The sequence below is a fragment of the Homo sapiens genome, chromosome 1, assembly GCF_000001405.40.
Source record: "Homo sapiens chromosome 1, GRCh38.p14 Primary Assembly".
NCBI classification, from domain to species: Eukaryota; Metazoa; Chordata; class Mammalia; order Primates; family Hominidae; genus Homo; species Homo sapiens.
Window position 1 is genome coordinate 35649434 of NC_000001.11, and position 541283 is coordinate 36190716.

Sequence of the window (541283 nt, forward strand, 5' to 3'; positions counted from 1 at the left end):
TACTAGAAGCAAAAGGAAATGCTTTAGCAGATCCTCAGCTAACAGGCTGCTATATCTAAATTCCTTAAGCAAGAATCTCTTATAGAATAGAAAAACAAATTCACGAAGAGGCTCAGAGATTACATCATAGAGGCACAAAATCTAGTCTCTGATTTCATATTGTACCTAGATTAACAGCCCAGGTAAAAGGGAACAATTTACATATAAGCTAAAAGAAAACACAGCCTAGCTATCTAAGGTAGACTCAAGGAGTTGTTTAAACATGTTTTCTTAGGCCTGAAAAATCTTGCGCCATGTGTCCAGAGTGCCTTTCAGATTCTTCTTATATTTCCAGTCATTTTCTCACAGTTGCTTGATGTCCGTTTTCTAGAGTCATCTGCATCTACACAGTTGCTGCCCTGATAGATGATTCAGTATATGACTCAAAGACAAAAACAGGATAAAAACATGTTGATTGACACTTGAACTAAAAATTAGCCCTTTCCAAATGAACCTTCATCTTCAAAGAAAATCAACAATAATGGTAAATACCTAGATAATTTTTATTGGTCTCTCCGAAAGCCTGGGCTGAATGAAGACCAAAAGGGAAAATCGTGAAGTTAAACATTCCCACACTCTTATGAAAAGACTGACTGTTTTCTGAGGCCATGGTATGAAGTCAGAGTCTGTTTTAAAACCATCTAATCAATAAATGAGAATTCTGTGCCCTTAGTAACAAGTAATTACCAGAACTGGTTTTAAAACCTTTTAATCAATCAACAACACACATCAGTGACCATAATTTTTTGCAAGCAAACCACTCAGTGACAACTCCTTGTTTCTAAAAGCCAGTCAGGATTTAACTCATTCCAGTAAACATACTTCTGAATGTCAACCAATGAACTGTCTCACCTGAGTAACCACACTTCTAAAGATTATATCAACCCACTCATGCCTCTGAAAATCCACTAGTCCTTGAATTCCATGCTTTCCCCAAACTCTAAGATTAGCAATCTGCTCTTCTTAGAGGAAACTGTGCCTGACCAGCATATACTTATGTGAGCAATAAATTAGGCTTTGTATTTTTTGTTTTGGATATTGAGTGGTAGTCTCATCTATTGACATGTGGAAGACTGCCAGCTTTGAGTGTGCCCAGAGCAAGAAAGGGCTGTGCAGCAGCAGCAGACTGCAATATAAATAGCCCTGCCGCTTGGGCCATTTGACTCAGCTGATCACATGTTACTAGAAGTATCTTTGGTAGAGGAAAATGCCGAATGAAAGTTCTGTTAGTTTACAATGGAAGAATTGTACCTCAAACTTCAAAGACATATCATCCTGTAGAAACTGAGTGTCTGACCATAGCACATTAAAAGGCCGTGTAGCTTCATCTTTCCATATTGAGTTGGATTCTGACAAACCCACCAAGTTATAAATGTCAAGTGGGCCCAGCTGTAATCCATCATAAAATGGAAGTGATATATCTTGGATCAAGCTCAAGCAAATCCAGAGGGCAGAGGTAAAAGTGCATGAGCAATTTGGCAGGGGTAATTAACCCTAATCATCATGAGGAGATAGGACTGCTGCTGCATAATGAGGGCAGAAGGGAATCTGTCTGGCACTCAGGTGATCCGCTGGAACATCTCTTGGTATTCTCATGCCCAGTTGAACTATAAATGGGCAGTTTTAGCAACCATGGCCTGATAAGGATCTGGTGACCAGGACAACATGAGAATGAGAGTGTGGGTCAACTCATAAGGAAAGCCTAAATGGCAGAAGAGGGAGATGATGACTATCAGTTACAGCTCAGGACTAAATGCAACAGCCTGGGCTATATTTCATTCCATAAACCCTCCTCTTGTAAGTTTTCTTAGAAATTGTGACCAACCAGGATGCAGGAGAAGCTATGCCTAGACAAAATGAATTTAATGTGAGAAGCCAGTGAAGCTGCTAGGTGCAAGGTGTGGACTTTAGTGGATCTATCAGTGCACCACCCTTCAGCTATGTTGATTGACAACAACTCACTGCTGCCTTCTCTTCTGGAAAATTGTCATTCACCTCACTGGGGAAGCTGACCCCACCTTGACCAATAACTAATTGACACAGGGATAGAAAAGACAGGCTCTCTTTCCTCAGTGGGGAACTAATTCTATGGCCAACTTGTGCTCCAGATATTTCTTATAGAATCAGCTGAGATCACATTCTTGCCAACCTTTTACTCCCTGTCCCATCCGGCATCTCCCACACCCTTCCTCCAGAAATTACTCCCCTAGTAAATCACTTGAACAAGAATCTCTGTCTCAAACTCTGCTTCTAGGGAACCCAATCCAAGCCAGTGTTCTTTGTTCAGAATTGTTGTATAATCAATCCTAGGGAGAGGGACAGCCCTCAAAAATACCTCTGAAATTTAATTTCCTGTTAACCAGCACAAGTGAGGGCTTAAATGATATTTATACAACATAGAAAAATGTACCACTTCTTACACATGAGTGTTGTGTAAAGTTCACACCCATTACTAAGGTATATTTTCTTGTCATATGGTTTATACCCCATCCCTTCCAGTAAATACATTTATTTTCAACAAGGTGCATCTTTCCATTGCTAGGTGTAAGCCAGCACTTTTAAAGCAGTCCACAGCTTGATAGGAAGCAGTCTTATGCTAGCAAGACATCATTTGCCAGAATTATGGTTAATTAAATGACCATTCCCTTCCTCCTCAAGCTTCCATTTCTCCTGCTTCATTTCTTCAGCCAGTGATAGCCAGGTCACTTGACATCTTCTGACTGGACCCTCGGTGACTTTAGCTTTACTCTTTGGTCCTGTCTTTGCTTCAGAAGCTGGTCTTGATGTTGAACCACTGATATTCATTAGTTGTGCTTGGCTTCACTTCTCAATGCTGCCCTTGCCTCCTCTTTTGCATCTGACATACACTAGCTGCCCCTCTGGAACAGGCCCCATCTCTCAAGGTTTTGGCCTTATTAGGCCCATTTTGCATAAAACACTGTCTTGCGTGCTAAAGTGAGGTGCCCCATTCTGCAAAGTCTTCGTGGTACTTCTGAGGTTGTTTGTACACCCCGACTGGGTAATATGATAAGTTATTTTTTTATTAATCATATTCTTGGATGATTAGACAACTAAAGTCATATGCGGAATTTTAAAATCCTCTTTATAGGCATTTTTCTGCATGAATTACCAGCCTCCTCCTTTCCTACAAAGCACCTTTATCACATCTTTGTCCTTCATGGTATCTACTTTTACTTTAGTCTGGACAGTCATCTTTCCTCATCACATTGCTTTTTAGAAACTTCTGCATCGACTCAGAAGTCTTTCTTCCAAACACATATATCTTGATGGTCCATAGAATGGTCTGTGCTCACCAGTGATGCCTGTCATGTTCCAGAAAACTCAGTTCCTCCAACTTGGATAAATAATGCAACATGGTAGTTAAAAGCTTGTATTTGGAAATAAAAGAAGCCTGAATTTGAGTCCTGACTCTACCACTTACTAGCTGGGAAACCTTCACCAAAATGATCAACTTTTTTTTTGAGACAGGGTCTTGCTCTGTCGCCCAGGCTGGAGTGTAGTGGCGCAATTAGGGCTCACTACAGGTCCGAGCTCCTGGGCCCAAGGGATCCTCCCACCTCAGTCTCCCAAGTAGCTGGAACCACAGGTGTGCGCCACTACACATGGCTAATTTTTGTATTCTTTGTAGAGACAGGGTCTCACTATGTTGCTCCGGCTGGTCTGGAACTCCTGGGCTCAAGCCATCCTCCTGCCTCAGCCTCCCAAAGTGCTGGGATTACAGGCGTGAGCCACCAAACCTGGCCAGTCAACATTTTTGAGTCTCAGTTTCATTTGATATAAAATGGGAGATGATCATGTTAGTTCTTACCTTACAGAGTGGTTGTAAGGATGAAATGAGATAAACCAAAGTGCTAAGCCTAGTTCCTGTAGGTATACAGTTGGTATTCAATAAATGTTATTAGTAGTATTATTCACCACCTTCAAAGATGTTCAAGCCCCAGAGCCATCCAATAGTTATTCAAAGGGCCAAGCAATGCCAGGTAAGAACTGTCTATGAGAGCCATCTATCAGTATGGGAGGTCCCAGGTCTGTATCAGAAGGAAGTCCATCACTGAAGAAACTGGGCCAGAGGGAGGTCAAGCCAGATGGAAGAGTAGCAAACCAACATCTGGAAAGGGGAAGGCAGCCCATCAAAGCCTCAACTGGAAAGGCAGGGCAAAGGAGATGGCCAGGGATGGGTGAGGGTGTTTTAGGGGCAGCTGGAGAAAGAGTAAAGTACCAATGAGTAAATTGTGCAGATTTGGAATAAGTACCCTGAAAGGCAATATCCTTTGTAGCCCAGAGTACCTCAAGGTGATAGAAGCAGAGTCTTAGAGAAATAGAGCCAGTACAGAAAACAACCTTCTTTAGGCCGGGCGTGGTGGCTTACACCTGTAATCCCAGCACTTTGGGAGGCCAAGGCAGGTGGATCACGAGGTCAGGAGTTCAAGACCAGCCTGGCCAAGATGGTGAAACCCCGTCTCTACTAAAAATACAAAAAATTAGCCAGGTGTGGTGGCACACGCCTGTAATCCCAGCTACTCTGGAGGCTGAGGCAGAGAATTGCTTAAACCTGGAGGGGCGGAGGTTGCAGTGAGCCGAGATCGCGCCACTGCACTCCAACCTGCGCGACAGAGCGAGACTCCGTCTCAAAATAAATAAATAAATAAAAAACCTTCTTTAATTTCAAATTCTCTCTCCTGCTTCCTCAGTACTGACCCAGGAAAAAGAAGTTTGGAATTAAGTTTGAAAGCTTTGGAATGGAGCCAATTTTAAGATAGAAGTTAAACTGAAAATCAGGGGCCTAGAGATTGGATAAACTTTGTGGCTAGGTCTTGCACTGCATGCTAGGCTTTAGCTTCTCCAAGTGAAAGTAAGACCTCTCCCTAGAATATCTCATCTTTGTCTCCCCTCATCCCAGAAGTGTGTGGTTGGTCTAAAACGCAAGCATCAGGGCTGCCTGATGTCTTCAGCAGCAGGCTCCAGTATCCCAGCGGCTTTCAGACAAATGGCACCTTCCTACTCCTTGCATTATCCCCAGGGGTCAGGGCAGTCACATCTGCTGATGACTAAAAACACAACACTTGTAGGCCTCACAGGAGCTGATGCAGACCCAGTAGAACTGAAGTGGTCCATGATCAGAGACTGGTTGTACGGTCTGAAACTGACTGCACCAAGCGCCTCACTGGCAAACAACTGTTATTTGCCATCTATAATTGTTTCAACCATTTGCCCAGAGGCAGGGAAACAGATCTGACTTTTAGAGAATTCCAGTCACATAGGAAACCTATAATCATTCAATATAGTAATTCTGGAATCCTTCAGGAAAAGTCATAGAGAACATAAGAGGATTCTGCACAAACATCAGAAGTATCATTTGTGCCATCTGACTTCTGGTACCCAAAGAGATTATATAGAATGAGAAAGCCTAAGATGCCTCCTCCCAGGGTATGGGACTATGAAGGCATTCAGGACCATGTTAACTCCTGCCTTACCTGTTCCCCTCCATTCTCACCTCAAACCCAACTTCCATGGAGCCCACCCCAAACTACCCCACCATGCACTCAGGCTCTCATCCAATGAAAGTTGATGAGTCCTCTTGCTCAGGGTCCTTTAATTTGGTGACTCCTGCTCCATAGCATCCCAGTTCTCCATATCCCATGCTTAATATATCTAGGGCTTTGAACCTCAGAGACAGGAGTAAGATGCAAATGTGTCCTGGCCCCAGCCACCCACAGCTGATGTTTGGATTGCTGAGACTCAGAGCAGAAAGCTCAGCCTGAGTCTGGTCCTCCTTGCTGCTCATCTTCTAGGAGCATTTGCCTCCCTGATGCTTCTCTTGCTATGAGGAAGTGTGACAAGCCAGTTTGCTGCTGGCACCTGCCACACTGCAGCATAACACCAACACTAATGGCAGATATAATCACAGTGACAAAGATGGCTTGGTCTACATGCAGAAGGCACTTGTCATCTCCCCAGGAGCCTCCTGGCCTAGGGCTCGACTCTGATGAGGTACCTGGCCCCTGGCTCACAGCCCACACTGTCCCAGTCACACACCAGACTCCATCTGAATGGTTGACATTATCATTACTGTCATCACAATTTTTGATAACTATTCATTTATTCTTGTGAAGCACATTTACTGAGGACAAACCACATGGTAGGTACTGTGCAAGATTCTAAAGGAGCTACAAAGATTAATAGCTTGAAGAAATAGCCCAGAGGGAGACAGAGATCAACACATCATTCCAATATAGGATTACACAGAGTATTGCAGATGGTTAGATTCCCAGTGCCTAGAAAAAAGATATGACGTAGTGAGAGCTCGGTATATATGTTTTGATGAATATTGAATGAATGAGCATCTGAATGAATAAATGAATGAATATACAAAGGGATATGGGATCTGAGAGTGGAGAAGACAGTAACTTTGCTGGAAATGAATCAAAGAAGGCTTCCAGGGGAGGTGATACTTAAGCTGAACTCTGAGAGCTGAAAAGGCAGCAAGCACAGTGTCCTCATTAAGAGCGTAGAGTCTGGATCTACACTACCTGGGTTTGAATGCCACCTTTGTGTGGTTTGGGGCATGTGTGGTTACCGAACTTCTTTGTGAATGCCTTAATTCTCCCATCTGTATAATGAGTTAACAATAGTATCTCCCTTATGGAGTGGTTGTAAAGATCATATGAGTTATGTGTTAAGTGCTTCGTACACAGTTAAAAATTCTATACATGTCTGATAAATAAATACGACTAGTTAGGGGCTCATCAGTCTACCAGGGTAGAAAGTTAAGGGTATGAAGAGCGTTCCAAACAATGTATGGTTATTGAGGTTTCCAACAGGATGACACCCTCAGGGAATGATGAGAAGGCAGCAGGGGGCGGGGGCTTGACACAGCATCCTGAGTATCAGAGTAAGTGATGTAGTGAGTCATTACTTCTTTAAACAAACTTTTTATTTTGGGATAAGTTTAGGTTTATAAAAAACTGCAAAGGAGTCCTGACAGTTCCAATATCACACCCAGTTTCCCCTAATGGTAATATCTTAAGGGGACCCATTGTTTTTAAAGCAAGAGCATGACATAGGCATGTATTTTAGAAAGTTCATTGTAGCAGTTGTGAAGAAGAAGAATTCAAAGGAGAGAGACTTGGCCCCAGCAGACCCATGAAGAGGCTGTTAGCACCATCCCAGTGAGCAATGATGCAGTCAGGAAATGGGGTGAAAAGGCAGGCGTGGATGTGAGAAAACTTCTGAATCAGAGCAGCTGCCTATGGGATGCTCTGGAACAGAAAGAACCCAGAGTACAGTCAGGAGATGCAGGCCCTGAGCAGAGCAACCCTCTGGAGGCATTTGCCAAACAGCTAGCCATGAGACCTGGCATCCCTCACCAGGAATCTCTCTGAAGACCTCAGAAATCTGGCAGGTCTGGGGAGTTCAGATGGCTGTGCAGGGCCCAGGGTAGGATGGGCACTGACCAGAGCTCCTTTCCAGTAGCTTGGGCCCAAGTTCCATGCATTGCCCTAGCGCCAGAGGTAGCTGATGGGGCTTCCTTTAGTCACTCTTAGTAACTGGCTAGATATGCTCAGCTTCCTGGCCCTCATCTGGGGAAATGGGCCTACACGAGAACAGAGGAATTGGTTCAGATTCATCCCTGGCCTTATAGTGTTATTCATTTGTACTGAGAGGGAGTATGATGTGATGGTTAAGTATGGGTGATGGCATCGAGCAGACTAGGTTCGAATCCCAGCTCTGCCACTTAACAACTGTGTAACCTTGGGCAGGTTACTTAACTTTTCTGTCCTCCAATTTTCTAATATGTAAAAAAAGATACGATAATAGTATCTGCCCCAAAAGGGTAATGTAATTATTAAATGAGTTAATTCATATGTGCAGTGCATGTATAACATTTCCTAGGAGATATCAGGTATGGTGTTATGTATGTGTTTCAATCATTTGATCAATGTGTTTAAATTAAACGTGTTTAGGGTTAGCCTAATAGAAAGCAAGCTTCAAATAAGCAGAGACTGTATTGCTCCCATTGTATGTTCAGTACAAAGTATGGTACCTGGAACATAGTAATTACTATCAAGTATTATTATTGAATACTTTTTAAAATGAATAAATGAGTGGCCGTCTAACCCCAGGGTAGATGTAGTGTGCAGACACTAATTCAGAAGCACTTTGGAAGACCTGTTCCATGGCCAAACAGCTTCTAATTCAGTGTTTGTAACTGTCCACTTAACATGTCAATATTAATACTAGATGGCTTTTTAAAAAAGTTAAAGGAGCAGTTTCACGCTTTGGGTCTGTTCTAGCTAGAGTCTGGCTATTAGACTCTAACAGAGCAGAAATGCATGCAAGCCAGCTTTATAAAAGGTTGTTTGTAGTGGTCCAACACAGGGACAAAGAAATACAGCTGATATGCTCTGGAACTAGAAAGTCATCATGGAGCAACTCCCCACCTTGCTCTCTCAGGGCCTCCTGAGTTCTTGCCTCTGCATTTATCTGCATGTCTGCTCCAGTCTCCTCTCGGTAAACTGGCTTCCTCTGTTTTCACATGCACTACTATGGCTGCCCCCAAATGGTTATTTCCTCTTTACCACAGTGCACATGAAGTTAGAAAGAATCTGATTGGCCCAGCTTGGGCAAATGTTTCCTACTCCTGTATAATCATTTATGACTGGGAATAGGATTGAGAAGAAAGAAGGCGCTGCCTTTTGGCAGAGAATATGTATGGGAAGAATGTGAAGAGCATCTCTAGAATGTGATCTTCTTTTCTGAAATTAAATAAAACTGATGAGTACTGTCAAAATATATGTGAACATGGGGCTGGGCGTGGTAGTTAATGCCTATAATCCTTGCACTTTGGGAGGCCAAGGCAGGAGAATCACTTGAGGCCAGGAGTTTGAGACCAGCCTGGGCAACATGGCAGGACTCTGCCTGTATGAAAAATTAAAAAAAATTGTTGAGGCTCACATCTGTAATCCCAACACTTTGGGAGGCTAATGCCGGCAGATCACTTGAGCCCAGGAGTTTGTGATCAGCCTGGGCAACATAGCAAAACCCCATGGCTACAAAAAAGTAGCCGGTCGTGGTCGTGCATGTCTGTAGTCCTAGCTACTCGGGGCCTGAGGTGGGAGGATCACGCAAGCCTGGGGAGGTCAAGGCTGCAGTGAGCTGTGATCTGCACTCCAGTTGGATGACAGATACAGACCCTGTCTAAAAAAAAAAAAAAAATTAGTTGAGTGTGCTGGCATGTACCTGTAGTCCTACCTCCTCAGGAGACTGAGGCTGGGGGTCACTTGAGCCAAGTTCAAGGCTGCAATGAGCTATGATCACACCACTGTGCTCCGGCCTGGGCTACAGAGGGAGACTCTGTCTCAAAAAATTACATATATATATATGTGTGTGTGTGTGTGTGTGTGTGTGTAGATATATATGATATATATGATATAATATATGTGTGTGTCAATATGGGTGGGATTTTACTTCTGAGTGTAGGAGGTAAATCTAGAAATTTACCCAGAGCCCTAGAAACACCCTTTTACCAGGCACTCCACCTGGGTTGGCTGGGTCCAGCTCCTGCCTACCTGGTTTCTGCTGCTTCTAAGCTCAGTTTCCAGAACTCAGAGGTCCCCACTAGAAGGTCTGATCATGTCAGGAAAACAAGGGATCAAGAGCTGTTTTGGGCCACTTAACATAACCTGAGAGAGGAGACAACCTCTTCTAGATTTATGTCAACAGAAATGCACTCCCAGCATTGTCAGACCTCAAAAATAGGGCTTTACGTGAAAGGCAAGGGGCTGGGTTTAGGGAAGAACCTATTCTAGGAACAGCCTCCTGGGCTTTATATTAATTACATTTTGCAGTTTTTCCCCACGTTACATTCACTAACTATAATTGAGTCCTCACAGAAACCCTGCAGAGTTGACATTTTTATCCCTGCTGCACAGCTGAGAAAATTGAGGTTAGAAGAGGTGAAGTGACTGGTCCAAAGTCACACAATTAGCTGCTGATCTAAGAGTGGAACCCAGGCCTGTTGGACTCCCAGCCCAGAGTTCCGCTGTACTGCTCTGCCTGGCAATGGTTTGGGGAGTGAGATTGTATCTGGAGGAGAATATAGAGAAGGGCAAAACTCACAGGTGGCCAGAGGTGCAGAGAGTTAACCAGTTTCTCAGTCCCTCAAGGACAGATGGTCTGATGAGGCTGGTTGGGGACTGCAGAGAACGAGGAATCGATCTGCCATTCCATGTGAAAATGGATTGTAGCCCCAGCCTGTGTGTGTCAATGGAGCTGATTAGCACTTGCGTGAGTCTGCAGCCATCGATTGGCAGGTGAGAATCGTTCTGGGAGCAGCAGGAAGCCAGTCCTCTCCCACTCCCATTGCCACCAGATTCTTCCCTCCACAGAGTTTTTCTCCCCATCCCTACTACCTGGAGTCTCCAGACCTCCTCCAAACCCCACAGCTAACGGGTGCTCAGAGCCACTTTAGCTGCATCCAACCAAAGGTGGGGGCATAAACGGTACCCACCTCATTCAGCCATGCTGGTTGCAGCTGGTAGAAGGACAGATGGCCTTTCAGGAAGGCACTGCCTGCTTGGAGGGTCCTGTGTGAGTGAGTGGGTGCAGGGTTCAGCTGGGTGCTTACATCATAAGAAGGAAAAAGCAGGGACCCTGCCACATACTTATCATGTGACCTCGGGCAAGTCATTTGCCTTTCTGGGCTCCAATTGCTCTACGTGTATGGGATTAAAAATACCTTCCTCAGTAGATTGTTGAGGCCAGGCACAGTGGCTCACACCTGTAATCCCAACACTTTGGGAGGCTAAGGCTGGTGGATCCTACATAGTAGAAACTAAAAATGTTACTTGGAAATGGACTCTCCACTGTCTTCAAGAGGCACCCACTCTGGGGACCCCCGTCTGGTCCCACTTCTACCTCTCTTTTCATCATTTGAATGTTGAAGACAAGTTACAGCAAGAGCCTCAGTGTTTGCCCTGACTTGGGGCAGTTCTGACTTCAAGGAAGCTCAGCCCATAGTTTTGGGTTGCCTTTGGGGGAGTGAACTGTCAAGTAACAGCAAGGGAACCAGACAGGCTCAGTTTCATCAGACCACCAAGGTCCATCTGGACTTACAGGTTCTTTCTAAGCTTGGCACATGGTATCTGGGGAGTGTTCTGACATTCCTGTGCCTGCCAGAATAGGACCTCTTCCATTACCTCTAATTGTACCAAGTCCACATGGCAGGCTTCCTTCATTAGTTTTCTCTCTTGTCCCTCCAAGGCTAGAACTCTGCCCAATTGGCATTGACCCTGATCTCCTGCCTTGATCTTGCCAGACTTCTCCCCAGGGACCTGGACATGTCTACTGATGGCTGGCCTTCTGCCCCAAGTTTGTCAGGCCATCTGTTACCAGAGCTTGGCTTCAGCCTTGACAGAGTTAGGCATTGCAAGACCACTGAAGGTCTCTGATGCCACACCCAGAGGGAAACATCATCTTGAGTCTCTATACATAAACAGTGTGACTAAGAATTATAAGCTCTGATACGGACCACTAGGGCTGTAGTGGCAAATGAGGATTGTGGTCAAGACCATGGACAGATGCCGTGGGGTTTAAGGATGCCTGGGATTGAGGATGAACGTAGTGGGCTTGGCTCCATGCTGAAGAAATGGATAGGAGTTCATGTCAGCACCATGGACAGACACCACTGGCTCTGTGTGTGTGTTTGTGTGTGTGTGTGTTTGTGTGTGTGTGTGTGTGGTTTTTTTTTTTTTCTTTTTTTGAGACAGGGTCTTGCTCTGTCATCCAGGCTGGAGTGCAGTGGCACAATCACAGCTCACTGCAGCCTCAAACTCTTAGGCTCAAGCAATCCTCCCACCTCAGCCTCTGGAGTAGCTAGGACTATAGGCGCACACCACCACACCCGGCTAATTTTTAAATGTTTTTGAAGAGACAGGGTCTTCCTATGTTCAATATCAGGCTGGTATTGAACTCCTAGCCTCAAGTGATCCTCCTGCTTTGGCCTCCCAAATGTCTGGGATTACAGCATGAGCCACTGCACCTGGGCCCAATGCTTTGAATAATTCACTTCGCTTCACTTCAAAGCCCTCCTCCACCACATGACAAGCATTCACATCTCTAGAGTCATCGCCCACTTCTCCTGTGCACAAACCCTCTTCTTCTCCAATCAAAGAGGGCCATTTGTCATCCACAGCCTATCTAGGTGATTTCTCAGCTCTGTGCTTCTACAACTCTTCAGCTGCTGGCTGTTGAGAGAAGAACATAAGACTTGGAGTCTGAAGGCCAAGGTTAAAAATGTTGGTTATTCCATTTATGGGCTATATGACATCATTTATTTCATCTGCAAAATGAGGCAATGATGCTTGCCTGGTGGAATCATTCTTAATTCATTCAGCAACTACTTGTTGAAGGAACATGCCCTGAGGCTTACCTGCATATGTGTGTGCATAGGTATACATGTATGCATATGCATGTTAGGAAGCAATGCTGATGCTCCAGCATGAAGGGATGTACCCTGAAGACAAACACAAAAAACAATAGTAGATAGCATTTATTGAGTGCTCAGTGTATTTATTCAAGTGACTACTATACTAGAGCAGTGAGCAGACAAGACTCCCTGACCCATTGGAATTTGTATTTATTTATTTATTTATTTATTTATTTTGAGACAGAGTCTCGCTCTGTCGCCCAGACTGGAGTGCAGTGGTGCAATCTCGGCTCACTGCAAGCTCTGCCTCCCGGGTTCATGCCATTCTCCTGCCTCAGCCTCCCGAGTAGCTGGGAGTACAGGCGCCCGCCACCACGCCTGGCTAATTTTTTTGTATTTTTAGTAGAGACAGGGTTTCACTGTGTCAGCCAGGATGGTCTCCATCTCCTGACCTTGTGATCCACCCACTTCGGCCTCCCAAAGTGCTGGGATTACAGGTGTGAGCCACCACACCCAGCCTGGAGTTTGCATTTAATCTACATTCTACTCTTTGAGTTTTAATCTTCTGAAGATCTGAATCATAGGCTACATTTTGTTTTTTAAGAAAATCAATACATGTACATTGTTTTTAAAAGCAAACTAGTACTGCAAGTCTTGCTACAAAAACAGCAGTTCATATCCTAATCAAGTCTCACTCCCCAAAGCAACCTCAAAAACATTTGAGGCCAGATGTGGTGGCTCATGCCTGTAATCCCAGCACTTTGGGATGCCGAGGTGAGCAGATCATTTGAGGTCAGGAGTTTCAGACCAGCCTAACCAACATGGTGAAACCCATCTCTACTAAAAATACACACACACACACACACACACACAAAAAAAATTTAGCCAGGTGTGGTGGCACATGCCTGTAGTCCCAGCTACTCGGGAGGCTGAAGCAGGAGAATCACTTCAACCTGGGAGGCAGAGATTGCAGTGAGCCGAGATCACACCACTGCACTCCAGCCTAGGTGACAGAGTGAGACTCTGTCTCAAAAACAAAAAGAAAAAACAAAAACCATTTGAGCTCTGCCTACTGGTATTTACCTCTGAATATCAAAATAATATACTTATAATGCTTGTTCTTAGTTTATTATGGAAGATAATAATTTAATAGTTTGTATCACCCCACCCCCACTCATCTCCTTTCTCCACCACTCCAATATAGTTACATCATAATTTTTTGTCAAATCAGTATTCAGTGTTGGCCTTACTGATTTCACACACATGATTTACTGCTGAAACTAATCTTCCATTATCTTTCTTGTGCTGATTTTTTGTTTTTACTTATGTTAATTATCTTGTTTTTTTCTTTCTGCCATTTTCTTAGTTTTCCATATCTTTATCATGAATTCATCCCCAACTCTTCAATAGAATGTAAAAATCTTCTGAATGCTAATTTCCACATGATGAAACACATCAGGCAATCTATTAATTCCCCCGTTTTGTTCCCTTAAGGAGACCTGGAGCCTTCCATCTCCCTCTGGGCCTTCTGCACAGAAGTTGTTCAGAGGATTCCCTTTCACACTTTTCTTGGGTGGGTCCCCTTTTCCTGGATCCCACACATCTTTTCTTTCTTGGCTTAGTCTTCCATTTTAGTGAAGCACATCCTTATCTCAGTGTGACAGGGCATGTCCTTTACCGGCTTCCTGAGAAAGAATGCACGAGAAGAGCCAGGCACAGTGGCTCACGCCTATAATCCCAGCACTTCCGGACGCCGTGGTGGACGGATCACTTGAAGTCAGAAGTTTGAGACCAGACTGGGCAACATGGCGAAACCCCATCTCCACTAAAAATACAAAAATTAGCCAGGTGTGGTGGTAAGCGCCTGTAGTTCCAGGTACTTGGGAGGCTGAGGCACAGCAGTTGCTTGAACCTCGGAGGCAGAGGTTGCCATGAGCTGAGACTGGGCCACTGCACTCCAGCCTGGGCAACAGAGCAAGACTGTCTCAAAAATTTAAAAAAGAATTCATGAGAAGTAAAATCTTGATACCTTATATTTCAGATAATTCTTTATTCTACCCTCACAGTTGGCTTATAACTTGAATGACATAGGAATTCTTTTTTTTTTTTTTTTTTTTTGAGACAGAGTCTCGCTCTGTCACCAGGCTGGAGGGTAGTGGCACGATCTTGGCTCACTGCAACCTGCACCTCCTGGGTGCAAGCAATTCTCCTGCCTCAGCCTCCCAAGTAGCTGGGACTACAGGCGCGCACCACCACCCCCAACTAATTTTTGTATTTTTAGTAGAGAGGGGGTTTCATCATGTTGGCCAAGATGGTCTTGATCCCCTGACCTCGGGATCCACCCACCTCAGCCTCCCAAAGTGTTGGGATTACAGATGTGAGCCACTGAGCCCGGCCAGTATAGGAATTCTTTAGACTTTTAAAGGCATTGCTCCAGGACGGCTGTTGAGAAGTCCATTGCCATTCCTGATTCCACGCTATCCTTTGTGTGCACCCTCTCCTTTCTGTAAGGAAACTTTAAGTATTTTATCCATATCCTAGTTCATCAAAAATTTCATGCAAATGAGACTTGGTTTGGGCATATTTTTATATATTGTATTTGTAGGTCTTTGGGTAAGTCTTTTTGTTCTAGAAACTCATGTCTTTTACCTCTGAGAAACGTTCTATTATTTCTGTGCTCTCTCTTCTCTCCGTTTTCTCTAATCTCTTTCTCAGTATCTAAAGGGTTTATTTTATTTTATTTATTTTATTTTATTTTATTTTTGATTTTTTTTTTTTGAGAGAGAGTCTTTCTCTGTTGCCCAGGCTGGAGTGCAGTGGTGCCATCTTGCTCACTGCAACCTTCGCCTCCTGGGTTCAAGCGATTCTCCTGCCTCAGCCTCCTGAGTAGCTGGGATTACAGGTGTGTACCACTACACCTGGTTAATTTTTGTATTTTTAGTAGAGAGTAGAGTAGTTTTACTATATTGGCCAGGCTGGTCGTGAACTCCTGACCTCAAATGATCCGCCTGCCTTGGCTTCCCAAAGTGCTAGGATTATAGGTGTGAGCCACCCACCATGGCCAGCTAAAGATCTTTCCTCTACTCAGTTTCCCTAGTAAAAAAATCCCTAATCTCCACCTGAGAGGGTGGGTATTCACCTGGCCATCAGTATTCTACAAACTGTGTCTCATGAGCCTAGGGTCTTAATGTTCAGACTGTCTCCTAACACACCTGTTTTCATTATGACATCTGTCACCTGCTTTCCACTGTGCCCGGTGTTGAAATGAAGTATCCCTGGTTCACTTAAAAAAAAAATTATAGATGAGGTGTTGCTACGTTGCCCAGGCTGGAATGCAGTGGCTATTCACAGGCACAATCATAACTTACCACATTCTAGAATGCCCTGTCTCAAGCGATCCTCCTGCCTCAGTCTCCTGAGTAACTTTGGTGGGTTTTTAAATATATATTTTTAATTTTTTTTACTTTCTGGAGACAGAGTCTCACTCTGTCACCCAGGCTGAAGTGCAATGGCACAATCTTGGCTCACTGCAACCTCTGCCTCCTGGGTTCAAGCGATTCTCATGCCTCAGCCTCTCGAGTAGCTGGGGTTACAGGCATGCACTACCATGCTCAGCTAATTTTTGTATTTCTAGTAGAGGAGGGGTTTTGCCATGTTGGCAAAACTGATCTCAAACTCCTGGCCTCATGTGATCCGCCCACCTTAGCCTCCCAAAGTGCTGAGATTACAGGTGTGAGCCACTGCGCCTGACCTATTTATTTATTTATTTATTTTTGAGACGAAGTCTTGCTCTGTCGCCAGGCTGGAGTGCAGTGGCACGATCTCAGCTCACCACAACCTCTGCCTCCCAGGTTCAAGTGATTCCCCTGCCTCAGCCTCCCAAGTAGCTGGGATTAAAGGCACGTGCCACCACACCCAACTAATTTTTTGTGTTTTAGTAGAGACAGGGTTTCATCCTGTTGGCCAAGATGGTCTCTATCTCCTGACCTTGTGATCCTCCCGCCTTGGCCTCCCAAAGTGCTGGGATTACAGGTGTGAGCCACCATGCCCGGCTTTATTTATTTTTAATTAGAAACAAGTTCTCACTATGTTTCCCAGGCTGGTCTCAAGCTCTCGGGCTCAAGCCATTCTCCCACCTTAGGCTCCCATGTAGCTGGCACTACAGGTATGTGCCACTGCGCCTGGCCTGTTTCACTTTTTAACTAGAATAAAACCTCCAGTCCTTGACAAGATATGGAAGATGTAGTTATCTGCCTGTGTATGTTATGGAAGGGACCTGGTTCTTATGCAGAATTTCAACCCATTCCCTTGTTCTTAGCCCATACCTCACTCCCACCTTCTGCAATAACTTGTGCCTCCAATATCTAATCTTTCCCTTGTCCTAGGTCTCCAACTGACTGACTTCTCTTTGGCATCTTTTGCTATAGCACTTGGTATGCAGCTATCTCAGCTCTGCCAACCCGTCCATCCACTTGCCATCTTCCAAAAATGTGTTGACATCTGTGGTCCACCATTGGCTTCTTTACATCGCTTTACTTTTATTTTTGTGAGGTTTGTTGAGGGAGCAGATATAAATGCATTTATTCCATCTGCCACATTTAACCAGAAATTCAAAAACTGCACTCTTAATTACTATGCTGAATTGCTTCTCAAATGAGATAGTACCTCTGGGATCCCATAGTCCAATGAGGATGAAATGAGATTACACATGTGAACATACTTTGTAAGCTTTAAAGAGCTATGTGCAATGAGTAAGAGGGTCTGTGTTAAATTCCCCGCCAAAGTGCCCTCCATTTTTCTCTCTGTTCTCTGATTCCTCCCATCTCCAAAGTACAGATCAAGCTTACCTCTTCCTGAGGCCTTCCCTGATCAACCCAGCTAACAGGGATGTCCCCGAGCTCTGACCACCAGGAGATTCTCTTTCACCTCCCTTGGCCCTAAGCAGTGCTGCTTTGTTCTTAAGCACAAAGTTACTAAGTTGCATCATCAAATGTAGTTCTGCTGGTGTACTAAAAAGAGCTTTCCTCCTTCCTACGGGCAGGGGACACAGGCTTGACTAAACAAGGGTGCACTTTGGGAGTGGAGGAAGAAGGGTTTTTTCCTTGGGAGGTGAGTTTAGAAGACAAAGTGGCTTCTGTTGCCCTGCAATCTGAGCTGTGGGTGTGGCTCTCAGAGCCCACCTTCTTCCTCTTGCCTCCTCTGCCCTCTCCAGAGCTCTCCTCTGGGCAGTGGAGCCCATGGCACTGGCTGCACCAACAAGTCCATGCCACTGGTCAGGGGCTGTGTCCTTTCACTCCCTCACTCTTTCCAGAACTTTGATGTGGCTTCTGAGGGATTCAACTCATCTGTGGAGAACTTAAGCCAGAATGGCAGTGGAAGATGGACTGGTCTCTGCCTAGAAGTGGTTGATCTTCACCTCAAAAAGATTCTGATCATTTTCCAAGAGACAAATTTCCTCTGACAGTCTTTCCAGAACATTCCATTAGAGTGAAATGTGCCATCTCTTGTCCCTTCCCTGACATGATTATGAAGGAAACTGGGCTTTTCCCAGGGACTGAGGCTGCAAGAGGCTGCCTGAAGGTCAGTGCTGGTGTGCTGGAGCATCTCTGAAACACACAGGTGCACAGACACAATCGTGCTCCCAGACTGCAGGGCATAACTCTTTGTGCAGCAGCAGTAGCACTCCCCTGCCCCATGTGTATGCACCGGCGCAGGAATCCATTTCCTCTGGATTCTTCTCTGTCCTTCCCAGAACCTTCATCTTTAGAGAGCCTTGAAAGTGAGGCCGATTTGGTTGGAAACAGCCAGCCAGGGCAGCGAGGTGGAAGAATGGCCAAGGAGAGAAACACAGACAATGAGGAGGTCATGCCACTCTGATTTCCCCTACCCCCGCTGCAGATTGTCCCAGGGCTTAGGATCCCTCTCCCCTACTTCTTTTTATATCTGGAGCTGTGTTGTCAAATACAGGAGCTGCTAGCCATGCATGGCTGTTGAACACTTGAAATATAGCTAGTCTGAGTTGTTGAGATGGGCTAAAAGTATAAAATACATACGGGAATTTAAAGACTTAGGAAAAAAGAATGTAAGATAGCTCATGAAAAAAATGTTTTCATATTAACCATAATGACAAAATACTTGCATTTTGGAAATACTGGGTTAAATAAAATGTATAATTAAAATGAATTTCATCTGCTTCTCTTTATTTAATTGCACTTGTGGCTCACATTGTATTTGTGTTGCTCAGCACTGGTCTAGAGCCTGCCGTGAGCCAGACTGCTTGACTGGGCCCTGATTCCCTATTTGGATCTTGTCATTTCTTTCCACAGAAATGAGACCCTTGTCATTCTTAGAGTCCTTTGTTGAATGGAAGAAGAAATGGAATAATGCCGTATCCACCTGATGGGGACATCACCTCCTACCTGGATGGTCAGAGGACTCCTATCCATCCCACTGTTCCTTCTGGTTTGGGGCCCAGAGGTACAGAGCCCTCCCTCTCCCCCACAACCCCAGTATCCATTTGGATTGAAGTACCAGCATGGGCTGGGCCTTGAGCCTAGACAGGCCCAAAACTCTCCAGGAAGCCCCCTCTAGGCTGTGCCTGCCCTGTCTGGTAGGGTAAAGCCAGGTGGCCCCAAATGCCTGTCTTATTCTTCTCTTAGTTTTCCTCCTTCCCTCTTATCTGTCCTCTCCTCCCCCAACCCTTCTCTTCTTTTTTAAAAGTCTAATTCTGAGCAGCCGGCTCTGTTCAACCTGACTGGTTTGTTATGGCTTATAATCTGCGCCAGGATTAATTAGCTAATTACTGACAAACGTCCGCTGGCAAGATTCTGCTCCAGCTTGTCAGCTTGAAGTGTTTAATTATTTTAATCATTTACTTTCATCTTCAAAATGTATGCTGCCAAGAAAGTTGCAGGGCATCTTTTAATTATGATTTGGGGTTTCTGCTGGGCTGTGTTCTGTTCCTGAGGACAGGGGACGTTATTTATTTATTTATTTATTTTTTACCAGTCTTCCACCAAAGCCTGAACATGCTTCTACTCCCAGGGCCTCCACATTCCACGGATGGCTGATGGAGAAGAATCCCAGGTCATCTGTGGACACCTCTCCTTCTGTATCCCCAGAACATGATGTGCACAGGTGCATAAAGGAAATTTAAATTTTGTGAGTACTATTATGTGCTGAACATCATGCTAGTTGTTTTTCTATTTTATTTCACATTTGTGAGCACAGAATATGGAAACAGCCTGAGAACTGGACAGAGTGGCCTGGGGTGATCAGTGGGGTGAAAAAAGTAAGAAAGGGGTTATTTTATTGATTGATTGATTGATTTTTGTGATATGATTTAATTATAGTAAACTGAAGTCGTCTTAAATATCAAGCTCTGTGAATTGTCACATATACGTACACCATCACCCAGTCAATGTACCCTAGAGGCCCTGTAATGCCCACTCCCAGCTTATCCTTCCCAACAGTAACCACTTCTGACTTCTATCACCATAGATTTGTTTTTCTAGTCTTCACTCTTATGTAAATAGGAATCTGCAATATGTTCTCTTTTTTTTTTTTTTTTTTTGAGATGGAGTTTCATTCTTGTTGCCCAGGCTGGAGTGCAATGGCGCTCTCGGCTCACCGCAACCTCTGCCTCCCGGGTTCAAGCAATTCTCCTGCCTCGGCCTCCCGAGTAGCTGGGATTACAGGCTTGCGCCACCGCGCCAGGCTAATTTTTTTTTTTTTTTTTTGAGATAGATAGAGTCTTGCTCTGTTGCCCAGGCCGGAGTGCAGTGGCATGATCTCAGCTCACTGCAAGCTCCACCTCCCAGGTTCACACCATTCTCCTGCCTCAGCCTCCCGAGCAGTTGGGACTACAGGCGCCTGCCACCACGCCCGGCTAATTTTTTTGTATTTTTAGTAGAGATGGGGTTTCACCATGTTAGCCAGGATGGTCTCGATATCCTGACCTCGTGATCAGCCCGCGTCAGCCTCCCAAAGTGCTGAGATTACAGGCGTGAGCCACCGTGCCTGGCCTAATTTTGAATTTTTAGTAGACACGGGGTTTCTCCATGTTGGTCAGGCTGGTTTCGAACTCCCAACCTCAGGTGATCCACCCTCCTCGGCCTCCTAAATTGCTGGGATTACAGGCGTGAGCCACTGCGCCTGGCCAATACATTCTCTTTTATGTGAAACTTCTTTCCCTCAACATTTTGGCTGTGAGAGGAAGGGGTCTTTAATATAAATCATATTCTCTGGCCAAGGCTTTGGTTTGGGTCCAGCTGAGAGATTCAACCCATGTTCTTAGAAAGACTTTAACATGGTTTCCTCCTATAAGCATATCGAAAGTGAATTTGGAGGCTCATGTCTGTAATCCCAACACTTCGGGAGGCCGAGGTGGGCAGACTGCTTGAGCTCAGGAGTTCGACACCAGCCTGGGCAACATGGCAAAGCCCCACCTCTACAAAAAATTGGCCAGGCATCATGGCACACACCTGTGGTCCCAGCTACTCTGGAGGCTGAGGTGGGAGGATCACTTGAGCCTGGGAGGTCGAGATTGCAGTGAGCTTTGATTGCACCACTGCACTCCAGCCTGAGCGTCAGAGTGAGACCTGGTCCTCCCCAACCACCTCCCCCCCTAAAAAAAAAACAGAGTTTGGATATGATTTTTCTCCTTCATTCCCTCTCCTTCTCTACTTTCTCCTTTTTCCTCTCTTCCCCCTCCTCTCCTTGCTCTTGCCCCTGGCCATAGTCATGACTTTCACTACATCCTATTAGGAAGTTCTTCCTGAGCTTAAATTCATGCCATTCTGGATACAAAGGCTTATGAGTTTCCTAAAGACACATGGTGTTCAGAGGAGGGTTTTGAAGAACAAAAGATTCCCACATTATGGGTTGAATTGTGTCCCCTAAAAAAAATATGCTGGATTCCAAGTCCCCACTACCTCAAAATGTAGCCTCAACTGGAAATAGGGTCTTTACAGATGCCATCAAGTTAAAATGAGGTCATTAGGGTGGGCCCTAATCCAATAAGACTGGTGTCCTTATGAAAAGGGGAAATTTGGACACAGACACACACACACACACACACACACACACACGCACACTGAGAACATCATGTGAAGATAAAGGCGGAGATGGGGGGATGCATCCTCAAGCCAAGGAACACCAAAGACACCAGCTATCCTCCAGAAGCCACAAGAGAGGCATGAAACAGATTTTCCCTGGAGCCCTAACAGGGAACCATTGTCCCTGGAGCCCTAGGAGGGAACCAACCCTGCCAATACCTTGATTTCAGACTTCAAGCCTCCAGAACTGTAAGACAAAAACAAACTTCCTTCCTTCCTTCCTTCCTTCCTTCCTTCCTTCCTTCCTTCCTTCCTTCTCTCTCTGTCTTTCTTTTCTTTCTTCTTTTTTTGAGACAGAGTCTCACTCTGTCACCCAGGCAGGACTGCAGTGGCGTGATCTCAGCTCACTGCAACCTCCACTTCCTGAGTTCAAGTGATTCTCCTGCCTCAGCCTCCAAGTAGCTGGGATTACAGGTGCATGCCACAACAGCCAGTTAATTTTTGTATTTTTAGTAGAGATGGGGTTTCACCATGTTGGTCAGGCTGGTCTTGAACTCCTGACCTCAAGTGATCCACCCATCTAGGCTCCCAAAGTGCTGGGATTACAGGCGTGAGCCACTGCACTCAGCATCTTCCTTCCTTCCCTTCCTTCCTTCCTTCCCTCCCTCCCTACTTGCTTGCTTGCTTGCTTGCTTGCTTTCTCTTTCTTTCTTTCTTTCTTTCCTTCTTTCTTTCTTTCCTTGTCTCTGTCTTTCTCTCTGTCTTTCCTTTCCCTCCCTCCCTTCTTTCTTTCTTTCCTTTTTTTTTTTTTTTTTTTGACAGAGTCTCACTCTGATTGCCCAGACTGGAGTGCAGTGGTGTGACTTCAGCTCACTACAGCCTCGACCTCCCTGGGCACAGGTGATCATCCCCCCTCAGCCTCCCCAGTGGCTGGGACCACAGGCACCCACCACCACACCCAGGTAATTTTTTGTATTTTTAGTAGAGACAGGGTTTTGTCATGTTGCCCAGGCTGGTCTCGAACCGCTGGACTCATGTAATCTATCTGCCTCAGCCTCCCAAACTTCTGGGATTATAGGTGTGAGCCACTGCACCAGCCCAAGATAATACATTTTGTAATTTCAGCACTCAGTTTGTGGTGCTCTGCTGCAACACCCCTAGGAAAATACTGCACCCCCAAAGGGAGCTGCAGTCGGGTCTTTCTGAATCTGTGTCATGAGACCGATAGCAACCTCTGAGGCATCCTCCGTGCAAACCCAGCCCCAGGCTGGGAGTGACTGAGGTGACAGCTCCAAGTTGGAAGACTGAGGAGAGGAGAAAAATCAAATTAATGAGCTCAGCAATGCCATTAATGAGGCATCAGGCAATATCCAGGGGGCTTCTGTGATGGCCTACACCAGGGCAAGATTAGCCAAAGGATGCCGGGAGCCAGCTCGTGCCAGGTTCTGACGTGATGTGATCTGTCCTCTTGATGCCTCCCTTCCACAAAGTCCAGGGTGGGGCTGGGAGTAAACACAGAGAGTCCTCACCCAGCAGCTGAGATCGCTTGGAAGTCCCTTACCCTTCTTTGGATCTGGTACATGACCCTGCACATGGCATTGCACTTTCTACCATGCAGGTTCATACCTGAGTCCCCCCTCAAACACACCTATTCCTATGTGCCAGGCTCAGTAAAGCCACCCTATCTATATGTGTTTCCCTCCTCCTACTCCCACCCACCTTGAAAGTTCCATCTGGAACAATTTGCTTCATAGGAATGCAAGCGAGCAGCTTGCTAGCCTGTCTGGCAAATGCATAGGGAACCTCCTGGCCAAATCCTACAAAACCTTCTTTCTCTGGGCCCCTGCTGGTCCATGCTAAAAATCCACCCCCACATCTCATCATCCCACCTCCTTCTGATGATCCTGTCATTCAGGTCAGAGCCAGCTCTCACTGCCTTCTGCCAGAGCTCAAAGTTTCTGCCTAACAAGCCCCCTCCTTACCGACAGCCACAGGCTCTCTCTGGTTTGTCCGTAGAGGTCCGTATGGGGTCTGAGTCCCTGTCGCAGTCTGTGTCTTCTATAGCTAGGTCTAGCTTACGATGGCTTGTATGATGACGGGCATGGTCAGACACCCCTCACCACCATACGCTGTCTGAGGATCTCAAACACAGAGGAGTGTGAGGCCTGTGCCTGGGAAGCCTTATAATGAAGTAATGCGTGAGGAGAGAAAATAAGATGGGGTCTGGGTCCTAGCCCTGGGTCTGTCTCTAGGGCAAGCCACTTCCCTTCTAAATCTCTTTCTTTACCTGAAAAATGGGGACATAATCTCCACTGTATGAAATTATACACCCAAGTAAGTATATAAAAATGTATACTGCATGTGGTATATACATACTTTTTCAGCTTTTAAAAGGAAGGGAATTCTGATACATACTACTGCATAAACCTTGAGGACATTATGCTAAGCAAAATAGGCCAGTCACAAAGGACAAACACTGCATGATTCCACTTTTCTTTTTTTTTTTTTTGAGACGGAGTCTCGCTCTGTCGCCCAGGCTGGAGTGCAGTGGCGCGACCTCGGCTCACTGCAAGCTTTGCCTCCTGGGTTTGAGCAATTCTCCTGCTTCAGCCTCCCGAGTAGCTGGGATTACAGGTGCCCGCCACCACGCCTGGCTAATTTTTGTATTTTTTGGTAGAGACGGTGTTTCACCATGTTGGCCAGGCAGGTCTCGAACACCTGACCTCAGGTGATTTGCCTGCCTCGGGCTCCCAAAGTCCTGGGATTATAGGCGTGAGCCACCGTGCCCAGCCTGCATGATTCCACTTATAGGAGGTACCTAGAGTAGTCAAATTCACAGAGACAGAAAGCAGAATGATGGTTTCCAGAGTTGTGGGAGGGGCAGTGGGGAGTTATTGTTTAATGGGTATAGAGTTTTATTTTTGCAGGATGAAAAGAGTTCTGGAAATAGATGGTGGTAATGGTAGCACAACAATAAGAACGTCCTTAATACCACAACACTGCACACTTAAAATGGTTAAAATGGTAAACTTCCTGTCACGTATATTTTACCACAATTTAAAAATAAGCAATAAAAACAAAATGTAAACTGCAAAGCTCTGAACAAATGTGACACTATTAGTATCACAGACACTTTTGCACTTGGCTCTGGGGACCTCAACGGACCTCCTCCACCACAATAAAAGCCCCTCCATTCTCATTTGTTATCATTTTCAAACAATTTCCATGAAATATACATTTATAGTTGCTATAGGTTTGGTCTTCAGTCCTCACTTTCTAGACAGAGTAACACAGGCGTTAGAGTAACAGTGAGTCAGCAGATCTGGGTTCCAATGTGGCTCTGTTGTTTATCAGCTGCACAAGATATTTCTTCAAGCCTTTTTTCTCATGAGGTGACCAATTATACCAATCTCATAGCACAGGTGTAATAATTAAATAAAAGAATGCATGGGGGCTTGGTGCGGTGGTGCACACCTGTAATCCCAGCACTGTGGGAGGCCAAGGCGGGTGGATCACTTGAGGTCAGGAGTTCGAGACCAGCCTGACCAACATGGTGAAACCCCATCTCTACTAAAAAATACAAAAAAAAATTTAGCTGGGTATGGTGGCACACGCCTGTAATTCCAGCTACTCAGGAGGCTGAGGCACAAGAATAGCTTGAACCTGGGAGGCAGAAGTTGCAGTGAGCCAAGGTCATGCCACTGCACTCCAGCCCAGACCACAGAGTGAGATTTCGTCTCAAAAACAAACAAAAAAGAATGCATGAGGACAGGCGCGGTGGCTCACACCTGTAATCCCAGCACTTTGGAAGGCCGAGCTGGGCAGATCACAAGGTCAGGAGATCGAGACCATCCTGGCTAACACGGTGAAACCCCATCTCTACTAAAAATACAAAAAATTAGCCAGGTGTGGTGGTGGCGGGCACCCGTAGTCCCAGCTACTTGGGAGGCTGAGGCAGGAGAATGGCATGAACCCAGGAGGCGGAGCTTGCAGTGAGCCGAGATTGTGCCACTGCACTCCAGCCTGGGCGACAGAGTGAGACTCTGTCTCACAGAAAAAAAAAAAAAAAAAAAAAGAATGCATGGGGGCCAGGCATGGTGGCTCACACCTGTAATCCCAGACCTTTGGGAGACTGAGGTGGGAGGCTCGCTCGAGCCTAGGAGTTTGAGACCAGCCTAGGCAACATAGTGAGACCCTGTTTCTACAAAAAGTTTTTTAAAAATCAGCTGGGCATGGTGGTGTAAGCTACTTGGGAGGCTGAGGGCGGGGATCCTTTGAGGTGGAGGCTATAGTGAGTGGTGATCATGCCACTGCACTGCAGCCTGGGTGACAAAGCAAGACCTTGTCTCAAAAAAAAATTTTTTAATTGGATCTTGACACAGGGATGCAACTGTGCTTAATATCTCTTAGACAATGCTGTCATTAGATACATGGTGTCTAAATGGGGATCTTGTCAAAATTAGTTTTCCATTGCTGTCACACACACACGTGCATCAAACAATGGAGCTCAAAGTCAGAGGAGAGGGTAGGAATGAATGAGGGTGAATGTGAATGCTTTCCTCTCTACTGCAGTATAGTTCTCTGGGTGGCCTTGAATCAACCCTGTTCTCTTCCCTTTTTTGCCTGTAGTTCTCAAGAATAACTGTAGAATATGCTGGGAATACAACATCCTGAGATAGGGAGGAACTGGCCAGAACAACCCAGACTTTGTTCCATTGCTCCTTAGAAACAGAATAGCCTTCAATGCTTCAGTCCAGTGAATCATCAACCTTGGGGTATAAAACCCAGGGTGGGCTGCTTTCTGGGGTCCCTCAGCTGCAGTGCAAGTGAGGCCTGCACAGATGAGATTTCATCCACCCTGGGCAGCTTTCCTGAGCCTTGGGGGACCAGCTCCCAATGAATCATAGGCTTTGGTTATGCCTTGCTGCCTATCTGTAAGTCATAACTCCGCTTCATGTAACCTGCTGTGTGTGTGGGTGTTCTTTCTCACCAGACTCAGACAAGTTGGTAACCAATGCACAGTGAATCTGCTTCACTTCTCCCTTCTTTCCTCCCTCCCTTCCTTCTTTCCTTCCTTCCTTCTTTCCTTCCTCCCTCTCTTCTTCCTCCCATACTTCCTTCCTTCCATCCTTCCTTCCTTTCTCTCTTCCTTCCATTAATGATCCCCTACTAGATTTACATAGGATACTGGGCACTTTGCCAGGGCACTGGGGCATAATTTCATTCCTGACCTCAAGGAACTCCTAGCCTGATGAGGGAAACAGGGAGAGAGATTATAGTGGTCTTGGGAATATAGAGAAAAGAACATTTTTAAGATGCATACATTTCTGAATTTCCTCATCTATCAAATGTGAATAATAATACTTGACTTACAGAGCTGTTCTGAAGATGTTGTCTGGCATTTAGTGGTGGCTCAGTAAGCATTTGTTAAATTTAAAATGTGTTGATGTAGGCCGGGTGCGGTGGCTCATGCCTGTAATCCCAGCACTTTGGGAGGCCGAGGCAGTTGGATCATTTGAGGTCAGGAGTTTGAGACCAACCTGGCCAACATGGTGAAACCCGTCTCGACTCTGTCTCAAAAAAATAAATAAAATAAAATATGTTGATGTAGAATAAACAAGACTTGGTGCCTAAGAATACAGGGGTTTAAGAAAGGAGAGAAGTAGAGGATGATTCCTAGGTTTCTGGCTTGGGTAACAACTGGGTTGGTAATGGTACCAGGTGGGGTCAGAGAAAGAGAAGGGGAAGAAAGTTAGGGACAAGATGATGAAACCAGTATTGGACACACTCAGTTGTGAGAAAGATGATGGGAGAGGGTGTCCAATAGGAACAGGCTAAAAGTGTCTAGATTGCAGGAGAGACATCTGGGCTGGAGACAGAGATGAGTGAGTTAGGAGAACATGACTCAGGCATAGGTGAGACATAGATGAACAGAAGAGGATTGGAGCCCACGCCAGCATTTAAAGGGTAGGTGGGAGGAGCACAGGACCCCGAACAAGTATCACAAGAGAGGAAGAAGAGAAGCAGAGAGTGCTATCGCAGAAGCTAGGGAAGGAGAGGGTTTCAGGGGAGAGAAGAGGGTCTGCAGGGTCAAGTGTTTCAGACAGGCGGTGAGAAAGCCCATTGGGTTTGGGATCAACATCTGTATGTATGGGCAGCTCTATCAAGAGTGTGGGTGGAAGTCAGACCACAGTGTGTTGCAGAGACAATGAAGGGGAAGTGTATCCACTGACTGCAACTATTCTTCCAAGAATCGTGTTAGTGAAGGAAAGAAAAGGATTTCAATGATAGCTTAAGGAGAGGCAAGCCCATTTTGGAATGGAGAAAACCTAAGAAAATTTTTAAGCAAAAGAAGGAATCAGGGCCAGGCACGGTGCCTCACGCCTGTAAAACCAACACTTTGGAAGGCCGAGGCAATAGGATCACTTCAGGTCAGGAGTTCAAAACCAGCCTGGCCAACATGGCGAAACGCTGTCTCTACTAAAAATACAAAAATTAGCCAGGCGTGACAGTGTGTGCCTGTAATCCCAGCTACTCAGGAGGCTGAGGCAGGAGAATCACCTGAACCCGGGAGGCAGAAGTTGCAGTGAACCGAGATGACACCACTGCACTTCAGCCTGTGCAACAGAGCCAGATTCCATCTCAAAAAAAAAAAATAGAAGGATTCAGTAGATTGGGAGAAGGGTGAGGATACAGGTTGAAGAAGAGTGAACGGTTGACCAAGAGCTAGATATTTCCAGCCTCCCTTTGGGCATCTCCTTGTCCGTTCTGTGTGCATAGTGAGACAGCCTAGACCAATTCAGCTCTGCCTGTGCTAAAAGGGGGCCCCTTTGCCCTTTGATACAGGCAGATGAGGGCATGTGAAAGGCTGTGCCTCAGTGTCCAGGTCTACCTCATCCACACTTGGGACTATCCACATACACTCTCATTCCCACCCCTAGACTCATATATACCCTTTCTTTTTTAACTTTTTTACTCTTTCAATAGAGACAGGGTCTCACTATCTTGCTCAGGCTGGGCTAGAATTCCTGGGCTCAAGCAATCCTCCCACCTTAGCCTCCCAAAGTGCTAGGATTACAGGTCCCACCTAGGCTTCCCAAAATGCTAGAATTACAGGCACGGGCCATCGAGCCCAACCACATATACCCTTTCTAACACACTATTTATAGTAGACATCATGAAGGTACGTGGAATTTTATTTTTGAGATGGAGTTTCACTCTTGTTGCTCAGGCTGGGGTGCAGTGGTGTGATCTCGGCCCACCGCAACCTCCACCTCCTGGGTTCAAGCGATTCTCCTGCCTCAGCCTCCCAAATAGCTGGGATTACAGGCATGTGCCACCATGCCTGGCTAATTTTGTATTTTTAGTAGAGATGTGGTTTCTCCATGTTGGTCAGGCTGGTCTCAAACTCCCGACCTCAGGTGATCCACCCACCTCGGCCTCCCAAAGTGCTGGGATTACAGGCGTAAGCCACTGCGCCTGTCTGGTATGTGGAATTTTTATAGAATGTTCTCTCCTATGTTATTCACAAGGTTGTGAGGATCAAATAAGAAGCATATCTAAATGCTTTGTAAAAATATAAATGATACAAATATTAAAAATTAATATTTATTAATTAATAATTCTTACTATTATTGACAAACAGGCTCCACACCATGTTGGCCAGGCTGGTTTTGAACTCCTGACCTGAGTGATCCTTTTGCCTCGGCCTCCCAAAGTGCTGGCATTACAGGCATGACACACACAGAAGCCCACGCACATATGCAGAGGCTCTCATAGGTCCACCTTGCTCCTACTGTTCGGCTAGGGCTTATGTGTCCACACGAGTTCATGAATTCACTAAGACACACTCACCCACTCCCCTACAGGCCCACACAAATCTTTACAGGCTAACACACACTTACACACTGTCCACCACATTCTCAGACAGACCCACACATGTCCAAGTTCACAAACACACTCTTACAAGCATACTCATACACTGCCATTTAGGCTCATGTGAGTATGTGTGCATGCACACACACATACTCTCTCACACTCACAGAGGCACATGTGCCGACACACAATTAAACTGAGAATCTTCCAGCCTAAGGAGGGCTGAGTTGACTGAACATCCATGAGCCAGGGAGAATACCTTGGTTAGCAAATGATTTCACCGCAGACCTGCAGCTTTGCTCCAGGACATTTGTTTCAGCAGAGAATCAATGTGTCTGGGGCCAAGGCGGAGAGAGAAGGGAGCAGGTTTGAAAGAACAGAACTCTCATCTCTCCCTCCTGGTCTGCCTCTCCACAGATGCCCAGGGGCTCCCACTCTCACCCTCCTGAGCAGAAGCTGGGGATCCTCTGAGCTGCTGTCCCTGATGTTAGAGAGCCCTTATCCCTGAGACCAATGCCAGTCATCAAATACATCTCATAGGATGTCTGCACAAAATCAGCTGCCCCAAGCCCCTTGCCTCCCTCCTCCTGGCTTCTCTGATGCATCCCCCACAGGTGAGCAATACGCAGCTGGGTCCCCACTTGGGTGATTTTTAAAATGAGCTCAGGGAAAGGAAGAGCTTTATCCAAGGAGTGGCATGTGTTAATTGTTCTTTCATGAGGGTCTCAGCCTTTCACAAGCCCCCAGTAGGTGTCCTGCCATTCCCCATAACAGCTGCTTCAAACCCCCACATCTCTAGGCCTCCTGGCATCGCTTTCAGCACAAAACCTCACCTTTTTCTGTTTGTTTGTTTGAGTTTTGTTGTTGTTGTTGTTTTTCTGAGACGGAGTCTTGCTCTGTCACCCAGGCTGGAGTGCAGTGGCACAATCTCGGCTCACTGCAACCTCCACCTCCCAGGTTCAAGTGATTCTCCTGCCTCAACCTCCTTAGTAGCTGGGATTTCAGGCCTGCACCACCATGCCCAGCTACTTTTTGTAATTTTAGTAGAGATGGGGTTTCACCCTGTTGGTCAGGCTGGTCTCGAACTCCTGACCTCTTTTTTTTTTTTGAGACGGAATCTTGCTCTGTCACCCGGGCTGGAGTGCAGTGGCACAGTCTCAGCTCACTGCAAGCTCTGCCTCCCGGGTTCACGCCATTCTCCTGCCTCAGCCTCCTTAATAGCTGGGACTACAGGCGCCCGCCACCACACCCGGCTAACTTTTTGTATTTTTTTTTTTTAGTAGAGACGGGGTTTCACTGTGTTAGCCAGGATGGTCTTGATCTTCTGACCTCGTGATCCACCCAGCTTGGCCTCCCAAAGTGCTGGGGTTACAGGCGTGAGCCACTGTGCCCGGCCAACTTCACCTTTTTCTTTACAGAGAACATAAATAGATTAGGGACAATCAGAAGGAGACCCTTATAACTTCCTGAGCCACCACCACCATCAGGAGAAGCTACTCACATTTGTCTCATTTTTGTCTTCTCTCATCTCAGAAGGGTGTGGGGCTGATTGCTCACTGATGCTCTACATCCTGCCGCTCCCACATCACCTGAAAACTTGCTCCATCATCAATTTCTCCCCTTTCTCCTGCGTCTTCACTCTCTTGGTCTCTACTAGATCCTTCCCTTCACAGATAGATATGGTGCTGTCTCTTCCATCTTAAAAAAATGAGTTCTCTTGGCCAGGCGCAGTGGCTCACATCTGTCATCCCAGCAATTTCAGAGGCCAAGGTGGGAGGATTGCTTGAGTCCAGGAGTTCAAGAGCATCCTGGGCAACATAGTAAGGCTCCATTTCTACTAAAATAAATTTTAAAAAATTAGCCAGGCATGGTGGCACACACCTGTAGTCCCAGCTACACAGGAGGCTGAGGTGGGAGGCTGAGGTGGGAGGATCGCTTGAATCCCACAGGTCAAGGTTGCAGTGAGCTGTGATCACATGACTGTACTCCAGCTCTGTGTGACACAGCAAGACCTTATCTCAAAAAAAAATAAATAAAAGTCTTCTTCTATACAACATTTGCTTCTATCTGCCACTCAGTCTCTCTCCTTTCATTCATTGCCAATTTTCTTAAAAGAGTTGCCTCTACTCCCTCTCTCCTCCTATCACCCCCTCATTCCCCAAATCACTGCAATCTGTCTCCTGCACCCCACCCCCCACACACACACAACTGTTCACCAGGGGTCCCAGCAAGACACAATGTTCACTTCTCAGTCCCTCCAGTAGGGACCCCTTAGCAGCAGTGAATACTGTTGACCATTCCCTTCTTCTTGGAACTCTCTCCCCCTGGTTGTCTTCTCTCCTGACAAGTCTCGGCTCTCTTGTCTCCTTACCTCTCTGACTACCACTTATTGCCTCCTTCTTTCTCTGCCCTCTTCCCAGATCCAATTAATATTAATTATGTAGCTTCTACCTCCTAAAGAGCTCTTTTTTTTTTTTTTTTTTTTTTTTTTTGAGACGGAGGCTCGCTCTGTCCTCCAGGCTGGAGTGCAGTGGCACAATTTCGGCTTACACATGTAATCCCAGCACTTCCCAGGCTGAGGTGGGCGGATCACCTAAGGTTCCAGACCAGCCTGGCCAACATGGTGAAACCCTGTCTCTACTAAAAATATGAAAATTAGCCTGGCGTATAGCTGGGCGCCTGTAATCCCAGCTACTTGGGAGGCTGAGGCAGAAGAATTGCTTGAAACCGGGAGGCAGAGGTTACAGTGAGCTGAGATCAAGTCATTGCATTCCAGCCTGGGCAACAAGAGTGAAACTCAGTCTCAAAAAAAGAAAAGAAAATACAAAACCAGGCCCGGCGCAGTGGCTCATGCCTGTAATCCCAGCACTTTGGGAGGCCGAGATGGGCGGATTACGAGGTCAGGAGATCGAGACCATCCTGGCTAACACGGTGAAATCCCGTCTCTACTAAAAATAAAATTAAAAAAAAATTAGCCTGGCATGGTGGCGGGTGCCTGCAGTCCCAGCTACTCGGGAGGCTGAGGCAGGAGAATGGCATGAACCCGGGAGGCGGAGCTTGCAGTGAGCTGAGATCGCACCACTGCACTCCAGCCTGGGGGATAGAGCAAGACACCATCTCAAAAAAAAAAAAAAAAAAGAAAAAGAAAAGAAAAGAAAATACAAAACCATATTGCTGAAATGTGGGTGTAGTAAAAACAAAAATAAATGGATAGATGATGGATAGATAGATAGATAGGTAGATAGATAGATAAAATACAAATCTAGGCCAGGTGCAGTGGCTCATGCCTATAATCCAAGCACTTTGAGAGTCTGAGAAGGAAGGATTGTTTGAAACCAGGAGCTTAAGACTAGCCTGGGCATCATAGGGAGACCACATCTCTATAACAAATTTTATTTTATTTTTTGAGACAGGGTTTCACTCCTGTCACCTAGGCTGGAGTGCAGTGGCACGCTCTTGGTTCACTACAACATCTACCTCCCAGGCTCAAGTGATCCTCCTGCCTCAGCCTCCCGAGTAACTGAGACTACAGGTGCACACCAACACATCCAGCTAATCTTTGTATTTTTAGTAGAGACAGGGTTTCACCATGCTGCCCAGGCTGGTCTGGAACACCTGACCTCAAGTGATCCCCCTGCCTCAGCCTCCCAAAGTGCTGGGATTACAGGCGTGAGCCACCATGCCTGGCCTATAACAAATTTTAAAATTAGCCAGGCATGGTGGTACGTACCTTTAGTTCTAGCTAGTCAGGATCCCAGGAGGTCAAGGCTTTGGTGAGTTATGATTGCACCACTGTACTCCAGCCTGGGTAACAGAGCGAGATCCTGCCTCTAAAAATAAATAAATAGAATAGAATACAAATCTGGACCAGGTGTGGTGGCTCAGGCCTGTTATCCCAGCACTTTCAGAGGCCAAGGCAGGTGGATCCCCTGAGGTCAGGAGTTTGAGACCAGCCTGGCCAACATGATGAAACCCTGTCTCTACTAAAAATACAAAATTAGCCAGGCGTGGTGGCAGGCGCCTGTAATCCCAGCTACTTGGGAGGCTGAGGCGGGAGAATCACTTGAACCTGGGTGGTGGAGGTTGCAGTGAGCCAAGATCATGCCACTGCACTCCAGCCTGGGCAACAAGAGACAGACTTCATCTCAAAACAAAAAAAAAAACAAACAAAAAAAAACGGAATGCATCCTTTTGCTATATAAAATTTTTCATTGTCTTCTTTCATTATCTGCCTATAGGATAAGTTTCAAACTCTGAAAGAGGGCTTCCAAGGCCCTCTGTGTCAGACCCCACCTTCCTCTCTAGCTTTGTCTCTCACACCTACCCCCTTGCCTTCTCCAGGCCTTTTCAGTTCAGCTAAACCCTTTCAGTTCCCCAAATCCAGCACACTATCTCTTGCTTCTGAGCATTTGAACATGGTATTATCTCTGCCCAGAACACCCTCCTCTCCCCGCTCTCTCTCCCATTACCTAACTCCTATTCGTCCTTCAGAGCTCAACTCAGCCATTTCCTCCGTTTACACATTTGCTCATTTATTCAGAGGGGGCAGCTGCACGTAAACTTTAAGAGCCTCAGAGAGAATGCTCAGTCCAGTCAGGGACCAGCTGGAAAGGGAAGGAACGGGGGAAGAGGAATGTAGGGTCTTAATGGTTTAAAGGGTGGGAGCTGAGAGGCCAAGCTACTGAGAAAATAAGGGTTCTCTGAACACTGAGTAATAATATACAGAAAAACAGAAAGTTAATAATGAGAACTTTGGGATTTTTCTCATGTATGTTTAAGTTAAATGTTCTTCTCAGGCCATAATAAACTTACAAAGGGCTTAATAGGGAACACTTAGATGACCAGGAAAATGTACTTAATAACAAGTCATTTATTGAGCACTAAAGGCACTGAGTGGAGCATGTTATTGTACATCATCTACCACACTGCTTGTGACAAAATAAGTATTGCTCTCCCCCATTTTGCAGATGAGGAAGATTCAGAGATTTGCCGGAAGTCTCACAGTAAATTAGTGCCAGAGTCAAAGTTCAGACCTAAATCTATCTGAACCCAAAGCCAACTTCTTGATCTTGACATTCTTTTGCCCACTTTTACTATGGGATAGATTTAAGGGGAGATTCTAATGTGCCAAGAAGATGGGGAGCCCATTGGTAGTTCTCACACTTAATGTCCCCATGACACCCATCCTGTGCCCGCTGACAGTTTGACAACTTACACAGCAGCTGGTTTGCTCGGAGGAGATCTCCGTTAATTAAAATAGCACTAAGGGAGAGCAGTGCAAACCATGTCAGCAGGTAATTAATGCAAAGGAGGACTAAGGCATGCAGAAATGCTCAGCCTCTACCTGCCAGAGCCCAGCTTCACTCATTGCCCCCAGACTAAAGCTGCCACTTTGTCCCTCTGGCTACGAGCTGCTGCCTGTCCTCCTACTTCCGTGGATGGGGAGGAACGACCTGTCCTCTGAGGTCACACCCAGGGCTTCTACTCTTACTGGGCTCTGGACTCTCAGCCTTTTTTGAACTGTCTATCTCTCCCAGGAGATCCAGGAGGACAAGACCAGCCAGAGATCAACCATCCAGGCCCCAAGGCTTTGGGGACATCATCTCAGAGGAAGTGTCAATCCTAGCCTACTCCTGTCCCATCAAGCTGTCTGTCAGGAGTTATTGACTTATGTCTTAGGACAGGACCTTGAACCAGTCTGCCTCAGTGTCTAGTGTGCTGGGCTGAACCAGACCCAACCTCCTCAATGCCTCTGCCCAGAACTAGGACTTGCTTTCCTGTTGGACCTGGTCCTGAAGCTCACTGCTTTGGTGGGACCCTGATCCACCTTCCTGTTCCTCCTCTCATTTCATTATCATCATATCTGCAGCAGGTACTCTGCAAAAAGATAGTTCTCCATTTTTCAGATGAACAAACTGAAGTTGAGAGCAGGGAAGTAGCTTGTCTAAGGACAGCAGACGTTTCCCTTCTGTTCAGAGGCTGTGCTCTTCTGGGATTCCAGCCATCAGTTCAGCTGTAACTTGCTTTTCTGTCTTTAATAAACCTTTTGTTTTGGAATAATTCTAGATTTACAAAGAAAGTTACAAGGACAGCAAAGAAAGTTCCCTTATACCCCTCACTCAATGTCTCCACTGTTGACATTTTCTGTTACCATGGTACCTTGGTCAAAACTGAGAATCTGACATTGTATACTTGATTTTTGAATCAAGAAATTTTTTTTCCCTCAGGAATGAGCTCCAAATTTCTCTCTTCTGCATCCAAAAGTCCAGTGAGGAGTGTGGATGCGTGTAATGTGGCCCCTTCATCACATCCACCCCGTGCGTTCCTACCTTATCCAGTGTCCCCAACCCCAAAAAACAGAAGGACCATCCAAGGAGGACCAGCTTCAGGCCCAGAGACTCAGATTCCTAGTCAGCATCCTTCAGGTACCTCACTCATCAAGCTCCTCTTTCCATAAGGCTTCAAAGATACGACTTGCCCACAAACACACTCCTACCCACTAACCTCTAAACTAACTCCATCTTTAATTCTTGTGGACACCCACCCAATATCAACTCCATCCTCAAAGCTGTCAATAAGATCCAATGAAGCAAATATTTATTGATAACACAGAAATAAATCCAATCCTGTCCTGACCTTAAGCTGCTCCTGGTCCTTTGAAGGAAATAGAGGCCTTTGTATATGATTAAAATAGCATGTGGTAAGTGAAGCAGTGTAAACAGTGGTTAAGAGCTTGAGGTCTTCAATCAGAAATCTATGTGACTTTAGCTAGGTGACATTAATTTCCATGAACATGTTTTCTGTTCTCTAAAATAAGAGGCTGGGGCCGGGCACAGTGGCTCATGCCTATAATCCCAGTACTTTGGGAGAATGAGGTGGGTAGATCACTTGAGGCCATGAGTTTGAGACCAGCCTGGCCAACATCATAGAACCCCATCTCTACTAAAAATACAAAAATTAGCTGGGTGTAATGGCCCATGCCTGTAGTCCCAGCTACATGGGAGGCTGAGTCAGGAGAATCACTTGAACCCTGGAGGCAGAGTTTGCAGTGAGCTGAGATGGAGCCCCTGCACTCCAGCCTGGACGATAGAGTGAGGCTCTGTCTCAAAACAAAACAAAACAAAAAAACACAACCAAATGGTATTCATTCCTGCACTCCAAGGATGTGTTAAGAGGGGGCCGGGCGCGGTGGCTCAGGTCTGTAATCCCAGCACTTCGGGAGGCTGAGGCGGGCAGATCATGAGGTCAGGAGTTTGACACCAGCCTGGCCAACATAGTGAAACCCTGTCTCTATTAAAAATACAAAAAAAAAAAAAAAATTAGCCGAGCATGGTGGCAGGCACCTGTAATCCCAGCTACTTGGGAGGCTGATGCAGGAGAATCACTTGAACCTGGGAGGCAGAGGTTGCAGTGAGCCAAGATTGCGCCACTGGACTCCACCCCAGGCTGTCTCAAAAAACACCAAAAAAAAAAAACAATTTTTTTAACAGGGGAAATCATGTTGTGTTCTTACCACAATAAAATTTTTAAAAATGTTATCCTATTAGATTACACTATTATCTATGATTTGCAGATTGTCTCTTATAGTATTAGATTTCCTCACTTGTTTTGTAATTTTTATTTGTGAACACACCTTCCGGGAAGTTTTCCTCTATAGGATTCTATTAATTCCTTGGGTTTTGAATTAACTGTGAATTGCTTTGACCAATGTGATTCACTGGCTCTGGATCAGTTTTGATCTTGGGCTGGGGTTATTTTGATATTGGGGTTTCTATATGAAGAAGATAGTGCAGAATAGTAGCTGTCTAGTCACACATTGCCCAGGACAGAGGTTGATATCTCAGGACTGACAAGAATACTTCTCATGGACTGGGCTGAGTGTCCCACTTTCACTTCTGTCCATATTTCCCAGGCAATGAGCCGGTACAGTTTTGTAAGCCTAAATGAACAGACAGGACAGCCCTTTTCCTACCTCCTCGTTTTTTTGCAAGGAGCCCAGTTCTAGCCTGTAATCTTGACTCCTGCCCTGGCATCTAGTATTAAAAGCTCAGCCCCAGCTATGGCTGTAATCCTAGCAACTTGGGAGGCTGAGTGGAGGATCACTTGTGTCTAGGAGTTCAAGGCTGCAGTGAACTACAATCATGCTACTGCACTTTAGCCTGGGTGACAGAGCAAGACCTGTCTCTAAAATAAAAAAAAAAAAACATTAAAAGCCCAGCTCCGTGGCTTAGATCTCAACATCTTTATGGGCTCCATGGCTTCAGTTCCCACTCATTACTGAAGGAATCCACAATGTTGCTTTGGCATCTGAAAATCTGAAATTTTACCATTGTTGCTTTTAGTTCGGCTATACATTTTTAAAAATTGAACAAAAAAACCCAAAAACCTTCTATCCTGCATTTCTATGTGTTTGGAGCAAAATGCCAGCTCAGTCTGCCATCTTGAGCAGAAGTACTAGGAAGAAATTATTACGAAGAGATAACAAAAATTAGCTGGGCGTGGTGGTGTGCATCTGTAGCCCCAGCTACTCAAGAGGCTGAGCCTGCAAAGTTGAGGCTGCTTACGCCACTGCACTCCAGCCTGGGCAAAAGAAGTGAGACACTGTCTCAAAAAAATAAATAGGTAAAAAATTAAAAATAAATAAAGATATGATAAGAACATGGAAACAAAGATGTCCCAGAAGACAAGCAAGAAAAAAGTTTCAAGCAAAGGAATCAGGATGGGGCACAGCAGCTCATGCCTATAATCCCAGCACTTTGAGAGGCCAAGGTGGAAGGACTGGTTGAGGCCAGAAGTTTGTTAGCAGCCTGGGCAACATAGTGAGACTCTGTCTCTACAAAAAATATAACAAATTAGCCAGGCATGGTGACGCACACCTGTAGTCCCGGCTACTCAGAAGCCTGAGGTGGGAGGATTGTATGTGCCCAAGAGTTCAAGGCTGCAGTGAGCTATTATTGTGCCACTGCATTCAGCCTGGGCAATACAGACATGCTGTCTCTAAAAAAAAAATTTTTTGTTTAAAAAAGAAAAGGAATCAACTGAATTATATCAAAAATTGCATTGTGGACCAGGTGCAGTGGCTCACGCCTATAATCCCAGCACTTTGGAAGGCCAAGAAGCGGGCGGATCACTTGACATCAGGAATTCGAGACCAGCCTGACCAACATGATGAAACTCCATCTCTACTGAAAATACAAAAAATTAGCCAGGCATGGTGGTGCACACCGGTAGTCCCAGCTACTTGGGAAGCTGAGGCAGGAGATTCGCTTGAACCTGGGAGCCAGAGGTTGCAGTGAGCCAAAATCATGCCGCTGCACTCCAGCCTGAAGGAAAGAGTGAGACTCCAACAAACAAACAAAAAAGAACTGAATGGACATCGTTAAATTTGAAGATGTGGAGGGCATCGATTACCTTGGTGAGAGCTGCTTCGTGGAGTGGTGGGAGACAGAAGCCTAACTGAAGAGTGGAAAGGAGGTGATGGACAGAGACAGGTGGGAGGTCCTCCTTCTGACAGGTGGCTGTGTAGAAAGGAGGCTGAGCTGGTGGCAGCAGGACAGGGGTCAGGGAGGTGTCTGTGGGCTGCGGGCAGGGAAGATGCAGGAAGAGTCAGAAGATGCAGAAAGGAAGAGATGTCCTGCAAAACCTAGGGATGGCAAGGGTCAACCCCAAAGGAGTTGCTGGCCTTTCCCAGAAGGAGAAATCAGAATCCAGGGGAAAAGAAGAAGGATGAGAAGAGCACGGACATCATTTGACTTAGAGTAGGGGGGTGCAAATGAGGAAGTTCACATTCCTGGCTCTGTGGAGTTGGTAGAGCCAGGGAATAGACCTGGTTGAAGGGATGAGGAAGAGCAGAATAGATAGAGGCTTGAGGAGGGAGAGTGGGGAAGGTCTTTAGCAGCTGAGGTGGAAAAGAGGAGAGAGAGTCTCCCTTTGACAGCAGAAAGGCCGTGGGAATCCCTCCCACGACCCTGGGCCAACATGGAGTGGGTACAAGTCAGGCAGCAGAGGGCCAAGGGTGAGGAAATCTGGGCCGAGGGTGAGAAGGCACAGTGGCCCAGGTGAGGCTGGATGGAGTAAATGTTGAGAGAGAGAGAAGGGGAATGGGGCAAACCACCCCGTTCAGAGAGAGAGAGAGAGAAAGAGAAAGAGAAGGGGGATGGGGCAAACCACCCCGAGAGAGAATGGAAGTAAGAGTGTGAATATTGTGCGAAAGTAAAAGTTTCCAAAAGTGGAGCTTGGGAAATTTTGCTTATATGTAAATTGTTTTGCAGGTCTATTTGACTGGGACTTGACCTGTAAATGAAGCACAAACGAATGAATGCTAGATACAATAGATCAAAGAAAAAGAAAAGACAGCGAGAGGACCGGGGGCGGTGGCTCACGCCTGTAATCCCAGCACTTTAGGAGGCCGAGGCGGGCAGATCACAAGGTCAGGAGATCGAGACCATCCTGGCTAACATGGTGAAACCCCGTCTCTACTACAAATACAAAAAATTAGCCGGGCGTGGTGGTGGGTGCCTGTAGTCCCAGATACGCGGGAGACTGAGACAGGAGAATCACTCGAACCCAGGAGGCAGAGGTTGTAGTGAGCTGAGATTACACCATTGTACCCCAGCCTGGGGGACAGAGCAAGACTCCATCTCAAAAAAATAAAAAATAAGAAAAAAAATGAAAGATAGCGAGAGAAGCGGGGCAGAGAGACAGGCACATGGGCAGTGGCTAGGTGAATAGATGAATATAGGAACAACTGGACTAGCTGGTCACCATGGCTTATGCCTGTAATCCTAGCATTTTGGGAAGCCAAGGTGGGAGGATTTCTCGAGGCCAAGAGTTCAGGATCAATCTGGCCAATGTAGTGAGACCAGCTGGACAGACAAACTGACAAACTGACAGACAAAAAAAAGAACAGCTGGACAGACAAACTGACTCCTTACTCCCTAAACTTGGTCCCTCTAGACTCAATTCCTTTCCCTTTTTTTTTCTTTTTTCTTTTTTCTTTTTTTTTTTTTGAGACATGGTCTTGCTCTGTCACCCAGGCTGGAGTGCAGTGGGGCTTGATCTCAGGTCACTGCAACCTTGCAACCTCCGCCTCCTGGATTTGAGCAATTCTCATGCCTCAGTCTCCCAAGTAGCTGGGATTACAGGTGTGCATCACTATGCCCAGGTATTTTTTGTAGAGACGGGGTTTCACCATGTTGGCCAGGCTGATCTCGAACTCCTGGCCTCAAGTGATCTGCCTCAGCCTCCCACAGCACTGAGATTACAGGCATGAGCCACTGCACCTGGCCTTTCTTTTTCTTTTTCTTTTTCTTTTTCTTTTTGAGACAGGGTCTCGCTCTGTCACCCAGGCTGAGTGCTGTGGCATGAACACAGCACACTGTAGCCTCGACCTCCCAGGCTCAAGCAATCCTCCCACCTCAGCCTCCCACGTAGCTGGGAACGCCTAGCTAATTTTTGTATTTTTTGTAGAGACAGGTTATTATTATGTTGCCCAGGCTGGTCTTGACCTCCTGGGCTCAAGTGACCCTCCTGCCTTGGCCTCCCAAAGTGCTGAGATTATAGGCATGATCCACTCACTGCTCCTGGCCTAGACCCAGTTCTGTCTTTTTTTGTTGTTGTTGTGTTTTCTTTTTTTTTCCTTTGAGATGGGGTCTTGCTCTGTCATCCAGGCTGGAGTGCAGTGGCTTGATCTCGGCTCACTGCAACCTCCACCTCCCAAGCTCAAGCGATCCTCCCACCTCAGCCTCCTAAGTAGCTGGGACTACAAGCATGCACCACCACGCCCGGCTAATTTTTTGTATTTTTAGTAGAGATGGAGTTTGGCCATGTTGCCCAGGCTGGTCTCAAACTCCTGAGCCCAAGTAATCTGTCTCTCTTGGCCTCCCAAAGTGCTGGGATTTCAGGCATGAGCCACCATGCCCGACCTACACTCAGTTCTGTTCTCTGCATTTCTCCTCTCTTTCTTCCCTCTATCTCCTGCTATCAAGGAGCTCAGTGCCAAGATTGAAGTGCGGTTTGGGGGTTATTTTGTGAAGGGCTAGTTCTGAGGGCTGGCGCTGGGGTGGGGGGGCAGCTTCAAGGGTGCTGGGCCCCTGTATGCAGCTGAGGCCGAGTTGGGGAGGGGGAGACAGAGGCAGGGTGCCCCGGGCATGAAAGCTGCAGAGGTGTCAGAGGTAGAGACTTAATGACAAGCCCTGGGTCCACCTGTACAGATGAGCAGGGCTGGGAGGGAAATTGGAAAAGGGACACGTTCATTTTTCAGCACAGTTCTCTCTCCTTACACACACTCTTTCTCTCAATAAACAGCTGGAGCCTGCCTCTGTTCTGCCTCTCACTCCATTTCTACAAAGGACCCCTGGAGAGAGGTTGTAAAGTCGGTAAAGAGGGGAAGGCGTGGGGTTGCCTCCTCCGCTGGGACTTGCAGCTGTCAACGCAGTTGCCTGGGGGACACCCAGCCAGTCCCGTGGGCTTGGGCTAGCTAGGGTGAGGGTGGGGGAGGGTCGAAGAAGCAAGAACAAGGCTGGGAGGCTGCAGGGTGCCCCACACTTGAGCAGGTACTCGGCCGGAACCCTAAGCCTCTGGAGCCCCAGGTTGGCCCCTCAAAGGAGGCCTAGCTGCAGCCCAGAAGACTTCTCAAGAACCTTCCCCACCCCAACACACACAGGGCTACAGGAACCCTCCCCACCCCAACACACACAGGGCTACAGGAACCCTCTTCACTCACAGACACTCACGAAGCCCAGAGCTGTTAACTCCTACACTGGGGCTTGTGCCTGTAATCCCTGCAACTTTGGAGGCTGAGGCGGGAGGATTGCTTGAGCCCAGGAGTTTGAGACCTGCCTGAGCAACATAGGGAGACCCCCCCCCCCGCCATCTTTAAATAAATAAATAAATAAATAAATAAATAAATAAATAAATAAATACTGCCACACCGGGTTCTCCTTCTCCTACTCCAAATTGGGACAGTGGGAATGCTCAGCTGAACCTCTGGGCCAGGGAGAGGCTGAGTTGCCTCTGAGGTCAGCATCTTAGGTGCAATTCCAGCCCTCATAGCCCCAACAAAACTCACATCTGTTCCAGAAGAGTGGCTACATCTAGTCAAAGTTGTCTCAACACTGTTCTAAGAACCAGGGGCATACAGCCAACTCCTGGCACTAGGGAGAAAGCCGCTTCCTCCACTCCTCTGCTTGAGGAGGAGCTGGCGTTGGTATCCAGGAAATACACAACTGTCCACACATAAACTGGAGGCTCCCTAATGTAACTACAATCAAATAACAATAATCCCGACCCCGACCCAGAGGTGAAATTGCTGGATCATATGGTAATTCCATGTTTAATTTTTTGAGGAATTGCCATGTCATTTTCCACAGCTGCTGTACTATTTATATTCCCACCAGCAATGCACAGGGGTTTCAATGCTGCACATTCTTGTCAACACTTGGTATTTTCTGGATTTTTGTTTATTTGTTTTTGACAATAGCCATCCTAGATTGCCTTAGTAAAGTAGGGCAATCACTTCTGAATGTGGTCAACATTCACAGTCTTCATTTCCTTAAGTTCTGCTCACTCCATCCGTCTCTCTAATTGGGCTCCCATCTCTATCAGTCTACTGAGCCTTGCCTTGCTGTAATGGTTAACGTGTCAACTTGAGTGGACATGTGGTTGCTCAGATTAAACATTGTTTTCTGTATCTGTGAGAGTGTTTCCAGATGAGATTAGCATTTGAATCAGTGGACTCCCTAAAGTAGATTGCCCTCCCCAGTGTGATTGGACATCATCCACTCACTTGAGGGCCTGAATAAAACAAAAGGCAGAGGAAGGAGGAATTTGTTGCTTTTTTTCCTGCCTGGCTGCTTGAGCTGGGTCATCCTGATGGCAGCAGCGGGCCATCTCTGTCCAACATATTCCATCTTTCCTTTATGGGCTCCTCTTCTCAGCCCACAGATGGTTGCCATCAGCCTCTGACTGCCCCGGGAGCCTAAAGCCAACTTGAGAGAGGATTAAGGCCAGGCCTGATGGCTCACACCTGTAATCCCAGCATTTTGGGAGCCCAAGGCGGGAGGATCACTTGAGCCCAGGAGTTTGAGACCAGCCTGGGCAACATGGCAAGACCTCATATCTTAAAAAAAAAAAAAATTTTTTTTTAAAAACTAGCCAACTGGGCGCAGTGGCTTACGCCAGTAATCCCAGCACTTTGGGAGGCCGAGGCGGGCGGATCACCTGAGGTCGGGAGTTCAAGACCAGCCTGGCCAACATGGTGAAACACTGTCTCTACTAAAAAATACAAAGATTAGCCGGTCGTGACTGTGGGCGCCTGTAATCCCAGCTACTTGGGAGGCTGAGGCAAGGAGAATTGCTTGAACCCGGGAGGCAGAGGTTGCAGTGAGCCATGATTGTGCCACAGTACTCCAGCCTGGGTGACAGAGCAAGACTCTGCCTCAAAAAAAGTAAATAAAAATAAAAAAATTAGCCAGGCATGGTGGCACATGCCTGTGGTCCCAGGTACTTGGGAGGCTGAAGTGGGAGGATCACTTGAGCCCAGGAGATCAAGGCTGCAGTGAGCCATGATCATGCCACTGCACTCCAGCCTGGGCAACCCTGTCTTTAAAAAAAGAGAGAGAGAGAGAGAGGTTTAAGCTGAATGATGCCGTGATTACAGCTGACATTCTTATCTTCAACAGTATGGCTCTAACATAGGCCCCCTCGGACATGGCTGAAATCAAGGTCACCTCCTCATTGCCTAAAGGCATTTCCCAAATTCTGACTAGGTCACACTCTGCTAACTGCAGGGCCTCGTGCAGGGAAAGATGGGACAACCAGTGGCTAGGAGAGACTTTTGGCACAGGCATCATATTCATGAAGAGCCTACATTTTATACTTTTATTTCCAATTAAGTTATACATAGATTCATCCGACTTTTTTTTTTTTTTTTTTTGAGATGGAATTTCGCTCTTGTTGCCCAGGCTGGAGTGCAGTGGTGCAATCTCGGCTCACTGCAACCTCTGCCTCCCAGGTTCAAGCGATACTTCTGCCTCAGCCTCCTGAGTAGCTGAGATTACAGGTGCATGCCACCAAGCCCGGCTAATTTTTGTATTTTTAGTGGAGACGGGGTTTCACCATGTTGGCCAGGCTGGTCTTGAAATCCTGACCTCAGGTGATCCACCCACCTCAGCCTCCCAATAGTGCTGGGATTACAGGTGTGAGCCACCATGCCTGGCCGATTCGTCTGACTTTTAAAAAACTGTTAAAAGGAGTAATTTATTAAGGTGCTATGAACTAAATATTTGTGTCCCTGCAAAATTCATATGTTGAAGCCTAAATCCCCAATGTGATGGTATTTGGAGGGGAGGACTTTGGGGGGCAATTGGGTCATAAGGATAGACCCTCACAAATGGGATTAGTGCCCTTATAAAAAGAGACATGAGAGAGATGAGAGATGATCATTCTCTGCTCCCTACCACAAGAGAACACAGCAAGAAGGCAGCCATACACAAACCAGGAAGTGGTTTCTTCCCAGACATTGAATCTGCTAATTCCTTGATCTTGGACTTCCCTGCCTCCAGAACTGTGAGAAATAAACGTCTGTTGTTTAAGCCACCCAGTCTATGGGTGGTACATATTTGTTACAGCAGCCCAAACTGACTAAGACACAAAGTAAGCATTTAAATTATACCATACTTAAAACACATTGTTGGCTGGGTGTGGTGGCTCACTCCTGTAATCCTGGCACTTTGGGAGGCAGAGGTGGGTGGATCACCTGAGGTCAGGAGTTCGAGACCAGCCTGGTCAACATGGTGAAACCCCATCTCTACTAAAAATACAAAAATTAGCTGGGCATAGTGGCGCACACCTGTCATCCTAAATACTCGGGAGGCTGAGGCAGGAGAATTGCTGGAACCCAGGAGGTGGAGGTTGCAGTGAGCCAAAATTGTACCGCTGCACTCCAGCCTGGATGACAAAAACAAACAAACAAACAAAAAACATTGTTTTGGCATTACACACTTTTTTTTTGAGACTCTGTCACTAAGGCTGGTGTGCAGTGGCATAATCTTGGCTCATGGTAGCCTAGACCTCCCAGGCTCAAGTTATCCTCCCACCTCAGCCTCTCAAGTAGCAGGCACTATAGGCAAGTGTCACTGGACCTGGTAACACTCTTTTTTTTTTTTTTTTTTGAGATGGAGTCTAGCTCTGTTGCCCAGGCTGGAGTGCAGTGGCGCAATCTCGGCTCTCTGCAACCTCCACCTCCTGGGCTCAAGTGATTCTCCTGCCTTAGCCTCCTGAGTAGCTGGGATTACAGGCGTGTGCCACCACTCCCAGCTAATTTTTAGTAGAAATGGGGTTTCACCATATTGGCCAGGCTGGTCTTGAACTCCTGACCTCAAGCGATCCGCCCACCTCGGCCTCCCAAAGTGCTGGGATTACAGGCATGAGCCACCACACCCAGCCCCGGCAACACTTTTTAAATGTGCTCTGGACCTTCAAATACACAAAGGTGGCCTGGGCTCTGATAGCCTACGAGAGGCCCTAAATGGCTGCCCCTCCTGAAAATGCCCGCCTCAGTGCTTCACTGTAATTGTCATGCTTCTGCTCCCTCCTCTGCCTGTTCTTCTTTTCCCCACCCCGTAAATTAAAGCCTTCCTTTCCTAAGATGCAGCCTCCACTCTCTGGCTCTTCATCTCCCATTATCTTGCCCACCACCCCATGTCCACCAACCTTGCTAGGACAAATAATCTCCAAATTTCTATCTTCCAAAAAGACTTTCCTCCCTAGCCTAGGCATGTATTTCCCAACTGTCTAAAGTTGGTTTTCTGAAAACACTCTTAGGTGGAGACCTGCGGGCAGGAATTGTATTGAGGAATGCTCTTGGGATCAACACAGTGGGGAGGGAAGAAAGGAGGATTGCGCAGATGAAGTAACTGAATGGTCAGAACAAAAGCCCCAAACAACCTGAAATGAGTTTTGGAAACTGAGTGGCCTTCAGACATGCTTCTCCTTAAGCAAAGGGACCCAGCCTTTATACCCCTACTTTGGTCAGTCATTGGATGTTGACTGCCTGGGAAGGCAGTGTGACCTTGGGCCAGGTGGCTCTCTTCTGTTGAGGGCAAAGGCAGAGGGGCACTCAGCTGAGAGCCCTCAGCTACCAACACTCCTAGAAACAGGGCGATGAGTGCCTTATCTCTGAAAGGGGGATGTGGGTGAAGTATCACATCATCTCCTACCAGCCACCTGCTGATCATCTCCACTTGGAAGCCCTCGGGCATCTCAAATTCAACATACCCGAAACTGAACTGAATCTGTTCCTTTTCTGTGTTATTTGATGGTATGACCAATCTGCTAGGCTTGGTAGCTGAGTCAATTATCCTCAACAACTCCTTCTCCTTTACCCTATATCCAACCAAGACTTCATCCCATAGAGGATATTAGGCTTTGTCTAAACTCCCTTGAATTCATCATTCCCATCTCCTCTTTCCCCACCACTGACCTGGCTCGGCCCTCAGCACCTTGTTATGGCATCGTACTTCAATGACCATCCAACAGATTCAGTGGAAAGAGCCTCTTAGCACGGCACAGGCAGAGCAGGTGCTACATGAAAAGTCTGTTGGGATACTGTAAGAGAAAAAAACAAAAAAAAGAGTGTGATACTCAACTGCCTAGGAATTAGTAAAGAAGGAAGGATAACAATTTTAATAACAAATGTTGTTAATTGTAATATATATAACACCACACGGTATGTTTTGTTAATTGTTATATTTATACAATCATGTCTACTTATTAATTTTATATTTATTACATTTGCAAGGATATCTTTGGGAAAATGATTTCACAGTATTTCTCAAGGGCCATGAAGACACTTTGATCTGGGAATTCTGAGAACCTACCCTAAATAAATAGTTTGAAATATGAGAAAAAATATGAACAAAGATGTTCATTCTAACATTATTCATTATACACAGCTTAAATATCTAATAATAGGGAATTAGTTAGATATTTAAGAATGAGTGGTTCAATGGAACATGATGAAACTATTAAAAATAATGGTTTCCATGCTATGTAACAGCATGGAAAATTATTGCAATGTTAAGTCAAAAAGTTAGGATTCATCATGCTTATGCACTATAATTGCAACTACGTAAAAAGTATTATTAGGGAAAACAATGTGAAAGAAGATACACCAGCATGCTAAGAGTTATATTAGAAAAAAAGAAAAGTCATCCCTGGTATCTTCAGCCCCGCTCCCCACATGGTAATTTTTATCATTGGTCTTTCTTTCTCTGATATTGACAACAATGTCTTCTTAGTATGTAAAGCACTCTGGAAGTGCAGCTTCAAGATTCAGTCTTTTCGCCGGGCGCAGTGGCTCACGACTGTAATCCCAGCACTTTGGGAGGCTGAGGCAGGCGGATCATGAGGTCAGGAGATCGAGACCATCCTGGCTAACACGGTAAAACCCTGTCTCTACTAAAAATAAAAAAAATCAGCCAGGCGCAGTGGCAGACACCTGTAGTCCCAGCTACTCGGGAGGCTGAGGCAGGAGAATGGCATAAACCCGGGAGGTGGAGCTTGCAGTGAGCCGAGATCGCACCACTGCACTCCAGCCTGGGCAACAGAACGAGACTCCATCTCAAAAAAAAAAAAAAAAAAAAAAAGATTCAGTCTTTTCGATCAGGTTGCTATCCCAAGCCCCTCTTATGATCAGAGTAATTCCATAACGCTACTTCTCAAACTTGTAATTGGTAGCTTTATAACATAACATATAATATATAATACAATATAATTATGATATAATAAATAACATGCCTTAGTATTTCACTTCTTTTTGTTGCTAAATAATATTCTATTGTACGATTTGCCACATTTTTAAATCTGTTCATCATTTGATGGACATTTGGGTCATTTCCATTTAGGCTACTATAAATATTTCTGCTATGACATTGTGTACAAATTTTTGTGTGACTACTGTATATGTTTTTGATTCTTTGGGGTATATATGTACTTATCAATGGAAATGCTGGGTTGCATGGTAACTCTATGTTTAAACACTTCAGGGATTGCCAGGTTATTTTCCAAAGCAGCTGCACCATTTTACATTCCCACCGGCCAGTTATGAGGGCTCCAATTTCTCCACATCCTCACCAACACTTGTTATTATCTGTTCTTTTGATTATTAACATCCTTGTGGGTGTGAAGGAGTATTTCATTGTGGTTTGATTTGCATTTTCCTGATGGCTAATGATGTTCACCATTGTTCTTTTTTTTTTTTTTTTTTTTTTTTGAGACAGAGTCTCGCTCTCTCACCCAGGCTGGAGAGCAGTGGCACAGTAACAGCTCACTGCAGACTCAAACTCCTGAGCTTGAGCAATCCTCTCACCTCAGCCTCCCAAAGTTAGGATTACAGGCATGAGCCACTGTGCCACTATTATTCATTTTTAACCCAAACCAGTTTTTTTTTAACAAAATAAGATTGAAATGTTCCCATATAAAAGTAATTATTGCATATTATTCTGTATTTGGGGGAAAAAAATCCAAAAGACTTAAAAAAAATTTAAGCCACACCCAAATACCACCATCTAGAGCTAACTACTATAAACATTTCAGGGCATTTCCTTCTAATGTTTTTTTTTTTTTCCTATCCTTTCATGTGACATTTGCAATTTTGTTTCTGGCTTTTTCACTTCATATAATAAAATAGCAATTCCCCAACATTTTCCTGAACATTACTGGATATAACAATTTCCTTAGCCATTCCCTTATGAATGGATGCTTGGTTATGTCCAGCTGTATTTAATATTGTGAATAATGCAGTAACATGGTGCTTTGATATTGCTCTTTAATGTCTGTGTTCCATTTGTCCAATAAGGCTCAGATCTTTGAAGAATCTGTCTTTTCTTCCCTTTCCATCCACCTACATCTTTCCAGGGTGGTGCTCAGTCCAGAGTAGACTCATTTAAGTCCTTATTATGGCCCTATTCTGAGCACTTGATACATAGCAAAGCATTTAATCCTCACAACTTCCCTGTGAGGTAGGTAATATTATTACCATCCCTTTTGTCCAAGGTCATTGGCTAGTAATGATGCAGAGGCAGAATTTGAATCCAGGTAGCCTGGATCCAGAGTCTGAATGCTGAACCATCAGTCATCTTGCTTTCCTGTCATGCTAGTGGTGGAGGGAATTAAAAATGAGACAGCCAGCCATCCCAGCTCTGTGGGTGGATTGGTCTCATGTTCAAAATCTGTCACCTAAGCTTCATCCTTCATTTGAAAATGGATAAGGGAAGTGATATGGTTTGGCTGTGTCCCCACCCAATTCTCATCTTGAATTCCCACATGTTGTGAGAGGGACCCAGTGGGAGGTAACTGAATCCTGGGGGCAGGTCTCTCCTGTGCTGTTCTCATGATAGTGAATAAGTCTTACAAGATCTGATGGTTTTATAAGGGGGAATCTCCCCGCACAAGCTCTCTTTTTGCCTGATGCCATCCATGTAAGATGTGACTTGCTCCTCCTTGCCTTCTGCCATGATTGTGAGGCATCCCCAGCCATGTGGAACTGTAAGTCCATTAAATGTCTTTCTTTTGTAAAGTACCCAGTCTCCATATGTCTTTATCAGCAGTGCCAAAAGAAACTAATACAGGAAGTGATAAAGTCAGAAAAGCTGGGGAGTACAGGGAAAGTGATTCAGCTTCAACCCACAAGATTGGAGCTTCCAACTGTCCCCAGCCTTGCACAGTCCTCTTTCCCCGCACAGCACCAGAGAGTTCTTTCTCAAATGCAAATCTGATCCTGTCACTTTCCTGCAAGGCTCTCTGTCGCACTCAGGATAAAATCCCCAAACCCATAACTGGCATGCAAGGTCATCTCTTGCCCCGTGTCTCTACTCCTGGCCTGACTTCTCTCTGCCTCAGTTCTTTCAGGTCCTGCAAACCCCACCGCTCTGTTTCATCCCTGTACCTGTTGTATCTTGGCCTGGAGAGCTTTTCCCTACCTCGCCCCTGCTCATTGTCCTTTGGCCCTGCTCACTCTAAGTCTCTGTTTAAACACTCCTGTCTTCCGCCGGGCGCGGTGGCTCACGCTTGTAATCCCAGCACTTTGGGAGGCCAAGGCGGGCAGATCACGATGTCAGGAGATTGAGACCACGGTGAAACCCCGTCTCTACTAAAAATACAAAAAATTAGCCGGGCATGGTGGCAGGCGCCTGCAGTCCCAACTACTCGGAGAGTCTGAGGCAGGAGAATGGCGTGAACCCGGGAGGCGGAGCTTGCAGTAAGCCGAGATCGTGCCACTGCACTCCAGCCTGGGTGACAAAGCGAGACTCTGTCTCAAAAAAACAAAAACAAAAACGAACAAACAAACAAAAAAAAAACAAAAAGTACACTCCTGTCTTCTATCTAGAAAGTCTTCTTCAAAGCCCTTAATTGGATCGTGTTCCCTGGTTAAACACATACCTTTCTCTTGACATGAATTACATTTTGTAATTGCTTTTCTTAAAAAAAAAAATTTTTTTTTTATTATGGAAAAATTCAAACATAAGAAAAAAAAGAAGAGTATTCTAATCACCCAACTTCAACAATTATCAACCCACAGCCAATCTGGTTTCACCTAACCCCCCATCTACTTCCCTCCTCCTGTCTTATTTTTAAACAATAAAACAGATCGTTTTATTTAATCTGTAAATGTTTTATTTAGCAAGTTTCTCTAAAAGATAAGCACTTTTAAAATCATAGTTACAATATCATTATCATGCTTTTAAAAGGCCAATTATGCTTGTTTTTTTCTTTTTCAACTTTTTATTTTGAAAAATTTAAAACTTACAGAAAAGTTGCAAACTATCTGAGACTAAGTCGCATATGTTATGATCTTTTATCCTTAAACATTTCCACATATATTTCCCCAAAACAAGGAAATTCTTTGATATAACCAAAATATAGTGAGCACATTCAGGAAATTTAAGGTTGATACAATAAAAGATCTACAATAAAATCCATATTCAAACTTTGCCATATGTCCCAATGATGTCCTTTACAACAGGGGTCCCCAACACCTGGGCCACGGACTGTATAGGTTAGTGACCTTTTAGGAACCAAGCTGCACAGCATCTCCACCTCCTGTTGGATCAGCAGCAGCATTAGATTCTCATAGAGGTGCAAATTCTATTGTGAGCTGCGCGTGTGAGGGATCTAGGTTGTGTGCTCCTTATGAGAAAGTAATGCCTGATCTTGAGGTAGAACAGTTCCTTCCAAAACCAAAAATTCCTCCCCCAGTCCGTTGAAAAACTGTCTTCTACAAATACAGTCCCTGATGCCAAAAAGGTTGGGAACCACAGTTTTCGCAGAAATTTTTTCTTTTTTTGAGACAGGGTCTCACTCTGTCATCCAGGCTGGAGTGCAGTGGTGTGATCATAGCTCACTGTAGCCTCGACCTCCCAGGCTCAAGTGATCCTTCCAGCTCAGCCTTCCGGGTAGCTGGGACTACAGGCACATGCTACCACATCCAGCTAATTTTTTTTAAAAATTATTATTTTTTTGTTTTGTAGATACAGAGTCTTCCTATGTTGCCAGGGCTGGTCTCAAACTCCTGGGCTCAAACGATCATACTGCCTTGGTCTCCCAAAGTGCTGGGATTACAGGTATGAGCCACCGCGCCCAGCTCTTTACAGAAATTTTTTTCCAATCCTCCAGTATCCAATCCAGAATCATGCATTGCATTTAGTTGTCCTGTCTCTCTCTCTCTCTCTCTCTCTCTCTCTCTTTTGGAGACAGGATCTCACTCTGTCACCTGGACTAAAGTGCTAGGCTTAAGTGATCCTCCACCTCAGCCTCCCAAGTAGCTGGGACTACAGATGCAGGCAACTGACCTGGATAATTATTTTTATTTTTGTAGAGACAAGGTCTTGCCATGTTGCCCAGGCTGGTTTTGAACCCCTGGCTTCAAGTGATCCTCCTGCCTCGGCCTCTCGAAGTGCTGGGATTACAGGCGTGAGCTACCACACCCAGCCTCCTGTCTCTTTAGTGCCCTTTAATCTGGAACAGTTCATTCCTCTTTCATGGCATTGATATTTCTGAAGAGCACCTGCCAGCTGTTTTGTAGGCCAACCCTGAATTTAGGCTTGCCTGATGGTTTCCTCCTGGTTCTGCATTCCTCAGGTTCCACATCATGGGCAGGAGTGGTACCTAGGGGAGTCCTAAAGGCTGCATCGGGAGGCAGATGTCCATTGCTTCATCATGATGAAGCTGATTGCTTAAGGTGCCCTATAATTGCTTTTTAAATTTCAAATGATCTGGGGCTTTTTTTCTGCTAGACTGTGAGCTTGATGAGGGCAGAAGTCATGTCTGTTATCTCCATCTTTGTATCCCTCAAGCATAGCAAATTTAAACTGGAAAATCGAACCTGCAAATGCATGTGCCGGCTAATGCCTCTCCCTTTATTCAGCCTCACAGCAGCCCCGGGAAGGACTAATTGAGATCTCAGATGGGGGAAAGGAGGCTCAGAAAGGGGCAGGCTCCATAACAGCGCTATTTTCCCAAACTTTTCCTGCCTGGGCTGTTTCCTCCCTTCTAAGACTCTCCCTTTGGATGGCACCTGGGAAAAACCTCCTCGCCACCACCCCCTCCCCCGACTCCCCCCCCCACCCCCCGAAGTAATGGTTTCAAGGGAAACAGAAATTCCAGAAAGAAGGAAAGCAAAGCGCATTAGCTGTCCAGAGCCTAGGGGCTGGGGGAGACGGGGGAGGCCCTATTTGCATTTTTCCCATTAACAAGCTGGAGTTGAGCTAGCTTGCCTGGGGAGATCATCTGAGAGGAAAATCTTTGCATATTTTATTTAAAAGCACGCTGCATTAGGCGGGTAATAATGCAGAGTGTGGCGATTAGGTGAGGCCTGCAGGGGGCGGGGGTGGGGTCCTTTCCCTCCCTTACCTCTAACTAACCCACCCTGGAAACCCCTCAATCCTGAGAACCAGCCTCCCTAAAGGAACAGCCCTTTGGCCTCAGAGGCAGGTTGAGACTCCAGCCTCTGTAATTCCACTCTTTCTTGCTAAGAGAGCCGGAGAGATAGGAGGAACTGCCCTGGGCAGGAAGAAGGACAGAAGGGGGTGGGACAATAGAACAAGGACCAGTGTCCAAAGCTGGACTCTAGCCCTGTGGTTCTAAGTGATGGGGGTGGCCATGTGGGGAAGTGTAGGGAGATACTACCCCTATAGGGGGCTTTTAAACATGTGAAAGAGATGTTTTGGTGTTCTCAATAATTGGGTAGGCAGTGCTATTATTAGTACTTCCTGTCTAGGGGACAGGGATGCTAACTGGGACCTTCCATTGCCCAGGACAAGCTCACTCAAAGAATTATCCAAATGCCAAAGGCACTCCCATTGGGCTAACCCTTCCTGTACAAGTGCAGGCGTGCATACACACACACACGCACACATACACACACACGCACAAATCAGACTTTCCTTTAAGCCCTGCCATTCTGTGTTACTACGGACTTAACAGAGTCCTGGATGGTCAAATAGTTGAATAAACAGGGTCCCTGCTTCATCACAAGCTGTTGAGTTTGTGCAATTCATTTATCCTCTCTGAGTCTCTATTTCCCAATTTATAAAATAGACATATCAGCTGAGTATGGTGGTGCATGGCTGTAATTCCAGCATTTTTGGAGGTCCAGGCAGATGGACTGCTTGAGCCCAGGAGTTCAAGACCTGCCTGGGCAACATGGCAAAACCTCATCTCTACAGAAAAATACAAAAATTAGCTGGGCATGGTGGGGCACTCCTGCGGTCCCAGCTACTCGGGAGGCTGAGGTGGGAGGATCACTTGAGCCCAAGAGATTGGTCCCAGGCTGAGGTGGGAGGATTGCTTGAGCCCAGGAGGTTGAGTCTGCAGTGAGCTGTGATGGTGCCACTGCACTCCAGCCTAGGTGACAGTGAGACTCTGTCTAAAAAAATAAATAAAAAAAATAAAATGAAATAAAATAGACATGTCAATGCCTACCTCTCAGGATAGCCTCTAGAGAACAATGGGATAATAGAGGGAAAGGGGTTTATAAACCATAAAACTAGAGCACATGGCTGGGCGCAGTGGCTCACGCCTGTAATCCCAGTATTTTGGGAGCTGACGCGGGCAGATCACTTGAGGCCAGGAGTTTGAGACCAGCCTGGCCAACATGGCAAAATCCCATCTCTACTAAAAATACAAAAATTAGCAGGGTGTGGTAGTACGTGCCTGTAATCCCAGCTACTCAGCAGGCTGAGGCAGGAGAATCGCTTGAACCCGGGAGGTGGAGGTTGCACTCCAGCCTGGGTGACAGAGCGAGACTCCGTCCCAAAAAAAAACCAAAAAACAAAACAAACAAACAAAAAAAACTGGCGCACACACAGGGGATGTTATTAGAATGGGGAGCAGAGCCTTAGGCTACTGGTTTAGTAAGGGGCTCCTGAAGGTAGCTGTCCTCTGTGAGAGGTTTATAAGGCCATGGTGATCCTAACCGTTCCTGCCTCACTGGGTGAGGGGTTTATATTCACAAGGTCAGCTTCCACAGTTAATGCTTGGCTACACCTTCTCCTCTGAAAAATGGGGTTGCACCTACTTTATACCAAAAAACAGAAGTGAAATTAACTTGGAAAATGTTAAATATGATGAAGAGGCAAGGTACTAGAAAACTCCATAACGTAATTTGTCATTTCCAGTCTCCCTTTCTCCTCCCGCTGCCTTAGTCTTCTGTCTGTTAGATGGTTACATATTCACTCTAACTTCTCCATCCCAAAACGCCGATGTGCATGAGCCCACACACAGACACACAAGCTAGAAAGTCTCATTAGGAATTAGGGGAGTATCTTAGCGTCTCACGTGAAAGAAGTTTTATGGTGGCCGCGGTGGCTCACACCTGTAATCCCAGTATTTTGGGAGGCTGAGGTGGGCAGATCACTTGAGGCCAGGAGTTTAAGACCAGCCTGACCAACATGGCAAAACCCTGTCTCTACCAAGAAGACAAAAATTAGCCAAAAATTAGCTGGGCATGGTGGCACGTGCCTGTAATCCCAACTACTCGAGACGCTGAGGCATGAGAATCGCTTGAACTGGAGAGGCGGAGGTTGCAGTGAGCTGAGATTACGCCACTGCATACCAGCCTGGGCAACGGAGTGAGACTGTGCCTCAAAAAAAGAAAGAAAAGAAAGAAAGAAAGAGAGAGAGAGAGAGAGAGAGAGAGAGAGAGAGAGAGAGAGAGAGAGAGAAAGAAAGAAAGAAAGAAAGAAAGAAAGAAAGAAAGAAAGAAAGAAAGAAAGAAAGAAAGAAAATAATAAGTTTCATTATGGAGATCAACACAGTGATTGTACCTAAGGCATGCGGGGAGTGGGAGCATCAAGCAAGTCTATTCAGAAGGATCTGCTTCTATCTGGGTGAGTATGGGGGTAGGAATAAATTCAGGCTAGGGTGGTTTGTGAGTCCTGGAAAGCTGTATGAGGATTTCACACACCCCAGGCACAGGAAGCAGAATAGGTAGCAGCTGCTAGCTATTCTGGGGGAATGTGGAAACAGAGAGTAGTGTGTCTGTCCTTCCAGAAATGGAACTCACCTAAAGCAACTTCAGTTTACTCACCTGTAAAATAGGACAATGGAGAAACTCCCTCATGGGAAGTTTGCGAGGGTGAAACAGGAAGGCTCTGACACATGTTGTCAATTTTTGTCTTACCCTGTATCCCTTAGCTGCCCCTGTCTCCACCTCATTCCCATCCACTTCTCCATTCTCAGTTCCCATTCCCATCACATCTTCCTCCCATCCTGTCCTAGAGCATTCTAGGAATGCTCACAATGGCTTTTGGGAAATAAAAGAGGGAATCTAGAGGTAAGACATCCTGTGGAAAATATTGCCAATTTTGTTAACATAAGCAACTTTTACTTTCTTTTAAATTAGTAATAATCACAATAATAAAGATTACCATTTCAGTGGCCTCCATCAAAATTAGTTTCAAAAGAGCACAACAGGGCCAGGTGCAGTGACTCACTCCTGTAATCCCAGCACTTTGGGAGGCCAAGGTAGTAGGATCCCTTGAGGCCAGGAGTTCAAGACCAGCCTAGGCAACAAAGCAAGACTCTTATCTCTACAAAACAAACAAACAAACAAAATTAGCTGGGTGTGTGGCACCTGCCTGTAGTCCCATCTACCCAGGACCCAGGAGGCTGAGGCAGGAGGATCACCTGAGCCCAGGAGTTCAAGGTTGCAGTGAGCCATGATTGCACCACTGCACTCCAGCCTGGGCAACAGTGAGACCCCCTCCCCTTTTTTTTTGAGAAGGAGTCTTACTCTGTCACCCAGGCTGGAGTGCAATGGCACAATCTTGGCTCACTGCAAACTCCGCCTCCCAGGTTCAAGCGATTCTCCTGCCTCAGCCTCCTGAGTAGCTGGGATTACAGGCACGTGCCACCATGCCTGGCAATTTTTGTATTTTTAGTACAGATGGGGTTTCACCATGTTGGCCAGGCTGGTCTCGAACTCCTGACCTCAGGTGATCTGCCCACCTTGGCCTCCCAAAGTGCTAGAATTACAGGTGTGAGCCACTACGCCCGGACTGAAACCCTGTCTTAAAACAAACAAACAAACAAAATCCAAAAGAGCACAAACACTGTTTAGAAAACAAATGGTCAATTATTGAAATAAAAATATTTGCTCCTAGAGTGAAAAAAAATCAAGAAAAAGTTAACAAAAAACAACACATTTGGTAGTAAAATATTTTGCAATTTCCAAAGCAATTTCGAGAGCATTATTTATTTAATACTCACATTGCTTCTGTAAAGTAGATGATACTTATTTTCATTACCCCCTTCTTTCTTGTGTGTGCGTGCGCGTGCCAGAGTCTGTCGCCCAGGCAGGAGTGCAGTGGCACAATCCTGGCTCTCTGTAACAACCATCTCCCGGGTTCAAGCGATTCTCCTGCCTCAGCCTCCCAAGTAGCTGGGATTACAGGCCTGCGCCACCACGCCCGGCTAATTTTTGTATTTTTAGTAGACATGGTGTTTCGCCATTTTGGCCAGACTGGTCCCGAACTCCTGAGCTCAAGTGATCCGCCTGCCTCAGCCTCCCAAAGTGCTGGGATTACAGGCGTAAACCACCGCGCCCCGCCACGGAGGCTCTTAAGGAAGGTCTTTGTGGATTTGTAAAACATCAGACCCTGGGAAAGATGGCCAGCGGGGATGCAGGAAGCAGCCAGCAAAGCCCTTGCAAGCCAAGCTGAGTAACTTAAGCACCTGGGGAGCCTTGGAGAGATCTTAAACTGGAGGAGGGATGGGGCCATATTTGCCTTTCAGAAGCCCACTCTAGAATACTGTGTCCCGTGGATGAGAGGGGGTCAGACAGAAACCGTTCCACGTGTCCAGATGAGATTTGGCGGTGGCCTGAGCCAAGAGGGCATGAACAGGAGAGGGGCTGGGAGGCAGATGGGACAGAGCTTAGCACCTGACTGGCACGGAGTGAGGTGGGAGGGCCTGAGGCTCGCCTCACTTCAGGTGATGAGCAGACTGAGCAGGTTGTGGCTGCGGAGAAGACGAGCTCGGCTTCCAACGTGGGAAGCCTGAGGTGCTTGCGGGTGCCGTGGGTGGAGCTGTCCGGTGGGCGGGAGGATGTGCTGCAGGTGGGGCGGAAGGCAAAGCCCCTGCTGGAGACGGAGGTTGGGGAGCCCCGAGAGTGGGTGAGAACTGAGGCCTCGGGGTGGAGGATATCCCAGGAGTGTGGAAGGAAGCGGTCCCACGACAGCCCAGGGAGACATCAAGGTCTAGGGAGCGGCCCTCACCCTGAGAGCTGTCACTGAATGTTGGGGGCCGGTGCTAATTCGCACCACTCAAGAACACACCCACAAACCCAGTCCCACCACCAGGTTCCCACCCCAACACCCTACCCGCAGCAGCCCTCTCCTCCGTGCTCCCACCCCGCCCTGCAGACCCGGGTTAATCCTCCCCTCCCTGCTTTGTGCGCCCTCGCGCCTGAGGCCAAAGCCCTGGGCGGCGCGGGCGCTCCCGGCAGCTGAGGTGGCGGGGCGGGGGCCGCGGGGGAGGAGACACAAAAGGGGGAGGGGCCCAGGCTGCAGCTGCCCCGTACCCGCGGGGACAAAGGGCCTGCTGGCGGGCCGGCCCCAGCCGTTTTCATGCTTGTTGGGATTAGGGGCAGTAAAGGGCGCTCGGGACTGTGCGGATCAACAGTCTGTGCGGGGCGGCGCGTGGGGGCGGGCTTGGCCCCGCCCGCCCCTGCTTTGTGCGCAGCCCCCGGCCCGCGCCACTCGAGGCGCCGCGGGGCTCCGGGGAGGCCGCCCCTTTGTCTGCGCCTTTCGGGGACGAGCCCCGCCCGGGGAGCGCCGAGCACCAGCTGAGCGCCGCGCTCCCGCCGGCTACCTCTTCCCCGGCGCGGAGGCCTGGAGGCCCCTCCTGGGGCGAGGTCGCGGCCCCCCGCCACGCCCGAGCCCCTCGGACGGCTCCCATCCCACAGCCCGAGCCCCCTTTCATTCACGGCGAGGAGGCCCTCGGGGAACCCAGCCCTCTCCCGGCAGCGACATCTAAGACCTTAGTAGGATGTACGCACCCCCCTTTCTCCAACGCCACCCTCTCCCCCTCCCGCCAGTCTCCACCCGAAGAATCTCTTCTCAAATCTATGGGTGATAAATGAGAATGGAGCGATTAGGGGATCGACTGGTTCAGAGCCTACGGGTTGGGGGCAGGAGTAGGGCTGGGAGGAGGGGGGATCTGGGCAAGGATAAGGTTGGGCTGGAGAAGCTTACAGGGCTGGAGGGGAAATGCAGCCGCATTTCTGGCAGTCTGGTGCCAGGGCTGGGGTGCGGAAACCTCCCCAGGCTGGGTCCAGTCATTTCTGCCAGGGGTGGGAGGAGGAGGGAGTATGTATGTGGCTCTGTGTCCCGGAGTGTGCATTTGTGAGTGTGAACGAACCATGGTGCATGTGTATGTGTGTGAACGGGTGTGGGGGCTGGTGCCTGCGCGTCTGCAGGTGCCTGGTGGGCGTGAGCACGTATACCAGTGTGGATTTGAGGTCTGGCTCAGATCCCAGAACATCCCCATCTCAGGCTCCTCTTCTCACCACCTGCATCCTTTAACTCCTGGGTCTGGGATTCCAGATGCTACATGCATCTCCTACCTCTGAGGGCCTTCTTGTCCTCTCCTAGTCAGATAAAAACAATTAACATTTGTAGACTACTTCCTGTGAGCCAGGCAGGCTCAGGTCTAAGCCCTTAACATCTGTTAACTTATTTAACTCTCAAGTAACCCTGTAAGAGAAGTACTCCCATTGTTCCCATTCTACAGTTGAGAAAAGTGAGGCACAAGTAAGAAGTGGAGGATCCAAGACACCTGGGTCCACTCTGCACTAGAAATCACTATCCTCTGTTGCCTCCACTTCTACTGGGTCTCCAAGCTCCTCTTCCTCCAGGAAGCCTTCCTTGACCAGGCCCTTACAGATCTCGCCTCTCTCCTGTTCCTGTCACCTGTTCATGCTGAGAGTAGGAGCAAACCTACCTACACAGGGTTTCCGGTGAGGCTTGAAGGCTAAGAGGCAGGTAGACAGGTCACAGGCTGCCATCATGGGGCAGTCAGTCTCCTTAGAGATAGCCATTATACAGAGCCCTAACAAGCCAGATCCCCCACCGGGGAGCCCACCTATGATATTCTGAAGCCTTTTTCTGCAGTCTTCTAATGCTTTACCCTCTTACTCAGTTCCCAGTTCATTTTCTGCCTCCCTGCACTCAGGCTTTAACCCCATTTACTCTGACCATACTTGATGGGGCTGACCTAGTTGGTGTCCCTGGAGAGCAAGCAAGTTCTCAGTGCACCCAGCCTCACAGGCCTCTCTGCTAATCCCTTCCATGCTTTCCATCCTGTACCTGCAGCCTACTCAGGCCTCTGCTGTGTGCCCTGCCCGTGTTGGTCTCTGGGTCTCTGCTCCAATCTCATCCCTATGTCTCCTACTAAGCAAGATGACTCATGTCGCACCCAAAACCTAGGTTAGACTTCCTTGGGATTTTATTCTGGTGAGAGAGGTGAAGGGGTGGAGGTAGCTGACTGGCCAAACTCCTACCAAGTGCATGAACCTTTCCTACTCCCCTCACTGTCCCACGGACTAAGGAATTCCTACCCCAATGACTTTTTTTTTTTTTTTTTTTTTTGAGACAGTCTCACTCTGTCACCCAGGCTGGAGTGCAGCGGCACGATCTTGGCTCACTGCAACCTCCACCTCCCAGATTCAAGCAATTCTCCTGCCTCAGCCTCCCGAGTAGCTGGGATTACAGGCATGTACTATCATGCCCAGCTGATTTTTATATTTTTCATAGAGACAGGGTCTCACCATGTTGGCCAAGCTGGTCTCGAACTCCTGACCTCAAATGATCCACCCGCCACAGCCTCCCAAAATGCTGGGATTATAGGCATGAGCCACCGCACCTGGCCCAATGACTTTAAGACAACAACCACGTATAGAAGTCCCTGACTGAAAACTAGACAGACAGCCAGTCCTGCATTCCCCTCTCCTAGGTTACGAGTGGCTTGTGCATTAGGCTTTTGGGGTCTTTTTGTTGGGGAGGGGGTTGAGACAGGGTCTTGCTCTCTCACCCAGGCTTCAGTGCAGTGGTGGGATCATAGCTCACTGCAGCTTCAAATTCCTGGGCTGAAGTGATCCTCCAGCCTCAGGCTCCTGAGTGGCTAGGACCACAGGCATGTACCACCATGACTGACTAATTTTTTTTCCCTTTTTGTAGGGATGGAGTCTTAAACTCTTGGCTCAAGCCATCCTACTGCCTCAACCTCCCAAAGTGTTGGGATTACAAACATGAGCCACTGTGCCCAGCCTGCATTAGGCTTTTGGATGCAAGTCTCATCTACCTGTGCACACCACAGCTCTCAAAGACAAGAGCAGGCTCCTCAGGGCCTCATGCAGGGGAGGCACACAATCTTCTTAATCCATACAGAGCATCTTCACGTCCATTTCCTCATTCAGCCCTTATAGTTGCCACAGGTGAGGAAACTGAGTATAGAGAGTGTAGCTCAGATCTGCCTATGGGAGGTACTGTGGTCACCTTAGCACTTCCCATGATTAGGCCTCGTGGCCAGTGGACCTGATGGAGAACCACAATTCTTGGCTGAGTTGGTTCAGCCACTGGAGTCCTGCCTCCGTTTCCCTGCCCCTAACTCTGCCGTCCTGGGCTGTGGCTCTATTCTTGCCAATCTCCTTCCCAAACCCATCATCCCCCGGGGAGTCCCTGACCTTCAGTGACTGGCAGGGGTCCTGTAAACATACAATTCACCACACATTCCCTTGGTCTCACCTTCTTCTTTTTCTCAGCTCAAAGAGTTCTTTTCTGGAAAGGAATATTAGGCAGCTTTATTTTTTAGAAGTCCCCTTCCCCTTTAAAGATGACATTCAAATTTTAGATTCAGCCAGGTGCGATGGCTCACACCTGTAATCCCAGCAGGTGGGGAGGCTGAGGCGGATCACTTGAGGCCAGGAATTAGAGACCAGCCTGGCCAACATGGTAAAACCCCATCTTTACCAAACATACAAAAAAATTAGCCAGGCGTGGTGGTGCATACCTGTAATCCCAGCTACTCGGGAGGCTGAGGCATGAGAATTGCTCAAACCCAGGAGGCGGAGGTTGCAGTGAGCCAAGATCACACCACTACACTCCAGCCTGGGCGACAGAGCCAGACCCTGTCTCAAAAAAAAAAAAAATTTTTTTAGATTCCAATTTCATAAGAAAAAATGTTTTTCTATGAAAAAGCTGTATGTACCAAAAAAGTATGATTTATAATAATCATAATTCATTAATGTAACTTACTATGTGTCAGGTACAATTCTAAGTCTTCTATATATTACATATTTAATCCTTGCAGCAACCCTGCGAAGTAGTTATTACTATTATTCCCATTTTAAGATGAGGAAACTAAAGCACAGAAAAGTTAATTGACTTGCCCAAGGTCACAAAAACATAAAACAATGGGGACAAGGTCCAAATCCAGGGTGTCTGGCTTCAGGGTCTCTGTCCTTCACCAGGGGCTGTGTTCAAAAGAGCCCTCACACATTTAGAAAAGGGGCTCCTGGCCGGGCATGGTGGCTCATGTCTGTAATCCCAGCACTTTGGGAGGCTGAGGTGGGCCGATTGCCCGAGCTCAGGAGTTTGAGACCAGCCTGGGCAACATGGCAAAAACCCATCTCTACTAAAAATACAAAAAATTAGCCAAGCGTGGTGGCATGTGCCTGTAGTCCCAGCTGCTTGGGAGGCTGAGGTAGGAGAATGGCTTGAACCCAGGAGGTGGAGGTTGCAGTGAGCCAAGATCACACCACTGCACTCCAGCCTGGGCAACAGAGTGAGACTGTCTCCAAAAAAAAAGGCTCCTTATAAAAATTCACCCTCTTATGCTCTGAAGGTTTGACAGACATCTTATTGTCAGAAATCTCCATTCAAATTTAGCCTTAGCCCTTTGCCAAAACATCTCTTAGTAAGTGGAATTTGTAAAAATTGGTTCAATACTATTTCTGTTTAAGTGTCAAGTGTGGAGATGACAAGAATTATTAACTGTTTCAGTGAGAAGTATACTTTGTGAAGTTTAAAATAAATATGTTGCCAGGCACAGTGGCTCCCAGCACTTTGGGAGGCCGAGGCGGGCAGATCACGAGGTCAGGATATTGAGACCACAGTGAAACCCTGTCTCTACTAAAAATACAAAAAATTAGCTGGGCGCGGTGGCGGGCGCCTGTAGTCCCACCTACTCGTGAGGCTTAGGCAGGAGAATGGTGTGAACCCGGAAGGCGGAGCTTGCAGTGAGCCGAGATCGCGCCACTGCACTCCAGCTTGGGCAACACAGTGAGACTCCGTCTCAAAAAAATAATAATAATAAAATAAAATAAAATAAAATAAAAATGTTGGCCAGGCGCAGTGGCTCACACCTGTAATCCCAGCACTTTGGGAGGCTCAGGTGGGAGGATGGCTTGAAGCCAGGAGTTTGAGACCAGCCTGGGCAATATAGCAAGAAGCCATCACTACAAAAAACTTAAGAATTAGCTGGGTGTGGTGGTGTGTGCCTGTAGTCCCAGCTACTCAGAGGCTAAGGTGGGAGGATCACTTGAGCCCAGAAGTTCAAGGGTACAGTGAGCTATGATTGCACCACTATGCTCTAGCTTGGGCGTATCTTGGAGACGCTGTCTCCAAAAATAAAGAATCAAATCAAATAAAAATAAAATACAGTATTTCAGATTTGTGAATTTTGGTATCCCTGGGGATCCTGGAACCAATCCCCTCAGATAACAAAGGATGACTGTATATTATAACTACATGTGTGTCAAAACCATCTAAGGACCCGAAATCATAGTCATAGTCAGAGCGCCCTTCAGGGAAGTGATGACACCAGGGTACTTGGTGTTTTATTTTTTGTTTTATTTGGTTTTTTGAGATGGAGTTTCCCTCTTGTTGCCCGGACTGGAATGCAGTGGCACGATCTCTGCCCACTGCAACCTCTGCCTCCCAGGTTCAAGCGACTCTCCTGCCTCAGCCTACTGAGTAGCTGGGATTACAGGCACCCGTCCCCACGTCTGGCTAATTTTTGTATTTTTAGTAGAGACAGGCACCATGTTGGCCAGGCTGGTCTTGAACTCCTGACCTCAGGTGATCCACCCATCTCAGCCTCCCAAAGTGCTAGGATTACAGGTGTGAGCCACCGTGCCCTGCCCAGGGTACAGTTGAGTATGTACGAGTGTGTATGGTATGTGTCCCTCGCAATTCATTTAGGCCCAAAGGTGACACAGGACAAGGACAATCCCATATGGGGCTCTCAGGGTAGAAGTCAAGTCTCCCCTGTCACACTGGATGGCCCCTGAGAGACTTCTCCACCCCATTGGATCGCCAGGCACAGCAGTCTAAATTCTTCAGTGTCTTTCCCCAAAACCACCTCCCTAGCTCCTAGTCCAGGACCCTACTCAAAAGGGGAGCTCAGATGGTATGAAAAAGAGGCCATCAGACAACAGGTAGAAGAAAAACACATACTCAAGAAATGTAATTTTCTGCCCCAGTTTATTCATCTTGGGTTGGTCCAGAAGCCGGGTTTATACACTCAATATGCAAGAGCTACAGACAAAAAGTCTTCAGGGCCCACCCCTCACCCCCACTCTCTGGATCTTTCACCCATCCACCTGTCAGGGATGAAACTCTTTAGAGATAGGAAGAGCCCCCCACTTTGCCGATAGGGAGACTGAGGGCCAGAGGCTGCATCAGTGACTTCCATGCCACTGTTCACCCACCAGTGTCCCCTCTTCATACCACTGCTCACCCACCAGGATCTTGCATTCTCTTGGCTCCCAAGAACAAAGCAGAGAGCTAAGCTACCTTAGTCGTTGGTTCTCTCCAAGACTCACCCACTCTGTAACTCGCGGAGCCTGCCAATCCCTGTTTGAAGGGCCATGCAGTGAAAGAAGGGGTTAAAATTCAGCATCCTAAGCATCTCCAGAGGCTTAGGCTGACACTGTCCCCTTCACATCCCAGAAAGCCAACCTCTGGCTCCTCCTGACAGTCCGACTTCAGAGAAATGAACCAAACCAATTCAACATCCAATGCTGCTAAAGCCAGAGAGGCACAGCAAGGTAGAGGCAGAGACAGGGAAGCGATATTTTCCTCATCGGCCTTGGAACATCTTGTCTGTTACTTGCAAGCTTATAAACATACATTGCTTTTCATCAGAAGCTTAAATGAACACGGTTTGCAACAGCTCCTTTTCCAATGGAGAGATGGTTTGTTTGGGAACTGGTATTTTAGAATTCCCATTCTCCTATTCTTCACAGGGTTCCACTGTTATCATCTTTCCTGTCCCCATCTCCCATGTGCCCAAAGGCAGAGTTCAAGAGGGACAGTCCCCTATGTCCTCTGTCCCCATCCCCACCATCATCTTCATCACTACTCCTGGTTCCCTTTCCTGATACCAGTTCTCCACACACTGCCAAAATTGCAGCCAAAATTCCATGGCAGGCCAGAGCAGCCACTAAACCTCCTACAAGTAAAGCCAACATCAGGGACAATAGCCTCAGCTGAGCAAGTCTGGGTTAAGTGAGGGAAAGGGAAAGGAGAGGTGGCCTGGGAAATCCCAGGAGAATGGGTCAGCCACAACCTTCAGATAAATGACAGCATGCTAGCCCTCTGTCTCCAGGGAACAGTGGGACCCAGTGGAGAAGAAAGGCTGGGGTAGGCCATGAGGAACACAAGGTGTGGGTGGACACCCACAGTGCAGCTGGATATGTATTTGCACACACCTGCTCATGAGTCTGCCTACAAACACACATGCTCCTAACATACACCTCCCATGCCTGTGGCCAAACATGTGCACCCCTGCACACACAAGGGCTTCCTCACATACACCTAATACAAGCCTGCACACTCAAACTCACTCATAGACACACACATCTTCTGCCTATACATCCTCACTCATGCGCATATACACACACTGCTGGGTACCTGTCTACACATGCACATACCGAGTTCCTCATTCTTACATACTACACACACACACATATGTTCACTCTTACATGCTCACATATAGGTCTGCAGATAAATTAGCTGTGTGTACACATGTGCACACAGCACACTTAAGCTCATTTATACATGCTTATTCACACATGCCTACACACACCAGCCTACATGTTAGCACATACACACTCATGCCTACCTGCAATCATGCCAGCAAATTATGTACTTACTAGTGCGCCTCACACATGCCTGCAAATATATACATATACCCTTGCACACTTGTGGAGGCACACCCTTAGGCCTGGTCCTGGGGCCTGGATGGTGCTGCCCTCTGCTGGAGACAGCGAATAAGCTCCTTCCGGTTGTCTAGGATGGTGTCGAAGCTCTCCTGCAGTCGGGCCTGCTGGTCAATCAACTGATGCTGCAGGCCCCGGATCCACTGGAGCAGTGCCAGGCGACGGTACATCACCAAGTGCACGTGGTGCTTTTCCTTCTCCTGCTCTTTGTAGCGCTCCTGGACTTGTAAGTGCTGCACAGCCTGGGCCACTGAGGGCAGAAGGGGATCGGGAGGGCCAGGGCCTCGCGGGGTCCCACAGGCAGGCTCAGGACTGCTGCTACGGCTGTCAATGCTCAGGGAACTGCTGGCATAGCCGTTGTCCTCCAGAGGGGAGCAGACTGTGCCAGCACCACCCATCTTCTCAGGCTCAGCCCCGGGAATCTCTGCCCCCTCTGGGGGGCTGCGCACCCCTTCCTCAGGGGATCCAGGGGCCTGGAAGGCTTGGTTGTCAGAGGGTGACTCAGAGGAGCTCCTCCTCAGGATAGGTTCCACTCTGCCTGGCATCCCATGCCAATTCTCGTTAGCATCCTTGGCACTTGCCATGAAGTTGGAGTTGCTGTCTGGTTGGAGCTCGGGCTGACATAATCCAGGAGGTGGGTCCCCCAGGAATTGGCCCCCCTCAGCTAGCCCTGGCTGGATGGCGAACATCTAGCCTGTAAAGGGAAAGCAGGAGACCGAGTCACAGTAGGACAGGGTGGGGTGCCTGAAGTCAGGGCAACTTAGCTGCAGGGACAAGGCTGCAAGCAAGAGCCTGGCCACTCCCTGTCAAGCCCTTTCTCTTGACTCTGGTAACACTTCCCTTCGTGGTTTTCGTCCTCCCTGTCTACCTGTTCATTCTCAGTCTCCTGCAAAGGGTTTTTCCTCCGTCCTCAGAGCCAGGCTGTCTTCTGATTTTGTGCATTTCTCTCCAGAGGACCTCATTCTCTGCTGTAGCTTCAAAGACCATCATATGCTGGTGACTCTCAGATCTGTCTTCAGCCCAGATCCAACTGCTATCCAACCCTGCAACCAACCATAGTCTCCTCAAATTCTACATAACCAGTCCAGGCATGGTGGCTCATACCTGTAATCCCAGCACTTTGGGAGGCCGAGGCAGGCAGATCACCTGAGGTCAGGAGTTCGAGACTAGACTGGCCAACATGGTGAAACCCCATCTCTACTAAAAATACAAAAATTAGCCAGGCATGGTGACAGGCACCTGTAATCCCAGCTATTTGGGAGGCTGAGGCAGGGGAATCACTTGAACCCAGGAGGCAGAGGTTTCAGTGAGCCGAGATTGCGCCACTGCACTCCAGCCTGGGTGACAGAGTGACATCATCCCCCTCCACCACCGCCCCCCGCCAAAATTCTACATAACCAAACAAGCTCTCCTTCAGTATCCTCAGCAAGATGGCTCTGTACTCCATCCAGAAAGCTGAGAGCATCCTGGGGTCCTCACTATCCTTCCTTCTCCCATCTCATTAATAACCACATTCTGACCATTCTTCCTCTTCCAGGCCATTTCTGACCTGGATTATTGCCTCGGCCTTTTCACTGATCTCTCTGCCTCCAGTTAAAAATGTAAATTTCACTTGTCACCACTCCTAATGCCCTCCCTGAATTCCTGCTAAACCTCTACCTGGCCTACAACACCCTGTTTGATCTGGCCCCTGCTCACCCCTCCATACCTGCCTCTTGCCACTCTGCCCCTCCCATCATAGCAAACTGCCCAGAGATCTCAAAACACACCATTGTTTTTCTTACAGTATTCCTTTGGCCTACAATATCCTTCCTCTCCCCTCCCCTCAAAGCTCCTCCCTTCTCCACCCAGCAAATTCCTTTTTGTACTTCAAAATTAGCTGTAATATCCCCATGTTTCCATGTCCCCATGTCTCTGAAGCCGTCTTGATACTGCCCCAATCAATATTACATAAACAAGCACGGTTAGTTATGCCTTCCTCTGGGTCCCCACTGCGCTGGGTATACACTGTCTTATCCAACTTTGCATCCGTCCCTGGCATACATGGTCGACGATCAGTGAATGTCTATTCAACTGGCATTTTTGGTTTGTGGTAATGATCTTGTAATAGCAGTTTGTAATCTGGCTTGGACCTCCTGTATATATCCTCCATCATATTCCCCAGAGTCAGCCAGCATAGAGCCCTGAACCAGGCTGTCTGTGCATACAGGTACTTGCTAAGTGAGTGAATGGGAGAAGAGACTGCAGTGAATTTCCATGCTCAGGAATCCACTCTTGACTCCCCAGGGCTGGAAGAGCTGGGTTCTGGAAGAGCTGGGTTTGGTTCCCTTTCCTACCCCAGCCAGGGAGCCCCGCCTTCCCCAGTGACAAGCTTTTCTTCTGAGCCTGCCCCCTTCCCTCCCAATGCCTCTGGAACACAGCCACTATCTTGCGGTCCCCGTCCCTAGCTTGCTCCATTCTGAGGCCCTGGAGGGAGGGCATACCACACCACTCTTCTCTCCTCCATAACCTGCTTCTAACCAAAATTAGGATTTGAACTGACAAAGGGATTCTACTGACCAAACAGCACTGGGATTAGAACAATTGAAGAGCATGAAGAGGAAGGGTATTGTAAGTGGAGCCGGCACTGGAAGGCGCTCCATAGGTGGCATGGACCCTCCCCACCCCCAGCAATGGGCAGAGAAGTCCTGGGGAGAAGGGTGTAGGAACAGTTCGTTTCTAATCGCCCTCTAAGCAAGGCTTGTGGGAAGGTGCCTAGAGATCTCCCCTCGCCCCAATTTTTTATTTTTCCTATACTTGGATGGGGCCGTGAAGGAAGCTGGGATGGGGTGGGGGTGGCGCTAGGGATCACAGGGTTCTCAGAGATAGTAAAATGAGAACCCCGACACGCCAGGACTAGGTCTCCGCCCAAACAGGAGGCAGCCTCCTTTTCTGGCCTTGCGGGAGTGGGAGACCACCCCAGGAGACAGAGACCATCCTTCCCTAGTCTCCTCGAAGGAGGCCACTGTGACTCCCCGCTTCCCGCGGCTGAGCCCCAAGCCCCACCCCGCCTCGGGCCCCAGACTCGGACTCACGGCGTAGAGGCGCCCGCTCCGGCGCGTCTGGCTCTGGCTCCGCCCGGCCCTGGTGGTGTCTAGTCCCTGGGCTGGGGGTTCCTCGGCCTGGGCGTCTCCGCGGTCCAGGCGTGGGTGCGGGGCTCCCGGGCAGCGCGCCCAGCCCCAGTCCCGGACTGCGGAGTCAGGCGGCGTCTGCGCAGCAGGGCGGAGCGACCGGTCCCACGTGGGCCGGTTCGGTTTTCCGCGGAGCCCCGCGCCAGGCCCCTGCGCCGGAACCGCTTCGCCCCCGCGCGGGGCCGCGTTGACCCAGGCCTTCCAGGTCCGGTGCTCTCTCCTATTGGCATTCGCTGGGCCCTTCCCATCAGTTAGCCTCGCTGCAGACACCGTGCCATTTTCAAGTGAAATCTGATTAGTCACCACCTTCCGGCGTTAAACTCCTCAATGGCTTCCCCACCGCCGGGACAACCCCTAAGGCGGTAGCCGCGGGGCTCTGTGCGTCCTGCCCTTCGTCTGCCTCTCCGGCTTCGTCCTCTACCCTCCCTCTCCGCAGTTACCCTCCCACACGCCCCTTTCCGCCACGCGGCTTTGGCACGCACTGTTCCCTCGGTCTAGCATTCTCTTCCCCCTCTCGACTTACTCCTATTTCAGATCTCTTCTCGGAGAGATCTCTGACTCCCTAGATCACGTTCGTTCCCCCCTTTATGTCAGAGCACATTCCTTTTCTTCATAGCATTTATCACAATTTGGAATTATATATTCCTTTTTGTGCTTACTTGACTAAAGTCACTGAGGCCGGGTGCGGTGGCTCACGCCTGTAACCCCAGCACTTTGGGAGGCCGAGGCGGGCAGATAACCTGAGGTCAGGAGTTTGAGACCAGCCTGGCCAACATGGTGAAACCCCATCTCTACTAAAAATACAAAAATTAGCCGGGCTTGGTGGCGGGCGCCTGTAATCCCAGCTACTTGGGAGGCTGAGGCAGGAGAATCGCTTGAACCTGGGAGGTGGAGGTTGCAGTGAGCCAAGACTGCACCACTGCACTCCAGTCTGGGCAACAGAGTGGGACTCCGTCTCAAAAAAAAAAAAAAAAAAAAAAAAAAAAAGAGAGAGAGAGAAAGAAGATCCAAGCCTGGGACAGGGCTCAGGGCTGATGTCCTGTACCCGGGACGGGGGCTCTCCGCAGGACACAGAGCCCACCCATGATGCCTGTGAAGTGGGTACCAGTGCTTTTGCCCAGGTGAGGAGGAACAGCGTGATAAAAAAGGGTCTTGGGTTCCAAACTCCAGTGGATTCTTCTCAGAGCTCCACTCTACTGAAGCTTGACCCCCCTCACTCTTTTGCACCCTGGGGAAATGTGAAGTTGGGGGCCCTGTTTGGAATAAAAGAGAACAGAGTTCAGTAATTGCTGACCCTAATATATGAGGTGCCCTCTTCCAGTTTCAATTTGATTCCAAGTCACCATTCTGCAACCTAGAGACTAATTGGCAAATTAAATCACACCAAGAAATCCTATATGCAAAAACAGGGAAAATGGAAAAGAAATTTTTATGATTATGATGACTATTTTAAAAGGGAAAAGGAAATAAGAAGGAGAAGGCAGAAGTAATTCAAACTTTGCACACTCCTCCAGCTAAGAAAATACAGGTGGAGACGTCAGCCCCATTTCTACATCAGATCCTGTGGCCTAAGTCTTCTCCCTTCCCTTATCCACTTCAGGTTCCCCTGGCCTTCAGCCTGGGGTGACCCAAATCCTCACTTTTTTTTTTTTTTTTTTTTTTTTTGAGATGGAGTCTCGCTCTGTCGCCTAGGCTGGAGTGCAGTGGCGCAATCTCGGCTCACCGCAACCTCCACCTCCCGGGTTCAAGCGATTCTCCTGCCTCAGCCTCCTGAGTAGCTGGGATTACAGGTGCATGCATCACGTCAGCTAATTTTTGTATTTTTAGTAGAGATGGGGTTTCACCATGTTGGTCAGGTTGGTCTTGATCTCCTGACCTTGTGATCCACCCACCTCGGCCTCCCAAAGTGCTGGGATTACAGGCGTGAGCCACCATGCCTGGCCCAAATCCTCACTCCTAAAGGCTCTCAGCTTTGGTGATCTAGGGTTATGCAGTTCTGCCCAGACCACAGAGCCATAAAGTCATCAATTGTTTGTTCTGCCCAGAATAGCCCTTCTCCGCCTCTCTTTGGACTCTGTCTCTCCCAGCTTAACCATGTGGGTCAAATGAAAGCCTGAAGAATCCAGGGATAGGAGCTCCACTCCAGGTGAGCCAGTCAGAGTCCTTCTCTGGGATCTTCTGAAACGAAATTAAAGGAAGACGAGGCAGGGAAGAAACAGAGATGAGAGATAGTTCTGATAATGTTGCAGACCCTGTTTCCTGCATCTAAACTTATAGTTTTGTATGCCTTATTTTGCCAAGCCTAACTTGAGTGGAATTTCTTTCACCGACAATTGAAAGAATGCTGATTACTACAATAGCACAAGGTGGTGACCCCAGGGTCTCTGGGTTCCATTCACGCACCTCTCAACACTTATTAGGTAACAGTAACTCCCTTTCTCCTTGGTAGCCATGATCAGTCCAGTCTACACTGAGACCACCCCCTTCTCCTATTCCTCTAGTGCTACCAGGAGCCGAAATCCCAGGGAATCATCTTTGTGTTTCTTGGTTAGAAGAAACATTCCTCCCATGATGCTATCACCATGTTTTGTTTTGTTTTTTTCCCAAGACAGAGTTTCACTGTCACCCAGGCTGGAGTGCAGTGGCGCGATCTCAGCTCACTGCAACCTCCGCCTCCCAGGTTCAAGTCATTCTCCTGCCTCAGCCTCCCGAGTAGCTGGGGTTACAGGCGCGTGCCACCACACCCGGCTAATTTTTGTATTTTTAGTAGAGACAGGGTTTCACCATGTTGGTCAGGCTGATTTCAAATTCCTGACCTCAAATGATCTGCCCGCCTTGACCTCCCAAAGTGCTGGGATTACAGGTGTGAGCCACTGTGCCTGGCCGATGCTATCACCTTCTGACCTGCAATACCCAGAATCTCAGAGACAGGAAGAAAACTCTTAGTCCTTAGGTAAATCATATAAGGTGCCACAACCACCGCTACCTCTTCTTGTTATGCATTCTGGCCACAAAGGACAAAGCATTATATACATTGATTTAAAGCCTATATTGGGCCTGGTGTGGTGGCTCACACCTGTAATCCCAGCACTTTGGGAGGCCGAGGCAGGCGGATCACTTGAGGCTGGGAATTCGAGACAAGCTTGGCCAACATGATGAAACCCCGTTTCTACTAAAAATACAAAAATTAGACAGGCATGGTGGTGCGCGTCTGTAATCCCAGCTATTCAGGAGGCTGAAGCAGGAGAATCGCTTGAACCCAAGAGGCAGAGATTGCAGTGAGCCAAGATCGTGCCACTGCACTCCAGCCTGGGCGATAGAGTAAGACCCTGTCTCAAAAAAAAAAAATTAAAATAAAATAAATAAAGCCTATATCGTGCTCTGCAGGGCAGCACCCCAGCCTGGAATAGCTGAGTCATCAATTCCATTGTTCTAAAAAGCTAGTTATTCCTTTTTTTTTTTTTTTTTTTGAGATGGAGTCTCTCTCTGTCACCCAGGCTAGAGTGCAGTGGCATAGTCTTGGCTCACTACAACCTCCACGTCCTGGGTTCAAGCAATTCTCCTGCCTCAACCTCCTGAGTAGCTGGGACTACAGGTGCCCGCCACCTGGTGAATGTTTGTATTTTTAGTAGAGGCAGGATTTCACCATGTTGACCAGGCTGGTCTCAAACTCCTGACATCAGGTGATCTGCCTGCCTTGGCCTCCCAAAGTGCTAGGATTTCAGGCGTGAGCCACCACACCTGGCCTAAAGCTAGTTATTCCTAAATAATACAATACCTGCTAAGTCAAGTGAATTCATTTAAAGGAAATCAGATTGTAGTCTCTCTCTTTCTTTTTTTTTTCCCTGAGACGGAGTCTTACTCTGTTGCCCAGGCTGGAGTACAGTGGTGCAATCTCCATTCATTGCAACGTCCGCCTCCCAGGATCAAGCGATTCTCATGCCTCAGCCTCCTGAGTAGCTGAGACTACAGGCGTGTGCCACTGCACCGGCTAATTTTTGTATTTCTAATAGAGACAGGGTTTCACTATGTTGCCCAGGCTGGTCTCAAATTCCTGGCCTCAAGTGATCTGCCCACCTCGGCCTCCCAAAGTGTTGGGATTACAGGCGTGAACCACCACACCCAGCCTGTAGCCAGTTTTGTTAATCAAGGGCAGTGTTGTATGGAATATTCTAGCACTGTATAATTAATACAGTCAGTGCTCACACAGCAGTCCTGGTCACTCCATAATTTTCAGAGCTCAAAACCTGAAGAAAAAAAAGCTCCAAATGCAGGGATGTCCATGTCCACAGGAAGACAAAAAAGCAGCTATAGAGATGCCTGTTATTCATTTGCCAGAGGCTTTTCCAGTGAGGACACCAGAGAATAATTCACCCCCAAGTGAAAGGGTATCTGTGGCTGGGTTCACCTACCCACATATATGCCAGGAACTTAAGTGGCAAGGACACAGAAACCTCCAGAGATGGCCAGTATCAGCCTGAACAGGGCTTTGCAAAAGGCCATGCCATCAAGACCCAATGATGGACAGCGGGTAAGCCTCTTGGCAAACAGATGTCAGAGCCAAGAGAGGCTAGCAGTGAGTAGCCAGATCCAGGTCCCAGGGCCTGGGGTGTCAGGCAAGGAGACCAGAGAAGATGAGAGGAATTTCTCATCCAGGAAATAGGACAGGCCTAAGGGTTATTCATAGGTGGATAATTTCTCAATATCAGTATTCTCAGGAAGAAAGGGGTGGGTAAGATCAAGGTGTTTCAGCTTCAAAGACCTTGTCCCTTCCCACCCATTCATTTACATGTATCATACAGTTACAGAGTGCTTACTTTGTGCCAGGTACTGTGTTGGGAATTCAGAGCAGAATCAGAACTGGTCGTGGTCTTGGGGAGCTCCTTGTTTAGAAAGGGAAACAGAAGTCATGGTGTGTTGGCTCATGCCTGTAATTCCAGCACTTTGGGAGGCCGAAGCGGACAGATCACTGGAGGCTAGGAGTTTGAGACCAGCCTGATCAACATGGTGAAACCCCGTCTCTACTAAAAATACAAAAATTAGCCGGGCATGGTGGCACACGCCTGTAATCCCAGCTACTTGGGAGGCTGAGGCACGAGAACTGCTTGAACTTGGGAGGCAGAGGTTGCAGTGAGCCAAGATCACACCACGGCACTCTAGCCTGGGTGACAGAGCCAGACCCTGTCTCAAAGAAAAGGAATAGACAGAAGAGTGGGCTATAACAATGTAATGGGCCCTGCAACAGAGCCAGGAGGCAAAAGTAGTAAGCCCAGAAAAGGGTAAGGAAAGGCTTCACAGAGGTGATTTTTTTTATTTTAAGAGATGGGAGTCTTGCTATGTTACCCAGGCTGGTCTCGAACTCCCAACCTTAAGTGATCCTCCCACCTTGGCCTCCCAACATTCTGGGATTACAGGCATGAGCCACTAAACCCAGCTAGCACAGAGGTGATATTTGAGCCAGGCCTTGAGGGATGAATAAGAGCTCACCAAGAGAAAGCAAGAGAAGGCATAGGAGACTGCATTTTCAGAGTGAGTTCAGGAAACACCCCGTAGGCCAGTGTGGCTGGAGCTCGGTGGGAAATGGAGGTAAGGTGAGGCTAGAAGATAAAGTTGGCCCAGTTGTGAAAGTTCTTGACACCATCCCAAGGAGCTTGGGCTCCATCCTGGGGACAGCAGGGAAGTAACTGAGGAAGCCCTCAGAGTTTCCATATCAGAACAAAGCACGATCCTGGATTACAAACTACGTTGCTAACCTGCTTTCTTCTCTCTTCCTGAGGTCACATCATCTGTCAACTTCCCCACATGGCTTTGGGAACTTAGGCAAATCAAATCATTTTAACCTTTTTGGGCTAAATAAAATAATATGCCTTAAAAATTGTTCAATAACATAGTGGTGAACATTGTCACTTGGGCTCCCAAGACCAGGCACAACCCCAGAGGACCTTTGACATGCCAAAGAGCCATTAAGGCAGATTGGAACGAACATTATTCCCCAGAATTGGTTCATCTTGGGAAAGGAAGGCCTAGGAAGCTGATGACCTACTTGTTTTGTTCATCCATTTCTCTACTGCTTCTTAAAGGTAAAGTGCCTCTTTAGTCTATCAAGAAATTACTATGTGTTTACCTTAGGTAAAATATGCCCATTCCCCTATCTTCCATTTTGGCTGTTTTCCCAGCTGTAAAATGACAAGGCGGTACATTCAATTAGAAGTTTTAAAGCATTTTTAGAGCCTTGAAGTAATTTCTTTTTCCTCAACAAAATCTTTCCAATATATCCAGTTTGAGATCTGTCTTCCCCTAAACCCTCCACCTAAGGGCTCCGAGGGAACTTCAGAGAAGCTTTTAAAAGTTCGGCAGGGCACAGCTGCAAATCCACTGCACCAGATGAACCTAGGAAATGAATCCTCCCCCTGTCCCCAACACTGTTCCCCTTCTCACCCACCCCTTCCAAGGGAAAAGGGAGAAACAGGTCTTTTCGGAGCTGCTGGAAGAATGAAAGGTAATATAAATTCTTTCTCTCCAGTGCACTCAAGCGGTCACCAGGACATCAGAAAAGCCAAATCCAAGGTCCCAAGGCTCTTGATCATCCAGTGCCCACAACAGAGGGAGTAAGCTAGACGGAGAAGCTGAAGTGAAGGAGGAAAGAGAGAAGGGGGTGCCTGTTCCACCCCCTTCCTAGCAGCTGCCTCTGTGGGCTCCATAATCCCCATGCCCTCTCCCCCACCCCACCCTCCGGCCGCCCACCTCTCCTCCACCCACCCCATTCATCAGTAGGAGGGCACTGTATCAGCACAGCCTTTCAAGGCCTGACAGTTCCTTTCTGGGTGCCCCCCACATGTAACCACTTAACCCCCAGCACAAAGGGCCAGCCTGAATGGGCTTGGAGCCGGTGGCTCGTGCGGAGGGGGAGGCCTCAATAGGATTTGGGGAGCTGGGTGTATAAACCGCTCTGCTCCAGCAGCCCTCAATGGAGGAGCTGGAGTTGGGGCATGTGCCGAGGGGAGGAGCTCGGCAGCTGCATCCCGCCCCTGAACAATGATTTATTCATTCTCCTGGCACGCACAGAGAAGACAGGCTGGGGAAACATGGCCCCACAAATCGCCCTCAGCCTCAGCTGATTCCCACGGCAATCATTGCAGTTCAGAGTGCCCCCTCCCACTTGTAATGTTTTGCCTCAAGCTTGCCCTTCCTCTTCCTCGTAAGGAAGTAGACTACATTACGGGAGGCCTTAAGTAGCCTTAAATTCAGGCAAGCATCGTTCTTTGAGTTGGTTGCACCCAAACTCAATCTCACTCTCTCAAAGCTTTCTGGCCAGGTTTTCCTCACACACCCATAGAAACAGATGCAGACAAAAAAAAAAAAAAAAAAAAAAAGCGCATAGCAAAACCTGTCTCCAGGATGGCCCCCAGCAGGGAGTTGGGGAGCTTAGCCTAGAAGTAACTGACAGGTGATGGGAATGTAGTAAATGTTTGCTGGATGAGTTAATGGCTGCTAACAAAAGGTAGTATGCTTGCTGCTGTCACTCCTCTTCCCAGACCCTTTCCTCCTTCTTGTAGTCACATCCATCTGGCTCCAATTCCCAGAAGAATCTCTTAGAAATCTTTGGGGATGAGGGGACAGAATGAAGACAGGTAAGCAAAGATGCTAAAACCTGTAAATAAACAATGCTGGGTGGTGGTGGTGGGGGTGCGGTTTCAAGAAGTCAAATTGTGACAAAAGGAAATTTGCTCTCGCCCTCTTGCCTCCATATGTCATGTCACCAGGGCCAGATCACACACACACATCATCATAATAAATAAAACTGAAAATCAATACCGTTAGCAGAACAGGGAGAGCCAGAATGAAGTGACCATCCTCAGACTGGCCCCTGGGCCTACTGGCCCCAAGCTTGTAATTACCTTGTCACACAGAAAACAAATCTATTGTGGGTGGTAAGTGTGAGAGGTGGGGGATCCCAGGCACGGAGCTTGCCGGACGAGGAGCAGGGGAAGGGGCACAGTAGGAAGACTGATTGGCCTTCAGTGATGGTGGTACAGGAGCTTGAGACTAACAAAACTAAGGCCTGGACAGTTTAAGAAAGTTTTGTTGTTTTAGTCAGGAGGGTGAACACCCTAAGGGAGGTGATCCTGCCCAATACTGGTGTGGGGCGTGAAGTTGCCGGGGAAAAGGCTTCAAGCCCACTCCTGGAGCCTCAGAAGGGCAGGTGGCTAGGATGCTGCTGCCCTCTGGTGGGCATAAAGAGACAGTATCCACACCTCCAACGCTGGAAATCCATTGCAAAGGAGTCTCCGTTCTTTGTTGTTCTAAAGGCTTGGCCACCAGGACTAGTGCATTCATAGCTTGGATTTCCCAGGAAGCCAACTCTGAGACTGTTTAATGTGCTGGATGTTTATTAAGAACCTCCTTTGGGATCAACAGCTGTGGAAGAATGAGAATGAGCAGGAGTGGCCAGAGGAAGAGGCTGATCTACAAGACAAGCCAGTGACAGCCTCAGCCAACCCCACAGGGAGCTCTGAAGCTAGAATGGCCCTTCAGAGTTGACCCAAAATAAGCTAAGAAGGCCAGGCCGTTACACACCTGTTGCCATTGAATGTGGGCTATCCTTGACCTTGGGCAAGGTGCTCTCTGAGGCAATTCCCACCCTGGAAGACTGTCTGCATAGTGCTTCCAACAGCTAGGCCAACAAGGCCTTCATGGAAGGGTCCACCCTCCACACCATAACTCATCAAATATTTGTCAAAGGAACAGCAGGTTTAGATCATGCCTCAGGCTGCAGGCTCAGTTGGGACAGTCTACAAGTCTCAGTTACCGGGGCTGTTATGCACTGATCCTTGGAAACGGTGAGGGGGGCCTTAATGCTCAGATTCATGGATTCATTCATTCAACGAGCATTTGTTGAGATTTACTCTGTGCCAGGCCTTGAGGCAGACACTTTACAATTTTTTTTTATTTAATCCTCACAACTGTGAAGCTAGTATTAACTCAGATTATTCAGATGAGATCAAGTTATTAAGTAGCTTTCACAGTCCAATGACACTTTGAAAAAAATGCCACTCACAATGGGACAAGTGCTATTGCTGCCGCCAAAGATTTCTCAGGCCAGAAAGGGTCTTGGCTGTCTTCTGTGTGTGTGCATATGTGTATGAACTGGATGGCTTGCTTTCTGCTTTCAGCCAGAACATTTCCTCTATGGCAGCCAAGAGCTATGCCTCAATAGCCTCCTGCTTTAATTCCTTCCTAAAAATGTTGCTGCTCAAGGTAACAAAACCACAAGCTTTTTTTTTTTTTTTTTTTTTCTTTTGAGGCAGTCTCACTCTGTCACCCAGACTGGAATGCAATGCTGCAGTTTTGGCTCATTGCAGCCACAACCTCCAGGCTCAAGTGATTTCCTACCTCAGCCTCCCAAGTAGTTGGAACCACAGGTGCATGCCACCATGCACAGCTAATTTTTGTATTTTTTGTAGAGATGGGGTTTCGCCATTTTGCCCAGGCTGGTCTCAAACCCCTGAGTTCAAGCAAACCCCCCACCTCAACCTCCCAAAGTGCTGGGATTACAGGCATGTGCCACCATGCCTGGCCCAAAACCACAAGTTTTACAAATTCCTGGTTGTAGCTACAGAGCAAGCCACCATTGCCCAAAAGAAAACTGGGCTAGCTCCTTCCCTGGATAGTCAATGGAGAGACAGCCCTGGATCCTCAGTGTTCTTTTAGCCATTTGATCATCAGAAAGTTGATGATAAGTTCTTCCCTAATGTCTAACCTCCATATTTGCTGCAACTCTTTGGAACAATAACATTGAAGGGACAAGAAGCACAGGTTTCTGTTTCAGAAAACTCTCAGTACCCTGCACCTCTCACTAACCTGCCCACTCTGTGTAAGGGACTGAGGGCTGGAAAGATAGAGAAAACTGTCAGCTGCTGTTCTTCTATAGCCCTGATGGGTTCTAATCCTTGGTCAATTAAGACATCCAGCAACCAACATGAAGATTTTAATTTTCTCATTTAGATTCTAATCATAAAGAACTTGAAGGAAAATGAAGGAGGGAGTATGCTTGGAAGTCATGGAACAATTTCTGGGTCTAACTACAGAGACATTCACTCAACCTCACCCTCCCCTCAAACACACACACACACACACACACACACACACACACACACACACACACACACACACACACACGCCTTTCCTGCTGGGCCCCCAGAACCTAATTTTTCACGTTTGGAAAACCCAGATGATTTTTGCCTAGGTCCATCTGGTTTTCCAAATAACCTGTCTTTTTGATAAATAACGTAAGTTAAATTAGACAAGACAAACAAACAGAAGGGTGGGCAGTCAGCCTTTTTCCTTCCTTCAGCCTCTGAGAAAAAGAGATGAGGGCCAAAAAACCCAAACCACGGCTCACTCCCAACCCTGCCTCAGCACTTTCTACCCCTTGGACTAGGCAATAATTCTCCAGCCTGGAGCTGGGAGCTGCCTCTTCAACCCTACATCTAGCCCACCAGCCATCAAGAATTCCGCGGACTACGGTTCTCTCTAAAATGAAGGGAAGGAACTCAGGTGTCCACCCCAACTCCTTCCAATCACCCTTAGGCTGTAGCTACTTCAAACTCCCTTTTCCCATTATGAATCCCACCACAGGGTAGAACTAAATCAATAAACTGAAAATGAAAAACCTTTAAGGTGAGAGGAGAGAGGACAAAAAGAGGGGATGGGAAGGACGTGGATGGTACAGACCAAGACAATAAAACTACTGGGGACAGAAACCAGGCACCTTGGTCTCAAAAGGTAAAATCTGAGGTGACACCAGCCATACACAAGCCACGTCTATCTCCCCAGTTCACTGGAGTCCAGGCATACACACAGGCCTCCATTTCTACTGCTATAACAAGTCTCAGCACATAGCTAGCCACCAATGGTGGACTATGGAGCTTTGTTGGGGCTTGGCTTCTCCTTCCCACTCAGCTCTACCCATTCCTCAGCAGTGAGTTAGCCTGCATTAGTGCAGCCTCTTAAATATGTACATTCACTTCACATTAATTTGTACCTTTGATCCTAACCATACCCTGTGAGCTAAACCAAGTCATTTCACATGAGCCCCATTTTCCAGTTGAGGAAAAAAGAGACTGACTTACCCAAAGTCATGATGCTTACAAGCTGCAGAAAGAGCAAGGACTAAAGCTCTACACCTCTATTCTGTCCTGCACTAGAAAGCTCCTCTGTATATAATTCAGCTCTATGCTTTTCACCATTAGCTCTTCCAGGCCTCCCATCACTCATTGCTCAAAAAATTCATTGAATTATTTTATGTGCCAGGCATGGTGCTACCCAAAGCATACATTTTTCAACAAAACGGATATGCTCTGTTTTCACAGCACTTACAGTCTAGTAGGGAAAGCAAGCCTCAACGAACATTAAAGTAACACATCATGATGACAGACCCAAAAGAATGGGAAACCTAAGGCTGGGTGTGGTGGCTCATGCCTATAATCCCAGCACTTTGGGAGCCTGAGGTAGCTGGATCACTTGAGGTCAGGAGTTCGAGATCAGCCTGGCCAACATGGTGAAACCCCGTCTCTACTAAAAATACAAAAATTAGCTGGGCACTAAAAACACAAAAATTAGCCAGATGTGGTGGTGCACACCTGTAACCCCAGCTACTTGGGAGGCTGAGGCAGGAGAATTGATTGCCCGGGAGGCCGAGGTTGCAGTGAGCCAAGATCACGTCACTGCACTCCAGCCTGGGTGACAGAGTAAGAATCCATATTAAAAAAAAAAAAAAAAAAAAAAAAGAACAAGAAACTCAAACAGAGGTAACCTAATTAAGAAAGGAGTGGTAATGGTCAGAGAAGGCTTCTCTGAAGAAGTTAGGCTTAAGCTAACACCTTCCCCGTCTCTATCAAAAATACAAAAATTAGCCGGGTGTGGTGGTGCGTGCCTGTAACCCCAGCCCCTTGGGAGGCTGAGGCAGAATTGCTTGAACGGGGGAGACAAAGGTTGCAGTGAGCTGAGATCGTGCTACTGCACTCACTCCAGCCGGGGCGACAGAGCGAGAATCCATCTCAAAAAAAAAGAATAGGAAACTTATACAAAGGTAACCTAATTAAGAAAGGGGTGTTAGGCTGGACTTGGTGGCTCATGCCTGTAATCCCAGCACTGTGGGAGGCCAAGGCGGGCGGATCACGAGGTCAAGAGTTCGAGACCAGCCTGACCAACATAGTGAAACCCCGTCTCTACTGAAAATACAAAAATTAGCTGGGTGTAGTGGCGCATGCCTGTAATCCCAGCTACTTGGGAGGCTGGGGCAGGAGAATCGCCTGAACCCGGGAGGCAGAGGTTGCAGTGAGCCGAGATCGTACCACTGCATTCCAGCCTGGGCGACAGGGCGAGACTCTGTCTCAAAAAAAAAAAAAAGAAAGAAAGAAAAAAGAAAGGGGTGTTAATGGTCAGAGAAGGCTTCTCTGAGGAAATTAGGCTTAAGCTAACACCTTGAGAATTATGCATTAGTCAGACAAAGAAGGAGGATGGATGTAGGGGAGGGCATTCCAGGGAAAGAGGACACTTTAGATGCTCCTGAGGCTGCATGTCATGAGAAAGAAGAGTAGACAGCAGGTTGGGAGGCAGAGCTATGTCATGCATCGGCCATGAGAAGTTTGAACTTTGAGTGCAGCGGAAGACATTAAAAGATTTTAAGTAGTGAAGTGTCATCCTCCAAATTATATTTACATAAAGGTCGCCTCTGGCTGCTGTGCAGATTGGATGAAAAGGAAGCAAAAACAGAAGTGGGGGGGTCAGGAGGCTACGGTAGGACCCTAGAAAGAAATTGTGGAATCTTGGACCAGGGGGCTGGCCATAGAGCTGGAAGAAATGAGCTGATTCCAGATGCAATTTGGAAGTAGAAATAACAGAACTTGGAAATTGTCTGATTACAGGATTAAAGAACAGGTCAAGAATGCTCTCCAGATTTCCAGTCTGAGTGACTGGATATATGGAGGTACCTTTTACTGAAATGGCAAATACAGGAGGAAGAGCAGGTTTTTAGAGAAGATCACATTTTCATTTTAAGTTTGAGATATTTGAGAAACAATGGGCCTTTCAGAAGTGGCCTACAATATATGATATAATTGTGATACTGGTAATTTCTTTCATTCTCAAAGGAGGTGAATTTCTTTTTTCTGGGAGCTACTGGCAATTTCTTATGCTTACAGAGTGGCACTTGACATAATGCACTGACATACATTTTCCAACTGAAGCCCCCCAGCAACTCTGAGACAGCCATGACTTAGTATCCTCATTTTATAAACAGAGGCTCTGAAAGGTGTAGTGTTATTTATTCAAACTGTGGTAGGCACCACTACATTCCAAGCTGTGTGCCAGGCGATGAGTAGGATATAAGGGTAGAAGATACAATACCATCTCAAGGATGACATAATCAAATAGTATCATGGGAACACTCCTCCCAGAAATACTCTCCTCTATCCTTAGGAGCACAAATCCCAGGACAGGATGCCACAAGAGTGATTAGACATAACCCTAGGAGATAAAAACCAAAAACACCCCCTAAAAAGTCTCCCAGCCTGAGCATTAGAAACTCTCAAAGTGAGGAGAAGTTTGTAGAGAAGCAGTTGAGAAAATGAGGGATGCCACAGAGATCTGAGTACCTTGTCTCTAGAGCTTTGGTGAATAAAATCTTATGGTTTATGGAAGAGACCCTAGTATGGCTGTGCAACTGTGAATTAATGAGATGAAATTAGAGACCTGTTTAAAGAGGTTAATACCATGTATCCCTACTCAAGTGTATGGAACAAGGAAGAAACAAAAACACTGACACTGAGCCTACCCTATCTCCCACACTCATGGGCTCTCATCCCTCCAAATATGTAATTTCCAAGCTAGTGAAGCTGAGTCCTCCTCAGAGCCATAGTGGCAGGTCCTGGGGCTTCAATTTCATTAAAACATAACTGATGCTGCTGGCTCAGTGCTTTGGGCAAAGGGCATATGGGTCAGATTGAAACTGTCCATGTCAATCCTGTTACCAAGATCAAGGCTTAGCTTACTTTATAGCAGCCATCCTGGCATAAGGAAAAGTAACCCAGAGTTTGACTCAAGTTTTCTTTCTCCAAAGAGTGCTTTCTCCCAGGAGCCTCAATCAGAAACCATTTTCTTTCTTTCTTTTTTTTTTTGAGAGGGAGTCTCACTCTGTCGCCCATGCTGGAGAGCAGTGGCGTGATCTCGGCTCACTGCAACCTCTGCCTCCCAGGTTCAAGCAATTCTCTTGTCTCAGCCTCCCAAGTAGCTGGGACTACAGGCACCTGCCACCACCAAGCCTGGCTGATTTTTGTATTTTTAGTAGAGACGGGGTTTCACCTTGTTGGTCAGTCTGGTCTCCAACTCCTGACCTTAGGTGATCCAGCTGCCTCAGCCTCCCAAAGTGCTGAGATTACAGGCATAAGCCACCACGCCCAGCCCAGAAACCATTTTCTCCCTGGATTTCTCAGGCACTAATTTTCTTTTTTTTTTCTTTTTTTTTTTTTTTTTAGAGTTGGGATTTCACCATGTTTCCCAGGCTGGTCTCGAACTCCTGAGTTCAAGCAATGCACCCACCTCAGTCTCCTAAAGTGCTGGCGTGAGCCACCGGACCTGGCTGAATTTTCTTATCCTCAGTTGTCAATTCCAATTGTCTTTTCTATCTCTCCTCAAAAGACATGTAGGGAAACAAGAGGGAAGAAATATCTAGCCTTCCTGCTCAGTTCTCTTTTGCCCAGCAAGGGCTACTTTGCCTTGGGAACTGTTTAGAGAGTTCAAAGAAAGAGGCAAAAACATGTATCTTGAACCCATGGATAAAATGAAGTACATACAAACTTAGCTAAAGAGAAAGGCCAATCAAAGCTGTAACAGGCTGGGCATGGTGGCTGAGCCTGTGACCCCAGCATTTTGGGAGGCCAAGGTGGGAGGATTACTTGAGGCCAGGAGTTCAAGATCAGCTGGGGCAACACAGCAAGACCCTGTCTCTACTAAAATAAAATAATTAGCTGGGCATGGTGGCATATGCCTGTAATGTGGCCCAGCTATTCCAAAGGTTGAGGAAGGAGGATGCTGAAGCCCAGGAGTTCAAGGGTACAGTGAGCTATGATTGTGCCACTGCACTCTAACCTGGGCAACAGAATGAGACTGTCTCTAAAAAATAAGTTTTTTAAACAAAGAGCTATAATAGAAGGTACCATTTATGTAAACTCAATTATCCTCTTCACCTGAGCTGAACCCAAACCACTTGGTAAGTTAACTTGATCAATTCACTAGGACTGAGAAGCCAGTGAGGGGACAATTGCAGCAGCTTCTCAGTTTAGACCCAGAGGGTTTCCCTGGGATGGAGATAACCTGAAAATGAAATGCTCCTCAAGGTTAGACAGGCACTGACCCAAGAATGAGCATTCAAGCTGGACAGCAAATCTTCCCTTCAAGGCATTAAGATTTATTGAAAAACTACATACATATTAAAACATCTTTATACACATTTTCCCCATTATAAGATTACAAGTATACAAACATAAGTATTGTCAAAGTCAACATCTTGAGTATTAGAAAACTGTAGAAAACCGGCCGGGTGCGGTGGCTCATGCCTATAATCCCAGCACTTTGGGAGGCCGAGACGGGTGGATCACCTCAGGTCAGGAGTTCAAGACCAGCCTGGCCAACATGGCGAAACCTCATCTCTAATAAAAATACAAAAAATTAGCTGGGAGTGGTGGCAGGTGCCTGTAATCCCTGCTATTTGGGAGGCCGAGGCAGAATTGCTTGAACCTAGGAGGCGGAGGTTGCAGTAAGCCGAGATCATGCCATTGTATTCCAGCCTAGGTGACAGAGCCAGCCTATGTCTCAAAAAAAAAAAAAGAAAAGAAAAGAAAAGAAAAAGAAAAAGAAAAGAAAAGAAAAACTGTAAAAAACCTACAACCTAATTGCATCAATTAAATTGGTGTTCCCATCTCCCAGTAAAAAACTGGCACACTCTCTTCCAACTGCCCAAGTACAGGTCCTGACACTGAAACCACAGTATTCACATGGAATGTTTTTCCAAAGCAGCACTGATGCTCAGTTCTGAGGGGAAAAACATTTGTCTAAAATTCTGAGAAGCTTGTGGTAGTTCAGGGAAAATGGAGAATGATGGCAATTCTCTTCAATAATATTTTTATTAAATTCCATGGTGGCCTTCTCTCAAAATTAGTAATGAAATGCTGAAATGTCCATTGATTAGTGAGGGCAATGTATGTAAGCCAGAAGAATGCAATAAATAAGGGTTATGTTTCTTCTTGTCAGACCCAGAAGGGAGATCTTTGAACAACAGTGCTTCAAATTGAGAATTCAGTCCCAGGAAGGGTCTCTCTGCCCCACAGACTGTGGTGGACAAACACTGGGTGTAACACTTTATCTTCATCCCCAAGCCCCAGAAAATTAGAGGCAGAGTCTTTCTGACTTGGGTACCAGTTTAAGTCCTTATTAAGCAGCAAAAATTAATTCAAAATTTGATGCTGCCTTGGGAAGAAGCATACAGGAAAATGAAAGGGGTAAGAGTAATACAGCAGCCCATCTGTTGGTTCCTAGGTCCTCCATCTAAGAAATCGTTCTTTTGGCTGGGCACAGTGGCTCACGCCTGTAATCTCAGCACTTTGGGAGGCTGAGGCAGCTGGATCACTTGAGGTCAGGAGATCGAGACCAGCCTGGCCAACATGGTGACTCCCTGTCTCCACTAAAAATACAAAAATTAGCCAGGTGTGGTGGCATGCACCTGTAGTCCCAGCTACTTGGGAGGCTGAGACAGGAGAATCACTTGAACCCGGGAGGCAGAGGTTGCCGTGAGCCGAGATTGCGCCACTGCACTCCAGACTGGGCAACAAAGTGAGACTATCTCAAAAAAAAAAAAAGAAATCTTTCTTTCACCGAGCCCTGGTCATCATGGTACGTATCTCATGGGTGTAAAGGAGTCATTATGGTACTGATTTTCACTGTTTAATCTGTAATGTCACACTTTTCCCTACTCTTCCTCTTCCAACCACTTCTATCAATCACAAAGAGATATTAACCCAGAAAGCTGCTACAATAAAATGTCAAATGTCTAATGGAGGAAGTGAAACCTAACCCAAGGCCAGGTGCAGTGACTCATGCATGTGACCAGCACTTTGTGGGGCCGAGGTGGATGGATCATTTGAGGTCAGGAGTTCAAGACCAGCCTGGCCAACATGGTGAAACCCCGTCTCTACTAAAAATACAAAAATTAGCTGGGCGTATTGGCACATGCCTGTAATCCCAGCTACTCGGGAGGCTGAAGGAGGAGAATCGCTTGAACCTGGGAGGCAGAGATTGTGGTGAGCCGAGATCACGCCACTGCACTCCAAGCTGGGCAACAGAGTGAGACTCCCATCTTAAAAAAAAAAAAAAAAAGGAAACCTCACCCAAGTATTCCATGAGTTGTTGATGTTGTAAATACTGCAGAATTGAAATCAGTGGCCAATTCAGGGAATAATACTAGGAAAAGAGATGTCCAGAGCTGTGCAGTAGAAATCACTGGAATTTCTGTCTGCAATCTTATTGCATTGATTATGAAAGAAGGAAGGATCATTGGCTGGAGTGTCAATTCCAACTTTCAGTGCTAGAAACTTCTCAAAGCAGTCTCAATGTAGATTTTGGCACCTTTGATGGTGTTAGCTCTCCAAATATTTGAAGATGCTTCGCGTCAATCCTGAAGTGCTATCATCTGTTTTGAGGTGCTTAGGTGAAGGAGAAGTCATGAAAGATGGACCCCTTTTCTTTACCTAGAGAGCAGAGAGGGAGTCAGGGCCAGCTAAAGACCTTCATACAAGTATTTACCTTCAATTAGCTCTCAAGCAACTCATAAATTGTGGATGATTAACAACAGAAAAAAAGAAAGAAAGATAAACTTTCTCGGCAAGTTTAAAAGTTGATTACCGACTGGGGTAGCAATTCTCTTGTACCTTATCGGGGAGTGCAAGATTTCAACATTGCAGCATAGAGGTTAAGCCAGAATTTTTGTTTTTAAATTTAAATAAATGAATAAATTCTGGTTTGGGAAGCCACCATATTAGTTCTCAAATTCCATACCTGAGACTTAGACGATTCCTTTGCCGCCTCAGCCTTGACAGGAGAAAGTGTATGAAAGACAAAGTTTCTTGAATTTCGAGGAGCACTGGGGTTATGGTCAGAGAGAGCAGCCAGTTTCTGAAGCACAGCTTTGGGCTGGTTTAGCAGTGAGCCTGTCTTCACCTGAGGAAAGAAGAGTCATCTGGTATCAAATCCCAAGTGCCAACTAAAGAATGAAAAGTCCTTCCCTCCCTGCTTCCCCCTAGATATTGAGGGTACATATGCCTACCCTATTCAAATAGAAAAGAAATAGCAGACTCCTTTGACATTAACTTTTTCCCTGCAGCCACCTCCTTCCTCTAATGACAGAGACTATTCTCTAAGCTGGACCTGGGCCTTTATAACCTGTAGACTATGATGTCAGATTAACAAGGTTCCCAACCAACCTGTTGAGCACTTCCTGGTCTGATGGCTTCAAAAGGATTTCTGAGCAAAGACTTTGATTCCTGAATAACCATAGGGCGACTGGCTGGAAAGAAAAGACAGAGAGGCCTATTCTGGGAAAAGCTGATTAGAATTACTTTTAAATCTAAACAAGCTAAGAAATCTTGTAACTAAATCAATATGCTAAAGCCATGGGAACTCTGTTCTATATAATGGTGACTTTCAAACTATAATAATTGGCTCCAAGAAGAGACACAACTAAGTTGAACAGTAATCATTTAAGAAAAACAGAAGTGGTCAGTGTAGGGAATAGTGAAGAGCTTCATTTCTGGAGTTAAATATTCCTGGATTCAAATCCTACCTCTAACACTTAGGTATACAATCCTGGGCAACTAGAGAAAGCCAGAATTAACTACTCTGAGCCTTAGAACATAAAGTAAAACCAGCCACATATACTCATGAATACAGTCTCTACTGCCCAATAGTCTAAGATCTAAGTACACTGTCTCCCACCACCTCTGTGAAGCCTCTTTAAGACAGTATTAGACACAAGCTTATGATTAAGCTGCAACAGCTCCTGAAGGTTAGAGTCACCTCCAAAGCTCTACCACTAACAATCCAGGGGGCTAGACCCTAAGGAGAAACAAGAGCTCACCATTCTTCTGCAGTGCTTTGGCTGTAACTTTCTTGGCCAGTATCATAAACTGACTGTCCTCCCCAATTTCTTCTTCTTCTTCAGCTGTAATTTTCCCCTGCTGTGCCTGAAAAAAAAAAAAAATATATATATATATATATATATATATACAGCATTAAAAGTCTATAACCTTCCTAAATAGTTAGCATGGCCTGGATTGTGAAACTAGAGTTCCTGGGGTATTTGTTTTCCTTTTTGCAGCCTTTGCTGCTTTAGACAAAAAAAAATTAATCTTAGACAAACATGAAGAGAACTGTCTATGGTATAGCCTTCTCAAAACACAAAAGATAGCTCAAGGATTAAAAGAGATAGCAATATGTTGCCTAAGATTTTGAAACTATCATGACAAGCTAAGATTTTGAAACTATCATGACAAGCTAAGGGACAGTCTCATAAACTAGGGTCAGAGTAGGTGAACTCCTACCATGTCCCGAAGCCACTGCTCTCGTTCAATTCGCTCCTTCCTCCACCTGGCTTCTGACTCATCAAGCTGTTCTTCAGTCTGATCATCATCAGAGTCTCTGTGGAACAAGTCCATCTGGGAAGCATCATCTAAACAAAGAGTGAAGGTAATCAGCATTCGGCAGTCCTCACAGGAGAGGGTGCTTGGACAGACAAAAAATAAACCCTTATCATTTACTATATAATGATGTAAACTTTTCCCATCCATTAACAGAAAACAGTTACAACTAGGTCTTCACATAGCCTGTTATAGTTTTGCTTGCCATTTGCCATCTGAAACTCGACAAATATGCATTGTAACTGTTTGCTTTTTTTTTTTTTTTTTTGAGATGGAGTCTCGCTCTGTCGCCCAGGCTGGAGTGCAATGGCATGATCTCTGCTCACTGCAACCTCCGTCTCCCGGGTTCACGCAATTCTCCTGCCTCAGCCTCCTGAGTAGCTGGGATTACAGGCGCGTGCCATCACAGCCTGCTAATTTTTGAACTTTTAGTAGGGACGGGGTTTCACCATGTTGTTCAGGCTGGTCCTGAACTCCTGACCTTGTGATCCACCTGCCTCTGCCTCCCAAAGTGTTGGGATTACAGGCGTGAGCCACCATGCTCAGCCCGTAACTGATTGCTTTTAAAGACAACAACCAAGATACCTATGTTTTTCCATCGAAACTTCCTCATTCGCCCAGGACCATCGCTGTGCAGATCCCCATCAGCAAGGTACCTCTCTTGGTATAAACGTAGCTGTCGCTTATCATCATCCAACATAGTTTTCCTGCAACAGGAGAAATAAGGTGTTCAAAACAAGGACCATTCTGGCTGGTTACAGGGCTTGTCTTAAGATGTACCCTATTACTCAGAAGGGCTTATTGGGATACTGACATGTGTATTTTCTTGATTTGACTCTGCAGTTCCTCATCAGAAGGAAGTACTTCATCAATTACGTCCTCTTCATATTCATCAATTTCTTCCCCATCATACTCATCTTCGCTTCCCACATCACTTCCTGACACCTCTGCCTCATCCTCCAGGTATTTCCTCAACCTCCTAGAAAGCAATTTTGAGGATTAGAAAATGCAACAATGAATATACTCACAGAATATGGAAGCAAAGAAAAGCAGAACAGAGTCACTTCTAATAATAATAAACATAATACATTTGATAATATTTAAATTTTTTTGTAATAGTCTCCACTTATGATGGTTTGACTTAATGATTTTTCAACTTTACGATGACATGAATGTGATACGCACTTAGTATGCTTCTCGATTTACGATGGAGTTATATCTGGATAATATGAAAGTGCATTTTCAACTTATGATGGATTGATCAGGATATAGTCCCATTGTAAGATGTGGAGCATCTGTATTTAAAAGTTGATCACTTAATATGTCTTGTGTGCTAATAACTGTGCTTTACAGGCATTAACATATTATCATAGGAATGGGTACTATTATTCTCTTCATTTTACAGTTGAGGGAATTGAGCCTCAGAAAGATTACATTTACCCAAGGTCACATAGCTAGAAGGTAGCAGAGCCTGGATTCAACTTAGATTGGGTGATTTGAAAGCCAGAAAACTCTTAATCTCTTTTACATGTATTAGAATACCTGCTGGAAGGTTCAAACTATTTCATTTTGCATTTGAGCACACCAGCTTTAAGAGACAAACTAGAGATGGTGTGGTGTAGAAAGGTAATAAACTGGGATCTTCTTACAGCCTAACAAATCTTGACCCCCACATCAGAAGGAAGACTAAGGCTCAGAGCTCCTGGTAATCAAAACGACTAGTTACTTCTTATGACTTCAGCTCCCCCGGAGAATAAATCTGGTGTCACCCTGGATTCAAAGTCACCTTGGTCCCATGTGGTCCAAAATGGCAGAAGTTTGGTGGCTTTCTGAAAACTGATTTTTATCGAAGACCTATACTGTATTTTCTCTTTTTTTTTTTTTTTGAGATGAAGTGTCGCTCTGTCGCCTAGGCTGGAGTGCAGAGATGCCATCTCGGCTCACTGCAACCTCCACCTCCTGGGTTCAAGTGATTCTCATGCCTCAACCTCCCGAGTAGCTGGGATTACAGGTGCGTGCCACCATGCCTGGCTAATTTTTGTTTTTTTAGTAGAGATAGGGTTTCACCATGTTGGCCAGGGTGGTCTTGAACTCCTGACCTCAGGGGATCTGTCCATCTCAGCCTCCCAAAGTGCTGGGATTACAGGCATGAGCCACCACGCCCAGCCTATACTGTATTTTCTTAAAGCTAAGTTGTTCTAAATCCTAGAGTTCCTGGAAAATTCCTTCAGAGGCCACTAGTCACTAAGTTTCCCAAACTTCCCACTTACCATCTTTGAACAGTTCAACTTTTATCTGTCATTCTTTAAAAGATTTTATTTGAACAAAGAGCTCTGCAGAGAAGAACCACTACCTTAGAAAAATCTATGGATAACCTAAAGCTGTATGAGAGTTAATTTGATAGGTGATAAATTAGAACCCAAAGTGAATCTTAATAGAATGAAATGATGGGATAAAAGCAACCATATAAATCTAATAGGGATCAATATGATGTCCTATATGTGAATTCCAAATCATTCACATACAATATAATATTAAATACCTATTAGAATTATCTTTATAAAACTTTTTTTAACATCATAGGAAAATGTTTCTGGATATGCTAAGTAGAAAAAAAAAGATGCAAAATTATACATATAGAAAGATTGTACAAATCTCAACTATATAAAAATATATGCATAAAAAAGATTAAGGGGAACAAACTAACTTTCATTTATATCCTGGATGGTGGACATGGATAAGTTTTTATTTATATCTTTCTGTATTCTTTTTTTGCGGGGGTCGGGGAGAATGGAGTTTCTCTCGTCGCCCAGGCTGGAATGCAATGGCACAATCTCAGCTCACTGCACCCTCCACCTCCCGGTTCAAGCGATTCTCCAGCTTTGCCTCCTGAGTAGCTGGGATTACAGGCACTGGCCATCACGCTTGGCTAATTTTGTATTTTTAGTAGAGACGGGGTCTCGCCATGTTGGCCAGGCTGGTCTCGAACTCCTGACCTCAGGTGATCCACCCGCCTCAGCTTCCCAAAGTGCTGAGATTATAGGCGTGGGCCACTGCACCCAGTTTGTATTCTTTTAAATATCCTAAAATAAATATTTTACTTTCATGACCAGAACAGCATATCAAAAAAATGAGTTGGGCCGGCCAGGTGGGGTGGCTCACGCCTGTAATCCCAGCATGTTGGAAGGCCAAGGCGGGTGGATCGTGAGGTCAAGAGATCGAGACCATCCTGACCAACATGGTGAAACCCCGTCTCTACTAAATATACAAAAATTAGCTGGGTGTGGTGGCACGTGCCTATATTCCCAGCTACTCAGGAGGCTGAAGCAGGAGAATCGCTTTGAACCCGGGAGGCGGAGGTTGCAGTGAGCCGAGATCATGCCACTGCCCTCCAGCCTGGGCGACAGAGCGAGACTCCGTCTCAAAAAAAAAAAAAAAAAAAAAAAAAAAAGCTGGGCCTGGTGGCTCATGCCTGTAATCCCAGACTTTGGGAAGCAGAGGCAGGAGGATCACTTGAGGCCAACAGTTTAAGACCAGCCTGGGAACAAAGCAAGGCCCCATCTCTACAAAAAATAGAAAGAATTAGCCAGGTGTGGTGGCACATGCCTGTTGTCCCAGCTACTTGGGAAGCTGAGGCAGGAGGATTTAAGTTAAAAAGTGGCAAACTATTAACTGACTGTTAGGGGAGATTTCACCTAATCTAAGTTGAATCCAGCCTCTGCTGCCTTCTAGCTATGTGATCTTGGGTAAATTTAATCTTTCTGAGGCTCAGTTCCTTCAACTGTAAAATGAGGAGAATAATAGTACCCACTCATAAGATAATTTTTTTGAGATGGAGTCTTGCTCTATCACCCAGGCTGGAGTGCAGTGGGGCAATCTTGGCTCACTGCAACCTCCGCCTCCCATATTCAAGCAATTCTCCTGCCTCAGCCTCCCAAGTAGCTGGCACTACAGGCGCCCAGAACCATGCCTGGCTAATTTTTGTATTTTATTTTGTATTTTGTATTTTTAGTAGAGAGGGTTTCACCATGTTGGTCACGCTGGTCTCAAACTCCTGACCTCAAGTAATATGCCTGCCTTGGCCTCCCAAAGTGCTGGGATTACAGGCGTGAGCCACTGTGCCTGGCATAAGATAATATGTTAATGCCTGTAAAGCACAGTTATTAGCACACAGGACATATTAAGTGATCAACTTTTTTTTTTTTTTTTTTTTTGAGACAGAGTCTCGCTCTGTCACCCAGGCTGAAATGCAGTGGTGCGATCTCGGCTCACTGCAACCTCCACCTCCTGGGTGCAAGCGATTCTCCCTGCCTCAGCTTCCTGAGTAGCTGGGACTACAGGCACCTGTCATCACATCTGGCTAATTTTTATATTTTTTAGTAGAGACAGGGTTTCACCATGTTTGTCAGGATGGTCTCGATCTCTTGACCTGTGTCACCAAGACCAGGCTGGTCTTGAACTCCTGACCTCAGGTGATCCGCCTGCTTCAGCCTCCCAAAATGATGGGATTACAGGCGCAAGCCACCATGCCTGGCCTAGTGACCAAATTTTAAATACACCTGAAGGAATGGACATATTAATAACACGTACATTTGCCTTTTCAACTTCTCAGATCGCTTCAGGAGTTCTTCTTCATCATCATCTTCATGGTCTTCCAGTGCCAGATCATTACCAGAGTCACTGTGTTCATCCTACAAAATCAGCATCATATCCAAATTAAGCAGAATAAAATGCGTCCTCAATGAAAAAAGGATTTATAAACATCTGCCCAAATACCTCATTCTAGGAAATTGTTTCTGATAAGATGCCAAACTTAGAATTCTCAAGAACTGAGGGGAAAAAAACACTTGAGGGCAGCAATACATGGAGCTCAGTTATGATTACTTTGTTCCCTTCATACTCACCTCATCACTATCAAACTCATTATCATTTGAAACAAGCCGAAAGTCTCCAAATTCCTCCTCCTCGTCTTCCTCTTCCCTAAAATGTAAATCAATGAATCAATAAATAAGTTGTTGAAAGCAAACTACAAGTAGTCAGCCAAGTTATGAATTAAAAAAAATTTTGTGTGTGTTAATTTTTTTTTTTTCTCTGAGACAGTCTTGGTCTCTTACACCACCTGGAATACAGTGGCACCATCTCAGCTCACTGTAACCTCCACCTCCAGGGCTCAAGTGATCCTCCCACATCAGCCTCCTGAGTAGCTGGGACTAGAGATACAAGCCACCATGTTCAGCTAATTTTTGTATTTTTGTAGAGACAGATTTCACCATGTTGCCCAGGTTCATCTTGAATTTCTGGATTCAAGCAATCTGCTTGCCTTGGGCTCCCAAAGTACTGGGATTATAGGTATGAGCCACCTCGCCCAGCCAAATTTAAAACTTTTATTATCACCAATAATCTCTTCAATAAACAGGAAGAAAATTTTTTAAATTTTCAATTGTGGTAAAATACACATAATATAAAATTTGCCTTTTTAACGATCTTTCTATAGTTCTGTAGTGTTAAGTACATTCATATTGTTAAGCAATCTCCAGAACTCTTTTCAGCTTGCAAAACTAAAACTCTATACCCATTACACTCTCCATTTCCTTATAACCTCAGTCTCTGGCAACCACCATTCTACCTTCTGTCTCTATGCATTTGACTACTCTAAGTATCTCATGTAAGTGGACTCATACAGTATTTGTCTTTTGGTGACTGGCTTATTTCTTTTAGCATAACATTCTAAGGTTCATCCATGTTGTAGCAAGTGTCAGAACTTCTTTTTTTTTGAGACAGGGTCTTGCTCTGATGCCCAGAGTGCAGTGGCACAATCATGGCTCAATGCAGCATTGACCTCCCAGGCTCAAGCAATTCTCCCACCTCAGCCCCCTGAATAGCTGGTACTGCCGGCACACGCCTAGCTAATTTTAGTATTTTTTTTATAGGGATGGGGTTTTGCCATATTATCCAGGCTGGTCTCAAACTCCTGAGCTCAAGTGATGCGCCCACCTCAGCCACCCAAAGTGTTGGGATTACACGTGTGAGCCACCATGCCCAGCCAGAATTTCCATTTTAAGTTGAATATTCCTTTGCATATATACCGCATTTTGTTTACCCATTCATTTGCCAATAAACATAGGTCGCTTTCATGTTTTGACTACTTACTGTGAATAATGCTGCTTTGAACATGGGGGTGCAAATATCTGTTCAAGTCCTGCTTTCACTTTTTTGGGGTACAGACTAAGAAGTGAAATTGCTGGATCATATGGTCATTCTATTTTTATTTATTTATTTTGAGACGGAGTTTTGTTCTTGTTGCCCAGGTTGGAGTGCAATGGCATGATCTCGGCTCACTACAACCTCTGCCTCCCGGGTTCAAGCAATTCTCCTGCCTCAGCCTCCCAAGTAGCTGGGATTACAGGCATGCGCCACCATGCCCAGCTAATTTTTTGTATTTAGTAGAGACGGGGTTTCACCATGTTGGTCAGGCTGGTCTCGAACTCCTGACCTCAGATGATCCACCGTGCCTGGCCTCTATTTTTAATTTTTGAGGAGCCATCATACTTTCCCTGGCAGCTGCACTATTTTACATTCTCACCAATAGTACACAAGGTTTCCAATTTCTCCACATTCTCACTAACACTCTTGGGGTTTTTCTGATAAAAGTCATCTTAATGGGTGTCTCACTATGGTTTTGATTGGCATTTCTCTATTAATGATATTAAATAGCTTTCATATTCTTGCCTTTTTTACCCTGTTCTCCACCAAAGCATTATAATTTGCTTACTAGGCATATATGAGACTCAAATCCACTGCAAGATTCTCAGAAAAGGTGCAAAGCCCTTAAGATGATCAGTTATTTTGATTTTATCAAAAGGCCAGGCCTTCCCAAATTCCCAGCAATCTGAGACTTACTTGTCTGTGGGAAAAGAGCCTGAGCAAAGAGCAAGTGCTTCTTCCATTGGATCACCCATGCTGCTCTCCTTCTCCTGTTTATTTAACTCTGATGAGGCTGGAGTGGAGGCATCTACATCACAACAAGGAAAAGATGTGTCACCAAGGAATGATAGCTTTATACTCTTTTCCCAGCCATCTAAAGTCATGCCAGCTCGATACAGTTCTAAGGTAAGCTTGCCAAGAAGAGCCTACCATCTATTCATTCAACAAATCCTTATTTAGTGCTTACTATGTGCCATATGTGCCAGGCCACCAGGGATACAGTAATGAACAAACCACTATCCCAGGTCTCATAGAGCTTATGTTCGATCTAGCAGTTGTGTGTATTGGGGGCAGGGAACAGGAAGTAAGTTAACATTTATATGAAATTTATTATACATCAGACACTGTTCTAAACTTTGTACATACATTAATCATAAATGATATATGGGCAAAGCTAAAGCAGTCTTTTTTTTTTTCAAGACTTTTTTTTTGAGACAGTCTCTCTCTGTTGCCCAGGCTGGAGTGCAGTGGCACAATCTCGGCTCACTGCAACCTCCACCTCCGGGGTTCAAGCAGTTCTCCTGTCTCAGCCTCCCAAGTAGCTGCGATTACAGGCACGGGCCACCATGCCCAGATAATTTTTTGTATTTTAGTAGAGACGGGGTTTCACCGTGCTGCCCAGGCTGGTGGCGAACTCCTGAGCTCAGGAAATCCCCCGCCTTGGCCTCCCAAAGTGCTGGGATTACAGGCGTGAGCCACTGCGCCCGGCCTAAAGTAGTCTTAAGTTGATACTTTACCACTCTAAGAAAGTAAGAGTTCTAAATATCAGGGCACTAAGCAGTGAATTCAGTTTATACACAGATTCCATCACAGCCCTGTTTTCTGTGAACTTTTCACCTGAGGGTAAGGGGCTTCTTTTCTTTCTTTCTTTTTTTCTATTTTTATGCAGGGTCTCTGCCACCCAGGCTGGAGTGCACTGGTGTGATCTCAGCTCACTGCAACCTTCATCTCCCAGGCTCAAGAGATCCTCCCACCTCAGCCTCCCAAGTAGCTAGGACCACAGGCACGTGCCACCATGCCTGGCTAATTTTTTTTTTTTTTTTCGTAGAGATGGGGATTTGCCATGTTGCCCAGGCTGGTCTCAAACTTCTGAGCTCAAGCGATCCATCCAACTTAGCCTCCCAAAGTTCTAGGATTACAGGCATGAGCCACCCCACCCGCCCAGGGAATTCTTTTCAAGGGCACTGATACTTGGGTGTGGTAAGCTTGATACTCTCGGTTGGATATTTACCCTGAGAAGTGAATTTTCCTGAACAAAGGTTCAGAAGTTCCTCCATGTTCTCTTTCTTGTCACTCTTCCTGGGTAGATGTTTTTCAGCCTGAGATGTGAACTTTCCAGTACACAAATCCAACAGCTCATCCATGTTGGCATCCATGGCATTCTCATCCATACTGGCCAATGGCAATCGAGGCTTCAAAGCTTGGTACTGATTCCTGTGGTTTCTAACATTTAAGAACCTAAGAACCAATGAGCACAACGAATAGTGTAAAAAATTCCTCAGAGAGGGCCGGGTGCGGTAGCTCACGCCTGTAATCCCAGCACTTCGGGAGGCCGAGGCGGGCGGATCACGAGGTCAGGAGATCAAGACCATCCTGGCTAACATGGTGAAACCCCGTCTCTACTAAAAATACAAAAAATTAGCCGGGCGTGGTGGTGGGCGCCTGTAGTCCCAGCTATTCGGGAGGCTGAGGCAGGAGAAGGGCGTGAACCCAGGAGGTGGAGCTTGCAGTGAGCCGAGATCGCGCCACTGCACTCCAGCCTGGGCGACAGAGCAAGACTCTGCCTCAAAAAAAAAAATAAAAAAAAATTCCTCAGAGAAATGGCAAAGTAGGGGGTGAAAAACCTCTGAATTCATTTCCTACACCAGTTAAAAGCTGAATCTCAAACCAGAAAGCAAAAGATTCAAACTTTAGGCTTGTGTTAATCTAAAGAGGGAGGGAAAAGTTTTGTGAAAGAATAAAATGTTACTCAGAAGGTAAAGTGTAAAGGATAACTTTTAGCTTCAGATGATGCTAGAGCAGGGCTTGGCATTATGTCCTGTAATGTGCCACCAGTCTGTGAATTCTCAACCTTACCCAACAATAATAACATAGCAGGATGGATACAGGGAAATTTGATGACCTTACAATACAAGATCTATGCATTTCAAATAAGACAGAAATTGAAGGACCAGAATGTTAGCAAGAGCTATTTATGTTTATTTTCTGGACAGACTTTGTTCAAACTTATAGAATGTAATACTAATGGTCTGTACACCTTCTCTTTCTCAGAAGAGAAAGCACAGATGGAGTGACAGAAGCTCACTTATTTTTAAACAAAATTAAGCAGTACCCAGCACCATTCCCGCCCACAGAAACACAAAACTACCTACCCATCTGCATCCAACAGTTGGCTCTGAGTGTCATCTTCTAAACAGAACTGGAAGTCTCCTGCTCCTAGGAAAAGTGTCTTAGGCTCTGGGGAGGCGTTATACAGATCCTGGGAATCCTCTATGGGAAGTGAAGGCTCAGACAGTTTCCCTGAACTCTGGCACACAAACAAAAACAAACAATAACAAAACATTTTACAAATGTCAGTCATTGTCATGACAACCACAAAAGTTGCTATTTGCAATATTTAAGCTACTCTCAGGAAATTGTAGTTGAGGGGGACAATACACAGCCATGAGAAGCATAAAGAAAAATACCTCCAAGAAAGTAAGAATACTGGATGAAGCTTGTTTTTAATACACAAAGGGGGTGGATTTTTTAAACTGAACACACATAAGCTCAGTACCAACGTGGTGGGAGTTGGTTGGCTGGGACAAACTTTATTTAGCAATGTGGGAAGCAAAGAGAGGAGGAGATTAGAAAAACCATTACCATCTTACCTTAGAAGCTGAGCTGACCAAACTGGCTCGAAATAGCCCAGGGGAAGGAGATCTGAATCCTCCTGCTGTAGGGAAAAAACTGGTCCCACGGCCTGTTTGTCTGTTGCAAGGCTGATAGGATGGAATCGTGGAGCCAATCAGCTCAAAGCTGCTATTGTGGCTGCTCTCCTTTGTTAGCAATGAACATGAATCATCCTCATCTAAAGAAAGAGAAACACCTTTTAAGCACATGATTACAGAAATAAGGTGGATTTGTTTAGGAAAAAGAGTTGAGGATGAAACTGTCAGATAAAATTCATAGGCAAACCCCTCAAGTTATATGTTCCAAAACATTAAGTTAAAGGTAAATTACAGTACTAAGATAGCATTATATAATCAGGGCTTATTACTCTGAGCTAAGTGACACTTGAAAGTTCTTTTTTTTTTTTTTTTTTTTTTTTTGAGACAGTCTCGCTCTGTCACCCCAGCTGGAGTGTAGTGGCGTGAATTCGGCTCACTGCAACCTCCGCCTCCCAGGTTCAAGCGATTCTCCTGCCTCACCCTCCCAAGTAGCTGGGACTACAGGCGCGTGCCACCACACCTGGCTAATTTTTTATATTTTTAGTAGAGACAGGGTTTCACCATGTTAGCCAGGCTGGTCTCGATCTCCTGACCTCATGATCCGCCTGCCTCAGCCTCCCAAAGTGCTGGGATTACAGGCGTGAGTCACTGCGCCTGGCCGAAAGTTCTCTTCTTTCTCTTATCCTTCCTAATGCCTATGATCACACTCTTCATTGTCCAATCAATTATACGTCTTCCTTTGATCTACATACAGAAACATTTCATTGCTCACTCAATCAACACACATTCACTAAGGACATTATGTACCATGGTCTACTATAAATAAACTGCAAAAAATAGACCAAGAAAAATATTCTAATTCATAAACCCTTTTCATAGCTACATATGAAACTGGGAAGTGACCAGATTTAAAAACATGGAAACTTACCGTACTGCAGTCCTTAAATATCAAAGCTGAGGGACAAAAGAAATGTTAAGTTCTGCACAAGAATCACTACTTACCCAGTTTGCTAGGCTGCTTGCCTGAGTTTTCATCTGTTTCTGATTTTTCTTCAGTAGGAAAGTAACTGCAAAATAAGAAAGTAAATTGGTTCAGTATCTGTTCCTAGTTTTTACAGGAGGGGCAAATCCAAGGCAATTTTAAGTTTTCTTAGAGAGAATCACTTACCCCATCTTGGAAGAGCTGTCCTTAAACAGAAGTAAAGTAGAATCTGATGAGAGAGACTTGGGAACAGAGAGGAAGCCAACTGCCTTGCCAATTTCACTACTGCCATCATTATTTTCTTTATCCATTTCTTTTTCATCTTTTGTTTCTATTTCTTCACTACTAAGAAGGAATTCTGCAGTCTTTACCAATCAGGCCACCACAAAACAAAAAATACAAGTCAAAACATTTAAAAGCAAATACACTGGTAGCCTGAAATATGGCTGATTGGTTACAGATCACATCTTAAATTCAAAAAGGTAAACTTGAAGGAAGTTCCATATGACCATTATCAACATAATTTTCCCTGACACTTCTAGAACTTTTTTCTATTTTTTTTTTTTACCTTCTACCCTCCCGAAATTGCTAAGATTATAAAGGACGACTGGATTATCATTTTATTGAGGCAGTAAGAGGTTAATTAATCAGTCTAAGATTGCAGGCTGACTACTGATCTCAAACCAAGCACAGACTGAGACAGGCTGTATAGCTCAGCCATTGCTTTCTTTCTCCTTTACCCAAAATTAAATAATAACTCAAGTTGCTGGGCATGGTGGCTCATGCCTGTAATCCCAGCACTTTGGGAGGCCACAACGATGGGAGGATCACTTGAGGCCAGGAGTTCGAGACCAGTCTGGTCAACATAGTGAGACCCTCATCTCAAAAAAATTTAAATAAATAAATAAAATAAAATAAAATAAAGTGATCCCAGCATACAAAAAGGAAAGTTTTTTTTTTTTTTTCTTTTTTTGAGATGCAGTCTTGCTCTGTCGCTCAGGCTAGAGTATAGTGGCACAATCTTGGCTCACTGCAACCTTCACTGCCCAAGTTCAAGCAATTCTCCTGCCTGAGTAGCTGGGATTACAGGTGTGTGCCACCACACACAGCTAATTTTTGTATTTTTAGTAGAGATGGATTTTCACGATGTTGGCTAGGCTGTTCTCAAACTCCTGACCTCAGGTGATCCACCTACCTCAGCCTTCCAAAGTGCTAGGATTACAGGCATGAGCCACCCTGCCCGGCCCAAAAAGGAAAGTTTTTTAATACTTAACAATCGTATCATCACCTGTTTTCCCTAGGCAGAAAACAGTACTACGGAACAAGGGCAAGAGGCCCTTCTACAAATGCCTTCTTCTACAAAGAACGAAAATAACTCAGAAAGGCCTCTACCTCCCTAAGAATTTACTCCAGGCCTCAATCTAGCCAAGGTTAGGACTGCTTTTTAATCTGCTAGAGAAACCTAAATAAACAACAAAGATAAAATTTCCTACGAATACAAAGCCATTTTTAATATTAGCATTATTATATTAAAATATATAAACAGGTGGAAGCCCAGGCAATGGTATTCTGTCAGTACCACTGAATATCTGTATTCAGATATATAATGATGATCTACAGATATTCAGTGGTACTGACAGAACTGAAGTTCCTAAGATTTAGGGATATATGAGGTAGTTACCCTCATCATGCCCCTAAAACCTCTTATACAATTGAACATGCTTATTATACTCTTTTTCAAGTCTGACTTTTTCTCTCATATTCACCATGACAAGGTAACAAAACAACGTAATTGCCAGAAACCTCCTGATTTCCTTCTTCTTCCTCCTCCTCTTCTTTCTCCTCCTCTTCCTCTAGTTCTTCCTCTTTCTCTTCTTTCTCTACCTTCTCTTCTCCATCTTCCTCAGACTCATCTGTCATTTCTTCCTCTTCCTCCTCCTCTTCCTCAAACCCATCTTCATTATCTAATTTAAACAGTGCTTGGCGCTTCTGGCGCTCCTCAAACCTTCGGAGTTTCATTGCTTCTTGCAGTTTAGCTTTTAACACCTGAAGCTTTTCACCTGAACAGAAATATGTAGAAATGCTTTAGACATAATACAATAATTAGGTATGCATTTTAGGCAACTCCAGAAATATTCTAGTCACATCCCAAAAGGAAAATCTGAGACTCTAGTATTCTGGGCTTTTTTGTTATTTGAACACAAGAGTATTATTATGAATTGAAGTATCAAAGAGAACTTCTGCACCCTAGATAGTATACTACTCAGGGATTATAAAATAATTGTTCAAAAGAGAGAAAAGGTGGGTAGGGAGTAGAGCTTCAAGTCTGTGGCTCAAAAGCCATGAAGAAAAACATTGATAAATTTACCTATATTAAAGAAAAAGAGAAACGACTCGAGTAAAATGAGCTAATGATATGAACTGGCAGTTCACGAAAAATAAACATATATTGTTAATAAATTAAAAGTAATGCTTAATCTCACTTCTAATTGAAGAGCTACAAATCAAAATAACGAGATACATTTTCGACATGTTAGCCTGGCAAAAATTAGAAGGTTTGATAATACCTATTGAGAGGAAACAGGAACTCATACACTGTGATTCAGAGTGGTACAACCATTCTGAAAGACAACTGGATGATATATATCAAAATGTGATATATATCATGACAATTCCACTGTAAGGAATTTTCATCTAATATACCACCATATATCTGGCACTATAATATAACACTGTATGCAATAGCAACAACTGGAACAAACAAGACATCTGTCAATACGAGTATGGTTTAATGAGTCATGTTGTATTCATTCAATGGAATATTATGCAGCCATTTTAAAAAAAGCCTCAAGGCCGGGCGCAGTGACTCACGCCTGTAATCCCAGCACTTTGCGGGGCCAAGGTGGGCAGATCACGAGGTCAGGAGTTCGAGACCAGCCTGGCCAACATAGCGAAACTTCATCTCTACTAAAAATACAAAAATTAGCCAGGCATGGTGGCAGGCACCTGTAATCCCAGCTATTCGGGAGGCTGAGGCAGGAGAATCACTTGAACCCAGGAGGTAGAGGTTGCAGTGAGCTAAGATCGTGCCATTGCACTCCAGCCAGGGTGACAGTGCAGGACTCTGTCTTAGAGGAAAAAAAAAAAAAAAAAAAAAAGCCTCAAAAGCAATATAAAGTAGATCTGAGCTCTGGAGTTAGGTGGTCTGGATTAGACTACTGGTCCTACCATTTATTAGCTGTGTAAACTTGAGCAAGTGTCTTAAGTGCTCTGCATATCAGTTTCTTCATATACAAAATAAGGATACTAATGTTATTTACCTCATAGGGTTGTAAGGATTAAATGAGATAAAACATATAAAGCACCTAGAGCAATGCCTGACAGGGAGTAAATGTTCAATGTCACACACATTCACAAAATACGGTATATGGATAAAAATACTCCTATAAAGACATACAAGAAATTGTTAATAGTTATCTTTGGGAAGACTAGTTTTTCATTTGATACCTTTTTTCAGTGTTTAAAACTGTTTTCCATGTGATATATTACTTGTGATTTCAAGGGAGGGGTGAGAGCTGTCCTTAATACATTTCTAAAACACAAAGCAGAATGCATGTTATGATCACATTATAGGTGGGTTGTTTTGTTTTGGGTTTTTTGTTTTGAGACAGGGTCTCACTCTCTCGCCTAGGCTGGAGTGCAGTGCCACAATCATGACTCATTACAACCTCAACCTCCTGGCTCAAATGATCCTCCTGTCTCAGCCTCCCAAGTATCTGGGGCCACAGGTGCAGGCCACCATGCCTGGATAATTTTTTTTTTTTGGTAGAGATGAGGGCTCACTATGTTGCCCAGGCTGGTCTCCAACTCCTGAGCTCAACAGATCCTCCTGCCTTGTCCTTCCAAAGTGCTAGGATTACAGGCATGTGCCACTGCACCCAGCCTGTTTTTGTTTAAATTACATATACATATGTGCAAAGAAGAGAGTTTAAAAGGATACACGATATGGTTATAGAACCTGTCTCTGATAGAAGATTAAGTTTTTCATTTATTCTATATATTTGTCTATAATGGGGTTTTTTATAATAAGACAAATGATATCTAAAAAAAAAATAAAGCCAGCTTGTCCACCCCACACCTCTAGGTGTGCTACACGTGAATCATGCCAGAGATACTGCTCTGCAAAGCCTCCAAGGAAAAAGATTCTATAACTTTTCATTATAAGGTTTTCAATAGCCTTGAAGATCTGTTAGAATACAAAGCAAAAAGCAAAAAACAAAACCTGTGGGCTCAAATACCTGGTTTTGTGTGGCTTGCTCCATCCAACTTCTTAGGTGCTAAAGTCACAGGTACCACATCTGCTTTTAGCTCTTCCTTTCCATCAGTGCCCATGTCTTTCACTATGACGTTCACATTCACTGTCTGACCAGCCCTGGGTTTGGCTGCTGGATTAGCATGCTTCCAGAAACGCTGCTTCAAGGCTTCCAGTTCTAAACCCAAACGCCAACCAGTGTGTCAGTTTGCCATGCTCAAAACTCTTTCCTTTAAGACTTATAAGCTAAGTTTTTTTTAGCTCAACAATTATGAGGGAAACCACACATACACAGAGAAACCAAAAACCCCTTGCTACTAACTCCTGAGTCAAATTCATACAACTTAACCCAAACTAATTGACTGCCACAACTGTTCTTCCTCAACGTTTCAAAAATCAGACTTTAAAAAATCAGACAGAAATTTATACCTGAAATTTCTAAATATGTGCAATTCTTTTGAACATTCTTTAAAAATTCTTTAAAAGTATTAAACTGGTAGGAAAAAAGATTATAATCTCATCTATTCAAGGGCTTAATTTTTCATGGGTTTTGGTCTCCTTTTAAAATTCCCTATTTGTTATTGCTGTTTTTTGTTTTTGTTTTGAGATGCAGTCTCACTCTATTGCCCAGGCTGGAGTGCAGTGATGTGATCTCAGCTCACTGCAACCTCCATCTCCAGGGTTCAAGCGATTCTCCTGCCTCAGTCTCCTGAGTAGCTGAGGTTACAGGTGAGCACCACCATGCCCAGCTAATTTTTTTGTATTTTTAGTAGAGACAGGGTTTCACCATGTTAGCCAGGCTGGTCTCGAACTCCTGACCTCAAATGATCAGCCCACCTTGGCCTCCCAAAGTGCTGGGATCAAATTCCCTATTTTGAATGTTTCATTATTGGCAATCTTACTAAATATAGGCAAAGTCAATTTTTTTCAAGAAGGGAAAATAAAATGACAATCCAGTCAGTGATATAACTAAGCAGCAGGACTGTAAAAAGTTTTTTGGTGAAAACTGTTACACTAGTACAATTGGTACAATGAGAAAGAAAATACTGCAGCCCCAGTACCACATGCTCAACTTGTATACAAACGGAAATATATATATACTGGGAACAGTAAGTTCAGCAATCCAATAGTGATATAAACTTACCCCTCTTCCCCACTGCAATATCTTAGAATTTCCTTCTCCCTCAGCTAGCTGTTACCTGGAACCAATCCCTACTCACTCTGCTTAACACTTCATATCATAATGGAATCTGTGATGAGAGCTGGCAGTTTTAAGGAGAAAGTTCCTTTGGAGTTGATGCACACTGGATATTTTCAGGCGGCCTTCTCGTCCATGATAAAATGGTTTATTTTTAAATGGAGTCTCGCTTTGTCGCCCAGGCTGGAGTGCAGTGGTGCAATCTTGGCTCTCACTGTAGCCTCAATCTCCCCAAGCTTAGAGGTGATCCTCTCACCTCAGCCTCCTGAGATAGCCAGGACTATAGGCATGTACCACCATATCCAGCTAATTTTTTTTTTTTTTTTTTGAGACGGAGTCTCACTCTGTTGCCCAGGCCAAAGTGCAGTGGCATGATCTCGGCTCACTGTAACCTCCACCTCCTGGGTTCAAGCAATTCTCCTGCCTCAGCCTCCCTAGAAGCTGGGATTACAGGCATGCGTCACCACACCCAGCTAATTTTTTTATTTTTATTTTTAGTAGAGATGGGGTTTCACCATGTTGGCCAGGCTGGTCTTGAACTCCTGATCTCAGATGATCCACCCACCTCGGCCTCCCAAAGTGCTGAGATTACAGGAGTGAGCCACTGCGACTGGCCGATTTTTGTATTTTTTGTAGAGACCGGTTTTGCCATGTTGTCCAGGCTGGTCTTGAACTCCTGGACTGAAATGATCCACCCTCCTCAGCCTCCCAAAGTGCTAGGGTTACAGGTGTGAGCCATTGTGCCCAGCCACTTTTCATTTGTCTTTTTAGAGACAGGGTCTTGCTCTGTTGCTCAGGCTGGAGTGCAGTGGTGCGATCACAGCTCACTGCAACCTTGACCTCCTGGGTTTAAGCATTCCTCCTACCTCACCCTCCCAAGTAGCTAGGACTACAGGTGCATGTCACCACATCTGGCTTTGTTATTTTTTGTAAAGACAGGAACTCGCTATGTTGCCCAAGCTGGTCTCAAACACCTGGCCTCAAAGCGAACTTCCCACCTTAGTCTCCCAAAGTGCTGGGACTATAGGCATGAAACTTGACTAATTTTCTAAAATGCACTCAAATCATACTTCGGTGTTTTTGTGACTAGCATCTAGATGTGTTTTTTTCCTCTAGACGGTCTTACTAGAAAAAGAGAAAAATGAAGGAAATCTTTTTATCCTGAAACCCCAACATTATTAGCAGCAAAAACCCAACTCTAAAGGATGGTATGTTTACATTGCAAACAAAAGAGTAGAGAGACAAGCTGTAAGTCTGCCTCCTATTTTGCAGTGGTTCAGTAAAGCTGAAAGCAACAGGTGGTAGCAGGGAAAAGGGAACAGAAATAGGCAGGTTATTATGGGTGCCACTAGGGTAAGAGAAATGGTTGGGTGGGAAGATTACCTGGGACTTAAAATAGTAGTCAGGCAAGAGGTATCTTCATTCATAACTGGAGAAAGCTAGGATCCTCAAAGCTCTTCCTCCCCCAACCCATTGGAGCAACCACTTTCTTTGGCCTTTATTACATGATGCAACCATCACTGTCTTCATCCTAAAACCCCTGTTCAAGTTCCTCTACCTCCATTCATCTCTATTAGTCCATCACCTCTCATCCTCCATCACCTCTCATCTCCTCTCTTAAGTGAAAAGTCTCTTTCCTAGCTTATCTCTATCAGCAGCATAAGAACTGTTCTCATTCACATTGCTCTTGTCCAGAAAGTAGAGGAATTAGAGGCAGGGATTATTCCATATGCTATTGCAAGCAACAGAAATAATGTATTTCTGACATCACAAAATTTAAATTTACATGCATTTTCTCATGGAAACCTTATTCTATATGAGGTAAAGAAACTGAGCTGTTCCCACTGTTTTTACTCTTAACCCCTTCCAATGCATCCACCACAACAGCTACCAGATTTAACTTCCTAAAGTGAGTATCTGATTGAACATTTCCTTTGCTGAAAACCTTTCAGTGGTCCTCTACTTACAAAGAGCTAAAGTCCAAGCTCCTAGCATGGCATAAAAACCCTGAATGATCTGGGCTCTGATCACCAATGTCCTTGCTATCTTCACTTCAGCCAGGGAGATCACCCTGTGCTTTCCATTGTCTCTGACATCTGCAGGTCCAACCCCTCCACCAAAAAAGCCCTCCCTCACCTCTCTGCCTTGGTATCTCTACTGAGCTCATTTCAGAAACTTCCCTGACTTCTAGGCTCCAAGTAAGGTACCCTTCCTCTAGGTTCCCAATGCACCCTCAATTATATACCTTGATCGCAGCACTTACCATCCAGTATTGTAATGGTCTGTTTGCCTGTCTATCACTCCTATTACACTTCAATTTCTTTGAGAGCAGGGAGTGTTTTACGTGTATACACAGCACCCAACACAGTGCTAAATAAAAGTTTATTGCATGAATGAATGAATGAATGTTGATTCTAACTTCATGTATATTATGGCTGGTCTGGAAACCCAAATTTCGTGTCAATTATTTCTAAAGGAAAACATGTTCCAAGTTAAAAAATAAGTGCTCATTATATGCCAGCCACTGTGTAGGTCCCTTTATAAGCCAAGTATAATGCTGGAAAAATTACCTAACCTCTCTGAGCCTCAGTCTCTTCATTTTGCAAAATAATACCTGGCACTGTGAGAATTAAGAAAGACAACTAACAAAGAATGTACCAGTGTCTAATATAGTTGGTACTCAAAAAATGTTTCTCCCTTTCCTATCAGTCTAGGACTGTTTAGGTAACTTTTAGTCCCATATAACAAAAACTTTCCCTCAGTGTTCCGGACAACAGCTTATTCTCATGCTTCTTTGCTAATGGAGCTATGCTAGTTCTGTTATACAACTCTGCCACCTGAACCTCCAGCCCTGGTCAAAGTGACTTTCACATCTTCCCAATACGCACCACCATGCAGAGTTCTTTCTGTCCTTCTCTCCATCTCCAAAGTCAACCCATTCAATTATCAGACTCACTAAGCATATTTTACACACCAGATACAGTGGCTGACATAGCACTTGCCAACAATAAGCTGTTTAATGAAACAGAATCTTTTTTGTGTGTGTTTTGTTTTTCTTTTTGTTTTAATGAGACAAGGTGCTCTTTCTATCCTCTCCATCTCCAAAGTCAACCCATTCAATTAACAGACTCACTGAGCATATTTTACACACCAGATATAGTCACTGACATAGCACCTGCCAACAATAAGATGTTTAATGAAAGATAATTTTTTTGTGTTTTTTTTTTTTTTATGAGACAGGGTCTCGTTCTGTCTCCCAGACTGGAGTGCAGGAGTGCAATTTCAGCTCACAACTCACTGCAGCTTTGACCTCCTGGGCTCAAGCAATCCTCCCACCTCAGCCTCCTAAAGTGCTAGAATTACAGGCATAAGCCACTGACTATGCTTGGTTTAATGAAAGAGTCTTGGCTGAGTGTAGTGGCTCACACCTGTAATCCCAGCACTTTGGGAGGCTGAGGCAGGCAGATCACCTAAGGTCAGGAGTTTGAGACCAGCCTGGCCAACATGGTGAAACCCTGTCTCTACTAAAAATACAAAAATTAGCTGGGTGTGGTGGCGGGTACCTGTAATCCCAGCTACTTGAGAGCCTGAGGCAGAAGAATTGCTTGAACCCAGGAGGCGGAGGTTGCAGTGAGCCGAGATCGCAGCATTGCACTCCAGCCTAGGTGGCAAGAGCAAGTGAAAGCCCGTCTCAAAAAAAAAAAGTCTTGATGTGAACCATTTCACTAATAATAGTAGAAGCAGCAACAACTTTTTGAGTGCTTGTTTATACTATCCATTTGCATGCATTATTTCAACAAATCTTCACCATAGCCCACAAGTCATATAGTGCTTTTTTCTTTTTCTTTTTTTTTTTTTTTGAGACAGGATTTCATATGCTGCCCAGGATGGCCTTAAACTCCTGGGTTCAAGTGACCCTCTTGTGCCTCAGCCTCCCGAGTAGCTGGAACTACAGGTGTGCACCACTGTGTCTGGCTTTCTTCTCTTTTTTAAACAAAAGATGCTTGAAGAGGTCAAATGGCGTATACAATGTTAAACAATTACTATGCTAGTTCAGATTCAAATCCTGGTCTTGCTACAAAGTCTAAGCTCTTAACCACCATTCCATACTGCCTCAAGGCAGAGTGGGGAGCATCCAGCTCTATCTAAGAGTCAGGAAATTTATTCAATGTGGTAATACTTGAGTTCAGTGTTGAGGGATCATTCATTCATTTGATAAATACAAGTGCCTACAATGTGTCGTCCACTGAGGAAGCACTAGGGATAGAGTAGGGAACAAGGCAGAAGATACCAACTCACAGTATAAAGGGAAGGCAGTGAACAAGTAATTAATCCACCTATTCTTCAGGCTGTCTTTTAACTATTCATTGGAAGAAATTTATGCTTCTCTGAATTCCCACAGTACTTTATTCTAAATGTTCTTTAAGAAAATACTTTTCCTTTTTCTTCATGTTATTTATTTTCCAATTATCAATGACATATTCATTATCAAAGACATCATTTACCATTTTCTCCTTTGTACTTCTTATTTGCATACTTCTTATCTCGCCCATTAGAGTAAAAGCATCTTAAGTATACCTTAAATGTCAGATTTATCTTGGTATGCCCCACAGCAACTTACTCATAGTAGATACTTTAATATTTGTTGAATGAGTGAAAACAAAAGAAATTCGGTTTCACAGATAATTTAAGTGAACCAAAATGTTTCTCTTTAGCAGTAAAAAACTAAATGATGTTTTCATCAATGTCTTAAGATTTGACTCAGGATTACAGAAAAAACTTAATTTCAGATTGGAAAGGCAGAAATAATAAATTCCTAAATACCATAACACAGTAGCAATGTACCTCTTTTTTATATTAACTATCAACAACCTTTTTTTTTTTTTTTTTTTTTTGAGACAGAGTCTCGCTCTCTCACCCAGGCTGGAGTGCAATGGTGCAGTCTCGGCTCACTGCAACCTCTGCCTTCTGGGTTCAAGTAATTCTCCTGCCCCAGCCTCCCGAGTAGCTAGGACTACAGATGCGTGCCACCATGCCCGGCTAATTTTTGTATTTTTAGTACAGACGGGGTTTCACTGTATTGGCCAGGCTAGTCTCAAACTCCTGACCTCGTGATCTGCCCGCCTTGGCCTCCCAAAGTGCTGGGATTACAGGCGTAAGCCACCGCACCCAGCCAACAGACTTCCATTTTAAACATGGCTTAGATCATTCTGATACCCTGCCAAATTTCTCTAAAAAAGACTCTGCCCATATCTGGAACAACTGCAGGATAAGATCAAAGTGGTTATTGGTTCCTCCTGTGTTCTCTGTCCTCGACAGTAGTCAATAATCAAAAGCTACCAGGATAATCACTCCAGGGAGGCTCCCCACAATGTAAAGGATTACCTCTGTTGGTTTCAGGTTCAAGTATCACAAAGGAATCTTCATCAGCACCTAGCCGTGGTTTAATGGAAACATCTACTCCCAGTTGCTTAAGTCTATCCAGAGTAAACCGTCTCACTTTTTCAGGTGGCCCAACTGCTGATGATTTATTTTGCTGCTCAGGCTCTTCCACTTTCTCATCTGTTTCTTCTGGATTTTGGGGGCCTTCACCCTCCAGGGCATGAGGTTCAAATGCTACAAGCCCTCCAACCTGACATTCCTCACTGTGATTGTTCCCGAGGAAGTTGGATTCCTGTTGCAACACTGAGCTGTCCCCAGGTGAAGGTCTAATGTCACTCTGCTTCTGTTTCTCCTGAATTTCTAGCTCTTCATTTTTTACCAAATCCTTCCTGCAAGACTCATCTGATCCAGTAATGATCTGGGTTTCCTTTGAAACTACAGGGAGTGCATTAGTTTCCACTTCATTTTCTGCACCTGTTGTCTGCTCAGAACCTTTACTATGGTGATCACTGTTCATTTCAGTAGTATTTGCAGTGTCTATGATTTCTTTGTGATGGCTTGACTGATATTTAGATGACCTAGAGAAGAGAAATTGAGCTGGAGTTGAAAATTATCCTAAATGTGAAACATTCTCATCCCTTAGTATATATCAGTTAAATCAGTTTTAAGGGAGTGAGAAATCTGAACTTTTTATGCCAGATGTTTGCTACAAAACTAAATGTTCATGAAAATTATAATAAGGAAAGAGGGTTCTTACTTCAATAGTGCCATGGCATTTCCGTGGCAAGTGGGCCGGGGTTTACGTTTGAAGAAATCATGAATGGTTTTATTCTCAGGCATATGATATGGAAGGTTCAGTGCAGACTCTATAAAATGGAATAAAACAAGCAAATATATATACTGTATATTCTGAAATGTCACTTCATATTCAGTTAACTAAACATAATAACCAAAGCCATCACTAGAAATAGAAAACTCCCCTTTAACAAAGGCAGAGGAGCTAAGTACAAAAAAGCTCCCTGAAGACCAGTGGCTTTTAAACCTAGATGTGAAATCAAAATGATCCAGGAAGTTTTTTAGAAATACAGATTCTTGGATCCCATTTCGAATCTACTGAATCAGAATCTCTGTGGGACCTAAACATTTATATACAGTAGTCCCCGCTTATCCAGACAGACACATTCCAAGACCTGCAGTGGATGCCTGAAACTGCAGATGGTACTAAACCATGCAGTGTTTTTTTGATCTGATAACTGAGAGGGCTACTAACGGACTAACAGGCAGGTAATGTATACAGCGTGATACTCTGGACAAAGGGATGATATTTTTAAGTTCCATGGACCATGGCTGACACAGGTAACCAAAACTGCAAATAGGGAGGGATTACTACCTCTCCAAAGAATCCTGACACAATCAGTCCATAGACAACCATTAAAAAATTTCCTCCTTACCTGCACTACAGTTCTGAAAATTTCTTCAGTTTATACTAATGTTCCAAGGGCTTTAGAACAATGGCCTTTCACCAAGATCAATTCTAAACTTAATATTATAACCTGAGTTCACATTAGAAGTGTTAAAAAAATAAAAGTCCCCAACATCCAAGTTGAGCTTACAAAGAAATGTTGTGATTTTGCCTCAAAGTTTACTGGGTTGCATTACCTCGAATAAGGCGCTGAGTCTCACTATGCAGTTGTTTTAATGCTTCTTTACTTAATCTGGCTGCCTTTCTTTCCTTAAAGAAAACAAGAAGTGAGACTACATTAATTATATGAATATCCAGAAAGATAGATATTCATCACTCAAGAGTTTGCTCTCTCCAAGAAAAGAGGAAAGGAAATAGTAAGCATGAGTAAGCCCAAATGCAGTATAAACTCAAGGAATTCATTTATTCCCAAGTCTCAGAGAATTTGTTCAATCCAATCCATATTTTGTTCCTACTATGTACAAAGCAATATGATGGGTAACAGAAAAATATGATAGACAAAATAAAATATTTATCCCTAAGAAATCTATAATCTCCTGTGTAAAGAGATCAGTGTGACTAATATACAGGGCTCTACCTCACCTTCCTCGTGGTTCCTTTTGATAACTCACTTCCTTCCTCAAATGAATGGACCCCACTCTCCAAAGATGGTTCTTTTTTCTAAAAGAAATGGCAGGTTGATTAGGACAAAAACGAAATTCAAATAAGAGGATGCTTTAGCTGAAGACTACTTTTGTAGTCCAACACCACATCATGCTACATTAATAAATCAATAATCATCAACTAGAAATTATTAAACACACAGCATCCTATTATGCTTAGAAAACAGATACCTCAGATGGAGTCTGGACCCTTATTTCTTTTACCTCTGCTTACATCTTTCCCTAAAGAGGGATAATAACTCGCAGGAAGCTAAAAAAAAATCTTAGGAAGAAAAATTATGCTTCCAAACACTCGGGACAACAATGTTTTGACTGATGCCTCTCTTTGATACCCTTCCTGAAACCCTATAGGGTTCATTTCTCAAAGGCTATAGGATTGCAAAATTTACATCTCTTCCCTATTATTTACCTGCATCTTACTACACCATCAAATATCTTAGTGGTTTTTTTTTTCAGCATTCCTAAAAGGGTAATAACAAAACACTAGTTTCCAAAGAAGTTAGCATGTCTATCACTTGTACTGCAAGTCTCCAAAATTAACAGCTGAAACACTTAAGTCAACTGACACAAGTTTTTCTTCAGTTAAAAAAAAAATTAAGGTTCCAACAGTAAATTAAAAATATAGCAAAGGTCAGAAGCAGTTGATTAACTCTTATTGCAATCATGCTTTACTTGCCTTGTGCTTTTTTACTTTGTTTTTTACAGCTGCTCTTATTGATTCTAATGACTCTTCATCTTCCAATGGAGAGTTATTTTCATCCTCCAACCCAGTTTCAAAAAGGTCTTTATCCACAAGAAGACAGCCACTGTCATTAAATGGCTGTTCTACATCATCTTCCTAAGTAATACATAAACAAAAAGCATAATCCAATCATTTAAAAATCCAGTATTTCACAACATCATATGGCAATTTGGATCAGGCCAGAAAAAGCCCATGTTTCATCAACAGACAAGCATATAAAATCTAGAACATTCTTACTGGTTTCTAACTCACATGTATCCTTTGAAGTCCAAGTTGTGATTTTATGCAACTGTCTAAAACTAACTTAATAAACAGTAAATATTTTTTTGAAGTAAAATACTTGTTAAGCAACTAGTTTATAAATTTGAGGATGGTTTTTCTAGTTAGCAAACAAGACTACTGACTGATAGATGCATAAAAAAGCCTTCTTTCAGTTAATTTTCATCAGCTCAGAGACAGCAAAGAATTACTCCATGTGCTCATAAAGAAAATCAGAAACCCATTTATTTGGAAATGTCCTCTGCATACCCAAAATAGAATAAGACCAATAAGTTTTGTTTTTTTGGTTTTTGTTTTTTTTTTTTTTGAGACAGGGTCTCACTCTGTCATCCAGGCTGGAATGCAGTGGTACAATTACAGCTTCATTGCAGCCTCGACTTCCTGGGCTCAAGTGATTCTCCCACCTCACCCTCCCAAGTAGTTGGGACTACAGCTGGGACTACGGCCACCACACCCAACTAATTTTTAAATTTTTTGTAGAGATGGGATCTCACTCTGTTGCCTAGGCTGTTCTCGAACTCCTGGGCTTAAGTGACCCTCTGGCCTCAGCCTCCCAAAGTGCTGGGATTAGACGTATGCACCACTGCACCTGGCCAAGACCAGTTAGTTTTAAATCACATACCTATTGAGAATAATTCTCAACACAAAATAGTCAATTCAAAGCAATAGTCAGAGAGCAGAAACAACCTCAAGTACTAACAGCAACCTTTTCTAAAATGTTAACCTACCCAAGCAATAGCAAATTATTCTTTAAAATGTACCTGGTTTTTTGTTTCCTTCTTTTTTAGCTGTCTAATTTTTTCCATTTTTCTCTCCTCTTTCTCAAGTCTTCTTTTTGATTTTACTTTTGCTTTTCCTGCAGTTCCTTCTTTATCATGTATGTGCTTTTTGGAACTCTTTCTGTCAGTGGTAAAGTCTGTAGAGTTTCCAGACTGAAGACTCAGCTCTAAGCAAGGTTTCACTTGCGCTTCAAGATTTTCCTGATACAAAGACTTTTCCATGTAACTTTCATCACTGTCTGCCACAGTTTTGTAAATCCTTTTGATTTTTGTATTTTTCCCAGCATATAAATTCTCTTTATTTTCCTCCTCGGCACTGTCATAGGTAGTTTTCTCTGGAGAGGCATTTGTGTCCTCTGTTTCGGAATCACTGTCTTGTAGAACCTTCCTGTTTTTCAACTTCTTACTTACAAATATCTCTTCATCTGAATCTGGAGGAAACAATTTTCTTTTAATTATACCATCATTTGATCTTCCTCCTAGTCCCACTACTCCTCAAAAATATATTTTTATACAAGTGATATATAACATTGTGAAATTACGTGACTACTGTTAAGAACTGATTGTAGCAAAGCAAATCTAAAAATACATTTTGAAAAACATTTTCCCTGGGAAAAATGTCTCTTACTGGGAAATGTAATTTTACGTATATTTACAATGTGTAAAGTTGTTCTAACCTCCGGCAGGTGTTAAAATTCCTTTTATTATAGGATGAATGCAATTAACCAGGCAATATGGTAGCTATTAGACATTCAACAATATAACATAGTTTCAAAAAGGTACAAGCACTGTTATTTTGCTTTTATAATAAAACAAACAATAAGGATGGGGCATTAATAATGTAATAAATCAAGAGAATAATGAAATCAATCCAATCTACTTACAACTGAGGCTCCCGCAACCTATTCCTAAAAATAAAAGTACTATTACAAACCTCCTTCACTCAAGGGTCCAATTGTTTCATAGCTGCCCTGTCCACTATCTGAAGGACTATCTGCTTCCTCTTGTGAAATGACGTTTGGGTCATTGATTTCTAGGTGAACCTAGAAAATGACAATATACTTTATATCAACCAGCAGGTGACCGAAAGCTCCAAGTACATAATGACACACAAATCATCGTGGGATCATCAACCTGAACTAAGGAAAGAACCAAATACAATGGTTCCTTGAAGGGATGACATTTAGAATTACTGGACAACAAACAAACAAAAGTTCATTTTTCACCTTTGAAGGATGCTAACAGAACCAACTCTTTTAGTAACGGTAAAAAAAAAAATGAAAAGAATCAAGCATTTATTATGCCTTTTCTGTGTGAACTGTTCCCCAATATATCCATACAATTGATGAGGGGAAGTTTCTATTTAGAGAAATATCCTAATGAATTAATAAATGATAGAATTAGATTATCACAATTTTATCAACCCTCAATTAAATAACAGACCTAGGCAATTATCATTAATGGCTGCTAACATCACCAAAAGAGAAACAACCAGACATTATGTGCTGCCTAATAGAAGTACCCAATACTAGCCATAAAGTATTCCTGACAGAACAATCAAATTTGAATCCTATCAAGTCTCTAGATCTAACTAGCAAGTTATAGGAAATAGAGGGAATAGGGGAACATGTTGAATAATACCACAGATATGCAATCTAGACGTGGGAAATTCTACAAGTCAAACTGGGTGGTTTCTTTCTCTCTCTCTCTCTTTTTTTTTTTTTTTTTTGAGATAGAATCTCGCTCTGTCACCCAGGCTGGAGTGCAGTGGTGCAATCTCGGCTCACTGCAACCTCTGCCTCCTGGGTTCAAGCGATTCTCCTGCCTCAGCCTCCTGAGTAGCTGGGATTACAGGCGCACATCAACACACCCAGCTAATTTTTTCTATTTTAATAGAGACAAGGTTTCACCATGCTGGCCAGGCCGGTTGCAAACTCCTGACCTCAGGTGATCCGCCCACCTCGGCCTCCCAAAATGCTGGGATTACAGGTATGAGCCACTGCACCCGGCCGGTTTCTTTAACAATATATTGCAAAGAAAAAAAAAAGAGAGGGAGAGAAACCTATAAAGAAAGTTAACACATAAGTGAATGTATATATGTGTGTACGTATGTATATTTCTATATATTTATATATGTATGTATATTTCTATATGCTATGTGTATATTTCTTTTTTTTTGAGATGGAGTTTTGCCGTTGTCGCCCAGGATGGAGCGCAACGGCGCGATCTCGGCTCACCGCAACCTCTGCCTCCCAGGTTCAAGCGATTCTCCTGCCTCAGCCTCCCGAGTAGCTGGGATTACAGGCATGTGTCACCACGTCTGGCTAATTTTGTATTTTTAGTAGAGATGGGGTTTCTCCATGTTAGTCAGGCTGGTCTCCAACTCCTGACCTCAGGTGATCCGCCCGCCTCAGCCTCCCAAAGTGGTGGGATTACAGACGTGAGCCACCACGCCCGGCTATATGTATATTTCCTTTTTTCTTTTTTTGAGACGGAGTTTCGCTCTTATTGCCCAAGCTGGAGTGCAATGGCACGATCTTGGCTCCCTACAACCTCCGCCTCCTGGGTTCAAGCGATTCTCCAGCCTCAGCCTCCCGAGTAGCTGGGATTACAGGTGCGTGCCACCATGCCCGGCTAATTTTTTGTAGAAACGGGGTTTCACAATGTTAGCCAGGCTGGTCTCGAACTTTTGACCTCAGGTGATCCGCCTGCCTCAGCCTCCCAAAATGCTGGAATTACAAGCGTAAGCCACCACAACCGGCCCTGTATATTTCTATATACATAAATGTATGCTTTATATATGTATGTATATCTTAAAATACATACATATATGCATATATACACATATATAATATAAACAATTACAAAATGCCAACTTCGGATGATGATTCAAAAAACTAAAAATGTAAATAATTATGCTAAAGTGGCATATAAAAATAAATGAAATATCTCTGAGTCAAAGAAATCTGAACACTGACTAGATACTTCTTAGGTGTGGTAATAATATCGTAGTATCTATTTTTGGAAAGCTCTTGTTTGTTAGATATGCACACTAAAATCTTTGTGGTTCAAATAATATGATATCTTGGATTTTCTTCCAAATAATCCTGTGAGAGGAAAAATGGGTAGCTGTATGAATAAAACAAGATTGGCCATGACTTGAAAATACAGGTTGAACATCTCTAACCTGAAAATCTGAAATGCTCCCAATTCCAAAATATTTGAGCACTGACATGATGCCACTAGATGAAAATTCCACACCTGACCTCATATGATGAGCTGCAGTAAAACCTTTGCTTCATGCACGAAATTATTTTAAAATGCTGTATAAAATTACCTTCAGACTATGTGTGTAAGGTATATATGAAATATAACTGAATTTCATGTTTAGACTTGGGTCCCTCCCCCAAGATATCTCATTATGTGTATGCGAATATTCCAAAATCCAAAATGAATCTGAAATTCAAAACGCTTCTGGTCCCAAGCATTTCAGACGAGAGATATTCAAACTGTAGTTGAAGTAAGGTGATGGGTTCATTATACCATCCTTTCTACGGTTGTATAGGTTTGAAAATTTCTAAATAAGACAGTTTAAAAAGTCGCAAATAAAAACCTAAGGAGGAGGGGTGTGTTAGGTGACTTGATCAGTTAGTGACCTTAAAGCTAACCCTAGATGCCAAGTCTACCTCCTTAGTGTTCTCAGGGCTCTGAATCAACTTATTAATAAAGGGAGAAATATGAACATCAGTAATGTAACAGGGCACAAGGCCTCAGCTGAGTGGTTTCTCAAAAAATTATTAAATTGGTCAGGCATGGTGGCTCACGCCTGTAATCCCAGCACTTTGGGAGGCCGAGGTGGGTGGATCACAAGGTCAGGAGTTCGAGACTAGCCTGGCCAATACAGTAAAACCCCGTATCTACTAAAAATACAAAAATTAGCTGGGCGTGGTGGTGTGTGCCTGTAGTCCCAGCTGCTCAGGAGGCTGGGGCAGGAGAATCGCTTGAATCCAGGAGACAGAAGTTGCAGTGAGCCGAGATTGTGCCACTGCACTCCAGTCTGGGCAACAGAGCGAGACTCCGTCTCAAAAAAAAAAAAATTATTAAATTGATTTGAATGCAAGGTACAAATTTTTTTTTTTTTTGATACAGTGTCTCACTCTGTCACCTAGGCTGGAGTGCAGTGGCAGGATCATGGCTCACTGCAGCCTTGACCTCCCAGGCCCAAAGGATTCTCTCACCTCAGCCACCCGAGTAGCTGGGACCGAGTAGCTGGGACCACAGGCGACGCCCGGCTAATTTTTTTTTTTTTGTAGAGGCGGGGTTTTGCCATGTTTTCTATGCAGGCTGGTTTCGAACTCTTGAGCTCAAGCAATCTGCCGGCCTTAGCCTCCCGAAGTGCTGGGATTGCTGAGAATTAATATGTATGCACTGATGATCCTCTCAACAATCCAAAGCAGTAAAACTATTACTTCTGTTTGTGAGTGTGGAAACCGAATTTAGGTAACCAGACAGCTCAAGGAATAGGGCTGCTTTGAATGACGATTATCTTCTAGGCAATTTGCAGCAACGTCAAAGGGCAGGGCCAGTAACAGGGTGGGGTGAGGTCTCAAAAAATTCAGTAATCAAAATGAATAACATTAATGCAATATTTTTTAAAAAATTAAATCAATAATCTACAGCTCATGAGGTAAATAATATGCCCGCTTTTGTAAATAAAGTTTATTGGAAACAGGGATGGAATTAGGGTGAGGTGATTGAGGCAAGGTCGTGCAAATGACTGGTCGGATCTCGTCTTTGTTTAAACGTCTGATATTTTGTTCAATATCAAATCATAAAAAGTTTTTGCATTAATTTTGGTTTTTTAAAAATATTGCATTAAAATATGAGTTTGATTGAGGGTTTTGGCGCCCCTTTAAATTTTGCTCCTAAGGCGGGAGTGCCTTGCCCGAATCCGGCCCAGAAAGGACACAGCTCTGGAAACATCTGTTTTCTATGCCCAATTTCGCCAGGGAGCTGCCAGCCACCAGCCAGGAGCCCCAGCGGTGACTTCCCCACTCGGGGCCCGGTCGGAAAACGCAAAGGGCCTGCGCGCGATGACCTCCAGGGCCCCTCCCAGGCCCAGTGTGGAACTCCCTAACACCCTCGCTCGCCCTCTCTCTGCGGAGAATCCCCCCGCACCGCTGCGGCCGGGTTCGGCTAGAGCCTCCCGGCTTTCAGAGCACCCTGAGGGGAGGAGCTTCCGCGACAGGAAACGCGCCAAAGGGGAGGGCTGGCGGCAGGAACCGGCTGAAGAGGGGCTGGGCTGCCGGCAGTGCGCGCCGCAGAGACCTGGAGCTCTCCGGCCACGGAGCCCGAAGCGCGGGAAGCCCGGCGGCGGGACGGGATGCCCGGTCGGAACCCATCCCGGCCGAGTCTCGAGGCCGCGGGAGCCGGCGCGGCGAACGCCGGGAGCCGCAGTCCTCCCGCCCGGGCGCCTCGGGTCAGCGGGGTCTACCCCGGCCCCACCTAACCTCTCGGTGCCCGGCCTTCTAAGCCCCCGTGGGGGGCGTGTGCATAAACTCACCTCAGAACCCACCTCGCCTGTCATGACTTCTGCCTCCCCTGCGCTCCACTAGGGACGGAGCTGTCTCTGATTCCCTCAGCCGGAGAGCAGCGGCTCCCGCCGTCTCCAGCCCAGCAGTGCTGTTCTTGCTTTCCCGCCCAGCCAGAGTGGAGGTCCCACCCAGATGGTTTGCACCAATCCAGAGGGGGCTTTCCAGCGAGTCCCCGCCCCCTTCCGACCCACCAATCACGCAGCGCCTCTGGCCGCCCAATCTCCTATTACCCAGGCTGAGTTGGCGGGTCGCAGCTGCTGGTAGCGGAGCCTGGGGGAGCTGGAGGTGCACGGGGGCGGGGCAGTCGGTACCAGGCGAGCCGTGGTCTTTGACCTTTGACACTTGCCAAAGCATCGAGTGCGATTGGAGGGGTGAGTCTTTCGGGGGGAAGTGAGCTGGGAAACGGTTCCTGGGCACCTGGGAGTGTCCTGTACCTGAACTTTTTAGAGGAATTCCAAGGTTCCCGTGGGGATTTTCTCCACTGACTTCATTTCTGGAGCAGCTAGATCCTGTGTGCCTCTTGTACATGACACTTACCACTGAATATATATATATATATATATATATATATATATATATATATATACACACACACACACATATGTACACACATATATACATACACATATATACACATACACATGTATGTGTATACACACACACTTTTTTTTTTTTTGAGATGGAGTCTCCCTCTGTTAGCCAGGATGAAATGCAGTGGCGCGATCTCGGCTCACTGCAACCTCCGCCTCCCGGGTTCAAGCGATTCTCGTGCCTCAGCCTCCTGAGTAGCTAGGATTACAGGCACCCGCCACCAACCCCTGGCTAATTTTTGTATTTTTAGTAGAGACGGGGTTTCACCATGTTGGCCAGGCTGGTCTCGAACTCCTGATCTCAAATGATCCTCGCCTCGGCCTCCCAAAGTGCTGGGAGGCCTCATACCCCTCACAGGCGTGAGCCACTGTGCCCGGCCCACTTTTATTTTTTAAAGAGGGCCGGGCTCCATGGCTCACGCTTGTAATCTCAACGCTTTGGGAGGCCGAGGTGGGAGGATGGCTTGAGTCCAGGAGTTTGAGGTTAGAGTGAGTTATGATCGCACCACTGCACTTCAGCGTAGGCGATAGAGGGAGACCTTGTCTCTAAAGAAAAAAGTTTTGTGGGCTGCTCAGATACCAAAGAATATGGTTGGATAATCTTTATAATTCTCTGTAGAGTTAATTTGAGGATGTAGAAAGCACTCATCACTCCTAGAGGGCATTCTACCTTTAAACAAGGCTGGAAAAAGAATTGAAGCTCTGAAATCAGGTTTATCCCAGACACAGTTCTTTTTTTTTTTTTTTTTTTTTTGTTGAGACAGAGTCTCTCCCTGTCACCATGGCTGGGTGCAATGGCGTGATCTCGGCTCACTGCAACCTCCGCCTCCCGGGTTCAAGCGATTCTCCTGCCTCAGCCTCCTGAGTAGCTAGGATTATAGGCATGTGCCACCACGCTCAGATAATTTTTTGTAACTTTAGTAGAGACAAGATTTCACCATTTTGGCCAGGCTGATCTTGAACTCCTGACCTCGTGATCCGCCCGTCTCAGCCTCCCAAAGTGCTGGGATTACAGGTGTGAGTCACCGCACCTGGCCTATCCCAGACAATTCTAATCCCAGTTTTGCCACTGTGCTGGCCATTATTTTTTGCCTCTCCAGGTCAATTCTCTGTCCTTCCTTTACCCTGGTGTGTGTCAAGGCAAGGCTGACCTCTCTAGACTGTATTATCCCAGCTCCCTTGCCCTTCTGGTTGGGTCAGGCCCCTGTAAAGACACCTTATAAGGTTACTGTAAGGAGATGAGAGGCCACCAGGAAAGAAAGGTCAGAGTATTTATTGCTCACTTCACCCTCCATGGTCATATCCACTGCCAGTGTGGCCAGCTTGGCCCAGCTTGCCCAGGACTTTCCTAGTTTTAGCACTAAAAGTCCTGCATCCTGAGAACCTCCTCAGTCACAGGTATACCAAATGGTTGGTTCTTCACCCAATCCACTGGCCTCCTCTTCCAAGTTTCCACCTTTAGCTGGGTTCAGAAAAAAGCTCCCTCTCCACATCTTCATTTCTTTACTTCCCCACCATCTCTCAATCCACTTCTGTCCCCACCAACAAGAGCCCATCATCCATCCTCTTCTCTTTTTGTGTCTTGGTTTATCCACCTTTTCATCCATTTACTATTAATTTCTACATCAACGATTCCCAGGTATACATCTATGGCACTCCCCATCATATATGGAGGGCTAACGTTTATTGAAGCCTTACTCAGTGGCAGAAACAGTTGCAAGGATTTTATAAGTGTTATCTTATTTAATCTTCAGAGTAAACTTGTAATATTATTATCTCTTTCTTAGAAGATGAGGAAACCAGACTTTTAAAAGGCTAGAAACTGGTGGAGCCAATTTTCAGACTCTATGTGACTTCAGAGCTCATACCCCTCAGAAAGACCCTGCCTGAGCATCCTCTGTGTTCTGCCTCCTTATCCTATGCTGGTTTCCCTGATAACACTTTCCTTTGCCTGAAATTTTATTTATATCTATTTGTCTGTTGTTGCTCCAAGAGAACAGGCGTTTTGTTTTCTTGGCCTCTGTATCATTGCAACCTAGAATTGTCTTTCTTAAACTTGAGCATGCATCAGAATAATCTGAAAGGCTGGTAAAAACAGCTATTGTTGGGTCCTAGTGCCAAAGTTTCTGATTCAGTATGTCTGAAGTGGGGTCCAGAGATGTATACTTCTTTCTTTCCTTTTTTTCTTTTTCTCCCTGAGTGCAGTGGCATGATCACAGCTCACTGCAGCCTCAACCTCCCAGGCTCAAGCAACCCTTCCACCTCAGCCTCCCAAGTGGCTGGGACTACAGGTGTGCACCACCATGCCCAGCTAATTTTTTATTTTGTAGAGACGGGGTGTCACCATGTTGCCCAAGCTGGTCTCAAACTCCTGGACTCAAGCAACCTGCACATCTCGGCCTCGCAAAGTGCTGGGATTACGGGCATGAACCACCGTGCCCCACAGGAATGTATATTACTAACAAATTCCCTGGTGATGCTAGTGTTGCTGATCTGGAGACCACACTTTGAGAACAAAGGACTTAGAACATCCCAGGTTCAAGGTAGGAAAACTGATAAATATTTGTTGAACTAATTAATTCATTCACTTGACAACTTCTTGAGCTCCCTCTGAAAATGAATGAGTGAAATAATATTCCTTATATTAGTATTTTAAAATATCTTTGGGGAGCACCTTTTCACTCATCACAGAAGCTAAGAGAGAAAGCTCCAATTTGAACAATGGGTGGACATGGGTAAGCTAGGAAAGGAAAACCTTTCATTCAATTTTTATTGTGGTAAAACATATATAACATGAAATTTACCATCTTAACCATTTTAAAGTATGCAGTTCAGAAGTACATTCAAATTGTTATGTAACCAATCTACCAATCTTCAGAATTCTTTTCTTTTTCTCTTCTTTTTTTTTTTTGAAATGGAGTTTTGCTCTTGTTGCCTAGGCTGGAATGCAATGGTGCTATCTTGGCTCACTGCAACCTCTGCCTCCCGGGTTCAAGCAATTCTCCTGCCTCAGCCTCCCAAGTAGCTGGGATTACAGGCACCTGCCACCACGCCTGGCTACTTTTTTGTATGTATTCTTAGGAGAGACGGGGTTTCACCATGTTGGCCAGGCTAGTCTTGAACTCCTGACCTCAAGTGACCCATGCACCTCGGCCTCCCAAAGCGCTGGGATTACAGGTGTGACCCAACGGGCCTGGCCTAGAACTCCTTTCATCTTGCAAAACTGAAACTCTATGCCCATTAAGCAACAACTTCATACTCCTCCCATCCCCAGGAAACTTTTATTTTACACATTAACTTGTGCCAAGATAAAGTGAGTCTGTATTTAGAATTAGCAACCTGTATTCTCAATTTTGGTGAGTGGAACCATATCCACTCACCAGTTTAGAAACCTGTGAATCACCTTGACCTCTCTGTCCCTTCATTGTTGTAGTCATCCAACAATCCTTGTTTATCAAGTTGATAAATGGCAACAAAGGAAACATCTGGAGTGCTCACTTTACAGGGATTAGTCTGAACCTGTCCCATAGAGGGCTTCATAAACTTAGGTAACTAATTTAGTTTCTCAGAAATGTGTTCTTTTTTGGAGGTTGGGTGCAGTGGGTCATGCCTGTAATCCCAGAATTTTGGGAGGCTGAGGCAGTCAGATCACTTGAGGCCAGGAGTTTGAGACCAGCCTGGCCAACATGGTGAAACCCTGACTCTACTAAAAACACAAAAATTAGCCGGGCGTGGTGGCGGGCACCTGTAGTCCCAGCTACTTGGGAGGCTGAGGCAGGAGAATTGCTTGAACCTGGGAGGCGGAGATTGTGGTGAGCTGAGATCGTGCACCACTGCACTCCAGCCTGGGTGACAGAGCAAGACTCCATTTCAAAAAAAGAAAAGAAACTTGTTCTTTTTTGTAACTAGAAAACACTGGATGAGATCATGATTCTCAAATAGGTTTAATGAGTAGGGCACCCGAAAGTATAGCACTTCATAGGAAGCATTTTGCAGTACTGATGCTGTTAATCTGGTCATTTGAATGCGGAAACATTTTAACTAGTAGGATATATTATTATATCACAAAAAAATATTTAAAAAGCAATTCTGACATTACAAGTCTGGGAAAAAATCAGCCATGGAACTTAACATGCTCAGCCAGTTCTAAAAGTGCTCTATTTATATTGTGCTCCTTGGCAGACAAAAGCAGAAACCAAAGGCTTAAGAAAGTTTGGAGGAAGATAATTGACTGAATTATGTCTTTTATTTCTTTTTCTGCAAATTGAGGAAGATTACCATGTTACATTTTTAGTACTGCTATTCCTCTGGAGTAAAGTTTAAAACTACCTGCTTTTCCAAAGTCCTGGGCCGCTAAATTACCTTCGTCCCTGGGGAAACACTGCCACTGTGTGGCAGACCTTGGTTATGCCACTCTATCCTAAAACCATTTGAGACGTGGGGGTCATTTTAAGATTATTCAAGTTATTTAATTTTTCCTTTGGTGGGGTAAAATAACTGCATCTCCCAGTATCTTATTTTAAAAATAATTTCGGCCAGGTGAGGTGGCTCACGCCTGTAATCCCAGCACTTTAGGAGGCCGAGGCTGGTGGATTGCCTAAGCTCAGGAGTTCACAACCAGCCTGGGCAACACGGTGAAACCCCGTCTCTACTAAAAATACAAAAAAAAAAAAAATTAGCCAGGCGTGGTGGTGTGTGCCTGTAGTCCTGCTACTCGGGAGGCTGAGGCAGGAGAATCGCTTAAACTCGTGAGGCAGAGGTTGCAGTGAGCCGAGATCACACCACCGCACTCCAGCCTGGGAGACAGAACGAGACTCTGTCTCAACAACAACAAAAAAATCATATTGTCATTCCATACAGTTATGAAGCTTCTCTTAGAGAGTACCCTGCTTGAAGGTCAGAGCTGTTTTTCTTGCTTATCATAGTAGCCTCTGACTTTTAAAATGGTACAGGGCCTCGGTGCAGTGGCTCAGCCTGTAATCCCAGCACTTTGGGGAGGCTGAGGCAGGTGGATCACTTGAGGCCAGGAGTTCGACCAGAATAATAGGAGCTAGACCAGTTTTTTAAGTGGGAGATTATGGGAACCTGAACTAGATCAATGGTAGTAACAATGAAGAGGAGAGGATGGTGAAACTCTGTCTCTACTAAAAATGCAAAAATCAGCCCAGTGCGGTGGCACATGCCTGTAATCCCAGCTACTCCGGAGGCTGACACACAAGAATCACTTGAACCCAGGAGTCAGAGGTTGCAGTGAGCCAAGATTGCACCACTGCACTCCAGCCTGGGCAACAGAGTGAGACTCTGTCTCAAAAAATAATAAGACACTGGACACGGTGGTTCATGCTTGTTATCCCAGCACTTTGGAAGGCCGAGGCAGGTGGATCACTTGAGGCCGGGAGTTCAAAACCAGCCTGGCCAACATGGTGAAACCCCGTCTCTGCTAAAAATACAAAAATTAGCCGGGTGTAGTGGCAGGTGCCTGTAATCCCAGTTACTCAGGGAGTCTGAGGCAGGAGAATCGCTTGAACCTGGGATGCAGAGGCTGCAGTAAGCCAAGATCGCGCCACTGCACTCCAGCCTGGGTAACAGAGTGAGACTCGGTCTCAAAAAAAAAAAAAGAAAATAAAAAAAGGAAATAATAATAGAATAAAAGAAAACAGCACAGGGCTGGACACAATGGCTCATGTCTGTAATCCCAGCACTTTGGGAGGCTGAGACAGGAGGAGGCTTGAGCTCAGAAGTTCAAGACCAGCCTGAGCAACATAGTGAGACCTCATCTTTACTAAAAATTTTTTTAAAAATTAGCTGAGAGTGGTGACGAGCACCTGTGGTCCCAGCCACTTAGGAGGCTGAAGTGGGAAGATCACTTGAGCCTGAGGCTGTAATGAGCCATGATCGCACCACTGCACTCCAGCCTGGCCAACGGAGCGAGACCGTGACTCAATTTTTTTTTAAAGGTGTAGGGCCTGAAATATAGTGGGTGCTTAATAAATAATTGTTAAGGCCAGGCGCAGTGGCTCACACCTATAATCCCAGCACTTTGGGAGGCCAAGGCAGGTGGATCATAAGGTCAAGAGTTCAAGACCAGCCTGGCCAAGATGGTGAAACCCAGTCTCTACTAAAAATACAAAAAATTAGCCGGGCATGGTGGCAGGTGCCTGTAATCCCAGCTATTTGTGAGGCTGAAGCAGAGAATTGCTTGAATCCGGGAGGCGGAGGTTGCAGTGAGCCAAGATTGCACCACTGCACTCCAGCCTGGGTGACAGAGTGAGACTCTGTCTCAAAAAAAGAATAAACAAATAATAAATGATTGTTGAATAAGTGGTTAAGATACTAGGGACTAAACAAAAACAAAAACAAATAATGCCAGGGCCTTTTCCCAAGGTATATAAGCACACACCGTCAGCTAGACTGTGTGCAGAAGCTCCCTTCCCATGACACTGGGGAAATCTAAAGTACCTATAAAATATTCATCCACTTGAGCACCTATTTTAAGCCCCTACTAGATACAAAGAATATAAAGACAAATAAAATACAATCTTGTTCTCAGAGAGCTTCCCACTGCAGTCAGAGACAGGCAAGCAAACAAGCATGTGTGATATGGAAGTGTGTACAGGTAGCTTCAGGAGTGAGCTATTTGTCCTTGAGGGAGGGACAACTGACTGTGCCTGGGGTAAGTAAGTGGGGAGATGACTCCTGAACTGAGTTTCAAAGATGAATTGAAGTTCTCCAGGCTGGTACAGGGAGGAGAAGGCCTTCCAGGTATGTGAAGGGGCTTGAAAAAGCATGTTGTGTTTGAGGAACTAAAAGTAGGTCAGTATGACTAGAGCATGGTGTAGAGGTGTGGCCAGAATAAAGGCTAAACAGGTTATGAACAGGTTAGATAATGAAGGTTAAACCAGGAACAAAAGGTCTGTAATGCCATGCCTAAAAGTTTAGCTTTTAGACAGTATGAACAGAGCAGATGGGGTGTGGGGAGGGACTTTGTTAAGGAGAGCGATATGACCAGATACATGCTTGAGAAAGATTATTCTAGCAGCATATGAAGCATGGATTGGAAGGGGATTAGACTGGAGGCAGGAAGACCAGTTGTCTAAGTGGGAGATTATGGAAACCTGAACTAGGTCAATGGTAGTAACAATGGAGAGGAGAGGATGGATTGGGAAAAGAGGCAAAGCTGACAGGGCTTGATGGATGATTAACCTTGAGGGGCGAGGGACAGTGGAGCCAATGTGACTCCAGTGACACCCACATTTCTGTACTGGTGAGTGATGGATTGTGATGCCATTCACCAAAATTAAGAATGCAGGTCACTAATTCCAAATACAGACTCACTTTAGCTTGGTGCAAATTAATGTGTAGAATGAAAGATTTCTCCTTCCTAGCTCTCCCCGGTCTACTCATTGTCCAAATTGGAGTCACTTCTGGTGACTAAAGAGGTGGTCCCCAGGCTCAGCCTTTCTCTCCATTCTATTTCCAAACTGCTATCCCTACAGCACCCCAAACCTGAACTCTTTTGTATTCCATTCGCATATTTTCTTTTTCTTTCTTTTTTTTTTTTTTGAGACAGTCTCGCTCTGTTGCCCAGGCTGGAGTGCAGTGGCGCAATCTCGGCTCACTGCAAGCTCCGCCTCTGGGGTTCACGCCATTCTCCTGCCTTAGTCTCCCGAGTAGCTGGGACTACAGGCGCCCACAACCACGCCCGGCTAATTTTTTGTATTTTTAATAGAGACAGGGTTTCACCGTGTTAGCCAGGATGGTCTCGATCTCCTGACCTCGTGATCTGCCCGACTCGGCCTCCCAAAGTGCTGGGATTACAGGCGTGAGCCACCGTGCCCAGCCTAATTTTTGTATTTTTAGTAGAGACAGGGTTTTGCCATATTGGCCAGGCTGGTCTTGAACTCCTGACCTCAGGTGACCTGCCCACCTCGGCCTCCCAAAGTGCTGGGATTACAGACATGAGCCACTGCGCCCGGCCCATTCCTACTTTCTATTACATTTCAGCTCCTGCTTATAGATTGGCTAATATTTGACCCCCTTCAGGAATGCCAGATAATTCAACTATACCTAGAAGGGTAGAGCCTTATGAGAATATAGTAACTCCTTCAAACACAATATAGTTGGCATAGGGGAACACTTAGGAACTTCTAAGACAGGAGGTGTTATTGGACAGACAATATAATTTTGTGCTTACTATAGGCCCGAAGGATGGTTTTACCAGTGTTATTCAACCAGGGGATTTATCATGATTGTCAGAATGGCCCAGAATCTCTTGGCATTTTGTGGATAAGACCAAGGTTGCTAAATGTCAGTGAGAAACATTACAATAGGCAAAGAGGAAAAGGAGAAGTATTTTAGGCAGAGAAAATAGAATGCGTAAAGTCATGGACACAGGAATAATAGTAAGATATTAAGGGAAATGTCCAACTAATGACTTTAGAGGGGACTAGTAGGTGATGATGGTAAGGAAAGTAGGGAATAAGATCTAAAGATTGTTTAAATTCAACTCAATAAGCATCTACAGAGTGTCTATTTGGAGCCTGAATATCTGCTAGACTCATGAGATATAAGAGAAAACAAAACAAGTTATCTTTCTCTGAGGATAAACTATCATTACAAATAAATAAATTGTGAAGTAGATTGTGATGAGTGTTATAGAAAAGATATGAAATTTGTGCTCCAGAAGCACGATCATAGCAGACCTTGAATATGAAGAATAGAACTATAAGACATACAGTCATTCATTCACCACACAAACCTTTATTGAACATTGTGGTAGACTGAGAGAATAATGGTGACTGTGCCCTCTCCCTTTTTCAATGTGATTTTGCTGTACCTCCCATCTAATTCAACATCTCTTAAATCTGGGCTGTCCTAGTTATTTGTATTAATCAACAGAATAAGCTGAGTATGGTTGCTCATGCCTGTAAACCCAATACTTTAGGAGGCTGAGGTAGGTGGGCAGCTTGAGCCCAGGAGTTCAAGACCAGCCTGGGCAACGTGGTGGAACCCCATCTCTACAAAAAATACAAAATTTAGCTGGGGCTGGTGGTGCATGCCTGTGGCCCCAGCTACTCAGAAGGGTGAGGTAGGAGGATCACCTGAGCCCGGTGAGGTCAAGCTACAGTGAGCCATGATTGCACCACTGCACTCCAGCCTGGGCAACACAGCAAGACCCTCTCCCCCACTCCCCTGCCCCCCCAAATCAACAGAATATATTGCAAGTAGCTTTGTACTGGGCACAGTGGCTCATGCCTGTAATCCCAGCTACTCAGGAGGCTGAGGTGGGAGGATCACTTGAGCCCAGGAGGTCAAGGATGCAGTGAGCTATGATCACACCACTGCACTCCAGCCTGGGCTAGAGAATGAGACTCTGTCTCAAAAACAACAACAACAAAAAGAAGGTAGCATTGTATAGTTTCTGAGGCTAAGCCTTAAGGGATTTTGCAGCTTTCAGTTTCATTATCTCAGAACACTGCGGCCACTATTTTTTTTTTTTTTTTGAGATGGAGTTTTGCTCTTATTGCCCAGGCTGGAGTGCAATGGCACGATCTTGGCTTACCGCAACCTCTGCCTCCTGGGTCCAAGCAATTCTCCTGCTTCAGCCTCCCAGGTAGCTGGGATTACAGGCACACACCACCACGCCCGGCTAATTTTGTATTTTTAGTAGAGACGGGGTTTCTCCATGTTGGTCAGGCTGGTCTTGAACTCCCAACCTCAGGCAATCCGCCCACCTCAGCCTCCCAAAGTGATGGGATTACAGGAGTGAGCCACCACGCCTGGCCTGTGGCCACTATTTAAGAAACCAAGTTATCCCATTGAATGGGCCACATGGAAGAGAATCAAGACACCTCAGCCAACAGCTAATTGCCAGACATGACCATCCTGGACCACCCAGCCCCATTTAGCCACCAGATGAATACAACCATGTGAGTGACCAAAGATGAGACCAGGAGAAGAATCAACCAGCTAAGCCCAGCCAAATTACAGAATTATGGGCCGGGCTCAGTGGCCCACGCCTGTAATCCCAGCACTTTGGGAGGCCAGGGCAGGCGGATCACCTGAGGTCTGGAGTTCGAGACCAGCCTGGCCAACATGGTGAAACCCTGTCTCTACTAAAAATACAAAAATGAGCTGGGTGTGGTGGCGCATGCCTGTAGTCCCGGCTACTTGGGAAGCTGAGGCAGGAAAATTGCTTGAACCTGGGAGGCAGAGGTTGCAGTGAGCCAAGATAGTGCCACTGCATTTCAGCCTGGGCGACAAAGCAAGACTCCGTCTCAAAAAAAAAAAAAAATTACAGAATTATGGGCAAATAAATGATTGTTGTTTGTTGTTTAGTATGGTTTGTTATGCAGTAATGGATAATTAAAAGACGCTCCCATCATGGGTTAGACATTGTTTGAATGAGGCCTTCCATATATATTATTTAGCTGACACAACAAACCTATAGAGTGGGTAACTCTTACTATCCCCATTTTTATAAATGGAAACTGAGGTCCAGAGTAGGAGAGAGGGTTTATTATTCAGGATCACAGAGCTAATTAATAGCTTAGCTGGGATTTGAATCTCACCTCTCTAACTCCAATTCCAGTGCTCCTTTCACTCTTCCAGGATGCTTCTTTGCTGTATTTACAGATGCATGACCCTATTATCTTCTTAAAAGATAGATATCAACTCTTGTTAGGAATGCCAAGTTTTAAAAGGTGTTAGATATAAGAGTTCCCAATATAAGACTATGTATTTGATCAATAAGCCCAGATGCTACCAGTAATACTCAGAAAATCACCAAATGTAATGCCTGACACAATGATGCTATAATTTTTCCTTCTAATGGAACCAAATGAGACTTACATATTGTGACCATTAAATACGGTATTGTTATCACAACCTCTCTGCCATTTCTTATATCTACACGTCTGTATTGAGAGAGAAGGATAAATGAATGCAAATGCCCTTCTTTTTTTCATTTTTTTCTTTTTGAAACAGGGTTGCCCAGGCTGTAGTGCAGTGGCACGATGTAGGCTCACTACAACCTCCACCTCCTGGGCTCAAGCCTGCCTCCTGCCTCAGCCTCCCAAGTAGCTGAGACTACAGGCACGTACCACTACATCTGACTAATTTTTGTGTTTTTTGTAGAGACGGGTGTTTGCCATGTTGCCCAGACTGGTCTCAAACTCCGAAGCTCAAGGGATCCTCCTCCCTCGGCCTCCCAAAGTGCTGGGATTACAGGCATGAGCTACCGCGCCCAGCCTTTTTCTTTTTTATTTTTATGAGTACATAATAGCTGTACATATTTATGGAGTACATGTGGTATTTTGAGACAAAAGTACAATGTGTAATAATCAAATCAGGATAATTAAGTCTGTCATCTTGGTATTTGTCTTCTCTTTGTTTCATCTGTTTCTCCTTTCCTGCCTTTTTTGGGTGAACTTAATATTCCACATATTTTCTCTATTGATTTTTAGCTATATTTTGTTTTGTTTTGTTTTGTTTTTTTTGAAACAGAGTCTCACTCTCTTGCCCAGGCTGGAGAGCAGTGGCATAATCATGGCTCACTGCAGCCTCAACTTTCTGGGCTCAAGTGATCATCTTGGTTTAGCCTCCCAAAGTGCTGAGATTACAGCTGTGAACTACCGCATCCGGCCTTACACTTCTTATAATAGCCATTTTAATTTCTCATAGTTGGCTGGACGCAGTGGCTCACAGCTGTAATCCCAGAACTTTGGGAGGCTGAGGCACGAGGATCACTTGAGCCCAGGAGTTTGAGACCAGCCTGAGCAACATAGCTAGACCCTGTCTCTGAAAAAAAAACTTGCCACAGTCTACTTTCAAATAATACTGTGCTCCTTTATAAATAATATAAGAAACCTTACAGTGGTATTTTATTTACCTACCTCCTGTCCTTTGAATCCTTGTTATATATTTATTCTGTAAATCTCACAATATATACATATATAAATATATAAAACATACTTTATTAAAGATCATTTTTGAAAAGGTCTTTTATATTTATTCAGATATTCACCATTTCAAGTTTTCATTTCTTCCTGCAAATCTGGACTTTCATCTGGTATCATTTCCTATCAGTTTCTAGAACTTACTTTAGCATTTCTTATAATACAAGTCTGCCTGGAACAAATTCTCTTAGCTTTTGTCTACCTGCAAATATTTTTATTTTATTTTTGAAGCATTTTTTTTTCTTCTAGCACTTTAAAGGTGTCATCCAGGCCGGGCCTGGTGGCTCACACCTGTAATCCCAGCACTTTGGGAGGCCAAGGCAGGCAGATCACCTGAGGCCAGGAGTTCAAGACAAGCCTGGCCAACATGGCGAAACCCCGTCTCTACTAAAAATACAAAAATTAGCCAGGCGTGGTGGCGGGCACCAGTAATGCCAGCTACTTGGGAGGCCGAGGTGGAAGAATCACTTGAACCCGGGAGGTGGAGGTTGCAGTGAGCCGAGATCACGCCACTGTACTCCAGCCTGAGTGACAGAGCAAGACTCTGTCTCAAATAAAATAAATAAAAAATAAAAGTGTTATCCATTGTCCTTTGGTCTCCCTTGTTTTTTCCTCTGTCTCCCTTCCTCCCAGACCCCAGTTTTCTGGTCTCCGTTTCTGATGTCATTCATTCTTTGTATCGTTGTTTTCCTAGAGGCACTATGTCCATTTTCACTGGCTACTTTAAAAATGTTATTTTTAATATTTGGTTTCAGTAGTTTGACTATATGTCTAGGTGTGGTTTTATATGTAGTTATCCTGCTTAGGATTTGCTAAGCTTCTTAGATCTGTGCATTCTGTCTTTCATCTATTTTAGAAAAATCTCAGCCAATATCTCTTTAAATACTTCTTTTGCTGATTTTTCTCTCCCCTCTCCATCTGGGACTCCAATTACACATATGTTAGAATGCTTAATATTGTCTCCATTCTTGGACACTCTGTTCCATATTTTCACTCTTTTTTTCTCTTTGTACCTTAGTTTGGATAATTTATACTGACCTGTCTTCAAGCATATTGATTCTTCCCTCTGCTGTGTTCAGTCTGCTAAGCCCATTGAAAAACATTTCCTTTCTAATTTTTCATTTCTAGCTCTTCCATTTGGTTCTTTTTTATAGTTTCTACCTCTTTGCTGAAATTTCCCCATCTGTTCATGCATTTTATCCACCTTTTCCACTAGAACCTCTACATATTTATCAGAGCTATTTCAAAGTCCTTCTCTGATAATTTAAAATCTCAGCTATCACTTCATCTGCTTCTAGTACTGTTTTCTCTCTTGACATGGCCATACTTTTTTTTGTCCTTTGTGTGTCTTTGTGTGTTCTTTGTGTTTTTTATTATATGCTGGGATATTTTATGTAAAAGAACTGTAGAAACTAACAAAAATTTTAAAAAAAAGGGAAGCCCCTTTTTGTCAGATCACTATTGTGGGGGAAATTAGTCAATGTGATCTGTAGTAGAGCTGGATCTGAGCTTTGTTGCAGCTTTAGTTAGATTCAGTTCACCACTGGCTTCACATGTTTTGAGGGCATATCAGGATTCCTTTCAGCAGGGCTTAGACTCTGAGCACCAGCAATATTCTAGTAAACTCTTTATGCTTTAAAGTGGGTTGCCTGTGTGGGAGGATGGCTTGAAGCCAGGAGTTTAAGACCAGCTGGGCAATATAGTGAGACCCTATCTCTACAAAAAATTTTATAAAATTAGCCAGGCATGGTGGCATGAGTCTGTAGTCCTAGCTAGTTGGGAGGCTGAGGAAGGAGGATCTCTGGAGCCCAGGAGTTTAAAGTTACAGTGCGCTATAAACACACCACTGCATTCCAGCCTGGGTGACAGAGGAGATCCTGTGTCTAAAAAAAAATAGGGCCGGGCACAGTGGCTCATACCTGTAATCCCAGCACCTTGGGAGGACAAGGCAGGCGGATCAACCAAGATTAGGAGTTCAAGACCAGCCTGGCCAACGTAGAGAAACCCCGTCTCTACTAAAAATACAAAAAATAGCCAGGTGTGGTGGTGTGTGCCTGTAATTCCAGCTATTCAGGAGGCTGAGGCATGAGAATCACTTGAACCTGGGAGGCGGAGGTTGCAGTGAGCCGAGATTGCGACACTGCACTCCAGCCTGGGTGACAGAGTGAGACTATTTCAAAACAAAACAGCAACAACAAAAAACGAACCAAACAAACAAAAAAACCAACAGGCCGCCAACTTTCTGAACTGTGGAAGATCTCTTTCTACTTTATAGCTCAGCTGCTAAATTTGGGGATCACCTGAGATTTATTCTCACCCCCAATTTTCTGTGCCTCAGGAAATCCCTCTCCACCTTGCTGCCCTGCATCTAGCTTTTGCAAGGTAGCTTCTGTACCCCTGGCTAATGCCTGCAGTGCCCCTACTAATTTATTTTATATTTTATTTTATTTTGCTTTTTTGAGACAGAGTCTTGCTCTGTTGCCCAGGCTAGAGTGCAGTGGAGTGATGTTTGCTCACTGTAGCTTCTGCCTTCCAGGTTCAAGTGATTCTCCTGCCTCAGCCTCCCAAGTAGCTGGGACTACAGGCGCGCACCACCATGCCCAACTCATTTTTGTATTTTTAGTAGAGACGGGGTTTCACCATGTTGGCCAGGATGGTCTCGAACTTCTGACCTCAAGTGATCCGCCTACCTTGGCTTCCCAAAGTGCTGGATTTGCAGGCATGAGCCACTGTGCCCAGCCCCACCTTTTATTTTATTTTATTATTTATTTATTTATTTTGGATGGAGTCTTGCTCTGTCGCCCAGGCTGGAGTACAGTGGTATGATCTCTGCTCACTGCAACCTCCACCTCCCAGGTTCAAGCAATTCTCCTGCTTTGGCCTCCTGAGTAGCTGGGATTACAGGCGCCCGCCACTAGGACTGGCTAATTTTTGTATTTTTAGTAGAGACAGGGTTTCACCATGTTGGTCAGGCTGGTCTCGAGCTCCTGACCTCAGGTGATCCACCCACCTCAGCCTCCCAAAGTGCTGGGATTATAGGCGTGAGCCACTGTGCCCGGCCACCTTTCATTTTTTAACAGATGCATCCATAAGTAGATTAAGACTTTTTCCTTCATATCCCCAATAAGAAAAAAAGGAAATTGTAATAGAATTCACTATGGACCCACAGACTTTGTCCACTGGGAAAATCATGAAAATGAGAATGACCCTTCCTTCTAGTTGGTACCACAACTCAGACCAAGCGCTGAAGTACTCAGAGACTCTTCTGCAAGGGTGCAGGCATCTCTATCACTAACCCCAACTACAAAGAAGCAATACGACCTCTGGGATTCAGAACTATTCAGATAGTGGAAGAATCTCATTTTTAAACAGAGGGCTAAAATCAGTGAGGGTACTATCGAGATATGGTATAGGTGTTAAATATGTAGAAAATAAATAGTATATAAAAGCCTTTGATTGGTTTCTGAGACTTGGTATCCTAAAATTTCATCTTATGAATTAGACAAAACAAAATACAACCTAAGAAGAGAGGCAGCATAGATTAGGGGTTACGCACATGGACTCTGGAGTGACAGCCCCTTGCCCTAGGCTTGTATTTAACTCCTTTGTGCTTTGGTTTCTTTAGCTATAAATTGAAGATAATGGCAGTACCCCCTTCATAAGGTTATTGAAGATTATATAGTTAACCTATAATTATTTATTTTATAAATTAATAGACAAGCACATAGAATATTACTGGCTTATAACAAGCGTTATGAAAATGTTTTAAATTATTATCAGCACTAACTTTGGCAGATTTAGAAACACCAGGATGTGTATACAATAATGTAAGTTAAGATTTGGGGCCCAGGGCCGGGCACAGTGGCTCATGCCTGCAATCCCAGCACTTTGGGAGGTCGAGGCGGGCGTATCACTTGAGGTCAGGAGTTCGAGATCAGCCTGGGCAACATGACAAAACTCCATCTCTACAAAAAATACAAAAATTAGCCAGATGCTGTTGTGCACGCCTGTAGTCCCAGCTACCTGGGAGGCTGAGGTGGAAGATCACTTGACCCTGAGGGGTCAGAGGTTGCAGTGAGCTGAGATGGCGACACTGCACTCCAGCGTGGGTGACAGAGAGGGACCTTGTCTCAAAAAAAAAAAGCTTTGTGGCCCAAATTGCCTTCACCCACTCCATACACACGTTCTCAGCCCAAAGTTTCCAAATATTTTCTCCATATAACTTAAAGATGACTTTTCCTAACTACCCTCACTTTAAGGACTTAATACAGTTGTACATATATTTCTGCTATGTGGATCTCAGACACATAAGGCTTGGCAACAGGGAGGAGACAACCTCAGTTGGCTCCTCGGGAAGTAGGACATGCCTCCACAGTCAGATAGCTGGAAAACAGATGGATGGACCAGGCAGAAATGCTTCTGGACCATTTCTAGCCTCTGGGAAAAAGAAAACAAGGAATACTGTGGAGCTCCAGAAGTACCAAGAACTCCAAGGAATGTGGCTTCTACAGGGAAGAGCTTATATCTTTCCTGAAATTGTGGTCCCAGAACTTTAAAAATTGCTGGATATTTGATAATCTGGATATTTGATTCCTCCTGTGAAGGAGGAACAACGGTGGTTTGAACACATATATTTATCTCCTTTCCTGGAGCCCCAGAAAAAATGAGAGCAAATGAATAAAACCAGAATAAACCCACAAGAACAAAGAGAGTGGGAGAAAAACATCAGAGGATGAGAAGATGGAAAGCTAAGTGGAAAAATCAGCTGTGGTGAGAAAGCTGTATACCAAGTGTCTGCAGAGGTGGTGCTCATGAGAAGCTAGCCATTTCCTGCCACAGAATTCCAGCTAGGCTCAAATACTAGGGGATCCAGGAACCCAGGAAGAAGAATGGGTGAAAGACAAGAGGATTGGTTGAAAGTCTCTAGGCCGGGAGCGGTGGCTCACGCCTGTAATCCCAACACTTTGGGAGGCCGAGGCGGGTGGATCACGAGGTCAGGAGATCGAGACCACCCTGGCTAACACGCTGAAACCCCGTCTCTACTAAAAAAAAATACAAAAAAAAAAAAAAAAAATTAGCCGGGCATGGTGGCAGGCGCCTGTAGTCCCAGCTATTCGGGAGGCTGAGGCGGGAGAATGGCGTGAACCCGGGAGGCGGGGCTTGCAGTGAGCCGAGATCGCCCCACTGCACTCCAGCCTGGGTGACAGAGCGAGACTCCGTCTCAAAAAAAAAAAAAAAAGGAAGTCTCTATAAGGATTAGGTAGCCTCTAGAGCCCTCTATGATCTAGAACCTTTCAGGAGTCTGGCAGGAGTCTAGAGGTTTAGTCTGTGGAGCAACTGAACCAAAGGGGAGCCTTAAGAGAGAGAGCGAGCCACTGGAAGTCTACATATTGAACCATGAGACACACCCTTCTCTGTCCATTCCTACCCCAGCCCCCACAGTCTCCTTATCCTGGTGGCTAGGCTGCTCCCTCCCTAGGCATGCAAATGGGGGAATTTTCAGGAGAAACTAAACAGCCCCAGAGAAATGACCTAAAGTTGGGGCTTCCATTATGAAAAGCTACCAACGGACAAACCTCATACATAGATACAGAATTCAAATCAGTCTTTTAATACCTACCTCTTTGATGTGAATGGACAAAAAAGGATCACCAGACTTTTAAGGAAAGCCCGAAAATAAATGAGGGAGACGAAAAGAAAAAGAAAAAGAAAAAGACTAATAGAACATGTAACTCCCTTTGTTTCTGGGGTTTCCCACACTCTTCTCTTCCTTCTACCTCCCTGGCTGATCCTCTCCAATCACCTTTGCTGGATCTCCCTCACCTCCTTGACCTTTACATGTTGCAATGCCCAGGACACAAGGACCTCTTCTTTTCTCCATCTACACTCACTCTTTTAGTAAGCTTATCAGCCTCGTGGCCCTAAATATTCTTTATATGCAGTTGACTCCCAAATGTATATTTTTAGAGCAATTTATCTTCTGACTCCAGACTGTATATCTCTATGCGTACTCAGCCTCTCCACTTGGTGACCTTACAGGCACCTCAAAACTAATGTGTTCAAAATATATTACTGGCCGGGAGTGGTGGCTCATGCCTGTAATCAATCCCAGCACTTTGGGAGGCCAAGGTGGGCAGATCACCTGAGGTCAGGAGTTCGACACCCGTCTGGCCAACATGGTGAAACCCCGTCTCTACTAAAAATACAAAAATTAGCCCGGTGTGGCGGTGCATGCCTGTAATCCCAGATACTTGGGGGAGCTGAGGCAGGTGAATGCTTGAACTTGGGAGGCAGAGGTTGTAGTGAGCTGAGATCATGCCACTACACTTCAGCCTGGGCGACAGAGTAACACACTGTGTCAAAACAAAACAAAACAAAAACCCAAAATATATTACCAATCTTCTCTCCAAGAATCTGTATCTACTAAAGTCTCCCTCATCTTAATAAATGTCAACTTATTAATAATTTTTTTTGAGACAGAGTCTCTCTCTGTCCCCTAGGCTGGAGTGTAGTGGCACAATCTTGGCTCACTGCAACTTCCGCCTCCCAGGTTCAAGCAATTCTCCTTCCTCAGCCTCCTGAGTAGCTGGGATTACAGGCACACAGCACCATACCTGGCTAATTTTTTTGTATTTTTAGTAGAGATGGGGTTTCACCATGTTGGCCAGGCTGGTCTCGAACTCCTGACCTTGTGATCCATCCACCTCGGTCTCCCAAAGTGCTGGGATTACAGGCGTGAGCCACCGCGCCCGACCAATAAATAAATATTAATAAATATCTTTCCAGTCGCTCAAGCCAAAAATGTTATGTATTAGTTTGTTCCCCTAAAAGTGTTCAAGTAATTTATTTTAGAAGTACAGGGACCACTTGAAGGAGAGTGGGAAATGACATGTGGAAGGGACAGCAGCCAATAAAGGGTGTGTTATTAAGCCAGCTACCACTGATTGACTGGATCTCAGTCCTGCAGGGAAACTCCAGGAAATAGTGTAGAACACATGCCTCAGAATTATCCCACCTGAGGGAGAGAGAGCCAGGAGTATTTATACCTCAGCTCCTGAGAATCACTGGTTGAGGGCTTCCCCCAGGCAGGATAATTTTTCAGCACTTTCAGTCTAAGGTAGGAACCGTTAGAGTGGCTTTCCTTTTGTACTTCTGGCAAAGGCCTCAGGCTCAGAAATGCAGATGTCTGGGGCACTGACAGCACTGAAATTTTTGAATTATTTTTAATGCCTCCCCTTTTCTCATACCCCATATTTGGTCTGTTATCAAATTCTACCTTCAAAATGTAGTTAGATCTATAGTGACGACCTTCACTCAGGCCACCATCAACACTGAGCTGAAGCCAAGCACTAGTTGGCCTTGTGGTCTCCCTGCTTTCACTCTTGCTCCCTGGATAGTTTCCTAGGACTGTGTAACAAAGTACCAAAAACTAGGTGGCTTAAAACAACAGAAATATATTGTCAGACCGGGTGCTGTGGCTCACACCTGTAATTCCAGCACTTTGGGAGGCCGAGGCTGGTGGATCACCTGAGGTTGGGAGTTCAAGACCAGCCTGACCAACATAGAGAAACCCTGTCTCTACTAAAAATACAAAATTAGGCCGGGCGTGGTGGCCCATGCCTGTAATCCCAGCACTTTGGAAGGCCAAGGCGGGTAGATCACGACGTTAGGAGATCGGGACCATCCTGGCAAACGTGGTGAAACTCCGTCTCTGCTAAAATTACAAAAAATTAGTTGGGCATGGTGGCGCACGCCTGTAGTCCCAGCTACTTGGGAGGGTGAGGTGAGAGGATCACTTGAGCAGGGAGATAGAGGCTGCAGTGAGCCACTGTCATGCTACTGCATTCTAGCCTAGGCAACAGAGTGAGACCCTGTCTTAAAAAATAAAATGGTAGGCTGGATGCAGTGGGTCATGCATATAATCCCAGCACTTTGGTAAGCCAAGGCGGGTGGATCACTTGAGGTCAGGAGTTCGAGACCAGCCTGGCCAACATGGTGAAACCCTATCTCTGCTGAAAATACAAAAATTAGCCAGGTATGGTGGTGGGCACCTGTAATCCCAGCTACTCGGGAGGCTCAGGCACAGGAATAGCTTGAACCTGGGAGGCGGAGGTTGCAGTGAGCCGAGATGGGACTATGAACTTTTTTAAAGTATCATTTTTGTTCTTTGTAGTTTCGATTGCTGATTGCACACCTTTTCATGCCTTCTTATGTGAATTCCCATTTTTTCTACTGCATTGTTAATCTTTTACTATGGACTTGTAGTAACTATAGTTAATTTTATGACAGTTTTTGGGAGAAGTTTTAATTTTTCGTGTAATTAATATATTAGGTTTTTTTATGGTTTCTAAATTGTAGGTCTTGTTCAAAAATACCTCTCCTTCTGCTACCCTAAACTTGAAAATATTCTATATTTTCTACTATTATTTTATTATTTTATTTTATTATTATTTTATTATTTTGTTTTTGTTTAATCAAACTGGAATTTATTCTGTATATGATATAAAGAATGACTGGAACATATAATTTTTTCCAAACGGATAACCAGTTGTCCCAACAATATTTACTATAGTCATTCTTTTCCTTTCTAATGTGAAATGCCATGTTTATCATGTACTAAAGTCCACCAGGAAAGTAGGTAGGTATGTAGGTAGGTAGCTAGCTAGATAGATGGGTAGATAGATAATCTGGATTTGGAGATTTAACTGTTTTTTTATGTTTATTTAACTTAAGCCAAAAAATTCTATTTGAGTAATTATAGCTTTATTACACATTTTGATATCTGATAGGGTTTCTCCTCCTGCTTGGTTCATATTTTTGGCTATTTTAACATTTTTTGTCAGCTTGCTTAATTTCACTTTAAAAAACACATTAATAGATTAATTTGAGGATAAATGACTTTTTTTTTTTTTTTTTTTTTTTTTTGAGACGGAGTTTCACTCTTGTTGCCCAGGCTGGAGTGCAATGGCACGATCTCTGCTCACTGCAATCTCTGCCTCCCGGGTTCAAGCGATTCTCCTGCCTCAGCCTCCGGAGTTGCTGGGATCACAGGCATGAGACATCACGCCCATCTAATTTTGTATTTTTAGTATAGACGGGATTTAGCCGTGTTTGTCAGGCTGTTCTTGAACTCCTGACCTCAGGTGATCCGCCCATCTCAGCCTCCAAAAGAGGTGAGATTACAGGCGTGAGCCACCACACCCAGCAACATCTTTAAAAGAAGTGGCTTTCTATGTGTTATTTGGGTCTTATTTATATCTTAGAGTAAAACTGCACAATTTTATTCATGGAGGATTTTCACACTCTTAATTTATTTCTTGGTTCTTTATAAATTTTGCAGCAATTATGAATTGATATTCTTTAATGACATAGTCTAATAAATTATCATTGGTCATAGGAAAGCCATTGGTGTTTTGTTGTTGTTGTTGTTTTGAGATGGAGTCTCGCTCTGTCCCCCAGGCTGGAGTGCAGTGGTGCGATCTCAGCTCACTGCAACCTCCGCCTCCCAGGGTCAAGCAATTCTCCTGCCTCAGCCTCCTGAGTAGCTGGGATTACAGGTGCCCACCACCATGCCCAACGAATTTTTGTATTTTTAGTAGAGACGGGGTTTCACCATGTTGGCCAGGCTGGTCTCGAACTTCTGACCTCAGGTGATCCACTCACCTCAACCTCTCAAAGTGCTGAGATTACAGGCGTGAGCCACCGTGCCCGGCCAAGCTATTGATTTTTATACGGTAATTTTATATGGTAATTTTATACATAATCATTGTATTAACTGTCATTCATTCTAGTAATTTTCAGTTGATTCACTTGGAGTTTTTTCTTTTCTTTTTTTTTTTTTTTTTTTTTAGACAGGGTCACTGCAGCCTCTACCTTCCAAGCTCAAACAATCCTCCTGCCTCAGCCTCCTGAGTAGCTGGGACTATAGCTGTGTGCCATCATGCCCAAGTAATTTTCTGATGTTTTGTAGAGATGGGGGTCTCACTGTTGCCCAGCCTGATATCAAACTCCTGGGCTCAAGTGATCCGCCCCTCTTGGCCCCTCAAAGTGCTGGGATTACAGGCATGAGCCACTGTACCTGGCCTCTTTTTCTTTTCCTTTCTTTTCTTTTTCTATTTGTTTTGTTGTTGGTGGTGGTGTTGTTGAGACAGGGTCTTAGTCACCTAGGATGGAGTGCAGCAGCATGATCATAGCTCACTGCAGCCTTCAACTCTTAGGCTCAAGTGGTCCTCCAGCCTCAGCCTTCTGAGTAGATCGGACTACAGGAGTGCACCACCAAGCCTGGCTAAATTTTTTAAAAAATTTTTTATAGAGACAGAGTCTTGCTGTGTTGCTCAGGCTAGTGATTTGCTTGGATTTTCTAGGTAGCATCTTTAATCTTCAAGTCCAGCTACTGGGGACTTGTATTATCTCTTTTTAAAAATATTAATACGTCTTCTTTTACTTGTCCTTAGTCAATATAATGTTGACTAGTAAAGATGAAAAATTGGTATGTGTTTCTTGTTCTTTATTTTAGTGAGGTTTGCGGTTTGCCTTTTTTTGTGTGTGCGTGAGACGGAGTCTTGGTCTGTCACCCAGGCTGGAGTGCAGTGGCGCGATCTCGGCTCACTGCAAGCTTCGCCTCCCGGGTTCACGCCATTCTCCTGCCTCAGCCTCCCGAGTAGCTGGGACTACAGGCGCCCGCCAACACGCCCGGCTACTTTTTTGTATTCTTAGTAGAGACAGGGTCTCACTGTGTTAGCCAGGATGGTCTTGATCTCCCGACCTCGTGATCTGCCCACCTCGGCCTCCCAAAGTGCTGGGATTACAGGCGTGAGCCACCGCACCCGGCCGCGGTTTGCCATTTTTATTATAACATAATTTGGAGGATTGACCCTCATTTATGAGAAACATGCATGCATTATCCAATCAAGCTGTTTACTTAGAGATGCCTCATTCAGCAGATGGCAAGACATCATGGAAGAGATATTCTAGGTCTCATACAAATGTCCTGGTCAGGTGACCAAGATGTTAACAGTTTATATGAGGTGAGTTTCATGGAGACTAAGGGGCTGCCCAAATACTTTCTCAGTTACCCCTTATACCTTGTTCTTGCATGGGTAGGACAGCTTGTGCATATTACAGTAACATGTGCAACTTAGCAGGATGTATCTGTATTTAATGTAAAATATTTAATAGAATACATTTGTATTTAACATTTAGATACTTATTTAACCCTGAATTATTGCCTTTGTGGGATTCACAGTGTAGGCATTCCCTTATGGGAGACCTCCACTACAAACATAATGTTTGCTTTTGGTTTCTGGTAGATACTTTTTATTTTGTTTTGTTTATTTACTTATTTTTTTTATTTACGTATTTTCTTTTTTTTTTTCTTGAGACAGAGTCTCAGTTTGTTGCTCAGGCTGAAGTGCAGTGGCATGATCTCAGCTCACTGCAACCTCCGCCTCCCAGGTTCAAGTGATTCTCCTGCCTCAGCCTCCAGAGTAGCTGGGATTACCGGCATGCACCACCATGCCTGGCTAACTTTTGTAATTTTAGTACAGACGGGGTTTTACCATGTTGCCCAGCCTGGTCTGAAACTCCTGGCTTCAAGTGATCCACCCACCTCGGCCTCCCAAAGTGCTGGGATTACAGGTGTGAGCTACCGCGCCCGGCCTATTTATTTACTTATTTATTTTGAGACAGCATCCGGCTCCGTCACCCAGGCTGGAGTGCAGTGGCACAATTATAGCTCATTGCAGCCTCAATCTCCTGGGCTCAAGTGATCCTTCTGCCTCAGCTTCGTGGCTGACACTACAGGCATGCACTACTAGGCCCAACTAATTTTTTTTTTTTTTTTTTTTTTTGAGATGGAGTCTTGCTCTGTCACCCAGGCTGGAGTACAGTGGAACACTTTCAGCTCACTGCTACCTCCACCTCCTGGGTTGAAGCGATTCTCCTGCCTCAGTCTCCCCAGTAGCTGGGACTACAGGCATGCACCACCACACCCGGCTAATTTTTGTATTTTTACTAGAGACAGGGTTTCACTATGTTGGCCAAGCTGGTCTCGAACTCCTGACCTCAGGTGACCTTCCCACCTTGGCCTCCCAAACTGTTGGGATTACAGGCGTTAGCCACCGCACCCGGCCATTTTTGTTTGTTTGTTTGTTTTCTTTTTTTTGAGACCGAGTTTCGCTCTGTCGCCCAGGCTGGAGTGCAGTGGCGCCATCTCGGCTCACTGCAACCTCTGTCTCCCAGGTTCAAGTGATTCTCCTGCCTCAGCCTCCCAAGTAGCTGGGATTACAGGCGCCCACCACCATGCCCGGCTAATTTTTGTATTTTTAGTAGAGATGGGGTTTCACCATGTTGTCCAGACTGGTCTCAAACTCCTGACCTCAAGTGATCCACCCGCCTCAGCCTCCCAAAGTGCTGGGATTACAGGTGTGAGCCACAGTGCCCGCCCCGCTGCCTCTCCTTTTTTTTTTTTAAGACAAGGTCTCACTCTATTGCCCAGGCCAGAGTGCAGTGGTGTGATCATGACTTACTGCAACTTCTGACTCCCGGGTTTAAGTGATTCTTCCTGCTCAGTCTTCCACATAGCTGGGACTACAGGCACATGCCACGATGCTGGGATAATTTTTGTGTTTTTAGTAGAGATGGGGTTTCACCATGTTGGCCAGGCTGGTCTCAAACTCCTGACCTCAAGTGATCCACCCACCTCGGCCTCCCGAAGTACTGGGATTACAGGTGTGAGCCACTGCACCCGGTCTCTACTTCATCTTCCTCTACCTTTAACAACATTTCTGATCTGCTTAAAGATCCATATTCTCTGTTTTTTCCCCGAATCCTCTCTGTCTGATTGCGTTGGTATCATGGGGACTCCTGTTCCTTCTCCTCCTCATCAATCTTTTTTGTTACCCTTTCCATCTCCTCCTGCTCTGCTTTCTCATTACCTTCCTTTGCCTCCTCCTCTTTACATCTTTAAGTCATGTTTTCACTCATTTATACTTGCAGGAGGGTGATCCAGGACTGGGAAAGGAAAGAAAAATAAAGTGTTTTGTTTGCTGTTATAGTTATCTATTGCTGGGTATCAAATTACCCCCAAAGCTTAGTGGCACAAAGGAACGACCGTTTTATTATGCTTATGGATTCTGGGAGTCAGAAATTCAGAAAAAGAACAGTTGAGGCCGGGCGCAGTGGCTCATGCCCATAATCCCAGCACTTTGGGAGGCCGAGGCAGATGGATCACGAGGTCAGAAGTTCGAGACCAGCCTGGCCAACATGGTGAAACTCTGTCTCTCCTAAAAATACAAAAAAAATTAGCTGGGAGTGGTGGTGCACTCCTATAATCCCAGCTACTCAGGAGGCTGAGGCAGGAGAATTGTTTGAACCCAGGAGGTGGAGGTTGCAGTGAGCCAAGATCACGCCATTGCACTCCAGCCTGGGTGACAGGGAAAGACTCTGTCTCAAGAAAAAAAAAAGAAAGAAGAAGAACAAAAAAAAGAACAGTTGATATGGTTTGTCTCTGCTCTGAAACATTTGGGGCTTCAGCTAGCAAGACTCAAGTAGATGAGGGTAACTCAACTGGGTGGTGGCTGGAATCATCTGGAGGCTTTTTTATTCACCTATCTGGCTCCTTAATCAGGGAGAGCTGGAAAGCTGGGCTCAGCTGGGACAGTCGACTGGATCACTTATACACGGCCTCTCCAACATGGTGGCCTCCAGTGGGGTAGTCAGACTTTTTTTTTATTTTTCTGACGGAGTTTTGCTCTTGTTGCCCAGGCTGGATTGCAATGGCGCGATCTTGGCTCACTGCAACCTCCGCCTCACGGGTTGAAGCAATTCTCCTGCCTCAGCCCCCCGAGTAGCTGGGATTATAGGCATGCGGCACCATGCCCGGCTAATTTTGTATTTTTAATAGAGACGGGGTTTCTCCATGTTGGTCAGGCTGGTCTCGAACTCCTGACCTCGGGTGATCCCCCCGCTTCGACCTCCCAGAGTGCTGGGATTACAGGCGTGAGCCACCATGCCCAGCAGTCAGACTTCTTACATGACAGCTCAGGGTTCCCCTGAGAGAGTGCTCTACTGAGCAAGGTAAAGCACTAGATGGCCTTTTATCACCTAGCCTTGGACATCACATAGTATCAATTCTGCCATTCTCCATTGGTCAAAGTGGTCATAAGCCCATCCATATAAAAGGAGAGAGGACATAGACCCTACCTCCTGATGGGTGAAATCTCAAATAATTTGTGGCCCTGTTTTAAAACCACCAGAAGTGCTCAGTTCAAATCAGTGATACAGCCTCCCTATATCAGAGAGGCAATCCCTTTCTACTTTTTCTAAAATTGCCTCCCCTAGGTAAACTCTCTCATTTAGTTTATTTCTGCTACAATGCTCATCACACTTTGTAGTGATCTTATTCGGTTTTTTTTTGTTTTTGTTTTTGTTTTTTTGCCTTTTATTGTTAGTCTCATTCAAGACTGTGAACTCCCAGAGGACAGGAACCCTGCTTCTCTTGCTCACTCTTGGATTCCCATTACTTACCACAGGGTCTGGCACATGGTAGATACTCAATAAATAGTTGCTGAAAAAACAGAATAACACGTTAGTCAATACATATCTTCACACAACTTAATAGATTCTATGGAACCACAAAAGTCATCTGACTTTACCTTTTCATCATCTCAAACACTCCAAACATAATCTCAAGCCCCTCAAACATCATGCTTGAACACCCCCTAAACTTGGAGCTCACTACTTCCCAAGACCCCTTCCTTCTTTGAATCACTCTGGGTATTAGAAAGGTCTTTTTAAAATTATAGCTGGGTGCAGTGGCTCACACCTGTAATCCCAACACTTTGGGAGACCTAGGCAGGAGGATCATTTGTGCCCAAACAAAAATTAGCTGGGCATGGTGGCGCACGCCTATAGTCCCAGCTACTTGGGAGGCTGAGGTAGGAGGATGACCTGAGTCCAGGGTGGTCGAGGCTACACGAGCTGTGATCACACCACTGCACTTGAGTCTGGGTGACAGAGTGAGACCCTGTCTCAAAAAATAAAAATAAAAAAAAAATAAAAATCAGTCATTTTTCCCAACCTACAGATAAAAGAGGCTTGTTCAGCACTAAGGAGGAAGTGAAAGGGATTGGGCACTTTTTGAGCCCATTCAAAGTCCCAGGCACTCTGTTAGACGCTTTCCATTCATCTCCTTTAATCCTTTCAATAACCCTATGAAACGATTGGTGTCATCTCCATTTTACAGTTGAGGAAGTTGAGTTTCAGAGAGGTGAGGAGACAACTTAAAGTAACATGGCCTATAAAATTGAAATTGGAGAATTAGAATATAAATCGGAATTTGAATGCAGGCTTATCTCATTTCATAATTCATTCCCTTTACTTCATCTTAAGGAAGAGAAAGAAAAATCAATTGGTGTGGTTAAAAAGTGAGTAGAAATAAAGGCTGAAAGTAAAAGCAAACATATTCATTGATTGTTTATCAATGCCTGAGGCATTGCTCTCCTTGCTAGCTATGCCATCTCATTGACAAAGATGGTAAAATCAAATACAGTTGCCAAGTCTCTTTATTCCTGGCGTTTATGAACATGCAGAAAGCTGCCTATGAAATACAAAAGAGACATTTCTGTTCAACCTTGTACTGGAGGGTAATTAAGCAAGAAAAATTTTTTTGAAGTATCTATTTTGAAAAGGAAGAAGTGAAACTATCTCTATCTCTATTTGCAGTTGACATGTTTTTATATATATATACTTTAAGTTCTGGGATACATGTGCAGAATGTGCAGGTTTGTTATATAGGTACACATGTGCCATGGTGGTTTGCTGCACCCATCAACCCATCATCTAGGTTTTAAGCCCCGCATGCATTAAGTATTTGTCCTAATGCTATCCCTCCCCTTTCCCCCCACTCCCTGACAGTCCCCAGTGTGTGATGTTCCCCTCCCCGTGTCCATGTGTTCTCATTGTTCAACTCCCACTTATGAGTGAAAACATGCTCTGTTTGGTTTTCTGTTCCTGTGTCAGTTTGTGGAGAATGATGGTTACCAGCTTCATCCATGTCCCTGCAAAGGACATGAACTGATTATTTTTTATGGCTGAATAGCATTCTATGGTGTATATGTGCCACATTTTCTTTATCCAGTCTATCACTGATGGGCGTTTGGGTTGGTTCCAAGTCTTTGCTATTGTGATTTTTTTTTTTTTAAGTCAGAGTTTCACTCCTGTTGCCTAGGCTGGAGTGCAGTGGCACCATCTTGGCTCACTGCAGCCTCAACTTCCTAAGCTCAAGTGATTCTCCTGCCTCAGCCTCCCAAGTAGCTGGGACTACAGGCATGCACCCCCACACCTGGCTAATTTTTTGTGATTTTAGGAGAGATAGGATTTCACCATGTTGCCTAGGCTGGTCTTGAGCTCCTGGGCCCAAGCAATTCACTCACCTCGGCCTCCCAAAGTGCTGGGATTACAGGCGTGAGCCATTGCGCCTGGCTGACATGATCTTATATATAGAAAACCCTAAAGAATCCACACAAGGCCGGGCGCATTGGCTCACACTTGTAATCCCAGCACTTTGGGAGGCTAAGGCGGGCGGATCACAAGGTCAGGAGTTCGAGTCCAGCCTGGCCAACACAGTGAAACCCCATCTCTACTAAAAATACAAAAAGTAGTTTGGCATGGTGGCAGGTGCCCATAATCCCAGCTACTTCTTGGGAGGCTGAGGCAGAAGAATCACTTGAACCCAGGAGGCGGAGGTTGCAGTGAGCCAAGACCGCACCACTGCACTCCAACCTGGGCAACAGAGCTAGACTCCATCCCCACCTACCCCCCAAAAAACAAAAAAAAGAATCCACACAAAAAACCTGTTAGAGGTAATAAGTGAGTGCACCGAATCCTAACCAGTAGACTACCAGGGAGCGTCATGTTAGATGTAATAAATGAGTTCAGTAAGGTTGCAGATGCAAGTTTAATATAAAAAAATCAGTTGCATAATATTTCTAAACACTAGCAATGAATAATCCTAAATGAAATTGAGAAAACAATTCCATTTACAATAGCATCAAAAATAAGAAAATACTTAGGAATAAATTTAACCATAGAATTTTTTTTTTTTTTTGAGAGATGGAGTCTCACTCTGTTGGCCAGGCTGGAGTGCAGTGGCGCGATCTCAGCTCACTGCAAGCTCCGCCTCCCAGGTTCATGCCATTCTCCTGCCTCAGCCTCCCCAGTAGCTGGGACTACAGGCAAGTGCCACCACAACCTGCTAATTTTTTGTATTTTTAGTAGAGACAGGGTTTCACCGTGTTAGCCAGGATGGTCCCGATCTCCTGACCTCGTGATCTGCCTGCCTCGGCCTCCGAAAGTGCTGAGATTATAGGCGTGAGCCACTGTGCCCGGCGGTTTTTTTTTAAACACTGAAAATTATAAAACATTGTTGAAATAAGTTAAAGAATACATAAATAAATGGAAAGATATCCTGTGTTCATGAATTGCAATACTTAATATTGTTAAGATGGCAATACTCCCCAAATTGACTTACAGATTCAATGTAATTCATATCAAAATTCCAACAAAAAGGCTGGGCTCAGTGGCTCATGCCTGTAATCTTAGCACTTTGAGAGGTCGAGGCGGGTGGATCATCTGAGGTCAGGAGTTCAAGACCAGCCTGGCCAACATGGTGAAACACCGTCTCTACTAAAAATACAAAAAATTAGCTAGGCATGGTGGCACGTGCCTGTAATCCCAGCTACTCAGGAGGCTGAGGCATGAGAATCACTTGAACCCGGGAGATGGAGGTTGCAGTGAGCTGAGATCGTGAGATGGCGCCACTGCACTCCAGGCTGGGCCACAGAGTGAGACTGTCGCAAAAAAAAAAAAAAGAAAAGAAAAGAAAAACCACACACACACATACACACACACACACACACACACACACACACACATACACACACACAAGTTCCAACTGCCTTTCTTGCAGAAATGGACAAGCATATCCTAAAATTCATATGGAAATGCAAGGGACCCAGAATAGCCACAACAATCTTGAAAAAGAAGAACAAAGTTGGATGACTTGCACTTCCTGATTTCAAAATTTACTACAAAGTTACAGTAATTGAGGCAATGTGATACTGGCATAAGGATAGACATAAGATTGACGGGATAGAATTAACAGTCTAGAAATAAACCCTTACATGTATAGTCAACTGACTTTCTTTTTTATTTATTTTTTGAGATGGAGTCTCACTCTGTCACCCAGACTGGAGTGTAGTGGCGCAATCCCGGCTCACTGCAATCTCCGCCTGCCAGGTTCAAGCAATTCTCCTGCCTCAGCCTCCTAAGTAGCTGGGATTACAGGTGCCCGCCACCATGCCAGCTAATTTTGTATTTTTAGTAGAGACAAGGTTTCACCATGTTGGCCAGGCTGGTCTCGAGCTCCCAACCTCAGGTGATGCACCTGCCTCGGCCTCCCAAAGTGCTGGGATTACAGGTGTGAGCCACCGCCCCCAGCAGTCAACTGATTTTCTTTTCTTTTTCTTTTCTTTTTCTTTTTTTTTTTTTTTTGAGATAAAGTCTTGCTCTTGTGCCCCAGGCTGGAGTGCGATGGTGCGATGTCGGCGCACTGCAACCAAGTTCAAGAGATTCTCCTGCCTCAGCCCCCCGAGTAGCTGAGATTACAGGCACCTGCCACCATGCCTGGCTAATTTTTGTATTTTTAGTAGGGACGAGGTTTTACCATGTTGGCCAGGCTGGTCTAGAACTCTTGACCTCAGGTGATCCACCTGCCTCAGCCTCCCAAAGTGCTGGGATTACAGGCGTGAGCCACTGCGCCCAGCAGTCAACTAATTTTCAACAAGGGTGCCAGACCATTCATTAGGGGAAAGAATAGTCTTTTCAACAAATGGTGCTTGGACAACTCAGTATTCATATACAAAAGAATGATTTTGAACCCCTACATCATGCTGTATACAAAAGTTAACTCAAAATGGGCCAAAGACCCAAATGTAAGAGCTAAAACTAAAACTGTTAGAAGACAACATAGGAATAAATCTTCATGATCATGGATTAGATTTCTTAGATAATAACAAAAAAGCACAAGAAACCAAAGAAAAAAATAAACTGGACTTCATCTACATGAGAAACTTTTGTACTTCAAAGAACACCATTAAAAAAGTGAAATAGTTCAGTGTGCAGGAAGGAACGTTAAAAACAAAAAGAGGAAAGTGAAATATCCAGCAGAACGTAGGAAAGTTTTGCAAATCACCTGATAAGGGACTGGTATCAAGGATGTATAAAGGACTCCTGCAGCTCAATAACAAAAGAGATAAATTATCCAATTTTTAAAAGGACAGAAGATTTGAATAGACATTTCTCCAAAGAAGACATACAAATGGCCAGTAAGTACATGGTGTTCAACATCATTAGTACTTAGGAAAATGCAAACCACAAGGCGATACCACCTCACATGCAGAAAGATGGCTATAATATTTTTAATCTAAAAATAAGTGTAGGCAAGGTGCAGTGGTTCATGCCCATAATCCCAGCACTTTGGGAGGCCAAGTCAGGAGGATCAGTTGAGCCCAGGAGTTCAAGACCAACCTGGGCAGCAGAGTGAGATTTTGTCTCTACTCTCTACAAAAAGTACAAAAATTAGCTGAATGTGGTGGTGCACGCCTGTAGTCCCAACTACTCAGGAGGATGAGGTGGGAGGATGAGGTGGGAGGATTGCTTGAGCTGGGGAGGTTGAGGCTACAGTAAGCCATGATTGTGCCACTGCACTCCAGCCTGGGAAACAGAGGGAGACCCTGTCTCAAAGTAAATAAATAAATAAAATTAAGTGTTGGCAAGAATATGGAAAAATTAGAACTCTCATACATTGCTGGTAGAAATGTAAAATGATACAGCTACTGAGGAAAAACAGTTTGGCAGTTTGTCAAAAGTTAAACATAGTTACATATGACCCAGGAATTTTACCTCTAGGATTATATCCAAAAGAACTGAAAATGTATGTCCACACAAAAACTTGTACATGAATGTTCATAGCAGTATTATTATAGCCAAACAGTGAAACAACCCAAATGTCAACCGACTGATGAATGGATAAATAAAATGTGGCATATCCACACAGTGAAATATTATTCAGCCACAAAAAGCAATGAAGCCCAGGCGAGGTGGCTCATGCCTGTAATCCCAGCACTTTGGGAGGCCAAGGCAGGAGGATCACTTGAGCCCAGGAGTCTGAGACCAGCCTGGGCAACATGATGAGACCCCCATCTCTTAAAAGAAAGATGCAAAAGAGCAAAGCTGCCAATTGAGTAGGAGCAGGTGGGCCAAAATTCTATTCAGATGCTAGGTGGTGGCTCGTGGCGAGCTGGTCTAGTTCAGTAGTGTTCAATGAAGGTCTCTGTCCATCTCTAACAGAGTGGCTCCACTTCAGTTTACATTGAAGATTTTTATTTGAATAACGGGTTCCCCAGCTAAAGAAGAATTAAAACCCCTGGCCCAACTGATAAACCAAAGAAGCTCCACCTCAACTCCTAAGCTCCACACTTTGAGGAAAGCTGGGGTAAGGAAAGGCTGGGGAGTCAAAGCACTGACAGAGACCAGTGGCTCAGAGTGCCCCATGCAGCACTGGTAGCTGGCGCCCTGCTTTCTAAAACAGCTTTCTAAAACAGCATCCACTAGTAAGGCTCCCCCTGGCAAGGCCTAGCTTCAGGCAAGCATTGATATATTCAAGAAGTTCAGTTCCACTTATACACCTTGATCAAGGATGTTCTTTGTGCCTGGCTCTCACCCCAAGAGGGGTGAGCCAAGGCCCTGTCTTCAGGTGGCTCAGGCATAAGACATGTAAACATGCTCAGTTCTTGGGGGCTCTGCTCTCCTCTTTTTTTTTTTTTTTTTTTGAGACGGAGTCTCACTCTGTCACCTAGGCTGGAGTGCGGTGGCACGATCTCGGCTTACTGCAACCTCCACCTCCCAGGTTGAAGTGATCTCCTGCCTCAGCCTCCTTGAGTAGCTGGGATTACAGGTGCCCGCCACTACGCCCAGCTAATTTTTGTATTTTTAGTAGAGAAGAGGTTTTTTCATGTTGGCCAGGCGGGTCTTAAATTCCTGACCTCAGGTGATCTGCCCACCTTGGCCTCCCAAAGTGCTGGGATTACAGGCTGCTTTCCTTTCTTGACTCAGCTGAGATCTTGAGCTCAGTGTCTCTCAAAGGACAGCATGACAGCAGCATGGGAGAAGAGAGACATCACATTGTGACTTTTTGGAGGGGGAACAGTAGGAAGGAAGGAGAACTAGTAACTATCTCTGTGCCAGATACACAGGAGCAGGCACATATATAATTTAACTTCCTCCTCAAGACATCCTTAAGCAGTAGGTGATGAGACATACCTGAGACACTCAGAGCTTGTGCATTAAGGAACTGGGATTTGCACCCAGGACCATCTGATTTGAAAATCTGTGCTCTAGAGAAGCTGGCACCTCACCCAGAGTTTTTCACCTTGGCCCCTCTACTGGACCATTTGTAGCTTCCACAATTTATACATTCACTTATTCATTCATTCACTCCATAAATGTCCACAAATAGTCATTTGGTGCCTGGTAGGTTGGTGGACAACAGAGAACAAACCTGAATGCTTGAATGAGCCCTGCCCTCAAGGATTTTCACTATCATGGGAGCCAGGCCTGGAATGAAACATAAGACCAGGAGTTGAGTTAACTGTACCCCCAAAGGAGGCTCTGTGATGGTGTGGCTAGATGGCAAATGGTTTTATTTACTTATTTAGTTATTTTATTTATTTATTTTTTGAGACGGAGTCTCTCTCTGTCACCCAGGCTGGAGTGCAGTGGCGGGATCTCGGCTCACACCGCAACCTCCGCCTCCAGGATTCAAGCGATTATCCTGCTTCAGCCTCCCAAGTAGCTGGGACTACAGGCGCGTGTTACCACGCCTGGCTAATTTTTTTGTATTTTTAGTAGAGGGGGTTTCACCGTGTTAGCCAGGATGGTCTTGATCTCCTGACCTCGTGATCCGCCTGCCTCGGCCTCCCAAAGTGCTGGGATTACAGGCGTGAGCCACTGCGCCCGACCGGCAAATGGTTTTAATATGAAAATAAGAATTCAAAGTTTCGTATGATGGGGCAAATATGTTGTCAATTCTTTACTCATGCCCTACCCTGTCCTGGAGGCATGTGCGATGTGGAAGAATGAGCAACCACCATCAGAGAGAGCTGCAGGGGAAGTGACATTCTGGGTCATGGCTTCTCAGCCACAGCAGGAAGTGGAGGGAGGGCTTGCTGAGCAGGCCAAGGTTTAGAGGAGTTTATTGACTACAGAAATTTGGTTTGGGAGGGTTCTGTAGGAATAGTTTTTGGAAAAGGAACAGTGGGTGTTTGAGTGAGAGTGAGTTTTGAAATGAGAAGGTAGATGATCAGAGTAATCAAGAATCACTCTGTTGAGTGAGACATTTCGGTCCCAACTGGAACTATGGGGTGAATAAATTTCATACTTCAGCCTCTAAAGCTAGTGGAAAAACTATTTTCAGTCCAGGGAACAAGCTGTGGTCTCTGCTCAGGGTAGCAAATAGAATATAGAGAAATTTTGTTAGGAAGTGGGGTTGGGAGAGTCAGCCACAAACCAGGCTATTGGAGACACCGGCATTGTTTAAACTGTAGGTGGAACTTAGCGTGAAGTGAAAAACTTGAACTTTAGTTGGTTTTTCTTTTTTTTTTCTTTTTTTTTTTGAGACGGAGTCTCGCTCTGTCGCCCAGGCTGGAGTGCAGTGGCCTGATCTCAGCTCACTGCAAGCTCCGCCTCCCAGGTTCACGCCATTCTCCCGCCTCAGTCTCCAGAGTAGCTGGGACTACAGGCGCCCGCCACCACACCCGGCTAATTTTTTGTATTTGTAGTAGAGACGGGGTTTCACTGTGTTAGACAGGATGGTCTCGATCTCCTGACCTCATGATCCGCCTGCCTCGGCCTCCCAAAGTGCTGGGATTACAGGCGTGAGCCACCGCGCCCGGCCAACTCTAGTTGGTTTTTCTTTTCTTAGCTGTGCAGCAGTCTGATCGTTTAGTAAATACTTTCTCCCCTTTGAACATTCTGTCCCCTATTACTATTTCCAGTTACTATCTGGTTTAACAGAGAGGTAGCATGATGCTGTGAAAAGAATATAGAGTATGGTGGCCGGGCATGGTGGCTCACGCCTGTAATCCCAGCAGTTTGGAAGGCCGAGGCGGGCGGATCACGAGGTCAGGAGATCGAGACCATCCTGGCTAATATGGTGAAACCCCGTCTCTACTACAAATACAAAAAATTAGCCGGGCGTGGTGGCGGGCACCTGTAGTCCCAGCTACTCGGAAGGCTGAGGCAGGAAAATGATGTGAACCCGGGAGGCGGAGCTTGCAGTGAGCCGAGATCGCGCTGCTGCACCCAAGCCTGGGCGACAGAGCGAGACTCCGGGTCAAAAAAAATAAAAGAATATAGGGTATGGTATCAGTAGACAAGAATGTAGGCACTAGATTAAAAGTCCCAGTTCCGGCCGGGCGCGGTGGCTCAAGCTCGTAATCCCAGCACTTTGGGAGGCTGAGGCGGGCGGATCACAAGGTCAGGAGATCGAGACCATTTTGGCTAACACGGTGAAACCCCGTCTCTACTAAAAATACAAAAAAAAATTTAGCCGGGCGTGGTAGCGGGCGCCTGTAGTCCCAGCTACTTGGGAGGCTGAGGCAGGAGAATGGCGTGAACCCGGGAGGCGGAGCTTGCAGTGAGCCGAGATGGCGCCACTGCACTCCAGCCTGGGCGACAGAGCGAGACTCCGTCTCAAAAAATAAAAAATAAAAAAATAAAAGTCCTAGTTCCATAGCCAATCAGGGAGAGAATTAGCCAGGACTTAAATGCAAGATTTGAACTCCAATTTTTCCCATGCTTCACTTCAGCATCATGTAATGCAAAGCCCGACTTACTTAACTTCCCTGAGCTTCGGTGTCATCATCTGTACAAATACCTTTCTTAACAATATCTACCTTACTGGTGGTTGTAAAGATTGAGTGACAATGAGAAGCCCATAGCAGAGTGCATGGCCAGGATGTGATGCTAATATTTTTTATCATTACATAAAAAAACTACCTGGCTCTGTGACAGCACATGGCAGGTGCTCAAATGAATATCCCACCACACATGCTAGGGGCCTAAATTATCCCCCACCCCAATAATTTGTATATTGAAGTCCTAACTCTAGCACCCCAGGATGTGACTGTAATTGGAAACAGGGTCTCTGAAGAGGTAATTAAATTAAAACGAGGTCACTAGAGTGAGCCCTACTCTAATAGGACTGCTGTCCTTATAAGAAGAGGAAATTTGGACACAGACGTGCACAGAGGGAAGACCACGTGAAGTCACTGGGAGAAGGCCACTATCTACCAAGTGAAGGAGATAGGCCTCAGAAGGAACCAACCCTGCCTACATCGTATCTCTGACTGCCAGCCTCCAGAATTGTGAGAAAATAAATTTCTGTTGTTTAAGCCACCCAGTCTGTGGTACTTTGTTACGTTATGCCGTAGCAAAGGAATACAACACACACACACAAACTCATCGTACCTTTTCAATTGGTGGACAAGGGGCTCCTTCCTTCTGCTGACTAGAAACTGCTTCTTGGCCTGTTGTCCAGTGTTCTCCCACTCAAAGTCCTTACTGAAAGCCCTAAAGATGCTGTGCCTGCTGGGCTGACCATGCTGCCTTGGAGGTGGTGCTGCTCCCTTGGCTTTTGTCTGCTAAGGGGAAGGCATCCAAGAAAGCAAGACCTTTCTCTCTCTCTCTCTCTTTTATTTTTATTTTTTTTTTTTCAGACAGTCTTGCTCTGTCGCCCAGGCTGGAGTGCAGTGGCCCGATTTCGGCTCACTGAAACCTCTGCCTCCCGGGTTCAAGCGATTCTCCTGCCTCAGCCTCCCAAGTAGCTGGGATTACAGGCGCCTGCCTCCACGCCCGGCTAATTTTTTGTGTTTTTAGTAGAGATGGGCTTCCGCCATGTTGGCCAGGATGGTCTCAAACTCCTGACCCCAGGTGATCCACCCGCCTCCGCCTCCCAAAGTGCTGGTATTACAGGCGTGAGCCACCACGCCCGGCCAAGACCTTTCTCTTCTAAAGTGACTGGTGATTTGCTGACCAGAGGCGCTTGTCATGGGACCAGGGAGGGAATGCATCATTCATCAGGGTCCATTCCCGTGGTGCCTTCCGGCTATACGGAGAGGGACGCGCAGTTGGGTGTGTGGTGCTGAATGAAGGGATGAAGGAGGACTGCTAGCGTCTAAGGTGACCCTAAAAGACGAGATGACAGAAGCGATCTGGGGTGGGAGGAGGGAGGAGGGAGGCGAGGTGGCTCCTGTGAATCTCAGTACACTTTCCACTCACAGAAGTGGAAAACTGAATCTGTGGGTCAGCGGAACTGGAATCCAGATCTTTTGCAGGACGCCCTGGGGGGATGGCACGTAGCCCCCAGAGCCGTTGGCCACCGGACGGCCTCCTCGGGTGGACGGGGCAGAGCGGGCCAGCGGGCGCGTGCCCGACACGTCCACCGGGCTCTGCACCCTCCGGGCGCGCGCTCGTTCCCCGACCCGCCTCGCCGCCTGCCGGGCTCTGTGGACCCCGCGCCCGGGGCCGCGCACGCCCCCTCCGCCCGCCGGGACCCTGGGTCCGCGCACCCCGCGCCCCCTTCCCTCCCGGCGGGCGCGCGCGCTGGCTCCCGCTCCCGCTCCCGTTGGCGGCGGCGGCGGCGGCGGCGGCGGGGATTGTTTTTGTTGTCGCTGAGGCCGGAAGAGCCGGAGCCGGGTCCCTGTCCCCGGGCCGGGCGCCGCCGCCGCCCCCTGCCCAGCGCCCGCGTCTCCGCGGCGCCACCCCAGCGCCAATATTCCGGAGATCAAGCGTTACGCGGCGGCGGCGGCGGCGGCGGCGGGGCCCGGAGCGGGAGGCGCCGGGGACCGGGGCGAGGCGGCCCCCGCCGCCGCCATGGAGGCGCTGGGACCCGGTGAGGAGCGAGCTCGGGTCGGGGCGGGACCCGGGACCCGGGACCCGGGGCGGGCGGCCGGGACTTTCGCTGCCCCGTCGCCTCGCCGGGTTCGGGCCGCCAGGCCTCGGGGAAGGGGACCCGAGCCCCGCAGCACGAAGCGGAGGGAGCTGACCCGGGCCTGGGGGGCGGTGACCGCGCCCCAGCCGGCCGTTGGGTGGATCCCGAGGTCCAGGGGGGAGGTTCGGGAAGGTGACCGGCGCTGCCGGGCGGAGGCCACTCTTGGCCCCACCTCGGGGAGACGATATGTGCCCGGGGTCGCGACGAGGGTAGTTTGGGCCTCAGAAGGGGGCGATCCGCTACCCAGTGCGCGCGGAGGCCTGGCCCAGACCGGGAAAAGGGCCCCGCTGCCTACTACCAGCCGGTAGTCCTGGTTTGGGGCCGCGCCCCTATTTTTCTTTGCACTGGCAGATGGTCCAGAGCCTTCAGATGAGGAAGAAGAACTTCATCCAAACACCTCTCATGATCTCTGAAGGTCAAGGGACAAAATGCCCACCCTTTCTGAAAGGCCCTGATGTCCCAAAGAACATGGTCCTGTGCCTCTGTCACTCAGTCTGTGTGTTAGTCTCAGAGTGGTCTGAGCCAGCCTTTGAGTGACACAGGAGTTGCCAGTCAGTCTGCTCCACCACAGGCTTCAATGCCCTGAGTTCTCTTCTAATTGGGTTATGAGTGGTTGTGAGGATCAAATGAAGGAGAAAGTGCTTTGGAAACTAATTTGTTGTGGATATGGATGGCCTCTGGTTATTTCTCTCTATCCAAACCAGAAGAACCATTCCAGGCTGTAACAAGTGTCCTGAGTATTGGGGCCTGGTGCTTCCACCTCAAAGCCCAACAGGTTTCTAATGCCTTGGCTAAGTAGCTCAGTGTTTAGGGGCTGTGGTGGAATTCACTTTAATATTCAAACTTTACCTACATAATGAACTTAGTCGTAGAGTGTTTCATCTTTTTAGTGCGTAGAAAATTCGAGTTGCCATTTGAGTTTGGAAACTTGGCACGTTTGTTTACTTAGCACTTGTTTGCATAGCTGAGTGATTAAGCCCCACCCTAATTTGCTTCTTAAAGTATTGTTTAAAGGCCCTCATAATCAAATTTCATATGCCTTTTAAAAATAAATTGGCTTGCCGCATTAATATTGTTTGATAAACTTCAGTGTATTATGCCAGGTTAACTTCAGATATGTCCCCTGGCTAAAGACATGCTCAGGTCTTTAGGAATGTAACAGATTCAATCTAGTAATGTAATAGTTGTATGACCCTGGGAAAATTACTCAATTCCTTTGAACTTTCATTTTCTCGTCTATAAATTGAGGGTAATAATAAGTATGTTCTGTAAGATTGTTGAGAGAATGAAATGAGAGTATATGATAAGTCTTATTGTAGAGACTAGTGCCTATAGATGCTCAACAGATGTTTCTTCCCTCCCCCTAGTAATTCATAATTGAAACAACTGTTGCATTTATGATCTGATATCGAAAGAAATTGTGTAACTGTGGGCATAAACTGAATTTCATGGAAAGGATCAACCTGGTGATATTAGGCACTGCCCAGGGACTCTTTTTTTTTTTTGTTTTGATTTTAGCTTTTGCAGGTTTGAGGACTTAGTGGTTCACTCAGGATTGTTCAGATTGTGGAAAATTAATTCTCACTAACCACATTTATAAGACACTAATGAATAAGCCAAAATGTCACATGGATCTTTTCTGTTGAGTGGAATATTTTCCTGTCTGCTCTCTAGCAAACTCCTTTTTTGGTGTTGCAGTACCTTGGAAACCCAACTAATAAGTAGCTGCCTGCTAAGCATAGAATCAGAGCAAAGGGAGTTGATCGTCTTGTGGGATGATTCATCCAGGCTGTTTTAGAACCTAGAGAATCATCCCTGCTTCTTTGGCAGAGCACACCTGGATCTAGTGCTTTGTGCCCTCCTCACTTGAACAGTCCCTGAAGCCTTCTAGTCTTGTTCTATCCCTCCCTGCCCACCGCCTCCCTGCAACCTAGTTCAGTTTCTGCCAATACTCAGAAATATAATTAATTAGATTTCCACTTATTTTGGTAATATGTTGTTTGCAGTACTTTATAGTTTGTAAAGTGCTTTTATGACTATTAGCTCATTTGATCCTCTGGGAGGTAGGCAGGGCAGGTAGTTATTCCATTTTACAGATGAGAAAAGTGAGGTTCAGAGAGGATGAAGTGACTTCATTAGGGTTTCAAAGGGTCAAGTGGTGAAATAAAGACCTGAGTTTGGGTCATTTGACTTCTAATCTAATCATCTCCTCTTCATTAAGGCTGACTTCATCTGTTCTATGTTGTCATATCAGTTGCCCTTTCAGAGAATGCAGTTATCTGACTTTGTCACCACATTTTTGGGATACCCTGAAAATAAAACTGTGGTGGTTCATGCCTGTAATCCCAGCACTTTGGGAGGTTGAGGTGGGCGGATCATTTGCGGCCAGGAGTTCGAGACCAGCCTGGCCAGCATGGTGAAACTCCGTCTCTACTAAAAATATAAAAATTAGCTGGCTAAAAATATAAAAATTAGCTGGGTGTGGTGGCATACCTGTAGCCCTAGCTACTCTGGTGGCTGAAGTGGGAGGATGGCTTGAGCCTGCGAGGCAGAGGATGCTGCGAGCTGAGATCGCACCTCAAAAAGAAACCCTGCCTCAAAACAAAACAAAACAACAAAAAAAAACCAACCAAACCACAACAAAAAAACACCTCAGGGGCTGGGCACAGTGGCTCACGCCTGAAATCCCAGCACTCTGGGAGGCCGAGGTGGGCGGATCACCTGAGGTTAGGAGTTCAAGACCAGCCTGGCCAACGTAGTGAAACCCGTCTCTACTAAAAATATAAAAATTAGATGGGTGTGGTGGTGTGCTCCTGTAGTCTGAGGCTGCTGCAGGAGAATCGCTTGAACACAGGAGGCGGAAGTTGCAGTGAGCCGAGATTGCGCCACTGCACTCCAGCCTGGGTGACAGAGCAAGACTCCATCCAAAAAAAAACAAAAAAAAAAACAAAAACCAACCACCTCAGGGACCTTTGAGCACTAACTATGATTATAACGTTTACAAATGCAATTATAATAGCTAACATTTACTGAGCGTTTACTATTGCAAGGCACTATGTTAAACGTTTTTTGTTGTTGTTGTTTTTTGAGACAGAGTCTCGCTGTGTCGCCCAGGCTGGAGTGCAGTGGCGCCATCTCGGCTCACTGCAGCCTCCACCTCCCGGGTTCAAGCAGTTCTCTGCCTCAGCCTCCCGAGTAGCTGGGATTACAGGCACCCACCACGCCTGGCTAATTTTTGTATTTTTAGTAGAGACGGGGTTTCACCATCTTGGCCAGGCTGGTCTTGAACTCCTGACCTTGTGATCCACCCGCCCCGGCCTCCCAAAGTACTGGAATTACAGACATGAGCCACTGCACCCAGCCTTTATGTTAAACCTTGAATATACATCATCTCATGGGATAGATGCCATTATTATTACACACATGCCCATTTTATAAATGAGGAAACCGAGATGCAGAGAGGCCAAGAAACTGGCCCAACGTCATGCAATTAGGGAGTGGTGAGACCAGGATTTAAACCTAGGTAATTTGGTTCCAGAGCTTTAGCCACTGTGCTTTATTGCTTCATTAAGTAGATAGCTGGCTAAATTCAAAGAAACCAGATTTTTCCCAGCCTTCAGAGCTGTACAAATAAATTTCTGTTGTTTAGCCCAAATTAAAAAAAAAAGAAAAAAGAAAAAAAAAATTAACTTCCAGAATGAAAAAAGTTATAATTTTCAAACTAAATCTTCTAAGCTTATTAAAAGAAATTATCACTCACCATCTAACTTTTCTCTTTGCCAAGGAAAGGAGATACAAATAATATTTACTTTTTGCCACTTCTTAATCGTTTTTCTTTCAATTCTTCTGCCTCTGCCTCTTTGACATTCAAGTACTTCAGATAATAATACATATCACAAGATTATGAAGTATATTGGGAAGAAAAAGTGCTAGGCTAGGAGTTAGGAGATTTGGATTCTAGTTAGTATTTAAACTCAAAGTCGTATGTCCTTAAGCAAGTCATTTGATCCAAGTTTCTGTTTTCAAATTTCTATTATAAAGCTATATTTCTTACAACATTTTTTTTCTTTTTTTTTAAGACAAGTCTCATTCTGTCACCCTTGCTGGATTGCAGTGGCATGATCTCGGCTCACTGCAACCTGCACCTCCCAGGTTCAAGCTATTCCCCTGCCTCAGTCTCCCGAGTAGCTGGGATTACAGGTGCCCACCACCACACCTAGCTAATTTTTGTATTTTTAGTAGAGACGGTGTTTTGCCATGTTTGCCAGGCTGGTCTCAAACTTCTGACCTCAGGTGATCTGCCCGCTTCAGCCTTCCAAAGTGCTGGGATTACAGGCATGAGCCACTGTGCCTGGCCTCTTACAACTTTATGAATGATACAGTGATTGCTTAAGTGTATCTTGAAATATGCAGAGTTGACTTATTTTTATGATTTAATTGGGTTAATTCAGTATGTTTATCACCTCTCACATTATTTACTATTTACTTCTTACCTTGTTACCTTGTTTGTAATTGTCTTATCAATTGTATTGATAGGTCCTCTTGTACACTAGAAGTAGAACTCAACTCCAAGCAATAAGAATACTTTTAGTGGGCCGGGCGCAGTGGCTCACGCCTGTAATCCCAGCACTTTGGGAGGCCAAGGCAGGCAGATCACAAGGTCAGGAGATCAAGACCATCCTGGCTAAGATGGTGAAATCCTGTCTCTACTAAAAATACAAAAAATTAGCCGGGCATGGCAGCATGCGCCTGTAGTCCCAGCTGCTGGGGAGGCTGAGGCAGGAGAATGGCGTGAACCCGGGAGGCAGAGCTTGCAGTGAGCCAAGATTGTGCCACTGCACTCCAGCCTGGGTGACAGAGCGAGACTCCATCTCAAAAAAAAAAAAAAGAATACTTTTAGTATAAATTATGTGCTTTTGCTTCATTGAAAAATAATTGTCAGCTGGGCGTGGTGGCTCATGACTGTAATCCCAGCACTTTGGGAGGCCTAGGTGGGCAGATTGCTTGACCCCAGGAGTTCAAGACCAGCCTAGGCAACATGGCAAAACCCCAAACCTCGTCTCTACCAAAAATACAAAAATTAGCTGGGGTGGTATCTCAGTTACTCTGGAGGCTGAGGTGGGAGGATCAGTTGAGTCCAGGAGGTCGAGGCTGCAGTGAGCCATGATTGACCCACTGCACTCCAGCCTGGGCAACAGAGCAAGACCCTGGCTCAAAAAAAGAAAAAAAGAAGAAGAAGAAGAAGAGGAAGAGGAAGAAGGAAGAAGGAAGGAAGAAGGAAGAAGAAGAGAGACACTTTGGGAGGGCAAGGTGGGCGGATCACAAGGTCAGGAGTTTGAGACCAGCCTGGCCAATGTAGTGAAACCCCGTCTCTACTAAAAATACAAAAAATTAGCTGGGCATGGTGGCGGGTGCCTGTAATTCCAGCTACTTGGGAGGCTGAGGCAGGAGAATCTCTTGAACCCGGGAGGCGGAGGTTGCAGTAAGCCGAGATCGCACCACTGCCCTCCAGCCTGGGCAACAGTGTGAGACTCCATCTCAAAAAAAAAAAAGAGAGAGAAAGAGAAAGAAGAGAGAGAGAAAAAAGGAAGGAAGGAAGGAAAGAAGGAAGGACAGAAGGGAAGGAAGGAGAGAGAAAGAAAGATAATTATGATTTTTGTGTTTAGATTCTATCTGGGATTATTGATACTGTTCAGTTCAACATTTATTGAATTCTTATAACATGATGGCTGTTGCATTAGATATTGAGAAGATTAATAGGAGGTTCATTTCTTTTTTTTAAATTTTTTTTATTATACTTTAGGATACATATGCAGAATGTGCAGGTTTGTTACATATGTATACATGTGCCGTGTTGGTGTGCTGCACCCATTAACTCATCATTTACATTAGGTATATCTCCTAATGCTATCCCTCCCCCCTCCCCCTACCCCACAACAGGCCCCAGTGTGTGATGTTCCCCTTCCTGTGTCCAAGTGTTCTCATTGTTCAATTCCCATCTATGAGTGAGAACATGCGGTGTTTATAAGAGTTTGCAATCTAGTGAAGGAGACAGAGTAACTTAACAAGTGGTTTCTTATACTTGCTCTATGGGTTCCCCTATAGAGAGAGTCTTTTGAACACAGAGGACGGATCCTCTAGTCTGGGAGAATCAGGAAAGGCTTTCCAAGGAGGTTACATCTAAACCTAATTCTGAAGGATAAGTAGAATATAGTGGGAAAATGAATAATTAATATGTAAAATGATTTTTAATACTTTAAGTGTTAGAATATGGTGATCTGTAACCATAAATATCATAAAGTATTTGCTCTAATTTTCCTAAGTGATGTTGGAACAGAACAACTTCTTTTTGTTGTTGTTTTAGACTGAGTCTCCCTCTGTCGCCCAGGCTGGAGTGCAGTGACACAATCTCAGCTCACTGCAACCTCTGCCTCCCGGGTTCAAGCGATTCTCCTGCCTCAGCCTCCTGAGTAGCTGGGATTACAGGCATCCACCACCGTGCCCGGCTAATTTTTGTATTTTTAGTAGAGACGGGGTTTTACTATGCTGGCCAGGCTGGTCTCAAACTGCTGACCTCAGGTCATCTGCCTGCCTTGGCCTCCCGAAGTGCTGGGATTACAGGTGTGAGCCACCACGCCTGGCCCAGAACAACTTCTTGCTTCCAAGTTTTCTCTCCTTAGTGAAGTCTTTGTTCTCAGTGAAATGCCATTGCAGTAACAGAACCTGTTGTAACTTTCCATTGTAACCACAGCCCACTTTGCTCAGTGCCTATTCATAGCAGAAAAGATGTTCATTTTTTAGGCCAGTATCCACTTGATATTGTCATCAAAAAGGAGTAAGATTTTCTCTAAACGAGTGTCTCCCAGACTGTGCTCCACAAGATCTTTTTCTGCTGAGTATTAATAGATGTTCAAATCTTAGAGAGAGAGAGAGAGTTCTGTGGGGAAAAAAAACAGTTAGCTAAATGATGAGGTAAAGTTAACTAGGTTTATTTATTACATGACTTTTTAGATAATTTAATATGATAATATGCATTGAAATTTTAAGAGGGGAGAGAGTATGCAAGGTTTCTTTAACTTATAGAATCTTTTCTTTTTTGAAATAGTTTGGAAATATTACTCTATCTACATCAGGGTTTCTCAACCTCTTTCTCAGCACTATTGATATTTTGGACTGGGTAATTCTTTGTTGTGGGGGGCTATCTTATGCATTGTAGAATGCGTAGCTGTATCCTGGGTCCTTTCCACTAGATGCCAGCAGCACTTCTCAGGTTGTGACAACCAAAAATGTGTCCATATATTTGCCAAATGTTTCCTGGGGAACAAATTTGCCCCGGGTTGAGAACCACTGGTCTAGACTGTACATTCTTTGAAAGAAGGGGCTCTGTCTTCATTCTGAGTCCATAGTACAGGTTAGGCATGTTATAACTGAATAAATGAATAAATGTCTGTGGAATAAACTAGATCTTATGAGCAAGAAATCTCAGATTGTCCAGGTTCTAAAAATATCAAGTTATAAACGAGAAGGTCTAGCTTTATTGGTATTGTTTCACTATCGAAATTAGCAAATAAATTGATAAATAGAGCTGTGGTTTAATCTTCTCCTATATGTACAATTTATAATGATGCAGGCTAATTTGTGAGAGATTAGTAGGTCATTTCCAACTCTGGGGATGGTGGCTCCAGAGTTTAGAGATAGTTTTTAAAATGCATATAATTTTGTAAGTCTAGCTATAGAGCTTTACTAATGCTCATGCAAGATTTTATACTGTAGCCTATACTTGAGAGGAATTCATCATTCTAATTTTGATGTCCTTATGTTAAAAATAATAGCAACTTGGCAAAATATTTAGAAATCTAGAGAACCTTAGGTCGAAAGACACCCCAGATTCTTTATATTAGAGTACATACAGTGAATAATAAGATCTCAATAACTGTAGCCATCATCATCATCATCAAGAAGAAGAAGAATAAATAGCACAGCAGGCCAGGTGCGGTGGCTCACGCCTGTAATCCCAGCACTTTGGGAGGCTGAGGCAGGTGGATCACGAGGTCAGGAGTTCTAGACCAGCCTGGCCAATGTGGTGAAACCCTGTCTCTACTAAAAATACAAAAATTAGCCAGGCCTGGTGGCAGGCTCCTGTAATCCCAGCTACTGGAGAGGCTGAGGCAGGAGAATCGCTTGGAACTGGAAGGCAGAGGTTGCAGTGAGCCAAGATCAAGCCACTGCACTCCACCCTGGGTGAAAGAGCGAAACTCTGTCTCAAAAAAAAAAAAAAAAAAAAAAAGAAAGAAAGAAAGAAAAAGAAAAAAAAAATAGCACAGCAAATGTCTTTCAATCTCTTTAGGACCTCCGGCTAGCCTGTTTCAGCCACCTCGTCGTCCTGGCCTTGGAACTGTTGGAAAACCAATTCGACTGTTAGCCAATCATTTTCAGGTTCAGATTCCTAAAATAGATGTGTATCACTATGATGTGGATATTAAGCCTGAAAAACGGCCTCGTAGAGTCAACAGGTAAGGATTAGAAACAGTGGATTTCTGTATATTTAAGTGCATATAATTTATTTATGTATCATATTGTTCTCTAAATTCATCCAACATGTAGGCTTTGTTATTCTCTAAGATGATAGGTTTCTTAATAGCAGGTTTGCTGTCTCATGCTTGGTTATCCTCTGTAGGCTCTAGCAAAGTGCTGGATATATTATTAGTCAATCAGTAAACACTTATTTAATTATGGAAAAGAAAGGTCGCTCTTTCATTGACCAAGGGTAGCAAAAATTTACTAAAATAGGTGAAGACATTAGTGTCTGTGGGAAATAGAACTATCTGGAAATTCAATTTTTATTATTATATGTTGGTTTTGGACATGAGAAAGATGTATATATATATATATATCAATACAGAAGATTACTTGCAGATTTTTTCTTGGGGGAAAAGAAAGAAAAGTCATCTTGGAGTACTGAGAAAACTAAGCACAGAGAGAAGCTCTAGTTATTTCTAGCATTATCTAAGAGTGGTCCTGATGAGATGATGTAAGTATTGTGGTCTGTATAGCAGGAATTTACCTGGTGTGAAGACAGCCCTGTAGCAAATATTCTTACAGTGTGCTGAGTATACATCCACTTTTGTTTTCTCTGTTTCTATGCAGTGACATTCAGGCAATATTTGATATTAAGATTCTTGCTTTTTTAAGATTGCTCTTTGCTGTCAAGTTAAATATTTTGTGCCGCTTGATATTTTTCTCATTATGGATCAAAATTTGGCTTTCTGGTGTAGTTCATTCTCTTGTAAACCCATTATTGGCTATTGTGTAACTGAGATCAATAGTAGTAGAAGTGGTGGTAATGGATAACATTGATCCATCCAACGAATATTTTATTGAATGTTTATTTTGTGCCAGGTATTGCCCTGTGCTCTGGGAATTCACCATGAACAAAACAGGCAAAAGTTTCTACCTTTGAGGAGCGTATATTCTAATGGGGAAGACCAACAATAAATGAAGAAGCAAACAAAACATGTATTTTATTAGTTGGTAATAAATGCAATAAAGAAAAAGAAAATAGAGATGGAAGATAGGAAATGGGGATAGGATGAGCACTGAGATTTATATATGAATGAATATATATGTTTATATATACATATACATGCATATGTAGATATACACACACGTATGTATATGTATATACGTATGCAAATACCTAGAGAAAGTCTCACTGAAAAGTGATATTTGACCTAGAGGAGGTGAGGGATATCTGCATGAAGAGTGTCCCAGGCAAAGTCAGAAGCTTGGTGAGTTCAAGAAACAGCAGGCCGGGCGTGATGGCTCATGCCTGTAATCCCAGCACTTTGGGAGGCTGAGGCGGGCAGATCACTTGAGGTCAGGAGTTCGAGACCAGCCTGGCCAACATGGTGAAACCCTGTCTCTATTAAAAATACAAAAATTAGCTGGGCATAGTGGCACGTGCCTGTAATCCCAGCTACTTGGGAGGCTGAGGCAGGAGAATCACTTGAATCTGGGAGACGGAGGTTGCAGTGAGTGGAGATCATGCCGCTGCATTCCAGCCTGGGCAACAGAGGGAGACTCTGTCTCAAAAAGAAAGAAAGAAAGAAAGAAAGAAAGAAAGAAAGGAAGAAAGGAAGGAAGGAAGGAAGGAAGGAAGGAAGGAAGGAAAGAAACAAACAGCAGATAATTCTGGATTGCTGGAGTGAGTGAGTGGGGGAGAGTGATAGGAGATGAGGTTGGAGAAATTTCAGAAGGCCTCTATCATGCAGAACTTGTAGGCATTCATAACACTTTGTCATTTATTCTGGTTAGGTGAGTTTTAAATACTAAACCCACAACGTGACTAAATAAATCTAAGACATGACAAACTTATATTTTTAATGGATTGCCCTGGATGCTGTGCTGAAATTAGACCCTAGCAGGTAAGGGTGAAAAGCATGGAAATTAATTAAGAGGCACTTGGAATGATTCAGGTGAAAAGTAATGGTGGTTTAGACTTGAGTAGTATAATTGATAGTGATGAGAAGTGGTCAGATCCTGCAAATATTTTCATACTACTGTCAATAAGATTTACTGATGGATTGAACATGTGGTGTGAAAGAAAGAAATTAGTCATGATCAATTCCAGGGTTTATGTCCTGAGCTACTGGAAAAAAAGGAGTTGTCATTTATCAGATGGGGAAAACTGCAAGAGAAGCAGAAGCAGGGAGTAGCAGATCAGGAGACCTGTGCGTTTTGGACATCAGGGTTGAGATGACTATTAGACATGCTAGTGGAGATCGGCTGTGGTAGCTCGTACCTGTAATCCCAGCACTTTAGGAGGCTGAGGTGGGAGGATTGCTTGAAGCCAGGAGTTTGCAGCAAGCTTAGGCAACATGGCTAGACTCTGTCTATATTAAAAAAAACAAAAGGCCGCGCGCGGTGGCTCACATCTTTGGATGTGAGCACTTTGGGAGGCCGAGGTGGGTGGATCACGAGGTCAGAAGATTGAGACCAGCCTGGCTAATATGGTGAAACCCTGTCTCTACTAATGATACAAAAATTAGCTGGTCATGGTATGGTGGTGTGTGCCTGTAGTCCCAGCTACTCGGGAGGCTGAGGCAGAAGAATCACTTGAACCCGGGAGACGGAGGTTGCAGTGAGCTGAGATCGTGCTACTGCACGTCAGCCTATTCGACAGAGTGAGACTCTGTCTCAAAAAAAAAAAAAAAAAATAGCACCACTGCACTCCAGCCCAGGTGACAGAGTGAGACTCTGAGTCTTAAAAAAAAAAAAAAAAGGAGGTTGAATACAGTATTAAGGTTGGATTCAGGGAACAGTTCGAGGCTGGAGACAAACATTTGAGAATCATGAGCTTATTGATGATAAAGCCATGAGACTGGATGAGATTATGTTGAAAGTGAGTGTGTGTGGAGAAAATAAGGCTCCTACACTGGGTCTTGAAGCACTCCAATATTTAAAGATTTAACTGAAAGATTAAAGGCGATGAGGAAGTATCAGCAGGAAGATTGGCATGGAGAGACCACTGGGATAGGAGAAAACCAAGGGAGTGGTGCTCTGGAGGCAAAGGAAGAAGATGTTTTAAGTTGGAAGGATGGATTATCTAATGTTCAAGGAGCATTGAATTTAGCTATATGGAGCCCACTGGAGGACGTCGATAACAGTAGTTTGGTAGAGAAAAAGCCTTACTTGAGAAAGTTCAAGGGAGAAAGGGGAAGAGGAATTACAGACAACTCCTTCAAGGGATTTTGATACAAAAGGGAGCACAGAAATAGAATGTTCAGACGGGGAGAAACTGAGATTAAGAAAGTTTAATTTTTTATTTATGTATTTTTTTTTAAGATGGAGTCTCACTCTGTCACCCAGGTTGGAGTGCAGTGGTGCGATCTTGGCTCACTGAAACCTCCACTTCTGGGGTTCAACTGATTCCCTTGCCTCAGCCTCCCGAGTAGCTGGGATTACAGGCATGCACCACCACACCTGGCTAATTTTTTATTTTTAGTAGAGACGAGGTTTCACCATGTTGGTCAGGCTTGTCTCAAACTCCTGACCTCAAGTGATCTGCCTGCCTCTGCCCCTCAAAGTGCTGGGATTATAAGCATGAGCCACCCCGCCTGGCCCAAGAAAGTTTGATTTTTTTTTTTAGGATGAGAGAAATTAGAGCATATTTGTATGCTGAAGGGAATAATCCAGTAAAAAGGAAAAATTTCATGATTTAGGAGAGAAGACAATTCTTGGAATGATATCCATGAGCAGATCAGAGTACAAAGGCTTATTGTGGGACAAGCACCATTCTAAATACTCTATGTATTTTACCTAACACTGTATAAATAAATAAATACTCTGTGTGTTTGCTCAATTAAGACAACCACTTTTCAAGGGAAGTATTATTATTATTATTATCATAACTTTACATATGAAGAAACAGACAAGTGAAAGATTAAGTAACTTGTCCAAGGTCATGCAGTTCTGCCACTTAATCATTGTGTGATCAGGGACAAGCCACTTGCCCATTCTGAATTTTTCTTTTTTCTTTTCTTTAATATGAGGACCATAATCATTTTCCTATTTGTTTTACGAGGTTGCTGTGAAGATTAAATGAGAATAGAGGTGAAAGTAGCTCTTTACTCTAAAACTTTTTGGTCAGAATTTAAGAATGTAAGATGAGAAATTACTCTTTTCTAGTATGAAAACGTATAGTTCTTAAGTTAGCTCTTTAAAATGGAGATTGTACGATACCACGTCTCTCCATCAATTTTTTTCAGTCACATGATTTGGTTTGTAAACATGACTTTCCCACAGATTTCATTTGTAGTAATATAAATGTGTTAGCTAGTTGTGATGTATTTTGGCTTTTAAGATATTGTTCCCACACATGAAACTCACAAACGTTGCTAAGTTAAAGCACCTAACTTTTCATTGACTCTAGCATTCAAAAATCTCACAAACCCTGGTCTGTCCATATCTTAAACTCTATACACCAGTTTTTTTGCCACTGCATTTATTCCACGGCCTGCATACAGTGTGATCTGGCATATATGCAAGAACACTTAAGTAAAGTTCTGCATGCTTGATTGAGAAAAAGACTTTTATTCTAAAAACAAAGAAGCTATATTAATAATCTTTTTGGAAAGAGAATATTTTACAACATTCCCTTGTCTACACTGCTTGGAATAAGCACTTTGAAATAAGACAAGCACTTTGGAATAAGACAAGACGGTATACAGAATAATAAATCACTGGCATTAGGCAAAGGGGTTGACTTATTTGTGTATCATGGATCTTAGATTTACTGATCCTCAGATTTTTAAATTCCTGCTGATTCTCTTTCTCAAAACCAATATACTTGAATAAGGATTTTTTTTTTTTTTGACAGAGTTTTACTCTGTTGCCCAGGCTGGAGTACAGTGGAACGATCTCAGCTCACTGCAACCCCTGCCTCCTGGGTTCAAGCGATTCTCGTGCCTCAGCCCCCCAAGTACCCGGGATTACACCATGCCTGACTAAGTTTTCTATTTTTTTTAGTTGAGACTGGGTTTCACTGTGTTGGCCAGGCTAGTCTCGAACTCCTGACCTCAAGTGATCCACCTGCCTCGGCCTCCCAAAGTGCTGGAATTGCAGGCATGAGCCACCACGCCCAGCCAGGATATTGATTTGATGACAAACTTATCATCGTTCAGTGATGTACCTCCGTGTCAAACTTAGATATCCAAGATAGGTTATTCTTTTTTTTCTTGAGACAGAATTTCACTCTTGTTGCCCAGGATGGAGTGCAATGGCACGATCTTGGTTCACCACAACCTCCGCTTCCCAGGTTCAAGCGATTCACCTGCCTCAGCCTCCTGAGTAGCTGGGATTACAGGCACGTGCCACCATGCCGGCTAATTTTGTATTTTTAGTAGAGACAGGGTTTCACTGTGTTGGTCAGGCTGGTCTCGAACTCCTGACCTCAAGTGATCCACCCACCTCAGCCTCCCAAAGTGCTGGGATTACAGCCGTGAGCCACCACACCCAGCCAGGTTATTCTTATAAGGCTGTGTTTATCACAGGAGAGGATTTTGGAAAGAGGAGGTTGAGAGGATACCATAAATGTTATTCTCTCTTTTATTCCCCATTTCTGATATCATCTTACAGTTGTTTTTGTACACTTGTTGCTACCTTTCTTTAGTTAACTATTTTTTAAAGTACTCGAATCAATTGTAACCTTAACTCTTACTTTTTCCAAGTAATACTGAACCGAATTTAAATGATTAAAGTATGATGATGCTTTTCTTACTGTTCACCATTTCTGAAAGCTAACTGCCATTATCTCCATTACTGTGAAGGGAGGTAGTAGATACAATGGTGCGGCACTTCAAGATGCAAATATTTGGTGATCGGCAGCCTGGGTATGATGGCAAAAGAAACATGTACACAGCACATCCACTACCAATTGGACGGGATAGGGTAAGTGTTAAGAGCAAGAAATACTTAGTTCATTTAGTAGTAATTATACATGACAAAAATATTTCCTTTTCTTCCCAACACACACAAAAAACATAAATGTTTGAGGTGATGATATCCTAATTAACCTGATTTCATTATTACACATTGCATACAGATATCAAAATATCACATGTACCCCAAAAGTATGTACAACTGTCATATATCAATTTTAAAAAATCTGTATGTGAGCAGAAACAAAAGTTTCTGTAATAACACATCAATTCTTAGAAATTTTTTTTTTTTTTTTTTGAGATGGGATCTCGCTCTGTCACCCAGGCTGGAATGCAGTGGTTTGGTCTCCACTCACTGAAACCTCTGCCTCCCAGATTCAAGTGATTCTCCTGCCCCAGCCTTCCAAGTAGCTGGGATTACAGGCATGTGCCACCACACCTGGCTAATTTTTATTTTATTTTTTTCCTTGAGAGACGGAGCCTTGCTCTGTTGCCCAGGCTGGAGTGCAGTGGCGCGATCTCGGCGCAGTGCAACTTCCACTTCCTGGGTTCAAGCGATTCTCCGGCCTCAGCTTCCCAAGTATCTGGGACTATAGGCGTGTGCCACCACGCCCAGATCATTGTTGTATTTTATTAGTAGAAATGGGGGTTTCACTATATGTTGGCCAGGCTGGTCTCGAACTCCTGACCTCAGGTGATCCACCCGCCTCAGCCTCCCAAAGTGCTGGGATTACAGGCATGAGCCACTGCGCCTGGCCTTAATTTTTATTATTATTATTATTTTTTTTTTTAGTACAGATGGGGTTTCACCATGTTGGACAGGCTGGTGTCAAACTCCTGACCCCAGGTGATCCACCATCTCAGCCTCCCAAAGTGCTGGGATTACAGGCATGAGCCACCACGCCCAGCGAGAGTTGTTTTTTATAGTGATGATAGATTTGTTATTCTGTCCATATTCTCTTGTCTTAGTTAACTGATAATTGAAAATGAGATGAGCATTAGGATTGAGGTTGATTATGTCATCTTTACGTAATTTCTCACATTAACCATGTACTTTAACAAAGTACTACCTGAATCTGAACAACAGAGTTTTATAAATTATAGAAAACTATATAATACTCACTTATGAAAATAGATTATAATAGCACAATACTTTTTTAAACATTTATTTTTTTTAAATTAGAAAAGTACTGTGTGAACATATGCTCATAATAAATTTATCCAGACAATCTAGAAATGCTGTGATTTACCGCCTCCACCACTTATCTGCACCCTCACTACCATTTTCCTTTCCAAAGGAAACTACTATAGTAGTTTGGTATGTATCTTTTTAGATATGTTATGTATATTAGCTGCTATTTATACATATGTTGATGTGTATTCTTATTGTTTTGCATGTCACTCTATGATTTGCTTTTCATTTAACAATATGCCTGAAAGATCTTTCCATTTCTATACATTTATATCTACCTTATTATTTTTTTTCAAATTTAAGTTTTTATTGTTGTAAAATAATATATAACATAAAATTTACTATTTTTGGCTGGGTGTAGTGCTTCACCCAGCCAAAAATCCCAGTGCTGTGGGAGATCGAGGTGGGAGAATTGCTTGAGGCCAGTAGTTTGAGACCAGCCTGAGCAACACAGGGAGACCCATCTCTACAAAAAAAAAATTTCTAATTAGCCAGGCATGGTGGTGTGCACTTGTAATTCCAGCTACTTGGGAGGCTAAAGTGGGAGGATCCCTTGAGCCCAGGACTTTGAGGCTACAATAAGTTATTATTGCACCACTGCACTCCAGCTTGGATGACAGAGCAGGACCCTGTCTCAAAAAAAACTTATGATGTTATGTTACAGTTTAATGGCATTATGTATGTTCACATTGTTGTGCATCCATCATCACTATCCATTTTCAGAACTTTTTCATCATTCCAAACGAAAACTCTGTACCTATTAAACAATAATTCCCCATACCCTACTGTCCCTGGTCCCTGAGAACCACTATTCTACTTTCTGTCCCTTTAAATTTGACTATTCAATGTACTTCATAGAAATAGAATCATGAAATATTTGTCTTTTTGTATCTGGCTTGTTTCATTTAGCATAATGTTTTCAAGCGTCATCCATGTTATAACATCTACCTTATTTTTTCACTATTGTATAATGTTACATATTAAATTATACCCCTACTCATGGACACTAAGTTGTTTCCAATGTTACACAATTGTAAAAAAAAGTTAAAAGAAATATCCTTATGCATGTATCATACTGCATATTCTTGGGATCTTTCCCACAGCCATTGTAAACATTTGTGTTTGTATTCATGTATTTTTTTCCTTAGGTTGATATGGAGGTGACTCTTCCAGGCGAGGGTAAAGACCAAACATTTAAAGTGTCTGTTCAGTGGGTGTCAGTTGTGAGCCTTCAGTTGCTTTTAGAAGCTTTGGCTGGGCACTTGAATGAAGTCCCAGATGACTCAGTACAAGCACTTGATGTTATCACAAGACACCTTCCCTCCATGAGGTTAGTACCTTGGTTTGGATTATTTCCTACAAATGTCAGACTTTTTTGGTAGGTTGTACTGGAGCCATTGAAAAATTTCTGCATAAGTCATTGTTCAAATTTGATTTCAGCTCCCAGAGTTGAGAGTGAAATGAAGGACCTTTCACATGTTTAATGTGACACATGCAAACTCTTATTTCTTCAGGTACACCCCAGTGGGCCGTTCCTTTTTCTCACCCCCGGAAGGTTACTACCACCCTCTGGGAGGGGGCAGGGAGGTCTGGTTTGGTTTTCATCAGTCTGTGAGACCTGCCATGTGGAATATGATGCTCAACATTGATGGTAGGATGGAACTCTCTTTATCCAATAACTCTTTGGGCTGGTTTTTGTTTGTTTGTTTGTTTTGGCCCTTCCCTTTTCCCTGAAGTGAAGTATCCTTCTCTGTTTGTTAGTATCTGCAACTGCTTTCTACCGGGCTCAGCCTATCATTGAGTTCATGTGTGAGGTTTTAGACATTCAGAACATCAATGAACAGACCAAACCTCTAACAGACTCCCAGCGTGTCAAATTTACCAAAGAAATCAGAGGTAAGTGTTTGCATTAATGTAGTCTTGGAGAAGCAGCTCAGCATGCTGCACGTTGCCTGTGCTCTGGAGTCACACAGACCTGGGCTTCGGTCTCAGGCTAACCACTTCTATCAATGGGACCTTGGTCAAGTTCCTTAACCACTGTGAACCTTAGTGTATTCATCTCTAAGGTAAAGATAATAATATATACCTTGTAGAGTTGTTGTGAGAATTAAATGCAATTAGGCTTATAAAGCTTTCTAGCATAGTACCTGTCACATATCAGGCACTCAGTAAATGCTATGCTTACCCACTTAAGAACTTCCATTTTAATAAAATAACATAAATTCATTTATTATCCTTCTGGGATTTCTTTTCTTCTTGTTATTAGTTAGTTTCCCTCACTAGAATATAAACTTCACGAAAGCTGTCTCCAGACCTGAAAATAAGCATCAGAACATAGTTGATGCTTAATAAATATTTATTGGATGAAATAATAAACTAAAGGAGATTGAGCATCTTAGGTAATCTGAGTTCTAATTTATTCTGCTTAACTCAGGTTTTTTGCCTATAACGATGAAATTGTCCCCATATTCTTGCAATTTTTATCCTGTACAATGTCATGACATTTTGAAGACAACATTTGAATCTGTTTTTGCCACTGTGATTTTAATTAACTGATGTTTTGCCTTTTAAAAAAAATTTCAGGTCTCAAAGTTGAGGTGACCCACTGTGGACAGATGAAACGAAAATACCGAGTTTGTAATGTGACTAGACGGCCAGCCAGTCATCAAACGTATGTTAACCACATCTAAAGTAATACAATTACATTTTTAGTAACAGAGGGAGCTACTATAATTGTTTTAAGAAATTGGTTATTGGCCGGGCACAGTGGCTCACACCTGTAATCCCAGCACTTTGAGAGGCCGAGGTAGGTGGATCATGAGGTCAGGAGTTCAAGACCAGCCTGGCCAAGATGGTGAAACCCCATCTCTACTAAAAATACAAGAAAACTAGCTGGGCGTGGTGGCGGGTACCTGTAACACCAGGTACTCGGGAGGCTGAGGCAGAGAATTGTTTGAACCTGGGAGGTGGAGGTTACAGTGAGCCGAGGTCACACCACTGCACTCCAGCCTGGGCAACAGAGCAAGACCCTGTCTCAAAAAAAATTAATAAATAAAAAGAAATTGGTTATCTTGGCCAGGCATGGTGGCTCACACCTGTTATCTCAGCACTTTGGGAGGCCGAGCCAGGCAGATCACTTGAAGTCAGGCGTTCGAGACCAGCCTGGCCAACATAGTGAAACCCCGTCTCTACTAAAAACTACAAAAATTAGCCAGGCTTAGTGGCAGGCGCTTGTAATCCCAGCTGCTTGGGAGGTTGAGGCAGGAGAATCGCTTGAACCCAGGAGGCAGAGTTTGCAGTGAGCCAAGATCACACCTTGTACTCCAGCCTGGGTGACAGAGTGAAACTCCATCTCAAAAGAAAAAAAGAAAGAAATTGGTTATCTTATACTGAAATTTTCAAGATCACGAGAATCTTTGCTTTTAACACCAAAGTTTTAAAACATTTTCTGAATATTTTTGGTAGAGGTATTTATAAAACACATTCCTTGCCTTTAATTCAATTTACCTCTTAAGTAGAGTATGTTAAACATAGATTAACTTTTATTTAATCTATGTTTTATTTAATCTTTTTATTTAATGATGCAGAGTCATTATAAGCTTTTTTTTATTATACTGTTGTTATTCTTTTTTTTTTTTTTTTTTTTCTTTTGGAGACAGGGTCTCACTCTGTCACCTTCTGGGCTCAAGTGAACCTCCCACCTCAGACTTCCAAGTAGTGGGATTACAGGCATGCACCACCACACTCGCCTAATTTTTTTTGTAGAGGTGGGGTTTTGCTATGTTGCCCAGTCTGGTCTTGAATTCCTGGGCTCAAACAGTTTGCCCGCCTCGGCCTCCCAAAGTGCTGGGACTACAGGTGTGAACCAGCACACCCAGCCTACTGTTGTAATTCTTAATACATGGCTCAAAAGGTCTATTAAGGCCTAGATATCATATAAGGCTGTCAGGAGAAGACATACATGTAAATAAAATATATGAGAAGACATTTTATATGTATGTATGTATCTTCTAAAAAAAATACAGACACACGTATATATATAGTGCTTGGCACCGTCATGGCCCACTGCAGCCTCAGCTTCCTGGGCTCAAGCAATCCTCCCACCTCAGCCTCCTGAGTATCTGGGACTACAGGCATGTGCCACCATGCCTGGCTAATTTTTGTATTTTTAATAGAGATGGGGTCCCACTTTGTTGCCCAGGCTGGGAGAAGACATCTATTGCTTTGTGTTTTGTGTGGATTTCTCTCCCTCCCTTTGTAGGTAGCTGTCACTTCTTACAGCTGTTGGTGTCTATGGCATCCTCCAGCAGCATACTCCTTTCCATTTCCCCAATCTCATTTTCCTAATCACCCAACACTTCTTTTTTTTTTTGAGACAGAGTTTAGCTCTTGTTGCCCAGGTTGGAGTGCAATGTCGTGATCTCTGCTCACTGCAACCTCCACCTCCCCGGTTCAAGCGATTCTCCTGCCTCAACCTCCCAAGTAGCTGGGATTACAGGCACCTGCCACCATGCCCAGCTAATTTTTTGTATTTTTGGTAGAGACAGGGTTCCTCTATGTTGGCCAGGCTGATCTTGAACCCCTGACCTCAGGCAATCCACCCGCCTCGGCCTCCCAAAGTGCTGGGATTACAGGCATGAGCCACTGCGCCCAGCCCATCACCCAACACTTCTAATCTACTGAAAACTGTGCCTCAGTGAGACACTATATGTGAAAGTGCTTTAAAAATTATATCTGTATCTTATTCTTGTAATCAAGATCATGTCTGACATAAACATAAATATTGGCTCTTCTAAATAAAGAGTTAAATATACAGTATACACTTTACTACATTTACATTATTTTGGTTACTCAGAGCCCCCCCCCCCACACACACACCTTTTTTTGCTTATATTCTAATCTGACTTTGTTTTAGATTCATGATTCTTAATTTTCAAACTTTAGTGCATATCAAAATCACCCAGAGGGCTTTGTCTAGATAGTTGAAATTTTCAGATGGCTTCTGGATAAATAAAGTGCATTATTTCAGTCTGATTGGAATAAATTCTTCAGTATGACCTCATGTACACACTACATGAATTTCTTAAGAGTGGTAAATTGGTATTTCATGTATTATTTGTATTATACCATTGACTTCTTTCTCAGAAAAAAAAAAAAAAAAGTTACCAAAACCTTATGAAGTCACTGTTGAGAATTGTAGCATTTGTTCAAGAACTGTGCTCTTTTCATTATTTAATTATTTCACATAACCCTGTTAGAATAATTAGACTTATAGACGTATATAATCTTTGCTGAAAGATTATAACTCATATATTTAAATATCACATAGATGACCCTTACTGCACCACTACTTTGTAAGGCTGTGGCAGTTAAGAAAAGAAGATTAACGGGCTGGGCGTGGTGGCTCACGCCTCTAAATCCCAGCATTTTGGGAGGCCGAGGCAGGCAGATCACTAGAGGTCAGGAGTTCAAGACCAGCCTGGCCAACATGGTGAAACCCTGTCTCTACTAAAAATACAAAAATTAGCTGGGCATGGTGGCAGGCATGGTGGCAGGCGCCTGTAATCCCAGGTACTCGGGAGGCTGAGGCAGGAGAATCACTTGAACCCGGGAGGCAGAGGTTGCAGTGAGCCGAGATTGCACTCTAGCCTGGGCAACAGAGTGAGACTACATCTTAAAAAAAAAAAAAAAAAAAAAAAAAATGCAAGATTAAAACCCGGCATGGTGGCTGACAACTGTAATCCCAACACTTTGGGAGGCTGAGGAAAGAGGATTCCTTGAGCCCAGGAGTTCGAGACCAGCCTGGGCAATGTGGCAAGACCCCTCTATAAAAAATACAAAAAAATTAGCCAGGCATTTGTCCCAGCTAGTTGGGAGGCTGAGGTGGGAGAATTGCTTGAGCCCAAGTGGTGGAGGTTTCAGTAAGCCAAAATCATGCCACTGCACTCCAGCCTAGGTGACAGAACGAGACTCTGTCTCAAAAAAAAAAAAAAAAAAAGCAAGATTAAAGTTATTATTGTACTAAGTATTTGAGATAATTTGCCCACTGGAAAAGCCAAATAGAGTATCTTAATTATGCCAAATATTCTGGCACAGTCTCAGATTCATGTATTTGGTCTTGTTGTCTCCAGATCCACATGTATTTGTTCTAGTTTTAGGATCTAAAAATTTGGGAATCTAAAAATGTGGCCCCAATAACTATGCTACACTCATTTTACATAAAGTTATCTTAAGGGAACAAAACACCTACATGGATTACTCCAAATCTTTATGTTAATTTGAAGCCAGCAAGAGGTTGTATTTGTACCTGTAGGTGTTACCTGACCTCAAGTGAGTCTATGTATGTTCTGGTTCTGCAGTATCTTCTTGTTTTAAGTTATTTTTTTAAAATTCTTCTTAAATTTTAATTTAAAAAAATTTCTCATCCAAGCTTTAACCAACATGGAAAATTTCAATGGAATCATTGTTCTGGTTAAATACTAAACTTACTTAAGTGAAAATGCTCAAATAAAGATTAACTTTTGTTTTTTGGCTGGGCATGTGGCTCACACCTGTGATCCCAGCACTTTGGGAGGATGAGGCAGGTGGATCACCTGAAGTCGGGAGTTCTAGATCAGCCTGGCCAATGCGGTGAAACCCCATCTCTACTAAAAATACAAAAATTATAGGTGGTGGCGCGCACTTGTAATCCCAGCTACTCGGGAGCCTGAGGCAGGAGAACCGCTTGAACCCGGGAGATGGAGATTGCAGTGAACCAAGATGGTGCCACTGCACTCCCGCCTGGGCAACAGAGTGAGTCTCTGTCTCACAAAAAAAAAAAAAAAAAAAGATTGACCTTTGTTTTTTTAAGTGACTGATGAAGGTAGGAATTATTAGTGGGCTTTGTTTGTTTATTGTTTAGAAAAGAAAGAATTTGGCCAGTCACAGTGGCTCACGCCTGTAATCCCAGCACTTTGGGAGGCCGAGGTGGGCGGATCACTTGAGGTCAGGAGTTCGAGACCAGCCTGACCAACGTGGTGAAACCCTGTCTCTACTAAAAATACAAAAATTAGCTGGGCATGGTGGCACACGCCTATAATCCCAACTGCTTGGGAAGATGAGGCATGAGAATCCATTGAACCCGGGAGGCGGAGGTTGAGATCACGCCATGCACTCCAGCCTGGGCGACAGAGTGAGACACTGTCTCAAAAAAAAAGAAAAAAGAAAAAGAAGAAAAGAAAGAACTTGAAGAAATATTCTAAAAAAGACATTCTCTCCTATAGTTTTCCTTTGCAGCTAGAAAACGGTCAAGCTATGGAATGTACAGTAGCTCAATATTTTAAGCAAAAGTATAGTCTGCAACTGAAATACCCCCATCTTCCCTGTCTCCAAGTGGGACAAGAACAAAAGCATACATACTTGCCACTCGAGGTAAGTTAAATTTTCTTTTGCCAATTTGCTGATCTCTTGAATGAGTATATATTTTTAAGTAGAGTTCTAAACTAGTGGTGAAATTTAGTGTTAATTTCTAAAATATTTTTGGCAGATGATTTCACTATATAACCAAATTTTAATTTTTCTGGAAATAGAGGATATAAGATATGGTTTGGCAAAGGTTTAAGATGTGGAACCCTTTACACAAACCAATTTCTCTTTGTCTCTTGGCAGGTCTGTAATATAGTGGCAGGACAGCGATGTATCAAGAAGCTCACAGACAATCAGACTTCCACAATGATCAAAGCTACAGCAAGATCTGCTCCTGACAGACAGGAAGAGATCAGTAGACTGGTCAGTAAGGCATGGTCTTCAAGATGAGCTAGCTTTGAGATGACAAAAAACAAAAGAATAGAAAACTCCTCCTGGGACACAGTTACTCTCTGGTTTTTATATATGCAGGCTTTCCTGTTCTTTAGGTGAAGAGCAACAGTATGGTGGGTGGACCTGATCCATACCTTAAAGAATTTGGTATTGTTGTCCACAATGAAATGACAGAGCTCACAGGCAGGGTACTTCCAGCACCAATGCTGCAATATGGAGGCCGGGTAAGCTTTTTATTTTATTCAGCAAGCTTCTTCCACAACCAGTCAAAAAGAGAATAATCCAGGGTTTCTCTACTCTGCCACTGCTGAATTTACCCATAGTTTTGTTCATTATTGCCTTTTGTGTTCTGGCTCATACCTAATAGAATTTTGTTTATTCACTAGTCAATAGTAAAATGGCCTTAGATTGTAATGTCTTTTCTCTTTTCTTTTGTTTCTTCTTCTTCTTCTTCTTCTTTTTTTTTTTTTCAAAGAATAAAACAGTAGCCACACCCAACCAGGGTGTCTGGGACATGCGAGGAAAGCAGTTTTATGCTGGCATTGAAATTAAAGTTTGGGCAGTTGCTTGTTTTGCACCTCAGAAACAATGTAGGGAAGATTTACTAAAGTGAGTATCTTCATATTTTCAGCTTAGTAATATCCCTTCCAGATATGAAAATACTGTCTTTATGTGAATGTGCTGTGTACACTGGCACTAAATCCCTGACTCCCATAGTGACACCATCTGGCTATATGAAAAAGACCTTGTATTATAGTAATTTGCAAACTTGGGAATTACATTAAGAATCTGACTCAGCTTCCTTACATGTAGAGCAGAAATTTGTGAGTAACAAGGTGGAGACAATGTTGGTTGGCAAATTCTTGAGTTCTTATTGAAGCTTCCTTTGGTATTAATTGTATCTTTTCAGCCAAGATCAAAAACTAGCTTACTTTTAATCGTTATAATTTACTAATGAGCTTGTTTTATTGCAAGGTCTCTGGGTAAAAGTAGGTTCGCATCTTACAGATGCAGCTATCTATATAAAAGAAGTTAGTGGCCAGGCTCAGTGGCTCACACCTGTAATCCCAGCACTTTGGGAGGCCGAGGTGGGTGGATCATGGGGTCAGGAGATCGAGATCATCCTGGCCAACATGGTGAAACCCCGTCTCTACTAAAATACAAAAAATCAGCCAGGCATGGTGGCACGCGCCTGTAGTCCCAGCTACTGGGGAGGCTGAGGCAGGAGAATCACTTGAATCCAGGAGGCAGAGGTTGCAGTGAGCCAAGATCTCACCACTGCACTCCAGCCTCGCGACAGAGCAAGACTGCGTCTCAAAAAAATAAAAATAAAAAAATAAAATTAGGGAGAAGAGTGAAAAAAAATTAAGAAAAGGGAACTAGAGTGAAAGAAAGGAATTCTACAAAATATTGGCAAATGCACCAAAGGAATTCTGAAAGCTTTATACATAGATTGAAGTAACTTCTCAAATCTAAAATTTAAAACTTCAAAGTGAATTTTGCTTTTTTTAAGTGATGATTTCTTTTGACATTTTTATTGAACCAAATCTGTTCCAAGTTTGAATGTAGTCCTAAATACACTGATTTTGTAACAGCATGTCTCTGTGTTCTCAGTTGAGCACAAGCTTACCCAGCTATTTCTGTACCAGGCTTACCAAAATGCACGTTACCTGAAATTTTGACCCTGCTTTTCTTCAGTCCAGAATTATTGATTCGAATGTTTAAAAGATCTTTGAACAGCAATGCTATTCTAGTTCAGCTGCACATAATTATTTAAAAATTTCAGTTGATAATCTGATAGCTTAGTAATACAGATTCTTTTCTGTTTAACTGCAAGTTAAATTGCAAGTTTAATTGCAATTGCCAGTCCATTTTTGGCAACCAGTTAAAGATTTTTATTTATTTGTTTACTTGTTTCTAAATTTGGCTAAGAATTTACAAAACTGAAGGAAGTATTTCAGAGGAAAATGAATGCTAGAAATGTACTCTGAAATGAAAAAAACCGTGTTACTGGTTCTATTTTAACAGGAGTTTCACTGACCAGCTGCGTAAAATCTCTAAGGATGCAGGAATGCCCATCCAGGGTCAGCCATGTTTCTGCAAGTATGCACAAGGTGCAGACAGTGTGGAGCCTATGTTTAAACATCTGAAAATGACTTATGTGGGCCTACAGCTAATAGTGGTTATCCTGCCTGGAAAGACACCAGTATATGGTATGGACCCTTTTAATGCTGAATGAGGGATGATTTCAAGCAGTAGATATAACAGTCAGGATAAGCTAGGTTATGCTGCAGTCACAAACCTCAAACTCTCAGTGGTTCACAACAACAAAGATTTGTTTCTTGCTCCTGTTATGCATCCACTGAAGGTAGACTGCGGCTTCTGCTCTGTGTCATCATGTCATCTCCATTTGGGGACCCAGCTTGGCAGAGCAGCTGCTATTTGGAATGTTGCTGGCCCCACATTCTTTTTTCTCTCTGCAACTCCTTGGCCACAACCAGCCATATGGCCTTACCCAACTTGCGTGGGAGCAGTGGGGATGGGCATTGAGAATGTAGTGTGATACTACCATAGGCCTGGAAGCTGAGAGAACTGGAAATATTTGGTGAAAAGCACTTAGGAATATGAGAGTGAGGAAGAGTGCCACTTCCAGAAGAGGATTTGCTTACTTTGTATCTATTATAAGAAGAATGATACAAAGTTATTTTGGCTATCATTTAAATAAAGGATATAGGAACTATTATTGTTGATGAGACAGAATCTCAGCTCTGTCACCCAGGCTGGAGTGCGGTGTCATGATCACTGCCCATCTCAGCCTCACAATCCTGGGCTCAAGTGATTCTCCCGTCTCAGGCTCTCGAGTAGCTGGGAATACAGGTGCCCACAACCACGCCCAGCTAATTTTTGTATTTTTTATAGAGATAGGGTTTTGCCGTGTTGCCCAGGATGGTCTTGAACTCCTGGGCTCAAGCCATCCACCTGCCTTGGGCTTCCCAAAGCATTGGGATTACAGGCATGGGCCAGCACGCCCAGCCAGTTTTAAACTTTTTTTTTTTTTTTTTTTTTTGAGGCAGGGTCCTGCTCTGTCATCCAGGCTGTAGTGCAGTGGCGCAATCTTGACTCACTGCAGCCTCCGCCTCTTGGGTTCAAGTGATTCTCCTGCCTCAGCCCCCCAAGTACTGGGACTACAGGCACGTGCCATCTCCTGCCTCAGCCCCCCCAAGTACTGGGACTACAGGCACGTGCCATCACACCCAGCTAATTTTTGTATTTTTAGTAGAGATGGGGTTTCACCATGTTGGCCAGGCTGGTTTTGAACTCCTGACCTCAAGTGATCCACCCGCCTTGGCCTCCCAAAGTGCTGAGATTACAGATGTGAGCCACTGTGGCTGGCCCCAGTTTTAAACTTTATAAAATGTCTTTAACCTTCTCTCTACAGTTATCTCTAGTACTTAAAGAAAGAAAAAGGAAGCAAAACAAAACAAAACAAAATAAAATAAAATTCAAAGGGCCGGTGTGTGTACTGAGAGGGAGGAGCTGGGAAGATTGATTCTTTTGCTAAATCAGTCATGTGGGAAGAGGAGCATCAAGGAGCTGAGCAAGTCGTGGCAGGCAGCACAGAGAATAAAGGAAGCAGACTGGCTGCAGGGCCTGCAGGAGGGAAAAAAGGAGAGAAGGGAGGGCCTATCCAAACACAGGGGGAAAAATTGCCCTGGGGGTTTAGCAGATAAAAGGAAGACACATGAGAAGCATCTAGCACAGTGTACAGTATATAGTAGGTTATAAAGTTAATGTGTGGGGTTTTTTTCCTTCTGCTTTTAGTAATTAGGAGACCATTTAAACATGTTAAAATTAATAAATTATTTTTGTAGCGGAGGTGAAACGTGTTGGAGATACCCTTCTAGGTATGGCCACACAGTGTGTCCAGGTAAAAAATGTAGTGAAGACCTCACCTCAAACCCTTTCCAATCTTTGCCTGAAGATAAATGCAAAACTTGGAGGAATTAACAATGTGCTTGTGCCTCATCAAAGGTAAGATTCTGAATGCTTTCCCCACTTTTGTTTAAGATCTAACTTACATAATTTATGGGAAAGCACACAAATATTATATATGCATCTAGATTACCTTTTCTCTTGTATATATATGCACCCATATACCCAATTCCCAGATAAAGATATAGAACATTTCCAGCACCCCATCAGCCTTCCTTATGGCCCCTCCAAATAGATAACCCCCAAAGGTGACCACCATTCTGATGTCTATCACCTATCCAGATTACTTTTGCCCATTTTTGAGCTTCATATAAATGGAATCATGCAGGATGTACTATTTTGTGTTGGTCTTCTTTTGTTCAACATTATGTCTGTGAGGTTAATTTGTGTTGTTGCACTTGGGAGTAGTTTATTCTTTTTCATTGTTGTGTATGATTTCATTTCATGAATAAACGACACAATTTTAATTTATTCTACTATTGATCACTCTGTCCCCCAAGGTTGGAGTGCAGTGATGCGATCTCGGCTTACTGCAAGCTCCGCCTCCCGGGTTCACGCCATTCTTCTGCCTCAGCCTCCCCAGTACCTGGGACTACAGGCACCTGCCACCACACCCGGCTAATTTTTTGTATTTTTAGTAGAGACGGGGTTTCACCATATTAGCCAGGATGGTCTCAATCTCCTGACCTTGTGATCCGCCCGTCTCGGCCTCCCAAAGTGCTGGGATTACAGGCGTGAGCCACTGTGCCCGGCCTTGGATATTTTCATACATTCATTATACAATTCTACATTTTTGGTGAACTGAAACACTCTTTCTGTTGTGTGGAATTCCAGGAGTGTAATTACTGAGTTACGGAGAATAGAGTTACAGAGAATACATATATTTACTATTAATAGATACAGTCAAATAGTTTTCCAAAGTGGTTGTACCAATTTACACTTACACTGAGAGTTCTACTTGCTCTATATTCTTACCAACACTTGGTAGTATCAGTCCTTTTAATTTTAGCCATTTTGCTTGGGGATAATAGTATCTCATTATAGTTTTAATTTGCATTCCCTTAATGAGTAATGATGTTAAGCACATTTTCATATGCTCATTAGCCATTTGGACATCTTTATATTTTTGTTTGTTTGTTTTGTTTTGAGATGGAGTCTTGCTCTGTCACTCAGGCTGGAGTGCAATGGCATGATCTTGGTTCACTGCAACCTCCACCTCCCAGGTTCAACCAATGCTACCACCTCAGCTTCTTGAGTAGCTAGGATTACAGGTGCACACCACCATGCCCCACTATTTTTTTGTATTTTTAGTAGAGACAGGGTTTCACCATGTTGGCCAGGCTGGACTTGAACTCCTGACCTCAAGTGATCCGCCTACCTCAGCCTCCCAAAGTGCTGAGATTACAGGCGTGAGCCACCGCGCCTGGCCTGTTTTTTTTTTTGGGACAGGGTCTCACTCTGTCTTCCAGGCTGGAGTGCAGTGATGTGATCATGGCTCACTGAAGACCCAAACTCCTGGCCTTCAACTGATCCTCCCACCTCAGCCTCCCAAGTAGCTGGGACTACAGGCTCATACCACCATGCTCGGCTAATGTTTTTATTTTTTATAGAGACAGGGTTTTGTCCTGTTGACCAGGCTGGTCTAGAACTCTTGAGCTCAAACAGTCCTCCTGGCTCAGCCTCCCGAAGTGCTGGGATTACAGGCATGAGCCACCATGCCTAGCCTAAACATCTTCTTTTATAATGGACCTGTTCAGTCCTTTGCTCATTTTTTTATATTGGGTTGTGAGTCTTTTTCATTAATTTGTAGTAGTTCTTTGTGGTTTCTGGTCCTTCACAAGATACAGATATCCTATAGGCAAACAGGATAGGCAGATTATCTTCTCCTAGTCTGTGCTTTGCCTTTTCACTCTCCTAAATTGTGGGTTTTCTGTTTTTTTCTTTTTAAGACAAGGTCTCACTCTGTCACCCAGGCTGGAGTGCAGTGGGGCAATCATGACTCACTGCAGCCTCAATCTCCCCAGCTCAAGCGATTCTCCCGCTTTAGTCTCCTGAGTAGCTGGGACTACAGGAATGTGCCACCATGCCTGCCTATTTATTTATTTATGTATTTATTGAGACAGAGTCTCACTCTGTCACCCAGGCTGCAGTACAGTGATGCAATCTCGGCTCACTGCAACCTCCGCCTCCTGAGTTCAAGCGATTCTCCTGCCTCAGCCTCCCGAGTAGCTGGAATTACAGGCTCATGCCACCATACTCGGCTAATTTTTGTATTTTTAGTAGAGACAGGGCTTTACCATGTTGGCCAGGCTGGTGGTCTTGAGCTCCTGACCTCAAGCAATCGGCCCACCTTGGCCTCCCAAAGTGCTGGGATTATAGGCATGAGCCACTATGCCCAGCCTTAAATTTTTTTTTAAAGATGAGGTCTTGCTGTGTTGTCCAGGCTGGTCTTGAACTCCTGGGCTTAAGTGATCCTTCCACCTTGGCCTCTGAAAGTGTTGGAATTATAGACGTGAGCCACCATGCCTGGTCAACAGTGGCTTTTGATGAACAGAAAATGTTAATAGGACTGAGTTGAATCAATCTTTTTATGTCCTTTTAAGAAACCCTGTCTGTCCCTCCCTTCATAGGTTTTTTTTGTTGTTGTTTAAATTTGAGTTTGTCAGATTGACTCTAGAGTAAGCAAACACCAAGGCAAGACAGGGATATGATAGACAAAGTGCTGGCTGGGCATTGGGAGATTTGAGTATTGTTACGCATGTGAATTTCTAATATCTCTGGGCCTCAGTTCCTTATCTATCCAGATAATAATATCTGCCTTGTTAACTTGAAAGTGTTGTTTTTCTGTGAAATACTATGTGTGAAAGTGATTTGAAGAGTTAAATTTGGGGCTGTGGTATTAGTCATTGCCATACTTGAAGATGAAATTGAGTGCCTTGCTCTTACGCAATCATATCACAGTTCTCTTTTTTTTTTAATTTAATCTTAGCATATTTTGTCAACTTGATTAGTTGATTTCTTATTTCTTATTTATTTATTTTTTTGAGACAGTGTCTCACTTTGTCACCCAGGCTGGAGTGCGGTGGCACAATCTCGGCTCACTGCAAACTCCGCCTCCCAGGCTCAAGCAATCTTCCCACCTCAGCCTCCCAACTAGCTGGGACCACAGGTGTGCACCACCACGCCTGGCTTATTTTTTGTATTTTTCATACAGACGAGGTTTCTCCATGTTGCCCACACTGGTCTCAAACTCCTGAGCTCAAGCAATCCACCCGCTCAGCCTCCCAACACAGTTCTCATTTTTGTCCTTGGATGAAACTTCTAGGTAAATAAATCCCTCCTTAAACATTAGTGATGAGATATATGGGCCATAGGGGAAGTTAACCTAAAGTCTGTCTTCATTTAATTTTAACCCAAACATTTGAGACAATATAGTGTAGTGGCTTAGAGTGCATACTTTGGCGTTAAACTTCTTTGGTTTGGATTGCAGCTTTTCCTCTCCTAGCTGTGTGATCTTGGGAACATTCTTTATCCTCTTATGTCTTATTTTTTATCTGGAAAAATTGAGATAATAATTGTACCACCCTCATAAAATTTTAAGGACTAAATGAGTTAACACGTGTGAAGTGCTTAGCATAGTGGCTGGTACGTTGTATATGTAAGCTGTTATGTTATATATATGTGTGTTGCCTATATATGTCCGCTGTTATTAACTTCTCTGTGCCAGGCTTATGTTCTGTGATGATACAGAGAGATAAATGGGACACAGCCTCTTCTCCCATGGGACCTTACCTTTAGTACCTATTATATGAGGTTGTCAAGTATGGGATGCCTCTTAAATTACACTTGAAGAATTAACACTCGCAGTCCCAAATCCTACCTTTAAGAATTTATCCCAGCTATCTGGAAGGCTGAAGTGGGAGAATCACCTGAGTCCAGGAGGTTGAGGCTGCAGTGAGCTGAGATCATGCCATTGCACTCTAGCCTGGGCAACAGAGTGAGACCCTGTCTCAAAAAAAAAAAAAAAAGGGTATTGTTTTGTTTTGTTTTGTTTTGAGATGGAGTCTTCCTCTGTCACCCAGGCTGGAGTGCAGTGGCGTGATCCTGGCTCACTGCAACCTCTACCTCCTGGGTTCAAGTGATTCTCCCGCCTTAGCCTCCCCAGTAGCTGGGATTACAGGTGAGCGCCTCCATGCCCGTCTAATTTTTTTTTTTGTTTGTTTGAGACGGTCTTGCTCTGTCACCCAGGCTGGAGTGCAGTGGTGTGATCTTGGCTCACTGCAACCTCCACCTTCCTGGTTCAAGTGATTCTCCTGCCTCTTCCACCTTCTGAGTAGCTGGGATTACAGGCACACACCACCACACCTGGCTAATTTTTGTATTTTTTAGTAGAGACAGGGTTTCACCATGTTGGCCAGTCTGGTCTCAAACTCCTGACCTCAAGTGATCTGCCTGCCTCAGCCTTCCAAAGTGCTGGGATTACAGGCGTGAGTCACCATGCCCGGCCTTAATTTTTGTATTTTTAGTAGAAACAGGGTTTCACCGTGTTGGCCAGGCTGGTCTCCAACTCCTGACCTCAGGTGATCCTCCTGCCTTGGCCTCCCAAAGTGCTGGGATTACAGGCGTGAGCCACCACGCCCGGCCTCTTTTCTTTTTTTAAAGACAAGGTCTTACTCTGTCACCCAGGCTGGAGTACAGTGATGTGACACAGTACAGTGTAGTATAGTACATAACTCACTGCAGCCTCAAACTCCTGGGCTTAAATGTTTTTTTCTGCCTCAGCCTCCCAAGTAACTGGGACTACAGGCAGGCGCTGCCACGCTGGGCTTTCTTATTTTTTGTAGAGACCTGGGTCTTGATATATTGCCCAGGCTGGCCTTGAACTTCTGGGCTCAAGCAGTCCTTCCTCCTTGGCCTTCTAAAGTGCTGAGATTATAGGTATGAGCCAAGGTGCCCAGCCTAGGTCCTGTTTTTTAAATCTTCTCTTCCTACTGTTATAGAAGAGCCATGTTCACTTCTTCAGTCAGTCCAGAGTCACTGTACTGGGTGACATCAATATTCAGTGGTCCGTAGTGTTCTTTCCCAATGGGCTTAAGTCTTTGTTCTCTCTTATAAGGTTATATCTGATTATATCTGGTGATATAATCTTGCTAAACTCAAACATTTTCACTTATATGTCTGAGTGGCAACATCTCCTTAAATCTGAGCAGGCCCTCGGTGTTCCAGCAGCCTGTCATCTTCCTGGGAGCGGATGTCACACACCCCCCAGCAGGGGATGGGAAGAAACCTTCCATTGCTGCTGTGGTTGGCAGTATGGATGGCCACCCCAGCCGGTACTGTGCCACCGTTCGGGTGCAGACTTCCCGGCAGGAGATCTCCCAAGAGCTCCTCTACAGTCAAGAGGTCATCCAGGACCTGACTAACATGGTTCGAGAGCTGCTGATTCAGTTCTACAAATCCACACGCTTCAAACCCACTCGGATCATCTATTACCGTGGAGGGGTATCTGAGGGACAAATGAAACAGGTACTCTCATTATCCCTGTTGCCCTTCGGGGCCCCTAGGAGTCTGAGGGAGATTCCTCTCATCTACCATTCTGGGTAGATCTGAGAGATACTAGGCAAATTCTCAATTAAACATAATTCCATTTCTGTCTTCTAGGTAGCTTGGCCAGAACTAATAGCAATTCGAAAGGCATGTATTAGCTTGGAAGAAGATTACCGGCCAGGAATAACTTATATTGTGGTGCAAAAAAGACATCACACACGACTCTTCTGTGCAGATAAAACAGAAAGGGTAAGAAGATATAATATAAGCTTTGTTATCTGAGGCTCTGGCAAGAGATGTATATATGCACATATATATATATATATATATATATATACACCATTTTTATACAATTTTTTTCTTAAAAGCAGAAATGCCTGATAATAATTTAACTGCAGTTGGGTTTAGATGACCAATTCTGAATGATACGAGTTTTGAGACTGAATATTTTATTTCTCTTGTATAACAGAAATGCTGATTTCTCGAGTTGTTTTTGTGTCGGGGGGAGTAGGTCAGAAACATGCCAGGTACATTGTGATGATATAGGCAACCTTCTAAGGGGTGCTTTTGTTATTTGTTACTTTTTGCTGCACAGTTCTAGGGTATAAAGAAGAATTTATCTTCCAAATAATTTTATATCCGCATAGGACACGGGTCCCCAACCCCCAGACTGTGGACTGGTAACAGTCTGTGGCCTGTTGGGAACCAGGCTGCACAGCAGGTGAGTGGTCAGTGAATGATCATTACCACCTGAGCTCTGCCTCCTGTCAGATCAGCAGTGGTGGAACAGTTTCATCCCAAAACCATCTCCCCGCCGCTCCCCTACCCTCATCCATGTAAAAATTGTCTTCCATGAAACCTGTCCTTGCTGCCAAAAAAGTTGAGGACTGCTGGCATAGAAGATTCATAGGGCACAGACTTTGAATATTTATAGTGTCGCACTTAAACCACAGTCAAATTACTCAACTTCTCTAAGCCATAATATTCTCATCTGTAAAATGTGGTTAAGAACAATATCTGACCTGGCGCTGTGGCTCACGCCTGTAATCCCAGCACTTTGGGAGGCTGAGGCGGGCGATCACTTGAGGTCAGGAGTTCGAGGCCAGCCTGGCCAACATGGTGAGACTCCATCTCTACTGAAAATACAAAAATTAGCTGGGCGTAATGGTGCACGCCTGTAGTCCCAGGTATCCAGGAGGCTGAGGCAGGAGAATCGCTTGAACCCAGGAGCCAGAGGTTGCAGTGAGCCGAGATCATACCACTGCACTCCAGCCTGCACAGAGCAAGACTCTGCCTAAAAGAAAACAAAAAAAAATTAAAATCCAAAACACCTCTAATCCCCAGGCATTTCAGGTAGAGAATGCCCAACCTATATTATTAATAGATAATCTTGCTTCTTTGATATTTTTTAATGACTTTACTTCATCTTGTCCAGGCCCTCTCTGATCCACCCCTAGGAAGACCAGATCTTTCTGTTGCCTAATCATGTAATCTTGTTTGCCACTCCCATTATTTTCAAGTACACTCTAGTTTTTTTGTCTCTAATCCGAGGATGAACTGTTTCTTTTTTCTCTTTTTTTGAGACCGAGTTTTGCTCTTGTCACCCAGGCTGCAATGCAACGGCACAATCTTGGCTCACTGCAACCTCTGCCTCCCGAGGTTCAAGCGATTCTCCTGCCTCACCCTCCTGAGTAGCTGGGATTATAGGCGCCCACCACCATGCCCAGCTAATTTTTGTATATTTAGTTGAGACGGGGTTTCACCATGTTAGCCAATCCAGTCTTGAACTCCTGACCTCAGGTGATCCACCTGCTTCGGCCTCCCAAAGTGCTGGGATTACAGGTGTGAGCCGCCGTGCTTGGCCTGAACTGTTTCTTTTTGTTTTCTGAATCAAGGTTGTTTTCTCATTGGGCCCCAGATCCAATCAGCTTAGATTAAAAGGACTGTCTTAAATTAAAAGGGCTGTTTTAAATTAAAAGGGCTGTCTTTAAATTGCTGAAACCATGAGTTAATAGTACTTCTTACCAACTGGGCTTTACCTCTCTGTAACATACACATATAAGAAATCTGTACCTGTGCCCCCAAAATATATAAAAATTTAAATAAAAAATAGACCAGCACATGTCAAATAAAATAAATAAATAAAAGATATGCTGTGAAAAAAAAAATAGTACTTCTTAGACTTTGCTAATACAAATTCGTTGAACTCTTGCCTGACCTCTGGGCACAAAACCTCCTGCCACCTTCTCCTTAACTGTTGTCATCTCTCCACCTGTCTGTCAACTTGTTATCCATGTAGATTTAAGATCTTCTTCTTCAGGCTTGTCTTCCTAAACTATCTATTAAGCTATTATTAAGCTATCTCATAGTTTTATTCTTTAAATCTTTCAAAATTGACAGTTCCAGTTCTTGGTCTACTTTGTACCCTGACATTTACTAATATCTTCAATTCTCTAAGCATGCCTCTTGCCAATCCACTTGCCCATTTATTTTGCCTCTACTCTTAGGCTGATAGAAATTGCTGGGGGAAAAGTGGTGGATTTTATTTTTTTGGAACAGGGTCTCATCTCACTCTGTCACCCAGGGTGGAGTGCAGTGGCATGATTATGGCTCATGGCAGCCTAGATGCCCCCAGGCTCAGGTGATCCTCCTACCTGAGCCTCCCAAGTAGCTGGGACTACAGGCACTCACCATCACTCTTGGCTACTTTTTTTGTATTTTTTGTAGAGATGGGGTTTCACCATGTTGTCCAGGCTGATCTTGAACTCTTGGGCTCAAGTGATCAGCTCACCTCAGCCTCTCAAAGTTCTAGGATTACAGGCGTGAGCCACCACACCTGTCCAAAAGTGTCTGTTTAATAAAGAACCATATTACAAATTCATGAGAGCAAATCTCAGCCAGGCCTTGGATGCTGCCGTTTTTTCATTTACCCTATTCCCCATAGCATCTGTTCCACACCTTTATACTCTTCTCAAGTCCCCTACCCTATTCATAATAACTCTATTGCCAACAAAGTCCTATCGTCTATTTCCCTCCAAAAACAAGATCTAGAAGGCAAGAATTTTCTCAGCTGCCTCTCCTCTACTTTCAAACTCAGTTACATCTTGTATTTTCCTATCTCCTTCCTCGTATCTCTCCACCTATGCTTTCCTGCCCCCATCCTGTGCTTTCAATCCTAATCCCTCCTGACTTCTCTAGAGCCTTACTTGGTCAATTACGCATTATTTTTCAAAACGTCACTCTTTCGTGTTCTGTTGCCTCCTTCTCGCCCTATAAAGGTGGTTTAAATCTTCCTGAGTTCACCTCACCCTGCTTCTCCCTCAGTCTCACTGCTACCTTATCTTTTCTTCCTTTCACGACTAAACTTTGAGAAAAACAATCACTTGACTTTCTATCTGTACTTTCTCACATCAAACTTTAATTTTCTGTAGCCTAACTTCAATTTCAGTGACTCCATTGAAGTTGTTGTCTCAATGACTTGCTCATTTCAAATCAAGAGATACTTTGTCAGATTCCCACACTGACTTCTTTGTAGCACTTAAGACAATGATTGCCTTATTTGGCCTTAGCAAAGTGACTTTCCAGCTTTACTACCCACCTTTGTAATCAGACTTTTTTTTTTTTTTTTTTGAAATGGAGTTTCTGTAATCAGACTTTTTTTTTTTTTTTTTGAAATGGAGTTTCTGTAATCAGACTTTTTTTTTTTTTTTTGAAATGGAGTTTCTGTAATCAGGCTTTTTTTTTTTAAGATAGAGTTTCACTCTGTCATGATCTCGGCTTGCTGCAATCTCTGCCTCCCGGGTTCAAATAATTCTCCTGCCTCAGCCTACCAAGTAGTTGGGATTACAGGCGCATATCACCATGCCCAGCTAATTTTGTATTTGTGGTAGAGACAGGGTTTCACTATGTTGGCCAGACTGGTCTCGAACTCCTGACCTCAAGTGATTCACCCACCTCGGCCTCCCAAAGTGCTGGGATTACAGATGTCAGCCACTGTGCCCGGCCTGTAATCAGACTTTTTTGATTCCTCTTTCTCCCTCTCTCCATTAAACACTGATATTTCCCGACATTTCATACTTCTCTCTCTTCTCTTCTCAATTTCAGCCCTCTCTATAGTGTCATCCACTTTTCTGGGCGAATTCCCTTGCTTGTAGATTACTAAATCTGTATTTCCAGCCCCAATCTACTCTTCAGCTCCTGATTTGTACTCCCAGTTATCTACCAGACATATTTGCTTAGATTCTCTATAGGCACTGCATCAGTCAAGATAGGCCAAAAACAACAACAAAAACCCAAATCGTAGTGGCTTACAAAGACTTGCTTTTTGATCATATTACACATTCATTGTGGCTCTGCTGCAGCTGTGACCCTGCTGTCCTCCCTTTGGAACCTAGGCTGACAAAGAAGCATCTATCTGGAACACTGCCAGTCATCCTGGCAGAGAGGAAAAAAGATACATGACAAGCCATGTGCTGGCCCAGAAGTAACACATTTCAGGCCACATTTTATCAGCCAAAGCAAGTCACCCCTGAGATAATTGGGTGTGGATGTATAATCCTCCCCCAGGCAGGGGCATGGGAATGTTTGGCACCAGTAATACAATCTACCACAGGCATTTCAAGCAAAGCATGTCTAAACCTTCTATTTATTGTTTTATCCCCATCCAAAACCTATTCCTCCCCAATTTTCCTTTTATTCTATTACTTGGCATCACTGTATATTAAGTCAGCCAAGCTAGAAACTTCAGAGTTGTCTTTAAATTCTTTGCCCCATTTCCAGTCCCTCCATACGCATTTAGAAAATAGTCCTCTGTGGGCCAGGTGCGGTGGCTGACACCTGTAATCCCAGCACTTTGGGAGGCTGAGGTGGGCGGATCACAAGGTCAGGAGATCGAGACCATCCTGGCTACCACGGTGAAACCCTGTCTCTACTAAAAATACAAAAAATTAGCCGGATGTGGTGGCAGGCGCCTGTAGTCCCAGCTACTCGGGAGGCTGAGACAGGAGAATGGCGTGAATCCGGGAGGTGGAGCTTGCAGTGAGCTGAGATGGCACCACTGCACTCCAGCCTGGGAGACAGAGTGAGACTCCATCTCAAAAAAAGATATATATATATATATATATATATATTTAGGGACAGGGTCTAAGTTTGTTCCCCAGTTTGGTCTTCAGCTCCTGGACTCAAGTGGTCCTCCCACCTCAGCCTCCCAAAGTGTTGGCATTACAGGCATAAGCCACCATACCTGGCCCTAGTTTTGACAAATACATACAGTTCTGTAGGCATCACCACAATAAAAATACACAGTCATCCCTCAGAATCCATGGGGGATTGGTTCCAGGACCTGCTGCAGATACCAAAATCCACATATGCTCAAGTCCCTGATATAAAATGGTACAGTAAGCAAGGCGTGGTGGTGCATACCTGTAGTCCCAGCTACTTAGGAAGCTGAGACAGTAGGATCACTTGAGTCCAGGAGTTTGAGACAAGCCTGGGCAACATAGCAAGACTCCATCTCAAAAAACAAAAATGGTATAGTAATTGTATATAACCTATGCACATCCTCCCATATGTTTTAAAACAGGGGTGTCCAATCTTTTGGCTTCCTTGGACCACATTGGAAGAAGAATTTTCTTGGGCCACACATAAAATACACTAACCATAGCTGATGGGCTAAAAAAAAAAATCACAAACAAATCTCATAATGTTTTAAGAAAGTCTACAAATTTGTTTTTGGTCTTTTTTTTTTTTTTGAGACTGAGTCTCGCTCTGTTACCCAGGCTGGAGTGCAATGGCTCAGTCTCGGCTCACTGCAACCTCTGCCTCCTGGGTTCAAGTGATTCTCCTGCCTCAGCCTCCCGAGTAGCTGGGATTACAGGCACATGCCACCATGCCCAGCTAATTTTTGGATTTTTAGTAGAGATGGAGTTTCACCATGTTGGCCAGGCTGGTCTTGAACTCCTGAGCTCAAGTAATCTGCCTGCCTTGGCCTCCCAAAGTGCTGGGATTACAGGCATGAAAGCCACTGCTCCCGGCCCAAGTTTACAAATGTGTACTGGGCCACATTCAAAGCCATCCTGGGCTGCATGTTGGACAAGCTTGCTTTAAAAGATCTCTAGATTACTTATAATACCTAATACAATGTAAAGGCTTAAATAGTTGTTATACTATATTTTAAAATGTGTATAAGTTTTTACTGTTGAATTATTTTAAATATTTTTCTAGGTTGCTTTAGTACCGAATACAGTGTAAATGCTATGTTTTATTGTTTTTAATTTTTTTCATATTAAAATTAAATTTTTAAACATGTTAACAATTTTCTGTATTTGTGTCAGGTCTTTAAAATTTATATTTTTATTTATTTTTAATTGACATAATAATTATACACATTTATGGGTTACATAGGAATTCTTATACAAATAATGTGCAGTGATCAAATCAGGGTATAATTAGAATATCCAAACCTTTTTAAAGAATATCCACAGTTGGTTGAATTCCTGAATGCAGAACCTGTGGATACCAAGGGCTGACTGTATAATAATTCTGTCATACCAAAAAATCTTCAGGTGTCCTTTTGTAGTTAACCTTTCTCCTTCACTCCCAGCCCTTGGCAACCACTGATATGTATTCTGTTCCTACAGTTTTGCTTTTTCCAGCACATCATATAAATAGAATCATAGCCCTTGAGTCTGGCATTTGAGATTCATCCAAGTTGTGTATATATCAGTAATTTGCCCCTTTTTATTGTGAGTGGTATTTCATAATGTGGATGAGCCACAGTTTGCTTATCCATTTCTGAGTTTAGGGGTATTTGGAGTGTTTCCTGTTTTTTACCCAACTTCCCTTTTCAGCTCCTACTTATAAGGCATGGCTCACCTATTTCCTCCTCATCAGCTTTTCCCAATGCTTCCCATATGCCCTTATGACATTGTGTTACAGTTTATTGTATACACTTTTCATGAAGTCAGGAAGGCAAGTTTATTAGTTCTCTTGATGCCCCTGGCTGTCATCCCCAACATCTGCTGCGGAGCCTAGCAGTCATATGGGTGCTCAAGCAATAACTGGTGAATTGAAAAGGCCTGGATTCCCTTTTCTCCAAGGCATCACCTCTTCAGGCTGTCATATGTAGAACCAGAGAGTTTTTTTTTTTTTTAAGGGTAAAATAAATTTAGAAAATGCTATATACTTTATATCCCTTTTAAAGATTATACATGACTAAATAAAGGTTTTGAGTCATACAGTAGAAAAATACTTTTAACTTTAATTTGATCCCATATTTCTCAGGTTTGTTTCACCATAAAATACCTAAACACATCCTGCAAAGCTAATATTCCTAAAGAACACACTTTGGGGAAAAAAAAATGCTAGAACCAACTAGATTTCTTCTGATCCAGCTAGGAACCCAAGATCACATATGCATTTGATGGAAGGAGATTTTTCTATACTCATAGAGTTATGTATGCATAGGTGTATGATCTTCAGCTTAAGGTAACAATAGTTAAAATGGAGCCAAATAAACTCCCATCAAATTTGTGCCTGTATGCTAAAGAAATGTGTTCATACTGAACTCTGCTGTACAGCAGAAGAGGGTGACCAAATAGCAAGATGTAATTCCTTCCCTTGTAATCCATTTCTGAAGTTCCCCTCTTGCCTTCCTAGAAATTTGATTTTCAAATTTTGTCTGTAGAGTTTTTGCTTGGAATTTTAAAAGGGTAAGAGAACATCACCTAATTTTATAGATGATTAGATTGAGGTATAAAGATAATAAGCTTTGTTCAAGGTATATAGTTGCAAGGCTAGGCCTAGATCTGAAACTGATTTTTTAGTTCCCATTTCAGTGCTTTCTTCCTGATAACCATTTGCCAGTGACTTTTTTTTTATTATTAATAAAGTATTTGTTATTGCCAGATGTGGTAGCTCGCACCTGTAGTCCTAGCACTTTGGGAGGCCAAGGTGGGAGAATTGCTTGAGCCCAGGAGTTTGAGTCCAGCCTGGGCAACAAAATTAGACCCCGTGTCTCAAAAAAAAAAAAAAAAAAAAGCCAGACATGATGGCATGTGTGCCTATAGCCCCCGCTACTCAGGAGGCTGAGGTGAAAGGATTCCTTGAGTCCAGGAGTCCAAGGTTGCAGTGAGCTGTGATCCTCCCAGTGCACTCCAGCCTGGGTGACAGAGTGAGACGCTGTCTCAAAAAAAAAAAAAAAAAAAGTACTAGTTATGTTGAACCTGGTAAACCAGTTTAAAGATTCCTTAATCTTTTACTGAAAATTGTGAATTTTTTTTACTCCAAGTAAGGAATAAAACTTTTTTTCTCAGAAAGTTTATCTATCTTAAATGTTAAATGTTTTTTCCCTTTGTGAACATACCACTGTGTCATCTGTAAATACATAATAATGTTGTAGCCCAAAGCCACGGGTAAAATATTTTTGTCCGTATCCTCCTGAAGAGATCCTGGAACATATTTGTTTGTGAAAATACTATAGGTTAAAATGGTTGGGCTAAGGGAAAGTTACAGAGGATTCAACATCTTGAATGAAAGTGATTTTCAAGACTTAAGAGACATTTACCAACTTGCTCCCAATTAACACACAAAAGAAAAAAATGGCCTGACCACAGTTTGGCACTTTGATGACTAATTACTTTTTTTTGTTTTTTGTAGGTAGGGAAAAGTGGCAATGTACCAGCAGGCACTACAGTGGATAGTACCATCACACATCCATCTGAGTTTGACTTTTACCTCTGTAGTCATGCAGGAATTCAGGTAATTTGGAAGCTGGTTCAGATCTTTGACTTGATAGGGAGATGTTTGCAAATTCAGCAACTAGCTTGAGTCGACTTGTTATTTAACACCGTGCCTAACTTTGTTAATGCTTGTATCCTAGAATTATCTTTTGGTCTAGGTATCTGCTTGTAGGTGTGCTAGGCAGAAGTATTTCTGAGTTTAAGGAGTAGGTTTCAATTATTTTCTCTTCTCGTGTCATGTCAGAAATATATTAATCAGGCCAGGCATGGTGGCTCACGCTTGTAATCCAATCACTTTGGGAGGCCGAAATGGGCAGATCACCTGAGGTCAGGAGTTTGAGACCAGCCTGACCAATGTGGTGAAACCCCATCTCTACTAAAAAAAACAAAAATTATCTGGGCATGGTGGCGTGCACCTATAGTCCCAGCTACTTGGGAGGCCGAGGCAGGAGAATTGTTTGAAGTCCAGAGGCGGGGGTTTCTGTGAACCAAGATCGTACCACTGCACTCCAGCCTAGGTGACAGAGTGAGACTCCATCTCAAAAAAAAAAAAAAAAAAACAAAAACAAAAAACGAACAAAAAAAAAACATTAATCATAAAACTCTCTCCTCAGGGAACCAGCCGTCCCTCACATTACCAGGTCTTGTGGGATGACAACTGCTTCACTGCAGATGAACTCCAGCTACTGACTTACCAGCTGTGTCACACCTATGTGAGGTGCACTCGCTCAGTCTCTATTCCAGCCCCTGCATATTATGCCCGGCTTGTAGCATTTAGGGCAAGGTATCATCTGGTGGATAAAGATCATGACAGGCAAGTTTCTTAGGCACAATAAAGTCTCTTTATATTTTAGTAGCATGTTAAAAAAAATGAGCTACAATAGAAAACTTTTTTAAGGATTTAAACTTTCAGAGTTTAAATTGTAAGAAGCAAATAAAATTGCATGTGCCTCTGAGAGCTTGTAATGTGACTTTTGGTCCAAGAAGTGCTCAGGCTTGTTTATACTTGTGTTGTGTCTCTAAAGGAGTTTAATTTGGAGCTGCTTGTGGTTCTCCCATGGAGCCAAATGCATTTCAGTTCTGCTCAGGTCCTAAGTAGCCTCAAAAAGTGGTCAACACAGTACCCTGGCTCCGGTCAAAGTAGTCACAGGGCTGTGGATTCCACTTCATGCAAGTGAGGAGGCCTGACCAGTTCACTTTGCTTTTGGTACATTCTGGAAAAATACCCCAGAGTGAACCTGGATGTGTGTGTGGGAGTGGGGGCACAGATGATTCTCACTCTCAAATAGGCATCTCAGGAGAATCAGAGAATCTGTTATTTTGACCTATTCCTGAGCTACTATTAAATAGTTACACAAGCTCTCTGCATTAATTTTCTTTTCCAAATGACCATCTGTGAAGTGTAGCAGTTTCTGGGCTCTTCCCCAAGTCTGAATTCAGCTGCTAAATAGTAGACATTCCACTGCAAGTCTATTTCTGTAAGGGTTGAAAATACACTATTATGGAAAATGTCCAACTGTGGCTTTGTACCTTCCATTCCGTAATGTGCTTTCATTTATTCGGCATATTTATTAGGTATTGACTGTGTGCCTAGTACTGTGCTAGGTGCTAGAATTACTAAGATGAGTAAGACATGTTTCTTGTCCACGGGGATTTTATGTTTCAGTATGGGAGACAATACAGGCAAATATACAACTGACAAGTAGCCCAAGTCAGTACAGATAAAAGTGCAATGGGACACCAGAGGAGAGGCTTTTAGAGAAGATTTCATAGCTGGATGGATAGAATGGCTCTACAAAAAAGAGAAAAGAATTTTCAGGGCAGAGAGAACAAGGGACACAAAGGGGAAAAAGCAAGTGGCATGTTTGTACAGTAGCAAATTTTCTTTGGCTGGAGGATATTAAAGGGGAACAAGCAGGTATGAGGCTGGAAAAATATGTTAAAGCAAGACCGTGTTTGTTAAATGTAAAATGCTGTTCCTAGGATAGAATAGACAGGACTTAACAGTTAATTGGATATGCATGTCAGAGGAGAGGGTGAAGTAAAAGATGGCTAAGATTTTGAGCCTAGATGATAAGGATAATAATCACTTAAAGAGAAAGTCAGAAGAGGGATGGGGATTTACAGCTTGTCAAGCCCTTTATATCACATGGTATCCTTAAGTAGTATGTTTAGAAGTTGTTGTTGTTACTCCGAAAGACCAAAGTTCAGAGGAGTTATTATGTGTCCAAGGTTATATAGTTAGTGAAGGGAAGACAAGAAGAGACTGGTGGCACAATAGCATTTGCTGGGAATTTCCTATGTTCCATCACTATGCTAGGTACGTAGATGCATTCATTCAACTAATGGTTTATTGAGACTTTGTTGTATTATGTGCTAGACACCAAGGATACAGTGGTGAGCAAGGTGGACAAAATTGCTGCTTTCTTGGAGTTTATATCCCAGTGGGAAAATAAATAATTACCCAAGTAATAATTTAATTTCAATTGTGTTTAGTACCATGAAAGAAAAATATAGGATTCTGTTAAAGCATGTTCCAGGTGGCTCTGACCTGGACCTTAAAGTCAAAGAAGATTTCTGTGCAGAAAAATGACATTTGACTGAAGCCTAAAGAAATTAGCCAGACATAGTGGGCAGTGGAAATCTTTATATGGATACTGTTAAGGATTGTGTCTTTGCAGACATTATATTATTTAATTCTTGCAGCAGCTCATTAAAGAAGTTCAGTTGGCCTGGCGCGGTGGCTCACGCCTGTAATCCCAGCACTTTGGGAGGCCGAGGCAGGCGGATCACGAGGTCAGGAGATCGAGACCATCCTGGCTAACATGGTGAAACCCCGTCTCTAGTAAAAATACAAAAAAATCAGCCGGGTGTGGTGGCGGGCGCCTGTAGTCCCAGCTACTCGGGAGGCTGAGGCAGGAGAATGGTGTAAACCCGGGAGGCAGAGCTTGCAGTGAGCCGAGATTGCGCCACTGAACTCCAGCCTGGGAGACAGCGAGACTCTGTCTCAAAAAAAAAAAAAAAAAAAAGAAATTCAGTTGAGTCAACTGATATTTAGAAGGACATAACAAATTATTCAAGAAGCTAAAGCTTAAGCCTAAGATATTCTAGAATCTAGTACTGTTTGTGCTATTTGAAACGTGTGAAGTTTGAAGTGGTCTTCTGTTACACCTGTTTTTTGTTTTTTTGTTGTTGTTGTTTTTGGTTTTTTGTTTGTTTGTTTTGCTTTGTTTTGTTTTGTTTTATTCTCTTTACAGTGCGGAAGGCAGTCATGTGTCAGGACAGAGCAACGGCCGGGATCCTCAGGCCTTGGCTAAGGCTGTGCAAATCCACCATGATACCCAGCACACGATGTATTTTGCCTGAGAGTCTCAGAAAAAGAACTCAACCAATTTGGCACCCCATGCAGCCTCAAAATGTTTCAAATGCCTACCGCCTCTAGATCGAGCCACGTTGACTTCAGGTGGTCTTCTACCAGCAGCTCGGAATAGTTGCACTGAATCTATACTTTGCAGCACTGTCTGATGCGTCAACAAAATTGAGCCATTTTTTTAAAGTAATAGATACTAATAGATTATCTTTTCTGATGCACTGGACTGAATTTTTACCTCAATGTGCAAAGGCTGATCAGCCTGAACTTTCTAAAGGACTTTACAAGAAGGGTTTCTATGGAATATTTTGCTAGCTGTGGTGTTCACCGCATCCCTCTAGTCTTAGAAGAGAAGATTATTCCTTTTTTCTGTAGTCATTGAGTGGGGTATATGCATAAGTGGGAGAGAAAAACCAAACAATCTACTTCAGTTCAGTGTAACTATTTAATTGTGTGGGTCCATAGACTTTTTAATGAAGATTTCTGACTTTGCCACTGTAAATGCCTTTAATGAGCATTAATTTTTGAAAGTTTTACAGAGTTTTATTAGTTTTACTACTTTATCTTATTGATCTCTGCAGACTTGTGCTGGTGCAAGTACATGCTGACAGGCAATTTGCACTATATTTGGCTGCAGATTCAAATAGGCAGTTCTCTTATTTGGTCGACTTTTGTGAATGTGTGACATAAACAGATGTAATGCATGTCACAGTGACGGAGATAACACTGCCATGATAAAAGTACTCATGTTTCCCCTATTTGGAAAAAAAAATTGCTTTTAGTATTTTTCCAAGTTTTCAAAAGTGCCCATTTTATGCTGCTGTGTGGTTTGTTAAATCTAAATGATTTTTAAACTTTTCTCATAGAAACTTAACTTTGGCAATAAACATTTTTTAAGGTCTCTCCTCTTCCTTCCCCAACAATGTAGTTTTCTAGATGAGATTTCAGTATGATTTTATCAGCTATTTCTTATATATCATAATCTGGCAATTTCTGAAACCAGTCAGAAAAGACATATATTTCCATGCCTTTTTAAAGAATTATTTTTACCTGTTTTATATTCACAGTTGGTGTCCTGTCACTTTGTTTTAAAATAAGCTAGAACCAGGATGCTTCCTTATTGGAAAGGCTTTGCCAGTCCTTAAGGTACAATGAGTGATGCTGCAACTTGCAAATGTACCAGCATTTAAAATTTCTTTTCCTGGGAATCAAGGTAACTCACACGACTACTTGCAGTACAAATTTTTTGCTTCTCTTTCGACATGAAATGTACTTGGTGGGTTTTCCTTCCTTTTATTAAACTAAAACTGTGTGGAAAAGGTTGATTTTTCTTAATAGATTCTGGATTCCACTCACAGGGAGATGGGATTCCTTTCTTGTCCAAACAAAGGGAGTTGCTCTAAAGCGAGCATCAGTTAAAATGTAGGGGAAAATGTATTCTGTATGTAGTGTAGATAATACTTTGTGAATGGACAACAGTTACATAGTGTCTTGGTAGCACCAGCCAGTGTTTCCCAGCCCAGAGTTTACTGACTTGTAATTCTCTATCCAGGACATCAGGAGTGAGGGATGGAAAAGGGGATAAAAGGCCTGGAGCCACACTCTATATGGCTGAGGAAGGAGCTAGGGAAAGAGATAGACACAATGGGGTGAAAACAATTTTGCCGCCCCTGCCTGGAAACTGCTGGTGGGGAAATGATGGTGAAGGGTGTTTGCTTGAACTCATGAGACGGTCCAAATCTCATAAACTAGCCTTCTCAAAATCCCAGCAATATAAAGCACTGTTTTTCTTCAGTCGTTTAAATAAACTTGTAAATACATTGAAGTTTACATTTCCATGTGCTGTTGATCAACGGCGCCACCTGTGTTTGCTGAGACTGGTCTCTGAGAGAGTTTTATGTCGATCGAGGCCTGTTGCTCATTAAGCTGAGTGCAGACGTCCTTAATCCCTGCAGATAGTGGGATGAAAGCAAGTTCTGTAAAATGAAGCACAACATAGCCAGGAGTGAAGAGATGGCAGATGTTAATTTCTTAAAATTTTCCTTTTTTTTTTTTTTTTTTGCAAATACCTCACTTGGATAATACAAATCAGGACATGTTGGTGAGGGGCTGGCTGCTTGGCTGCTGCTTTTATTCACACTTGTTCAGGGAGAGCACAGAGAATACCCTTCAGCATGGCCACTCTGGACCCAAGAGGAGGAAAAAACGGAAGCTTTTTTAGGAGAAGGAGGACTTGCTGGAATCCAAGATGTGAAGAACTCTTGGTGACTGGCTGGCTGGCCAGCGGGCACCACACCTGCACTTGAGTGCCTCGGGCTTGCTTATTAATAACGCACAGAAGAAGCATCACTTCTCACCATCTCCTGGCATGTATGGAGCAGGGAGCAAGGCTATGTTCCCGAAAGCCCTGATTAGCTTGTCTTGCTCTACGCTCGACCTCGAACAATACAGCTTGTAAGACCTCAGTCAGTCCTGGTACACTGGGGTAAATCAGTGTGGTGGTGGAAGAAAAGCCGGGAGGCCTATTTTTATAGGAAAATAGTACCATTAAAGGTGCAATGCTGTCATTTTGGACAAAAGGAAAGAAATTTGGAAGAGCTGGGATTATTGGCAAAAACTTGCTGAGGGGTGAATCTTTAGAGCTAATCACTGCAGAATCAGAGTTGCAGCAATATGATTGCAAGCAAGTCTGAATGCATAGTTTTACTTTAATTCGGCTTGACAATTTGAATAGGTAACCCCCTCGGGACTGACTGAATCGTTATGCATGTGTCAATCAATGGGAGGTGTGCATTCTCTAGAAGTAGTTTTAGGCTGTTTGGTTTGGTTTTGGTTTTGTTTTTTAAATGCAGCCTGTTGAGGCACTGTCATGTGGTGTGAAAGATTTAAATGTAGCAACGCTAAAGAGTAATAATTTGGGGATAAGAAGTGGGGACATTGGCCGGGCGCGGTGGCTCACGCCTGTAATTCCAGCACTTTGGGAGGCCTAGGTGGGCGGATCAGCTGAGGTCGAGAGTTCGAGGCCAGTCTGACCAACATGGTGAAACCCCATCTCTACTAAAAATACAGAAAATTAGCTGGGTCTGGTGGTGGATGCCTGTAATCCCAGCTACTCGGGAGGCTGAGGCAGGAGAATTGCTTGAACCCAGGAGGTGGACGGTGCAGTGAGCTATTACTCCAGCCTGGGCAACAAGAGCGAAACTCTGTCTCAAAAAAAAAAAGGGGGGGGGGGGACATTAAGAGAGTGGTGATGACCCAAATGTTGAACCAATTATGTTTTGGTGGTGGTGTTCTTAGCTGTTGAATCCTGAATGGTTTATAAAGTGAACTAGCTGGCTTAATGCAGCCAGCGTTCTGGGCAGCAGAACATATTCATTCTTACTGTAAATTCTATTTGCTGCTTCCAAAGGTGATGATTTTCAAGCAGACATGTTCTATATGGTCTGTGTTTTAGGATCTGGTGCCCAGCCTCTATCAGAGCTTGCCTACCTGGCAAAGCTGCCTACCCTTCAAGTGGGAAAATATAATCCACTGTTTAACAAGGCTCACCCTCTCCACCCTGTCCTAACGACCTTTTGTGAATGTGCTGTGATATTTTCTTGCTCAATAGCAAGGTGGTAGCTCTGCTTTCATTTTAAGAAAGTGGAGGCTGAGGGCATTGTATCAATACTGTTGCAACTCCAAGAAGTTTTCCTTGTAAAATTAAAGGAAAGATCTTGTTATTGATTAACCATTTTCTTATGCCTTGCTATTGACATATTCATGCTCTTTCTACGTCTAGTGGCTGAAAATGTTTGCATTTGTTCATTTGACTAATGGTGTGATTTTTGTTTCTATATTATTAGACCTGTAATGTTTTAAAATGTATTTTATTAAATTTGGACTGGATGTATGTCTCTAGCAATACGAGGTACTTTCTAAACTATTAAGGGAGGGGTTGTATCCTCATGTTGAGATAAGATGATGGTCGTTTAAATTTTGCAATTTTTTTTGGCCTGCAGGGATATTTTGTGTTTATGTGTCCAAAAAAGGAATAAATTGGCATTCTTGTGCCAAAAGTTGTTTTTCCTGTCAATTGTCTAATAAGTATGCAGTACACTGTAATGGCAACATACATGGTTGCTTTATAAAAACAGTTTCCTCAGTATGAGAAATTTTACAAAGAACAGTGGAAAAACTTTGTGTTTTTAACTCTTGGGTCTCCCTATTTTTAAAAATTGCTATTTGGTATACAATTATTATGTGTCAATTAAAACTAAAATAAAACTTTTAAAAAAGAAATTTCTATTTGAGAATTTTAGAAGAGCTTTTCAGCAACACTTCACTTATGAAAACTTTTACAAAATTGATCAGAGTTCTGGATATGGCTCTTAATGGGAAGATCTATTTAAGCAATGCTTGAGAAGAATCTGCAGTCTCCAGAGGGCAGTGTGGCCACACACTTTATAAGACTTAACTTCTCCAGAGGAGAAGCTGCTCAAATTCATCCAACCTGGGGCTATCCAGTCTCATCTTTAGAAAAATTCTCACCAGCAAGTCCTTTTGCTAAGTCATGGCAGGGACAATTCCTTAGGGAATTTATAGTTTGCCAGAGGAGAAAGTTCTGCATATAACTCTACTAGAAGGCGGTTGTTTTTTCCATCTGTATACTATCTCCACCATATTTATCAGTTATCAAACATTTATCATGAACTGGGTACATGCCATGTACTGCCTAGGTGCTGGGAACACAGAAGAGTAAAAAATTATTCAAAGAATTCATTCTAATTTGGCATGAGATGGAGGAAGAGGCAGCGAGATTAACACTGAGTGCCTACTATATGTCAGTCACTATATTTATTTATTTATTTATTTATTTATTTATTTATTTATTTATTTTTGAGACGGAGTCTTGCTCTGTCGCCCAGGTGCAGTGGCGCAATCTCGGCTCACTGCAAGCTCCTCCTCCTGGGTTCACGCCATTCTCCTGCTTCAGCCTCCCTGGTAGCTGGGACTACAGGGGCCCACCACCACGCCCGGCTAATTTTTTGTATTTTTAGTAGATTTGGGGTTTCACCGTGTTAGCCAGGGTGGTCTCAATTTCCTGACCTCATGATCCGCCCATCTTGGCGTCCCAAAGTGCTGGGATTATAGGCGTGAGCCACCATGCCCGGCCTATTTTTTTTATTTTATTATTATTTTTTAAACACAGGGTCTCACTCTGTCACCCAGGCTGGAGTGCAGTAGCACAATCATAGCTCCCTGCAGCCTTGACCTCCCAGGCTCAAGCAATCCTGCCACCTCAGCCTGCTGAGTAGCAGGGACTACAGGAGGTGCGCATCACCATGCCCTGCTAATTTTTGTATTTTTTTGTAGAGATGGTGTTTTGCCATGTTGCCCAGGCTGGTCTCAAACTCCTGAGCTCAAGCGATCCTCCCGCCTTGACCTCTCAAAATGCTGAGATTATAGCTGTGAGCCACCGCACCAGGTCTGTCAGTCACTTTCTATTGATATCTTTATCCCAGGAACAGAGTGTTGCTGGGCATTGTATCAATACTGCTTCAACTCCAAGAATTTTTCCTTGTAAAATTAAAGGAAAGATCTTGTTATTGATTAGTCATTTTATAGTCAGAAACCATGGGGTAGTTGGAAAATAGAAAAAAACAGTGTTGCTGGGATAAAGATATCAATAAAAAGTGACTGATAGGCTGGGTCAAATGCTTTCCCTTACTCCTTCTTTGGGAGATAGGATCCCTCTTTATTATAGAAAATTTGTTGTTGTTATTATTATTATTATTGAGATGGAATCTCACTCTGTCACCCAGGCTAGAGTGCAATGGCGAAATTTTGGCTCACTGCAACCTCCGCCTCCCCAGGTTCAAGCGATTCTCCTGTCTCAGCCTCCCAAGTGGCTGGGATTACAGGTGTGTGCCACCACACCCAGCTAATTTTTGTATTTTTAGTAGAGACGGGGTTTCACCATGTTGGCCAGGCTGGTCTCCAACTCCTGACCTCAGGTGATCCACCCACCTCAGTCTCCCTATGTGCTGGGATTACAGGCATGAGCCACCGCACCCAGCCAGAACCCTCATTATTTCGTATGATTCACGTGTGTCCAAATGGCCTTATTCCCACCTCACCCCCCACCACTTGTGTCATACTCATGTCCATCCCTGAATTTCTCGGGGATGTGTTACATCAGTCAGGAATGGCTTGTGGGCCCACTCCACCGTCCTAGGGGGACGGTGGCCAGTAAGTAGGGGAATGACAGACTGATCAGCACCATCACAAGGCGTGTGTCCGTTTTGTTTCTCTCTTTCTTTTTCTCTGTCTCTTGCCTCTGATTTCTTCTGTGTTGACTATTCTCCAGAAGCTAGTGGCAAGTCTTTTTTTTTTTTTTTTTTTTTTTTTTTTTGACAGGGTCTTGCTCTGTTGTCTAGGCTGAAGGTGCAGTGGTGCTATCATAGCTTACCGAACCTCAAACTCCTGGGCTCAAGCGATCCTCCTGCTTCAGTCTCCTGAGTAGCTGGGACTACAGGAGTGTGCCACCATTCCCAGCTAATTAAAAAAATAATAATTTGTAGAAATGTTGCTCAGGCTGACATTTTTTACGAGACAGGCGCTTTAACCAACTAAGCCATAGAGCCACCAGGCTGACATTTTTTAAAGAGATGAGATCATGCTATGTTGTCCAGGCTGGCCTCAAACTCCTGGCCTCAAATGATCCCCCGTCCTCAGTTTCCCAAGTAGCTGGGATTATAGGGTGCGAGCCACCATGCCCAGACAGTGGCAAATCTTTAAGGAGAAGGACAAAATCAGGGGTAGGTGGGCTGGAAGAAAACTAGCAACTATATTACAAATTGAAGAAGGAAGAAAATAAATTTAGTTTAACAAACATTTCTGGAGTTTCTATGGCATGCTAGGAAACAAAAATGAAAGACAGAAGTTAAAAAAAAAAAGATCATGATATGTTTGAATTACAAGTAATCTTAGTAATTTTTGATTATAGGGGATGAGGGAGGAATTGGACCCAAGGTAGGCACCAAGTTCTGAAAGGACAGGACAGAAGTTAAATGGCATTTTACGGAGTTTAGAGTTTATCACATAGGTACAGGGGAATAACAGACTCTAATCTGTGTTAATTTTGCCAGCAGTATTGTGAGTAGGTTGAAGCTGAAGTTCTGCTGAAGAGAAGTTCAAGTTTTATTGCAATAGCCAAGCAATAGATGATGAAGCTTGAATTTGAGCAATGATACTGCCGTTGAAAGAAGGAACGAACACGAGGTAGTCAGAAAATAGAAAAAGCAGAACTTGGTGACAAAATGGATACACAGAGTGAGGGAAGGAGGCAGACTCATTAGGAGGGCTCCCAGGTTTCTGGCTTGGGCAGCTGGGTAAAAAATAGTGCCACTGAGAGAATGAACAGAGGAGAAGCAGATTTTTAGGAAGGAGGAAGGTGGTAAGTTCAGTTTTGTACAAGCTGGAGATGAGAGCTGATGCCTATGGAATGGAGAAAGAAATTGGAAGCCATAAATATATAGGTGGTAATTAAAACCATTCAAATGTGTGCCCAGAAAGATCATGCAGGCCAAGAAGAGATGAAAAACAGACAGTCCTAAGGGGACACAAATATTTAAAGGGTAGACAGAGGAGAGAGATGTCTAAAGGAAATAAAACATGGATGGCCCTGCGCAGTGGCTCATGCCTGTAATCCCAGCACTTTGGGAGTCCGAGACGGGCAGATCACGAGGTCAGGAGTTCAAGACCAGCCTGACCAACATGGTGAAAACCCATCTCTACTAAAAATACAAAAATTAGCTGGGCTTGGTGGCAGGTGCCTGTAATCCCAGCTACTAAGGAGGCTGAGGCGGGAGAATCACTTGAACCCGGGAGGTGGAGGTTGCAGTGAGCCAAGATTGTGCTGCTGCACTCCAGCCTGGGCAACAGAGGGAGACTCTGTCTCACAAAACTAACAAACAAACAAACAAACCCCATGGACAAATGGATAAAAAAGAACAAGTTGTCTTAGAAATCAAGGGAAAAGAGCATTTCATCAAGTATGTACAGGATCGGCTATGTAGGAGTTAGCTGTGTGACACTGGGCAAGTTAACCTCTCTTAGCCTCAGTTTTCTTATTCGTAAAATGGAGATAGTACTAGTACTTACATCCAGGGTTGGAAGGATTAAATGCAATCATACATGTAAAGGCTTGGAAACACATACACATAAGCTACAAAGAAGGAAGTGGCTAACTATCCAATAGTGATCTAAAAAGACAAAATCTGAAAAGTTTCCATTGGAATTTGCAGCAAGGAAGTTATAGGTGACCCTGGTGAAAGCAATGTCTGTGGCTGGAGAAGGAAGAAGGTTGACTATAGAGATCTGAAGAACCTATAGTACTATAGTTGGTAGGTTGGATATAAAGGGAAAGAATGAATTCTGATATTAGCTGGGGTGGGAAATGGTTCGTTTTTCAGAATGGGAGAGATTGAGCACGTTTACACACTAGGGAAGGAGTCAGTAAAGCAGGAGGAATTGGAAATACTGGAAAGAGAAAAGACGCACAATAGAGGGCAAAGCTGAAGGAAGTTGGAGGGAATGAGATCTGATGTACAAGTGGAAAAAAACTAGAAGAGGAAAGTGCGAGAAGACTATTGCCTTTTCTAACTTTTTTGACGTATACATATAGTAAAATATACAGACCTTAAGTGTGGAGCCCAACTTGTCACAAAGCAAAGACATCCATGTAACTTCCACCCAGATTTAAAAACAGAAGCCCTCCAGGACCCCTTCTGAGTCACTACCTGAACCTATTCTGGTCAAAGATAACCACTATCTTTTTTAAAAACAGTTTTTTGAGGTGTCATTGATATAGAAAAGCTGCACATATTTAATGTTACAATTTAATGGGCTTGAACATATGCATCACCATAATCAAACATATCCACTGTCTTGACCTGGGTGTGATGGCACAAGTCTGTAGTCCCAGCTACTTGGGAGGCTGAAGTAGGAGGATCTCTTGAGGCCAGGAGGTCAACACTGCAGTGAACTGTGATGACACCTGTGAATAGCCACTGCACTCGAGCCTGGGCAACAGAGTGAGACCTTGTCTATTAAACAACAACAACAACAACAACCAAACAAAAAGGCCGGATGCAGTGGCTCACGCCTGTAATTCCAGCACTTTGGAAAGTCAAGGTGGGTGGATCCCTTGAGCTCAGGAATTTGAGACCAACCTGGGGAACGTGGCAAGACCCTGTCTCCACAAAAAAATTAAAAAATTAGCCAGGTATGGTGAGGCACACCTGTAGTCTCAGCTACTCTGGAGGCTGAGGTGGAAGGATCGATTGAGCTGGGAGGTCAAGGCTGTGCATGAAAAAAACAAGAACAAAAGCAAAACAACACTATCTTGATTTGTCGCACCGCAGGCAGTTTTGCTTGTTTTGAATTTATATAAGTAGAACCTTTTGTTTCTGGCTTCTTTTGCTCAATTTTATGTTTATGAGATTCAACCATGTTGTTGTATATAACAGAGATGTATTCCTTTTTGTTGCTATATGGTATTCCATTATATGAATAGACTACAATCCATTAACCAGGTTTTGGCACTGTGGTTGTTTCTATCTTTTGGCTATTGTGAATAATGCTCCTATGAACATGGGTGTACAAATACTTCTTCAAAGCCGCTTTTCCATTTTTTTAAGGCATATACTCAAAATTGCTGGCTCATATGGTAATTCTAGGTTTAATTTTTGAGGAACTGCCATACTGTTCTCTATAGCAGCTACACCAGTTTACATTCTTACCAGCATGTAGGGTAGCTTGGGTTCCAGTTTCTCCACATTCTCACCAATGCTTGTTATTTTCTGTTGTTTTTATTTTTTAATAATAACCATCCTAATGAATGTGAAATGGTATCTCATTGTGGTTTTGACTTTCATTTCTCTAATTGTTAGTGATATTGAGTGTAATTTAGTGTGATTACTGGCCATTTGTATGTTTTCTTTGGAGAAATATCTATTCAAGTCCTTTGCCTGTTTTTGTTTGTTTTTTTGTTTCATTTTGTTTTTGAGATGGGATCTCTCTCTGTCTCCCAGGTTGGACTGTGATGCTATGATCATAGCTCACTGGAGCCTCAACCTCTTGAGCTCAAGAGATTCTCCTGCCACAGCATCCCAAGTATTTGGGACTACAGGTGCATGTCACCACCCCCAGCTAATAATTTTTTGTATTTTTTTGTACAGATGGGGGTCTCACTATGTTGCCCAGGCTTGTCTCGAACTCCTGGGCTCAAGTGATTGTCCCACCTAGGTCTCCTAAAGTGTTAGGATTACAGGCATGAGCCACCATGCCCGGCTCTAGTTCCTTAATCTCTGAAGGACAATTTTGATAAGTAATATTGTTTGATGACTTTTTCTTTCAGCACTTTGAAGATGTTATTCTGTTGTCTTTCAGCTTCTATTGTCCTGTTGGAAATTTAACTATCAGCTCCTTTGAAGGTCATTTCCCTTTTTCCTATGGCTATTTTTAGTATCTTCTTCTTGTCTTTGATTTGCAACACTTTTACTATAATAGGCCTAAGTGTTTTTGTATTATCCTTCTGAGGACTTTGTCTCATTCATCTTTGTGAAACCAACACACAGTGTCTGGCATATAGTAGGTGCTCTTTAATGTATGGTAAACAAAATCCAGAGGCTCCCACAGATACTTAAAGAAGCAATGCTCGAATTTCTCTCTGCCCTAAACCTTGCTGTCCTGGTAATACTGTCTCATTTAACCCCGAACTCCAGGCCTTGTGATCTCTTTCCTTGCCCTGCCCCCTGGCCCCTGCACTTGGCATTTGGGCTTGGTTTCTCTTATGTTTAGTCTTCTTCCTCCAACTGCCTTCAGAGTCTCAGTGTCCCATGTGATATTAACCCTCCAACTCCAAGTGTGTGTCAGGGTGTGGGGCAGAGAATTCATACATTAATAATGAAGAGTTTTAAAATGTTTTGTTAAAAAAGATCCCAAATGCAATGACAATTTATTTTACATATTACCTTTCAATACATAACATTTTATATAGTTGTAAAGTTAATACATTTAGGATTTTATATTCTGATATTTGCATTAACTGTCACATAATGAGCAGTCATTGTTTTTCAAGACTGAAATCATGTGGTCATAATTTATTTGGCAAGTATTTACTGAACATCTATGTCCTGCCTGACACTGTTGTAGGCCCTGGGGCTACAAAGATAAATAATATATGGTTTTCTTCATGCTTTTGAGACTTACATGTTTAGTGGGAGAAAGAGGATGAGGAAGAGAAGGCTATGTCAACAAAGGACACCAGCAAAGTGTTTTATATTGCACCACAGGAAAAGCAGGAAGGGACACATGGGAGGGAATGTCAGGAAGTTGTCATGAAGGCAGAAGGACATGACCTGAGTTTTGAAATACGAGTGGGTTTCACTAGTCAGATGGAGATGTTGAAGTTACAGGGTGTTAATAAATCATATCCTCTTCTCTGTACCAGTTCAGAACAAATTGAAAAGTAGATATCAAAAAGTTGGAGGAAGGGCCGGGCATGGTGGCTCACGCCTGTAATCCCAGCACTTTGGAAGGCCGAGGCGGGAGGATCACTTAAGTTCAGGAGTTCAAGACCAGCCTGGCCAATATGGTGAAACTCCATCTCTACTAAAAATGCAAAAATTAGCTAGATGTGGTGGTGCACACCTATAGTCCCAGCTACTCAGGAGGCTGAAGAAAGAGAATCGCTTGAACCTGGGAAGCAGAGGTTGTAGTGAGCTGAGATCATGTCACTGTACTCCAGCCTGGGCAACAAGAGACTCTACTTCAAAAAAAAGAAAAAAAAAAAAAAAAACCTGGGTGTGGTGGCTCAACTTGTAATTCCAGCACTTTGGGAGGCCAAGGCGGGTGGAACACCTGAGGTCAGGAGTTTGAGACTAGCCTGGCCAACATGGTGAAACTCTGTCTCTACTAAAAATACAAAATTAGCCGGGTGTAGTGGCGCACAGCACACACCTGTAGTCCCAGCTACTCGGGAGGCTGAGGCAGGAGAACCTCTTGAACCTGGGAAGTGGAGGTTGCAGTGAGCCAAGACTGTGCCACTGCACTCCAGCCTGGGTGACAAGAGTGAAACTCCGTCTCAAAAAAAAAAAAAAAAATTGGCTGAAGAGCAAGGTGTTGGCTTACTTGCTAATAAGACTTAGATAAGAGGGCATGTTTAGAAGTGAGCACAGGCCAGGTGTGGTAGCTCACGCCTGTTAGCCCAGCACTTTGGGAGGCTGAGGTGGGCCGGTCACAAGGTCAGGAGTTTGAGACCAGCCTGGCCAACACAGTGAAACCCCCTCTCTACTAAAAATACAAACATTAGCTGGGTGTGGTGGCGGGTGCCTGTAATCCCAGCTATTTGGGAGGCTGAGGCAGGAGAATTGCTTGAACCTGGGAGGCAGAGGTTGCAGTGAGCCAAGATTGCACCACTGCACTCCAGCCTGGGTGACAGAGCACGACTCCATCCTGAAAAAAAAAAAAGTGAAGGCAAATGGTAATGCTAGTATTCCTCTTTATTTCATGTGCTTTGCCTACCTACCTAGTCACAGTAAGTGCAGGACAACCTTGGCTTTCCACACAGTGAAGGTGCCTGCTTCTCTAAGCCTACTGACTAAGCACGGTAGGATAAAATTGAAAAAAAACAAAACAAAACATTGAAAATAGCACCAGCCAGCTGTGGCGGCTCACGCTTGTAATCTTGGTACTTTGCGAGGCCAAGGTGGGTGGATCACTTGAGCTCAGGAGTTCAAGACCAGCCTGAACAACATGATGAAACCCCATCTCTACAAAAAAAAGAAAAAAAATAGGCATGGCACGCTCCTGTAGCCCCAGCTACTCAGGAGGCTGAGGTGGAAGGATCACCTGAGCCTGGTGGGTGGAGGCTGAAGCCATGATTGTGCCACTGCACTTGAGCCTGGGTGACAGAGCAAGACAGTCTCAAAAAAAAAAAAAAAAAAAAAAAAAAAGAAAGAAAGAAAAGAAAGAAAAAAGAAAATAGCACCAAAAATGTAAAATACTTAGGGATAAGTTTGAAAAAAAAAAGATGTGCAAGATCTGTTCATTGAAAACCAGAAAACATTACTGAGAGAACTGAAAGACAACCTATCCAAATGGAAAAATACACTATGTCCATGGATGAAAAGACTCAATATTGTTAAGGTGTTATTTGTCCCCAAATTGATTTGTAGATCTAACACAACCCTAATCAAAAGTCAGCTGGCTTTTTTTTTTTTTGTAGAAATGTATGGTTGATTCTAAAATTTATATGGGAATGAAAAGGACCTACAATAGACACACACACACACACACACACACACACACACACACACACACTTTAGAAAGAAAAACATAAAAACATAGTTGGATAACTTATACTACCTGTGGAGGGCAGATTCTAAGATGGCCCCATGACCATCTATTGCTTCTAACCAATAGAATATGGTGAAGGTGATGGGATGCCATTTGTGATTGCATTAAGTTATAAAAGCCTCTCTTGCTAGCAGATCCACTCTAGAGTCTCTTCCTCTTCTCCTTTCTGGCCATGTTGAGGAAGCTCATGTAGCAAGGAACTGGGGAGGCCCCTTGAAGCTAAGGGTGCCCACCAACAGCCAAACAACAAAAAACTGAAGCTCTCAGTTTCCGTTTGCTAACTACCATGTGAGCTGGAAAGCGAATTATTTTTCAGTCCAGTCTCCAGATAAGAGTCCAGCCCTGGCTTATATACACCTTGACCGCAGTCTCTGAGATGCTTCACAGAGGATTTAACTAAACCATGCCTGGCCTCTTGACCCACAGAGACTATGAGATAATAAATATGTGTGTGTTAAGCCTCTACATTTTTCTTTTCTTTCTTTTTTTTTTTTTTTTTTTTGAGACAAAGTCTCGCTCTGTCGCCCAGGCTGAAGTGCAGTGGCACGATCTCGGCTCACTGCAAACTCCACCTTCCAGGTTCAAGTGATTCTCCTGCCTCAGCCTCCCAAGTAGCTAGGATTACAGGCTTGCAACACCATGCCCGGCTAATTTTTGTATTATTTATTTATTTATTTATTTTTGAGATAGAAACTCACTCTGTCACCCAGGCTGGAGTGCAGTGGTGCAATCTCGGCTTACTGCAAGCTCCGCCTCCCAGGTTCAAGCGATTCTTCTGCCTCAGCCTCCCAAGTAGCTGGGACTACAGGCATGTGCCACCATGCCCGGCTAATTTTTATATTTATTTATTTATTTTTTTAAGTCAGGATAACGTTTCACCATATTGGCCAGGCTGGTCTCGAACTCCTGACCTCGTGATCTGTCTGCTTCTGCCTCCCAAAGTGCTGGGATTACAGGCGTGAGCCACTGTGCCTGGCTAATTTTTGTATTTTTAGTAGAGACGGGGTTTCTCCATGTTGGCCAGGCTGGTCTCAAACTCCTGACCTCGAGTGATCCACCCGCCTCAGCCTCCCAAAGTGCTGGGATTACAGGTGTGAGCAACCACACCTGGCCAAGCCTCTAAATTTGTAGTAATTTGTTATGCATCAATAGATAACTAATTACACTATCTGATGTCAAGATTTATTATATAGCCACAGTAATCAAGACAGTATGGTATTTGGCATAAAGAGACACGCGGAACAGAATAGAGAGTCCAGAAATAGGCCCAGACATACATAACCAGTTGATTTTCAACACAAGTGCTAAGGCAATTTAATGGAGGCAATGCTTTCCACAAATGATGCTGGAACAATTGGATAGCCATGAGCAAAAAATTGAATGTTGATCTTTACCTTTCACCATACACAAAAATTTGCTGGAAATGGATTAGGGACTTGCTGGGCATGGTGGCTCACATCTGTAATCCCAGCGCTTTGGGAAGCCGATGCTTGAGACCAGGAGTTCAAGACCAGCCTGGGCAACATAGCAAGACTCCATCTGTACGGAAAAAAAAAAAAAAAAATTAGCCGGGAGTGGTGGTGTGATCCCAGCCACTCTGGAGGCTGAGGTGGGAGGATGGCTTGAGACTGGAAGGGCGAGGCTGCAAGCTGCAGTGAGCTATGATGGCACCACTGCACTCCACTCTAGCCTGGGTGACAGAGTGAGCCATTTCTCCAAAAAAAAAAAAAAAAAAAGGAAATGTTTAAAAGACTTTTATAGACAAATGGTCATAGCAATTTCATTTGTAATGGCACCAAGCTGAAAACAACCCCCCAAATGTCCATCAACATGTGAATGAATATACAAATTGTCATATATCCATACAATGGAGCACACTCAGCAGTAAAATGGAACAAACTTTTTTTTTCTCCTTTCTTGTTGGGAAAAGTGATGGTCAGGTCCAGGGAGACGAACTATTGATTTACACAACAACATAGGTGAATCTCAAAATACTTGTAGTGAGTGGAACAAGCCAGACCCCCTCTCCCCCAAATTATTCCAGTTATATAAAATACTATAAAATGAAAACTTATCTATGGCGACAGAAAAGAGATTAGCAGTTGCAGAGGGAAGGGCAGAGGGGGACGAGAGGCAGGAAACAAAGAGGCAGGATTAAAGTTTGGCGGGGAATGAATAGGGTCGTTATATTGATTGTTGTGAAGGTTTCATGTGTGTATATTTGTTTCAAAACTCATCAGACCGCACACTTTAAACGTGTGTAGTTTTTTTTTTTTTTTTTTTTTTTTAGTTTCACTCTTGTTGCCCAGGCTGGAGTGTAGTGGTGCGATCTCGGCTCACTGCAACCTCCGCCTCCCGGGTTCAAGCGATTCTCCTGCCTCAGTCTCCCGAGTAGCTGGGACTACAGGTGTCTGCCACCACGCCCGGCTAATTTTGTATTTTTACTAGAGACAGGGTTTCGCCATGTTGGTCAGGCTGGCCTCCAACTCCTGACCTCAGGTGATCCACCTGCCTCCGCCTCCCAAAGTGTTGGGATTACAGGCGAGAGCCACTGCGCCCGGCCATGTGCAGTTTATCGAATGTCAGTTATGCCTTAATAGAAGTTGGGGCCTTGGGAAGCGGAAGAACTCAAACTTCCGGCAGACTCGCGGATCTAAATTTACGGACGGAGGGAGGAGCTAGATCGTGCATGCTCAGTCCTTCCTCTACGTTCACCAATCAGATGCCAGTTGCGTGATGGCGTGGGTGGAGCCAAATGTGGACCTGTGAGGACGCCACGTGAGAGGGAAGCCCGTGAGGCAAGCGCCTCAGGAGTGCGTGAGGCCCACGCAGAACTCGGGGAGCCTTTTATCCTGAGGACACAGGGGAAGAATTGGAGGACTATATTCAGGCAAGTAATTTAATCCGGTGTGCATTTTAAAGCAGCAGTTTGTAGCTGTGTTGAAAATGGGCTCAAGAGCGTGGGGAACGACCTGTTGTTGGCAGGCTGTGGAGATATTTATATATTTTTCTTTAATTTTTAATTTTTATTTATTTAATTTTTTTTCCTGTCAGCCTTCTCTTAAACCGTGAACTCTAGAGGGAAAGGACCTCATATTTATCACCCAAGCGTTCCTGCCCTACGTGTACCCCTCCGCCTGTGGCTGGGAGTCCATATGTTTTTGTTGAAGGGGTTGACTAATCTCAGGTCACACTGCTTGTTAGAGCTTGGATTCAAATCTAGGTCTTTTTGTCGTCAAAAGAAAAATAATATAACATTTTTTGTTGTTGTTTTTTGTTTTTTTTTTTGAGACGGAGTCTCACTCTGTCGCCCAGGCTGGGGTGCAGTGGCGCCATCTCGACCCACTGCCAGCTCCGCCTCCCAGGTTCACGCCATTCTCTTGCCTCAGCCTCCCGAGTAGCTGGGACTATAGGCGCCCGCCACCACGCCCGGCTAATTTTTTGTATTTTTAGTAGAGACGGGGTTTCACCGTGTTAGCCAGGATGGTCTCGATCTCTTGACCTCGTGATCTGCACGCCTCGCCTCCCAAAGTGCTGGGATTACAGGCGTGAGCCACCGCGCCTGGCCATATGTATGTTATAAAGGAGAGTATTTGAACAGACACCTATTATCCACCATTCATTTTATCTCCTCCCTACTGAGAGAGAAAATGAATATTATTTTTACCCTTATTTTGGTTTTTTACCTTTATCTTTTGAGATATTCTGTGTGCTACTTCATAATCCATTCCCATTCTTTCCCCTCTGGGATGTAACTACCATCTTGACATTTGAGTTTACCCTTGCTTTTTCTGTATTGTTTAATATGTATATTTGTATCCTTAAACCACATAGTTTACTTTTGCATAGTTTTGAATTTTACAAACTAAGAGTCATACCATAAGCATTCTTCTGCAGCTTGTTTGTTGTCACTCAGTATCATGTTTCTGAGATTTATGTATATCACAATTCATGTATCTGTTCTATTATGGATGGATTTAGTGTAGTTTTCAATATTTTGCTATTACAAACAGTGCTGCTAAGAACATTCTTGTGCCTATCTCCTCTTGGCAATGCAGAAGATTTTCTGTAGTGGAATTGCTGTTTTACAGGGTGTGCACGTCTTCAACTTTACCAAAGAGTGTTGGTTGTACCAGTTTACACTCCCACCAACAGATCATTATTCTACCTCCTTAACTTTTGCCTGATTTAGTGGGTGAAATTGATGTCTCATTGTGGTCTTTGTATTTTCCTTATAAATAATGAGATTAGGCTGGGCGAGGTGGCTCATGCTTGTAATCCCAGCACTTTGGGAGGCCGAGGTGGGTGGGTCGCCCGAGATCAGGAGTTCGAGACCAGTCTGGTCAACATGAAACCCCATCTCTACTAAAAATATAAAAATTAGCCGGGTATGGTGGCGCACACTTGTAGTCCCAGCTACTCAGGAGGCTGAGGCAGGAGAATCACTTGAACCCAGGAGGCGGAAGTTGCAGTGAGCAGAGATCTAGCCACTGCACTCCAGCCTGGTGACAGAGCAAGACTCCGTCTCAAAAAAAAAGAAAAAAAAAAGATTAAACTTTAAAAACATGATTTTTAGTCTGGGTGTGGGGTGGCCCATGCTTGCAATCCCAGCACTTTGGGAGGCCAAGGTGGGAGAATTGCTTGAGTCCAGGAGTTCAAGACCAGCCTGGGCAACATAGTAAGACTCCATCTCTATAAATAAATAATGATTTTTGCCCTTTTCTTCTGTGAAAGAGCTGTAAATGACTTTTGCCTTAAAAAAAAAATAATTGTTGCCTGGGTGCGGTGGCTCACGCCTGTAATCCCAGCACTTTGGGAGGCTGAGGTGGGTGGATCACGAGGTCAGGAGATCGAGACTATCTTGGCTAACACAGTGAAACCCCATCTCTACTAAAAATACAAAAAAATTAGCCGGGTGTGGTGGCGGGCGCCTGTAGTCCCAGGTACTTGGGAGGCTGAGGCAGGAGAATGGCATGAACCCGGGAGGCAGAGCTTGCAGTGAGCCAAGATTGCACCACTGCACTCCAGCCTGGGCGACAGAGCGAGACTCCATCTCAGAAAAAAAAAAAAAAAAGACTGAAGTGTTCTGTTATTCCTTGAACATTTGGCAGAACTCACCTGTACCATTTGATTTTATTTTTTGTGGGAAGATTTTAAACTAATGACTCAATTTCTTTTTTTTTTTTTTTTGAGACGGAGTCTCGCTCTGTCACCCAGGCTGGAGTGCAGTGGCATGATCTCGGCTCACTGCAGCCTCTGCCTCCCAAGTTCCAGCGATTCTCCTGCCTCAGCCTCCTGAGTAGTCGGGATTACAGGCATGTGCCATCACACCCGGCTAATTTTTGTATTTTTAGTAGAGACAAGGTTTCACCACATTGGCCATGCTGGTCTTGAACTCCTGACCTCAGGTGATCTGCCCATCTTGGCCTCCCAAAGTGCTGGGATTACAGATGTGAGCCACCGCGCCTGGCCCGACTCAATTTCTTTAATCATCCTAGCTAAGCCATTTTAGCTAATGGTTTGAAAGTTTTATTTCTATTCTTTTTAATTTTATTTCTATTCTTTTTTTTTCTTTTAGAGACAGGGTGTGGCTCTGTCGCCCAGGCTGGAGGGCAGTAACATGATCATAGCTCACTGTAACCTCAACTCCTGAGCTGAAGTGATCCTCCTTCCTCAGTCACCCGAGAAGCTAGGACTACAGTGATGTACCACTGGGCCCAGCTAATTTTTTAATTTTTTTGTGGAAACAGAGTCTTGGTATGTTGCCCAGGCTAGTCTTGAACTCTGGGCCTCAAGCGATTCTCCCACTTCAGTCTCCCAAAGCACCAAAGCACTAGGATTATAGGTGTGAGCCACCATGCTTGGGTCTATTTCTGTTCTTTTCAGTTTTTTTGTTTGTTTGTTTGTTTGTTTGTTTGTTTTTGTGATGGGGGCCTTGCTATTTTTCCCAGGCTGGTCTTGAACTCAGGGCTCTGGTGATCCTCCCACCTCAGCTTCCCAAGTAGCTAAGATTACAGGATTGTGCCACCATCCCTGGTTACTTGTTTTTTTTTTTTATTGGAGTATTACTGTCTATGCTTAGCAAAGTTTAAAGTTAATCAATACCTTTATCCTTGTCCTAAACAGTACAAGGATCTCTAGAACACTTTAGCTCTGATCACCCCATCTCCCAACTTACATGCTGTTGACCAGTATTTTAGTTCTGTCCCATTAAAAAAAGAATCTCTCTCTTTTTTTTTGGTATAAAAAAGTTTTATAACCAAGCTGTATGGACATTAGGGGGCTTAGGTCTTAGCAGCAGGCCACTGGATATGTCAAAACTGATTGCTTACTCTAACACCTCAGACCACTGGTAGCACTGGATGTCCTGGAAGCTCTTCTTAATGGGCTGTATTGGTCAAGAGTAGATCTCACTCATCTCGATGATGGTGGTGAGTTGAGATAACTTATATCGTGGTGATAGTCCCTCAGTTGTTTTGTTTCATACCAACTCTTGGTTTCATAGCTATAAGCTTTTTACAATAAAGGCAAATTTCCTCTTTCAGTTTCTTGTTGCTCCCTCTGGTCTGTTGAGAGCACTGTGATATAACTTAGGGGTATGACCAATCAGTCTTCCTGATTTTTCAGTCTGTCTTGACAGTTCTCTCAAAAGCCTCTCTTTTCCCGATCAGCTTCACCTCTTCTCTCGTGAAAGAGTACTTTTCCTAGATCAAAGTGATGTTTTTGCAATCCTTTTTTTATCTAATTGCAGGAAAGCTTCAAATCTAGTCTTGTCAGCTTCTTCAGTGCTCTCCAAATATCCCTCCATACTTCTTGACCACTTATATCAAATACGCATACCTTGTTTTATCATGCTTTGCTTTACTGCACTTTGCAGATACTGTGTTTTTTTTGTTTTGTTTTTACAAATTGAAGGTTTTTACCAACTGTACATCAAGCAAGTCTGTTGGTGCCAAATTTCCAACAGCATGTGCTCAAATTGTGTCTTTCTCACATTTTTGTAAATCTCATGATATTTCAAATGTTTTCATTATTACTGTATCTGTATGGCAATCTGTAAGCAGTGACCTGTGATGTTACTATTGCAATTGTTTTGGGGCACCATGAACCATGGCCAAATAAGATGGCAAATTTGATCTACCAATGTCATGGGCTTTGTTATTGTTTTAGAGACAGGGTCTCATTCTGTCACCGGGGTTGCTGAAGTGCAGAGGCATGATCATGGCTCACTGCAGCCTTGACCTCCTGGGCTCAATCGATCCTCCCACCTCAGCTTCCTGAGTAGCTGGGACTACAGGCATGCACCACCATGCCTGGCTCATTTAAAAGTTTTTTGTTGTTGTTGTAGAGATGGAGTCTCACTATAGTGCCCAGGCCGGTCTCAAACTCCTGGACTCAAGTGATCCTCCTGCCTTGGCCTCCCAAAGTGCTGGGATTATGGGCATGAGCCAACGTGCCCAACCTTATGTGTATTCTAAATGCTCCATGACAGGCCACTCCACCATCTCTCTCCCTCTCCTTGGGCCTCCCTATTCCTTGAGACACAACAATACTGAAAGTAGGCCAATTAATAACCCTGCAATGGCCTGTAAGTGTTCAAGTGAAAGGAGGAGTTGCACATCTCTTGCTTTAAGTCAGAAGCTAGAAATGATTAAACTTAGTGAGGAAGACATATAGAAAGCTGAGAAGGCCAAAAGTTAGGCCTGTTGCACTGCACAACTAACCAAATTGTCAATGCAAAGGAGAAGTTCTTAAGGAAATTAAGAGTGCTAATCCAGTGAACACATGAATAGTAAGAAGCAAAATAACCTTATCTGATATGGAGAAAGTTTTAGTGATCTGGAAAGAAGATCAAACGAGCCATAACATTCCCTTAAGCCAAAGCCTAATCCAGAGCAAGGCCCTAACTCTCTTCAATTCTGTGAGTGCCAACAGAGGTAAGGTAGCTATAGAAGAAAAGTTTGAAGCTAGTAGAGATTGGTTCATGAGGTTTAAGGAAAGAAGCCATCTCCATAACATAAAAGTCGAAGGTGCTTATGTAGAAGCTGCAGCAAATTAGCCAGAAGATCTGACTAAAATAATTGATGAGAGTGGCTACACTGAACAACAGAGTTTCAGTGTAGATGAAACAGCCTTCTGTTGGAAGAAGATGCCATCTAGAACTTTCATAGCTAGAGAGAAATCAATGCCTGGCTTCAAAGCTTCAAAGCACAGGCTAACTCTTTTATTAGGGTCTAATGTAGCTGGTGACTTTAAATTGAAACCAGTCCTCCGTTACCATTATGAAAAGCCTAGAGCCTTTAAGAATTATGCTGTGTCTACTCTGCCTGTGCTCTATAAGTGGAACAACAAAGCCTGGATGATAGCACATTTTTTTTTTTTTACAGCATGGTTTACTGATTTATTTATTTATTTTTTGAGACAAAGTCTCGCTTTGTCGCCCAGGCTGGAGTGCAGTGGTGCGATCTTGGCTCACTGCAACCTCCGCCTCCTGGGGTCAAGTGATTCTCCTGCCTCAGCCTCCTGAGTAGCTGGGATTAAAGGTGCATGCCATCATGCATGGTTAATTTGTGTATTTTTAGTAGAGATGGGGTTTCACTATGTTGGTCAGGCTGGTCTTGAACTCCTGACCTAGTGATCTGCCTGCCTTGGCCTCTCAAAGTGCTGGGATTACAGGCATGAGCCACCGTGCCCAGCTGGTTCACTAAATATTTTAAGTCCACTCTTTAGATCTACTGCTCAGAAAAAAAGAGTTCTTTCAAAATATTACTGCTCCTTGACAGTGCACCTGGTCACCCAAGAGCTCTGATGGAGTTGTACAAGGAGAATAATGTTGCTTTCATACCTACTTACACAACATCCATTCTGTAGCCTATGGATCAAGGAGTAATTTCAACTTTTAAGTCATTATTTAAGAAATACATTCCATATACAATGATTCCCATAATGGATCTGGGCAAAGTAAATTGAAAACCTTCTGGAAAGGATTCACCATTTTAGATGCCATTAAGAACATTCATAATTCATGGGAGGAGGTCCAAATATCAACAAAAATAAGGGTTTGGAAGACATTGATTCCAACTGTCATGGATGACTTTGAGGGGTTCAAGACATCAGTGGAGGAGATAATTGCAGATGTGGTGGAAACAGCAAGAGAACTAGAATCAGAAGTGGAGCCTGAATATGTGACTGAATTGCTCAAATCTCATGATAAAACTTGAACAGATGAGGAAATCCTTTTTTTTTGTTTGTTTTTTGTTTTTTTTTTTTTGAGACGGAGTCTCACTCTGTTGCCCAGCCTGGAGTACAGTGGTGCGATCTCGGCTCACTGCAAGCTCCGCCTACTGGGTTCACACCATTCTCCTGCCTCAGCTTCCCGAGTAGCTGGGACTACAGGCGCCTGCCACCATGCCCAGCTAATTTTTTGTATTTTTAGTAGAGACTGGGTTTTACCGTGTTAGCCAGGATGGTCTTGATCTCCAGACTTCGTGATCCGCCCACCTCGGCCTCCCAAAGTGCTGGGATTACAGGTGTGAGCCACTGTGCCCGGCTGGAAATCCTTCTTATGGATGAACAAAGAAAGTGATTTCTTGAGGTGAAATTGACTCTGGTGAAAGTGCTGTGAACATTGTTGAAATGTCAACAATATATTTAGAATATTGCATAAACCTAGTTGATATGGCAGTGACAGTGTTTGAGAGGATTGACTCCAATTTTGAGGGAAGTTCTACTGTGGGTAAAATGCTATCAAACAGTATTGCATGCTATAGAGAATTTTGTTTTTTAAGAGACAGGCTTTGGCTGTGTCCCCCAGGCTGGAATGCAGTGGTGCAGTCATGGTTCACTGCAGCTTCGACCACCTGGGCTGGGCTTAAGTGATCCTCCTGCCTCAGCCTCCTGAGTAGTTGGGACTGCAGGCATGCTCCTCCACACCTGGCTAATTTTTCTATTTTTTGTAGAGAGGGGATCTTACTCTATTGCCTGTGCTCATCCAGGGCAGCCTGTCCAAAGCTGCTAGGCTTTCCTGTTCTGCCAGGCCAAGTTTAGGGTTTTGGGGCCTTCGTGTGTGCTAGAGAAGATGCAGGAAAATAGGCTTGATCTGGGTCAGTTCGGTTTCAGGCTGGGTGAAACTGAACCGTGAATCTGCATAGAGTGTCAGAACCAGGGACAGCTCCTCCTGTCACCTTTGCTGCCTTTCCCCTGGCTTGGGCTAGGGAGCGAATGGGCAGATTTCGTGATGGTATACTTCTCTAGCTTCTTTTCTCAGTGCTTCTTCCTTCCATTTTTATGCAAGAATATTACTACTGATAGTTCCTGGTGTAATGTGCTATTTCTCACTTCATACTTTCTGTTAATGCTGCTTAGTACACCTTTCTCCCATCTTTCCTTTGCCTGGCTAATTCCTGCTCATCCTCACAGGCCTGTTTAAGTAGATATCTCTTCTATGTAACCTACCCTGATTATCCCAGACTAGATTAGACATACCTCCTCTTAGTTCCCATGTCGCCCATGTGCCTCTGTCATTACACTTAAAGTTTCATTGAAATTATCATCTATACTGTCCAGTACAGTGGCCACTAACCACATGTATTAAGCATTTGAAATGTGGCTAGTCTGAATTGAGATGTGTTATGTGTAAAATACACACTGAATTTCAGACTTACATAAAAATATAAAATATTAGTAATTTTTTTTTTTGAGAAGGAGTCTTGCTTTGTCACCCAGGCTGGAGTTCAGTGGCATGATCTCGGCTCACTGCAACCTCTGCCCCCTGAGTTCAAGTGATTCTTCTGCCTCAGCCTCCCCAGTAGCTGAGTAGCAGGCGAGCGCCACCACGCCCAGCTAATTTTTGTATTTTTAGTAGAGATGGGGTCTCACCATATTGGCCAGGCTGGTCCTGAACTCCTGACCTCATGATCTGCCCACCTCGCCTTCCCAAAGTGCTGGGATTACAGGGGTGAGCCACTGCACCCGGCCCAATATTAGTAATTTTTATATTGCTATGTTGATTTGGGGGGTTAAATATATTACTAAAATTAATTTCACCTGTTTCCTTTTTATTTTTATTTATTTATTTATTTATTTTTTGAGATGGAGTCTTGCTCTGTCACCCAGGCTGGAGTGCAGTGGTGCAGTCTCGGCTTATTGCAATCTCTGCCTCCCGGATTCACGCCATTCTCCTGCCTCAGCCTCCCGAGCAGCTGGGACTTTAGGCACCCACCACCATGCCTGGCTAATTTTTTTTGTATTTTTAGTAGAGATGGGGTTTCAACTTGTTAGCCAGGACAGTCTCAATCTCCTGATCTCATGATCCTCCCGGCTCGGCCTCCCACAGTGCTGGGATTACAGGTGTGAGCCACCACGCCCGGCTCCTTTTTAATTTTTATAACATAGCTAAAAGAAATTCTAAAATTACATATTTAGCTCATATGATACTCCTGTTGGACAGCACTGATATATGTATTTGTTTCTTCTTAGCGGTATGGACTGGCTCAATTACATCCTTGTATCTTTGAATTTCTGGGGCACACTACATGGGGATGGGTAGGGATACCTGATGCTCATCCTCAGAACTTGGAGGCTGGAGTAGCAAATGTCCAATAGACATTATTACATTATTTTCCGTCCAGGAACTCGGCCTCTTTCTCTTCTTAACTCAGGTTATTTTGTATGTCTTCTTATTGGTTCTTATAGATTTTCTCATACAAATCACATACATCTCATGAAGTTTATTTCCAAGAATTTTGAATTGGATATTTTATCATAATTAGTTATTACTGGTACCAGCAGTGAATGCTACAGATTTTTGGTTATTTTTTTGAATCCTTTTACTTATTTAATCTGTTAATTATACTACATTGATTTCTTTTTTTCCTCAGTTGTTTTTTTTTTTAACATTAAAAGAGGAAAATGTAGATTGGGATGCAAACTTTTCTCAGGCCATTCTTATTATATTGGCTCCAGGAAATTCTTTGTATAGAGAAGATATCTAAGTAGAAGACTCTGGCCCACACAGCAGAGGCCCTTAGGTGTGAGTTAGCTATGGACTGAGATGCAAGGATGAAATGGAAACAGAAGGAGCCAATAGGTTTGGTGGAACATATATCAGGGATTACTGAAAGAAGTTTATCAGCATAAAAAAGTAAAATGCAGGGGCTGAGCACGGTGGCTTATGCCTGTAATCCCAGCACTTTGGGAGGCCGAGGCGGGTGGATCACCTGAGGTCAGAAGTTTGGACCAGCCTGACCAACATGGAGAAACCCTGTCTATATTAAAAATACAAAATTAGCCAGGTGTGGTGGTGCATGCCTGCAATCCCAGCTACTTGGGAGGCTGAGGCAGGAGAATCGCTTGAACCCGGGAGGTGGAAGTTACTGTGAGCCAAGATCGTGCCATTGCACTCCAGCCTGGGCAACCAGAGCAAAACTCCATCTCAAAAAAAAATAAAAAAAAGTAAAATGCAGCTGGGCGCAGTGGCTCACTCCTGTAATCCCAGCATTTTGGGAGGCCGAGGTGGGCGGATCACCTGAGGTCAGGAGTTTGAGACCAGCCTGGCCAACATGGCGCAAAAATTAGCTGGGTGTGGTGGCATGTGCCTGTCACCCCAGCTACTCGGGAGGCAGAGGCACGAGAATTGCTTGAAGTTGGGAGGCAGAGGCTGCAGTGACCCAAGATTGTGCCCCTGCACTCCAGCCTGGGCGACAGAGTGAGGTTCTGTCTCAAAAAAAAAAAAAAAAAAAAAAAAAAAAGCAAAATGCTATCTGGATTTCCATTTTACTCTGCCACTTTGCCTAGCTGAGAGTGAAGTCCCTGATTATAGGTGCACTGTACAGAAGGACTTTGAGAGGCTGGGGCCAGGCTTGACTTCACTAGCTGCTTTGGAGATGGGTCAGAATAGTGACTACTGCCTTTGCACAAAGTTAAGTATGAGGTTGAGTATTTAGAACAGGGGAGTCAGACTCTTCTTATGGAATGCTGAGGTTCCAGCTCAGTTACATCAGGGCAGAGGTCTTTCTGAGACCTTTGAGAGTTTTTTGAGAGTTTTTCTGAGTGCTTTTTGATGCCATCTTGTTGATTCAGGTAAACCCAAATTTACTGATCATTCTAGGCACAGCTTGTGCCAAGCACTAAAGGAGGACAGCAGTGTATCTGATATTGTCCCTGTTTTTAAGGAACTTAGATGGTAGTGTGGAGCCAGGTGTGGTAGCTCACCTTTGCCCTGGTGTAACTGAGCTGGGACCTTTGCCCTAGTGTAACTGAGCTGGGACCTCAGCATTCCATAAGAAGAGTCTTTGGGAGGCTGAGGCAGGGGGATTGCTTGAGCTCAGGAGTTCAAGACCAGCCTGGGCAATATAGCGAGACCCTCATCTCTACAATAAGTAAGTAAATAAATAAATAAAAAGTCAGGCATGGTGGCATGCACCTGTAGTCTCAGCAACTCGGGAGACTGAGGTGGGAGAATTACTTGCGCCTGAGAGGTGGAGACTGCAGAGTCCAGATTGTGCAGCTGCACTACAGCCTGGGTAACAGAGTAAGACCCTGTCTCAAAAAAAGAATATAGTGTGAGAGGCAAGTAATGATTATGATAGCAGCTGATATTTTGCTTGCATTCTTTTTAGGCACTGTTCTAAAGTGTTTTTGTTTCGTTTTGTTTTTTGTTTTTTGAGATGGAGTCTTGCTTTGTCACCCAGGCTGGAGTGCAGTGGCATGATCTCAGCTCACTGCAACCTCTGCCTCCCAGGTTCAAGCGATTCTTGTGCCTCAGCCTCCCGAGGAGCTGGGACTACAGGCGTGTGCCATTATGCTCAGCTAATTTTTGTATTTTTAGTGTAGATGGGGTTTCACCATGTTGGCCAGGCTGGTCTCGAACTCCTGACCTCAGGTGATCTGCCTGCCTTGGTCTCCCAAAGTGCTGAGATTACAGGCGTGAACCACTGTGCCCGGCCACTGAAGTGTTTTTATGTATTAACTCATTTAATCTTCACAACAACCGAATGAGGTAGGTACTATTACCACTGCCATTTTACAGAGGAGGAAATTGAGACACGGAGAAGTTAAATAATGTGCCTACTATTACATGTCTAGTAAATGCAGGGCCAATATTGAAACCGAGACAGTCTGGCTCCAGAGTCTTTGTTCTTCACCTCTACTTCGTATGTAAAGCAGTAATTCTCATAGTCCCCAGATCGGCAGCATCATCAGCCTTATCTGGAAACTTGTTAGAAATGCACATTTTTGGGTCCCACCCAACACCTACTGAATCGAAAACTCTAGAGGCAGGGCTTACCAATCCAAGTTTTGTTTTTTGGTTTTTGTTTTTTTTTGAGACGGAGTTTCACTCTTGTTGCCCAGGCTGAAGTACAATGGCGTGATCTCAGCTCACTGCAACCTCCCCCTCCCCGGTTCAAGCTATTCTCCTGCCTTAGCCTCCTGAGTAGCTGGGATTACAGGTGTCTGCCACAACACCTGGCTAATTTTTTGTATTTTTAGTAGAGACGAGACTTCACTATGTTGGCTAGGCTGGTCTTGAACTCCTGACCTCAGGTGATCCACCCGCCTTGGCCTCCCAAAGTGCTGGGATTACAGGCGTGAGCCACTGCGCCCAGCCACCAATCCAAGTTTTAACAAGCTTTCCAGGTGATTCTGATGGTTGCTGTTTGAGAACCTCTAGAAGCAAGGCATGGTATAAGTGTCAGAAATTAATCTCCTCATGAGTAAGGACCGGTTATGGTCCATCCCTTAAGTTCCCAGCCTCTGCATGGCATCTAGTGTAAAGCAGGCATCAAAAATTTGTGAGTTTATGGGAAAGTGATGTTTGAGCTGGGTCTCTTACCCCGCCTATCACTGCACCAGACCGAATAGGAGGGAGAATGGGAGTTCCCAGAAACTTTGAGACTAGCAAGGAAGTGGTTGTGATACGTCTAGCAAGATATGATAAGGGTCTGCACCAGCATAAGAAACCATCAGAATGGCAGTGAATCATGTGAGAGCAGTTCAGAAGGTAAACATGTCAAGACGTGGTGAACAGCTGAATAGATGGAAAGAACAAGGGATAGAGGAACTGTCATTTCTGACATGAAGGTGCTGTTCGCTGAGATAGGAAGCACAGGGCAAGTATGTTTGTGAGTGAAAGATAAAGTGTTTGGTTTGGACTTCTTAAATTTGAAGTGCTGGTAGGATATCCAGGTGGAGCTGTCCAGCAAACACTTGGAAATGTGAGTATGAGACATGGTTGGAAACAGAGATTTGGAAGGATAGTTGGGCCGTAAGAGTGGATGAGACCTTTAAGGGGAGAGTGGAATGAGAAGAGAGCTGGGTTTGGAACCACAGTGAACAGTTAATGAGGCAAAAGCAAAAGGGGCCCTTTAGAAAGACTGAAAAGGACTTAGGCAATAGGAGACTGCAGAAGATGCCGCAGCCAAGTAGAAGGCTCAGAAGGGAAGTAGAGGCACAGTGACAGATGCTGCAGAGAAATAATTGAAAAGTATCCTTTGGATGTCAACCCCAAAAGTCATTTAAGTGACGTGATGAGGGCAGAAGCTGATTGACAGTTCAGGCATGAACTGTAGATGAGAAAGTGGAGGCAGGTGCTTCCCAGGTCCGGCGGATAGAGCTCTGTAGCTGCACTTAAGTTCAAACTGTGACATCTTCCAGGGTAGGCCGCGTCTCTACTTATCTGTGGTCTCAGCGTCCAGCACATGGCGTGGAAGAGGGGGTGGCGTCAGTGAGTTCAGTGACTAGGGACGGAGAAAGACTTCGTGGAGGCAGTCGCTTTGCAGCCAAGGCTTGAAGGATGAGGGTGATTGGGAGGAGAGGTGGGAGGCAGGGCCCCTGGGCGCTGGAGTGCCAGGGGGTCTGGGAATGAAGTGGGGTTCCCATAATGTGTGCGCGCAGCTCGGTGCGACAGGCGGGGGCTGTGTGTAGGTTTGGAGGGACCTATTTGGGGAAAAGACACAGGGCTGAAGGCTGCTGTGGCGGGATGTCCCTTCGCCCTGCCCCACTTATACCACTGCGCGGTTCCAAGGCACCTCTACTGGCGCCCTCCCGCCGGGCTGCATGGCGACGGGTGACCGCCAGGGGCCGCTGCCTTGGGTCCCCGGTGCCCCCGCCCCTCTCCATTGGCCTTTGTTGCCGTCGGAGCGCCCCGCTTGACTCGTTCCGGTCCGCCCCCTGGGCCCGGCGGTCGCGCCTGCGCACTGGCAGCTGGCCGGGCGCTCGCAGTGGGAGCTGCTGCAGGCTCCGCGGCGGCGGCAACGGAGGCTGCGGGGGCGGCGGCGCGAGCGGCCGGGCTTGGTAGGGGAGCCGAGCCCGGCCCGGGATCCCGAGCAGCGAGAGTGTGGGGTACCTAGGCCCCTCACGCTGGACTTCACAGTCTCCGGGCCGCCTGACCTCCGCACGGGTATATGGGATGGAAGCGGGACCCTCGGGAGCAGGTAAGGGTCCCCAGGAGGGGGAACGGTGCATGCTCCAAGGACTGGGGGATCCCGCATGAAAAGCGTGGTTTCCAAGTGATGGAAGCGCTCCTGAGTGAGGAGAAGGGCTCTCCCACGATGGGGGCCCAGTTTGAAGGAGGCTGTGTGCAGTTCCGGGGGAGAACCATGTGAAGAGAGCCCTGAGATGGGGGCTGTTTGTCCAAGGAGGCTGTATACAGTCCTGCGGGTTGGAAGTAATCTGGGAGAAGGGCCTGCACGCACGGAAGGACTCCCAGACATCCGTGGAGGCCTACGGAGAGGCCCGGCAGGTGGCAGGGGACGGGCTCCAGGTGTCCAGGAGAGGAGGGGGCGACACAGATGGGCCTGGAGCTACCGCATGCCGGGGGCGGGGGCTCCGCTGGGCTGGAATAGGCTAATGTCTCTTGGGAGAAGGCGCCAGAGCTGGACTGTGAGCTCCGCCCCACTGGGCCTGACGCGAGGGCGAGGGTCAGGGGGCGGTGGGTGGGGACCCAGTCCCGGGATTACCCCCCGTGGGTCTGGGGAGTCGGAGCGGAGGCTCCAGAGCATGCGCGGAGGTGGCAGCTGGAAGGGGCTGCCCGACGTGGTGGGGGCGTGGCTGTCCGAATACCCCCACCTCTCCACACCCCCCCGCCCCGCCCCGTTTGGCTTGGAAAAAGGAGCGCGCTGATGGGGTGCATTCTCTCTTAGGTTATGCTGGCAGTGTGCAAATGGTTATGGTCCCCTCCCCCATTTTAGGGGCTCTTACACTTGGCCCTCAGTCACAGTTTGCTAAGAATGGGTTGAGGGAAGCTGCCAAAGTGCATTTTTCTGCCACAGGAAAGACTGGGACCGAAGCGATGGGTTCTGGGGGTGGGTCCTCCTGAAGATAGGCCTTAGGAAAGGTATTGGTTACGGAGGAATCAAGGACAGGGCAGGGGCTACCTGGAAGGAGTTGTCTGCTTGGTTTGCAAGTTTCTGCTCCAATACTGAGTAGTGATGGGGGCTTTTAATCCAAAGATTTTCCATTGAATTGTCTGTTAAGGTTACACTCTACATTTATAACATTTATTCTAATATTTCTTAATATTTTCATGGCTCCTATCTTCCACTGGATATCTTTCCGTTTTCCTCTCCCCACTCCCCAGAAACTGTCAGGGCTGTCTTTAGAGCCAAGATCTAAACCCTACAAACACGTTGGAGGATGGGGGAGTTTATAGCCTTCATCCTGGTGAGGCCTAGGTGATAGCCTTAACTTCTTATTTGCAGGCAATGAGGAGGAAAAGACATAGGAACAGAGGATAAACTGAGGCAGGATTGCCTCAAGAAAACTGGAGTCCTTAGGATGGGCTGTGGGGTGGTGATACCTCTTGTGTCTTAAGTGTCTTACCCTGTGATGGGACGAGGAGCCTGGACCTGGGAATCCTTCAGGTCATCTCTCACCACTTCCTTACATTTGGTCTGGGGATGGGAATCAAATTTCCATTTAGGCCATGAACTTCATTACTTTCCTAGTGGAATTATTTTGTTTTTTTTGTAGCAGACCTAACTCCCTCCCACCCTCCCAAGGAAATAGCTCCTACGACCTCACTCAAGTTATCCATTTAGTGATCTCTAAGTACTTAGTGACTGTTTTCCCTCTTAACAACCAGCCTTGTATAGACTGTGTAGTCGTAAGGATAAGCACAGGGAGCAACTGACTTGAGTACTTCCTCTCTGTCAGGACCCTCTCTCCATCCCAGGAACTTCTGTTTTTCAAGGCTGGGGACTATTTCCAACAACCCATGAACTAGAGTAGTGGGGTAGGTCATTGAGGTCCACATGGATTGCTGGTTGCTGGTACCCATTCTAGACTAATGATTTTTATCCTGATGAATTCCTAATAGGCTCTGGAGTGATGAAAAATTGACTTTTTAAAAATTTGTTACAAAAAATAAGCTTATAGGAAAGGAGCTAGAACCTGCTGTTTGGAGTCAGCCAAAGCCTTGGGAAAAGCCGAATAGGACAGGCTTTGCCTCAGTAAAGGGTATAATTGAGATTCAGTCTGGAAGCTGCAAATTGAGGGACCCCATAACTGCCTCCTTCCTAGGCCCGGACTGTTCTCTTATAAGAAGTTAGAGTGGTGTCCCAAGGTGGCCTGAGGACATAATACACAAAACTAAAGCGTTGTGTAAAAAACAACAACAAAAAACCCCCCAAAAACTAAAGCATTGTTGCTAGCCTCACTGGGCTTATGCCCAGGTCTGCCTTCTGTGCTCAGGTGTGTTCCAAGCACATACAGTGGACTGGGTGCTCCCTGAGGGTAGAAGCAGTGTCTGGTTTATTTGTAGAACTAGCAAGTGCCTAGTGTATAGGCCCTGGCACAGAATACATGTTTATTAATTAAATCAAATCACATTCAAGTGTGAACATAAATGGTTAAGCACGTATGTGGATATTTAATAAAGTGTATACTCACATGGAACAGATCCTTTTTGGAGAGATTGGCTTGTTAGTCTTTGCTTGCCCACCAGCTAACCTAACCTAACCTAACCTTGAATTTGTGTCTTTTGAATAGGCAGTCTGGCTCCTTGGGAGGTGTGTGGGCCTCAGAACTGCAAGAAAGGAATCCTGAGCCAGGGTTTTCAGCTCTGTTACTTTTCCTTCTCTGGGCTCCTTGGGGATGGGGGAGGGGGAGTGTCCTTTTCAGGGCCCCTCCCTCCTTGCTTTTGTCTGAAGAGAAGGGTCCCGCCCCTTTCCCCCTAGGCCCAAGCTTTGTCCTCTGTGCTGGGGCCCTCATCTGCATCACAAAGTGGCCGTCTGTCCCTGTCTGGGTCTGTAGGGAAGTGTCTCCCTTTCTCAGACTAAAAGCTGGGGTAAGGGGGGCGGGGAGGAGACAGTGCTGTTGTTAGGCTTTCAGGGGGATGTAATGGGAGAGAGGTTCCTGCTTCCTGCTGTCTTTCCTAGTTTGGAGATGAAGTGGGGGTGTGGGCTCCCCTGTTTTCCCAAAGCCTCTTTGGAGAGGAAGGTGCTCTAAGGCTATGTGTGGTATGTAGTCGGGTTTCTGGGGAAGAGAAGGCTTTGAGGCTAGAGTGTCTGTCCCATCCCCCATCATTTCTAACTAGCCCCCCAGCTCTAGGAGTTATCTTTCTCCGAAGGCCCCAAATGATTATTCAGTCTGGGAGGGGAAGAAGGTGAATGAAATATAAGAACTTGGGGAGGGAAAGGATGTCTCTTACTGGCTACACCCACAAACGTGCATATTTGTCTTGTGTAGTGTTTATAATTGTTTCTGGGCAATTGCAGGTGTTCGTGTGTCTGTGTGCTGTGTGTGCTTGTGTGTTTTTGTGGTGTGTCTATGGATATGTTTGTTCATTCATTTCATATCAGTATGTTGAATACTTCCTGTGTGTGTGTCAGACACTGGAAATTAAACAGTGACCAAGGCAGATATAGTCCCTGCCTTTGAAGAACTCAGTCTAGGGCAGTGAAGGATATGTGTGTAAGTGTAAATTGCCAAGGTCTAAGTGTGTGTTTGGATGTGTGTGATGGGGATGTGTGTCTGTCTGTCCGTGAGCTTGTGTGCAATTTCTGTCCAGCACTTTCTGAGGTAGGCAGCCAGGTGCTAGTAGATAGGTTTTCCCTTCCCCATGTAGCTGAGTTCTGAAGACCTTTTCCATCCAGGCTGGGCCTTCATTTCCCTGTCTGCAGAGTGGGACTGGGCTTGGACAGGTGGTTAGAGGGAAACAGAGCAGCTTAGCTCTGGGAAGCTGCCCCTCCCATGAATGGTTCTGACCTCTTCCTGACCCCCAGCTGAGGGTATGCCCCATCCCCCCAGCTTGTCTGACTGTGAAAGCAGAAGTCTGATAATGGGAGGTTCTGGGCTGGTTTATCCCTCTCTTCTCCCACCTGGGCTAGTTCTCTACTGCCAAGAACAATAGCAGCATATTATTCCCTTTTTTTCTCTCTTCCCCCCAAGCTAGAAAATAAGACTGGAGACAGCAGCCAGACTGGCAAAAGAGGGTAAAGTAGCTGGATCTGGCCTTACCCTATCCCTTTCCCAAGGGCCTCCTCTGTCTTGAAATTGATCTCTTCTGCTGCTGTCTGGACCTTCTGTGTGGAAGGATCTGTGGGGCATGGAGAGAATCTTGTGTTCTTCCCAGAGCCAGTGTCTCTTCTCCAGCATTCTAATTGCCACCTCTTCTTCCCAAACCCGTTAGTTCTTTCTTTATTCAAGCTTTTTTTTTTATCATTGTCTCCCCAGTTGCTGCTTTGTTTCTTCCTGCCTGAGCTTCCAACCCTAACCTCTTTTGCCCCACCCCTTGACTCCAGCCTTCTCTTTCTCCTGGCCTTTTTCTTTTGTGACCTCCAGCTCTGTCCTCTTCTCCAACCCCCTTTCTCTTTTCCTTAGTCTCCAAACTCTGTCCTTTGAGCCTTTTCTCCTTTTCCCTGTCTCCAACTCTCGCCATTCAGTTGCCTTAATTCTGCCTCAAACACTGACCCTGCCCTCTCCAGCCTGGCCTTGTCTGGATCTTATTCCTGCCCACCTATAAAGGAACATCAAGGTTATGCCATTTTGTATTCAGCATGGTGGCGAATGGAGTGAGCATCTGGCTGGCAGAGAATAGAAATTCTTGGTCTGCTAGATACCTGGTGGAGGCAAGTGTCTTACTCTACTAGAAGAAAGAAAGGGTTTTGTTACTAGGAGCCAGATTTAGTCTCTCTGCTTAACATGCAATAGGAACTTATTATATATTAACTTAATGAATTAAAAATAGACAATAAGGATAATTTTCCTAACTGGAGAGAGATTAAAAAAGAAAAAAGAGAAAAAACACAGATGAGCTTGAGATGTCCCCTGGAAGCCCTTGGCTGGGTTGGGTAGCAGGAAAGAGGCATTCTCTATACTCTCGTGTTCCTGTTCTGGGAGGCCTTGTTCCTCCTCTGATAAGAGTAGTTAGGAGATTGCCAGACTTTACCCTCACCAGCCTCTTTGTCTTGTAGCTGCGGGCGCTTACCTGCCCCCCCTGCAGCAGGTGTTCCAGGCACCTCGCCGGCCTGGCATTGGCACTGTGGGGAAACCAATCAAGCTCCTGGCCAATTACTTTGAGGTGGACATCCCTAAGATCGACGTGTACCACTACGAGGTGGACATCAAGCCGGATAAGTGTCCCCGTAGAGTCAACCGGTAAGTGATGCACACCTAAGCCACCAAATCTGAAAGACACCAACCTTGAAAGAGGGGCCAGAAAGGTAAAAGAAAAACCAGTAGAGGGTAGTATCACCAAATCTAAGGAAGTTTTTGAACGGGAGATGCCACGTCGGGTAAATGCTGAAAAATAGTCCAATTGGACTTCGCTATTGGAAGATTATTAGTGGCTTTTGCCAGAGCAATTTCAGCAGAAAGTAGTTGAGCTAGTTAATCTAACTACATTGAGTTAAGAAATAAGTACAGTACCTACTACATTTCAATATTAGTTGAATGAATAAAGAGTTTTAAAGAATGAGATATGGGTATGTTTACAGATTAAGGAGAAGGAGCTAGTAAAGAGGGAGAGGTTAAAGGTATGGGACAGAGGGGAGAAATGAATGGGATGTCCTTGATGAGGCAGAAGGACAGAGGGGAGAAATGAATGGGATGTCCTTGATGAGGCAGAAGGACAGAGGGGAGAAATGAATGGGATGTCCTTGATGAGGCAGAAGGACGTTGTAGGATGCACAGTTGGAGGGATTAGCCTTATTTAGAGGAAGTGATATTTCCTTTTTTTTTTTTTTTTTTTTGAGAGGGAGTTTTTCTCTTGTTTTGTTTTTGAGAGGGAGTTTTGCTCTTGCCCAGGCTGGAGTGCAATGGCGCGATCTCAACTCACTGCAACCTCTGTCTCCCAGCTTTAAGCTATTCTCCTGGCTCAGCCTCCTAACTGGGATTACAGGCATCTGCCACCATGCCTGGCTAATTTTTTTGTATTTTTAGTAGAGACGGAGTTTCACCATGTTGGCCAGGCTGGTCTCTAACTCCTGACCCCAGGTGACCTGCCCACTTTGGCCTCGCAAAGTGCTGGGATTACAGGCGTGAGCCACCGTGCCCGGCCTCTGTGATATTTCTTTAATTAATTTTATTATTTGAAAACTATATGTATAATATTAAAAAATTCAAATATTACAAAAAGAATAATAGTGAAAAATGTCTCCTTACTATCCTGGTCTCTAGTCCCCCAGTACCATTAATTGTTACCTTTTTTTCTTTTTGAGAAAGAAAAATTAGATTTTTCTTTCTCCCTCTGTCGCCCAAGCTGGAGTGCAGTGGCGCCATCTCAGATCACTGCACCCTCTGCCTCCTAGGTTCAGGCAATTCTCGTGCCTCTGCCTCCCGAGTAGCTGGGATGACAGGCAAACGATTCTCCTGCCTCAGCCTCCTGAGTAGCTGGGACTATAGGTGCTCCCCACCATACCCAGATAATTTTTTGGTATTTTTAGTAGAGACAGGGTTTCACCATGTTGACCAGGCTGGTCTCAAACTCCTAACCTCAGATGATCTGCCTACCTAGGCCTCCCAAAGTACTGGGATTACAGGCGTGAGCCACCGTGCCTGACCAATTGTTACCATTCTCTTCTTTTTTTGAGACGGAGTTTCACTCTGTCATCCAGGCTAGAGTGCAGTGGCGTGATCTCGGCTCACTGCAACCTCTGCCTCCCGGGTTCAAGCGATTCTTCTGCCTCAGCCTCCCTAGTAGCTGGGATTACAGGCACCCACCACCACGCCTGGCTAATTTTTGTATTTTTAGTAGAGACAGGGTTTCACTATGTTGGCCAGGCTGGTCTCAAACTCCTGACCTCAAGCAGTCTGCCCGCCTCAGCCTTCCAAAGTGCTGGGATTACAGGCATGACCCATCATGCCCGGCCAATTGTTACCATTCTTGAATATGCTTCCAGATACTTTTCTACATATATACAGGCATATATGCACATATAACATTTTTAAACACCCAAAACATAGGGTTCTTTATACATTGTTCTATACTTTGCATTTTTCCACTTAACAATATATTTTTGAAGATATTACATACCGGCACATATGGATCTGCCTCATTCTTTTGCATAGGTTGAGTGGCTGTAATATAACTTATGTAATAAATCTATTGAGGAACATTTGAGTCTAAATTCTGCTACTAAAATGAAACTGTTGAATATTATTATATATAGATTCATTTTTGCACTCATATGAGTATATTTGTAGGATAAATTGCTAGGAGTGGGACTGTTGGCCTAATACATTTCAGAGTTTTCAGATATTGCAACTTGTTTTTAAAGGTAAGTTGTATCAACTTATACTCCCATCAATAAGGCATCAGAGTGTGTCTTCCTATACCTGCACCAATCTAATATTTCAGATTTTTTTGATCTTTGGCATTCTGATCTTGGTCTAATTTTAAATTATATTTTTCTAATAAGTGAAGTTGAATATATTTTCGTATGTTTAAAAATAATGTATGGAAGGGGCATTTTGAGTATAAGAAGAAAGGAGAAAAATTGATGCACACACATATAAATATGTTTGTGTATATGTCTGGAAACTCGAGGGTGGCCTTGCGTACTATCCTCTGCCTTTTTCAATATTAGAGCTGCTTCCTGGTAGGAGACAAGTACGGGGTCTGGAGTTAGAGGCTAGTGGAGAAAGTTCTACATAGTCTACATAGTGTAGGAGGGATAGAAGTAATCAGGGACATGAAAAAGATTGCTAGGCAGCACTGAAGCCTAATTGGGATTGAAACCATATGATCACAGTGCTTCTAATGTACCATTTTGAGTTATCCAGTAGTAGTCAAGAACTTTGATCTAGAAAGTGTGAAGGTCAGTTGGTCAGATAAACTGGAATTTTGAAGGAATAATGGACACCCTGGGGTCTAAGTTTCAGAGGTCAGGAAGTAAGAGATGGTAATGGAGAAAAAATAGGGTGGTGAGACTAAGTGCTTCAGAGAGATGGAAGAGATGAGATTTTTCTTCCACAGTTTATTCTTATTCCAGTTCACATCTCTTCTACCTTTTTTGCTTATCAGATCTGGGATTAGAGATCTGGGATTAGATTGGAGCAGCCTAGATTCTGTTCCTGATTTTTTTGTTTTGTTTTGTTTTAATTTATTTTTTATTTTTTATTTTTTTTTTGAGACGGAGTCTCACTTTATCGTCCAGGCTGGAGTGCAGTGGCATGATCTCGGCTCACTGCAACCTCTGCCTCTCAGGCTCAAGTGATCCTCCCGCTTCAGCCTCCTGAGTAGCTGGGACTGTAGGCACACACCACCTTGCCTGACTAATTTTTGTATTTTTTGTAGAGATGGAGTTTCTCCATGTTGCCCAGGCTGGTCTCAACCTTGGGAGCTCAAGCAAATTGCCCGCCTTGGCCTCCCAAAGTGCTGGGATTATAGGCATGATCCACTGCACCTGGCCATCCTTTTTTTTTGTTTTTTGTTTTTTTTTTGAGACAGGGTCTCGCTGTGTCCCCCAGGCCGGAGTGCAGTGGTGTGATTATAGCTCACTGTAACCCCAAACTCCCAGCCTCAGGTGATCCTCCTGCCTCAGCCTCCCAAACAACTGGGATTATAGGCACATGCCACCATACCCAGCTAATTACAAACATTTTATTTTTTTGTAGAAGATACGGTCTCACTCTGTTGCCTAGTCTAGCCTTGAGCTCCTAGGCCCAAGTGATCCTCCTGCCTTGGCTGCCCAAGTACTGGGATTACAGGTGTGAGCCACCATACTTAGCCCTATTCCTGATTGTTGATAGACCCTGGAGTCAAGCTTTTCTCCCTTTAGCCTCCCCCTCTTCTCAGAAGGCACTCACACCACTCTTTCAGGTCCATTACAGCCTTGGTGATCTGAGGACCAGCAGTGTCACTTAGGAGCATGCTAGAAATGCAGAATTTCAGGCTTCGCTCTAGACCTGCTGAATCAGAAGCTACATTTTAATAAAATCTCCAGGTGATTCATAGGAATATTAAAGTTTGAGAAGCACTGTCATAGAGTAGATGTTAGGAGTGAGTATAATAGATGGGACATTGCCTGGACTTTGAATTACTTCCAAAACTTGAAGTGGTGGTAGTCTCTCAGCTTCCACAGGCCACTCCTATCCCCCACAGGGAAGTGGTGGAATACATGGTCCAGCATTTCAAGCCTCAGATCTTTGGTGATCGCAAGCCTGTGTATGATGGAAAGAAGAACATTTACACTGTCACAGCACTGCCCATTGGCAACGAACGGGTAAGGTTGGGAGTCAGGCTAGGCCTGTGTCAGGGGTCTGGGGTAGAACCAAGCTCATGTAAGCCTCTTTGGAGATCCAGAGATCCTTTTCATCTTTTGTGCTGAGAAAGTATGTTTTAGGGTGAGGGGTGGGTAGGTGCTGATGTTTATTTAGTCTATCATGTGCCTGTCCGTGTCCTAAACAGATTGAGATTAGACTTAAAATAGACCTAAGGGCTTCCTGCTAGGCTGAGAGGTAGTTGAGAGGAACAGAAGCACTGAGCCAAGGTGGCTAGAACCTAAGGGGCTAGACTTACTCTGGATTTTCATTATGAGCCCCTATCAACTTGAAAAACATGTTCTCAGCAAATCCATGGAGTTGGGGGTCATTCTCGCAGAGCAATGGCAATCCTTCATCCCTTTCTTTCACCCTCCTGAAGGTCGACTTTGAGGTGACAATCCCTGGGGAAGGGAAGGATCGAATCTTTAAGGTCTCCATCAAGTGGCTAGCCATTGTGAGCTGGCGAATGCTGCATGAGGCCCTGGTCAGCGGCCAGATCCCTGTTCCCTTGGAGTCTGTGCAAGCCCTGGATGTGGCCATGAGGCACCTGGCATCCATGAGGTATTGGGTGTAGTTAGTATCTGGGCTACTAGTGTTGGCAGAACTGCTGTCAGGGGAGGAGGGGGAGCACATATTAAGGTCCCACAGAGTGCCATTAAAAAAAAAAATTATTTGAAGCCCTACCACTTGCCAGGCAAATGTGTATTTATATTTAGATGGTTTAAAGCCCTGGCCCTGAACTTCTTAGATATCTTTGGGCCTCATCCCATCTGTCCCTGCAGGGCAGAGAGAAGGTAGAAACTTGTACAAGGTCAGTCATACAACTAGTAAAGCATCAGAGCTGGCATTAAAGCCCCGGTGTCCTGCCTTTCAGGCCAGGGCTCCTCCGTGCCCAGGATGCCTCACAGGGTGGGGGCCTGTGCCCGAGGGACCAGTTCTCTGCCTGTCCCTGCCAGGTACACCCCTGTGGGCCGCTCCTTCTTCTCACCGCCTGAGGGCTACTACCACCCGCTGGGGGGTGGGCGCGAGGTCTGGTTCGGCTTTCACCAGTCTGTGCGCCCTGCCATGTGGAAGATGATGCTCAACATTGATGGTGAGTGGGGAGAGCTATGGAGCCAGGGGCACCCCAAGTCCAGTGACCACACTCCCAGCCTCATCCCTCCCAGCTCTGCAACCACACTCCTAGTCTAATTCCTACAGCCCTGGCACCCCCTTCCCCCATCCCAATGCCCTTTAAGGAAGAGGGTATAAATTGCTGTGCCTCCATGTATTGTGGAAGACAGAACCTGAGCTGAGCTATCTTTACCCTGTCCCCACAGTCTCAGCCACTGCCTTTTATAAGGCACAGCCAGTGATTGAGTTCATGTGTGAGGTGCTGGACATCAGGAACATAGATGAGCAGCCCAAGCCCCTCACGGACTCTCAGCGCGTTCGCTTCACCAAGGAGATCAAGGGTGAGGACCCAACAGGAGGGGAAGGGAAACAGCGCCACTTTAGCCCTAAGAGGAAATCCCCTTGGGGTATGCTCAGGGGAGAGACCAAGCCTGGGCACATGAGCAACCTATTTTAGCCCTGACAAGCAGTGTGTGTATCTCAGGCCTGAAGGTGGAAGTCACCCACTGTGGACAGATGAAGAGGAAGTACCGCGTGTGTAATGTTACCCGTCGCCCTGCTAGCCATCAGACGTAAGTTGGCAGGGGTGCTGAGTCATACTTTGTTGGTGGAGAAGGGCTGAGATTTAAAACTATCTTTCCCTCCCTCCCTCCCCCACTGGCCTTGAGAATGAGCCTTGGGGACTGGCCCTGTTTTTGAAGATAAGCTGTGGGAATTTGGCATCCTTTCTCAACCTTCTCTGATCTGTTGATACTCTCCCTACCATTTTTACCTTCTTGATCTCCTCGCCTCTTTGGTTCCTTACTTGAGAACAAGTGTGTTCTCTGATTCCTGTTAGGGTTAGGCAAATGTTAGAATCTCTCTCAAATTATTCTTTCTCTTGAAAAAAGAAAGCGAGGCTCCTGGGCTCCTTGGGGAAGCTGTCATTGATTCCATTCCCATTCTTGACCTTAGGCTATACTGATTATTATGAGTGTCTACTCTGTGTCAGGCTTTATGCTCAACATTGGAAATAAATGAGTCAGATAGTGTCCTGACTTCTGACTTTTGTGGAACTTGCCTTTCAAACCTTTGGCTTCTCTCTTGGAGCCCTGTATGTCCTGTTTTCCCATGAGTGGCAATGCTCAAAGAAGTTGGATAGGATGAAGCAAAGTCTGGGACTTCCTTCCTGCACATCATATTGGGGCCAAATGAAAAAGGAAAAAATCTGAGGCTTCCATGGTTGTGGGTCTAGAGAAGTGGGACTGAATGCTGGGTTATGACACCCCCTTCCTTCCCTTCTTCTGAACAGATTCCCCTTACAGCTGGAGAGTGGACAGACTGTGGAGTGCACAGTGGCACAGTATTTCAAGCAGAAATATAACCTTCAGCTCAAGTATCCCCATCTGCCCTGCCTACAAGTTGGCCAGGAACAAAAGCATACCTACCTTCCCCTAGAGGTGAGATTGCCAAGTAATGGCTGGGGAATAGGCATTGTATATACCTGCATGCTGATCATCAGATGTCTGTTCTTTCATTTTGAAGTTTGGAAAACTGACATTCTGAGAAGGTATGAGGTAGTTCTCCTGTGAAATAGAGGCCTCATTCTTACCTGCTAAGTTGTTTCCTTATCCCCCATCCTACTCTCATGTTCTTTCAGGGCTGCCAGGCAGAGACAAGCTGAATTTACTGTTTAATAAGTAATTAGTTCGTAGAGGACAGAGATTTTAGATACCCACACTCATGTTCTCTTAATTTCTCTTCCCCTGTTGTTTAGAGCTGGGATCCTAAGTGACCTGAAGATATAAGTCTACCTTATTCTTCACAAACTGGTGATAAATACTACCTATAATGTAAATCATGTTTCTCCAAGGATTAATGTGTTCCTTTTGAAAAAGTTTTAGCCCCAAGATTGTCATACTTTTATAAGTCAGTAGACCTTTGGAATTCTGCAACTAGAGGAGGAATAGTAACTAACACTAAGTTATAGAATACAAATACAGAATCACTGGGCTATATTTTGTTTGGTATATACTAGCCAAAATATTGAATGAGAAACTACTGCCTACTGCTTCATTGTCTCGTCCAATGCTACTCAAAAAGTGTGGTCATGTGTACCAATAGGATAGGCATTACCTGAGAGCTTGCTTAAAATGCAGATTTCAGATTCCACCCATACCGACTGAATCAGAATCTTTTTTTTTTTTGAGATGGAGTTTCGTTCTTGTTGCCCAGGCTGGAGTGCAATGGCATGATGTTGGCTCACTGCAACCTCTGCCTCCCGGGTTCAAGTGATTCTCCTGCCTCAGCCTCCTGAGTAGTTGGAATTACAGGCATGCGCCACCACACCCAGCTAATTTTGTATTTTTAGTAGAGACGGGGTTTCTCCATGTTGGTCAGGCTGGTCTCGAACTCCTGACCTCAGGTGATCTGCCCACCTTGGCCTCCCAAAGTGCTGGGATTACAGGTGTGAGCCACCGTGCCCAGCCAGAATCTGTCCTTTAACAAGATCCAAAGGGAATGTACATTAACGTTGGAGAAGCACTGTACTAGACTACCCTCTTTTTCTTTTTTGTTTTTTTGAGACAGAGTCTCGCTGGAGTGCAGTGGCACCATCTCGGCTCACTGTAACCTCCTCAGCCTCCCAGGTTCAAGCAATTCTCATGCCTCAGCCTCCAGTAGCTAGGATTACAGGTGTGCGCCACCGTGCCCAGATAAGTTTTTTTTGTATTTTTAGTAGAGATGGGGTTTTGCCATGTTGGCCACACTGATCTCCTGGCCTCAAGTGATCTGCCTGCCTCGGCCTCCCAAAGTGCTGGATTACGGGCATGAGCTGCCACGCCTGGCCTACCCTCTTACTTTTATCCAACAGCAGAAGTCAGATAGCCCAGACCAAAGCTCTAGTCTTCTGGTGAGCTTCTAGGATTTCAGAACTAACCTGAGGGAGTTAGGCTGAAGGGAGAAGAGATCCCCAAAACCAAGAACTCTGACTTGGTTAATAGCTACTGATGCACATGAAGGCAACATGTTCTCTGAGGTATAAACAGAGGTCTTTAGGGACAATCTTAGCTAAGTAGATAGTAGGTGATATTTACTGTAAGCAGAGATTTGTTAGCAAATTAACATTATTTCTATTTAAACAGCAGTTTCCAAGGGGTATAATTTATGTTATGACTTAGACCTTGATTTCTGTTGTTGCTTATTTAACATATATTTATCGAGCTCCTACTATGTGTCATATACTCTCAGGTGCTAGGAACATGGAGATTAACAAGACAGACAAGGTCCCAGCTGTTATGGAGCTTACATTCTAGAAGGGGGAGATAGACAATAAGTTGATAAACACGTAAAGTAGTTTCAGATGGTGATAAGTGCTATAAGAATAATAAAATAGGTTAAGGGGATAGAAGTAAGGGAGGAAGAGGGTAGAGAGCTATTTTAGTTGTTAGGGAGGTCCTCTTTTAGGAGACATTTGAGCTAAGTCCCAAATTATGACATAGAATCAACCTTGTAACAACCTGAGAGAAGAGCCTTCCAGGCAGGAGGAAGTACAAAGGTTCTAAAGCAGAAGAGAATTTGGATCTTTTTGAGGGATAGACAGAAGGCTATGGTGGCTAGAATGTATTGTGTGAGGGGAAAAGCAGTAGGATATGATTCTGCAGAGGGTCAAATAATATAGCCTGTTGAAACCACGTGGCATTTTATTACTGTTTTTTGGAAAAGCTTTATCCAGGTTGGCTGTGTGGCTCATACCTGTAATCCCAGCACTTTGGGAGGTCAAGGCAGGAGGATTGCTTGACTGCAGGTGTGGTGTGGTCCCAGCTACTTGGGAGGCTGAGGTGGAAGCATTGCTTGAACCCAGTGAGCTGTGATTGTGCCGCTGGATTCTAGCCTGGGCAACAGAGGGAGACCCTGTCTCAAAAAAAAATAAAAAAACAGCTTTATCGAGATATAATTCACATACCATAAAATTCACCATTTTAAAATGATTAGGTAGTTTTAGTATATTCACAGAATTGTACAACAGCCATCACCACTATCTGATTCCAGAACATATCACTCCTGAAAGAAAGCCTGTATTCATTAGCAGTTATGCACCATTCGTTCTCTCCCCAACAGCCTGTAGTAACCACTAATTTACTTTCAGTCTCTGGGTATACCTATTTTGGACATATCATATATGTGAAATAATACAATATGTGGCCTTTTTTGACTGGCTTCTGTCATTTAGCATAATGTTTTCAAGGTTTATCCTCGTTCCATCAGATGGATATGTCATATTTTGTTAATTCATTTATCAGTTAATGGACATTTGGATTGTTTCTACTTTTTGGGTATCATGAATAATGCTGCTGTGAACATTGATGTACACATTTTTGTGTGAACATAAGTTTTTATTTCTCTGGAGTATACACCTAAGAGTGATATAATATATAACAATGTTTAACATCTTTTTTTTTTTTTTGAGACGGAGTATCGCTCTGTTACCCAGGCTGGAGTGCAGTGGCACGATCTCGGCTCACTGCAAGCTCCGCCTCCTGGGTTCACGCCATTCTCCTGCCTCAGCCTCCGGAGTAGCTGGGAATGCAGGCGCCGACCACCACGCCTGGCTAATTTTTTGTATTTTTAGTAGAGATGGGGTTTCACGGTGTTAGCCAGAATGGTCTCGATCTCCTGACTCATGATCCGCCCGCCTCAGCCTCCCAAATTGCTGGGATTACAGGCGTGAGCCATTGCACCTGGCCAATGTTTAACATCGTGATGAGCTGCCTGATTGTTTCCCAAAGTAGCTATGATATTTTACAATCCCATCAGCAAAGAATGACAGTTGTAATTTCTGGCCAGGTAGGATTTTATTCTAATTATAATATGAATCCATTGGAAAATTTTAAGTAGAAGAACAATGTGGATTATTGTTCTAGTTTCTAGTTGTGAAGATTCAATTAGAAACTAGAAGTAGTGCCTCCAGTCCACCTCTGTGTCTTCCTTGAATAGTTATGTAGGTCATTGAGTGTCCACAAAATCATTTATTCATGTTCAAATCACAGTTCATTCCTTCTTCCGTCTTTTTCAAATTGTGGTAAAATATACATAATGTAAAATTTACCATTTTAACCATTTTTAAGTATACAGTTCTGTGGCATTAAATACATTCATGCAGTTGTACAACCATCACCATGACCAATCTCCAGAACTTTTTCATCATTCCACACTGAAACTCTATACCCATTAAATGGCAACTCCCTCCTTTTAACCCCTAGCAACCACCATTCTACTTTCTGTCTTTATGAATTTGACCACTGTAAGTACCTCAAATAAGTGGAATCATAGTATTTGTCCTCTTTTGACTGGCATATTTCACTTAACACAATGTCTTCAAGGTTCATCCGTGTTGTAGCATGTTAGGATTCCCTTCTTTTTTAAGGCTGAATAATAGTCCGTTGTATGTATATATCATGTTTTGTTTATTCATTCATCTATCCATGGATACTTGGGTTGCTTCTTCCTTTTGGTTATTGTGAATAATGCTGCTGTGAACAGAGATGTAAAAATATTTGTTGAAGTTCCTGTTTTCATTTTTTTTGAGTACATACCCAGAAGCAGAATTGCTGGTTTATATGGTAATTCTGTGGTTAATTTTTTGAGAAATTGCCATACCATTTTATATTCCCACTGGCGTTGTACAAGTATTCTAATTTCACCACATCCCTGATTTAGTCTTTTGCTAGTGTTAATTCTGTATCTTTAACCACCTGTAGAGAATGCTACAACTTTAAGGCACCTTTAAGAGAGCAATCTCACAAATTTCAATAATTTTGGATTTTCATTACGTGAATTGACTATTTTGTTTATTCTCTGGAATATGGAGTTTGAAGGCAGGTGACCTTGGGCTGGTTTTCCTTCCCATTGTTTACCATGAACTCTGGGAATTAGGACGAGAACTAGTATGTAAAGAATGTTGGCCCTATGGGAGCAAGTTCCTCATTTCATCTCATCTAAATCCTTACAACAAACTCATGAGACAGCTAGTGTATTTTTTTTTCTCATGTTTGAGATTAAAGAAGAAGATTCTCAGAGTGGTTAAGAGTCCTGTTTAAGGTAACATCACCTAGAAATGGCAAAGCTGGACTTCAAACAGAAGTATTTCCAGACCTACTGGCTCTCTCAATTCTAGAAGCCTTTCTGTTCACAGCATCCTGAATATAGTATATTGGGGAGTGGAAGTCTTGTATGTCACTAGACAGCTTTTTATGATCTCTGTTGTTTTCTGTTGGGCCCAGAACAGATGAAGTAAATGGCAGGATGTTTCTCACACCAGCAGAGGACACTGTCAGCCAACAGAGACAGTGATAGCTGTAGGCTGGGGGCTCAGGAGTTTAGAACCAACCCTAGTCCTGGTGGGTTGCAGGATGGAGCAACCTGTCACCATTGGACAGCTGCCTTAGAAATCTAATTTGTGTATATTGAGTTGTTCAGTATTCAGAAGAGCTCTATATATGGTCCTTTGGTAAATAATAATCTGTGCTACAATTTATTGTTTACTGTGTTCCAGAACTATACTCAGTCCTTTAAGTGCTTTATTTAATCTTGAGGCAACTCTTAGATTGTTACTATTATCCTTCCTTAAAATATGAAGGTCAGGCATGGTGGCTCACTCCTGTAATCCCAGCACTTTGGGAGGCGGAGGTGGGTGGATCACCTGAGGTCAGGAGTTCAAGACCAGCCTGGCCAACATGGCAAAACCCCATCTCTATTAAAAATACAAAATTAGCCGGGCATGGTAGCACATGACTGTAATCCCAGCTACTTGGAACGCTGAGGCAGGAGAATCGCTTGAACCTGGGAGGTGAAGGTTGCAGTAAGCCGAGATCGTGCCATTGCACTTCAGCCTGGGCAAGAAGAGCAAAACTCCCTCTCAAAAATAAACAAATAAATACATAAGTACAAAAATTAGCGAGGCATGGTGGCGGGTGCCTGTAATCCCAGCTACTTGGGAGGCTAAGGCAGGAGAATTGCTTAAACCCGGGAGGCAGATGTCTCTGAGCCGAGATTGTGCCACTGCACTCCAGCCTGGGTAACAGAGCGAGACTCTATCTCAAAAAAATAAATAAATAAATAAAATATGAGACCTGAGCCCAGATCTGGCTCTGGATCACAAGCGGTTGAATTGCCCTTTTTTTTTTTTTTTTGAGACAGGGTCTCACTCTGTCACCCAGGCTGGCGTTCAGTGGCGTGATCTGGGCTCACTGCAACCTCCGCCTCCCGGTTCAAGCGATTCTTGTTCCTCAGCCTCCTGAGTAGCTGGGATTACAGGCGCACGCCACCATGCCTGGCTAATTTTTGTATTTTTAGTAGAGACTGGGTTGGCCAGGCTGGTCTTGAACTCCTGACCTCAAGTGATCTGGCCGCCTTGGCCTCCTAAGGTGCTGGGATTGCAGGCATGAGCCACCATGCCCGGCCTGAATCGCCTTTTACAATGCACACGAATATTTTCTAATTTACCTATCAAATGATACTCAGGAGGAGAATACATGTATGCACAACGGATTTTGCAGTTCCCTTCCCCATGGCTGACAGCCAAGGTATCTTTCCTTATTGTGGGGCTCTGGGTACAGGGTGGACTGTACTCAAGCCAGAGCTACCTGTCCTTCTTGTTTCCTCAGGTCTGTAACATTGTGGCTGGGCAGCGCTGTATTAAAAAGCTGACCGACAACCAGACCTCGACCATGATAAAGGCCACAGCTAGATCCGCTCCAGACAGACAGGAGGAGATCAGTCGCCTGGTCAGTGGGCCTACTCATTTGCTCAGTCATTGGGGCCATTGGTAGCATAAATGTTTTAATGCCCCAGCAGGACCTTCCTTCAGGAGAACCCAAGTCTAGATTTGTTGCCTAGGACTGTATAAGGCTGCTTTTGCTTCTTGACCGTATAGCTACTTTGCTTTCTGTCTCTTTTTCTCTCCTGTATTACTTTGCTGTGTTATTCCCTCACTTCCCTCATCTTCCACTTTCTCTCTCTTTTTAGGACTATTCCGTACCAACCCCAGCTTCTCCTTAGGGTTCTCTCCTTGATACCCAGAGGGTGAGCAGTATTGCCAAGCTCCTGTTCTCCTGAGATTGCTCTCTTTTGTCCTGCAGATGAAGAATGCCAGCTACAACTTAGATCCCTACATCCAGGAATTTGGGATCAAAGTGAAGGATGACATGACGGAGGTGACAGGGCGAGTGCTGCCGGCGCCCATCTTGCAGTACGGCGGCCGGGTGAGCAGGGTCAGGGCCAGACAACATCTCGGGGCATATGGGGGTGGTTGGGTTGTATAGCCAGGGGCTTTTGCTCCCCTACCCACCTGACTCTACTGAGGCTCACCTAGGCGCCCCCTCTACCTATCCCCAGAACCGGGCCATTGCCACACCCAATCAGGGTGTCTGGGACATGCGGGGGAAACAGTTCTACAATGGGATTGAGATCAAAGTCTGGGCCATCGCCTGCTTCGCACCCCAAAAACAGTGTCGAGAAGAGGTGCTCAAGTAAGGAGGGTTCGCTGTAGGGGTGGAAGGGTGGGAAGGACCCTGGAGCTGCCTGCCTTCCTGTAGTCCACAGGGGCTGATATTGATCAGTAATGTGTTCTGTCTTGACTCTGCCTGCATTGTGCTTTCTGGCTCAAACTTCTACCAATTCTTTTTCTATCCATCTGTGATCAGGGGAAGTTAATAAGGAGCCATATCTATGTCAAAGATGATGATTTTAGGGCATGAATCTCCTGAGAGAGGCCTGAATTATTGTTATAATTATTATCATTGGTAATAAATAGTAGTAGTGATGACTGTAATGTTTACGCCAAAATTATACTTAAGTACCTAATTTATATTCTCTTATTTCATCTTTACAGTGAGTAGGTGGTGATATGTCCATTTTCAGGAGACTGAGGCTCAAAAGAGGTTAAGTAACTTGTCCAAAGTTTGCACATCATCAGGAAAGTGTCAGAGTTGGAAGCAAATCAGATCTGAGCTTCAAGACTTGTGTTCCTAATTGGAAACAAAATAGAGCAGCTTGTTTAGCTGGTTGTCAGGGCCTCTGTGCCACCGTAGCTGGGAGTAGATGGCACCAATGAGGAAAGTGTTATAGCCAAATGGTTTAAAGAAACCAGGCAGTAATGGCTTAAGAAGTCAACAACCCCTCACCTGGAGTCTTTTTTTTTTTTTTTTTTTTTTTTAAGACAGAGTCTTGCTCTGTCACCCATGCTGGAGTGCAGTGGCACGATCTTGGCTCACTGCAAGCTCCACCTCCCGGGTTTCACGCCATTCTCCTGCCTCAGCCTCCCGAGTAGCTGGGACCACAGGCGCCCGCCACCACGCCCAGCTAATTTTTTGTATTTTTAGTAGAGATGGGGTTTCAGTGTGTTAGCCAGGATGATCTCGATTTCCTGACCTCGTGATCCTCCTGCTTCGGTCTCCCAAAGTGCTGGGATTATAGGCATGAGCCACTGTGCCCGGCCTTTTTTTTTTTTTAAGTTTTATTGAGATAGGTTTAAAATGCCACAAAACTCAGTTAGTTGTTTCATAGATACAACATACAGTTAGTTGGTTACTGCCATCTTTCGAAGTGGTTGCTTTTCATATTCTCTGAATCTGGAGTGGGGTCAATGCACTCTAGGGATGAGGAGGAGTTGATGGAGCCGACCATTTTGGCTAGACAAGGGTAGTGGGGAAGTATGCCATGACGAATTCAGCTGACCTTGGAGTCATCATGAGAATTCGTTCTTAGCTGGGGTGCAGTGGTGCGTGCCTGTAGTCCTGGCTACTCAGGAGGCTGAGGCAGGAGGATCACTTGAGCCCAGGAGTTTTCTGGGCAATATAGATCCTATAAGTTCTAGGCTGGGCATGGTGGCTCCTGCCTGTAAACCCAGCACTTTGGGAGGCTGAGGCGGGCGGATCACAAGGTCAGTAGTTTGAGACCAGCCTGGCCAATATGGTGAAACTCCGTCTCTACTAAAAATACAAAAATTAGCCGGGCGTGGTGGCGCGTGCCTGTAGTCCCAGCTGCTCAGGAGGCTAAGGCAGGAGAATCGCTTGAACCCGGGAGGCAGAGGTTGCAGTGAGCTAAGGTTGTGCCACTGCCCTCCAACGTGGTAACAAAGCGAGACTCCATCTCAAAAAAAAAAAAAGTTCTAACAGCTCCTGATGGATCTGGAGACTATGGGACCTGCCCTTGCTCTTCTTCCCTTACCCCTCACAGATACACAAACACCATCATAATTGTAGTTCTTGCAAATGGGTTCTTGTCTCCTTTCCTGAGCTCTTTTTTTTTTTTTTTTTTTTTGAGGCGGAGTCTCTCTCTGTCGTCCAGGTGCAGTGGCGCCATCTCGGCTCACTGCAAGCTCCGCCTTCCGGGTTCACGCCAGTCTCCTGCCTCAGCCTCCCAAGCAGCTGGGACCACAGGCACCCGCCACCACGCCTGGCCAATTTTTTGTATTTTTAGTAGAGATGGGGTTTCACCATGTTAACCAGGATGGTCTCGATCTCCTGACCTCATGATCCACCCGCCTCGGCCTTCCAAAGTACTGGGATCACAGGCGTGAGCCATCGTGCCTGGCCTTTTTCTGAGTTCTTTAGCCCCCATTTAAGCCAGGCTGCTTGGCAACATTGGAAAGGCTCCCAGCTTTTTGCCTTTGTGCCATAGTCACTTCATTGTAGTTCTATTCTCTATGTGCTCTTGTCTTTCTCCCATGTCCTTCCCTTGTCCATTTCTTTTGGGATGATCTATTGTTTTGGCCATTTGGGGTATGGGCACCAGTAAACCCAGAAACTCAAACTTGGAAGAGTTTATCAGTGACACCTAGTTGTAAGGGGTAAGAATGTGGCTTATGCATCTGGGTCAGTAGTAGCCAGTTAAATCTGTGGTTCTGACTGGGCTAAAGGTAAATATTTCCAAGTCATCTATAGCAGTGGCTGAGATTGTCCAGGGAGAATGTACATAGTAAGCAGAGATTGAAGATATAACTCAGAGAAACTGGAAAATAAATAGAGCAAAGTCCCTAAGTGTGGATGAGGTGATGGGATCCAGGGCACTGAGAAAGGGCATCCTTTCCACTGAGAAAGTGGGGGAAAACATGAAGGTGCTATGGGGTTTGACAAACTAGTAGTTGGGGGATGATGGATGAGAGAGTTCTAGACGCAACCCTCAATTTTTTTCTGGCTAAAGAGGCCCTATTACTTTAGCTATATCACCTTTAAGATGGGATTTTAGGACCTTCCTCATCTTAAACATCTCACAATACTTTGTGGCCCCCAGCATTGGACACAGTATTCCAAGTGTAGTCTGGTAGTAGAGAGAAGATTGGAAATAACGTCTTTCCTTGAAGTTGAGACCCACTATTCATGAAATCTGGTAACATACTGGCTTTTTAATAGCTACATTGCAGTTGTATACAGGGCAGAGAAATGGAAAACATACTATTAATGGTCAAAGCCCTAGCTGTTATTTACATGAAACAGTGGTTAGGTCGTGTTTTTTTATTCTAACATTCATTTTGAAAAATTTTTTTAAGATAATAAATGTAGAGAATAACATGTATCCATTTTTGTCATATTTACTTTATCCTTTTTTAAATGTAAATATTACAGATAAATTTGATGCTCCTTCATGTCCTCCACCCTAGTCCCATTCCTCCCTTCTTTTTTTGACAGCCTCGCTCTTGCCCAGGCTGGAGTGCAGTGGCGCAATCTCGGCTCACTGCAGCCTCTGCCTCCTGTTTCATGTGATTCTCCTGCCTCAGCCTCCTGAGTAGCTGGGATTACAGGCACTCACCACCATGCCCGGCTAGGTTTTTTTTGTATTTTTAGTAGAGACAGGGTTTCATCAGGTTGGCCAGGCTGGTCTCGAAGTCCTGGCCTCAAGTGATCCGCCCACCCTGGCCTCCCAAAGTGCTGAGATTACAGGTGTGAGCCACTGCACCAGCCCTATTCCTCCCTTCTGATGAGGCCACTGTTATGAATTATTGTAACCAGGCTACTCAATTTATATACCTATATATAAATGATTTTAAATTTTGCATAATAGTATCAGACTGTTTCTTTTCTTGTGTGTTTTTACTAAATATGTGAAAAAATACTTTCTCATAAAACTATCACATTGCTTTTTGTATGCTATATAATAATAACATCTCCTAAACAGCTGCTTCCATTCTCTTCTTGTACATTGTTTTTAAATTTAAATGGAAGATTATCACAAATTAAATTTCCTGCTGCTTATTTCAGTTTTTGAGTATCTTTATGTAGCTTGATTTTTTTACTCTACTGCATGTGTGTCCTCTCTTGCAACTTTGTCTTCCTTTCCAGGGTAAAGCCCTAAAGCCAAAGGAAGCTTAATAATTGGCTCTTAGGTTTCAAAGAACCAGTTGGGAAGGAGGGAACTCATTTTTACTGAGCATCTCTTGTGCTCCCATCACTGTTGGAACCTCATTTGCTTTGAGCAGAAAGGCCTTACACGTGGGCATCTGCCTATTTCTTTGGACATGTAATGAAGCACAGGAATCAGCTGCTTGAGCGGGGCAAGGTGGGAACCCTGAGAATTCCCATGGGTCCCTTTTCTGGGCTTCCTCGTCTCCTTGCTTGTACCATCGAACACTTAGCAAGTACTCTCTTACCTTACTCAACTATAAACATATTTTTTACATTAGCTATTATTGTGTATCATTCATGTTAGAATCTCAGTGTTAGCTGGGTGCGGTGGCTCATGCCTGTAATTCCAGCACTTTGGGAGGCTGAGGTGGGAGGATCACTTGAGTCCAGGAACTTGAGACCAGCTTGGGCAACATAGTGAGATCCCATCTCTACCAAAAAGAAAAAAAATTAGCCAGGCATGGTGGCATTCCTCTAGTCCTACCTACTCAGGAGGCTGAGATGGGATGATTGTTTTAGCCTAGCAGCTCGAGGCTTGAGTGAGCCCAGATTGTGCCATTGTACTCCATCCTGGTTGACAGAGCACCCTGTCTCAAGGAAAAAAAAAAAAAAAAACCAATCTCTCAGTGCCTCTTATAGTGCTAAGCACCTAAGATGGATGGATTTTTGTCAGAAGAATTCAAGTGAGACTCACTGCCTCCTTTGTGACCATGCGTGTGTACAGGAACTTCACAGACCAGCTGCGGAAGATTTCCAAGGATGCGGGGATGCCTATCCAGGGTCAACCTTGTTTCTGCAAATATGCACAGGGGGCAGACAGCGTGGAGCCTATGTTCCGGCATCTCAAGAACACCTACTCAGGGCTGCAGCTCATTATTGTCATCCTGCCAGGGAAGACGCCGGTGTATGGTACAGTTCTCTTGGGACAGTGATAATGGTGATAGGACTCTTCTCAGCGTAGTTCCCTGGGGTCTCCTGGGAAGGACTCAGTCTGGATTCTTGGCTTTGACCAGAGCTGTTACTTAATGTCAGTGCTCCTCTTATAGGAGAAATAGCATGCCTGAGCCATTGAGTTATCCCAGATCCTAATTACCTGCACACACTCCTTCCCAGCAACATTTACTGGGGTCCTTTGTGTGCTGGTCCTCATGCCAGGCTATGCTGGGCCAGGTACAGAGACGGGTTGGTCTAGATTCCTGTCCTTAGGAGTGCGTTCCTGTCCTCAGGAGTGCATTGTTTATCTGAACATCGTGCAGCACAACCAAGCAGAATAGGTGGTCCTGTTAGTATCGTGTTGCCTGGTAATTACTTGGACTTTTTGAGAGGCTTGCTATCTCTCCTCTTTTCCTCTCATTTTTTAGAATAAGAATGATTATATAAATTTCTGTCACAGCACTTTTCTTTTATGCCATTTTCCGTCTCCATCTCTCCTGCTTCAAAGCAATAAGAGTTTTTCTTACCTTGTTCAACTAACTCCTCTGTGCTCTTATTCCCAACCCATCCTGCTACCTTTGGGACTTTATACCTTTCAACCCTCAAATATATTCAGATCCCCCATCCTAATGCACATTACCACAATCTTACCATCTCTTTTAGCTTTTGTCTTCCTATTTCCTTCATTAAACCTTCTGAGGCCTGGTACAGTGGTTCACACCTGTAATCCCAGCACTTTGGAATGCCAAGGTGGGAGGATCGCTTGTGCCCAGAAATTCGAGGCTAGTCTGGGCAACAAAGCAAGACCTCATCTCTACAAAAAAATAAAGTTACCCAGTCATCTTGTGCACCTGTGGTCCCAGCTACTTGGGAGTCTGAGGCTAAAGGATTTCTTGAGCCCAAGAGGTTGAGGCTGCAGTTACCCAGCTTGGGTAACATAGTGAGACCTTGTCTCAAAACAAAACAAAAAAAACTTTTTGAATGAGTTCTCTATATTCTCTATGCCCTATACCTCACCAGCCACTTATTCTTTAGCCTCTTTCAGCCACCTTGCCTTCTGTCTACCTTTCTCCTAAATCTCCTCTGCACAGGATTGCCAATGACTTTTCTCAGTTGTCCTCTTGACTTCTGGATATTTTCTTCTATCTCTCCTTATTATTTTTGTCATTACCAGGAATCCTTGGTATTCTACAGGTTCCTATTGTCTGCCTTCTCATTCTGCCTTTACATTTTATTAAAATTCCCATTCATTTCAGTTGCTTCAATCATCACCTATTGCTATTATATGTGATTAAAATCTTGATTCAATCCTTGAACCCTCTGCAGCTTTGGTCTGTCCCTTTGGCCTCTCTCCCTCTCTTCAAGAGTTTATTGATCACCTATTATGTATGGAACACTGTCCAACATCTGGATATATTGATGAATAAAACAGATATAGTCTCTGCTCTTAGAAAGTGTTTTGTTGGACCATCTCTTCAGTAGTTTGTCCTCTCTACAAACCTTTGTCTTTACTACTTCTGTATTTGACATCACAGTTGCTTCTAAGTACCTTCATTCAAACTTCGGAGACAGTCTTGTCTTTTCGCTTCACCTTCATTGTTCTTCTTCAAATTTTTCTCAAGATAATATGCCCTGCTCTTGATCCACACTTCTCAACTGAGTTCTAACCTTCCTTTTTTTTTTTTTTTTTTTTGAGACGGAGTCTTGCTCTGTTGCCCAGGCTGGAGTGCAGTGGCGTGATCTCAGCTCACCGCAACCTCCACCTCCCAGGTTCAAGTGATTCTCGTGCCTCAGCCTTGAAAGTAGCTGGGATTACGGTGCGCACTACCATGCCTCGCTAATTTTTATATTTTTAGTACAGATGGAGTTTCGCCATGTTGGCCAGGCTGGTCTCAAACTCCTGACCTCAAGTGATCTGCCCGCCTCGGCCTCCCAAAGTGCTGGGATTACAGGCATGAGCCACTGTGCCCTGCCTTAAGACTTTCTTGAATGGGTTCCAAGAAAGACTTCTTGTGACTCTAATATCAAAAAAACCTTCATTGATTCCTATTATTCACTGCATGAAGGGTTTTCATGGACCTGATTTTAGTTTAATGTTTTCAGCTTTATCTTGCACTGTTCACTTGCCACTCATACTGGAATGATTGCTGGTTCTGGAATTGTTGAAGAGAGCTGAATTTGAATTTAATCCTGGCTATACCAGTCAACTGGCTTGGACACATATCTAACCTTTCTAAGCATCATGAATTAATTATATAAAAAGCAGAATCTAGCACAGTGCCTGGCATGTAGCTGACACTCTGAGTGCTCATTTCTTGTCTGTGGTTTTCAGTCTCTGGTGTTGTACACATCATTTGCCTTTGCCCGGAGTATCTGCATCCTCTTCTTCTTGTCCCCCACCTTGCACTTAAAATTCTCTCCATCCTTTAATACCCAGTTTAAATACTACTTATTTTTTATTCTTGACATTTCACCTGGAGAGTGAACTTGTCTTTTTCTGGATTCCTCTAGTTTATCAGGCCACTGATCAGTTACTACCTTACTTGATACTTTGTTGTGGAGTGGATCTGATTCTGCTCTGAAATCTTTCCTCTCTATATACACACCTAAGGTAATGCCTTTCACTGATACAATACTCAGTAATTAACTTATGGAGAGAAGTTGTTTGATCTTCAGTCCTTGTCTTTCTTGGACCCTTGTATGGATAAGGATGCTTTTTAGGAGAACTTCCTTGAATAAGTATTCATGTTTCTGATTTCCCTCCATTAAAGGGAAAATCCAATGTTTTGGCTTGGGAATGGTACAGCATGCTTCGGAAAGGCAGTACTTACTCAGAATTTTCCCTTTCCTGGGCTCAATTATGTTACACTTCTCTCTAGCCTCAAATATTTTATTGGGACTTCGAGTTTCTTTCATTTACATGCGGTTCCTTGATTATACCACCTGGACAATCTGACTGGTACTCTTTTCTGCTGGCTTAGTTCCTAGGCAATGGAGTCATTTGCCTAGGAACTAAGCCAGCAGAAAAGAGTACCAGTCAGATTCTTCTAAAGACCCTTCACCATCCCTCCTGGGAGGCTGGGTAAAATGGCATCCTCCTAGTGATGGTCAAAGCAAGGTCCCATTGGCTTTTGGTTGCCCTGAGAGCGTAGAAGGACAGTGTCACATTTGCCCTGTTCTGATCAGGTACTATACCTATCTTGTCTTTAGTATATTTAATTGCTTCCTCTCCACTAAACTGATATTATTGTTTTTTTAATGTAAACTTTTTATTAAATTGTATATATAGAAATCTTACATGTTTAGCTCAGTGATATTTCATAAAGTGTCACAGCGTAACCAGCACCCAGTTCAGCAGCAGAACCTTACCACAGCCCCAGTCACTACAACCTCCTACCAGTGGTAACCACTATTCTGGCTTCTAATACCATAAGTTAGTTTTGCCTATATTTAAACTTTATATAAATAGAATCATATAGTATATACTTTTTTTGTTTCTGACTTCTTTCATGCAACATAAAGTTGTGGTTTGTTATAGTTTTTCCATCATATGAATATAACACCATTTCCATCTATCCATTCTGTTAATACACATATTTGGATTGTTTCCAGTTTTTGACTGTTGAAAATAATGCTTCAGGCTGGGTGCAGTGACTCGTGCCTGTAAACCTAGCACTTTGGGAGGCCAAGGCAAGTGGATCACCTGAGTTGAGGAGTTTGATACCAGCCTGGCCAACATGGTGAAACCCAGTCTCTACTAAAAATACAAAAAATTAGCCAGGTGTGGTGGCGGGCGCCTGTAATCCCAGCTACTCGGGAGGCTGAGGCCGGAGAATTGCTTGAACCCAGGAGATGGAGGTTGCAGTGAGCCAAGATCGTGCCACTGCACTCCAGCCTGGGCAACAGAGGAAGACTCTGTCTCAAAAGAAAAAAAAAATAATAATAATGCTTCAGTGAACACTCTTCTTTGTGTCCTTTGAACATGTATAACCATTTTTCTTGGGAGTATATCTAGGAGTGGATTTTAAGTATACCAATTTATCCTTTCACCAGCAGTGTATAAGAGTGCTAGATAGTTCATATCCTTATCAAACTTGGTATCCGTCTCAAGAAAAAGAAAAATGAAAAAGAATCCCAGGGTCATGAAGATACTATTTGAAGTGTTTTTTTGAATGATTTTAAAAAATCATTCATATTTAGAATTAATTTATCTCTAAACAGAGCAAAAACTGTTGCTTTTCTTTTCCATGGCAGTGGTGCAGAGCTTAGACTCTTAGCTTCCTACCCACACCTAGATTCAACAAATGTACCCAGGGTAAAAGCAACTGCAGAAGATAGCTCACCTCTGAGATTTTTTTTTTTCTCCCTCTCTGGAATTTTACCCCCTCTAGTTCTTGTTTTCTTAGCATTCTCTGCTGCCTTTAAAAAGATGATTTTTATATTTTATCTGGCTTTTCTGAGTGTTGTCTGTAGAACTGGCTTGCCGCTATTCCATCTCTCTTGGAAGTAGATATGATCTTTTTAAACATGCTCAAATCTCTTCCATTGAAAGCATACCAAATTCTTGGTCAGTCCTACATTTTCTTCCTGGTACCTTAAATCACCACAACAATTTTTGCCTCTATACACTAATTTTTTTTTAATCTTAATATCACTAACTCCAGAGGACATTTCTGGTCCTGATTTTACCTCATCTCTTAGACACATTTCACTTTGTTGACCACTTGCTCCTTCTTGAAACACTCTCTTTCTTCCCTTGGCACTCGTGATACAACACTATCTTAGTCTTCCTTCTAGCTTTCTGGATTTTTTTGTCCTTTGCTGACTCATCTTCTTGTTCTGCCAATACTGGGAGTTCCTCAAGATTCAGATCTAGGTTGTCTTCTCTTTTTACTATGTTATCTTCCTTAGTGATCTCAAGATCATGCCTTCGGCCGGGCGCGGTGGCTCACGCGTGTAATCCCAGCACTTTGGGAGGCCGAGGCAGGCGGATCATGAGGTCAGGAGATCGAGACCATCCTGGCTAACATGGTGAAACCCCATCTCTACTAAAAACATACAAAAAATTAACCGGACATGGTGGCGGGCACCTGTAGTCCCAGCTACTCAGGAGGCTGAGGCAGGAGAATGGTGTGAACCCGGGAGGCGGAGCTTGCAGTGAGCCGAGATCGTGCCACTGCACTCCAGCCTGGGAGACAGAGCGAGACTCTGTCTCAGAAAAAAAAAAAAAAAAAAAAAAAGCATGCCTTCAACTACTACCTGTACCTAATTATCACACAAATTTGCATCTCCATTTCAGACTACTCTTTTGAGCATCGAACCATGAGGCCCATTTGCTTAGTTGATATCCTCACTGAGATGACCAAAAAACTACTTCAGACTCAAAATGTCTCACAAATAATTTATGGCCTATTTTTATTTTATTTTATTTTTTTATTTATTTTTCTGAGACGGAGTCTTGCTCTGTCACCCAGGCTGTAGTGCAGTGGGTGTGATCTCGTCTCACTGTAACCTCTGCCTCCCAGGTTCAAGTGATTCTCCTGCCTCAGCCTCCCAAGTAGCTGGGATTACAGGCACATGCCACCACACCCAGCTAATTTTTGTATTTTTAGTAGATACGGGGTTTCACCATGTTGGCCAGGCTGTTCTTGAACTCCTGACCTCGTGATCCACCCACCTGAGCCTCCCAAAGTGCTGGGATTACAGGCGTAAGCCACCGTGCCCGGCTGGCCTATTTTTATTACAGAAGCTGGAAACTTAAAAGTTATCCATAAAAATTTTCTTTTCCCTTACTCACACATGTAGTCTATAACTTGAGTCCCTTAAATATCTGTGGAATCCATTTGTTTTTCTCCGTCTCAACAACTCACCCATCTTTTTTTTTTTTTCTTCTGGATATGGAGTCTCACTCTGTCGCCCAGGCTGGAGTGCAGTGGCACAATCTCGGCTCACTACAAGCTCCACCTCCCGGGTTCACGCCATTCTCCTGCCTCAGCCTCCCAAGTAGCTGGGACTACAGGCGCCCGCCACCATGCCTGGCTAATTTTTTGTATTTTTAGTAGAGATGGGGTTTCACCATGTTAACCAGGATGATCTCAATCTCCTGACCTCATGATCCACCCGCCTCGGCCTCCCAAAGTGCTGGGATTACAGGCGTGAGCCACCGCGCCTGGCGTTCACCGGTCTTGTTAATCTAGGCTACCCTTATCTCCTCTGGTAGGTCAGTCTAATGACCACATTCTTTCCTTACAACATGCTCCCCTTGCTCTTCTTTTTAGCTGCTATGGCCTTTCTGTTTCTCAAACACATCTTGCTGTCTTCTAGCAGGGTGCATTTTTGCATGTTGTTCCCTCTGCCTGGAATGCTCTCTCTCAAACTCCCCCTCTCCTCTAAGTCCTTTGCTGTCATCAGATTTCATTTCAATCATTACCTACTCAAGAATCCTTTCCTGACTAGGTTTTTATTTCCCATTTTATGCTGTTATTGTTCCATGAAGTTTTCTGTTGTGTCATTTATCAGCGTTGTAATTTTCACGATTTTTAAAATTAGTCCCTATTTAGTAAGCACTTTGAGAGTAAGGACCTTATGTGTTTCCTGTCATTATTGTGTTCCCTAGCACCTCATACACTGCCTGGCATCTAGTAGGCATTCAGTAAATATTTGTTGAATGCACTAATCATTTCTCTCCCTGCCCTTAGCTGAGGTGAAACGTGTCGGAGATACACTCTTGGGAATGGCTACGCAGTGTGTGCAGGTGAAGAACGTGGTCAAGACCTCACCTCAGACTCTGTCCAACCTCTGCCTCAAGATCAATGTCAAACTTGGTGGCATTAACAACATCCTAGTCCCACACCAGCGGTATGAACTCTGTTGTCCACTTGCCCTTGTCAAGGTACCATGCTGGGAATTGATGAAGAGATAGGACCCTGGCCAGGCAGACTGAATCAGACATAAGGGGGAGAAGAGCAGAGTGGGTACTGGATGGTGCCAGCTAGAGAAGACCCAGCGCCTCACCATTTTGTTTTCTCTTCCTTGCTCAGCTCTGCCGTTTTTCAACAGCCAGTGATATTCCTGGGAGCAGATGTTACACACCCCCCAGCAGGGGATGGGAAAAAACCTTCTATCACAGCAGTGAGTGATATTCTGTAGCTGCCTCATAAGGTTCTCCTCTTCGCTCTGAGTCCTCAAAACTGCCCATGATTTCCTTCCCTCAGCTCTGGCTCTTGAGCCTTCATAAGATGTCCATTTAGCTCGCTATTCCCAATTCCCATTCCCTTGATATCTCATAAAGGTAGCTCTGTATGGTGTCTTTTTTCAGGGAGAGTAATGAGAGTGTAGCCAGAGACTTGACTCATTCTGCATCACTCTTGCTCTGCATTTGAATGTCTTTCTTTCCCCATGCCTGCTTTTGGGATGTAGGGGAGGGACTATATCTTCTCTGAAATCCCTTTAAAGGGAGTTACTTAGTTGCGAGGACTATCCTTTGCTCTGCCCATCCTCACCCCGATCTGTATAATAGATTAGATGTTTCTCTTATCTCTCTCCTGACTTTTCTGCTCTTTGTCTCTTAGGGGCTTCCAAATTGCTAGGGATTAGACCTTCTTTCCCACTTATATTTCCTAAACCCTCACATTTCTGTAAGCACACTGGTCTTAACCTCAGTAAGTGCAGGGAAACCCTATAATATGCTTATCCCTGTTTTCCTTGTGGCCATCCCTCCTAGGCTTTGGCTGCTGTCTCCTTTGTAAATGGCATTTCTTCCATCAACCACAAGAACACTGTTACTATGGTCATGATTCCTGGGTAGATTAGCATTTGAATGGGAAAAAGGATAAACTTGGGACTGGATGAGGCCATTGTTTGATTTAGTAGTGCTAAACCTTCACATGCTCCTCTGCAAAGGGGAGAGAAATCAGTTTATCAAGTACCTACTGTGGGCTACGTCCTGTGTAAGGTGCTTAATATGGACCCCAGTAGCGCTGCAAGCAGGTGTTCTTATCACCATCTGAGAAGAGGAAAAAAGATCAGAGAGATTGAGTAACTTCTGCTTGTGTGATAGAATAGAGATTGAAACCAGGGCTCACTGAGTCTCAAGCCCTAGTCATTCAGTTGTAGTTTTCTTGCTAAGAAGCCTTTCCACAAACCCATAGCCTGACAGTGAAGGTGAAGGTTCTAGGAGCTAATCCTTTCTCTCTGACTGTCAGGTGGTAGGCAGTATGGATGCCCACCCCAGCCGATACTGTGCTACTGTGCGGGTACAGCGACCACGGCAAGAGATCATTGAAGACTTGTCCTACATGGTGCGTGAGCTCCTCATCCAATTCTACAAGTCCACCCGTTTCAAGCCTACCCGCATCATCTTCTACCGAGATGGGGTGCCTGAAGGCCAGCTACCCCAGGTAGGGCCCACAGTAGGTGGAGAAAACCTTCACATCATGGCTGGAAAGCTAGGTGCTACTACCTTTTCTAAGCTATTGGCACTGAGAGGTGTGTCACTTCTTAGTGAGCTTTGCTAAATGGAGTAGACTTGGGGGCAAGGATCGCAACTGAGGGATGGAGTGTACAAGCATCTGTAGATTTTTCTTCTCATAATAGAAGACCCTCACTGCCTATTTAAGTAGTTGGTTCATGTTGGAGACTGATTGTTTAGACCAGTGATTCTCAAATGCTAGCTTACATTAAGATCGCCTGGAGGGCTTGTTAAAACAGTTTTAAGGGCTCTACCCTTAGAGTTTCTGATTCAGTGAGTCTTGGATGAGGGCCAAGAATTTACAATACTGACAAGTTCTTAGGCGATGCTGATAGTCTGGAGACTACATTTGAGGACTAATGCTGTTGACCCTCCTTCATAATATTCCTCCTATTCATTCTCACTGCCAGCCTTCATTTTTTTTTTTTAACTTCTATCCTGAACTGGTATCCTTGACTACCATTTAATAGTATTATAACTACTGTTCCAATGAACTTCCTATGTGCCATGAACTGTCCTAAGCACTTCACTTTCTTTTTTTTTTCCCTAAATCTGAGTGGAAACATATGTTCTATTTAATGCTTTACAATAGTCCTTTGGAATAATAGTGTATTTCCATTTAACAGATGAGAAAACAGGCTTGGAAATGTTACATGATCTTTAATGTCATCAAAGATAATTAGGAGTGGAACCGGGATTCAGACACATTGGTCTGATTCCATAGTTTATGCTCTTAACTGTTATGCCCAGTTTCTTTTTTTCTTTTTTTTGGGGGGAACAGAGTCTCGCTCTTGCCCAGGGTGGAGCGCAGTGGTGTGATCTTAGCTCACTGCAGCTTCTGCCTCCCGGGCTCAAGCGATTCTCTTTCCTCAGCCTCCCAAGTAGCTGGGGCTATAGGTATGAGTCACCACACCCAGCTTATTTTTGTATTTTTAGTAGAGATGGGGTTTCACTATGTCGGCCAGGCTGGTCTCAAACTCCTGACCTCAAATGATCCACCCGCCTTGGCCTCCCAAAGTGCTGGAAATACAGGCGTGAGCCACCGTGCCCGGCCATTATGCCCAATTTCTAAGTCATCCAGTATTTTCTAAAATAACAGACACATTTATCATATCACATATCTGTTCAGAAATGTCTAGTGGCTTCACATAGCTTTGAGTTAAAATTCAAACTGCTTAGCAAAGCAATCAGTAGTTATTAAGCCCTACTAGGTTTTCTATGCTTTTACTTAATTGTCTATCGTAGTCTTCTTAATAGCTTTGTGAAGCAGGTCTTAGTAACATTAACAGACGTGGAGAAAATGAGACTTAGTGGAGTTGAATAACTTGCCTGATGTAATACAACTAGATAAAGCTTGGATTTAAATCTAATTGATTCCAAAGTCTATCCTTCTCTACCATACAGTTTTGACCCTCTGTATCTGACATCCACGGCCACAGGCAACTATTGCCTATGATTATTTACTTCTAGCTTTTCCCTTAGCTAGCCTGTTTTCTTATAATCCTGCTGCTTTGCAGGACTGAATTCACCTACTCTCTCTGCACCCATTATGGAACTATATGTCTGCTCTTCTCTGGTGGTCCACAACCTGTCTGCTCTTGGAGCCCAAAGGAGAACTCTCATTAGTCACCTGATCCTGTGTGAAACTAACTTTGGGCATTGTGATTTTAGTGATTTCTCTGTGAACCTTGGTTCTGTGTCTTGGTATTAGGTCTCTTTATACACAGGAACCAGATGAGTGTTGTCTTCTGATGCCAAGCCTCCTGGCCAAGGTTTTATAGGAGCATATTAAGTGAACTGAGCATAAGGCTGCTTTTGACAAGAAGGGCCTGTCATCTCTAATTGTTGAGCATCAGCATATAAAGGGAGACTGAGCCAAAAGTTATATTACAAGTGGCAACTCCTTAGTTCAGAAGGGTATGTGAACTCAAGAGGAACTGTGTATTTCTTTGTTTCCCTCCCCATTTTTTTGTGCCTAGATACTCCACTATGAGCTACTGGCCATTCGTGATGCCTGCATCAAACTGGAAAAGGACTACCAGCCTGGGATCACTTATATTGTGGTGCAGAAACGCCATCACACCCGCCTTTTCTGTGCTGACAAGAATGAGCGAGTGAGTGAGGGACTGAGGCCTCCCATCCCCTCCTTCTGTCTCCCTTATCTTAATAGAGAAGAAGCCCTTGAGATAAAGGCTGGGGATTTAGTCCTTGTCCTATCTATCCTCCCTGGCCCCTTCCCTCCTCCTAGCTCTTGTGGTCCTTCCTCTGCCACCGCCTTCACTAGTGTCCACCTCCTCCCGTCCTTCCCTTATACTTCCTTTCCCTCCTCCTAGCTCCCTGGCCTAGACCCCATATATAGACCAGCTCCTAGAGAAGGGGAAGGGAACTACCATTTATTGAACTCCTCCTATGTGCCAGATACTGTACAAGGCGTCTTCCTCACAGCAACCCTGTGAGGTACGTATTATTATTATCTCCAATTTAACCTCAGAAAGGTTAAACGACTTGCTAAGATCACACAGCTAATAGGACTTGAACACAGGTCTGTGTGACTTTAGAAGCATATTATTTTAAGATTCAGTACCCTCAGGGAATAGCAACTTTGGCTTTGTTCTTGGGATTTTGGTGAAATCAGAGTAGAATTGAGCCAGGGTCCTGGTTAGGGCCAGGCAGGTCTTGGGATCTTGGTTGTGTTTGTCTCTATACAGATTGGGAAGAGTGGTAACATCCCAGCTGGGACCACAGTGGACACCAACATCACCCACCCATTTGAGTTTGACTTCTATCTGTGCAGCCACGCAGGCATCCAGGTAGCTGGGCTTTATCTTGTGGTTCCAATGGGTCAAAGATGAGTTGTTCATTCATATTGCCTCTAGAATGTATCAGTCATCACTGAATGACATCCAAATTAGGATTGCTCTCTTTTCTGTTTGTTCTGTTTTGTTTTGTTTTGAGGCGGAGTCTCACTCTGTCCCCCAGGCTGGAGTGCAGTGGCACAATTTCAGCTAACTGCAACCTCCACCTTCTGGGTTTAAGCAGTCTTCCTGCCTTCCCGCCTCAGCCTCCCAAGTAGCTGGGATTACAAGCATGCGCCACCATGCCCAGCTAATTTTTGTATTTTTAGTAGAGACAGGGTTTCACCATTTTGGCCCTGCTGTTCTTGAACTCCTGACCTCAAGTGATCCACCCACCTTGGCCTCCCAAAGTGCTGGGATTACAGGCATGAGCCACTGTGCCCGGCCAGGACTGCTGTCGTAATAAGCCCTGAGTACACTTGCAGGTTGCTTATAAGAAGAGTGCTTTATGACATTGGTAGTTTTGCATCTGCCTGTTCATGGGTGAATTATCTACCCAGCCATATTCTTAACAGTGATCCTGTTCCCCTATTATCAGCCATCTTCTCTGCCCAGCCTGGGACCCCTCACCTTCCTATCTTCCCAGGGCACCAGCCGACCATCCCATTACTATGTTCTTTGGGATGACAACCGTTTCACAGCAGATGAGCTCCAGATCCTGACGTACCAGCTGTGCCACACTTACGTACGATGCACACGCTCTGTCTCTATCCCAGCACCTGCCTACTATGCCCGCCTGGTGGCTTTCCGGGCACGATACCACCTGGTGGACAAGGAGCATGACAGGTGAGGCCTGGGATCAGGTTGGCCTCCTTTTTGCTTCAGCCTATTGTGCCAGATCTTCTTAACTTTCCTTGGGTAGAAGGAAATGAGTGCTGTCCAATTTGGTGTCATTGGGCTCGTCTGCCCAATCCTGGGTTGGGTTTCTCTCTTAAGTTGGTATGGGAATTGGCATCCCAGGGCTGGGCGAGGGAATTAGCAGCAGCTCTCAGTTCACCAGGAAGGACTTCTTTCATTTTTTCCTTTTCAGTGGAGAGGGGAGCCACATATCGGGGCAGAGCAATGGGCGGGACCCCCAGGCCCTGGCCAAAGCCGTGCAGGTTCACCAGGATACTCTGCGCACCATGTACTTCGCTTGAAGGCAGAACGCTGTTACCTCACTGGATAGAAGAAAGCTTTCCAAGCCCCAGGAGCTGTGCCACCCAAATCCAGAGGAAGCAAGGAGGAGGGAGGTGGGGTAGGGAGGAGTGTAGGATGCCTTGTTTCCTTCTATAGAGGTGGTGTAAGAGTGGGGAACAGGGCCAGCAAGACAGACCACCAGCCAGAAATCTCTGATATCAACCTCATGTCCCCCACCCCTCACCCCATCTTGTCACATCTGGCCCTGACCCCACTGGACCAAAAGGGGCAGCACTGGTGCCCACCATACACACAGGTGTCTCATGTGACTCACAGTGCTAAAGACTCATGCTTGACAGCTTGGTAAGGTCAACTCTGTAGCCCTGCAGACAAAAGCTGGTTAGGTTTGGGTTTGATACTTTAGATGGGAAAGTGAGGGGCTTGAGAAAGTGGGTGGGAGGAGGGAAGGATTTTTTAGGAGCCTTAATCAGAAAAGGACTAGATTTGTTTAAGAAGAAAAATGAAACCAGACCCAGATCAATATTTTAGGATACTAGATGTTTTAATGGGTTCAGAATCCAGTTTGTAGGAAGATTTTTTAATGGTTTTGGTTGCTCCTCCCCCAGCTGCCACCCCCCACCTTACCCTTATTCCTCTCTGTCCACATTTTCTGCCCCACCTTACTTCTCCTCCCTGACAGACATCCAGCCCCTAGTAATACTTAAGGCACTATGGCACTTAGCTTTGAAGTGACACGACCCTGTCTTCCTTCCGCCCGCTGGTGGGTAACCAGTGCCTTCCCTGTAACGGTAATGCTGCAGAACTGCAACCTTTTGTACCTTTCTTTGGGGAATGGGGTGGGGGTGGGAGAGGAGGTAGATGGGGAAGAAATACCCCAGACCCAACAAACCTCCAGCCAGAAAGCCAGCTATTTTGCATTTGAAGGAATTGACTTCCTCATTCATTGAGCTTTTTAAAAGATCACAACCTCAAGATGGTTAAAATCCATTGACATTTGCACTTTCAAACATGACAAGTCTCGGAGCTGCTGAGATGACAGGCCCCTGGCCTTTCCACTTATGCCTCCTTTTCTCCTTATTCCTCCTACCTCCCGCCCCGCCCAGGTCTGGAGTTACTTTCATAGCATTTTTCACTCTTGGCTTCTTTTCTCCCTTGATGGTCAAGTCTCTTATGTTTCAATATTTCTTAACTGGGGTGTCTTATAACAAAAAACTCTTAGGTCTAAAATGAGAAAAAAGAGAGAAAACAAAATGTTATTTTTATACCATAACTTGAGTGTATTGCCAAAATTTGGAAATCCTTCCCATGCCTGATGAGTTTATATCCCAGAAACATTGAGCCATCAGAATGAACTGTGTACCTGATTTGTTCTCTGACCTGGCTAGGTAGGGAGGGGGTGGTTATCGCCCCAAGATGGGGTCCAGGCTCCATCCTTCCTCTGTGCAGATAATACCTTTTTCTTGCTATAGCCTCCCTCCTCTGCACTGTCCTGCACTCTTTCTTGCAAGTGCATCTTTTTCCTTCCCCTGGACTGTCCTCTGACCCTTTGGCTCATCCTAGATTGCAGTGTGTCCTGTGGACAGGCTGGGGAATTTTGCTGCTCCCTATTGCTTCTGTTTACAAAAATGAATTTTTCCTGGTTTCCCACTAGGGCATGTGGGTGGGTGGCATGGACTTTTTTTTTTTTTTTTTTTTGTCTTGAGACATGGGGTTTGGCTGTCTTGCAGGACTGGAGAAGGTGGTGGTTCTAGCTTGGTCTCTGTTGGCCTTGAAGCAAGCATCCCCCCTGCCCTTTTTCCTTGACTGTTCATTTTTTTCCTGCCCCACTGCTTGGGATGGGGAGTTGCAACTTCAGTGTGGAATTTCCTCTTTGAGGAGCCTGGGCTTGGATCTATCCTGATCTGGTGATGAAGCCATGATTACTTTAGACCTAGCCCAGGCTTGGAGGCCAGCTGGAGGAAGAAGGGTCTAAATCCTGGCCTGTAGAGTTAGAACTACCATTTCCTCCCCTTAGCTGCCCTTGTATGACCCGGATTTGCTATGCAAAACAATCTATCCCAGGTTCTGTTCTGGTTGGCTACATTGTTCAGCAACTCACAAAACGTAGCACAAACATTCATTATGGAGAAAGCATCAGGACTGTTGAGTAACTCCTCCTTTACTTTTTTCCTGCTGGCTACAGCATGGGGTGCCCTATAGGCACAAGCCCAGCTGAAGAACAGAATGGAGGGCTCTGGGAGGAGGCAGCTCACTGGAGAGCCTACATTCCTTACACAAGTGCCTAAAGAGAGTGATGCTAACACTCCATCTGCCCTGTCCATTGCCTTCATATACAGTCTACTTCGTGTTCTGTCACCCTTTGGGGAGGGGAGTTCTCCTGGGACAGTGGGCTCTGCATGTTCTCCACTTGGATACATTTTGGGGCTAGGATCAGGGCACTATTCCTGGAGGGTCCAGTCATTCACCAGCATTTGCAAATGTCCATAGGGAGCAGGTGGCAGCCTCTACTCCCAGCAACAAGTTTGTGTTCTCTCCTTTTCTCTCTTTGCCTCACTCTCTCCAGTTGGTTTTCAGCTGGGGCTTGAAATGCATTTTTAGCCCTTTGACGTGGCTTATGCCATTCAAGAAATAAAAAGCAAGAGAATCAGCTTTGGGCAATGACAAGAAATGAGTTCTTACTCTGATTTTTTTGTAAAAAGATAATTTTTGAGACTTGAAAAATACCCCGACCTTGAGATTATTCCTGTTTGAAAGGTGGTGCATGCAGATGGAGAAGTGGTGTTGGCAGCAAGCTTTGGCTCATGTGGATTTGGTTTAAGTGGTGCTTCTTACCCAAGCTTCAAGGAAGTGCTTGGGGGACCCCCAGCCTCATCCTCTTAGTTGGGTCTCTTGTTCCCTTTGTACCACTGTTTTGCCTTCCTTTTCCTCTTCTCTCTTTGCCTGGCTTCCTTTCCCTTTTCTTCTATTCACTCTGCTTGCTTGCTGGCCGGCCTGCCTGCCTGCCTGCCTGCCTGCCTGCCTGTCTGCCTATGTGATGATGAAATCTCTGCATGGCTGCAATGATCCCACTGTTAGCTGGCAGGGTCAGGCTTAGCTCCTTGACTGCAGAAGACCAAGAACCTGTTCCCCAAGCCCAGAGATGTCCACCTGGGCTGGACTGCCCTCAAGCTTATACTAGAGAAGAGCAACTGACCTGCCCAACTTGTGTGAAGTCAGGAGGGTTTCTGGCATTTTCCACACCTGTCCACTCCTTGGAGCTGGTTTCTCTCATTGCTTTTTCTAAATCTGGTTCTTTTTCTCTTTACCTGGGGCCTGGCTTTTCTGAGATTGTCTTAGGGTTGAGCTATTTGGGTATCCTGGGTTTGAGTGTTAGGGGATGGACATAAAGGAAAAAGAGTGATGAGAAGAGAATGGAGAGAATTTGAATAAAAGGTGGGAAAGGAGAGCACTGTTCTTTGATTGTTTATCCAGTCCAACCTGATCCATTAGGGATCGAGGTGCTACACTGGCCTCCAGGGATAAGCCTGGGGCTACTGTTGCTGGGAACTTAGGCTTAACATAAAGCCGAAGAAGGTACCTAGAAATTTGAAACTTCCCTAAAAAGCTCCTAATGCCCACCTGCTAGATAGCTTCTCTGTGGCCTCCTATTTAGCTAAGCAGCAGTGTTTTTGGATACTTTTTTTTTCTGTTTGTGAATAAGGCCAGCACTCAAGATGGGCAGCCAAGGGTGCACTGACTATTAGCTGGCCCATAGGATATCTGTAAGGCTGGTGGGACAGTTTTGGACCTGGAATCATGTGTAACTAACAAGGTTGGACGTTTCTTCCCCATCAGGGTAGAAAAATCATCTCAAACTAGCCAAAAGGCAGTTTTGGAAACTACATTGGGGGACGTTATTTTTATTTATATATGGGGCCTAGGCCAATCCAGGATGGTAGCTGGAATACCTTCCTTCTTAAAATCTGATCATGGCAGGGATATGCAGGGCACTTTTTACTATTTGGCCTTCTAAGCAGATTGGGAAGGAGGTATTTTCTGGTTTTCGCTTTCCTCCGACTTAATAGGACTTGCCTTCTCCCTGGGCAGGGAGAGAGGCTGGGTTGGTGCTCTCCCTTACTCTACTCATACTGACTTAGAGCCTCTGGCTGCTGTTTGGGCATCCAAGAAAGGGAGGGGAAGGAATGAGCTAAAAACAAAACAGAATGAGGTGGGAAAGGGAGATTTTCTTCTTTACAGAGGAAAATAGGAAACCCTCCAAGAATTGTGCAAGTAAAGACATTTGTTGAATGCACTGAGTCCCTTGGTGTAGTAGCAATAAGGAAAAATGAAATTACTTTCCTGTGCACACAGTCCAGCCTAATTGGTATGTGATGTTGCACTTAGCAGCCATGTGGTGGGCATGTGTGACTACTCTGGTTTTCACTTTAGTTTCTAAACTTTTTATCCCTCTCAAGTCCAGCATGGATGGGGAAATGTCTCTGGATCCCCACAGCTGTGTACTTGTTTGCATTTGTTTCCCTTTGAGATTTGTGTTTGTGTCCTGCTTTGAGCTGTACCTTGTCCAGTCCATTGTGAAATTATCCCAGCAGCTGTAATGTACAGTTCCTTCTGAAGCAAGCAACATCAGCAGCAGCAGCAGCAGCAGCACAATTCTGTGTTTTATAAAGACAACAGTGGCTTCTATTTCTAAAGTGCGGTCTTTCTCTTTTTTTTTCCTACCAGCAAAACAAACTTTTGGGACTGATTACATCTCTAATAGATTTTAGGTGAGAATAATACTGTAGATTGTTATGCAGGAATACTTCACAGAGCCTTCATTTATTCTTCATTCAACAAACATGCAAAGCACTGTGCCAGCAGTATTGTGGGGAGGGGAGGCACAATTCAAAATGAGGAAAATAGTGTCCGTCTCATTAAGGGAATTAAGTTTGGTGGGGGATATGATTAGCCAAATAGTCCCCTGGCATAGGAGGAAGATAATGAGGGAGTGGAATAAGGCTACAACAACGAATATAGGGAGGAAGGGACAGATTTGAGAGACGAGGTAGAATTAATAGGACTCGATGGCTGGTGGGAGGAGAAGACAGGAGTAGAGGTTAGCTCCCAGGTTTCTCCTTGACCATAGGAGTGTGTTGGGACATTCTGCCAGTCAAGATGGGGGTGACGGGGAGACTGTAGAAGGAAGGTGGGGAGTTTTTGAAGAAACAGAATGTTGTATAGACTGAGTTTTGAGGTGTTTGTGGGGCAGTAAGGGTAAGGTGTCCAGTAAACACAGGTTGGTGCTCAGGTAAGACTGTAAAACTGCATTTATAGATACAGGAGTCTTATAGATGGTAGTTAAAGCCATAGGCATGAATGAGATAGCTTAGAAAAAGAGAAGAGAAACTAGTATACAGCCCCCTAAGAAACTCAATTTAAAGGTTCGGGGGAGGAAGCAGATCTTAAGGTGACAGATCACTGGTAGACAGTTTGTGGGTTTTTTGTTTCTTTGTTTAGCCAGTTTGGTGAGGTAGGAGAAGAAATCAGAGTAGAAGAAGGTTCATGAAGGGAGTGATTAACAACATGAACTGCTGCAGAGAGGGAGTTCTTTTTTTTTCTGTGTGTTTTACCTTTCTACTCCCCATCTTTTGGGGATCTTGTAACTCTATGACTTACTTACGTTATTCTCCAGTATTTCTTGAAAATGAGCATTGGAAAAACCAATTCTAAAATGGCTAAAACTAGGACTTTCAAGTTCACCACAACTACCACCAATTAGGAGATAATTGTAAAAGAATAAACAAAACCTAATTTTGTTCCTAGCCAATATTATAAACCATGTTCCAGCATACTAGATAATAGTAGCATACTATATTTATTTCCATAATTTGTCTTCTTTAGAGCCTATGAACTCCTAGGAGCAGAAGCTATATTCTCTTCATTTTTGTCATCTCAGGGTCATGGCATATACCAACAGATCAGTATGTGCAAATATAATTGAAATAGGCTAGTAGTCTGTGGTTTATGAGTATGGGCTGGGTGGGCAGTGGATCAAGAAGTGATAGGAGTACACAGGATGAACTCAGAATTCCTGAATCTTCAGGTAAGCAGATACTTAACTACATTATCATTGTCTTTTCCCACTCACCCCAAGTTGGAGGTTCTATGGTTTTGTACTTTAAGCTGGTGGTATAATTGTCAAGCATGTAAATTCTGGCATTCTTCCTGGTACTGCTAGAGCATTGTTATTTCTATGCATGGGGGTAAGAAGGCTCAGAGAAGGATCCTGGCGGATACCCCAGTGAGAAATCGTCAGTGGCAGCCAGTGTGTACATACGTGGACCTAGCATTCCTCTGGAGGCCAAGTGTTGTAAATTGGCCTGTGGCTATCATCTGGCAGACTCCCTTGGGAAAGAGCCAGCCAGCCCCATGCTTCTTTTCAGCAGCAAGGGTTAGGGAGGTTGGTTGAACTTGAAGAGCAGATTGGACATGGAGCAGATTTTGACCAGTTGAAATAAGACATAAATTTATGACTCCGAGTGAGGCAGAAATAAAGAACTTAGCAGGGGGAATAGGAGGAGGATGATTATGGCAAATTTTGCTATAAACTTTAGTTTTAGAAAAGATTGATATTGAAAAGCCTTCAGGATTTGCCTGTGGTTGCTACTCAAGTTAAAAAGACTGGGAGCCTGCATTGTTTGGTCCTGGAGCTCAAGGTTTTCAGTGAAGGCTTGTCCTGGCACCTCTGGGCATTCCTTTTCATTACTGGTTGAGCATCCTTCCTTCTGCTCTGTCAATTGGCAAAATATGCTGGAGCACATTCTGGACTAGCAGTTGCCTTGGGGTAGTCAGGCTGGGTATTTGTTTGGTATCTCTTGGTGTAGCAGACCCCAGAATCTCATGGCAATTAGGATTTGGTGGCTAAACGAAAGAGTTAGTGCAAGGAAAAGCCTAGTTGGAATTTCTGAGTCTGGGCCATCCTTAAGCTGCTGTCTACTGCCTGAATGGGAAGTAATGTCGAATTGGAAAATTAGCTCACCATTTTTGTTCTAGCTTTGCAGACATTTATTCCTCTGATGATAGGCTGAGAAATGCCTAGGCCGGCTTAGAAGGCACACAGCATGACAGAAGTACTCCTTCAAAGCAGCTGTGTCAAGAAGGAAGAGCTGGAAAAGTGGATTTGCTGGGGAATTAGATGCATTTAGTTTTCCACTTACGCACAACTGCCTTCTCCAGTATATCATACCAAGGTTTTTTAGGCCTTTGTGGCTTACCCTGCAGGAACATACTGTGTCCTGTTGTTCTGGACTGTAGCATCTTCACCACCATCCTCTTGGCAATGGTTTTTTGTTTGGGGTTTTTTTTTTTTTTTTTTTGGACAAAGTATAATAATATTGAGGGACCTTTCTAGGGAGCCTTTGGTCCTTTGTCCCCATTTTCCAAAGGGAGGGAACTTTCCTCTTAAAAGAGACAGTGGGAACTTTTAGCCAGGTTTTTGGAAAAGGCCTGTGGGCTATTAATGAGAGTGAGCTGCAAAAGGAGGAAGGGTTTGTTTGGGTACTTTGAAGTACTTAGCTAGGTGTTTTCTACAGTATCTTATATAATTGCATCTTACAGCATCTTTACATGCGAAATAGTTTATCAGTTATCTTCAATTGCATATTACAAAATTCTGATTAAATTTTTCTTAAATAAGAAAACTATCATTTCATATGACAAGAAATCCTAATTTAATGTTACTCCAAGGTTGGTTAATTCAGTGGCTCAGTGATAACACCAAAGACTCAGTTTCTTGAAATTTTTTTGCTCTGCCATCCTCCATGTTTATCCTCACGCCAGTTCGCCTCATGGTCCCAATATGGCTACTGTAATTCTGGGAAGGAAATGCTGACAGAACCGTGTCTGGCAAAAGAGAGACAGATTTTTCTGTGTCCTTCTAAAGCAAGGAAGTCTTCCCCTGGAAGCTCCAACAGATACGGCCTCATGGCTTTGCTAGAAATGGGTCATCTCACTCCTGTCATTGGCAAAGCAAGTAAGATCATCCATCAGGAGTGGCTTAGATTAATGAATTATCCTTTGAGTCGTGTAGACTAGAAAGTTCAGTCATGTCTACTAGCAAGAAAGGAGATAAGGGCTGTTGGATAAGCAGCATCTGGTCTCAAAGGTACTTCAACTTTTACAGATGAGAAACATGAATCAGAGTGACTTTCCCAGGCTCACAGCAAGTAAGAGAGGGCCTTCAGTGTTAGCTGTGTCTGTCCCTAAAGCCCATGTTTTATATTGTATCTTGCTAGAGTATAAAGTAACTTACTTTCTACCTTGTAGAAACTGATGGTCTAGGAGAAGAGATTTGAACTCAGGTGCCCAGTTGACTCTAATCTTGGCCCATGTGAGAGGATTGTACTCAGTTGCTCTCCTCATCCAGTGATGTTTCTTGTCTAACACAAGAAGCCTAGGAGTAGAAAGTCCTAAGCAGAGTAGAATAATAGCGGCAGCAGGGAGGGAAGTGTGAACTGTGTGTCCCTGAGCCTGACTTACTGGGCAGGGACATGACACTTAAAGCGGCAGCTGGCCACTCTGTCTTTCCTGCATGCACTGAGTATTTGGTAGCTCATTAGTGACCAGTGATATTGATCATCTTTTCATGTGCTCACTTACTATCCCCATATCTTTGTTGTTTGCATCTTTTACCCATTGTATTTGTTGTTTTTGAGACAGTGTCTCACTCTGTCACCCAGGCTGGAGTGCAGTCTCATGATCGCGGCTCACTGCAGTTTCTGCCTCCTGGGCTCAAGCAATCCTCCCACCTCAGCCTCCTGAGTAGCTGGGCTTACAGGCGCACACCACCATGCCCAGCTAATTAAAAAAAAAATTTTTTTTGTAGCAGTTCGGTCTCATTAGTATTGCCCAGGCTGGCCTCTCTTAGCTTCAAGCTATCCTCCCGCCTCGGCCTCCCAAAGTGCTGGAATTACAGGCATAAGCCACAAGCCACTGGGCCCAGCCTCTTTTACCTGTTTCAAAATTGAGTTTTATTGAGTTGTAAGAGTTCTTTATTCATTTTAAACACAAGTCCTTTGTTGGATATATCTTTTACATCTATTTTTCCCAGTCTGTGGCTTGCCTTTTCATTTTGAAGAGCAAAAGTTTAAAATTTTGTGAATTTATTAAAGCTCCGTTTGTTGCTTTTTTCTGTTCTAGTTTATACTTTTGTATCATATTTTAGGAAATTTTGCACTGGGTATTTGATGGCTCCTGAGGAGGTTCAACTTTCAGAGCGCACTGATTTCTCTGCACCTGAGATTTTGTACTATTTCTGTATTTCTTTCTTCTCAGAACAACCAGTGTCACCAGGTATGAGGGCAGAGTTTTAGCTTGTTTGCTGAGCCCCATTCTTGAAGCTCATTTATTTATTCACCTATCTGTCCATCAATCCAACAAATATACTGAATGCTGCTATGTGCCAGGTACTGGCACTGTTCTAGGTACTGGGGCAATGACAGTTAAGATAATACCCAATGACCCTGCTCTGTACCCTTAAGAGCAGACTCAGTTGGGAATGAGTTATCCAAATATAGGGTGTACATGTAGTCAGGAGAGAGCCTCATACAGCTTTGCCTTTGGCAGAATCCTTCAAACCTCTTTGTCTTCCTACTTCTTGATATTACAAATCATGAGCCTTTCACATGCATTGACTCTAAAGAGGTGGGTTCCTGGATAGCAGAAGTAGATAGGAAGGCATCATTGACATTTACTGAGATGGATTGAATCAGAGGGTGTAAATTCTGCTCCATCAATGTTGAAAAAGACTAGCCCACCCCAAAGGTTTATCACTGTCACCATGTCTAATGTCTATTCTGGAAGAAGCTGAAGAAGTCTGCCTTTGTTTAGGGAACCGGTTCCAGAATCAGAGGGGTTGAGGATATAAAAGACCCTTGCACAAGAGTTGGTATTTACCCTGTCAGATGCTGCTACCAAGATTTGGATTGTGTACAGTCGAGGATTAAAAATGACTTTTAAGATGCAGTGTTTCATCTGGTGACATTTAATTTGATATTTTAAAATTGGGGAGGGTATTTTCAGCCATGGGGGTAGGGATGTGAAAGAAGAAGAAAGTAAGAATTGGAGTCAGATGTGGTTTTGAGTCCCATACATTTATTGTTTAATATTATATGGTAAGTACTTTAAAATGGTAAATAGTAAATACTTGTGTTATTCACTAACATTTGGGGAGGATTTTCTCTGTGCTTTATGTATATTACCTAACCTTACAAACTGTGTAAGGTACATGCTGTTCTCTCAATTTTTCAGATAAGAAAATTGAAGCCCAGAGAGATCAAGTGACTGATCCAAAGTCCCACAGTGAGGGGAACTGAAGATAGGATATTCTTTCTCCTTTTCCTCTTTAAAAAATTATTTTGATTAAAAAAAACCGTATTACTGAAGCATAGGGACATGGGGAGAAATTATGAATGATTCCTCAGCCTGAATAAAATAGTATGTTTCATTAAGGCAACAAATATTTATTAAGGACCTAATATTTGCCTGACATTCAAGTGAGGTGGGGGGCACACAAGTAGTAAATAAATAACAGACTGGGCAAAGGGCTACCAAGGCAATACTGTAGTAGACTAACAGGTGCCCCACCATAGATGGGTGGTCCGGAAAAGGCGTCTCAGATGTCTTTCGTTGAGACGCAAAAAAAAGCTGTGGGGTAGGGCGTAAGGGGAGGGTGGAGAAGAGAGAGAGGGTTCCTGGCCAAGGGAACCAAAAGCAGAGAAGCTCCAAGTCAGAAAAAAGCAGCGGTTGGCCCGTTGGGAGAATTGGAAGCCAACCAGTATAGCTGTAGCACAGGCGGGGCCCATTTACGCCGTGCGTTTTCACCCTGGAAAGGAGTTTGGGTTTTCAAGTGTGACGAGGCGCTATTAAAGAGTTTTAAACATGGAAATTACTCGATCTGATGTTTGTGTAGTGTCCTGTTTGTTAGTCATCTTTTCCAAACTATAATACATTTTTTTTTTCCTAAAAATGGTCGTTAAAGCAGCCTAGGACTTAGGTCAATTGCGGTGGTCACTTGACCGCCTGTGAGGAGGCGGCGCGTGGGGTGGATCGGACTGGGCGTGGCGGGGGCTCAGGAAGGAGGGTGGCCCTACCCCAGCGGGCTCGGCTCGGGGCCTCCGCGGCAGTTCGGGGTCCTTCACCCGCCGGCTCCAGGTAGGCTACTCCTCAGGTAAGCCCCGCCGCCAGCCGCGACGTCGTCGCAGACAGGCACCGCCCCCACTCGTGCGGCGCGAGTAGTCCTGCCCCTCCGCGTTGTCTCCGGCCGGCACGGCCCGGCGGGGTACGGCCGAGCCCGCCGCATGTGGCCCGGCTCCCGGACACCTCCCCGGCGTCCTCCGCGCCGGCCGCTCCTGCCCCGACGTCGCTCCGGCACGGCTCGGGGCCCAGAGGCGAGGCGAGGACGCCGGGCAAGCCAGGCAGCGGAACTGACGCCGGCGAGCTTCCGGGGCGGCCCCGGGCAGGTCGGCGGCGGCGGCCCGCAGTCGTGGAGGAGCGGTGGGAGCGTCGGCGGCCGCGGGCGATGCAACTTCCGGACGGGACTCCCCTCTGTCCGCGCCTCACATCTCCCCTTCCTCTCGCCTAGTCCTGTGCCGTTTTCCGTCCGCGACTCTTCCGGCCCAGAGCTTTCGGAGTGCGGTTGCTCAGGGGAAGCCGTCGCCGCCCCCGCCTCGGGGCCGAGTGAGAGTGCCCGTCGCGTCGCGCCGCGTCGCCCCCCGGGCCGCCTCCTTGCCGCCAGTGGCGGGCTCCGTTCTCCCTCGAAGCACTCCCCCCAGCTCCATGAATGGAAATCGGCTCCGCAGGTGAGTCAGAGTAGCTGGGCCAGGTAGGGGATGTCACCCAGCTACTGTCCTCTGAGCATCCCTGCTCCTCCCGCCCGGCCCAGGTGCGCGAGGTGAGCGTCGGGCGGGCATCGCTCGGTCTCCCGCCCCTCGCCCTGCTCCTCCGCGACCTCCCCGCAGCCCAGCCCCAGTTCCCCGGGGGCCCCTGAGTCGGCGAAACTGCGAGGCGGGGAAACGCTTGGAGGATTTAAGTTTGGGGTTATCTAGGCGGCATTACTCTTTGCTGGAGTACCCTTCTTCTAGACTTTAGAATGGTTTGCCATTGTCTAGTTGGAGTGCGTGTCCTTTAGCCAGGTTGTGTGTTCCGTAGAGGCTGGGCAGCCAGCCAGCTCCCTTACCTACCTCTTAGGATAGTTGTGAAGATAGGCTGAGATAACGGATAACTTCAGATTAAGTTCGAAGGAGGTGTTGGTGCAACGTTAAATTCAACATGGCATTGCTCCTACCCTCGAGTTCTTTTCTGTTGTTTGTGGCAGCATGGTAGATAGTTTCTGAGGAGCTTGGAAATGTCATAGCAGCCTGGATCCCTGCTTATACGAGGAGGTGGTTCTTAAAATTGCTGACAGTATATTTTTTTTCATTCTCTATTCCTTAGAGAAGTAGTTGTCATATTCCTGGAAATTTGGAATTTAAGAAAACTGCTTTATCTCTGGGGGCAAGAGCAGCAGTTTTGCAGTCTTAAGAGAAAATTGCAACATGGATAGTACTTGTCCTTAAAAAAGGAAAAGTATTGTTTATGGTTCTAAAGTAATTAATTCAGGGACAGAAAGGTGTTGCATAACGGTTTGCCTAACAAATGATCATGCTTGGCTTATTAAATTTGAAAGTATGCTTCAGACGATCACAAGTTCGTAAATTAATTTTCAAAATATTTGCGGGGCTGTCTTGTTACTAATGGTGTTACAAGTTCCTGAATTCCATATCTCTTTTTGCCAATTTGATATAAGAAAAACTTACGTAAAAGAAACCAGTGACATAACGATAGCTAAGAACTTTGTTGAATAGATTACGTGTCAAATGGTTGCAAAAAAGCACTCAAACTGGGGAGATGAGATGGGGAGAGAGTTACAAATTTTTTTTTTTTTTTTTTACAAATTTTGTTACATGGAAGTTTCTCTAATCAATTTAGACCATATCTCTTTTTCCTGCTCCATTGTTTCGCTTTCCCCCATATCGTCTTAAAAGGTCTGTCTGGATTGTGAAAAGATTTCGACTCTTATTCAGTTTTGATTTGTGTATTTCTGAAACTGTCCTGCCCTTTTAAAAAAATTACCATACTACTGTTTTACTGTACAGGAGATGTGATTATTTGGGACCATAGGTGATCTTTGTACATAACTGTCCTGTTGTCAAGTCTGGAAAACAAGTCATGAAGGTCAGACCCTTTATTAATCATCCCAAAACTTTTAAAGATATTTCAAAAAAGTTTTTAAAGTTTTTTCTTTTTCTCCTTAGGGTTTTTCATATGATATTGTGCCCATATATATGGGAAATGTCTTAGAAAACATTTGTTACATCAAACCACCTAGTCAACTGGTACAACTAAGCCAAGTACAGCTCAGAAAATACATTTTACCTCTTCTTTTTTGGGTGTCCCATTGCTGAAATGGATACCCATTTAGCTGTCTTCACATTTGGGGAAGTGTGTAGTTAGATTATCAACTATATGCCTGGGTCTCTTGAAAAGTAAAGTTTTTTCTTCAGTACAGTTTATACATGATTGAATGTAGCCTAATAATGAAGATAAGCTATACTTTGGCTCAAGATTGTCATCAGAAACAAAATTTTCATTATTCCTGAGACTTGTATATAATTGGTATGCTTAGCTTTAAGTTGAAAGCATAGCTGTGCAACTAAATTTTAAATCCATAATTTAGGCTGGGTGTGGTGGTTCATGCCTGTAATCTCAGCACTTTGGGAGGCTGAGGAAGGATGATCGCTTGAGCCCAGCAGTTGGAGACCAGCCTAGGTAACATAGTGAGACCTGCCTCTACAAAAAACAGAAAACTTAGCCGAGAATTGTGGCACATGTCTCCAGTCCTAGCTACTTGGGAGGCTGAGGCAGGAGAATGGATTGAGCCCAGAAGGCAGAGATTGCAGTGAGCTATGATCGCGCCACTAACTCCAGCCTGGGTGACGGAGCAAGACCCTGTCTCAAAAAAAAAAAAAAAAAAAAAAAAAAAAAAAATCATCATTTGACACGTATTTTGATTTTAAAATTTTAGTATAAATGTTCTCAAAAAGTCTATTGACTCAGTATTGAATCTTGGCTTTCCAATTCTGCCATAAGTTTTTCTTTTTTGTGGAGATTCTCAGGAATCATCTTGTGATAGGATATTTTAAATTCTAGTTGCTCGGTGGATACACAGAAAACTGTTAAATTTGTTTACATTAGGGAACCTCGAACACAAATACCATATAAGTTAGTATTTGTTCTTTCATATGAAATATTTTAAATGCTTTTTAAGGATATCTTGTGCAATCTACTGATTTAGTACCATCAGAACTTTGATTTAACAAAAAAAAAGGTGAAATTAGTTAAAAATTAATCAACAGTTTAACATCTGTGTCTGTGACTCTTTAGTTGGGGAACATCTGATGAAACACCGTTTTTTATGGTCTAATTACTGCTGAACTAAGAGTATAGGTTATGTTTCAGTTCTAAATAAAGTGGGAATAGGGAGCTGCAGAAATGCTTGATGATGTTACTTCTCCTGAGTACTCATTTTTTAGGTCCATACTATTCTAGTCTATGTTTTCAGGTAATGTTAGACTACCGTTTAGGACAGAGGAACTACACTTTATAATGGAAGAAAAACATTTACTTTTACCTTAAATTAATGACATGCAAATTGTTTGATGTTTGGTGGAAGTTTTATACAGTCTTGCAAAAGTGAATAGACTGTTTCTTTCTTATTTACACTTTTAAATTCATGTCTGAAAATAGTTGTTTTAGAGTTCTGTGTTTATTTAATAATAAAAGTTTTAGAAAAGTTATTTGGAACCAAGTTCCAAAGGAATAAAAGTTGCATATATGGGAAGCTAGAACTAAATCAAGATTGGGATTTGAATGATGTAGATAAAAATTATGGGTCAAAAATACCTACTAAAATATGTAATGCCATCAGGGTCCCAATTTAGTATTTAAAACAATCTTCTTTTTATTTATTTATTTTTTTTGAGATGGAGTCTTGCTTGCTCTGTCGCCTAGGCTGGAGTGCAGTGGCATGATATTGGCTCACTGCAGCCTCTGCCTCCTGGGTTCAAGTGATTCTCTTGTCTCAGCCTCCCGAGTAGATGGGATTACAGGCGCGCACCACCATGCCTGGCTAATTTTTTGTATTTTTAGTAGAGACGGGGTTTCACCATGTTGGCCAGGCTGGTCTTGAACTCCTGACCTCAGGTGATCTGCCTGCCTCGGCCTCCCAGAAAACAATCTTCTTTAATAACTTTGAGAAATGTTTTTGTCGTTATATAAATTTTCTCACTTGTAGTTCTTTGCCTTGAAGAAAAAAAATCAAATTACTGCTCTGTCTGTGGGCATGAATTTTGAAAGTGATAAAGGTTTTTCTACTGGGTTGTCACTTAAATTTTGGCTTATGCTGCCCTGGAGTGACCATTATGACTTAAAAAAAATATATTTATTGCACTTGACTGGCAGTGGGACTTATAAAAATGTGCAAGATTGTTTTGATATTTGGTTTAGAATTTCTCTTTCAATGAAGGGACTCCGAGGGAAAACAAAAATTGAGACATAAAATAAATTTTTCCTTCTAAAAAAAGACTTAAGGGAAAAGACATATAGATAACCTTCAAATATAATTCAGTTAACATGAAGACATTTACAAAATTACCCATGATTCTATCAGCCTCATATAACCGTTCTTTACATTTTTAAACCAAATTCTAAACTAATCTGTTTAGTTTTTTAAAACTTAAGGAATTAAGTTATTTAGGAAAGCCATTAGAATGAATGAAAAGATATCTACATGCTACTTCATTTTGCTTTTTTGGAGAATTGTATGTAATAAGTTGGTAATTTAGAATTAATTTGTATTAGTTTATATCTTCCAATGGGAACATTGCGTTTTTTAGTTACTGCCTGGCCTGACAGTATGCAAAGAGGCCTGGGGCCCTGTAAAGGGGACATTTCCTGGAAGAATTCTCTGTTGTATATGGAAAAACCCTGGCTCAGAGTAGATTTCTTGCCAAATTGTCTAAGCTGATGGATTCTAGTTGAATACCATTTTGCTTTATAATATAGCCATCTAGTTTCACATCGGTTTCTATATTCTTAAAATACTTGAGGATCTACCTGAAAGGTGAATTAAAATATTATTAATCTAACAAAACATATTATCTTATAGTACTTAAAACTAGAATCTTAAAAAGTAATTTATAAGTTTTTGTTGTTGCTAATGGGTAGGGGAAAAAAGACCAAAGTGATAATTCTGTTTTCAGGAAGGTAAAACTAAAAAGATAATTTATTTAAGATCAGTATCCTTTCCAGACCTGTTTAGTCTCAGACTGTTGAGATGAACAGCATTTACCAGACATTCCTACCTTCTAATTCAGTTGTCTTGGATACTGAATAGACCCTCATTCTTGGCTCATTAACAAAACAGATGTGAGAAAGAATATTGTGTGGTTTTTCAGCCATAATGGTTATGCTGTTAGGATACATGAACAGCCTTTCTGTATTTGGAGTTTCTGTGGTTTTCTGCCATTATCTGTGTTAATATTAATGACTTTCTTTGGCTAGCCACTGCTTAAAAAAAAAAAACCAACTATTGAGATTCAGCAAAACCTTGTCACACAACTGATGCTTTCTCTTATACATTAAAATGTGGGCATTTTGTGGTTTGGTTATAATAAAAAAAAGTGTGCATTAGTCTGAAATGTCAGTTTAAGGAAATGAAGAATTCCTTGTTTTTTGTTTGTTTGTTTGTTTGAGACAGAGTTTTGCTCTCGTCGCCCAGGCTAGAGTGCAATGGTGTGATCTTGGCTCAGTATTTTTAGTAGAGATGGGATTTCACCATGTTGGCCAGGCTGGTCTTGAACTCCTGACCTCAGGTAGTCCACTCACCTCGGCCTCCCAGAGTGCTGGGATTACAGGCATGAGCCACTGCACCTGCCCTAGAATTCCTTGTTTTACATCAGCCAGTTATTTTATACATCATTTCCAAATTGTCAAGTTCTTGGGAAATCAGAACGTGGTATCTACAGTCTATTGATGTGAGACATTTTTAGATTAAAAAAATATTTTTTGTAGAGACGGGATCTTACTATGTTGCACAGGCTGGTCTTGAATTCCTAGGCTCAAATGATCCTCCTGCCTCAGCCTCCCAAAATGCTGGGATTGCAGGAGTGAGCCACCATGCCCACCCATATTTTTAGGTTTTTCATTTGTAGAAGAAATTTTACAAGAATGTGTTCTCAATTGTAAGCTTACATAATACTACTTTTGAGTCATTACTAATACTTGGTATTTTAACTGATTTCTGAATCTTCTAACAATATGAGAGAGACATAGTATTTCTGTGAACTTTAAAAATGATGAAAGAATAGATTGCAAAATGGGCTCTTACTAATAACAAGGGAAATGTCCCCTTTTATTTTCAAGGGAGGAAATGCCTTTTAAAAATTGTTTCTCACTCCTGTAATCTCAGTGCTTTGGGAGGCCGAGGCAGGTGGATCAGCTGAGGTCAGGAGTTCGAGACTAGCCTGACCAAAATGGTGAAACCTCGTCTCTACTAAAAATACAAAAAATTAGCCGGGCATAGTGGCGGGTGCCTGTAATACCCGCTACTCGGGAGGCTGAGGCAGGAGAATCCTTTGAACATGGGAGGTGGACATTGCAGTGAGTTGAGGTCACGGCATTGCACTCCAGCCTGGGCAACTCAAAAAAAAAAAAAAATTGTTTCCCAGCCGGATGTGGTGGCTCCCACCTGTAATCCCAGCACTTTAGGAGGCTGAAGCAGGCAGATCATGAGGTTAGGAGTTCAAGACCAGCCTAACCAACATGGTGAAACCCCATCTCTATTAAAAATACAAAAATTAGCTGGGCATGGTGGCGTACACCTGTAATTCAGCCACTTGGGAAGCTGAGACAAGAGAATTGCTTGAACCTGGGAGGCGGAGGTTGCAGTGAGCCAAGATCGTGCCACTGCCCTCCAGCCTGGACCACAGTGCGAGATTCTGCTCAAAAAAAGAAATAAATTGTTTCCCATACTGCCACCTGATAAGCTTAACCCTCAACTGGCTGGATGTTCTATAAGTGATTATTTAATTGTAATGAGCCTAATAATAAGTGCGGTATGTTTGGACAGATTCATTGAATGAAAAAGTGGAATTAGCAGGTAGGAGGTTCCTGAAGTTCCATGCTGTTTACTACGTAGCTTTGCAGACTTAACATGTATAAAATCAGAGACATTTCATTAAGTCAGATTTTGAGATCAACACAATATATTTCTTTTTCCAAAACAAAAATGTATTCTTTTTTTTTTTTTTTTTTGAGACGGAGTCTTGCTCTGTCGCCCAGGCTGGAGTGCAATGGCATGATCTCGGCTCACTGCAACCTCCGCCTCCTGGGCTCAAGCAATTATCCTGCCTCAGTCTCCCTAGTAGCTGGGATTACAGGTGCCCGCCACCACGTCCAGCTAATTTTTGTATTTTTAGTGGAGATGGGGTTTCACCATGTTAGTCAGGCTGGTCTTGAACCAGACCTGACCTCAGGTGATCCACCCTTCTTGGCCTACTGAAGTGCTGGGATTACAGGTATGAGCCACTGTGCCCGGCCCAAAAATGCATTCTTTTTCCAATTATAAAATAATAACTACATGTTTATTACTTTAAAAAACAAACGATATAAGAATGTCTCAAATAGAAGATGAAAGTATGATCCTATCCTCCAGATGAAACCATTGTTAACTCTTTCTTGTATATCTTCCCAGACATCCATCCGTCTGTCCATATATTTATCATACGAATTGTTTCTAACCTTCTTTTTCCACTTAGTAATGTGTCGTAAGTATCTTTCCCATATCATTACTTACATCTATATAATAGTATAATAATTTATACTGAGTACATAGCATTTAATTTTATCTGTATATTGATCAGTCTCATTGATAGTGGTTTAGATTTTTTCCAGTTTTTTGTTATTATGACTAAAACTTTGTAAGTATTCTAGTACATATGTGTTTGTATACTGGTCCAGTGCTTGCTTTTGGATAAATTGTTAGAAGTAGAATTATTGAAACAGTATTCCATGAATATTAAAGAAAATGTTTCCAGTGAAAATCTATAAGTTAGTAATTGGCTATAGTATATGTTATAGTTGATTTTGATTTATTCACTGCTTGTTTTTTTTCATCAGTCACATTTGCTGTAGGCTATTGTTTAGCTTTAGACTTTCCAACTGGTACACATTGGATTACTAGATGAGTGAACAACATGGACACATGTATGCTTTGGAAATGTATGGTTTTATGTTTGAAATTTAGTTTGGTTAGTTATTATCCAGTACATACAATAACTGCTGAAAGAAAAGTTTGATATAGGGAGAAAGTCCAGATAGTGCTTTGTATTTCTGTGTAGTTATATTTCCAACTCTAGTGGGCAGTATGTATTTGTTAAATAACTAAAATATGCTTCATTGGAAGTATAATTCATTGTATTGACAGAATTGTTTCATCTGCTAATTTACATTATTATGTAATGTAAATATTTCATAATATTCTGGATATTATGAAAATATCCAGAATATTTTCTGGATACTAAACTTGATTAGTATCTATAGAATTCTGTTCATTGCTTATTCATGCAACAGAATTTTGCTTTGTGCCAAATTATTTAAAAAGCACCAGGTAAAGTAATGACCATGGAGAAAAAAATTGACAGTATGATATAGTGTAAAAAACATGGGTTTTAGAGACAGATTCTGGCTCTTAAATTAACTGAAATTTATTAATGATGTGTCGGTATAGGTTTGAGTGCAAATGTTCTCCTCTTGTAGAGGATGTTGATAGTAGGGTGTCTGTGTGTATGTCAGGGCAGGAGGCCTGGGACATATGGGAAATCTCTACCTTCTGTTCAATTTTGCTGTGAACCTAAAACTTCCCTAAAATAGTCTATCAGAAAAAGTTAACTGCTACTTTGGGCAGTGCATTTAATCTTCCTTAACCTTAATTTTCTTATCTGTACAATGGGATAGTAAGAAGAGATGACACATGCAAAGGAAATGGCCATTTCTCTCTTTTTTATGATATTTTACTATAGAGAATTTAGGATGTATACATATAGGCAGAACTGTATAATAAACTCTATTGTACCCACCACCCAAACGCAGTCATCAACCCACGTCCAATCGCTTCTCTTCTACTTTTCCCTCTTTTATATTTTTGAAGCATATTCTAGGTATAATATGATTTTATTCATATTTAGTAGTAACTATAAAAGTTATGGACTCATGATATAGTACCATTATCACAGCAAAATAATAATCACTTATAAAAATTTCTAATCATTGTTCAAATTTTTACTTGTCTCACATATTATTTTTTAAACTGTTTGCCTTAAAAAAAAATTTTTTTTTTTTTGAGATACAGTCTCACTCTGTTGCCCAGGCTGGAGTTCAGTGGCATGATCTTGGCTGACTGCAACCTTCACCTCCCAGGTTCAAGCGATTCTCCTGCCTCAGCCTCCTGAGTAGCTGGGATTACAGGCATGCGCCATGACGCCCGGCTAATTTTTGTATTTTTAGTAGAGACGGGGTTTCACCATGTTGGCCAGGCTGGTCTTGAACTCCTGACCTCAGGTGATCCGCCCGCGTCAGCCTCCCAGAGTGCTGGGATTACAGGCATGAGCCACCACGCCCAGCCTAAAAAAAATTTTTGATTCAAAATCCAAATAAGTTCTACACATTGTGATTGATCGATATGTCTTTTAAGTGTCTTAATCGGTAAGTTTTCTCTCCTTGTTTTTCTCCTCTGCAATTTATGGGCTGTTTGTCCTTTTAGAATTTTTCACGATCTGGATTTTGCTGGTTCCATCTTTACAATTTAATTTAACATAATCCTTTGAATTTCCTGTAAACTGCTAGTGGATCCAAGGGCTTGATCAAATTCAGGCCATTCTTTTTGAACTTACTACAGTTGGGTTTTTGTCCCTAGCACTTGACTGGAATTGTTTTTATCAAGGTCAGCAAAGACTTAGCTAAACCCAATAGTTCCCAGATCTTCATTTTATTTCATCCACATCTAATGACATTTTCTTCTTGAAACACTGTTTTTCTCCATTTGGTTTTCAGGGTACCACTCTCTCCAGGTCCTCCTCCAACCTTGTTGGCTGTTACTTTTCCAGTTCCTTTGCTGTTTTCATTTCCCTAATTTCTAAATATTGGGAGTATCCTTGGGGTTAGTATTCTGTATCCATGCCACAGTCTGTCTGATCTCTAATCCAGTGGTTTTAAATAACACTTCTATGCTGAGGACACCCACATTTACACCTCCAGCCTGGACCTCTCCTCTGAACTCCACACTCATCTAACTGCTTACTATTCATCTACTTGTAGACACCTCAAATTTAGCATATCCTTAAAATCCTCTTGATTTCCCCTCCAAACTTGCTACTATCACTGAGTCTTTCCTATCTCAGTAAATGACACTTCTGTTCTTTCAGTTGTACAGACCAAAAAACCTTGAGAATGTTTCTCCTCATACCCCACATCTAGTCCATTTAACAATTCCTGTCAGGCCTACCTTCTAAATGTTTTCCACATCCACATCACTCCCCTAACTGTACTACTGTAGTTCTAGCCAACATTATCTTTCACCTAGACAGCCACATAGTCTGCTGACTGGTCTCCCTGCTTGTACCCTTATGTATAATTTTTCATACAGCAGCTGGAGTGATACTTAAAAAAAAATTTAAGTCAGATCATAACACTTTTTCACTCAGAACTCAGAGGGCTGACACTATCTAACTAACTTCAAGACTCACAATAAAGCTACTGTAATCAAGATAATGTGGTATTGGTGAAAGAAACAACTAATGGAACAGAACAGAGAGTCCAGCATGGCAGGTTACCATCCCAATTCTCCTACTTACTAGCTATAAAAATTTTAGGCAAATTATTTCAGTTTTCCTCATCTGTAAAATGATTCCTTCCTTTATAGGGTTGGTATGAAGATTAAATGAGATAATGCATGTAAAAGCACCTAGCAGGCCAGGCTTGGTGGCTCACACCTGTAATCCCAGTATTTTGGGAGGCCAAGGTGGGCAGATCAGTTGTTCTCAGGAGTTCAGGACGAGCCTGGGCAACATGGTGAAACCCTGTCTCTACCAGAAATACAAAAACTTAGCCCTGCATGGTGTAAAATAAAAGCACTTAGCACATTGCCTGAGACATAGTCAGAACTTGATAAATTTTAGAATTTGTGGATTTTCTAAGTTGATCTTGACAAGTTTCATAAGAAAGAGGCAGATCAAGTATTATTTTCATTTTTTAGATCAGGAAACAAATTCAGGGACAGTATTTGGTGACAGTCAAATGATTAGATAATTGGCAGAGCCAGTACTAAGGGCTAGTACGGAATTTGTACAGTATTACTTATCTCAGGCTAGGATAGGAAAGATTATGCCCTCTGAAGAGATTTTTAAAAAAACACAAAGCGGAATTTAAAAACAAATGATTCAGGCAGCATTTTAGTCTCTTTTCATCTACACTGAATAAAAGTTATTGTTAGCCCAATTTTTTATTCCTGATACAAACTCATTCTTTTGATATATTGTTGGATTTAATTTAACATTTTGTTAGGATTTTTGCATGTATATTCGTGAATTAGATTAGCTTATGATTTTCCTTTTTTATAGTGTTTTTGTCAGGTTTTAGTACCAGAATTTTTCTGGCATCATAAATTGTATTGGGGTGTGTTTACTTCTTTTCTGTTCTCTGGAAGTGTTTGTATAACATCGGTGTTATTTTTTTCCTTAAATGTTTGGTATAATTCTCTAGTGAAGCCATCTGGATCTGGAATCTTTTTGTATGTATGTGGAAGTATTTTAAATTGTGGATTTAATTTATTTGGAGGACTTTTAAGATTTTTTTAATGTAATTTTTAGTTTATTCAGATAATAGTTTATTAATTTATTGTTTGAATTTTGATTAACAAAGCTGTATTTTGAGCTTCAAAAATTTAGTGCTGGACATCACAGGTTTTCTTTAAATTTTTTTGATTAAAAAATGTAAAATATACAACCATTAAATTTACCATCTTAACCATTTTTGTGTATAGTCAGTAGTGTTCGGTACATTCACAGTGTTGTGCAGCCAATCTGCACAACTCTTTTCATTTTCTATAACTGAAACTATATCCATTTAACAAATCTGCATTTGCTCATATCTCAACTCCCGGTGACCACACGTCTACTTCCTGTTTCTTATGAAATTGACTACTCTAGGTACCTCATGTAAGTGGAATCATATAAATTATATAGTGTTTGTCATTCTGTGACTGGTTTTGTTTTTTTTTTTGAGACGGAGTCTCGCTCTGTCACCCAGGCGGGAGTGCAGTGGCATGATCTCAGCTCACTGCAGCCTCCACCTCCCAGGTTCAAGTGATTCTCCTGCCTCAGCCTCCCAAGTAGCTGGTGGCTACAGGTGCACACAACCACACCCAGGTAATTTTTTTGTATTTTTTTGGTGGAGATGATGTTTCACCATGTTGGCCAGGCTATTCTCGAACTCCTGACCTCAAATGATCCTCCCGCCTTGGCTTCCCAGAGTGTTGGGATTACAGGCGTGCCATGCCCATCTTTTTTTTTTTTTTTTTTGGGACAGAATCTCACTTAGCTGCCCAGGCTGGAGTGCAGTGGCACAATCTCGGCTCACTGCAGCTACTGTCTCCCAGGTTCAAGCAGTTCTGTCATCCCAGCCTCCCAGGTATCTGGGATTACAGGTGCCTGCCATCATGCCTGGCTAATTTTTGAATTTTAGTAGAGACAGGGTTTCACCATGTTGGCCAGGCTGGTCTTGAACTCCCAACCTCAGGTGATCCACCTGCCTTGGCCTCCCAAAGTGCTAGGATTACAGGTGTGAGCCACCACCCCCAGCCCTTTTTTTTTTTTTTTTTTAAGTAAAAGGGTCTCGCGCTATCACCCAGGCTGGAGTGCAGTGGCATGATCTCGGCTCACTGTAACCTCCACCTCCGGGGCTCAAGCGATTCTACCACCTCAGTCTTCTGAGTAGCTGGGACTACAGGTGCACACCTGGCTAATTTTTTGTGTTTTTGGTAGATACAAACGGGGTTTTACCATGTTGCCCAGGCTGGTCTTAAACTCCTGAGCCCAAGCAGTCTGCCCACCTCGGCCTCCCAAAGTGCTGGGATTACAGGTGTGAGCCACCATGCCCGGCCTGTCTTATTTCACTTAACATAATATCTTCAAAGTTAATCATGTTTTAGTGTGTGTCAGAATTTCTTTTTTAAGGCTGAATAATATTTCATTGTATGTATATACCACATTTTGTTTATTCATTCATCTATCAGTGGGTACTTAGGGTGTACAAATAACTCTTCAATCAGTTCTTTCTGCTTTCACTTCTTTTGAGTGTATACCCAGAAGTAGAATTGCTAGATCACATGGCAATTCTGTTTTTCATTTTTTGAGGAACCATCATACTGTTTTTCAAAGTGAGTGTACCATTTTATAGTTCCACCAACAGAGGACTTTTCAAATTTGATGAATAATACTTTTTTTTTTTTAAGACAGGGTCTTGCCATTTTGCCCAGGCTAGTCTCAAACTCCTAAGCTCCTAAGCCTCCTGAGTGTCTGGGATTACAGGCACAAGATGCTGTGCCTGGCTATATAGTACTTTAGTGTATCAGTAAGTTTTATTTCTCTAGGAATTTGTCTGTTTCATCAAACTGTCAAATTTATTGACACAATGTAATGTCTTCAGTAGCTGTAGTGACTTTTTTTCACTTCTGTTATTAGTTAAGCCCTTTTCCTCCTTTTTAAAAGAAATCAGTGTTGCCTAGATTTTATCAATTTTATTTACTTTTTTTTTTTTTTTTTTTTTTGGTAAGACAGAGCCTCACTCTGTTGCCCAGGCTGAAGTGCAGTGGTGCCTCAGCCTGCTAAGTAGCTGGAACTACAGGCCTGCACCACCATGCCTGGCTAATTTTTGTATTTTTTTAAATAGAGACAGGGTTTCACCATGTTGGCCAGGCTGGTCTTGAACTCCCAACCTCAGGTGATCTGCCCGCTTTGGCCTCCCAAAGTCCTGGGATTGCAGACGTGAGGCACTGCACCCAGCCCACTTATCTTTTTTTGTTTTTTTGTTACGGGGTCTCACTCTGTCACCCAGACTGGAGTGCATAATCTTGGCGCATTGCAAACTCTGCCTCACAGGCTCAAGCCATTCTCCCACCTCAGCCTCCTGTGTAGCTGGGACCACAGGTGTGCACCACCACACTCAGCTAATTTTTTGTATTTTTGGTAGAGATGGGGTTTTGCCTTGTTGCCCATGGTGGTCTCAAACTCCTGAGCTCAGGCGATCCACCTGCTTTGGCCTCCCAGAGTCCCAAAGTGCTGGGATTACAGGTGTGAGCTGCCATGCTTGGCCTGAGATACTTACCTTGTCAAATAATCAAATAATTGATTCTGTACTTTCTTGATTCTTTTTTATTACATATTGCTTCTTATTTTACTCTTTTCTTTTCTTTTCTTTTTTTTTTTTAAATAGAGACAAGTTCTCTCTCTGGCACTGAGTCTGGAGCGTCGTGTTACTATCATAGCTCAAGTGATCCTCCTACCTTGGCCTCCTAAAGCACTAGGATTCCAGGCATGAGCCACCATGCCCTGCCCTTTCTTCTACTTTCTTTAACTTTACTTTGCTATTGGTCTCACACTCTTTAGGTCTGACTTGTGCTTGCTCATGGTCAGCTTGGTTTGTGTGATTGTTCTTCCTTCTCTCTGCCCTTTCCAGAACAGTTTTCCAGAGGCATACGGTTTTCTGTGTTTATTTTTAATGAAGAGAGGAAATCTGGGGTGACAGAAGTTGAAGTGTTAGAAATGATGTCATCTTGCAGAACTAGGTTTTAGCCATTATCAGCTGTACTTATAATTCTAATATACTCTGGTTGACAAGGCTTTGGAATACAGCTTGTAACTGTGACTCTTTTTTTTTCCCTTTCCCCTGGCAGGACCCGCTGGGGCCCAGCCCCTACTCATGGTGCCCAGAAGACCTGGCTATGGCACCATGGGCAAACCCATTAAACTGCTGGCTAACTGTTTTCAAGTTGAAATCCCAAAGATTGATGTCTACCTCTATGAGGTAGATATTAAACCAGACAAGTGTCCTAGGAGAGTGAACAGGTAAGAATCATGAAACTGCAAAGATCTTTTGCTATTTTTTTCCTTAGTAATTATCCATGTTTATTTTGTATATCTGAATAACAATTACAATGTGTAACAGTTTGACCAAAAACATCTGGTAATTTGTTTTAAAACTGATTGTACTTCAGGGGTGTGATAGTGGGGAAAAAATCTTTGAAATTATTTTGTTATAACACGAGCTCACATTTTCCCTGTGATAATAGAAAAGGTTCAAGTTATTTTTACATGCTCCTGAAATCAGGCTGCACATCATGAGCACATCATTTTCCTTGCTGTTAGGTAATATGTCCATGCTTGCTTTTTTCTCCTCACCTCTCTTATGTACCACTTTCATAATGTTCCCTTTAAGATGACGGTGGTGATGATAGCAGTTGGGGGTAGAAATACTGGTTTCATGCTTTCTTTTCTCCTTTCCCAATTCCCAACTGTTTCTTACCATTATATAGGAATAAGTACAGATGGTATATAAAGATTTATCAGCCTGCTTTCAGTAAGCTTCCTCTCGCCTCCCCCAAATGCCATTTATATTCTTGGATGTGGTTTCGGTAATACAGGAAATATAAGAGGAATTTATGATTGGATATATACTATGTCTATTTGGATTTTGTTTTTAAAAACAAAGACAACACATTTTAAAAAAATGTGATATTCAGTTTAGCATTTTGGTTTCTATGATCCCAGCCTCTTCTTATTCATTAAATGTTATTAAGAGTCTTCATTTAAGACATTTAAGAAAAAGAATGTTGTTTCTCTCAAGAAATTTGTAATTTGGTAGAGGAAATAAGACATGTAAGAAGTATGAAGGTCTTTTTCTTGGACTTGTCATCCTAATTGTTAGTATTTCTGTTATACCTGAAAGTGAATGAGCACTAAAAGACTTTGTGATAACACGTTAAAAACAACAACACCTCTAAGAATGTTGTAATTAACATGTAATGCAGAGTTCTTTGTGAGGTCAGGAAGACTCGTAGAGTGTTACAGTTGAAAGGAACCTCTTAAGAAGTTAACTAATCCAATACCTTTTTTATTTATAGCTGAAATCCAGAAAGGTTAAGGGATTTAGTCAAGAACACATGTTTCAAGTAGGAAAGGTGAAACCAGAACTCCAGAATCCTGACTTGGTAGTCATTAGGAAGTATTTTGTAAAGGAAGAAGTTAATCTAAAACAATTGGTAAAATTTTGGTTAGCTGTAGTAAAAATAACATACATATAATTTTATTTATTTATTTATTTATTTATTTTTGAAGGAAGGATAGCAGTAACAAAAGCATAACGGTTGAGAAGAACCAGGTGTATTGAGTCTGAACCAGGCTTAAGGGGAAGGTTCTTTGCATTACATGTTAATTACAACATTCCTATAGGTGGTTTTTTTTTTAACATGTTATCAGATACTGCTTTAAGATACTATCTGTTGAATAGATGACTCCTAATCTTGCTGTAGCCTCTACCTCTTTCCTAAACTTCAGATTGACACCCAAATGTTCCTAAAGTGAACAACACAAGTCAAAAGAGTAGTGCCCTACTCTTCTGTGACCTCGTAGTACTTGATGTACACTTCCATTGTGGTGTTTTTAGTGCATTGTGGTTATTTTTCTCCCTTTCTCCAGTATAACCCCTTCATGAAAAGTAGTGTTTTTTATCATCTTTGTCACCCCATGTCAGCTCAGTGATTGGCACATAATACTCAGTAAAGTGAATGAAATGTTTATAAAATGGCATGAGTGTGATGGTGGGGGACAGGAAAGAAAACTGGATGTTCTAGAGGGCTGTTTTCCTGAACATGGGTTTTTCAGTGCCGTACTCTTATCTCCTAGGATCTTAGGCTAGTCTTGGTTTTGGTCTTCCTTCACTCTCTTTTATGTCTTTCTGTGAGCCGTCATCCACTTATGGGGACTTAACTGACTCATGCTGTACTCTCATAGAGATTCCCTTTTTCTTGTTTCTCAAAACTGGTTCATTAATGTATAGATTTGAGTGAAGGATAATCCTGACCCTTCTGGTAGATATTTACACTTTAAAAAGGCATTTATTAGCTGAGCCATGGGCCTGTAGTCCCAGCTACTCTGAAGGCTGAGGCAGGAGGATTACTTAAGCCCAGGAGTTAAGGCTGCAGTGTGTTGTGATTGTGCCTGTGAACAGCCACTGCACTCCAGCCGGGGCAACATAGTGAGACCACATATCTAAAAAATAAATAAATAAAAATAAAAAGGCATTAGTTAATCTAAGTAAAGATCTGGGGCTTGAGGGATGTCAATTCAAGTTTTTTTAGTATGCCAGATGAGTTACAAGGAAATGATATGGTGGCAAAAATATTAAGTAAAAGGAACAGAATTTTTTTTTTTTTTTTTTTGCAACAGAGTCTCTCCCTGTTGCCCAGGCTGGAGTGCAATGGCGCGATTTCCGCTCACTGCAACCTCTGCCTCCTAGGTTCAAGCAATTCTCCTGCCTCAGCCTCCCGAGTAGTTGGGATTATAGGCACCTGCCACCATGACCAGCTAATTTTTTGTATTTTTAGTAGAGACTGGGTTTCTCCATGTTGGCCCAGGCTGGTCTTGAACTCCTGACCTTGTGGTCCCCCCCCGCCCCCACCCCACCGCCGGCCTCCCAAAGTGCTGGGATTACAGGCGTGAGCCACTGTGCCCGGCCGGAACAGAATTGTTTATTAGATTTATTCTTTCTCCTGCCTAACATTTTTGTTTTATTTTTTGGTAGGGTGTGGGTAAAGGAAAATTTGTGTATTATATATGTGTAATTATATATGTGTATATAAAGTTGTGTAGCATAGAATTTCATGTGTATATGCTCAATGTATTAAGTTTGTGAGAAAAATATGTGTCATAAATTGGTGTGGTGCATTCTGGTTTTAACTTACGATTCTTTTGACATCCTTAATTACATTACATCTTTAGGTTGCTTTATCTTACATTTTTTTGACAGTACCAATAATTTAGATTTGTAATTTAAATGTTTCCAAGTGGAAAGTTTTTAAATTTTTGTGATGTAAAATTTTAGTCATTTTTATCATGTTTTTGAGTTTTTATTTATTTTATTATTATTTTATTTATTTATTTTTTTGAGATGGAGTTTTGCTCTTGTTGCCCAGGCTGGTATGCAATGGCACGATCTCGGCTCATTGCAGCCTCCATCTCCTGGGTTCAAGCAATTCTCCTGCCTCAGCCTCCCGAGTAGCTGGAATTACAGGCATGTGCCATCATGCCCAGCTAATTTTGTATTATTAGTAGAGATGAGGTTTCTCCATGTTGGTCAGTCTGGTCTCGAATTCCCAACCTCAGGTGATCTGCCTGCCCCGGCCTCCCAAAGTGCTGGGATTACAGGCGTGAGCTACCGCACCCGGCCCAAGTTTTTATAGGAACTGTAGGACTTGTTTGGGATTCTAAAAATCATATAAATCAGCTTTATACTTTGTTAATAATATTGCTTTGATTTAATGTCAACATCTGCAAAACTTATTCCGTTTTCTTCAGCTGACTTGCTTTTGTCTTCAGTTTTTACAGTATTACTGCATGACTAGTCAGTTGAAACTTGGTGGTCTTCTGAAATTGATGTGGTGGCTCAGTTCCTGTGCTTCAACAACTGGAATTCTAGGCGTTAGAAGGAACTAGATAGAACTTAACAATTCCTTTTCAATATTAGCAAAACAGTTAAGGGACAAAATGCAGTGGTTCAGTTATGTCTAATTTAACTTATTCAAAATATTAAAACAAAACAAATTGTTTTATTTCCTTTTTTAAAAGTCAGGGTCTCAATCTGTCTCCCAGGCTCTGGAATGCAGTGGCACAATCATAGCACACTGTGTTCTCAACCTCCTGGACTCAAGTGATCCTTCCACTTAAGCCTCCTGAGTAGCTGGGACTACAGGCACCACCACACCAAGATCATTTTTTAAAATTTTTATTTGCAGGAGACGAGTTCTCCCTATGTTGCCCAGGCTGGTTTTGAACTCCTGAGCTCAAGTGATCCTCCCAAAGTGCTGGGATTACAGGCATGAGCCACCATGGCCAGCCTTATTTCGTTTCTTATTAAAGATTTATATTGGCCAGGCATGGTAGCTCACGCCTGTAATCCCAGCACTTTGGGAGGCTGAGGCGAGTGGATCACGAGGTCAGGAGATCGAGACCATCCTGGCCAACATGGTGAAACCCCGTCTCTACTAAAAGTACAAAAATTAGCTGCATGTGATGGCGGGCGCCTGTAATCCCAGCTACTCGGGAGACTGAGGCAGGAGAATTGCTTGAACCCAGAAGGCAGAGGTTGCAGTGAGCCGACGTCGTGCCACTGCACTCTAGCCTGGCAACAGAGTAAGACTCCGTCTCAAAAAAAAAAAAAAATTATATTGTTGCCTTCTATAAAGTCATAGTGATTCTCCTCTAAGTGACTTAAATGTTTTAATACTTAAATTATCGTGCATGAAATTTTTCTTGTCCATATGCCACATGAACAAATATTTGGCACTAAGGCATTAATCATAATAGTAGAAAGATGTATTATAGCCAAACAATTGCCACTTTAGTTGGAGTCTTCTTAGACACAATATCCAGGAAATGCTAGTGAATCATTTTGTGGGTCAACCTTTCTACAAATTTATTCTTTAGATTTTCTGTCCATTGCTTTTTTTGTCCTTTCCTCACCCCGTTTTGTGTTGGGGGGCCAAGTTGGGGAAGGAGATTCTTTCCTTCCTTCTTTTCCCCCTATTAAATGATTTTGATTGAATGTTAGCTTTTGTTAAAAGAGTATGTATGTTAAGTATATTTCAAATGTTACTAGTTTCTAATAGGTGAATGGTCTCAATGACTAAAAAACAAATATTTTTTAGAAACATTATGACCTAGAGTATACATTCTGTAACTTGAGATTTTATGCTAGTTTGTCCAACCTCTAAATACACCTTGAATAGATAGTATATGTATTTATTCAAAACCATTAAATAATGGAATAGATACATGTTAAAAATTATGTATACAACATGATTATAACTGCAATATCTATTTTAAAACATGAATAAAAATTTGAAGGAATCTTAAAATAGTAGTAGATTGTGGTTGCATTTTTATTTTATTTATTTATTTTTTAGACAGAGTCTTACTCTGTTGCCCAGGCTGGAGTGCAATGGCACATTCTCAGCTCACTGCAACCTCCGCCTCCTGGGTTCAAGCAATTCTCCTGCCTCAGCCTCCCGAGTAGTTGGGATTACAGGCACCCATGCCCAGCTAGCGTTTGTATTTTTAGTGGAGTCGGGGTTTCGCCATGTTGATCAGGCTGGTCTCGAACTCCTGACCTCAGGTGATCCACCCACCTCGGCTTCCCGAAGTGCTGGGATCACAGGCGTGAGCCACCACACCCAGCTGTGGTTGCATTTTTTTGGCTCAGTTTTCTTTTACAAATGAAACATCATTTTTACTACTGTTACTGTTAATATTCTATGATGATTAATAACATGCCAAATATTTCTGCATATTTCATATTGATATAATGTTTAATGCTGATGATTTTTATTTTATTTATTTATTTTGAAACAGGATCTCGCTCTGTCACCCAGGCTGGAGTGCAGTGGTACGATCACAGTTCACTGCAGCCTTGACCTCCCTGGGCTCAAGCAATCCTCCCACCTCAGCATCCTGAGTAGCTGAGACCAGGAGCATGCCTGGCTAATTTTTCTACTTTTTGTAGAGACAGAGTTTAGCTATGTTGCCCAGGCTGGTCTCAAACTCATGGGCTCAAGACATCCACCCACCTTGGCCTTTCAAAGTGCTGGGATTATAGGTTTGAGCCACTGCACCCAGACAGATGATTGAATTTTAGAAAGAAAAAAGTAAATCTATATTGATCCAATTTTGGCTTTTTAAGTGGAAATCTCAGAGCAGCAATGTGTTTAAAGAAACTTCTTTTCTGCTGTTAGGAATGTCATTTTTATGGTGTTATAGTTGGATAGTATGCCAAGAGGGGGCATATTTCATTTTGAATAACTTGATGGATATATAATTTACATGCCATAAGTCACCCATTTTAAAATGTACACCTCAGTGGTTTTTAGTATATTGCCAGAGAGGATGTACAGCCGTCACTTCAATGTAATTTTAGAACATTTCATCCTCTCAAAAAGAAACCCCATACTCATTAGCAGTCACTGCCCATTAGTCCCTCCCCACAGTCCTTGCCAACCACTAATCTACTTTCTTTCTCTGTAGATTGTCGGTTCTGGGTCGGTCTTTCTTTCTTTCTTTCTTTCTTTCTTTCTTTCTTTCTTTTTTTTTTTTTTTTTTGACAGAGTCTCGCTCTGTCACCTAGGCTAGAGTGCAGTGGCGCGATCGCGGCTCACTGCAACCTCTGCCTCCTGAGTTCAAGCAGTTCTCCTCAGCCTCCCAAGTAGCTGGGACTACAGGCGCCTGCCACCATGCCTGGCTAATTTTTGTATTTTTAGTAGAGGTGGGATTTCACCATGTTGGCCCAGCTGGTCTCAAACTCCTGACTTCAAATGATCTGCCTACCTCGGCCTCCCAAAATGCTAGGATTACAGGGGTGAGCCACTGCATCCGGCCGGATATTTCTTATAAATGGAATCATATACCATGTGGCCTTTTGTGACTGGCTTCTTTTTGCATAATGATTTCAAGGTTCATTCATGTTGTAGCATGTATCAGTATATTCAGGCACTGCATAACTTTTCAGTGAATTACAGACCACATGTATGATGGTGGTCCCATAAGATTATAATACCGTATTTTTACTGTACCTTTTTATGTTTAGATACACAAATACCACTGTATTACAGTTGCCTACAGTATTCAGTATAGTAATGTGATGTACAGGTTTGTAGCCCAGGAGTAATAAGCCATACCATATAGCTTAGATGTGTATATGGCTTAGATGTGTAGTAGGCTCTACTATCTAGGTATGTGTAAGCACATTCTATGATGTTCACACAACAAAATGATAATGCATTTCCTGGAACATATCCCCATCGTTAAGTGATGCATAACTGTACTTTATTCCTTTTTATTGCTGAATAATATTCCATTGTATGGATATAATACATTTTGTTTATCCATCATTTGATGGACATTTGGGTTGTTGCCATTTTTGACTACTACAAATAATGCTGCTATAAACATTCATGTACAGGATTTTGTGTGGACATACATTTTCATTTATGTTGGATATATACCTAAGAGTGATATCATATGATAACTCTATATTTAACCTTTTGAGAAACTGCCAGACTCTTTTCCAAAGTGGCTGCACCAGCCAGACATGGTGGCTCATGCCTGTAATCCCAACACTTTGGGATGCTGAGGTGAAAGGATCACTTGAGTCCAGGAATTCAAGACCAGCCTGAGCAATGTAGCAAGACATCATTTCTACTAAAAAGAAAAAAAAAAAGAAGGCAGTGTCTGCACCATTTTACATTCCCACTAGCAGTGTATGAAGATGTTTTCCCATATTCTCACCAATATGTTATTATTTGTCTTTTTAAAAATTATTTTCATCCTAGTGGATGTGAAGTTGTATCTCATTGTCGTTTTGACTTGCATTTTCCTGATGACGGATGTTGAACATTTTTCATGTATTTATTGGTCATTTGTATATTTTATTTGGAGAAATGTCTATTTAGGTCCTTTGCTAATTTTTTTTTTTTTTTTGAGACAGAGTCTTACTCTATTGCCCAGGCTGGAGTGCAGTGGCACGATCTTAGCTCACTGCAACTTCCACCTCCCAGGTTCAAGCGATTCTCCTGCCTCAGCCTCCCAAGTAGCATACCACCATGCCTGGCTAATTTTTGTAGTTTTTAGTAGAGATGGGGTTTCACTATATTGGCCAGGCTGGTCTCGAACCTCTGACCTCAGGTGATTCACCCGCCTCACCCTTCCAAAGTGCTGGGGTTACAGGCATGAGCCACTGTGCCTGCCTGCCCATTTTTAAATTGGGTCATTTGTCTTTTTGTTATTGAGTCATAGGAGTTCATTATATGTTCTAGATAAAAGTCCCTTATTAGATATATGGTTGCAAAATTTTTCTCTGTTTATACATGTTGCATCTTCATTGTCTTGATGGTGTCCTTTGAAGCACAAACTTTTAAAATTTTGATGATGTCTAACTTATTTTTTCTTTTGTCGCTTGTGATTTTGTTGTCATATCTATAGAAGGGTTCTATATTAAAATGATTTAGACAACATACTTCAGAAAACACTACCAGTAAAAACCAAATGGTATAGTTTTGAGTGTTTAGTGATCTTGGGGAAACTATTATACAAAATATGTCAGCTAATAAATAAGTTTTATTTTCCTTTTAGTCACTTGGAAGATAGGAAAGTTAACAGATGGTAATTATTTCACATCTCAAAATTCTTTTAGAGTGGCATCTAAATACAATACTAAGTAGAAATTAGCCTTTTGACTAATATTCCTATAATATATTTGAAACTTGAAGATACTTTCATAAATTAACAAATATTTACACACAAGGGACTAGTACATAAGGTATTATTACCAACATCTATTTGTGTAGATATAAATTACAATAGCTGTATAGTGTTCTATTATATGAATGTACCTTGATTTGTTTACTTTAACCTGCTCCAGTTTGTTAGGTTAACTTAAATCTATTTAAACCATTTATCTGAACTTACCACATGTTTATACCAAAGTACTATGCTATTGGTACTAGATTTACAGGATATACGGAAACTTAAAGATCATTTTTGAATCTTCTCTATGTTTTCATTAACTGTTTACTCCTGTTTTGTGTCAGGCACTGTGCTAGGTTCTAGCAATAATACAATAGATAAAACATGATCTCTTTAAAGTTTTAAATTCCATATGGAGTGACAAATTCTGTGATATGCACATTATGTACTGTGATGAAAGAGTAATGATTCCTGCCTTTGGGTAAGGAGGAGGATGTGGTGTATCACATGGTATTTGAGCAAAATAATTGTATCATAAAAGGTACAGTAAAAATATATCATCTTATGGGACCACCATCATATATGTGGTCTGTAATTGACTGAAAAGTTATGCAGCACCTGCCTGTGCTGATATATGCTACAACATGAAGTTGTCCAGTGGACAGGGAGAAAGAATAATCCACATAGACAGCATGAGCAAAGGTATGACATGTTGGTATAACAGAAACAGGCCAGTATAAATAGAGTAGCTAGAGATGAGTCTGAAGAGTTAGCTAGGGAGTAGGTTATGAAGAATCTGAAATCCGTGCTAAGGCTTGTGAATTCAGAAATAGTAGAGAGCCAATAGAACCTTTTAAACAAATGAAGAATATCGGTATTTAGGACCATACTTGATGACAGTGTGGTGAATGAGAGATGAGAAAGACTTGAGTCCTGGAGAACATTTGGAAGGCTGTTGTAGTAGTCTAGGTTAGCGGTCTTCAAACCATTGATCACACGTCCCCATTAATTAAAATTTGTTTGACCAAAAAATACATATAGATATAAATGCACACACATTTCAAAAACTATAATTTGTTGGCGTGTACTACTGTTTTAATATGTAACTGTAGAAAAAGATGAGAAAGATAATTTTGAAATGAACTATTTAAAAATACATTTAAATAACTTAAACTTTTCAGATTAATGGTACAAAAAACCCTGACTGAATATGTGTCACACACTTGAACTACAGAAAGTTGCAGTGTGCTGAAAATGAATGAACGAGAGGTACACTGTTAACTTTTTTTTTTTTTTTTTAATTGAGACAGGAGTCTCACTCTGTCACCCAGGCTGGAGTGCAGTGGCGTGAACATGGCTCACTGCAGCCTCACCCTCCTGGGCCCGAGCAATCCTCCCACCTCAGCCTTCATAGTAGCTGGGACTACAGGCACATACCACCATGCCCGGCTAATTTTTGTATTTTTTATAGAAATGGGATTTCGCCATGTTGCCCAGGCTGGCCTTGAACTCCTTGTCTCAAGCGATCTGCCCACCTCAACTTCCCAAAGTGTTGGAATTACAGGCGTGAGCCACTGTGTCAGACCTTAACTCTTATGTGTTGCAGAACTCCCATTACTCTCCTAGGATTCCTGGTGTACCGTGTGTTGCACCTGACCATCTAATGTGGAATAACTGAAGGCACCAGTATCAATCCATACTCATGAATATTAGTAAATCTTAATTCCTAATTGTTCACTGAAAATTAAATATAAATATGTCTAATTTTTCCTCATACTGCAGCATACCCCTTGGCACCTCTGGTACATATTTTTCTGGATTATAGGTAATATGTTCAAAGACACAGTGGCAATAATGATGATGGAGGGCATAGATGGAAGATTTAGAAAAAGAATGAACAATTTAGGTATGTAAGGAAAGGATAGAGATAAGAATGGCTTCATAGTTCCTAGCTGGTGCATTAGTAATGGTTTTAACAGAAATATAGATTCTGAAGGGACCAGGTTTTTGTATACTATTTTGAATATTTGGAGGTTGAATTGCATAAGAAACATCAAAATGGCAGAAGTTCAATAGGTTATTGGAAATAAGTGTCTAGCTAAGTGTCAGGAGATAAGTCAAAATGGAGATTGTGATTCGTCAGCATGTAGGTGATAGTTAAAAACTGGGGAAGTATGTAAAAATAAAAGAACTGAGACTAGATCTCTGAGATACTATTATTTCAGGTTTACCAGTGAAAACACACAGGGATTGGAAAGATAGGAGAACCAGGACAAAGTAGAAGCTATTTCAGAGAAGGCAAGGTAAGGATCATGATTTTCTTTTTTTGTTTTTTTTTTTTTTTCTTTTGGAGAGGGAGTCTCGCTCTGTCGCCCAGGTTGGAATTCAGTGACATGATCACGTGATCTTGGCTGACTGCAACCTCCGCCTTCCAGGGTCAAGCAATTCTGTCTCAGCCTCCTGAGTAGCTGGGACTACAGGTGCATGCCACCATGCCTGGCTAATTTTTTTGTATTTTTAGTAGAGATAGGGTTTCACTGTGATGCCCACGCTGGTCTCAAACTCCTGAGCTCAGGCAGTCCGCCCACCTCGGCCTCCCAAAGTTGCTAGGATTACAGGCATGAGCCACTGCACCTGGCCTTAAGGATCATGATTTTCAAGGAACAAAGTTTGATTACAGTGGCAAATGCTAAACAAAGCCAGGCGTATAGAGACTGAAAATGCGCCATTACACATGGTTGTTAAGAAGTTGGTGGCCCAGCCTGGTGCAGTGGCTCACGCCTGTAATCTCAGCCCTTTGGGAGGCCAAGGTGGGCAGATCACTTGAACCCAGGAGTCTGAGACCAGCCTGGCCAACATGGTGAAACCCCATCTCTACTAAAAATACAAAAATTAGCTGGGCATCGTGGTACATGCCTGTAATCCCAGCTTGGATTACTTGGGAGGCTGAGGTACGAGAATTGCTTATACCCAGGAGGTGAAGGTTGCAGTGAGCTGAGATCATACCACTGCACTCCAGCCTGGGCGACAGAGCGAGACTGTCTCAAAAACAAAAAAAAGAAGTCAGTGGCCTGATAAAAATAATTCACATATGAAATGACTACAAACATAGTGTATAGTGAAATGCTCTGTATGAGCTGAGCTCAGTGGCTCATGCCTGTAATCCCAGCACTTTGCGAGGCTGACGCAGGCAGATCACTTGAGGTCAGGAGTTTGAGACCAGCCTGGCCAACATGGTGAAACCCCGTCTCTACTAAAAATGCAAAAATTAGCTGGGCGTGGTGGCACGTGCTTGTAATCCCAGCTACTCGGGAGGCTGAGGCATGAGAATTGCTTGAACCTGGGAGGTGAAGGTTGCAGTGAGCAGAGATTGTGCCACTGCACTCCAGCCTGGGCAACAGAGTGTGATTCCATCTCAAAAAAACAAAAATGCTCAGTATCGATTTTATATTACAAATTATTAAAATTTTGGCCAAGTGCAGTGGCACATGTGAGGCCTGTAATTCCAGCACTTTGGGAGGCCAAGGCAGGAGGAGTGCTGGAGGCCAGAATTTCAAGGCCAGCCTGGGCAACATAGGGAGACCCCTTCTGTATGAAAAATTTAAAGATTAGCCAGGTATAATGGTGTACACCTATAGTCCTAGCTACTCAGGAGGCTGAGGTGAGAGGATTGCTCACTTCAGGAGTTGGAGGCTGCAGTGAGCCATGATTGCACCACTGCACTCCATCCTCTGGGTGACAGAGCAAGATCTGTATCTTTAAAAAAAGAAAAAAGTATTAAAAATTTGTCCTGGCCAGGCGTGGTGGCTCACGCCTGTAATCCCAGCACTTTGGGAGGCCAAGGCGGGCGGATCACAAGGTCTGGAGTTCGAGATCAGCCTGGCCAACATGGTGAAATCCCGTTTCTACTAAAAATAAAAAAATTAGCCAGGCATGGTGGTGCGCGTTTGTAATCCCAGCTACCCAGGAGGCTGAGTCTGAAGAATCACTTGAACCCAGGAGGTGGAGGTTGCAGTGAGCCGAGATCACACCACTGCACTCCAGTCTAGGCGACAGAATAAGACTCCATAATAAAAAAAAAAGAAAAATTTTTGTTCTACCCAGCACTTTGGGAGGCTGAGGTGGACAGATCACTTGATCTCAGGAGTTCAAGACCAGCCTGGGCAACATGATGAAACTCTGTCTCTACAAGAAATACAAAAATTAGCTGGGCATGGTGGCACACTCCTGTAGTCCCAGCTACTCGGGAGGTTGAGACAGGAGAATGGCTTGAGGCAGAGGTTGCTGTGAGCTGAGATTGCACCACTGCGCTCCAGCCTGGGCATCAGAGCCAGACCTTGTCTCAAAAAAAAAAAAAGAAAAAAGATCTAAAATATAATCCCTCTCTTCTCTGTTTTGCATACCTTAAACTTTATCTTGTTGCACAAGTATTTATTGGCTACCTTCTCTGCTAGTAACCACAGAGTAATAAAGATAAGTTAGAGATTGGAAGGATACAAAGAGAGACTGCCAGCTGTTTTAGTTGTGTTTTATAAACCTCTGGATGATTTTGACATTTTGTTATACTTTAGCAATCTTCTTTCTGTCTATACTGTAGTGACACATTCATTTATTGTAGCCATGGATAATGTCAGTAGACTTTTGGGGAAAATATTCTTTCATGTTGTCTTCTGTAGACTAGAATAATATTTTTCATTCTGTCTTTTGGGAGCAGAGAATTAAGAGGTACCTAATAAAGTGAGATGGAGGTGGATCTCTATAAGCTTATAGTAATTACAACTCACAGGAAAATAATTTGCTCTCCTCTTTTTTACATTAAAGTTTCTCTCTTCCCATTTTTCTGCTGTATAAGTCAGGTGGTAAAATGGGACTTAATGAAATTATTATTAAATTTTACTTTATAATCTGTGCACCAGAGCATGATGGAGTCAAAAGAGTTGGTATCAGAATGTAGGAAGTAGTGATTGAAGTAAGGGTGGTAGGATAGGCTGTACCCCTTTAGAAGATCTAATGTATTCAGGTAGATTTCATTTTTGAAGTTATTACCAATTATTCTTAAGGATTCTTAAATTCTCACGTGACGTTCTAAAAAATGCATCACAGTATAATTCTGCAAGAATTCTTTTCTTCTCAGACTAAGGTTATTAGTGAAAGGAAGCCACTAAAGATTGGTTAGACATTCTTATCTGTGTTTACTCAGATTTTATTTCCCAAATTACTTTCCCAAGCACTGTTTTAGAAGTTAAAATATTTTATGTATTTTTATTAGTCTAGTTTTACTACTTACGGTAAGCTAAGAACTTGTTTAACAATATACACTTAAATATTTTGCTAAAAGTACTGTATTTGAACAAAAGATTCCACTCCTAACCCTATTGTTGTAATAAAAGACTAGTGTCATAAAATATAGAGGAAACTCAGTTATCAGTTTATGTTAATTACCAGAATTATTCATTATTTGTGTTAATTTACTATATTTGATGCTAAAACATTGTAGTGTATTCATTTGTTATTTGGAAGACTTCAGTATAATTCTTAAAATATATTTGTGAGATAATTATGCTTAAATTTTAATATAAAAATATTATTATACATATTTGTTTTTTTAATCTTCAAATTATTTTCACTAATATTCCATTTGGTTCCTGAGACTGTTATCTCATTTTTATTGATAAAGAAACTCAAGTCAGAGAAGTTAAATAACTTTCTTAACAACTTAGTGACAGAATGGGACTAAAAACTCATGCCTTCTTATTTCGGTACTTATATTATCATATATTTTAAAGGTTTCTCAGGTTGGTAGTTTCCCAATTCCAAGTTTCATCGTAATATAATAGCACCTTTGCTACTATAGCTGACTAGATGGCTTAGGAAACTAGATAAATTACTGTTCTAAAGAGTGTTTTTTCTCTAGCTCCACATGCCTACCTATTAAAGATTCTAATAAACTACCCTTTTCCCTAATATCCTTTGAGATAAGAAATGAGAATTTACTGTCCCTAGATTTGCCATTTTGTTAGCTTGCATACTAAAATCTGCTGGATGCCCATATTCCCAGTTACTCAGAAGGCTAAGGCAGGAGGATCACTTGAACTCAGGAGTTTTAGGTTACAGTGAACTGTGATCACATCACTGCACTCAAGTCTGGGCAACAGAGCAAGACCTGGTCTCAAAAAAAAATTTTTTTTTTTCGCTAAAATTCTAAATATATGAATTTGGCCAGGCACAGTGGCTCACACATGTAATCTCAACACTCTGGGAGGCTGAGACAGGAGGATTGCTTGAACCCAGGAGTTGGAGACCAGCATGGGCAACATAGTGAGACCCCATCTCTTTAAAAAAAATTCTAAATATATGAATTAATTGTGTCATATTAGTGAGAGGTTAAAAAATAATATAACTCTTGGCCCTCATGAAAGATGACTCTCTTTGTAGCATAGGTTTTGTCAGTTATGAACTTAAAAAACTGTCAAGTGGAAAAATTGACCCGTATACTATAGAATTCCAGTGCTATTTCCTTAAGGCTCTGAACTAAATTGTCAAATGTAAGTGTAATTATTCATAAAAGTAATATCTAATGCCATGATACGATTTACCATGATAAAATTTACAATGTTTCTTTTCTTTTTTTTTTTTTATTTTTATTTTTTTTTGAGATGGAGTCTCGCTCTGATGCCCAGGGTGGAGTGCAGTGGTGCGATCTTGGCTCACTGCAAGCTCCACCTCCCGGGTTCACACCATTCTCCTGCCTCAGGCTCCCGAGTAGCTGGGACTACGGGCACCCGCCACCAAGCCCTGCTAATTTTTTTTTTTTTTGTATTTTTAGTTGAGACAGGGTTTCACCGTGTTAGCCAGGATGGTCTCAATCTCCTGACCTCTTGATCCGCCTGCCTCGGCCCCCCAAAGTGGTGGGATTACACGTGTGAGCCACTGCGCCTGGCCATTGTTTGGTATTTTTTAAATTAAATTTTACTATAAGAGGGTATCGCGGATATTTCATTTTAATCTTAAATTTATATCTTCCCTGACAGTTGGTCATATAGCTGCTCTTTGAACAGTTCTAGCAAAGATGAACTCAGGTACTTTATAAGGTAGTGTAATTTACTTTTGAATAACTCTGGTGGTTAGAAAATCCTGAAAATTTCGTTCCAAAATGTCTAATGTTCCAACTATTTTTCCTAGTTCTTTCTACTCAGTTTTTCACATGACAATCTATCAAAATAGCCAAAAACTTATTCTGTAATTTTCTTTGAGTTTTTCCTATTCCAGACTAAGACTTTCCTATTCCAAACCAGACTTGGTTTGATTTATTTTTACTCATATTACATGATTTCCTATCAGGATTGCCTCCTTCTCATTATATTTGAATTTTTAGGGTCTTAAATTTTTCACAAATTGAACAGAGTACTCCAAGATGTAAAATGATCTGTTTTAATATATGGTGGGATAGTTACCTGCCTTATTAAGTGGATTATCTGAGTACTTAAATATATGCAACCTCAGTTTTTTACTTTTGAGGAAGCTACATCATACTGTTAGCTCATTTGGGGCTTGTACCCTTTTCCACAGCAGCAGTGGGTAAGTTGAGATTCTCTAATTTGTTCTTATTACAGTTGAAGTGTTTGGACGTTAAGTGTTTAGGTATTACAGTTACCCTTATTATGTTTCTTCTTTATTTTGTTCATTGTTGTAGTTGTTAGTAGCTTTTAACATAGTAATTTATGTTTTTAACATGCTAGTCATGTCTTCCAAGTATGTGTTGTTAGAGGTTTCTTAACCAACAGATATTTATTAATTACTTACTATATGTAGGGCACTAGATATGTTTCCTTTCCATATGGTATTGATAGTTTTCTAAGGTGGAAAATTATTCCAGTGTTCAAGTATACTTAGAAAAAGTAGGGAAACTTACCCTGCCCCATAATAAACACTCTAGTGAAAACATACGTTACTGGCCAGGCGCCGTGGCTCACACCTGTAATCCCAGCACTTTGGGAGGCCAAGGCGGGTGGATCACGAGGTCAGGAGATCGAGACCATCCTGGCTAACACGGTGAAACCCCATCTCTACTAAAAATACAAAAAATTAGCCAGGCATGGTGGCGGGTGCCTGTAGTCCCAGCTACTCGGGAGGCTGAGGCAGGAGAATAGTGTGAACCCAGGAGGGGGAGCTTGCAGTGAGCCGAGATCACGCCACTGCACTCCAGCCTGGGTGACAGAGCGAGACTCCCTCTCAAAAAAAAAAAAAAAGAGAAAGAAAGAAAACATCTTGTACTGGCACAAGAACAGACAAACAGAACACTGGGACAGTATAGAGAACTCAGATTGATTTATATATGGGAAGTGAATGAGATAAAAATGCCATTACAAATTGATTAGTTAAGTATAAGCCGTTTAGTAGGTGGCATGAAGAAACCTGCTCACTAGATGGAGATAAATAAAATTGGGTCCTTGCTGTTTATAAAGAAGAACCAAAAAATGTAGACAAAACTGTAAAGTTAATAAAACATAATTTATCTTTTTGACTTTGTATTAGGAAAGTATTTCTTAATACCTCAAAAGCTTGAAGTCATAAGGTGAAATTTAATTTGATGATGTTCTCAAATTCATTAGTAATAAGAGAAATCTAAATTAAAACATGCTTTTAGTTTATACCGATTAGGCTAACAAAAATTAGAAAGCAGAACTGGATAATGCCACATATTGGCTGGACGCAGGGAAATAGGAGCCTCAAGGAGTGCAGGTTAGTGTAGTCATTCTTGAGAACAATTTGGCAGTACATCATTTACTTGATAAGATTCATTTTGACCTAACAGTCTGTTTCTGTGTCTGTAAGCAGAGATTAATTCTCACATGGGTTCATAAGGGGACATGTAAGGAGATAATTCATTTCAACATTGTTTTTGGGTGTTGCAATTAAAGATACTGTGAATCTGCAATGCTGGGGGAGTGGATAGACAACATGTGGAGTACTTTGCATCAATCAGAAACAATGAACCAAGTCACTGAAATTGTATACAACCAATTTTTTACAGATAAATCTTTTAAAAATAATAAAAATAAATATACCATAATAAATATACCACAGCAACGTGAATAGGTTTTAAAACATCTAATGCAGAGGGTAAAAGTAGGTATACATAGAAATAGAAGAATGTTCATCAAACAAATTAGAAGAATAACTTCTTGGGAAGGGGAATGGGGTTAGGAAATGGAGATGGAAAGAAAATCAGTTAGAAGAGGGATATTATACAGATGATGATAACACACCATGAACTGAGGAGTATGATTAAATTTTTTGTACCCAAGGAATAAAAATGGGGCTTGGGAAATTATTTAACAGTGAATGTAAATTGGGTTGGAGTAAAAAAAAAACTATGAACATAAAAAAGAAAAACTTAAAATAATCCAGGTACAAGGACATGAGGCTTTTCTTTAGGATTGTGGTAATCGGGAATGGAAAGTAAAGGACTAGTATAAGAAATACTGCAAAGACGTGGTGTCAACAACCAGTTGGGTGAAGAGATGAGCCAAGTTTTGAATCTGGGTAACTGGGAAGATGGAGATACTATTAATTAAAGAGGAGTAGCAAACAGAAGATAACCACATGTAACTCTGACAAGATGTGTTGAATTCAGCTCTAGATATATTCCATTGGAAGTTCCAGCATTTCACTGAGGTAGTTATTCACTGTTAGAGCATTTATTGAGGATATACTATGTGTTAGGCATCAAAGCAGGATATATATATATATTTTGCCAAAATTGTAGCAAAAATTGTATATGTGTATGTATATATCCTGCTTTGATATATAAGTATACATTTATATATGAACATATATATGTATTTAAGTTCAGAGGTATATGTACAGGTTTGTTATATAGGTAAATTTGTGTCATGGGTTTATTGTCACCCAGGTATTAAGCCTAGTACCCATTAGTTATTTTTCCTGATACTCTCCCTCCTCCTACCCTCTACCCTCTGGTAGACCCCAGTGTCTATAGTTCTCCTCTATGGGTCCATATGTTCTCATCATTTAGCTCCCACTTATTAAGTGAGAGCATGCAGTATTTGGGTTTCTATTCCTGTGTTAGTTTGCTAAGGATAACGGCCTCTAGCTCCATACATGTTCTGCAGAGTACATGATCTTGTTCTTTTTTATGACTGCATAGTATTCCATGGTGTATATGTACCACATTTTCTTTATCCAGTGTACCATTGATGGGCATTTAGGTTGATTCCATGTCTTTGCTATTGTGAATAGTGCTGCAGTGAACATACACATGCATGTGTCTTTATGATAGAACAATTTATATTTCTTTGGATATATACCTAGTAATGGGATTGCTGGGTTAAATGGTAGTTCTCTTTTTACGTCTTTGAGGAATTGCCACACTGCTTTCCACAATGGTTGAACTAATTTACACTCTCACCAACAGTGTATAAACATTCCATTTTCTCCACAACCTTGCCAACGTCTGTTATTTTTTGACTTTTTAATAGTAGCCATTCTGACTGGCATGAGATGGTATCTCATTGTGGTTTTGATTCGTATTTCTCTAATGATCAATAATATTGAGCATTTTTTCATATGCTTGTTGGCTGCATGTATGTCTTCTTTTGAAGTGTCTGTTCATGTCATTTGCCCACTTGTTAATGGGTTTTTTTTTTCTTGTAACTCTGTTTAAGTTAAAGCAGGATATTTTTTATTCCTAAGATGTTTTGGCCCTGGTATTTCAGTCTCCTCCATTTTGATCCTTAGAGTGATTTGATTGGGTTTCCCAGAATTCGTAAGGTTGAAATTATACCAGTTTACTGTTGAGTTAAAAAAAAAAATGACAAAATGGTTAAAACATCCCAACAAATTAGATCTGTAAAATTTCACCTAAGAAACCAGATTTTGGCTGGGCGCAGTGGCTCATGCCTCTAATCCCAGCACTTTAGGAGGCCGAGGCGGGCGGATCACCAGGTCAGGAGTTCGAGACCAGCCTGGCCAACATGGTGAAACCCTGTCTCTACTAAAAATACAAAACTTAGCTGGACGTGATGGTGCATGCCTGTAATCTCAGCTACTTGGGAGGCTGAGGCAGGAGAATTGCTGGAACCTGGGAGGCGGAGGTAGCAGTGAGCCGAGATCGCACCACTGCACTCCATCCTGCGTGACAGAGCAAGACGCTGTCTCAAAAAAAAAAAAAAAAAAAGAAAAAGAAAGAAACCAGATTTAGTAATAGTGGCCACAAAGGAAAACTTAAAATGGCAGAGAATCATTGAAATTTGCTTTGAACTAAAAAATGAATAGGTGAATCAAATTTTTGTTGTAAAATTTACTCTAGAAGAGGCTTGATACTGTTTTCAGTAGTTTCAGTAAAACAAAATTGAAAAGGGAGGGAAAAAATAGAAACTTTGTGCCATGTAGAAAATCGCTCTGGGTATCCAGTCAGCTTGATGTTTTTATTGTTCCAGAAAATGCTGGGTTCTTGCCCCCACTTAACTGAGGTAGACTTGAATCTCTCTTTTTTTTTTTTTTTTTTTTTTGAGACAGAGTTTTGCTCTTGTTGCCCAGGCTGGAGTTCAATGGCGTGATCTCGGCTCACCACAACCTCTGCCTTCTGGGTTCAAGCAATTCTCCTGCCTCAGCCTCCCAAGTAGCTGAGACTACAGGCATGCGCCACTGTACCCGGCTAATTTTGAATTTTTAGTAGAGACAGGGTTTCTCCATGTTGGTCAGGGTGGTCTCAAACTCCCGACCTCAGGTGATCCACCTGCCTTGGCCTCCCAAAGTGCTGGGATTACAGGCGTAAGCCACTGTGCCTGGCCTTGAATCTTTTAAATTAGTTTTAGATTATATCAATACTATGTGAGTACATTCTCATTGTAATATATTTAGATTTTATAAACAAAATAAAAGTGACCCTGTAATCCTGTCACTTCCCTCTCTAGAGGTAACCACCATTTGGAATATATCCTTTCAGTTTCTCTGCTTTTACAAATGTGTGTACAAAAAATACGTATTGATTTGTGAAAATTTGGTATTTCCTATATAGTCTGTAAGTTTTGAATATATAAGTATTGAATATCTTTCTGTGTCAGTTACATTGGCTCAGATGTTTGCTGGGTAAAAATGGAGGTTTTATAATATCCTTACTAGCTAGGTACTGTAAGGATGGGAGGAGAAAGGAACACAGGTATGTTTGCTGCTCTCAGGAGGCTCACAGTTAGAAGAATTGAAAATATATAATCATTATAATAGACAAAGTGTCCTAATAGAGATATGTACTAGGTGTCTTCTTGGTACAGAGGAAAGATTACTCTTGGAGAAAGAAGTTAATATGTTAGGGAGTGCTTAGAGATGGTAAAAGAGATTTTGAATCACTTTCTAAGAATATTTTGCAGGTCAGATGTATCCTGGAATGATTAAGTAATATGCTCGCTTCATTCTTCTCTGTCTAGTGAAATGTATGTCATCTTTTGGCAATAATCAATCTTTTTGGTGTCTTAAGCCAAGATTCTAAAAGCAAAATCTTTATCATATATGAATATTTTTTAGAATTTTGACAGCTTTATACAGTGGCAGAAATTACTTCTGTTAATATTTTTATATTTCATCTTACAGAGGATTATGTGAATATATTGTTTCCCTTCTTTAGGGAGGTGGTTGACTCAATGGTTCAGCATTTTAAAGTAACTATATTTGGAGACCGTAGACCAGTTTATGATGGAAAAAGAAGTCTTTACACCGCCAATCCACTTCCTGTGGCAACTACAGGGGTAAGATATGCATTCCTGTATTGGAAAGGTATATTTTTGAAGTGTCTCCTTTTACACGCATTTATTACCATTTTTATTACAGTCCATATATATGTGAATATTTATCACTGATTGTTTTTAACTTTTTGTTTTGAAATAATTTCAAACTTAAAGAAAAGTTGCAGGAATCATGCAGAGAACTCTCATACACCCTTTATGTAGCTTCACTGAGGTTCTGAACATTTCCACCTTTGTTTTATTTTTTTTCTTTCTCTCTTGTACATACATACTTATTTTTTCCTGAACCATTCACAAGTAGGTTGCACATACCATGCCCCATTAATATTTATTTTATTTTATTTTATTTTATTTTATTTTGAGACAGGGTCTCGCTTTGTCACCTAGGTTGGAGTGCAGTAGTGTGATCTCGGCTCACTGCAACCTCTGCCTCCCAGATTCAAGTGATTCTTGTACCTCAGCGTCCTGAGTAGCTGGGATTACAGGCACGTGCTACCACTCTTGGCTAATTTTTTTGTGTTTGTAGTAGAGATGGGGTTTCGCCATGTTGGCCAGACTGGTCTCAAACTTCTGACCTCAAGTAATCCACCCAGCTCAACCTCCCAAAGTTCTGGGATTTTGGGAGTACCACTGCACTCTGCCAGTATTTAATACTTTAATGTATATTCCTAAGAACAATGATAAAAACCCTTGTACAGTTATCAAGTTCATTAAATTTAACATTGATATGATACTTTTATTTAATCAACAATACAAATTCCAGTTTTACCAGTTTTTCCAATGATGCCCTTTAGTATTATTTTTCTCCTCTGTTACAGAATCCAGTCCAGGATCATGATATAGATACCATGTCGTTCTTTCCCCAGCCTTTTTTTATCCTTCATGACAGTAACGTAGTTGAAGATTATCGGTAAATTATTTTGTAGAATGTCCTTCAGTCTGGGTTTGTCTGATACTTCCCCTTGATTACATTCTGGTTATGCATTATTGGCAGGAATATTATATAACCATTCTTTCCTTATCAGTGCATCATATCAGGAAGCACGCAGTATGTATTTGTTCCATTATTGGTGATTATTGGTGATGTTAACTTTGGTCAGTTGATTAAATTGGTGTCTGCCAGTTTTCTCCTATTGGGGTATTCTTTTCCTCCTTGTAGTTAATAAGCATCTTGTAGGGAGATTCTTTTTGTAATTGTGATAAAACATATGTAACATAAAATTTACCGTCTTAACCATTTTTAAGGTATATTTCAGTGGTATTAAGCACATTTACATTGTTATATAATTATTACCACCTTCCATCCCCAGAATTGTCTTTATCTTTCAAAACTGAAACTCCATATCCATTAAACAGTATCCATTGCTCCCTCCCCTCAGCCCTGGCAACCACCATAGTACTTTCTGTCTCTGAATTTGACTATTCTAGGTACCTCATGTAAGTGAAATCATAGATTGTTTGTCTTTTTATGACTGGCTTATTTCACAATTTATCCACATTGTTTCATGTGTTAGAATCTCCTTTTCAAGGCTGAATAATATTCCATTGTATGTATGTAACACATTTTGTTAATCCCTTCATGCATCAATGGACACCTTTTGGCTATTGCAAATAATCCTGCTATGAACATAGATGTAAAAGTATTGAACTCTGCTTTCGGTTCTTTGGATATATACCCAGAAGTAAATTTGCCAGGTCATGTGATAATTATTAATTTTCTGAGAATCTGCTGTATTGTTTTCCAGAATGGCTCCATCATTTTACATTCCCACCAACAGTGAACAAGAGTTCCAAACTCTCACTTCCATGCCAACACTTGTTTTCTGTTTTGTTTTTTTTTTTGTTCGTTTTCTAATAGTAACCATCCTAATGGGCGTGAGATGATATCTCATTGTGGTTTTGATTTGCATGTCCCCCAACAATTAGTGATGTTGAGTATAACTTTGTAGGCTTATTGGCCATTTGTATATCTTCTTTGGAGAAATCTGTGGTCAAGTTGTTTGCCCATTTTTTGAACTGGGTTGTTTGTTTTGGGTTTTGGGCAGTGAGTTGTAGGAGTTCTTTATTTTTAGATTTTTTATTTTTTTTAGCTAAACTGATCAATACCATTGTAGGAGTTCTTTATATATATTCTGGATATTAACTTCTGTATTCTGGATATTAACTATATATATTCTGGACATTAACTTCTTATCAGATATATAATTTGCAAACATTTTCTTACATTTCACAGGTTGTCTTTTCACTATGTTGTGTCCGTTGATACACAGAAGTTTTTAATTTTGAAATGGGAGATACTTTTAAGGATCCTGTTGCTCATTGGATTTTGATTATTCTTGCTTGGCAATTGATTATTCTTGCTTGAAAGGATTATTACTATGTAGAAGTGGTGATTTTCTAATTCTGTCATTCATTCTCCGTATGTTCATTAATCTGCTGTAAGGGAGTATATTTTCTTTTACTCTATTTATTGATTTCACTGCCCAGATTGTCCCAGATTTGGCCAGTGGGAACTCTTTTAAGCTGACTCCTGTGTCCTTTTGAAATGACACTTTTTGGGGAATACAATCCTGCATCACCTAAAACAATGGGGATATGCTCTGCGAAATGTGTCCTTGGGCAATTTTGTCATTGTGCTATCATCACAGTGTATACTTACGCAAACCTGAATGGTATAGCTTACTACACACATACACCATATAATATGGTTTATTATTGCTATAAACCTATATAGGATGTTACTATACCGAATACTGTAGGCACTTGTAAGACAATGGTAAATATTTGTGTATCTAAACGTATCTAACTATAGAAAAGGTACAGTAAAAATACATTGTAAAAGATTGTTTAAATGGTACGCCTGTATAAGGCAGCTTCATTATAATCTAATGGGACCACCGTGTATATGGGGTCCATTGTGGACCAAAAATCATTATGTGGTGCATGACTCTACTTCATTACTTTCTGGCACAGGATGTTCCTGGTTTATTTTATGTTTTCTCTGCTGCAGTCCTGCAACTAACCATTTCTCTGAGGATCTCTGGTTTCTTTTAGTTGGCAAATGCAATTTTGAAATGAAAATCTGGGTACTGGTATGTTCACAGCTGCTGGGGTATATGTGCTTCTAAGCCCTTTCAATGGATAGAGGTAGGAAATTTATAAATAAGTAGATAAATAAATAAAACGGACAATAAAAACATATTACACTTTGTATGGTAAATCTAACACATATATATAGGAAATCGTGAGTTCACACCCGATTCTTCCAATTCTAGTCCGTGCCTCATGGGATTCTTCCTTTCCTCACTCCATTTCATATTTGTATCTTTCTTCTTTAGTTAGATTCCTGGCTCCTCAAAACATCACCACTCCTTCTCATTTGCTCAGTCCTACAGTACATATAAAATAGTTTGTGAGAAAACAAACCTACTAATGATTCAAGGCTTTATTTTGTATGCAATTCTTCTAAATCCACCCTTTCTCTACCCCTAGAATTAAGACTATTGTCAGTATACATACTGTGTTCAAGAGTTACTTGAATTAGAGCTTCCTTTTTCTTTTTTTTCAATGTGGTTATGTTATTTATTTGAAATTTATTTGGGTTCATTTGATTCTGTTTATGATATTCTGTTTTAATTTTTTCCCTCCCTCCCTTTGTTTATTTATTTATTTATTTAGACAGGGTCTTGCTCTGTAACCCAGGCTGGAGTTCATTGGCACACTCACAGCTCACTGCAGCCTCAACCTCTCAGGCTCAAACGATCCTACTGCCTCAGCCTCTCAAGCAGCTAGGACCACAGGTGTGCACCACCACACCTGGCTAATTTAATTTTTTGTAGAGACTAGGTCTTGCTCTGTTGCCTGGGTTGGTTTAAAATTCCCTGGCTCAAGCAGTCCTCCTGCCTCAGCGTCCCAAAGTGCTGGGATTACAGGAGTAAGCCACCATACCCAGCCTAAATATATATATATATATTTTTTATTATAAATATATAAATTATAAATAATATATAAATTTATATTATAAATTATAAATAATATATAAATTTATATTATAAATTATAAATTTATAAATATATAATATATATTTATTTTATTTATTTATTTTTTTTTTGAGCCTCACTCTGTTGCCCACGCTGGAGCACAGTGGTGTGATCTTGGCTCACTGCACCCTCTGCCTCCTGAGTTCAAATGATTCTCGTGCCTCAGCCTCCCGAGTAGCTGGGATTACAGGCATGCACCACCACACCCAGCTAATTTTGTATTTTTAGTAGAGACAGGGTTTCACCATGTTGGCCAAGCTGGTCTTGAACTCCTGACCTCAAGTGATCAGCCTGCCTCAGCCCCCCAAAGTGCTGGGATTACATGCATGAGCCACTGCGCCTGGCCTTTTTTTTTTCTTTTTTTTAATATGTAGAACTTTAATATGCTTCCAAATTTCAAAAGTATACCAAAACATATACTCAGAATTGTTCTGTCCTTATTTTTTCCAGTCCATTCCCTCCCATCCTTTGAAAGTAACTAGTTTCTTTGTTTCTGGTTCATGCTTCCTGTGTTTCTTTTTGCAGAAGTAAGCAGATATGTGAATATTTTCCTCCTTTCTTACACAAAAGATGTCATAATATTTGTAATCTTTTGTACTTTGCTTTTGTCACTTAATAGTATAGCTTGGAAATTTATTCCATGGCAGTTTCAAGAGATTTTCCTCATTCTTTTTTCATAGCCGCATAGATGTTGGAGCATTTAGGGTAGTTTCCAGTATTTTGCAATGACACATAATGCTGGCACGAGTAACTATGTTATTTAAATTTTATCTACAAAAAAAAATGGTATATTTTAGTCTATTGACTTTATTTTTGCCATGTTTTCTCTTAGATATTTTTATAAGTTAAATCTAAAATAATTGTATTTATCTTTTTCAACATTTACCAGTTGACTCTTTTCCCATCAACAGGTAGATTTAGACGTTACTTTACCTGGGGAAGGTGGAAAAGATCGACCTTTCAAGGTGTCAATCAAATTTGTCTCTCGGGTGAGTTGGCACCTACTGCATGAAGTACTGACAGGACGGACCTTGCCTGAGCCACTGGAATTAGACAAGCCAATCAGCACTAACCCTGTCCATGCCGTTGATGTGGTGCTACGACATCTGCCCTCCATGAAGTGGGTGCTTCTGCTTTTTTTCTCTTTAGATTTTAAACTCCCAAGAATGAATTGTGCAGGCTTCCCTTGGTTAAACCTTTATTTGTCATATATTTTGATTGTTCAACTGAAATGTTGAACAAGAATAGCATCCATACAAATTCATTGACAGGAGTACGTTACAGAAAATTATCTGGCTTTTGCAAGTAACTATACGTCATTAGCTTAGCTAGTCTCATGAATAATTTTATAGAAAAATATCTCACCCTTTCTCTTAGGATCTAAAAGTCTTAACAGATCTATTTTCAGATGTATTTATTTAGTTATCTTGTTTTAAAAGTAATTTCACTGTTTATACAACAATATCAAATTGTGTTGAATTGCTTTTTTTCAATAACCCTAGGACCTCACATGTGTAGGGTATGCTCCTGTGTGTGAGCGCATGTGTACCCGTGTATTTTTTATTGTTTGGTTGGGTTTTTTTTGAGACATGGTCTCACTCTGTCACCCAGGCTGTAGTGCAGTGGCACAATCATGGTTCACTGCAGCCTCAACCTCCCAGGCCTAAGCAATCCTCCTACCTCAGCCTTCTGAGTAGCTGGGACCACAGGTATGCACCATCATGCCTGACTAATTAAAAAAAAATTTTTTTTTTTTTTTTTTTTTGTAGAGATGGAATCTCCCTATGTTGCCCAGGCTGGTTTCAAACTCCTGGACTCAAGTAATCCTCTCACCTTAGCCTCCCAAAGTGCTCGGATTACAGGTGTGAGCCCCCACACCTGACTCAGTATGTTTTTTTTTAAAGAAAAATAGTATGTCTTGCAAACACATTTATATAAATACCTTTTTGTTCAATAATTATTTACTTGTTAACATTTTTAAGGTCGGAACTGTTAACTTTTTAAAACCTATTTTTAAGAAATTATTTTAAATAAAATTTATTCTTATTTCAACCAACAATTTTGAGAAAGGAAAATTTAAGTAGATTTTTTTCCATTTAGAGTGGATACTTTTTGCTTTCTCAAATTTGGAACATGTTTAGTTTCATATATTCATAATGATAAGCATCATTATGTTAATTGTGCTCTAGTCTCCCCTTTTCTGCAGATTTAAATACTTGCATGAGAAGGAAAGGATTGAACATGCCATTTTAATTTTTGTAGATACACACCTGTGGGGCGTTCATTTTTCTCCGCTCCAGAAGGATATGACCACCCTCTGGGAGGGGGCAGGGAAGTGTGGTTTGGATTCCATCAGTCTGTTCGGCCTGCCATGTGGAAAATGATGCTTAATATCGATGGTAAGGGAACTAAAGCCATATTCTGTATTGGGTGGTGGATTTCTGTATGATGTGTGTACATAAATTTTATATATAATTATACATACTGGTGTCTCGAAGTAATATTTGGACATGTATTATGATCTACTGGAGAAACCTTTATATTTTTATTACATTTCATTTAGAAAGCCTGTAGAATTTACCTTGGAATGCTGCTAAACATGAAGCAAGCACATGAAGACAGATTTAAAAGCCCTGATGATTATCTGAGCAATCTTCTATTATAACTCACTTTTGCCCTTTTAACTCTAAGCCAACATTTTATTATGAAATATATATTTTAAGAAAGATAATTCTGTTGGGCATGGTGACCCCCAGATGTTATACCCACTGCTGGTCTTAATGTGATGCTAATTGCATTCTTGTTTTTAGGTGTTTTCTTACAAAATATTTTCAAGCTTATGTAAAAACAGAGAGAGTAGTATTATGAACTACCACATAGGTAGCCATTACTCAGATTGTCAGAATTTTTCTACCTTTGCGTAATCCGAGTACATTTCTTCCTCTACAGTAGTGTTTTTAAATCTAATTCCAGACAGCATGTTATTTTATCCCTATTACTTCAATGTGTACCTCTAAAACTATGGATATTTTCTTATAGCAGCAATGGCATTATCATATGTAGGAAAATTATAAACAAGCATTTATTTTTACCCTCTAATACCTGTCCACAATCAGATTTCCCTGATTGTCTGAAATATGCCTTTTTCTTGTTAGCTGGTTCTAATCAGAATCCAAACAAGATCCACACATCACATTTGATTATTGTGCCTTTTGCCATCTAGTAGTCCCATTTCCTTTCCTGTTTTCTTATTTCTTTATGCCATTGACATTTTACAAAAACTGGGTCACTTGTTCTGTAGAATATGTTCAAATCTGATTTTGTCTTTTTGTTTTCTTGTGTTATTACCTTGTTCCTCTATCCCCTGTTTTTTCTGAAAATGAAAGTTAGCTTAGAAGTTTCATTCCATTCTGGTTCAAAATGCTTAAGTGCTTTATGTCGTGTCATATTAGGAAACACAGTATCTAGTGGTCCCAATTTTAGTGATTCAAAAATCAGTCTCTAGGTTCAGAGATTAATCAGTAGATTCAGAGATCTCTCCATTGTAAATTTCTTAATTAACCTTTGAATTGCTAATGTTCTGTTCACTGATCGTTGTGGCCCAAATTATTTATTTCACTAGGGATTACGAACTGGTAATTTTTCTGTTATTCTTTTTGCATTAGGTGGAATTTTTCTGTGGAAAAGCTCAGTGTCCTATTGAAAATTAGTAAATGTTTGAAAGCTTTCTTGCTTTCGGGCACAGCAGGATATTCCTTGCTCATCTTATATTTCCTGCCCAGTACCTGAAATTAGACATTCCTCCAAGGATCCCTGGATCCTTCCAGATTAGGGTATAGTTTCCTCATTTTTTCAGCTGCACCTACCATTGTGTAATATATGATTGAGGAGGGGATATATTTAACCAGTTTTCTTTAGATGTATACTAGGGTTATTTTTAACTTTTCTATTTTACATCATTTTATGTATATTAAGATAAGTCTGTAAGATACATTCCTGGCGGTTAGACTGATGAGTTAAGGGCAAATGTATTAATATTTGTAATTTGTATCATTGTTGCCAGATTGCACTCCATAGAGATAGTAAATATTTTGCATCAATGAATGAGAGTACCAGTTTCCTTATATCTTTGCCACTAGAATCATCAAACTCTTAGATTTTCTTCAATCAGATTTGCAAGAAACAGTTTTCTTGTGTCTTCTTAATTTGTATTTGACTACCTTTTCACAAATATAAGGGCCACTTGTGTTTCTTTTTTAATGAACTGTTAGTTTATATCTTTTGCCCTTTTTTTTCTATTGGATTTTTCGTCTTCTTATTTACTGAGAATGCTTTCTAAATTAAGGAAGTTAGCTGTTCATCTGTCATGAGTTGCAGATATTTTACCTAGGTTGCTATTTGTCTTTTGACCTTTGGTATTGTGATGTTTTTTTTGTTGTTGTTTTTGTTTTTGCCATGCAGAAGTTTGTTTGTATGTTGGTGTGTGCACACATACATATGTATTGGTCAGTCATTTCTTTTATGACTTTTAATATCTGATAGGACTAGTCCCATTTTTCTCTTTTCAGGGTTTTCCAGACCATTCTTATGTATAAGCTTTAGAAATTCCTTGTTTAGATCCAGTGAGTGGGAGAGGACAGATTGTTATTTTTATTGAGATCCTATTAGATTTATAAATTAAGTTAGGACAAATTGGCATATTTAAGGTGTTGTCTTTTCTGTCAAAGAATATACTATGTCTTTCTATTTGTTTAAGATTACTTTCATTTTCAAGAGATCTTAAAGCTTCACATAAATTTTGCACATTTCTTTTTTTTTTTCTTTCTTTCTTTTCTTTTTTCTTTCTTTTTTTTGAGACAGAGTTTCGCTCTGGAGTACAATGGAGTGATCTCGGCTCACAGCAACCTCCGCCTCCCAGGTTCAAGCAATTCTCATGCCTCAGCCTCCCAAGCAACTGTGATTACAGGCATGCACCACCACACCCAGCTAATTTTGTATTTTTAGTAGAGATGGGGTTTCACCATGTTGGTCAGGCTGGTCTCGAACTCCTGATTTCAGGTGGTCCACCCACCTCAGCCTCCCAGAGTGCTGGGATTACAGGCGTGAGCCACTGCACCCAGGCCATTTCTTGTTATTCCAGGATATTTTCTCCTTTTTGTTGCTATTAAATGGGTTTATAGATACTAACTGGTAATTGCTTATATATATTCAGGCTTTTGATTTCTGTATACTTTCTCTCTTTCTGTGTTATTGAATTCCATTATTGTTTGTGGTATTTTTTCAAGCGATTTTATTGGGGTTTCTAGGTTATAATCATCACCTGCAACTAGTGATAAGTTTACCTCTTCCTTTGGATTTTTATACCTCTAATTTTTTTTATCAGATTATATAGACTAATTAGACAGGGTAGGATTAAATAGTAGTGATTAATGTGCGTCCTTTTTCTTTCTTGCTCTAGAAGCATTAAGCATTGTATGTATACATTGTCATATTAAGGAATATCTGTTTCTTATTAAGTACGTTTATCAAGAGTATGTGTTAAATTTTGTCAGATGCCTTTTCAGCATCTATGGAGCTGATGATGTGATATTTCTCTTATTTTTAACAAACATTGAACCAAACCAGGACTCCTAGATTCTTTTAATTGATGCTGGATTCTGTTTGCTAATACTTTCCTTTTATAAATTAACATGCAGAAGTCATATTAATCTGCAGCCTTCCTTTTTTGTACAATCTTTGTCAAGTTTTGGTATTATTTCCTAAAAAATTCAGAAGTTTTCCATTTTCTAAAATGTATAACAGTTTTAAAATAGTATTGATATTATCAGCTCTTGTATGATTTCGTAGAATTCCCCTATAAAACCTTGTGACCTGCCGTTTTTTGTTTGGTTTGGTTTGGTTTGCTAGGTAGCTGTTTTAAAACTTCCCTCATTTATTTTGTGAAAATCAGTCTAATAATTTATCGTACAATTAAAAATAACTAAAAATATAATTGGATTGTTGGTAACATAAAGAAAGGATAAATGCTTGAGGTAATGGATACCCCATTTACCCTGATCTGATTATTATGCATTATATGCTTGTATCAAAAGCTCGTGTAACCCATAGATATATACATCTAGTATGTACCCATAAAAATTTTTTTTTAATTAAAAAAAAAAGTCTGTTCAGGCTGTTTAGGTTCACTTTTGGTAGCTCACATTTTACTGGAAAATTATTTTATTCATATGTAATTTAATTATACAGAGTTTTACAAAGTAGTTTCTATCGTTATTATGATTTTTTTTTTTTTTTTTTTGAGACAGGGTCTTGCTCTGTCACCCAGGCTGGAGTGCAGTGGTGTAATCTTGGCTCACTGCAACCTCCACCTCCCAGGGTCAAGCGATCTTCCCACTACAGCCTCCTGAGCAGCTGGGACTACAGACACATGTTACCACACCTGGCTAATTTTTGTATTTTTTGTAGAGACAAGATTTCACCATGTTGCCCAGGCTGGTCTCAAACTCCTGGTCTCAAGAGATCTGCCTGCCTTGGCCTCCCAAAGTGCTGGGATTACAGGCATGTGCCACCGTGCCCAGCTAGTTTCTATTAGTTTTTGAAATTCTGTGTATTTTTGTGGTTTTCCCAGTCTGTTATTTTGCATATGTATGCTTTGTTCTTTTTACTTTTTTTTCAGGTAGTGAAATTCAGTGGTATTTATTTTTCTCCATCTTTTTCAAGCTTTCAACAATAAGCATCTATTACTTCTTATCAAAAAACTAAAAAAAAGACGGTATGGCATCATAAATATTTATTTTAGAAAACAAAATGTATTTATTGAGTGCTTTCTGATTAAGAACAAAGTATAGTTAATGAATGCTGATTGTTTAATTAAGTAGTTTAATCCTTAACCTTTTTTCCTATGCCCTGACTTCTTTTTTGGTAACATAGTCTTCCCAATTAATGAATTACTGAAACCTATAATAAAGAATATTTTCTATTATTCTAGCTCAGGTGTATATTTAGTACTTAAACTTAAATACTTGAATCAATGAAATAAAATCTTGATGAACTCTTTCTAGAGATGTAAGGTACCCAAATTTCTTGACACAATTTTTTTTGAGTTTTGCTCTTGTCACCCAGGCTGGAGTGTAGTGGCTCGATCTCGACTCACTGCAACCTCCGCCTCCCTGGTTCAAGCGATTGTCCTGCCTCAGCCTCCCAAGTAGCTGGGATTACAGGTGCATGCCACGACACCCAGCTAATTTTTTTGTATTTTTAGTAGAGATGGGGTTTCACCATGTTGGTCAGGCTGGTCTCGAACTCCTGACCTCAGGTGATCCGCCTCCCTCCGCCTTCCCAAGTGCTGGGATTACAGGCGTGAGCCACCGCATCTGGCCTGAAAACAATTTTTTTTTTTATTAACGTTAAACTCACTAGAAAACTCTCAAGAATTGTGTTGAAGATCATTTGAAAATATATCTGCCAACTTCCTCTTCCTTCCTGAAGTGTGTTTACAGACAGAGCAAGTTACAACAGTCTTACTATTCTTTGAGGATAGAGCAGCTTCCTGGGGATTCTGGAGGCTCAGTTTTCTGGTCTGTTATTAGGACACAATACTGATGTTGAGGAAAGTAAGGCCTTGCTGACAATGGGAATTATTCTTAAAAGTTATTTTTCTATCTATTTTAGCTAGATTAGTAACATGTACTTTCATTTTGTTGGTGGAAATATTTAAAACAATTATTTTTCTGGTGATCACTGTTTTAGCCGTATTACAAAGCTTCTAATATGTAGTATTTTTATTATATTCTAGAAACTAGAAATACATAATATTATTTTCTAGAAACTCCACAAATTTCATTTGTATTTCCTCTGTGCTTGAAATATTGTTTGAGAGACTTTTCAAATTTTCAGATTGAAGATCTTTTTGTTTTCTGGATTTGTTGTGAATTTCTAGTTTCATTGTGTTGTTAAAAAATGTTGTTTGTGGCTGGGCGCGGTGGCTCATGCCTGTAATCCCAGCACTTTGGGAGGCCGAGGCGGGCGGATCACGAGGTCAGGAGATTGAGACCATCCTGGCTAACACGGTGAAACCCCATCTCTACTAAAAATACAAAAAATTAGCCGGGCGTGGTGGCGGGCATCTGTAGTCCCAGCTACTTGGGAGGCTGAGGCAGGAGAATGGCGTGAACCCAGGAGGCGGAGCTTGCAGTGAGCCGAGATCGCGCCGCTGCACCCCAGCCTTGGGACAGAATGAGACTCCTTCTCAGAAAAAAAAAAATGTGGTTTGTATTTTTCCTTTTAGAGTTTCTAGAGGTATTTTTTGTAGCCCAATATACGGTCAATTTTTGTGATAGTTCTATGGCTATATGAAAATAAGATATATTCATATATTAGTTTAGAGTGAAATATCCATCAGAGCTACCAGTTTGATTATGTTGCTTATGTCATTTATTTCCTTAGTTTTGTTTTTTGTTCTCTCAGACTAGGATAAATAAATTTCCTATTATTAATATCTTTCTGTTTCTTCTTTTATCTCCTGTAATTTCCATTTTCTGAATGTTGCTACTGTATTAGGAGCATATATATTCATATCTGTTTTCGTTATGAATTATAACCTTTATATAAGTGACTTTCTTTTTGTACTTTTTGACCAAAATTCTACATTATCTAATAAAAAGATTGCACTTCATGCTTTTGTGAACTTTATCCTATCCTTTAACTTTTTTTTTCAGGTATATCTTGATGACAGCATAGAATGGTTTGCTTTGTGGGTCAGTTTAAAGCTTTTTTTCTGTTTGGTGGATGAATTAAGCCAGATATAGATAGGAAGGACATATCTTTCTGTCAAGTCACAACCATTGGTCATGGTTTTGTAAAATTATTTTATGCCATTTTTTACATTTGTATATATTTTGAAACTTTGAGTGTTGTGTTTTCTGTGCTTTTTAAATGGTAGTCCTCATCTTAGGAAGATTTTTCCCCCCAGTGGTTATCTTTATACTTATACCTTCATATGATACCTATCTTCCTCTGTTTTAAAGCAGTCTTTTGTTTCCCTTAATTGAGTAACAATTACATTAGCTTTATTCTCTTCCCTTCTTTCTACTAGTTTTAGCCAATATAGTATTATTTTATTGCTCTTTATAATTTTATTCTGTCATGTTGCTTAAGTTTTTACTGATTGACTTTCAACTTTGACTCCTACCTGTTGCACATGAGGTGCAGTCATTGAGCTTATTCTACTTTTCATATATTCTACTCTTAACATCCATTTGTATATATTCATTGATTTGAATTCCTACATTCTTAGACCATGTAACAGTTTCATTCCATTTGTTTTCAATCTTAAATCTGCAATTAAATGTATTGTTGCTCACTGCCAGTCCTTTTGCTGAAATTTTTCTGGTCATTTGTTGGTTTCAGTTTGTCCTCAAGTTGTTTCTTCAAGAAATGCTCATATGAATAAGGCCTGAGTTATCTGTAGCCTTATTCCTGAAGGACTGTTTGGCTAGATGTGGAATTGTTGGCTCACACTTTTTCCTTGAGTACCTTGTAGGTATTTTTCCACTGTCTTCTGGCATTGACTGTTCAATAGAGAAGTATGATGCCAGCTTGATTTTATTTTTCTTAGAAGGAGTGTGCTTTTTTGTGTGTGATTGCTGAAAGTATTTCTTCCAAATACCAAATAATTTAGAAATTATTTTATTAAGTGACATCAGTAAAATTACTAGATGTTTTCTTAGTTGACCATTTTGGGTCAGTTTTATATCCATCATTTTATTTACTTTTAAAAAATTTCTATCCTACATGCTTCTTACTGTGCCTTTGGTGTTGTATATTTTTACCATGTGCTCATTGCATTTTAGTCTTCATCTTTTTAATTCTTAAAATTCTTTTTCTCCCATTTCTTTTCTGAGTTCTGCCATGCTTGTTTCACTACAACTCCTGTTGACTGGTTAGTTGCTCCTTGAGTTTCTAAATTTCTCCTCTGAACTTTTTCTTCATAACTGCATTAGGAATTTTTCAGTGTGAGTAAAAAGTAGGGTTTTAATTTTCCTCTGCTTTGTGATGATATTGTCTGTTGAGTTTTCTTTGTCAGAAATGTCGCGGTGCCTTTTTACATTTTTTTCTATGGTATTATTGTATGTATACTTACCACTTTTTTGTTGCTTATATTGGCATGAGATGAGTTTCCCAAACCATCTGTTAGAAGGGACTTAAGGGTGTTAGGAACATTAGGAACACCTTCGGAGCAAGATAGTTTTCCAGGTTTCTGTGCTCAAGGCCTCTCTCCTCCATTGTTCTGGTGGACTCTTTCTTCAAAATGCAGCCACATCTCCTATGCCTCTCAGTAACTTAAGGGGTTTAAGTAATATGAACTACCAGCCATGAGTTCCCCAGGTCCTGACTAGTTCTGCTACCAAGGGATGCACCTCCTACCCTTTAAATTGCCTGCCTCAAATGTTAACAATTAAAGAATTTGTGACAGGTATACAGGAGTTTTTTGTACTATTCTTATAACTTTTCTGTAAGTTCGAAACTACTTCAAAAGAAGAAATTACAAAAGAGCATGCCTCACTTGTAAAAGGGTGGTCCTTTCTGAGATCTGTCACTTCCAAACCACCCTCCACTTATTGTTCTGCCACTTTCTACACCTCCTTTCCTTACCTCCTTCTGAGAATCCCCCATTTAATCTCAGTTCTAAACATTGTAGTTCCCGCTTGGTATAGATTCTTTTCTTTCTGGGAGTAAATATGTGCTATTCCCCCACCAGATTCCTTTATACTTCTTGTCATTCTCTCATGCTCAGATGTGGCTTCTTTTAGTCTCAAGTACTTTGGGTCATATTTACTTAGAAGTTGGCATTTTTAGGTTTTTATTATCCCCTAGTTTCACTAAAGATATATGGTATTTTTTGTTTTTAACATTGTTTTTGTTGCTCTGTACAGGTTCTAGGAGAAAGATGGGAAAATTTGGAACTAAATTGCTGTTATGTTCCTACTAGAACTTGAAGTCCAGCTTTGAAAATTATTAAGAAATAATTTCTAGGCTGGGTGTGGTAGCTCACACCTGTAATCCTAGCACTTTGGGAGGCCAAGGTGGGAGGATCACTTGAGCCTTGGAGTTTGAGACCAGCCTGGGCAACATAGTGAGACCCCATCTCTATTAAAAAATAAAGAAATGATTTCTAAATAACCCCTTGTTTAAAGAAATCACAGAGAAAATTTTGAACTGAAGGACAATGAATACAATACATATCAGAACTGGTATGATCAGCTAAAGCAATGCTTAGAGAGAATTTAAAACTTGAAATGCCGATTTTAAAAGAAAAAAGCATCAGTGACATAAGCATTCATTCTCAACAAGTTAGAAAAATCACAGAAAATTAAATGCAAAGAGAATAGAAAGAAATAAAAGATAAAAACAAATCAATGAAATAGGAAAACTTCTCTCTATCCTTTAGATAGGGATACTTCAAAGGTTTTTAAGAAGGATAGTGACATGATCATATTTGTTTTCCAGAAAGAGACCTCTGGCAGCAGTGTGGAGAATAGATAGAGGAGAAAAAACTAATCTGAGAAGCCAGTTAGGAGGCTTTTCAATCACTAGTTCAGGTAAGAGATGGTGATGGTCTAATGTGGGATGGAGAGGAAGGATTAAGCTGAAAAAATAGGTTTAAGAACCATGTCCAGAAAAAAAAAACTTTGGGTGTAGTACTGGTACATGGAACGGATTGGAAAAAAATAGACCAGAGCTTTACTAGATTTTTGAAAGAATTGTTTTTGCAAATAAACTACAAGCCTGGCATATCAGTCAAGGTTCAGAACCTAGAGAAGCAGAACCAGTACGAAGTATAGAGAGAGAGTTTATGCAATTGTAGGGGCTAGCTAGGCAAGTCTGAAATTTTGGGGGCAGGCTGTCAGGAAGGGCAGGGAAATTCAGGCATGGGCTGAAGCAGTTATCTATAAGTGGAATTTCTTGCTCTCAGGGAAGCTTCAGCCCTACTTTTAAGACCTTTCACCTAATTGAATCAGGCCCATCCACATTATTCAGGATAATCTCCATTACTTAAAGTCAACAGATTATGGATTTTAATTACATCTACAAAATACCTTCATAGCAACACCTAGATTAGTGTTTGATTAAACAAATGGCAGCTGGTAGCCTAGCAAGTTAACACATTAAAAACAACACCTGCCATGATGGCTTACACTTGTAATCCCAGCACTTTGGGAGGCCAAAGTGGGAGGATCACTTGAGATTAGGAGTTTGCGATCAGGCTGAACAACATAGTGAGACCTGATCTCTACCAAAAAAAAAAAAAAAAAAAAGAAAAAGAAAAAAATTAGCTAGGTGTGGTGCGTACTTGTAGTCCCAGCTGCTAGAGAGGCTGAGATGGGAGGGTGGCTTGAGCCCAGGATATCAAGGCTGTGGTGAGCCATGATTGTGCCACTGCATTCCAGCAGTGACAAAGCAAGGCCCCATCTCAAAAATAAATAAATAAAAAGAAAAACAACCCTCCACACCTGGTCTGAAATTTTCTGTGATTATTCAGCCCTCGAAACAACTTTCAGGTACAGTGACTGCCATAATGTAAACTGGCTCCCAAGAAGGTCATACTCTCCAATGTACATTCAGAGTACTGACTCTGAGTTTTCTGCCAGGTATGAATGGTGGTACTGTCAACTGAATATGGAGGTAGATCTGCTATTGCTGGTTAGTTGGCAGTATACACCATGTATCAATGTTAACATGTCCAAAGCTTGAGGATTCTATGGAACATATAGATAGACATATCTAGTGTATATTTAGAAATTTAGGTATGAAAATCTATAATGGTGGGAGCTGAAAGTAAGAGTGTTGGGACTCTTCAGTATGTAAATCCATATTTGAAACTATAGAAGTGGAAAAACTCTTTAGGAATAGTATTTAGATTGAAACAGGAAAGAGGAGGATAAAGCCGTCGAGGAATACTAGCATTTAAGAAAAAAAGAACTAGTGAGCAAGTAATGATTATACAAGGCAATATGAGACACCAAATATGATGTCAAAAAAGCCAAGAGGGGAAACATATCCAAAAAATAAATGAGCTGGGCACAGGGGCTCACGCCTGTAGTCCCAGCTACTTGGGAGGCTAAGGCAGGAGGATAGCCTAAGCCCCAGGAGTTGCAGGCTGCAGTGAGCTGTAATTGAGCCACTGTACTCCAGCCTGGGCAACAGAGTGAGACCCCTATCTCTAAAAAAAGAAACAAAAAGTAGATGATTTCACAGTTAAACAATGAGAGCTTTTTCAATAAAATCAAGAGACAAGGATATCAGTGCTATGATTTTTAGTCACTATTGTGTTTGCTAACTTCTGTTCTTCTTACAGGTTTCAGTCTACATGTTACTTCCTTGAGAAGCAGTGTTTGACACCCTTCTCCCCCAATCCAGCCATCCCCCAAGTCTGAGTTAGGTATTTCTCTTCTGTATTCCCATAGCACAGTGTAATTCCCCTATAATAGCATGTATCACCTTGAATTATGGGTGTTTATTGTTCTGTCTCTCCTGTTAGAACGAAAGCTCCATGAAGGGATTGTCATTTTATTCACCAGTGTACCCTCTATGCCCAGCACAACTTTTGGTCATATTAAACAAAGAATGAATAAATAAATCCAAGAGCATAGGAGGAGGAGCATCCAAATGAGCCTGAAAAATTAGAGAAATATTTGTAGTAGTATGTGATATCTTAGCTGAGCTTAACAAGTATAATGAGATCAAGAGTTTGGATTGAAAATGAGGTACTCAGGAATAAACGATTTCTGAGGTCTCTAAGATATTATAAAACTTTATTGAAAGATCTAAGAAAATTTAATGAAACACATTGTCCTTATTAATCTATAAATATAGTTTTAATTAAAATTCCAATAGGGGGCCAGGTACGGTGGGTATGCCAGTATTTCCAGCACATTGGGAGGCCAAGGTGGGAGGATTGCTTGAGCCTGGGAGTTCTGACCAACATGGTGAAACCCTATTGCTAAAAAAAGACAAAAAAATTAGCCAGGCGTAGAGGTGTGTGACTGTAGTCCCAGCTACTCAAGAGGCTCAGTTGGGAGAATCGCTTGAGCCCAGAAGTCGAGGCTGCAGTGAACTGTGATCTCACCACTGTACTCCAGCCTGGGCAACAGAATTAGAACCTGTCTCAAAAAACAAATAAAATAAAATTCCAATAGGGTATAGTATAACACTTGATAAGTCGATATTAAGATTTATATGGAAGAATAAGTGACTAAGAAAAACCAATAGAATTTTAAAGAAAAATAAAGCAGAAATTGCCCTACTTCCTATAAAACTGTAACAGTTATACCACATGGCTTCAGGTGCAGGAACAGGCAGATTAATGAAGCAGAGTCTAGAAACGAGCCACATATGTGTTTATGGAAACTGTAAATATCTGATGTAGTGTTTCAGATCAGTAGGGAAAGAGTAGAATATTTAATAAATTGTGTTTACACAGTTTAACTTTAAAAAAATTAGATCCATCTTACATTAGACACAAAATTTATTTCTAGGTGAATTATATCCCAAATATGAAAAGCAAATCTTCAAAATTCTTTTAGGATAAAAATGAGAGAATGTTCCTAACACCAAACAAAGTACAAAGTATAAACTGCAAAGGAAAATACTGATAAACTTGACCAAAATTTAAAACTTGTGTATCGCAAAAGAAACAATAAAGTTAAAAACATTAGAAAATTTGTAACTCATATAACTGAGAACTTTACAAAATATAAGAACAGATAAATTGAAAAATAGGTAGTTCTCAAAATAGGAAATGCATATAGCCAGTAAACACATGAAAAGATTCTCATTCATTAATAATCAAGAACTTGCAAGTGAAATCAGTGTTACCATTTTCTACGCATCAGATTTGTAAAATTAAAAAGCCTTATGATTTGCAAAAAGTGCAAGGTGAAAAGAAAAATCTTATGAAATACCAAATGTTGGTGAGGATGAAGTAAAAGGAACTCTCACACATTGTTTGTAGTAGTACCATTTGGTACAACTACCCCGGAGAGCAATTCTCAACTAGAAGAGATGAAGTAAAGATGAAATTGCATAACTTAAAACCCATAAAGAGATATCTTGCATGTGTGCTTGAAACATTATATGTAATAGCAGAAAATTGGAAACAGCCTAAATTCCTGTCAGTAGCAGAATGAATAAACAGCACGTAAATAGTTACATAATATTGTGGTGTACTACATAACAGTTAAATAAATGAACCAGATCTATATGTATCAATGTGAATTATTAAAATAATGTTGTACCCAGACATCATGGCTCATGCCTATAATCCCAGCACTTTGGGAGGCAGAGGCCTTCGGATCATATGAGGCCAGGAGTTCAAGACCAGCCTGGTCCACATGGTAAAACCCCATCTCTACGTAAAATACAAACATTAGCCAGGTGTGGTAGTGCACGTCTATAATCCCAGCTACTTGGGGGTTGAGGCATGAGAATCACTTGAACCCAGGAGGTGGAGGTTGCAGTGAGCTGAGATCACACCTCTGTACTCCAGTCTAGGCAACAGACTGAGACTCTGCCTCAGAAAAGAAAAAAGAAAAAAAAAATGGGCTGGGCCTAGTGGCTCAGACCTGTAATCCCAGCACTTTGGGAGGCCAAGGTGGGTGGATCACTTGAGGTCAGGAGTTCGAGACCAGCCTGGCCAACATGGCTTAACCCTGTCTCTACTAAACATACAGAAATTAACCAGGCGTGATGGTGCACATCTGTAATCCCAGCTACTTAGGAGGCTGAGGCAGGAGAATCACTTGAACCCAGAAGGCAGAAGTTGCAGTGAGCTGAGATTGCACCACTGTATTCCAGCCTGGGCGACAGAGTAAGACTCCGTCTCAAAAAAAAAAAAAGGAAAGAAAATGTTGGGGGTGAGTAAACAGCAAAAGGGGCTAGGCACGGTGGCTCATGCCTGTAACCCTAGCACTTCGGGAGGCCAAGGCAGGTGGATCACTTGAGGTCAGGAGTTCAAGACTAGCTTGGCCATCATGGTGAAACCCCATCTCTACTAAAAATATAAAAATCAGCCAGACGTGGTGGCACGCACCTGTAGTCCCAGCTACTCGGGAGGCTGAGGCAGGAGAATCAGTTGAACCCAGGAGGCAGAGGTTGCAGCGAGCCGAGATCATGCCACTGCGCTCCAGCCTGGGCGACAGAACAAGATTCTGTCTCAGAAAAAAAAAAAAAATTAGCCTGGCATGGTGGCGTGTGCCTGTAATCCCAGCTACTAGGGAGGCTGAGGCAGGAGAATTTCTTGAACCCAGGAGACGGAGGTTGCAGTGAGCCGAGATCACGCCACTGCACTCCAGCCTGGGCAACAGAGTAAGACTCTGTTTCAAAAAAAAAGCAAAAGGATATGTTATTATTTATATAAACTTAGAACAAAAGTATGTACTAGGTACATACAAATAAAGTAAAATTATAAAACAGATGGGACAAATACACACCAATTTCAAGATTTTGGATCCTTTTAGGAAGAAAAAAGAGAAATGGAATAAGGTGCCTGGGTTGGGAGAAGAGATAGACCAAAAAAATTTAAGAAAAATGTGAGAGTATGTTTATGTGAGCAAAGTATAACGTGCCATTGGGAGGCAAAAAAATAAGATTGATTAAAAAAAAAAAAAGACCTATGGGCCAGGCGTGGTAGCTCACACCTGTAATCCCAGCACTTTGGAAGGCCTAGGTGGGCAGATCACGAGGTCAGGAGTTCGAGACCAGCCTGACCAACATGGTGAAACCCCGTCTCTACTAAAAATACAAAAATCAGCTGGGCATGGTGGCGCACACCTGTAATCCCAGCTACTCAGGAGGCTAAGGCAGGAGAATCGCTTGAACCCGGGAGGCGGAGGTTGCAGTGAGCCGAGATCTTGCCACTGTACTCCAGCCTGGGTGACAGAGCAAGACTCTGTCTCAAAGAAGAAAAAAAAGAAAAAGACCTATGGTAACTTAATGAAATGGAAATAAAGCCTAACATTTGAAGTTGGTTTATTTTCTCCCCAGCTAATGTATTCAGGTATGATTAACAAGTAAAAGTTACATGTATTTGAGGTATACAGTGTGATTTTTGATAATACATATGCATTGTGAAATGATTACCACAATCAAGGTAATGAATATAACAATCACCTCATAGGTATGTGAGAGACATAAGAACATGAAATTTACTCTCAGCGTATTTCAAGTATACAATAATAATTATAGTCACCATGCAGTACATTAGGTCTCCAGAACTTACTCATCTTATAACTGAAAGTTTCTATGCTTTGACCAACATCTCACCATTTGCCTCAGCCCTCAGCCCTGGGTAACTACCATTCTAACCTCTGTTTCTGTGAGTTGAGCTTTCTTAGATTCCACATGTGAGATCATACAGTATTTGTCTTTCTGTGTCTTGCTTATTTTATTTAACATAATATCCTCCAGGTTCATCCATGTTGTCACAAATGACAAGACTTCCTTCTTTTAAAGGCTAAATAATATTCCATTTTATGTATATACCACATTCTTTTTATCCATTTGTCTGTCGATGGTCGCTTAGGTTGTTTCCATATCTTGGCTGTTGTGAATAATGCTGCAGTGAACATGGGAGTGCAGGGGTCTCCTTGAGATAGTGATTTTATTTACTTTGCATGTAGTCCCTGAAGTGGGATTGCTAGATCATGTAGTAGTTCTATTTTTAATTTTTTGAGGAACCTCCATACTGTTTTCCATAAAGGCTGCAACAAGGGTTTATTAATTGCCAATAAAATGCTATGAAAAATAATGAGAAATATTGCACTGACCATCTTACTTGCTTACATTTCCTTTTTGCTTTTGCGTGATTTTGATTTTGCAAGCCTTGTACGTGGTATATGCACTGAACTAAACAGCCTTTATTGAACTTGAAATCAGCTGGAGAAGACTGGTAATTGAGCACTATAATAAGTACTGTAAAGGAAAATACCAAGTGCAATGGAAGCATAAAAGGGAGGGATCCATTGTAGTCTCACTGGTTGAGGGATGTTTCCCTCAGGAAATGACAGATGGGAGCTAGGCGAAATTGGTGATGGAAATAAGCATGGAAGAGTACTCTAAGAAAGGGAGCAATTCTCTCTAATTGTGTGATTGGTCTTGAGAATGATTGTTCTATTGGCATTTAATAGCCTAACTTTCAACTGTGTAATTAAACTTGCTGTATTTTACCAATCTAAGACTCAAAATTTTTTGTTTACATTTCAACATCTCTGAAATTGGGAGATATCTTACAATTGATGGTTTGTCACAGTTCAGTTGGCAGGTTTCTTTTTAAAGAATACATAAAATACTGGTGCAGCTTACCATCAATGGCATCTTAGATTTGATGAAATGAAGAATATTTCTTTAGCTTGTTTTGAGGCCAGCCCATTTGCAACTTGCATTTTATTATTGTAATTCACAGATTTTAAGACCATCATAGTGGCTGGGCATGGTAGCTTACACCTGTAATCCCAGCATTTTTGGGAGGTTGAGGTGGGTGTATTGCTTGAGTCCAGGAGTTTGAGACCAGCCTGGGCAAGATGGTGAAACCCTGTCTCTACAAAAAATATAAAAATTAGCCAGGCGTGATAGCATGAGCTTGCAATCCCGGCCACTCAGGAGGTTGAGGTGGGAGAATCACTTGAGCCGGGAGGTGGAGGTTCCAGTGAGCCATGATCTCACCACTATACTCCAGCCTGGGTGACAGAACAAGACCCTGTCTCAAAAAAAAAATAAAAAGACCATCATAGTGAATCTGATGTTTGTTAGTTATATCTCCCTTAAGATGTTATTTACCTCTTATTATGTACCAGATAGAATGCTAAGCATTTTATATTAATTATTAATACTACAGTGTTGCATGTAAATTCCACCACAGTTGTATAAGTTGGTAGTATCATCAACTGAAGTTTAGAGACAGAAAGTCACATAGTTTATATTTAAAGCGGGAGAAGTTCAACTCTTCTGACTCCAGTGCTTATACCTTTAACATAGCTCTGTACTGCATCCCTTAAGAAGCAAGATCCCTGGCAGGCAAATCTCAGATCTTAGACACATTAGTTAAATTTATTTTTGTGGCCAGGCACGGTGGCTCACGCCTGTAATCCCAGCACTTTGGGAGGCCGAGGGGGGTGGATCACGAGGTCAGGAGATCAAGACCATCCTGGCTAACACAGTGAAACCCCGTCTCTACTAAAAATACAAAAAATTAGCTGGGCGTGGTGGCAGGCACCTGTAGTCCCAGCTACTCGGGAGGCTGAGGCAGGAGAATGGCGTGAACCCGGGAGGCGGAGCTTGCAGTGAGCCAAGATTGCACCACTGCATTCCAGTCTGGGCGACAGAGACTCCATCTCAAAAACAAAAAATTTTATTTTTGTTTACTGTTACTTTTCAGTAAAATGTAGCTGTCCGTAAAACATTCACTATCCCATTTTGCTTTTAGTAAAAAGTAGGCAGAATATGTAAATGGTTGTAGAATTTAATAATTTTATTTCTGCAAAGTAGTTAGAAGTTCACACTGCTGCTTTTGCAAGGAAAACATTTCTAGTAAATAAAAATTTCTAGTAAATAAAAAATTCTAGTAAATAATTTATTAATCACAGTATTAGTGTTGCTTACTTCATGTATTTGTCTTGAGTTCAGGTATAAGATTGCTAAGATTGAGAAATAATTTGATTTTATAATATTCAAATTAGTCCTTTCAGAGGTAGATCAAAGCAGAACTTTTCTTTCGGGTGGAATGAGAGTTATCAGCTGATTCAGGCATCTGGGCAAGAACTTTTAGCAACATGAGTTCAAACAAGACCAACTAAAGATATCTGGATCAGGCTTACCCAGGCGGGCTATCTTCACATTAGAAAAACAGTATAAGGCTGGGCACGGTGGCTCACGCCTGTAATTCTACCACTTATGGGAGGCCGAGGTGGGCGGATTGCCTGAGCTCAGGAGTTCAAGACCAGCCTGGCCAACACAGTGAAACCCTGTCTCTACTAAAATACAAAAAATTAGCCGGGCATGGTGGTGTGCATCTGTAGTCCCAGCTACTCGGGAGGCTGAGACAGGAGAACCCAGGAGGCAGAGGTTGCAGTGAGCCAAGATCGCGCCACTGCACCCAGCTTGGGCGACAGAGTGAGACTCCATCTCCAAAAACAAAAACAGTAATGGCTGCAGGAATCTCAGTGACAGTCTTCATGAGATCTGTCTCTTGATTCTCACTGTTTCAGTCTGGTTGAGTTATGCCCTTTGTGTTTGGTGCGCAGCTGTCTTCTTGAGATCACACTTCACTGTTGCCCTGGGAATTCCTTTTGTCTTTGTTCTATAATCTTATTTCTTTTTAAAAAATTTTCAGAATCTTCATGAGAATAGGGTACCTGGGGAGCAAATTTTATATATATATATATATAAAATATATAATATATGTATATATTAGAAAATGTATTTATCAACAAACTTAAAATGATAGTTTAGCTCTTTCTGTGGTGGAAATAATTTTTCTTCAGAAATTCGAAAGCATCACTCCATTTTTAAAATAGCTGTATTGACGTTTAATTTACATACCATAAAATTCACACGTTTTATTTCCTAAGTGTTATCTTTCATAGCATGCTATTCTTGTTTCACAGATGCAGTATCCTCTCTTAGCTCTCTGAGCATAATTTATTTTGGAGTTCTTCCTGTACATGCTTATGCTTCCCTCAAATTCCTTTTTGTTTGTTTTGATCTCTGTCTTCCATTTTGGAGGCGTTCATCCAATATCTAGTATTCTTGATTACTGTCTATTCAGTGTTAATCTAAAAACACTGAATGCTCTGAAGGCATGGATAGGGTTTGTTGACTCTGAGCCTCATCATAGGGTGATTTCAGAGGGCTTAGGTTGGGGAATCTACAATGTTAGGATCCTTAGGTCTCTTCTCTTGGCTGGTCAGGTTGTCCAAAGGTGAGTCTTCTAAACTCCTGCCTAAAGGATAGCAGTGTGGTTGCCTGCATTCTGGAAGCCTAGTTGGGAGTTCTAGCTGGGGGAACTTCTGTATTCAGCATTTAATATGTTAAAGTCATTTAATCTCTTGTTTTTGGTACAGTCTTGTGCTCTCAACTGTGTCTGGCATCCTTCTTCCAGGGAGCCTCTGTTGTATCTCTTCCAGTTAGTATGCCTGCAGATCTGTGCAAGGATGAACAAGAGGCAGCTGTTCATCAATGTGAGCTAGACAGAGGATATAGGACTCTACCTGCTTCTCAGACTGCTTTTCTCTTTATTTTTCTGCATCACTCCCATCCTTTTATCACCAACTTGCTCACTTGCTTTTCATCTTTCAGAATGTTGATATATCCCCTGTTCTGTTCTCCTTCTAGGTTTGTACCTTAAATTTTTTTTTAAATTCATAGTTACAGTGGAGTTTGAGAAAGGAATGAAATGAAGAATGATAATAGATGCTCATTGTTAATCTGCCATCTTAACCCAGAATCTGTTATTAAAGGGCAGGGGCTTTGTCTGGTTTATCTCTAAATTTCAACCCATAAAGGAATCTGTGACATAGCATATACTTAATAAATGTTTGGATGGTTAAGTCTTATTTTATGTCTGTGTTAGTTATCTACCACTGCATATCAAATTATTCCAAAACGTAGTGACTCAAAACAATAAACTATCTCACACATTTTCTATGAGTTAGGAGTGACTTCGATGGTTCTAGTTCATGAGGCTGCATTCATCTCAAGTCCTTACAGGGCCTGGGGGGATTCACTTCCAGTAGGACTCACTTAATTGGTAACAACTTAGTTCTGGAGGCCTCAGTTCCTTGCCATGTGGACCTCTCTATAAGGCTGGGTAAGTATCCTCACAACATTGTGGCTGGCTTCCTCCAGAGCAGGAATTCATGAGAGAGCAAGGCAGAGGATATAATAACATTAAGACCTAGCATTGAAAGTTACATTCTTTTATTTTTATAATACCCTATTGGTTACTCAGATTACTTAATGTTCAGTATGGGAAGGGACTGTACAAAGCTGTGAATCCCATATGTCAAGACTCATTGGGGACCATCTCAAAGGCTGGCTACCACAGTTTCTGACTTAAGCTAGAAATAGAAGAGCATATTAAATCCAAAGTAAGCAGAAAGTAAGAAATAATAAAGATTAGAGCAAAATTTAATTAAAAAACTGTACAGAATATCAATGAAGCCAACTGTTGGTTATTTAAAAAAAATAAGTAGGATTAATAAACTCCTAGCAAGACTAATCAGGAAATTAGGAAAAAGCAGATTACCAGTATCAGGAATGAAGTGAGGGTATCACTAAAAATTCTTCAGAATTGAAAGATTAATAAGGGAATGGTATGAACAACTTTATGCCAATTAATTTGATAGGTGAAACAAATTCCTTGACAAGCCACACCTTTACCAAAATTGACTCGAAAAAGAAGCCTGAATAGCCCTATATCAAAGAAATTGAATTCACAATTCCTCCTCACAAAACTCCAGTCCCAAATGATTTCACTAGTGAGTTTTTTCTATAATGTAAGGAAAAATAACATCAATCTTTCACAAATTCTTTCAGAAAATAGAAAAGGCTTCCCCAACCACCACCCCCTGCTTTTTTTTTTTTTTTTTTTTTTTTTTGGAGACAGAGTCTTGCTCTGTCGCCCAGGCTGGAGTGCAATGGTGAGATCTCTGCTCACTGCAACCTCCACCTCTCAGGTTCAAGCCATTGTCCTGCCTCAGCCTCCCAAGTAGCTGGGTCTACAGGCATGCACCACCATGCCCGGCTAATTTTTGTTTTTAGTAGAGACAGGGTTTCACCATGTTGGCCAGGCGTGTCTCAAACTCCTGACCTTATGATCTGCCCACCTCAACCTCCCAAAGTGCTGGGATTACATGCGTGAGCCACTGCGCCCAGATTTTTTTTTTTTTTTTTTTTTTTTTTGAGTCAGGTTCTTACTCTGTCACCCAGGCTGGAATGCAGTAGTGTGATCATGGCTCACTGCAGCCTCAACCTCCCGAGCTATGCTGCTCAGGCTGGTCTTGAACTCCTGGGCTCAAGCAATTCTCCCATCTGGGCCTCCCAAAACACTGGGATTATAGCCATAAGCCACCATGCCCGGCCCCAGTTCATTTTTTGAGGCTGGTAAACCTGGTACTAACCCCTGACAAAGACAATATAATCCTCTCAACAGGAAAATTGACACATTTTAAACATTCTCATGATAAAAATTTACAACAAACTAGCAATAAAAGGAAATTTCTTCAGCTAATTAAAAACACTTAGAAAAGCATACAGGCATCATCATACTTCTGTGGTGAAAAGATTGTACACTTTTGCCCTAAATTCAAGAACAAGGCAAGGATGCTTGCTCTCATTATTTGGTAATCATACTGGAGGTCCCAGGCAGTGGCAAAGCAAGAAAAGGAAATAAAAGGCATAATTTGTAAAGGAAGAAATAAAACTCTGTTTGTAGAAGACATAATACTCTACATTAAAGAATCTACCAAAACAAACCCCATTAAAATTATTAGAATTAGTACATGAATTTAGTGAGGTCACAGGATGCTAACTGCATAAACAAATAATACCAGCATTCAACAATTGAAATGAAAAAAAATTTAAGTGCCATTCATAACATAAAACATAATTTTTAGGAATAAATATAAAGATGTGCATGGCCCCCACGCTGAAAGCTACAAAGCATTACTAAGAAAGACAAGGAAGGTAAAGAGGTGTTCTTGGACCAGAAGTCTCAAATTGTTAAGAATTTCATTCTCCCCAAATTGATCTATAAACTCAATACAATAGAAATCCCATCAGGCTTACTTTGGGAGGCCAAGGTGGGTGGATTGCCTGAGCTCAGGAGTTTGCGACCAGCCTGGGCAACACGGTGAAACCCTATCTCTACTAAAATACAAAAAAAATTAGCCGGGCATGGTGGCGTGTGCCTGTGGTCCCGGCTACTCGGGAGGCTGAGGCAGGAGAAGTGCTTGAACCCGGGAAGCAGAGGTTGCAGTGAGCCGAGGTATCACCACTGCACTCCAGCCTGGGCAACAGAGCAAGACACTGTCTAAAAAAAAAAATATATATATATATATATATATATATATTATATAAAATTGTCAAGCTGATTCTAAGATTTATATGCTGGTACAAAGAACTTAACATTTCTATTTTGAAGAGCCAAAAAATCTTTTAAAGAAGAACGAAGTTGGTGGATTTATACTACCTGTGTTCAAGACGTGCTATAAAACTACTGAAATCAAAACAGTGATACTGGGGTAAAGATTGTCAGGTTACAGAATAGCTACCAGAATAGACCCACTAATGTAGCTGGTTGATTTTTGGCAAAGGGCCCAACATAATAGAATGCCAAAAAGGTTAGTCTTCTCAGTAAATGATGTAACAACTGGGTATTTGTATTAAAAAAATTATCCTCTACTTAACAGCACACAGAAAATTTAATTCAGAGTTTATCCCAGGATAAAACATTAAAACTGGTAAATTTCCAAGACAAAATGGGGAAAATATTCATGATCTTGGACGAGGCAAAGATTTTTTTCTTCTTTCGAGACAGGATCTCCCTATCACCCGGACTGGAGTGCAGTGGCTTGAACTTGGCTCACTGCAACCTCTGCCTCCCGAGTCCAAGTGATTCCCCCACCTCAGCCTCCTGAGTAGCTGGGACCACAGGTGCATGCCACCACGCCTGGGTAATTTTTGTAGTTTTAGTAGAGACGAGGTTTTACCATGTTGGCCAGGCTGGTCTCGAACTCCCTGACCTCAAGTGATGCACCCACCTAGGCCTCCCAAAGTGCTGGGATTACAGGCATAAGCCACTGCACCCGGCTAGGATTTGTTAATAAATTGAAAACCATTGCAATTAAAAGCTTCTCCTTTTGAGAACACCATTAAGAAAATGACAAGGCAGCCAGGCGCACTGGCTCACACCTATAATCCCAACACTTTGGGAGGCCTAGGCAAGAGAATCGCTTGAGGCCAGGTGTTTGAGACCAGCCTGGGCAACATAGTAAAAAAATTTTTTTAATTAGCTGAGCGTGGTGGTGCATGCCTCTATTCCCAGCTTCTTAGGAGGATGAGGTGAGAAGATTACTTGAGCCCAGGAGTTAGAGGTTGCAGTAATTATTATCACCACTGTACTTCTGCCAGGGCAACAGAGCAAGACTCTGACTCTTAAAAAAAAAAAAAAATGAAAACACAAGCTACCGCTGAGAAAACACATTTGCAAAACGTAACAGAACAACGCTTAGGTCCAGAATATATGAAAATTGTACATAACTCAGTAAGAAATAGAAAAAAAGTAGTAGTAAAAATCACATACTTCACAAAAGAATATGTGTGGTCGGGCACAGTGGCTCACACCTGTAATCCCAGCACTTTGGGAGGCCGAGGCGGGCAGATCACCTGATGTCAGGAGTTCGAGACCAGCCCAACCAACATGGCGAAACCCCATCTCTACTAAAAGTACAAAAATTAGGCAGGTGTGGTGGTGGTCACCTATAGTCCCAGCTACTCAGGAAGCTGAGGCAGGAGAATTGCTTGAACCCAGGCAGCAGAGGTTGCAGTGAGCCAAGATTGCACCGTTGCACTCCAGCCTGGGCGACGAGCAAAACTCCATCTCAAAAAAAAAAAAAAAATTATATGTGAATGGCCAGTGAGCCCTTGAGAAGATGCAGAACATCGTTGGCCGTTCAGGAAATTCAAAAAGAACCACAGTGAGATACCACCCATACGTACTAGATTGACTAAATTTAAAAGACTGAAAATAACAAATGTTGACAAAGATTTGGAGCAACTAGAAATTTAGGAGTGTAAAATGGTACAAGTACTTTGAAAAATAGTTTGGCGGCCAGACGCAGTGGCTCTCGCCTGTGATCTCAGCACTTTGGGGTGCCTAGACAGGCAGATCGCTTGAGGTCAGGAGTTCAAGACTAGCTTGGCCAACATGGTGAAAACCTATCTCTACTAAAAATAGAAAAAATTAGACGGGTGTGGTGACATGTGCCTGTAATCCCAGCTACTTGGGAGGCTGAGGTGGGAGAATCGCTGGAACCTGGGAGGTGGAGGTTGGAGTGAACTGAGATCATGCCACTGCACTCCAGCCTGGGTGACAAAGTGAGACTCCATCTCAGCAAAAAAAGAAAGAAAGAAAGAAAAATAGTTTGGCAGTTTATTTTAAAGTTAAACCCAGTCCTCAACTTAGAATGGTTTGACTTCCGATTTTTCAACTTTATGATGGTGCAAAAGTAGTATGTCTTCAGTAGAAATTGTATTTATAGTACAATATTCTCTCAAAATGTTGTGCAGCAGCAGCAAACCACAGCTCCTAGTCAGCCATGTGATCACAAGGGTACAGTGTACTGTGTTGCCAGATGATTTTGTCCAACCGTAGGCTCATATAAGTGTTCTGAGCACATTTAAGGTAGGCCAAGCTACCTATTGTGTTGAGTAGTTTAGATGTATTAAAAGCATTTTCGCCTTAACGATATTTTCAAATTATGATGTGTTTATTAGGATGTAATCCCGTTTTAAGTCAAGGAGCATCTGTATTCTCTGGGGTTTATTTGAGACGTAGTCTCCATCTGTTGCCCAGGCTGGAGTGCAGTGGCGTGATCTCGGCTCAATGCAACCTCCTCCTCCTGTGTTCAAGTAATTCTCCTGCCTCAGCCTCCCGAGTATCCAGGATTATACGCGCCTGCCACCACGCCCAGCTAATTTTTGTGTTTTTAGTAGAGACAGGGTTTCACCATGTTGGCCAGGCTGGTCTCGAACTCCTGACCTCAGGTGATCCACCCGCCTTGGCCTCCCAAAGTAAGAAACAGAAATTTGTTTGTCAATTATAAATAAATCTAATAAAAGATATATGAGTTTTAGAGTATATTATAAAACCTTAGTGGAATTTAAATGACCTTAATACATTCAGAGATATACTATGTTTATGAATTGAAATACTATCCCACTGATATTTTGAACATTAGTCTATTTTGGTAAATTTCTTTTCCCTAGTTATAGTTATCTAGATACATTTTCCCCTAAACTCCCCTCCTTTCTGTTTTATTTATCTGAATTCTAGTGGCTGCTCATTAATTTTAATTATATGAGTATAGTACAATTTATCAATCCAGTTTATAATACAAAATATCCAAATATGTTGACACATATTTAGGTTGTTTCCATTCTTTTTACTCTTACAAATAATGCTACAATAAGGATATGAGCATTCTTATTCATGTCTCCTTTTGGAGACAGGGAATTTCTCTAGAGTATATATTCCACTATAACAGAAGTGCTGGGTTGAAAATTATATACAGCTTCCAATTTATTATATATTCCACTTCCTTTCCTAAGTGACTTTATCAGTTTATATTCCTACAGTCTGAGAGCTTTCATTCTTCCATTGGCTTATTTTCAGCTTGTTACCCTTAAAGTTTTTTCTAATCTTGATTGGTATAAAATGATAGGTTGATATTGTTTTAGTATATATTTCTCTTTGTCTTCTATGAAACGTTTGCTCATGTCCTTTGCCACTTTTTATTGTTTTATTTTGATTTGTAGGAACTCTATACATATTCTAGATACTAAGCATTTGTTAAACATATTGTGTATATCCTCTATCAATCTTTAGCTTTATTTCTTTATTTATGGTGTCTTTTTTCTTATAGTTTTCATGGTTTATAGTTTTTGTATTGTGCTGAAGAAATTCTTCCTTACCTTTAAGACCATAAAGATATTCTACATTTTTCAATAAATGTTAGTTTTCCTTTTCATATTTAGTTCTCTGAATAGGAATTTGTTTATGTATATAGTATGAGGTAGGCTTTCAAGCCTGTTCTGTGTGTCTAGCCCCACAGTCTCTTTATTTGAATAGGATTATAACAAATCTTGATGAATGCTAGAGCAGACCTTATTCTTAAGAATTGTTGGCTGGGCACGGTGGCTCATGCCTGTAATCCCAGCACTTTGGGAGGCCAAAGCAGGTGGATCACCTGAGGTCAGGAGTTTGAGACCAGCCTGGCCAACATGGTGAACTCCGTCTCTACTAAAAATACAAAAAAATTAGCTGAGCGTGTAATCCCAGCTACTCGGGAGGCTGAGGCAGGAGAATAGTTTGAACCCAGGAGACAGAGGTTGCAGTTAGCCGAGATTACGCCACTGCACTCCAGCAGCCTGGCCAACAGAGCAAGACTCCATCTAAAAAAAAATAAAGACTTGTTGTGGCTATTCTTGTTTCATTGTGCTTTCATGTTAATTATAGTATCTTAAGTTCCAGGGGGAGAGAGGATTACATCCTGTTGATATTTTGACTGAAATTGCGATTGAAGATTAATCTGGGGATAATTTACATGAATAGGGTGTATTATAACTCTGTTTATTTGATCTTCTATAGTATCTTTCAATAAAAGAGATACTTATTACTTCCATAGGTCTTATACACCTTTTGTTTAGATTTCATCTCAAATGCCTTATGTTTTTTGTTGTGATCATAAGTGGTATATGTTTAAATTACATTTTAAGTAGGTTGCTAGTGTATAAGAATATAATTTATTTTTATATGTAGACCTTAAATCTAGTAACATTGCTGAATTATTAATTCTGTAATTTGTCCATAGATTTTTATTGGGTTTTCTATGCACACAATTAATGTTGTGAAGAGTAATAATTTTGTTTCTCTCTTTCCAACCTTTTAACTTTTTATTCTCCTAATTTGCTTTGCTATGCTAGCTAGAACTTCCTATAAAATTAAGTTGAATTTACCATGGAGTTTTTTTTTTCTTTTTTATGTATCTGCCAGGTTGTAATACCATAGAGTTTTGGTAAATAACTTTTACCAGATTAGGGAAGTTCCCTTCTCGTCCTGGTACAATAAGAGTATTTGCTTCAGTGCTGAATTTTATCAAATGCTTGCTTTTTGGGGACTGCCATCTATGGAAATGATTATATGCTTATTTCCTGTAACATGTTAATGTAGTATATTTTATTGATAGATTTTTAAAATGTTAAATGTAAACATTTTTCAGTAATAGCTAATTTGTGAAAGGGAAGGAAGGAATAAACTACATATATATGTAGGTTTATTAAATATTAAGAATTCATCCAAGGGACAGAAAAGCAAACATTTGATCATTGAAACATATTCCTAATTCAAAACTATATTTGCTGATTTCAACCCATTCTTTCTGAGTTTTTTATTACTAAATTTAATTTTTACCTCAAATGCCCACCTTCCTGTAGAGAAGATGGTCAATAGTAAAATGATTCAGAGTGTAGTGGAATAAACAGGGAAAAATAGTAGAAGAGGATTAAACAAGAGAAATAACTCTAGCATGTTTGTTTAGTAGTTACAAGTAATTACAACTTTGTGGTATCTGAAATATTAGTTGTGAAGGCTGGTGTTATAGCAATCCAGTGAATAAATTTTACCTGTAGGATTAAAAGAAAGGCAAAATAAGCATATTATTCACTTTCTATTTATCTTTCATTTACTTTTTAAAAATTAACCCAGATCAATATGTGCTTAAGAACTTAAACATTATAAACATATAACTTAAATTTGATATGTATCCTGTCAGCCTTCCTTTTTGTGCACAATAATATTCCAACATTTTTCAGTAGAAGAATATAATATATATATATATTTAAAACTATTATGGATTTGAGTAAGATACCCAGAATACTGTTACAATCTTAACAGTCTCTCTTTTTTTTTTAATTAGTTAGAAACTGGAAATATTTCTAAAGTTTATTTGGATGGAAGTTTAGAAGTGAATATTGATTTCTCTTATCTTTTCCACAGAAATACTCATGGGCCAGGCGTGGTGGCTCACGCCTGTAATCCCAGCACTTTGGGAGGCCGAGGCGGGTGGATCAGTTGAGGCCAGGAGTTTGAGACCAGCCTGGCCAACACGGTGAAACCCCGTCTCCACTAAAAATAAAAAAATTAGCCGGGTGTGGTGGCACGTGCCTGTAATTCCAGCTCTTGGAAGGCTGAGGCACGAGAATTGTCTGAACCTGGGAGGCAGAGGTTGCAGTGAGCCGAGATCACACCACCACACTCCAGCCTGGGTGACAGAGGGAGACTCTGTCTCAAAAATAAATGAATAAATAAATAAAAATAAAAAATAAGTACTCATGGATGTATACCAAAAAAATAAATACATACACATACGTACACAAACACACACACGTGCACAGGAACATTCATTGGAATATTGTTTGTAATAGTAAAAAACAACCCATAACTCTCCCTCAGAGGACATGAAGTACATTCATACAGTGGGATATCTTGCAGCTATGAGAAGGAATGATATAGTTTCATATTAGTACATACAAGGCACAGTATAGTGTTTCTAATGTTTTACCATTTGAGTTCTTTTTTATTAAGAGGGGAAGGGAGTACCTATTTACTTAATTATCATGCACCCACACTGTAACATAGTGTGCAGCAATTAAAGGGTGTACTGACATGAAAAGATCTCTAAGATGTATTGTTAATTTTTAAAATCATGATAAAATGAGTCATAGAACAGTTATCTGATTTCATCTAAAAAGTTATTCCTACATTTTTATCTTTGTAAATTAGTATTTTTGTTTTTTTAATCACCTTTCTGACAAATCTAAGTGCATATTAAAAGGAGAGGATGTATACATACCTAAGTACTAACAATGGTTACTTATTAGAGCTATTTGGAGCGAGGAGGTTCAGACTGGAGAGGGTCTTTACTTTGTATATCTCTGTATTGTTTGAGTTTTTATGATGAAACTTTATTCATGTATTATTTGTGTAATAAAGAAGTAAAAAACAATATGCACTCAGTACCAAAAAATGAAGTTATAAAGATAAAAATGTTTTCTCGTAGTAAAAAATATGTTAAAAAAAATTTTTTTTTGAGACGAAATGTCTTGCTCTGTCACCCAGGCTGGAGTGTAGTGGCGCAATCTCAGCTCACTGCAACCTTCGCCTCATGGGTTCAGGCGATTCTCTGGCCTTAGCCTTCTGAGTAGCTGGGATTACAGGCATGCGCCACCACACACAGCTAATTTTTGTATTTTTTAGTAGAGATGGGGTTTCACCATGTTGGCCAGGCTGATCTTGAACTAATTTCAAGTGATCAATGCACCTTGGGCTCCCAAACTGCTGGGATTACACTTGTGAGCCACTGTACCCAGCCAAGATAATTTTTTTTTTTTTTTTTTTTTTTGAGACAGAATCTCACTCTGTCACCCAGGGTGGAGTGCAGTGGCGTGATCTCGGCTCACTGCAACCTCGGCCTCCCAGGTTCAAGCGATTCTCATGCCTCAGCCTCCTGAGTAGCTGGGATTACAGGCACATGCCACCACGCCTGGCTAATTTTTTTGTATTTTCAGTAGAGATGGGGTTTCACCATGTTGCCCAGGCTGGTTTTGAACTCCTGAGCTCAGGCAGTCCACCCGCCTCGGCCTCCCAAAGTGCTGGGATTACAGGTGTGAGCCACCGTGCCCGGCCAAAAATATTTTGAAGAAAATAAAATACCCACAGTAGCCTCACCACCCACATTTATCCAGAGATAACTACTGTTAAAGCTTTGAAAATATCCTCCCAGAGGTAAGGAACATTTTATGGAGGACATTTAATGCTAAACCAAGGAAAGCAAGAGAAAGATCCCCACATAAAAAGTTTACGCTCCTGACCTCGTGATCCTCCCGCCTCGGCCTCCCAAAGTGCTGGGATTACAGGCATGAGCCATCCAGCCTGGCCAACGTGGTAAAACCTTGTCTCTACTAAAAATACAAAAATTAGCCGGGTGTGGTGGTGGGCACCTGTAGTCCCAGCTACTCAGGAGGCTGAGGCAGGAGAATTGCTTGAACCTGGGAGGGGGAGGTTGCAGTGAGCCGAGATCGCGCCATTGCACTCCAGCCTGGACGACAGAGTGAGACTCCGTCTAAAAAATAAATAAATAGATAAATAGATAAATAAATAAATAAAGTTTACACTTAGCTGAACAGACAGTGGGCATTTTTTTTTTTTTGGAGTAGAAAAATGACATGATAACATGCAACTTACTGTCTTATGGTTTTACTTTTTGTTGTATCCCCAGTGCCTATATAACACATAATAGCCATTAATAAGTATGTGTCTGAGAAATGAGTGATGGTGATCTGCTAACCATTGGTGAAACTCTTCTAGTTCCAAAACCCATGGTTAAGAAATCATAGTGGTTGACTGTTAAAAAACCACCCACTGCTCAATAATATTGGACAGATAACCCTAAATATTACTATCTGTAGACTGAGCACAGTGGCTCATGCCTGTAATCCCAGCACTTTGGGAGGCTGAGGCAGGCGGATCACCTGAGGTCAGGAGTTCAAGACCAGCCTGACCAACACGGAGAAACCCCGTCTCTACTAGAAGTGCTATATTGGTCGGACGTGGTGGTGCATGCCTGTAGTCCCAGCTACTTGAGAGGCTGAGGCAGGAGAATCGCTTGAACCCGGGAGGCGGAGATTACAGTGAGCCAAGATTGTGCCATTGCACTCTAGACTGGGAAACAAGAGTGAAAGTCTGTCTCAAAAAAAAAAAAAAAATATATATATATATATATATATATATATATGTATATTTGTAGCTTAGATTTAGCACCAATGACTAATACCACTGTTTTTTCAAATCATTACAAGACAGGGAAAACTCTCTTTAGAATAGATAGTCTAGGGTGGCATAGAAAGCCTTGTTTAAGAAATAATACTGGCCAGGCATGGTGGCTAACACCTATAATCCTACCACTTTGGGAGGCTGAGGCGGGAGGATTGCTTGAGCTCAGGAGTTGGAAACCAGCCTGAGCAATATAGTGAGACCTTGTTTCTATTAAAAAAAGAAAAAAAGAAATAATACCTAACCATCTCATCTGCCACGGGGCTCCAGCCTTCTTTGTCTCTTTCAAGCCTTGTCTCACCCAGAACACTTCTCTATAGAGAATGGAATGAATCAGTTACTTACGATGAAAGAGATAGATTATAAAAACTGTAGTATTTGGCCATTTTGTATTTGTGCCTCAGAGGTCAAATTAAAACTGCTTAATTTTGGAAATTTGTATGTACATAAATGTGCATAAAGGATCATTTTAACCCTATAGATAGTTATCCTGGAGCCTAAGATGAAGTTTCTGAATTTTTTAGGGAAACATTAATTTGTATTGTTTGTGTTTTTCTTCTTAGTTTCTGCCACTGCCTTCTACAAAGCACAACCTGTAATTCAGTTCATGTGTGAAGTTCTTGATATTCATAATATTGATGAGCAACCAAGACCTCTGACTGATTCTCATCGGGTAAAATTCACCAAAGAGATAAAAGGTGAATTAATTAGCATTTAGCACAACTTAACTATAAAATGCATGGATATAACAACCTTTTATTAAAATGTTTTCTTATATAATTAAAATCTATGTAACATAACCAGTAAAACTATACATCAATTATAAAATAAAATATTACATTAAATTCATTACTATAACATCTTAGGTGGTATTTGAAAGAAATGCCAAGTAATGGAGTTAGTATCACTACCAGCTAATTTTTTGTTAATACTTTCCCTTACTAGCTGAAGGGATAAGAATGTCTCATGGGAAAATGCTTTAGTAATACTGTTAAAAGTAGGAAGCTCACTCCAAAAATATTTGTTATATTTTATAACTAGAATTATAGAACTAGAACATATTCTAATATAATGACTTCCTTATTTTTCTGAAATGATAGTTATTTATTTTAGTCCTTTAAAAACGTATAAATGTGGGGCTAGCCTGTTTCATGTGTTGTTCTAGAATTATAGTTATTTAATATAAGTTATAGAGTTGACTGTTGATCTTATCTATTATACTTAGTAACTAAAATTTGTACAGTGCTGTTGCATCATATGTACATTTAACTCAGATAAATTCATCTCTATGTGGCTGCCCAAAAATAAAAATAAAAATAATTTTAATAGTGTTCTGAAATCTGTATTTTATATGTATTTAGTCTGATACTCCCTAATCAGAATGAATAGGATAAGTTCTATTTATATTGTTAGATCTTAAATAGCCAGAAATAATTATGTTGTTTTTAAGATTTTACCTATTTATTGCAGATAATTTTCAGCTTGTGGTTTGAATGAAGCATTTAAGTTTGTTCACTGAACATCTTTCAGTTCCCCCAAATCAATTAGAGTAGTTTAATACATTCTGCTTGCTCCAGTAATAATTCATTCTTCGCCATTCAGTAACCAAGAGAGAGATAGTCATTGTAATAAAATATTAAAAGGAAGATCCACCCTGCTTTGAAAATAAGCATCCATTTATCTCAAGTTATTTAAATGCCAAAGTAAGAAACTGTTTATGTAACTGTTTTGCAACCATACCATTGTCCTTTCATGATCTGTATTAACTGCACAGCTAGCATTGTCAGGAGGTTAGTGCATTACCTACCATTAATATGTGATCATCTAAATGCCATGGTTTCCAGTGGAGTTGCTGCTTAGTTACCACCTCTGATATCATGAAGTCACTTACATTATTTTGCGGTAACTATGCAATCAACTCATATCACCACTCTATCACAGAAAATACAAGATGTACAGAACAAGGATTCAACTGCTGCCCGAAGAGCATGGACTCGATCTTAACTTCAACTGCTCAGGGGCCCAAAGAAATGACTGAAAAAATGACTAGAAAGCATAATAAAGTTGATGTTATAGTGAAGGTAAAGCCAAGTTTATAGGTTAAATATTTATTAAAGCCAAAAGTGTTTTTTTGGTTGGATGGAGGGTTTGGGGAGGGACCTGGGCAGAGAATTATCTAGTCCACTTTTTAAAAATTTCAACTTTTTGCTAGCACCTAGATTTTGGTCTAATTCTTAGGTATTTATGATCCTAGTTTGGGGGTGGAAAAATCTGGGTGGGATCCAATTGACAAACTGATTATTTTTTTCTTCATTCCAAGTAAAATAGGGCTTTTTTTTTTTTTAAAGAAGGCTCTTTAAAGTACATCATGTATTCCTACTACAGTAACCCAAGAGAATAAGAGTTTTGTGTTCTCTCCTGTATCTATGGGTTTTTTAGCTGGTATGAAGAATTTGATGCTAGCTGTTAAATAATGACACAAAGTGTGCAATAAAGAATAGATTTTCTTAGTATATTCATCTTTTTCCAGTTGAACTTGTACCTAAATATTTAATAATAACTTTGGAGTGGTTTCTTTATCCAGTAACTCGTGATAGTTAAACAGCAGAAATACTGGGAAAATGTATAAGTACCATATATATATATCTATATATGTGCCAACTTATTTTTAGTAAAAGCTTTATAGGCTTGGAGAACCTTATTAATATTTTTTTAATTCAAGGGGAAGAGTTGAAAATAAATTGCTAAGTGGTGCAAATAACAGAAATTTGTTTTAGACTTTTCTATTGTGTTCTCCCCTGAACATAATATTTTTACGTCTTGTTTCTTCATATTATTAGTATTTCCTTCTTTTAAGATCCTCCTTCGATAGTATTTTATTTTCTAGTCTCCTTTATAATATAAAGACATAGTAATTCTCTAGTTGATCTGACATTTTTGTCTTATAAAGGTAGTTGTAATGAAAAATTACTACTCACTGATTCAAGGAGGAGCACTTCCAAAGAAAAACAAACCCATACCAATCTGGTACAGGGATGGATACCGTGTCCATTTAACATCTTAATTTGTTCTGATCTATCAGAAGAAAATATCATTTATATGATTGAGCTTTGTGTTTGGTACTAATTTTCTTACCTAATTGCAGGTAGCAGTTAGGTAAGAAAATAAATTTTACCATAGCAGGCATTCTCAACCTTAGCAGCATTGACATTTTGGGCTGGATAATTCTTTGTTGGGATAGGGGTAGGGCTGTTCTCTGCATTACAGGATATTTCATACTATCCCTGGCCTCTACTCAATAGAAAGCAGTAGCATCTCTAGTCATGCCTATCAGTTTGTCTCCAGACATTGCCAAATGTCCCCTGGGGGACAGATTGCCCTCTGGCTAAGAACCACTGCAGTATAGGAATCACAAATATGAAAGAGAAATATGACAAAGAGTAATAACCATAAGTATTATCAGGGAACTAAAAGTTGTTCTCCATCTACCCCATTTTGGACTTTATCCCTTGGAGTCTAGGCCAAACTTTAGAAAGGAGTTGCTTATCTGTGACCTCTGTGTACCTGTTAACTCTTCTCTAGGCTAAGACTGCACTAACCACATGTAGCTACTTAAATTTAAATTAATTAAAATAAAGGCCGGGCGTGGTGGCTCACGCCTGTAATCTCAACACTTTGGGAGGCCAAGGTGGGTGGTTCACCTGAGGTCTGGAGTTCAAGACCAGCCTGGCCAACATGGCGAAACCCCATCTCTACTAAAAATATAAAAATTAACTGGGCATAGTGGCGGGTACTGTAATCCCAGCTACTTGGGAGGCTGAGGCAGGAGAATCACATTAACCCTGGAGACAGAGGTTGCAGTGAGCCAAGATTGCATCATTGCACTCTGACCTGGGCAACAAGAGCAAAAAACTAAAAAAAAAAAACCTAAATAAAATTAAATTTTCAGTTTCTTAGGTACACCAGCTACATTTCTTATGCTTAGTAACATGTTATTAGTGATTACCATATTAGCATAAATGTAGAACATTCCATCACCTCAAGAAAATTCTCTTTGACAGCACTGCTTCAGAAAATTCATCTCGAAGAACTTCAGCCAACAGCTTAAAGCCCATTTCTTCACATTCTAGAGCAGGCCTGGGATCCTTGAACCCCTAGAGTCCACAGATGGACGGCAGGGATCCAAGAACTCCTAAAATCATGTGCTAAATTATGTATATGTGCATTTTGCTGAGAGTTTATTGCTTACATCAGATTCTCAAAGGGATCTTGACTCCATAAGAGGGTAGGGATCACCTACTTTAGGAATTATTTTGGTTACATTTGATTTTTAATAGTATTGGAAAAGAGCTGTGTCACTATATTATACCTCTATAAAAGTGTCACTTTGCTTCTGTTAAAAATGCCTGGAATTTTTTTCTCCTGCTTTATAAATCTTTAAAGGACTTCTTTCTTGAGCTTTACAAAATTCTGATCTTCAAGCAGTATGTGATGACTGGGCTAGGTAAATATCACATAATTTGAAATTATGGAATACCTTGAGAATTATTGGATCTCCTCTTTCATTCCTCCTTCCCTCTCCCAGCATAAATACCTGAATTTATTATAAACAGGATTTTTTATTAATGGAAGATTTTGGCCCTTGATCTATGGGCTTTGCAAATTTTATGATTTTATTTTTTAATGTGTAGAGCTTGATGGGGTAAGGAAAAATTTTGCCATTAGGTCTGTCATGACTGTGACCATTATTAGCAATGTTATATGTAAAATCTGGTGTTTATATCATCTTGCCTGTATCACAGAATTTTTTGTCTGTTCAGAATTGAGTTTTTATGGTAATGAACAGGCTTTATAAGTATAAATATTTTACATGTGACAGTTCTGTAACCTCCATTTTTCTTGTTGGGAACAGGTTTGAAGGTTGAAGTGACTCATTGTGGAACAATGAGACGGAAATACCGTGTTTGTAATGTAACAAGGAGGCCTGCCAGTCATCAAACGTAAGAAAAGTTTGTCAGAGCAGCGATGGTGTGAGGCAGCTTGCTCTAGTTAGTGGGGTTGGGAGTTTTTCTGGCTCATAATGGGCAAGAATTGTTCATGTGTACTTTTTTTTCCTCAGCTTTCCTTTACAGTTAGAAAACGGCCAAACTGTGGAGAGAACAGTAGCGCAGTATTTCAGAGAAAAGTATACTCTTCAGCTGAAGTACCCGCACCTTCCCTGTCTGCAAGTCGGGCAGGAACAGAAACACACCTACCTGCCACTAGAAGTAATGCCTTCACACTGCTAATTAATACCCTGTTGTTCATGATTCTTTTGGGGTCTTTTATGGCCGATAACTTACCTCATACAGAACATTTATTTTGGAATATGAACTGTTTTTAAGTTTTAATTTATTCTAAATTTTCTGTAATGAAATAACACGAAACAAGTTCATCCATAATCCTACCACTCTAATGTAACCACTGTTAACATTTTGGTATACTATACTTCTTTCAGTCTTCATCTGGTGTACATTTTACTTAATTATACTTAATTACTGTAGAGCTGTCTTGTTTACTACTTTTTTACTTAACATATTGAAAATAAGTGGTTTAATGAAGTTGATTTTAAATTTTTATTTACATGTAATTGGCACTAAGTAAGAGCTAAAAAAAAAAGATATATACATGTAGTACAAAACTTTTTTCCATTTGTAGGTCTGTAATATTGTGGCAGGGCAACGATGTATCAAGAAGCTAACAGACAATCAGACTTCCACTATGATCAAGGCAACAGCAAGATCTGCACCAGATAGACAAGAGGAAATTAGCAGATTGGTTAGTACTTAACCTTAGAAATGAGAATTTAAAACATATTAGGGTGAACTGTAATACTAGAGAACCATGTCCTTATCAACCCATACCTTATGACCATTTCATGGACTGTCAGAATTAAAAGCAATCATGGAAGTAATCTAATGTTCTTGATACAAGCCTTGGTGGGCTATATGAGAAGGGTTAGGTCCTTCTCATTTAACCCTGAGCTTTTTAAGTAGATCCAGGGAACAGATCCTCTCAGAAGAAATGTTTCCATTTAGTAAACTGGAACCTCCACCTAAAAGAGGTGGGAAATAGGAGGAAAAGTCAAAGAATTATGACTAGCAATACTAAAATTCTTTTTTTTTTTTTTTTTTTTTTTTGAGACGGAGTCTTGCTTTGTCACCCAGGCTGGAGTGCAGTGGCACGATCTTGGCTCACTGCAAGCTCTGCCTCCCAGGTTCACACCATTCTCCTGCTTCAGCCTCCCCAGCAGCTGGGACTACAGGCGCATGCCACCACGCCTGGCTAATTTTTTTGTATTTTTAGTAGAGACAGGATTTTACCATGTTAGCCAGGATGGTCTCCATCTCCTGACTTTGTGATCCGCCCGCCTCGGCCTCCCAAAGTGCTAGGATTACAGGCGTGAGCCACCGCACCCGGCCAATACTAAAATTCTTAACACTCAGTCTAAGATTGCTTAGTCCCCAGTATCACAGTGGCAGCTGTACAGTCTGAATAAAGAAATGGCTGGGCTCAGTGGCTCACATCTGTATTCCCAGCAGTTTGGGAGGCCAAGGCGGGTGGATCACTTGAGGCCAGGAATTTGGGACCAGCCTGGGAAACATGGCAAAATGCCATCTCTACTAAAAACGCAAAAATCAGTGGGGCATGGTGGCATGTGTCTGTAATCCCAGCTAGTCAGGTGGCTGAGGCATGAGAATAACTTGAACCTGGGAGGCAGAGGCTGCAGTGAGCCGATCACACCACTGCACTCCAGCCTGGACAACAGAGTGAGACTCTGTCTCAAAAAAAAAAAAAAAGAAAAAGAAGGTCGGGTGCGGTGGCTCATGCCTGTAATCCCAGCACTTTCGGAGGCCGAGGGGGGCGGATCACCTGAGGTTGGGAGTTCAAGACCAGCCTACCAACATAGAGAAACTCCGTGTCTACTAAAAATACAAAATTAGCCAGGCATAGTGGCGCATGCCTATAATCCCAGCTACTCAGGAGGCTGAGGCAGGAGAATCGCTTGAACCCGGGAGGCGCAGGTTGCGGTGAGTCGGGATTGTGCCATTGCACTCCAGCCTGGGCAACAAGAGCGAAACTCTGTCAAAAAAAAAAAAAAGAGAGAGAGAGAGGGAGGGAGGGAGGGAAAGAAAGAGAAAAAGAGAGAGAAAGAAAAGAAAGAAAGGAAATAGAAGATAGCTTTAACCACGTAAGGTCTCTGTGCTGTCTCATTGTTCTAAATGAGGGGAAGGAAGGCGTTACCAATACCGCTTTATAAAACTCATAGAGTAAGGCAAAACTCAAGATTAAAGGGCATCTGAATCTTATCTGGCTCTGTTCTCGAATACCATTTTAACTGCCCAAGCAAAGAGAAAAAAATCTGGAAATATGAATATTTCCCAAAACAACTTAATAATACTTCCAAAAGCAATTTTAAAGATTATTGAAAATAGGGATGCAAAACTGGCTCTTTTAATTTATTTTTTAACCTTAGTAATTTCACCTTTGGCAAAAACTGGCTCTTTTATTTGGTAAGCCAACTGCAGAAAAAATACTTTTTTTTTTCCTTATTGACTCTTCTGTAAAGAGTCAAAGAAAGTTATTACATGATATTTAATTAGGAAAATATATGCTGGTTTTCATCTTGGATTTTTCTCTGATTCTACTATAAGATTTTAAAAACTCTCAAAATCAGAGACTAAGACCTCTTACTTTGTCTATAAAAGTCTCAATAACTCACTGTTCTAATTCATTTATTACAGCTTAACTGTTCAGAAAGTATCATATGGTAGTTTAAAAAAAATAAAACAGACTTTGGAGTCTAACAACCCTGGGTTGGAAGTCTGGCTTCTCCACTTACTTACTGTTACTGTTACTATTATTATATTTATAGTATCTGGAAAGATAATGCAGTGATTAAGAGTAGACACTCTAGAATCAGAATATACATGGTTTCACATTCTGTCTACATCACTTACTTAGCTGTGCGGTTTTTGGCAATCATTTTACTTTACTGAGCTTTAGTTGTATCCTCTGTAAAATACAGATTATAAAAGAACTGTTTTTGTAGCTATAAAATACTTGTGAAAATGTATCATTAAGCACTTAGCACCAAGTACATCATGCAGCAAGTCATAGTATATTAGTTGTTATAGTATAGTCGTCATTATTCGCTGTAACCTTATTACAGGATACACTGAAGTACAGAAATGCATGGCAAATAAGATTGAAAGAGATGCCCCATTGGTGCCTAATTTAGAAAATGGGGCTTACACCTGTAACCCCATCACTTTGGGAGGCCGAGGCAGGACTATCAGTTGAGCCCAGGAGTTCAAGACCAGCCTAGGCAACATAGTGAGACCCCATCTCTACAAAAAAAATGTTAATTAGCCAGGTATGTGGCATGCACCTATAGTCCCAGCTACTCAGGAGGCTGGGGTGGGAGGATCGCTTGGGCCCCAGGAGATTGAAGTTGCAGTGAGCTGTGATTGCACCACTGGATGACAGAGCGAGACCCTGTCTCAAAAAAAAAAAAAAGAAAAGAAAAGGAAAAAGAAAAGAAAATGACTTTTCCTGCTTATTGTGGAGAGATTCTATATAGCAGCATGCTTTAAGCATGAATTTCAGTGAGATTCAACACTGAATTACATGAAGTTCTTTGATTATATGTATGGGAATATATAAAAATTATAACCTGTGACTCATACTGGCTTTCTTATCTGTCTTTAAGTGTATTCCATTAAATAAATTTTATAATATGGCACTGAAAATAGTCAAGTAAATTTTATATAAATTATAAATCAAATAATTTTTAAAAGCTTTAAGATTTTTAATATTTCCTATCAAACTCTACACAAAATAAATTTTAATAGAATGTATCCAGATCTCCCATAGTCAGAGGTTCTTAACCTCTTTTTAGGTGAGATATTTCTTTCTCCATCCAAAAGCATATTAGGTTCAATCATACAAAATTAACATTTTCAGCTGGGTAGTACATAGTGGTGCATGCCTATGTTCCCAGCTATCTAGGAGGCTGAGAGAGGAAGATGGCTTGAGCCCAGGAGTTCAAGGCCAGCCTGAATAACATAGCAAGACTCCATCTCTTTAAAAAAAAAAAAGTTTTATTATCATTTTCATGGATTTTTTTTTTCTTTTGAGACAGGGTCTTGCTCTGACCCCCAGGCTGGAGTACAGTGGTGCAATCACAGCCCACTGCAGCCTTGAGCTCCCAGGCTCAAGCGATTCTCTCACCTCAGCCTCCCAAATAGCTGGGACCACAGGCACACAGCACCACACCTGGCTAATTCTTTTTAATTTTTTGTAGAGATGAGGTCTTGCTTTGTTGCTCAGGTTGGTCTTGAGCTCCTGAGCTCAAGCAGTTCTCCCACCTCAGCCTCCCAAAGTGCTGGAATTACAGATGTGAGCCACCACGCCCAGCCTAATTTTTTAATTTTTTTGTAGAGACAGGGTCTCACTATGTTGCCCAGGCTAGTTTCAAGCTTCTGGGCTTGAGCAATCCTCCAGCTTGGCCTCCCAAAATGCTGAGATCACAGGCATGAACTACCATGCCAGGCCAAAATGTATTATTCAACCTAATGCATACATACAAATTTTGTATAAATTACCAGGAGGTCACAGAATTTCTGCAGTCCATTCATGACCCATGGTCCCCAGGTTAAGATTCGCTGTTCTGTAGTTAGAGCACCATTGATTAGACCTGTTGGAAAATATATTATGGACACAGTGAAGAAAAAAAAGAGGGTTCTAATGCATTAAAGTAGGGGATTTGGGGGAATTTTGAGAGTAACTACAAACTTTTTCTATTTTTAGGTAAGAAGTGCAAATTATGAAACAGATCCATTTGTTCAGGAGTTTCAATTTAAAGTTCGGGATGAAATGGCTCATGTAACTGGACGCGTACTTCCAGCACCTATGCTCCAGTATGGAGGACGGGTAAAGTCTCTTGTTAATGTTTTAATCATACACATATTGTCTGTAAGTATGAAGAGAAAGGCATATCAGAAATATTTCAATTCAGCGATTTGAAATGTTTACTTTCTGTTTATTGAAAATTTTTGTTCTTTTTCACCATGTTATTTTTTTCTCCTCGTGTAGAATCGGACAGTAGCAACACCGAGCCATGGAGTATGGGACATGCGAGGGAAACAATTCCACACAGGAGTTGAAATCAAAATGTGGGCTATCGCTTGTTTTGCCACACAGAGGCAGTGCAGAGAAGAAATATTGAAGTAAGACATGTCATTACCTTGGCTTTGGGACTTTTTTGTGTTTAGACTTTAAATTACTCATCTAATGTTCTAACAGATGTTGCCTTAATATGAAGTATATGTAATCACTGAACCATTTTTTTTTTTTTGAGACAGAGTCTCACTCTGTCACCCAGGCTGAAGTGTAGTGGCGTGATCCCAGCTCACTGCAACCTCCACCTCCCAGGCTCAAGCAATTCTCCTGCCTCAGCCTCCCAAGTAGCTGGGATTACAGGTGTGTGCCACCACGCCCAGCTAATTTTGTATTTTTAGTAGAGATGGGGTTTCACCATGTTGGCCAGGCTGGTCTCAAACTCCTGACCTCAGGTGATCTGCCCGCCTTGGCCCCCCAAGGTGCTGGGATTACAGGCATGAGCCACTGTGCCCGGCCTAGTCACTGAACCTTTAAAAATGTTTCTTCTTGACCAGGCACAGTGGCTCACACCTGTAATCCCAGCACTTTGGGAGGCCAGGGCGGGTGGATCACAAGGTCAGGAGATCGAGACCATCCTGGCTAACATGGTGAAACCCCGTCTGTACTAAAAATACAAAAAATTAGCCAGGCGTGGTGGTGGGCGCCTGTAGTCTCAGTTACTCGGGAGGCTGAAGCAAGAGAATGGCATGAACCCAGGAGGCGGAGCTTGTAGTGAGCCGAGATTGTGCCACTGCACTCCAGCCTGGGCAACAGAGTGAGACTCTGTCTCCAAAAAAAAAAAAAAAAAAACTTCTCAATAGTTCGGTGAAAAAATTTGTTAGTCATAGTAAATTCCTTGATTCATTCTATTAGACATCCTTATAGACTACTGTGAATGGAAAAAACACAAGCTCAAACCATGTTTTTTCTCTGCTCTCACACCAGAGCAATCAACACAGAACACTCTTGTGACTAAATGTGGGGAGGGTTTCCCCACACACCAAGCAAACAATCAGTTCTGCAGTGGACACCAGCTGGGTGTCCTCCAATTCAGTTATTACACTATCTTCCTGGAAATAGCATCAGATTCCACAGATTCAGGGTTCACTCCCACAAGGCTGCACTCTGCTTCAGATGCCAGTAGCAAGTCCAGGCCTCTGGTCATGGGTTCCCATGACCCCCTCTTCAAGATAGATTCGTCTGATAGAGCAGCTCACAGAACTAGGGAAACACTTACTATGTTTACTGTTTTATTATAAAAGATATTCCAAAGGATGCAGTAAAGATATCCATAGGGTGAGGTATGGGGACGGAGTGTGGAGTTTACATGCCATCCCTGGGTACACCACCCTCCAGGAACCTTTGTGTGTTCAGCTGGCCAGAAGCTCTCCAAACCCCATCCTTTTGGATTTTTATGGATGCTTCATTACATAGGCCTCATTGATTAAACTGTTAGCCATTAGTTATCAACTTAACCTTCGGCCCCTTTCGCCTCCTTGGAGGTTGGGGATGTGGGGCTGAAAGTCCCAGCCCTCTAATCCTGCCTTGCCTTTCTGGTGACCAGACCCCATCCTGAAGCTACCTATAGGCTACCAGCCGTTAGGCAATCAGTATCATATAAAAAAGATAACACTTAGGAGTTTCTAAGGATTTTAGGAGTTGTCTGCTAGGAAATGGGAATGGCCAACAAATGCATATTTCACAATATCACAACTACTTTTTGTGGGATAGTAGCAGCAAGCATCATTGTCTTTCGATGACAGTTTAGGTATAATTCCCAGATTTGCCACTACCTGGATTTATTACCATGGATAATTTATTTAATCTCATTATTCTTCAATGTTCACCTTTGTAAAATAGAGCTAATCATATCTTCTGTTAAAATAAAAACTTCAGACAAATTAAATTTAACAGAGTTTATAATTGAGCAAAGAATGATTTGCAAATCAGGCAGCTCCTGGAACAAGAACAGGTTCAGAGAGACTTCCAGCAGCCGCATGGTTGAAGAAGATTTATGGACAGAAAAAGGAAAGTGGCATACAGAATATGGAAATGAAGTACAGAAACAGATGGATTGGTTACAGCTTGGCATTTGCCTTATTTGAAGATGATTTGAACAGTTAGCTGTAATTGATTGGCTAAAACTCAGTGTTTGGTACACAAGTAGCTTATCCACTATTTACCCATCCAGTTAGGTTACAGTTTTTTGTTTTTGTTTTGAGACAGAGTCTTGCTCTGTCACCCAGGCTGGAGTGCAGTGGCGTGATCTCGGCTCACTGCAACCTCCGCCTCTCAGGTTCAAGCGGTTCTCCTGCCTCAGCCTCTAGAGTATCTGGGACTACAGGCCTGCACTACTATGCCCGGCTAATTTTTGTATTTTTAGTAGAGATGGGGTTTCACTCTGTTGGCCAGGCTGGTCTCAAACTCCTGACCTGAGGTGATCTGCCTGCCTCAGCTTCCCAAAGTGCTGGGATTACAGGCGTGAGCCACTGCGCCTGGCCTAGGTTACAGTTTACGATGTTCAGAGAAACCTCTAGACTGAACTTAAAAGATGTAAGGAGGTAGCTTTAGGCAAAACTTAATTTAACAGTTATCCCCTTTGATCTATCCCCCCAATTTTTTTTTTTAATGGATTGGCATTGATGTCAGTCACCATCATAAACTTACTTATTTGGTCTCAAATCCCACTGGGAAATAGCAGAACAATGGGTTTTGTAAAATGGGAACAAGGACTTCAGGTTACTTTTTCCTAAGGGTAAGAGTAGAGGGGACCTCCTTGTGCTGAAATTTCCTGTTTTCAGGAGAAAAACAAAACCTGGTCTATTTTAGGATCTATCTCTTTCTTTAATGTTTCAGTGTAATTGTCTCACGCTTAGCATGAGTGACTCCATTTTGGTTTGGTATGGTCTGTTGGGGCCTCATGCATGAGCTTAGTCCAAAACAATGGCCTCCCACAATTTTGTTTAAAAATTCCTCCCTTTTGGTTAGGTCCTCACTTAGGTAAGAGTGTGACCAAAACTTAGGACCTTAGCACCACTCTGTTACCAAGATTTTGGGTTTCTGGTCTCAGTACGTCATTTATAAGTATGGTGTTCCTCATGCTCATACATTTCTTTGAGTTTCTGTTCCAATTCAAGAGAGACCATTTGACATCCTACAGATGGCCATATGCAAACACTTAAAACTTTTGAGAGAATATAGTATCCCAGGGAGACTACTATTATGACTCTCAGGAGAATAACCCTAAGAGTTTGGAGTATGCTCCTTAGCCAAGGTCCCCATGAACCAAGCCACCTAAAATCAAATAGATCGAAGAATAAGCTAGAATAAGAGTCTACTTGTTTCAACCAAGCACCCTGTTTGTTAATCCCCTACGACTGAATCTGTTAATATCCAATGTATTCCTCCATGTTCAATAAGAAGTAGCAGCAGCTGCACAGATACTTCTGTTTAGCCAGTAAGTAATCTAGAGCAATTCTATTATCTAGCACAACTTTAGCAAGATAATTTAAAGTCTCTTGTATAACCATAGTCTTTGCAGTAGAATCTGCTAAAGAGCCTATAAATTTCTAATAGGCTAGAAAATTTAGAGAGATAAATTTCTAATCATTGCCTCATTACATTAACTCCAAACCATAGGCCAGGCGCAGTGGCTCACACCTGTAATCTGCAATCACTTTGGGAGGCTGAGGTGGGCAGATTGCTTGAGCTCAGGAGTTCAAGACCAGCCTAGGCAACATGGCAAAACCCTGTCTCTACTGAAAATTCAAAAATAATCCGAGCACAGTGGTGCACGCCTGTGGTCCCAGCTACTCAGGAGGCTGAAGTGGGAGGATTGCTTGAGCCCAGGAGGCAGAGGTTGCAGTGAGCCGAGATCACGCCACTGCATCCCAGCCTGGGCAGCAGAGCCAGACCCTGTCTCCAAAAAGGAAAAAACACACCATAGAAAAATAAACTAACAAATAATGCCCATCCAGAAGAGTGAAGGCCTCCTGGCACTATTCTCTTTAACCTGTATTGACAATGTTCTCTTTTTTTTTTTGAGGCTGGAGTGCAGTGGCATGATCTCGGCTCACTGCAGCCTCTGCCTCCCGGGATCAAACAATTGTCCTGCCTCAGCCTCCCAAGTAGAACAGGCACGTACCACCACGCCCAACTAATTTTTTGTATTCTTAGTAGAGCGGGGTTTCACCACGTTAGCCAGGATGGTCTCCATCTCTTGACCTCGTGATCTGCCCACCTCGGCCTCCCAAACTGCTGAGATTACAGTTGTGAGCCACCATGCCTGGCCGACAATTTTCTCTTTAAATTATGATGTAGGTTAAGAGGAGTTGACCAGTGCTCTGTTTCTGACTGATTATGAAGCAAAAAAGGTACCATTAAAATTTCTCACCCACATTGGCCCTTCATCTTCCCTCTATCAAGGCGTAAACTTCTCTGTGTGTGAGGGTTTTTGTTTTTTTTTGTTTTTTGGTTTTTGTTTTGAGACGGAGTCTTGCTCTGTCACCAGGCTGTGATCTTGGCTCACTGCAACCTCCATCTCCCGGGTTCAAGCAATTCCCCTGCCTCAGCCTCTTGAGTAGCTGGGACTACAGGCATGTGCCACCATGCCTGGCTAATTTTTTGTATTTTAGTAGAGATGGGGTTTCACCATGTTGGCCAGGATGGTCTCGATCTCCTGACCTCGTGATTCACCCGCCTTGGCCTCCCAAAGTGCTGGGATTACAGGCATGAGCCACCACACCTGGCCAATATGAGGTTTTTTTTATCCTTCACAAATAAAAGTATACCTTGTGAGTGTACACAAGAGACCCCTTTTTCAGTTTAGTTGTTCATAACAGGCATGAACTTGGAAAAAATTGAGAGCCAAAAGCCTCATGATAGCAGAGAAGTCTTGATCCACAATCTTGGGAAATCTGTCCACATCTAGGAGGCCATCTGCTTCTCGGGAGAAACTTACCTCATTAGCTTTACCTTAAGTTCTCCCTCTGATGGGTGTGTGGTTCCAAGAGTCTGGGTGGGCCTTTCTAAGTTGTGAGATTACAAACCCAAGCTTCAGGGTCCTGAAGTTTCGCTGCAGTGTGGGTGACAAGGGGAGTCTTTCTCTGATGTGTTTCCAAAAGATCCAGCCTCTGAATTCTATATCATGAAGGGTTTGCTTGTCCTGAGTCAGTGGTCCATGAAAAGCTTTCTTTACCTGGTGAAAATACACTTTGGCATAATACATTACAGCCTTGCAGCATTTAGTCACGTTAAGGTTTAGGAGCATAAGATACAGAAGGTTCTGTTATTAGGAGCATAAGCCTTCCAGTGACTATTTCATAAGGGTTCAACTTTTGTTTTCCCATGGAAGTGGATCTGTTTGTCATCAATCTGAAACATCTTTGACCAAGGCAATCCAGATTATTCAGTTAGTTTTGCCTAATGCTCTTATATCTGTAATACCTTATTTAACTGTTTTACAGCCAGTCCAGTGAGGCAAGTATCTCTATCACTGGAGATTTCTTCAGCAATGTTCTATGAGAGAAACACATTTCCTAATAACCTTTTAGCTGCTGTTATAGCATCAGCCCACTTGTATGAGAAAGCTCCTGTACAACCAGAAAATATGCACTGAAAATCACAATTGAATGAAATCCCTCTGTAAAGTGTTCAGATGTAGCAGAAAGGTACCTGAAGTTTTGGTTGTCTTCTCAAGATTATGGGTTTGACAAACTATACATTGGTCATAAACCATTTTAGCAATTTAGAACAGTCACAACACCAATATATATGTAAGGTGTTTGTTTGTTTGTTTGTTTGTTTTGAGACATAGTCTCACTCTGTCACCCAGGCTAGAGTGCAGTGGTGCGATCTCGGCTCACTGCAACTTCCACCTCCCGGGTTCAAGCAATTCTTGTGCCTCAGCCTCCCAAGTAGCTGGGATTGCAAGTACCTGCCACCACACCCAGCTAATTTTTTGTATTTTTTAAGTAGAGACAGGCTTTCACCGTGTTGGCCCAGGTGGTCTAAAACTCCTGACCTCAGGTGATCAGCCCACCTTGGCCTCCCAAAGTGCTGGGATTACAGGTGTGAGCCACCATGCCCGGCCAGTATATACATTTTATCTCTTCCTTGATGAATCATGGAATACAGCTTCTAGTAATGGAATTTTTAAGGACTCAGGAAGGAGCAGGCAGCCGGCTGTCCAGTCTCTCTCCATGAGTCCATGCTTAACACTGGAATTGTATCCTCTTACATAGCAATTTTCTTTCTCCAATGGAGGTGCACAGCACTGTTTATTAGATGGGTTATCATAGGTAGTTTGACCTGGACCATGGAGTTCATTCAAATTATGTATCTTAATAGTTTCAGTACTGACTGAGTTAGCATGAAAATCTGGCCAAGTATTTTCTTGGTATTCATTTAATTCTTGTGCTGCTTGAGTTAGCAGTTTTATATATCACTCTGTCTCTTCAATATGGTTCTGGTAATTCTTACTCAGTCCAAACGATATGATCCTAAAGTTACCAGAAACCTATCTTCAGGAGTGCTTACCAAGGTCCATTTCATCTTTTCCATTAACCTCCTTGAAGACAAAATAGGATTTTATTTGCTTGTGAAGTTATTTTTAATAACTGCCATACATTTATTTATTTATTTATTTATTTATTGAGACGGAATCTCGCTCTGTCATCCAAGCTGGAGTGCAGTGGTGCTATCTCGGCTCACTGCAACCTCCTCCTTCCTGGTTGAAACTATTCTCCTGCCTCAGATTCCCGAGTAGCTGGGACTACAGGCGCATGCCACCATGCCTTGCTAATTTTTTTGTATTTTTAGTAGAGATGGGTTTCACCTTGTTGGCCAGACTAGTCTCGAACTCCTGACCTCAAGTGGTCTACCAACCTTGGCCTCCCAAAGTGCTGGGATTACAGGGGTGAGCCACTTGCACCCAGCCTGCCATTACTTTATTTATTTATTTATTTATTTAGAGACGGAGTCTCGTTCTGTCACCCAGGCTGGAATGCAGTGGCACAATCTCGGCTCATTACAACCTCTGCCTCCCAGGGTCAAGCAGTTCTCCTGCCTCAGCCTCTCGAGTAGCTGGTATTACAGGTGTGTGCCACCATGCCTGGCTAATTTTTTGTATTTTTAGTTGAGATGGGGTTTCATCATGTTGGCCAGGCTGGTCTCGAACTCCTGACCTTGTGATCTGCCCACCTCAGCCTCCCAAAATGCTAGGATTACAGGCGTGAACCACTGCGCCCAGCCGCCATTACTTTGAACAGCAGAAACCGCAATTACTTTTGCACCAACCTAATATTAGAAACTGCTTTAGAATTAAGTAATTAACTGTGGAAATGACTTTAAATGGTCATAAAGACACAATTGAGAAGGAAATTTGGTTATTTCTGTGGCCTACAATAGTTTAACGTAATAACCATAATTATGTCTGATAACATATACTGAGATACATGAGAATTTTCATAATCTTATACAATTTTGGAATATATATTAATATTTATAAAAATATAACTCGATGGAGTTTAAACATCACTTCTTATTTGACACTGTTTCTCATGTAATTTTACGTATAAAATAAGCCTGTTTATTATCTCTTTTGACTGTTGTAGGGGACCTCTGTAACATCCCAAAGTTAATTTGAGGTCAAAAAAAGACTTAATTTTGAATTTGAAATTTGATTTGGGGAAGCTTGTCCAATATGTCAAAGATTGAAAACACTTGGCCCAAATAGGATCACAGGTCACTGTGAAATAAGTCATTCATTTAGCCAAGGTGATCATTAAAAGGTTTTTTAAAAGCAAAACCTTTATTATTTGATAGAGAGGAGACTCAATTTTCTAGTCAACAGACCTGAAAAAGACAATATGATACAGAATCTATCTCTCCTTCTTTCCTCTCTCTTTTTTTTTGTGCAGTTTACTCAAAAGGTGAACAAAAATATTTTGCTGTTACTGAAGCTTTTTATTTGCCTTTTATAGAAAATCTTTTAAAAGAGGGAATAAAAATATTGAAATCTTATTAGAAGCTTCTGCACATTAATAGGCATCCGCATCCTTGGATGAAACTAAGTTGGGGGCCTTTTTTTTTTTTTTTTTTTTTGACATAGGGCCTCACTCTTTTGCCCAGGCTGGAGTGCAGTGGCGTGACCATGGCTCACTGCGCCTCAGCCTCTCAGGCTTAAGTGATCCTCCTATGTCAGCCTCCCAAGTGGCTGGGACCACAGGGACTTGCCACTATGCTCTGCTAACTTTTTTTCTTTTTTTGTAGAGACAAAATCTCACTATGTTGCCCAGGCTAGTTTCAAACTCCTGGACTCAAGTGATCCTCCTGCTTCGGCCACCCAAAGTACTAGGATTATAGGCATGAACCTAGAGCCCTCATTTGTAAATAGACTTCTTAAAGTGCAGTATTATTCATTTTGAATGTTCTACTATAATTTTAAATTACATAAAGTGAGATTTCACCATTTCAGTAAGTGTTTGCTGCTTTAGGGTCCTAACATTTATGAGTGTATAGCTAGGCATAGCTGTAAGGTAGAATACTCAGTTCTTCAGAAATTAAGGATCCCATTTTCCCTTGAATCTTGGCTTTGGCTGTCAGATCCCATTGATCATCCAATGATTTTTCCATGCCTAAACACACAAGAAAAAGAAACAAAGGGCATAGGCTGGGCGCAGTGGCTCACGACTGTAATCCCAGCACTTTGGGAGGCCGAGGCGGGTGGATTACCTGAGGTCAGGAGTTCGAGACCAGCCTGGCCAACATGGTGAAACCCCATCTCTACTAAAAATACAAAAATTAGCCGGGCCTGGTGGTGGACACCTGTAATCTCAGCTACTCGGGAGGCAGAGTCAGGAGAATTGCTGGAACCTGGGAAGCAGAGGTTTGATCGCTCCATTGCACTTCAGCCCAGGCAACAACAGTGAGACTCCGTCTCAAAAAAAAAAACAAAAAAAAAAACAAAAAAAAAAGAGAAACAAAGGGCATAGACATAGAGCACAAAAATCTCTGTGAATTTCCAAAAGCCAAAGTTCACACCTTCTTATTTGCCATTAACTGCCAGTTTCTTCCTGACTCAGTTAAACATCCAAGGCCTCTAACTGAATCCAAGTCAGTTAATTATCAGATCCAGTCTGATTCTGGACCTGGTCCAGTTTCTGTCATGACTTCTGAACCCATTTCAGATTTTAAAATTTGCTCAAACAAATTCAGATAACTCAAAACACAAATCCATGGAGCTTCAGAATCTGAGAGCTTACCCACAATCCCCAGTTGCTGCAAGAGAGGAATGGACACAGAGAGTCTGACTGGTACCATGCTTCGTCACTCAGTGCTTCTGGGGATTGCTAGAGGTTCTACTTCGGATCCCACTTCTGACACCATCTGTTAAAAGAAAAACTAGACAAATTAAATTTAACAGAGTTTAATTGAGGAAACAGTGATTCACAAATCAGGCAGCCCTTAGAACCAGAATAGGTTCAAAGAGACTCTGGCACTACCACATGGTTGAAGACTTATGTACAGAAAAAGGAAAGTGATGTACAGAAAATGAAACTGAAGTACAGAAACAGCTGGATTGCTTACAGCTTGATACTTGCCTTATTTGAACATGGTTTCAACAGTTGGCTGCATTTTATTGGCTGAAACTCAGCAATTGGTACAAGAATAGGTTACAGCTTGTTTACACGTCCGGAGATTACCATTCACTATGTACAGAGAAACCTTTAGGCCAAACTTTAAAAATGTAACGAGACAGCTTTAGGTGAAACTTAATGTAACACTACCTACCAGGTGAGGATTAACTAAGATCCTTATTTTTCTGTTGAGGATGTTGAAGGAGTGGTTAAACTCCTTGTTTCAGTTTCCTTACTTTCCAAAATTTGCCTTTCATCTCCACCACTTTTTCTCTCTTCTTCAGATTCTGTCCTTCAACTTCTAAGTGTGCAAAAATCTTCAGTTCAGTTTCTTTTTAATCAGCAATTTTCACATTACCTAACAATCTCTTAGGCTTCCAGACCTCCATTCTCTCCCCTCCCTTGAAATCATAGTGCTCTGCTAAAACTGGTTCCTGGAAGATTTCCTGTACCTTTATGCTTAGCAAGTTCAATGGTCTCTTCTTAGCCATTATTTTTCTCAAAATTTGACTGACTCCTTTTTTTTTTTTTTTTTTTTGAGATGGGATCTCACTCTGTTGCCCAGGCTGGAGTGCAGTGATACAATCACAACTCACCGCAGCCTTAACTTCCCAGGCTCAAACGATCCTCCCACCTGAGCTTCCTAAGCAGCTGGGACTACAGGCATATGCCACCATGCCCAGCTAATTTTGTTTTTTTGTATAGATAGGATCTCACTATGTTGCCTAGACTGGTCTCGAACTCCTGGACTTAAGCAGTCCTCCTGCCTTGGCCTCCCAAAGTGCTGGGATCATAGGTGTGAGCCACCGCACTCTGCCGACCTTCTTGACATCCTCCTCTCTTGCCTTCTGGTTCTTTAGTTTACGTTTTCTGGCTTCTTTTCCTTTTCATTATCTATCTGCTCTCCTTTGGGATTCTGACACAGTCTCAGGGGTTTCTGCTGTCACGCTTGTTTGAGAAATTCGGCTGTCATGAAAGAACACCACCTCTATTTGTGACGAAAGCTACTCTGAAATGTTTAGTCTTCTCTTTGACTAAGAGTGACATTCAAAATTAGTATGACATTTATTTCTTTATTTTATTGAGACAGAGTCTCACTCTGTCATCCAGGCTGGAGTGCAATGGCGTGATCTCGGCTCACTGCAACCTCTGCCTCCCAGGTTCAAGCGTAAAATCAGTATGACATTTCATATCTTTCACCAGTCTCTTAAGTCCTTTATCATTACTCCATTTTCATATATTCTGGCCAAAGAAACTGAAGCATCGTATTCCTTCTATCTCCCTGGCCTTTTTAACCTGTTTCCACTCATGCTGCCCTTTACTGAGAATGCCTCCTTCCTATCTCTACCCATCAGTATCCTCTCTATTTGTGCTTGTCAGTTTTTGTGCAAAATACAATTGTATTATAATGATTTTGTAAATGTATCATCCCTCTGGAATCTAATTTTCTTGAAGAAATGATCCTTATCTAATTTAAATCTCTACTTATATAAAGTATGTCAACAATGAAACATTCTTGAGTGATACAGAGACCAGTTTACCTCAGGCCATTTCAGAATTTGCCTTGCCTTCTTCATGGCAAGAAGAAATTAGAATATGAGAAATAAAATTTTTTTCTATTTAATTCTGTTCATCCCTTTTTATTAATCCCAAATCTCTAAATGGATGCTTTAATGATCACTTAATGTATTTTTTTCCTCCAGAGTTTTTATCCCCCTGCTTTCAAGTGAAATGTCACAAGGATGGCTTATTACAATGCTATGATTATCTTATTTGGCCTTGAAAGGCCAAAAAAAAAAAAAAACAAAACCATTTCCAATGTTTTTCAAACTTGAGCTTTTTTATTTTTCATTTTATATTTGTTATTCGCAGCTTGAATAGATGTCTCAGAATCATTGGGCTTGTGGCTCTTGTTAGGCTAAGTGAAAATACTCAATTTCATACTTCTTTAATTAAGCACCGATAAGGAATAGGAGAAACTTCATCTCTATCCTGAAGGAATCAGAGTGTTTTGGGCAAAGATCACTCAGATCCTTGACTTAGGACCTCAATTGTTTTAAAAAACCAGTGAAGCGATTGTTGCTCATTATTGCTTATTTATACTGAATTCAAAATTTTCTATAAATATGAAATTGGTGGCCGGGAGCAGTGGCTCATGCCTGTAATCCCAGCACTTTGGGAGGCCGAGGTGGGTGGATGGCCTGAGGTCAGGAGTTCAAGACCAGCCTGACCAACATGGTGAAACCCCATCTCTACTAAAAATACAAAAATTAGCCAGGCGCGGTGGCACATGCCTATAATCCCAGCTACTTGGGAAGCTCAGGTGGGAAGATCATTTGAGCCTGGGAAGTTGAGGCTGCAGGAGTGAGTTGTGATTGTATCACTGCACTCCAGCCTGGGCAACAGAGTGAGACTCCACCTCAAAAAAAAAAAAGAAATTGGTTTTGGGGGTTTTTCAGTGTAAATCAAAGTACATTAAAATGCTGCCTGCCTCATCTGTTTATTTGGAGACAAGAGTCTCACTCTGTCACCTAGGCTGGAGTGCAGTGGCATAATCTTAGCTCACTGCAACCTCCGCTTCCCAGATTCAAGTGATTCTCCTGCCTCAGCCTCCCAAGGAGCAGGGACTACAGGTGCCTGCCACCACACCAGACTAGTTTCGTATTTTTAGTAGATATGGGTTTTCGCCATGTTGGCCAAGCTGGTCTCGAACTCCTGACCTCAAGTGATCCTCCTGCCTCAGCCTCCCAAATTGCTGGGATTATAGGTGTGAGGCACTGCACCCAGCCTCATCTGTTTTTAAATTTTGTTTTTATATTTTAAAAAAATCCTCTGAGGGCATAATCTTTCCTGCTATCCTAGTGTGAGATAGGTAATACTATAGAAATTCTGGCTCTACCATTTGTCTAATCATTTGAACTTTGGCCAAATATGTAATGTCTATGAAACTATTTTCTGATCTGTAAAACAGGAATAATACCTGCCGTGCCTCTTTCTTATGAATCTTGTGAGATCAAATTAGAAAATAAACAATAGCTAAAATGTATCAAGTTTTTACCATGGTCCTGGATGGTGTGCTAAGTGCTTTACATATATGATCTCATTTAATCTTCACACCAACCCTATAGTTGAAGCAATCCTTTTACAGATGAGGAAAACTGAAGTAAGTGCCTAAAATTTCATAGTAGTATGTAGCAGAACTGGGAATGGAACTCTCCATACTAACTCTAGAGCTGAGCTCTTAACCAGCATATACTATTAGTAATGCTCCTTGTAAACTACAGAATGCCGTATAACTGTATAGAATGTTCTTCATTTGCAAAATGGATTACTGACAGACCATTACGCTTAACATCAGTAGTCTGGTGACCTCTCATATATGAAGCACACAAATCTTTGCTTCATCCTTCCATTCCCTTCCCAAACTTCCCATTACTACTTTGTAGGAATTCATGACTAGACAAAGGTTTTATATTTAGTGGTTTCTCCTTCCAGGGGTTTCACAGACCAGCTGCGTAAGATTTCTAAGGATGCAGGGATGCCCATCCAGGGCCAGCCATGCTTCTGCAAATATGCACAGGGGGCAGACAGCGTAGAGCCCATGTTCCGGCATCTCAAGAACACATATTCTGGCCTACAGCTTATTATCGTCATCCTGCCGGGGAAGACACCAGTGTATGGTAAGGATATCTTAAGACTGCATTTTTCCTCAAGTACTTGATGTCCTTTTAGGATTATACTGAAACATATCCTAAAACTTTCAAATATTAAAATATATTTTATGATACAGTATTTAAAACCATGTATTATTACTTGAAGACAAATTAATATAGCAAACTAAATAGTCCAAGATGAGACATTGTAAAAAGAGTTTCCGGGCTGGGCGTGGTGGCTCACGCCTGTAATCCCAGCACTTTGGGAGGCCGAGGCGGGTGGATCACCTGAGGTCAGGAGTTCGAGACCAGCCTGGCCAATGTGGTGAAACCCCATCTCTACTAAAAATACAAAAAATTAGCTGGGCGTGGTGGTGGGCGCCTGTGGTCCCAGCCACTCAGGAGGCTGAGGCAGGAGAATGGCGTGAACCCAGGAGGTGGAGCTTGCAGTGAGCCGAGATCGCACCGGTGCACTCCAGCCTGGGCGACAGAGCGAAAGTCCGTCTCAAAAAAAAAAAAAAAGGGTTTCAGTAGTGAAAAGAGGCATTACATAACAATGGCTAAAGAAAGAATTATTGAATAAAAATGGCATTGAGATAATTTGAGTATCAGTATAATGTAGTGGTTAAAAGCACAGGCTATCAAATTAAACTGTGTTGCTCAATATTCAGGTACTGCCGGTTCTACTACCTGTGTGATTTGGCTGAATTACTTAATCACACTAGCCCTTAGTTTCCTCATCTCTGGAATTGGGACAATATTTATGTATGTATGTGGTGTGTATGTATGGGATAGGATCTCTCTCACTCTTTCAGGCTGGAGTGCAGTGGTGCAATCATGGCTTACTGCAGCCTTGACCTCTTGGGCTCAAGCAATCCTCCTTTCTCGGCCTCCCAAGTAGCTGGAACTACAGGCATGTGCCACCACACTGGACTAATTTTTTATTTTTTTATTTTTTTTGTTTGTATTTATTTATTTATTTATTTTTATTATACTTTAAGTTTTAGGGTACATGTGCACAATGTGCAGTTTAGTTACATGTGTATACATGTGCCATGCTGGTGCGCTGCACACACTAACTCGTTATCTAGCATTAGATGTATCTCCCAATGCTATCCCTCCCCCCCCCCCACCCCACAACAGTCCCCAGAGTGTGATGTTCCCCTTCCTGTGTCCATGTGTTCTCATTGTTCAATTCCCACCTATAAGTGAGAATATGCGGTGTTTGGTTTTTTGTTCTTGCGATAGTTTACTGAGAATGATGATTTCCAATTTCATCCATGTCCCTACAGAGGACATGAACTCATCATTTTTTATGGCTGCGTAGTATTCCATGGTGTATATGTGCCACATTTTCTTAATCCAGTCTATCATTGTTGGACATTTGGGTTGGTTCCAAGTCTTTGCTATTGTGAATAATGCCGCAATAAACATACGTGTGCATGTGTCTTTATAGCAGCATGATTTATAGTCCTTTGGGTATATACCCAGTAATGGGATGGCTGGGTCAAATGGTATTTCTAGTTCTAGATCCCTGAGGAGTCGCCACACTGACTTCCACAATGGTTGAACTAGTCTATTTATTTTTTTGTAGAGACAGGATCTCACTATGTTTCTCGGGTTGGTCTCAAACTCCTGGGCTCAAGCAATCCTTAAACCTTGGGCTCCCAAAGTGCAGGGATTACAGGTGTGAGCCACTGCACCTAGCCTCTTTCTGGTTTTAATTGAGCATTTTATATGATTCTATTTTCTTTCCTCTTTTAGTGTATCAGTTATACTTCCTTGATATATAGCACACATACCCTGGGATACTAATAATACCTAATCCATATATAGGGTTGTTGTAAGGATTAACTGAGTCTAATATGTAAAGGGCCTAGAATAGCACCTGTCATATAGTAAACAGTCAATGTTAACTGTTATTATTATAAACAAAATTTTGTGAGATTAATAAGCTAAATATAAATCATTGAATCGTAGAAAAATACAAAGAAAATATAATTTTCAAACCACTGAACGGGGTAAAATCATGTAAGTTTAGAAATAATAGAAGAAATCACAAAAGAAAATTGTCAGATTTGACTGAGTACTGAGTAAACATTAAATTTTCTCTTTCTTTCTTTTTTTTTTTTTTTTTTTTTGAGAGAGAGTCTCGCTCTGTCGCCCAGGTTGGAGTGCAGTGGTGCGATCTCGGCTCACTGCAAGCTCTGCCTCCTGGGTTCACGCCATTCTCCTGCCTCAGCCTCCTGAGTAGCTGGGACTACAAGCACCTGCCACCATGTCCAGCTAATTTTTTTGTATTTTTTAGTAGAGACAGGGTTTCACCGTGTTAGCCAGGATGGTCTCAATCTCATGACCTTGTGATCCTCCCGCCTCAGCCTCCCAAAGTGCTGGGATTACAGGCGTGAGCCACCATGCCCGGCCCTTTTTTTTTTTTTTGAGACAGAGTCTCCCTCTGTTGCCCAGGCTGGAGTGCAGTGGCATGATCTCAGCTCACTGCAACCTCCACCTCCCAGGTTCAAGCTGTTCTTCTGCCTCAGCCTCCCTAGTAGCTGGGTCTATAGGCGCGTGCCACCATGCCTGGCTAATTTTTGTATTTTTAGTAGAGACAGGGTTTCACCATGTTGGCCAGGGTGGTCTCAAACTCCTGACCTCAGGTGATCTGCCCACCCCAGCCTCCCAAAGTGCTGGGATTACAGGCATGAGCCACTGCGCCTGGCCCCTAAATTTCCTACATGTCACGGATGTACTAAAATGAAAAGAAAACCAATAGAGTGTGGAAAATATTTGTAGCAAATAGAAACAATAAACAAATAGTTTATTATTAGTTAAATAAAAACCTTCTTTTTTTAGATTAATGAGAAAAGATTATAAACTGAAATTTAGTAAAAACAAAGCAAGTAAATATATGATAAGTTTGTTTTTATTCATAGTTAAAGAAAAATACAGGCCAGATGCAGTGGCTTATGCCTGTAATCCCAGCATTTTGAGAAGCCAAGGTGGGCAGATTGCTTGAGTTCAGGAATTCAAGACTAGTCTGAGCAACATGGCGAAACCTCATATCTGCAAAAAAATAGAAAAATTAGCCAGGCATGGTAGTACACATCTGTGGTCCTAGCTACTTGGGAGGCTGAGATAGGAAGATCACTTGAGCCAGTAGGTGGAGGTTGCAGTGAGCCAAGATCATGCCACTGCACTCCAGCAGCCTGGGCAACAGAGCGAGACCCTTTCTCAAAAAAAAAAAAAAAAGAGAGAAGAAAAGTACAAATCAATAAAGGGAAAAATTTTGTGCTGCTAAATTAGCAAACATATTTAAATATTATAATACCTAGTGCTTGTGAGTATGCAGTGTATTAATACGTTGCTGATGGTAGTATAAATTGATATTACCTTTTTCATCAAAACTGTAAACATGCCTGGGCTGGTCTCGAACTCCTGGCCTCAAGTCATCCTCCCGCCTCAGCCTCCCAATGCTGGGATTACAGGCATGTGCCACTGCTCCTGGCCCCTCCTGGTTTTAATTGAGCATTTTGTATAATTCTATTTTTCATTCTCTTTTAACATATTAGTTAGACTTCCTTTAAAAATTTTTGTAGTGTTTTCCCTAGACTTTTTAATATATATTTACAACTAATCTGAGTCTACTTTTAGGTAACATTATACCACTTCTTAGATAGTATAGAGATACCTTGTAACAGAATACTCCCAATTTTTCCCTTCTGTACCTTATATTTCTGTCATTTATTTCACTTATCCATAAGCTATAACTACCCAATACACTGTTGCTATTACTATTTTGAACAAATAATCATCTATTAGCTCAATTAAGAATATGAAAATACAAGATTTTATTTTACCTTTATTTATTTGCTGACCTTCAACCTTCCTCCTTACTTTTGTTTTGTTTTGTTTTTTAGAGACAGGTCTTGCTATGTTGCCCATGCTGGTCAGTGGCTATTGTCAGGCATGACCATAGTGCACTGCAGCCCCAAACTCCTGGGCTCAAGTACTCTACCCACCTCAGCCTCCCCAGTAGCTGGTACTACAGGCATGACCCACACTGTACCCTGCTTTTCCTTCATTTATGATTTCTGATCTGTATCATTTTCCTTCTCTCTGGAAAATTCTTTTAATATTTCTTGCCAAGCATTTCTACCAGCAACAAATACCCTGTTTTTATTTGTTTGAGAAACTCTTTATTTCTCCTTCATTTTTTTTTTTGAGCCACATAATGATTTAATGTTTACTTGCAAATCATTCACTCACATAATTTCAAGTACTAAGTCATTCTGGAATTCTTACATTCTGACATTAAGAACATTCACATGTTGTGCAGCCATCATCACTATCCATTTCCAGAACTTTTTTCCATCATCCCAAACTGAAACTCTTTATCCATTAACCAATAACTTTAATATCCTATTAAACCTCACGTAACCCCTGGAAAGCACTGTTCTACTTTCCGCTTCCATGAATTTGACTATTCTAGTTTCCTTATGTACATGAGTCCTACAATATTTGGCTTTTGGCATAATATCCTCAAGGTTCATCCATGTTGTACTATATGTCAGAATTTTCTTCCTTTTTTGGGCCAAATAATATTCCATTGTTTGTATATGTGTGTGTGGGGGGGCGGGGGGTGTGTGTGTGTGTGTATACACCACATCTTGTTTATTCTTCTGTTGATGGACACTTGGGTTGCTTCTACACTTTAGCTATCATGAGTAATGCTGCTATGAACATAGGTGTACAAATATCTCTTCACAACCCTGTTTTCAGCTATTCTGGGTATACATCTAATAAGTGTCATTGCTGCATCATATGGTAATTCTATTTTTAATTTTCTGAGGAACCTCCACAGTGTTTTCCACAGTGGCTGCACCATTTTACATGCCCACCAACAGCGCACAGGAGTTCCAGTTTCTCCACATCCTTGCCCCAATGTTTGTTATTCTCTGGCTTTTTGATAGTAGCCATCCTAATGGGTGTGAAGTGGTATCTCATAATGTCTTTGATTTTGCATTTTCCTAAATGATTAGAGACGTTGGGCATCTTTTCATGTGCTTATGGGTCATTTTTCTGTTTATCTTCTTTAGAGAAATGTGTATTGTCATTTGTCCTTTTTTTTAAGGCAAGGTCTCACTCTGTCACCCAGACTGGAGTGCAATGACACGATCATAGTTCACTGCAGCCTCCATCTCCTAGGCCCATGCAATCCTCTTGCCTCAGCCTCCTGAGTAGCTAGAACTAAAAGCACATACCATCATGCCTGGCTAATTAAAAAAAAAATTTGGCAGGGATGGGGTCTTGATTTGTTGCCTAAGCTGGTCTCTAACTCCTGGGCTCAAGCAATCCGCCTCAGCCTACCAAAGTGCTGGGATTACAGGTGTGAGACATTGCACCCATTTTTCTATGTTTTTTATATATAAGAAGTTATGCTGGGTGCAGTGGCTCACACCTGTAATCCCAGCACTTTGGGAGGCCAAGACGGGTGGATCACTTGAGGTCAGGCGTTCAAAACCAGCGTGGCCAACATGGCAAGACCCCATCTCTACTAAAAATACAGAAATTGGCTGGGCGTAGTGGCTCATGCCTGTAATCCCAGCACTTTGGGAGGCCAAGGCGGGTGGATCACCTGAGGTCAGGAGTTCAAGACCAGCCTGGCCAATGTGGTGAAACTCCATCTCTACTAAAAATACAAAAAAAAAAAATTATCAGGGCATGGTGGCAGGTGCCTGTAATCCCAGCTACTTCAAGAGGCTGAGGCAGGAGAATCACTTGAACCCAGAAGGCAGAGGTTGCAGTGAACCGAGATTGCGCCGTTGCACTCCAGCCCTGGGCAACAAGAGCGAAACTCTTATCTCAAAAATAAAAAATAAAAACAAAAAAAATAAAAAGTAAATAAAAATACAGAAATTAGCTAGGTGAGGTGGTGCACACCTGTAATCCCAGCTACTCGGGAGGCTGAGGTAGGAGAACTGCTTGAACCCAGGAGGCAGAGGTTGCAGTGAGCTGAGATCGCGCCACTGCACTCTACCCTGGGTGACAGAATGTGACTCCATCTCAAAAAAAAAAAAAGAAGTTATGGCTGGGTGCAGTGGCTCTTGCCTGTAATCCCAACACTTTGGGAGGCTGGAGCAGGAGGATCACTTGAGCTTAGGAGTTTGAGACCAGGCTGGGCACCATGGTGAGACCTCCCTCATCTCTACTTAAATAAAAAAAAAAAGGCTTGGTGTGGTGGTGCATGCCTGTAGTTCCAGCCACTTGGGAGGCTGAGGCAAGAGGATCGCTTTAGCTCAGGAGGTCGAGACTACAGTGATGCATGATCATGCCACTGCACTCCAGCCTGGGTGACAGAGTGAGATCCTCTCAAAAAAAAAAAAAAAAGTTATATACACCGAAATATTTATGATGGTTATAATGGCAGAGGAGAGGAAAGGAACAGGGGACTTTTGTTCTTTGCGCTATAATACCTCTGAATTTTTAAATTAAAGATAAGAGAATAGGATTGAAAGCTGTAAGTGTACTGTGATTACAAGTACATTAAAATAATATAAATGAGAAAATTATTGGAAGAGAGTACTATAAAACGATAACAAGGGATTATGTGCATGTTTCACTTTATGCTTTTCAGTTATTGCAGTTATGCTATGGCAAAAATATACCTTTTTATACAAAGAAGAAAACAACTAGAAAAATTGTCACTAAATACTTAAGCTAGTCTTCAAAGCAGTATACTTTCAATTTTAACAGCATCGCCTTAGTACTGTATTGGCATAATTTTTGGTATCCTGTAATACAATGATGGATTTTAAGGGGGAAACATAGTAGCTTTATTTTCAGTATGTAAAATTATTTTCAGGTCTTTTTTTCTGACTAGAGGTTTTGCATCTATTCCATAGCGGAAGTGAAACGTGTAGGAGACACACTTTTGGGTATGGCTACACAATGTGTTCAAGTCAAGAATGTAATAAAAACATCTCCTCAAACTCTGTCAAACTTGTGCCTAAAGATAAATGTTAAACTCGGAGGGATCAATAATATTCTTGTACCTCATCAAAGGTAAGATATGCTAATCGCTTATGAAAATATTATTTTTATATCTTCATTTGTCTATATATGACCATATCTAACTACTATAAGGGCTGTGTAAGAGACCCCCTTAATAATTCCTACTATGGGAGATTCGTAGACATTTTGGTAAAAAAATAATTTGGATTGGCAAGGTTCAGAGATTCTCTTGTGAAAATGCCCCCCACAATTTTATTTTATCTTATTTTTTAAGGAAAGAATGAAGCAAAGCAACAAAAGCAGAGATTTACTGAAAATGAAAGTACACTCCAGAGGGTGGGAGCAGGCTCAAGCCCCAAAAATTTTCATTTAGTATGCAAAGTACCTCTTACCTAGCCAGAAAGTATCCAGTGCTTTATTTCTCACTGGAGAGCCCAGCTTGAAGAATTTTCACTTTATTTGGTAATCATCTTCAACCTGGTTTCATGAGACTACTCACCTACCTGGAATGTGAAGGAGAGAAGGAACTGGGAGCCCAGATTAGTCAATTAAGTAAGCCATATCAGCCTTCCTGCTATAGTCAGTGAGAAAACACATTACTGTTAGATCACCCTTCTTAGAGCTGGAGCTCTTAGGAAGTAAGAGACAACATGACCTAGAAACAGGAGGTAGCTTATTGTGCAAGTCACTGAGGAAGAGGTCATTTTTCAGAGAATTGAACAAGTTCCCTTTTAATAGTTGAAGCAATTAGGCCTCAAAAAAGTTAACTGTACACCACAAATAAACATTAGAATAAGAATTGGCCCATGTTTGTTTGACACAAAAGTCCTTTTTTTCCTGTTTTTCCATGCCATCTCTACTTTCTACCCCTGTTAAATATGAGATGAGATCCGTAAATGAGATAAATAAAGAATTTTATCAACAAGCCCAACATGGTGAAACTTTATCTCTACAAAAAAATAGAAAGATTAGCCATGTGTGGTGGCATGTGCCTGTCGTTCCAGCTACTCCAGAGGCTGAGGTGGGAGGATTACCTGAGCCCAGGGAAGTCAAGGCTGCAGTGAACTGTGATTACGCCACTGCACTCCAGCCTGGGCAACACAGTGAGACCCTGTCTCAAAAAAACAATAATAACATAAAGTAAAATAAAAGGAAGTCCTAGCTTCCTTTATGACCATTGAATATATGTTACTCAAATTTATACTTTTGGCCAGGGAGTGGGAGTAGTGGATTCCCAAAATCCCTTCCAGTCTGAAGTGTAATGATTCCTTTTTCCCTTGAGAGATTACATAGGTTTAAAATATAAGTCTTTTTTTAAAGAGTGATAAAAATTTGTGGATCATAAGGAAGTTTATAATTTTGTGCCCATGTTGGAGAATACTAGCATCTGTTAATATTAATACAGCCCTTTTCAACCACCAGCACCACTATTTTAGATAAAATTCTGCTGTGAATAAAACTTTGGATTGGCCGGGTGCGGTGGCTCACGCCTGTAATCCCAGCACTTTGGGAGGCCAAGGCAGGTGGATCACAGGGTCAGGAGATCGAGACCATCCTGGCTAACATGGTGAAACCCCATCTCTACTAAAAAATACAAAAAATTAGCCGGGTGTGGTGGCGGGCGCCTGTAGTCCCAGCTACTTGGGAGGCTAAGGCAGGAGAATGGCATGAACTTGGGAGGTGGAGCTTGCAGTGAGCCGAGATCGTGCCACTGCACTCCAGCCTGGGTGACAGAGCGAGACTCCGTCTCAAAAAAAAAAAAAAAAAAAAATTTGGATTACATAGGACTTCCTCTGTGCTGTCAATAACTTGAAGTTACGTTGCAATTGTGTGAAACAGATAAATGGATACTGAAAAAATGAAATATCTAACCCTTTTTCAAAATGTGTTTAAGACCTTCTGTGTTCCAGCAACCAGTGATCTTTTTGGGAGCCGATGTCACTCATCCACCTGCTGGTGATGGAAAGAAGCCTTCTATTGCTGCTGTGAGTGTTAGCCAGGTTTATCTTACCTAAGGTTGACAGACCAGTATCAATTTTGCAGTTTCAACTTTTTGAATTTTAATATTTTCTTTGTAGCCAACTTTCATAAATGTTCTTTGGGTTTTTGAAAAGAATGATTATTCTCTGGTTTGGAGTTTGGAAGTTCCATATGTATCTATTAAATCAAGTTTGCTAGTTATATTATTCAAATCTTCTGTATTATACTTTAATTTGTCTACTTGACCTCTCCATGATTATGCATTTTTAGTTACTTTTTGTTGTTTTGAATAGTTTGTTTGTATATTTCAGTAATGTCTTTGTCATAGAAAGATACACTACATATAAGCTTGGTGGATTACATTTTTTATATATAAAATGTCTCCCACCTTCATCCAGGTCAATACTTTGCACCTGAATTCTTTTATTTTATTTTATTTTATTTATTTTTTTCAGACAAAGTTATCTTGTTGCCCAGGCTAGAGTGCAATGACACAATCTCGGCTCACTGCAACCTTCATCTCCCAGGTTCAAGCGATTATCCTGCCTCAGCCTCCCGAGTAGCTGGGATTACAGGCACCTGCCACCATGCCCGGCTAATTTTTTGTACTTTTAGTAGAGACGGGGCTTCACCATGTTGGCCAGGCTGGTCTTGAACTCCTGATCTCGGTCAGTCCACCTGCTTCGGCCTCCCAGAGTGCTGAGATTACAGGTGTGAGCTACCGTGCCCAGCCAAATTCTTTATTTTACTACTGCCACTCCTGTTTTTAACATCTGCCTGTTATTTCTTTGCTCTCTGTGTTTGTAACCTTTTTGTCTCAGTTTAAGTGTATTTCTTATAAACTTGAGAAAGCTTGATAATATTTTACCTATTTTGAAAATCACTTGATTTTAACAAATAGCCAACATTTCGAAAATATGAACATCTTTTAGGCATATTTAATAAACTTCAGAAATTAAACTGTAAGATTTAATTGGCCAGGCGCGGTGGCTCACGCCTAGAATCCCAGCACTTTGGGAGGCTGAGGCGGGGGTGGATCGCTTGACGTCAGGAGTTCAAGACCAGCCTGACCAACATGGTGAAACCCCATCTGTATAAAAAATACGAAATTAGCCTGTCGTGGTGGTGGGTGCCTTTAATTCCAGCTATTCGGGAGGCTGAGGCAAGAGAATCACTTGAACTCGGGAGGCGGAGGTTGCAGTGAGCTGAAATCATGCCACTGCACTCCAGCCTGGGTGACAGAGGGAGACCCCATCTCAAAACAAAAAAAAAGATTTAATATTTTTTCTATGATACATTATAATCTTCACATAAATCTTGTTTTATGAATCTGATAAATCTAATTCATCCCTGAAAATGATAGTAATATTTAAATTTCCACTTCATGATTTCAAAACTATTTTCATTAGTAAAGGAAATTAATTTTTATCTATTAATTCTCTTGCTTTTGTATTTTTAATGTTATACATGAATTATTTTCTTTAAATGTTCAGTGGTTGTATTGAGTCATCTCTAACATTCATTAAAGTGTTCTTATAGATGATAAAATGATAAAGAAAGGAACTCAAAAGACTTCCTTGGATTTGCTACTTTGGGTCATTTTCCACAAAGGTTTAAGCATATTTTAATTCCTTTGGACTTCTGGTAGTCATTGTCTTTTTCTACTAAATCCGTTTCTACCAAATACCCACTTTCTTTTGTGGTTCTCAGAAGTCTTGTAAATAGAATTTATTGGTTGATTCTTTTTCACTATATGGCTTCTATCTCCAAGAACTTAGAGAGTAGTGTGAGAAACTAAGTAAGTAATGAGTGCCACATAGTATAATAGGTGTTATCATGATAACGAAGTAACAACATTTAAGTTGCAAGAACCTGGTGTGTTTTGGGAATGTTGAGAAATACAAGGAATTGGAACATAGTATACTGCAGGCTATGAGGCTAGGAAGCCTTTGTGAGGCATTTTGTTCCATCCGAGGGTCTGGATTTATTCTTTTTTTTTTTTTTTTTTTTGAGACAGAGCCTCGCTCTGTAGCTCACGCTGGAATGCAGTGGGCGCGATCTTGGCTCACTGCAAGCTCCGCCTCCCGGGTTCACGCCATCCTCCTGCCTCAGCCTCCTGAGTAGCTGGGACTACAGGTGCACGCTGACACACCCGGCTAATTTTTTGTATTTTTAGTAGAGACGGGGTTTCACTGTGTTAGCCAGGATGGTCTTGATCTCCTGACCTTGTGATTCGCCCACCTCGGCCTCCCAAAGTTCTGGGATTACAGGCGTGAGCTACCGTGCCCGGCCTGGATTTATTCTTAAGTAGCGAGATACCTTTCAAGGGAAAGAAATGGTCAAAGTTCCATTTTTGAAGCATGACTTTGGTATAGGTTAACTGGAAGAAAGGGTCTGGAGGCAGTGACCAGCTCTAGGCTCTGATCAGAATAATGTTATAAGTTCATGCTTTGAGGTCTCTTCTCCAAAGACATAACAATATTAGACACAGAAAGAGAAATTAATATAGCTAGTTTCAAAACCAAGATTAACTTCTCTGAGGACCAGATACAGAACACAAATGCAGCTCAATAAGACTGTATAGATTCAGGCCAAGAGGGAAAATTCTGATTTTAAAATTTATGAAGCGTAACAGTTCTAAGATGAAGCTAAAGTCTTAAGTATGGCTTCTGAGATAGGTTGCTAAAGTGGAAGAGATAGGAAGAAAAATCAGTGGTTTGAATTGGTCCTTGTTTTTTCTTATTTCTTTTCTCTTATTCTCTTATACACATCTTTTTGTCTTTTTCTTTCCTTACTAATCTTTAAGTCTACCAACAACACAAAGAATCTAATTGTTAAATGTATAGTTCAGCCTAGTTATAGGAAAATAGTTTTTTACCCTATACTAGGTGTTTTATTCTGTTCTTCAACGGGAAGTACTATTCTTTTTAATTTTTTAAAAAGATGGGGTAGGCTGGGTGCGGTGGCTCATGCCTGTAATCCCAGCACTTTGGGAGGCCAACGCAGACGGATCACGAGGTCAAGATATCAAGACCATCCTGGCCAACATGGTGAAACCCCATCTCTACTAAAAATACAAAAATTAGCTGGGGGTGGTGGTGCACACCTGTAGTCCCAGCTACTCTGGAGGCTGAGGCAGGAGAATCGCTTGAACCCAGGAGGTGCAGGTTGCAGTGAGCCGAGATTGTGCCACTGCACTCCAGGCTGATGACAGAGCAAGACTGCGTCTCAAAAAAAAAAAAAAAAAAAAAAAAGAGAGAAAGAGAGAGAGATGGGGTCTTGCTATTTTGCCCAGGCTGGCCTTAAATTCCTGGGCACAAGTGATCCTCCTGCCTCAGCTTCCTGAGTAGCTGGGACTATAGGCACATGCCGTCATACCCAACTCAGAATTACTATTTTTGATTACTTTCAAAGTAAACAGTGATGAACAGGTTACAGTAAAATAAAAATGTAAATGAAATTCATGTAATTTTGATTATCATTTATTTTTATTTATTTATTTATTTATTTTACTTTTTCTAACCTAGGTTGTAGGTAGTATGGATGCACACCCAAGCAGATACTGTGCCACAGTAAGAGTTCAGAGACCCCGACAGGAGATCATCCAGGACTTGGCCTCCATGGTCCGGGAACTTCTTATTCAATTTTATAAGTCAACTCGGTTCAAGCCTACTCGTATCATCTTTTATCGGGATGGTGTTTCAGAGGGGCAGTTTAGGCAGGTTGGTTACCTAGAATCTCATCAGACTATGGTGAAATCAGATATTGTGTTTATAATATGGTGTCTAGTTCTAGAGTTAAAAACCTTGTTAGAGTTCCCCAAGTCAAAACTTGGTGTTTTGTTAGATTGTCTTTTTGAAAATGTTCACTACGAATGTGTATGCCTTGCTTGCTAAGACCATGTTCTAATAATCGTTAAAATGGAATCTATTAGCTATAGAGTGGTGAAATTAAGGAATCCTGAGATTAAATCATTATCCTACTTTGAAGTATATAAAAACAAATAGCTGACTATATTGAATCTTTCCATTTCATATTCTCTAGGTATTATATTATGAACTACTAGCAATTCGAGAAGCCTGCATCAGTTTGGAGAAAGACTATCAACCTGGAATAACCTACATTGTAGTTCAGAAGAGACATCACACTCGATTATTTTGTGCTGATAGGACAGAAAGGGTAATCTCACCTCTGTTGTAATACTGTTATAAACCAAGCTTATCCAACATAGTTCATAGAGCATTCAACAAGGGCCCTCTGCCAACAGCAGGATTTCCAATATATAGTAGCAAATTTCAACAATTACATTATGAGTATAGAAGCATCAAAATAGATTATTTTTAACTTTCTAGAATTTCTAGTCACACTCCAAATATTCAAAATCTCATTCTACTTTTTTGTTGTGAAGAAACTCATGGTTTTAAAATTATTCTTCTATTCATATTTTCCTAAAATCTTCAGAAAAAACAGTACATTCTCTTTTTAAAATATCTCATACAAATTAGTTTTTTAAAAAAGTGGAAATTCAGGCCAGGCACAGTGGCTCACACCTGTAATTCCAGCACCTTGGGAGGCCAAGGCAGGCAGATCACTTGAGGTCAGGAGTTCAAGACCAGCCTGGCCAACACGGTGAAACCCTGTCTCTACTAAAAATACAAAAAATAGCCAGGTGTGGTGGCGCACATCTGTAATCCCAGCTACTCGGGAGACTGAGGCAGGAGAATCACTTGAACCCAGGAGGCAGAGGTTGCAGTGAGCCGAGATGGTGCCACTGTACTCCAGCCTGGGCAAGAGAGCAAAACTCCATCTCAAAAAAAAAAAAAAAAAAAAAAGTGGAAATTTATACAAACTAACTTTTAGCCATGTTTCCTTTAAAGTTCACAGAATTATTTTATGCATTTTATAATGTGAATGTATATTTTTTATAATTAGGAAGGAAAGAGAGGTATAAATACCTAAGGAAATATGTTTTCTTTTTTTTTTTTTTTTTTTTTTTTGAGACGGAGTCTCACTCTGTCGCCCAGGTTGGAGTGCGGTGGCGCGATCTCAGCTCGCTGCAAGCTCCGCCTCCCAGGTTCACGCCATTCTTCTGCCTCAGCCTCCTGAGTAGCTGGGACTACAGGCGCCTGCCACCATGCCCGGCTAATTTTTTGTATTTTTAGTAGAGACAGGGTTTCACCGTGTTAGCCAGGACGGTCTCGATCTCCTCACTTTGTGATCCGCCTGCCTCGGCCTGCCAAAGTGCTGGGATTACAGGTGTGAGCCACTGCGCCCGGCCAGAAATATGTTTTCTTATCTGTGTGCAGCAAGACAGCAGTCTTACTGTCATTTTCAGTGCTCTGATCACATCTGCCCCCATCCTGTAAATCTTGGAGCAGAGAAATCTAATGATACCAAGTGTTGTTTCCCCTTGAGAAAGGGATTTGATAGAAAGGACTAAGAGAGGGGTGTTTTTCTTTGCCATACATACTCACTGTATTCCTTTGGGCAAGCAACTTAACATCTCTGTGTCTGTTTATTTCTTAGCAAGATTGGATAATATTAATATCTACCTTATTTGGGTTGTCGGGAGAATTAAATAAAATACGTAATGCACTTAGAACAGGGCTTGGCCCACACTAAGTACTCAGTAAAGATTGGCTAGCTCTCATTAGTAGAGTGATGAGAACAAAAAAAAATTAATAAATAAAGTTTGGCTAGCTGCAGAGTGGTGGTGATAGTGGTAGAATAGAGAAGAAGAAATAATAATAGATATTGTTCTAAGTATTGCTTATAAATTTCATCAATTTAATCCTCACCAACAAGATTATGAGATAGTTGTATTTTTTTGTTTTTGTTTTTTTTGACAGTTTTGCTCTGTTGCCCAGGCTGGAGTGCAGTGGCATGACTTTGGCTCACTGCAGCCCCCACCTCCTGGGTTCAAGTGATTGTCAGGCCTCAGCCTCCTGAGTAGCTGGGATTACAGGCATGTGCCACCACACCCGGCTAATTTTTGTAGTCTTATTAGAGGCAGGATTTCACCATGTTGGCCAGGCTGGTCACAAACTCCTGGTTTCAAATGATCCGCCCACCTCGGCCTCCCAAAGTGCTAGGATTATAGGTGTGAGCCATCACACCCAGCCTACAACTTTTTGTATATATTAATTAGAAGATTTACGTGTTGCTAATTTATTAGAGTTAAGTATTTTTTTAGGACCAGGCATAATTTAGTAGATTATGAACTGTTTTGTTTTGTGCTTGGTAAAGTGAAGCTGGTTGGTCCACACCACTATAATTCAAGGTACTACCTTATAACAGTCACTCACGTGGCAAAAATATTATCTGAGTCAGTAAAATAGTTTCTGATTTGCTAGCCTTGTAAACCTAGACTTACAGTTAATGATTTTAAATGTGTTGGGATAAGGCGGTGGAGGTGGGTATAATAAACATTTTTAAGTGTTTTATAAGGAGCTTGTATCATCAAGAATTTTGGGTCATTTCAGTTATATTATATCCACTCAGAGAAAATCATGGTGTCCTCTTACAAGATGTTGAAACTGATAGTATGAAATAAAAGGAATAAGGCCTTTGCAATTATTTCATTGTTTGAATCCCAGTTCTGCCCTTTATTGTGTGCTATTGAGCAAATTATTTTGTATTCCTGAGCCTTTATTTCCCTAAACAAATGGAAATAATCCCTAACTTGCAGGATTGTTACCAGGTTTTAGAAATAATGTGTTCAAAGTGCCTGATCCATAAATGGTTAACAAATGGTGTGACTGTTGTTGATCTTGTCAGCATTCTCTCTCTCTAAACATCTAGTTTTCTCCAAGGTAAATGCTGATCTTCATAAATCACACGTTCAAGAATACCTACTATGCACAGGTACCATAAATTGGAGCACTTTAAGTTAATTTAAAAAAAATTTTTTTTAGTGTCTTCCACCCATAGTGGGGTCAACTATCAGCTAAGCAGTAGTAGAGACTGTATTAGGTTTTGTTGTGTATCAGCGCTCACTTTCAGCAACATGTAAGAATAGGAACTAGGACCTGCGTAGTCTGCTCTGAATGACTGCTTAAGTCATATTTCAAGGTGAAAGTAGTGAAATGTAGGATCAGCCTATGTATTCATACATTTTTTAAAGTGCTTTCAGATATATTTTTACCTTTTTCTTGTTTGTTTAAACTTTAACCAAACAAATCTAGGTTGGAAGAAGTGGCAATATCCCAGCTGGAACAACAGTTGATACAGACATTACACACCCATATGAGTTCGATTTTTACCTCTGTAGCCATGCTGGAATACAGGTAAGCCTACACTTTGGGTAAAATATTTTAATTCAAGAACTGTCATTCTTACGTGTATTTTTTAAATCTCAGAAAAAGGATAAAGAAATACTCTTTGCATTCCAAATTGTTTCCACATGAAATTAGATGAAACTTTCAGTAAACAAATGTCTTCCCTTTCCTTACCTTGAGAGGGGCTTAGGAACTTATTTTTATGAAAATACCAGAATATAAGTAGTTTAATAGAATGAATCTCCCTAAAACAGGCCCTTAATTTCACTAAAATGTTAAAAAATGTGAAAGTACCTGATTGTTCCTTTAGCATATGCATCTTTAAAAAAAAAAGAGAGAGAGAGAAAGAGAAAGCACTATTTTGCTCAGGCTAGACTAGAACTCTTGGGCTCAAGCAGTCCTCCCACCTCAGCCTCCCAAGTAGTTGGGACAACAGGCCTCCACACTCAGCTAATGACGATAACATTTTATAGAAAACTTTGACATGTACTAGTAGTATTAAGCATGTGAAAGAGTTTAATTGGGCTGGGCATGGTGGCTCACGCCTATAATTCCAACACTTTGGGAGGCTGAGATGGGCAGATTGCTTGAGTTCAGGAGTTTGAGACCAGCCTGGGCAACATAGAGAAACCCCGTCTCTACAAAAAATATAAAAATTAGCCAGGTGTGGTAGCACGTGCCTGTAGTCTCAGCTATTCAGGAGGCTGTCGTGGGAGGATCACTTGAGCGCGGAGGCAGAGGGAGGTTGCCATGAGCCAAAATCATGCCACTGCACTCCAGGCTAGGTGACGGAGCCAGACCTTGTCTCAAAAAATAAAAAAAAATTTAATTGTAGAATTACAGCTTTAGTTTTTTTTTGTTGTTGTTGTTGTTTTGTTTTGTTTGTTTGTTTGTTTGTTTTTGAGACAGAGTCTCACTCTGTTGCCCAGGCTGGAGTACAGTGGCATGATCTCGGCTCACTGCAAGCTCCGCCTCCCAGGTTCAAGTGACTCTCATGCCTCAGCCTCCCTAGTAGCTGGGATTACAGACTGAGATTACTGGGTGCCACCACACCCAGTAATTTTTTTATTTTTATTTTTTCTAGTAGAGACAGGGTTTCACCATGTTGGCCAGGCTGGTCTCAAACTCCTGACCTCAAGTAATCCGCCCACCTTGGCCTCCCAAAGTGCGGGGATTACAGGCTTGAGCCACTGCACCTGGCCTTAAGTTTCAGTTAAATAATTTAAAAAGTTTTTCTTATTCTTTCCAGAAAACCTTTTCATTAATGTGTTAGCTTTACTTGGTGGAACATAAGCTTTAAATCAGTGCATCTCAAACTTTCCAACAACAAAAAGTAAACTGACATTCCCAGGATGTCTGAGAGTCTATAACCCAAAACTATTTTAGGTTACTTGCCATTATTGATTAAGATAGAAATTTCCAGATGTACCTTACCATACAGCTCTGTATCTTATAGCTTTATATGTCCCACATATACGAACCTGTTTCAGATTCATGGCTTTAAATTATTGTCTGACTCATTTATCCATGTTCTTATATCAGCTCCTCTTTACAATTAATGTTGTACATTTTCAGGGTTGGTGGTTAATGGGAGGTCCAGAGGAAGTGATGTCAGCAAGATGGCTGACTAGAAGCCCCTAGTGCTTGCTCCCCTCACAAAGAAAGCCAGAAAAACAGATAAACAACTACATTTTTTTTTTTTAACGGAGTCTCACTCTGTCACCCAGGCTGGAGTACAGTAGTGTGATCTTGGCTCACTGCAACCTCTGTCTCCCAGGTTCAAGCAATTCTCCTGCCTCAGCCTCCCAAGTAGCTGGGACTACAGGCACCCACCACCATGCCGAGCTAATTTTTGCATTTTTAGTAGAGATGGGATTTCACCATGATGGCCAGGCTGGTGTCGAACTCCTGACCTCAGGCAATCCGCCCACCTCAGCCTACCAAAGTGCTGGGATTACAGACATGAGCCACCATGTCCGACCTTTTTTTTTTTTGAGATGGAGTTTTGCTTTTGTCGCCCACGCTAGAGTGTAATGGCGTGATCCCAGGCTAGAGTGTAATGGCGTGATCTCAGCTCACTGCAATCTCCACCTCCCAGGTTCAAGCGATTCTTCTGCCTCAGCCTCCGGAGTAGCTGGAATTATAGGCTTCTGCCACCACACGCGGCTAATTTTTATATTTTTAGTAGAGATGAGGTTTCACCATGTTGGCCAGGATGGTCTTGAACTCCTGACCTCCGGCGATCCACTTGCCTCAGCCTCTCAAAGTGCTGGGATTGTAGGCATGAATCACTGCACTGGGCCAAACAACTATATTTTAATGAAAATAACTGAGGGAGAGCCCTGGAGTGCATCAGAGGAGTAACAGAAACCCTGGTGAGCACAGAAACTCGGGATGACCACACAGAGAACAGAAAGAAACACTGAGCCTCCACTACTCCATCTCCAAATCAGGATCAGCTGGGAACCAGGAGGAACTTCTCCCTGCAGTGAACAGATAAGCAAGAGGATCCCAGCAATCCCCATCAACACCTTGGACACCTACACTGGGGTCCCCAGCACTGTTCTTAGGCACTAATCCCATCTTGGGGAGTTGCCTGGAGTCCACATAAGTGTACCCTCCCAACCCGAGAAAAGGAGCTGATACTGTGCTCCACCCACTGTGGTCCAAGCAGCTACTGCACTACTCCATCTTGGAAGTGGAACTATAGCTGGGATATGTCTTGCTCCAGGGGCAAGTAGCCATGACTCCTCTTTATTGTTAAGGCTATGCTATCACCAAATTACTCCAGCCCAGTGGCCTGACAGCCCTGTCGAGCTGCAAGCACCTGTTACACCTTGTGCCTTGGCCATTTAAAGAGATCATACCTCGGCCAGGTGCGGTGGCTCACACCTGTAATCCCAGCACTTCGGGAGGCCGAGGCGGGCATATCACCTGAGGTCAGGAGTTTGAGAACAGCCTGGCCAACATGGTGGAACCCTGTCTCTACTAAAACTACAAAACAAATTAGTTGGACGTCATGGCGCGCGCCTGTAGTCCCAGCTACTCCAGCCTGGGCAACAGAGTGAGACTCAGTCTCTATTTAAAAAAAAAAAAAAAAAAAAAAAAAAAAAAAAGAGGTCATACCTCTCCAGTGCCTAAATTGAAGGAGTACATTGCATCTCAATGTACTAAGCAGTGCCTTAGTCATCCAGAGCAGTCACACACTCCAGTACCTAAGCTGAAGCAGTGCCCTGCATATCAGGGAAACCATGTCTGGGCCACCCAGAACAGGCATAGCCCCATGCCTGAGCTGAACTGGCACTGGGGAATTGGTGCCCTGGAAGATCTGAGCAGCTCTGTATCCCATAGATATTGGGATAGCCCAAATATATTGAGATACAAGAAAATACCAATAGACAACTCAACAAAATCGGGAAAGCAGGCCGGCCGCAGTGGCTCACGCCTGTAATCTCATTACTTTGGGAGGCCGAGGCAGGCAGAACACCTGAGGTCGGGAGTTCAAGACCAGCCTGACCAACATGGAGAAAACTTGTCTGTATTAAAAATACAAAATTAGCTGGGGTGGTGGCACATGCCTATAATCCCAGCTACTCGAGAGGCTGAGGCAGGAGAATTGCTTGAACCTGGGAGGTGGAGGTTGCAGTGAGCCGAGATCACGCCACTGCACTCCGGCCTGGGCAACAAGAGCGAAACTCTGCCTAAAAAAAAGATCGGGAAAGCAATTCACAATATGAACAAGAAATTCAACAAAAAGATAGAAATTTAAAAAGAACCAAACAGAAATCTTCAGCTGAAGAATTCAATGGAAAATACAAAATATAATAGAGAGCTTCAACAGCAGATTTGATCAAGCAGAAGAATCTCTGAACTTGAAGACAGGTCATTTGAAAAAAAAATCGGAGTCAGAAAAAAAAAAGAAGTAAGAATGAAAAAGAGTGAAGAGCGCCTCTGAGACTTATGAAACACCAGTAAGCAAATAAATATTTGTATTATGGGAGTTCCAGAAGGAGAAGAGAAAGGGAAAGGTGTAGAAAAATCTGCTTAATGAAATATTAGGTTGGGCATGGTGGCTTACACCTGTAATCCCAACACTTTGGGAGGCCAAGGTGGGCAGACCGCTTTTGCTCATGAGTTTTGAGTCCAGCCTGGGCAACATGGTGATACCCCATCCCTACAAAAAATACAAAAATTAGCCAGGCATGGTGGCATGCACCTGTAGTCCCAGCTACTCGGGACTGAGGCAGGAGGATCACTTGAGCCGGGGAGGTTGAGGCTGCAACGAGCTGAGATCACACCACTACACTCTAGCCTGGGATGACAGAGTGAGGCCCTGTCTCAAAAAAAAAAGAAATAATAGCTGAAAACTTCCCAAATCTGGGGAGAAATATAGACATCTAGATCTAGGAGGCTCAAAAGTCTCCAAACAGATCGAACCCTAAAAGGTTCTTCCCAAGGAACATTGTAGTCAAATTGTCAAGTCAAGGACAGACAGAATTCTAAAAACAACAGAAAAGCATCAAGTCACTTAGAATCTTCATTAAACTAACAGCAGATTTCTCCACAGAAACCTTATAGGCCTGGAGAGATTGAGATGATATATTCAAAGGGCTGAAAAAAAAAATTGTCAGCCAAGAATGCTGTACCCAGTAGAGGATCATGTGAGCTCAGGAGGCAGAGGTTGCAGTGAGCTATGATTGTGCCACTGTACTCCAGCCTGGGCAACGGAGTGAGACCCTGTCTCAATCATTCAATCAATCAATCAATCAATCAATAAGAATCCTATTTCCAGCAAAGCTAACTTTTAGAAATGAGGGAGAAATAGTATTTCCGAGACATGCATAAACTGAGGACATTTATCACCACTAGATTCGACCTATAGGAAATGTTCGAGGGAGGCAAAAAGTCAATAATCATTATTATGGAAACAACAGTATAAAACTCACTGGTAGAACAGATACACAAGAAAGAAACAGAAAAGATTCAAACCTTGTTGCTCTACAGAAAACCACCAACCCACCATGATAATAAGAAGAAAGGAAGAAAGGATATAGAAAACAAGCAGAAAACAATTAACAAAATGACAGGAATAGGCCTTCACCTATCAGTAGTAACTCTGAAGGTAAACAAATTAAATTGCCCACTGAAAAGATGTAGACTGGCTAAATGAATTTTTTTCTCACTCTGGTTTCCAGGCTGGAGTACAGTGGTGCAATCTCAACTCACTGCAACCTCTGCCTCCTGGGCTCAGGCGATCCTCTTGCCCCAGCCTCCTGCATGGCTGGGACTACAGGCATGCATCACCACACAAGGCATGCATCACCACACCTGGCTTATTTTTGTATTTTTGTAGAGACGGGATATCACTATGTTGCCCAGACTGGTCTTGAATCCAGAGCTCAAGCAATCCACCTGCCTCATCCTTCCAAAGTGCTGGGATTACTGGCGTGAGCCACCAAGCCCAGCCACTGAATGAATTTTTTAAAAGAATGAAACCATATCCTTTACAGCAACATAGATGGAGCTGAAGGTCATAATCCTAAGCAAACTAACACAGGAACAGAAAACCAAATACTGCATGCTCTCACTTAAAAGTGGGAGCTAAACATTGAGCACACATGGACATAACATGGGAATAATAAACACTGTGGACTACTAGAGAGGAGGGCAGGGGGGATGGGTTGAAAAATTCTATTGGGGCTGGGTGCAGTGGCTCACGCCTGTAATCCCAGCACTTTGGGAGGCCAAGGCCGGTGAATCACAAGGTCAAGAGATCAAGACTGTCTTGGCCAACATGGTGAAACCCCATCTCTACTAAAAATACAAAAATTAGCCAGGCATGGTGGCACGCACCTGTAGTACCAGCTACTTGGGAGGCTGAGGCAGGAGGATCACTTGAACTCAGGAGGCAGAGGTTGTAGTGAGCCGAGATTGCGCCACTGCACTCCAACCTGGCGACAGAGCAAGGCTCTATCTCAAAAAAAAAAAAAAGAAAAGAAAAACTACTGGGTGCTAAGCTCACCATCTGGGTGTAATATACCCATGTAACAAATCTCACATGTACCTCCTATATTTAAAATACTGAATTTTTTAACAATCCAAATATATGCTGCCTATGAGAAATTCACTTCACCTGTAAAGACACATATAAACTGAAAGTGAAGAGATGGAGAAAGTCATTCATTCCATGCAAGCGGAAAAGAAATGCAAGCAGGAGTAGCTGTATTTAAGTTAGACAAAACAGACTTTAAGTCAAAAACTATAAAATGAGACAAAGAAGGTCATTATATAATGCTAAAGGGATCAATTTACCAAGAGGATATAACAGTTGTAAATATATATGCAGCCAACACTGGAGCATCCAGATATATAATATAAAGCAAGTATTATTAGCTCTAAAGAAAGAAGGAGACTCCAATAATAGTAGTTGAGAACTTCAACACCCCACTGTCAGCGCTTGACAGATCATCTAGACAGAAAATCAACAAAGAAACATTGGATTTAAAATACACTTTAGACCAAATGGACCTAACAAATATATACAAAGCATTTCATCCAGCAGCTGCAGAATATACATTATTTTCTCAGCACATGGAACATTCACCAGGATAGACCACATGTTAGGCCACAAAACAAATTTCAACAAATTTAAAATAATGGAGGCGGTCAGGTGTGGTGGCTCATGCCTATAATCCCAGTACTTTGGGAGGCCAAGGTGAGTGGATCACTTGAGGTCAGGAGTTCAAGACCACCCTGGCCAACATGATGAAACCCCACCTCTACTAAAAATACAAAAATTAGCCAGGAGTGGTGGCACATGCCTGTAATCCCAGCTACTCAGGAGGCTGAGGCAAGAGAATCGCTTGAACCTAGAAGGTGGAGGTTGCAGTAAACCAAGATCACGCCACTGCACTCCAGCCTGGGCGACAGAGTGAGACTGTCTCAAAATAAATAAATTAAATTAAATAATTGCCGGGTGTGGTAGCTCACGCCTGTAATCCCAGCACTTTGGGAGGCTGAGGCAGGTGGATCACTTGAGGTCAGGAGTTCGTGACCAGCCTGGCCAACATGGCAAAACCCCGTCTCTACTAAAAATACAAAAATTAGCCGGGTGTGGTGGCGGGCGCCTATAATCCCAGCTACTCAAGAGGCTGAGGCAGGAGAATCGCTTGAACCCAGGAGGCAGAGATTGCAGAGCCGAGATCACACCATTGCACACTCCAGCCTGGGTGACTGAGTGGGACTCTATCTCAAAAAAAAAAAAAAAAAAAGATACTTGATTTGATTTCTTTCGTTTTGTTTTGTTTTGTTTTGTTTTGTTTTGTTTGAGACAGGGTCTCACTCTGGTGAGATCATGGCTCACAGGAACCTTCGCCTCCTGGGCTCAAGTGATCCTCCCACATCAGCCTCCCGAGTAGCTAGGGCCACAGACACATGCCACCATGCCTGGCTAATTTTGACATTTTTTGTAGAGACAAGGTTTTTCACTATGTTACCCAGGCTGAGTTTAAGCAGTCCACCTACCTTGGCCTCCCAAAGTGCTGGGATTACAGATGTTAGCCACTGCACCCAGCCTCAATTATTTTTTTGATTTAATGTTGGCCAGGCTGGTCTCGAACTCCTGACCTCAAATGATCCGCCTGCCTCGGCCTCCCAAAGTACTAGGATTACAGTCATGAGTTACCATGCCCGGCCTCAAATATCTTTTACATGGAAATTAAACAGTATGCTCCTGAACAACCAGTGACTGGTCAATGAAGAAATTAAGAAGAAATTTTTAAAATTTCTTGGAACAAATGAAAATAGAAATACAACATTCCAAACCCTGTGGGATAGAGCAAAAACAGAATTCAGAGGGAAGTTTATAGCAATAAACATTTACATCAAAAACATAGAAACGGCTGGGCACATGGTACATGCCTGTAATCCCAGCTTCTCAGGAGGCTGAGGCAGGAGGACTGCTTGAGCCCACAAGTTCAAGACAAGCCTGGGCAACATAGTGAGACCTCATCTCTACAAAAAATAAAAAAATTAGCTGGACGTGCTGACATGTACCTGTGGTCCCAGCTACTCAGGAGGCAGAGGTGGGAGGATCACTGGAGCCCAGAAGGGCAAGGCTGCAATGAGCCTGGGCAACAGAACAAGACTCTGTCTCAAAAAAACAAGGTATTAATATCCAGGATATCCAAAGAACTCAAACAACTCAACAGCAAAAATAATAATAATAATTTGATTTTAAAATAGGCAAATGTCTCAAGAGAGTAATTGAGACGATCAAGAGGTATATGAAAAAATGCTCAACATCAATAATCACCAGGGGAATGCCAATTAAAATCACAATGAGATATCATCTCACTCAAATTAATATAGTCATTATCAAAAAGACAAAGAATGCAGAGAAAGGGGAACTCATATGCACTATTGGTGGCAATGTACATTAGTACAGCCATTAGGGAAATCAGTATGGAAGTTCCTCATAAAACTGAAATTAAAACTACCATATGATCCAGCCATCCCACTACTGAGTATATATGCAAAGGAAAGGAAACAGTGTGTCAAGAAGATATCTGCATCCCCATGTTTATTGCAGTACTATTACAATAGGCAAGATATGGAATCAACCTAAGTGTCCCTCAACAGATGAATGAAGAAAATATGGTATTTATACACAATGAAATACTATTTAGCCACAAAAAAAGAATGAAATTCTGTCATTTGTGGCAACATGGATGAGTCTGGAGGACATTATGTTACATGAAATAAACCAACCACAGAGAGATATATACTGCATGATCTCACTGGTGGAAGCTATAAAAGTTGATGTCATAGAAGTAGAGAGTAAAATAGTAGTTACTAGAGGCAGGAAAGGGAGGGGGATTACCAAAGACTGGTTAACAGATACAAAATTACAACTAGATAGGAGGAATAAGTTCTAATATTCTATAGCACTATAGGATGGCTGTAATTACCAACTTATTGTATATTTTCAAATAACCAGGAGAGTGGGTTTGGAATTTTCCTGGCACAATGTTTGAGGCATAGATATCCTAATTACCCTGATTTGATCATTATACATTATATATGTGTATCAAAATATTACACTGTACCTCATAAATATGTGTAATTATTATGTGTCCATGAAAAATAACAAAAGCCAAAAAAAGTTAATAGTATCTTCTAGGGATTAAAACCTATATATATCAGGCTCAGGCCTGTAATCTCAGCACTTTGGGAGGCCGAGGCGAGTGGATTGCTTCAGCCCAAGAGTTGGAGACCAGTCTGGGCAACATGGCAAAACCTCATCTCTATAAAAAATAAAAAAATTAGCTGGGTGTGGTGGTAGGTGCCTGTAGTCCCAGCTACTCCGGAGGCTGAGGGGAGGATCACCTGAGCCTGGGAGGTCGAGACTGCAGACCCTGTCTCTAAATAAATAAATAAATAAATCCTATATGACTGGTTTATATATTTTAACCTAGTGTTTCCTCCAGTATTTAATAAATACCACATTGCATCCAGATGACTGTATTTTAAAAATCACAGAGGAGAAAGATTCTCTCTTCAAGTTAAGTTTTAGAAATGCTGTTAAACAGATTTTTTTTATTACGGAACTTTTGAAGACCATTGATATGCAAATGACCATTATGAATCTTCAAGATAGAAATATTTCTCCGATATATTTAATCAGAAACCTTAGGGAACAGTTTTCCTTTTTTTTTTTAACTTTTAAAATTTTTATTTTTATTTATTTATTTACTTTTTGAGATGGAGTCTCGCTCTGTCACCCAGGCTGGAGTGCACTGGTGCAGTCACGGCTTACTGCAACCTCCACCTCCCAGGTTAAAGAGATTCTCCTGCCTCACCCTCCCAAGTAGCTGGACTACAGGCACATGCCACTACACCCAGCTCATTTTTTGTATTTGTAGTAGAGAGGGGGTTTTGCCATGTTGGGCAGGCTGGTCTCGAACTCTTGTTCGATCCACCTACCTTGTCCTCCCAAAGTGCTGGGATTACAGGTGTGAGCCACCACACCCAGCCTATTTTTGTTTTATTATTTATTTGAGACAGGGTCTTGCTGTGTTGCCCAGGCTGGAGTGCAGTGGCACAATCACCACTCACTGCAGCCTTGACTTCCTGAGCTCAGCAATCTTCCTGCCTCAGCCTCCCACCTAGCTGGGACTACAGGTCCACACCACCACACCTGGCTAATTTTTTTTTTTTTTTTTTTTTTTTGAGACAGTCTCGCTCTGTCACCAGGCTGAAGTGCAGTGGTGCGATCTCGGCTCACTGCAACCTCCAACTCCCTGGTTCAAGCGATTCTCCTGCCTCAGCCTCCTGAGTAGCTGGGCTTACAGGCACGCATCACCACGCCTAGCTAATTTTTGTATTTTTAGTAGAGATGGGGTTTCACCATATTAGCCAGGATGGTCTTGATCTCCACCACATCTGGCCCACACCTGGCTAATTTTTTAAATCTTTTTGTAGAGATGAGGTCTTCCTATGTTGCCTAGGCTAGTCACAAACTCCTGGGCTTGAGCTGTCCTCCCACCTCAGCCTCCCCAAAGTGCTGAGACTATAAGCATGAGCCACCATGCCCAGCCTGAACAGATTTCCTTTAGGATATCAGTTTGAAACTTCTGCTGTAGTCAGCAAATAACCAATAATATTTCACAGAGACTAAAAACTGTTCTTTATACATCTTCCCAGCTTTACTTTTCTATTTTATTTTATTTCATTTCATTTATTTATTTATTGAGACAAAGTTTCACTATGTCACCCAGGCTGGAGTGCAATGATGGGATCATAGTTCACTGCAGCCTTGACCTCCTGGGCTCAAGTGATCTGCCTGCCTCAGCCTCCCAAGTAGCTGGGACTACAGGTGCATGCCACCACATCTGGCTAATTTTTTTTTTACCTTTTGTGGAGATGGAGCCTCACTGTGTTGTGCAGGCTGGTCTTGAACTCCTGGCCTCAAGCTACCCTCCCACTTTAACCTCCCAAAGTGCCAAACCTGTTTTTTATGTGACTTGGTATTAAATATTTATTAAAAAGTTCAAAATTGGGCTCAGCACAGTAGCTCACGCCTGTAATTCCAGCACTTTGGGAGGCTGAGGCAGGCAGATCGTTTAAGGTCAGGAGTTTGAGACCAGCCTGACCAACATGGCAAAACCCTGTCCCTACTAAAAATACAAAAAATTAGCTGGGCATGATCACACATGCCTGTAATCCCAGCTACTGGGGAGGCAGAGGCACTAGAATCTTTTGAGCCCCAGAGGTGGAGGTTGCAGTGATCTGAGATCACGCCATTGCACTTCAGCCTGGGTGACAGAGCAAGACTTTGTCTCAAAAAACAAAACAAAACAAAAAGAGTTCAAAATTCAACAGTGTATGTCATTGCCTTCTCTATAGGGTACCAGTCGTCCTTCACACTATCATGTTTTATGGGATGATAACTGCTTTACTGCAGATGAACTTCAGCTGCTAACTTACCAGCTCTGCCACACTTACGTACGCTGTACACGATCTGTTTCTATACCTGCACCAGCGTATTATGCTCACCTGGTAGCATTTAGAGCCAGATATCATCTTGTGGACAAAGAACATGACAGGTAATATAAAAGCATAACAGGTTCTCACCCAAATCCCAATATTGTCTGCATGGTAGGATTTTCAAGTTCCACAAGCTATTAGCGGAGTCAGTGATCCATGTGAAAAATGATGACAGAACTGACTGCCCAAGGTTTCCTATTGAAATATATTGTCTAGGCTCATTAGTAATAGAATCATGTAGTAACTTAGTTGTTTTACTACATTAATTCAAAGGAGAGATTATTGGTAATAAAGTGATACATTCAGACAGATAGACAAAATGATACGATATCTAGGTTTGCTTCTAATTAATTCTGGGGAGGTGAGAGAAGTAAAACAAAATTGGCCTTGAGTTAATAGTGATTGAAGCTGAGTGATGGACACATAGATTGTTACACCAGTCTCTTATTTGTTAATAATTTTGAAATTTTCTACAACAAATAGTATTTTTCGGAATTATTACATCAGAATAGAAAGTTTGTTTTTGTGTTCATTGCCACTTCTCTTACAGTGCTGAAGGAAGTCACGTTTCAGGACAAAGCAATGGGCGAGATCCACAAGCTCTTGCCAAGGCTGTACAGATTCACCAAGATACCTTACGCACAATGTACTTCGCTTAAATAGTCCAAGTATATTCTCTGAGAGGAAGTACTGAAAGATGAATTGACATACAACGTATGTTTCCAGTGAAGTCAATTGAGTAAGGACACCTCCAGCCATACAGAAACCAACACTGTGTGGGGGCCAAGGTCTGATCCTTATGTTAATACAAGGAAGATTGTTTACTTCATCAAGGAACACAGCATCATTATGCAATATGAAACCAGCCAACTGCTTTTTGTGCGGTCTCCTATAGGAAGTATCGCAATTGTTTTGTTTTCATTTCTTGTAGTCTAACCCTTTTAATGCCTTTACCTCAAGTTGCTTGGCAGCACAACTATCTTTGCAAAAAAAAGTAAAGAAAAAGTAAATGATGGTTTAAAAAATACACACCTTCATGAATAATCAAAGTGATTTTTCAGAATTATGTGTGCAAAAAATTAATGTGCATTCATATATTCTTGTAAAAGGTGTCTGTGTATTTTTAAAATATATACATCCATACTTCATATGCATATATATCTAGATCTGGATTGATAATAGATATATATGTGTCTGTTATATATTTTAGAGTTCATTCCATTGGGGAATTTTCTTTCCCTTTTATTCTACCCCCACTACCGCCTTTATTTCTCTATTTCCCTTGCCTTCATCACCTACATTTTTTTCCCAGTCCTACCAGTGACATTCAAATGTTGATGTATCTGGTTCGTTTGAATATAAAATATGGCAAACTAGAATTCTACTTTTATTTTGCATACCCTACTCCTGACTCCTATCTCATACACAATTCTGAGTTCTCAACTCTTGATATTGCTGTCTTAAGAAACAAAATTTTATATATATATGTATACATACATACACAGACACAGACACACACATATATATACATAAAATAACTTTCTGTGAGAGTGCGTCTCTCCCCTCCCACTCAGAACATACATTTACCATTTGCGCAATTTGTATATAAGCAGTAGCAACCTGAACTATTCTTTTTCTTTTTTCTTTTTCTTTTCTTTCTTTTTTTTTTTTAATGAGACAGAGCCTCGCTCTGTCACCAGGCTGGAGTGCAGTGGCGAGATCTCGGCTCACTGCAACTTCCGCCTCTCGGGTTCAAGCAATTCTCCTGCCTCAGCCTCCCGAGTAGCTGGGTTTACAGGCATGTGCCACCACACCCAGCTAATTTTTGTATTTTTAGTAGAGACGGGGTTTCACCGTGTTGGCCAGGATGGTCTCGATCTCTTGACCTTGTGATCCACCCGCCTCGACCTCCCAAAGTGCTGGGATTACAGGCATGAGCCACCGCACCCGGCCTACTATTCTTTTTCTTTAGTGAGTTTGTTAAAGCTGCTATAAATATAAAACCTGTCAGAAGTTGTAACTTTCTCTCTGGTAAGTGATGTGTATTCTGAAGCCTTCTGTTTCTATGGGTTATACATGGAAATTCTTTAAAGGTTTTATAAAGGGTAAATATTTTAAAAGATTAGAGCTCTGTAGGGTTGAGACCTCTGAAATTGAGTAGAGAGAAGAGTTTGTTGAGGGATTTTTTTGTTTTGTTTTTTGATAGTTTACTTGCTGCCTCTCATACCTTAATGTGATTTTCATATATTTTTTATATATATATATGTATGTGTGTGTATATAAACACATATGTATGTGTTTGGAAGTATAGCTTCCTTTTCTTTTATATTTATTAGAATAGTGCTTTAATAATTATAGAATTGTATTGGCAGCATCTTTTATAGAAATATAATCATGTTTATTTTAAGAACTGACAACTTGTTTTTGCTATCTTTTAGTGCAATAAGCAGTTTTAAAGGAAAGTTGTGTCTGCATCTTTACCATGGATAGTAGGAGGAACAGGCACCTCCATAGTTTAAAAGGGCAAAGAATACAGCCTTAATTTCAGAAGGAAAGTTTTGTAATTTTCAGTTTTAAAGCATATCTTTTAAAATTCATCATGATAAAAGGCTGGACGCGGTGGCTCATGCCTGTAATCCTAGCACTTTGGGAGGCTGAGACAGGTATATCACCGGAGCTCAGGAGTTTGAGACCAGCCTGGCCAACGTGGTGAAACCCCGTCTCTACTAAAAATACAAAAATTAGCTGGGCGTGGTAGTGGGCACCTCTAATCCCAGCTACTCGGGAGGCTGAGGCAGGATTGCTTGAACCTAGGAGGCGGAAGTTACAGTGAGCCAAGACTGCACCATTGCACTCCAGCCTGGGCAACAAAACCAAAACTCCGTCTCAAAAGAAAAAAAAATCATAATGAAAATGAAGTGAAATTGCCTAAATGAGTCCAACTTGAATATTAGAAATAAAGTTGAACTTTTATATAATTGTGAATAGCTTAACATATTTAAATTATTTGCAAATAGATTGTGTTTATTGAAGAATCATATTGGCTAGATGCCCATTTTCATTTACTAAAATGAATCAGGAAAATGCAAGATGATATTTTAAAACTTTTGCTAATGTATCACCAGTATAACTTTCCTTTTAAAATTAAGGTGATAGTAACAAAGGAAGTTAGGACTTTGATCATTTTAAATCAGTTAAATCACTGAAACGTGGGAAATTGTTTTACAAAACTTTTATTGATTACACTTTAAGGTATTAAAAAGTACTATAAAGCTATCAAAACTGAGTTTATCAGTAACATTGGATTCAGGGGAGCTTTGCACTTTGTAACTCATGAAAATTGCATTTTGATTTTTTTTTTTTTTGCACTGGTTCAGAGTATAGATACTACAGATTGTTTCCAGTGGGCATTGTTGTTAGCCTTTCAGAATTCCATCTGCACGTGAAACCTAATGGATTTAGATCTTTAGTTTCTCTCTTACCTGTAATCCACTATTATTGCCAATTCACTGTATTTTGAGCCTAAAATCTGAGCCCATGTCCTCTGACAGGCATGAAATCTTTTGTCCCTCTGCCAGAAAACTAAGAAAGTACTGTATTTTGTATGTTTATTATTTTGAAGTGTCTGAAATGCAATTTACAACACTGTTGCAAAGAACTTTACAAAAGGTAATATTTGTATCGTATATACATTTTTTCTCCCAGCCTTCTCCCATCTCCTCCAGAAAAATTTCCTATAAAGATGGATTTTTTTACACTGAAATTTTACTGAATATAGTCAGGATCATGGGCAAGAGAAGAAAATAGTATACCCAAGATGATAAAAATTTAATTCGTCTATGCTTGATCAGTGTGAGTAAAACATCTTCCTTTATCATGGGAGCTGCACAGATTCATGTGGGAAACTTTAGGGAATGACTGTAGATACCCTTTCTCTATGTACTCTCTCACCTAATTTTCAGTCACTCATATATGCTAGAGTGGAGCCCTTAATTTAAATCTATTTGGAAGGACTTTTTTAAGAGGAAAAATATTTTTTCTAAATTATAAAGCTTTACCTTTTGAGTGATTTCTTTTTTAGAGTGCTCTTACACTAGTCAGCATTGCTAGTTTAAAGTTGATTAACTTGAAAGAGTATGTATACTATATTTCTATTTTGCTAACAAATTGGTATATTAATTACCATTGGTTCTTAATTACAAGAAAACTTGTGCTTAGAATTTTAAGATAAAAGGCTAAGTGACAAATGCTTCTTGAAATTTGTCCTATTTATTGTTGCATTTCTGGTGTAGAATTTCTAATCTTTTTTATTTTAAAAAAGTTTTTTTTTTTAAGTTAAACATGAAATTCACAGTGACCCTTCTGCTCCTGCCCTTGCTCACTAACTATATCATGAATGCTAGATTTTGGTCTTCTTTTTTCTGTGATGTATCTTACGAGACTGACTGTAAAATATCAGTCTGGCAACTAGATAATTGATTTTCATATGAAGAAGAGTTGGGAGTTTAATGTATATTCTTGATGGTTAATGTGTCTACATAAAGTGCTGATACATGTATTATATCACAGTATCAGGTTACTGGCATGGAGGACCATACACTTACAATATTGTAGCTGCTATATTTATTTAAGTAGATTCTGACAGTTACTGCACTAAACAGTAAGGAGATAAGCAGGATTCAAGGCTAGTGTTAGACCCTTTTTTTTCCTAAGAGTAAGGACACGGAATATCAAAGTAACAAAGGGTGCTGCCATTTTAGTTTCAATTTAATATCAGGATATTCTTTGTTTTAGAAATGTAGATTTTGACTTTTACAGTTTGAAAAAGGGTACCTCAGCCTCTTCAGTACTGGTTTTTTGGCACATTTCAACAGAAATATTAGATTCCCTTTCTTTTTCTTAATAGTGATCTTCTAACAAGTTTCTTGGAAAAACTATCATTCTAAGGGAAATCCCTGTTTATAACCTATTAATATATTTCTATTCCTAGAAGAGAGTCTAGCAGGGATTCTAGTAGGAATTACTGAGTGTTTTGGAAGGCACTTGATAGAGGCATCTCTGCTTTCCAGCACAGGGATTCTCAGCCTTCTAAAGATCTAGACCAGTTTCCAAGCTAGCTTCTCCACAGCCCACCACTGCCTAGTGTTTGCTTGTGTATTCTCTAATGGATTTTAGGAGGATAGGCCTTCTGACAGAGTCATGAAAGACTGAAGGCATGTCTAGGGAAATAAAACCTGACTTGCCCTTCAGCAGGAATGACTGGCAGCGGATCTCTGTGTTCAAGGAAAGGGTGAGCGCTAAGCATGCCAGTGATGGATCCGAAGTATTTAGATGGATTGCAGACCAGGAATTAGAGACCGTTTGTGACTCAAGGAACTTGATGGATCTGTTTAGAGCCCTACATGAATTTGCCAAGGGCAGTGATTTTTATGAAATTCAAGAAGCAAACGACTTCGATACAGCTAGAATATGTTGCAGTCTTCCTATTTCAAACTTGATTTTAATATTTTTACCAAGAAGTTTAACTGACAACTCTGCAAAATTTTCATTCAGTATCATTAAACCTGAGTTAAATGTTTGCTTAGCTTATCCTCTTAGATGTTCTTCTGTTGAACAGGCAGGTTGCCCTTAACAGTAACTTGCTACTTAAATTACCTTTTATTAGTTAGTCAAGCTGCAAAAATATCATTAGTGTGGCGTCTTTATTTTGGCTTTATCCATATGAAGTATTCATTATTTTCATTCTTTTTGAGAATTCATAAATGTCTTAAAGCTTCAGTAAGAATTGTTGGGAGGTTTGACATCAAGTAACGCCTTCCTGTGTAGCAGTATAACCCTAATTTAGAACTCTTGTTTTCCTATTTCAGTCCTCATATTTGATCATAGAAAAGCACTTTTGTGATTCTATAGGAGTCAAAAAATCAGCCAAGAGTAGGTAAGTCAGTCAGCACAGAAATCAGAAAGTGAGAATTTTCTCCAAAAAATCTTTTTAAAAAAGTCCTGCTTATACTAAGAACATTCTTGATCCGTTGCAGTGTTAGAAATGACACTGTGATTAGTGAAAGCCAAGCTGAGTCCCAGGAAGCAGGGAGGGGGAGTGTGTGTGTGTGTATATGTATGAGTGTGTATATATATAATCTCACACACACACACAAAGGGAAAAATTATTTTGACTTTTTTCCTACTTTTAAAATGGTACATTTAAGTTTATAATTTTCCATGTCAGTCAACATAATTTTTTAAACTAAGGTATAATGGTCAAGGCTTGTGCTAATATTACCTACTACTCATTGAAATTTATATTACTTTACCCATCAAAACTAGTACTCCAGATGTTTACATCATTGATTAAATCTCAAGAATCTTTTGTTCTTAAAATATGGAAGTTAAAGATTTTAATTTGAATTAAAGATAGAAGGATGGTAAATTCAATATAGAGGGTTGAGATTTACCAGTGAGAAACCCTGTTGAAGTATCAGGTAAATGGTGTGACAAAATTAGAATCCTGTCAAATCACCTATCCAGCCATCGGGGTCCCTTCCTTTTTTAGACTAATTTCTAAGGTAACCAGAATCTAATGTATCTATGTTAGGGTCTCAGTAAAGCAAAGACGTTTGTCAGGGCGTAGACTCTTGAGTTAAATTTTTTAATCATTTTTTAAAGCAAGGCGGTTCTTAGAAAGTGCCTTTTCAGAAGATGGTGCTGTAGATTTTTATTTTTCAAGTAGCACGAAGCTAAGAATTTTAAAGATAAATTATTTTAGAACTCCAAGAGTGTGACAGTTTCATAAAAATAATGTTAGTTGTTGTCTTGAATCTCGTCCAAGGGAACCAAGGAAAGCTTTTATGCAGTAAAGTATCTAGGTAAATGCTCACCAAATTTATTTTGTAAATTTGAAAACAAAATATTTAGTAGAATTACCTCTTTTAATTCCCAACTGTGTTGGAGGAAATCCATAATGCACATAAAACAGCAAACCTACTTAACTTTTTAACAAGATTATGGGTATAGTACCAATGTCCAAAGGGAAATGTAACTTGCCTGGAATCATAGGCAACATTTTCTAATTAATCTTTTTTTTTTTTTTTTTTTTTGAGACAAAGTCTTGCTCTGTCACCTAGGCTGGAGTGCAGTGGCTCAATCTCAGCTTACTGCAAACTCCGCCTCCCGGGTTCAAGTGATTCTCGTGCCTCAGCCTCCCAAGTAGCTGGGATTACAGGCATGCACCACCACACCCGGCCCTAATTAGTCATTATTAAGGAGGACTGCTCATAAAGGCAGTACCAAATCATCATTCAGATCAGCTTAAGTGAGAAAGCAAAATGATAATCTCTATTGTTAGAGAAATTTTCTTTTCTAGACACCAAGGAATATTTTAAATGATTTTTTATTTTTTCTAGGATGCAGGAACTATGAAAAATGATGACAAGGCATTTAAAAGGGTATGATCAGTTAAATAGAAGTAGGGTCTGCAAATTGTGCTTAAGGGGAAATAAGCAAAAGAAAGGAAAATAGTAGAACCTTTCATACTAATTAGAAATGTAGTTACCTACCAGAGGGCAATTTTGCTCCATACCAGGAAGCAGTAAATAGCAGTAAATGATCACCTAGGCACTTCTTTCCTGTGAATTTGGTGAGCATTCTTCCAGAAAAGAAGACTAAAAGCAAACAACAACAACAACAAAAAATACCACACCTCAGTAACCTTGTATGCTGCATTATATAATAATGATAGTAAAATTATATTGTTTGGAGTGTACTGTGTCTGTTTGCAAATATACATGCACATTAAACTTTTTTGTTTTTATAATGTCTTAATAGCAATTATGAGTTTATTTTTGTTAAGATTAATTTTTCTATTGTGATGTTTATATTTATTGGCAATTTGTATGCAACTTTTATATTTTGCTTGTCGGTTTTAAGGTATTTTATTTTTATAGATATTTCTAGCTTTCCTCATTCTTTGTAATAGCAGCAAAGATTAAGATGGAGTGTTAATATACCAACCAAACTACGAATTCCATAAACTCTAGAGTTTGGATTTTTACCAATAAACCATTAACACTATTTTGTAACTTAGAATATTTAATGTTGTTTATATAGTGGGCATTAAAGACAGTCTTTAGACAGATTTCTACATGTGGAGGGGAGGTGGGGCTTTCCTGTAAGTTTGATCCTTTTTTTCCCCTTTAGTAGCAAACTAACATAACAGATTGGATTTATTTTACCTGACTACAGTTTTGGGGAAACCTGTCAAATAAATAATTGTTACATGCCTTTTTTTTTTAAATTTAAGCACATTGAAACTGCTTAAATGGTCACATTTTTCAGCATTAGGATTAAGATACCATTTTTGTAGGCCTGGAAAACAAATAGCAAATGATTCAAAATTCATTGAATTGACTTTGAAATGAAACTTTTCCCCCATAATTTGTTATATGGAAGATTTGCTACCCTGATCTTTTCCCTAGCATACTTCTAAAGTTGATTGAATCCCTGAGTATCAATGAAGAAATCAGAGTTTAAGTGGCTAGGGAGAGCCAGGTATAAAGACTGATTAATAGAGTACTTCAGCTAATTAAAAATTTAAATAGTAATAATTTATGAATGTGAATAAATTGGAAGGCAGCAAAAAGCATGATTATAGAATATTAAGTTCAATTATATATAGACAGTCCAGTTTCCTAGTGAATAGGTCAAGATTATTTGTTTTGTTTTGTGGCACTATCATAGTTCACTATAACTTCAAACTCCTGGGCTCAGGCTATCCTCCCACCTCAGCCTCTGAAGTAGCTGGGACTACTCACATGCGCCACCATGCCCAGCTAATGGTTTTTTTCTTTAGAGATGGGGGTCACTATACTGCCCAGGCTGGTCTTGAACTCCTAAGCTCAAGTGCTTCTCCCACATCAGCCTCCCAAAGTGCTGGGATTACAGCCATGAGCCACTGCATCTGGCCAAGATCAAGATTATGGATATTGGTATGTTAACTTTTAAAATAAAAGTACATGGGCTGGGCGCAGTGGCTAACGCCTGTAATCCCAGCAATTTGGGAGGCCGAGGCAGGCAGACCACCTGAGGTCAGGGGTTCGTGACCAGCCTGGCCAACATGGCGAAACCCCGTCTCTACTAAACATACAAAAATTAGCTGGGCATGGTGGCACATGCCTGTAATCCCAGCTACTCGGGAGGCTGAGGCAGGAGAATCACTTGAACTCGGGAGGCGGAGGTTGCAGTGAGCCAAGATCGCGCCATTGCACTCCAGCCTGGGCAACAAGAGTGAAACTCCATCTCAGAAAATAAAAATAAAAATAAATAAAAGTACATGAAAAAAGTATATTCCCTTAAGCAGGTAAAATACTTGCATTGTATTTTTACATCATGAATTTGCTTGTTAAGAAATTTCTTTTCTGTAAGTGGTTAAAAGATAAACTGTATTCCATCCTCTGGGTTTTCAATTCTAAATTATTGGAGCTCAATGTATGACATTTTACTGTAGTGTATTCCACTGAGAGGCAAGGAAATGGGAAAGTGTCAGGTAATTATAAATGGGAAAATTTTATTTTTATATGATGTAAAGTTTTACAGTTTAAAATAGATCAGCATGTGATTTCTTGTAGAGATTAGCCATTTCATTTCTTTTTGCATTTTTGCCAGTTACATTAGTTTGCCCTATGATATACTATTCTGAGATACTTCAGCCCCGCACACATCAAGTACTAATTGTATACAGATAGTACAGATTTGTACTCTGATTATAAGAATTTGTTACTACTAATTAAAAGCAAATTAATGTGGCTGGGCGTGGTAGCTCACACCTGTAATCCCAGCACTTTGGGTGGGCGGCTGAGGCGGGCGGATCACGAGGTCAGGAGTTGGAGACCAGCCTGCCCAATATGGTGAAACCCTGTCTCTACTAAAATTACAAAAATTAGCTGGGCTTGGCGGTACGTGCCTGTAATCCCAGCTACTGGGAAGGCCGAGGCAGGAGAATGGCTTGAACCCAGGAGGCGGAGGTTGCAGTGAGCCAAGATCACACCACTGCACTCCAGCCTGGGCGACAGAGCAAGACTCCGTCTCAAAAAAAAAAAAAGCAAAATATTTTTGCTGTGATTGTATGTCCCCTTTTAAGGATATTTATTGCGCTTATAACCTTAATAGTTGTATTCATTACATTTCAACATGTCCAAGGTTAGCAGACATGTAGTTCCTGAAAACCAACATTTTAAAAGTTGCCTCTGGGCTGGGCATGGTGGCTCACGCCTGTAATCCCTGCACTTTGGGAGGCCGAGGTGGGCGGATCACGAGGTCAAGAGATGGAGACCATCCTGGCCAACATGCTGAAACCCCATCTCTACTAAAAATACAAAAATTAGCTGGGTGTGGTGGCACACGCCTGTAGTCCCAGCTACTTGGGAGGCTGAGGCAGGAGAATCACTTGAACCTGGGAGGCGGAGGTTGCAGTGAGCCAAGATTGCACCGCTGCACTCCAGCCTGGCAACAGAGCAAGACTCCATCTCAAAACAAACATACAAACAAAAAAAGGTGCCTCTGGTCCTGTGTTTTCTTTTTCCTTCTGAAAGTTCATAGAAACCTGGCATATAGAGCTTATTTTGCTGTTTTAACTGGTTGGCTCCACAAATCCTGCTACCTGACATCAGTACAGCTTGACCGCAGTGAAGTACTTGATGGCTTGTTCATGTTTAGTTCACCTCTTTAGAAAGAAAGCTTTGTGGCCAGGTGCAGTGGCTCACACCTGTAATCCCAACACTTTGGGCAGCTGAGGTGAGCAGATCACCTGAGGTCAGGAGTTCAAGACCAGCCTGGCCAACATGGCAAAACCCTGTCTCTTCTAAAAATACAAAAATTAGCCGGGTGTGGTGGCGGAGGATGCAGTGAGCCAAGATCGTGCCACTGCACTCCAGCCTGGGCAACAGAGTGAGACTCTGTCTCAAAAAAAAAAAAAAATCGTTGTGCAGTAATAGATCATCCCAAAAAAGAATTGCCATGAACAGCGTTATGCGTAGAAAACAGATGGAAGTGTTGGTCATTAGAGCCTTGCTTTTTAAATTTTATTCTTTCCAAAAATTGGCGGTATGCTATCTATAATTTTATGTTTGATGTTGAAGAGGCAACACCAGAGACTAGAGAGGGAGATTACTCTGATATTTAGTGCCTAAAACTTTCATCTTGGCCGGGCACGGTGGCTCACACCTGTAATCCCAGCACTTCGGGAGGCCGAGGCAGGCTGATTACCTGAGGTCAGGAGTTCGAGACCAGCCTGGACAACATGGCAAAACCCGTCTCTACTAAAAATACAAAAATTAGCCAGGCATGGTGGTGGGCGCCTGTAATCCCAGCTACTCGGGAGGCTGAGGCGAGAGAATCGTTTGAACCCGGTAGGCGGAGGTTGCAGTGAGCCGAGATCATGCCACTGCACTCCAGCCTGGGCGACAAGAGTGAAACTCCGTCTCAAAAAATAATAATAATTTTAAAAATAAAAGACAAAACTTTCATCTTTATTTCATGGCTTTATTTCATCTTTATTTCATTTTTGGTTGGGAAAACAAACAAAAATCTCTTAAGTTAGTCCTTTAATAGTCTTTTTAGAACCAAAGAAGGAAAGACTGCAAAAATGTTGCATACGTGACTCTTTATTGTCAGAATCTGTAGAAACTGGAGGTCTTTGTAAAGAAATAGACTAGTAGGATTGTGAGAATATATAGTGAGGGGGGATTTAGGATAAGGCTTCCTTGCTGGGATCCTTGGACAGAAACCTTACAATTGTTTAATATTTGCAGAGTAAAAGAGCAGCTATTGCTATTTGAACCTACAGAAGAGACCTAAGACGAGCGTCTCTGTAATCTAAATTTATATGATAATGTTGTCCCAGACCCAAAGGCACACCTATTCTCAGTAACTTAGAGAAGTCTTGGAAGTTGCTTCTGAATTACAGTAAAGAAATTAAATGAAGTCTTTATCCTTAAATAGGGCCAGGCATTGCTATCAACATAGTGTCTTTGGTTTTCCCCTTTAAATAGAAAACACCAAGCAGGGCCTTTCCAGACAATGTAGTCTTTCCTGTAAAGAAAATGGTTTTGGTGTGGGATTTGGTAAAAACACTGGTTAGTTTGTAATGAAGAAAGAATTTTGGCATAGACAGTCCGACCCAGTTCATGGATACAGTTTGATCCCAGGGAGTTTAACAAAAGGAAGCTTTGGTTTTGCTAGCAACAGACTTGATCTTCTATAGTAATTAATTGCAATTAAGGTTTTCCAGGAGCTTTCTCATTTCTTAGCCCAGGGTCCAACCCCATTCCCTCTTTAAAAAAGAAAGAATAGGCCGGGAGCAGTGGCTCATGCCTGCAATCCCAGCACTTTGGGAGGCCAAGGCAGGTGGATCACAAGGTCAGGAGTTTGAGACCAGCGTGGCCAATATGGTGAAACCCTGTCTCTACTAAAAATACAAAATTAGCTAGGCGTGGTGGCAGGCGCCTGAGGCTGAGGCAGGAGAATCCTGCTAGTCTGAATTACAATAAGGAAATTAAATGAAGGATTTATCTTTAATAGAGCCAGGCATTGCTATCAACATAACATGTTTGGTTTTCCCCTTTAAATAGAAAACACCAAGCAGGGCCTTTCCAGACAAGGTAGTCTGGAACCCAGGAGGCGGAGGTTGCAGTGAGCCGAGATCCCACCATTGCACTCCAGCCTGGGTGGCAGAGTGAGACTCCGTCTCAAAAAAAAAAAAAAGAAGGAATAGGAAAAGGACTTAGAGGCAGTTGATATAGAATTCTACTGGGGGTAAATGACACTCTCAAAATACTTGGGAAAGAAGAATCACATGCCACAAGCTATAGCTTGATTAATATTTTAGCATGTTTTCCATGTTTGTATTCTAAAGTTTGTTTCCTTTGACATTCCATTATCTTACTTACTAGAGTGCCACCATTCTTATTTGTAATACAATCAGTGTTTTATGCCATTTGTGAATCACACAATTGTTCTTTTTTCCCCATCACACACACTCACACACAAACACACACACTGTTAAAAATAAAAGAGGGGAAGGATAAAACAAAAATAGATAGAATGATGATTATTACAATGTAACTTTAACATATATGAAGAGAAATTCTAACTCAGTTAAGTGAGAATTAAGATTGAAAGTATTAATGTTGCAAGTATTATCTCTAGCCATGGAATTTTTTGCTGGCTATAGAATGCTAATGTGAACAGAGTATATATCAGGAATATGATGTATTATGGCACAGTGATAATATTATTGTTGATATTAGCCAGATGTGGTGGTTTGCACCTGTAGTCCGAACTTCTCAGGAGGATGAGGCAGGAGGATAGTTGAGCCCAGGAGTTTAAAGCAAGCCTGGGCAATACAGCAAGACCCCAATCTTTAAAATAAATAAATAAATAAGAATTATTCTTGAAAGTAATATTCTAACCTTCTGCCAACCAACAGAGATCCTCATATTCTTAAAGAAAATTAATATAGCTTATGGTTTTGATAAATTGGACTCTGATTTAAACTTTAAAATGTTATGACTTTTATTCTGATACATGGCTTCTAAAATATGTAAAAAATTATATTGAATGAATTAATACTTAACCTGTTCATTTCTCTTAATTTATGTATTTATTCTGACTTTATTATACAGCTTATGTCTCACATCTGCCTTCTTGATATGTGCAAAATATTGTGTAAAAATAGTTTAAAACTCATCCCAGTTCCTAGTCAAGCGTGGGCTATAAGAGAGAAGGCTTAAGGTGTTCTTTAATGGAGGAACTTTTGAAAGATCACAAATGGAAAAAGCCTATTGAGAATTTATTGCCTTTGAGAGTAGAAAGGGCTCTAGAATATGAGCCAGAGACTTGGAATTTAGTAATAGGTCTCCCACTGATTTGCTCCGTGTCCTTAGGCAATTCGTTTAATCTCTGTGTGCCTAGTTTCCCCTTGTAAATAAGAGTGGTAATACCTGTCCTCACCTACCTCACTAAATTGTTGGAGTTCTTTTGTTCTGAGTCAGGGTCTCACTCTGTTGCCCAGGCTGAACTACAGTAGTGTGATCATAGCTCACTACAGCCTCCAACTCCTGGGCCCAAACTATCCTCCTGCTTCAGCCTCCCAAGTAGCTGGGACTAGAGGTACATGCCACCACACCCAGCTAATTATTTTCTTTTATTGCAGAGATGGGGTCTCACATGTTGCCAAGGCTGATCTCTAACTCCTGAGCTCAAGCAGTCCTCCTGCCTCAGCCACCCAAAGTGCTGGGATTATAGGCATGATCACTAAATTGTTGTAAGAATAAGATAATGTTTGCGGAAGCATTTGAGTTCTCCAAAGGAAAAGCTATTCAGACGTTCAAGATAATAGAAGAGTGTTGTGTGAAGGATTCCTTTCCAGTTTGCCTCTGTGAAAATGTCTTTGTTGTAGATCATTTTATGAAATAGGAATAAGAGAAACATAGGCCTTATCATGGTGTAGTGTTCACTTACAAACATATCCTGTTGTTTCTTCCCTGCAAGATATCCAGCACACAGGCTGAATTTTTCTTTATAATAATCCTTGGCAAAAGCATAACTTTTCAAAAACCAAATGATTTTAGTGGTGCTATGGCAGCTGCAGTTTTGAGTTAGATTAATGTGGTGAAAACCATCAAATACTTAGAAATTGACTGGGTGCGGTGGCTCATGCCTGTAATCCCAGCACTTTGGGAGGCCGAGGTAGGTGGATCACTTGAGGTCAGGAGTTCGAGACCAGCCTGGCCAACATGGCAAAACCCCGTCTCTACTAAAGATACAAAAATTAGCTGGGCACGATGGAGGGTGCCTGTAATCCCAGCTACTCGGGAGGCTAAGGTGGGAGAATTGCTTGGACCCAGGTGGCAGAGGTTGCAGTGAGCCAAGATTGTGCCACTGCACTCCAGCCTGGGCAACAAAGCGAAGCTCTGTCTCAATAAAAAAAAAAATAATAATAATAAAATACAAATACTTAGAAATTAACTTCGCCTTTGCCTTCAGGCACTTTTGCTACATGTTAGCATCAGAGGCTATTGTACAACTAGATGGTTATTCCCTGTTTCTTGGCCGATTTTTGGTACCTTTCTTTGAAGAAGAGGGTTAGATTTTAAGAAAGAAAGTGTGCTTATTTCACTCATGTCTTTGCAGAATTTAACTTTGCTTTACTTTAAAAATTCCAATCATCATGTACCTATAAAGGTTAAAATATAGTGAAAGTTTCTGCTTCATGTGAATTCAATTCTGAGCACCTGCAGGTCATATCAGGTGTCTGATGCAGTTACCTTTATAGATCGTGGCAGGTCCTTACATTTCAACAGGCTTATGCATTTCCATGGGGGGAAGAGATTCTGTTTCTAGGAAATTACAAAGGGCACACCACTGCAGGGAGTGTAAACAATTCTTTGTTGCAACAGACAAGATTTTTTTTAAAAAAAGAAAAAAGGATGCATTTTAGGTACACAGGGTATGGACGCATTCAACATTTACTTTTATCTCCACAGATGCCAACCTCCCCTTGTTGCAGGCAGTTGGGCTTTTCCAACTCATTGCTAACAAAGCTGGCATCTGCATTAATTTCAATGAGAATTTCAAGTACTGAAGATGAAAAGTTGGGGAGATTCATGTTTGAAAAATGAAAAATGAACAAAAAATCCACCTTGTGCAGTGAGATAGCTAACGCTGATATATCAGGAATAATTTTAAACTATTTTTGCTGTAATGTGTAGCTTTAATGTCTCTTTTCAGTTATGGACCCATAAAAGTATTCCTATATCTTGTGAATAAAGATCATTCTTGTGGACTAGTACGTGGATGCATTCATAGGCTTTGGGAAGCAGTGGTGTGCGTATGTGTGTCTATATCAATATTTTATGTTTATAACTCTGCGTATTAAGTTTATATAGAAAAAAATAATGTCTTTCTTTAGTGTTTGGGGGACTCAATGGTAATATGACCATTGCAGTGTAATCTGACTGCTCACTCTAGAGAACACTTCTGTTATACACAATGCACATACAAACATACACCCCTAAAGCGTAGCTAACTGCTCCCACTAGATAATTGCTGCTAAAAACAAAACAAAACAAAACAATACAAAACAAAAAAAACCCTAAGTAATGGAGGAAGAAATAGCATTCTTTTAAAAGGGGCTTTTCTGAAGAGTAAAATGTAAATACAGGACATGTGGGGAGGGTGGGGCCGCCTGCAAAATGTCCTGAAGATGGACAAATAGCCTTTTAAATTCTACTTTTTAACCATCTTTACCGTGTGTGCCTATTTGTATTGCAGATGTGAACTACTATTTTTGGAGGTTGATATCAGTATGTTTTGAAACTGAATTATTACATAAAATCAGAGTAACCTCTTTCTCCATCCTCCTTTTCCACACTATTCTTGCCAAATATTTCTACTGAAACCCAGTTTCAGCAAGGCAAAATGATGGGACTCTCAAACCTCCCTCCTCATCTTCCCTTCCCCTCTGTCTTATGCCTGGCCTGGCCTTTTTTGTTGTTGTTGGCTTTTCATAAGTAAGAAAAATTTATTGTAGTATTTCAAGACTGCAGAATTTCAAGTGTATATCTATAAATCTTTTTTTAAAATCTTCGGCTACACAGTAACATCAATTAAAACAGAAGAGTGAGTCTAAGTCTGTAATATGCTGTAGGACCAGATAAGATTTTGAATGAGACTAAACTTGACTGCCATATTTTAAGAGGAAATTGAAACTTTATGGTGGAGAATGGATGAGAGCAAGTCTATGATATATATGTAGTCATTGTATAATTAGAAACACCAAATGCTGAATCCTATCACTGTGTTCTTGGGGGCCAGGCCTTGGATTTGGTTGTCATTTAAACTCCTTGAAGATTATATGTAATTATAATGAGCAGAAGGCAAATAAAGTTTTTGAACAAAAGTCCTTGTTTTCAGTATTTAAAATTTGGTAATATATTTTCTTTTTCAGTTAAACTATCTTCCCCACAAAAAATATTATACTTCAGTTAAACTATCTTCCCCACAGAAATTATTATACTACGAACAAGTTATGAGTGAGACTGAGAAGCTTGAAGAAGCTGGTTTTTAAGCAGCTCATATAATATTTTGTGTTAAAGAAAGTGTCATTGTTTCCTGTTGGGAGGCAAATAACAACAACAACAAAAGAAATTGTCATGATTCTTTCTGAGCCAAACTGTCACGAAATGTTCTGTGACAGAACCACTACTCTTTTTTCTGCCATTCTGCCTACTGGAGAGTTCTATGTTGTATTTGTTTTTAATCCTTGATTTTAAAAATATTAATGGTTTTAGTGTTGCTTAGCTTCAGTTTGAAGTATAACTTTCACTAATAACTGCAATAAAAAGAAAAGCTTTGCTCTTAAACTTTCTCTTGTGTGGTCATCATTACAGCTCTTCAGACTAGGGAACGAGACCCATGTGATACAGTGGAAGGCACTTAAGCTTTAGTCATGAAGTCCTGGGTTCAAACCTTGATTATGTGACACTCTGAGCAAGTTCCTTGATGCTTCTAAATCTCAGTTTCCTCCAGTGTGAAAGGAGAAAGTAGAACTGTTGGAGCATTAAATGAGACAATGCATAGAATGTTTCCAGTGCTGGGCATGTGGCTGGAGCTCGGGTTTTTCAAAGACTGCCTACCTCCCCTCTACCCCACCCATTTTTCACCTTCTTAAATAAAAGACAGTGAGTGGAGTGAAAATGGGGAGACGACGCTAGGCTTCCAAACTTTGCCAGGAGGTGAAAGAATTAAGAATATGTAGGAAAAAAAGGAACCAAAATGAACTGGAGGAATCTTTACAGGCCCAAAAGTGGATAAACAGCCCCGGTATGCGATGCAAGAAAACACTGGACTAAGATTTTGGAAATCAGCTCTCAACCCTCTTTAACTGCATAATTTCAGGTATAGCTCTTCATTTTATAATTAAAGTTGTTGGACTAATACCAGAAGTTGCAAGTTGGCAGGCCAGTTTCAGTCTGCAAATAATTTTTAATTGTTTAAATTTTTTTCTTTCTTTTCTTTCTTTTTTTTTTTTTTTGAGATGGAGTCTCGTTCTGTCACTCAGGCTGGAGTGCAGTGGCGCGATCTCGGCTCACTGCTACCTCCACCTCCCGGGTTCAAGCGATTCTCCTGTCTCAGCCTCCTGAGTAGCTGGGATTACAGGCACATGCCACCACGCCTGGCTAATTTTTTGTATTTTTTGTAGAGACAGGATTTCACCATGTTGGTCAGGCTGGTCTTGAACTCCTGACCTCATTATCCGCCCACCTTGGCCTCCCAAACTGCTGGGATTATAGGCATGAGCCACCATGCCAGGCCAATTGTTTAAAATTTTTTAAGAGAGACAGTCTCACTCTGTCGCCCAGGTGGAAATGCAGTGTCAGGATCACAGCTCACCTCCTGGGCTCAAGGATCTTCCTGCCTCAGCTTCCCAAGTAGCTAAGACAACGGGTGTACACCACCACATTCGGATAGTTTTTAAAATTTTTGTAGAGATGGAGTCTCACTATGTTGACCAGGCTGGTCTGAAACTTCTGGCCTCAAGCAGTCCTCCCACCCCGGCCTCCCAAAGTGCTTGGATTACAAGCATGAGACACTGCACCTGGCCCAGATTTTATCTTCTCTTTAAAAATAAGAACCAAGTGTGGTGGCATCCCCCTGTAATCCTAGCTACTTGGGAAGCTGAGGCAGGAGGCCTGCTTGAGGCCAAGAGTTCGAAGCTACAGCAAGTTGCGATCATACCACTGTACTCCAGCCTGGACAAATGAGCGAGACCCTGTCTCCAAAACAAAAAATAGTAAGATACGCTAGAACCAAACAAATCACCAGTGACATTAGAGCTCAACTGCTTGAGACTTTCTTCAGAGCAAGGGTGCTCAGAACACCACACTTAAGCATCAGAAATGAGGTGGCAGTCTAAGGTAAAATTCTAAGTGTTTGTTGTTGTTGTTTTGAGACGGAGTCTTGCTCTGTCGCCCAGGCTGGAGTGCAGTGGCGTGATCTCTGCTCACCACAACCTCCACCTCCTGGGGTCAAGCGACTCTCTTGCCTCAGCCTCCAGAGTAGCTGGATTACAGGCGCCCGCCACCACGCCTGACTAATTTTTTGTATTTTTAGTAGAGACGGGGTTTCACCATGTTGGCCGGGTTGGTCTCGAACTCCTGACCTCAGGTGATCCACCTACCTTGGCTTCCAAAGTGCTGGGATTACAAGCGTGAGCCACTGTGCCTGGCCAGTGAGGGGCATACATCTGAATGTAGTTTTCATGTTTAATTTGTCTGGTTATTTGACAGATTTATCTCAGCTGCTGATACTTGCATACCTTGCTTATGTTTTCAGGAAATTAATTAGGTTGATGTGTCAATGCCAGGAAAGGATGTGTACGTTTTCACAATATTTGACTAAATGTTATGAAGGGAACTGAAATCTTTAGTTTTATCTATAGAAGAAAGATGACTGTTTTCCTGTCATTTCTGTTGCTTCCAGTTTCTACAGTCTATGAAGATCTTTATGATGCCTTTTTTTTTCTTTTCTTTTCTTTGAGACAGGGATTTGCTCTGTCACCCAGGCTGGAGTGCAGTGGCATGATCTTGGCTCACTGCAACCTACACCTCCTGGATTCAAGCAATTCTCATGCCCCAGCCTCCCAAGTAGCTGGGACTACAGGCGTGTGCCACCACACCCAGCTAATTTTTGTATTTTTAGTAGAAATGGGGTTTTGCCATGTTGGCTAGACTGGTCTTGAACTCCTGACCGCAAGTGATCCCCTTGCCTCAGCCTCCCAAAGTGCTGGGATTACAGGCGTGAGCCACCGCGCCCAGCTACAATGCCTTTATAAAGTAGTACTTTTCTTGTACTTTTCCCTATTAAAATATCTTTCTTGGGCTGGGTGCAGTGGCTCACACCTGTAATCCCAGCACTTTGGGAGGTCGAGGCAGGTAGATTGATTGAACTCAGGAGTTTGAGACCAGCCTGGGCAACATGATGACATCCCATCTCTACAAAAAATACAAAAAATTAGCTGGGCATGGTAGTGAACCTATAATCCCAGCTACTCGAGAGGCTGAGGTGAGAGGATCACTTGAGCTTGGGAGGCGGAGGTTGCAGTGCATGGAGGTTGCAGTGAGCTGAGATTGCGCCACTACACTCCAGTGTGGTGACAGAGCAAGACCCAGTCTCAAAAAAAGACTTTTTTTCTTAAGAATAACGCTGGGGTTCAAAATTTATAATTATAAACAAAACAGATACCTTAGTGGCTTAGTATCATGAAGTCCAATATGTTCAGTTCTCAACTGAAACAAAATTTTAATAGGCTTTGCTAAATGATTTTAAAAATAGGCCAATTCAAAAGTACCTGAGGCTGGGCATGGTGGCTCATGCCTGTAATCCCAGCACTTTGGGAGGCCAAGGTGGGTGGATTGTTTGAGTCCAGGAGTTCGAGACCACCCCAGACAACATGGTGAAACCCCGTCTCTACAAAAACTACAAAAATTAGCCAGGCATGGCGACATGCTCCTGTAGTCCCAGCTACATGGGAGACTGAGGTGGGAGGATCACTTGAGCACTTGAGCCCAGGACATGGAGGCTGCATGTGCCACTACACTTAAGCCTGGGTGACAGAGTGAGACCCAGTGTCAAAAACAAAACAAAAGCACTTGAAACTATTAAATGTATAATATTACTCTTCCTTTACTGTAACTATGTTGCTAAATAGAATTTGCATATTATATTCCAAAGCAAAAATAAAAAAAAAAAAACCATAGGAATGGTCTGATGCTGCACCAGACAGGATTTCAGTCAGCACCAGCATTCAGATGGTTTTCACATGTATTTTATACACATGTAAAATTAAGATTAACTGGCCAGGCGTCGTGGCTCACACCTGTAATCCCAGCACTTGGGAGGCCAAGGCGGGTGGATCACCTGAGGTCAGGAGTTCGAGACCAACCTGGGCAACGTGGTGAAACCCTGTCTCTACTAAAAATACAAAAATGTATTTGTATAATTATATTTGTATAAAAATACAAAAATGTATTTGTATTGTCTCTACTAAAAATATAAAAATGGCCGGGCACAGTGGCTCACGCCTGTAATCCCAGCACTTTGGGAGGCCGAAGCAGGCGGATCACGAGGTCAGGAGATCGAGATCATCCTGGCTAACACGGTGAAACCCCGTCTCTACTGAAAATACAAAAAAATTAGCCGGGCGTGGTGGTAGGCACCTGTAGTCCCAGCTACTCGGGAGGCTGAGGCAGGAGAATGGCATGAACCCAGGAGGTGGAGTTTGCAGTGAGCCGAGATCCCGCCACTGTACTCCAGCCTGGGCAACAGAGCGAGACTCAGTCTCAAAAAAAAAAAAAGAAAAGAAAAAGAAAAAAGAAAAAAAATTAGCCAAGCGTGGTGGTGCACACCTGTAGTCCCAGCTACTCAGGAGGCCGAGGCAGGAGAATTGCTTTTTGTAGTTTTTGTAGAGACAGGGTTTCACCATGTTGCCTGAGGCAGTCTCGAGAAGGCAGAGGTTGCAGTGAGCCAAGATCGCACCACTGCACTCCAGCCTCGGCGACACAGCGAGACTCTGTTTAAAAAAAAAAAAAAAGATTAACCATCTTTTTATATTTTGTTTTGTAAGTTTAATCTTAATTTTTTCCAATTTATATTTGTGCTTGTATAAAGATTTTAGACTATGAAAGTTTGCCATCTGTGGTATCCCTTTGAATCGTATTTAAAAATACATATTCATAGGTGCTATCTAGACCATTCATAAAACTATTACTGTTGTCTAAGATTCTTTAGATATTAATCTGAAAATCTGCACAAAAGTATATCACTTTACTGAATGCAGCAAAGTTACTTGCCATTTATTTTACCCTGAAGACTTTTCTTTCTTATGGAAAAAGAGTGGGTTTTGAAGATAAGAAGGGCAGATGGGGTGGTAGGAATCATTGTTTTAACCTCCAGAGCAAATCATCTGCAGCCGTGTAGTTGAAGTGGGCCGTTATTTCTCTGACTAGTATGCTATGCAAAATGAGTTAGCCTCACCCAAATCTCGGCCTTGACAATCTCAGCATGAATTTCTTTGGCCTGAGACAAGTACAGGACCAGCAGAAAAGCAAGCTGGAAAAAAGGTCAAAGTTAAGCAATTTCCTATGGAGTAATGAACAACAAAAAATGTCTGTGAGAGAGGTCAACTATTCCCAGTCACCTCCTGCTAAAAATATTATTAATATTTTAATAAAAATATTAATATTTTAATAAAAATATTAAAAATAATAATAATTAAACTCAACTCCCTTGGCAAACACTCACATAAAACCTTCAAATCTTCTACCAGACCTTGAAAGAGGGTTACTTGACTGTAAATAGCCAAGCCAGTCCCAATTTAAGACAGAATCCTTCTAATGTGACATTATATTGTTGTTGCTTGAAAAACATTTTCACGTGGACAGTTCTCACATTTCTTAAAATGGCAGTTTCCAGAGAGAAGGGTGGAGTTTGATTTAATAACAAACCTCAGGTCGGGCACAGTGGCTCATAATTCCAGCACTTTGGGAGGCCGAGGCACGCAGATCACTTAAGGCCAGGAGTTCGAGACCAGCCTGGCCAACATGGTGAAACCTATCTCTACTAAAAATACAAAAAAATTCGCCGGGCGTGTTGGTGCACACTTGTAATCTCGGCTACTAGGGAGGCTGAGGCAGGAGAATTGTTTGAGCCCTGGAGACAGGTTGCAGTGAGCCAAGATCACACCACTGCACTGCAGCCTGGGCAACAACACAGTGAGACTCTGTCTTAAAAATAACAACAGGCCAGGGCCGGGCACGGTGGCTCACGCCTGTAATCCCAACACTGGGAGGCCGAGGCGGGTGGATCACCTGAGGTCAGAAGTTCAAGACCAGCCTGGTCAACATGGTGAAACCCCGTCTCTACTAAATATACAAAAATTAGTTGGGCGTGGTGGCGGTCGCCTGTAATCCCAGCTACTCGGGAGGCTGAGGCAGGAGAATCGCTTGAAGGCAAAGGCAGGGGTTGCAGTGACCCGAGATCACACCGCTGCACTCCAGGCTGGGCCACAGAGCAAGACTCTATCTCAATAAATAAATAACAACAACAAAAAAATCCTCCACTTAAATCTTTGCTATAATTTGCCAAGTATGTTAGTAAGATGTTTAGGACTTTACATATGACAGAAGGAGGATAAAGGGGGAAAACGTCTTTAAATTTGTACTTTGTTTTTCCACTAAGAGGGAAGAAAGGCTGAAATGGAACAGATTTTACTAAAATTACAAAAATACTATTAGGGTGTTCAGCTTTGTATTTCTCCATTTTGGAAATGACTTGATATTTTAGCAGGCTCCTAAATAGAATGGGTGAATGAAATTATTATTTATCTTCTCAATTGTCTTTATACCTATTTTTCTCTTAGATTTAAAGTAAATGGAAAACAACCTCAAGTCAACAAAGTCAACACAGAAATAGGAAATACTATTTTGTTAGAGATTGGCTCCATGAAAGAAAAATAAGAAAAGATAACATATCTGAAATATTTCCAGATAAAAGGTAGTTAATAATCAAAGATAAATTGTAATCTGGTGTTTAACTGGTTTGTAATTTCTACAACTATCAGGAAGCGTAGTAAAAGAGCCAGGCGCAGTGGCTCACGTCTGTAATCCCAGCACTTTGGGAGGCTGAGGCGGGCGGATCACCTGAGGTCAGGAGTTCAACACCAGCCGGGCCAACATGGCGAAACCCCATCTCTACTAAAAATACAAAAATTAGCTGGGCTTGGTGGCGTGTGCCTGTAATCCCAGCTACTTGGGAAGCTGAGGTGGGAGAATCACTTGAACCTGGGAGGCGGAGGTTGCAGTGAGCCGAGATCATGCCACTCACTGCACTCCAGCCTGGGGGACAGAGTGAAACTCCGTCTTAAGAAAAAAAAAAAAAAAAAAAGCACGGTAAAAGAAAAAAACAAAAAGAAACATACTAGTGTATTCCAATAGGAGAGACGGATATGTAGTAGTACTAAGAAGTATGTATTTGCCTCTGAGCTTTGGAAGTGTACTCTAAACATAGGTATTTAAACTTCAGGGGACAAGATAATACAACTGCAAATGTACACTGCCCACAAAACAGACTGCAAATGTACACTGCCATAGAGGGATAATAATTATCTTCAGTGGCCAGGTGTGGGAATACCTTGTCAAGATATTATTTTTCGGCCGGGCACTGTGGCTAATGTCTGTAATCCCAGCACTTTGGGAGGTCAAAGGGGTGGATCACTTGAGATCAGGAGTTCAAGACCAGCCTGGCCAACATGGCAAAACCCCGTCCTTACTAAAAATACAAAAAGGTAGCCGGGCGTAGTGGCACACGCCTGTAGTCCCGGCTACTCAAGAGGCTGAGGCAGGAGAATCGCTTGAACCCAGGAGGCGGAGGTTGCAGTGAGCTGAGATTGTGTCACTGATCTCCAGTCTGAGCAACAGAGGGAGACCTTGCCTCAAAAGAAAAAGAAAAAAGATTATTTTTTGGCTGGGCGCAGTGGCTCACGCCTGTAATCCCAGCACTTTGGGAGGCCGAGGTGGGCGGATCATGAGGTCAGGAGATCAAGACCATCCTGGCTAACATGGTGAAACCCCATTTCTACTAAAAATACAAAAAAATTATCCAGGCCTGGTGGCAGGCGCCTGTAGTCCCCGCTTTTTGGGAGGCTGAGGCAGGAGAATGGCGTGAACCCAGGAGGCGGAGCTTGCAGTGAGCCAAGATTGCACCACTGCACTCCAGCCTGGGCAATAGAGTGAGACTCCATCTCAAAAAAAAAAAAAAAAAAAAGAAAAGAAAAAAGATTATTTTTCATATTAGAATAAGATCAGCTGACCAAATATTAATATTAACTAAGGTACTTTTAAACATTGTAAAACATTGTTCTGATTCGATGAAAGTTGTACTCTCTAAAGATTTTAATAATTGGACTTGAGGTAATCTATAACACTCGGGGAGAAAAATTAAGAACAGAGAAGATACATACCATAATACTTGACAGATTTTGAAAGCACTTAAAGCACTTATGGTCTCTTTTGGTGAAATCTCAATTACTTTAAAAAGCTATGAGTTTGCATTTTTCTGCTTCACATTTTTTTTTTCAAATTTCTTGCTTCATTGTCTATGTCTGTAGGATCCTTTTTAATCCCAGACAAAGCTGTATGGATAGTCAGGTACTTTAAATCTAAAGAGGGAAAGCAGCCGACTGAAGAATATGGCAACAAGACACATACCAGCCAGACACATCATCTTTCTCTTTCTGATGTTCATCGTAGAGGTGGCAGCCTTGTCTAACAGCACCATTCCCAGGCTAACACACATATTAAACAGGGAAATAATGAATGTTTCTGCTGCAAACTGAGCCTGACTAAATTTACTGATATAATGTTTATGTCCTGTGTGAGGGTCCCTTTGGACATATGGTTCTCCTCTTATATAAGTCCACATTTGACCAGACGTCATCACAATCACAAAGCACAGAGTTAAAACTTCGCACAAAATTCTGCAAGAAATAGATTTCCTATTCCATTTCAAGAAATACCCAAGTCCACCAATGAGAGCCAGAAGTATCCCTGGCTTGAGGAGACCATGATAATTTATTTGTAGGCTGTCTGATTCTGACGCTGACATGTGTTCTTTCTGCTACCCATTCAGCCATTTGGTCAGCAACAATATCCCTTCCTCTCAAATTATAAATGTCATCTGTTGTAAATTTCCATTGGGCAGAAAAGTGGAAGAAACTCGGAACTGACGTTACCTGGAGCGCTTCAAAGACCTCAGGGCTTTCATCATAATCCACCATTGCAAAAAATACCTTTGTGGTGAATGCACCAGGGCGTTGATAGGAATTTGCCAAGATCTGAAATTCTTCAGCAGCACCTTTGCACATGACACATGAACTGAACGCGTGGAGAGCAGCAGTAAGCATCACAATAACAGAATAGTTTTTTGGTGCATCTAATACAAAATGATAGAACATGGTGTCACTCATTCTTATCACTCTGTCTTTCTTGGTCCAACCCATCAGCTGGCTGACCTTTTTGGCCAACCCCTTCTTCCATCGGGAAGGATGTGTAGGAACCCCGGGAGCCACGAATAACAGGGCCACCACTATGGTCAAAAGTAGACGCCAAAGCCACCACACTTCTGCCATATTTGCTTACTTCTTTGTGTTATACCACTGTTGCAAAATATGTAAGCCAAAATTTGATCATTTCTTCCTGCAATTAATTTGTCCAAGATTTTTTTCTTTCTATCTTCTTCAATCCTGGTAAAGAGGCTATATCACAAATTCTTGTTCATGTCCAGTTTACAAGTCATATATTAGAGTTTACAAAATAACCTGTGGAAAAAAATACTCTGTAATGAAGGGAGTTTGGGAATTAGTGTTCTGGCTTCAGTCCTGCTGAACGACAGACTTGCAATTAACAAGTCAGGCCGGGCATGGTGGCTCACGCCTGTAATCCCAGTACTTTGGGAGGCCAAGCTGGGCAGATCACCTGAGTTTGAGTTTGAGACCAGCCTGGCCAACATGGTGAAACCCCGTCTCTACTAAAAATATAAAAATTAGCCAGGTGTGGTGGCGCATGCCTGTAGTCCCAGTTATTCGGGAGGCTGAGGCAGGAGAATCACTTGAACCCGGGAAGGAGAGGTTGCAGTGAGCCAAGATCATGCCACTGCACTCCAGCCTGGGCAACAGAGTAAGACTCTGTCAAAAAAAAAAAACCAAATAAAACAAAACAAAAAAAAACAACCCCAATGCCTGCTAGGCAGCAGCTGGATCCACTGTGTACACCTCAAACTGCTCAAAAACTGCTCAAAAGCCAACCTCATCCCCCAATTGCCTACCAAGCCCTTGCTTCTCTACTGTTCTTCCCATCCCCCCAGTGACGTTTTACAACTGAAGGACCCTTCTGGGACTTCTTTCCCCCTGGGCCCAACTGCCTGGGTTTCAATCCAGGCTGTACCACTTGTTAGTGATGTGACCTGGGCACGTCCTCACTGGCCTATGCCTCAGTCTCCCTGCCTATAAAGTGAAGATGGTAACAGTACCCACCTCATAGGATCCGGTTCAGCAGAGTCCTCAGAACAGGACCAGGCCTGCACACCTGTCTTCCTCTCTATCCCAGCCCCCCATGAGAGGCAGTGTGGAGCACAGCAGAGTGTCCTCTGGGTGGGGCCAGAACACCTGGGTTTCCCTCCCTGCTTTTTAGCAGTGTGTCTCTTTTGTTACCTAAGAAAGTGGGGACAATGCCCACCTCACCTATTAGTTGTGAAGATTAAATGTTAATATTTTTCCAACCCCTAGAAATACTAGGCAATACCAGACAATACAGTACTAGACAATAAGACAAACATGATTTTTTTTCCCTTCTTTTTTTAAAGAAATGGTTGAATATTGAGCATTGCTTCTCTGGTTTTTTTGTGTTTTGTTTTGTTTCATTTTGTTTTTTGAGACAGAGTCTCGTTCTGTTCCCCAGGCTGGAGTTCAGAGGCGTGTTATCAGCTCACTGCAACCTCCGCCTCCCAGGGTCAAGTAATTCTCCTGCCTCAGCCTCCCGAGTAGCTGGGATTATAGGCGTGTGCCACCAGAGCATTGCTTCTCATACCCCAGTTACCTCTCTCAGGGTTGTGCCCTCTCCAAACATGATTATCATCCCTTTATCATTCCTTGTATGACCTTCAAGATGGGCAAAGTTGTTGGGCAAGACAGAATAGAAGAAATGTTGTAAACAACATTAACTATCCATCCATTGCTGGAGGGGACCTGCTGGGGAGTGCACCTGATTTTAATTTTAATTAATTAATCTATTTTTTGAGATGGAGTCTCACTCTGTCACCCAGGCTGGAGTGCAGTGGCACCACCTCAGCTCACTGCAACCTCTGCCTCCAGGCTCAAGTGATTCTCCTGCCTTAGCCTCCCAAGTAGCTGGGATTACAGGCACCTGCCACCACACCTGGCTAATTTTTGTGTTTTTAGTAGAAACAGCGTTTTACCACGTTGGCCAGGCTGGTCTCCAACTCTTGACCTCAGGTGATCCACCTGCCTCAGCCTCCCAAAGTGTTGGTATTACAGGCGTGAGCCACCTTGCCTGGCCAAATTTTGTATTTTTTGTAGAGATGGGGTTTCGCCATGTTGCCCAGGCTGGTCTCCAACTCCTGGACTCAAGCGATCCACCTGGTCTCGGCCTCCCAGAGTGCTGGGATCTCAGGCCTGAGTCGCTGCGCCCAGCCTACTTTTTCTATGTACTGTTCGTTTGCTGGCAACTACTATGTTTCTGAGGCTGACCTCGAAATCCTAGCCTCAAGCGCTCCTCCCGCCTGGGTCTCTGGAGTAGCTGGGATTACAAGCGTGAGCCACTGCACTTGGTTTCGTATTTTCTATCATGTCTATGCATACCTTTATCAAAATAAAATTGTTTAGGCCGGGGCAGTGACACATCTGTAATCCCAGCATTTTGGGAGGTTGTGATGGGTGGATCGCCTGAGGCCAGGAGTTTGAGACCAGCCCGGGCAAAATGGTGAAACCCTGTCTCTACTAAAAATTTTTTTTTTAATTTAGCCAGGTGTGGTGGCACGCGCCTGTGGTCCCAGCTAACTCGGGAGGCTGAAGTGGGAGAATCGCTTCAGTCGGGGAGGTTCAGGCTGCAGTGAGCCGAGACTGAGCCACAGCACTCCAGCCTGGGCGACAGAGCGAGATCCTGTCTGAAAAGACAACAAATGTTCATTTAATTTGTAAATCAAGTGAAAGCGCTGCCCTGATGCCCCCCACCTCTCCCAGGCTCGGCCGGCCGCCCCTCGCCTACCCTAAAGGCCTCCGGGGACGCCGCCCGACGCCGCCGCGGTTGCCAAGCGAAGCGCCCAGGCCGCGTTGGCCGCGGGGGGTTGGGGGGGTAGGGGAGGGGTGGTTGCCTAGCAACCGGTGGTGCCAAACACTGGAGCTCAGAGCGGGGGGCGCGGAGAGCGAAGCGGGAAAGGAGGTAAGGGAGCTAGGGAAGCGGGGGCGCCCCCTTCCTCCGCGCTGGACCGGGGTACTGATCTAAACCAAAGGCGATCATCCTGCGGAGGGGAAGAAAGGGGTTTGACGGGGAACCGGACTGACCCCAGCTCTTCCCACGGGGCTCTCCCTGTCCGGCCTTCCCCTCCAACAGTAGGCGAGGGCGGAGGGGCGGGAGGGCGTGGCGGCTACCAGACGGGGAGGGGGCCGCCCCGGGGGCCGCCCCCCAGCTCCCCAGTGCCAACAGGCACGCGTCCCTGGAGACAGAACAGGGCTCCTGCCCTTAGATCCCCCACGGGGACTGGCCCGCAGCCTGGGGAAGAAAGGAAAGGAAGATCAACAAGGCATGGTTGGCTGGGGGCAGGTGTGGAAAATGCATTAAGGGCAATTTTTTTCTGCCATCCGCCTACCCCCCAGGCATTTGGCACTTCACACACACTTCGAGGCTTCCGGGACTCCATTATTCCTTTTTACCTGCTCCAGGACCTGCAAGGTCCAGGGGTTTGTGTCCGCCTGGGGACGGGAGGGAGGGAAACTTAGTTAATACCTCACACAAAGTTGAGTAAAGCAAGGGCTGTCTCCAAGCAGGCTTCCAGCAGGACAGGGCTCAGAGCAAAATGGACAGGAACAAGTCCTGCGCAGGGGGCGTGTGATCCAGGAGGTCTCCGGAAAGGTCTCCCGCAGCAGTGTTTTCCCTCTGCAGGTGGTGTCTGTGAACAGGCCTAGGGGTTTCTGACCCTTCTGGTTTCTGTGCCATGGCCACGCTGAGCGTCAAGCCAAGTCGGCGCTTCCAGCTGCCCGACTGGCACACTAACAGCTACCTGCTATCCACCAATGCCCAGCTGCAGCGAGATGCTTCCCATCAGATCCGCCAGGAGGCCCGGGTGCTCCGCAACGAGACCAACAACCAGGTTGGGGATGGGAACTCAGCTGGGTGGGCAAAGGGATAGCCCCCAACCCCTTGACACCCTCTCTATCTGGCTCTGTCTCTCTCAGACCATTTGGGATGAACATGACAACAGGACTCGACTGGTGGAGAGGATTGATACTGTCAACCGGTGGAAGGAGATGCTGGACAAGTGTCTGACAGATTTAGATGCCGAGATCGATGCCCTGACACAGGCAGGGATCCAGGACTGGGTGCCCGGGGGCTGCTGCCGAAACCTCCCCTCCTTCCCCACAGCTAGGTTGAGAAGCCCTTGATGGGGGGTCATGAGTGGCATGTCCATCCGAGTCACTGGCCCCCTGCTAAAGTGGGGACAAGCGCTACTTCCCCATGGATGGCCCCACCAGCACCCCCGCCCACTCTTTTCTTTTCTTTTTTTTTCTTTCTTTCTTTTCTTTTTTTTTTTTTTTTTTTTTTTTTGAGACAGCATCTGGATCTGTTGCCCAGGCTGGAGTGCAGTGGTGTGATCGTGGCTCACTGCAACCTCCGCCTCCTGGGCTCAAGCGATTCTCCTGCCTCAGCCTCCTGAGTAAAGTAGCTGGGACTACAGGCGTGCGCCATCACTCCCAGCTAATTTTTGTATTTTTAGTAGAGACGGGGTTTCACCATTTTGGCCAGGCTGTTCTCGAACTCCTGACCTCAAGTGTTCCATCCAACTCGGCCTCCCGAAGTGCTGGGATTACAGATGTGAGCCACCGTGCCCGGCCGCGCCCTCTTTTCTAGATGAAGGAGTCAGCAGAGCAAAACCTGCAGGCCAAGAACCTGCCTCTGGATGTGGCCATTGAGTGCCTGACCCTGCGGGAAAGCCGGCGAGACATTGATGTGGTGAAGGACCCTGTGGAGGATGAGCTGCATAAAGAGGTGGAGGTCATCGAGGCCACCAAGAAGGCCTTGCAACAGAAGGTCAGCCAGGCCTTCGAGCAGCTCTGGTAAGGGAGAGGCAGGTCGTCCGCATGTTCATGGGCCCCTGGAGGCTGTGTGCCTTCAATGTGGAACACAGGTATTGTGGATGAGGAGCAACTGGCTCTCGTGCTACATTTTGGCCCTCTGGTGCCTGTGACAGAAACCACTAATCAATTGTAGCACTCTTCCCACTGCCTGGACATGGGCTCAGAATACTTCTCACGACCCTGCCCTGGGCAGCCGGTATCCACTGATTGGAAGCATGAGAGGTGACACCCATTTGCCACCACCCCTGAGTAGCTCCTGTGAGTGTGTGTGTATGAGCCTTTGTGAGCGCAGCTACATCCGTGTGCCCCGCAGGTGTATAGGGCTCATGGGGGTCAGCATTTCCACTCGATTTTCATCCTGCGGGTGTGTAGGACGCGTGGGGTCAGCATTTTCATCCGATTTTCATCCTGCGGGTGTGTAGGGCACGTGGGGGCAGCATTTTTATCCTACGGTGTGTAGGGCATGTGGGGGCAGCATTTTCATCCAGCTGTGCTGCTCTTGGTCTCAGTGGCTGAAGCTCCATTGTCTTCTGCTGGGAAGGGTCACCCCAGCCTCCTCTTCCTGTGGTGTCCCTTTAGTACAGTGAGGCCTGCCTCTGGCCCTTGGGGGATGGTCCTGATGGAGTCTGCGCTTTCCCCAGCCTCTTGCAGGAAGTCCAACAGCAGCTCAACTCCGACCATCGGGGCAAAATGGAGACACTAGAGATCGACAGAGGCTGTCTCTCTCTCAACCTCAGATCCCCAAACATCTCGCTGAAGGTTGACCCCACACGTGTACCTGATGGGTAAGAAGAGTGTTTCAGCCAGTCTCTTCTCCTCCCCTCCCAGGCCACACCCTCATGACCCCCATTTTCCCTGCCACCTGCAGCTCCACCACACTCCAGCAGTGGGATGACTTCAGTCGGTTCAACAAGGACCGAGCGGAGGCTGAGATGAAGGCAGCCACAGAGCTGAGGGAGGCCACTGCTCTAACTATTGCTGAGGTGACAGGCCACCCACAGCTAATGGATGGTCCCAGTGTGCGCTCAGCCCTTATCTTCTGTTCCCTGCTGTGCATGTGGCCCCCTGCCCCTCGCTTGAGTAATATCCTCAGGCAGCCCTGAGTGTAGACCCTCCCCTTGCCCTGTGTTTTCTCCTTCAGACCAACAACGAGCTTGAAGCCCAGAGAGTTGCAACGGAATTTGCCTTCAGGAAGCGGCTGCGGGAGATGGAGAAAGTGTACAGTGAGCTCAAGTGGCAAGAGAAGAATGTGAGCATCTCCAGGGGCCTGGACTTCCTGCTGTGGGATGAGAAGCCGCATGCCCCCGCCAGGAGGCACTGGACCAGGCATGCACGTGAGTCCAGCAGGTGGAAACCAGTCACTCTGTCCCCTGCAGACCTTGGAGGAGATCGCTGAGCTGCAGGAGGACATCCGGCACCTGGAGGAGGATCTGCGCACAAAGCTCCTGAGCCTGAAGCTGTCCCATACCCGGCTAGAGGCCAGAACCTACCGGCCCAACGTGGAACTCTGCCGGGACCAGGTGAGAGGGTGTCCCAGTGGCGCACGGGCCCCCTAGCCAAGGTTTTCTCATATTCCTGATGGAGCAAGGGCACTGCTGTCAAGGGGCAGCACTCAGGTAAAGGACAGTGTGGCTGACTTGGAACTCCCAACCCCTCTGCCTCCAGGCACAGTACGGCCTCACCGACGAGGTTCACCAGCTAGAGGCAACCATCGCTGCCCTGAAGCAGAAGCTGGCGCAAGCACAGTAGGTCTCGGGAGTGGGCGGAAGGAGCAGTGAGACGCTGCCCACAAATGGGGCCTCTTGCTGGCTGCTGGCTCCCTGGGGCTGTCTTCCTGACTGAAGGCTATGCACGCAGCCCAGGCCTCCCAGCCTCATGGGGGCTGGGGGGTTGTCAATGTCCTTCCCTAGGGACGCACTGGACGCCCTGTGCAAGCACCTGGCCCGGCTGCAGGCTGACATTGCCTGCAAGGCCAACTCCATGCTGCTGGACACCAAGTGCATGGACACACGGCGCAAGCTGACCGTGCCTGCTGAGAGGTTCGTGCCTGAGGTGGACACCTTCACACGTACCACAAATAGCACCCTGAGTCCACTCAAAAGCTGCCAGCTGGAGCTGGCCTAGCCTTGGAGGACTGCAGGAGGAGGGCAGGGTTGGGTGGGCAATGGAAGGAGGGAGGAGAGAAATGAATGGAATAAATGCAGAGGATCTCAGGCCGGCTGTTCTCTGCCCCACTGTATGTAGCCAGCAGGGAGAGGGTTCTTGAACACCCTCCTGTCTATGGAGGAGCAAAGATGGGGAACACTATTCCTCCGAACTCCATGTACCAAATCCAGTTCTTTCCCTCCCCTCAGGGCACCCCTCTCTGGGCTGGGTCAGCACTCCTGGGCTGCAGCAGCGCGGCCTCTACCTGGCTGTGTCCCAGTTGGCCCCTGGTCCGCCCTCCTGATGCTTAAGGGAGGCCCACAGGGGGCAAGGGCCCGGTGGGAGGGCTTGGGGGTGGTCCCGGCCTCGGTGGGGAGGGCCGGCTGGGGGTGCGGAGTTAGGGTTGCTCGCCTGCGGAAGGCAGTGTGGGCTGCAGTGATCCAATGGTCTGGCTCAGTGCCCATCCCCCGGAGACCCCATAGTGGCCTTCCCACCCAGTTAGCCCAGTGGTGAGGAGCGGAAAACCGAGACTCAAAGCACAGGCTGGCGGGAAGTGCGCGGCGCCGCGACTCCGGGCCGCTGGGCGGCGCTGTGGGCCTGGCGGCGGAGTGGAAACTCTAGGCCCCAGGGAGCGCTGCGGACGGAAGTAGGGAAACTGTGAGGGCGGCACCGGAAGTGGCGAGCAGTCTGCGCGCGGATGGCCGCAGCGGCGATGGCGGCAGCGGCAGGTGGAGGGGCTGGCGCGGCCCGCTCCCTCTCGCGCTTCCGAGGCTGCCTGGCTGGCGCGCTGCTCGGGGACTGCGTGGGCTCCTTCTACGAGGCCCACGACACCGTCGACCTGACGTCAGTCCTGCGTCATGTCCAGAGTCTGGAGCCGGACCCCGGCACGCCCGGGAGTGAGCGGACAGGTGGGCGGGGCCGGGCGCAAGTCAGAGGCCGTGCGGGAGGGAGGCCGAAGGGGCGCGGAGCCTCCGGGGGCGACGGGTCGGGGGTGCGCGGGGATGAGGCTGCCGAGGGCACCGGGGCCAGAGCCGGATGACCCGCAGACAGCTTGAGCTCAGCGAGTGCCAGTGCGATCTCCGGCCTTATAGACGTCTCGCCCCGAACATCCCGTGCTCGGGGCGTGGCAGCACCGGGGCCTCAACCGTGCAGGGTGTGGATAAACCCATCGTAAGTTGAAAATACCTGAAGTGGAAAGTGCGCTTTCAGCTTAGACGACCGTTTTATCTGGACGCAGCCCCATCGGACGTCGAGGAGCCTATGAATGCGTATCAGCGTTATCAGAAAGCCGAAAAAAACTTAAGTTGAACCATCCTAAGTCGGGGACTGTCTGTCCACCCTTGCCGACTTGACCTCTTTTTCCCGGTTCTCTAGAGTCAGTATACCACCAGCCCGTTCTCCACCCCGCAAGGCGTGCTTTGGAAGCCTGACTCTAATCGCGTCCTCCCCTGCCTAAAACCCTGCTGTGATTTCCCATTACCCTTAGTACAGAGCCACATTCCTTAACGTGTCCGACGTGGTCCGGCCCTCCCACACGTCTGCAGTTTCGTTTTCCGCCAGCCTTGGCCTTGCTTTCTGCTCTTCGGTTCCTCACACCATGATTCCTCTAGGCCAGGCGTTTGCATGCGCTGTCTCGCCTGTAAAACTAACTTCCCTTCCCTTGTGGGCTCAGATCCCGGCTCAGGTAGCAGGTGTGAGGTCAAGCAGAGGAGGTGAATCTTCTTGGAGAGCAGGTAGCATAGTAAGAAGAAAGGGCCATGGTCAGAACCCTGGAGAACACCGGTAATTAAGAGGGAGGGAGGGAGGGAAGGGGATTAGGGAAGGAAACAGTTTGATAGGAGGAGAAGCAGGAGTGGCTATCAACGAAACCTAGGAAAAGAATTTCAAAATGAAGACACTGATCACTGGTGGTGTGCTCCAGAGAAGTGAAGTAGGAGGAGATCTGGATCCAGAAACTATCATTTTCAATCTGGGTATGGTGGCGCACACCTATAATCCCAGCTACTCCAGAGACTGAGGTGGAAGGATCATCGCTTAAGTCCAGGAGTTCGAGACTAGCCTGGGCAACATGGCAAGATCCTGTCTATAAAAAAGAAAAACAAAACAAAAACAAAAAGACTGGAGCTGCAAGGATGGCAGCCACAAGGGGATGGAAGTTTTCTTTCAGAAATCAGAAGATCAAACCATGATGTAGGCTCATAATAAATAAATACATAAAATAGAAAGCAGCAGGACTGACTTGGAATAAAGAATTGCTGAAAATCCCATTGCTGAGATCCTAAGGCTTCCCAGGCCCACGAAAGTGAATGGGAGTGAGAAACTGATTTGAGGTCATTTTAGATGTGGTAACTCTGAAACATGAGTAGAGGCTGGGTGCCGTAGCCACAACTGTAATCCCAGCGCTTTGGGAGAGTCCACTTGAGCCCAAGAGTTTGAGACCAGCCTGGCAACAGGATGAAACTCCATCTCTACAAAAAAAAAAAAAAAAAAAAAAAAAAGCCAGGCGCAGTGGTGTGCACCTGTAGTCCCAGCTACTCGGGAGGCTGGGGCAAGAGGCTCCTTGAGCCTGGGAGGTCGAGATGGAGTGAGCCATGGTCGTACCACTGCACTGCAGCTTAGGCAACAGAGTGAGACCCTGTACCAAAAAAATAATAATATAAACTAAAATAAAAGGTGAGCAGGGCCAGGCACAGTGGCTCAGGCCTATAATCCCAGCTCTTTGGGAGGCCAAGGCAGGAGGATTGCTTGAGCCCAGGAATTCAAGACCAGTCTGGACAACAGAGTGAGACCCTGTCTCTACAAAAAAATAAAAGTAGCTGGGTGTGATGATGCATGCCTATAGTCCCAGCTACTTGAGAGGCTGAGGCAGAAGGATAGCTTGAGCCCAGGAGTTCAAGACTGCAGTGAGCCATGATTGCACCAGTGCACTCCAGTCTGGGCAACAGAGCGAGACTCTGTCTCCAAAAAAAGCAAAAAACAACAACAAAAAAAACAAAGGTGAGCAGGAGGCTCTCATCCTCCCTCCTCTCCCCACAGAAGCCTTGTACTACACAGATGACACAGCCATGGCCAGGGCCCTGGTGCAGTCCCTGCTAGCCAAGGAGGCCTTTGACGAGGTGGACATGGCTCACAGGTGAGGGGGATGGTCCTGGGCTGAGGCAAACCAGGTGGGAAAGTTATTGCACCCCTTGACCAGAGGAATGACATTTGTGCATGTCCACGCCCCCAACCCTCCACAGAAGCCTGTGTCAGGCTGGCACAGCTTCCCAAGCTAAAACAGCAGCACTGCTGGTGCAGGCTCCTTAGGCCCCCGAGGCTTTCTCTTTTTCCAAACTAGCCTCGATTTCTTCTCTCCCAACCCTTAGAGGCATCTTGTAAATCTGAATTCTGTCTCCCCTTCTGTTCCCTAGATTTGCTCAGGAGTACAAGAAAGACCCTGACAGGGGCTATGGTGCTGGAGTAGTCACTGTCTTCAAGAAGCTCCTGAACCCCAAATGTCGCGATGTCTTTGAGCCTGCCCGGGCCCAGTTTAACGGGAAAGGCTCCTATGGCAATGGAGGTGCCATGCGGGTGGCTGGCATCTCCCTGGCCTATAGCAGTGTCCAGGATGTGCAGAAGGTATTCAGGGCGGGCTGGCTTCTGGGCTGTCCCCTTCCTCTTCTGCAGCAGGGCTTCTGTGACAGCAGGTCTCCTCCTCCCTAGTTTGCCCGGCTCTCGGCCCAGCTGACACACGCCTCCTCCCTGGGTTACAATGGCGCCATCCTGCAGGCCCTGGCTGTGCACCTGGCCTTGCAGGGCGAGTCTTCCAGCGAGCACTTTCTCAAGCAACTCCTGGGCCACATGGAGGATCTGGAGGGTGATGCCCAGTCCGTCTTGGATGCCAGGGAGTGAGTATGGGGCTGGAGGTGTGTGGTGTGGGTATGTGGGTGATCCAGGGGGCCTCTGGCATTGCCGCAAACTGTAAACCTTCCTCAATTGCAGACCCTAGGGAGGCATGGGCAGAAGCCCCTTTATCTTGTCTATGTTTCAAGGCTCTCAGGGTCCCAGAGAACGAAACGACCTGCTCACCCCAGCCCTCTCCCACCTCTTGTCGGCACCTGTGCCTGGCTGCCAGCCTGACCACATCCCTGCTCGTTCTCACATGCAGCCCTCTCCCCTGCCCGCGCCACCACCCTGCTAGCTCTGACCTCCCTGAAATCTCCCCTAAACCACAGGTTGGGCATGGAGGAGCGTCCATACTCCAGCCGCCTGAAGAAGATTGGAGAGCTTCTAGACCAGGCATCGGTGACCAGGGAGGAAGTGGTGTCTGAGCTAGGTGAGTGGGTCTGCCTGGGATTGTCTCTCCCTCTGTCGTCCTTCAGGGTCGGTCTTGGGCTCAGGGGAGCATGGAGTCATGCCTGCCGTCGCATTGTACCCTGGGCTGCTGTGACACGGAGTCAATGGCAGGGTTGAGCTCAGCGCTTCTTGCTCTGAAGCTACAGCACCCTCAGCCTTGTGGACCAGTGTCCCCAGAAATGGCAGCTGGCCACTAGTCGTAAAAATGTTGATAATGGATTTTATTTGTCTAGCATCTATACTGGGCGTTGTGCAGAATGCTTCACAGACACGATCTCGCTTCATCCTCACAACAGCCCTGTCAGAGAGTTGCTAACGTTACTCCCTGTCTGCTTAAGGAGTTGAATCTGGGAGCAGGAAGCTTAGCGGTCCCCTAGGTAACTCTCCCAGTCACGCAGCCAGTGTGTGGTGGAGCCAGGATTTGAGCCCAGGTGGTCTAACTGTAGAGCCTGAGATCTTAGTCACAGCCTGCTTGAAGCCGAGAGTGCTGACTTGTGTCAAATGGTAGGAGGCCTGGGGAAGCATGCAGCCCCTCTAACCTGGCTTCCCCACAGGGAATGGCATTGCTGCCTTTGAGTCGGTACCCACCGCCATCTACTGCTTCCTACGCTGCATGGAGCCAGACCCTGAGATCCCTTCTGCCTTCAATAGCCTCCAAAGGACTCTCATTTATTCCATCTCACTTGGTGGGGACACAGACACCATTGCCACCATGGCTGGGGCCATTGCTGGTGCCTACTATGGGATGGATCAGGTGCCAGAGAGCTGGCAGCAAAGCTGTGAAGGCTACGAGGAGACAGACATCCTGGCCCAAAGCCTGCACCGTGTCTTCCAGAAGAGTTGATGAGGGCTACAGCTGTTGGGGCTCTGCCAGGTCCCCTGGGACCAACTACAGCTCCAATCAGAAACCCTGCGCTTCCTTGAGTGTGGCTTCCCACTTTTCCTGCATTGTGGAGCTGACTGAGTACACCGGTGAGGCTGGGGTCTCTGCAGGGGAGGTCACTGGAACAGCGAGCAAGGGACTGGTGCCTCGCTGGTGCTGGGTCTCTGGTTTGCTGCAGAGCCGTAGGACACTCCTGGCTCCTCAGTAGGACAGACAGACGCAGGCGGGTTTATTTTGGAGGGGTACTTGTGGCATTTTCCTGTATTGTCTTGGACATGGGATGTGGGGAGGTGGAAATGATGAGCAGTAGCATCATTTCTCCCTGTTGGGTTTTAGCCAGTTTGCCAGCAAGCGCATCCTAGCAGGGTCCCCGAGCAGCAGGTTGTGTGGATGAAGGGACAGGCACTTGCATCCAGCTGATCTAGGTCACACCTGGCTCTTGGCTGCCATGTGGCTTATTAACAGCTTCCAGTGGAAGTCGCAATAAACAGTTTTTGGTAAATCTCACCACTGTTTCTTGTTTCTCCTGCCCTGAATGGATTCTCCCCTGCCAGCCTGATCTCTGAAGACTAGTGCCTTTGTCTGTGCTGCACTGTCATAGAAGCTGGGGCCCCAAGGCCATGAGCTGCTGTGTTGCCAGGCACTCCAGCTGGCTGCGTGTTCAGCCAGGAAGGGCACAGCAGGCATGGTCTGGTGGCTTTTCCTGTTAGAGATCACTCAAAGTGGCCCAGGCTGCTGGGCCGAGTGCTTTGCCAGAGGCAGCGGGTAGGAACAAGCCAGATTTTTCTGTTCTCAGAGCCTGACTTCCCCAAACAGGAGCTAGGCCCAGCTGGGCCAGGAACAGGAACCCTGTAGAAGGATCCAGAGGGCCCTGCTATCATCAGACTACCAACCTTTGGGTGGGGAGGGCACCATCACGGGGCCCCGGGTGGACTGAGTGCCGTGTGCCTCCTCCTGTATCTTGGGACCAATCAAAAGCCTTTCCCTGCAAGGAAGTTTTACACAGCATGTTTTTAGAGATGGGGTCTCACTCTATTGCACAGGCGATCCTCCCACATGGGTTCCCAAGTATCTGAGACTAGCATCCATTCTGAAGAAGGGAAAATTGAAAGGGGGAAGATGCCTCCCCTCAAACTCCAGGGACATTCTCTGAGCATCCAGCCTCAGTGGCTAGCCGAGCATGTGCAGTCTGCAGCTGCCCTGCGGTTTCAGCACTCTCGGGCAGATCTGTTTTAGTGAAGATAGGGTTCTGGCTAGGCTGAGGACTCTTCAAAACACAGATTGCTTCAGGTCTGCCACCCAGACCCCCAGCGCCAGGGACAGATCTTTCGTGGCTGAGCATGGCAGGCTGTGAGCAGGTGCTTTCCGCCCAGGACAGCTCCCCCAGCCTGTCTTCAGCACTGGGCCTGACACTAGCCCAGCCCTTAGGAGCAAAGATTCATGATTTCATTCATAATTTGTATCAGATGTTGAAACTTGGCCCTCGGACTACTGAGCCAGCTGTCATGCTCCACTAGCCCTGAGAGCTTGCAGGAATATTCCAGTAAAGATTGAGCCATCGCCCCCAGCTCCAGCCACTACCTGCCTTTGGTTTCTTAAAATGCCTCCTGGCATTTGCCTGGCGCATGGCCTCAGCAGCTTACGAGCATCAGGCATTTGTGATGTGGTGGTGACAGAAATCCAGGTTAGGGAGCTGGTGAGGAGTGCATGATCCTTAAGAGCAGGCACACAAGCCCCAGAGAGCTTCCTGGACACCTTACAGAACCCAGAGGCTTGAGATACCTCTGTGTCAGTATCAGTTTCAGCACAGTGCTGTTTTATACAACAGGTTTTATTGAGGATGTGTCAATACAGTTAACATGGTTGCTTGTCTTTTCAAAAAGAAGTTCCATTTTCTTTGATTCCCAAGTGCATTTTTCCTGAATCTTCTGTGATACAGGGCACATGATAGGTATGTAGAGAGCTAAGCTTCCTATACCAAGTTAGAAGTGAAATGACTAGTGGAAAACATTTAAACTTTAATCTTAAAAAAAAAATAGGAATCAATATAAAAATGCACAAGGTAATGTCGTTTTCATAGTTAAAATCTGACATTGTTTATCAAAGCTAGTCAGTTAAGTGGACACCTGCAACTCAAATCCCATAAACATTTTAGAAACGCCAACCACCCCTCCTGAAAGGTTTGAGGAATGAAATTTGGCAGAAGCTCAGCTCTGTGAAATAGCTCCCGTTTTTTTTCTTGGGACCCTACTTAGTTCCGTGGGCTCCCATTGGGAGCTGATTAATTTCTGCCAATCAGAACCCATCCCTAACACATCAGATGATAGTGGCTTTGACCTAGGGAAGAAGAGGTTGAGCGAAGAACCCCCACCAGGTATGGTTTGAGAGTCCTTAGTTGGTTTTCTTGGGCGTTAGGTAGTAAGAAATCCACCAGGAACCCCAGCCAAAACCTTCTCAAGTGTCACTTGGGCAGATTTGGGTTATCATTCCTCCTTTTGAAGAAGTGAGCAAACAGCCTGCTTTGTTTGGAGAAGTTGTGGGCAGGGGAGGAGGGTTGGCAAGGAACCTGAAGGAACCCACTGCTCAGCCAGTCAGAAGTCAGCAGCCATCCTCCATTTTCAACATGGACCGCCTGGACACAGCCAGACTTGGAGCAGTGCAACGAGATCACAGACCGAATGACCCCAGTTCACACTTGGTACAAGGAGTGGGGCTGGCCTGGCGAGGGCCGAGCGCGAGGCCCTGCAGCTGCGGGGAAAGTGGCCATCTTTGCACGAGCAGGAATGTCCACCACTCCCAGCACTCATCTCAGCCTTATCCACTCCGCTTGACGTAGGGACTGAGGGGTTGGGAGGGGCATCCTGCCTGTTTCCTGCAGAGGAGCTCTGATCGGGGAACAGGGCAGAAACGTCCAGAGCCAACTCATTCCCAAGGGACCTGTTGGCACCCTTTCTCTCCCAGCCTTAGCCTCCTGGGCCCTAGTCCTGCTTAGAACAGGAAATTGGAACCAGAGGGTGGAAGGAGAGGAAGCCCCCACAGATGAACCCCTCTTGTACACACATACACCCACCATATGGTTCTTATTAAGGAAAAGGAAGTGGGAGCCGTCTTCATCCCCCAGCTCGCGTGCACCTTGTTCAGAGGGCCAAACGAGAGGTGCTCTGCCTTGGGGATACCTGGCTGGGGTGACAAGGATCCTCTTACAATTTTGTATTGAGAAAACCAGCCCAGCCCGCAGCAGGTGGAAGGGGAGAAAGGGAAGAGTGCTCATGTTTGCTGATGGTCGATTCTGCCTCCGCCACCATCTGCACTAGATACTTCTAGACACTTCACAGAGGTTGATCTTTCTGGCCTGTAGGTGTCCCAGGGGCCTCTGTGCTGCCCTCAAGCTAAACAGCCAGAGCTGGCGGGGGCAGCCCGGGAGAGACAGGGATGAACGTGAAGAGCTGCCTCCTGCCCCAGGTCTGTGCCCCAAGCCCTCACAAACTGCCTTCCCCATGGCTGCCACTGGAGCAGTGAAAGGGAGGTTGCCCTTTCCCAGGGCAACAGGCACTGTGCCCACCACGGACATGTCTGATGCCACAGCATCACCATGGGGGCTGCAGTCCTGGCAGGGTGTCCACACTCGCCACCTCGATGGTCCCCTCTTCTCCCTTCCCCTTGGAGGAAAACCCCACAGTCCTTAGTCCACTGTCATATGCTGGAGGTCCCAGGGGGAGCTGGAGGAGCCCCAGCCAAGGGCTGTGAGGGAGGCCGTGCCCCTTTCCTCCAGCAGGTGCCATCAGGGAGCCAGTGGGAAGGGCTGTCTCCCCACGTGGCGGGGTGGGGAGTTGAGCTCCCTCTCAGCTCCTTCAGGGCCCAGCAGAGGCCAGGACTCACAAGGGGCTGGGCTGTGTGCCTCAGGGCCTATGGGGTGCAGCCCTGACACTGCACAGACATTTGGGGGAAAGAAACTCAGGCCAGCCCCTTCCAGAAACAATCTCAGCCTGCATGCAGGGAGAAAGCAAGTTAGTCTCCTCGGGCCAAGGCCACGGCCGCCTCTGTTCAGCTTTTGTTTTTTTTTCCAGGAGGTTCTTTGTAATTGAAAAGGTCGCTCTACCACTAAAGGGGAGGAGGCCAGGGCAGCAGGACCCCCCCCGCGGGTTATGTGGGGCAGAGCAAGAATCCTGAAAAGGAGGAGTGGATGTACTCCGTGGAGTAGAGGCCGTTGGCCTGGTCCGACGGCATCTGCACCCAGACCTGGTCGTTGGGCCGCAGCTGGAGCACGGCCCCACCAGATGCCTGGTCCAGGTAGCCCTTCTTGTACTCATCGTAGGTATAGGTGGCCGGCACGTTGTTCTTGTACAGGGCCACCCACACGTTGGTGCCCTTGACGTGCACATGGTAAGCAAAGTAGTAGACGCCGCCCACAGGGCAGGTGAAGATGCCAGTGGCTGGGTTGTAGCCGCTGTGGCCATTGTAGAGAGTCCGGTCAAATTTCACGGGCATGCCCGAGGCGGGGAAGGGCGAGGTGAGCACCGCAGTGAAGGCCGGTGTGGCATGGGCAGACAGCTCGCCCAGCCCAAACTGTGGCTTGCCCCCCTTGCCCAGCACGGCACCCTCCACACCGCCGTTGGGCAGGTGCAAGCCTGCGATGCCAGTCTCATCGAAGGCCCCAGGGGCACCAGGGGGTCCCGGGGGCCCGGGAGGCCCCGGAGGGCCCGTGATTCCAGGGGAGCCAGGGACCCCTGGGGGCCCCGTGGGCCCAGCCGTGCCAGGTTCCCCTGCTCTCCCCTCTCCAGGGGGCCCTGGCAGGCCTGGTTCCCCCTTCAGGCCCGGCAGGCCTTGGGGCCCAATAGGGCCAGCTGGACCCTGGAGTCCTGGGATTCCTGAGGGACCCCTCAGGCCAGGCTGCCCAGGGAGCCCCAAGTCACCTTTCTGCCCCAGGGCTCCTGCCACCCCTGGTCCTCCAGGGCGACCCGTGAAACCCGGCTCACCCTTGGGCCCAGTTGGTCCAGGGGGTCCATGGGCCCCAGGAAGTCCCCTCTCACCTGGGACCCCTGGTTTCCCAGCCAGGCCACTAGGCCCCTGGTCACCTCGAATGCCAGGCACTCCTGGGGGTCCTCCAGGCCCTGCCTCACCCTTAGGCCCAGGGGGCCCACGTCTGCCAGGAAGCCCTGCAGACCCAGGAAGTCCAGGGGGACCCCCAAGACCCTGTGGGCCCTGCTCCCCTGGCTCCCCATCCTCCCCTGGCTCACCCCTGTCCCCCAAGAGTCCTGGGACCCCAGCTGGGCCCCTGTCCCCCTTGGGGCCTGGCAGTCCTGGCATCCCATAGCCAGTGGGGCCTATCAGCCCAGGGGGGCCCCGGGTCCCTGGCTCCCCTTTGGCCCCTGATGGGCCCTGTGGTCCTGGCAACCCTGCTGCCCCTGGGACTCCCACACCGTCTACTCCAGGAGGTCCTTTTGGGCCCACAGCTCCTGGCTCCCCCCTGGGGCCTGGAACTCCAGGAGGCCCAGACTCACCCTTGTCTCCTGGGGCCCCAGGAAGCCCATCCAAACCAGGTTTGCCTAAGCCAGCTGGACCAGGGAGGCCGGGGGGGCCGGGGGCACCCCCCTGCCCTGGGGCCCCAGGCAGCCCGGGCTGGCCCACTCCATTATCCCCCTTGAGGCCTCGATCACCTGGGGGCCCAGGCTCCCCCTGGGGCCCTGGTTCCCCCTGGAATCCTGGGGGCCCTGGCACCCCTTGGGCACCTGGTTTTCCAGGGATAGTAATGCCTGAGGGGCCCGGGAGGCCAGGGGGTCCTGGGGGTCCCCGGAGGCCCTGGTCCCCTCGTATTCCTGGCTCCCCCCGAAGCCCCGGCTGCCCTGGTGGCCCGACCTTGCCAGGGAGCCCTGGGGGACCAGCCTTGCCCATCCGGGAGAAGCCAGGGGGCCCAGCAGGGCCAGGCTGCCCATGGAGTCCTGGCTTTCCCATGCCTGGTTTTCCTGGGAAGCCAGGGGGGCCAGGGGGACCCCGAGGCCCGGGCTTCCCAGGGGGGCCGGGCTCTCCCTTCAGGTCCATCGGCAGCAGCGGTAGAGGCATTTCTGAGAAAGAAAGAGAAAGGGGCAGTCAGGGGCCTGAACTGTGGGGACAGGGGACCCCATCTACCCATTCCCCCATTCCAGTATGAGGTACACGGGAGAGGAAGAATGGGGCTGCCCCTTCCTGCTCTCATGGAAGATGGGGTTTGGGGGTGGCCCAGGGGACATCTTGGGGGCAACAGGGTGTCCTCCTTAAGGGCTCCTAACACCCAACCTACCTAGGCTGGGCCTCCTCCATGAGCCTGGCTGATTCTCACCTCTCATCCCTGCATGACCTGAAGGTGGAGTGGCCACCAGGTGGCACCAGCAGCCCACCTTAGAGCCCGTGGGAGCAGAGCCCCACCTCCCAACTTCCCAGTTCATCTCCCCCTTGGAAGACCACCTGTGCCAGCTAACTGCACCGTTTCCAGGCCCTCTGGGGTATTAGGAAAAACACTGAAGGTAGGAAAATTGGTGGGGAATGAGGAGCTGTGGAGGGCGCCTGAGGATCTGATGGCTCTCAGGGAGGCAGGGGATTTGGGGGCTGGGAGCGATTTGAGGCACTGTGGGGTGAGGAGGCTCTCACCCAGGTACTGGCCTTTGCCCTCACGGAAGGGCGGTCCCACAGGTCCTTTCTGCATGGGCTGGATGTACTTCACTGGGGCATAGCCCGCCGCCCCACCGGCCCCGCCACCAGAGGACGCCCGCGGCCCACACCCCAGCACCAGCACCAGTAGCAGCAGCAGCAGCGAAGACAGGGGTGTCAGAGTCCCCAGCATGGCGTCCGTGGACGTGCTGCAAAGAAGAACAGAGAAAGTCATCAAGCCAGCCCTGGGTGGTTTGGCACTAGGCCCGGGGTCACCAAAAGATCAGAATTTAGAGATTACACTGGAGATTTCAGTCAAAAGGCTGAGAAGCAATTCCGAATTTAGATATTATTCACAAGCAATTTTCAAAGTCGCGGGGGTCTGCATAAGCCACCTCCTAAACTTCTTCAGACCCTGCCTGTGGCTGTTCATCACCCCCACCATCTCCGAGAGCCCAGCCTCCCCAGGACAGCAGCCTCCTCAAAACCAGCCAGTCACTCTCTGCAGCCGGGCGTGCCTTTTAGAGCAGTCTGACCTCCCCTGCTAAAAACTCTTGGATGTCAACACCCATTTCCATTGCTGGGCCAGCTCTCTGCCAGGCACTAGGCTGAGCTCTTTAGGGACATGAATTCACTTAATGCTCAGAACACTTTAACAAGTTATTATTATTGTCATCTCCATTTTCCAGATGATAAAACTAAAGCAAAAGTCTTGAGGAAGCCAGAGATGGGATTTGTCTTAGGTCTGTCTGACTGCACCTTCTGCTGATGCCCTTCTGGACTCCCTGCCACTCGCCTTTGGGATCAAGTCTATGGCGCTTAGCATAGCATTCAAGGCTTTTTTTTTTTTTTTTTTTTTTTTTTTTTTGAGACAGTTTTGCTCGCCCAGTGCAATGTGCAATGGCGCCATCCTGGCTCACTGCAAAATCTGCCTCCCGGGTTCAAGCGATTCTCGTGCCTTAGCCTCCCAAGTAGCTGGAATTATAGGTGTGTGCCACCACGCCTGGCTAATTCTTGTATTTTTAGTAGAGATGGAGTTTCGCCATGTTGGCCAGGCTGGTCTCGAACTCCTGACCTCAGGTGATCCGGCTGCCTCAGCCTCCCAAAGTGTTAGGATTACAGGCATGAGCCACCGCGCCCGGCCTGCATTCAAGGCCTTTCTAACCTACTCTGTGCCTGTGTCTCCAACTCTATTGCCTGCTATCCCTTTCTCTGCCCCTCACCTCCCCACACCTCCACCCAGTAAACCAGAACTTGAAGTTCCCAGGCACCGGGCACCTTAACACTTCTGGCCTTTGCGCCTGCTATTTCTCTGCCTGCAATGTTATTTTCCTCCTCTACTCATCTTTTATGGCCCTGGGAGGCTGTCATCCCTTCCTCTATAAAGCCTCATTTCTTTGTGCCCTGACCTATGCCTGTCACAGCATTTGGCTCAACTCAGAGAACAAAGCCTGGGTGAGGAAGAAGCACAGGCTCTGGAACCAGCCAGGCAGCCTTCCCCTTCCCCTTCCCAGCTGTGGGAGCCTGGGCAGGAGGTCTCCTCATCCATGAAATGAGAGAGGATGTCCACACAATAACCTATATGTGAATGTTCATAATAGCGATATTCACAGCAGCCAAAAGTAGAGACAACGCAAATGTCCATGGACAAATAAAATGTGGTATCGCCATACAATGGAATATTACTCGGCAATGAAAATGAATGAAGTACAGGCTGGGCATGGTGGTGTATACCTGTAGTCCCAGCTACTCAGGAGGCTGAGGTGGGAGGATCACTTGAGCCCTGAGTTTAAAACCAGCCTGGGCAACATAGCAAAACCCCAAATTTAAAAATATATCTATAAATAGGCTAAGCACAGCAGCTCACGCCTGTAATCTCAGTACTTTGGGAGGCAGAGGTGGGTGAATTGTCTGAGCCCAGGAGTTTGAGACCAGCCTGGGCAACCTGGTGAAACCCCATCTCTACAAAACAAACAAACAAAAAATTAGCTGGGTGTGGGCGTGCTGTGGTCCCAGCTACTCAGGAGGCTGAAGAGGGAGGATCACTTGAGCTCAGGAGGTGGAGGTTGCAGTGAGCTGCACTCCAGCCTGGGTGACAGAGGGAGACCTGGTCTCAAAATATATATATATAAAAGGAAGGAAGTCCTGACACCTGCTACAACACAGATGAATCTTGAAAACAGTGAAAAGTGAGATATGGAATGTACATGTTGTGTGATTCCATTTATATGAAATGGCCAGAATAGGCAAATCCATAGAGACAGAAAGTGGATCAGTGGTTGCCTAAGGCTGGGGTGGGGAAGAGATGGGAAGTGACGACTAATGGGCACAGCCTCGGCCTCCCGGGCTCAAGTAATCCTCCCACCTCAGCCTCCCAAGTAGCTGGGACCACAGGCACGTGCCACCATGCCTGGCTAATTTTTTCTATTTTATGTAAAGACAGGGTCTCACTGTGTTGCCTAGGCTGGTCTCAAACTCTTTTAGGGAAGATGAAAATGTTCAAAAATTGATTGTGGTGAAAATTGCACAGCTCTATGAACACAGTAAAAAAAAACACTGAATTGTACACTGAATGGGCCAATTGTATGATGTGTGAATTATATCTATAAAGCTGGTTTTTTGTTTTTTTTTTTTTTTTTTGAGATGGAGTCTTGTTCTGTTGCCCAGGCTGGAGTGCAGTGGTGCCATCTCAGCTCACTGCAACCTCTGCCTCCCAGGTTCAAGAGATTCTCCTGCCTCAGCTTCCTGAGTAGCTGGGATTACAGGGGCCTGCCACCACACCCAGCTAATTTTTTGTATTTATAGTAAAGATGGGGTTTCACCATGTTGGCCAGGCTGGTCTTGAACTCCTGACCTCTAGCGATCCGCCTGCCTCAGCCTCCCAAAGAGCAGGAATTACAGGCATGAGCCACTGCACCCAGCCTAAAGCTGTTATTTTATTTATTTTTTGGATACACAGTGTCACTCTGTTGCCCAGACTGGAATACAGTTGGCACAATCATGGCTCACTGCAGCCTCGGCCTCCCGGGCTCAAGTAATCCTCCCACCTCATCCTCCCAAGTAGCTGGGACAACAGGCACATGCCACCATGCCTATGTAAAGACAGGGTCTCACTGTGTTGCCTAGGCTGGTCTCAAACTCCTGGGCTCAAGCAATCCTCCCACCTTGGCCTCCAAAAGTTCTGGGATTATAGGCATGAGCCACCATGCCCAGCCAGAAAGTTTTTTTGATTTTGTTTTTTGAGACAGGGTCTTGCTCTGTTGCCCAGGCTGGAATGCAGTGGTGTGATCTCGGCTCACTGCAAGCTCCGCCTCCCAGGTTCACACCGTTCTCCTGCCTCAGCTTCCCAAGTAGCTGGGACTACAGGCGCCCGCCAACACGCCCGGCTAATTTTTTGTATTTTTAGTAGAGATGGGGGTTTCACTGTGTTAGCCAGGATGGTCTCGATCTCCTGACCTCATGATCTGCCCACCTCGGCCTCCCAAAGTACTGGGATTGCAGGCGTGAGGCCCACATCTGTGTTTTTGTTTTTTGTTTTCTTTTTTTTGAGACAGAGTTTTGCTTCTGTCACCCAGGCTGGAGTGCAATGAATGGCACAATCTCAGCTCACTGCAACCTCTGCTTCCCGGGTTCAAGCTATTCTCCTGCCTCAGCCTCCTGAGTAGCTGGGACTACAGGTGCATGCCACCACGCCCAGCTAATTTTTGCATTTTAAATAGAGATGAGGGTTCACCATGTAGGCCAGGCTGGTCTCAAACTCCTGACCTCAGGTGATCCACCCGTCTCAGCCTCCCAAAGTGCTGGGATTACAGACGTAAGCCACCACACCCAGCCCCCACCTGTTATTTTTTTAAAGTGAGTTAGCTGGGCACCGTGGCTCATGCCTGTAATCCCAGCACTTTGGGTGGCTGAGGCAGGCAGATCACCTGAGGTCAGGAGTTCAGGACCAGCCTGGCCAACATGGTGAAACTCCATCTCCACTAAAAATACAAAAAATAGCCAGGCGTGGCAGCAGGCACCTGTGATCCCAGCTACTTGGGGGGCTGCGGCAGGAGAATTGCTTGAACCTGGGAGGCGGAGCTCACAGTGAGCCGAGATCATGCCATTGTACTCCAACCTGGGCAACAAGAGCAAAACTCCACCTCAAAAAACAAAAAATGGGCCAGGCGCAGTGGCTCGTGCCTGTAATCTCAGCACTTTGGGAGGCCGAGGCGAGTGGATCACCTGAGGTCAGGAGATCGAGACCATCCTGGCCAACATGGTGAACCCTGATCTCTACTAAAAATACAAAAATTAGCTGGGCGTGGTGGCATGCACCTGTAGTCCCAGCTACTCAGGAGGCTGAGGCAGGAGAATCGCTTGAACCAGAGAGGCGGAGGTTCCAGTGAGCCAAGATCGTGCCACTGCACTCCAGCCTGGTGACAGAGTGAGACTCTGCCTCAAATAAATAAATAAATAAATAATAAAATACAAATAGGCTGGACGCGGTGGCTCACACCTGTAATCCCAGCACTTTGGGAGGCCGAGGCGGGCGGATCATGAGGTCAGGAGATCGAGATCATAGTGAAACCCCGTCTCTACTAAAAATACAAAAAATTAGCCGGGTGTGGTGGCACTTGCCTGTAGTCCCGGCTACTCAGGAGGCTGAGGCAGGAGAATGGCATGAACCCGGCAGGCGGAGCTTGCGGTGAGCCGAGGTCGCGCCACTGCACTCCAGCCTGGGTGACAGAGCGAGACTCCATCTCAAAAATTAATTAATTAATTAATTAAATAAAATAAAAATAAAGTGGGTTAAAACCTGCTTCTTGGGGCTGCTGTGATAAGTGGAGATTTTGCACCTGGCTCAGAGTGGGCTCCCATTATTCGAAGGAGGTTCTATTTGGTGTTTTTCATACCCGAGGAAAGTCCCACTTCCCCTCGAATCCCTGCTCTGGGTTCCCCTCACCCTACGCAGGGACCTCTCTGCATCTTTGCCTGGCAACAAGTGGAGTTTGAGGGTGGGTTGTGGGCGTCTGGGGATGTGTGTGGGGAGAAGGCCTCCCTCAGGCCAGGCTAGGTCTGGGCTTGAGGTCCCTGCTCCTCCAAGCTTAGGATCACATGGAGCTTTGCAGGAATTAATGCAGGGCTCCAGAGAAGATCCATGGACCTGTCAGCTCTCATGTTCGAATCCCAGTTCTACCACCAACCCACTCTGTAACCTCAGATGGGCCATTTAACCTTCCTGAGCTTCAGTATCATAGCAACACTTGCCACATCTGTCCCTGTGTGCCAAGGAGTGATCCAGGCCTCAAAGGCCATAGCTCACTTTAATCCCCTCAACAAACCCATGAAGATCCTGCAGTTATTACCCCCATTTTACAGAGGTAGGAAATGGAAGCTCCAACTGTAAGAGTCTAAGTGTCAGCTGAGGCCTCGCCCAGAGCCTCCCCTCAGCACAGGCTGCCCGCCTCACCTTGCTCTGATTGATGGCAGAACCCATCAAGGCCACGTTACGCAGGCCTGACCCACCGGGGAATGCTGCTGGGGTACCTTGCCAGGCACTGGCCTCATGCTTTACACGTAATCCTCATACACGCCTGTGAGGTATGTTATCCCTGTTTTAGAGATGAGGAAACTGGCCAGGCATGGTGGCTCACACTTGTAATCCCAGCACTTTGGGAGGCCTAGGCAGGAAGATCGCTTGAGCCCAGGACTTTGAGATCACTCTGGGCACATAGTGAAACTCTGTCTCTACCAAAAAAATTAAAAAGTTAGCCAGACTTGGTGGCGCGGGTCTGTAGTCCTGGCTACTCAGGAGGCTGAGGCAGGAAGATCACTTGAGCCCAGGAGGTAGAAGCTGCAGTAAGCCAGGTTTGTGCCACTGCACTCCAGCCTAAGCAGCAGCAAGATCCTGTCTCACTTAAAAAAAAAAAAAAAAAGAGAGAGAGAGAGATAAGGAGGAGGCAGGGCGCGGTGGCTCACCTGTAATCCCAGCATTTTGGGAGGCCGAGGCAGGCGGATCACCTGAGGTCAGGAGTTCAAGACCAGCCTGGCCAACATGGTGAAACTCCATCTCTACTAAAAATACAAAAATAAGCCAGGCATGGTGGCTGTGATTCCAGCTACTCAGGAAGCTGAGGCTGGAGAATCACTGGAATCCAGGGGGCAGAGGTTGCAGTGAGCTGAGATGGCACCGCTGCACTCCAGCTTGGGCGACAGAGAGAGACTCCGTCAAAAAAAAAACAACAAAAAAAAAAACGAGATGAGGAAACTGCCTGAGGGGGCCACTCGCCAAGAGCACCACAGTGAGAGCCTAAGCCCAGGCAGTCCAAGTCCCGAGTTCCAGCCCGTAACCACCACACCATCCCCACTCTCCTGTGCAGGGGAGGGCCCTCCTGCACTGGCCACCTGAGCTTGGGGGCTGCCCACATGTGCACAGAACCAGAATGTTCTGCTTGGTGGGTGGACAGGGGGATGGGGGAGCAGATGGAAGGGGCAGAGTGTGTGGCAGGAAGCCGAGGGAGGGGAGGGTCTGCTCTGGCCTGGTTGGCCCATGGTCAAAGTCCTGACACCACCACAAGAGGATCCAGAACAGCCCTGGCTTCTGGGGGTTGGGAGTGATGGAGGGTGCAGCTGGGAGGGTGCTCAGGGCAAAAAGGACTTCGAGGAGCTCAGGCAGCAGGGCGCCAAGGAACAGCCCCAAGTGCAGCCAGGAGCCCAGGCGGCACCCCCGCAAGCTGCCCACCTTTCCTTCCTCCTTGGTAATGGGGGTCCTCCAGCAAGTGTCCTTGACCCACCCTCTTGGCTCCCTGAATTTGCCCCATCCCAGACCCTTCCATCCTGCACTGCGTTCTGCTCGCTGAGGTCAGGTCTGATGCCAGGACTCCAAAGAGGTGTCGCCATGAGTGAGGAGGGTATGAGTGAGGAGGGTCTGAGTGAGGACTGCAGCTGGAAGACCAGGTGTCAGGAACTGCCACAAGGCTTTACACGCAATACGTGACTTAATTCTGACAGCGTCCCTGGGCAAGAGGTGCTAGTTCACAAATGAGGAGACTCAGGGATTTCCAGAGAGGCCCGTTAAGAACCTGAGCTCAGCTGGGTGCGGTGGCTCATGCCTGTAATCCCAGCACTTTCGGGAGGCTGCGACGGGAGGATCACTTGAGCTCAGGAGTTCAAGACCAGCCTGGGCTATGTAGTGAGACCTCATCTCCACTAAAAATTTAAAAAATTACCCAGGCATGGTGGTGCACCTGTAGTCCCAGCTACTTGGAAGGCTGAAGTGGGAGGATTGCTTGAGCCTGTGAGTTTGAGGCCGCAGTGAGCCGTGATTGCACCACTGCACTCCAGCCTGGGTGGCAGAGTGAGACCCTGTCTCAAAAAAAAAAAAAGAACCCCGAGCTCCTAACCACTCTGATGTAGTGCCATGGAGGGAGAGTAAGGCAGAGAGCAACAGCAGAGACAGACGCAAACAGAGGCATCTCTCTTCCAACTCCAAGGGCCTGTGGGCTTGAGAGGAGGCTCACCCTGGCTCTCAGAGCTGGAACCTGGCATGCGCCCATCTGGGTGGAGCTGGGGAGTGCGCACTGGCCACAGCGGTGAGAAGGGTGTGTGCGGCCTATTCAAGGGGCTGCAAAAGAAATGATGCCCCCTGGAATGGTGAAACCGGCAGCCCAGGGACGACGGTTTGCCCCCACCCCAGCACCATCAGAGCCACAGGGGCCTGGGCACCTCTGAGCCCCCTGCCCACCTGCCTCCTTTTCACTGCAATCCCTGCCCCCTGACCTCCCCTGCTTCCTGCACACATGCCGGGCCTCCCTGGGGCTCTCTGGCCTCTGTACATTCTGCCCTCTCGACACCTGGGAAACTGGCTGGACGCCTCCCTTGAGGCCTGCCGATACCCACGGGTCCCCGTCATCGCTCTTGTTTCCCCCCGTAGCTCTCCACCTCTTTCCACCACGCTCCCCCACTCTGCCCTGTACAGGGCTTGGCTGGCACACAGTGATGCTCCAGTGTTTGATGAACTCAATTCACCATCAAATTTAAAGGACACACCAATAACACACTCAGTCCTTTCCTCAGCTTTGCACAGATAAATGTCACATTCACCCAGGGAGTCCATTCCCCAGGTCCAAGGGGCTCATCTGGGCTAGAACGGGAAAAGCAAGGAACATTCACATGGCCTCAATCATAGGACCTCAACTAAGAACCATGTGCTCTGGGATTAGAGGTGTGCAGGGGAGGACACTTCATCTGTGTGTTCCTTGCTCTCCCCATGGGGAACAGTGGCCAAGCAGGGCCGTCAAGGGTCAGGGGCTGGGCCCTGAGGCTCAAGCCTGGCTCTGCCCACGACTGGCTGTGTGACCCTGGGTAAGCCATCACCCTCTCTGGTGACCCCTTGGGAAATGAAGGTAGAAAGACGGCAGGGCTGGCAGGGGCACGGAGCCCGAGGTGGGACGCACACAGGAGACGCTGATTCAGAGGACGGCGCAGTGGCGGCCTCGGGTAGATGCAGTGTTTGGACAGCTGCAAGTCCTTAACGGGGATTTCCCCCCTTTTCAGCAAATCCCCATAAAACAGCATTCTGTCCAAGTCAGCATTTTGTGGCAGCCCGGGCCTCCTCCCAGGGAGGCCAAGGAGACCGGCTGGGAGTGGGGAGTGCTCTGGGATCTTTCAGACCAGTGGTGGCAGAGTGGCGGTGGTGTGCAGCAAATGGGCCCCAGCAGAAATAATTGGCAAGAAGCAGACCCCTTCACTGCTCCCAGAAATGCCTGAAGAGGGGAAAGGACATTAGCTAGCAGGGACCCTTCCCAGCAGTCCTGGTCTCCGAAAGAGTCCTTTCCTAGAGGCGACCAGCAGAGGAGGGCTATGTGGTAGCATGGAATTGAAAGACCTGCCCACTCTCCCATCCCATTTCACAGGTGAGCGATCAGAGGTCTCAATAAAAAAGGGGGGCCTGAGAGTTGGTGCCTCAGGACCCCAGGCACCCGCTAGGTTCCCAACGGACCGGCAGACCCCCACAGGGTGGGTGGATGAAACGCAGCCCTGCGCAGGCCCCTACTGCTCCAAGCCCCCCACCCACCCCAGACAGAGCAACTGCAGCTGAGGGAGCGGTGGGGGCACTCAGGCAGCCCCAGGGCCTGGCCAAACCACAGGTATGTTATGAGACGCTTCCTGTTGTGGAGACATTGCTGTGGGATCCGGCTGCCCTGCTTGCTCACCCGCCCCGCGCTGCTCTCTCCTTGCTCCCCAGCCTTGCTCTCTGCGCTCTTGCTGGGTCTCTACTCCTGACTCCTCTCTCCCCTCCTCCTTCTGGCTCTGTCTCTGTCATCACAACAGGTGAACAGCACTTCTGGCTCAGGCCCTCCCTATCAGGGACCCATCCCTGAGACCTCTAAGGCCCTCCTAGTTCCAGGCAGCCCCTGGACTCCTGTTTCAGCACAGCTACTTACCAGCTGGGTGATCTTGGATGGGTCACTTAAACACTCTGAACCTCAGTGTCCTCATCTGCAAAAGGATTAACTCAGGGGCTGCTCTGCCTATGGAGTAACCACTCTTTTTTTTTTTTTTTCTTTTGAGACAGAGCCAGGCTGGAGTGCAGTGGCACGATCTCAGCTCACTGCAACCTCCGCCTTCCAGGTTCAAGTGATTCTCCTGCCTCAACCTCCTGAATAGCTGGGACTACAGGCACACACCACCACGCCCAGCTAATTTTTGTATTTTTAGTAGAGACGGGGTTTCTACTAAACGGGGTTTCTACTAGGTAGACACCATGTTGTCTAGGATGGTCTCAATCTCTTGACCTTGTGATCCGCCTGCCTTGGCTTCCCAAACTGTTGGGATTACAGGTGTAAGCCACTGCGCCAGGCCTTGGAGTAACCACTCTTTTTATTCCTTTACTTCCTTTTTTTTTTTTTTTTTTGAGACGGAGTCTTGCTCTGTTGCCCAGACTGGAGTGCAGTGGCGCGATCTCGACTCACTGCAAGCTCCACCACCTAGGTTCACGCCATTCTCCTGCCTCAGCCTCCCTAGTAGCTGGGACTACAGGGGCCCGCCACCACGCCCGGCTAATTTCTTTTTGTATTTTTAGTAGAGAGGGAGTTTCACCATGTTAGCCAGGATTGTCTCGATCTCCTGACCTCGTGATCCACCCGCCTCGGCCTCCCAAAGTGCTGGGATTACAGGCGTGAGCCACCGCGCCAGGCCTATTCCTTTACTGTCTTAATGAGCTTGCTCTCATTTAAAAAAAAAAAAAAAAAGGATTAACTGAGATGATCTAAGCCACCAGTCCCTCCATGTGTGCTGCCCAACTTGCTACCCTGATGACCTGGAAGTCCTCTCTTCACTCTAATTTCAATTCATCCTGCTGCAAAGCAACTTCTTTCCTCCATCTCTTCAAAAGCTCAGGTTACTTGCTGCCAAAGGTCAGGATCTTGTAAAGTGAACTTTTTTTTTTTGAGATGGAGTCTCACTTTCTCACCCAAGCTGGAGTGCAGTGATCTCACCCAAGCTGGAGTGCAGTGATGAGATCTTGGCTCACTGGAGCCTCCACCTCCTGAGTGTAAGCATTTCTCCTGCATCAGCCTCCCGTGTGGCTGGGATTACAGGGGTACACACCATCACACCCAGCTATTTTTTGTATGTTTAGTAGAGATGGGGTTTCACCATGTTGGTCAGGCTGGTCTCGAACGCCTGACCTCAAGTGATCCACCTGCCTCGGCCTCCCAAAATGCTGGGATTATAGGCATGAGCAACCGTGCCTGGCCTATAAAATAAACTTCTAAAGTCAATTTTCTGGCTTTCTTGACCTTTTCCCCAACCATTCCTGAGATGAAACTGACCAGGGGCCACAAAGCCTGCTCAGGACTAGGAATGAGTTATGGACCTTGGGGAGGAGCAGAGGAACCCTCCTCACCCTTTGGGCATGACACCCAGCCCAACTGCCCAGCTTGGCAGCTCCAGACTTCTCCAGGGTTCCTGAGCCCCACCTGCCCCACTACTCTCCCAGCTGGTAGAAACTGGGGAGCCCTTTCCCATCCTCCTTTCCTGAATCTCGGAAGAAGGAGCAAGGCCCAGGCCCCTCCACACCTCTTCCTCGGGGGCCCCTCACTGTCTGCCATTGCTGCCCTTGCCCCCAGTCTCCAGCCTCTCCATCCATATGTCCACACGGGCCTGACCCCTCCCCAGCCACCCTCATCACTCCCCAGCCCTTCTCAGCCAAGCCTCCTGAAAGAATGCTCTCCACCCTCAGGCCCCACTCACTCCCCCTCCACCCTCTCACCTCGGGGTGCTCCACCTTGTCACTCTGCTCTTCTCCTTCTTTGAAAAGCTCCTCCTCAGAATCTTCTCTGCCCACTTCCTCTGCCCACTCTCCAGACCCAGGCTTGCCCAAGGAGCTGGCTCAGGCCTCATCTCTTCTCTCTGGATGTTTCTCCTATAGTGTCTAGCTCCCACCAGCTCCCACAGTGCCAACTCCATCACCGAGGACTCCCACATCTGTCTCCAACTACGATGTCTCCCCTGAGCCATTTTTTTTTTTTTTGAGACAGTCTGCTCTGTCACCCAGGCTGGAGTTCAGTGGTGTACATGACCACAGCTCACTGCAGCTTCAGACTCTTGGGTTCAAGCCATCCTCTTGTCTCAGCCTCCTGAGCAGCTGGGACTACAGGTGTAAGCCACCACGCTGGACTAATTTTTAAGTTTTTTAAGAGACAGGGTCTTGCCACGTTGCCCAGGCTGCTCTAGAGAACTACTGGGCTCAAGTGATCCTCCCACCTCAGCTTCCCAACTGAGCCTCAGACTCTTGTGTTCAACTATCAGCCGAGCATGTCCCCTGGCTGTCCCTCAGAGATCCCACCCAAACTGCTATCATTACCTTCTCCCTCATTACATGCTTCTCCCCAGCCCAAGTGCCCTGTACCTCCAGGTGCCAAGGCCAAAAATCTGAGCATCACTTCTGTTGTTGTTTATTTAATTAATTTGTTTATTTATTTTTTTAGACGGAGTCTCGCTCTGTTGCCCAGGCTGGAGTGCAGTGACGCGATCTTGGCTCACTGCAAACTCCGCCTCCCAGGTTCACGCCATTCTCCTGCCTCAGCCTCCCGAGTAGCTGGGACTACAGGCGCCTGCCACCACGCCCGGCTATTTTTTTGTATTTTCAGTAGAGACGGGGTTTCACCATGTTATCCAGGATGGTCTCGATCTCCTGACCTCATGATCCGCCCGCCTCGGCCTCCCAAAGTGCTGGGATTACAGGCCTGAGCCACCGCGCCCGGCCTATTTTTGTTTTAAGGGTGAACATCACTTCTGACCCTCCTTTCTTACAGGAAACCCTCTATGCCTTGGTGTACCCCTCTTTTCAGCCAACTCAGCTCCTACTCATCACCTTTCTTGGGTGCCTTTGTACAGTAGCCAACCTGCACAACTGTACATGACATCTCTCTTCCTTTCCCCCAAACTTCCAACCTTATCCTGTGGACTCTGCCTGCTCTATTTCTCTCACTTCTGTTCCTTCCCCTGCTTTCCCACAGCCTCACCCTAAGGCAGACCTTGTATTCCCCCAAAACTCAGCCCAGCACCTGGCACACCCCCGTCACTAAGTAAAAGTGTGTTAAATGGCCACATTCTCTCCTGGATGATCATAAAAGTCTCTCACCCAGTCCCCCAGCCCCACTTTCTCTCTGTTTTCTCAACATAGCCTATGGAGACTCCCACAATGCTTCTAACACTTTAGGCTGCATCTGGATGACTGGGACAGCCTATCACCATGCAGGTTCTGGGGCCCCATCGAGATTCGGTTGGTGTGGGATAGGGGCCAACATCTGCCTCTCTAGCGAGCTCCCAGAGGACGCTGACCCTGCCCGTCTGTGAGCCACACGTTGGCACAGTTCTGCCCATGGCTGTCCCCTGCTCTGGATTTTCCAGTGGCTTCCTGGACAAATTCCATGTTATTCTGCAATTCACATGGCTTCCTGGAGGAGGAGGCATGCTTTAGACTCAGTAGAATGTGGACCAGTTAGGAAGGAGGGGGTAGAGAGATGGATGTTGAGCCCAGCAAAGCCCTGAGGTCACGTTTGGAGGCACACACTCTAGGTCTAAGAGTCACGGGGGTAAGGAGAGGGCCAGGGACCAGCTCAACGCAGGAGCCACCGGAGTGTGTGCTGTGCCCTCTGCATCCCTCAGTCCATCGCTGTGTGTCACTGAACCCAGGCCTTTGCCTCCTGTGTGTCTCTGACATCTCTGTCTCTGTGCGTCTCTCTCATCCTGTCTCTGTATCACTATCCCACCTATCCACCCATCTCTGACACTGTTTGTCCTTCTCTGTCCTCTCCCATGTCCTGTGCCTAGGTCACTTTCTGGGTTCCAGGCTCTGTAAATCTCTAGCTGTTGGTCATTGGGTGGGACCCTTGGGAAGGCCAGCACTGACAGTCCACACCTGCTCCTGTTAACGTCAGGTCTGGGTCTGACTTCCCTGGACAATGCCTGAGCAGCTCCGCGAGGTCTGGGAAGGGACTTGGCGGGGGGTCCAGTGCCCACGAGCTGAGCTCTCTATCTACTGTGCAGATAAGGACTGCCCCAAAGCCAAAGAGGAGCTCAGAATCTGGGAGCTGGAGGGTGGAGGGAGGTGGCCAGATCAGGGCAGGACTGCCTGGGGGCCACCTTCTCACCCAGGTTGAAGGCAGGAGAGGAGGGCTGCCACCTGCCCACCTGGTCTGCCCTACCAGACTTCAGTTCCACCTAACAGTCCCAACATCCCTCACCCCTGCAAGTGAGGCTCCCAGACCACAAGTGGCCTCAGTTTCAGAAGTAGCATCGGAAGGAGGCTTGAAGGAGAGATCAGAGTTCAACAGGCCCACGGGGGCAGGTGATGGTGGGACGGTCCAAGCTGAAATCAGAGCAAATGACTGGATGAGGAAGGCTTCCAGGGTAGGGGGGCAACCAAGGAGCAGTGAACCTGGGGCTCTGGAACTCGGGAGAGAGACATGGGCTAGAGGTAAAAATACAGGTTCGTGGCTGGGCGCGGTGGCTCATGCCTGTAATCCCAGCACTTTGGGAGGCTGAGGCAGGCAGATCATGAGGTCAGGAGATCAAGACTATCCTGGCTAACATGGTGAAACCCCATCTCTACTAAAAATACAAAAAAATTAGCTGGGCGTGGTAGAGGGCGCCTATAGTCCCAGCTACTCGGGAGGCTGAGGAAGGAGAATGGCGGGAACCTGGGAGGCGGAGCTTGCAGTGAGCCAAGATCGCACCACTGCACTCTAACCTGGGCGACAGAGCGAGACTCCATCTCAAAAAAAAAAAAAAAAAATACAGGTTCGTTGGCGGGGTTGCTGCAGCCTGGAGGAGGCCCACGGATTCCCCCTTGGGGAACACGCCTACATTTAGGGAGTGAGTGGAGCCCACCACAGCCCTGGGCTCCTCCCCCAACACACTAGGATCCAGACAACCCAGACGTCTCACTGCCTCCCTGTCCCTGCCTTTTCCTGCATGATCCTCTCTGCTGGGTTGCCCTTTCTACCTTTCTCCTCCATGGAAACATATTAGTTCTCATTTAAGACCCAGCTCAAAAGCCTCCTCCTCCAAGCAGCCTTCCCTGCCTCCCTCAGGCAGAACAGCTCCTTCTGGGCACCCACCTGCATGAAAGCACCTCTTCCCCACCCACACCTCCCTCCTGCCTGAGGCGGGCACAGGGCATGTGCTCGATGAAGCCTGTAGCCTGGGGGCTCCAGGTCCAGGCCTCTGAAAAACCCACCTCCCTTGTCCAGCCAAGCCCTCAGGTGGCTTATCACAGGGCCACTTTCTCTTTGTTGCTCTTCCTGAGTCCTTCTTGGTTCTGGGCTGGAGGGGGCTTGGACCGAACTCCCTCCTGCAGGTGACCAAGCCCCTGGCCTCTGCCCATCTCTGAGTCTAGGTTCTCCGCTGCTTCCCTAGGGAGGAGCATCTCAGAATAACAAAGTGCCCAGGAAGGTAAGAACAGCCGGGCAGGGGCAGATGGACTAGAAAAGGCCCGGCAGTGGGCAGACCTGAGGGCAGCCATGTACCCTCAGGCAGGTAGCCAGGCAGCTGGCCCTTCCCCACCCAGGGGCTCCGGCCTCAGCTGGGGCCGTCGCTTGCCTCCCAGCAGAGGCCTTGAGCTTCTGATGGGAACTGGACATCCGAGGGCCCCTACAGACCCAGCCACCCCCAGGCCTCAGGCAGGGGCAGGCGGGGCCTCCTCAGCCTCCAATCCCTCACCTTCTGGTTCGCATTTGCAGCCTTTTCCGGAGCGCCACCCGCCACCCGCTGCCTCCCCACGCCTGCCAAGATTCCTGGGCCTCTGCGGCTACCCTGCGTGGTGGCGGCAGCAGCGGCAGCAGGAGGGGCTGGGCTGGGCAGGGAGGGGGCCTGGCGGGAGCACAGCCAGGCCACTGCACCCAGGCTGGGCCAAGCAAACACGGCCCCGCCAAGGAGCCAGGCGAAATAGTTCACAAATGAGAAAAAGCTGCTTCCGAGTTGGGCCAGGGTTTTAAAGCCCGGGCTGCAGGGAGCTGAGGTCACATACAAAAGGGGTGGCTCACAGGACTCTCTGGGCCTGGGAGGGGCTTCCGGTGCAGCAGGAGGGAGTGAGGTTAGACAGCAATGAACACAGGCCTCATCTGGCCTGAGATATCAGAAAACCCCATCCCCAAACCTAGCTTACCTTTCAGGTCGGAGGGGCCTGGGAAGGTTCCAGCAGAGGCAGGGCCTGAGGATGAACAAGAGAAACAGTGAGGCTATGGGGCAGTGGCTCAAGCTTGTAATCCCAGCACTTTGGGAGGCTAAGGTGGGAAGACTGCTTGAGCCCAGGAGTTTGAGACCAGCCTGGGCAACATAGGGAGACATTGTCTGTACTAAAAATTTTAAAAAATTAGCTGGGCATGATGGTGCACGCCTATAGTCCCAGCTACTTAGGAGGCTGAGGTGGGTGGTATTGCTTGAGCCCAGGAGTTCAAGACTGCAGTAAGCTATGATTGCACCACTGCACTCCTGAGACAGGGCAAGACTCTGTCTCAAAAAAAAAAAAAAGGAGGAACAGTGAGACGATGACATCAGGAGCCTGGGAAGCCTCCTGCCCTAACCCACAGCCACACCAGTGCCTGCCCCGGGCTTCTTACCAGAACCCCCTGCTGGAAACCCGGCCCCAGTCTCAGTCTCTCTTCTCAGTTCCCTCCTCCCCTGAGGGAAGCAGGGTATGTGCCCCATACTCCACAACTCCATTCATTCAGTGCACACTTAGCAATACCCACGGGGTGCCTGGCCCTGGATTCAAGGAGTTCCTACTGTCCTAGGGCCCAGGCTGAGGATGCCCCTTCTGTGTCCCGGGTTCCCATGCTGGAGAAGTCCCTCCCATATGTCAGCTCTGGTTTGGGGTGGCCCCTACTTTGGGTTAGGATCCCTGCTGGGGAAGCTTCTACTATGTGGAGGACCCAAGCCTGGGTCATGGACCACAGAAATGGTTCAACCCCATACCCTGCCCTGCCTTGCCCTGAAGGGCTGGGGGCATCAGACAAGCGGTCATCACACAATTGGCAAAGATCTCTGGGCTGTGGGAGCATGAAGCAGGGAATACTGCCGACTTAAGCTTCCCCTGAAGGCTTCATGGAGAAAGGGACACTGCAGCTGGGTCCTGAAGGATGAGTCGGAGTCTGAAAGGCAGATGAGGTGATAGAAGGAATTTCAGGTAGTAATATACAGGGAAGGTCCAGAAGTGCTGTGGGATGGGGAGGCTGGGGCAACATGGTGAGGAAATCTGAATGCCATGCTTGCATTTCTCTGGAGAGCAATGGGGAGCCATGGAGGGTTATTTAGTGGGGGAAGTGATGTGGTCAGAGCCCTGGATGGCTAGGTCCCCATTTCTGCCTCAATCAGGTGTGGTGCCAGGATCTAACAAAAGTCGTAGTCCAGGTCACATAGCTGTACGCAGAGGATCCAGAGCTAAAGTCCAGACCCAGACATGACTCCGGGGTAGATGGGGAGGGGATGCCCAGCCAGCCCACCTGGCAGGGAGGCCTGCAGGCCGCGTCACTCTCTCCCCCAGCTGCTTGCTTGCCTCTGCCTGCTCCCATGGAAACTCTGACATCCAGTCCTGTCTGTAGCTGCACAAGCAGCCAGATGCTGGAGCCAGCAGCAACTAGGCCTTCTCTCCAACTCAGCTGAGCCCTGCCTCCATCCTGCCACTCTGAACACTATGACCCCAGAGCTGGGTCATGGGGCCACAGCCTGGATGATGGAGCCCAGGTAGGAGGACCCTCCAGCTCAGCTTAGCCCCAGCTTCTCCGGCCCCAGCCCCGTCCCTGCACCATGAGACTCTGGGAGAAGAAATGACTTAAGCTGGCTCTGGGCTTTGAAGGATGAACATGGATTTAACTGGTTGGTAGTGGAGAGAGGTGATCAGTCCTGGGCCAAGGCAACAGCATGTGTGAGAGTGTAAAAGCCCTGAATATATTCAGGGGATGGAGAGAATCCAAATAAAATAGACAAACACATGAACTAACTAATCATAGCTAATATTCATTGTGTACCCACTGTGTGCCAGGTACCGTTCTGGGTGTTCTCATGAATTATCTCATTTAATCCTCACAACAACCCAGTGACAAAAGTATTTCATCTTCCCTTTTTACAGATGAGAAAACTAAGGGACAGAGAGGATAAGTAACTGGCCCAACATCACACAGCTCATGAAAAGTAGAGCCTGGAGCTGGGCACAGTGGCTCACACCTGTAATCCCAGCACTTTGGGAGGCCAAGGCAGGAGAATCACTTGAGTTCAGGAGTTTGAGTCCAGCCTGGGCAACATAGTGATACCCCCATCTCTTAAAAAAAAAAAAAAAAAGTAGAACCTGAATTTGAACCCTGGCTGCAGGCTCCAAAGCCTAGGCTTTTCACCATACAGATGATTTGAGGAGAGGAGACCTGGCTGGGGCCAGACTGAGAAATGCCTTGAATATCAGGATCAGAGATGCGGATCCTACCTAAAGCTGCTTCCCCATTCCCTTCCCCCATGTTAACCGTTAAGAACAACGGTGTCTGCATCCCAAGTTCATTGTATGCACTGGACATAGCACTAGGCACACTCCTGGCACTATTGGCTCCTGTAACCCTGGAAGGTTGGAACTGCTGTCCCATTTTACTGAGGAGGAGCACTGGGTCCCAGAGAGGTCACATCCATTCTCTAAGGAAACCAGGCTAGGAAGTGAAGGAGGTGGGATCTGAACCCAGCTCTGCCTGGCCCCCAGGTGGCTAAAGCCCTGTATACCTGGGCTCCCTGAAGACCTCAGCCACGGGCCCTGCCCCCTACTCCTGCTCTACCCCACCTGTGCTGCCTCAACCTAGATGGCACCAGGGACAGGCAAGGCTGGGAGCAGAGTGGGCAGCTACTATCAGGTGCCTCAGGAGTCCACTCCAGTGGGCCAAGGCCCCCTCTGTCTTACAAATAGGAAGCTGGGGTGAGTGGGTAAGCCAGGGCGGTGCCTGAGCCGACTTCAATGGGACTCTGTTCTTAACCTTCACCCCCAGCTGCCTTCCCTAATCCCCTCCTGGAGCCCCTCCCCTGGCGACGTCTCCCCTTTGCACAGAGCCTGCCGCTGTTGGCTAAATCCCAGACCAGATGTGGGTGGGACAGTCTGCACCCCCCGCCCCCCACCCCCAACCAGCTTCTGAGAGCTGCAGGGTTCCAGGGAGGCTGGCCAGGGCCTCAGGCCCGCTTCCCCATTCCAACTTTCCAGACTGAGGTGCTGATGGCCATGAGGTGAACAATTGGCTCCTGCCAGAGATGGGGCTCATGGGAAAATTTCCCATTTCTGAGCTCCTACTACGGGCAGGCTCTGGACTAAGAGTCTTGCTTTAAAAATCATGTCGGATTAAGAGGACCTCTCTGGAGCCCAGCTGCATGCATCCTTATCTCAGCCCTAGCTCTTACTAGCATGAGACCTCCACCTGGGCCTCAGCTTCTTCATCAATGAAATGGGAACTCCAGGCATTATTTACTCCCGTAACCCTGGAAGGCTGGAACTGCTGTCCCATTTTACTGAGGAAGAGTGCTAGGTCCCAGAGAGGTCACATCCATTCTCCAAGGTAACCAGGCTAGGAAGTGAAAGGGGTGGAATCTGAATCCAGCTCTGCCCAGCCCATATAAAGCTGCCCAGCTCAGCTTCACAGAGCATTTGTGAGGATTAAACAAGTTAATTTTGTGTAACGGACTCAGAGCAGTGCTTGGCATATAGGAATCCTAAATAAATATGCCCTATTATAAATATAATCACTGGCCTGGCACAGTGGTGAACCCAAGTTCACCATTTGCCCAAGTTCCCCCAGCCAGGGAAGGATGGTCCCAGAGCTTGGCCCCAAGCTAAGCAAGTCCAAAGATGAGGACAACCTTCTGGCTCCCCCAAGCTGAGGCATGGTGTGTACTGGGGTGAAGGTCAGTCCCCCGCACCCCCTCAGTCCCTCCTGCCTGACCCCCAGGGGTTCCAACCCCAATCCAGCCCCTGCTGCCGCTGCAGGAGGGGGCTCTGCATTCCTGGCTAAGCAGCTGGATTTGCTGTGCTCCAGGAACTATGAAAAGAATGCTTGCCATGAGCAGAGCCGTGGTCGCCTGTCAGGGAGCGTGGCCTGGAGTGCCCACGCAGAGCTTGGTGGCAGCCAGCACAGTGGGAAGGAAGGAGGCTAGCCAGAAAGGAGAACTTCCGGGTGGTGGGGGCTGTGGACACTGGACGGGTGTGGAGACCAAAGAGTTGGCCACCTGGGATCTTTCAGGAGATAACTGACCCCTCTACCCCGCAATCTAGGTTTCTCCTCACCACAGGTTGTAAGGAGAGGCAGGCTGGCACTGCTGGCCCAGCTCATGGATGGGGTTACACAGACTCAGAGGAAAACTCTCCTGAGGTCACACAGCAGCCAGTGGCAGAATTGAGACCAGAGGCCAGGACCCCCAGCTCAGGCCCCGCCTCTTCACAGAGGCTTCCCTCCCTTGCAGGACCCACCAGGGACCACCAAGGGTTCCTAGATAATAGAAAATACCATCCCAGCCCTCACGGTTCTGGGCTCTCTCTGGGTCTGACCTTCTCATGCCTGCTATTCCTCTTTCCCCCTCCACAAAAAACCCCTTGTGCTATGAAGATGCCCCACACACTGTAGACGTACGACAATTGAGATTCCATTCCTTTTGGGAGGCTCAGGCGGGCGGATCACTTGAGGTCAGGAGTTCAAGAACAGCCTGACCAACATGGCGAAACCCCGTCTCTACTAAAAATACAAAAATTAGCAGAAGTGATGGTACACATCTGTAATCCCAGCTACTAGGGAGGCTGAAGCAGGAGAATTGCTCAAACCCAGGAGGTGGAGGTTGCAGTGAGCCAAGATTGCACCACTGCACTCCAGCCTGGGTGACAGAGACTCCATCTCAAAAAAATAAATAAAAAGAGGACGGGCACAATGGCTCACGCCTGTAACCCCAGCACTTTGGGAGGCCGAGGCGGGCAGATCACAAGGTCAGGAGTTCGAGAACAGCCTGACCAACGTGGTGAAACCCCATCTCTACTAAAAATATAAAAATTAGCCAGGCTTGGCAGCGTGTGCCTGTAATCCCAGCTACTCAGGAGGCTGAGGCAAGAGAATCACTTGAACCCGGGAGGCAGAGGATGCAGTGAGCCGAGATCATGCCATTGCACCCCAGCCTGGGCGACAGAGCGAGACTCCGTCTCAAAAAAAAAAAAAAAAATAGAGAGAGAGAGAGGAAGGAAGGAAGGAAGGAAGGAAGAAAGGCCAGGCATGGTGGCTAACACCTATAATCCCAGCACTTTGGAAGGCCAAGGTGGGTGGCTCACTTGAAGTCAGGAGTTCAAGACCAGCCTGGCCAACATGGTGAAACCTTGTCTCTACTAAAAATACAAAAATTAGCCGGGCCTGGTGGTGCACACCTGTAATCCCAGCTACTCAGGAGGGTGAGGCAGGAGAATCGCTTGAATCCAGGAGGTGGAGGTTGCAGTGAGCCAAGATCGCGCCACTGCACTCCAGCCTGGGCGACAGAGTGAGACTCCGTCTTAATAAAAAAAAAAAAGACCAGGCATGGCACGGTGGCTCACTCCTATAATCCTAGCACTTTGGGAGGCCAAGGCGGGTAGATCATGAGATCAGGAGTTTGAGACCAGCCTGGCCGATACAGTGAAACTCCATCTCTACTAAAAATACAAAAATTAGCTGGGCATGGTGGTGCTCACCTGTAGTCCCAGCTACTCAGGAGTCTGAAGCAGAAGAATGGCTTGAACCTGGGAGGCGGAGGTTGCAGTGAGCCGAGACCATGCCACTACACTCCAGCCTGGGCGACAGAGCCAGACTCTGTCTCAAAAAAAAAAAAAAAAAAAAAAAAAGTTGCTGTTCTAATTCCTTCTTATTGGCCAGGCACAGTGGCTCACCCCTGTAATCACAGCACTTTGGGAGGCCAAGGCGGGCGGATCACCTGAGGTCAGGTGTGCAAGAGCAGCCTGGCCCCATCTCTACTAAAAATACAAAAAATTAGCCGGGCATGGTGGTGGACGCCTATAATCCCAGGTACTTGGGAGGCTGAGGTAGGAGAATCTTTCAACCTGGGAGGTGGAGGTTGCAGTGAGCCAAGATCGTGCCACTGCACTCCAGCCTGGGTGACAAGAGCCAGACTCTGTCTCAAAAAAAATTAAAAAAAAAAGAAAGAAAGAAATCACAAAACCCAGTAAGGTTCCCTCTGCTCCATGTCCTTTGAGGGAGGGCAGCCTTTGTGAGGAAGGGCACCTGGGCCTGGGATCCTGGCCTCTGTTTCGATTCTGCCTCTGGCTGCCGTGTGACCTCAGGTGAGTTCCCCTCTGAGTCTCCATAACCCCATCCATGAGCTGGGCCAGCAGTGCCACCTGGCTCTCCCCATGAGGCACTAGCCCTCCGCCACCCCCACATGTGACCTCTTCTTCCCCTTCAAAAGCCAGGAATCCCAGCCCATCCAGGCTGCATGGGGATAGTCAGCCTCCAATTCAGAACTTTCCAAGAATCTGAATAGAAGCACGGCCAGGTCCTCCCCAGTCCACTCCCAGGGTCCAACCAGAGAGGCGGAATGGACACTGATCGGAAGATCTAGGTGCTGTGCCCCCATTGCATGTGTGACCTGGAACTACTCCTCACCTCTCTGCAGGCAAAACAACTCTGGAGACCAGTACAGCATTCCCATTTTAGAGATGGGGAAACTGAGGCACAGAGCTGGGAAGTCCTAGATCTGTCTGACTCCCAATGCCAGCTCATCTCCACACAGCACATGCTGCCTTACTCAAGATCTGCTGTCCACACTCCACCCACTCTGGAAATGCCCTCAGAACAAAGTGGGCCTGGAATTCTCTTTCTGGGAGTCAGACTTCCATGACTGGTACTTGGGCACATGTGTGTCCACATATGGCCTCGCAAACCCACCCAGGCTTCAAGGCTACACTCAGCCTCCAGCTCCCAGTCATCTCAACTTATCAGACCCCAGCGCCAAACCCACATCTCCCCTGCACCTGCCTTCTCTGGGGACAGGCCACAGCCATCCAGTGCAAGGCTTCTGGCCCCATCGCCAACCGGCTTACTCCTTTCCATCTACTTCTTCCTCTCATCCCCATGGCAACCGCCCACTTCATCCCCCGTCACCTTTCTCCTTAAACTCTGCCCAGCCTCCTCTGTGATCTCCCTTGCCTCGAAGATCCCCCCTTCATCCTTGTTCCCCAGAGCAGCCAGAGTGATTCCCAGATTATATCATTCGCAGCTCACACCCTTTCTCTAGACAGGGCCCTTAGAAATCTGACCTCAAAGTCATGAGTCCCTCCCACTCCCCAGTGTGATCCAACAGTGCCCATTACTCCCATTACTCACTGTCCCTGAGAGAACCCTGAAGCTTCCCCCTCCACACCTCTGCACGAGCTGTGCCCTCAGCCAGGAACACCCTCCCATTCACCCTTTCCACCCCCTGCACCTGTCAAAATTATCATCTTCGAAAGCCCTGGCCAGATTACCTCTTAGGTGCCACCTTCCCTGATCTGCACTTTGGCTTGCATGGTGCCCCTCCTCGGGTACCTAGTAGGGCACCGTGAGACCACAGCCACACCCCAGAGGAGAGGCCGCTGTGTCTCTCTCGTTCCTCCGACCCGACACTATAATTTCCTCCTGCCACGGATGGGACCAGCGCATCTGAGACCCCACTTCCCTGTAAGAGGTGCCCCATCCCTGCCACTGAGAGTTCTGGAGCGGGCTGGGGGGCCAGCAGGGCAAGGAAGCTGGGGCTGTGCGTCCTTTGTTCCGGCTCAGGCAGGAGCAGAGAAGGTAGTGGAGTACAGGGGCTCAGGCTGACAGCCCTGCTTAGTATCTTTCTCCTCCCTCTTGCTAACAGACACATTCACTTCCATATTTTCTTTCCCCTTCCTCTGAGCCAAAGAGCGGAAATTCTCATTTTCACTGTGGTAGACGAAGTGAAACCAGAGAAAGAGACCCTGGTGAGTGTGTCTGGGTGTGAGCGTATGTGTGTGTGTGCCGTCCTGTCTGAGTATGTCTGGCTGGGCCACGTGGGGCCTGCCATGTGTCTGTAGGAGTTTGGGTGTGTGTGCATGTGTCCGCCTGTGTCTTGTGGTGGTGTATGTTTCATTAGAGGAGGGTGTCCGCATGAATCTAATGAATGTTTGGGTCGGTGTGTGACTGTGCATGGCTCTCAGAAGGGTGCAAGGCTGTGTGTGGCTGGGTGAGCATGTCTGTGGTTTCTCCTCATTATCATCTAGGGTCATTGTGTGTCCAAGGGTTTGTAGGTGTTCACCAGTCCACTGGGAAGCCAGTGACAGCACCTGTGCCCTGATGGAGACCACCAACCATGGTGTCTCTCCAGAGATCACCAACTCCTGCCCTGCGGCCCCCTCTGCTTGGGGCAGTAAGGATCAGTCGATCTTAGCTCAGTCCCCAGAGAGGAACCCCAGGCTGCCTGACCCTCCAGCCATCCAGCTCCACGGCCCCCAGATTTTTCAAATGCCCAGTACAGCTGCTGGGAGGCTGTCCTTGCCAAGGGGACTCTGCTAAGAGGAGTGGATGAGCCCCTGCTGCCAGCCTGAGCAAGAGGTACTGATAGCAGACAGGAGGGATGATTTCTGGTTGCTCCGGCACCCCTAAGGAGGTCAGCCGCACGTCTGTGTCAGGAACCCAGCATGGTCTCACACAGGCACACACACGTGCGTGCACACATACAACCAGCAAAGTTTTCCCCGTGGCAATAGCGTTCCTGGGCCCTCTGGCTGAATAGCATTTCTCTACCTGGAGGATTTCCGGGGCTAGGGTGGCTCCAGACCCAGGGCAGAGACACTGGGAGGTTGTTCTGGGGCCCTGGGACCCCAGTCCCTCTTGGCCAGGCAGCGGCCCCTCACCCCCTGCAAGTCTCAGTCTGGAGCTGGGGGGATGCTGAGCCCCTGACAGGAACATTCCTGGGAACTTGTCTTCAGTTTGGGGCGAGGGGACTGACAGGGCACCTAGAATAGGAGGAACCTGGGGGCTAAGGCAGAAAAACCTTATAACTGGAAGGTCTCCAGCAAATCAGCAATGGCAGAGAGATGGGGGCAGGAGTGAGAGCGGGGGGATGCTAAGGCCCCTCACTCCCTCCTCTCTCCTCCACTACCCTGTGAAGGCGGCTTTTTTATCCCCACTTTACAGGTGGGACGGGAGATCGGGAGGTGGTGACGCGCCCAGAGCCACATCGTCGGGGGTTGCACCCGGCACTGTCTTATGCTGGAGCCCTCGCTTCTGGGAGAGGAAGGGAGGAGGGGGCTTTACTGGGATCCTGCCGGGGAGGGAACGGGGCACAGGGAACGGGATGGGCTCCCCCATTCTAAGGCGACCCCCTGGCCCGAGTCCCCCACCGCGTCCCCACCCCGGAGTCCGAGGCGCCGGCCCTGCTATCCCGCATGGTGTTGGGGGAAGCCCAGCCCAGGTCTTGCCCTCGGAGCCCCCCAGCCCGAGCCCCGGTGCCCGCCTCCTGGCCTTTACCTGCGGGCGCGGCCGCCGGGCGCCGCTCCCGGCCCTCGAGGGCGGCCCGGGCGGCGAGGGCTCCGGGCAGGGGCGTCCGCGGCTGGGCGGGCGGCGTTGGGGTCCGGGGTCCGCGCCGGCGGGGTTCCGCGTCGCTCTGCCGGCCGCCCCTCGCGGCTGCCGGAGTGGGCGGGCGGCAGGAGGGGCGCGTCGGGGCGGGGCCTCCGCCCTCCTCTTTCCACAGCCACGGCCAAGGCCCGCGCCCCGCCCGGCCCAGCGCGCCCAGCGCGGACTCGGACGGCTGCCTCCCTCCCCGACACCCACGCCGAGCCCCCTCCACACACGCGCTCCCGGGCGGCCCGCCCCCATCCCTCCCCGTCCACCTGACCCGCGGCTCGGCCGCCGGGGAGTCCGCGCAGCCCCTGCCCTCGAGGGGCCACCTGCCTGTGGGGACGGACGCGGCTGCTGAGAAGGACGGCCAGGCGTGGTCCTGCAGGGAAGGGGCAGCTCGGGCTGGTGGCCCCCAGTGAGGAGTCCCCAGAAGGCTGCCTGCAGACGTGACCTCGGTAGGCTGAGCCCGGAGGACTCACAGGGGCCAGTCGTGACCCGCACATTCAGGCTTTAGGGCATTGAGCCGGGGTCACAGAGGCAGGCGGGAGCAGGCCAGACCTCGTCCCTCGGAAATGGGGAGTCACGGAAGGCTCTGGAGCAGGGCAGTCACGTGGTCAGATGTGTGCTTTGGAAAGAGCCTCCCGAAGCTGTGTGGAGGAAGATAGAGGCAGGCCACCGAGGAGGCTGCGGGAATACCCTGGCATGGTCCCATGAGGTGCACAGTGAGGGGGAAGGAAAGGGAGGGCCCAGTGTGAGGGGAGTGAGGAGGCGAACTAGGCAGAGTTTGGGCGAGGGGCCTAGGAAGAAGCAGTGTCAAGGACAGTGCGCAGGCTTTGGGCTAGGCCTGGGGGCGGCAGGGTCTAGGAGAAGAAGGAGGACGGATGTAATGAATTGGATGAGCCTGTGGGACTTCCATGGATCCGGAAGGGAGGTGAGAGTTCTGGGATAGCGAGGAGGAATCCACGGTTTGCAGATGGCGACTGATGCCATAGAATAAGGAGCGGGCCCAGGGAGGCGGGCAGGGCGCGGGCAGGACACTCATCAGCATTCACGGGGCTGCCCAGGGAGAGGGGTCGGCAAAGGAGACTGAGAAGATGGCAGGGACCGGGAGAGCAGTGTCCCAGAAGGCAAAGGCAGAGTGCTTCTAGAAGGCCAGGGAGGCCCACGGGATGGGCTGTCACAGAAGGACATTCTTAGGGACAGCAATTAAGGGTTGGAGGTTGGGGTGGGGGTAGGGGCAGTAGCCAGGCAGCAGGGGAGAAAGGAGGAGGCAGCAAGTGCAGAGGGAAGGGGAGATGAGGTCAGGAAAGGATTTTGGGGTGTGTGTGTGTGTGTGTCTGTGTGCGTGTGTGCATGTAGGTGAGTGTGGGTGTCTGTGTGTGCATGTAGGTGGGTGTGGGCGTGTGTGTGCGTGCATGTGTGTGTGCGCGTGCCTGTGTGTGTACGTGTAGGTGGGTGTGTGTGTGTGTGTGTGCATGTGTGTGTGTGTGCGTGCCTGGGTGTGTGTGTGCATGCGTGTAGGTGGGTGTGGGCATATGTGGAGGTATGTGTGCTTGGGTGTGCAAGTGTGTGTGTGCGCGCATGGGTGGGGGGTCAGCATGTGTGTAGGTGTGTGGAGGGGTGGGGGTGTGTATTTGTGTGCGTGTGGGGAGGTATGTGCGTGGGGGGGTGTGGGGGGTGTGGCTGCATTTGGGTGTGTGGATGTGGCTATGTGGCTTTGTGTGGGTGTGTGTGGCTGTGTGGGTGTATTGTAGCTTTGTGTGTGTGGCTGTGTGGGGGGGTGTGAGTGGGAGTGTGTGTGGGGGGCTGTGTTTGGGGGTATGGGTGTCTGTGTGTGTGGGTGTGTGGGTGCCGCTGTGTGTTTGTGGGTATGGGTGTGTGTGTGGCTGTGTGTGGGGATGGGAGTGTGTGTGTGGCTCTGTGTTTGTGGGTGTGGGTGTGTGTGGCTGTGTGAGTGTGGGTGGGAGTGTGTGTGTGTGTTTGTGTGTCTGTGGGGGGGTGTGGGTGGCTGTGTGTGGGGGTGAGTGTGGCTGTGTGTGTGTGTATTTTCAGTGGGAAAGAGCAGAGCCCTCACCAGGTCCAGGAAAGGAGCAGGGAGGGCCCCAGGCTGTCTCGGGTCAGGGCCCACCCCCCTCAACCTTCCCCCTTCTGCTGCCTGCCCTCTGAGGGCCTCCCACTTTTCTGTCCCCCTGCCAAGGTACACACCAGCCCCGCCACTCCACAACGGGGCCTCTCACCCTCACCTACCGTCAGAGCCTGGCCCACTCCATCCCACCCGTCAGAATTGGGGGCAATTGCCAGGGGTCTTTGGGTCTGGCCTCCTGGCCTGAACTACAGGGGAGCCAGGCTGGGGCACTGCCCAGAGAAGGGAGGGGGCCTGGCTGGCAGGGTGCCTAGGAGGACACCGACTGAGGGGAGATTGCAGAGTTCTGACCCTGAAGCTGGTGTGGAAACCAGACCCTGCATGGGGATCTGATGGGGGCTGAGTGTGCATGGGGACGGGCTGGGAGGGGGTGGGAGCTAGGCAGCAGGGACTAAAGGTTGACAGCAAAGACCCTGGAGTTAGACTGCCTGGGTTCAAATCCAAGTGCCACCACCTACCAGCCACATGCCATTGGGCAAACACTTAACCTCTGGTGCCTCAGTTTCTCCATCTGGGAAGCTCTCATAGGCATGTTGTGAGGATGACAGTCAATCCATGCAGAGCACTTCACTCTGAGTGTGAGCTGTTTAGAGAGAAGGGAGGGAGCGCTGCATGAAGTGGGGCCTGGTGACACAAACGGGCAAGGGAGGGGCATGCTTTGTGGGAAAGGGACTCCCATGGGCTTCACACCCACATTCAGACACAAATTCAGCTGGTCCCCCACTCAGATCCCACCCCTGGGTCTCCTGACTCACTCCTTACACTTTTCCTGGGGCCCTCAGGCCTGATTCTATGAGGTACACACCTGTCCCCAATCCCCTCCCTTTCCCCCCAACCCCTGCCCCACCTGCCCCTGCCCAGTGCTTTGCAGGGAGGGAGGGCTGCAGCTCCTTCTCCTTTCAACCAGCCCTGGACGCCAAGTCTGGGCCCTGTCCCGTGGCCAGATCCTGTGGCCCTGGTGTTCATTGGCCATCAGGCGCCTCCCCAACCCCAAGGGGGCCTCAGCTCCCCATCCCCCAGTAGAGGCTGACAGCTGTGCCATGATCTTGTGGCCGCTGTCTCCTTATCCACCAGCTATTTGCGCAGAGGTCGTGGACTCTCACACCAAGCCTTATCTCTTGACAAGGCCAAACTCCCAGCCAGACTCCTTACCCGCCCCTGCCAGGGGCTTCCACCTTGGCCTGTCTCTGGTGGTGTCTGGATATCAATGGGTCAGCTCTGCCTATGATCATCTGCTGTGTGGCCTTGGGCAAGTTGCTGCCCCTCTCTGGGATTTAGTTCCCTCAGCCACGACAATCAGAAGCTGGCCAGTGAGGCTTCAAGGACCGTTCTAGGCCTGGGCAGGGGTATCAAATGGGGTGGGTAGTTAAACTGAACCAGACGCAACATGTAACTTTCTAGCCCGGCCCCTGGCAGAGTCATCTCTGGCACCAGCCTAGTGGTTCAGACAGTGGGCTGAGGAGTCCAGCAGACCTGGTTTGGATCCCAGTGCTGCCTCTCTGTAGCTGTGGGCAAGTGACCTCATTTCTCTAAAACCTCAAATTCCTCCTTTATGAAAGGTGGATAACAGCCCCTAATGATGAACAGGAAACACTCACAGGGCTCTTGCCTCATGCCAGGCACTATTCTGAGCACTTTATGTGGATTAACTCATTTAATCCTTATAACAGCTCTTTGAGGTTGGTCTCCTTATTGTCCCCACTTTGTAGATGGGAAAACTGAGGCACAGAGGGCTTAAATCACTCGCTCACTCATGGCCACACAGCTGGGAAGTGAGAGCTGGGATGTGGCTCCAGGCAAGCTGGCTCACCCTCTTCCATTTTCCTATTGTGCTGTCAGCTCTCTTAGAAGAGATATTGAGCTCCGCCTGTAATCATAGCACTTTGGGAGGCCGAGGCAGGCAGATCACAAGGTCAAGAGATCAAGACCATCCTGGCCGATATGGTGAAACCCCGTCTCTACTAAAAATACAAAAATTAGCCGGGTGTGGTGGCATGTGCCTGTAGTCCCAGCTACTCGGGAGGCTGAGGCAGGAGAATTGCTTGAACCTGGGAGGCAGAGGCTGCAGTGAGCCGAGATCGTGCCACTGCACTCCAGCCTGGCGACAGAGCAAGACTCCATCTAAAAAAAAAAAAAAAAAAAGACAAAGAAGAAGAGATAATGAGGCCGGGTACGGTGGCTCAAGCCTGTAATCCCAGCACTTTGGGAGGCCAAGGCGGGCGGATCACGAGGTCAGGAGTTCGAGACCAGCCTGACCAACATGGAAAAACTCCATCTCTACTAAAATACAAAATTAGCTGGGCGTGGTGGTACATGCCTGTAATCCCAGCTACTCGGGAGGCTGAGGCAGGAGAATCACTTGAACCTGGGAGGCGGAGGTTGCGGTGAGCCGAGATCGCACCATTGCACTCCAGCATGGGCAACAAGAGCGAAACTCTGTCTCAAATAAATAAATAAATAAATAAGCTGGATGTGGTGGCACACTCCTGGAATCCCAGCTACTTAGGAGGCTGAGGTGGGAGGATTGCTTGAGCCCAGGAGTTCGAGGCTACAGTGACCTATGATCATGTCACTGAACTCCAGACAGGGTAATAAAGTGAGACCTTGTCTCTAATAATGATAATAATAATGTTAGTAATAATGTTATAATAATAATGTTAATAATGTAATGTTATAATAATAATGTAAATAATAATGTTAGTAATCTGGCCAGGTGCAGTGGCTCACACCTGTAATCCCAGCACTTTGGGAGGCTAAGGTGGGTAGATCGCTTAAGGTAAGGAGTTTGAGATCAGCCTGGCCAACATGGTAAAACCCCGTCTCTACTAAAAATACAGAAATTAGCTGCGCGTGGTTGTGGGTGCCTGTAATCCCAGCTACTTGGGAGGCTGAGGCAGGAAAATCGCTTGAACCTGGGAGGCGGAGGTTGCAGTGACCTGAGTTAGTGCCACTGCACTCCAGCCTGGGTGACAGAGCGAGACTTCGTCTCCAAAAATAATAATAATAATGTTAGTAATCCTTATTACTATTACCTTATTTTCCTATTCCTTCTAAATTTCTACTGATCTGCCAATAAGAAACCCTCTGGGTCCCAACCACCCCAGGTTGGAGCCTGGGAGGTCCTGGATGGGACCCTCCTTTGGCCCCCCTTTCTGTCTGTCTGGCAACCTGAAGGGAGGGATATGTGCACAGATGTGTGGTCCAGGATGTTCAGATAGTCTGGGGAGGAGGTGTGGTGCTGGTGAATTCCTGTTCCACCAAGGCCGGCCCTTCACTCCCCACATCTGCTGGAGGGCTGAACTCCTGCTTCTAAGATTCCTGGGAAGTCTTCCCCTCTGTCTAGCTCTCCCTCCTTCTTTTGAGTTGCCAGCAGCCTCTCCTCTCAGGCAGGGGTGATGGAGACCCCTCCTGCATCCCCCACCATTCTCCCTACCTCCACCCCAGGGGATCTCTTGGCCTCATCCTCAAAAATCCCAGCAATGCAGTGGAAATTAAAGTTACCTTAAATATTCTAATCTTATAATAATTTTGCTTCAATCAACATCTAAATGTGACCACATGTGTCTAGACCACCCAGCAGCCTGGTTGGTGTGGGGGGACAGAAGACAGAGGGCTGCTCTCAGACATGGGCCTGGCTCTGGGGGGCTTCCTGGGAAGAGGTCTGCTGGTCTTTGGGTCCTTCCCTCAGCTTTCTCCAGGCCTGCCCACACTAGGCCATCCTTCCCCTCTTCGCCTTCCCTTAGACAGCCCAGGGAGCCCCAGGCCTTATACTCTCTCTCCCTAACAACTTGGCTGGGGGAGGCCGGGGGGCAGTGAGGCTCCACAGGCAATCGGAGGTCAGGGTTGGCTTCATAGGAGTCACACAAGTCTCCCCACTCCCGAGGGCCTGACTTAACACTCCCCTGGGTTGTCTTGGAATTCATAATAATTTCTGAACTAAGGGCTCCATGTTCATTTTGCACTGAGCCCCATAAAGTATATCCTGTTGGAGGGTTCCCCTGCACTCACACCTCTCTCTCTGTGAGTTCTCCCCACCCTGTACTCACAGTCAATACCCAGTCAAGGCTGGGTTCAGTGGCTCACATCTGTAATCCCAGCACTTTGGGAAGGGAAGGTAGAAGGATCACTTCAGTCCAGGAGTTTGAGACCAGCCTGGGCAACAAAGTGAGACTCTGTCTCTACAAAAAATTAGTCCCAGCTATGGGGCAGGAGGACCACTTGAGCCCGGAGGGTTGAGGCTGCAGTGGGCTGGGATCACACCACTGCCCTCCAGGCTGGGCAACAGAGCGAGACCCTGTCTCTAAAAAAATAATAAAATAAAAATTAAAAACATTTATTTATTTATTTATTTATTTTTGAGATGAAGTTTCACTCTTGTCACCCAGGCCGGAGTGCAATGGCGTGATCTCAGCTCACTGCAACCTCTGCCTCCCGGGTTCAAGCGATTCTTCTGCCTCAGCCTCCTGAGTAGCTGGGAATACAGGTGTGTGCCACCACGCCCAGCAAATTTTTGTATTTTTAATAGAGACAGGGTTTTGCCATGTTGGGCAGGTTGGTCTCAAACCCCTGACCTCAGGTGATCCACCCGCCTTGCCCTCCCAAAGTGCTGGGATTCCAGGCGTGAGCCACTGCACCCAGCCAATAAACATTTATTGAGCACCTACTTTGTGCTGACAAGCTGTGCCAGATGCTTGGGGCTACAGTGAGGAACAACATAGACATGCCCTGATTTCATAAACTTACCCTCCTTACACATTCAGACATTCATCTATCCATCCATGCAGTGGTTTTGCAAGATGTTCCCCAATAACAATCAAGCTAATCATAACTGCCAGTTAGGGAATACTCATCATATGCCATGAAATTTATATATATTATCTTGTTTCATCCTTAAAACAGCCAGCAAGGGAGGCATTATGATTCCCATTTTCCAGATGAAAAAAACTGAGGCTCAAAGGTCAAATCATTTGTCCAGTGTCACATAGCTAATAACTAGAAGAGCCAGGACTTGTCCTATTTCCTCATTTTCAATCTCTCCCCCCGACCCCACATTGCATTCAGCTGCTTCCCCATGGGCAGAAGCTCCCAGCAGGTAGGGCTGAAGTCTAGGTCAGCTCCACGTCCCCGGCCCCTAACACAGAGCTACATTTTTGTTAAATGAAAGAATTCAGGCCAGGTGCAGTGGCTCATGCCTGTAATCCCAGCACTTTGGGAAGCCGAGGAGGGTGGATCACGAGGTCAGGAGTTCAAGACCAGCCTGGCCAAGATGGTGAAACCCCATCTCTACTAAAAATACAAAAATTAGCCGGGCATGGTGGCAGGCACCTGTACAGCTACTTGGGGGTGCTGAGGCAAAGAATTGCTTGAATCTGGAAGGCAGAGGTTGCAATGAGCTGAGATCACGCCACTGCATTCCAGCGTGGGTAACAGAGCAGGACTCCATCTCAAAAATAAATAAATAAATAAATAATTTGGCTGGGCGCGGTGGCTCATGCCTGTAATCCCAGCACTTTGGGAGGCCAAGGCGGGTGGATCACTTGAGGTCAGGAGTTCAAGACCAGCCTGGTCAACATGGTGAAACCCCATCTCTACTAAAAAAAATACAAAAATTGAGGCGGGGCACAGTGGCTCATGCCTGTAATCCCAGCACTTTGGGAGGCTTAGGCAAACAGATCATGAGTTCAGAAGTTCGAGACCTGGCCTGGCCTGGCCAATATGGTGAAACCCCCATCTCTACTAAAAATACAAAAATTAGCCAGGCATGGTGATGCATGCCTGTAGTCCCAACTACTCAGGAGGCTGACACAGAAGAATCGCTTGAACCCGGGAGGCGGAGTGTGCAGTGAGCCGAGATCGTGCCACTGCACTCCAGCCTGGGCAACAGAGCAAGACTCCATCTCAAAAAACAAAACAAAACACAAAAATTAGCTTGGCGTGGTGGCATACGCCTGTAGTTCCACCTACTTAGGAAGCTGAGGCAGGAGAATCGCTTGAACCTGGGAGGCGGAGGTTGCAGTGAGCCGAGATTGCGGCACCACAGCACTTCAGCAGCATGGGTGACAGAGCGAGACTCTGTCTCAAAAAAAAAAAAAAAAAAAGAATTCACACACAGACACAGTCCCTAAGGAACATCAGGAAACAGGCAGACACTGAAACACAAAAACATACATACATAATGTGTAATGTACTGGATAAGAGCTTTGTGTTCAAGTCCTGACTATCTGGGTTCAAGTGCTGAATCCACGGTGTTACTAGCTGTGCTCCTTAGTCTCCTCATCTGCAGATAGTAGTAGGGCTGTGGTGAAGGCTAAATGAGAAATACATGTGAAGTACTGGCATATCACATGACTAGCGCTGGCACATGGCCACTCTGCAATAAAGATTAGCTATTGCTATGACTAACATTCATCCACATTCACTGGCAAATGTCCTCCTGCCCATGCGCACCACCCTCCCACCCCTCCTCTAGCCTAGCTCAGTCATAGATGCCCTCATGGTTGACAGTCCAGGCTCCCAGAGCCAAGAGGAAAGAGCAACTGCTTCTCTGCATCCCCTGGGCTGTACCTGAGCCAGCCCATGTGAGCTCCTCACCAGCTCTGGGTTCCATCAGAGATGGCTTCCTGGAGGAGGCCTGGACCCAAGGTGGGTGAGGGAGCCAGGGCAAAGCAGGAGAGTGCTACTCTGTGTCCTGGCTACCTCCATTGTTCTTTACAACACCCTCTCCCCCAACCTCTGCTGCAGCGGCCTCCCTCCCCCCACTCCCCCTTCCCACAGTAGAAATTTTCCTCTCTCCCCCTGCCAGAGTGTAAATTGCCCCCAGGAATGCAGTGAGTCCCACCGCTCCCCTGGCAGTGGCCGGCGGCTGTCCTGGGGTCAGGCCTGGCCCTACATCAAAGGCTGGGGATCAGTAACAGCAGCTCCTTGCCTGCCACCAGCCTCCCCTCCTCTCTCCTACCCTCCCACCGGCCCTTTGGCTTCCAAAACACAGCACATGGTAGCACTTAAGCTCTGGGAGGGCATTTTTCCTGCACCCCCACCACCTACTAGCCACAATGAACTACTTGTTAGGAGACTATTTTAATTTTACTGAATGCAATTTCTGCTCCTGAGGCTTCTGTTGCCACCCGCTTCTTGGCCTTGGATGCCCAGTACAAATGTAGGGGAGGCCAACCCCCTAGGAGAAGGTGAAACCTGAATATGGAAATTTCACTGGTGTTGGAGGTCTGGGGCAGAAAGGGACAGTGTTACATCAGGGGAATGGGGCTGGTGCTCTGGCCTCCACTCAGGAAGTAAGGGGGGTTGATTAGGGGAGGGCTCAGAGGTAGCTTGTACACAACTCAGGAGGCCAGCATGGGAGTTTGAAGTATGTATGCGGCCAGACATCCTTGGCCAACGCTCTCTTCTAATGTTCTGGCTCCAGCAGGCAGGCGCTTAGCCTGGCAGCTATATGTAAGCTTTGCTTTCAGGTCCTGTAGGGGTGGCTGGAGGAGGGGGAGCACTCTCAGCCTCCGGTCAGCCTCTAAGATTTGCTCCATCAGGTGCATCTTCTAGCAAATTCTGAAAACCAGGGGTCCGGTGGTCACTCTCTGGGACAGTACAGTGGTGATTTGGAGACCCCTGGTGGCCAAAGGCTGAAGACCGAGACCTTTCCTTAGAGCTCCACCCAGCCAGCCCCAGGCCCAAAGGCCACCAGCATCAACCCTCCATCTCCAGAACTCTGCCATGAGTCAGACTACCCAAAAATTCTTGTTAGTCAGCCTCTCCCATATAGCCAGGCTCACCTGCCCCATCTTGTTGGGAGGGAATGGCCTAGCTTAGGGGGCTGTCTCAGCCTCACAGTCATAGTAAGAGAGGAATGTGTAATCTACAACCAATCAATGACATGGGTGGGGACCAGGAAGTTAGTTTCCTGGGGATTGCATGTTCCAAATACTTCTGCAGTCCCCAGCTCTTTCTTTCCCTCAGCCCCAATCGTGGGGCTGTAACTGGGAAAAGTCACTAAGGGAGCTTTGTTTCCACAGTTCCCTAATCCTGTAATGTTGCCCAAGTTTAACATTGGGAAAGGAAATATCCAAAACGTCACGACATACAAACCGCTGCTCAAAAGTAGGCTGTGGTACCCGGAGGAGAGGAAGGGCCGAGGGTCCCCCTGGAGAAGGGAAAGGGCGGTGTAGCTTTTTTTGGCAGGGTTCAGACACTACATAAAGCTTTCCACATCTGGGCCCCAACATTCATTCCCTTATTCATTCATTCAGACTCTGGTGTGACTGGACTGAGACCCACACTAAGTGCTAAGGACACAGTTAACCAAAATTGAATCACTGCCCTGGGACCCCAAATTATAATATGGAGGGGGACATAAAGAGGCTCAGAGGATGTTCCTATATTTGGGGACACGAAACTGACCATCCCTCTTTGGTGGCCTAATCCAGCTAGAGCCGGTAAGTCCTTGCAAACTGCCCTTCTCAGTGGTGTCTCAAAACCCTGGTCCTACCCTTGCACAACCAAAACACATCTCAAGCACAATGCATCTAAAACTGGCTCCCCCCATCTCAGGCCTGCACACATACTTTAGGGAAGGCCTGGGACCCCATTTCCCTCCAACAACCTGAGTGTCTAGACCTCAGGGCCTTAGGCTATCCCCAAGCAGTGCTACCAAATACAGCCTGACACAATCTCTGCTTCCTCCTTTTAAGATCTATCCCAAGCTCTCTAAGCCTGGGAGAGGGAGCTGTGGCCTGTTCCCTTTTTCCCCCATAGTGTTAACCAGGCAGTAAAAGAATCTTCATTAAGAGCATGGGTTTTGCCCTTTGGCCCAGCTTTGAACCCTAACTTTTCCACTTACTCACCATATGACCTGGGCAACTTATGGCCTCCACTCTAAAAATGGAATTCTTGTGAGCTGGCCAATGCATGCAAAGTGTTCAGTAGTGTCTTTCAAGTGGTAAGCACTCAACAAATAGCACCCCAACAACAGGGTTTATATGGCCTTTCTAGCCAGACCTTCCAACTTGGTGGCCAAGTGCCCAGGATAGTTCATTTTAGGTATGTCTGGAATAATGGTCTGCTTCTAGATTTTGCTGCACACACTAGAGCCAAAAGCGACTCTGAAGGGGCTTCAGTTGCTTATACTGGCTCCCAGGTTTCCCAGACACTCTCGTCTGTGGAGAGAAGCCACTGCTAAACCAAGTCAAAGAAAGACAGGGCCCATGAACCTACCTGGTCTCCTCACACCATTGTAACAAAACACCTGGGGATAAGCAGAAAGAAAACAGGACATGATTGGGATTTCACTCAAGAATGTGTCTTTATTGAAGAATTTGTAAGAAAAAAGGATGTACCCTCTGTAAAAAGAGGAGATGTTGCCTCCAACAGCAGGGAGGAATGAGACCTGGGTGGCTTCCCAGAAGTCAGTGTTTCCGGCATGACTGGCTCCTTTCCTGGCAAACACTACAATGTGTCACACTACAGCTAGCAATTCCTCCCCACTCCCTCCCAGCCCTTCCTCCCTCCACCCCACAACCCTATAGCCATTTGAGGCAAATGGCTTTCTAAAGGCCCAGGGATAGATGTGCCAGGCTTGCCTCTTAATGGGGTCAAAGTGAGTTTTGCTTTGGAAAAATTCAAACAGGAATGTAAAATGGTTTGAGCTCTTTCTAGTCCAACCAAAGGTGATTACATCCAGCCCCTCTCAAGGGAATGGGGGCAGAGACTGTCGCTCCTGAATGTGCACACATGGGGTAAATGGACTATATCGCAGTCTGCTCTTTATTTGAATGGAGAATGGAAACAGGTTATAAGAATATATAACATCCATGTTCAAGAGTCACTGAGTTCTGGAGGGCAGAGGGAGCACAGAGGCCTGCTGATTCCAACAGTGCTCCTGATGGCTATCCTCGAGTTGTAGGGATGGTTATTCCTCTCCAGCTGGAAGATTGTCCTCAATCCGCCTGATGAATCTCATCCGGATTTCTGTCACACCGTCTCCTTTCAGGGTGTCCTGGACAAACTTGGCCTCCACAGCCATCTGGACCTGGGGGACAGTGGGAAAACGAAGGGGTAGCTGCCTGGCCACAGCCTCTAGGGAACCAGTGGGGATGGGGCATAACTGACTCATCCACAGCATCCAAAAAAGGGGGGCTGGTTTCCCACAAGGACAAGATTGACAGCGCCAACATTCTGTTGCATAAGACAATGGCTCCAACCCTTAAGGAGAAACTTAGCAAAGAATACCCAAGAATGAGACTGTCACCAAATAAGCCTATCTGAGAATGGATGTTCCTGGGCTTTGGGGACTGACAGCACCACCTTCCACCAGCCTGGTATGGAGGAGTATCACCATGTAAAGATGTCCGACTTGGATCCTACCTCAGCAGCATCACCATCTCAGGCAGTAAAGCGCTGGGGTGAGCCAAAGCCCTTTCTTTTCTCTCTTTCATTCATTTAAACACTTATCAAGTCCCTATTGCATTTCGGGTGTCCCAGAAGATAAAGAGTTGCACTCACCATCTCCAAAGCTCCCCGCAACACCCCACACAAGAGATTGGAATAAATAAGGGATGAGTGGTTATCAGGAAGTTCCACAAAGTCCACCAAGGGGTTATTTTCCAAAATGAGGGAGAATTCATCACCAGCTGGGCTCCAATTAGTAATGCTTGGAGTGATGCCCAAGTACATCTTGAACGCCACCTGTCAGGGGACACACAACAGCACTTTGGGGAAGAGCAGCAGGAACTGTACCACAGGGAAGGTGACAGAACTGGCAAAGGGGAATTAAGTGGCTCAGGAACAAACCTGTGGCCTCTGCAAGATGACACTTCAGATACTCAGGACAACAAAGGAGAAGCATCTGTACATGATGCTGCACCCCTCTCCTTCACGGCATCATACAGTTTTGCCTGTCGCTTTGTTTTGTTTTGTTTTCCCAGAAACATTTTTCTTTCCTAGGCATCATACAAGTAAGCAACAACTCACTCACTGTGTGCTTGTACTTCTCAGTGGAAGGGAGCACTAGTCTTTCGACACGGTGGCTGCCTGAGTGCAGAGGCCCTAACCCACTTCTCTGTCCTCTGTCTGTGCTACCTGAATGCACCTTCTTGAAAGTGAATACACATTACTGGGCAGAGAAAAAGTCCTACCCTATCCACCCTCCTAATTCCAAACTCTCACAAAGCTCCCTCCACTGTCAATCCTCTTTAGGATTTGGGTATGACCAGCAAGCTTACAACAGAAAGACCAACTTTTAAGTAACTGACACCACAAAGTTATGGGTGCTATGTCATTTATTAATACTATAACAGATAGCACTAATACTAGTAATAGTAAACATTTACTATATGCACAACACTATGCTAAACACTAGCATTTTACCTAAATGTTCATGTCCATTATTCATTTACTCCTTAAAACAGCCCTGGGGGTAGCTCTTATTTTCTTCATGTTAAAGATGAGGTAACTGGTGCCGGGCACAGTGGCTCACGCTTGTAATCCCAGCACTTTGGGAGGCCGAGGTGGGCAGATCACCTGAGGTGGGGAGTTCAAGACCAGCCTGACCAACATGGAGAAACCCCATCTCTACTAAAAATACAAAATTAAAATTAGCCGGGCATGGTGGTGCATGCCTGTAATCGCAGCTACTCGGGAGGCTGAGGCAGAAGAATCATTTGAACCCGGGGGGCGGAGGTTGTGGTGAGCCGAGATCACACCATTGCATTCTAGCCTGGGCAACAAGAGTGAGACTCCATCTCAAAAAAAAGAAAAAAAGAAAAAAAAAAAAAGATGAGGTCACTGGTAATTAAAGAAATTTAAAGTAACTTATCTAAAAACACAAAACTAGTAAGTACTGGAGCCAGGTTTGTGAGTCTGTATTTTTTTTTTTTTTTTTTTTGAGATGGAGTCTTGCTCTGTTACCCAGGATGGAATGCAGTGATGTGATCTCGGCTCACTGCAACCTCCGCCTCCTGGGTTCAAGCAATTCTCTGCCTCAGCCTCCTGAGTACCTGGGATTACAGGTGCCCGCCACCACGCCCAGCAAACTTTTGTATTTTTAGTAGAGATGGGGTTTCACCATCTTGGCCAGGCTGGTCTTGAACTCCTGATCTTGTGTTCCACCCGCCTGGGCCTCCCAAAGTGCTAGGATTACAGATGTGAGCCACCACGCCCGACCGAGTCTGTATTCTTTACCCCCATGCTACTCTGCTACACCTTCACAGTGGAAAAGCTCAGGCTTTGATTTCAGTGGGGCTTTAATCCACAGGGATTAAATAATCTATGCTATTCCCTAACGACCTGGAATGTTTTTTTGACCCAAAGAGCTGCCTAGCCAGTCTTTTGGGAGATTAAAGGCCTCTCTAAGGGAGATAGAAAGAGTGGTAAGCAGTGCCTCTCAGCAGCAATTCTTCAGCATGGACAGGTGGCCCAGAATAATGACCTTGGCAATGACATCCGCAGTTTCCCGAAAGTCATGGCACCTCCCAACATTTGACCGAGCCAAGAAATCTTCAATCAGCCGGACTCCAATGTTAAAGCCCCTGGGAAGGAAGTTAGAGAAGAGACTATGATGGAGTCTAAATGTCTTATGTTTGAACATAAGGTTGTTGGTGGTAAAGGGAAAATGGGGATAATCTCAAAAACATCCCAGTAAATGAGTTTAGTGAGAAATGTACCCAAAATGTTGGCTAAGAAAGAGAGAGAACCCTGTTTTAAGCTCTAAAGGACAATGTAGACTCAGTGTGCTGGGAGGCCCCATTTCTGTCTCTCCTATGAAGGAGCTCACTCACATTTTGTCCAGCTGTTTATTCACATCTTCATCATTTTCATAGTCCTTACATAGCTGGGTGACCAGGGCACCATAGGTCAGGGTGAAGAGCTCAGAGCTCTAAAAGAGATTCAAAAGGCAGTCAGGACCAAGCAGCACAAAAGAGAAAGCGTGGTGAGAGTCTGGACCAGCCTTGATGCAACTGTCAGGATTCCCTCTAACTGTGTCTGGAGGGAAAGAACATCATCCCCTTTGGAGGAGCCAGGAAATTTGGCCTGCAAGGTCAAAGCAGCAGGGCTGCAGCCAGAACTACTGCAAAATGGGCTGTAAAAGGCACCTCATGCACTAAGCAATCACTCTTCCAACACACCAAGGTAGGCTTCTGCCAACCCAAGTCTCCACCACAGCTGTCAAGCCTAAGATCAGGTCACCAGAATCTGGTATGGGAGCAACGGTCATTCACTAGATGCTGTGAAACACCTGAAACAGACATTTACAAACTAATCTCTGTTGCTGGCAGGTGTGACCAATGGTTTCCACATGTCTTAGAATGTCCTGGCCTAGAGTAAACTGTACTCCCAAGGCCCCTCCCAGAAGCAACAGAGGACCCAGGGGCCCAGTCCATGGGGAAGGAAGGAAGTCCCAGACCAAGTTCATTGCACTGATGACAACCCCTTTCCAAAGTCACCAGCATGGGAGAAAATAATGTTCCTCTTAACTCACAGCCAAAATATTTCCAGGAAAAGAGGTGACTCTTCAGAATCAACTGGTTTCTATTACAATAGCAGTTAAAATCACAGAAACTCCTTCTCACATAAAGAATTCTGGGGCCAGGAGCAGTGACTCATGCCTGTAATCCCAGCACTTTGGGAGGGCAAGGCGGGTGGATCACCTGAGGTCAGGGGTTTGAGACCAACCTGGCCAACATGGCAAAACCCTGTCTCTACTAAAAATACAAAAAATTTGCTGGGCATGGTGGCGGGTGCCTGTAGTCCCAGCTACTCAGGAGGCTGAGGCAGGAGAATGGCATGAACCCGGGAGGCGGAGCTTGCAGTGAGCCGAGATCGTGCCACTGCACTCCAGCCTGGGCGACAGAGCAAGACTCTGTCAAAAAAAAAAGAAGAATTCTGTCACTTATCTACCAAGAAATTGATGTAAAAGGTGAAATGAGTGACAAATACCAAGACTGAAGAATGAAAGCAGCAGGCAGGGGGAAAGGCATTATCAGGGTTAAAGTGAGAAACATATTAACAGCACATCTGGACCAATGAATTAACTCAGAAATAAGGCTGAAAAATCAGGATAACCACCCACACTCTTCCTTCTGAATGGAGATTTGTCAGATTTGAAGCAAAGAACCTTCCTCTCTTCAAGTTTTCTGGGGAAGAAAGTCTAAGAAATGTAAAAGCCCAGGCTCTGAGGACCCAATGCTCCTCACGCCATCCCCATGGCCTGATGATGGGGGCACTACAAGAATAATAATTTGAATGCCTTTTGCTTAAATACTGCGTTCTACTTGTATCTCATTATCTATCCCATGATAACACAGTAATCCAGGAAAGGCAGGAATTAACCCCACTTTAGAGATGAGGAAACTGAGACCCAGAATGGTTAAAGAATGTGCCCAAGGAGGCTGGGCGCGGTGGCTCACGCCTGTAATCCCAGCACTTTGGAAGTCCGAGGCGGGCGGATCACAAGGTCAAGAGATTGAGACCATCCTGGCTAACACGGTGAAACCCCGTCTCTACTAAAAATACAAAAATTAGCTGGGTGTGGTGGCGCGTGCCTGTAATCCCAGCTACTCAGGAGGCTAAGGCAGGAGAATCGCTAGAACCCGGGAGGAGGAGGTTGCAGTGAGCCAAGATCACGCCACTGCACTCCAGCCTGGGCAACAGAGCAAGATTCCGTCTCCAAAAAAAAAAAAAAAAAAAAAAAAAGAACGTGCCCAAGGACAAACAGCTAATTATTGACAAAAGTAATTTGGGGAGAAAAAAAATCAAAGGTTTCCAAGCCAATGGTCAACCTATCCACTCTTCCCCACAACTGTAGTATTAATAAGCCCTCCTCAATAAAAACAAAAACAGAAGAAAAAAAATACCCAAAAAACTTAGCTGCACTAGAGTCAAAGAAAGTCAGTTTCAGGATCAGGAGGCCCTTTGAACTCAAATAAACAGTCAGATCAGTGTCTCCAAGAGACTATTTACCAAATATGGCAATTAAGGGGAAGCTGTTAAGGAGGGGAACGATTTTTTTAGTAAAGTCAAGGGCTTGGCACTAGAATGGTTTGAGCATGAATGGATGGAAACAATCCAGCAGTTACCAGTCCAGAGAATTGGCACCACTGCATTAAATCAGGAGAGCTTTCATTCCATTATTAATGAGCCCTTGGATGGAGACTCCAAGAGCCTCAGGCCACCATGATGCCAAGTAACAAGCAAATCATGATGTTATCAAGCACCTTATACATGCAGCTACCTCCTATTTACCAATAAGAACAATCAAGGTCCTGGACAGATCTGTTGGTGGTCATGGAATCCATATACCTGGGATCTCGGAATGGGATCCCTGAGTTAGGCTCTCCATACCCTCTCTTGATTTGCAAGTCTATCTTCATCTTCAATTACGAACCAAGCCTCTGTGGAACTGTGAGTGACATAAATGTATAACTTAAAGGCCTTTATGCTTTAAAAATAGAAGGGATGGCCAGGTGCAGTGGCTCATACTGGTAATCCCGGCACTTTGGGAGGCTGAGGCAGAAGGATCACTCGAGCCCAGGAATTTGAGACCAGCCTGGGCAAACACTGAGACCCCCAACTTTACAAAAAAATTTTAAAAATCAGCCAGGCATGGTGGTGGATGCCTATAGTCCCAGCTACTTGGGAGGCTGAGGCGGGAGGATGGCTTGAGCCTGGGATGTCAAGCCTGCAGTGAACTGTAATTGTACCACTGTACTCCCGCCTAGGTAGAAGAGTGAGACTCTGTCTCAAAAAATACAAATAAATATAAATATAAACAAATAAAATAGGAATGGGCTATAGTATAATGAAAACAAATCACTGATTCAACATTTACTGTGTGCCAGGCTATCTAACAGGAGGGGGAGAGACAATACAGCCAAATGAAATACATGATTTGCCAGATGGTGATAGGTGCTATGGAGAAAAATAAAGCACAAAAACAGATTGGGGGCATTTACGTGTGTGTGTTGGGGGGGTGGTTAATTTTAATCGAATAATCAGGGAAGGCCTCACTAAGGTGATATTTGGTAAGCCATGAAGATATCTGGATAGATAGCTGGTCTAGAAAAAATTCTAGGCACTAATTCTAAAGATCCTGAGGTACAAGTATGCCTGGTGTGTTTGAGAAACAGCGGGAGACTCTTGGCCTTAGAGAGGAGTAAGCAAGAGAGAACAGAAAAGGAAATCAGATAAGTGACGGGAGGTTGCAGAGTCTGAAGACCTGGGTTTTCAGCCCTTGTGACTTTTAAAACAAAAGTTCTCATGGGATCATAAAGGTCATAAAGGTCAACCAGCCCAATCTCTTCACTGAACATAAGCACCACATCTCCGCTACCACCAGAAACATGAATCGCTTCTGCAACACATCTATTTTTGTAACAGTTTCTCATAACAACCACGAGAGGTTAGCAGAACAAATATTATTCATCCCCATTTTACAGATGACAGGTTAAGTAACTGAGACTCAACAGCCTACTTATAGTTGAGCATTATCCTGTAAAAAGCTTTGTTATCCTAAGCCACTGCTTAATCTTCCTGAACATTAGTTTTTCCCATCTGTAAAATGGTGACAATGTTACCTGCCTTTCAGAGTTACTGTGTAATTCCAATGAAATTCCAATCAGATAATGTTTGTGGAGCACCTGCTGCACAGCAGGTACTCAAGAAATACATACTTATTTTTATTCTTAAACTGGTTCCATGTGGTGTGGTGCTAGATCACACCCTGAACTAGGTTCAAGGAGGGCAAGTACAGCACTTTGGGAGGCCGAGGCGGGCGGATCACCTGAGGTCAGGAGTTCAAGACGAGCCTGGCCAACATGGTGAAACCCCGTCTCTACTAAAAATACAAAAATTAGCTGGGCGTGGTACTAGGTGCCTGTAATCCCAGCTACTTGGGAGGCTGTGGCAGGAGAATTGCTTGAACCCAGGAGGCGGAGGTTGCGGTAAGCCAAGATCATGCCACCGCACTCCAGGCTGGGAGACAAGAGCGAAACCCTGTCTCCAAAAAAAAAAAAAAAAAAAAGGGAGGGCAAGTCATAAAGAAAGAAGATTTTGAATCAATATAAACAACTTTCTGGCTGGGCATGGTGGCTCATGCCTATAATCCCAGCACTTTGGGAGGCGGAGGCAGGGGTCGGAAGTGGTCACCTGAGCCCAGGAGTTTGAGACTAGCCTAGGAAACACATTGAGACCCCATCTTTATAAAAAATAGAACAAATTAGCTGGGCATGGTGGTACATGCCTGTAGTCCCAGCTACTCAGGAGGCTAAGGTGAGAGGATGGCTCGAGCCTGAGAAGTCAAGGCTGCAGTGAATTGTGATTACACCACTGCATTCCAGCCTGGACAACACAGCAAGATCCTGAAAGCCTGATTCTGAGTCTGGACTTGCTGCTTAACAGCTGTGAGTACTTAGGTAAATCAATTCACTGGGCTAAGCCTCAATCTTCTAACTCAAAAAAAGTAACAGTAAAACAGTAAAATCTGTCATGCCATTCACAGGGTTGTTGGTAGGATCTAGTAAGATAATGGACTTGAATGTGCTTTGCAGACAAGAAACCACAGGATTTATAGCAGCTATGCTAACATGATCTCCAAGTACTTCAGGCACAACCTGAACAAAGTAAATGAAACCAGCTCTACACTCAGGTGAGACACCACTTGACAGTTTTCAGGAGGCCTTTCTTCCCGTTAGTGCCCCAAACAAAATGTCAAATCTCCTTAAGGAGGCTGATCTTTTTTTTCTTTTTTTTTTGAGACGGAGTCTCGCTCTGTCGCCCAGGATGAAGTGCAGTAGCGCAATCTTGGCTCACTGCAAGCTCTGCCTCCCGGGTTCCTGCCATTCTCCTGCCTTGGCCTCCCGAGTAGCTGGGACTACAGGCGCCCGCCACCACACCCGGCTAATTTTTTGTATTTTTTTTCTTTTAGTAGAGACGGGGTTTCACCGTGTTAGCCAGGATGGTCTCCATCTCCCGACCCTGTGATCCACCCGCCTCCACCTCCCAAAGTGCAGGGATTACAGGTGTGAGCCACCATGCCTGGCCAGGAGGCTGATCTTTAGAGCCAATGCTCCAAGACTCATACTATTTTTGTCAAAATAGGTAATCCAGTGTGAATCCCCTCTAGCAGCTGGAGGAGGATCAATAGCAAGACTAAATCCAGCCAACTCTCTTACCCTCCAGCCTTTTGTCATGGAGACTCCAAGTGCTACTACGTAAGTAATGGCTCACCTGAGCTCAGGGGAATAGACACTGGGTTGGGTCACAGTAAGCCAACGCAAGAGAAGGGCAGGTCTCATTGTCCATGGGATTCCAGAGCCAACCCCCGTACAGGCACATGAAGGCTACTAGCTTTACTAATAACACATCTAGAGGACACTTACTGGGTGTCAACTGTGTTCTAAGTGCACCGTTACACTGCTAGCTTTACATGCATTCTCTCAATTAATCCTCAGAACAACCCTATAATATAGGTACTATTATTACTTCATTTTTTTATTTTTGTTTTGAGACAGAGTCTCGCACTGTCGCCCAGGCTGGAGTGCAGTAGCGCGATCTCGGCTCACTGCAAGCTCCGCCTCTCGGGTTCACGCTATTCTCCTGCCTCAGCCTCCCGAGTAGCTGGGACTACAGGCGGCCGCCACCACGCCCGGCTAACTTTTTTTTTTGTATTTTTAGTAGAGACAGGGTTTCACCGTGTTAGCCAGGATGGTCTCGATCTCCTGACCTCGTGATCCACCCGCCCTGGCCTCCCAAAGTGCTGGGATTACAGGCGTGAGCCACAGCACCCGGCCTTTTTATTTTATTTATTATTTTGAGATGGAGTGTTGCTATCGCCAGGCGGGAGTGCCGTGGTGCCATTTCAGCTCACTGCAACCTCCACCTCCCGGGTTCAAGCGATTCTCCTGCCTCAGCCTCCTGAGTAGCTGGGACTACAGGTGTGCACCACCACACCCAGCTAATTTTTGTATTTTTAGTAGAGATGGGGTTTCACCATGTTGGCCAGGATGGTCTCTCTTTTTTTTTTTTTTGAGATGGAGTCTCACTCTGTCACCCAGGCTGGAGTGCAGTGGTGCAATCTCAGCTCACTGCAAGCTCCGCCTCCCGGGTTCAGGCCATTCTCCTGCCTCAGCCTCCTGAGTAGCTGGGACTACAGACGCCCGCCACCGCGACCGGCTAATTTTTTGTATTTTTAGTAGAGACGGGGTTTCACCCTGGTCTCCATCTCCTGACCTCGTGATCTGCCCGCCTTGGCCTCCCAAAGTGCTGGGATTACAGGCATGAGCCACCGCACCCAGCCTACTTCATTAAAAAAAAAAAAAAAAAAAAAAAAGATGATTAAGCTGATGCTAGAACAATGAACAAACTTGCCCAAGGTAACACAGCAAGTAAGTGGTGAAACTAGAACTCAGGTGCAGGCGGTACTACACCTCTGTATGGCAAACATTTCTTTTTATTTTTCCACTGCTAGAAGATACACAGTATATATGGTATACATTTCTGTCTCCCTCACAGAGTATGTGCTTCTCAAAGTTAGGGACTAGGACTTCATCCTTGCATCTCCCACAGCATCTAGCACAGAGCTCTGCATATAGTTGGGGCTAAAGAAAAGTTTATTGGACAAAAGGGCTGTTTCTGTTTGCACAGACTAAAATCTAGTTACTTGGGCATACTAACAATTTAGATGGCTCTTGAGCCGTTTGCTTGAGCCTGCTCCTGCTATGTGGAGTGTACTTTCATTTCAATAAATCTGTGCTTTTGGTGCTTCAAGAAACAAAAAATGAAGGCTGGGTGCAGTGGCTCATACCTGTAATCCCAGCACTTTGAGAGGCTGAGGTGGGGAGATCACTTGAGGTCAGGAGTTTGAGACCAACCTGGGAATACAAAAATTAGCCAGCCGTAGTGGTTGGGTGCCTGTAATCCTAGCTACTCGGGAGGCTGAGGCAGGAGAATCTTTTGAACCTGGGAGGTGGAGGCTGCAGTGAGCTGAGATCGGGCCACTGCACTCCAGCCTAGGTGACAGAGCGAGACTCTGTCTCAAAACACAAAACAAAACAATTTAGGTCTTGGCAAGCTTAAATGGAACACAGATGCAATCCCAGTAATTTGTGAAGCAGAGTTGGAGGGACTGCTTGAGCCCAGGAGTTCGAGACCTCGAGACCAACCTGGGCAACACAGGGAGACCCCTAGCTCTACAAAAAAAAAAAAAAATTAGCCAGGCATGGTGGTGCACACCTATAGTACCAGCTACTTGGGAGGCTGAGGCGGGAGGACTGCTTGAACTCGGGAGGTCAGGCTGGATGAGCCTCAATCATGCCACTACACTCCAGCCTGGGTATATCATTTAAAATTAAATAGACAGTGCTATGAAGACAACCAGCATAGAGTTAGAGGTTAGAGAATTAGGCAGGTAATCAGGAGGGAAGGCCTCTCAAAGGAGGTGACATTTGAGTAACTATGAATGAAGGCAGGAGTGGGCTAAGTGACTATCTAGAAGAAGGGAGTTCCAAGAGCCTTGAGGGCAGGAGTATGCTGCTGCCCCTCCCTAATTACCTTACTTCACTGAAACGAAGAATACTGGGGGCTGGGGGTAGAGTCTGCAGATTTTTGTTAAAGATTTCAATATTGATTTCAGGCTTAAAAAATGGATAAAATGAGAGCAAAGTACAAAAACTAACCAGGAAGACCTCTACTCATCTCATAGGAAAAGGAGAAAGAAACATTTACCATGCCCCTCACATTTTACACCATCCCATTTAATATTAGGTAGACATTACTATCCCCATTTTATAGATAAAGAAATTGAAGATCAATCAAGTAAGTCAGAATTCCAACCAAGGTCCATGTGTTTCCCCTTACCTGACATTGTTTCCTAACAAAATATTCTCGTCTTTTGGCCGGGTGTGGTGGCTCACCCCTGTAATCCCAGCACTTTGGGAGCCTGAACAGGCAGATCACTTAAGGCCACGAGTTCGAGACCAGGCTGGCCAACATGGTGAAACCCCGTCTCTACTAAAAATACAAAAATTGGTCAGGCGCAGTGGCTCACGCCTGTAATCCCAGCACTTTGGGAGGCCGAGACAGGCGGATCACCTGAGGTCAGGAGTTCGAGACCAGCCTGGCCAACATGGTGAAACCCCATCTCTACTAAAAATACAAAAATCAGCCAGGCGTGGTGGTGGACACCTGTAATCCCAGCTACTCGGGAGGCTGAGGCAGAAGAACTGCTTGAACCTGGGAGGCAGAGGTTGCAGTGAGCCAAGTTAGTGCCACTGCACTCCACCCCGGGTGACAGAGATTTCGTCTGGGGGCGGGGGGAGGGAGGGAAGAACGAAAGAAAAATGACCTAAGTCTGCAGCCCCAGCCCCTAGTCCAACTTTATAGGACCATATGGTGTCCAAACTATTCCCTGGGAAAGAAGGGAGCCACCCACTCCATTAGAGGGGCACCACTCACTGCTTACTCTGGCCCATCTCTTATTCCATTGAATAAAACGTTCCTTTCTGGCACGACCAGTATCTGAACATCTCTCACAATACCCACGCCACAGTACGAGACACTGTAGCCTAAGAGTAAAGCCTAACAGTCAGCTCCTAGCATTAGCTTTGGAGTTAAACACGGGTCCAAATCCTAACTTCCCAGGTGTAAATATGGGCAAATTACGTAAGCTCTCCAAGCTGTAAAACGGCAATGTTATCCATCTGATAGGGGCTACTCTGCAGATTAACTGAGATGCTGTAACGTGCGTGGCCCGGTGCCCAACACATAGTAAGAGAGAAGTTAAGTGGCAGTTATTGGTATTTATTACCGTCGTTGTTGTTGGCTTAGCACAGAGCTGCACTCAGGCCTTGGGGGCGGGGTCTCCTCCGGGGAACTTCTCCGACGGTCCCCTCACCTGCCTGGAACGCCCCCGGAGTGACCCAGCAAGAGGCTTCCCCTTGCCAGAGCTCACAGGAAGGCCCTTTTCCAAACGCACCTCGCGCTCGGCGCCGGGCCCCTTCCCTGTACGCCTCAATTTCGCCCCGCCCGCCGAGGTCACGCGCTCCAAGTTACCATTTTCTTGCTCTCGGTGCCACGGTTCGCCTGCCTCGACATGGTGCCGGCCGCCCCGCCCCACTCGCCTAGCCACGGGTTAGCTCGGCGACCCCTGCAGACGCCGGAGCCTAAGCCGCTGCCCCTCAGCCCACAAGACCGACCGGCACTGACTCACTGCGCCTGCGCGGCCTCCCGCGGGGCACCACGGGACTAGTGGTCCGGCCGACGTGGGCAACTCCCGCCCAACAAACGTCAGACTACAACACCCAACAGCCCCTTTGGCAGCACCGCCTCTTAACACAGTCAACTACAACTCCCGGAGTGCTCCGCGCGCGCCTGCCTGGTAGAGCCCAGCTTGCGCTGGGCAGCATCCTGGCCGCTGGGTGGCGTCCGCAGCCTTCGGTAATCCTGGGTCACACACACGCTTCCTCCTTGTCCCCCTCCCCCCGCGCCCGGCTCAGAGATGATGCTCCACAAATTCCTCTCTCGCCGGGGTTGGTCTTGGAAAGTCCCTCTTTCGAGCTAGCGTCTTCCGCTGTTGCGATTCAGCTCCAGAAGCTCCCAAGATGTCCCAGAAAACTAGCAATGACTCACACAGAATTGGCTTCTTCATTAGAAAAATATTTAATGACCTACTATGTGCCAAGCATTTCGCTAGTGTCTTTCTCTTCAGACTGCCAAACCCCAAATGATGCCAGCACCTGCCTTCTACCACCTGTGGCCTCGTGATGGAATATCCAGTCTTTTAGGTAAAGTTCAAGTCACTTTCTCCCCCTCCCTCCCCCTAGAACAGCTACACTGCCTGGTTCCCAGAAAACAAAGATCACTAACTGTCGTGGCCGTCAGTTCTGAGTTCTAATCCCAGCTTTGCCATTTTAGGCAAGTTGCTAAATCTCTCTCAGTTGTTGTAAAGACTGGTGAGCCACGCATGCCCAGCACTTGGGCGCATAAAAGGCATAAAAGAAACGTGTATTCCCTTCCAGCCACCCTCCAAAAACAAGCCAACAAACAGGCACCAGAAACACGAAGGGAATGTGCTGGCTGAACTCTCACCCATCACCAAGGGGAAGTCTATAGTCCCTGACCACAGCTCTTTGGTTTCAGCTCCCGCGGTCTCTCAGCTGGTCAACTCTGAGGAAGCTGGGCTGGGGGGTCCCTGAGCACTCTCTGTTCACTTAGGCCTGGTAGCCTGACTGTAGCAGCTGCATTCTGGCCCCTAGCCCTCACCATGACAACCAGCCTGTCCAGACACGAGCCAGCCAGGCTAGGGAGGGCTGGGGGGCCGCTGAGGCTGCAAGCTGGTGCCCAGGGTTCCCCCAGTCCCTCCCTCAGGGTGCAGGACCAATCATTATTATACCCTTTTCCCCAGACATTCTGTTTCCTCCCTAGAGGCAGTGACCCCTCACTCTCCATCCTGTGTAATGCCACAGGGGAGGGAGCCAAGGGCCGAGGGCTCTGGGAAGGAACTTGAGGGTTGGTTGGGGTTGGGGGAGGAAAGCAGGAGTCAACTAGCCCCCAAGGGCCAGCTCAGCTAGACAAGAGCCCTCTGCATTCCCAGGACAGAGGACAGCTGAGGTGAAAGCTGCAGTTGGCCAGCCGGTCTGTCGGTCTGGGCTCCTCCCTGCCGGCTGCCCTTGGCTGCCCACAGAAACCTGAGTCACACTCACAGCCAGCCACCCAACCCCACCCTGCCTGCTGTCAAGCAGGGCGGTTCTAGAGAGAGTGGAGGTGGAGCCTTTCCCTGCCTGTCCAACAGCCTCCGAGATTTTGCCTCTCTCTGCCTGGGATTCCTCCTCTTGGCGTCTCTTTCTCTTTGGGACTTGCAGTGTCATTAGTCCTGAATGAACAGTGGGGGTGGGGGCCATCTCAGGTTGATCTATATGATCCCCTCCTCACTCAGATAGGTTCTTAAAGGCTTCTTAGGCCGAGCACAGTGGCTCATGCCAGTAACCCCAGCACATTGGGAGGCAAAGGCAGGAGGAACACTTTAGCCCAGGAGTTTGAGACCAGCCTGGGCAACATAGTGAGACCCCCATCTCCATAAAAAATAATTTTTAAAAAGGCTGTTCTGTTATGAAATAGCCACTCTTTTGTTTATTTACTTTTTTAACAAAAATAAATAAAAATTAAAAAAAACAACAACCAGCTGAGCATTGTGGTGTGCACCTCTGGCCCCCAGCTACTAGGAAGGTTAAGGTGGGAAGATTGCTTGAGCCCAGGAGGTGGAGGGTGCAGTGAGCCATGTTTGCACTACTGCACTCCAGCCTGGGTGACAGAACTGAAACCTTGTCTCAAAACAACAACAACAACAACAAAACTCCTTAGACAGCTGTTCCAAGGATTCTCAGTATGGTTTCCATCATTCCCAAATCCCAACCCTCCTTACCACTTCTAGGTGCCAGGACATTTAGGAACACCAGATGTCCCCTCACCACCCTCTTCTCCTTCTCCCTAGAAAACAACACAAGGGATAGCTTTCTGTTCCTATCAGGGGCTCTAGACAAAGACTCTCTCCTGGGAACCCAAAGGGTTGAATCTATTTAGTCCTGTATCTGAGTTCCCCGCCTCCCCAAGAGCTGGACAGGGAGGGGCAGCTGGCATCACCAGCCACAGGGAGTGGGCCCTGGGAGCTGAGGCCCCCCAGGAAGGCCGGTGCTGGTTAGAGACCCCGTGTTGCTGCAGTCCCTTGAGGCTGGGGCAGTGCCTTGAGGCTGGGGTGGGAGTGAGAATGGGTGCCTATTCTCTCCTCTGCCCCCACTGTGAGGCCCCTCCCACTTCCTGCAGTAATTTGTGGGTGTGGGAGCAGCATCCAAGGCCTCAGTTCTGAGAGATTTGTTAATTTTCTTAACTCTCCCAGTGATTTCCTTCATCTCTCCATCAGGTTCATCCTGGATCCTGCCCCACCAAACTAGGAGGCTGAAAATATCCTTGCCTTTCTTCCCCTCGGGGAAACAGGATGGAAACATATTTCTTTTTCTTTTTTTTTTTTTTTTGTCCTCCTTTTTTTTTGAGAGAGTCTTGCTCCGTCGCCCAGGCTGGAGTGCAGTGGTGTGATCTTGGCTCACTGCAACCTCCGCCTCCCAGGTTCAAGTGATTCTCCTGCCTCAGCCTCCTGAGTAGCTGGGACTACAGGCATGTGCCACCATGCCTGGCTAATGTTTTTGTATTTTTAGTAGAGACTGGGTTTCGACATGTTGGCCAGGTTGGTCGTGAACTCCTGACCTCAGGTCATCTGCCCACCTCGGCCTCCCAGAGTGCTGGGATTACAGGTGTGAGCCACCCCCGCCTGGCCAAAAATTTCTTTAGTATACTCTTTTTTTAAAGATTTTTTTTACTATCTTTTCTCTCTTTTTTTAGACAGGGTCTCTGTCGTCCAGGCTGGAGTGCAGTGGCACAAACATGGCTCACTGCAGCCTTGACCTTCCGGGCTCAAGTGATCCTCCCACCTCAGCCTCCTGAGTAGTTCAGACTACAGGCACGCACCACGATGCCTGGCTAATTTTTTGTATTTTTGGTGGAGACAGGGTTTCGCCATGTTGCCCAGGCTGGTCTCGAACTCCTGAGCTCAAGTGATCTACCTGCACTGGCCTCCCAAAGTGCTGGGATTAGGCGTGAGCCACTGTGCCTGGCCAGGATAGGAACATATTTCTGATCCCCATTCTGTGGGCTTCCCCCAGCCCCAGCCCAACCTTGCGGTGAAAGGAACAGCTCACTCATGCCTGTTTCCGTGCAGAAGGAGGAGACTGCCCTGGGCCACGATCTCCTACTGCCCTGGTCCAGAGGTCCCTGTCGCTCGCCAAAGACTGCAGGGAATGCTGTTGGGACTTCAGCCTCTTATGTTAGGGTTTCAGCAAGTACCCTACTTGCTCCTTCTCTGGGATGTCTATTTGTGGTGCCCCATGCAGCGTTACCTAGCCCCAAACTCAGAGAGAGACACTCTTAACCCTCTTGGTTGCTGGGGCCTGGAATCTGCCAGGGATCCTGGCCAGTGAGGAGGAGAATGGAGAGGAGTCCACTTCCTCTGTCCACCAACTGCCTCAATCACGGAACACGGGTGCTCTCCAGGCCCCTCCTCAGCCATCCTCCGCACACTCCCTGTGGACTCATCAGCAGCACAGGAAACCTTCAGGTCTGGCCAGGAGAACTGTCGTTTAAGCTGCCTAACTCCCAGATGCTCTGCTGGTCTCCAGCACCAACATCTTGTGAGTGCCTCACCCTCAAGCTAGGGAAGGGTTCCTCAACCTTAGCACTACTGACATTTTGCACCTGAGAATTCCTTATTGTGAGGATGGTCCTACGCAATGTAGGATGGTAAACAGCATCCCTGGCTTCTACGCGGTAGCTGCCATGTTTAGAGACACACCCCCCGCCCACCGCCGTATGTCTCTAAACATGGCTAAATGTCTCCTGGGGGGCAAAATTGCCCTTGGTTGAGAACCCCCTGATGTAGGCTAATACCAGGGGCTCTTTTTAGTGAGCTCCCCACAGTCAATCCCAAAGACAATAGATTTCCAGTTCTAAAGTCTGCTCACCCTTCCTCTACTGAAAAACCCCATAATCTTCAACAGCTCCCCATGCTTGTTTCCAAGCATTTGGCATTCAAGTCCTCCTACGTGGGCTGTCCCTGGCCTATCTGTTCATTTTTAGCTGCCATTTCCACCTCCACTATTCCTTTTGTTTGTTTGGCTGTTTGTTTGTTTTGTTGTGGCAGGGTCTCATTCTGTTGCTCAGGCTGAAGTGCAGTGGCATGATCTTGGCTCACTGCAACCTCCGCCTCTGGGGTTCAAACGATTCTCCTGCCTCAGCCTCTGGAGTAGCTGGGATTACAGGCACCCACCACCACACCTGGCTAACTTTTGTATTTTTGGCAGAGACAGGGTTTCACCATGTTGGCCAGGCTGATCTCGAACTCCTGACTTCAAGGATCCTCCCACCTTGGCCTCCCAAATTGCTGGGATTACAGTGTGAGCCACCACAGCCAGCCACTAGTCTTGAGCCGTAGCCAATGTGGGTATCTCGCGACTCCCATCCATCCATCCATCCATCTCCATCCCTGCAGTAATCTCAAGACAAGGGGTGGGAGGTGGGAGAAGAACCATTCCAGAGGGCTCTCTCCCCATACGTGTTCCTGAATTCTCCTGAGTCTGGTCACTGCCTGAGTCAGGTCTGGCCTGTCCAGCTCTGGAAGAGGCAGGCTGTGAGGCCCCTGACCTCACAAAGGACTGTCATGAACTCCGTCATCCCCGCAGTCCCCCCACCCTGCAGATAAGATGACTGACACAAAGATGGGGGATCTGCTCCTCGTCCTTCCACTTTTACTCATCAATGCCTTCATCACCATTATACTTGTTTACTGAGCACTTCCTAGATGCCAGGTTCTGTGCTCAGCACTTCATTTCCATTGCCTTATTTAATCTTTACAAAGACCCCAAGATACCTCATGGCACTACTATTTTTCTGATTTTGTAGGAGAGCAAATTAGATTTTAGAAAAGTTAAGTCACTAGCTCAAGGTTACTGGCTCCAGTTGCCGCCCTTCTATCATCATCCTTTTCTAATGTTTTTGGGCCAGAGGGGACACTATTCCCTTCCCAGGCCTTCCCAAGAGTGTCCAAGCCCCCAGATACGCACACATCCCAGGACAGGCTGCTCCCAGGTTGCCTGAGCCCCTGACCCTTTTGTTTCCCACTCTATCCCTCCAAATGGCCGCTTTCTGGAGCTGCTTAAAGGAAGGAGAAACTGGAGGGAAGGGGGGCAAGGGGGACAGTATCTCACTGGGCCTAATCTCTGGACAATGAAGAACTAGAGAACTGACCTTCTAGAAGTCAGGACAAAGGGCAGGGCCAGGGTGGGCAGGGCACAGCTGCCCCTCCTCCTCCCCCGCAACCCAAGTCCCTGCAGCAGCACCACCATCATCCATCCACCTTCCCAGCAAGCTCCCCACTCTGCCCCGGGCTGGGCCTGGCTTGGCTTGAAGCCCTCACCTCAGCTGGCACCAACAAGGGGGCTGGGAGTCCATTCTGGAGGGCTGGGAAGCAGGGCTACTTTGGGGAGTGGATTCTGGAGGGGGTCACCACCCCCTCATCGACAGACCACTGGGAGAAAATCCTTCTGGGGTGATTGGCGGGGTCGTCTGGTGGGGGTGGGGGAGGTCCAGGGCTAGGACCACCCAGTTTGGAGCCGGGAGGGACCCAGCAGATTAGAGACCTGGGTAAGGCAGCTGCGCAGGGCTGTAATTACCCCCAGAGGAGCAGGGAAGACACAAGCGCAGAATGCCGGAGCAAGGGCGGCAGCAAGGCTCCCAGACCTGTCCCCAGCCCAGCCATCAGCAGGGGAGAGAAAGCGAAACCCTTTCAGGGGTCTCCTTGTGACTCTCCTTCATGCCTCCCGACGTCCCCCGGGCCGCTTTGGTTTAGGTGGGTTTGAGCGAGAATTTGGACTCGAAGCTGCCCTCTCAGCCCCAGTGCCAGAGCCCCCAAACTCCAGGGTGGGAAAGGGGAGTCCCAGCCCTGCTCCCCCTCTCCCCCAGTCCCCGCGGCGGGTGAGTCACCCGAGCGCTCCCTACTTAGTCCTCAGGCGCTGCGGCGCGTACCAAGACGCGGACGCAGGGGGAGGCAGCTAGCGCGGCGAACTCCTGGAGCCGTGGAGCCCGCTCGGCCGTGGCCGTGGGAGAGGCGCCGGGAGGCTGCGGGCGCGGGGCTCCGGGGCGGGGGCGGCGCGAACGGCGCGGACGGCGCGGGCGCGGGGGGCTGGGTCCCGGGGCGCTGCTGGGGTGGACCCCCCCGCCTCGAACTTGGTACGCGCCAGCGAGAGGCCAGGCCCAGCCCGGGCGGTACAATAGGGTTGGGCCGAGGCCGGGACTGGGCCGGCGCCGGGCGGGGAACGGGTTCGCGACCGCAGCCGAGAGACCCCGGGCGACCGGCACCTCCGAGACTCGCGGGCCACCTGCCTCGACCTTCCCCGGAGCGCCCCCGCCTCCGAGTCGCTACTTGCCGGGCCGGGCCGGGCCGGGCGTGATGCGCCGCGGGACCCCTGTCCTGGCCACTGGCCGCCGCCGCCGCCGCCGCTGAGACCCCGAGACCCCCAGTGACGCCGCAGCCATGGAGAGCGGCCCGCGTGCGGAGCTGGGGGCGGGCGCACCCCCAGGTATGCCGGGAGCCACGCGGAGGCGAGATGGGGGTAGATGGAGGGGCTGCAGGGCGGCCGAGGATGAGGCCGGCCGGCTGGGCGGGGACCCCTCCGCTGCCGCGCCCTCTGACCACTTGGAAGTTTAAAAATAAAGGCTGCGGCGGCGGCGGCTCCAGGCTCGCGATGCATCCTCTGACAGCTGCCCCCTCCCCCACCCCGGGTGCCGGACGCATCGGGCGTCGGGAGCCGCAGGGACCCCGCGCGGGAGTTGTTGGGGTGACCCTTCTGCCCCAGCTTAGTGCCATCTCAGCTTCCCCGCCCCCACGTCCCTTCCCGATTCACCCCGGGCCTTGAAGATCCTCTTCTACTGAGCTAGGGCTTCCGTCCCCTTCCCCATCCCCCGTGGCACATGTGACCCCAGCCTGAGTGTGTCGGGGGTCCATATTCTCAGGCCTGGGCCCTGCATACCGACGCCTCGGCCTTAGTGCCCGTACCCTCAGGCCCTGGCCCAGACCTCGCCCCCACCCCATCCGTCCAGCTGCCGCGCAAAGGGCCTGTTGCTGCTGCGGGCCGGCGGGGAGGGGAAAGGAGGGAGGGGAGGAGAGAGGGAGGTCTCTAGCCGCTGCTGCCAAGTAACCCGCCGGATAAAGGCGAGGGGGAGGGGGAGGCGGCATTGTTTGGGGTGAGGGCGGGAGCTGGGGAGTGGGCCGCCTCCCCTGCAGCCAGGCCTACTCTGGAGCCCACCCAGCCTGATTCGGGGAGGAGGGGGACAGAAGTAAATCTGCTTCTCCTGCCTGCCCTCCTTCCCAGCCTCTCTGGGCCCCAATCTCCCACTAGAGAATGAGGTAAAGGCTCCAAGCCGGCACTCCCTGGACCTGCCACATCATTCCCCAGCCTGAGGCTTTGATACCTCCCCCCTTACTCTCTTTTTTTCTCTCTTTCTGCCCACACCTTAGACCACCAAAGCTCCCCTCCCCTCCCTCACCCCACCAACCACCAGTGCTCAGGACTTCTGCAAATCCCATTCGGATCTGGGAGCAGCTGATGAGGGGGTGGGGACAGGTTTCTGGTTGGGCTTGGTTTTGGAGGGAGGCGATTTCTCTTTCTTCCTGGAAGGGGAGGGAAGAACATGATTATTGAAGACCCAAGTTCTGTTCCCATTGACTCAGGGGGGAGGTGGCCCCATCCCCACACCCCCATGGAGTCCTGAGCCTAATCCTGTCACCTCCCTGCCCCTTGGGGTGTGGGCACAGGATGAAACAGTTCGTGTGGGTGCGGAGAGCCCAGGATAAGGTGGGGCCAATGGGCTGTGGGTGGGCTCCTCCCCATGCCAGCGAGGATGCTTCTAGGGGACTGTCTGGGTGTGGGACCTGGGAGAACAGGGAGGGGAGGCTACCATCAGACTGGTGGGTTTCAGGAGGCTTGTAGGCTGGGCTGGAAACAAGGGTGGCTGGGTCTGTCCTGGTTTGGCTGAACCTGAGAGGGGACACCCAGGGAGGCCCAGCCTGAGTCCAACCTCAGCTTACTGGCCCTCTGCACCTGAGGGCCTCTGGCACTGGATAGTTGGGGGCCTGAATGGGGGTGGTGACTGGGATACAGAGCCTGAGCTGGTGGCTAGTTTATAATTAGGATACTTGGGTAGGATGCCTAGACTGAATATGAGAGCATGGGTGAGATGCTTGGCTCTCCTAGGGGCAGGGGGGATGTTCGGTGGGCGGGGAGGGCTGCGTCAGGGGCCGGTGGGCAGACTGCATATAGGCTTCTTGCATTGAGAGGACTCTTCTATACACAGGGATCTAGATGGAGTCACATGAGAACCTGGATCAGGATGGTGGCAGTTCCCCACACAGAATAGTCAAAGGTGACAGGAGTCCTCTGTGGGGCTTTCTGGGAGTAAATGTGCTCACAGCATGTGCCCTGTGATAGTCTGAGGCATGGGCCTGACACTCCGAGAGCATGTGACACGAACCCTGCTCCCTCTGAGTTCCTTTTTGCACTTGGACACTGAGCAGTAACAGGGGGTGGTGTGGAGTAGAGGACAAGTGTGGGGACCACTTTCAGGTCAGAAAACCTGGATGGAAATCCCAGTTAGCCATGTACTGGCTACTGGACTGGAGCAAGTGACTTACCTCCTGGAGCCACAGTTTCTGCCCCTGGAAAATAGGGGCAGTGTTGTCAACCTTGTGGGGTTAATGTGAGGGTTAGAGATGATTTAACTCAAGGAATCTGGCACGCAGACACCAGACACCTGCAATAAAGTGTTATTACCATTATTGTGGTTATGCTTCTGCAACCGGTGCCAGCAGGGAGGTATGAAATATAGGGGAGGGTGGGAGCAGGAATTGGAAGTCGATTTGTTTAAGAGTGTAGATTTTGGAATTAAACAGTTTAAGTCTCCACTTCGTAACTTACCTCTGTGTGACCTCAGTAAGTTGCTTAACCTAAGTCTTAAGTTTGCTCATCTGTAAAATGAGAATAATGCTAGAAATTATCTCATAGAGACATTGGCATCCTTAAATTAGATGAAAACAGAAAACACTTAGACTAGGCCCTGGCACATAGCCAGTGCCCAATAAGTGCTAGCCATTTGTTATTTATTTATTTATTTATTTATTTATTTATTTATTTTGAGACAGAGTCTTGCTCTTGTCACCCAGGCTGGAGTGCAATGCCACGATCTCGGCACACTGCAACCTCCGCCTCCCAGGTTCAAGCGATTCTCTTGCCTCAGCCTCCCGAGTAGCTGGGATTACAGGCGCCTGCCACCGCGCCCGGCTAATTTTTGTATTTTTAGTAGAGACAGGGTTTTGCCACATTGGCCGGGCTGGTCTCGAACTCCTGACCTCGTGATCTTCCCACCTTGGCCTCCCAAAGCGCTGGGATTACAGGCGTGAGCCACCACCCCCAGCCTAGCTATTTGTTTTTTGTCATTATTTTTAATTCCGTCAGAAGCCTGAGATGTGATTGATTAGAATTGTAGGAGGTAAGTATAGGACAAGAAGGCAGCGGAGAGGGGAGTTCTAGGCAGACATGAGCTAGGGTGTATCCAGGGAACGGAGGGGCCCCATACCTGAAGTGGAACAGTGGGAACAGGAGAGAAGACCCAAGAAACAGGTGCAACCGGCTATCCAGCACACCCATGCTGATGCCCCACCTTATGCCAGCTCGGTGTAGTCTATGTGGACGGCAGAGAAGTGAATCAGACGGAGTTTTGACTCTTGGGGAGCTCTTAACGCGGCGAGGAAGGCAGATGTGTTCACTGCAGGGAAACCAGGTATAATGGTGTTAGTGTGCAGTGGGCTGTGCTTGTGGAAGGCTTCACGGAGGAGGCAGCATTTGAGGTGGATCTGAAAGGATGAGTAGACGTTGGTGAGACTGGCGCAGTGGGCTGTGGCCATACATCCAGCAGCCAGCTGGCTGGCACCTCCCAATGACAGCTTCCTAGTCCCTTCCTGGGCTGGTGGGCCCAATAATGAGGCCTCTAATGAGCCCCTAATGTGCAGTCACGCATATGCAAATGAGGTGGAAGGGATACTAGGCCAGCTCAGGTCCCCTTTCCTAACATGATAGTGGGGAAGGGCTGAGGGAAGGGACTGAAAGCTGGGCCCAGACTAGAATGGCCATACTTGAGGGCCATCAGGTCAGGTCTCAGGTCTGACCCAGGCTGGAAGTTAGGCCACAGGGCAGCTGGGACCCATGTCCTTAGGTCCCTGCTGGGCCTTGGGGCTAGTGAGGGAGCCAACTAGCCAGACCCAGATAATGCAGCTTTGTTGGCTGGTGGTATCTCTGCCTGGCACCCAGGGGCACAGCCTTCAGTGTTTCCTCCACCACTTCTCAGCTGCAGCTCTGCCCTGAAGGGAGCAGAGAGCCTGGGAGGGTGTAGGGAACATGGTACTGCTGCCCTTACTAGCGCTCCTCAGCAGTTGTAAGAGATGATGTGAGCCAGGTAGAGACTCCCCGGTGAACCAAGTTATTTCCCATTAATTATCTCTGACTTATTATCTCCTATTCATTAAGGGCCTTCTCTGTGCCAGGCACAATGCTCAGCATGTCACGGGCATTGTCTCATTTGTTCCTCACCACAGTCTCATGAGTAGGGACTAGCATTATCCCCATTTTACAGATGAGGCTCAGAGAGATGAAATCACTTACCTAAAGTCACACAGCTAGCAACTGGCAGAGGCAGGATTTGAACTCAAATCTGTCTGACTCTGAAGTCTGTGCCCTAAACCTCTAAGCTGAATTATCATGGCTAAGCTATCCAGTGACAAGGTCTGGCCTGCTTCCCTCCCGTGACTGGCCTGTGTGGGCATCTTGGTCTTGGGGACCCCATAATCTTTTCCCTGGCTGGCAGAGGTAGCCCCAGCAGAGCCCAGGGTCCTCTGGGAAGCCTGCCAGGTTGGAGCCTAAGCAGTTGAACCAGGAGGAAGGCCCCGGACCCAGGTGGTGGTAATAGTCCAGCTGGGGGGGCATCTCCAGGCCTTGGCCTGAGGTTGGGCCTCTGCCTTCAGCATCTGGGCAACAGCCTGGGCAGCCCTGCTGGGGCTGAGGGAGGGATGTGGTGGGGCCCAGGCTGCGGGATGGGGTCATTTCCTGCCGCCTAAAATAACAGGAAGTGGGTGCTCCTGATTGGAGGCTGGGAACAATGGCCGCCAGCCGGGCCAGAGAGCTCCTTCAGATCTGTAGTCTCAGTCGGGTTCCCGGCTTTATCACCCACAGAAGCCGGTGGCCTGGTCCCAGTGCCCCACTGCCCAACTGCTGGAGCACGCTGCCCTCTCCTAGGGCACTCCCTCTCGGAGCCGGCTTAGCTCTGTCCAGGCCAGGGATAATGCTGCCCCCTAAGGGTCCCTCCTCTCCCGGCCCCACAATTAGGCATTCCCCAGAGTTTGCCCTTTCTACTGACCTCCTATTCTCCCAGCCCAGATCTCTCCAGGAGAGGGAACCCAGGAGGCTGTCCCCACTGGGATGCAGGCAGGGTAAAGACCGTCATGCTGATTGGGTCCAAACCCCAGCTTTGCTACTCACTAGCTGTGGAGCTTAAGTAAGTGTCTTAATCTCTGAACCTGTTTCCTCGTTTGTAAAATGGGGTAATAATATCTACCTCATAGGATTATGGCAAAGGTTAAATGAACTAATGAGTTTAATGTGTTTAGCTGTGCCTGACAAAAGCATTAGCTGTTGCTCCTGTTAATCGGACTTTCTCTGGGCCTAGGGAAATAATTTGCTCAGAAGGAGCAGAAGTGACCTGGATGACGCTGTATAAATATTCCGGGGACATTGTGTCTCTGTGTGCTGTGTGTGTCTCTGAGGCTTTGTCTGTTTCTTAGAGGAGGTACCTGGCCCCGTACTCTGTGGGTACATCTGTGTGTCTCAGATATGTGTAGAGTTTTGAATCCCAGTAAGTCTGTTTCCTCTGCATGTGTGTGTGTGTATGTGTGTGTGTGTGTGTGTGTGTGTGTGTGTGTGAGAGAGAGAGGAGAATATGTCTTGTCTCTCGCCATTGTGCAGGCCCTGTTTACATTGTCTGGTGTCTGTCTCTGTTGTGTGCACGTCTGTCTCCCATGTGTCTCTGCCCTCTGCCTGCCTCTGTCTTCGCCTGCTCTAGTGTTGTCACCTAGGAATCTGCAGTGAGGGCCAGGAGGGCTCTTGCTAGAGGTGCTGATCTCTGTTCTGTCTTCTCTCGGCCTCGTGCCTCTGCCTCTCCCATGCTTCCTGCCTGAGGTGCTGTCTGTGCACCCCCCACGCCACAACCAGCCCTCACCCAGGCACTCCCTCTCGCTGCCCCTGGAGGTGGGCTGTTCTCCCCTACCTCACTTCCCGCCTCTTGGGAGCCAGCCTGGGCAGGAGCCTGCCTTCCCTACATTCCTGTGCTCTGAGCTCAGTGCCTGCTTGCCCCACCTGCACCCTTCACTTTTGTGGGGGAAGTCTCCCTGGGGGAACCACGGAATCACTTCCTTCTTCAGAGAACACGCAGGAGCTTCAGGGCGGGGTAATGTGACTGCCTACCAGAAACAGCATGACATAAGGGTTTTAAGGGTTTTGTCATCAGACAACTCTGGATTCAAATCCTACCTCTGACACTGGCATGAACAATCCACTTAATCTGTCTGAGTAAATTCTCTCACCTGTGAAATGGGGGCCATCATAGAACTTTCCTTTTAGGATTGTCATCAGGATCAAATGGGATAGGGAAAGTGCTTGGTTTATGTTAGAGCTTCAGTAAATTAGTTTGGGCCTGGAAACTGGCTGGGGACATGCAGGTTCTGAGATGAACATGACATTTAGTGTTTAGAGAGACTAAGCTTTGGAGCAGCTTGAGGGTCTAAATACACACTAGCTAGGTAGCTTTCTACAGTACCCCCACCCACATATCTACATACCCAGCCACCCACCCACCCATCGGACATTCATTAAACAGACACAGAACTCCCACTCTGTGCCAGGCAGGTCCTGTATAAGACTCTGGGGCTGCAAAAAGGACTAAGACTGAGTTTCTTCTCTTGATAAGCTCTCACACTGACAAGGGCAGGGGGTGGCAGGCAAACAGAAAAGCTAGACTGAGTTATCAGTGTTGTGAGAGGAATATTTGGCCCAACAAGAGTTGTTGGGGTGGGAGGAGGGAGAGACAAAAGGAAAGGACTGCCAGCTCTCAGAGGGTGGAGATGGGGTGTTAGTATTCTGAGACATGTGACAGTCTCTCTGAGGGACTTGGCCCTGATCTTTCTGCAGACCCCAGGCACAGCCCCTCTTGGAGCTCTTAGGAAGACAGGACTTTTTGACCCCACAATGCAACCCACCACTGCACTTTTGCCCTGCTAATGCTCTTTGTGCCAAGAAATAAATACAAATTATTTGTCTCTTATCTCATTCTTAACAAATACTTCTGGTAGATATTAGTGTAGCAAAATAAAACCAACAGTGGCAAAACCTCACAATCTGGCATAGACCAAAAATAAGATAAAATTAAGTAGCCGAAGGATCATATTTGATGGTTAAAAATGAGAATGATCATAAATAGATTAACCATACTGTATAGATAACTAACCAAGGAGTTTTGGCTTAATGTGATTTGCTCCATAACACTGTGCCAATGACATTTCATCAGGGTTGGCATAATTGTGAAGAAAATATTTGTATTCAGGGTCAATAGTGTGCCAGGTCACAAGAGGAGTTCCAAACTTCTTGTTTGCCTCTTGAGAAGTTTTTCTTGTTGAGCTGCTGGAGTAAACACTCATTATTATTTTTATTAACTTCTACCTGTGTGGCTTAGTCCAGGAAGCTGCCCAAACACTATTGAGATGGAGTTGTTTTGCTTCTCTTCAAATGTTTATCTTTTTGCTATAAGTTGCCACATAGATATATACTTTTTTTCTTTTTTTTTTTTTTTTTTTTTTTTTTTGGAGACAGCATCTGATTCTGTCGCCCAGGCTGGAGTGCAGTAGTGCAGTCTCAGATCACTGCAGCTTCCACCTCTGGGTTCAAGGGATTCTTCTCTCAGCCTCCCAAGTAGCTGGGACTACAGGTGTGCACAACCACGCCCAGCTAATTTTTGTAGTTTTAGTAGACATGGGGTTTTGCCATTTGCCCAGGCTGCTCCCGAACTCCTGGGCTCAAACGATCTGCTCTCCTTGGCCTCCCAAAGTGCTGGGATTACAGGCGTGAGCCACTGCGCCCAGCCTAGATCTACTCTTTATTAGAGTAAAAATCTTCTATATGCTTTAGGCTAGGGCAGCCTCATAGTATAGCACTTTATTTGTGTTATACTGTTTATTCAAATATTTTATGACTATCTCCGTATACTTGGCACTGTGGTAGCTGCTGGTGATGCAGCAGTGAGCAAAGTAGACATGGCCAGCTCTTGTGGGGCTCCCTCACCTTCTAGGAGGAGGCTGACAATAAGGAAAGAACCATGCAAGGAAGTTTAAAATCATAACAGTGACAGTGTTCCAAAGGCACATGAAACCATGACTATATACAACAAGGGAATTTATCCTAATCAGAGAAGCCAAGGAAGGCTTCCATGAGGAAGTGATGACTGAACTAACATATGTAGGGCAAATAGGAGTTAGCTAAGAAAAGAGAGTATGTGCAAAGGCCCTGTGGCAGGAGGGAGTGTGGATGGTCATCAGCATTAAAGGAAGGTCAGTGTGGCTGGAGTTCAGAGAGCAAGCGGGGAGCAGGGTAGGAGAGGAGATCCAAGAAGTAGGGGGAGGGAGTCAGGAACTTCAGATTATACTATTATACTGGACTAGTAGGGTGAGTTCAAGAAGGGGAAGCCACTGACAAGTTTCAAGTGGCAAAGAGCACCGTGATCAGATTTGCATTTGCTCTGGCTGCTCAGTGGAGCAGAGAGTGGGAATGGGTACAGGCGAGCAGTGAGAGGACTTTGTAGTCATCCAGGTGAGAGCGATGATGGTGATGATGATATCTGCCTGGGTGTAGTTCATTCATTTCTTCATTCAACAAATAGTTATGGAGCACCTATGTGCCAGGCTCTGTTGGCCCTAGAGATAGACCAGCTAACAAAATAGGCAAAAATTTGTGCCCTCATAGAGATTATATTCTAGCAGTGGGAGACTTAAAATGGTGTTAATGCCTATGGAGAAAAAGAAGACTTGGAAAGAAAAATCTAGTTGGAACTGGGAGGGAGACTTCAACTGCAGTTTGTAGTTTTATTTAATTTTTTTTCTTTTTCTGAGACAGCATCTTACTCTGTTGCCCAAGCTGGTATACAGTGGTATAATCATCGCTCACTGTAGCCTCAAACTCCTGGGCTCAAGGTATCCTCCTGCCTTAGCATCCTAACTAGCTGAGACTACAGGTGTGCACCACCATGCCCAGCTGTTTTTTATTTTTTAGTTGAGATAGGGTCTGGCTGTGTTGCCCAGGCTGTTCTCAAGCTCCTGGCCTCAAGTGATCCTCCCACCTCAGTCTCCCAAATTGCTGGGATTACAGGTGTGAGCCACCTTGCCTGGCCTTTATTTAATTTTATTTAAAATTTTTCTTTTTTTTCTTTTTCTTTTTTTTTTTTTTTAGAGACAGGGTTTTGCTTTGTCACCCAGGCTGGAGTACAGCAGCATGCTCATAGTTCACTGTAACCTCAGTCTCTATTTCAGCATGTCATGATGCCTGGGTAATTTAAAAAAATTTTTTTAGAGATGGAATCTCACTATGTTGTCCAGGCTGATCTCAAACTCCTGGCCTTAAGGGATCCTCCTGTCTGGGTCTCCCAAAGTGTTGGGATTACAGGCATAAGCCACCGCACCACGCCTGCAGTTTGTAGCTTTTTTTTTTTTTTTTTTGGAGACGGAGTCTCACTCTGTCATCCAGGCTGGAGTGCAGTGGCACGATCTTGGCTCACCGCATCCTCTGCCTCCTGGGTTCAAGTGATTCACCAGCCTCAGCCTCCCGAGTAGCTGGGATTACAGGCACATGCTACCACACCCAGCTAATTTTTGTGTTTTTTAGTAGACGGGATTTCGCCATTGTGGCCAGGCTGGTCTCGAACTCCTGACCTCAGGTGATCCACCTGCCTTGGCCTCCCAAGGTGCTGGGATTACAGGCGTGAGCCACCGCTCCCAGCCCAGTTTGTAGTTTTAAATAGGGGCTAAGGGAAGGCTCCATTTAAAAGTGACATCAAAATAAAGACCTGAAGGAGGGGAGGGAACGAGGCACGCAGAATCTGGGGGCAGAGAATTCAAGGCAGAGAAACAGCCACTGAGGAAATATTGTTTCCTCAGTACAAAGCCCTGAGGCAGAAATCTCCCCAACACCCTTAAGGGACAGTGGCTGAAAAACTGAGCAGGGGGAGAAGAGGAGACAAGGTCGAAGAGGTCAGGATCCTGGGGAGTCCTTAATAGGCTATCATGATGACTTTGGCTTTTTCTTCCCCTCAAATGAGGAATCATTGCAGGATTTTGTCAGAGGAGTGACGTGATCTGACCTTTTTTTTTTTTTTTTTTGAGACAGAGTCTCCTTCTGTCACCCAGGCTGGAGTGCAGTGGCGCTATCTTGGCTTACTGCAAGCTCCACCTCCCTGGTTCAAGCAATTCTCCTGCCTCAGCCTCCTGTGTACCTGGGACTACAGGCGCCTGCCACCATGCCTGGCTAATTTTTTGTGTTTTTAGTACAGACGGGGTTTCACCGTGTTGGCCAGGATGGTCTCGATCTCCTGACCTCGTGATCTGCCTGCCTTGGCCTCCCAAAGTGCTGGGATTACAGGCGTGAGCCACCGCACCCGGCCAATCTGACTTATTTTTAAACAGAATCACTCTGGCTACTGTGTTGAGAAAAGACCCAGGGGGAACAAAGACTGGAGCAGGGAGTCTTTTATCAGAGCTGATAGTAGCTCTGATCCAAGTGATAGAAGTGGAGACAGTGAGAAATGATTAGATTTGAGATCTGTTTTGAAGATAAAGGCAGAAGGATTTGCTGAGAGATTAGACATGAGGTGTGATGTAGTTGTCATTAACTGAGATGGGGAAAATGGGGAGAAGCAGGCTTTTGGGGGAAGATCAGCAGCTCAGTTTGGGATGTGTTAAATTGGGGGCATCTTTGAGACACACAGGGGTGTCAAGCAGCTGGGAGTTGCATGAGTGAAACTAGACCTCAAGGGAGAGGCCTGGGCTGGAGACACAAATTTGGTTGTCGTCAGCAGTGATGGTATTTAAATCTGTGAGTCTGGATGAGGTCACCAAGGGAGTGCGTGTGGATAGAAAATAAATGAGGTCCTCCACTCAGCCCTAGGGCACTCCAGCGCTGAGAGGTTGGGAAGTTCAGGCAGGATCAGCAAAGATGACTGAGAAATGACAGTCAGCAAGGTAGAAGGAAAACTAGGAGAATGTGCTGTCTTCAAAGCCAGGTGAAGACAGTGTTTCAAGGAGCAGTCAGAAATCAACTGTGGCAGATGCAGCTGCATAGTGGCCAAGGAAGATGAGGGATGGAAAACTGCCTGCTGGATTTAGCAGCATGGAGGTCACGGGTGTCCTTGAGAAGTGCAATGTTGCAGAGCAGTGGGGGTAAGGCCTGGCTGAAGCATTTCCTCCTGGCAGAGATGAGGAGACGTGGATATATTCTTCGGGGCAGGTGCTGCTTACCAAGCCCCTGCCAGGTGCCACCGATGATGTACCCGTCTGTACCAACTCCCCATGTGTGCCAACAACTCCATGAGGGAACTGTGGTTACACAGGCTCAGGGCTTGCCCGAGGTTCGCCGGGAGCCGAGGTCCTCAGTCAGGCCTGTCAGACTCTGAAGCCTGTGACCTTTCTGCTCCACTGCATCTGATGCCTGGGTGCAGGTTCTTCCAAGCCTCACTCCTCTACCTCCTCCCAGCCTCCTTTCACATAGCGAGTCAGGACCTTGCTGGGGACTCACTGACTGTCTTGCCTGGTGGGTGTGATTTGCCTAGGTGTAGACAAACACCCGCCTACCAGTTTTCCTTGCAACACCTGCAGCACGCACAGGTGCTTGGAGAATGGCAATAAACAGACCTCACCCTCAACCTTCAAGCTTAATACTTACACACCCAGGCTTTGGCTTCAGACAGTCCTGAGTTCAAATCCCAACTCTAGGCTGGGTGCGGTGGCTCACGCCTGTAATCCCAGCACTTTGGGAGGCTGAGGAGGGCGGATCACGAGGTCAAGAGATGGAGACCAGCCTGGCCAACATGGTGAAACCCCGTCTCTACTAAAAATACAAAAATTAGCTGGGTGTGGTGGTGCCTGCCTGTTGTCCCAGCTACTCTGGAGGCTGAGGCAGGAGAATTGCTTGAACCTGGGAGGCAGAGGTTGCAGTGAGCCGAGATCGCACCACTGCACTCCAGCCTGGCAACAGAGTGAGACTCCATCTCAGGAAAAAAAAAAAAAAAGCCCAACTCTGCCACATACTAGTTCTATGACTCTGTGTGGATCACTTTGCAGGTTGGGCCTTGGTTGCCACACTTGTATAATGGGGATAAGAATCTCTGCCTCTCAGAATTGCGAGGACACAGGGTGCACCACTGTTAGTGAGTAGTAAGCACTCACTAGAGTGAGTAACTGGTTTTGTTGACTACTGGAATTGGTAAAGGAGTTTGCAGTTGGCTGGGAAATAGATTAGCAGTGACCAGGCAGCCGTCTCCTGCTGGTATGGGAAGAGATGGGTGGCTTGTCATGTAGCCTAGGAGTTGGTGGAGTTGGTGGAGTTGGAGGGGTAATGGGGAAGACAGGGCCTCAGCTGGGGCTCTTGCCTGGATCCTAGCAAGCTGGATGGGAAGGAATGAGGCGGAAAATAGTGTGAGCCTCAGATAATTTATTGCGTAACACCTATTCCCTCATATTGCCTTCAACAAGGCAGGAGGGTATAATGGGTAAGGACAGGCTCTGATGATGGCTACTGGGTCCAAGTCCAGGCTCCCTGACTGACCAGCTGAATGATCTCAAATTACCTCTTTTTTTTGCTTCATCTTTTTTTACTTTACTGTCCTCATCTATATGAGGACTCCTTCATAACTATTGTCAGTGAGGATTAAAACTAATAACATATAAGGCCGGGTGCAGTGGCTCATGCCTGTAATCCCAGCACTTTGGGAGGTCGAGACGGGCAGACCACCTGAAGTCGGGAGTTCGAGACCAGCCTGGCCAACATGGTGAAACGCCGTCTCTACTAAAAATACAAAAATTAGCTGGGCGTGGTGGCAGGTGCCTGTAATCCCAGCTACTTGGGAGGCTGAGGCAGGATAATCACTTGAACTTGGAAGGCAGAGGTTGCAGTGAGCCGAGATCGTGCCAATGCACTCCAGCCTGGGCAACAGAGCAAGGCTCTGTCTTGAAAAAAAAAAAAAAAGGCCGGGCGCGGTGGGCAGTGGCTCACGCCTGTAATCCCAGCACTTCGGGAGGCTGAGGCGGGCGGATCATGAGGTCAGGAAATTGAGACCATCCTGGCTAACACCGTGAAACCCCGTCTCTACTAAAAATACAAAAAATTAGCCAGGCGTGGTGGCGGGCGCCTGTAGTCCCAGTTACTCGGGAAGCTGAGGCAGGAGAATGGGGTGAACCCAGGAGGCGGAGCTTGCGGTGAGCCCAGATTGCGCCACTGCACTCCAGCCGGGGTGACAGAGCGAGACTCCGTCTCAAAAAAAAAAAAAAAGAAAAATGTTTCCTTAGATGAAGCTTCCCACAGATGCCGGCCCTGCTCCCTAAGCAAGTTGGTAGCTGTGTTCCCATTGATCTCCTCAGTGCCTGGATGGTAGCAGCAGATGGCACCAGGGCTCAACATACAGAAGCTTCTGTTTGGGAGACCAGGAGGCTTCATAAGACCAACAGGGAGTGCTGTTTGCTGGCTGGCATGTGGATAGTGCCAGGCACCTTGCTGACATTCCCTACTAGCTTGGGCTTGTTATCCCCATTTTACAGGTATCAAAACTGAGGCTGAGCCAGGCATGGGCCTGTAATCCCAGCTACTTGGGAGACTGAGGCAGAAGGATCTCTTGAACTCAGGAGTTTGAATCCAGCCTGGGCCACATAGCAAGACCCTATCTCTTAAAAAATAAAAATTTAAAAAAAGAGACTTAAAGGAACTAACTAGACCCTTGAAAAATTCACTAGCAGCAAGTAGACTTGGGGGGAAACAAAACAAAACAAAACAAAAAAACCTGAGGCTGAGAGAGGTTGACTGGCTTGTCCATGGTTGTCTGCTGGGGAAACAAGCCCTCTCTTCCCATCTTCCTCATCTGACTGACTCTGAAGCCTGTCTCTCAATTGCCCCACATGTGTATATGTCAAATCGTGTGGCTCCCTTACTTCACTTCGATGTCTTTTACAGGATTCCTACAATAGTCATGTCTTAAAAGCAGAAATTTCGGTGTGGCTTGGGGAAAAAAGATTATAAAGTGGACGTAGCTTGTTGCCAATGGAATCTTCACAGCAAAGCATTCCACTAGAGCCCATACTTACGTCCTTCCTCTTGGTCAGTCCCATGTGCCCAGCACTGGCACCCTCTGTGAACAGACCTTGGGTTGGGCACAGTCACCCAGAAGTAAAGCAGAAAGGAGAGGGAGGCAGACATGGAAACAATCAGTGCATTTGGTGCACGAATAAGTGCTACAAGCTTGTTCTCAGCTTTTCCAACACACCCTGCTCCATTCTGCCCCTTCGCATATACTCTTCTCTGCCAACACCTCTCCTCCTTGCTTTGCTGACTCCAGCTTATCCTTCGGATCTCAGCTTGGTTGTTACTTCTTCAGCAAGCCCTCCCCATATAGGTTAACTATCTCTGCTTTGCTGCCCCAGACATAGTATTTATTCTCTACTGTAGTTGCCTAGCTATTTGTCTGTCTGCCCTGCTAGAGGGTAAGCGCCACAGAGGCAGGGATCATGGCTATTTTCTCACCATTATATCATGAGTATCTGGAACAGGGCCCGGCACATAGAAATAACTCAAACATAAGTGAATGAAGAAGTCGGTTGAACAAGGGAGAGGGCCACATATGGGGCTGATGGCACAGATGAGCAATCTGACCTCTCTCCTCTCTTGTGTTGGTCTTTCAGCTGTGGTCGCCAGGACCCCCCCAGAGCCAAGACCTTCTCCAGAAGGTGACCCTTCCCCCCCACCACCACCAATGTCAGCCCTGGTCCCCGACACTCCCCCGGACACCCCTCCTGCCATGAAGAATGCCACTAGCTCTAAGCAGCTCCCACTGGAACCAGAGAGCCCCTCAGGGCAGGTCGGGCCTAGGCCAGCCCCCCCGCAGGAAGAGTCCCCTTCCTCTGAAGCAAAGAGCAGAGGACCCACCCCACCAGCCATGGGCCCACGGGATGCCAGACCTCCTCGAAGGAGCAGCCAGCCATCTCCAACAGCAGTGCCAGCCTCCGACAGCCCTCCCACCAAGCAAGGTGTGTGTAATGACCCCGGCCTGGGCCTAAACCTCTTGGCTCAGGGTCCTGGCCCTGGATCATGCCAACTGAAAGAGTCCTGTTTGCCCTAGAGGAGATAAAGAAAGGATGGGGTGAGGCCCGGAGGGAGGGATCTGAGGCTGACTCCTCTTTGGGGACAGCCTTTTGACCTGTCTGTTCTTGTTCCCTCTGCTCAGAGGTGAAGAAGGCAGGAGAGAGACACAAGCTGGCAAAGGAGCGGCGAGAAGAGCGGGCCAAGTACCTGGGTGAGTGAGCAGGAAGCCTCATCATCTTCTTCATCGTCATCATCAGCATCCTATTAATAACACCAACAGGCTGGGGCGCAGTGGCTCACGCCTGTAATCCCAGCACTTTGGGAGGCCGAGGCGGGCGAATCACCTGAGGTCAGGAGTTTGAGACTAGCCTGACCAATGTGGAGAAACCCTGTCTCTACTAAAAATACAAAAAATTAGCCAGGCATGGTGGCACATCCCTGTAATCCCAGCTACTCGGGAGACTGAGATAGGAGAACTGCTTGAACCTGGGAGGCGGAGGTTGTGGTGAGCCGAGATTGTGCCATTGCACTCCAGTCTGGGCAACAAGAGCAAAACTCCGTCTCAAAAAAAAAAAAAAAAAAAAAAAACCAACACTTCTGCAACACTTAATTATGTGCACTGTGCTAAGAGCAGGACACACATCTAATTTAATCCTCAACCCATTTTGAGGAGGAAACAGAGGCTCAGAGAGATGAAATCATTTGCTTAAGCCACACAGCTAGTAGAGTAGCTGACATTCAGACCCAGAAGCCTCCTGCCACCCCAAATCCCATGCTCTTAATCACAGTATGTGGACATCTGTCTGGTAGGCCCCCCAGGTCAGATGGGGATCTTGCACTCAAGCATTCATTTCTCCTTCAGCCCTGAGAGCCCATAAGGCCAATGGAGGAGAAATAGGCCTCTCCTGAGTCCTGTCTTCAGTAAGCCTCTCAATTTGAGGGGGTTGTCTCAGACTGAAAGCTCCACCTAAGCAGGCGGGAGAAAGACCCACCCAGGGCATGGGTAGCAGGGCTGGCCACTTGGAGGAAATGTCCTTGGCCCAGGCCTTCTGCAGAACCCTTCACACACGCCACTGGGCTCCTTTGTCCACAGCGGCCAAGAAGGCAGTGTGGCTGGAGAAGGAGGAGAAGGCCAAGGCGCTGCGGGAGAAGCAGCTCCAGGAGCGCCGGCGCCGGCTGGAGGAGCAACGTCTTAAAGCCGAGCAACGCCGTGCAGCCCTGGAGGAACGGCAGCGGCAGAAGCTCGAGAAAAACAAGGTGCGGGATGGGTCTCCGTGAATCCATGTACACGTGTGCTCACCGTCTGCATACTGGTGCAGTGTGTACACACATCCATGTTCACGGCTCTGCCTTATCTGTGTCTATGTGGTCCTATTTGTGTTCACATCTACAGTTGTGTCCCTGTGTTAGAATATCTGGGCACCTGTACAACTGCAGGCACATTTGCTTCTGAATGTGCCACTGTAGGCCCCTGTAACTGTTTACTGTCAGTACCTGTGTTCGTACATGTACCCCATGTGTCTGTATGTATGCAGGTATGCATCTGTGTGAGCGTGCCTAGCTCTGTGACATGGGTAAAGCCCTAGCTTGAGTGCTGGTGAGGAAATGAAGGAAATGGCCACCTGGCCCTACCTGGGAGGGCCTCAGGCTAGAGGGAACACATAGCCCCAAGGTCAGGACCCTCAGTGCCTGAGATGTGGCCTTGCCTGGGAGCCCCAGGTAGGGGGAGTCCACCCAATCCTCAGAGAATCAACTCATGCACTCAGGAAATGACTCAGGAACAGTGAAAAGCTCCCCAAGAACAAGTTGAAAGGGATCTTGGTCCTTAATCATAGCAAGGATTTGGTAACCTTGGTTACCTGCAATGAGTCAGGAAAAGACTCCAAGGGAAGGGAGTGGGGGAGGCATTGTCACAGGAGGAAGAAGGGCCTCTATCCCAAATTCGATGAATGTTCTGAGTCCACATCTCTCTCTTCTCCCCACCTTCCCCCAGGAGCGCTATGAAGCAGCCATCCAACGGTCAGTGAAGAAGACGTGGGCCGAAATCCGGCAGCAGCGCTGGTCCTGGGCAGGGGCCCTGCACCACAGCTCTCCAGGACATAAGACCAGTGAGTAGGCTGGAGGGGCTGGGGAGTGGGTGGGCAAGGCTGGGATGGCAAGTAAGGGAAGGGAACAACTTCCCTACAAAAAGCTGGTGGCTCCCTGCAGCAGGTGTGCCTTGCTTTATGTGACTTGTGTCTTCTAGAATGGTCTGTAAGCCAAACTGTCCCTTCCCAAGGACTTCCACTATCAAATCAGAGATGGATTCTCTCCATTTGGTTTGCTCTTCAAACCTCTGTCATTTTAGGATTAGCCTTCTTTGCGCCTGTCAATTATTATTAGTTGTTGATACATAAAAGACTTTAATGACCTACAGACACTGGATCTTAAAGAAACTGTCACTCCTTGTCTCGGAAGGTAGATTTTTGTCTCTGAGTTTTCTCCGCGTAGGGCCACCATGGATTTTGGTCTGATTCTTTGCTGGCATGTATGTACCACTGTGCTTGGATGTCTTTATGCAATGGCAAGTTTCAGTATTTCTAGCTGTGTATCTTCTGTTTATGTGCTCCTGGACCCGTGCATTGTGTGTCTTAATATGTGTTTGCCTTGGCGTGTTTGTGACCTTGTGTACCTCAGTGAGGGCTCCTAAGTCAGACAGACTTGGGTTCCAGCTCTGGCACTTGCAGCGTAACCTTTAACTTCTCGAAGTCTCACTTTCTTCATCTATAAACTGGGGATAGTGATACTACTTGCCCCTGAGGTGGTAGATAGATGTTTGAAGGATCAAATGAGGTCACATGTGTGTGGTGCCCCACACAGTACCTGGCACATGGTAAGCATCAACAAATGTGAGCTGCTACAAATGTCATGATGAGGTTGCTTCGATCTGTTTGTGGCTTGTGTGCATCTGGGTCTGACACACTATCTGTTAGTGTTTGTGTCTCTGTCCCTGTGCATGTCTGCACACATGTGTGCATGCCGAAGTATCTGCCACTCTATATGCCTGTGTCTGCATGTCTTTTTGTGATTCTGGATGAACACGTGGATTTGTGCAAGTGACTGTGACTGTGTAGGTCCTGTTTAGGAGGGTTTTTGCATTTATCCCAGTACGGGGGTGTTGTATCCAAACGTCTTGGCTGGGCAGTGTCAGCAAGTGCTAATGCTGGGTGGTTATGGGGAGGGGTTGCAGTACTCAGCCGTAAGGAATGGCTTCCTTGGTCTGGCCAGGAAAGCTGTAGTTTCTCTAGTTTTACTCATCTCCTCCCTTTGTTCCTTCTCCGTCGGCTCCCCCAACCCAGGTTGTCTCTGGTCACCTACCCCCCCACCCTCCCTCTCCCAGGGCCAAGGCTGCCTCCTGCTCCTCATCCTAGCCTGCCCACTCCTCCCTCTCCCACCCCGCCCTCGGAGCATCCTGCATGGAAGGCCTCGGTGCCCCCCACTGGCTCCTGCCGGGCCCGGCCCTAATGCCGTGTCTTTTCCCCCTCCAGGTGGGAGCAGGTGCTCCGTGTCGGCAGTTAACCTGCCCAAACACGTGGACTCTATAATCAACAAGCGGCTCTCAAAGTCCTCTGCCACGCTCTGGAACTCCCCCAGTAGAAGTAAGAGAAGGCCCAGCCCTTCCCCCTCCAGAGCCCCTTGTAGCTCCCACCAAGCCTCCTCCAGAGCTCAGCAAGAACACCAGGTCCCTGGAGCCCTCACATACTCCAGGTCCCCATCCCCACTCTACCTTACCCAGGGCTCTGTGCCCCTCGGGGGAGCCGGCATATGGGTCTGGACCCTGAGGACAGAGGTTGCCCTGTAGGAGAGGAGAACAGAGACAAAGCACAATGCCGCAGAGGGCAGGAAGCCTGGCAGGAGCCTCAAGAGCAAGTTGGAGGTGGTGGCTGGGGGTGGGGACAGGCAGGCAGCCTTTTCTGCAACCACAGCCAGCTGGTCTGGGCCAACCTTAGCCAGGTGGCATTGTCCCCATGTGTCAGACTGGCCTGGGTGCTGTGGGGTGGAGGGGTCCCTCATTCTGGCTCCACCCTAGAGGGCCCATGCAATCCTGCCCTCTCTGTCTTCAGAGCCCCAGTCATGGCCTTGGCTGGTCCCAGAGTTGAGCCAACCAAGGTGGCATAGCCCCTGCATTCCCACCATGCCCTGGTGCTCATATGTGAAGGAGCCATGGTGGGAGTTATTTATAAGTTTCTCTTGCATTTGTTTGGCTGCTTTGTTGCCTAGCAACCAAATCAGCTGCTGTACCAACCCCACCTGACTGAGGCTTAAAAATAGCCCAGCAGCTGAGGGGACAGAGCAGGGTGGCCTAGGGCAGGCAGGCACCCTAGCAGCCTCTCCCTGGCACAGGACTGCTAAAAGCTGGGTCAGAGGAGCACAAGGACCCTCACTGTCCTGAATCCATGGGACAGCCTCGGCTGGGTCAGCCCTCTGACAGCAGGAGGGGCAAGACCTTACACTGGGACATGGCAGAGGGCAATTGGGTTTTCTTCCAATCCTGGATGGCTCCTTCCTATATGCGCCGTTCAGGGCCCCTTCACCTGGGGAGCGTTGTAGGCGGGGACCCTCATCCGATGCAGGATGTTGCCCTGGGAAGTGTCTGGTTGCCTGGGTCTGTAGTGGAAGTCCAGATCATAGGGAGGACAAGTGTGGCCCCGGTGTGATTGTGGGGAGAGGACTCCCGGGTGAGAAGCCTTGGCCTTGGCATGGGGATGGTGCCTGGTCTGCTCCCTTGCCTCTTCCTGCCTCCTACGGCCCCCACGGTGACCGGCTTCGCCTGGCCTTCTACCCCCAGATCGCAGCCTGCAGCTGAGCGCATGGGAGAGCAGCATCGTGGATCGTCTGATGACGCCCACTCTCTCCTTCCTTGCTCGGAGTCGCAGCGCGGTCACACTGCCCCGCAACGGCCGGGACCAGGGTAGGGGCTGCGACCCTGGGAGAGGCCCCACGTGGGGCCGGGCAGGGGCCAGCCTGGCGCGCGGGCCGCAACCCGACCGCACTCATCCCTCTGCAGCCGTGCCGGTGTGCCCGCGCTCGGCCTCCGCCAGCCCCCTGACGCCGTGCAGCGTCACCCGAAGCGTGCACCGCTGCGCCCCCGCCGGTGAGCGCGGGGAGCGCCGCAAGCCCAACGCCGGGGGCAGCCCCGCTCCGGTGCGCCGCCGGCCGGAGGCCTCGCCGGTGAGTGGCTCTACTGGCTCGAGTGGCCGCGCAGGTGGGGACAGGCAGCCTGGAACTGGGGTACGCGGGCGCTGCTGACCTCTACTCTCCTCTTCCGTTCCTCCTTCCCTGCCAGGTGCAGAAAAAGGAGAAGAAGGACAAGGAGCGGGAAAACGAGAAGGAGAAGAGTGCCCTAGCCCGGGAGCGCAGCCTCAAGAAGCGCCAGTCGCTGCCCGCCTCCCCACGTGCCCGCCTCTCTGCCAGCACCGCCTCTGAGCTCAGGTGGGCGCGGGCGGTGCGAGGGACCCTGCCCCTCACCGGGTCATTTATTCATCACCCACAAATATTTGTTGGGCAACCACCTCTAGAATGCAACTTCCCTGAGGGCAGATTCTCTCTGTTTTGTTTGAGACAGGATCTCCCTCTGTCACCCAGGCTGGAGTGCAGTGGCACAATCTCGGCTCACTGCAGCCTTGACCTCCCAGGCTCAGGCTATCCTCCCACCTCAGCCTTCCAAGTGGCTGGGGCTACAGGCGCGCCACCACGCTCGGCTAATTTTTTGTATTTTTGGTAGAGTGGGGGTTTCGCTACGTTGTCCAGGCTGATCTTGAACTCTTGAGCTTAGGTGATCCACCCGCCTTGGCCTCCCAAAGTGCTGGGATTACATGTGTGAGTGTAAGCCACCCCGCCCAGCCTCCATTTTTCTTTTTGTTCGTTTTTGTTTTTGTTTTTTTAAGTGTTTTGGTTACTGAAGTACCCCAACACCTAAAATAGTGCCTGGCACCTGGTAACCACTCAGTGAATACCTACTGAAGGGCCAGGGTAGTGCCTCACGCCCGTAATCCCAGCACTTTGGGAGGCCAAGGGGAGGATTGCTTGAGCCCAGGAGGTCGAGGCTGTAGTGAGCTATGTATGATGATGCCACTGCACTCCAGCCTGGGGGTCAGCCAGATTCTGTCTTAAAAACAACAACAACAACAACAACAAAACCTGCTGAATGAATGGACCTGTCAGGTAGCACTCAGGGTGCTGAGGACACGTTGCTGAGCTAACCCAAGCATGGTTTTTTCTCTTATTAAGCTTACAGGCTATTGGCGGGGGACATACAATAATCAAAGAATCCCACAGAAACATGTCATTACAAACTGGGGTGTATGCTCTAAAAGGGAATGGTGTGTTTCTGTGAGAGCAAGGGGGCGGGGGGCGGCGCTGATGTAGCCTGGGGGAGGGGGCACCTCCCAGAGGAAGGAACAAGTTCTCAGCGTGTGGGTGTGTGTGTCTCCTAACCCTTCCCTTTTCCCTTTTCTCTTAGCCCCAAATCCAAGGCCAGGCCATCCTCTCCCTCCACATCCTGGCACAGGCCTGCCTCCCCCTGCCCCAGCCCAGGGCCAGGCCACACTCTGCCTCCAAAGCCACCGTCCCCCCGAGGCACCACTGCATCCCCCAAGGGGCGGGTTCGGAGGAAGGAGGAGGCAAAGGAGAGCCCCAGCGCCGCAGGGCCCGAGGACAAGAGCCAGAGCAAGCGCAGGGCCAGTAACGAGAAGGAGTCAGCAGCCCCAGCCTCACCGGCACCTTCGCCGGCGCCCTCGCCCACCCCAGCCCCGCCCCAGAAGGAGCAGCCCCCCGCGGAGACCCCTACAGGTAGGAATGAAGAGAGGGGAGGGGTGGGCCGAGCGAGAGAAGCCAGCTTCTCCTGTGTGGGGGTGTGGGCCGCCAGAGATGCCTGAGGACTGGGAGTGGGACATGGAAAGAGGAGACTCCTGCCCTCAGCAGTCCCAGGCCCAGAACACAGGCCGCTGGGAGATGACGGCGGTGTCTGCGTGGGTGTGCTGACGCCTGATCCCGGATCCCCCTCCAGACGCTGCTGTCTTGACCTCACCCCCAGCCCCTGCTCCCCCGGTGACCCCTAGCAAACCAATGGCCGGCACCACAGACCGAGAAGAAGCCACTCGGCTCTTGGCTGAGAAGCGGCGCCAGGCCCGGGAGCAGCGGGAGCGCGAGGAGCAGGAGCGGAGGCTGCAGGCAGAAAGGGACAAGTGAGTGCGCCTCGGGGACTGAGGGGGCCCTCGTGGGCGCTGGAGAAGAAGCAGAGGCCGAGCCTGAGCCGTTTGCTCCGTCCCCCAGGCGAATGCGAGAGGAGCAGCTGGCACGGGAGGCCGAGGCCCGGGCGGAGCGGGAGGCGGAGGCCCGGAGGCGGGAGGAGCAGGAGGCACGAGAGAAGGCGCAGGCCGAGCAGGAGGAGCAGGAGCGGCTGCAGAAGCAGGTGCCCCCGGCGGGCGGGAAGCGGCTGGGCGCGGGCGCCGCGGGCCGGGAGGGAAGGCTGGAGTCAAGTGCCCCACGCTCATGGGGGTCTTTGGCAGAAAGAGGAGGCCGAAGCTCGGTCGCGGGAAGAGGCGGAGCGGCAGCGTCTGGAGCGGGAAAAGCACTTCCAGCAGCAGGAGCAAGAGCGGCAAGAGCGCAGAAAGGTGTGCGGACCTGGGCGGGGATTTGTGGGCGGGGCCTGGGCAGGGCGGGCCAGGTGGGCGGGGCCTGGGCTTAGAGCGGACAGGACGGGAAAGCGCTGGGGCAAATTCCAGTTCCTGTCCTGGAGAGGGCTGCTATGAGCTGGGAGGCCCTAAGACTCCGAGGCCGGGTCTGGCTGGTGGGAGGTTTAGGATTAGGGGCGGGGCTCGAGCCTAACTGATCTGCGGCCTCCAAACAGCGTCTGGAGGAGATCATGAAGAGGACTCGGAAGTCAGAAGTTTCTGAAACCAAGGTCAGAATTCCCCCGAAGGGCAGTGCTGGGCGTGGGGGGCAGGGTGTGAAAAGGAGGCTGCGGAAAGGCATCCATGGCCACGGAGAGCGAGGCTGTCAGGGAGGCCGCTGCGGCCCGGGCAAGGGGAGGGCCGAACTCAGTCCGAAGTGGCTGGGGCCGGCTGTCCCTTGAGCCTGACTGCTCTTCCTCTTCAAAGCAGAAGCAGGACAGCAAGGAGGCCAACGCCAACGGTTCCAGCCCAGGTAAAGCCCCCATTCCTCTCGCCTCCCTTCCCTTTGCCATCCTCCTCCTCCTCCATCCTCACCTCTCTTGCCAGCCCCTGGCTGATGGCCCCTCTTTCCCTGTGACAGAGCCTGTGAAAGCTGTGGAGGCTCGGTCCCCAGGGCTGCAGAAGGAGGCTGTGCAGAAAGAGGAGCCCATCCCACAGGAGCCTCAGTGGAGGTACCAGCTTCCAATCCCAGGGTCCCTGAGCAGGGAGGCAGACTGCAGCTGGAGCTGCGGGGTGGCCTGGGCTTTCCTGGGAGGTGAGGTGCTGAGCCTTGGCCTCTGCATCCACAGTCTCCCAAGCAAGGAGTTGCCAGCGTCCCTGGTGAATGGCCTGCAGCCTCTCCCAGCACACCAGGAGAATGGCTTCTCCACCAACGGACCCTCTGGGGACAAGAGTCTGAGCCGAACACCAGAGACACTCCTGCCCTTTGCAGAGGCAGAAGCCTTCCTCAAGAAAGCTGTGGTGCAGTCCCCGCAGGTCACAGGTAGATCTCCTGATTCCTGGACCCAGCTCCATTCCTCCCAGCAGCCTTCCCTGTACTCCTCAGCCCTGCCTTCTCTTCTGGCTCTGCCAGGCACCCTCTCCTGCTCCACCCTGAAGACCCCCAGCTATCTGGGCTTGAGTGCTGTTTGCCCTGACTGTTTCCCTTCCTGTTTTTCCCCAGAAGTCCTTTAAGAGGGTTTGCCTTGGATCCGGGCACAGTTGTGAGGGCTCCTCTGCATCACCTACCAGGATGTCTGGAGGAGAAAAAGACAGAACAAAGATGGAAGTGGCCTGGGCCCCTGGGGGTGGGTCCTCTCTGTTGTTTTTAATCTGCACCTTATAGACTGATGTCTCTTTGGCCGGAGCCAGATCTGCCCCTCAGTGCATTCGTGTGCTCGCACGCGCAGACATCCCTTCTCCCCCATACACACATATACACTCACAGCCTCTCTGGCCTCTTCCCTTGGGGAGGGGCCACCTGTAGTATTTGCCTTGATTTGGTGGGGTACAGTGGATGTGAATACTGTAAATAGCTTGTGCTCAGACTCCTCTGCGTGGAGAGGGTGGGTGCAGGAGGCAGACCCTCCCCCCAAAGCCCCCTGGGGAGATCTTCCTCTCTCTATTTAACTGTAACTGAGGGGGATCCCAGGTCTGGGGATGGGGGACACCTTGGGCCACAGGATACTGGTTGCTTCAGGGGTACCCATGCCCCCTGCCCTCGCCTGGAATCAGTGTTACTGCATCTGATTAAATGTCTCCAGAAATAAAGAATAATTCTGCCAATCCTGCCTGTTCTTGGAGCTGGTGGCGGAGGTGGGAGCAGATGGCCTCCTGAGTTCTAAGAACTGAAGAAGCCTCGGGCTGGTGGTATTAGTCCTGAACTCCTGCCCTATGGTCTTCCAGTTTAGTCATGAATTCATTCATTTATTTATTCAACAAATACTGTTGCATCTACTCTGTGTCAGGCAGTAGGCTATGCACTGGGGATGCAATAGTCAGAAAGGATGTAATCTCTGTCCTTGTGCAGTTTATAGTCTAGTGGGTGAGTGTCGTGGACACTGTGGGCTGCCCACTCAACATCTATTCCCATTGCCCCTTCCTCATTCCAAATAATCTCTATTCAGGTAGCCATCTTTCTTTTAGATGGCACCCTGTGCTTCAGTGGAGGTGGATCTTAGCCGCAGGGGTGAATCGTGATTGTGACTGGGATCAAAAACAATGGTCCCAAACCCCTCATGATTGACTGGTGTAGGCATGGACATGTGACACAGTTTCAGCCAGTAGACATGAAGGGAAGCCTCCTGGGGGCTTCAGGAAGGGTATCCTCATTTTTTTTTTTTTGAGACGGAGTCTGGCTCCATCGCCCAGGCTGGAGGGCAGTGGTGCAATCTCAGCTCACTGCAACGTCCACCTCCCAGGTTCAAGCGATTCCCCTACCTCAGCCTCCCGAGTAGCTGGAACTACAGGCGCCAGCCACCACGCCTGCCTAATTTTTGTATTTTTAGTAGAGATGGGGTTTCACCGTGTTAGCCAGGATGTTCTCTTATCTCCTGACCTTGTGATCCGCCTGCCTCGCCCTCCCAAAGTGCTGGGATTACAGGCGTGAGCCACCGGCATCCTCATTTTTGACAATGTGGTCGTCAGCCTCTGTAATGACCTCTCGATGATGTCCCCTACCTCCTAGTATTCACACCCTTGTGTAGTTCCTTCCTATGTTGTATCAGGGTTGGGTTGAGTGGCCAATAGAATACGGCAGAAGTGATGGTGTGTCACATCTGAGATTAGGTATAAAAAACACTGCACTCATGCCTGTAATGCCAACACTTTGGGAGGCCAAGGCCAGTAGATTGCTTCAGCCCAAGAGTTCTAAGACCAGCCTAGGCAACATGGTGAAACCCCATCTCTAACAAAAATTCAAAAATTAGCCAGGCGTGGTGGCACATGCCTGTAATCCCACCTACTCAGGAGGCTGAAGTGGGAGAATCATCTGAGCCTGGGAAGTCAAGGCTGCAGTGAGCCCTGATTGTGTCACTGCACTCCAGCCTGGGCAACAGAGTGAGACCCTATCTCAAAAAACAAAAACAGGACAGGCGTGGTGGCTCACGCCTGTAATCCCAGCACTTTGGGAGGCCAAGGTGGGCAGATCACGAGGTCAGGAGATCGAGACCATCCTGGCTAACACAGTGAAACCCCGTCTCTACTAAAAATACAAAAAATTCTCCGGGCGTGGTGGCGGGCACCTGTAGTCCCAGCTACTCGGGAGGCTGAGGCAGGAGAATGGCATGAACCTGAGAGGCGGAGGTTGCAGTGAGCCGAGATCGCGCCACTGCACTCCAGCCTGGGTGACAGAGGGAGACTCTGTCTCAAAAAAAAAAAAAAAAAGCAGCAGCATTTAGGCCGGGCATGCTGGCTCATGCCTGTAATCCCAGCACTTTGGGAGGCTGAAGCAGGCGGATCACGAGGTCAAGAGTTCAAGACCAACCTGGCCAACATGGTGAAACCTCATCTCTACTAAAAATACAAAAAATTAGCCGGGTGTGGTGGTGCGCGCTTGTAGTCCCAGCTACTCGATAGGCTGAGGCAGGAGAATCGCTTGAACCTGGGAGGCGGAGGTTGCAGTGAGCCGAGATCTTGTTACTGCACTCCAGCCCAGGTAACAGTGCGAGACTCCATCTCAAAAAAAAAAAAAAAAAAAGCAGCATTTAAACTGGACCTGAAGAAGGATAGGGAGGAGCCAGCCTTGTGAAAGGAAGGAGGAGGCAAGTTGCAGATGGAGGGGTCAGTATGCAGGAGGCTGGGAATTCCAGGGACAAAGGAGCAGGAGCTCCTCTTGCTGGAGCATCAAAGGGGAGAGGTGCTAGATGGGGTTGGAGAGGTGGGCAGGGCTAAGTCACAGCGCTCTAGGGACAGTAAGGGGCAGGAAGGGACTAGCACACTCATTCAGCTCTCTGCTTGGTGAGAGCTCCTATATGTATGCCCCTCCCGGCCTCCCCTCCTCAGCCATCACCCACCAGCTCCTATGTACAGTGAGGCAGAGGTGCCAACATTTCCCTGAAGGGCAGAACTCTGAATACTCTTATGGGGGAATTGTTTACTCATTCATTTAGTCAATCAGTAAATTGCCTGTGGAGCACCAGCTGAGCACCGGAGGGAAACGATGGTAAGCAAAAACCAGACGTAGAAGCTCCTGGCGCTTCCTGGCAAGGAAGATGGGTATAAACCAAATCACCATATCACCACAGGAACAAATGTTAAAAAAGAAAATGTGGTGAGTGCTGTGAAGTCAAACATAGGGAGCAGTTAAGAGCGTATACAGGGGGACCTAAACTAGCTTCAGGTCGGATAAGATATCCCTGAATGAATGGTGTGTAATCAGATCTGATGGGTGAGTAGGTGTTGACTGGGCAAAGTCAGGAAGGTAGAGAAAGAAGGAGAGGGAAAGGACTGGATTCCAGAACAAGGGAAACCACATGCACAGGCTGTGGATGGGAAGGAGGTATGTTCAAGTATCTAGAGGACTAAGCAGAGCTGAAGGAGTCTGTTTTTGCTCACCCCAGAGCCTGGTGGAACAGGCACTCAATATTTGTTGAATTAAGAAATGTCAGTTGAGGAGGTGGAGCTTGGCATGAGGTGAGCTAGACCATGCAAGGCCTTGTAAGGCTGTGGTCAAGAGCTTGGATTTTATTCCAAGGGCCATGGGAAGCCACTGAAGGCTATTCAACAGGGGGTGGAAGGGTGGCATGATCAGATAGGCAGTTTTTTGTTTTGTTTTGTTTTGGTTTTTTGAGACGGAGTTTTGCTCTGTGGCCCAGGCTGGAGTGCAGTGATGTGATCTCTGCTCACTATAACCTCTGCCTCCGGGGTTCCAGCAATTCTCCTGCCTCAGCCTCCCGAGTAGCTGGGACTTACAGTCACACACCACCACCTCCGGCTAATTTTTGTATTTTTTTTTTTTTTTTTTTTTTTTTTGAGATGGAGTCTCGCTCTGTCACCCAGGCTGGAGTGCAGTGGCGCGATCTCGGCTCACTGCAAGCTCCACCTCTCGGGTTCACGGCATTCTCCTGCCTCAGCCTCCCAAGTAGCTGGGACTACAGGCGCCAGCCACCATGACTGGCTAATTTTTTTGTATTTTTAGTAGAGACAGGGTTTCACCGTATTAGCCGGGATAGGATGGTCTCGATCTCCTGACCTCGTGATCCGCCCGCCTCGGCCTCCAAAAGTGCTGGGATTACAGGCGTAAGCCACTGTGCCTGGCCTAATTTTTGTATTTTTAGTAGAGATGGGGTTTCACCATATTGGTCAGGCTGGTCTCAAACTCCTGACCTCAGGGGATCCACCTGCCTTGGTCTCCCAAAGTGCTGGGATTACAGGCGTGAGCCACCGCGCCTGCCAAATAGGCTATTTTATTAGACCACTCTGGCTTTTTGGTGGAAAACTGATCGACAGAAACTTGATTATAAACTGGAAGACAAACCAAGAAGTGATTGCTGAGGTGCAGATAAGAGATGATAGAGGCTCATGCTCGGGAGATAGAGATGGAGAGGAGTGTGTAACATAAATGTACTTATTCATTCAAAGAACATGTATTGAGCATCTTGCTGGTCACAGTAGCTCACACCTGTAATTCTAGCACTTTGGGAGGCTGAGATGAGTGGACTGCCTGAGCTCAGGAGTTTGAGACCAGCCTGGGCAACCAGGTGGAAGCCTGCCTCAATAAAAAATATATACATGCAGGGCTGGGCATGGTGGCTCACGCCTGTAATCCCAGCACTTTGGGAGGCCGAGGTGGGCAGATCACGAAGTCAGGAGATAGAGACCATCCTGGGTAACATGGTGAAACCCCGTCTCTACTAAAAATACAAAAAATTAGCCAGGCGTGGTGGCGGGCGCCTGTAGTGCCAGGTACTTGGGAGGCTGAGGCAGGAGAATGGCATGAACCCGGGAGGCGGAGCTTGCAGTGAGCCGAGATTGTGCCACTGCAGTCCAGCCTGGGAGACAGAGCAAGGCTCCCTCTCAAAAAAAAATAAATAAATAATAAGCCGGGCACGGTGGCTCACGCCTGTAATCCCAGCACGCTGGGAGGCCGAGGTGGGTGGATCACAAGGTCAGGAGATCGAGACCATCCTGGCTAACACGGTGAAACCCCGTCTCTACTAAAAATACAAAAATTAGCCGGGTGTGGTGGTGGGTGCCTGTAGTCCCAGTTACTCCGGAGGCTGAGGAAAGAGAATGGTGTGAACCCGGAGGTGGAGTGCAGTGAGCCGAGACCATGCCACTGCACTCCAGCCTGGGCAACAGACCGAGACTCTGTCTCAAAAAAGAATATACATATATATATATGTATACATATATGCAAAAATTGGTCCAGTGTGGTGGTGCATGCCTGTAGTCCCTGCTACTCGGGAGGCTGAGATGGGAGGATCGCTTGAGCCCAGGAGGCTGAGGTTGCAGTGAGCTGAGATCACGCCACTGCACTCCTTCCTGGGTGACCGAGTGAGACCTTGTCTCAAAAAAAACAAAAAACAAAAAACAAAAACAACAAACAACAAATATCTATTGAGCATCTATTATGTACCAGGCTCAGAGGTGCTGGAGATTTTTAGATGAGCAAAAATTGACATGGTTCTTACCTCATGGAACTTTATTAGTAATTAATTAAATAATATTACAAACAAATGTACAATTACAATTACAATTATGACAAACAGTGGCTCACTCCTACAATCCCGGCACTTTGGGAGGCCGAAGAGCAGGGATCTCTTGAGTCCAGGAGCCTGAGACCAGCCTGAGCAACATGGCGAAACCCTGTCTCTATAAAAAATACCAAAAAAATAGTCAGATGTGGTGGTGCACACCTGTAGTCCCACATACTCAAGAGGCTGAGTGGGAGGATTACTTGAGCCCAGGAGGTTGAGGCTGCAGTGAGCCGTGATTGTGCCACTGCACTCCAGCCTGGGCAACAGAGTGAGACCCTGTCTCAAACAACAAAAAAACCCAAACCAAACTAAAATTTTAAAAGACAGTGAATAAGCTGGACACAGTGGCTCAAGCCTGTAATCCCAGCACTTTGGGAGGCCGAGGCAGGCAGAACACGAGGTCAGGAGATCGAGACCACCCTAGCTAACACAGTGAAACCCCGTCTCTACTAAAAATACAAAATTAGGCTGGGCGCGGTGGCTCATGCCTCTAATCCCAGCACTTTGGGAGGCCCAGGCGGGCGGATCACGAGATCAGGAGATTGAGACCATCCTGGCTAACACGGTGAAACCCTGTCTCTACTAAAAATACAAAAAAATTAGCCGGGCGTGGTAGCGGGCACCTGTAGTCCCAGCTACTCGGGAGGCTGAGGCAGGAGAATGGCGTGAACCTGGGATGCGGAGCTTGCAGTGAGCCGAGATCACGCCATTGCACTCCAGCCTGGGTGACAGAATGAGACTCCGTCTCAAAAAAAAAAAAAAAAGAAAAAAGAAAAACCCGTCTCTACTAACAATACAAAAATTAGCTGGGTGTGGTGGCTCACATCTGTAATCCCAGCTACTCGGGAGGCTGAAGCATGAAAATCACTGGAACCCGAAAGCAGAGGTTGCAGTGAGCCAAGATCATGCCATTGCACTCCAGCCTGCGTGACAGAGCGAGACTCTGTCTCAAAAAAAATTTTTTTAAAGAGGTGTGAGATTCCAGGCAGAGGAAACAGCACACGTGAAGTCCCCATGATGAGCATGGGCAGTGTAGCCGGAACCTAGAGATTGAGAGGGAGCATGGTGTCAGAGAGGTGGGAAGGACCAGACCACGAAGGACCCATGCGCCATGCTAAGTAAGAGTTTATTACAAGAGTGCTGGGAAAGTGCCTGAAAGGTTTCAGCAGATGGGCAACATAGTCAGATTAACAATTTGAGAAAAGATGATCAGGACTACCACCTGGAGAAGGGACTGAGGAAAGGGGAAGAGTGGTAGTGAGAAGTCCAGACAGGAGCACCAATCCTGGTGAGAGATGGGGACAGGCCATGAGTTTGACTTGACTTGGCACTCTGTGGATAGCGATTTCCTTTTTTTTTTCTTTCTTCTTTTTTTGGGGGGTGGGGAGGATGGAGTCTTGCTCTGTTTCCCAGGCTGGAGTGCAGTGATGAGATCTTGGCTTACTGCAACCACCATCTCCCCGGCTCAAACCATCCCCCCACCCCAGCCTCCCAAGTAGCTGGGACTACAGGCACATGCCACGATGCCTGGCTAATTTTTGTATTTTTGGTAGAGACAGGGTTTCGCCATCTTGCCCAGACTGGTCTTGAACTCCTGGCCTCAAGTAATCCTCCCGCCTCAGCCTCCCAAAGTGCTAGGATTAATTACAGGCATGAGCCACCGCACCAGGCCTCTTCTTTTTTTTTTCTCTTTGAGACAGGGTCTCACTCTGTCACCCAAGTTGGAGTGCAGTGGCACCATCATGGCTCACTGCAGCCTCAACCTTCTGGGCTCAAGGGATCCTCCTGTCTCAGCCTCCTGAGTAGCTGGGAATACAGGCACACACCACCATGCCTGGTTAATTATTTTTAATTTTTTCCTGTAGAGACAGGGTCTCGCTATATTACTCACACTGGTCTTGAACTCCTGGACTCAAGTGATCCTCCTGCCTCAGCCTCCCAAAGTGTTGGGATTACAGGTGTGAGCCAGGACAGCAATTTCTTATGCAAATGTGGTGCTCACAGGAAGGGTCTGATCCCACAGCTCAGGAAAGAGGAGCCAGGAGGGAAGGAGGGAAGAACACAGAAGTTCTAGGAGAGACTCAGCCTTTAGGAGCCTGGAGTGTGGCTCCTCTGAGACAGCAGGGCCCTAGGGGGCAGTGAGGGCTTTGGAAGAACTGGCCCAGGCTGCAGGGAGGTAGCCTCCAGGTCTGATTTCCTGGTTTCCAGCTGGAGATTGAGGAATGTCCGGTCTGTTCCAGGCCCTGACTGAGCCTGAAGAGAGCGGAGGTGGAGGCAGAAGCCATCCCCTCTGGAGATCCCTCCCTTTCCCCATCTCTGCCCTTTCCCCAGTAGGGCCAGACTAGGCAGGGCCAGAGGAAGGCAGCAAAATGCCCTTCCCTCCTCCCCTCTTCATCCCAGTCGCCAACGCTCCTGAACTCCAGCTCTGTTACAACACCCCCGCCCCTCAACACACACACAATCTTTCTTTAACAGGACTCCCCAGCTCCACTGTGTGTGCCCGTGGGCCCTCTCAAAGGAACATTCAGTCCAACCCGAAGCCTGTGCCCTGCTTCCCAATGAATGGCGATCTCGCTCCACCTGGTGGTTACATGAGCACATTGGCAAGGCAGTTGAGGTTGGAACTGCCAGGTCCACCATGGACCAGACCACAGGCCTATGGCTGATGTCCTGGCTGCAGGAGATGTGTGCTCTACTCTAGACTTGGCCAGTGACTCACTCTATAACTAGGCAACCCTCCTGACCTCTGTGAGCTTCAATTTCCTCATCTGCAAATTAGGGCTAGTGATATGGGTAAGGTATTCCTTGAACAAACACACAGAATAAGAGTCTTAGTTGCAAGGTCCCCTTCCCACCATGAGGGGCCATGATATCCTGAGGTAGCTCAACATCACCTCCTGTGTACTGCCAGTCCCTTCCCCAAACCACTCCACTTTGGGACAGCCGTATTAGACATGTCCCAATGTGGCCAGAACATTGAGCTCTAATTGACCAACAGGGCATGGAGTGCAATGGCGTGATCATGGCTCATTGCAGCCTGGACCCCTCGGGCTTGAGTGGTTCTCCCACCTCAGCTTCCTAAGTAGCTGGGACCACAGGTGCACACCACCATGCCTGGCTAATTTTTAAATTTTTTGTGGAAACAGATCTCGTTTTTTGTCCACGTTGGTCTTGAAATCCTGGCCTTAAATGATCCTCCTGCCTCCGCCTCCCAAAGTGCTAGGATTACAGGTGTGAGCCACCGCCCTTGGCTGGTAAGGACATGGTCTTTGCCTTCAGTGCATTCAGCCTAGAAGTGGAAGAATACATAAAAATAGAATACAAAGCCAGCGCGGTGGCTCACGCCTGTAATCCCAGCACTTTGGGAGGCCAAGGTGGGTGGATCACCTGAGGTCAGGAGTTTGAGACTAGCCTCAACATGGAGAAACCCCATCTCTACTAAAAATACAAAAAAATTAGCCGGGTGTGGTGGTGCATGCCTGTAATCCCAGCTATTTGGGAGGCTGAGGCAGGAGAATTGCTTGATCCTGGGAGGCGGAGGTTGCGGTGAGCTGAGATCACGCCGTTGCACTCCAGCCTGGGCAACAAGAGCGAAACTCTGTCTCAAAAAAAAAAAAAAATAGAATACAGTGCGAGGTCAGTGACATAATTAAGCACACAGTGCTTTGGGAATATAAAGGATAATTTTTTAAAAAAATCTTTAGAGATGAGGGTCTTATTAAGTTGCCCAGGCTAGACTCAAACTCCTGGGCTCAAGGGACCCACCTGCCTCAGCCTTCCTAGTAGCTGGGACTTCAAGTGTATACCACCATACCTGACAAGGAAAAATATTTGACCTGGGTTCAAGCAGGGAGAGACTGTCAAAGGGAGGCCTCCTGTAGGAGGTAATACCTGAGAATATCCTCTGAATTAAGGGTTAAAAACTTGAACGACTCCCAAGGGGCAGCCCCTGTCACTCCCCTCTGGTCCACAGTTGCCAGGTCGAATTGGATTCCAGTATGGCTTGCGGTGGCCTACCAAGGGTAGGATGATGGGCAGGGTCTGCCCCAGATGTGTGAAATAAAAGTGCATCATGTGTAGAGAATTTAAGAACCAAGATAAAAATGACTAAAAGTCAGTTTGCTTTTTATTATTACCTTGCATTGACATTCTAAACAATGTTAAAAAAATACTTCTTGAAAAAAATATTTCACCGTCTGAGTTCTAAATAGTGGCTCTATTTATTGCTGAATTGTTTGGTTTTTTGTTTTGTTTTTTTGAGACAATGTCTCGCTCTGTTGCCCAGGCTCGGTGTGCAGTGGCACAATCATGGGTCACTGCAGCCTGAACTTCCCAGGCTCAAATGATCTGCCATCTCAGCCCCCGAAGTAGCTGGGCCTACAGGCATATGCCACCATGCCCGGCTAATATTTGTATATTTTTGTAGAGATGGGGTTTCACCCTGTTGCCCAGGCTGGTCTCGAACTCCTGGACTCAAGTGATCTGCCTACCTTGGCCTCCCAAAGTGCTAGGATTACAAGCGTGAGACACTGCACCCAGCCTAGCTTTTTTTTTTTTTGAGACGGACTTTCACGATGTCGCCCAGGCTGGAGTGCAATGGCGTGATCTCAGCTCACTGCAACCTCCGCCTCCCTGGTTCAAGTGATTCTCCTACCTCAGTCTCCCGAATAGTTAGGATTATAGGTGCCCACCATCATACCTGGCTAATTTTTGTATTTTTAGTAGAGACGGGGTTTTGCCATGTTGGTCAGGCTGGCTCGAACTCCTGACCTCAGGTGATCTGCCCACCTCAACCTCCCAAAATGCTGGGATTACTGGCATGAACCACCGCACCCGGAAACAGCTGAGCTTTAATACTATATATGTAAGCTTCAAATTAGCACAGATTGGCCAGGCGCAGTGGCTGACGCCTGTAATCCCAGCACTTTGGGAGGCCCAGGCAGGCTGATTTCTG

The 541283-nt window shown here is 44.8% G+C and overlaps 10 protein-coding genes, 4 long non-coding RNA genes and 2 pseudogenes across 56 annotated transcripts, besides 59 other annotated features; 9 read left to right on the top strand and 7 right to left on the bottom strand.

The window, feature by feature from the left end:
* The first annotated feature begins 15874 nt into the window (after nucleotides 1-15874).
* LOC105378646 (uncharacterized) lies at nucleotides 15875-35816 on the top strand. 4 transcript variants are annotated; one of them, XR_947184.3, is made up of 5 exons: nucleotides 15875-15915; nucleotides 18814-18964; nucleotides 19496-19648; nucleotides 29836-30032; nucleotides 35646-35816. It is a non-coding gene; the product is annotated as an uncharacterized LOC105378646 (long non-coding RNA). The 4 variants fall into 4 exon arrangements; XR_007065767.1 differs by having other exon boundaries at nucleotides 19532-19648; XR_947183.3 differs by lacking the exon at nucleotides 35646-35816 and adding an exon at nucleotides 34956-35026.
* Nucleotides 41247-41764: an enhancer, noted in NCBI's record as "H3K4me1 hESC enhancer chr1:36156281-36156798 (GRCh37/hg19 assembly coordinates)". NCBI's record gives its function as "activates a minimal SCP1, AML or CMV promoter by ChIP-STARR-seq in naive H9 embryonic stem cells {active_cell/tissue: H9 hESC(naive)}" and the evidence as "EXISTENCE:reporter gene assay evidence [ECO:0000049][PMID:30033119]".
* Nucleotides 41765-42280: an enhancer, noted in NCBI's record as "H3K4me1 hESC enhancer chr1:36156799-36157314 (GRCh37/hg19 assembly coordinates)". NCBI's record gives its function as "activates a minimal SCP1, AML or CMV promoter by ChIP-STARR-seq in naive H9 embryonic stem cells {active_cell/tissue: H9 hESC(naive)}" and the evidence as "EXISTENCE:reporter gene assay evidence [ECO:0000049][PMID:30033119]".
* Nucleotides 58416-58555: a silencer, noted in NCBI's record as "silent region_644". NCBI's record gives its function as "represses an Ori minimal core promoter by ATAC-STARR-seq in GM12878 lymphoblastoid cells {active_cell/tissue: GM12878}" and the evidence as "EXISTENCE:reporter gene assay evidence [ECO:0000049][PMID:35858748]".
* Nucleotides 64444-69451, bottom strand: C1orf216 (chromosome 1 open reading frame 216). 2 transcript variants are annotated; one of them, NM_152374.2, is made up of 2 exons: nucleotides 69274-69451; nucleotides 64444-66893 (listed from the first exon to the last, which is right to left on the bottom strand). In NM_152374.2, exon 2 carries the CDS (start codon nucleotides 66886-66888, stop codon nucleotides 66199-66201), a length of 690 nt encoding a protein of 229 aa, NP_689587.1. In that variant the 5' UTR covers nucleotides 66889-66893; nucleotides 69274-69451; the 3' UTR covers nucleotides 64444-66198. The 2 variants fall into 2 exon arrangements, with proteins under 2 accessions (NP_689587.1, NP_001335620.1); NM_001348691.2 differs by lacking the exon at nucleotides 69274-69451 and adding an exon at nucleotides 67068-67478.
* Nucleotides 66075-66369: an enhancer, noted in NCBI's record as "tiled region #7840; HepG2 Activating DNase unmatched - State 12:CtcfO, and K562 Activating DNase unmatched - State 25:Art". NCBI's record gives its function as "activates a minimal TATA promoter and a strong SV40 promoter by Sharpr-MPRA in HepG2 and K562 cells {active_cell/tissue: HepG2 | K562}" and the evidence as "EXISTENCE:reporter gene assay evidence [ECO:0000049][PMID:27701403]".
* Nucleotides 69183-69612: a silencer, noted in NCBI's record as "silent region_645". NCBI's record gives its function as "represses an Ori minimal core promoter by ATAC-STARR-seq in GM12878 lymphoblastoid cells {active_cell/tissue: GM12878}" and the evidence as "EXISTENCE:reporter gene assay evidence [ECO:0000049][PMID:35858748]".
* CLSPN (claspin) lies at nucleotides 70780-120545 on the bottom strand. Of its 3 annotated transcripts, none has more exons than NM_001330490.2 (25): nucleotides 120414-120545; nucleotides 115785-115893; nucleotides 114833-115281; nucleotides 113727-113888; nucleotides 112971-113048; nucleotides 112565-112637; nucleotides 111663-111771; nucleotides 110909-111483; nucleotides 104312-104503; nucleotides 101817-102073; nucleotides 100200-100378; nucleotides 100034-100098; nucleotides 98972-99171; nucleotides 98474-98628; nucleotides 97333-97559; nucleotides 96018-96129; nucleotides 94022-94097; nucleotides 93708-93808; nucleotides 89932-90096; nucleotides 89703-89824; nucleotides 89022-89149; nucleotides 88559-88664; nucleotides 87906-87988; nucleotides 87481-87642; nucleotides 70780-71547 (listed from the first exon to the last, which is right to left on the bottom strand). In NM_001330490.2, the coding sequence occupies exons 1-25, from the start codon at nucleotides 120435-120437 to the stop codon at nucleotides 71458-71460; spliced, it is 3999 nt and encodes a 1332-aa protein (NP_001317419.1). In that variant the 5' UTR covers nucleotides 120438-120545; the 3' UTR covers nucleotides 70780-71457. The 3 variants fall into 3 exon arrangements, with proteins under 3 accessions (NP_001317419.1, NP_071394.2, NP_001177410.1); NM_022111.4 differs by lacking the exon at nucleotides 70780-71547 and adding an exon at nucleotides 82679-87173; NM_001190481.2 differs by lacking the exons at nucleotides 70780-71547; nucleotides 104312-104503 and adding an exon at nucleotides 82679-87173.
* Nucleotides 71275-71569: a silencer, noted in NCBI's record as "tiled region #10959; K562 Repressive non-DNase unmatched - State 15:Elon". NCBI's record gives its function as "represses a minimal TATA promoter and a strong SV40 promoter by Sharpr-MPRA in K562 cells {active_cell/tissue: K562}" and the evidence as "EXISTENCE:reporter gene assay evidence [ECO:0000049][PMID:27701403]".
* Nucleotides 76325-76508: a silencer, noted in NCBI's record as "fragment chr1:36191359-36191542 (GRCh37/hg19 assembly coordinates)". NCBI's record gives its function as "represses an EF-1alpha promoter that drives an FKBP-Casp9 reporter gene in an ReSE screen in HepG2 liver carcinoma cells {active_cell/tissue: HepG2}" and the evidence as "EXISTENCE:reporter gene assay evidence [ECO:0000049][PMID:32094911]".
* Nucleotides 88861-89362: an enhancer, noted in NCBI's record as "NANOG hESC enhancer chr1:36203895-36204396 (GRCh37/hg19 assembly coordinates)". NCBI's record gives its function as "activates a minimal SCP1, AML or CMV promoter by ChIP-STARR-seq in primed H9 embryonic stem cells {active_cell/tissue: H9 hESC(primed)}" and the evidence as "EXISTENCE:reporter gene assay evidence [ECO:0000049][PMID:30033119]".
* Nucleotides 88861-90305: a biological region, named in NCBI's record as "CDK7 strongly-dependent group 2 enhancer GRCh37_chr1:36204140-36205339".
* Nucleotides 89106-90305: an enhancer, noted in NCBI's record as "CDK7 strongly-dependent group 2 enhancer chr1:36204140-36205339 (GRCh37/hg19 assembly coordinates)". NCBI's record gives its function as "activates an origin of replication core promoter dependent on BRD2, BRD4, P300/CBP, MED14 and CDK7 cofactors, with strong dependence on CDK7, by STARR-seq in HCT116 cells {active_cell/tissue: HCT116}" and the evidence as "EXISTENCE:reporter gene assay evidence [ECO:0000049][PMID:35650434]".
* CLSPN-AS1 (CLSPN antisense RNA 1) lies at nucleotides 90012-94143 on the top strand. Its single transcript, NR_199043.1, has 2 exons — nucleotides 90012-90080; nucleotides 93730-94143. It is a non-coding gene; the product is annotated as a CLSPN antisense RNA 1 (long non-coding RNA).
* Nucleotides 120158-120387: a silencer, noted in NCBI's record as "silent region_646". NCBI's record gives its function as "represses an Ori minimal core promoter by ATAC-STARR-seq in GM12878 lymphoblastoid cells {active_cell/tissue: GM12878}" and the evidence as "EXISTENCE:reporter gene assay evidence [ECO:0000049][PMID:35858748]".
* Nucleotides 120546-120661: 116 nt separating the features above from the next.
* Nucleotides 120662-157507, top strand: CLSPN-DT (CLSPN divergent transcript). Its single transcript, NR_199050.1, has 3 exons — nucleotides 120662-120815; nucleotides 123365-123577; nucleotides 157312-157507. It is a non-coding gene; the product is annotated as a CLSPN divergent transcript (long non-coding RNA).
* Nucleotides 155290-155339: an enhancer, noted in NCBI's record as "active region_737". NCBI's record gives its function as "activates an Ori minimal core promoter by ATAC-STARR-seq in GM12878 lymphoblastoid cells {active_cell/tissue: GM12878}" and the evidence as "EXISTENCE:reporter gene assay evidence [ECO:0000049][PMID:35858748]".
* Nucleotides 157757-158256: an enhancer, noted in NCBI's record as "H3K27ac hESC enhancer chr1:36272791-36273290 (GRCh37/hg19 assembly coordinates)". NCBI's record gives its function as "activates a minimal SCP1, AML or CMV promoter by ChIP-STARR-seq in naive H9 embryonic stem cells {active_cell/tissue: H9 hESC(naive)}" and the evidence as "EXISTENCE:reporter gene assay evidence [ECO:0000049][PMID:30033119]".
* On the top strand, nucleotides 158203-208457 carry AGO4 (argonaute RISC component 4). 12 transcript variants are annotated; one of them, NR_146062.2, is made up of 20 exons: nucleotides 158203-158290; nucleotides 167449-167614; nucleotides 173429-173549; nucleotides 175880-176061; nucleotides 176246-176382; nucleotides 176493-176627; nucleotides 177315-177402; nucleotides 181994-182141; nucleotides 182379-182498; nucleotides 182624-182752; nucleotides 183004-183137; nucleotides 184557-184741; nucleotides 186401-186560; nucleotides 191732-192047; nucleotides 192183-192317; nucleotides 200724-200825; nucleotides 201421-201620; nucleotides 204064-204269; nucleotides 205244-205389; nucleotides 206269-208457. NR_146062.2 is itself a non-coding variant. In XM_005270578.4 (18 exons), exons 3-18 carry the CDS (start codon nucleotides 173445-173447, stop codon nucleotides 204170-204172), a joined length of 2385 nt encoding a protein of 794 aa, XP_005270635.1. In that variant the 5' UTR covers nucleotides 158203-158290; nucleotides 167449-167614; nucleotides 173429-173444; the 3' UTR covers nucleotides 204173-208457. The 12 variants fall into 12 exon arrangements, 7 of the variants coding, with proteins under 7 accessions (XP_005270635.1, NP_060099.2, XP_047304107.1 ...); XR_001737019.2 differs by lacking the exon at nucleotides 158203-158290 and adding an exon at nucleotides 158583-159002; XR_246244.4 differs by lacking the exon at nucleotides 158203-158290 and adding an exon at nucleotides 158583-159002 and having other exon boundaries at nucleotides 204064-205389.
* Nucleotides 158466-158675: a silencer, noted in NCBI's record as "silent region_647". NCBI's record gives its function as "represses an Ori minimal core promoter by ATAC-STARR-seq in GM12878 lymphoblastoid cells {active_cell/tissue: GM12878}" and the evidence as "EXISTENCE:reporter gene assay evidence [ECO:0000049][PMID:35858748]".
* Nucleotides 158956-159205: a silencer, noted in NCBI's record as "silent region_648". NCBI's record gives its function as "represses an Ori minimal core promoter by ATAC-STARR-seq in GM12878 lymphoblastoid cells {active_cell/tissue: GM12878}" and the evidence as "EXISTENCE:reporter gene assay evidence [ECO:0000049][PMID:35858748]".
* Nucleotides 159356-159635: an enhancer, noted in NCBI's record as "active region_738". NCBI's record gives its function as "activates an Ori minimal core promoter by ATAC-STARR-seq in GM12878 lymphoblastoid cells {active_cell/tissue: GM12878}" and the evidence as "EXISTENCE:reporter gene assay evidence [ECO:0000049][PMID:35858748]".
* Nucleotides 199984-200136: a silencer, noted in NCBI's record as "fragment chr1:36315018-36315170 (GRCh37/hg19 assembly coordinates)". NCBI's record gives its function as "represses an EF-1alpha promoter that drives an FKBP-Casp9 reporter gene in an ReSE screen in K562 erythroleukemia cells {active_cell/tissue: K562}" and the evidence as "EXISTENCE:reporter gene assay evidence [ECO:0000049][PMID:32094911]".
* Nucleotides 208458-220327: 11870 nt separating the features above from the next.
* Nucleotides 220328-281099, top strand: AGO1 (argonaute RISC component 1). 4 transcript variants are annotated; one of them, NM_012199.5, is made up of 19 exons: nucleotides 233776-234013; nucleotides 238994-239177; nucleotides 243124-243244; nucleotides 243664-243845; nucleotides 244241-244377; nucleotides 244604-244738; nucleotides 244882-244969; nucleotides 245689-245836; nucleotides 252041-252160; nucleotides 252515-252637; nucleotides 252771-252904; nucleotides 257502-257686; nucleotides 264409-264568; nucleotides 264751-264841; nucleotides 265915-266109; nucleotides 268160-268294; nucleotides 268889-268990; nucleotides 269622-269821; nucleotides 270066-281099. In NM_012199.5, exons 1-19 carry the CDS (start codon nucleotides 233989-233991, stop codon nucleotides 270172-270174), a joined length of 2574 nt encoding a protein of 857 aa, NP_036331.1. In that variant the 5' UTR covers nucleotides 233776-233988; the 3' UTR covers nucleotides 270175-281099. The 4 variants fall into 3 exon arrangements, with proteins under 4 accessions (NP_001304052.1, XP_011539538.1, NP_036331.1 ...); NM_001317123.2 differs by lacking the exon at nucleotides 233776-234013 and adding an exon at nucleotides 220328-220470; XM_011541236.3 differs by having other exon boundaries at nucleotides 252515-252646.
* Nucleotides 223834-224339, bottom strand: CFAP97P1 (CFAP97 pseudogene 1; annotated as a pseudogene).
* Nucleotides 233539-233998: a silencer, noted in NCBI's record as "silent region_649". NCBI's record gives its function as "represses an Ori minimal core promoter by ATAC-STARR-seq in GM12878 lymphoblastoid cells {active_cell/tissue: GM12878}" and the evidence as "EXISTENCE:reporter gene assay evidence [ECO:0000049][PMID:35858748]".
* Nucleotides 236349-236988: an enhancer, noted in NCBI's record as "OCT4-H3K27ac hESC enhancer chr1:36351383-36352022 (GRCh37/hg19 assembly coordinates)". NCBI's record gives its function as "activates a minimal SCP1, AML or CMV promoter by ChIP-STARR-seq in naive H9 embryonic stem cells {active_cell/tissue: H9 hESC(naive)}" and the evidence as "EXISTENCE:reporter gene assay evidence [ECO:0000049][PMID:30033119]".
* Nucleotides 237626-237685: an enhancer, noted in NCBI's record as "active region_739". NCBI's record gives its function as "activates an Ori minimal core promoter by ATAC-STARR-seq in GM12878 lymphoblastoid cells {active_cell/tissue: GM12878}" and the evidence as "EXISTENCE:reporter gene assay evidence [ECO:0000049][PMID:35858748]".
* Nucleotides 244706-244755: an enhancer, noted in NCBI's record as "active region_740". NCBI's record gives its function as "activates an Ori minimal core promoter by ATAC-STARR-seq in GM12878 lymphoblastoid cells {active_cell/tissue: GM12878}" and the evidence as "EXISTENCE:reporter gene assay evidence [ECO:0000049][PMID:35858748]".
* Nucleotides 244755-245954: an enhancer, noted in NCBI's record as "MED14-independent group 3 enhancer chr1:36359789-36360988 (GRCh37/hg19 assembly coordinates)". NCBI's record gives its function as "activates an origin of replication core promoter dependent on BRD2, BRD4, P300/CBP and CDK7 cofactors, and independent of MED14, by STARR-seq in HCT116 cells {active_cell/tissue: HCT116}" and the evidence as "EXISTENCE:reporter gene assay evidence [ECO:0000049][PMID:35650434]".
* Nucleotides 281285-423067, top strand: AGO3 (argonaute RISC catalytic component 3). 9 transcript variants are annotated; one of them, XM_017000523.3, is made up of 20 exons: nucleotides 281285-281381; nucleotides 281796-282012; nucleotides 296259-296430; nucleotides 317522-317642; nucleotides 322591-322799; nucleotides 323942-324078; nucleotides 354908-355042; nucleotides 359257-359344; nucleotides 359464-359611; nucleotides 360042-360161; nucleotides 364197-364319; nucleotides 364482-364615; nucleotides 377681-377865; nucleotides 384741-384900; nucleotides 386744-386834; nucleotides 390357-390551; nucleotides 390874-391008; nucleotides 394014-394115; nucleotides 405513-405712; nucleotides 406204-423067. In XM_017000523.3, the coding sequence occupies exons 2-20, from the start codon at nucleotides 281994-281996 to the stop codon at nucleotides 406310-406312; spliced, it is 2583 nt and encodes an 860-aa protein (XP_016856012.1). In that variant the 5' UTR covers nucleotides 281285-281381; nucleotides 281796-281993; the 3' UTR covers nucleotides 406313-423067. The 9 variants fall into 9 exon arrangements, with proteins under 9 accessions (XP_016856012.1, XP_005270632.1, NP_079128.2 ...); XM_005270575.5 differs by having other exon boundaries at nucleotides 281285-281365; NM_024852.4 differs by lacking the exon at nucleotides 281285-281381 and having other exon boundaries at nucleotides 281672-282012.
* Nucleotides 281288-281811: an enhancer, noted in NCBI's record as "H3K27ac hESC enhancer chr1:36396322-36396845 (GRCh37/hg19 assembly coordinates)". NCBI's record gives its function as "activates a minimal SCP1, AML or CMV promoter by ChIP-STARR-seq in primed H9 embryonic stem cells {active_cell/tissue: H9 hESC(primed)}" and the evidence as "EXISTENCE:reporter gene assay evidence [ECO:0000049][PMID:30033119]".
* Nucleotides 281288-281824: a biological region, named in NCBI's record as "H3K27ac hESC enhancer GRCh37_chr1:36396322-36396845".
* Nucleotides 281315-281824: a silencer, noted in NCBI's record as "silent region_650". NCBI's record gives its function as "represses an Ori minimal core promoter by ATAC-STARR-seq in GM12878 lymphoblastoid cells {active_cell/tissue: GM12878}" and the evidence as "EXISTENCE:reporter gene assay evidence [ECO:0000049][PMID:35858748]".
* Nucleotides 281812-282336: an enhancer, noted in NCBI's record as "H3K27ac hESC enhancer chr1:36396846-36397370 (GRCh37/hg19 assembly coordinates)". NCBI's record gives its function as "activates a minimal SCP1, AML or CMV promoter by ChIP-STARR-seq in primed H9 embryonic stem cells {active_cell/tissue: H9 hESC(primed)}" and the evidence as "EXISTENCE:reporter gene assay evidence [ECO:0000049][PMID:30033119]".
* Nucleotides 281835-282174: a silencer, noted in NCBI's record as "silent region_651". NCBI's record gives its function as "represses an Ori minimal core promoter by ATAC-STARR-seq in GM12878 lymphoblastoid cells {active_cell/tissue: GM12878}" and the evidence as "EXISTENCE:reporter gene assay evidence [ECO:0000049][PMID:35858748]".
* Nucleotides 282337-282859: an enhancer, noted in NCBI's record as "H3K27ac hESC enhancer chr1:36397371-36397893 (GRCh37/hg19 assembly coordinates)". NCBI's record gives its function as "activates a minimal SCP1, AML or CMV promoter by ChIP-STARR-seq in primed H9 embryonic stem cells {active_cell/tissue: H9 hESC(primed)}" and the evidence as "EXISTENCE:reporter gene assay evidence [ECO:0000049][PMID:30033119]".
* Nucleotides 359044-359545: an enhancer, noted in NCBI's record as "NANOG hESC enhancer chr1:36474078-36474579 (GRCh37/hg19 assembly coordinates)". NCBI's record gives its function as "activates a minimal SCP1, AML or CMV promoter by ChIP-STARR-seq in naive H9 embryonic stem cells {active_cell/tissue: H9 hESC(naive)}" and the evidence as "EXISTENCE:reporter gene assay evidence [ECO:0000049][PMID:30033119]".
* On the bottom strand, nucleotides 359946-372228 carry LOC105378647 (uncharacterized). Its single transcript, XR_001737972.2, has 3 exons — nucleotides 369508-372228; nucleotides 363992-364083; nucleotides 359946-360438 (listed from the first exon to the last, which is right to left on the bottom strand). It is a non-coding gene; the product is annotated as an uncharacterized LOC105378647 (long non-coding RNA).
* Nucleotides 373768-374197: an enhancer, noted in NCBI's record as "active region_741". NCBI's record gives its function as "activates an Ori minimal core promoter by ATAC-STARR-seq in GM12878 lymphoblastoid cells {active_cell/tissue: GM12878}" and the evidence as "EXISTENCE:reporter gene assay evidence [ECO:0000049][PMID:35858748]".
* Nucleotides 384860-386059: an enhancer, noted in NCBI's record as "MED14-independent group 3 enhancer chr1:36499894-36501093 (GRCh37/hg19 assembly coordinates)". NCBI's record gives its function as "activates an origin of replication core promoter dependent on BRD2, BRD4, P300/CBP and CDK7 cofactors, and independent of MED14, by STARR-seq in HCT116 cells {active_cell/tissue: HCT116}" and the evidence as "EXISTENCE:reporter gene assay evidence [ECO:0000049][PMID:35650434]".
* On the bottom strand, nucleotides 430887-431901 carry LOC100128093 (magnesium transporter 1 pseudogene; annotated as a pseudogene).
* On the top strand, nucleotides 434661-438842 carry TEKT2 (tektin 2). Of its 4 annotated transcripts, none has more exons than XM_005270753.3 (10): nucleotides 434661-435097; nucleotides 435437-435644; nucleotides 435730-435855; nucleotides 436403-436608; nucleotides 437271-437414; nucleotides 437498-437612; nucleotides 437771-437878; nucleotides 438006-438149; nucleotides 438295-438374; nucleotides 438540-438842. In XM_005270753.3, the coding sequence occupies exons 2-10, from the start codon at nucleotides 435489-435491 to the stop codon at nucleotides 438751-438753; spliced, it is 1293 nt and encodes a 430-aa protein (XP_005270810.1). In that variant the 5' UTR covers nucleotides 434661-435097; nucleotides 435437-435488; the 3' UTR covers nucleotides 438754-438842. The 4 variants fall into 4 exon arrangements, with proteins under 4 accessions (XP_005270810.1, XP_011539560.1, XP_016856544.1 ...); XM_011541258.4 differs by having other exon boundaries at nucleotides 434661-434886; XM_017001055.2 differs by having other exon boundaries at nucleotides 434661-434767.
* Nucleotides 435231-436029: an enhancer, noted in NCBI's record as "H3K4me1 hESC enhancer chr1:36550265-36551063 (GRCh37/hg19 assembly coordinates)". NCBI's record gives its function as "activates a minimal SCP1, AML or CMV promoter by ChIP-STARR-seq in naive H9 embryonic stem cells {active_cell/tissue: H9 hESC(naive)}" and the evidence as "EXISTENCE:reporter gene assay evidence [ECO:0000049][PMID:30033119]".
* Nucleotides 438962-439547: an enhancer, noted in NCBI's record as "H3K27ac-H3K4me1 hESC enhancer chr1:36553996-36554581 (GRCh37/hg19 assembly coordinates)". NCBI's record gives its function as "activates a minimal SCP1, AML or CMV promoter by ChIP-STARR-seq in primed H9 embryonic stem cells {active_cell/tissue: H9 hESC(primed)}" and the evidence as "EXISTENCE:reporter gene assay evidence [ECO:0000049][PMID:30033119]".
* Nucleotides 439277-439366: a silencer, noted in NCBI's record as "silent region_652". NCBI's record gives its function as "represses an Ori minimal core promoter by ATAC-STARR-seq in GM12878 lymphoblastoid cells {active_cell/tissue: GM12878}" and the evidence as "EXISTENCE:reporter gene assay evidence [ECO:0000049][PMID:35858748]".
* ADPRS (ADP-ribosylserine hydrolase) lies at nucleotides 439459-444499 on the top strand. Of its 2 annotated transcripts, NM_017825.3 has the most exons (6): nucleotides 439459-439682; nucleotides 441811-441907; nucleotides 442185-442392; nucleotides 442477-442661; nucleotides 442989-443089; nucleotides 443664-444499. In NM_017825.3, exons 1-6 carry the CDS (start codon nucleotides 439472-439474, stop codon nucleotides 443951-443953), a joined length of 1092 nt encoding a protein of 363 aa, NP_060295.1. In that variant the 5' UTR covers nucleotides 439459-439471; the 3' UTR covers nucleotides 443954-444499. The 2 variants fall into 2 exon arrangements, with proteins under 2 accessions (NP_060295.1, XP_011539938.1); XM_011541636.3 differs by lacking the exon at nucleotides 441811-441907.
* Nucleotides 439477-439906: a silencer, noted in NCBI's record as "silent region_653". NCBI's record gives its function as "represses an Ori minimal core promoter by ATAC-STARR-seq in GM12878 lymphoblastoid cells {active_cell/tissue: GM12878}" and the evidence as "EXISTENCE:reporter gene assay evidence [ECO:0000049][PMID:35858748]".
* Nucleotides 439477-440132: a biological region, named in NCBI's record as "H3K27ac-H3K4me1 hESC enhancer GRCh37_chr1:36554582-36555166".
* Nucleotides 439548-440132: an enhancer, noted in NCBI's record as "H3K27ac-H3K4me1 hESC enhancer chr1:36554582-36555166 (GRCh37/hg19 assembly coordinates)". NCBI's record gives its function as "activates a minimal SCP1, AML or CMV promoter by ChIP-STARR-seq in primed H9 embryonic stem cells {active_cell/tissue: H9 hESC(primed)}" and the evidence as "EXISTENCE:reporter gene assay evidence [ECO:0000049][PMID:30033119]".
* On the bottom strand, nucleotides 445806-475789 carry COL8A2 (collagen type VIII alpha 2 chain). 2 transcript variants are annotated; one of them, NM_001294347.2, is made up of 4 exons: nucleotides 475624-475789; nucleotides 466275-466319; nucleotides 450762-450825; nucleotides 445806-450054 (listed from the first exon to the last, which is right to left on the bottom strand). In NM_001294347.2, exon 4 carries the CDS (start codon nucleotides 450050-450052, stop codon nucleotides 448136-448138), a length of 1917 nt encoding a protein of 638 aa, NP_001281276.1. In that variant the 5' UTR covers nucleotides 450053-450054; nucleotides 450762-450825; nucleotides 466275-466319; nucleotides 475624-475789; the 3' UTR covers nucleotides 445806-448135. The 2 variants fall into 2 exon arrangements, with proteins under 2 accessions (NP_001281276.1, NP_005193.1); NM_005202.4 differs by having other exon boundaries at nucleotides 450617-450825.
* Nucleotides 448041-448549: an enhancer, noted in NCBI's record as "H3K27ac-H3K4me1 hESC enhancer chr1:36563075-36563583 (GRCh37/hg19 assembly coordinates)". NCBI's record gives its function as "activates a minimal SCP1, AML or CMV promoter by ChIP-STARR-seq in naive and primed H9 embryonic stem cells {active_cell/tissue: H9 hESC(naive and primed)}" and the evidence as "EXISTENCE:reporter gene assay evidence [ECO:0000049][PMID:30033119]".
* Nucleotides 450630-450759: a silencer, noted in NCBI's record as "silent region_654". NCBI's record gives its function as "represses an Ori minimal core promoter by ATAC-STARR-seq in GM12878 lymphoblastoid cells {active_cell/tissue: GM12878}" and the evidence as "EXISTENCE:reporter gene assay evidence [ECO:0000049][PMID:35858748]".
* Nucleotides 464556-465496: an enhancer, noted in NCBI's record as "H3K27ac-H3K4me1 hESC enhancer chr1:36579590-36580530 (GRCh37/hg19 assembly coordinates)". NCBI's record gives its function as "activates a minimal SCP1, AML or CMV promoter by ChIP-STARR-seq in primed H9 embryonic stem cells {active_cell/tissue: H9 hESC(primed)}" and the evidence as "EXISTENCE:reporter gene assay evidence [ECO:0000049][PMID:30033119]".
* Nucleotides 465497-466437: an enhancer, noted in NCBI's record as "H3K27ac-H3K4me1 hESC enhancer chr1:36580531-36581471 (GRCh37/hg19 assembly coordinates)". NCBI's record gives its function as "activates a minimal SCP1, AML or CMV promoter by ChIP-STARR-seq in naive and primed H9 embryonic stem cells {active_cell/tissue: H9 hESC(naive and primed)}" and the evidence as "EXISTENCE:reporter gene assay evidence [ECO:0000049][PMID:30033119]".
* Nucleotides 473101-473301: a silencer, noted in NCBI's record as "peak176 fragment used in MPRA reporter construct". NCBI's record gives its function as "represses an SCP1 promoter by STARR-seq MPRAs in K562 erythroleukemia cells {active_cell/tissue: K562}" and the evidence as "EXISTENCE:reporter gene assay evidence [ECO:0000049][PMID:32103011]".
* TRAPPC3 (trafficking protein particle complex subunit 3) lies at nucleotides 487139-506620 on the bottom strand. 7 transcript variants are annotated; one of them, NM_001270895.2, is made up of 5 exons: nucleotides 506450-506620; nucleotides 490636-490733; nucleotides 490287-490386; nucleotides 488363-488545; nucleotides 487139-487889 (listed from the first exon to the last, which is right to left on the bottom strand). In NM_001270895.2, coding segments are annotated over exons 2-5 (405 nt in total). In that variant the 5' UTR covers nucleotides 490638-490733; nucleotides 506450-506620; the 3' UTR covers nucleotides 487139-487769. The 7 variants fall into 7 exon arrangements, 5 of the variants coding, with proteins under 5 accessions (NP_001257824.1, NP_055223.1, NP_001257823.1 ...); NM_014408.5 differs by lacking the exon at nucleotides 506450-506620 and adding an exon at nucleotides 499904-500053; NM_001270894.2 differs by lacking the exon at nucleotides 506450-506620 and adding an exon at nucleotides 499904-500053 and having other exon boundaries at nucleotides 490287-490410.
* Nucleotides 499723-500383: an enhancer, noted in NCBI's record as "H3K27ac hESC enhancer chr1:36614757-36615417 (GRCh37/hg19 assembly coordinates)". NCBI's record gives its function as "activates a minimal SCP1, AML or CMV promoter by ChIP-STARR-seq in primed H9 embryonic stem cells {active_cell/tissue: H9 hESC(primed)}" and the evidence as "EXISTENCE:reporter gene assay evidence [ECO:0000049][PMID:30033119]".
* Nucleotides 499723-500606: a biological region, named in NCBI's record as "H3K27ac hESC enhancer GRCh37_chr1:36614757-36615417".
* Nucleotides 499737-499816: an enhancer, noted in NCBI's record as "active region_742". NCBI's record gives its function as "activates an Ori minimal core promoter by ATAC-STARR-seq in GM12878 lymphoblastoid cells {active_cell/tissue: GM12878}" and the evidence as "EXISTENCE:reporter gene assay evidence [ECO:0000049][PMID:35858748]".
* Nucleotides 499947-500606: an enhancer, noted in NCBI's record as "active region_743". NCBI's record gives its function as "activates an Ori minimal core promoter by ATAC-STARR-seq in GM12878 lymphoblastoid cells {active_cell/tissue: GM12878}" and the evidence as "EXISTENCE:reporter gene assay evidence [ECO:0000049][PMID:35858748]".
* Nucleotides 506529-506918: a silencer, noted in NCBI's record as "silent region_655". NCBI's record gives its function as "represses an Ori minimal core promoter by ATAC-STARR-seq in GM12878 lymphoblastoid cells {active_cell/tissue: GM12878}" and the evidence as "EXISTENCE:reporter gene assay evidence [ECO:0000049][PMID:35858748]".
* Nucleotides 506727-531416, top strand: MAP7D1 (MAP7 domain containing 1). 4 transcript variants are annotated; one of them, NM_001286366.2, is made up of 18 exons: nucleotides 506727-507030; nucleotides 521538-521882; nucleotides 522080-522148; nucleotides 523031-523194; nucleotides 523931-524045; nucleotides 525465-525575; nucleotides 526766-526888; nucleotides 526985-527148; nucleotides 527264-527409; nucleotides 528440-528768; nucleotides 528986-529163; nucleotides 529252-529390; nucleotides 529488-529592; nucleotides 529829-529882; nucleotides 530082-530124; nucleotides 530233-530323; nucleotides 530441-530634; nucleotides 530815-531416. In NM_001286366.2, exons 1-18 carry the CDS (start codon nucleotides 506985-506987, stop codon nucleotides 530823-530825), a joined length of 2427 nt encoding a protein of 808 aa, NP_001273295.1. In that variant the 5' UTR covers nucleotides 506727-506984; the 3' UTR covers nucleotides 530826-531416. The 4 variants fall into 4 exon arrangements, with proteins under 4 accessions (NP_001273295.1, NP_060537.3, NP_001375419.1 ...); NM_018067.5 differs by having other exon boundaries at nucleotides 526766-527148; nucleotides 530079-530124; NM_001388490.1 differs by having other exon boundaries at nucleotides 526766-527148.
* Nucleotides 507659-507788: a silencer, noted in NCBI's record as "silent region_656". NCBI's record gives its function as "represses an Ori minimal core promoter by ATAC-STARR-seq in GM12878 lymphoblastoid cells {active_cell/tissue: GM12878}" and the evidence as "EXISTENCE:reporter gene assay evidence [ECO:0000049][PMID:35858748]".
* Nucleotides 510943-511720: an enhancer, noted in NCBI's record as "H3K27ac-H3K4me1 hESC enhancer chr1:36625977-36626754 (GRCh37/hg19 assembly coordinates)". NCBI's record gives its function as "activates a minimal SCP1, AML or CMV promoter by ChIP-STARR-seq in primed H9 embryonic stem cells {active_cell/tissue: H9 hESC(primed)}" and the evidence as "EXISTENCE:reporter gene assay evidence [ECO:0000049][PMID:30033119]".
* Nucleotides 511562-511611: an enhancer, noted in NCBI's record as "active region_744". NCBI's record gives its function as "activates an Ori minimal core promoter by ATAC-STARR-seq in GM12878 lymphoblastoid cells {active_cell/tissue: GM12878}" and the evidence as "EXISTENCE:reporter gene assay evidence [ECO:0000049][PMID:35858748]".
* Nucleotides 511762-512001: an enhancer, noted in NCBI's record as "active region_745". NCBI's record gives its function as "activates an Ori minimal core promoter by ATAC-STARR-seq in GM12878 lymphoblastoid cells {active_cell/tissue: GM12878}" and the evidence as "EXISTENCE:reporter gene assay evidence [ECO:0000049][PMID:35858748]".
* Nucleotides 512869-513008: an enhancer, noted in NCBI's record as "active region_746". NCBI's record gives its function as "activates an Ori minimal core promoter by ATAC-STARR-seq in GM12878 lymphoblastoid cells {active_cell/tissue: GM12878}" and the evidence as "EXISTENCE:reporter gene assay evidence [ECO:0000049][PMID:35858748]".
* Nucleotides 523115-524314: an enhancer, noted in NCBI's record as "MED14-independent group 3 enhancer chr1:36638149-36639348 (GRCh37/hg19 assembly coordinates)". NCBI's record gives its function as "activates an origin of replication core promoter dependent on BRD2, BRD4, P300/CBP and CDK7 cofactors, and independent of MED14, by STARR-seq in HCT116 cells {active_cell/tissue: HCT116}" and the evidence as "EXISTENCE:reporter gene assay evidence [ECO:0000049][PMID:35650434]".
* Nucleotides 525917-526006: a silencer, noted in NCBI's record as "silent region_657". NCBI's record gives its function as "represses an Ori minimal core promoter by ATAC-STARR-seq in GM12878 lymphoblastoid cells {active_cell/tissue: GM12878}" and the evidence as "EXISTENCE:reporter gene assay evidence [ECO:0000049][PMID:35858748]".
* Nucleotides 528087-528734: an enhancer, noted in NCBI's record as "H3K4me1 hESC enhancer chr1:36643121-36643768 (GRCh37/hg19 assembly coordinates)". NCBI's record gives its function as "activates a minimal SCP1, AML or CMV promoter by ChIP-STARR-seq in naive H9 embryonic stem cells {active_cell/tissue: H9 hESC(naive)}" and the evidence as "EXISTENCE:reporter gene assay evidence [ECO:0000049][PMID:30033119]".
* Nucleotides 528735-529380: an enhancer, noted in NCBI's record as "H3K4me1 hESC enhancer chr1:36643769-36644414 (GRCh37/hg19 assembly coordinates)". NCBI's record gives its function as "activates a minimal SCP1, AML or CMV promoter by ChIP-STARR-seq in naive H9 embryonic stem cells {active_cell/tissue: H9 hESC(naive)}" and the evidence as "EXISTENCE:reporter gene assay evidence [ECO:0000049][PMID:30033119]".
* Nucleotides 529381-530026: an enhancer, noted in NCBI's record as "H3K27ac-H3K4me1 hESC enhancer chr1:36644415-36645060 (GRCh37/hg19 assembly coordinates)". NCBI's record gives its function as "activates a minimal SCP1, AML or CMV promoter by ChIP-STARR-seq in naive H9 embryonic stem cells {active_cell/tissue: H9 hESC(naive)}" and the evidence as "EXISTENCE:reporter gene assay evidence [ECO:0000049][PMID:30033119]".
* Nucleotides 529555-529849: an enhancer, noted in NCBI's record as "tiled region #618; HepG2 Activating non-DNase unmatched - State 16:ElonW". NCBI's record gives its function as "activates a minimal TATA promoter and a strong SV40 promoter by Sharpr-MPRA in HepG2 cells {active_cell/tissue: HepG2}" and the evidence as "EXISTENCE:reporter gene assay evidence [ECO:0000049][PMID:27701403]".
* Nucleotides 538424-539122: an enhancer, noted in NCBI's record as "H3K27ac-H3K4me1 hESC enhancer chr1:36653458-36654156 (GRCh37/hg19 assembly coordinates)". NCBI's record gives its function as "activates a minimal SCP1, AML or CMV promoter by ChIP-STARR-seq in naive H9 embryonic stem cells {active_cell/tissue: H9 hESC(naive)}" and the evidence as "EXISTENCE:reporter gene assay evidence [ECO:0000049][PMID:30033119]".

Excerpts from the sequence above, each read along its gene's own strand:
- AGO4 (NM_017629.4), top strand. Across the intron at positions 182,142-182,378 it reads ATACATACTTGCCACTCGAG|GTCTGTAATATAGTGGCAGG; the intron begins GTAAGTTAAATT and ends GTCTCTTGGCAG. Across the intron at positions 183,138-184,556 it reads TGTAGGGAAGATTTACTAAA|GAGTTTCACTGACCAGCTGC; the intron begins GTGAGTATCTTC and ends CTATTTTAACAG.
- AGO1 (XM_011541236.3), top strand. The coding sequence starts at position 233,989 with ATGGAAGCGGGACCCTCGGGAGCAG. Across the intron at positions 243,846-244,240 it reads AGGCACCTGGCATCCATGAG|GTACACCCCTGTGGGCCGCT; the intron begins GTATTGGGTGTA and ends TGTCCCTGCCAG. Across the intron at positions 268,295-268,888 it reads GTGCTGACAAGAATGAGCGA|ATTGGGAAGAGTGGTAACAT; the intron begins GTGAGTGAGGGA and ends GTCTCTATACAG.
- CLSPN (NM_022111.4), bottom strand. The coding sequence starts at position 120,437 with ATGACAGGCGAGGTGGGTTCTGAG. Across the intron at positions 112,638-112,970 it reads CAAAAGGAACCACGAGGAAG|GAAAGAAAGGCAGCCAGATT; the intron begins GTGAGGTAGAGC and ends GTTTTCTTTAAG. Across the intron at positions 90,097-93,707 it reads GAGAAGTTGAAAAGGCAAAT|GAGGTTGAGGAAATACCTGG; the intron begins GTACGTGTTATT and ends ATTGCTTTCTAG.
- TEKT2 (XM_005270753.3), top strand. The coding sequence starts at position 435,489 with ATGGCCACGCTGAGCGTCAAGCCAAGTCGGCGCTTCCAGCTGCCCGAC. Across the intron at positions 436,609-437,270 it reads CAGGCCTTCGAGCAGCTCTG|CCTCTTGCAGGAAGTCCAAC; the intron begins GTAAGGGAGAGG and ends CGCTTTCCCCAG. Across the intron at positions 437,613-437,770 it reads CTGCTCTAACTATTGCTGAG|ACCAACAACGAGCTTGAAGC; the intron begins GTGACAGGCCAC and ends TTTCTCCTTCAG.
- ADPRS (NM_017825.3), top strand. The coding sequence starts at position 439,472 with ATGGCCGCAGCGGCGATGGCGGCAGCGGCAGGTGGAGGGGCTGGCGCG. Across the intron at positions 439,683-441,810 it reads GCCCGGGAGTGAGCGGACAG|AAGCCTTGTACTACACAGAT; the intron begins GTGGGCGGGGCC and ends CTCTCCCCACAG. Across the intron at positions 441,908-442,184 it reads GAGGTGGACATGGCTCACAG|ATTTGCTCAGGAGTACAAGA; the intron begins GTGAGGGGGATG and ends TCTGTTCCCTAG.
- TRAPPC3 (NM_001270894.2), bottom strand. The coding sequence starts at position 499,945 with ATGTCGAGGCAGGCGAACCGTGGCACCGAGAGCAAGAAAATG. Across the intron at positions 490,734-499,903 it reads GCACCGAGAGCAAGAAAATG|AGCTCTGAGCTCTTCACCCT; the intron begins GTAACTTGGAGC and ends AATCTCTTTTAG. Across the intron at positions 487,890-488,362 it reads TGCGGGGAGCTTTGGAGATG|GTCCAGATGGCTGTGGAGGC; the intron begins GTGAGTGCAACT and ends ACTGTCCCCCAG.
- COL8A2 (NM_005202.4), bottom strand. The coding sequence starts at position 450,809 with ATGCTGGGGACTCTGACACCCCTGTCTTCGCTGCTGCTGCTGCTACTG. Across the intron at positions 450,055-450,616 it reads GGGCAAAGGCCAGTACCTGG|AAATGCCTCTACCGCTGCTG; the intron begins GTGAGAGCCTCC and ends TTTCTTTCTCAG.
- MAP7D1 (NM_018067.5), top strand. The coding sequence starts at position 506,985 with ATGGAGAGCGGCCCGCGTGCGGAGCTGGGGGCGGGCGCACCCCCAG. Across the intron at positions 528,769-528,985 it reads CCCCGCGGAGACCCCTACAG|ACGCTGCTGTCTTGACCTCA; the intron begins GTAGGAATGAAG and ends ATCCCCCTCCAG. Across the intron at positions 529,164-529,251 it reads CTGCAGGCAGAAAGGGACAA|GCGAATGCGAGAGGAGCAGC; the intron begins GTGAGTGCGCCT and ends TCCGTCCCCCAG.
- AGO3 (XM_017000523.3), top strand. Across the intron at positions 360,162-364,196 it reads AAGAGGAAATTAGCAGATTG|GTAAGAAGTGCAAATTATGA; the intron begins GTTAGTACTTAA and ends TTCTATTTTTAG. Across the intron at positions 384,901-386,743 it reads ATTCTTGTACCTCATCAAAG|ACCTTCTGTGTTCCAGCAAC; the intron begins GTAAGATATGCT and ends AATGTGTTTAAG.
- C1orf216 (NM_152374.2), bottom strand. The coding sequence starts at position 66,888 with ATGTTCGCCATCCAGCCAGGGCTAGCTGAGGGGGGCCAATTCCTGGGG.